The sequence below is a fragment of the Nymphalis io genome, chromosome 26 (genome assembly GCF_905147045.1).
Source record: "Nymphalis io chromosome 26, ilAglIoxx1.1, whole genome shotgun sequence".
Lineage (NCBI taxonomy): Eukaryota > Metazoa > Arthropoda > Insecta > Lepidoptera > Nymphalidae > Nymphalis > Nymphalis io.
Genome location: NC_065913.1, coordinates 7,999,081 through 8,504,568, shown reverse-complemented (window position 1 = coordinate 8,504,568; position 505,488 = coordinate 7,999,081). Strand labels below are relative to the sequence as shown.

The following is a 505,488-nucleotide window of genomic DNA, read 5'->3' as shown; positions in this document are numbered from 1 at the left end:
CCATAAATACACAACACATACATCCACTTTGTTAATATTAAGAACAAAAGAATTAAAAAAATTCAATTAAAAAATTAAAAATATAACACAATACCTATATTTTTTTTTATTAACACACAATGCTTATAATACAATATACAATTTTATAATATAATTTTTAAGAACAAGATTTATCTAGTTTTCTATTTCTTTTTAATGAGTTTTAGTACTTTCTTCATTCATACTAGAAACCGAATAGAAACGTTCCTATTGGTTAGAAGCGCGACTACAGCGCCACATGCGGTGAACTATTCTCTTGTCATCGATATCCGTACTGACCGGTCGATATATTACGCGCTGTCATAAAAAACTCTAATCTGTGTTCTCTGTGAGTTCTACCATCATATATATAAATGTAGACGACACTCCCTGGTTCCTTCAGCAATGGAAGATGTATAAATAGGAGGACCGAAGACACGTACTGGGCCCAGTATACGTAAGCTAGTAGCTACTGTTGAAGATAGGTGCCTAAGCTCAATTCTCTATTTTACGTTACAGGTGTGTACATAATATTGTTATAAAATTGAATATAGGATGTTTTACAACATATTGTGCTAATTTAGATTTAAATATTTTCATTGAGTTCCAATTATCAATTATTGGGGGTAGTTTGCAATAAAGTTCGTTCACGTCTCCGGGAGTGTCAACCAACTAACTCGGAGACAACTTCGCTTTAGCGTTATATATAATATATTTTCTTAAATGATGAATTTATTTTTAACCGCATATGTCAAATAAAGTTGCGGTCTTTGTATTTACAAATAAAATTATTCACACAAACCCAACCCACAGGAGTTGAACGCGCTAAACAAATGGTCGATCAAGCGTGAAATAGGCAAATTAGCATCTATGACCTTTATTACAAGGGACTATCTTCTACAATCGCATTTCAAGTTCGACCCCCGTGGCTTTAGCAAGGGGAATGTGTAATTTCAATCCCATGAGTTAAATCGAATTACTGCACTTGGAAATGGGAAATGTCACAAATAGTTTTCACAAATTCTAGCTGATTACATATACATATAATAATAATAGACCAGACCGATTTCGGCCACGGTGGCCAATCTCAAGAGTGATTAACCAACTGCGCAGGACATATTATATTGCACATGTGTGGGCGCAACCACAACCACAGGTGCACTTTCTATTCGCTAACTCTCATAACCCGATGGAACCCGAAAAATTGGATTGGAAATTGGATTTGAACCCAGGACCACTGGGTCTGTGGCTTAACATGTAGCCACTAGACCAACGAGGCAGTCTCATATACATCTATGCAATATAAAACAACATCTTGCTACACTTGTAACAACCTGTGAAATGGTAAAAATGCCTTTAAGAATTTACTTGAAAAAAGTAAGTATATTTAGATTTTCAAATATTTCATCAATCTCTTGGCTAGCTTGCGATTTGCTGATGAAAATGTATTGGTTTTCTGTCCAGGTATCAATAGTAGCAGTTTGTAAGTAACTATTGTTTATATTCCCGTACATCGGTAAGCACATAAAGCCTGAACTCTCATCGTGTCAGATTTCTCATCCGTAATCCGGTTGGGTGAGAAATTTACTAATTAAGAGATATCACCTTTGCTTACGCACACACTTTTGTATCATAAGACCTCTTGCACGGTTAGCTAATCTTTTTTGAGAATAATTGCCGTGGCTGACGGTCAAGCGAACATCAACATTTAATTGTGAATTATAAATTTAAGATTTTAAGGCCTTTTTCTTTGACTTCATTTTTCCAAAAATTAAATTCATTTTACATGCTAAGTTAATTAAAAATATTAATTTCACCAGTCTACAGTTGCTTTTCCTACGAATCAGTATAGACGCTCGAATAAAAATAACAAAATGGACTTCTTCTATATTTACTATTTATATTTCTATTTCATTAAATAATGGTCCAATCTCAGGTATATGTAGAACGAATCCAAGTAGTTCTTTGAATCGATTCCCAAGAGCAAATGACTATTAACATTTGCTTTAAAGATACATTACTAATTTTAAATGATGAAGAATAATACATTTTGTTGCCAGAATTTAGCGTTGTATTGTTAAGTTGGTTTTCACCCGCAGCGTCCCTTGTGTTAGAGAGCGTGAAAGTGTTAGGTATAAAAAGCTTGCTTCAGACAAACTCATCATTTGCATTTATAATATTAGTATAGATGTCTTATAGTTATTTAACTTACATGTGTGTGTTATCTCTCGTTTTAGAGGTGAATACATTCACATTAACTACAACTGGCATTTCCTCTTCTTGAAACAATATATATATATATATATATATATATATATATTTAGCTATATATATGTATATATATAAAACTAGCATGCACACATAAAACTTGAACATTTACCGCTATACAACAACACCTACGCGGTTTTACGATTTTCACTAAAACTACTTTTAAGAGTTTCTTTCAAGACACGTTTCCTTATGATTTCCTTTTCACATTAAACTAACTTCTGCTTTTTATAAACGTTGAAAAAAAACGAGCTCCTATACTATATTAAAGATATCTTGTTTTTAAAAATATATGTAATAAAGTTACTCTATCTCTTTCTTTCAAATGTCAAATCAACGATGATAGAAAAAGATAAATCAGTTTTGAGCTTGTTTTATTCCGCTAAGCAACGTTTATAAGTAAGCCGATGGTGGCCGAGATAACAGCTTATAAAAATCCTGCCCTTTTTAAACTCATCTTGGGTCCTTTTCGATTACTAAATTCATAAAAAAAATATTCAACTATATGGTACCAGCTAATCAGGTCGCTTGGCTAGAAATATAACTCAATGTATCGTACATTAGCTTGGAACAGATGAAACGTCCAATAATAGTTTAGTTGCCCGTGAACAAAATTGAATTCATATAAACAAAAACAGAAAAGAATGTCATTTGTCAATAAACAATAGGGGAATAGGAAATATTTTACGTGCATACCGTTATGTCATAGATATCTGATACCATATTTTATTGGGCAACCAAATCAAAAAATTGAATAACTACGTACGAAGTGCTTTGAGTCTACATTCATCATTCGCACTGCGAAACTATGGAATGCTTTACCTGAGTCCGTATTTCCTGATAGGTACAATGTTGGTGTCTTCAAATCCAGAGTAAACAGGTTTCTTATAGGCAAGCGTGCTACATCTTAGATCGTGTCGATGCTTAACATCAGGCAAGTCAACGGTCAAACGCTTCATGATCAAATAACTATGTCCCTTGCTCATATACGAAAGCGTAAGTACATATGTATGTATACAGTCCACTGCTTTTTACGTGTGATTAAATATGAATAGAATTTTAACCCATAAGTCTGTACGTGAAAGATGTAAAGTAAACTCACTTGCAGGTTAATTAAGAACTCTTTTAACCCTTATTTACCCGAGGCAGAGGGAAAACTGTAGCGAGAACTATTATTTTAAAAACATCTCATAAAGTAAGGTTTTATCAAGTAAACTTAGAAGTATAATTTTAATCTAATTAATTTGATCTTAGGACAAACTAGATGTAGAGGGCGAATTTTCAAATGGATATAAAAGGCCAAATTTGAATTTTATCCAACTTTTATATTTTTATGATTACATTTATGCATACATGTACCATACTTATGTTTAAAGAAATAAAAAAAAAATAACGATAATTTTACTTTTATATGAATCATTAAAAAATAAACTTTCAATGATCTTCTGCTTTTTTCGAGTTGAATAAAATGGGAAATTGGATTGAGGCGGGTTGTTAGGTATATAAGCACTTGACAATGTTGGCTTTCATATGGTTTGACTTGACGCCGATTATATTATAAAATGTGTTTTATCTCTTCACTTATTGAAACATCTTGGACGTATATTGTATAAGTCCACCCTTGCGAAACGAAGTAAACTTAATGTCAAATGTTTTCTCTAGTGGCTTCACCCGGGTGTTCAGTGCTCTATATCCTTCTGTAACTGTTATGAAGTTTTTCAGTAGCCAAGACGTAAATGCATAACAAACAAAAGAATAAACAAACTCACTTTCGCATTTATAATATTAGTAAAGATTATAGTCCAACATATATTACTGGTGGTAGAGCTTTATGCAAGCTCGTCTGGGTAGGTATCACCCACTCATCAGATATTCTACCGCGAAACAGCAGTACTTGGTATTGTTGTGTTCCGGTTAAAAGGGTGAGTGAGCCAGTGTAATTACAGGCACAAGGGACATAACATCTTTGTTCCCAAGGTTGGTGGCGCATTGGTGATGTAAGCGATGGTTAACATTTCTTACAATGCCAATATATATGGGCGTTGGTGACCATTTACCATCAGGTGGCCCATATGCTCGTCCGCCATTCTATTCTATAAAAAAAAGTATCTGTCTTAAGGAGGAGGTTGGCGTGATCGGCGGTGATGAAAAATATTGTAAGGAAACTTGTGTCAAATAAACGTTTTCATTTAAAAAAAAGGAGCTTCATCCTTCCACCAAGCTGTTCCAATGCGGATTAGTGGATGCACATGTGGCATAATTTCATCCGACACACATGCAACTTGCATGATGTTTTCCATCACCGCTGACCACGAGATAAATTATAACCACAAACAAAGAACATAATAACTCAATTGTGCTTAACGGTTTTGATCCACCGACCTCGTAAGAATTGTGAAACCAGATAAAAATGAAGTTTCACGAAAACCAGAACAAGTCCATTCCTGGACTAAAATCAAGCGATAAATTTTAATTGACACAAAGAATTTTAAAATAAACCCACTCCGACCTTTTATAAAAAAGAGCGCTTTAAACCAACTCCAATTTGAAGTTCACTAAAGCAATTACAGGATACCTTTGATCGTTCAAATCATAATAAAAACAAGCTCCCGGTAATTCGAGGGGAGAGTAGACTTTTAAACTCGTGCACTTGACTTTGATGGCGTTTCAGGTTGGAGCACCATTTATACCAAAGAATAGTCCTACATTTATAAAAAGCATCAAACATTTATTTTAAAAATTGGTTTCAATAAATATTTCATTTGTGATGTTTTACAAGTTTTGTTTTAAGGTTTCATTTTACTTTTTTTAACACTTATCTGCCCATGTGGTTTTTACCTCTACTGAAAAAAAACTTGCGTAACTGAAAAATAATAATGACTGTAACATACTCAAATATATATTTATAAACAACGTATTATGTTTAGATTTTTAACATCGTACCAGCCAGCATCACAGAACAGATTTCAGGTGCTTACCGGACACGGCTGCTTCGGTAAGTACCTGCACGGAATAGCGAGGCGGGAGATATCACCCTCCTGCCATGAGTGTGGTGCGCCACTGGACACGGCACATCACACTTTGACGGAGTGTGCTGCGTGGGGCCCCAGAGGCATACCCTAGCGGCGATAGTTGGCGGAGACATCTCGCTGCCGAGCGTGATTAATGCTATGCTTGGCAGCGAGAGGTGTTGGATGGAGACGGTCTCTTTTTGCGAGAGTGTTATGTTGCAGAAGGAGGTCGCGGAGCGAGAGCGAGAGGCGAGGTCAGCCGCCGCTGATTCGCTCCGCCGAAGAAGACCCGGGAGGAGGCGCCGACGCTATGCTCACCTTCTTCCCCCACCGTAAGCGCTGCTGGGTTAAGGGGGTACTCCGTACCCCGAGAACCCCCTAAGAATGGAGGCCCGCTTAAGCGGGCCAACCGCCGGTGCGTCACGATAGGATGCGCAAGCGATCCCGTGACGCCCTTTCGACAAGACGGAGTGGGTACCGCTAGTTTTAGTGGGTATTCCGGCGCCTTCAGTGCCGACGAGCCCCACATACCCCCCCACCTCATGTGAGGGAAACGCGTAAATGCGTCTTTCCAGCGAAAAAAAAAATCACAGAACAGATTTACTCAAAGAGTTAGGCTTGATTGCAAATACACGCAGAGAAAAAAAGGAAAAAAAGTTGGGTCCTTTATTAGGTTCAATTCAAAATAGGAATGTAGGCTGGCAAAGCAAGTATGACGTTCTTATGATTACACTGGCAATGATAAGTCTTGCTGTTTAGTTGTAGAGTAAATGATGGATGAGTGGTATAAACAGGCTGAGTTACACAAACTAATGAAAGTGTATTAATAAAAATAAACATCAACATAATAAAAATAATATTTTTTTAATTATAATCGAAGAGCATTCTTCATCATATAAATACAATAAAATAATGAATAGGCGATTATATATATTCCGAAACGGACTAACGCGCCCTACATGGCCCTACAACCAATAAATAATAACACATACTTAATCAAAAGGCAGATAATATTTTATTACGGTTATAACAAAATCGAAATTAACCTTGTAATAAAGCGTCCCAGTACGTTTCACTAGAAATAACATTAAATTAACGCCTGCCATTTTACGTTGAGCAATAATTTGAAACCGCAAATTGAGCTTAAATTAAAGGCTAGGCGCTTCACTGATTACACAATGGTTTTTAGGATCAAGCAAAATTAATAGGCCTACTGTGACTCATTTATCGATTGTTACTTTTTAAATTATCGATATAGAAGAAAATTACACGTTTTTTTCCTTTTATAGAAATGTTGAATTACTACTGCCCTGTCATTAAAAAAGAAGAATGTTTTTTATTTTATTTTAAGTTTAAATAAAATACCACGAGAATGAATTTATTATTGACATAAAAAAAACAGATATTCATTTAGAAAATTGCTGTTGGGCTATGGTCTCTTCTCTTAAGGAAAAGGCTTAACCAGACCAGATATGGAAGGGTTTCATTCGACTCGTGTCGGCTCTCTTCACAATAGGACATGAACTCAGTGGCAACTCGGATTTAATTTTACAACCTTCAATTAAAATTCGAGATTACGGTTGGTACTCTTAGCCCATCAATAAATTCATGAAATGAATGGTTTAAATAAGTTTTATATATATAGAACTATACCTGAATTTTTATTACATTATTATTATATATATTATAAATACATTATTATTCAAGCAATTATTACATACCTTTAGAAGATACACAAGAATGTAAAATGTGTATATTTAAATAAAGTTTTTAAATATTATATTTACTTTTTACAAAACTATAAGTTGTCGAGCAACTGAAAATACTGCCAAGTCGCTGCCAGTTTGGAACTCTGCTAACTGTCAAACGTACTGTACGATTGCCAAACATCATTGTACTAGACAAACTTTCGAATAGTTTCTGTTAAAATTCTGTCAGCCGTAACAATGGGTGCACGTATCCGGATTTATTTTTGAACCTCCGTTTCGGATGCTGCGAATGAAAGGTCATTTTCCGTCAAAGTGCATGTCGAATAACAGTATTATAGTATTTTCCGAATTTTATTTGAACTCTGTATAGTGCAGTCAAATATTGACAATTGCTTTTTCATTTAGATTTGTCCTATAATCAAAATAAATTTACTTTACTCATAAAACCTTTTAAAAGCCTCAATATATACCTGTGTAATCCTTGACTATACACTGGCTCACTTACCGTGATACGAGTTGCACTCTCTTCCTTTCATAAGGAAGTATTAGTATAAGTGCAAAACATTTTATATGCAATAACGAAGCACAACATCGTAAATAATTTATTTATATACTTTACTAGACAGCAAAGGAAAATTTCACAAAGGGTGAGTTTAACGTTACTGCTTTCTCTCCCATGCTAAACTCTAAACGTATACGAAATATACATACATACATATATTTACAAGACAAACAGAATGATGTATCATTAGAAATTATAAAAAATGGCGATAGAATTATTTACTTGATCCATCAATGAAATATTACTGGCTATTTGAGTTGAATATGTTAACGGTAATGGTAGGGCTTTGTGCAAGCCGATCTGGGTGTACCAACACATATTCATATCACATATTCCACCGCCAAGCAGCAAATCACGGGCCGGTTGGCGTGGTTGGTAGATACTTGCCTTTCACGACGAATGTTGTGGGTTCGATTCCCACACAGGACAGACATTTGTGTGCATGAACATGTTTATTTGTCCTGGGTGTAATTATCTATATAAGTATGTATTTACGAAATAAAAGTAGTATATGTAGTATATCAGTTGTCTGGTGTCCACAGTACAAGCTTAATTTGGGATCAGATGGCCGTGTGTGAATAATGTCCCAGGATATTATTATTATTATTATAATTGCATTGTTTTGTTGCTGTTTGAAGGGTGAGTAAGCCACTGTAACTACAGACATAACATCTTAGTTTCCAAGGTTGGTGCCGCATTGATGATGTAATGGATGGTTAATATTTGTAACTGTGAGTATGTCAACATGCAATGATTTTTAAAATTGTAAACGTAATATATATTTCAAGTTATAAAAGTAATTTTGTGCTACAAATACAGCCGCATCGATATTCAGAGTTAATAGGGGAAGTACATTTGTATGTTAATCTGTGAATGTGTTTGTGAATTACATATGTTACAGTATAATGATATATAAACATTCACGAAATATCGTTGAATATTTGATACTTTATTATATATAAATATTTATATATAATATTTTTATTTTGTAAATTCGATTTAAGTAAAACATAATGTTGTATTAGGTCCTTACATATGAAATTTATCTCCTCTTTGGTTAAGAATTCCAAATTCAAATTTATAAATTCATTTAGCTGGTACATTTGAGTTTTGAAAACAGTCATTCATTTGTTTTTTTCTCATTATTTTTTTCTTTGGCGTCCCTTATTACCGCACAATGGAATGAATGAAATATTGGTATATTTACGAGTAGGAGTTCTACCGCGGCACCAGTGCTGCAGAAACAGCTCGAAGGATTAATGATGTGAGCGCTGGTGTCGCAAAAGAAAGCACGGTACGTTTTTGGTTTTAACGTTTTCGTTCTGGAAATTCGACCTTCAGAACCAACCCCGTGGACGGCCGGAGAGCAAAGTGGAAAATGAAGAATTAAAGGCTATTGTGGGAGCGGATCCAACACAAAGCACTTCAGAGATAGCTGCAGGCTTCGGGGTAAGTGATAAAACTGTATTAATCCAATTGAAGCAAACCGGAAAAGTAAAAAACTTAAAAGATGGATACCTCATGAATTGAGTAAATCGAACTTGCAAACACGCGTCGACTGCTTTGTTACTTTGGTCAACCGACACAATAATGAAGGGATTTTAAATCGCAATGGCTGAACCCTGGAGACCCAGCCAAATCCTGCTCTAAACGAAAATTGACTCAGAAAAAGTTGCTTGTGAGTGTTTGGTGGACTAGCGCCGGTGTCGTTCACTACAGCTTTCTAAAATCTGGCCAAACGATTACGGCAGATATCTATTGTCAGTAACTGCAAACCATGAAGGAAGAACTGGCTGCTAAACATCCGAGATTGGTTAATCGCGTGGCCTTGTTTCACGACACTGTCAGACCACACACTGCACAACAAACAACCACTAAGTTAGATGAGCTACAATTGGCATGTCTGCGACATCCACCGTACTCCCCAGACCTTGCTCCAACAGATTACCATTTTTTCCGGAATTTGGACAATTTCTTACAAGGAAAAAAATTCAACTCCGATGCGGCAGTCCAAACCGCCATCAAAGAGTTTATTGATTCTCGCCCCCATGGTTTTTTTAGTAATGGGATCAATGAACTACCTATGGGATGGCAAAAGTGCATAGATAACAACGATGCATACTTTGATTAATTAAATATGTTTTACAAAAAAAAATTTACGTTATATTCCTCCCGTATAAATAATTATTTTGTATTGTTAATGTATTATTTCGAAATACTGATTCTGTTCAAATACTTTACATTAACTTACATTTTACTTATCATTTATTTAGTGTTCTTTCATTATACATAATTATCAATACATATAATAGAGCAGTAGAAACAAATTATTATGTACAAAATTTATTATGTACAGTGAATAAATTCATCAAAATTCAAGCGTGGGCAATAAAAAATGAACTTTTTTTTTTTTTTTTTATATCGCCGGGAGGGCAAATGACTCTACTCCACCTGATGGTAAGTGGTAGTAGAGTCCAAACGCGACGACGGCCAGTACAGACGGGAAAAACGTTCTGCACTAGCCGCCTTCGCCTTGCCGGCCCGCAAGATGCCTCTTCACGCCTCGTTTGAAGGAACCCAGGTTGTAAGAGGAGGGGAATACGTGAGCTGGTAAGGAATTCCATTTTTTGGAAGTGCGACAAAGAAAGGAGTTGCCAAATTTCTTTGTTCGCGATGGAATTGATGTCACAGTTAGGCGGTGACATCGAGAACCAGCCCGCGTGGACTTAAGAAGGAAGGGGGAAGCAGGAATTAGAGAGAATAATTCCTCAGAGCACTCGCCGTGATACAGTCGATAGAAAGCGCTCAGTGCTGCTATCTCACGACGCAATTGTAAAGGTTCAAGGGTGTTTGTGACCTTTACGTCGCCAATAATGCGTACGGCACGTCGCTGCAACCGGTCCAAGGCCTCAAGTAGGTACTTAGCGGAGCCATCCCAAAGGTGCGAGCAATATTCCACGCAAGACCGTACCTGTGTTTTGTACAGCAGGCACAGTTGTTGTGGCGTGAAGAAGCGCCGCACCTTGTTCAGAACTCCGAGTTTCCGTGAAGCTGTTTTTATAACAGCCTCGATGTAATCCCTTGGACTAAGGTCGCAGTGAACGTCAATCCCCAGCATGGCGATTTTGCTTTGCATCACCAGCGGAGTACCACAGAGGGAGGGAAGAGGGGAAAATGTTGACTTTTTCGCCGTGAGAGCGCATACCTGTGTTTTCTTGGCATTAAACTCAACAAGATTATCAGAGCCCCATTTGGCGATGAGATCTAACGTCCTATCGAGTTCAATGACAAGATTCTCCCGCCTCTCCTCAGTTTCCGCCCGCCCAGCCACTGCGCGTCCGTGGTATCCACCATGCACTGTACTATCATCTGCATAGCAATGTATGTTCCCAAGGGAGAGCATATCATTGATATGCAAAAGAAAGAGTGTGGGAGATAGCACAGATCCCTGGGGGACCCCAGCATTCACTACATAGAATTGTGAAGCGCAACCATCTACTAAAACACGAAGGCTACGCTTGTGTAGGAAGCTGGCAATCCAGGTGCATAGCTGAGCAGGCAGACCATATGCCGGTAGCTTGGAGAGAAGACTTCTGTGCCAGACCCTGTCGAAAGCCTTGGACATATCGAGGCTGACAGCCAACGATTCTCCATGCTTGTCGATAGCTTCACCCCAGAGGTGTGTTACGTACGCTAGAAGATCGCCTGTGGACCGTTTTGGTCGAAAACCGTACTGACGATCATTAATTAGACAGTGATCTTCTAGGTAATGGATCAGTTGGTTGTTTAAAATCCGTTCCATCACCTTACAAAGTACTGAGGTGATAGCTATTGGCCGATAATTTGCCGGGTCAGACCGATCCCCTTTTTTGGGAACCGCTTGCACATTAGCTCTTCTCCAAGCCTCCGGCACACTTCCCGAAGAGAGAGAAAGTTGGAACAGGCGCGTTAACACAGGAGACAGCTCCGCTGCGCACTTCTTCAGCACTATGGCTGGTATTCCATCGGGACCGAACTGAACAAGAAAATGCATTTTTTTGCTTGTCTGTCTGTGTCATGCAGATGCATGTATACGCTGATCTCCAAAACCACGAAACCGATTTTCTTGCAGTTTTCAAAAGTAGATTCATCTCAGCCTGGTACAGTATCTAGACTTTGTTTAATTGAAATCGAATGACAGTGAAAAAAGACCATTTAAAATTAGTCTTCTAACCATATAATAAAGAAGGAAAAACCGTGGGTCGATTAAATAAATTTTACAACAAACAAGTATGGGTGATATATAGTTAACAGATATAGAATAAACCTAACATACTCTTATCTTGTATTAATAATATATTAACGAGCTACCTGTCCCGGCTTCGCACGAGTGGAATAAGAGACCTCATTACACTGGCTCACTCACCCTTTAAACCGGAACACAACAATACCAAGTACTGCTGTTTTGCGGTAAAATATCTGATGAGTGGGTGGTACCCAGACGAGCTTGCACAAAGCCCTACCACCAGTAGACATAAGTTTACATATTAAGAAGTTGACATAATTTTTTTCGACATCTTCAACAATCATCTTCATATTCACCCAAGTTTCATAAAACCATAATTAATTTTACACGTCCCTAATTAATCACTCCGTTCATTAGTGGAAACCGTATGAAAATTTAGGCATTTGAGTGTATCATGATCTGACAAACAAACTCGGCGGGGGATTTAGTATTATAATGTATAGTACCGTAACCGTAACAGCCTGTGAATGTCCCACTGCTGGGCTAAAGGCCTGCTGTCCTCTTTTAGAGGAGAATGTTTGGAGCTTATTCCACCACGCTGCTCCAATGCGGTTTGGTGGAATAGACATGTGGCAGAATTTCAGTGAAATTAGACACATGCGGGTTTCCTCACGATGTTTTCCTTCACCGCAAAGCACGAGAGAATTATAATCACAAATTAAGCACATGAAAATTCAATGGTGCTTACCCGGGCTTGAACCCACGATCATCGGTTAAGATTCACGCGTTTTTACCACTGGGTCATCTCGGCTCACTTTTAATGTATAGTAATAGTGCCAAAATTATGCAAGCTAAACAGTTGTAACAGGAAAACTGACAAACGAACAGAATGAAAATACAAGGGTTCCGTTTTTATTATTTGGCTTCCATAACTAATATACACATTAATAGATACCAAAAATCGAATACACCTTAAAGTTTTCACCATAACACTATTACAACGCCATGACCTCAAGGTATTTGCGTTGACGTAATCATGTTCAAATCAAGACATTACATAATACACGAACGATGATTTAACGATACGAGAATGTTATTTAATATTTACAAAAAAAAATCAGTTTACATTAAAACGAGTTTTCTTCATTGTTTATTTAAGCCAATATGGCTAATTTGATATTCTACAAGGATACTTACTGATTGTAGCGAGATCAAATAAAAGCCAGTAAGAATGAAAATATTTAAGCATTCTGAAGTAGTTTTGGATTGTCGTTTAACAAGATTAAATGCAAAGGTAGCGCCTTCACTAAAACGCGATGATTCTATGAATGTTTTATAGAATTATAATTAGTACAAATATCAGAAATTATTTCTTTGTGTAATTGTGTAATATGTACATTGTCAGTGTGCTTATTAAATAAATAAATAAAACCGACAACAACCTCCGTAGAAATATTATTGTCCTTCTGACAAATTTCAGTCAAGGCAGTCAGTCTCAAGAACAAGTGTATGCGCCGACACGGGCGCTTTGTTATTTCCCTCGTTCTCATGATCCGATGGAACGGCAAATCCGATACGGCCGGTGAAAACTCAGGCGCAGGATCACCGGCTTTAAATGCCTTCCTAGGCTCCGGGATATAAATACTACCAATTTTCACACTTCAGGCTGGCGATGCCGTGGCGATGGCGAATGGCGAGCCAATAGACCAATGAAGCAATCGATATATTATTACGTTACGGATAACATAAATGATAGAAGAAATTGCTAGTATTCTATGATTTTCACGTTGCAACATATGATTTTATATGATTACTATATGTATATGATTAATAAAAAAGAGTATAACTAATGAGTTTCTTGCCGGTTCTTCTCGGCAGAATCTACGTTCCGCAGTGCTTCACATCGTAACTAAAACCATAAATGCGAAAGTCAGATTTTTGATACGCTTGCGCGTCTTAATTATTCGATCCATAGAGGATTGATGGATGAAACTTTATTAATATATCACGTAAAAAATAGTGAACGGTTTTGTATGAAATTTTAAATAGAGATAGCTTTTACCCTGTCTTACCAGGTTTTCAAGTAATAAATTAATAAATACTTCAATAACAATAATGATGAATGAATATGCGAATCAAATCAAGTAATTTAGCTTGAAAGTTAATCTTTTATAGTAGTTTATATAAAATAAATCTTTAGTCTTGTAATTATGGTAAGCATTCTTTCAAATTCACGAATCTTTTAAATTTCCTTTAGCAATTACATTTCCAGAAATCGCCTAACAGGCTCTGTCCTATAAAAGGGAGAGGGGGGACGGGTGGGACACGGAATGCAATTAAGCAGCCGGCATGTCCGCGATTTCTGAAATGGTTCAGTTTCAAACTATTTTATAATTGACTTAAATTCGTTGATTTTTTCAATATAGGACATCCCTTATTTTGACTTTTAAACTAAATTATATTTCAAAATAAATTACATTTTAATATTTATGATTCGATTTTTTTTTTGTGTTTATTTCTAGTAAACTTCTGCTCGGATTACGCTCTTAGAGATTATAACTTGAAAATGTCTGTAAAGACAGACACCGCGGCGTTTGACGAGCTGACCTAATCTAGAGATTGCGACTTTATTCCATCTTCTTAGCGAAAGCATCGTTGGCGGTTTTCAAGATTGCATTACAAAGAGGCAAACGTGTAATGATGATTAAATAATAGATATTGCAGTAATGCAATTATATTACATGTTATGTCCTTTGTGTCTGTAGTTACACTGACTCACTTCCTTTAAGCCGGAACACAACAATATTAAGCTTTTCTATTTCGTGGTTGAATATGTGACGGACTTGCACAAAGCCCTACAACCAAGTAAACCAAGTTTGATAAGCCACTGCGACCACTTAGTAGTTACTCTTTTACTCAAATAAAATATAGAATCCTGTTCTATATGGAAATTATTACATTAATGGAATATGAAACGCACGTTTCTTTATCATTATATTGCACTATATAATAAAATAGTTTAAAATTGATTACTTGTTTATGAGCAAAATTAAACTATCTAAAGTAAATAATACACTTGCACACATAATATAATGTACGAATTAAGCGACGCATTGTCACCGAGTCCGTGCCAATTATAAGATAATGATACAAATACAGTTACACCACAAGACAGCACTGAGTGTTGCCAAATGTATAAAACCTCTTTCGTGACAAGTTAAAACAGAATTAAAACTCCAAACAAATCCGATCCAAAACACAATACAAACGAAAAAACCAAACAAACCTTTCGTTTTGACAAAACTAACCCGAAAATGTAATCCGGTATGGAGTTGAAATTTTCAACCCCTTTCACAACACAATTTTGATATTTATTTCATAGCCTTTAAGCTTCTAATTCAAATAACTCAAACGTAAAAGATCCATTTCTATTAATTTCGCACAATAGTCGTCTTTAAAATCTAAGGGATACGTAGTAAAATTCTATACTCGCAAAAGAAAATTGCATAAAAAGATTAACCGTTAAAGAAAATCCGTCTTTAATGTAAAGATATATGGATTAAGATTCTATGTTCAAATTATTTAGTCAAAAGTGTTTAAATAGAAATAAATCTTATTTGGTGTATAATAAGATTCAATTTGTATAAATGTAAGAGTGGATACTGCATGTGACAAACGTGTCCGAGTGAAGCAACTCCATGTAGGTAAAAGTTTGTAGCGCATTTGTCGACTTAAAACATTTCTTTTAACTTAATTGTATTATCATAACTCATGCACATGATAATAATTGCTGCAAGGACAAAATTTCTCGGGAAACAAAGTTAAGTTTAAGAATAAATTGTTTGTGTATATATTGTATGTGTATATGTACTTGTATATTTATTTAATTTATTATCTTTGTTTTCATTAATTGTTAGTTCTTTTTTACTTTTTGAATATTGTTTCTCTGAAAACTTAGCATACTTTTTTTTTTTTTTTTTTTTTTTTTTTTTTTTTTTTTTTTTTTTTTTTTTTTTTTTTTTTTTTTTTTTTTTTTTTTTTTTATAGAATAGGAAGGCGGACGAGCATATGGGCCACCTGATGGTAAGTGGTCACCAACGCTCTTAGACATTGGCATTGTAAGAAATGTCAACCATCGCTTACATATCCAATGCGCCACCAACCTTGGGAACTAAGATTTTATGTCCCTTGTGCCTGTAATTACACTGGCTCACTCACCCTTCAAACCGGAACACAACAATATCAAGTATTGCTGTTTTGCGGTAGAATATCTAATACTAAAACTTTATTAATGCAAGTTAGTTATTTTCTTTATTATAATGGATTTATATACGTATTTGTTTAAGTTTAACCGAAGATTGCGGGTTCAAAATCGGGTAAGTTTTACAGAGTCTTAAATTTACCTGATTAATAATCGATACAAAACAGCTTTAGACAACTTTAAACTAAAAAAAAGAAAACCCAGCTAATATTCAAATACAAGTATGTATGTTTAAAAACTCGGCTAATTATAAAAAATACATACATTCTTTAGGGAGTAATTGACAGTAATTTCACACGGTTAAATAATCATTATATATATAATGAAGTTCATTAATATTTGAGGAGGAAAACGTGTTAAATATTATGGTGATAATGATGGTCCTCCTCACTGATTTAGGACACGGTGTAAATTGTACCAGGAGAACAAATATCTGCACAGACCATATGATAATGCTCGAGTGTGTGACCAAGCAAATTTACATCCTCTATACCCTCGATTTTATAGATAGATGACAATCTCACACGTTTCAAAATTTCATTCCTTAAAGACCGGCAACGCACCTGCAAGCTCCGTTGTTGCAGGTGTCATGGGCGGTGGTAGTCACTTTCCATCAGGCTAGCTTCCTGCCCGTTTGCGGGGGGCAAGATACATCATCTTACATCAAAAAAATCCGAAAAGAAATCAGACAGAAAGTATATTTCAAGGCACGAGACTGTAACCCCAAGTTGTTACTGAGAATTCTTTGACATTTAAATCTAATAAATAGCCGAATCCCAAAGCTAATAATTTTTTTTTTAAATTATAATCGGTGAACTGACTGATGGGCCAATTTTGAATCAAACATTGGGCAAATGGGCCACATGATGGTATATGGTCAAAGACATTGGCGCTATAAGAAATATAAACTGATACCACCAAACTCGGGAACTAAGAATTTATATCACTTATGAATTACACTGAATCATTTACCCTTCAAGTCAAAAAACAACAATACTAAGTAATGATGTATTGGTGGTACTTACCCAGATGAGCTTGCACGAGACCCTACTAACAATTAGCTGATCATGCTCAGACCAGCCACTATAAAATAGTGTCACAATAAGGCAGTAGTGCTATAACAACGTAGATTTGCCTATTTGCCTGCCTTGGTATTTGGTCTAATAGGAACATTGTCTGACTTAATAATACACAAACCTTGCACTATCATAAGCTGTAAAGTAATTATGATTTGTTCGTCCGACACGGGTTTGCGGTTCTACTTGCGTACGATGCGGTTACCTTATTCTGAGAAGCGATATTTCTTTGGTTGAAACAATTTGCCTCATATTTTTGATTGTTAAGTCTATAGTTATTTTAAGTGAAATTCATTGAAATTTATTTTTAATAGCGCCACGAATTAGTCAATTGTTGTTGATGCAATTAGCATAATTTACGTAATTTCGTATTTTAATACCTACTTTAACGTCTTCAGAGCTCTCCTAAAAGAGGAGGTTTTTCCCAATTACAGCCTATTAATGTAGAGCCAATAAGGGACATGAGAAAATGTGATTGAAATTTTCTTACCTTATATAGGTCAGCTTGCTATCTAAGTCTAAATTTACTGTATAAAAAAATGTGTAAAAGAAATGATATGTATGCAAAGGTATGGATGGCTATGTATGCAAATTTTCATGGTGATTCGGTTTTTTTTTTGGACTGTGCAAAACAGACAATCAGTCGGTTAATATTTTATATATACATATACGTATATGTGTGCTATATAATGATACATATATCATCTTTTTACGATCTGGAGCACACGTCCAGTTTTTGGCCATCTTTGTCAAAAAAATGTGTAAGTAATCTGTTCGTAATTATTCACTGTATAAAATGACTCTTCTGGTATATATTTCATAAAAAATTTATGTATTAAGTTTCATTTATAATCTTAATGATACTTTTAAAATATATAACATAATTATTAAAATGACCCAGGAAACTCTGTTTATATGCTTTACACATACGACATATTATGTACAAATTCTCAGAAAATTAATCTGTTATTATTTTTCTAACTCAAGAGAACATTTGTCGAATCCTTGCAATGACTCACGTGATAAAAATGGCCGTCATTAAAACATAATCAACTTAAAGTGATTCAACATTATACAGAGCACTTGTCACCTATGTACGTCATATATGTATAAACTTTATTTGTTTTTTTTATATCTTTATATTACGTCACTTCCGTTTATAAAATAAATGTAATTAATATTAATCACGTTCACCGCAAAAATCTTTATCTGACAAAAATTGTAATTTATATTAACCACTTTTAAAGAAAACTAAGTCATTGTTAAATGTAAAAGGCTATTGTTTGGTGTGATTTATAGAGCAAATACTTTGTAAATACGTTTTTTTATTGTTTCACTGGAGTAAATTTTACTTATAAAGACTTTTAACATGTTAAAATAAGGTAGTAATCTTATTTATATGTTTCTTTCTCCGTAGAGTTCAATTTAAGTCTGTGGTTTTTGAGTTTAATTTTAGTATTATATATTATTAATATTGTATATTATTATATTAACCATAAGTATATATATTAATATAATTTTTTATATTTTTTTACAGCCTTTTGCCGTCCACTGCTGGACGAAAGCCTCCTCCATAGAACGCCAACCATCCCGATCTTGGGCAGTCCGCATCCATCCCAAACCTGCCACCTTTTTTAAATCGTCGGTCCATCTTGTCACAGGGCGTCCTACACTACATTTGCCTAAGCGTGGTCTCCACTCTAACACGTGTCGGCTCCATCGGCCATTAATATAAATGCTATTTAATATTTATCTGTCTTTGTAATAGAGGTTTACTCTTATCGCTATTATAATATATATATAATGTTTGTATCTAGTAGGACCAAAACTTTATCAAATAAACACTAATTAATTTCAAAATGGTTAATTAACTTATTAAAAAAGAGAAAGCGAGACAGTTTTATGTATAGACATCAAAATGATAACACGTTTCACTTTTGTATCGACGTTAATATCTAAAGATATGTTTTAGACACGGTCCCGTGATAATTTTATTTTATGAAAAGATAATATCCGAAATGACAGCCATTTGACGTTCACGATCCATTTAAGGCATACTAGTACCATTAGGGAAGGCCATAAGTAGAGTACTCGTTGAGAGATCCTCGATGAGACTATTATTGAATAAAGAAATGTATAATGTAAAAATATAGATCATAATTTAAAATATATTTTACAAGAACGTTTTAAGATTAATTCGCTATTATATTCAATTCACGGACTGGTACGAGACATTATACATACACGCAAACACAGTGTATTCTCTATTTTCTAACTCTCATAATCATATGGAATATTATTCCAACACGAGAATGACTGAACACTGCAGAGAGATGCAGCACCAAATCCCTGCCTACACCTGCTAATCTGGGTTTCTGCTGAGAATTTCTCCAGACCTTAGCACTTTACCGTCAGGAATCGAGATTGAAACCATACAACCTTATTAGTAAACACTACTTGGAACAAGACAGTTATATTTACTAATAAACTCATGATCTTTTAGCCTAACTGACTGACGAGTATAGAAGGCTGAAATTTAGCACATAGGTTTTATTTTATAATGTTAAGCATCGCTATGAAAGGCCATTTAGAAAATTCCAATTTAAAAGGAAATGGGGTTGGCAATTTTGTATGAATACTACTCGTACAAAAGCGGGAAGGCTAGTATGACAACATAATAAGTTAGCTAATTAATTACTTAATAAATATATTCGATGATTAATTCATGCCCCTAAGTACTAATTAATGAAATGGTAACTAGGTCCAATTACATCATAACGATATAATTAATTAATAACGAAAAACATGAGTACAATGTATTTATTATAAAAAATTTGTATTGTAATTGTTAATTTAAGTAATTTTAGAAATTAATTAGTAATATCAGATGCCCTTTATACAACTCGATAATATATTATTATAAGTATATTGTACAAGTATAAGCTATAAGCGATGGTTGACATTTCTTACAATGCCAATCTCTAAGGGCGTTTGGTGACCACTTACTATCAGGTGGCCCATATGCTCGTCTACCTTCCTATTCTATAAAAAAAAAGTGGCTTGTATTGTATTTTATACTAGAAATGCTTTACGATTTTACGCGAGTGACTTTTTTTTAATATCTACATCTGATAGCTCGAAAACTGGTATGATATGAATATATATATATATATATATATCAGCTTTAAGTTCTTATAAGCTTAAGAATCTATCGCTTCTGATGCTATGAAAGACTAAGCCTTTAAAATCTCCTTAATAAATCAAAATTTTTACATTTATAGTATAGGAAGGCGGACGAGCGTATGGGCCACCTGATGGTAAGTGATCACCAATGCCCATAGACATTGGCATTGAAAGAAATGTTAACCCTCGCCCACATCACCAAAGCGCCATCAACCTTGGGAACTAAGATGTTATGTCCTGTGCCTGTAATTACACTAGCTCACTCATCCTTCAAACCGGATCACAACAATACCAAGTACTGCGGTTTCGCGGTAGAATGTCTGATGAGTGGGTGTTACCTACCCAGACGAGCTTGCACAAAGCCGTACCACCAGTAAAACGTATTGTATGTAAACAGAAAGCCACTCTCTTCTACCGACCTACCGCTGTCTACTCCTTTGTATATTTTTATTCTACTAACGAGACTCGGTTTTATTTATTTTATTCCATATTTATTGATTGATTTCCTTTTATTACAAATTATATACATTTTGATGTTTCGTATCTGGCGGGCGTCCTGTGACATGCATGTTTTATTTTTATATTAATGGGAATATTAACTGATTAAAAATAATATTAACATTGCAATAGAATTTGAAGAACATGTTGCAATAGAATTTGGCGACACGGATGCGACGGCGTGTGAACCGACCGAGGGAAACTAAAACGTATCTCTTGTTACATTTTCGTAAAAAATAATAAAAAGTATTCAAAATAAAACAATATTATATTAATTCATATAACATACATACATGAAAATTCTAGTAATTTTATAAAACGTGAATTATTTTTTTTAGAATTAAAAGCACTAACATCCGACAACAACAAACAAGTAATGGAAAGAAATGTTTTTAATTTAACATTAATTATATTTTTAAATATAATATTTAAAAATGTTTAGACAATCTAATTGTATTATGAAATAATCAGATATTAATATTTCTTTAATTCTCTAAACTCTTATATATATTTTCTATCATCAAGTTTATATTAATATATTTTACAATAAAAGCTACGTCTTAGCGTTCTCTACATACGAGTGTTCGAAAAATCGGAAAAATTCGCTTGAATTTATGTTTTTAATACTCTTTTGCGCAATTCGGAATGAACTAGTTGCCAATTAAGATTTCATGCATATGCATGGGAAGATGGTAAAGCCGTTGTTTATGTAACTGTTAACCGCATATATGGTCATGCCTTTAATAAAATACGAATGCATATGATATTCGTTTTACTGAATGGTAACTACTTGGCTTCTCGCTGATACTTCTCGGCACTAGCTTTTATTTATTAGGTACCACCCACTCATCAGATATCACTAACCAGCAATACTAAATAATGTTGTATTCCGCTTTGAATTGAATGATTGAAAGCTGAGATGGCCTAGTGGTTAGAACGCGTGAATCTTAACCGGTGATCGTGGGTTCAAACCCGGGCAAGCACCACTGAATTTTCATGTGCTTAATTTGTGTTTATAATTCGTCTCGTGCTTGACGGTGAAGGAAAACATCGTGAGGAAACCTGCATGTGTCTAATTTCATTGAAATTCTGCCACATGTTTATTCTACCAACCCGCATTGGAGCAGCGTGGTGGAATAAGCTCCAAACCTTCTCCTCAAAAGGGAGAGGAGGCCTTAGCCCAGCAATGGGACATTAACAGGCTGTTACTGTACCGCTTTGAATTGTGAGTGAGCCAGTGTAACTAAAGGCACAAAGGACATAAAATCTTAGATCTAAATTCTTATGGCTACGGGCTGTGGTGGCCAACTACCATCAGCTGGCTAATTTGCCAGTATTTCATAAAAAGCTTTAAATTAGATTCAATCTTGTAAAATTTAAAATGCAAAAGTGATTGTAAAAGCATAGAAAACACATTTTTTATTAAAAATATATAACTAACAAACGTAACTAATGTAACTTACATTAATTTGTACATTTCATAGCTTGACTTTTACTAACTTCATTATTATACATAATGTTATGTACTAATTCTTATCTATACAAATATTATAAATGCGAAATTAACTCTGTCTGTATGTAAGGCTACCACGGATAAGCCACTGAATTGAATTTGATGAAATTTGGTATGAAGCATGCATGAACCATCAAGATGAACATAGGCTACTTTAATAAACCTTACATGAACCCTTCCCCAAAAGCGAGCGAAGCCGTTGCTGAAAACTAGTATTAAAGTAAGTAACACATTAATTTTAAACATTTCATCTAGATTAATATTACATTTTGCAATATGAAACGGTAGTAATATAAATATTACGCGATATTAAAAAGAATTGTTAAAGAATACGCGGTTTGCGGGGAATGTTTATAAATATAGATAAAATGCTTACTATACCCGTGGGAATGCCGGAACGTGTAGTTAGGGGTAGTTATATATATTTATATCTAACTGTTAAATGAGGCGAGATGACTCAGTGGTTAGAACTCGTGAATCTTAATCGTGGGTTTAAGCCCGGCAAGCACCATTAAATTTTTATGTGCCTCATCTGTACTTGTAATTAATCCCGTGCTCGGTGATGGAAAATATAAGGAAACCTGCATATGTCCACTTCCAATGAAATTCTACCTCATGTGTATCCACCAACCGTATTGGAGCAACGTGGTGGATGAGGAGGCTTTAGCCCAGCAGTGGGACATTAACAGGCTGTTACATTACAACTGTTTCATAATAAGATCATGGTGCGTTCATTTTACCAACATGATGTTGAGATGGGTAGTTAGTCTTACATACAAACTGGCACTTGTTTTTATTGTACTCCAATATCCAGTTACTATATTCAAGAAAACGTTTTGCTTACGGATAACAGAACAGTTAACGAGGCGTCCCTGCAGTAATCTCAAAAGCCTCTTAAAGCTATTTTTAATTACAAATCCGATATATAGATAGATATAGGAGATTGCCATTAAGAGATTTTCTCCATAATATCCATGGGTACATCCACCACGCCCTAATGACCGGGGCGATGAGTCGTGATTTATTTTATTAGTCTGTCTTTTACGGAGAATGAGCTGAAATAGTCATTCGTAGCTTAGGTAGAGTGTATTACTTCTTATTTATTGGTAGGGTTCATACCCAATACCACCTACTAGATAAAATACCCACCTTTGGTTTTATTTGTGTACTAAGTACAAAAATTTAATTATAATGTTCGCTTAACATACGCTTTGCTCACTACTCGCATACGCTCGAGCGAACGCGCAAACGCTCGAAAAAGCACACATTTGTATGCTCGCGTATACTCCCCCAGACACGTTCCGTGGCACTATCATTTGTGCCTCTTTGAAGCAGTTAATTGATATATAATGAAATAACCGCTGCATTCCATATCCAGGCCAGGCTTAGAAAAGGAAGTCACCTCAGATCCGCTCAAAATGTGTCAATAATTGACTCATGGTGTTATTTGACATAATTTTTTAAGCAACGATTATATACATTACAATAAATAAATATTCATAAACAATACAATCAAATTTCCAACACACTTAAAAAGATCCAATCCAATCGTATGACGACGTTATATTTTATAGCAATCTTATAAGTTATGGCTTTAAATCACGTACATCTAATAAAATATTCAGTTTTCAATAAAGCAGAATTATTGTCGTAAAGAAAGCGAGTGTCGTTTCGCGCCAAAATTCGCACGTCATGCAATGGCCGACCGTAAAAGCAAATGGAAGAATGACAAAGGATGGACGATACTTTATTTAACAAGGTAATCTAATACGCCCCGTCAGCGGGTAAGTTATTTGTTTTCGTATCAAGATACCGATTTATTTTGAAAACTCAAGTTTTGCAAGTTTAAATTATATTAAAACAATGAATTTTACTTAGAAAGATTTTCGGTCAGTATCAATATCAGCTTTTTGTTATGTTAAAATTATATAATAAGAAACAATATTATTTTACATAACAATGAAGGCCGAAAAAAAATTAAGTTCTTATAAGTTGTTGCGCTTTCGACTTTACGTGCGTAGATAATAAAGTATATGATATTTTTACTGTCCTCTGTAAATATCTCACTTCTGTGCTAAGATAAAAGGGATTTTTGATGTTAAAATTTATTTGGACAGGCTACCCAAAAGTTCGACTCAATTGCTCAATTGCTCGACTCATTGCAGAGATGTCATATCGATTGGAGATATATCGAGGTACTAAGATGTCTGTACAACGCCGCTACAATGACTGTCCACATCCAGGACTGTAAGACGAAGGCGGTCCAACTGCGCAGAGGGGTGAGACAGGGGGATGTAATATCCCCGAAACTGTTCACCAACGCGTTGGAAGACGTTTTCAAAACGCTGGATTGGACTAGGTATGGAGTCAATGTAAACGGCGAGTACATCTCACACCTTCGATTTGCCGACGATATCGTCATCATAGCAGAGTCGCTGGAACAACTCACCGAAATGCTGCGTAGCCTAGGCGAGTCTTCCCGGCGTGTCGGTCTCGGTATGAACTTGGACAAGACCAAGGTCATGTTCAATAGGCACGTCGTGCCGGGACCGATATACGTCGAGGGGAAACCTCTCGAAGTTGTTAGTGAATATACCTACCTAGGACAGATAATACAAGTCGGTAGGAACAACTTCGAGAAGGAAGCCGATCGAAGAATTCGCTTGGGATGGGCAGCATTTGGCAACCTTCGTCAAGTCCTCAAGTCGTCTATACCGCAATGTTTGAAGACGAAAGTCTTCAACCAATGCGTCTTACCTGCCATGACATACGGTGCCGAAACGTGGACACTAACTGCGGGACTAGTCCACAAATTCAAAGTCGCTCAGCGTGCTATGGAGCGAGCTATGCTCGAAGTATCTTTGAAGGATAAGATCAGAAATGAGATTATCCGGAAAAGAACCGGAGTCACCGACATAGCTTGCAAAATTAGCAGGCTGAAGTGGCAGTGGGCTGGTCACGTATGTCGTAGGACCGATGGCCGTTGGAGCAGACGAGTCCTAGAGTGGAGACCGCGAATCGGCAAGCGCAGCGTAGGGCGCCCTCCAGCCAGGTGGACCGACGACCTTAAGAAGGTGGCGGGCACCAACTGGATGCGGAAGGCGGAGGACAGGGAGCTTTGGCGCACCTTGGGAGAGGCCTATGTTCAGCAGTGGACAACGATTGGCTGTTGATTGATTGATTGATTGACCCAAAAGTTAATTCCGTAAGATGGGTTGATAACATTGCCGAAGCACTACCTGGAAGTAAAAGGCACAACGCTGTAAATAATGGGAGGAACGAAGTTTACTTACTGACATACTTTAGCTTGTTGATGATAATTATGAGAGTGATAAGAAAATATTTGGTGCAGAAAATTTGACGGGTACAAAAACCCTTTTTTCTCGCTGGAAAAACACATTTACGTATTTCATGAGGTGTACGTACCCCATGAGGTGGGGGGTGGTTAATATGGGACCCGCTGGTGCTGAAGACGCCGAAATACCCACTAATAAACCAGCGGTACACACTCCGTCTTGTCGGGGGACGTCATGGGATTGCTGGCGCATACTACCGTTGGCCCACCTCTGCGCTGCAGGGTTCTCGGGGTACAGGGACGCCTAGCCCCGGCGACACTCACGGCGGGAGGAGAAAATACGCATAGCGCCGACGTCTTCTCTCCGGTCTTCTTCGGCGAAACGGATCAGCGGAGGCGCTCTCCTCACGCTCCCGCTCCGCGGCCTCCTTCTGCGACATAACATTTTCACATATGGAGATCATCTTCATCCAGCACCTCTCGTTACCAAGCATGGCATTTATCACGCTCGGCAGCGAAAGGTCTCTACCGGTTAAAGTCGCCAGGGAAAGGCACTGAGGCCTCCAAGCGGCACACTCCATCAGAGTGTGGCATGCCGTGCCCGTAGGCACGTCTGTACCACACTCGTGGCAGGAGGGCGTTACCTCCCGCCTGACTATTACGTGCAGGTACTTGCCGAAGCACCCATGTCCGGTAAGCACCTGAATCAGTCTGAAGGTCAGTGCGTCACCTTATCTCGATACCCAGCGACTCAAGTGGTGGCGGATAGCCTCCACTGTCACCAGGCCTGCTGATAGGGACCTCAGATCCTCCTCCCACCTGCGAATCAGGGCTTGCTGGGTGAGAGTCCTGATTCGCAGCACCTCCTCCAACCCTGGACGGTCGCCACGCGACCTCACTTCCGCCCGAAACCAATACACTTCCGTGAGCACCTCCGCCTGGAGTTCCCAAGGCGAATCGCCTGCGAAAAGTGTCGCCGCCGTACGATATCCAATATCTCTGCGACCTTAGCAAGAGAGGGTACAAAAAAAATCCCTGACAAGAAAAGTTTAATACAATTTTATCAAATACAAAGTATGTTACGAAATTAATATAACCAATCACAGACGTAACCAACTGTATATTATTATGTAAGTTCAAATCTAATTTGTTCGTGTAGCAAGCCAATCAAAAGTCTTGGCAAGGTCTGATAAAAGTTTTTTGGGTTCCGTTAAATTAGGTTTCGGTCCCGCGGGCTTCAGATATGAAGATAAAGATATCCTTTCTAACGTTACGTTATTTATATTAAATTCGATATTACATGCGCAGACAATGTTGTCAAAAATAAAGATCAAATAAGGTCAACCTGCAATTATTGAGGTGGCTTGTGAATCTTTTTATAGATGTCTGTGTGAAGGTTGGATCAACTAGTGCTGCCGTACGCAATTATGAAGGATGCAAGGGAGATAGCTATTCCCCCTAAGGCAAATTTACCCGCACCACAAGTGAGGTATAGCACAGGACCGGCGAATGCGCATGAGAAAAAACGATCCCACTATCTCTTCGGTATAGCTTCCCACAGCCCAGCTTTCCCAGCGTCCGATACAATCGTAGTTGTATCTTATGCCTTACATTCTATATCTTGCTTATATAGAACCTCAGAAATACATCATAAACTTATATCGAAAATACTACATTAATGTAGTTATGTATTAAACTAAAGTTAAATTTGTACATATTTAAATACAAGTAAGTGAATTACCGTATGTTTGAGTCTGTGTGCTTGAGTGTGTGTGTTTTTGTGATAAATCAAAGATTTAACATTATACAATGGATTTATTCTTTGTAAATTATATAATATATAATCTATGTTAATAATTTTGGTTCAAAATTAAATATAACAAAATATGTTAGCAGAAAATTGTAAATGTAAGCAAACAGTTAAATACAGCCTTTTCAATTCAACACGATGCTCAACAAAATGGCGGACCGTTTCATGCGCTTTTCCATTTGCACGCGACGTCACTCTGACATTGACAGCCAGTCCGGAAACACGATATTACGAAGCTTTTAAGGCAACAAATTTACAAAACTACTTAAGTAGTTTTATTCAAATTTATCTATATACTTAATGTAGTAGGTATTTTCATATTACATCACGCATTTATTTATTAATTTTCATAAGAATTGCCAACCAAAGTAACAATAAACCATGAACAAATACAATTCATTGCACTTATATACTAATTACACTTTTAATTATAAGCAATTACGGCTTGCTCTGAAATCAGATTGGTATATAATTTGATAGTACTTATTTACAACGTTATATTTTTAAATATTTATTGCAATCAACAGAGTATATGAAGAAAAATGTAAGTTGTGATAACAAATCATTTATTTTCATAACAGTAACAGTAATAGCCTGTTTATGTCCCACTGCTGGGCTAAAGCCTCCTTTCCTTTTTTTAAAGAGAAAATTTGGAGTTTTATACCACGTGCACCAATGCAGATAAGCAATGGGGATACACATGTGGCAGAATTTCAGTGAAATTGGACACATGCAGATTTCCTCACTACGTATTCCTTCACCGTCAGCACGAGATAATTTATAAACGCAAATTAAGCACAAACGATCATCGATTAAGATTCACGCGTTCTAACCACTAGGACATCTAGGCTTATTATTACTTACATGTTATGTATGTTTGTATGAGTAAACAACAGTCTAGTCTCTTGAAGTCATTTGTTTTTATTTAACTTATCTTTCTATTTTCTTGCATTTGATAAGTCGGCTGGTTAAAAATGCTTCTTTCATTAAGCCGTTGTTTTGTTCATATATATAGAGATATACAATAAAAAAGGATATTATATACATATAGAGCGCGCGTTAACACAATACTATATAACGTGCCGTATGTTCCACTGCTGAGATAAGTCTACTGCCTCGAGGGCCAAGTTTTAAACGTTATTTCACACGTGGAGCAGAATTTGACATACACTTCTTCAACGTTTTTGATAATCACCAAGCACGAAGCTACAAACATAAATAAAACTGAACTTATTATGCTAACCGACTAAAATTATAATAGAATGAACTAATGTCACATCTATACTACTACCCGCAAACAAAGACAAAAAACACACACACAAATGAAATCAAATCAAAATATATTTTATTCAAATAGACTTTTACAAGGACTTATGAATCGCCAAGTTCTACTATTTGTTCGGATTGTGGATTCTACCGAAAAGAACCGGCGAAAAACACTAGAATTATTTACCCATCAACTATTGTCAAAGTATATCTAAATATATGTATTGCAACAGGTAAAAAAATACAATTCACACAAATTATTCTCACTGACTCATGTATGTGACTAAATCGTACATATATTATATCTTTGTCATTGCATTGAAACCACAATGAATCATGGGAAACTATTTTAGCACATAAACGGTAGCACGCATACCTTGAGAGTACTTCGCTGATATCAAAACAATTAAATCAAGACCTGGTCTTCCGGTCTCGTTATTTAAAACAATGTCATTTTTTGTCTTTGTCAATTAATTTATGACATTTAAATTTTAAATCAAAAGAAAAAAACAAAAGGAACTTTACGGGTACTTTTATATAGCACTTGGCCCTTATCGAGACACCTAGAGTAATAGTGCCAAAATAAATCTAATACTTGTAACATCCCGTCCTATTGTCTTACTTATGATGTTTTTTGTAACTAAATTGGAATGGTCATACTTGTTTTTTTCAGTTCAAGATTCTTAGTGGCAGCCCGGAGTCTGGAACTTGGAAGTGCATTCACTCTCGTGCGTCGGAAAGCAAATAAATCCGTCGATCCTGATATCTCCCTCTCTCTCTCTGATCGTATCATCTTAATATCGAAGCCTCAGGGAATACAAAATGCACTTCAGTTTGGGCACTCCCTTGTGCACTATATTGTATCCTGCATCCTTGGTGATGAACCACCGTGGATTTCTATTAGGAAGACATCGTGTCGAGGCTTAGTAACTGTTATCCTCGTCAAAGGTTTATGGACAAATTAACAGACAGCGTTCATTACTTAATAACCTGTTAATCTTAGAAATTCTCTCTTCAATTTAATTCACTCGTAACAAAGACAATTATATCACATGCGTGGATGTCACAATTACCTTACATTAGCTACTTCACGCTGATAATTGAATCTTCTCACTAACAGATGGAATAAGGTCATGATACCTAGCGGAGCGTATTGTGTATTTTATCATCGCATCCTAACCAATGTCCTTTTTTTACCTGATGGTAAGTGGTCACCATCCTTAGAAATTTTAACCATTTCGTATATCACTAATGATGTTATGGTCCATGTATGTTGTGTAGTTACATTGTGTTTCATATAAAACAATTGTAGATTAAAATAATCTTGCACCATAATAAAACGACTTTGCGTCATAAACGTTTTACTCGAGCGGTTAATTTTGTCTAAATAGTTATTTCGATTATAACAATATTGTATTTACAAATATGATATCTAAATTCATTTATTATTTATTTATTTATTTATATGAACTTTACTCGACTGGGGACAGGATACCTGGTTTTTTTTTTCTTTCAAAGAATGAGATTTGCGATGACAAACGAGGATACCGCGTGTTAAGTGTTAAGTCCTTCCTTATTTCCATGTAATAAATACGTGAAATTATATTTACCTTATATGCTTTTAATTATCCTGACTTGCTACACGTATACATAATATATGATGACAACACTTGGGTTGTTTCTGCCCAGGCCGATTTCCGAATAATTTCATTATTTTTATTGTTATTCGCTTTCTGTTGTCTTTTTTTTTCTATTATTTGGACCATATATGCTCTTATGAACGAAACTTTAATTTATAAGAGAAAGCATTTTGGCGTTACGTCTCTTTTTATGAATAATTTTTGAGCAAATAAAAAAAAATTATTTATAGTATTAAAATCGCGAATGCCTATTATGAAACCTTACCCCAAAAACTCGATGATGACCTAAAATGCGCCTTATTTTAAAAAGGGTAAGGACCAAGAAATATCTGCACCTGCCAGGCCAAGGTTCAATACCCGGGTTACGAAATAGATGAGGCTTGATTAGGCATTTACAAAAGGTCACACATGTTCATAGCATTATACCCCTTCTCAGTATTGTTTGAAGAGCTATAATACTGTAAAGTGTTTTTTTGGGTCTTCGAAAGGGTTTCGGCAAATAGAATTATTTGATTAAAGTTTTTTTCGTATGTAGTTCACTTGGCTCGACTTTTCTGTTGTAAAAATAATTTTCCCGTACATCAGTACGTTAATACTGCAGACTAATGCGAGTAGGAAAGTTTTGTTTGTTTGATTAAACCAGACTAACTCCAAAATTACAAATCATCCGTATCGGATACTTTCTTATTTATTACGTTAATGTCACACTGTTCCTGTATTAAGTTTAAAGATACGTATCGATGTTTCTTTTCTCTAAATTATATAAAACAAAGTCGTTGTTTGCATCTGCTGCAATAATAAAAAGAGCAATTTCAATAATAAAAAACGAGGAAGTTTTTTATATTATTTTTAAAAATTTTATGCAAAATGGCTGAACTATTTTTATATATTATAGATTAGTAAAAAACTAAAGTTTATTTGCGAAACTCATTTTTTCAATTGAAGGGTGAGTGAGCCAGTGTAATTACAGGCACAAGGGACATAACATCTTAGTTCCCAAGGTTGGTGGCGCATTGGTGATGTAAGCAATGGTTAACATTTCTTACAATGCCAATGTCTATGGGCGTTGGTGACCACTTACCATCAGGTGGCCCATATGCTCGCCCGCCTTCCTATTCTATATAAAAAAAAAGTTTCCGTGGTGGGTGACGCATTGGCGCTATGAAGGATGGTCAATATAACTAACACTGTCTAAGGTGAGTGGTGATCATCTAAACCACCATACTGATGGTGGTATTTAAAAAAATATTTAAATTGCCGAGTCGGAAACCCTGTTTAATTATTTATTACTGTTTATATCGAAATATATTAATACGCAGATACGCTGTTTCGTTGAGTTTATACTTCAAATATTATAAATATTATAGTTAATGTCACATATCATTTTTTTATTTTTATCATGATCTAAATCTACGACAAGTCTAGAGTAGAGTACAAATGCAATTGAGAACGTTCTCGTTTAACAGGGGATTAACTGGTGAGTGAGCAGTAGGTAACCCATAGAGGCCTGGAGTGCTGCCTATCACAATTACTTGCGTCATGGATGTAGATAATAATGAAATGACAAACCCGTAACACAACAAAACCGCATGTTGTGGGTGTGACCATGTCGCCTTTGTATATTGAAATTAAAAATGTATGTCAAATCGTTATTGTTAGTAAAAAGTCGTATGTGAAAAACACTCCTAATATCAAACTACGAAAACCCACATATTACTGTAATTCCGGAACGAAGTTCCTTACCGTACGTTACACTCGACTAGACTGGACTCTTGGCGATAGAGCCGAAAGTGTAAGACTTCAGATGTCAAGACACTTTTGATGTAGTATGTGTTTGTAGATTAACTGGCGTAAGTCTTTATTTATGGATATAACTGCAGTACAGACGTGCAGCGTGCGAGACACCTGTATTCGTACTTTATAATAATGATAATATAATCGGCCTTATTAATAAACGTTGTTTAGAGGATTTTTAGTAAACTCTGCTTTATCTCTCTCTTTCATCACTGATTTGTCATTCGAAAGAAGAAGACATAACATTCTTTGCAGGAAATGTTTATTTTTATAGCTTTTAGAAATATATAATTAATCCATTACAATTTTATTTCATTCAAACATCATCGCTTCATTTCACCGTGACTTGTTTTTAATCTTTAATACTGATATTATAACGTAATTCTGTATATCTTTTACGCTTTCACGGCTGAACTACTGAACCTATTTTGATGAAATTTGGTATGAACCAAGCTTAAGCCTCATAGGTTACTTTTTTATACTTATTCCTGCCCCTTGCACATGGGTGAAGCCACGGTCGCAAGCTAGTACATAATATCTAGCAAAAGAAACTTATTTCCAAATAGTTGTCGCATAATACTTCTCGTTAATTAATAAATAAATTAAAATCTATAGTAATTATTTTATACATTGGTTAATATAAAAAATAAAGGAGAGAAAGAAAGAAGAATATAATATGTTGAATAATCGTAAGGAAATAAATATATTTTGTGCTCTAAAGTACACGAGACTGTACATACGACCTTATTCATTTACAATACTAATAAGGTAAAAGATATGAGTAATAGTTGTTACGTATTTGCTCTATTTTAATTACATTAAGGAAAGTATAAAGTAGCCTATTCTTATTACTTACATTTTTCTTGTATTATAAATGTGTTAGTTTGTTTTTATGATTATAGTTATTATATCGTCCTGATCGATTTCGGTCCGGCGCCCATTCTCGAAGGAGACTGTCTGAGACGAAAACTGATACGACTAGAAAGAGTTCATGCGCTAGGCCAACGGTTTTGCTTAACTTACAAACTTCTACAAAGAATTTCTTAATAGAAAACTTAAAATATATTTTATCGGCTCGATCGTGGTTTGAACCCAGGATATCGGAATGAGCAGGCAGCTACTATACCAAAAAGGCAGTTTTTGTTTTAAAGTATAAATCATGATGATTCATAGGAAATCTAGAAATGAAAGTAGAGTTTTATCGTTATTGGAACACGTTTTTCTATCGGGAAAGTTGAAGTCTTTATAAGGTATCTTGTTGTTGTGAAAACTTATGAGTAACTTGTGGCGTATATTATTGCTTTATTTCTTTAAGTAATTATAATAGTTAGAAATCCTCTGGTTTAATTATGTTAGGAATTAAGTTAGTATGGTAGGGTTTTGAAGGTTTTTTTTATTACTTTAAATTGGTAAACTGACAGACTAGCAAATAGGTCACCGGTTATAGACATTGGCACCTTAAGGAATATTAATCTTTGTTTATTGTTAATCTTTACTGGTGGTATGGCTTTCTGAAAGCTCGCTTGGATAGGTACCACCCACTCATCACATATTCTACCGCAAAACAGCTGTACTTGGTATTATTGTTTTCCGATTTGAAGGGTGAGTGAGCCAGTGTAATTATAAGCACAACACATGGGGCATGGCCTCTTGGTTCCCAGAGTTGGTGGCGCATTGGCAATGTAAGCGATGCTTAACATTTCTTGCAATGCCAATGTTGAGGGCGTTGATCACCACTTACCATCGGGTGGCCCATATGCTCGTCCGACTACCTATATTATAAAATAAAATAAAACAGTCTATAATAAATTGAAAGGCATGTAATTAATAAGCCAGAGTCCAGATGCATGACCAACGGCTTTACGTACTATCCGAAATACGTGTGTATACAATGGTAACTAAACTCTAGACTGACTGAATGACTAAGATTTGTTCCGAAATTCCCTTTTCCTAAAAATTTCAGATAGCTTTTTAATAACATAATGGAATTCTTTTTGTTCAAAAAAAAGACAGCAGGTCTTATTTGAATTTCTGAGACCAAAAATGCTTACGCTTTAACTGAAGTAAAATTTTTAAATATAAAGCATCCAAATCGAACCTGAAGCTTAATTCACCAATCGATAGAATCATAAGAAGCTATAACTGCGTTCACTCAAGAAAGGACCGGACTTACCAACAGTATATACTTTAGTAGGACCATATTTCCATTAACAAGCGACACTTATTACCTTTATTATATACATTATTTTTTTTGTAATTTGGAAATTCGATTTTACTTATATTTTGATATTTGTTTTATGCTCCACTATTCCCGTTCCCATATTGTTTATGCAGTTCTCATCTGTAATTGAGGTACCACTTTTTGTCTTAATTTTACAACTTCGTATTTTCATATATTTCTTCTTTGTTATCGATCTAATAAATAATTTGAAAAAACCAATAACGCTTATGACCAGGGACTTGCTTGCCAATACAAGGTATTATTATTAGACAGACATATATTGATCTGAAACTAGGTAGAAACTGTACCAGACAAACTACATACTTACTAGTTTTATTTACCATAAGAAATAAACATGTATTTATAAACATCTAAGAGCAGATTCTAGTAAACACTTTTACGACACGAGGAAATGTAACTTACATTCTAAATTCCTTCCACGTTTGGCTCTGAACCACATAGTGTGGTGTGACGCAACCTTCACCGCCCAACATTTGTATTTGTCGGTCAAGGAGGACCACCGATCGCACAGATAAGGCATTCGCTAGATGAAAAGCGATTTCACGAGCGGAAACGACAGCGGAATGATTGATTGTAAAGGCATCACGCATCACTCGCCAAATAATAATATCAAGCTAATGTCACTGTGTTATTCTGTCTTTAATAAAGATCATATAATTTATAAAATAATTCAAATCATTAGTGAATCATACAGTAACAGCCTGTTAATCTCTCACTGCTGGGCTAAGGCCTGCTCTCCCTTTTGAGGAGAAGGTTTGGAACTTATTCCACCACGCTGCTCTAGTGCGGATTGGTAGAATACACATGTGGCATAATTTAAATGAAATTAGACACATGCAGGTTTCCTTACGATGTTTTCCTTCACCGTCAAGCACGAGATGAATTATAAACACAAATTAAGCACATGAAAATTCAGTGGTGCTTGCCCGGGTTTGAACCCGGTTAAGATTCACGCGTTCTCACCACTATTCCTAGTAGGTACTCGGTCATGACTCATAATGACATTTTATTATGGAGGTTTATGTTATATACTTTCTGTTTTGTCAAATATTATTTGAAACTTCCTACACGTTTGGCAGGTATTTGATACTACTTTTTTTTAACAATGATAGGTAATTGTGGTTTTACTACTGAGTAAGTAGTTGAAATGAATTATATACAAAGACGTTGTCTATCCTCTTGTTATAAAAATAATATTAAATTACCAGAAACTTTTGATTAAAACGCCTTATATTTGACGTATGTTTTATCTAATTTCAATTACGGTCTATAGATGTTTATTTAAAAATAATTAAGATTAATTTCTATCGAATTGAAAATAACTTTTTTTACTAATTAAAGTTTTAGATAAGCAATTAATATTTAGATATCTTTATTAACTTCTGTTTCTTTTTTTATATAATTGCTGGATAAAATCAAGTAGATTTTTGTTTATATTTTAAATGAAAATTACAAAACGATATATTGAAATGGACTCTATGTCATTGCTTCGTGTGGTTAGTGATTTACTTAAATGCTGCAAATCCCGAGGACCCGGGTTCAAAGCCCAGGTTAGACCATTATTAATTTATTTGGTTGCCCGTTTCTTAACTCTTTCCAGTCGTGTCGGATTTGCCCACCCCATCGGATAATGAACTTGTTCATTATATTACCGAAGACGGAAAACGGTCAGGATATCAGAATCACTAATAAAAACTAAAAGTAAGTTTACGTTCTTTATATATTTATCAGTAATATATATCATATGTTAAGCACATCAGGAAGATTTCCACCAAGTACCTTATAAAATCATCACCATGAATAACTCTTATTTCGAAATTTGAAGTCATTGGTACAAAGTTTTTAAGATTTTCCTATCAGATATTTACATTAGCTTTCCTTTTTTTCTTGAATAAGATTTTTATACGATCCACTTTCCTGTAACTGACCGCTAGATGGCGTTGCATCACATCAACTTTTATAACGTTCAACTGATCGCTGTGACAATTGGTATATACATATATAATACGCAGGACATATTTCGGGTTTCCCTAGTACAATATAAGCTAAGGGTGACACACTTAATACATATACGATATGTATGTTGTGTAGTTTTTAAGTAACGTTCACTTCTGAGTTTTAAAGTTTGAGATTCTTTTGAGAATTTATTTACTGTAAAACCCACAATCAAAATCTTAAGTCTTAATCTGGTAAGCTGATTTGATTTGTATATTTAAACATTTGTTTAAACAATTCTATTTGTACGGAGAGACCGTCGGATTATCGATGCAATGTTTATAATACCTTATGAAACTTATAAATTGTTACAATTTTAACAAACACAAGCTGTTCTGCAACTTAGTTAATGTGAGAATTTGCTGCGCTCTATTTTAAATAGTACTACAATAACGAATAACAATAGAAACGCATTACTCCATTTGATCAAAATATAATAAAAAAATTATCAAAATCGATCCCCTCTTTTAAACTATTTATATATAATTAACTCGATATTTTATGTACAATTTTAAGAAACCCCAGCTAAATATAATGATATCAGACCAAATAAATTAAATATTTAATACCAATTATAAAAATATTTTTGTCCAAGCCTGTCGGTGTAATAAAATGAAAACCATATTCCGAGGCCTTAGCCCAGCAGTGGGACAGTTACAAGCTCTCAATTACTAGCTCTGTGTTTTCGGTTAACAGAGGTAACAAGCTTATCAAAAAACTAAAATATTATTTATTCAGGTAGACTCTAACAAGCACATTTGTACTTCAATCGTCGATTTAATGTTTAGGAATTAATTGAATTTAAGCTTTTATTGTTTCTGAATCTGGATAGTACCGAAAAGAGCTTGCAAGAAAATGTATAGTAACACTCCTTCAGAAATGAGACATCCATAACTTTAACCACGAACTCACATGTTTGTAAGTTGGTCAAGTTGTATGTTAATGACGAAATATAATTGTCATGTAATCGCCGGGTATGATTTGGTACCTTGAGTTAGTACAGTTAGCGACATGTAATGTATTTTATAAACATTTAATATGGTGACATTACCTTGCCCTTGAAAAGCTCTAAAAGCATTTCAGATATCACCATTAAAAAAAATTGTTCCAATCTTAAATGTTCCATTGCATTTTATGGGACTTGTTTCACCACGTGCCCGTTATTTGGGTGTGGTTTTTTTTATTTCAGTCCGGTTAAGGGAAACAACGCGAGGAAACCTAAAAATCTCTGTGTATTCACCAACTCTCGCTGGATCATCGCAGTAGTATCTCCAAACCAAATCAAATCGAATTAAAAAGAAGAAGAGGCCTTCGCCTAACAGTCGGCCATTTACATTTTACCGTTTATAGAAGAATGATGATATACAAATATTATATATATGTATATATGATTTACAATAAGTGTCGCAATTCTAGATATAAACAAATGTCTGCGCAAATACAGGTGCGCTCTCAATTCAAAAAATCCGAGATGGCCCAGTGGTAAGAACGCGTGAATCTTAACCGATGATCGTGGGTTCAAGCCGGGCAAGCACCACTGAATTTTCATGTGCTTAATTTGTGATTATAATTCATCTCGTGCTTTACGGTGAAGGAAAACATCGTGAAGAAACCTGCATGTGTCTAATTTCACTGAAATTCTGCCACATGTGTATTCCACCAACTCGCATTGGAGCAGCGTTGTGGAAAAAGCTCCAAACCTTCTCCTCAAAACGAGGAGAGGAGGCCTTTAGCCCAGCAGTGGGACATTCACAGGCTGTTACGGTCTCAATTCAACCTCATGGTTCAGTGGGACGGTAACCCAAGAGAGTTCAGATGCAAATCCAATAAATATTATGATCTAAGCAGCATCTCCAATACAGCACATCTAGATTCGAGCTACATATCTCATCGTCAGCAAACCGCTCAAATTTTTTAGTCGTGTAATATATCTCAACTGCTCCACGTTGCAAAACGTAAAAGGCATTTTTTAATAACAGAAAACGCTAAAAATATATATATTATTATTTTGAGATTTAATACTGTGTGATAAATAAATTAAACATTTTTTTACTAACTATATATCTAATCTATCCTAATAATCCTTTATAGTTTTTAAGCAATGTTAGCACAAGTTAAAGTACCTTTTTAAGACTCGATTACACATCGAATTAAATATAATTATATGTTTTATATTCTAAAAGTTTAAACTATATAATATTGAAAACTGTATTAAAATCCATTGTCTAATTGAGGAGAAGGTAGCGATGAAGTGGATAGACGCGAAAAGTGAGTTTATTTTACACTAATAAATATAATTATTCCATTCTTGTGTACGTACTATTAACTATAATATATTAAAATGATATCCAACAATGATATTCCAGACTCTTTCACATGTATCGTACGGTTAAAAAATCGATCTAAAGTTACGTATTGGCTGAATTCGAGAGATAACCAACAAAAAAAACGCTTTACACCAATTTGTTTCGTACCGTGCGATATTTCGTTCAAAGTTTGCGGAAAAAAACAAAAAAAAAGTGAGAACAAATTGTCTATTGTGTATTTTTAGCTTTAAACTTCAAAGAGTTCAGGTTTTACAATTGGTGTGAATTATTGATGTTTTAATAAGATACATTTTCGATTCGTGAATGCTAATAATTATGTACCTTTTTTATAGTGTCAAGTAGGCACCTAGGTATCAAGTAGGCCACCTGATGTTAAGTGGTCACCAACGCCCAAAGACATTGGCTTTGTAAGAAATGTACCTGACGATGCATCTTCGTCAGTCATAAGCACTGGCGCTATAAGAAGTATAATTTATTTAAAACAGGTAGGCAGACTATCAAATGAGCCACCTGATAAGTCACCACAGCCAATTAACATTGGCATTGGCTTTTAGAAATAGTAACCATTCTCTACGTCACCAATGCACCATCAACCTTGGGAACTAAAATATTACCTCTTGTGCCTGTAATTACACTGGCTCACTCACCCTTCAATTCGGAGTCAAATCAAATAAAAATCTTTATTCAAGTAAGAATTTCCAGGGCACTTTTGAATCGTCATGTTACATATTGAATTAAATGTAAAGCTACCGCCGGTACAATTGTAGATTCTACCGCGAAAAACCGGCAATAAATTCAGTAGTGACTCTTTTTCATTATTTTAATTACGAGCAATCAAATACTATTACATTTATGCACATCTTGCTTGGAACACAACAATAATAAGTAATTCAGTTTATCAGATGAATTATAATAGAACAGTGAATGAAGTTGATTTATATGTTAAGTTAATGTTTCCAAGAATTCAATTGTTTTTATAAAAATATATAAAAGGTTTTATTCATTTAATTCTTTATAACAATAAATAAAAATAACAAGTGAAGTTTCCGACAAAGCCGAGTGTACAACAAATGAATAACCTATAATAATTGTCTAAAATCATACGCGAAACAACCGTGGGAATTTTTATTAAACAATCACTTACAAAGCTAATGATTGTCTGGAAAATCGAAAAAAACATATTTTAACATCATTTACGTACATTTAAGTATATAATGTGTAGATTAATCTTCCATTATTAATGTGTTAAAATATGCCAAGTAATTAAGAAGTTTTCGCTCTGTCTGCGGTATGACTTTTAATATTACCTAATTATATAATTAAGAGAAGTTTTTTTTCGGATTCATTTAAAAACTACTAATACGATTTATATATGGAATTTTTAGAATATCGATCAGGACGAACAAAGCGAAAGTCAACCTGTAAATATTTACTACTGGGCAATGACTTGAAATCTCTATAATGAGCCGGCTTTTCATCCAACACAGGTGCAGGTTTCGTCGCGATATTTTCCATGACAGCGGAGCACGGGATGAATATAAAAACGAATTAAACACATGAAAATTCAATGGTGCGTGTCCGAGATTGAACTTGCAATCATCGTTTTAGTTTCACGCGTTCCACTTGGCTCAACTCGGCTCACAGGCTCAGAACCGACTCTATCCACCAATCAGCATTGTAGGTTCTGCATTTATGTGGGCGTGTGTTTCTATTTATTTTGTTTCAGAGTATTACTAATATATCCATTTTACAATCCAGCTTAGCATAAAGTTTGAAGAGGTACCATATTAGCCTATGGGATCAGGATTGACCTGCGACATCACATCACTAGGCGGTGTATATACTATTGAGGCATTGGAACTTCATGAATTAACAGTAAAAGAAAAAAGCCGATCGGAAATAGAAAGAGCACTCATGTACCGTATTCGCTAATCACAAATCTCCTATTCCGTTGATCTATATATAAACGAACATAACAGACCTTGCTATTATTTACAAAAGCGATTTACTCGATGACACCAGATGTGCGGCCCTCGCACACGATTAACGCTCTTAATTAAATGCTGTTAGACCTATAATGGTGTGTAATTAATCCACGTTTAGATACATCTAAATGTTGTTTGGATATTATAATAGTATTATATCATTATTATTATATCATTTATATACCGCTTTATAAGGATATTTATAATTATTAAACAATTAATATTACTTGGCAGGTACCATCACCTGGGAAGGTACCGACCGATCGAAACAGCTTGTGAATGTCCCACTGCTGGGCTAAAGGCCTCCTCTCCTAATTTGGAGGAGAAGGTTTGGAGCTTATTCCACCACGCTGCTCCAATGCGGGTTGGTGGAATACACACGTGGCAGAATTTCAGTGAAATTAGACACATGCAGGTTTCCTCACGATGTTTTCCTTCACCGTAAAGCACGAGATGAACTATAATCACAAATTAAGCACATGAAAATTCAGTGGTGCTTGCCCGGGTTTGAACCTACGATCATCGGTTAAGATTCACGCGTTCTTACCACTGGGCCATCTCGACTTTTTTTTTGGGGGGGGGGGAAGGTACCACCTACCGTCAAACAGCAATTGTTATATTCCAGTTTGAAGTGTGTGTGAGCCAGTAAAAGACACAATGGACATAACATACCATTTCTAAAGTTTGTAGTGCATTGGTGATGTAATGGATGGTTAATGTATCTTACAGCGCCAATGACTATGGGCGGTGGTGATCACTTACAGTTCGGTGGCCTACTTGATTTAGTGAATTATTAATTTGAATAATTATTTGATGAACAGCTGTGATGACAAAACTAGTATGAAGTGAAGTCTGTACTAGCTCATTCAATTTGGTACCATTCAACCAAAGCAACAACTATATAAGCGCAAAATATATCAGACGAACTTAGATTCCATGATTACGTAATAACGGTTCAAGTAATGGTTTTATTTTAGTATTGTTATATATATGAATAAATAAAATGTAAATAAAAATCCCTTTAATAAAACCATTCGCCATGCCTTAATTAAACCTGTAAGAAAACTTACCTTTGTACCTTTTTTACTTCAAATGAAAAAAAAAATGGAAACCATATCAGACCTCTTTGTTGTCCGTCTATCAAGGCCTTTTTTCTCATATTTATATTTTTTTCTCATACGACCTTAGCTATAAATCTAAAATTAATATTGCATAAAAAGACTCATAAATTCAATAACTCGTGATCTTAAATCAACGCAAAAAATCCGTACTTTTCATTTTTATTACAATATATACAGATGTTATATATACAATGTTTATGTTATATACTATACAATACTTATTCGTAGATAATAAAACCCATTACCGTACCAGTAATTGACTTATAATCATACAGGCGTATTGATAATACTCTGAGGCAATTACTGCACCAACTAAGAATATTAATATTATAACTCAGTATATTGTTATAAAATAGCATTTTTATTTTTATTTTAAGATCGTAGAGGTAAGGCGTGACACAGTGGTTAGAACATCTGCATCTTAATCGAATATTGCGGTTTCAAGCCCGGTCAAGCACTAGTTAATTTTCTTGTGATTTTTTGTGTTTATTAGCGTGCTTAGAGTTGAAAGGAAAGCGTCGGAAAGGGTCCAAGTGTTGCATGAAAATCTATCATGTGTATCCACCAATACGCAGCAGCAGTTGTGGAATAACCTCATACCTTCTTCTCAAAAAGAAAATCCTTAGCCCAGCTGTGGTATATTTACAGGCAGGCTACTTTACTTTTACTTTAATGATACCCATTACGGTAGGACGGTATTGACACACAAACATTAGCCCCCAAGGTTTCATAGCACAAGTAATTAAAACGTTTTTAATACTTTAAGACAAATTTATGCACAAATATTAAAAAAATTAACATTTGAACGAAGTCTTATTATTAGAATAGCACTCGAGCCTAATTATTTTCTTATTATTTTAAATTAAATGTAAATAAAAAATACTTGGCCGTCACGGAACGGCAGCTAAAAATTCAATTTAAAAAAAATATAATGAAATATGGAATACAATAAATAAAAATAAAGATCTTTTTTAAGAAAATAAACATATTTTTCTCATTTTTGTTATAATATTTAGCATCGAAGTATACAGTATACGCGCCACGCACACACAAGGGTGTAAAGAGTAACGGCAAAGAGGGGTAAGAAAGAGCGTGACGCCGTTTGCCGTCACGGCATACGAGTCGGTTTTACACCGATACATGTTTCAAGTCAAAAATATATATTTTTATTATTATTATTTTATTTAGATTAATCGATAGGAAACTAATATCATTATTGAGACCACGATTACTTTTACTTTAAGGTCGAAGCTTGAACGCTGACATCAGCGTTTTAAAGAGACCACGACTTTATACTTCTATAGTATACCGCGACGCGGCGTACGGTGTGACGTAAGCGGCCGATGGCGTTAGAAGATCTCCTGAATGCTTACTAAAAAAATGTGAAACAAAAATTTAATGCCTATTAAATCAAAATGTGGTGATATTTTTTTCCGACATGTTTAACAATTATCGTCACATTACAGACAATATACTCAAAAAATATTGAAATATACTCCTAAACCTTCTTCATGATTCTCTCCGTTCGTTGGTGAGAACCGTATGAAAATCCATTTGGCAGTTCTTTAAATTATCGCATTCAGACGACGGCTCCTTATAAAATGACGATTCAAAAATATTTCTTGTATGACAGGTCATAAAAGAATCAAGTAAATAACAGCCTTTGAATGTCCCACTGCTGGGTAAAAACCTCTTCTCCTTTTTTGAGAAGGTTTGGAGCTTAGCTACGCTGCTCCGATGTGAATTGGTGGAATATACATGTCGCAGAATTTCAGTGTAATTAGACACATGCAGGTTTCTTCACCGTCAAGCACGAGGTGAATTATAAACTCAAATTAAGCACATTCAAATTCAGTGGTGCTTGCGCGGGTTTGATCCCACGATCATCGGTTAAAAACTAGGCCATCTCGGGTTATTAATAAAATCGGCTTATTATTAAACAAAATAATTGTTTTATTATATAAGGCAAGTAATTTAAAAACAAATCTAATCATAATTTAAATAATACTATCCCTAGTAAATCATATTGTCTGTAGTCTAATTTTGATTTGTTTTTTACAAATTGTTTTAGACATATATATTAATGATAATATACTTTTTAAATAATATTATAAGTTTGGTTCCTATCTTTTTATAAAAAAGACTAAAAATATATTACGTCAATTATCGATATTCGCGTAATACATTATGCGTAAATTTTTACTTCAAGTGCATATTGGGTTCAATATATTTCATACGTGTCCAGCAAAAACTGCTTTAATCATCACATAAAAATATTTTCATGGAACTTTTAATTAAAAATAAATCAAACGAAGCGCTGAATTACATCACGCAAGTACCAAGTCAAAATTCGTTCGTTAGCAAGGACCAGTAACTGAGAGCCCCTTTGAAATTATTAACAATTCACAAGACCTTAATAAATATAATTAGCAACATAATTGAGTTCTTCCTTTACACCTAAATTAGCACTCGGCGCTACATCTGTATAACGATACCTACTGTAATTGAACCGATTCTTTGTTTATTGAATAACTTATAAGGCTACAGATTATAATATGATTCTAGGTTAACGCCTCTTTTTTTAACTCTGGAAAAACGCATTGCGCGTTTCCCCCATGGGAACAGTGGGGGGTATGCGGGGCTCGCTGGTGTCCAAGGCGCCGAATGCGCCCCGAATACCCACAAAAATACCCGCGGTACCCTTTCCGTCTTAACGAGGAGCGCCACGAGATCGCTTGCGCATGCTACCGTGGCGTTGGGTTAACGCTCCTGAGCCAATAAGAAGTTTTAGAGTGTTTCTTTCAAGAAGATTGAAAATTCCGTACCTCGGAAAGCATGTCAAGTTGATCCTGCGCCTGAACTCTACCCGCTCGTGACGGATTGTCGTCCCATCGTCATTCTATATATACAATAAGATACATTGATTTCTAAGCCGCCATGAAAACAGCAACGGAAAAAAATATGATTATTATTATGATAATAATAAATATGATTACGTATTATAAAATAAACTCCCCCGCCGCGTCTGTCTGTCCGTACGCGATAAACTCGAAAGCTACAAAATGGAATTTCATACGGTTTACAACGGTTTACGGTTGAAAGAAGTGATTCATGAGGAAGGCGCAGATGTACTTGTATAATTCATTAAAAGTTTTGTATAATTTTTTTTTTATAGAATAGGAAGGCGGACGAGCATATGGGCCACCTGATGGTAAGTGGTCACCAACGCCCTTAGACATTGGCATTGTAAGAAATATCAACCATCGCTTACATATCCAATGCGGCACCAACCTTGGGAACTAAGATTTTATGTCCCTTGTGCCTGTAATTACACTGGCTCACTCACCCTTCAAACCGGAACTCAACAATATCAAGTACTGCTATTTTGCGGTAGAATATCTGATAAGTGGGTGGTACCTACCCAGACGAGCTTGCACAAAGCCCTACCACCAGTTAATGCTAAATATGGTGATGATTGTTGAAAATGTCTGACAAAGTCAAGCTGACTAGGGGTTTTACTGGCGTACACAGCGTAAATCAAAAGGTTTTAAATTATATAATATATTAAGACATAAACGTGTTATGTAGACACTTAGTCTACCGTGCGAAGCCGGGACGGGTAGCTAGTTATACTAATATAATATCAATAAATAATTTAGATTACGTACGTATGTATATTCATCTGAATTTTTAATATTCTCTACTAAAACAACCTTTCACGACATTCTTTATAATTATTATTATCAAATTAAAGAAGAAATTAATTTCCAAGCATCTGCAGTACTATTTTATAAGAACTCACTTCATTACTCAACCGTGAAATGTTGACAACCGAATTTTATTGATACACTGTTCTGATGTATGTATTCTTGAAATGTTATAATTATTATGGCCAATGTTGCATATCACCTTCTGACATTTCACGTCCTTTTTCTGCGGTTAGTTTGGAGTTTGTTCTTACACAATAACCCTACCAGACTACGATGTGTACGTCGGTGTGCTCATATTTTTCCCAAATTACTATAACTTTGGGTTATTAAAAATCGATTAAATATTAAGCAATCTCTGCAACTGAATTTGTTTTATCACAGTAAAACTTGTATTGTAGAATTATTTATTTTCTATAACATTAATTTAGAAATTTACTCGATTAGCTTGTGCAAGCGTGTCTGGGTAGGTACATCGCACTCATCACAAATCTACCGCCAAACTGCAATGCTTACTATTATTGTATTCCGGTTGGAGGGGCGAATGAGCCAGTGAAAATTCAAGCACATATAGGGACATAATATCTAAGTTCCTAAGGTTGGTGGCACATTGGCACAAGGAATGGTAAATATTTCCTACGGCACTAATGTATTTGAGCAGTGATAGCCACTTACTAGCAGGCTGACTGTCAAATGAACCACAATTATTTTTAAAATAGTACCTACGGTTTGTTTGTAAAAAGTAAATATAACTAGTTAATTTCTAAGCGTGATCAATGATAAATCCATGCATTTTGTTAACTTGAAATATATATTGATGACATGTCTCTCTCAACAGAGAATATCAATTAATAATCTAATGCAGCAATAAGACGGCAATCCGATACGACCGGAGAGGGTTCAGACGCAAGACCACCAGTGACGTGATGTAAGGAATGGTTATTATTTCTTACATCGCCAATGTCTATGGGCGGTGGTGACCACTTAAAATCAGGTGTCCCATTTGCTCATCCGCCTACCTTTAAAATAATAAATCTGTAAGTTATTTCCGAGGCCTGAGAGTATTATCACTGCCAACGTCCAAACTTCGAACTGATCAGGGCCAATGGGATTATTTGAGAAATGTGTTCGTGCAGTAAGTTGCCATCTATAAACGTTATTCCATAACGCAGATGACCGAATACTATCCAGACGAGATATACAGAATCCCAAGACAACTAATACCCCTTCAAGGAAATCAACTGGCACACATTCCGAGGCAACGAAGTCTACTACTCGACATCAAATGTAAACCTTACTAATAAAACACTGCAATATTTTTTTTTGTTTTCGAAATCAAAATGACATTCTATATTGAAGCATTACAATTGCTTATTGATAGTCAAATCAGAAAGTACCCCCGGTTCGGAAAAGAAACACCCAGCTCTGAGAAGAACCGGCGAAAGAAACTCAGCGGATTATTTTTACATGTGTCATGTTTCCTTTACAAAAAAAAGAGAAATAAACAACCATGCGGCAATTATTCCTAACGTGTGTTATCATCCATAAATTCAATTAATACCTCTATCAATTTTTCAATCCAAAAACGTAGATTGTGATGCTGGCTGGTAATAAAAGACCAGATACGTCAAATCTAAAAAATTAGTATTGGTATTTAAAATTAGACGTAACTTACAAGTGTGTCGCAACAAAGGTTCGCCTGTCGTAACCGAGACGTGCTAAACACAATACGTAATATTTTGTTTATTTATCTGCGTTTACAAGCGACATGAGTCAAGAATGTAGGTCACGACGAGGAATTACAATCAATGGATAGAGCATTGTATTGCTCGAGCGTACTCATCATATTAACCTTCTTTTGCTAAGTGACTTTTGCACAGATTTTTTTAAAATTATTACTTATTATTTTAAAGGAACGTTTTTCTTTGATATGTAAATAGATTTCCTGCTCTATTCCTATTTCATAATTTAAACTGTAGATGACAAATTTAAGAAATTGTTAACTAGCGAATTTTGTTGTTAAGTGAAAGTTCGATGCACTCTGCAGGATATTCAAATAATATGAATATGAAACATACTTGCTTGTACTGGTAATAAGACCGACCCGTATGCCGTGACGGCAAACGGGATGACGTTCGCTTATGACGCCTCTCTCCACTCTCCGCTTGTATACTATACACTTCGTTGCTATTAAGAAACACATATATATATAGTTTTAATTTATTCATGATTTTATTTAATCATAAATTAATTTAATAACAATCATAACTATTTCACATCTGCTATCACATTAGCCTACAACTTATTTATAAATATTTAATTTCATAATATACTTCCACTTACGTATGTAATGTCATATTGTGTTATTTTATTATGCACTTATAAAGTATATAAATTAAATAGTTCAGGCAACTAATTATTTAATATACATATTATCGCATTAATTAACTGAAATCTAAGAATATTATATCAATACTTAATCATTAATTGCAGTCCACAGTGTGTACTTGTGGTAGGCTTGTAATAATGAGATCATTACGGACCCTTGCAATCACATACTAGACAGTTGTAACAACTTAGTAGGAGAAAGGACACCAACAAAGGAATATAATTACGTTATTTTATAGTATTGCTCGGTACCACTCAACATTTATTCAAACGCCAAACAGCAGTACTTACAATTGTGTTCCGGTATAAAGGGTGGGTGAGCCAGTAGATGAACTTTTTAGTTCTTAACGTTGGTGGTCGATTATTTATTTAAGGGATAGTAAATATTTCCTAAGGCACGAACATATATTGCCAACGGTGACCACTTACCAACATGGCTCATTTTCCAGTCCGCCTACCTATTATAAAAAAAAAAAACTAAATTAGAATTGTTTTAATGAAATGCCTTTATTATAATTAATTATTTATTTAGTAACTCACTCTTCTATTGTAACTAAAATTCAAAATTCCAATTCCAAATTCAAGAATGGATGGATTGCCGTTATTAGAAGCAATTTATATATATTAAATAAGTACCTATATACCACGTTAGGTATTACGAGCAGTAATGCATCGGTTAGATATGACTAACACTTCTTAATATGCTAATATAACCAACCACAGACATTTTAAAACTTACATACATTTTGTATATACGTCTGATATGCTTTATATAATACATAATATAGAGTAAATACTAAATTTCTTACCGATTCTTCTAATTACAATCAATACAGTTTTGTAAAATGTTAGTTGAAAATGATTATACTACAGTAACAGCCTGTTAATGTCCCACTAAAGCTAAGGCTTGCCTTTTGAGGAGAAGGTTTGGAGCTTATTCCACCACGTTGCTCCAATGCGGGTTGGTGGAATACACATGTGGCAGAATTTCAGTGAAATTAGACACATGCAGGTTTCCTCACGATGTTTTCCTTCACCGTCAAGCACGAGATGAATTATAAGCACAACACATTATACAAATTATTAATAGAAATCTATTTTGTGTATCTCGAATAATAAAGATTTGGCTCGAATTGTTCACATACATAATAAATCCATGTGTTTATATATAACAGAATCAAAAAATATATAAATATTATATATTTAAAATAATAGAGAATAGTGCACCTGTGTTTGCGCACACACTTGTGCACTATAATATATCCTGCGTATTTGGCTAATCTCTCTTGTGATTGGCCGCCGTGGCCGAAATCAATTTGGAGGACATTATATATTTAAAAAAAAACTTAATTATATTATAAAAATGATCATATAACTATCCAGTGTAAATATATCTGTGTAACCATTTAAGATTCCGTAGTGACCTCCTATGTAAACCGTTTCTCCTGGTTTTTTTTACTATTTCACTACTTTTTATATGTTTATTTAGTCCCGTTTGTGTAGTAAAGTAGCTCTGGTTCTCTTTTTATGCGCCATTTTGTGGAAAAATAAGGATTTTTCGGTGGCCTTTTCTAGTTAAAGTTTTCAGTTCTGTGATATATTTATCTTATCCGAGCGTTTAGTTGCAGTTTTCTTTATCGACTTAGGTGTAATGACCTTTGTTTATGTATTACTTATATGGAATTTTCTTGTAAAATGCTAAATCGATTTTAATAAGTACAGTATGGTATCAGCCTGTTAATGTCCCACTGCTGGGCTAAGACCTCCTCTCCCTTTTGAGAAGAAGGTTTGAAGCTTATCATCACGCTGCTCCAATACTAATACTACTAATTGGTGGAATACACATGTGGCAGAATTTTAATGAAACACATGCAGGTTTCTTCACGATGTTTTCCTTCACCGTCAAGCACGAGATGAATTATAAACACAAATTAACCACATCAAAATTCAGTGGTGCTTGCCCGGGTTTGAACCCACGATCATCGGTTAAGATTCACGCGTTCTAACCACTCCATCTTGACTTTATCTTTTATTACATTACATTAAATTTTTATTATGTAAAGTAAATAATGCGTATAATTGTTTGATATAGTACGATAACGGTCGCCCGGAACTTATTTTCATACTTAAAGGGTAATCATAAATATGTTCATAATATAGTTTTAGTAAATAAATCTAACTTTATTAAAATACATTAATTAACTCAAACATAAGGGAAATAAAAAAAATACCATTGAGATTCAATCATTTATTTAAATTATAATATTTATATGAACGCCTTAAGACTAGTTCCGACTTAATTTAAATATATTTTTAATGTATAAAAATATCTTATAAATTAATATAATTCAGTGGTTCGATATCTTAACTGTTATAACATTTATTTATTGCATGCAATATTATATTTATTTATTACCATTTCATATATTCTGATTTCATTTAAAATGAATGCGAACATTTGTACACATTTCTTTGGCATGTGAATAAACAGTTACATATAAAAAAATATTGTATTTATTTTAAAAAAAATGTGACGTATAAAAGGACGGAAACACATTGATATATATATATATAATATAAATATAGACAGATTGATTGGGAATATAATTAATTTTATATGTATATTTTAATAGCAACGGCCTAAGTTGTAAAAAATATGTCGCAATACAAGTTTTCTTTATGATGGCACCATTAACATTAGATCAAAACGATTTCGCAAATATTATATGTATAATAAGCACACATGTGTGTTGGTCACGGCCTACTTTTTTTCCATAGTTACGAAACTCGTGTCGTAAGACATCTATACCATCGATGGACCTTAAAAAAGACCTTACACAATCCTATGACGAAACGTAAACAAACACGCCCGTACATACAAAGTATGTGTACTTACGTCCATACTAATTTTATTAAAAATATTCAAAATGCATGTAACGGTTTCGAAAATAAATGTACATGTTCATGCATAGATATATTATAAATGTTTCGTAAATTTGAATAAAAAATACAAAAAGTAATTGTAGGATATTGATGTATATATAAAATAAAAAAGATTGGAATTTTAATAATTAAATTAAAAAAGCAATGCTATGTATAGTACCGACACTTAAGTTGCATCCAAATTAAACAAAGTCAAATCATAAGCTTAGCTAACATCACAAGTAAGTACCAAATTATAGGCAAGTAGCTAAGCGAGCCGAGGTCAAATTTTTCTCATACCCCACTACAAGACGACAATCCAAGCACAGCTTACGACGCTGTTTGCACCTAATCGCTCTTGCAACATGAAATTAATATATTCAACCATTATAAAGACTCCCAAAAGAATATTTAATAATATCCAACATCACCTAAGTCTACTGTAATTAAAAAGTTTTAAAAGTACATAGATACATACATGTTTATATATATAGTATGCAATTTATATTTCCTTGAATATAATATATCAATATATTTTATATTATATGTATATTGTATTGTTCAAATTATATATTCAATATATATGACCACCTTTGCACACCATTTCTTTCTGCTATTCATATGTCAATTCATATAAATAGTCTATCAAAGTAGCGATAAGGCTTAACACTAAAACCATAGATTGGAAGGTCAGTTATGTACTCTGCTAACTTGCATAACCAAGCATTTGTTACGAGCTACTGTCGTGGGGCATCGAGGTCATATACCGAGTTATGAGTCAAGGCAGGTGATTCATAACTTAAGGAGGATATTAATGATTAAATAAGGCGTCGAATGAACTTTGAACTAGGTGTGGCCCTTATCGAGATTATAAATATAATTTCGATTTAAACGATTCGAGAATAAAAAATATTACACCGGTCTTAACCAACGGAAACAGCATCAGGCGTTTGTGTCGAGAATAACAGATTCGATTCTTGTTCGTGAGATTGGAATGTTATTTATAAGTATATTTATAGTTTGTCTTACTAAGCTGCGATCAATATTACAATATACATGTAAAACTTACTAAAATACTGAAGTTTCGTATTCAAATCTAAATATATTAAGATTAAAATATAAAATTTCTTATAATATCAAAATTTTTATCGAAAGTTTATAAACTATAAATAAAATTACAATAAGATATTACGATATAATGATTTAAATGACACAAATGGTAACATAAGAGCAAAAGTCAGTTCGGTATATACGAAACAAACTATGAATAAAATTTCATATATTTCCTTACCAAGGAAACGAATTTTATTCTAAAAAAAATAAAATTACCTAGAAGAATAACTTTCAAAAAAAAGAAAATCGCTTAGGATTCGACTCGATTCGTCGAATTCGATTCGGAATGCAGATCATTATCGACCTTATAATAAAGGTATTAAAGAACAGACTTGCGTTAACGGTAGGCCATATACAATCGGTGGTAAAATTTAGCTAAGGTTATCATTCATATCAGTTATTGTGACCGTGGCCTCTAACTACACAAACATTTATGCTAGAAACTTGTTATATAAGGAATTCACACAATTAACATAACTTATATTTTCCTTAACATATACTTTTATAAGCGGCGCTTATAGCCTCCATCTTGATTGAAATGACGTCATTTATAATTATGGAAATTAAAAAAATATCTGTTTAATAACACGCTTCTTTGCTTTGCAAAGACCTATGAATGGTATTTAGCGCATATATATATATATATAGTGTTTACATTGTAAAATATTTAGAATCATAATAGATTCGCACCTGAACTATTCAAGCGTTAAATTGCTCCGGTCACAATACCCAATACGGCTTTGTACAAAGATTCATTACAATTATAATATTACCTCGAATGTTAACATTCCGTCTCACCCTCTTTTCGCTCCGTGATATAATGTTCAACTTCTCTCAAAGTGTTAAACAGCTTCCAGGCGAGGATAACTCCCGTGATCTCAACTAGAGATATAAGTAGAGACGCGCCGGCGACGGACGAACTGATAATCTTTGTATACACGGATGCAACCTTAGCACAACCTAATCTCTCATTAGCTTCCTTATCAGTGAAGTCACATGTTGCCCTGTAGTAGCTGTCTTGACAGCAGGTCAAAGGCAGGTCGTTCCTCCAGCTCCTGTAATCTCTGGCGTCGTTCGCACCGCAGCACCTCAGCTTCCTTTCGATCCTTCCAAACGCTTTGAAGACATCAGGGTTGGACTGGGAGTTGTAATATCCATCGTAAACCGTATCCTTTATGAATCTGTCTGTGTCTTCGCCGTTAACGTATACGAAGATCAACGTCGCAGCGATCACTTGTCCAAGGATAATAAGTATGAAGAAAAATCCATAAATACCGAGTAATCCTCTGCTCTCTTTGTTAGCACCAAACCATCCACAGAAGGCCACAATCATGACGAAAAGTCCCAAAAATATGAAGAACCATGGTGCTACCTGTGGCCAGTACACTCTATAGTCCAACAGGTAATGGTTACTATTTCTCAAGGCCACGAATTCTGATAGTTGCACAAAGAACCAGACACCCGTCGCGGCCGTCACGAGCCCAAACACGGCGTATATCACATTCAACACATACAGAACACCCTTAATCGTATCTTCTTTCGCCATCTTTAAATACGTCCGAACCGAATGATAGCTGGCAGTGGTATGAGAAATGTTGCAACATAGCGACTGGTTTTATAAACTCATGCGCAGCGTAGTCAATAGTTAAGATACGTTGATTTACACTCGACGATGCGACAACGCCCTGGTGGAATAGGGAGAGATGTGACTAAGATTGTAATTAAACCACTTCCCGTCGGCTTACTAATTTTAATTATTATAATTTATTTTGCCAAGTCAGTACAGAAATAAATTTATTAATAACAAACTATTACTGTCACAAATGTCTCACAGTCAAGAAATCTTATATACATGTTATAGTTCATTCGAAATCTGTCAATCGTGTCGTATCAAACGTGTCGTATCCGTCCCGTGTAATAAAATCAATTATCTACGTGATTCAACTAACATCTAAGCCGGTTCTCGATGACATAGTTTGTTTTCAATACTTTAGCTGATGCGATCGCTACGTCTATTACGCAAAACAACACGTAGTGTGCATGCTTCCCGTGGCCTTCGAGACAAACGCTTTCCTTTTATTAAATAAAAAATAAATATTGCCAATTTATTCAATCTATACATGTATTAAATGATTGATTTCTTTTTTTTTTTCAAGATATTATAATTATTAAAAAATATTTTAATATAATTTAGAAAAGCTCTTGAGGATTTGATACTTCACCAATGCGATAGAAGTGTGACGAATTTATTGAGATTAATTATAAATTATACTCATTGGTGCGTCTGGGGTTGAAGTTACTTCGATTAAAATTCACGTGATCTAGCAATTACAAAATGTCTTAAAAACAAAACGTAACTTTCAAAAACGTCTACAAGCCACGGGAATTGCATTCAACAAATTTGCTCTTAGTTGAATTCTACTAAAGGCGTACCATCCAATTTTGTTGTATTTTAATCTATTCTATTATACACAATCAAAAAATCATTTTCATTCATAATAAAGCGTTTAAAACGGTCATATTAATTTTTTATCAAACGTTTTTCCCCTTAAATACGAGAACACAGCACTAAAATATTTCTCAAAATTCGTATGAAGATATTTAGTTAAATTAAGTTAGTACAATATTAGTAGTGTGATGTTAAAATGAGAGATTTATATCCTTTGGTATGTACATATATTAGATATTATAAATTCTTCTAAAATGATAATCATTACTAATCACCTTATATATTAAAATAACCGCAAATAGTTTTAAAAACAGTTATCGACAAAAATAATTAAAAATCAATTAAACTTTGCTACAGTTGATAAATGACTTTATATTATACATTAAATTACAAATCGTTACTCGAAACTTAAATTTACTTAACAAGAAATAACAATAAAAATAGCGCCATTTTATCTAAAGAAAAATATATAGAGTTCCTAAAATATATCACCTTTGCAAAATGCAATGTTGAACTTTAAACTGAGCTTTTATAATAAACTTCAACTGAAAGTGTTTTTACAATACATGATAATTATTCCCAATCAACCACAAGTCAATACACATACGTTATATACATTAAAACGTATCATTACATAATATTATACTAATACATACAATTAATATATAAAAATAGATAAATACAATAATATGACAAACAAATCTGTTTCTATACTATACTAGGCTTGTAGATATTCATTATATTTCCAGTCTTACTAGAGTCATATCCACACGTTTTATTAACAAAATTACTAATACTACTATTGTTACAAAATGCAGTATACATCTGTCTCCGTCGCACTTAAATGCGTTGAAAAGAGAAAACAAAACCCATAACATACTACGCCCTACTTTCTAACAAATCGATTATGTTAAAAGCTATTTCATTATTAAGATTACTTATACATTAGACTAATGCTATTAAATAAATAATTAAAAAACTAAAGAACTTAATTAAACATGCATGTTTATGATTATTTACATGTGTTATAATTAAAAAAAATATTGTTTTAAGCAAACTAAACTAACAGTCTTAAAAGTAAAATATGTAATACTATTATTAAAAACCCTATAAAGGGAGTTTGCTCATGTTTAAAGATTGCCAGATACAAACTATAAAAACGACACGTCACTAAATGAGTCATATATGACTATGTTATCGAATTAATTAAACATAAAACGCTCACTGTTGAATAAAAATGAAATTAGACCTTGTTTAATTAATAAAGGCATTTGTGTGTTTTAAGTATACGCTTATAAATATATATTTACATACTTAACGTTAAAACTGAACTCCACAAATTGTAAAGTAAAAAACATCTAGTTAAGACACTATATCGCGTTGACAATGTAAAGAAGCTATTGAATATTTCAAAACTAACAATCAAAGGTAATCACCTATCGTTAGATGGTCTATTAAAATAACTTTAACGTCCACATTTCATATAGAACGTCATTTATTTAATTAAAAATTAATTAATAAATACCTATCATTAAATTGAACTTACATTGAAAACTTTTAGCTATTTCTCAAGTCAAATTAAATCTCAAAATGACATTAAAAGTTAACATTAAATAGGTTATTGCGTTTGTTATGTTCAAAAACGTATCTTGATCGTAACATGTAACATCAAACAAAAATCAACATTGTTCGCTAGCTTTACGTGCGTCGTTTTAACAGTATGCATCTGTCTTTAAGGTGTTTTTTTTTTCACGTGAGTACGTGATATTATCTCCGTCATGTTGTAAGCTGAATGTTTGTTCGCCGAATTAGCGCCTTCATATATTGAAGTTACTTGTTTTCTCAAACGAGAAAAGAAAAACTTCTATACAGAAAAATCAACCGTGTTTAAATAATAATAATAATCATTTATACATTAGAACAAGTTTTTTAAATATTGTAAGAGCTGTCTAAAGCATTTATAGTTATGTATGTCATGGGAAAAACATGATTTTGTTACGAAACAAGTCATTCTACATGCTTCTTTAGATCATTAGATATTTAAAGTAAACCATTACTTTTCACACTTTTTAAATCATGGAATATTTAAAAAAAAATACAATGTTTGACAGTTTAACGTAATCGAATTACATAAACCACTTACGTCTACAGTAAAACCTTTTTGCTCTCTGACTCGTGCTGGACTGGTGGCCGATTCCTCTTCTCCAGCGCCCTTGATAACATAACAGCAGCCGCAACACTCATTATGCTAATAAACGCCGTAAATAAAGACGCAGCAGACAAAACCTTGATGGCAATTCTTGCGTACTGAGCAGCGACCGTCGAACACCCGTGCCTCTCATTGGCCAATTTATTCGTAAATTCACAATCAATCGTATAAGGTTCCAACCATCCGTGGTAATACACGTCGCAGCATGACATCGGGAACTCGGATTTCCAGTTCTTGTAATCCCGCGGGCTATCAGCGCCGCAACAGTGTAGCTTTCTCTCGATAACGCCAAACGACTCGGCTACTTCCGTGTCAATTTTCGCTTGGAAATACACATCCCATACCGTGTCCTTGACGAAGTCATCCGTTGATTTGTTGTCAGCAAAAACCAAGGAGAGAACAGAGGCGGCAACCAAACACAGAATCACAATCGATGACATCGTAATATACACAGTTAAGAGGCCCCGACTTTTCTTCTTGGCGCTGGCGAAACCGCACGCCGAAACTCCCACAACAAACAGCGCGACGAAGAAGAACAACCATGGTATGGCCTGGGGCCAGTACACGGTGTAATCGAGCAAGTAATGATTACTGTTCCTTAATCTTGTAAATTCATTAACTTGACAGAAGAACCATATAGAAGCTGATGCGATCGCGAGTCCGATTATTAAACTAATTGCATTTAGAATGTGAAGGGCAACTTTAGAACCGGTGCTAGCCATGATAGCGGCGCGTGCGTCTCGTTCGAGGTTTCACAATTGAATGGCGTGTGGGGACGATAGATCTTGTTTATAAAACTTCGTAAACGCTTCCTAGTGATTCATAAGGATCAATGGAATTATTTAATATGTTCTGTTTGTTCTATTTGTATTGACGCACTATTCTGTTGATTATACATCGCATATAAGGTCGACTTTCGTGTACACAGTTTTTAGAGTTTATGACATTATGGATGTAATAAAAAGGATGAGAGTCATCTCAATACTACGATGATGATGTCAATTATAATTTGTCAATTGAATGAGACAAGCGTAGTAGTAGCCGACGACGCAACAATTATCCAATATAATGTTCCGTCTGTGGTTTAGCTCGCGTGGGTTTCGATATTAACAGGAATATTAACGAGTTTATGTAATATATAAATGGAACAATAATTATGAATTTTACCCCTTTGTTATATACTTATATTTACTAAACTTTTTTATATAATGTTTCAGTGACAGAGATTATTGGTAAAACAAATAAATAAATATCCATTTATTAATTTTGATTTATTCTATTTCATCGTATAAAGATGATATATTTATTAACTGTTAAACAAAATATTGAATTATTTTACTTTGTATGTTGAATCACGTGGAAAAATAAATGAGAAATTATTAAAAGTAATAATTTATCGAATTAAATGAATAAGTTATAATATACAGTTGTTCTTTTATACAATTTAATTTACCTTACAAAAAGTAACTTATAAAATGGTTTGTTAAGCATTTTAATATTAAATAATCATTTATATATTAAAGAAAAAAAATATTTCAATTATTTAATATACTATGTTCAAAGAAATAAAATTTAATTTAATGTGATTTTATTTAGACTTTGGCTGCCTCGTTGGTCTAGTGGCTAGATATAAGGCCGCTGATCCGGAGATCTTAGGTTCAAATCCCAGGTTGGACCAATAAAAAATTATTGGGTTTTTCTGTCAGAAAAGTCTCAGTCCGGGGTCTGGGAGTTGGAAATGTGTACACTCCCATGTCTCGGAAAATACGTAAAGTCGTTGGTCCTGCGCCTGAACTCTTTCCGGTCGTATCGGATTGCCGTCCCATCGGATTATGAGAATTAGGGAATAGAGAGTGCACCTGTGTTTGCGCACACACTTGTGCACTATAATATCTCCTGCGTAGTTGGCTAATCTCTCTTGAGATTGGCCGCCGAGGTCGAAATCGGTCTCGGGGACCTTATTATTTAGACTTTTCTGATATTTAATTTAAAATATAGTTTTAATCAATGATTCGGTTATTTTCAATATGTAGTCTGCAATATTATTGTAAAAACATATTTGTTTGTCTATAATGAACCAAATTAATTAGATACACCATCTACATACATTTGAAGAAATATATAATCAAAGTGATGGAAGGTACGAAATCAGAAATCAGACTGCTGAATGAAAATGAAAGAAAAAAACTGACTGTTCATACTTCCTATCCAATTAAGGACGGGTAACGTCTCGGGTCAAGAAACATAAAGTACAGTAACAGTAACAGCCTGTAAATGTCCCACTGCTGGGCTAAGGCCTCCTCTCCCTTTTTTTGAGGAGAAGGTTTGGAGCTTATTCCACCACGCTGCTCCAGTGCGGGTTGGTGGAATACACATGTGGCAGAATTTCAGTGAAATTAGACACATGCAGGTTTCCTCACGATGTTTTCCTTCACCGTAAAGCACGAGATGAATTATAATTACAAATTAAGCACATGAAAAGTCAGTGGTGCTTGCCCGGGCTTGAACCCACGATCATCGGTTAAGATTCAGTGTATTAGGATTACTTTTTGTTTATACAAAATCTATTATATGATTGATATATAAATTGCAGTTAATAAATAACGACAAGCTTATCACGACTTCGTTGATACCAAAGTACATTTTTATCCTGCCAAGCATCAATACTCTGTATTACTGTACTTTAGCCAAAGCCACTGGTACTACCAGAAATTTTAGTCACGTACAACGTACAATACACAACCAACTCCGAGATCTATGTTATATCCATTTACCCGTAATTACACTGGCTTACTTACCCTTACAAACCGGAACACAACAATACTACATTGCTGTGTAGCGGAGAAGTGAGTGAGTGGTACCTACCCAGACGGACTTGCAAAGCTCTATACCTAGCACGCATCACGTCAATTACTGCTTAAATTATTCTATCCTGAAAAATAGGTCAATATGTCGTTGCGCACGTGACCTTGCTGTTTTCATACTATAGACTAATGCAAATATGGAAACATTTAGGTGTCATTCAAAATAATTCCCACCCAGTTTCAGGAATATCCGAATACATTCAGGAAAAACCGAATGATGAAATTATTGATTTCATAAATAAATATTATTAATTCACGTAGTCAAATATTCACTTGAACTAAGTATTAATACAGAAAAGAGTGTTAATATGATTAATATTAAGTAACAGCCTGTAAATGTCCCACTGCTGGGCTAAAGCCTCCTCTCCATTTTGAGGAGAAGGTTTGGAGCTCATTCATATGATATGTTCTTAAAATTATTGTTCATTGTTCAACAGTAATCATAATCGAAAATTATTGAAAGGAAATTATATATGAATTTAACGGTTAAGAAAAAATTTTGTTTACATTTTTTTTTTCATTTTTTTAATTGCTTGTCGCTAACCAAAGGTCGTAAATACATACCAAATAAGTAAAAAAAAATCGATTGATAAACAAGGGAGAAAAGGATTTTAAGCTATATTGTCTTTGCCTATTATTAAATAAATATAGACGTTAATTTTCATCATATAATAATTTAATTGTATTTAATCTAAATAAACGAAACTATATCATTTAATTGGAGGAGAGTAACTACTGTATTTCCAGCTGGTTCTTTGTAGAATCTACATTCTGAACTGGTTAACATAACCAATGATATAACCACTATTTATACCTGTATATATATTATATGTGCGAAAGACATTCTGTCTGTCTGTCTTTCACGGTAAAACCATTGAACCGATTATGATATAATTATATTAAGTATAAAGCATGCATGAACTCCATGGAAGGACATATGCTACTTTTTATAAAAAACAAGCGAAGCCGCGTGCGCATACTAGTTAGGATAAGTAGCTAAATAAAAAAAAACCCCAGCGATTATACCTAACAAAGATCGTATGACTCAAAAAGTGTTGTAAAAAAATTGTAACCGGAAGATTTCCTTAAAATATTTCTTACGCAGGTTCATACCCTTTATCTCCTCAAGGTTAGAGAATTTTAAATCAACCATACTATCGTGTTTACTACAAAACATACTACAACCGATGTTTCATTCATAAACCTACCAAAAGTAACACAATCGATAATGAATCGTATCATCATGTAATAGAGTATAAACTTATATATACAATCAAATGAAAATATTAAATAATATTACATGTGAAATTAAGCCTTAAAACAAGGGGGTACAGTTTAAATTTATTTTAATTGTTCTTAATTCACCGGTTGGCCTTTGACGTGGGTATTTATTTTATATATGAGTCACGGATATTCGCGGTACGGTACAAGTTTTACTGAGAACAGATAGAATCAAGAAAATTATACTCGTTGTCATTTCGTGACGTCATCGATGTCACAAATCAAGAGCCTGTAAATTTATTGCTTGGCTAAGGCCTCCTCTCGTGTGTCAATTTTCCTTCCTTATAGAGCACGTGACGAATTATAAACACAAATTAAGCACATGAAAATTCATTGGTGCTTGGACTTGAACCCATTGTAGCTTGGTGTAAGATGCTTCTAACCACTGAGCCAAGATGGCTCAGTTAACCTTTATTTTTTTAGTGAATGTTAGTTATTGCGTCGTTGGTAAAGTTTATTACCCCCTTTTTCTATATAGAGCAACAAGGCAAGAGTTAATTAGGGTAGTGTTTTCGTAGGGGCGAATATAGGGGTGAATAAACCACCGTGTCATGCAATTTACATATCAACAAAAACTTATTTTGTTCTCAGCTTAGTAAAACTATTATTTTAAAATAGATATAGTTTTATAATATTTTGTATAATTTATTTTATATATGTACATTGCCATAACCGAGATGGCCCAGTGGTAAGAAAGTGAATCTTAACCGATAATCATGGGTTCAAACCCGGGCAAGCATCGCTGAATTTTCATGTGCTGAATTTGCGATTATAATTCATCTCGTGCTATACGATGAAGGAAAACATCGTGAGGAAACCTGCATGTGTCTAATTTCACTGAAATTCTGCCACATGTGTATTCCACCAACCGGCATTAGAGCAGCGTGGTGGAATAAGCTCCATACCTTCTCCTCAAAAAGGGAGAGGAGGCCTTAGCCCAGCAGTGGGACATTTACAGGCTGTTACTTACATAGCAGTAAATTCAGTTAGTTAGCCATTATCGCTATTAATTTTAACTCTAGCAAAGAAAACTTTACCCGAGTCACAGCTTTAACTTCCTACGGATGTTTTTCAACGTATACGTGAATAAAATATTTTTTATTGTACTCACAAACGCTTTTCGTTGGATGATCGCTCGATCGTCGATGCGTCCAAGGCTATCTTCATTGTACTCATTGTTGCGGGCGTCGATTTTCATTTAACGTTAATTTTCCTTGCGTTTTATACTTGTTTATATAAACAGCAAATCGGCTGACGTTGTCTTATCTGTGTATATTTAGGTCTTTATATAAAATTGATGATAAGTATTTGGTGACAGATGATATCTAATCATAATATATAAACAAAAGAAGAATATAAAATATGATCTGTGCTCAAACACTTACCTATGTATAGAAGTTGTGGGAGAGAGTTTCGGGATTATAATTTATAACAAATCACAAAAAGGTATAAAAATCTTCATGAATAAATACATATTTGTTCGAACTTTCATGGTAAACGGTCAAATGCTGTTGAACTATGTTAATCTCAAATAAAAATATATATCAATGTACAATGTATTAATCAATGTACGAAAACGAAAACTTCTAAGTGGGTATGTGAATAATTCCAGCATAATTAAATGGGTATAACTTGTATAAAATGCAGTTTTTAGATTAGAAATCTGCTAAAATATACGACATAAAGGGTCTGATGGCTTAATAAATATTCTGTTCCTAAGAAATTTGATGATGACTAGGGAGTCATCGTCACGCCGTGACCGAAATTAGGGAATTTCGGTCACGGCGTCCTTTCTCATGGGATACTAGCCAACTACGCAAGACAAATAGTGCATTCTTTATTCCCTCACTCCTCCTATCTGACAGTACTGCAAACATACAACCGCTACGAAACACGTAAGAGCTCTAAATATCTATCAAAATAAAAACCATAACAAATCAACATAAGCCTTTGTTTACATAAGAATAATTAACATTGAAGCCCTAAAACTAAATAATAAAGCCACTATATAAATAATGACCGTGTGGAATGGCAACAAGCATTTCCACTATTCCTAACTTTGAAACGCAATTTCGATCCTCTGAGCGAAAAATAAACTCCTATCACCAGTAGAGGCAATCGAATAATCATTTATAAATTTGTTCATTCAACGCTAAACATACACACACATAAACATGTATATAATATTGAATTCAATAGCATTGTTTATTTACGGAACCTGCCTTAATGGGAACAATAATTGTGTCACGTGATATGAATGCAAGTCGTTCGATCGTTACAGAATAACTAGAAAACCTTGGGAGTGTGTGTGAAGAGACAGCATACCTTTTCCCTTGTGATTTATGAACACTTTGTTTATATGCGATATATCTGGGAATATATAGGAATAAATATTTTATATATTAATGAAAAGGCTTTTTTTTTTCATTATTATTTATTTTTTGTTCTTTTTGTTGTTACTTTCGAGAATCTTAATTTCTTTTCCTCGTCATTGATTTGTACTGTATTTTATCATAACATTACATTTGTCAATAAGATTAATACGATACGATTAGATTGTCTACCCTTCATACTGTGTGAAATTTCTTAAATTGCTCTTTAAGTGAACTGTGTGTTCTTTGAGTAAAATAAAGATCTTTAAACTGAAGGTAGACGTATATAGTGCCAAACATTGAATAAAACTTTTAGGGACATTAATTAATTGAAAAGCCATTACATTAACAAAATACGCAAACGAATTTTTGGATCAAATGTACAATAGCTTACTACTTAATGAAATAATAGACTAATTCGATACAAATAATGTTATTTAAGCGAGTACTGGCCCTGCCACACAAAGACAAAACCAGGTCATTAATACTAATATAATGTTGCTCGGTAAATAATATATTATTGACTAAAACATTTACAAGAAACTATTATAAAAATCTATTAACCGATAGTAGCACTTAATTTTATATTATTCGCGTTCTAATATGTTGTCTATTTTATTTATCCATTTTTAATTACGATAATAATAATATTCTATCAGATGGTCCGGTTATAGTTTAAATTTAAATTATAATGATTTGTGTTTATAACTTATATTGTGCTGGGTGACAAAGAAAACTATAATAAAGTCAAAAGTCGAATAATTTATCCAAGTTAACTCCCACAAGCACATTTAAATCATCATCTTAAAATTGTAATTATAATATAAAGCTAAAACCGGTTTCAATTCTACCGTAAAGACGCAGCAACAAACTCAGTACTTACACTTTTTAACAATGAAATAATTATATACAATTATATTTATACTTTGAATGAACACCAACGACACAAATTCCAAGCTATTCTATCATTTATATAATCATATACAGTATAAAGAGCCTTTTAAAAAAAATAAAATGAGTTTTAAATTTAGTTTTGGTAAATATAAAATAATCTGGGGAATTTTATTATAGAATCGAATTGCTTGGCGTAGTGAGCTTGGTGGTGAAAGCATCGTGAGGAAGCCCGCATGGGCATCCGATTACCCTTATTTGACCTACGGGAGCATAAGCCCCAAGCGTTCTTCTCAAAAGAAGAGAATGACAATAGAAATATGAGATACCATACATATGTATATAATTATATCGAATGTACATGAATTAATTATTATTATATAGTAATATTTTGTTATCTATAGAAATTTATTTATTTTATAATTGTTAATATTTATTACATAAAGACAACCTAACAAAACTGTGTACAGTCATTTTCATAATATATAAAATTAAAATAAAAAAAAAACAAAATACATATTACAAATTTATAGCAAAAACACGCCGTCTAAAAGATTGTCCTGTGGCATTGCATCTAAGATGCTGGCACTATTGCCTCTCTGCGCCGCTGGACTCAGCCTTTGGGCTAAATAAGCGCCAGCTCTTGGGTCGTCAGAAGTGTGGACCAGTTTCTTATTATTTATAATATTTTTAGTACCAGACGACCATGGACCTAATATTTCAAAACCCTGCCTCGCAAATTCATATTCGTATTGTTATTATTAAATTTATTATACTCAGTTCACTGTGCCTTGGCATGACAGCCGTGAACTCCTCTCCGCCGAGTTTAACGCGAAATATAATTAAATAAAGCAACGCAACACGAATTCAGTCAGATCCTGATATTATGTAAAACGTAAATGTAAATATAAAGATACTTTTCCCTATGCAGCAATATTGCATTACTTAGATATTTATTAATTCAATTATAACTAAACCAAGTTATATAGTCTAGTTGTACTACAGTATTATATATATGTTTGTATAAAAATTCGATTAGTTAAAAGACAATGCTTGCGTGTTCCGCATCGAGGCAACCCTTCACCGCCACCCCTTTTAATATATTTAATCATTACATCACTGCAATGAAACACGCAATGGAAAAACCTATGTACGAGGCATTTTTAATCAATATCTAATATATATAAGGTAGCTTAAAAGGGGTTGTGGTTCCATTATTTTGTCTGTCACTCAGTACAAACTAAGGTTTGTCAGTGTTTGATAGCTTATTCATTTCTAACATGATGATAAGAAACATTCACTGTTATTTAATCATAGCACATCTTGGAATGCTATAAAATGTATGAAGCTATTATTCCTATTTTCTCTTTTATAAAAGGATCGAACTTGCGACTTATTTACCACAAGACGGCATATACCGTTGAGCTATTGGGACTTGTTTAATTTGATTTCAATTTGAGTCCAATGATTTTTCCATATCCCATATTTCCAGAAAACTAATTCTCTTAAACCTAATGATGCACGGCTTGTAATTTTTTTTTAATATATTTTCACACTTAAAAATTAAACTATATGTACTCCTCAACATTTATCCTCATTTTAAGTTCAAGCTAAAAAAAATTGTTTCTTGTTTGGATTTGAACTCGCAATGCTAGCAAACGAAATGATCACTGTGCTGTCTCGGCTTCTTGAATATCAAAAATATTTCTAATTAATTTAACTGCACCAGTCATCGTTTCCCCTTAAAGGGTTCCACTTAACTCAATTAAATCGGGCTTACTGTAATCTACTGAGCGGGGGTGGGATGGTAGCAAGGGTGGAAGGGGAAGGGATGCGTCCTAATCTGGCGGATTTATGATGATTTATACGGAACACTGTCCTCGGGTGCGCGAGTTTGTTGTTTATGGTGATATGATAATGTCAACGGATTTGAATTAAATATGCTGCGAACGACGCGTCTTTATCTCGTTACAACAAAGAGCCGTTGCATTATTTTATTTTTAAATAGCTGACCGTACAGGCTTCGAAAATGATTATATCGTAATACTATAACGCTATATGTCTACGAGGCGCAGTCCGCATGATTCTTTCTGATATCTTCAACAGTCATCGTCAAATTTCAGTCAATTTAAACAAACCCCTTAATTAATTATACACTTAACTTCCTCCTGAATTACTCAATCCATTGGTGAAAATCGTAGGAAAATCTGTTCGGAAGCTTTTGAGTTAAGGCAGACAGACGCAAAACATGTAGTGAAATTATGTCACCGTGCCGAACACTGATAATAAACAAATAATGTTTGTGCTCCAAACTTTCTCCTCAAAAGGGAGAGGAGGCCTTAGCCCAGCCATGGGACATTAACAGGCTGTTACTGTGCGTGTTATAACACAAATCCACGATCCTCCGTTAAGTATAAGTCCGATTTTTTATCCACTAAGCCATCGAATACCATAATTCTTTCTTGAAATATAAGAAAGACGATTATACGATTATATATTTCGCCTTTCGTTAACTAAAGTTAAAACTATCCCACTGTTGGGCAAAAGCCTCCTCTCCTCTCGATTTGAAGGTTTGGAACTTATACCACCAAATCACATCCGGAAGATGCAAGTTTCTTCACGATGTTTTTTAACCGTCAAACCCGAAATGAATCACAAACTAATATTTAGTACATTGAACCCAGAATCTTCGGTAAAACTTCACATTATTATCACTATACCATCGCGACTCGTCGTCGCTTCTAAAGATATTCAAACACAAAGTACATTTGAAATGTCAACCTGTTGTTTAGATACTATCGAGCAGAACCGACAAGAAATAATACGACAAAGATAGATTAATAATAAATTCTATGTAACATTCTCTCACATATGACAATTCCTATTAATTAATATTATTATATACAGTCATATGATTCAAACTGTGAGAATATCAAAACCAAATGACATAACACTATTATATTCATTAATGCGCGCTGCTTCGTCTATTAAACCACAAAGAACACAACAGTATAGAAATTAACATATTATTTAAAATCATACCGGTACAAATAAGAAGTTTTATCAAAATATTGACAGGTCCTTAACATATTTTATCTTTATCATATCTTACTGTCTCTTTCTACAAACTATAAGTTGGATTAAATGTTGGAACATATTTTGGAAAATTAACAAATAAATATTAATTTTATTTCAATTTATAAAACTTTTATTTAATTTATTCATTGTATTAATATTAAAAAAAATGATTATTTACTCTATTTAGAACGCGTGAATCTTAACCGATGATCGTGGGTTCAAACCCGGGCAAGCAACACTGAATTTTCATGTGCTTAATTTGTGTCGTGCTTGACGGTGAAGGAAAACATTGTGAGGAAACCTTTTTTTTCATTTCATTGAATTCTGCCACATGTGTATTTTACCAACCCGCATTGGAGCAGCGTGGTGAAATAAGCTCCAAGCCTTCTCCTGAAAAGGGAGAGGAGGCCTTAGCACAGCAGTAGGACATTAACAGGTTGTTACTGTACTGTATTGAAGTAAGAAAGTCCTTTCCGATTTTCATATATAGAATACATATATACCCAATATCGAATATATAGACAGCGCGTTTCAGAAATGTGACATATTCAACTAGCGCCATCTATCACTATCGAGTTGCAACATATGCCGTTATACAATATTTCATAATTTAAACGTACAAACAGAAGGTATATTGGCGTATTGTTTTATAACATTGTTACGATAACATCCGCATAGCAGCAAAAATATATACAAGATTACGAGTTACAAGTAAACACACGTTTTCATAATATAAAAGCGATGCTATGCTGTATTTAATTAAGATACAGGTTTGAATGTGTACATGACAATTGACCTATATACCTTTGGTCCTGTATCTAAACTCAATCCGGTCTTGTCTGATTTGTCATCCCATCCCATCGAATTACAGTTGTGTGGGCAAATACATGTGCACCCTCTATTCTATAACATGTATAGTCTAGTCGGCTAGTCTCTCTTGAGAATGGCTGTCGTGGAAGAAATCAGTCAAGAAGCCGTCAATAAAAGCCTGTGAATGTCCCACTGCTGGGCTATGGCCTCCTTGCCCTTTTTGAGGAGAAGAAGCCGTCATCATCATTATAACTTTTTTTTTTAACCAGCCCGTTTCAACTCAAAACCTCGGAAGAGCCCTATCAGCTTGTCACTACGATCTGATTATAAAATGATAACTCTATATAAACATAAAATTTAAACTATCGAAATCAGCAGTCACTTTATTGAGAAATAAAGCAAAGTTTATATAAAGCACACGTTGATGAACGTTTGAAAAAACGTTTGTCTCAGAAAAAAATAGGACAGATTATATTATGTATAAACTAGCTTCCGTCCGCGGCTTCGTCCGTGTGCGATAAAATGGGGCAGTTGTAAGCTGCCCTATGTCCTTTTCTGTATCTCTGATAACATGTAGACAAAATTTCAAGAGGATGGGTGGAGTAGTTAAGATTTGAAAGCCAAACAAACAAACGCACTTTCACATTTATAATATTCGATTCGTTCGATTTGTCATTTTTTTTATATTTATCAGGCGAAATCCTCTATATCGGATTAAATATAATTTGATTTACATATATAATGTGATTAGTTTATATATATTTTTCTTAATTATGTATTACTATTAGCCCCACTCGCCTCGAGTGTAGCCCACTGACTGTAGCCGATTGGAGTCCACTATTAATACAGCCGAAATAAGAGAAGCCCACTTGAGCGCTCAATGAGACAAAGTCTTAAGGGTGTCTCCTGCAATAGCGCACATGGAAGCTTACAACATTGTCACAATAGAGGCGCTAAACGGAGCATGTGTGTTCGTCACATCCGTCAACGAAACGTCACAAGCCAGTGACCTGGTTTCCGCCGACGAAGACTAAATGTATACCTATATATCGATCTCGCACCTGCTTAGGGAGCGATGGCTATTGTGATGCTATCGCTGTTGTCATTCAGGACATGCTTAGGTCGCTTAACACTGTCTGGTATGTTTCCTCTGCCTGTATATGAACTGGCCTTAACAATTCTCTCGGTGAATTTTAGTTTAGCAAAAGGACAACAAAGAAAAAACTTACATGACTGTATAATAGCAATTTGTATGAATGTTATCAGGAAGTCTTAAATTGGTTAGTAATCTCGTACTACCGACTACAAGGTAGTACCTTCATGATGCGTCACCATTCATCCTTGCATTTATATTTGTATCACGATGTAGTTTTCGCTCAACTTGAACGTACTCAGTCTAGATGTGTCATGTTTTTAAATATATAAAAAGATCGTCAATCATGATAGAACCAAATATTCTATTTATTAAATAAATAATCATTATAAATTAAAATATAATAATAAGTATAATTAAAATATGTGGGAATAAGAACTTTTGAATTGTTAACTGGAAAATGATTAAATTGTAAGTTAACCTATTAACAGTTCGTAAGTTAGATTCTACCAGCAATAAATTCAGAAATACACAATATATTATATATATATATATATATTATAATATATATATATAATATATATATATATATATATAATATATATAATATATATATATATATATATTCAGAAACCTTCTCCTCAATAAAGGAGAGGAGGCCCAGCAGTGGGACATTCACAGGCTGTTACTGTTACTGTTACAATATATTTGTATAAACGACCTTGTATGTTTTTGAGAACTCACTTCGTGTGTCACGCGTAAATTGTTGTAAGTAAGTTGTATTATTTAATTAATTACAATAGCATTGAGTCTAATTACAATTTTTAATAATGTTGTATGATTCCATTTATAATGAAAGAATGCAATGAGACGTTGTTGTTTAGCGGTAAAGTAACAGATTTCGTAGATACTATTCTAAGTAATGAAAAGAAGGTGATAAAAAAACAATAATAAATAATTCTTAATAATATAATCAACAAAACAAATAAGTTGAGGGAGTGACTCCCACTCATATTTACAACGCTTTGCAATGTCCTGTGTATTCGTGGGTTCTTAAGTAGGCAAGATTTACTGCGAGTTTTCGGTCTCTTGATTTATGTTTTTTATTGATCTCGCGTGAATATTGGCATCGCTACTAAATCGATACATTCACTGTTACGGTTGTGTTTTACTAGGAATTTCATATTAATTAGGAGATTGCGTATGTTGACATTTCGATAAACCTTCTAAAGAAAAAAAGATGTCATTCTGAACCTAAATAAGATGTATATCCACAGCAGAATATAAAACGATTTCCACAGAATTCTTCCTTATATTTCATAAATAAATTAAACATACAAGTAATACTATACTGCAAGTCAAGATCCATCTCGTAAAAAAATATTTCCATTTGTAAAAAAAACATTATCTTAGTTCAATAGATAAAAATATTAAAACACGTAACATAGCGCCTTGTAAGAGTCAACAGGAAAATTAATGTCATTAAAACACGCGTCACTTCCATCCAAGTTACATCAATACAACACGTGCGCCGAGTTGACTCACGGCGCACCTCGTGCATAAAAACTATATGAAAACAATAACATTATGCACTTTTGATATAATTAAATTTCGTCGTCAGGTGTTAGGTTAAAACTTTTGTTATATAATATTCGATTTCGCTAATCAAAATCGTTTTCCGATGACGCATTTCAAACGCAATATGATTATGAGAAAAATGAGTCATTGTTCTATGATTCTGTGAATATATTTGATTTTGTAATTTACGACACATATTTTGCTAATCAATACGATGACGTCACTTAGCTATGGTACTTTTTTTTAATTGACTAGCCATAAGTAAGCGTTTGTGCACATAAATATCATAATTTGTCAGCAGATAAATAAATAAACAAAACTTTTATATTGTTTTATATTTATGAGTACTTCTTCAACTCCATATATTTCGTAGCCATCTTTATTTTCGCCTTAATTTTAAATCACGTATCTTAATGATAATTCTGATATTGTATCTAAGGCCTCGTCTCAAGCTTTCAGCCCCCACTTTTACCTTACGGGGCAAATTTTACTTCCTTAGTGCCGACCCTGTTAAAGTATGGAACTTGTACACGAGATCCAGTCAATCTAATTATTCGAGCTGTGGATTTTTGTCATGGATGTATTTTATGCACATTTTGATAGTATATACATATATAGTTAGGAGATTCCTTTATTGATACAAATGCGTTGTAAACAAAAATAAAAACACGCGCGCCAATCTTAAACCGCTATTTTGTTTTTGTTCTCTCGGTCAGTAAGGCGAGGTCGTTATTGGCGCGAAATGATTATGATTTGGGAAAATACTTGTATTATTTGGATTTTTAAGAGTAATTGAGTGAGTAAATTACTTCAATATGTATGGTTTGGTGATTTGTTTTTATTAAAATCAATCCGATCTTAATAAAAATAATATAAGTTCTGGATGCTGAATATATTTCACATGCTTATGCTTAAGTGTTGACTACTCTAAATTAATTTCACAAAAGTAAGCATAGTAGATGCTTACTTTTACCTAAGAACCTCGAGGTCATTGACCTCAAAAGTTTGTGCGAAAATTTGAATAACAGTTTCTGTACAAAATAACTATGTTGTGCAATTCTAGCGAAACGATTTACCTGTAATAATGTTTAATTGCGTGTGTTAGAAACACACGACTTGAATTACCGTATAATCTCGAAACCGTAAACCGTTTACTGCATGTTTGTGTTATCTGTAAGCCGTTTACTTGGTGGGCTCCGGTTTGGACGGTGGGTGAAACAGAGTAATTATATACATGAGGAACAGCGTTGGTAGCTCATTGACAATGTAAAAAGTTATCTATGTAAGAATTTACACTCCCGTGTACACATTTCCGACAGAACTTCTTGCTTCTTGCTGCGGATAGCACGTAAAACCGATGGTCCTACACCTGAACTCTATCCGGTCGTGTTGCATGCCTTCCCATTGGATTATGAGTGCGAGTGAAAATAGAGTGTATGTGTGTTTACGCACACACTTGCGCACTATAATATGTCCTACGCAGTTGGCTAATTTCCCTTGAGATTGTCCGCCGTAGCCGAAATCAGTGAGGAGGCCATCATCATCGTCATGTATATCTTGAACAAACCGGTACCGTGTATTGAAACATAATTAATAATTCCAACTATTTTTTTATATATCTGAAAATCGCTTTGTAAAGTGAATGAGTAGGTATTTTAATCTGACGTAACCCTTGTATAAGATGGATAGATCGTGAAATAGCCACGCCAGACACTTAGGGACATCACTATTGACAGGTCTCCTTGACACAGATACCAATGAGGTTCAAGCGCACGATATATTTAATGAAATAAGCTTAATCCTTTTATACAAGCTTTAATTCAACTTGACCAGTCTGTTTGAGTAGGATGATAATTATTAGATTTTTTAGACTTAAATTAAGGCGTACAAAGGGTTATTTATAGATGATAAAAAATGTGGAGTTAGTGACCAAATTCAAAATATTCTTTAATGCTCAGCATAGACATAAATTGTATATTAGATACATGTACAAGAGGCGACCTTATAGCTAAAACATCGATCTCTTTCAAGCAATATTACGGTAGAAGAAAAAAACAGAAGAAAGAATGGTACCTAGGAAGAACATAGCATAAACAAACATGTATAAATAAATTATATATATATATATATAACAATTATTTAAAGTTACAATTATTTAAAGTTAACTGAAAGTTACGGACGCATGTATCTAATAAGCTTAAATTTATTTATCAATTTAATTAATAAATCGTTTATTCTTTACTGTAGTACTACAATGAGAAGGAAGATTAATGGGAGGTAGCAATCGAATTTCCCCTCTTTTTAAAATTCAGAATATTTTTAACACGTTTTAAGAACCAAAAAAGAAGGTAGTAACGACATTATTTTATTATTCAAATTAATTTAACTATATCCTTACTAATATTATATATGCGAAACTAATTTTGTTTGTTTGTAATGCTTTCACATCTTAACTACGCAACCAATCATCATGAAATTTTGCATACCTAACACCGTCTCCCTTTCCCTGACACGCAGATAGTATATACAAAGATTTCTTTTTCATAATTTGTTTTTTAAACTTGTTGAGTTTTTGTATGTATGTTTTAAAGATGAAATTCATCTTACAATATTTTCCTCTCCAAGAACTGACGTGAGGTACATTACATTACTCAGGTACTTCACACCAAAACTCATGAGTAGGTAACGGTCATTGTGGTCTTGCGGTCAAATCGTTTACCTAAGTACTTGAAGGTATTAAGCACAGTCATATCTGGCACCCTGATGCTTAAGTAACTAGAGTTACAGTAAGGGGTTCATAGTATTATTTTTCTTTATACGCTCATAGACATTGGCGCCATAAAAAACCTTAACTATGTTTGGCTAGCCTATCTGGGTACTTACCACACATTTATAATATATTTTACCGCTTTGTAGCATAGTACATAAGATTGTTAAGTTCCGATTTAAAGTGTGCGTGAGCCAATGTAACTACAGGAACAAATCATATTCGTTCTGAACAGTTGGCGACGGCGGTCCCAGTAGGTACATCATCATGTAAAGTTAACATTTGTTAAAGTGCCAGTGCCAGTCGGTGGTGACCAATTACCATCAGGGGGGCCAGTCTGATTATTTTACTATTTTAAATTTAAAAAAAATCTTAATTGAAGTATGCAGGTTCAAATCCAGCAATATTTAATTTTCATGTGCTTGTTTTGTTTTTATATTTCATTTCGTACGTGACTGTGAGGAAAAACATCGTGATTTGACATCAATACATTTGCCAGATTTTGACCCAGGCATACTTAATAAAGGTGAAGTTTAAAAACTCGACTCTAATCCCAAATTATTCATCGAATCGGTTTTGATTTAAGAAAACGTAAACCTTATTGATAACGTGAATTTTATTGATAACAAGTGACAGGAGTTTTTATATTATACATAGTTTGTCCAAGAAATTTGAACGACCTAAATTTTGGTTCTGATTTATTTGAGAAATGAGTACAATGTATGCTATTCTTGCCACCGTTCCACGCAATTATGAATTCTAATGTTTTTGGACCAAGATTTATTTTATTGGTAATTTTCGACAATCTTGTGAAAAAGATAATGATGAGGTCTAGATTGGAGTGCGCTCGCCAAAAATATGTCTCTTTATTCTTGTTTTGAATGTCATATGTGACAAAACACTGAATGAACTTGAGTCTGAAACAACGTGAGGCGCTGCTCCAGCGTGAAGCACCGCTCAACCTTGTCTGGAATACCAAGCGTTTTGGCAGCTGTGATGCATTTCCTGAAATTGAGGTTAGATGAGATTTCGATATCTAAGAGCTTAATGCAAGAGCTCAGTGCTCTTATCGGTACGAATATATTTACGAAAGACAGAACCAAAGTGAAGGGCCCTTTTTTGCGGTAAAAAGTCACGGTTACGTCTTAATCTCAAGCTCACATAGTCGTACTGATACCACCTTCTTACAAAATTCTAGACTTACGTCATAATTAAGCCCCCACACAGTTGTATAGTAACCACTTTTTCACGAAAATCTAGACTTACTTTTATAAATTCCTTATAAGGAATCATTTCGTAATTCATTAAGACCTTTATATGTACTCAAACAATATACAACATCCAGAGACAAAATAAGCAAACTCATTTAATTTGTGGCTTCTTTGTTGAAGGAAAACTTCTTAATAAATTAATGATTAATACATCATTAGAAGAAATACTTGGAAAAATGTATTCAAGGCTCTCAAGGCCAGACCAGAATAATGAATTCGATAAAAGTTAGCGTTGAATTCATTTTACTAATGAATAAAATAAAAAATAAATATTGATATATATATATATATATATATAATATTGATATATATATATATATATATATATATATATATATATATATATATATATATATATATATATATATATATCAATATATATATATATATAACGGAAATGTACAAATATAATACGTGGTGTTGCAACCAGTTGATGTTGTTCTATATAAAATTACTGTCCACAAATTGTCATACAAACCAATATGATGCAACAATACCAGTCCGATTTGGAAAAAAAATTTTCGTATTAGGTAGTTCATTTACTGCGGTTATATAATATATTATGTAACATCACGCTACGACCGACGGAGATCAGTAACATTTGACACATGTAAAACCACGTGCAACAATTTTTTTTTATAGAATAGTAAGAATACGGCCACCTAATGGTAAATGGTCACCAACGCCCATAGACATTGGCATTGTAAGAAATGATAACCATCGCTTACATCACCAATGCGCCACCTAAATAAAAATATAGAATACATAATGTCGAAATTATCAACTATAAATTGTTAGACGAGATAAATAATATAACTGATGTGTAGTTGAACCAGTTTGTGATGTTCTCCTGGCTGATTTCGACCACGGCAGGATTTATTACCGTGCACAAGTGTATGCTCAAACTCAAATGCTATTTATGCAGTTTTTTTTGTATAGAATAGGAAGGCGGACGAGCATATGGGCAACCTGATGGTAAGTGGTCAACAACACCCATAGACATTGGCATTGTAAGAAATGTTAACCATCGCTTAAATCACAAATGCGCCACCAACCTTGGGAACTAAAATGTTATGTCCCTTGTGCCTGTAATTACACTGGCTCACTCATACTTCAAACCGGAACACAACAATACCAAGTACTGCTGTTTCGCGGTAGAGCCTGAGCGAAAGCCAATTATGAATTGCAAATTAGAATGTAAAATATTTGACAATCATGAAATCTAAATTACGAGATGAATAAAAATCTCTGAATCACTTCAATACTTAGTAAACAATGACTCACTATAATCGACAACCTAATTACGACGTCATAACAAAATTAAATTATCGTAGGCAAGACGACGACGTGTGATGTTAACGGCCGGCCCTTAAACGTTGTACTATAATAAAAATTTAAAACAAATTATATTGCTTTTCGCTATTTGATTGCTTAGCCCTTATACTGTCATATATCCTACTTAATATAAAAAATGCGAAGTTTGTGTTTGTTGTTCGTTACTCAATCACGCAAAAACGGCTAGACGGATTTTGATGAAATTTGGAATTGAGATAGCTTATACTTTCACTTAAAACATAGACAACATTACTACACCACATTACCTAACACCTTTTTTTCACGTAGTGGAAACCTTCACAAGTTACACGGCTTCCTTTAGTGGGGGAACCGGGTACTGTGGGATTCTTACCCACTATAACCACTGCGAACGCTGTCCTCGGCGTGGATCGAAGAGGCTGCGGTTGATATGATGTGGATATAAATCATCCACGGGCTCCCAAGACTTCCTAACACCTGTCCCAAGGTCACACACGGAAGGACTATATGTGCCCATCGCATTAATACCAAAAAAATAATAATAATTGACATCAACTAAGCGCAGGCCTATCCACGTATTCGCGGCGTCAAATTTTTACGATGTTTTCCATCACCGAAGAACACAAAATGAATTATAAACATAATTAAGGTACATGAAAACTCATTGGTGCTTGACCAGGTTTGAACTCGCAATCGTCGCTTAAAGTTCACTTTTTTTAACCAATGAGCTACCTGTGTGTATTTCACTTACTCAGTTGTATATAAATATTTTTATTCAATTAACATAATTGTTTACGTATTCGAATCATCGGCAAACTACCGAATTAACTATCTTGTCGGTTCTTTTCGGTAGAATCTACATCAAAACCGCTGGTAGCTTTGCATTAAATATAACCTTATAAAATGATGACTATAAGTGCTTACAAAACCCTATTAAATAAATTATTTTTTTATTTCGATTTTTATATAAAGCGTAAAACGTAAAAACCAAATGTAGTAGGTTCACGTCTGAACATGCATTGCAACACTGACATCTCATTCAGATGCTTTAATTGTGTTTAAAATTCAAGAAAAACCGCATATAGCGTTTGTCGTTCCGCGTATCCACAAACCCGCATTCCACCAGAGCGAAAGAATAAGCCCTTACCTTTCTTTGAGAGAACGTTCCCCAACAGCGACTCGATTACCTCTGCTTGATGATTTATTTTAAATAAGGATAGCACTAATTTAAAATAAACTTCACCTTAAAACTTGTTCTCATTAAGAATAACATAATAACAATAAAGAATGTACAGACACGATCCCGTTAAACTATATATATAGATGTTATAAAGATAAAAAACCTCTTTGTTTAGTGTTAATGACATTCGTTTGACCGAAGCAACAAAAAGCAAGTTCCGTCGTTTGTTATTTTTTATAATTTCAAAGTTAATTCCCATTGTCAAGGCGTGCGTTGAGAAAAACTAGCTTCGTTACAAAGTATATTATTAGTAAGGAAAATCACAAGAAAAATCCAAGCAATGTATAATATGAGTCAAATGTTAAGTTCCTATAATATACTTAAATTTTTGTTTAAAGCGCGTGAACCACATAAATAAATAGTCTTTTTGGCAATTGGCATAAATCAAATCAAATCAAAATATTTTTATTCGAATAGACTTTTAAAGTACTTAATAATCTTTAAGCGCTGTCACCGAGCAGAAAAAAATAATAAGCAATTGGTTTTTCCAAATAGCCTCTGTGCCATCCTGCGTATATACGGTTTAAAATCACTTTATTTCTCAAGATTACAATCACTTCGAGGAGAAATAAATAAACTTAACAAATTAGTTACAATTAATATACAGAGTGCGCAAATAAATAGACGGTATTACAAAAAACTTGATTAACAAAAACATTTGTGAATATGTAGGTACATTTCAATAATTGTCTTGTTATTGAGAATAGCATAAAGGCCGGTTGACATGTTGTTAGAAATTTTTTAAAAATGTTATTTTTGAAATATGATTATTTAATAGCATTACCTTTGAAAATGTGATCTTTAAGTAATTTTTTATAAATATATATTGTTTTTGCGTTTTTTATATAATTTGGCAATGAATTATAAATTCGTGCTCCTTGGTACAAAATACATTTTTCTCCGTAATTAGTTTTAGGTTTATATACTTGAATGTTATGTGCCCGTCGTGAGCTTCGTGTTTGTATCTGAATGTTTTTTGTTAATTTAATTTGTGTGTGAATGTTATTGTTTAAAATTTTTCTTATCAACATTGCTGTATTGTATTTGTAAATTTGTGTAATATTAAATAATTTAGTGTCATCGTAAATTTTATGGGTTGGTGTTGGATATTTGTATCTAAAAAGAGCTTTAATTAATTTATTTTGTGTTCTTTGTAAACTATCGAGGTGGGTTTTTGCAGCTGATCCCCATATCTCAATAAAATAGTCAATATGAGGTTTTACCAGAGAGTTGTATATGGTATAGCGTACTTTTAAAGGAAGGCAATTCGATATATTTCCTAAAGCACCAGTGAGACTGTTTATTTTGGATCGTAAGCTTTCTATGTGCGGCTTCCACTGAAGTATATCCCATTCAATTGAATTATATCAAACAGCAATACCTGGTATCATTGATACTTTTTAAAAAGTGAGTGGAGCCAGAGTAACTGGCACACAGTATGTGACATTTTTAATTAGTTACTTAACAGCGCCCAGATGATCTGCTTATACTTCTAATAGTGGCAACGTATATACACATACACACTATAACTTACAATCATGTGATCTATTTGCTTCTCTGCTTTCCAAAAAATAAAGATAACCGAGCATCTCGATTCGAGCTTCGCATGACATCTTTTATTGATTATTCGACGAATTTTCTAAGTAGTAATAATCCCAAAATATTAGTTCACTATATTGATAAAAGACAAACTTTTGCTTCACAAATCTAAATTTAAAGCGAGTGAAACTGCGAAGTGCGGCTACTTATATTATACTTTGCTTTTTGACTTTATCCGAAAAGTGCTGCGTTTTGTACAAGCTTTATAAATATTCGCTTACTGGTGTTTTCAGTTATGCATTACAAAACAAACATCAAACGTGGGTAGGCGACCTGACAAATGGGACACCTGATGGTAATTAGTGGTCACCACCGCCCATAAACATTAGCGCTCTAAGAAATATTAACTATTCCATATATTGCCAATGCGGTACTAACCTCGGGAACTAAGATGTTACGTCTCTTGTGCCTGTAGTTACAGTTGAGTTAGCACACACCCTTCAAACCTAAACACAACAATACTAACAATATGTATATATGTGTGTGTGACTAAAGCGTCTCATAGCATCGTACGATCAACAAGAGAAGGCGAACACAGCTATACCCTTATGAATGGTAATTACTTAAAATCTTATAAAATAATATGATAATTCAAAAGAGAATTTAAATAACTTTTAAATTTTTTATAAGAGTCTGACTTTGTTCAATTATGTTAATACTTTCAAAGTTGAGATTAAGTTTTATAACGGACTTACAACTTCGTCTCGATTTTATATCAACCATAAATAGAAGAGAGAGATCGAAAGATATCTCTAAGAATACGATTATTATAATTTATTTTACACACACATCACATATACCAATAAACTGCACTGTGCTGGTTAATGCTAATATAATTATAGACACAAGAGACCTAGAACATATTAGTTCCAAACCTAAGTGATAGACTTTTGTTATAGAATAGGAAGGCGGACGAGCATCTGGGCCACCTGATGGTAAGTGGTCACCAACGCCCATAGACATTGGCGTTGTAAGAAATGTTAACCATTGCTTACATCACCAATGCGCCACTTACCTTGGGAACTAAGATGTTATGTCCCTTGTGACTGTAATTACACTGACTCACTCACCTTTCAAAGCGGAACACAACAATACCGAGTACTGCTGTTTTGCGGTAGATTATCTGATGAGTAAGTAGTACCTACCCAGACGAGGTTGCACAAAGCTCTATCACCAGTAAAGACTACAGGGCACAGCTGATAAATAATTTGAAAAATTATTCACATAAAAATTTACATTGAGGACTTAAATGTGCATATACAAATTACAATCTAACAAAGCTACAATATAAATGACGCTTGGAATGATGGCGAGAACGCTAGCAGCATCCTGAATGACAATTCAGATCCTCTGGGCGAACGTACCAGCCGGTCACCAGTGGAGGCAATGGGACGGGATGTTATATGTTTTAATAGCCTTCCAACTTCGTACGAATAAAACTTGTTAGAGTCACACCCGTTTCTTCCCCTTAAAATTGGAATTTCTTAATATGTACCTAGAGCACCAGTATTTTTGGTTCGGATCAAAGATATAATACGGAATAAAAAACGGATATTTGCGTCGTTTGTTCGCTTCAGAATTTTATAATATTAAGTACTCACTAATGATATGACTTTATCTCCATAAATATTATCCAAATTCTATCGTCACGATAAATCTATCTAAAGAGATAATAATTATTATCAAACTAATCTGATATCGGTTTCTTATTTAAAGCTTAACCTAATTGTGATTAATATAATTATAATAACATAAGTAATATAACTATGTTTTAAGAATCAAAATGCTAATGAAAACCTTATATTTAGGACTTATCTTTTCGCGTTAATATAAGGCAGTTCCTCATATCCTATGTTCAAGTACTATTCAAATTTTTAAAGAAAATTATTGGCATTTTTTGTCAAGAAATTACGTAGTAGCCTGAGTTACACTCTGGTCTCTCGGGCAGCATGGACAGCCGTCAGTCCTGCGCCGTGTGAGATTCTTGTCGTGAGGGAATAGACTGTGCAAATGTATTTGCGCATGCGCAATTACACTATAATATGTCCCGCGTATTTGGCTAGCTACCGAGTCCTATAGCAGGAGAACATCGTCATTAGTAATAGTAGCTTAGCAAGCGCAACCCTTCTACTATAATACATTTAACAATCAATCTTAATAAAAAAAAATCTAATATTTTCAATATTATCTATATAAGTATGTAATTACAAAAGAAAAGTAGTACATGTAGTATATCAGTTGTCTGTTTTTCATAGTACAAGCTCTGCTTAGTTTCCGATCAGATGGCCATGTGTGAATCATTATGTCCCAAGATATTATTTATTTATATTTATACTAGTACAATATATATATTTGAGAAACATAATTTTGTTATTATTTTTTACACAGTTATAAATCATCTTAAAGAAATTACATATTAAGACATTTAATGTAATTAAAAATAACAGTTTCTACTTTCAATTTGGACCATTGGTTACGAAAATGTTATACGTGAGTTATTTGTTCAGGCGCGGATTCGGCACCACTGTCGCTGTTATAGAAGCATTGTATTATTTATTTATTAATGTTGTAAATTTTATATAGTTATATTCAATACAATAAACTATATATATATATAGAATAGGAAGGCGGACGAGCATATGGGCCACCTGATGGTAAGTGGTCACCAAAGCCCATAGACATTGGCATTGTAAGAAATGTTAACCATTGCTTACATAGCCAATGTGCCACCAACCTTGAGACCTAAGATTTTATGACCCTCGTGCCTGTAATTACACTGGCTCATTCACCCTTCAAACCGGAACACAACAACACCGAGTACTGTACCAAATTGTAAACTGTATCCATAATCATCTTGAACGCTGAATTATACACCTATTTGGGGCACAGCACGTTTACAAACATTGCTGTATATTCAATAAATCTATATGTATACAGACATAAAGATAGATTTTATAATAGTTATTATAATTAGTGTTTTATACATTTCTTTCGAGAGTGTGTTAACAGCTATGCAGATATGAAAGATAATGTGCGCATTGGTATTATCGCTAGTATATTTCATTCATTGTGTAGTTATCGATCGGTCGAATATCAGAAATTATGCGTAAGTATTATTTAGTTGAATTTATATAAGTTGAATTTATATAAGTAATTTAAATAAGTTGCATTGTTCAATATTTTTTGTCCTATTTTTGTATATATACTGAACATAAAAAAATGACATAAGAATCTTAATCATCAGATATCATGAGCCAAAATAAAAATATTCATTATTGATTTCAAGCGAGATTCAAGTAATACTAATTCCATGACGCCAAGATTCAACGCGCTTCAAACAAGTCATTTTCAAGTAACCTGAAAAGAAACTGTTCAAAAAGATACTTGAAAAAAACTTTATTTAAGCGACGATATGACGAAATATAAAAAGTCATTCGACATTTGATACTTCACTTAGCATTAAGCTGTTAATTTATATACTGTTAATATTATAACTGTGACAGTTACTAGATTGGCTTAAAATAATAATAACTCCAATTTAATTACAGTTTTAATACTTCTTATATTGACGCCAATATTGGCTCTAAGAACGTTTGAGCCACCACCACCTGAACTTATGAGCCGAAATACTCCCATAGAGGGCTGGGTCAATGTGAGATTAAACCACTTCGATGCTTCCAATACTGAGACATTTCCTATGGTAAAGTATTTATTATTTAGTAGTAACTATATAACCGCTTCTATTTATCAAATAATACATGTTTATAGTACTCATCAATATCCACAAAAAAATCCGCGAGGCTATATTATGTCTAACTATTATAGTTAAGTCACAATAACTGCTTTATGTTCAAATGAGTTAATCAAAACACGGGCAGAACTGAAAGATGATGACATTCGTACCTTAAACAACTAAAAGTGTCATAATAAAGGTTCATTATGTACACGTAAATTCTTCTTTTAAATAGTTAAATCGGATCTTTCGTTTAGAAGGTCTTAAGGATATAAAATTCTAAAAGTAAGACAAATGCCGCGATGTAAGCGTACCACGGATATCGGGAGCGAACAATACGCAAGTAAGCTCAATATATTGTTAACATACACCTTTTATTATTTGTAAACTAGAAACAGTTGAATAGTTTGTAAATTTAATATTTTTTTATTATTTAAAACTTAAAACACTATATAAAAATTAAGCGGTCGCACGCGATGACCTTTGAACTTTAAGCATATTTTTCCTTTAAACTATATACTTAATTTCTACTTAATTTAATTTTGACTGTCTCGTTGGTCTATTGGCTATATGTAAGGCCGCAGACTCGGAAGCGCCTCGGAAATCACGTAAAGCCGTTGGTCCTGAGCCTGGACTCTTTCCGATAGTCGAATTGCCGTCCCATCGGATTACGAGAGTTAGGGAATAGAGAGTGCACATGTATTTGCGCAATCACTTGTGCACTATAATATCTCCTGCGCAGTTGGCTCTTGAGATTGGCCGCCGTGGCCGAAATCGATCTGGAGGACATTTTAATTAATTACAATGAATATGTTAGGAGATATGGCATAATTAAAATTCTTGCGCAAGAAAAAAATGTATGGTGGTGGCAAACAGTGCCAGCGCAGTAGCCTGCGCACAGATTACGTATGTTCCATTCATATGTACCATCTTTACTTGGTGGTAAGGCTTTATGCAAGTCGGTCTGGTAAGACCACCACCCACTGATCACATATTCTATCGTAAGACAACAATATTTAGTATTGTTGTGTTCCAATTTGAAGGGTGGAAGAGTGGAGGAATGGAGAAGCCAGTGTAACTACAGGAACAAGGGGCATAACATTATACTCTCCAAGGTTGGTGTCACATTGACGCTGTAAGGGATAGTTAATATATCTTATAGTGCCAATGTCTATGGGTGTCGTTGACCACTAATCTATTACAATAAAAAAAACATTAACGGACCAACTCTTTCAAAAGGTCTGTCATAGTATGGGACGATAGTACGATGAGCCACGACTCATACAAAAAAAACCATAGACAGAACCTTAGTATATAATAAGTAAATAAACTAATGAAAAAATAAAAATACGCAAGGCGTGTTGTACATGTGGAGAACACACAATAAATAAAAATAATAAAAAAGAAACTGCCATCACAACCAAATACATATAGCTTATTATGCTCATAGCACTGTACTGTATGTGCAAATAGATCGATTGGCGAATGACTCTATACTGTATTTACAAGTATTATATTTCTTTCTAAATATATATATATGTATATATATATATATATATATATATATATATATATATATATATATATATATATATATATATATATATTTTATAGAATAGGAAGGCGGACGAGCATATGGGCCACCTGATGGTAAGTGGTCACCAACGCTCTTAGACATTGGCATTGTAAGAAATGTCAACCATCGCTTACATATCCAATGCGCCACCAACCTTGGGAACTAAGATTTTATGTCCCTTGTGCCTGTAATTACACTGGCTCACTCACCCTTCAAACCGGAACACAACAATATCAAGTATTGCTGTTTTGCGGTAGAATATCTGATGAGTGGGTGGTACCTACCCAGACGAGCTTGCACAAAGCCCTACCACCAGTAAAATATATGTTTAAAAGTAACTTAATGAATGAGTAAGCAAACGTAGTATTTAAATAAGATTGCGTGTATATAATTACATACTCAATTGGTCTATTTATGGACGCAAACATTTATCTAAGTTATTTTTTTTACGTAAATGGAAGACGCCACACTTCCTGATTATACTTTTATTGTATACGATTGTGAATCATTGCTATAGCTATATACAGATATAATAATAGTACTACTAAATAATAATTGTTAGGTGGTGTGGAGGGATGTCAACCACATGCCTAAACAACGAAATATTTAAGTTAGCCATTGATTAGCATATTGCTAATTTATCTGAAGTTATCGGTAAGATGCAACATAGCGTAGTTACAACCAAATATATTTATATATTTTTCCGAATCCCATGAATCCATAAAATGTAATTGCTATTCTGACTTCAGACAAGATGAACGTAACAACTCACATCCCAAAACTGCTAACATATACAATATACATGGAATAATGAATATCTTTCACGTATTCAATGCCAATGTCTAGGCACAGTTGACACATACCTTTTGTTCGTTAAACTTTCTCAAATTAATAAATAAAAAAAATTACTCATTTAAAAGAGCTTGAATTAATTAAAACTTTAATGATTAATATTAAAGATAATAATTTAATAATTCCGTTAAAAGTTAGGATATAATGCTTGTATATGATTTTGTATTGATTTATAATTCCAGCGATACTACTACAACAACCAGTTCGCGAAAAACGGACATATCGTGATCTTCGTCGGCGGTGAGTGGTCGATCTCCCCGGGCTGGGTGACCGGGGGCTTGGCGTTCGAGCTGGCTGAAAGAATAGGCGCGGGGCTGTTCTACACAGAGCACAGATACTATGGACAAACAAGGCCTAGCAAGTAAGCATTAAAAAAATCACTATTATTATTTTAAAACTTTATATGTCATATGTATAATGTATATATGTAATTCTTCTATGCGTGTGTACGTCACTGAACTCCTAAGTGGTAGTTTTTTTGCGTATGTTTACGTGGGTTCCTTGATGGTCTAAATTGGACGCAGATGGCGCTCTGATCGGGATCCAATAATTTTTTTAATAATTAATAAAAATAATAAACATTTTTTTAATTTCATTCGAATGAAATCGGAACGGCGAGTCAAGTATAGGTACACATTTTTAGTTTCTGATGCAGTGGCATGTCACTTCGGAATGACAGACGACTAAGGATAGAATATTGCTTTGAGACCGGAATTTGCCTAGGAACCGAATCTTTATCGAACATCGTGCTTAATTCTTGTTTATAATTCTTCTCGTCCTCTGCGATGAGGAACATCGTAAGGATGTATTTTCACACATGTATCCACCAATCCACATTATAACAGCCTGGTGAAGTAACTCCCAAACCCTCTTATCAATAAGTCCTTACATGCTATATATATGCTCAATATGAACAATATTGATATTCAGTATATGGAAACAAAATCTTTGTGCTCAAAATTATAATATATCGTCTTAGAATACTCATAACTATTCAACTAAATAAGGTAATTTAACTAACACCTATTAAATCAACTATCATGCGATAACACGCATGATAGTTGATTATAAATATTTGACCTTTGTATCGTATAAATTCCAGGAGTTTTAACCACTGACCATCATTTTTTAAATTTGCTCGTTCACCTTTCAATAATTGTTGAATAATAAACTATATAAATATAACTATATTTATAAAAGTTCGAATGCATTAAGAAGCAAATTGAATTACTTTGCTAAAATAATAAATAGAGACCTAAGAAATAAACCAATAAGACCCAACATCTTTCTTGTATTTGAACGGTCGAAAATGATGTGTCCAATCACGTTCATTGGAATTATTCCGTCTTAAGCAATTAAAATATGTATATTAAGTTCAGAATGCATTTTCTAAATGTTTTCTAAGTATCATTGCAAGAATGAAATCGGTCCCAAAGTTAACATTACGGCCATAATCACTAGAATAACCATTGCACAGATATCAGTGCATGCAGGAAGCGAGTCGTAACGCGATCACATACCGATTCTACAACTGTGGCCGCTAGTTACACAGAAGCTAAAAATTATTCATCTTATTTAAAAGTATATACCATGAATAGACTCTATAGTTACCTTCACTAAAGCGTACAAACGTGGTGTCCTCCTGGATGGTTCCAGCCATTCCAGCTAGAGACTAGCCAACTGACACATATTATCGTGCATAAGTGTGTGCCCAAACACAGATGCACTCTCACAATCCGATGGAACGGCAGATCTGAAAGGTGGTATCTGCAGCTATATTGCAGCCACTAGACCAACAAGGTAGTCAAATAAAACATAGTGAGGTATTAGTTGTTCGATACCAATATAATGTATTCTGGCTCACTCAACCTATCCATGGGAACAAAGCCATTGCTGCGAGTGAATGCGCGCTTACACCTGGACCATAATAGTTTATATATAGTTGACGACTCCATTGATATTAGCCAATATGATGGAAAATTCAGTCAGGGAGACAACGGTCTATAATAATTTAAAGCGATAGATTGTCCAACCAATTAATTTATGACAAAGCGCTTATATTGAATACATTGGACAAGGTCAATGAAAATGTATAAATCTCTGATTATTTTCAATTCGTTTCTTTCGGCGTTTACAATGTACAGAGTCTCCGCTATTATAGTAATCGGATGCCTCCCACGTATATAGACTGATCTACAATAAGACACTGCAATGATGGTACAAGGTTAAAACATTTATGGAGTTTACGGTATCTAAGTGCTTAAAGAATAAAGAGTGTAAAGAATATTAGCTGTTATTTTCCATTAGTAAAAAATCTTTGGTTCATTGTGAATAACGTTTTAAAACTATTTTTAATAATTATATATAGCAGTAAGTGGTTTATTTGCAATTGTAATAAAAATAAAAAATCAGATATCGTGTAGTATTAAAACAGCTTGTCTTTGTTGTGGAGAAGGTTTTAAAATAATATAAGGTTGACATATGTGTTTATATATCTTACAATATTTGCAGTTTTTTTACAACATTTTCTTTCACCTTTTAGATAAATAATTAACGCACACTTAGTACATACAACTTAATGATACTTTCTCAGATAAGAGAACCCGCAATCTTTGATCCACGCATTTTATCCACTCAACCATGTCGGCTGAAAACCTTGTCGGCAAAATAACCTACTTTTTTTTTCTTGCATGAAAACCTTCAGGAAGGTATCCGTGTCCCATGGGGGTGGAACCGGGTTATGTGAGATTCTTACCAAACCACTGCTATGGCCGTCCTCAGCACGGATCGAAGAGGCAAAAAAAATAACTACTTCAACTTACAATTTATTTACGTAACAATGCTTCCTTATTGTTTCGTATGATAAGTTCATTTACCATTATTCAAAGTCCGATACAACGTCAGCGTCTTCTTGAGCACATGGACTGAAAGGCTCCTGTCATCAATACAATATTTACGTAAGAAATATCGGATCATTTAAAAAAATATATACAGAGATATTTCAGGGTATGGTCAATATCTTTTTACTTTTCTGTCGAAAAAATCTCAGTAGTTTAAGATGACAGAGCTGATACTCCCGTACATTGGACACGTGAACCTGAACTACCTCCGGTCTTATCAGATTTGCCTTATAAGATTATAAGAGTGAGGGTACAGAGTCTGGTGCCGACTAACTAGCGTCCAAGCATAGCTGTGCACTGTAATATTACCTGGATAGTTATTTGAGAGACCATGGTTGAAAAACCATGACAATGGTCGATATCATCAGTTTCAAAAATACAATATGAAAATATACACAAATAACTTGCACTAATTAAAATATAATTTAACAATCGTTGTAACTTCCTAGAGAATTGTAAGCGTTAACTCCCACAAGAGGAAGATTAAACAAAGGATATATATCAACGTCCCGTGAGAAATCTGAAACGCAAAATACTTTGAGTTCTCCCAAAGGAAAAAACCCGGGGAACGATTAAAGGTTGCTATATTTTAAACAAAATATAAAAAACTGTGGGCGCCACGGGACGCTCGCCCGCTGTGAAACGTTGAAACTGATAGTTATTGAAAGAAAACCGATATAAAAATAAATTGAGAATTAATAGATTAAATTTATTATTATTATTTTATTAATAATATATCAGTTTTTACTCAACGCCAATAGATTAATACGTTTCACATAAAAAATATAAAACTAGTACTTATAAAAATATTGAACGTATGGTTCCTATGTAAAATAATTTATAATTAAAAAATAATGACACATAAATTGAATACACATGTAAATAAAATGGTAGGAAAATGTTTAAAAATAAATAAAAATTATGACGTAAATCAAATGGAGAATTTTACGACGTTCACAGCCGCTCTTCAAAAGCTGTAAACTTATTAAATTCAAAATATATTTTTTTATTATATATATGTGATAATAATTTTTCACAGAGGACCGATGAGGTCACAGGTGCTCCAGCCCCTAAAGCGACTACGTCGTGTAACGAAATTTTACCTAAATGATCACAACCGACATTCATTAGTAAAATTTGTAAGTGTGACTATAAAAATACAGATGAGATGCTTCTTCTTTCTTTCCTTTTAACCTAATTTATCATAGATTCTTTATCTTGACAAACTGTTCGTCAGTTCAACCAAGATGACTGCCTCCCCTTATAGATCATCTACTCATTGAATTCAGATATAAGTATATTAATTAATGGAAACGTATTTTAAGACGTTAAATCGTAATTATTGTAACCTATTTTTTTATTTCTAAGCCGACACTGAGATAGTTTGAGCCAAATTACTATAATTCATGTATTCTGACTCAATCACTATTTATGAAAATATAACAATTGTATATTTGCGGCTCAATAAAAAAATTGTGTGCAGAAATGTTCTAGTCTACAAAATGATATGTAAAGTACAGCACAGTAACAGCCCGTGAATGTCCCACTGCTGGGCTAAGGCCGCCTCTACCTTTTTAAGGAAAATGATATGCATACGGTGTAATAATACAAGCTGCACGGTGTGACAGAAGCCTGCAAGCCCCAGAGTATTTGGGCATTAATTAGTCGCCTCTGATTCCGCGTCTAACATCCACAATTCCATTTTAAGCTCCAAAGCAAATGTTCGTTACCGTTTATTGTCCTTTGAGATAAAATTATCATATTAAATTTAAATACCTCATTTTAAATCATCTCGGTGAAATTTGACCAGCTTTTGATTATAATTATATTAACCATGCAATTAAACTGGTATTCCATTCGTCGAATACATAAAAGGCGGTACATTAGTAAAGTTTAGTATTTTGATTAATATTACGAGTCTGTGAATGGTAACTTAGTACAGTTTTTCGAACATTACTCTCCAGCGCCATCAACGATAAAAATAGCTATAATGAATGTTATAAAACAAGAAATTCTTCAGCTCAGTGTTAGTAGATAGAACCACCAAATTACTGGCCTATAGTTAAAAGCCAGTGTACAAGGCATCTAGCATCCTACTGCAAAGCATCGAAGTAAAAACAAGTAAAGGAACAACCCATACCTCTTTTTCTTGTCTCTCTCCTCTCAAGGAGATGGCTTGAAGATTCAACCACGTTCCTCCAATACGAATTGTCTAAGACACATGTAGCAAAATGGCATCCGAGACATGCATTTCATCAAGACGCCAATCAGGGCGTGAAATATAATGAGAAATTAATCATTTAAAAAATGAATGGAGCAGATTTGAAACCATGATTTTCGATCAACATCCACTGTGCTGTCACGGCTCAGATGGGTTTTAACCCATATATATCATCTTTTAAGAAGATATACAATGAGGTGGCTTATTTGATCTTCTTTTATCTTACTATATGCAAAAAACCAGCATCTCTCTTTCTGTTCTTCTATTTACTGTTTTCTTTATCACAATGCGCTGTGGGTGCATCAGCTGTGGTATTTTTATGAGCTGTTATATTATACGTAAAATAATCCAACGATTTTATTTTGAGTGAGAGAGTGGGAGTATATTTTATCATTCCCAGCCATAGCTTTTTTGAATGTTTATCTTCTTCTACAAAGCGCGATTACACATCAAATGATACAAACTAAAATTTACGGTAAAACAGTAAATACAAATCTAGAAATTTCATCTAACCAGACTCATAAACAAAAGCTCAAAGGTGCCAATAACTTGCCATTAGTCTATGTCTCATCATTAACCGTAATGGCCGCTTTAATGGCAGCGAGCTGGACCGACGCCAGCGTGACGTCATAAAGCCATACTCGGTGAGGTATGGAAAATCGCTTGCCAACTTCGTATCGGTTTAGTTTATGTTTATGAAGTGAAAATAATATTTTAAGCATTTTTATATTAGAGGGTAATTTAAATTGAAAATAAAAACATTATCCAAAATGAAAAATACTATATTCAACTACTCTTTGTTACAAGTACTTTTGTATTATTTTACAAGATTATATTAAATGCAAAGCTACCGCTTCGGAAGATATCAGTGTAAATTCTACTGAAATAGTTATTGACTTTCTTGCAGGTTCTTCTTGTTGCTCTTTTTCAATAAACAAATATAAAATATGATTAAATTTGTACATCCTGTCTGAAAATCAACTCATAATCTTCATTATATAAAATATATATAAATTATATTATTTCTTGAGTGGTATTCATCAATTACCAATGTTTTTTTTTTTTAAACCAAAGACAATTACGTTACGACTATTTCTTATATTTGTCTTAAATTATTATTAATATATCTTAAATTAATTAAATATAAAGTATACATAGGACCTGTAATTCGTTCTTGTTATGAAAACTTTCTGCACTGCGGCATAGTACTTAGGAACATATTTCTTTACGATGTTTTTATTGACTACCGAGGGCGATATTAATTATTATATAGCCCATGAAAATTCAGTGGTGCCCATATGGTATTCTACCACGAGGCCATTTTGGCTCTTAACTTGCTTTTATGAAATCCATGAAGTTTATTATGAACACAAACTAAGCACATGGAAAATTGAGTAATGCTCTCTTGGATTTCAATCTAACACTATTGATTAGTAACCACTGAGCTATGACAGTAAAACTAAGATATGTATCTTATAAATTTGCTCGTAACTCAATTTAAATGTATTTTTTTCACGTAATGTAATTTATGTAATGCAGCTTACAAACAATATTTTATTTTTAACTTTGTTACCCTTACACACAAAAAAAAGATTAGCAACTTTCTTTATACCTTCTTTTAATATTCCATTTATATTTTCTTTTGGTAGTTCACAGTCACAGATATATTTACTTAACAATAAAACATTAAACACATTTCTAAATTTTAAGTTAATAAATGATTCACTGAATACTTTGCAAACTATATTAATACTAGTATCCAGTCGGGGCTTTGTCCCCGTGTTAGGGAGGGGAGGTAGGTAAGCTGTATTTTTCTTTACAACGTGTACACAACGTGACAACGTGTATGCAAAATTTCATAATTATCCGTTGGGTAGTTAAGACGTGAAAACGTAACAAACCAAGAAATTCATTTTCGCATTTATAATATAAGTGAGGATTAAAAAAGCCGAGATGGCCCAGCGGTAAGAACGCGTCTTAACCGATGATCGTGGGATCAAATCCGGGAAACACCACTGAATTTTCATGTGCTTAATTTGTGACTATAATTTATCTCGTGCTTTATGGTGAAGAAAACATCGTAAGGAAACCTGTATGTGTCTAATTTTACTGAAATTCTGCCACATGTCTATTCCACCAACGCAACGCATTGGAGCAGCGTGGTGGAATAAGCTCCAAACCTTCTCCTCAAAAAGGGAGAGGAGGCCTTTAGCCCAGCAGTGGGACATTCACAGGCTGTTACGGTTACGGAAAAAGCTGAAGAGTATCTTTGTCTTACGGCGCTAATCTCATCATCTACCGGTACGATTGAAAGAAAAATGTTTGCGCTATATTAATGACCGTTTATGAGAAAAGGTTGAAAATTAGTTAATGTAAACCGAAAATATACAGATTATAAAGAAAATGTTTCTTTTACTATTTGATCTCCTAAATGGAGCCAAATGGGTTTGCATAAAGCGTTACCCTGAAATATAAAACTATAGAATACAGTGGTAATCAAAGTTTTGAAGAAAAGATACAATATTACTAAGGACCTCCTGCGGACCGCGCGTCCAGAGCATTCACGTGCATCGGATTTCCTAATCTGGAGCAAGTTTAGTCATTTCATTCCATAATCTCAATGACTCTTTAAGTATTCGTGTCTCAGTGAGTCTGGGCGTGAACAATTGTTCGTAGGGTTGGTTGTCATTTAAATATAAAAAAACTATTAAGAAGGTTGAATAAAACAATGTAAATAGTCCAAAAATGTGTGCCATAATAGACAAGATTGAAATTTAAAAAAAATAACTTTCAACGCAATACATGCAAAGAAGTGAAACACCTTTTTACGTTCGAAAAAGGAGTCTTCTTTTAAAATATTAGGTTTAATACTTATCATTTTTTTTATATGTCCGGGATGGCAAATGACTCTACTCCACCTGATGGTAAGTGGTAGTAGAGTCCAAACGCGACGACGGCCAGTACAGTCGGGAAGAATGTTCTGTACTAGCCGTCACCGCCTTGCCGGCCCGCAAGATGCCTCTTCACGCCTCGTTTGAAGGAACCCGGGTTGTAAGAGGAGGGGAACACGTGAGCTGGTAAGGAATTCCATTTTTTGGTAGTGCGACAAAGAAAGGAGTTGCCAAATTTCTTTGTGCGCGATGGAATTGATGTCACAGTTAGGCGGTGACATCGAGAACCAGCTCGCGTGGACTTAAGAAGGAAGGGGGAAGTAGGAATTAGAGAGAATAATTCCTCAGAGCACTCGCCGTGATACAATCGATAGAAAGCGCTCAGTGCTGCTATCTCACGACGCAATTGTAAAGGTTCAAGGGTGTTTGTGACCTTTACGTCGCCAATAATGCGTATTGCACGTCGCTGCAACCGGTCCAAGGCCTCCAGTAGGTACTTAGCGGAGCCATCCCAAAGGTGCGAGCAATATTCCACGCAAGACCGTACCTGTGTTTTGTACAGCAGGCACAGTTGTTGTGGCGTGAAAAAACGCCGCACCTTGTTCAGAACTCCGGGTTTCCGTGAAGCTGTTTTTATAACAGCCTCGATGTAATCCGTTGGACTAAGGTCGCAGCGAACGTCGATCCCCAGCATGGCGATTTTGCTTTGTATCACCAGCGGAGTACCACAGAGGGAGGGAAGAGGGGAAAATGCTGACTTTTTCGCTGTGAGAGCGCATACTCGTCATTCAGATTTCGAGATTCGGAGTCATTTGCCCTCCCGGCAAATATTAAAAAAAAAAAAGCCAGGAGGTCGGCTTTCTCCTGCGGACTGTGAGCTAGCGATCCGTCCGGATTTCTGAGCGGTGGCAGCGAAGGTTGGCAGAAATTGTTTTGCACAGACTTGGTCAGACGCCAGAAGCTACGGGAGCCCCTAGGATGCGAAATAAGGTCATGACCAATCTGTACAATGCGCTGTGCATCCGATCTCGTGTATGCCTTCCTACAGGACTTGGAATTTTTATTGTAGTTTGCTTTCAGTGAGTCAATGTTAGATGCCCCGCTAATGCAGCCGTTGATCCACGTGCGATATGCCGCCTGCTTAGATGATACAGCGTCGGCACATTCACGAGTGCCGACGCAATCTACCTTCATACCTACCGCCAAACTATAATTATTGGTTCCCGTTTGTATGTTGAGCCAGTGTAATTACAGGCATAAGGAACATAAATATTAATTCAAGGTTATAGATGATAGGTGATGCATAGGCGTTGTAGGTAATCATTAATATTGTATACAGCTATTATGTAATATTTCGAGTGGAGAATGGTGACCGCTTAACATCAAAAGGTATTCCCCAGTCCACCTACAAATTTTATATAAAATACATAAAAACTAAACCGATTTCATCTCATCTGACTCTTTCATGTCGCTCTCAAAAAAGATTCGCTTTAACGATTATGTTGACTCAAAAAATGATATTTGGTTTACGTCAAGTGTCAGCCCTGGCGCGTTACAGGTTAATTGCCGATTATCCAAATGACCCGCGGTCAAGAGATTACGCGATGGTACCGAGAGTGTAATTTTATACTTAACTATGTGTCATTCATATCTTCGGAGCAAATAACAAAAGAATCATCTATTTCACACAATCCGTTCACAAATTTTAAAACTACAAATAAAAAATTACTTCGAAAAATTTACTTCAATTTATGGTTCAATTAAAAACTTAACCAGGCATTGTCGTATAATATCAATAAAATTGAGATTATGCCGTCTTAGTCCTATGCTGGACCAGATGCAAAAAGATTTTCAAATATATTGTAATAACAATATTTTTACTATTTATGGCAGTATAAGCGTCTACAATCACATGGATTTTGAGCGTGAAGTTACATAATGTATTATTATATACTTAACATATCAAACTAAACAATATCCATACAACTTTACAAATGAAAGTTAAGCCAAAAAGTTAAGTTAAAAAAACCATCTTCTGCTCAACCAAATGTTAAGAATTCAAGACCAGCTTGAATCACAATTCCTATTCTTAAAGTAATTTATTATTACAGTGCAACTACCGTGCCAGAGCTCCGTTACCTGAACGTAGACCAAGCGCTGGGCGACTTGGCACAGTTCATCCAATACGTCAAGAGTGACAGCTTTCAAGGTGGAAAATTCAAGTGAGTATTTGCTTTAATTTGACAACTGATTGACATTGGTTTGTGCACCTGTTTACTAACTTTGAGTTGCAGTTTCCGTCACCGCTTATAAAAACATTTGCTTTGGTTATTTTCGATTAATTTTAATTTTAAGCAGGAATAACAAACAAACAAAACTCACCTCCTTATAATGAAAGTATAATATAAATGAATAATAAAAATCTACACGTGTGAAAATGCAAGTAAAACAGAAACATATATAAGATACAATGTTAAATTGTTAAGCGTTTATTGAAAATAATGGATATCTAAAAGTGAAATTTGTTATGTTGAAGTTCTCAGAACAACCTAAATAAAATATATCCACATAATATAACTAAAGACAAAAACTAAACAAGAAACAAAATAAAATTTTTGCAGAAATTACAAAATATCGTATGAAAACGCAATGTTAAAATGTTTTCGTCCGATGCACTTCTTAAAACGGTTATTTATATCTTGCCAGGTTTTAATAACGAATACATTCTTTAATATTTCACGTGCGAACTCGAGAACGGTAACTAGTGAACTTGAAAAGACGAGCAAGTTATCTTAAATATGCTTTTCGAAGACAGAAATAGAGGAGTATACATTCGAAAAGTTGATTCTTTCTTGGAACCTGTCCAGGGTAAATGTCCACGTTCTACCTCTGAAACATATTTGTTACTTACTTCAATTTACATAAAACGTTACTTAAATAAAAAAAAATATCCCTTACTTTATTAAAGCGATATATTTTTTTAATAGCCTTTAGGCTGATTGGTTGGCTTTCGTGCAAGCCCGTCTGTGTCGTCGTAATCTACCGTTAAATTCTATAATCCACTGTGTATTTTTTTTTTTTGTATCCTATACTCATCAGACATTCTACCGCAATACAGTAGTACTTGGTGTTGTTGTGTTCCGGTTTGAAGGGTGAATGAGCCAGTGTAATTACAGGGACATAACATCTTAGTTCCCAAGGTTAGTGGCGCATTGGTGATGTAAGCGATGGTTAACATTTCTTACAATGCCCATGTCTATGGGCGTTGATGACAACTTACCATCAGGAGGCCAATATGCTCGTCCGCCTTCCTATTCTATAAAAAAATATCCTTAATTATAAATATTGCTAATATTCTCTTTAAAAATAAATACTTACATTAATTTAATTAACATTCTAGCCACCAATTCACGCGGTCATAATTTGACAGTAGCCATTTATAATTTTTATTTGTATATATTTAAGGCTTTAATGTTAATTGTTATGTAAATAAATCATATATAATATATAAGCAACTTACAAATAAAAATATTAGTTGATTCAGTCTTTCTGAATGCAAAAACCGTTGAAAGTGACTGGAAATTAGAAACGGACTTGTATACTAACGTCTTCCAAATGCCCTTGCAGCTTGTTTGCACACTTTTCATTAGAAATGCTGTCCACTACATTTCGATAGTAAGAAAGGCGTCAATATGTAATATTAAGACGAGCCGGTTGGCGTGGTTGGTGGATGCTGGCCTTTCACGCCGAAGGTTGTGGGTTTGATTCCCATCCAGGACAGATATTTGTGTGCGTAAACATGTCTGTTTGTCCTGAGTCTGGGTCTAACTATCTATATAAGTATGTATTTACAAAAGAAAAAAATAATATATGTAGCATATCAGTTGTCTGGTTTCCATAGTACAGGCTCTGCACACGCTTAATTTGGGATCAGATGGCCGTGTGTGAATGTCCCAGGATATGTTATATATATATATTATTATTATAAATGAAAACATGAATTTGTTATTTTAGAACAGGTAACGTGGCTCTCGTCGGCTGTTCCTACGCAGGTAGCATGGCGACCTGGATGCGACTCGCGTACCCTCACATAATAACAGTTGCATTCTCCGACAGTGGACCGCTGCACGCCCAGGAGGACTTTCCGGGTATACAATTTAAATACTAGACACTTTAAATTAATGTACTTTTTAATATAACCAGTGGCACATGATTCTCGTCTGTCTGTTTTGCACCTAAAAGTTGAAACAATAAGAATAATATTACATGTCTATATTCATAAATGTAAATATTCATATATATAATGCATTAGACTTCGATTCGCAATAGCCAGAGCGAAACAAAGAAGAAAGCTTTACAGCCGACTAGAGAGTGTACTTTGTATGTGTCGGCGCGTGACATTATTAAATCATGAAAATCAGTTAATTTTGAGAGTTAAAATTTATTTTGTTATTTTTTATCGTTGGTAAATTATTCTGTTTAGTTTATTAGAACGGATAGCACCGACTCGAGTTGCGTTTGTCACAACGGGTGAACGTCATGTCAATCATGGACTGGTTGACAGGGATGGTACGCGGTGATCATTCGCAAACCATTAGCTCTAAAGCACTTATTATTAGTGTAATCTCTCATTGTATAAGAAATTGAAGTGTTTGTTATTAAAATAGTAACAGAAGTCAACGTTGCAGTCTACTTATGTTAACGTTTCCTGAGCATAACACCCAACAAGGATTCCCGTGTTAACGAGTTCACGAATCAACAATTAGATGCGATAACCCGGCTTTCCGACGTCCTTATATATATAAATATTAATAAGAAATATTAAAACATTATACGTTAAAACATTATGTGTAGATAAACACACAAGACTTTTTTCTGAGGCTGACATGAGATAAATTATTGTGCTTATGTTTATAAACATGATTAATGTCTGAAACTAAACACGAATTTTTTCCACCTCCAACTGAAGCAAGAACGTACAGATTATGGTAAAATAGTCGGAACATTTATTAATTATATAACAATGGAGACTGTTTATATTTTTTCAATTGTGAAATATTTTTATTATTTCACTAAAATAACATTCATGAAACGAACAAAAAATCACCCTTCCGAAATAGTTGGCGAGATGAAATTCGGTTTAATAATTTGACTCACAAACTGCGTGCAAAAACTTTTTTTAAATACTGTATAATATCGCTTCCAAACGTACAACAGCTTTTCACTGGACTGTTATGAACACGTTCAAACGTTAGGTTTTTTTTTTTTTAAATAGAAAAGAAAACTGACGAATGAGGACCTGATGCTTAGTGGTCACGACTACCAATAGACAACAGATCAATAAATATAACCCATTGTCAATGGGCCACCGACCCTGGGAACCAAGATGCTATGTCCCATGTTCTTCTACTTAAACTTCACCTCACCTCAAGTTTAAAAATCTTTATTTTATTTTTATAGAATAGGAAGGCGGACGAGCATATGGGCCACCTGATGGTAAGTGGTCACCAACGCTCTTAGACATTAGCATTGTAAGAAATGTCAACCATCGCTTACATATCCAATGCGCCACCAACCTTGGGAACTAAGATTTTATGTCCCTTGTGCCTGTAATTACACTGGCTCGCTCACCCTTCAAACCGGAACACAACAATATCAAGTATTGCTGTTTCGCGGTAGAATATCTGATGAGTGGGTGGTACCTACCCAGACGAGCTTGCACAAAGCCCTACCACCAGTAAAAAAATTTCAACTGATAGAACAAGAAACTAATATTTTGGTTACATTTTGGTTCTCAAAATTATAACGAGCGTTTACATATTTCAGAATACCTCGAGGTGATAACCGAGGCCCTCCGAGTACAAGGCAGTGAGGCGTGCGTGTCTTCTATTGAGGAGGCGATGAGGCACGTGATGCAACTTCTTGAAACACCAGCTGGAGTTGAGCGGGTGTCCCAATTATTTAAGTGAGTGTACTGTGAGTGGATCAATTTAAGAGAAAATTTCCATTTACCATCAGGTGCTCTCTCCACGCGTCTGCCATTAATTATCATTTTTGTTTTGATAAACAATTTTTATTATTTGTATAAAATTATAATCCAATGCAATGCAGTGCTTCTCAAATATTAGATCGCCCCTAGCATCGCGGTGTGAAAATAAAAAACCGAGTCGTTGCGCTTATTGTTTAATCGTTGTCGTAAGTGTTTAATTTGCGAAGCACGTCGCCGTGAAGGCGAGAGAGACGCAATGTTTTATTATTACATTACTGTAAAAAATTAACACTTCAATTATATTATCTACATACGCTTTTAAGTGTTTTTTTTATGAAAAAATTAGTTGAAACATCTTGTACTGGAGCCTAATATAACTGTGGCATAAAAAAATGTTTGGGGAATCTAGCTATAGCGCTAATCCATCTAGCAACTAAAAACCAAAATCAAAATCATCAAATATCAAGATGCCTTGATCACCTACAATAAACTAACCTTGATACATCTACCACAGGCAATAATATAACCACAGAGTATATCTTGGAGGTCTTGTCGAAAACAAATTAATAATGTAATGATGGTTACCTGGAAGAGATCGCTATGTAGCGATAAAGTCGCCAAAGTCATATGCTACTCATAATTCGGTTATATCCATGTTTTGTAATTTTTTTAATCTTTCTGCTCTACAATAAAGTATAAAAGTATGTAAGTAATGTGCCCTGCCACGTAGCACCTGCTCGCCTCTGCGGACGACACCTCTGGACCTTGCAACTTTCTTCTGGTTCGGCATCACGGAAACTTTCGCGTACCTGGTGCAGTACGCGACGCCGGGACATATACCAGCCGCGTGCGAACGACTCACGAACAACACACTTGGTAATATTTCATCGTTTAATTGCTATAAGCTTAATTCGCCGTGTGCCTGTAAATAATTAAGATGATCCACAAAGGATCAGATAAAGATATCCGTGCCGTGATGGCGGGCGCCCATAGCCAGCGACCGCAGCAAGTTATCGGTGGTGGTACTATTGGTACTAGTGGTGCTATTTTAACATGGCGTGCGTATTTATATTTTTGATGACCCTCTAAAAATAATTGCCGAAATTAAAAAGACCATCAAAGGGGTAATCGCGTCACGAGTTCTATCGTTACAAAAATGTTAAAAAGAATGATTAAAACGAAATATATGTAGAGACGTTTCCTGAATAGTTTGAAATGTTTTTTTTTTAAGTTTTTGCTTAACTTTACTTGTTTTATTAAAAAATAATAATAACCTAATTTAGTTCTATTATCATATTGTAACAACGGTTCCGCTTTCTACATCCCGTCCTCGGGTGTATGATACACATTTTAAACCAAGAAAAATTACATGACGTTCGGTTAAACGCTACTAAAGTTGATGTACAGCGCCATCTAGCGGTGAGTTATTATAATGTGGATACTAAAACCCAAGTTCCAAGTTTAATGATCGGTCAAACGGTATAGAATCCTATTAATCACAAACAGATAAACCAACATTTCTATTAATGAAAATTATTTTCAAATCGTTTGAGAACAGATGTATTTTAATATTTATATAAAACAAAAACAGCAAAATAACCAACTTTGAAGCAGCGCCACTCAGCTCGTAACTCAGCCAAGGTCAGTTAGCTGTGTGTCGGCGTGTGATGACGAGTGACGACACCTTTGATATAAATTTTATAAATAGCACGGACAAATGCAGATTAAGAGACCGTGGCACATCTTCACAATATCACACTTAAACAAAGTCTAGAAAAAAATATTTAAATCAATTTTCCTTCTTTTGATTGTGTATAATTTGTCACACCCATAAATCACTTTAAATTTGAATATACATAAGTATATAAAAATGTTTTAGGTGACACTAATATTAATTGTGATTTAATTGAATTAGTTTCCTCAGGAATACAAGATATTACTTTGATTACAAAATGTACATTTATTAAGAAAAATAATGTACTCTGTTACTCTGCCGATGTGGTTTGTCGACGTGGTCATCGTCGATTCCTTGATGATGGAACCCCTAGTTGTCTATGTGAACATGTCGATAATTTCTCGACAATCGTTAGTGAATTTGGTTTTTTTTTTAATAACTATAATAAAAAACAAATTTTATTGTTAAATTTCTCAGCTCAATCGTTTCACTGGTACTGGTTTCATATTTAATTAATAGATTTAACGGACGTTAATTAACTTGTGACGTTAAATAAAAGAAAAAAAAATGAATTATGAAGGTTTTTTGTAAATGAAAAAAAATATTAACTCCACGGCGGGGAATCGAACCCCGGTCTCCCGCGTGACAGGCGGGGATACTTACCACTATACTACCGAGGATGTAACTGATGTGTTGAATTTTGTCTACATTTCCTATCAAGAGAAAATTTTTTATAAAAATTTAGATATTTGATAAGAATTGAAATGTTTTAAAATTACACTTATCAAATGTTATTATATGTTATATTACAAAAATATAAACACAGAACACTTTAAGAGCAAATAATATCCTATAATATTATCTTCTTTAAAAGATATTTGACAAGCCGTAACACACGCAAATTGTTAACCCAAACAATTAAATCTTACTAATATTATAATAAATGCGAAAGTTTGTATGTGTGTTACGTAATAACACTTCAACGACGAATTTACATAGGTAAAAATAATCATCGCTTATTAATTATTATTATTTAGATACAACTCTCATTTGTCAAAAGCGTAAATAGAATTACTGATCAGTTTCATTAGAAAACTGGGGCAATGAGGTAAATATATTATTACTGAGGTAATATATTTTTACAGGTGACCCAGTAGAACGTTTAGCCGCTTGGATAACCTCTCAGTCTTGGACGCAGCCGTGTATCGAATCCCGGTACTCTGAGCAGATCGCTGAACACACGAACACCAGCTACGATGCACCGCAGAGCACAAGTAAGCTTAAAGATGAAAGAATATGTTTATTTATTTGCATAGATTATTCAAATACAGATAATATATCGTACAATTAATATATATATATATATATACTAAGTTGATTTTAAAAATTACATTACCTATCTATTATTAGTCAATAATAGGTACGTGTTTTGATTTTTTTAATTTTCTTTGTTGTTCTTTGTAAATTTTTACAAAATCTGACAAGAAAAACTTGATGAGTTTAGTTCGCCGTTTCTTCTATCGAATTTGCTTTCCTTACCGGACGTATATACATACATTACATTATATACTATACATTATATTAAGACTTATGTTATGTTATGTTAAGTCCAAATAAAAAAAAACATTTAAGAAATTGCCGATTATTTGACCGAATATTCGTATTCGGTAAAATAAACAGCTCCTCTAGACCAACGACTCTATCAACAAAGTATAAAAAAAATAAACGAATAAACTCGATATGCAAATCGTTCGACAAAATAATAAATAATGCTAAATCCATATTCCGTAGAATTCAGAAAGCTTCTTTAAGTCCTGGTAACTCGAAACTCGAAATACATTTGCATTTGAATAGCGGGCTTGTTGTTAAAGGCTTTTATGTTAATAATAATAAATTTAAAATAATACGATTCGGACATTCGTAGACTAAAGTTACATTAGTAGCGTGTGATAAATTGGTTATGTTTCAAAATGAATTAACACAATGGGTAATGTTACCCGTAAAGGTAATTAAACAAATAATATCATTAATAAATAATTAAACAAAGTAATTTCTTATATAGAAATCACAGTCGAAATAAACTCAATTTTAAGAGGAACATAGTCGGACGTTATTTCAATATATTTTACTTTGTGGTAGGGCCTTGCTAGGTTCTAATCACTCATACATATATCGTTGTATTCCGGTTTGATGGTGAGTGAGCCGGTGTAACTACAGGCACAAGGGTAATAACATCTTAGTTCCCAGAGTTTGTGGCGCATTGGCAATCATAGGGTTAACATAAGAAATATTATACAATTCTTCTATTCTTAAGTTCTTAAACATCACATCAGATAACCTATTTGACAATTCGCCAACTTATTCGAAAATAAATAATTAATTGCTTTCGTTATATACAATTCAGCATTTTTACAACCAATTATCAGATACGACTCGCAATATATAATCAGTGTTTTTAGATAAAAAAATATATTTCGTAATCTGTAATTACTGATAATCTTTGGCGGTTCTTTTCAATAGGATCCACTTTTTGATCCGGTAATGTTTCACGCTTAATTAATTCTTGTTAATTAATTCAAAAGTGCTTGTAAAAGTATCCTTGAATTAAGTTTATTTTGATCTTAACAGACACGATGTACTTGTAAAATTATTATACAAAAAATACATAATGATATATATAGTGATATATTATTTGCTGAAACAAAATACATAATATTTTAACTTTGGTTTTGGTATCTAGCCAGTACGCATAAATGTTTGCAGGTTCAAACCCGGGCAAGCACCGGTTAGTTTGTTGTTGCTTAAATTGTGGTAATAATTCATCTCGACGGAAGGAAACCAGCGTGAAGAAACGTACAAGTGTGAATAAGCTACTAAAGCTTTTCCTTATTAGAAGAGTAGGCCTTTGCTTGTGGGACGTTGAGGGGCTGTGAAACTCTCTTCTGAATTGTTCAGAAACTTTTGTCGAGCCGGTTGGCGTGGTTGGTAGAACACTTGCCTTTCACGCCGAAGGTTGTGGGTTCGATTCCCACCCAGGACAGACATTTGTGTGCATGAACATGTCTGTTTGTCCTGAGTCTGGGTATAATTATCTATATAAGTATGTATTTACAAAAAGAAAAGTAGTATATGTAGTATATCAGTTGTCTGGTTTCCATAGCACAAGCTTTGTACAAGCTTAATTTGGGATCAGATGGCCGTGTGTGAAAAATGTCCCCGGATATTATTATTATTATTACTTTCATTAAGTATGTAAAGAAATTAGTTTTAAATTATCATAAATAATAAGCTCATAATTTATTTAACATATATTTATAAATAGTTATAAAAAATGAAATATATTATAGAAAAAATATCCTTTGTAAAAACACACCTTACTCATAATAGATATACTGTACATAGAACAAGTGACATGACAAAATACACACGAGGAAGGTAAGAAATTAATTAACAACGAATACCCATGGCCTTAACCGTCACACGTATTACGCGTCTATACGTCTGCCAAACCCGCTGTACACGTGTAAACATGTTAGCGATTGATCTATATCTAACAAACAATATCTTCGATCCATTCTTCAAAAAAATAATACAGAAGACAAAAGAATATAGAAGTATCAATCGCTTATTGATTATGAAAACTATTTAGGTGTGTGAAATGTACTATGTATACATACATACATATATAAATATATGTAAAATTTAATTGTTTTGTAAATTTCGTTTAAAACACTCGTAAGATTGATGTTACCTTGAAAGAAGAGGATAAAAGTCCGATTGTGAAAAAGCTTTAACGTTGTAGTAGAAGTCCTTAGAGTGAAGGGAGGTAATGTGAGAGTTTTCAAATTACTACTCAAATACATTAGGAATTTCCCATAAAAAATACTACTTTTTGCTAATTGACACTAATTATTTATAAGCAGTATCCAGAAATGAATCAAAAATAGTATTGTTATCATCAATTGTGATGCTGTTTGGAAATAAAAGCATGCAGGCACATCGAATATAAGCTCAATCATAATAACAAAAACATACACCAAAGGCAAGGACATTCCTGTGAATATTTTTATATTTCAAGAAAAAACTATTTTACTCCTTTATAATGATTACGCAATTTTAATAAAAATAATTGTAAATAATCACACGATAGCTTTTTGAAACAATTTTTATTAAAATATCAATTTTTATAACATGTTTCCAGTGCGTCTCTGGACGTACCAAACATGCGTGGAGTACGGCTGGTATCAAACCACGACCAGCAGAAAGCAGCCGTTCCTCTCTGCGGTTCCTCTGGGCTACTTTCATCAGATGTGCAAGGATTTCTTATCTACAGCGTACGTACATTTCATTGAACATCTTCAGTTTTACGGATAGCGCAGTGGATATTACTTTAATAGATATTATTTTTCTAACGTGAATGAAGTTATAACAAATTTCGATTCCAACATATTTTACTGGAGACAGCTGTGTGTAAGAACTCCAAAACATCGATACTTTGTATTGCTGTATTTGTGAGTGAGCGAACTAGCCAATATAACAGTTAACCAGTGATAAACGAGCTAGTGTTACTAAAATCACGAAACATTTGACATCTCAGATATTCACGAAACAACGACGAAGCAAAGAATGTTTTAAACTCCGTAAAATACTACAGACGGAGTGAGCGAGGGTTCTAGCTGGCAAAAAGCCAGTCCGCATCGAGAGTCTCCTTACCCAGGCTTATCTTCACTGGCAAACTAGATTGCCGCGTCGTTTATTCTAACCTTAAAGGCCAGGGTCAAACTTGACCCAATGGCTGCATAGACAAAGGTGACAACTTACCAATAAATATCCATCTGCCTAGCCATTGTATACATATTCAAGACGAAACAACTTCGCAGTAGGAAAGAAAACACCAATGACCTAATGTTTTGTCAACAGCTTCGACGAATCGTTATTGCGTTCGGGTATAGAACGAACGAACAACTTATTCGCCGGCTTAACGCACATGCCTGACAACGTGGTGTCGGCGGTCGGTGGTCACGACCCGTGGTCGCCGATGGGGCCGAACGCGACGCACGCGACGAAAGCGTCGCCTGTTTACGTCGTGCCTACCGTCTCGCATTGTAGAGCTATTAGGTATGTGAAATAAAACTTAAAAGAGAATTTTTGCGACCATCTGACGTATCATCATCAATTGATGCAAATAACTCGCTCAATTATTATTCTTAAAAATCCAAATAACACAAGTGAACACATTCAACAAATCATAAGTCGCGCCAATTATTTTCTTGTCTACCAAAAAATGGCGGTTTTAAATGAGCGCGCGTTTTTTTTTTTAACAACGCCGTTGTATGGACCAAGGAATCTCGTAACTATATTTACTCTGTTTCCAGATCTACCGATGACAGCGAGACGACAGATTTACAAAATACAAAAGTTGACATATTGCTGTACATGGAACATCTGATGACCGGTGTGAGAGCCAGCGCTAGCGCCGCGGCGCTGTCTCCTGTACTGGTGGCGGCAATCGCCAGCCTATACACGGCATTGTAATATCACTTTATGGTTTCATTTAACAGAGGAAAATAAAAATATTTAACAAATATAACAGTAAATAAATGTCCCACTGCTGGGCTAATGCTTCCTCTTCCTTTTTTAAAGAAGGTTTCAATAATAAATATATATAAGTTAATAGTGTTTTATTTTTTCTGATCGTACCTTATGAAAAAAAACATTTTATCTCCATCACCGGAGTGTCTGATGTTCTTCAAACTGTCATTATTCTGGAAGTTTTTTTGTCTTAATATAACGTACATATATATTTTTTTCAGCAATCATAATTATTCTGTTACTGAATAATTTATGTGTAGTCTGTATAGGGTTAGCAGAGGTTATATATATATGTGTGTGTGTGTGTTTGTGTGTGTGTGTCTGTGTTATATGTGTATGCAATTTTTGTTTCTTATATTAATAGCTTAACTCCCAAAGGTCCTATAATCACCATTTTAAATAAAATAATTCCTCAATACATAAGCTAGTCCTGTAGTGTCACATATGTTAGGAGTTTTCGTTAAAAAGAAACACATCTACAATGGCAATGTTTATTCTATGTTACATACTTAGGTACAGTGATATCTAATGTGTATAGTTTTTGTTTATATACAGCTTGTTAATTATATAATTATACATTTAATATAAATTAACGTATTTTCAATACGATATACGGAAACATCAATTCCTATCATAGAAAGCTTATTCGAAAATCACTACGCTGTTTACACAAGTTGTCGAAAATCGGTCACCCATCCAACTGTCGGCCGAAGTGAACGTCGCTTTACCGGTTGTTGTTGTTTTTCTTTACTTTTTTGGTTTTTTTCTCTATATAAATTAAACAGCTATGTATCAACTAGTTACATACGTCAGTTAATATGGCATTAGCAAGGTACTAGGAATATTTAGGGCACTGTGGTACAAATCTACACTTACTATCTATATAAAATATCGTGTCTGTTTGTACAATACGTGGAATAACAGGACGGCCCCGTGGATATACTTATATTCAAACAATAACATAAAAAATATATATATTGATGTTTTTATTTAAATAAAAAGAAATCAAAAAATTATAATTTCGTAGAAAAAACATTGTCAAAACTTTAAATATTACTTTTATATAAAATTGATTTAAAAAATTAAAGTTAAAATTTACTAACAACAATCAAAATAAATAACTTATAAAAACTCGATAAACCGTCCAACGGGCCGCCATTTTACATTACATACGTATAATATTATTAACAATGAAAAATACAGAATTTTATGTATATTGTCAAATAATACTTTTTTTTTATTTCAAAGTAGCGCAACATACCGACATACAGCGAGACATTATTTACATTATTTATACACGTATAGTATAGAAACGCAAAATAATATATTTATACAAGCGATCACAACAAATTACTTATGGAATACGAAAAAAGAAACAAAATAATTGATTTAATACTAAAAATATTACAAAACGGTAACGTTGCGATTACTGTTACATTACAAAATATACAATATTAGTACGAGTTTAATATTCGACGGGACATCGAAACCGTTGGGTGGTCAAGAAGCTGGGTCGAATTTGATGAAACTTTCAACAAAAATATATATCGATTTTTTGGAGAAAAATCTCGTTTTTTCGTCAAGTTTCGTTAAGCGTCACAGTGGGGTCACGGGCGGACGGCGAAGTCTTCAGCTGGGAGATCAACCCCCATTACTCGGTTGGTCCTGTTGGCAAAAAATCCACTGTTAAAATATTTACAGATTCACAATTTATCACAAGCGGAATGAGGCAATGTTTGAAACCTTTATTGGAAAACTATTTCATAGTTTATTAATTAGTTTAATAATAACTTCTATACTGAACGATTCATTCTATACTGCAATATAGAATGAATTGTTCCTGAGACTTAATTTCTGGCAAAATTCTCACCTGGAGTCAGAAATGAGTGGGAAAAAAACTAAATTAAATAGCGAGTAATGTAAAATCAAAATCTACGTAGTGTTATTGAGGAATCGAGTGATGTTGCCAGTTTGATAAATAATACAAAATAACATAAAAAATAATTTTTATAAGAAATTACATTACAGTTAAAAATATAACATTTATAGCGAAAAAAAAATTGTTTAATTTACAATAATAACCAATTAGCATTCAATAATTTATGTTTAAACTTTTTTTAAGTTACTTAAGTATTAAAATATAAATTACACTCTATCGTCAAACATTTTTGAATTTGTATTGCTTTTTTTATATAGAACAGGAAGGAGGACGAGCATATGGGTCAGCTGATGGTAAGTGGTCACCAACGCCCATAGATATTGGCATTGTAAGAAATGATAACCATCGCTTACATCACAAATGCGCCACCAACCTTGGGAACTAAGATGTTACGTCCCTTGTGCCTGAAGTCACATCGGCTCACTTTTTATTTAAACCGAAACATAACAATACTAAGTTAATCTGTTTTGCGGTGGAATATCTGATGAGTGGGTGGTACAGATAAGTGGGTCACTGTAATTACAGGGGACTTAACATCCCGCGGCGTGGCTAGTGCATTAATGTGTTGGCCATTTACTCCCCCGAAGTCCATACACTGTATAAAAATGTAAAATTTATCCACTACAATGTAAATGAAATGCCTGGCCCACAACTTTCAGACTACAATTATACGATAGCGCATTTATTAATGAACGTCAATATACCAACGGACCTGTATCGACTGGTCAACTCCTTTAGGGAAGATCTCCTCCGTCACTTGAAATTCTGGAATGATACGAAGCAAGCGTTAAGGTAGCGTCCGAAGCGTTTTTATATTCGATGTACAACTACGGCGGGGATTGAACATTATGTTTGCAACGAGCCAGTCGCCAGGCCGGTCGCCAGGCCGGTCGCCAGGCCGGTCGCGCCGGTACCTCTCCGGTGGCGCGCGCAGTCGGCGCGGTCGCGCGCGGCGGCCAGCTCGGCGCGCAGCGCGCGGCGCTCGCGCTCCAGCGCCGGCAGCGCCGCCAGCAGCGCCGCCAGCGCCGCCTGCAGCCCGCACGCGTGCGCGCTCAGCCGCGCCGCCAGCGCCGCCGCCGCCGGGGAGCCCGCCGGCTCTGCGAATATTTAACAAATATTTATAAATGGACAAAGAACAATCAGATCGAAACGTGCAAATTTATATAGATTACTTTTCAAATTGAGTTTGAGAAATCGTTACGGGTGAAAACTATATTATAATTTATAAAAACCGACATACCGTAGGCGGCCTCGAGACTGGACTCGGAGGCCGACAGGTCGGTCAGCATGTCGAACGACGCGTCGGCCTCCAGGCTGTGGTCGAATCTGTCCTTTGCGCGCGAGCTCTCCGCCTCGTCCGATTTTTCCGTCTGGTGGTCATTTGTATCTAAAATAAAAAATATATAATAATTACTGTAATCGAAGTCGATATACAAAATAATCGGGCAAAATACGTATACGTGCAAAGCGGATAACTATCAAAAATACTACTGCGATTCGTCTCAAGACCGCTCAAAACATGATTTGACGAGCTCTTTTTCAGCTTAAAAAAGACTTGTAATAATAGCGGCGCACCTCCTGCGGCGGCGGCCGGCCCCCGCGCGCGGCACGTGGCGCAGCGGCCGGCGCGCGCGGCCACGGCGCCCGCGTCGCTCACGGCGAGCGCGCCGCTGAGCGCCTCCGTCAACTGGTTCGCTGCGGGGGCGCACGGTTCGTTGTAGATAGAGATCGAACGGTCCATCGAGAAGGAAAATATTCACTGTGTTTTCGTTAAAACGAGTCAGTGTGCATCGGTAGTATTCACCTTGCGCCTGCGCCGCCAGCAGCAGCTGGTGCAGATCCGGAGTCGTCTCCGTCTCGCGAGCCGTCTGCAGCTCGCCGCACACGTCTGCGGGAGAGGGGAGGTATATTAGTACGCCAGATCCGAGTTGAAATACGTGGCGCTGAGAGGTGTCGGCGCGGCGGGACCCACCGACGTGGCCCAGCGTGTCGGCGACTGCCAGCTCCGCCAGGTGCGCGAAGCTGTCGGGCGGCACTCCCAGCAGCTCGGCCACCACCAGGCTCTTGGCCCGCAGCGCGCGCCGGATGGCCTCGTCGAGCCGCCGCAGGCGCTCTGTGTACAGCGGCGCGGTCAGTACGGGCTCGGCCGGGAAGGGCGAGGGAGGGGAATGGGGGGTGCGCCGACCGTGGTGCGAGAAGGCGCGCGTGGCGGTGTGCACGGCGGGCGGCGCGGCGCGCACGCCCACGGCGCACGCGTCCGGCGCGGCGGGCGACGCTCCGTGCGTGCTGATGCGGCCCACCGCGCGCCGGTGGCTGCGGAACGTGCTGCTATATTAGTACGGGTGTCGGTGCGTCTAGCACGCTCAGGTTTAAAATCGAAATTAAAAGTTTTATTCGCAAAATTTCGACTTTTTTAAAATATATTCTATAATAAAAGTATATATTATAAATGAGTTAGCAGTCTCCCTCGGTCGGTACTCACTCGTGCCTCTCGTCCTCCTCCTCCTTGTCGACGGACACGGAGCGCGTGTCCCGCTCCCTCTCCTCCTCCCGCTCCAGCGACTGTTTGTCTCGTTCGCTCGTGTCGTCTCGCTCTACGGACGTTCGGTCTCGCTCGCTCTCGCAGGCTTCCTCGGGGGGAGCGCTGGACGTCGATTTCTCGGACGCATCGGAGGGATTCCTTGACACGTTGATGCCTGGTGACCAAGAAATAATGTCATAATTCTGTTTTCATTTCGTCAGAAAATTACCCAAAACTAAAAAGAAATAGTCTTACACAAATAACTAACACAAATCAAGGTTTATCTCAACAGTCACTCACCGGAGTCGTCGGTGGAGCGCGTGTGCTGGTGGGCGGCGCTCAGCGCGGGCTTGGTCTCCGCCAGGCGCGCCAGCGGGGACTCCCGGATGTGCTTCTCCCACCTATTGCGAACCGAAGAACTTATCAGTAACAGGACGAACTTACAACTATATACATAGGAAAGGATATATGGAAATGGGCCACCCGACGGTCACCACTTCCCACTCTCACACACAGACACACCATCGGTGATTAGTTACACATTAACTGTTCCGAATACAACCAATGTACTTGTAATTACCATCATCCTAATTATTCCAAAAATAAGCTCGAAATAAGAGTTCCAGTAAAAAATCCAAAACAAACGCGACCTATTTAACGACCTAAAGCGATACAACCATAAAGTTCAAACTCACGTGACATATTCGGTCGCGGTGTGGGTCGACAGCTCGTGCATCTGTATCGCGTTAATATTCATCAGGAAGAAGGTGTTCCGGACGGCCGCGTTCGGCCTGAAGAGGACCTTATCCCTGCGAAGGCAAAGTGCGAATTGAGTCGAGGGTTACGCGAGGGCTAGGGTCTACGCGTCGTGGCGAGACGCAGCCGGCGCGCACGCACCACTTGATGATGGGCGACAGCAGCGCCGCGTGCGAGGGCTGCGCGAGCGGGCGCAGCACGAACTTGTCGCCCTCGCGCTGCAGCAGCACGAGGCAGTCGTCCAGCATGAGCGCCAGCACGGCGATGCGCTTGGTGTCGGTGCGCAGCAGCAGCTCGCCCTCGTGGCGCAGCGCGTGCGCCGTGAGGTCGAGGCGCCGCAGCTCGTCGCACTCCGCGCCGCCCGCGCCGCCCGGCAGCCGCACCTCCAGCTTGCTCTGGATCGAGCGCAGCCTGCGGGGGGGACTCGGTTAGTCGAGCTGACTTGTATCGATGGTAGGTGAGGGTTTTTTTATTGTGAGATTACCTTCGGCGATTACCGAGTCTCTCTTAGGTGTAACGAGTCCCTTGTGTCAGAAACTACCCACTTCATCGCTCAGCCCTCAAAATCGTAAAGAGCAACTCAAAGTATTTGTACTTGTTGATAGAATAAAGAAGTTTAGGTCCCCGACACTTACCGGTGCTCGTTCTCCGCCGTACGTATGGCGGTGTCCACGCTGTGCAGCACGTCCTTGGCCACGTTGAGCGCCTTCCTCAGCTGGTTGATGTCCTCCGGACTCTCGCCGTCCGCGCTCTCGTCCTCGCTCGCCGTCTTCAGTATACTCTCCAGGAGAAGCTGGTATTTCGTGAGCCTACACCACAGATATTCCATACGTTGGATCATTTAGAAAACAACTCATCAGACTACAATCATTTTAATAGTTCGTTATACCGCTACAGTCAAATTAGTTTTGAGAAAAGCAATGTCTTTTAATGTTATGTTCTGCCAACCGAATGTTAGTTAATGAGTGACCACGATAGATCTTCCTAAATTATGAAATGTTTTTGTAAAGAAAAAATAACGTCAGCACTCTGAATACATATTTTATTTTAAGCTGATTTGATGTTCCGTTAGCTAATCGTGATAATTTTCCATGTTTTTTTGCAAATTCTCTCTCTATCTCACCTCTGCCACACGCAAGCCAGCAGGTCCTTCAGCTGCAGCCGTCCACAGCGCGGCAGCTGCTCCCGTCCCGTCAGGAACTGATGCAGCTCCTTGTTCTTGCGCCTCCTTTCACGCAGCGCATCCAAAGCCATGCGCTGGCCGCGGCAGAACTTGGAGAGACATGAGGCGTAGCCCGAGTCGCCGAGCTACAAATAGAGAACAGCGTTGAAATCAAGTGGATTCCTTATATTCCCCGCCATAGCGTTGCGGCGCGCGGCCTCACCGTGCTGAGCATGGCGTCGGCCACGGGGCGGATCTGCACGACGTGGTTGGGCGCGTCGGCGCGCACGGCGCGCAGCTCGGCGTACAGCCGCGAGTGGCGCTCGCGCACGCCCGGCAGGTTGGGGAACAGCGCGCGCAGCTCCTCCGCCGGCAGCAGCGCCGGCTGCCGCTCCAGCGGCTTGAGGAAGTCCACGCCCAGCACCTTGAGCCAGCGCACGTGCGAGCCCTCGGACACTATTAGCTCTGTGCGGAGACGTTCGTGGTCAGTCCCGTGACATCTTCTCTTGCACGTTTAAAACAATTATTATGTACACTTATGTATATAATGATTGTTTTAAACTTGCGTCATAACGAAAATATATGATTTTATTGAACTAAATCGTTATTATATAATAAGGGTTCTGGTTCGCGTATCGAAACTTATACTAACACTTATAATCACTAGTAACTAAAATGTTTTTTCAAATGCAAAATATTGTGGTGTTTGTGAACAATACAAGATTGTTGAGTGCGCTGTGAGTAAATCTGAATATTCCTCATACCGTGTATAACCTCCTGTCGTTTCCTGATGGGAGCCGAGAGTATGATCGTATCTCGGACGTGCGGCGGCAAGCTGTCCGACCACTGAGCGGCGAGGGGTTCCTCTTCCTCGGACCAGTCGGATTGGGATGCTGCAATGAAATAAAGATAGGAAACGATGTGTACAAACAAAATACACTAATTTAATTGAATGTAAATTATATTACAAGTTCTCTGCATTAAATCTACTCTCTCAATTTCGAGTTCTATATAGAAAAAAAAGTATTGAGTAGTAGTTTGTGCAACATACTTTACAAGTTTGCAATAAAAGATGAGAATCACATTTCTAAATTTTTAGTTGCTTTTTGTTTAAAAGTTTAATTTTACGTTTACGTTCCTTGAAATTCAATTCAAATAATTATTAAACAATAATGTATAACATTTATGAGTGACATACCTTGGTGTTCAGTAGCGACGGTGTTGCTCTCATTGCTTCTAGAAGAGAGACTGGAACTACTTGAGCTGCCCGAGGGAGCGGTGGGCGCGCCTGGCTCGAGATCACTGCAAAAAATAATTAACAAATTCATTAAATACAATTAAATATATTTATATGACTTATAAAAATAATTATTTTATACTGAAATATATTTTTCACATCACATTAACATACAATATTATAATTAAAGTCCGTTTAATTAACGTTTTAAAGCATAATATGTGTTCTTTATTTAAATATATTCAATTACACGGAGCTTCTCAAGGCGAATCATTTGAATAGGTCATAAACATAATAATATGGTCCTTCGAGCCGGACTTTAACCGACTTAATGAAAATAAGGAGGACAAATTGAAATACAATAAGATATTAACATTTTAAGAAGGAAGAAAGGAATATTATTCATGTTAATATGTTATAAGTTCACTATGTTGTAACATTCTGATATGCGTGCCCACTTGATATCCCGCTCATAACTCTTTGAAACGATAACTTCTCAGTTCGCAGGCAAAGTACATAAAATGCATTACGGAATTATTAATAAACAAGGCGTATATAAACGTCTAATCCGACTTTAATTCGCATAAACGAACAGATGCTGGACGGCACGTTTCAAAGGTCGAAGGAAATGCAGTTCATAACACGCGAAGGAAGTTATAAAACGCTCTAAAACTAGCGTCGCTATGAAAATGTGCTCTCGCTTCAAACGATTGTTTGGCTTCTATTGGCACAGAGCATCGTAGTCCTCGTGTAAGTGATCTATTAAATTGGAAAGAAATATGTTTTATTGAAATATATTTATATAGGGACGAGATGACCCATAACATATTTTGTTATTGAACACATCGAGCGAGCGCTTTCCTATGTTTGACACAAGTCTCCAATGAACATTTTAACAAGGCTGGATCGGTATATAAAATAATATTTTTGATCTCTTTTAATGACACCGGCAGTTATCGTTCTAAAACTGGAAGAACCTACACGAAGTAAAGATTTCGAAAACTAATGATGTAGTCAAAGAAACAAAACAAACTTTTTTTAGTGTATTTCATAAATAATAATAATAAAGAAGTTTATTCACTTAAAAGAAACAAAGACAAAATTAAGGTACAAAGCCATAAAAAAAGAGTTAACAGTGTGATTTTTGGTACTTCGGTGAAAAGGTCGGAGCCTCGGCTAGGCTGTTTTTCAGTCTACGCCTTGTACATATGCTGGCAGCAAACGTTACATTCAGTAGGTATTTCAAGAAATCTAATTAATATGTAAATAAATATAAAACGTAACAGTCAGACGTGTTTTCCTATCGATATGTGTTAGGAACGACCATCGATTGCAACCCCCAGATTTCCAATCCCTACGAACAAAACGCTGGAACTTATAAAAGGTGTATTACAAAATGAGACAAATTCCATCTTTTAATAATTAGCATTTCATCCTTCAACCCAATTAGTCGTCACTCGCCTTTCAGGTAATTAGACGTTCGCTGTGAGAAATGTATGTATGTCAGATGTAAGATGTGTTATGCATTTGTTTATGATTTAAAAACGTAACAAGATGTACATATATTTTTATAGCACGTATGCGTAAGGAAATAATTAAAAATTAAAAATAAATTCAAAAATACAAATTATTAATCTTGTACTTTAACAACAAGATTGCTTAAAAAAAATTAAACAACAATTACTCTGTTTCTAGGACCTGCATCTACCCTTGAACTCGTACCCGCTACAACTATATAATCTATAGTCTAGGTGGAAAATAACTCGTCACCGTTTTAATTGCACGTACTCACTCAAAATTAATGGATTCCAAGCAAATTACATAGCTTTTAAATTCTGTGGAATAATAAAATTCCATAATTCCAAAACTTGAAATTTTGAAATTCAATATGAAAGTAATTTAATAAAAGCGAACTTATGTTCATCACAAATACCTAATAAAACCGGTTTTAATACGAAACGATTCGTATGAAAAAGGGAACATTTACAATTTTAGTGCAACAAAAAAATATATACAAACAAGTCCAAACACAAAAATGCTGCAGTCAGTTACAGAGATAAAAATAATTTATCATAATTGTCAGTCGACTTATGTCCGCGATAACAGACAAACATCCGACAACTGCCGTTCACGAAAAATTAAATCTCTTTAAATAAAAATATAGAATGCATAATGTCGAAATTATCAACTATAAATTGTTAGACGAGATAAATAATATAACTGATGTGTAGTTGAACCAGTTTGTGATGTTCTCCTGGCTGATTTCGACCACGGCAGGATTTATTACCGTGCACAAGTGTATGCTCAAACTCAAATGCTATTTATGCAGTTTTTTTTTGTATAGAATAGGAAGGCGGACGAGCATATGGGCCACCTGATGGTAAGTGGTCAACAACACCCATAGACATTGGCATTGTAAGAAATGTTAACCATCGCTTAAATCACAAATGCGCCACCAACCTTGGGAACTAAGATGTTATGTCCCTTGTGCCTGTTTTTTTAATTACACTGGCTCACTCACTCTTCAAACCGGAACACAACAATACCAAGTACTGCTGTTTTGCGGTAGAATATCTGATGAGTGGGTGGTACCTACCCAGACGAGCTTGCACAAAGCTCTACCACCAGTAATTTTTTTTTATCAGTTTCAAATTAAAAATAAAACAACAAAATTCATTTTAATGATTATTTCACTGGACTAATATGACAAGTTACTCATATGTAACACATTTAATTATGATTCTTACGCACCGACTGACACACAGATTCAACAGTTGTGGAAAAAAATATAGAATATTTCTTCAGTTTGAAGGTTAATTAAAAAAAAACAATTAGATATATAAATAAATAAGAAAAGTTTGAAGTTACGTCACAAGGTGATACAGTAAGTAACCAAATTAGATGCTGCATTTCACGAATAAACCGTTAATTAAGTTAACGCTGTCAAAAGTTACCAAAACAGACATCAATTTAGAAATATATCGTTAACTAAAATTTGACCTAGTTTCCTCAATAAATAAATATGTTCAAAAACTCCGAAGTACCTCTCCGACATCGTCCGCCGCGCCAGCACGCCGACAGCCGGCGGCTGTCTCCCGGCCGGGAGCGACACATTCCGCGAGACGCGAGGGGGCGCTTGAGTCGCCATGACTTACACTTGATTACACTTTTTAACACTCTTACATATCACTACCACTTCAACTTTATTGATTTGTCACTGTTTATTGTTCACCCTTGTATATGTCTCGTTATAAATAGTTAACAAGTTGCTATATTTGTAAAATTAAGTTATTTATATACATATAATTAAGACCGCCTATGTTTGCGTCCGTATAAATTTACTATCGTGCTCAATATTAACGTACTTTTTTCTATTTATAATAATATTATAAATACGAAAGTAGCTCTGCCCGTCTATCTGTTAAGCTTTCACGACTAAACCACTGAACCGATTTTGATGAAATTTGACATGAAGCAAGCTAGAACCCCAAGGGAGGATGTATACCCCTAAAACGCATGCGAAGCCGCGGACCAAAACTAGTATTATATATAAAAAATGTTCAGACGAATAATATCGGTGATCATTATTATCTCTTGACTAACCTGACCCGTTCGGACGCGGAACCCCGGGATCGGCATTCTTACGATCCAGACACGAGACCAAAGAGCACATCAATGTAATGAATTATTACGTAATGTTCAGGAAACAACATTCGCCTGTCAGTTGGTTTGTTTCATGTGTTTTTTTCTTACTATTATATATTCTTTATATATTCTTGATAATTTATGTAATGCGCATTTGCGTTGCGTCTCGAAGATTTATTACCGATGCGTAAAAATATTCTAATATATGTATCATACTTGACGTAATATTGCAGTCTAGTTTACACTCTTGAGTCAGTTTTTCTTTTCGTTTTAAATTTAGAACCGTCCGAGCTAAAATATTATTTAATCTGTTGCTTTACATTTCGAAGATTTTAATCATTAAGTATATCTATACTAACTGCTCTGCGCGGTTTCACTCGCGTTGAACTTTACCGCTCCACCTCTATAGATCATAGATTATATATATACAGAAAGATTTTATGCAGTCGCATAACCTTTCTTAATAAATGATAGATTCTAATATTAGCACGTTTAAGCAAACCACACGATGTTAAGTCATCTTCACCGTCAGAAATCTTTACTGTCATACAGACGCCGCCAACCTATCACCAACGGTGGGAACTAAAATGTTAAGACCATTGCGCTTTTAATCACCAAACTGTTTAAAGTCATTTTTACACACCCCTCAAACCAAAACATAGTATCAAAAGTTACTATTTAAAGTTATAATGACTGGTGATATGAAGTTATGATGAGTTGGTAGAAAATCTTTGGTGCAGATGTATATTTTAATGCTCCGTAAAGCCTTTATAACGTTCTCGTACGTGGTACACATACCACGTACCGAATCTCTACAAAACAAAAATATAATAAAATACGAAAACAACGTGTTTTTATAATGTAATTAAATTACGAAGCAACTAACGATGTTATTATGAGATATAATTAGCGGATATTTCATGAAACTCATATTCTATTATATATTTTCTTTATATACCTCTACCAACATGTTTATATATGTATTTTAAACCAAAATATTCTATCGTTAAGCCAGACAATCAAAACCCAAATTAAAACAACGAATTATATATACATAAATAAAAAAATGCTTGAAAAATATGAATTTAATATTTCACTTTGGCTCCCGCTTACCAACTTGTCTACGTCAAGTATATACCTATAGTTGACCTGAGCCTGAGCTCACGGGCTTTTAAATACGTCCAACCATCGATCTCATCACATACTGTCATCGCAAGTACCTATATAAAAAAACCAGTACTCATATAACTTCGGTAAAATATCTAATTCATTTATGTAACTACAGCTGTGTCTACAAAAACCGCTAAAAGAAAAAAGAAAAACTTTCGTACTGTCGACTAAATGTTCTTTCATTTCAGAAAGTTTGCAAAGTTCGTAAAAACAAAAAATGCCAACAATATATGTAGAATACTAAACTAACTATCATAAATCACCCATTCCTTGTTATCAATTAAACCAGTACCCTACATAATTAATCCGTATATAGCGGTACATAACAATATCAGTATATAATTGTAGGCATTGCCTTAATCACATGCTAATAGACCTATGTAGATTGTAGGTTCCGGCTATACAACTTAGGGTATTCCTAAGGTATTCTAGAATTATACCGTATTACCTTATTTGTACTTTATGACAGTCGAATTATAAATTTAATTATAAATACAAAATAATCAAAACATCTTGTATATAATCATTTTTATAACACTGTTTTAATTTTGTCTATTTCTGAAATTCTATATCGATTTAAATATACTATACATTACAAACGACGCCTATATATGAAACAGAACAATTGTATCATCTATTTATTTAGTTTAATACATAATCCAAGCCAAATAATATCTACAATACTATCGTTACACTGTATATATATATATATATATATATATATATATATATATATATATATATATATAATTTCATTATATATTGTATTTAGTACATATGCGTTCAATTAATGCGACTGGAGCGAGCGATAGCAATGTGTTCGTTATTGCTCATTCAATTTAACATCATTACTGTATATTAAAAATAAACTCACGAGACAAACTCGCGTACAGGTAATAATTATCAGTAGTCATTATATATTGTATTTATTTACAAGTTGTTTTATTTAACTAATACTGTCTCTGAATGTATGTTTGGTTCAATAAATTTTGCAACTGTATTAAGTCAGTTCCACACAACCGATTGTGCTGAACTATTGCTCTCTTTTTTTCTGATGACAATATCTAGTGTAAAAATCGAAATTTGTCCAATTTTCTTTTTAGTTTATTTATTTAAACAATAGCAAAAACAAAAATAACGAAAATAATATTCACTTGCATACAATTCAATCGATATAAATATACGAATTATTCAGTTATAATTTTGTGACTTAAACCGCATTTAAATTAGGTATTCGCTACTACCAAAAGTATTGAAAACTATAAAGTTTTTAGCTGCTATAAAATATTAACATCACTGAAAATCAATTAATCATAGCTAAAAGTACACTTAAAATACCATCACAAGAAAACGAAACTGAAATTCAAGATATACTCGTTCATCAAATATAATTTACGATTTTAAGTAATCACGGAGACACTCGGAATCCAATTTTTGAAAAAAACTTTATAAAAAACCGGATTCACAGAGAGCTGGACGATCTCTGTGCACGTCTGACCCGACCCGCGTCTGTATCAGACTACTGACGTCGGACGTCGCGCTGCATAGACACTTTTACTCGAAGCGAAATGAAAAATATTCAACTGTTTTGATAAGACGATCACTTAGCAATCACTTGGATTAGCTTACCGTTGTCAATTATTTAGTACAGTTAACAGTGACAGGGGGGCTATGTTTATCTTTATATACAATACTCTACAAATATCTACAATAGCACAAGAGTATACCTCATCAAATATTACCTGGCTATGTACAAGTCACAGGTTTGATTCTGAACCCTTGGGCTATTATTGTCCCCCACTGATGATATGGGTATATACCATGAAAACTTAAAGGTTCTTTAAAGAAAGAATAAGATTCGTATGTAATATGCACATATGAATCTGCTGAATATGAAATTTGCATGTACCTCAACATTATGATAGCAAAAGTTGATATTTGCTTAGGACTCTTTTTATTCTGAGAATTTAAAGAAAATATAGAAATTTGTATTTACAAGTAGGTAAAAGCACAAAAAATTAGTAAAATTACAAAACAACCCCCTTACTAACTCTACCTTATTTCGTGAGAATTTCACAAATTAAATTTAAATATTTCCCATTTATTATCAAGATTGCGTACAAATTATTTCAACCTGAACCTGACAGATGACAAAATTCTAATTAACTTCATAATATTCGCTAAAGATAGGATACTCCCAAATTTCAATATTAAATTATTTTTAAAAGTACGAAATCAAAACGACTTGTTAGAACTGTAGAATAGAATTTACATCGCAAATAACAGCACACATCTATATGGCATACAATAAATTATATTGCCAACGCATTGCCAAGTGTGAGAAGAACTTCCTACATGGAATACTAAAACTCATTGTATTTATAATATCTTCAACTCTATATTTTTGTATCGTCAGTATTGTGCTTAAACTCTCATCAAACTCAATCAAAAAACCCTAAAACATCAAGTTTCCAACTTCAAACAGTTGAATCATTGAGTTTCAAAATTGGACCACATTCGATCGAAAACTCTCCAAAACTTCATTATTCTGTTGACCGTATTCGTATATGTACTAACTACTTACAAACTCGAAATTTTCAATATCAAACTTAGCAAATATTATTTCCCTAGACGAATAATTGAAAAGTGATTCATTGTGCCCGTTACTCTGTCAGTTGCAAAAATAAACTCGGATATCATGCGTAGTGGTGATGGCCTAGTGTTATAGTGCCCAGACTAGCACTATTGAATTATTGTGTTTAATTTGTGCTTCTATCATCTCATGATCGGCAGTGAAAGAAAACATCGCAAACAACCGGCATCATATTTATCCACCACCCCGCATTGGAGCAGCTTGGTGGAACAAGGAGGCTTTTACAGATTATTACTAAACATCTGTCGATCTTTGTAGCTAAATATATAATTTGCCAATAGCAGTTAAGGCATCAAGAAAACTCCGGTAGTAAAATATATTTTCGACGTATTGGCGTTTGAAGATTAATTTCATTTGGACCAATCAGATATATTTTTGGCAGCTAAACGCTTATCTGACTACGTAATCATTTTAACTCCAATGACAAGGTTATATTAATATGCAAAATAGTTTTCGACAAAATGGCATCGAGAGCTGCGAATATATTCTTAGAACGCGAAAGGAATTTCGAATTTGCTGAAATAGTTGATCGGATCTCAAGACTCTTTTCGGGGTGTTTAGCACGGAGATGGAATAATAACGGTAACATTAAAGCTAATCTAATATATAAATTTCAAGCCGCGACTTCGCCCGCTTGTGAGAGAGGAGGCAAGTGTTAAGTAGGCCTGACAACGTATGCAAAATTTCACCATGAACGGTTTAATAGTTAAGGGGTAACAAACAAACAAATAATCAAAGTCACTTTCGCATTACTTCACATTTTAAATATTAGTTAGAATATTCACAACAACGTTGATTATTTTGGTAGGAACAATATCAAACAATATATATATATATATATATATATAAACACGAGAGGCAAGGAGTTCGCTTCTATATTAAGAACCCGCAAATACGATAAGCTTTGCCAATTAGCAAATTTAAAAATCACATTAAACGAACGATATTGACAACTGCGTTGTTTAATTCAATAAAAGATAATATAAGCTAGGAAAGCGTGGAGTTAATTTTAGTTTTCGTTGATCGTTATCGTGTAGATGTACGAGTTACTTGTATATAATTAACGTATTCTTTAATTGGAGGATAGAGAGACTATTTAGACTCTACATTAATAATCTGCTGTAACATTAAATTTGATTCAAAACTGCTTGTATGAGCGTACTTGCATAATGTATATTTTGTTTTAATTATTCAATCGACCTCGAATGACTTGACGGATTCTAAGAAAATTTGACATTTAAGTCTTTTATATCTTGCAATGGCATAATATATTTATATATATTGCAATATTTTGTTTTACATAATATATTAATTCTGTATTTTCCTTGACGATTCCGTTGCACTAACAACATAGATCAATTATATATAAATTCATTTCATTAATCAAAGGTAAAACTCAAATCGGAATCCATAGACTAGAAGAACCGTCAAAGAATCTATGTACCTAGTCATTTTTTATGTGGTCGTCAGTTAACTTTTATTTTTATTATTATTATTTTTCTTTATCATTGTTTAATATTTATATAATTTTACTTATAAATTCTTTCTTTGCATCTGATACTGTTAGTTGATTTTGCGTAAACCAGCTGAAAACCGATGCCGTGTTTCGACTCATCGTCAGTTATACTGAGCTGGCTCCTTGGCCACACAACTTATTACATAAAATTTAAATTGTTATAATTAATTTAGTTCGGCAGTGTTTGGCAATAGAAAGCTAGCTATATCTAATTAAAATATAAAGTTTTTTTTTTTTTATTTCACAAATACAAAATGATCCTTCAAGTGTATCATAAGCATCCGATCGTATATCTTGCTTACAGTACATTGTTTGTATCAAACCGGCCGCACCTACTAACATGGCCGTAACTATGACGTAGGCAGGTCACCTCACCGAGCATTAAGACATAAAGAACAGAATGGCCACCAGGCCTGTGTTCGATTGGAAGCGATACACGAGCATTTCATCGCCAAGGCTTAGACCTACCGTGACTTGAATATTAATAGTGACCTCGTTAATATATTCTTCAATACGAACATTTAATGTGTTTTTAATTTCACGTTATTAAATTATCTATCTAATAAAAAGAAGGCCGAATGTAAAAATATAAAAGTTAAGAGCTAGTACTCTAATTATTCTATAATTTATCGAGGTCTATGAAATATAAACTTGAAGTTGATAAATAAAAAGCTGATACATAAAACGTTGATAAATAAAAAGCTATTTATTAAAATACCTCTTAATGTACATATAAAATGTACAAATATAAATAGTTCTCAAGTAAGCTAAATAATAAAATGGAAATAATACTCAAAAAGCATAATAAGACTAAAATATGTTAAAAAAATCAAAACCAAGAATCGAAAAAAAGCTGAATAACAATAACCAATAGGCTGAAAGATCATCAATAAATATACTCATTATTATGAATGCACACAATATAGTCTTGCACACATATTAGAAAACCCTCATATACTGCACGTATGTACCGAGTACACAGTAGCCACACAAATAAGCCACTCCTAACATACATAACTGTTCTAATGGTCTCGGTTAGGTTACATTTGTCATCTTCAGAATCGAACTTGGAAAGACGTTAATACTTGGACAAACATATATTTTTTTTATATCGATAACACAAAGTACCATGTTTACATCAAGTTAAATAATTAATTTATTTAATCTTATTAGATGTGATTTTTCTTACTACTTTTAAACGATGATTTTTTTGTGTTTGGGTGTCTCTGGATGGTTTAGATTGAATCCAGTAGGTGAAACAACAAAAAGTCTTATTTCAAATATTAATTTCGTACAAATAACGCCGCGCAGTTAATAACTATCTATTTCGTTGTTTATATGAAAAATATATTTTAATTGGTGTGCAAGTCTCGGTAGAAAAGAGTCATAGATTTTTATAAGTTATACTAGCGACAAACAGCTTTACTATACTGTATGATTGTGTTAACAGGTTTAAAGAATAAATGAATAAGAGTACTTACAACAAAAGAGTTGAATATAATGTCATTGAATAATATTTAAAGAACGACGAACTTGTCTTGATTAATTAAATAAAACACCAAAAACTTATCATCCGCATACAAATCAAAATAGTTTTAAGCAGATATCTCTTCTCTGCTGCTGTCTGCTTTAAAATATTACTTATATAATTTGATCGTATAAATAAGTAATATACATAAAAGCTGTGGAATATCTAACATTAGGTGGCTTGAAAGCTCGTCTGATTTTCAACCATAGAAAAAATATATTAGCATTATCTATCACTCGCTCATCCTTTCCGATAAAACCACGGCCCGTTTGTAATAACCCTATCACGGAACACCAACAGTGTTGCCATTTGCTGCGCCCTTTTCACTACTCGAATAGGTCGAAGCGAGTTTATTTATTTTATCGTCAAACATTGAAAATTTTTTATGAATTTAAAAATATTCTTATATCAATTCGATTAATATTTGTTCCGCTGAATACTGATACGATATAAATAATTATGTTTAATGTGTTTGTTAGAGACACTTATCCTGATCCTAAAGTGTAAAATTATATTACAAACATTTTTTTTTCAATTAGATCTATTACTATTTTCCTACCCAGCTGTGTTAAGAGTGGTTACGACAACGACCCAAATGGCTGAAACATACAGCTGAACCATTGAATTTCCTAAATTGATATTGGCTGACTGTTAGGCACTGGCATATAGGAATAGCTGTATTACTGTTATTCCTTCCGAGATATGCATTTAGACAGTAATTATAAAACTGTTTTATAATGATGGACTTGCTAATTGCAAGACTAAGGCAATATGCAATAAGATACGTTAGACTTTACGTGGCTTCGCTTGAAACTGAACCAAGACACTTGTAGGCTTCCTTGTACTTATTATGTCATTAATTTTTTAACCTACATAACATTAAATTATTAATTAATAAGACATATTATCCCGTATAAGAACAAGATATATAACAAACGATTTAATAGCTGCATTTAAAAACAAAATACCTCATTCAAGTAGACTGATAATAAAATAAGCGCTTTTGAATCATCTTTTTATAAAGTTTCATGTAATGCAACCACGGTAAGCCGAGATGGCCCAGTGGTAAGGAGTACTGAAAGTGGTAAGAGTAATGGTACACTACTGAATTTTCATGTGCTTAATTAGTGCTTATAATACATCTCGTTCTTGACGGTAAAGGAAAACATCGTGAGAAAACCTGCATGTGTCTAATTTCACTAAAATTCTGCAACATTTGTATTCCACCAATCCGCATTGGTGCAGCGTGGTGGAATAAGCTCCAAAACCTTCTCCTCGAAAAGGGAAAGGAGACCTTAGCCCAGCAGTGGGACATTCATTGGCTGTTACTGTTAACCACGGTGGTTAGAGAATGAAGATTGGCCCCAAAAAGTCATAACACTTGTTCTGACTGATATCTTATACATGTAATAATAATAAATTACATTTATTTATATGAAAATCAACGAATACAAACTTCACGTTTTTTTTAATCACCTACATACCTATCAATCATACATAGTTATATTACGTCGGTGAATTTCAAGATTGTACTTTAAACAAATTAAAAAAAAAACTCGAAACAGGAAAAACAAAAATGCATTAGTCTTAATTATTCGAGTTATAAACGTAAACAAAAATAATGAAAAATTAAAACGTCAAAACATTTGGCACGAGCCATCGGCGCGGGTGAGCGGTGACAGCGGCTGTCATCGACTAGGAATTTCCCGCTGGAAGTTTCGAAATGAAGGAAATATATATTTATGAGCATCACTGAGGAGCATCAATTATCTTCACATCATTTACAAACGGTATCGACGCCTCGGCACGTGATCTTACTTTGTTTGGAAGTCCAGTAAAAATGTATGTGGTATGTGATGGCAGACTGTAAAATGTCACATTGCTGTGCTAAAGTATCATCTCCTTTTGAGGGAAAAGTTTGGTGCTTCAAATTTGCCCAATACAGCTCGGCTAAACATGCGAGAGAAATTCACTCGATACCTCACTATTTTTCCTACCGCCAAACACGAGATGAATTATAAACAGGTTTCTTATAGGCAAGCGTGCTACATCTTAGACCGTGTCGATGCTTAACATCAGGCAAGTCAAAGGTCAAACGCTGGCGTATTAATAGTAAAAAAAAGTATAAGCACATATAAAGCTCATGAATACTAGTAGGTAGTCCTTTCCCGCAAACTTCAGTTAAGAAACCCGTATTCTAGCCACTGGGCCATCTCGGCTTTTGCATTGTTGCTTCATTAAAATAAAAAATGTACGCACTATATAAATATTCTGTTTCGTTTTTATATATTGCGAAATTATTATCAACGCAAAGTTTGTAACATTCAAAAATCAATTAAAACATTCCCTACACAAAACTTATTTTGCTGACCATATCTGTCAGATTTTATATTAAACACCCATATGTACACATACATACATTGTAAAGGATTTTATCACTCAAACATAAACAAATACATATATCGAAACGGACTGTATCAATCGTCGGAAGAACAAACCAAATATGCATAATTTTTTTACACATATGAAATCATATTCGCCATCTGCCTTAAAAAATGTCGGTAATGAAACGTATCAGACGAGAGACGAAGGATTTCGACATTTGGCCCACAGTACAGAAATAGGCCGGTATTGGGTCACGGACAGCGTGAAATATATATCTATGAATCATAATATTTGCTCCGGAAAACTGAGAGATGCCATCCGTTGCTTCATTATTATTATTTTAAGGTAAATAGGCATAAAATATGAACGGGTAAAGTATTCGTTGAGCAAGCAACGAATAGGGTTTCGATTGACCATTTAATGAATTTTTGATCTAACTTCGGTAGCCAATCGTAAGGATAAGCCCACTGCACTTGAGATACATTATAGTAAAGGTAATAATAATAATAATGTTCTCCAGACCGATTTCGGCACGGCGGCCAATCTTGACCCGGCCTAGGAATTGAACCAAGAACCTCCGGGTCTGCGGCCTTACATCAAGCCACTAGACCAAAGACGCAGTCATAGTAATGGTACATATATGTGCACATGTACATCCACAGTGCATGCTGTATCTATAAAAAAATATTTTCATAATCCGATAGAACTACATTCCGACACGATCAGAAATGGCTGTAAGTCGAAGAGGCAGTAGTGCTTTACGTTTCCAAGGCTTTTTTTGAGTTTAACTGACTCTAAACTGCTGCTGATATACATAATAAAGAAAAAAATCCTGATAACTTGTATTGACCCCAAACAGAGATTTGCTCTTAACTATCGAAGGAATTACAGCCTCACAAGGAAGTTAGACAATTTACATAGACAGAAAAATTCATGTAAAGTAATATTCTGACAAAGTATTATTTAGATGTGTATTCATTTATATTTTTATGGATTTAGACTGACTGAAAGCTCTTTGATAACTGACATTTACGTAAAGTGCTTGATGATACCGATAACAGTCAGGGATTGCGATGTATATAATGGAGTTATTTCCTTATACGTGCAGACATATCATAAACATTATTGAAAATACTTATGTTACACGTAGCCTCGAATTTAATAGGCAAACCTGGATACGAGGTTTGATCGAGATATTAATTAGACGACAATTTCAATTGGTCTGTTTGTCCTGAGTCTGGATGTAATTATCTATATAATTATGTATTAACAAAATAAAAGTAGTATATCAGTTGTCTGGTTTCCATAGCACAAGCTTTGTACAAGCTTAATTTGGGATCAGATGGCCGTGTGTGAAAAATGTCCAAGGATATTATTATTATTTCATTACAATAATTCAGAAATGTTTCACTGAATGATCTAACAACTAAGAGAGATAATGAAAAAGTAATTGATGTAAAAGATAAAAATACAGACTTGATTTTGGTTTATATCGTTGGACCAGGAGCTCGGTATCAAATATCCTTAAAGTAGCTATATTTCCTGGGCACATCCTTAGGTTAGTCTTATAAAAGATATTGTTTTTTCAGTCAAATAATTATCAGTAGTTAGTATCTCGGAGTTTGAAAGCTGCCCAGCCCTTTTCGCGAAAAGCCGATTTTTTCTTGCCTGCGCTGTGTTGGGACGGATAATTGATATTGTTGCTGAGCTTCTACGTATTTGAATTATATTGTTTTACGTGTTATTTCAAGTGTTAAGGAGAGAACACACCTGCGCTACTAGGCGAAGCGGAAACAAATCATACGCAAAACTTTTTGTTACAGCTACAGATTTCACTCTTTTTTTCTAATTTCATAAATATTTAACTTATTTTTTTAATAAATATAAATAAAAACGGGCTAACAAAAAACTGGGGAAATAGAAAAACTGACTCATTCTCAACTGTTGTTTTTACTAAGAGCAATAACAATACCTTACGTCGTCAATACACCTTCAACAATTAAAGACTAAATTTTGGTGTTTGCTTGGAATACACTGGCTCACTCACCCTTCAAATCGAAATACAAAAATTGTGATTATTGCTATTTGTCTGTTCTGGGGGAAAAAATTCACTGACGTATTTTCACATATCTTAAAATACCGAAAATCGTACTCTTATTTAAATAAGAAAAACATTCCATAGTTTATATATTCATGATAAAAAACCACCTGAGCGTGATGCAACGATAAACTATCGGACAACCGAAACAATATCACTATTATAAAACTGTGGTAAGTTTCCACGATTCAGCGATAAAATTCGCGTTTTTAATCGCACGTGTTTGTTTATCCTGGGCCGTATTGAAGTCGTGTTTGTTTGAACCAAGTTTTATGTGCGCTGTTATATTTATATTAGGTGATTTGAGGTTGCGAATCGGGTGGTCACCGGGGTTTTATAATTCGTATATATATATATATATATATATATATATATATATATATATATATATATATATATATACGAATTATATATATATATATATATATATATATGAATTATATATATATATATATATATATATATATATATATATATATATATATATATATTTATTAGATATATTTTTATTGCTTCTCGTTTAACTACGACGTTGAGAAAGTTCATTAGTATTGTGCTTACAATTCATACTTACTGCTTGTATCGGATGAAAATTTTATGTGTATCCACTATTGGAGCAGCAAAGTGGAATAAGCTCCAAACCTTCTCAAAAGGTGGGGAGGCCTTATCCCAGCAGTGAGATATTTAGGGGCTATACGATTAACTTTTTTTACAGTCCGACATTCCCGTGCTGGCTCGGTGCCAGTATTACCGTCACCGACGGGAGTGCATGAATTTTAATGAACGCAATCTCACTCTTGTGACATTTATCTTACTTTATTATTTAAAAAGTGTATCCACTAATTCGTTCAACCGTTTATATGACTGATATCCTAAAAACGAAATAGCATCAGCCAGTAAATGTCTCACGACTGGGCAAGGGGCACTCTTGTTTTCACAAGCATTCATCGCAAGCGATCCCATGGCGCTCCTCGTTAAGACGGAAAGGGTACCGCTGGTTTTTTAGTGGGTATTCCGATGTTCGGGGCGTACTTGGCGCCTTGGACACCGACCCCAAATACCCCACTGTTCCCGTGGGGGAAACGCATAATGCGTTTTTCCAGCGTTAATAAAAAAGGGGCACTCTTGTTAAGAGGGTGTTAACTTCGGAGCTTCATCCATCATGCACTATAGCGGGTTGGTGTAATACTAATGATAAAGTTAAAATTTCTGTATTATCTAAACACTACAATTTCGTCTATTTATTTGTCAATATAATCACTTTTTTATTTTGACTAAAATAATATAAATCGCTAATGAACAAACAATAACGACACTGGCAAGATAATAAATAAAAAAAATATTGTTCAAAATCCAAATCGACACACTTGCAAGCGCTTTAAATTTAATCCCATCAAGACTTAACTACCGAACGAATAATAAAAATATTATGCGACGACGCAACGTAGAACAGCAACATATTAAATTACAAATATCATTGTTTCAATTTCGAATATTTTCACAGAAGAATTCACAGTCACCGCTCCCACGCCATCACGATGCAGAAATGCATGACGTACGCTCAATATTTTCAGACTCTAAATCAGTTCCTAGATATTCCAATCGATAAACGATTACACTTCCCAACAATCGGTTTCGTATAGTATCCATAAAATTTACGATGCGTCTTTAGTGCCCACAGTTGTATCAAACACATTACGCCCGCGATATCCATTATTACATATTTTAAATACATTCATTTCAAATTATACGTGATTTCTAATATTAGATTATGATCAAATGAAATATTCCCGCGTCCGAAATTTTTATCTTATACAGGAGAATACCATATTCTAATATTGCGGTATGTATGAGTTTTAAAACATAGATGTTGTGTCTTCTTCTTTCGAATGTCAAATCAATGATGACAGAAAGAGATAAATCCTTGAAATGTCACCCAATACACGCATCAAAATAGCGTGAGTCGTTTTTCAACATTTCAAGATTTAGATACGAAGTGTGTTCTTACAGAATATACCCGCAATGGCGCATTTTGAAGAACATTATATTTAAGAAACGGATCCTTTAATTGTCATTCGCTTATAATTATATTATCTACTCAGGCATACAAACTGAAACAACAGTACCGCAATCGAATATATTTATACGTAAAATACAATTTTCCCGCATAACAATTTACACTGTAAACTCCGCAGAGCTCTACCTCGCAACACGACGCCATCCCCCCCCCCTACCACGACACCTCCCTACCCTCCACAGACGGGTACGGAAATCGACTGTCTGGGTGTCTGTATAGCGAACATTTTGTTCGTTGAACGCGAGCAACGATAACATTGTTTCATTAAACTTCGTAGACACGTAACAGCATTGAACGTTTCATTTTACAATAAACTGTATTTACAGTGCGATGGTAGGTATTGGTTTTTTGAACAACGACATCTCTGTACTCGTTGTTTCTTGTAACATTACTTTTTAATAATTAAATATTATAAGTAATTAATTACGTAAAATATTGGTACTTTTTAAACCCGTCATAATTATTTTATATTTCATTTATGATGTGATATCACTTCTCGAGCTCCAGTATTCAAACTCGTTAAGAAACTTTCAGAGAAACGGCTTGAAATTTGAAAGTTAGCAGTGTGAGTCCCTCACGTCGGAGAGCAGGTAAAGCCCTACCCTGTTGGTCTACACTTGAACTCTCTCTGGGCATATCTGAATTCCGCCCCATCGGATTATGAGTTTCAAGTAATGGAAAGTGCACCTTTCCACCCACACTTGGGCCGCCATGTGGGAAAACGGTGAGGAGGACATCATAAATATCGACTTAGAAAATAATAATTACTATCATATTTAAAATATTCCTACCGACAATCATAATGAGAATTTAAAAATACATAAATAAATAAACGATGATTAATCATATTTTATTTTGTATATACCTACCACTTATTCATACTTAGTTTAAAATTGTTAAATGATTAAAAAGTTACAACGTACTTATATTACGCATATGAATATTTATGTTTTCGCTACACAATCGATTAAGCGTAATCAACGAGACGAAATTTAGATGGAAATTCAATACAGAAGTTGATTATGTCACGGAATAGGAGTTTGACAAGCGGGAAACGGCTACAACGCAAATACAACGTGTAAGGGATGACAACGGTGACAAAAATTGATATTTAATGAAGCACAATTGTAACATTAACTCGGATTCGCAAAAATTCTAAATCAATATCACTGGTGGTAGGGCTTTGTGCAAGCTCGTCTGGTATGGTAACACCCACTCATCAGATATTCTACCGCAAAACAGCAGTACTTTATATTGTTGTGTTCCGGTTTGAAGGTGAGTGAGCCAGTGTAATTACAGGCACAAGGGACATAAAATCTTAGTTCCCAAGGTTGGTGGATCATTGGCTATGTAAGCGATGGTTAATATTTCTTAGAATGCCAATGTCTGTTGGCGTTGGTGACCACTTACCATCAGGTGGCCCATATGCTCGTCCGCCTTCCTATTCTCTAAAAAAAAAATATCGTAATCAAATTTCGTGTTCCAAGCACAAAATGCATATTTCACATTACATTTTAAATATTTTTTTTAAGAACTTTAATTAAACTATTTCACTAAATTAGTGAGAATGAGATTCATTATCTATTCTTGTCTGATTTTTTTGTTTAACAACGAACACTATTAGGACTACTTGATATACAGTATATTTTCTATACAAGACATACATTATAACTACATACGTCTGTCCGTCTTGTGTGCGTGTGGATAGAGAATGTTTGTTGTTTGAAAAAGTCGCCACGATCGACCATTGTCAGTGCATCTTACTTACATACGGTAAGAAATACGAACGATATTCAGTGTATTATGTATTATATATATAGTAACAGCCTGTAAGTGTCCCACTGCTGGGCTAAGGCCTCCTCTCCCTTTTTAAGGAGAAGGTTTGGAGATTATTCGCTGCTCCGATGCGATTTGGTGGAATACACATGTGGCAGAATTTCAGTCAAATTAGACACATGCAGGTTTCCTCACGATGTTTTCCTTCACCGTCAAACACGAGATAAATTATAATCACAAATTAAGCACATGAAAAATCAGTGGTGCTAGCCCGGTTTGAACCCACGATCATCGGTTAAGATTCACGCGTTCTTACCACTATGCCATCTCGCTTTCTCTATACATAGTTTACAGAAATTGAAATTGAATATGTACCATATTAAGAAGCAGTAGAATTTCCACGATGAATACGATGTAATATACCTCGTTTTATATATACATATATAATAATAATGTCCTCCAGACCGATTTCGGCCACGGCGGCCAATCTCAAGAGAGATTACCCAACTACGCAGGAGATATTATAGTGCACAAGCATGTGCGCAAACACAGGTGCACTCTCTATTCCCTAACTCTCATAATCCGATGGGATGGCAATCCGACACGACCGGAAAGAGTTCAGGCGCAGGACCAACGGCTTTACGTGATTTCCGAGGCACGGGAGTGTACACACTTTCAACTTCCACACTCCAGGCAGAATTTTTCTGACAGAAAAACCCAATAACTTTTTATTGGCCCGACCTGGGAATTGAACCCAGGACCTCCGGGTCTGCGGCCTTATATCAAGCCACTAGACCAACGAGGCAGTCTATTTATATACATATATATAAGAAGTATAAAATACGTATGTAATTTAATAAGTTAAAAAGAATATTATTTGAGTAATTTTCCGGATCAATATACCGAATCAGTAGCATTACATTTAAAATAAAGATTCAAAAATACCTTATTTACTTATTTAGTAATCCAACAGCTAACATACATACCTTATTATATTATGTATGACATGTGACTAAAACCAAAATAGGATTACACGATTTTAAGAGCCTACGCGAGTAAAGCATAATCGAATCTCTTTCATTGCGCTAGCTAACACTCATATGGGTTATTTAATTTCAACCGAGCCTAACGAACGGTTACAATAAATATCATATTCTTGTGGAGACCAGTACCAGTAACCAGTAACAGCCTGTAAATGTCCCACTGCTGGGCTAAGGCCTCGTCTCCCTTTTTAAGGAGAAGGTTTGGAGATTATTCGCTGCTCCGATGCGATTTGGTGGAATACACATGTGGCAGAATTTCAGTGAAATTAGACACATGCAGGTTTCCTCACGATGTTTTCCTTCACCGTCAAGCACGAGATGAATTATAAACACAAATTAAGCATAAGCATAGCTTGTGGAGACAAATACTAGAAAATAAAACATGCTTGATTTCGTCGGTTCTTCTAATACCATTTGAAGTATTTTTTTCCGAACCTAAACTATAACATTATTAATAATCAAAAATCAAGTATAAAGATTCGACGTTGATTTCGTGAATTAAACCGATATATAGATCATAAGAAACTAAAGCGAATGATAACCGCTAGCAATTAACAAATGTATATGTAAATGTATATATGTATATATATATATATATATATATATATGTACAATGAACGGTTCGCGACATATGTATATAATACTCTCGCGGATATATATGTAAACTAACATAAAACATATACTCTATTCGAATTGCGAAGGCTTATACAAATGCGAATGGAACACATATTTAACCTATTATTTGGATACTATACATTTTCAGAATCATAACGCTACAATATAGTATCTACATATATCGCCGTGCCACGTACTATTTCCATCAAACCGGATGAAATAATTCAAAATGAATTATGTCATAAATTACTGAAGAGAAAACTCATTTCAACTAGATAAAAACATTTATGACCTGAAATCTACTTGAAGTAAAACCATTCATGTGATACATCTTACCGAAACCAAAGCGAAAAATTAATAATAAAAAGAAAACAAATAATATTGCTGAATGTAAACACTTTGTATAATAAGAAAAACTAAAGTTAAAAATCACTGTAACACTAAAATCTTGTCCAACACAAAGGGAAACGTTTTCATAAAACGAATTTCCACACAAATGTCCACTTCGTGCTGTATCGCGTCTGAAACTGAAAATCAAACCTTTCAGGACCACGCTACGACTACTTACCCTGAACCCTCAATTACGTGTAAAGTGAAAAATATGAGAGATCTTACTAGGCCGGTTGCAGCAAGACCTCTCAACGACTGTATTAATGATGATACTAAGGCTCAAATTATAATGGCTGGAAAAACGATGATGGGGTAAGACAAAGTGAATCTTAAATTCTATAGAACAAGGTCGTATTTGGTTTAAACAATCTAAATTTACGCCTCACTCTCCATATATTTATGTTAAAACGAAGGGTCTTCGTAAATTGGTCATTAAATAAGTCAATATAACACTCGGGAATGCAATTAGTTCTATACTTAAATTTAATTGAAATTAGGCTTTAAAGCGAAAGATTTAAAGTTCAAATTCAAATGGATTTATCTTAAAACTAGTGTTTTGATTTAATATATAAAGATAAACTGTATTTTAACAAAAATACAAAATAAATTAAATTGTTTTAAAATAGTTAAACTATTCTAGTCTTCAGATATGCTATTATGTAACGTATTTTGTATAAAATAAAGCTTAAAATTCCTGTTTTAAATTTTACTTACGTCGTTCTTATGTCTAGGCAGTACTGAATTAGTTTTGGTCATAGTAAAAATAAGAGAAAATATCTTCAATCCGAACATATAATGCATGTATTTCTAGCTAAAGACTTTAAAGAATGTCTGATAAATGTAATTCTTATATACAAATTAATACGATAATTTGTATTTTTATTCAAAAAATAGATTTTTATTAATACAATAAGACGAGTACTATCGTTAAGTATTCTACAGTTAATAAGCTTTCTTATTCAAGAGGACTCGAATATATAATATTATAGTAAAATGTCTAAAGAATACTCAAGAGGTTTTACAAAAATAACAACATAAAATTTGAACCTGCTATATTCCATTAAAATTGATTGGTTTACTTTCATCAGGAGGCATTATAATTCAAATTATAATTAATTCAAACGAACGAATTTATGAAAATTTACAGAATATTTACAAAACTTCATAAAAATTTCATTACAAATCTAAATAATAATAAGTTGACAGTTAGATATGTACTTATTTTGATAACAGGAAATAATAATGTGTACAATCAAATTGATTTATTTTTATAAAGTAACAGAGAGAACGTTTTAAATTATGAGCGTGGAAGTCGAAACTAAATCGCATTATTTTAATAAGAAAATTATCTACGATTTCAATTTTTTATATTTCCGACGACACATGGCGTTATTATAATATTCGAAAAAGTTCTTTGAAGTATTTCGTATTATTTCTTATTTCAAAAAAAAAACGAATTATTGTAAAGTTGTCGATAAGAATATTTTCATGGTGATAAATCATCGCAATGTTACAGTTTTAAAATTATTATCCCATCTTAAGCTTTATAGTCATTATATTATCTGCAGTTTAAAAAAATATTGTCATCTTATTTAAAAAGTTAATATACCTATTTTATATACCTATATATGCACACACAAAAAGTTTTTTAAGAGATTATATTATTATTTTTTTTGATATAGTTATGAAGTTAAGACATTGCTAAAAAGAAATTATGTAGTAAATTTCGAAAATACAAATGTACTTACTGGTTAGGATGAGCAGTGAGCCGGTTCGGATCGGACGCGTTGCGATGCTTGCCCCGTCTTGGTGCGTCGCGCTCGCGACAGCTCTCCGCGCGGTTTACGCCGCGAGATGCATTCGCGCCTTTCCAACTGGTGTAGAAGTGGTTTTATGTTAATTTATATCCGAATAATTATGGCCAAGATTATCAATTTGTGCATTCATTATTACATACAACTTAATGCAACTAAATAAATGTATGATTATATATAAAATAAAATAATATTTTTTAGGTATATATTTTTTTTTATATCGTTGTAATGGAATAGGCGTTTGTCTTCCATCTCACCTGATGGAAAGTGTAGATGAAGACGAAGGTGGTACACGCCCATCCAAAAGAAACCTGTTCACTCTACTCTTAAAGGCTCCAGAGTTCAACTTATCAGAAAAAATAGACCCAGGCAGGTCGTTCCAAATCTTGGCGACTCTCACCAAAAACGAGCTATCAAACCGTTTAGTTCGACTTTTGGGTATGTCAACAACGTATGGATGAAACTTTTGCCTGCGCCTAGTAGTCCGATAAAGGAATGGAGATGGCTCAATCAGTTTGAAAAGAGCCATCGAGCACTCTCCAATATCATCTAATCCACGGACCCACGTAAATCCACGGATTGAGGTATCCACGCCATCCAGTGGCAAGTAGCCACACTTTTTCAATGAAACAAAAACAAACCGAATCCAATGGAACTACGACACTGTGTTAAAAATAAAAGCCATCTATGCGTACAGTTTTTAAGCTGGTTAACGCCACCTGCCACCTAGCGGCAATGAGAGAAACTGCATCAGTTTTTACACTTTACAGAGGTGGCGCTAGTGTAGTACATATACCAAATCACAATAACATTGATGAAATATATGTTTTTTTTTTATATTTATATACAAGGCAAAGCAGCTAGAATAATATGTAGTGCTTATAGTAATAATAATAATATCCTGGGACATTATTCACACACGGCCATCTGATCCCAAATTTAGCAGAGCTTGTACTATGGAAACCAGACAACTGATATACTACATATATTACTTTTCTTTTGTAAATTCATACTTATATAGATAATTATACTCAGACTCAGGACAAACAGACATGTACATGCACACTAATTATAATTACTCTCTTGCTCGGAAGATAAGATCGTAAACAAACCGGGTTGCGTCGACGACTAAATTTGCTCATTAACTTGTCGTGGTAGATCAAGCTCCAAATCCTCTCCCCAACCCAAGGGATCGCATTCACCCAGAAGTGGAACACTTACTGGCTGTTTCTTTACTTTAACTATATAAGTTTAGTAGTCTATGTCGTGACCATTTCTTATAATTACAGTTACAAAGACTCTACTACAGAACAAGACCTTAGGTCAGTTTCATAATCTATCCCAATTGACATCTTTTATATGTTTGTTTATGACATACGCACTAACTACTGACCTGTGTTCTTTCGTTTCGTTCTCCTTGGTGTTGGTGTCGTTGGTGTCGACGTCTAGTTCTGGCGCTGTCGGCTCCTCGGTCGATCCCTCTCGTCTCGATTCTCCTGAAAACAAAAATACAAAGGAAACTTAGAATTGCTTTGTATCTGTTAATACATTTCGATGTTGTCTCATTTAATTTAATGTGTATACGACTTATAATTACTAAAGTATATTTAGCCGATATGGCCTAGTAAACAGAATATGCTGTTTAACTAAAGATTGCAGGTTCAAATCCGATAAACGACACTTAGTTTTGGTGTGTCATATTCAGTATTAAATATAACACGTCCCTGCGTCGGGGATGTAGAAAATATAGTGAGGAATACTGCATGTGTCGGATGAAATTATATCACATATGTATCCACCAACTCGCAGAGGAATAGCGAGGCGGGTAGGCTCCAATAACATTCTTAAAATTATATAACGCTTTTGCGCAGTGAGACTTTTACGGACTTACAATATTGTGTTCAAAGTTTACGAACAAGGAGTCCAATCATTAGTTCACAAACACAAATTGTTTCCTATTAAACCGACAATATCTTACATTTCAAACGCTGCAATTTTAATGAAACTTAATTGCAATGAAACATATAATAGCGACGACGAGTAATTAAAAACAATCGAATGTTACAAAAACGTCGGAAACTCGGCGCAACCACGGCGGGAGATGAATCATCGCGACCGCTCTATCCTGTTACGGGATGAGCCACAATCGACGCGTCATAATCCTGTGCGAGGATACGAGAATAGTATGTACGTATAATTCAATTGTAACGTATCGGTGTCTGTACATATTAATTTAATTTTATTTAAATGATGATGTTCTCATGATCGATTTCAGATATATTATAGTGCACAGGTGTGTGCGCAAACACAGACACCTATTACCTCGCACTCATAATCCGGCATAGATGGATGGATAGCAATTGCAACACGAACCAAAAGTGTGCAGGCACAGGAGCAACGATTTAAGCTGTGCCCGAGGCACAGGAGTGTGAGCACTGATGAGCTCGACGTCTTCGTTCAGAACGACAACGAAAAAACAACACATAGCCGTAATCGTTACCAACCTATACGCGTTAGCATTTGATAACAAAAATCACATACGTATATGTATTTACAACGTACAGTGTTATATAATTGGACAACATTTTACATATTTGATCCCGAGTAATGTAACAGTTTCCTGTTGACAAACGCTTAACCATACATTTCGATATCGTGATATATAAAATGTATAATAAATTGAAATTTTAACCTACCAGTGATTTAAAGATCATCTTTTTTATATAGTACAGGTAGGTGGATGGGCAAATGGGTCATCTGATGGTAAGTGTTCACCACTGTCCATAGATATTGACGATGTAAGAAGTATTAAGCATTCATTACATCGCCAATGCGCCACCAACAATGGGACCTAAGATATTATGTCGCTTGTGCCTGTAGATATACTGGCTCACCTATCATTCAAACCGGAACGCAACAGTACTAAGTATTGCTGTTAGACGGCAAAATATCTGATGATAGGTACCACCCAACCTTCCCGACGGCCTTGCACCAAGCCCTACCACCAAGCCAAATAAATAAACGACAATCTACACATTATTTACAGAAACGATTAAAAAATATTAACAATTATTGATATTAGTACTGAACAAACGCAAGAGGACAATACAGTATCGTAGTTAGCATTATAAAGAACGTGTTTAGCGATGATCTCACTCCTGCGCAGCGTTTTAATCATTCTTAGCACAAACGCTTTAATATTAACAAGCTATACAATACATTGACTATAAAGATGAAATTATTTGGATAACATTTTAGAAATACATAATTAAATACTTTACAAATACATTTAATTGTATATACTATGGATACATTATAGATATATATGCAAAGGATAATGAACAGGTGTCATCGACAGATTTAGGTAGCGCTTGATAGAAACATCATTAAATACTAATTACATTGCCTCTTATTAATGCGCGATTTACTATAACCAAGAGATAATAGATAGATATAAGATGATATAACACTTATTTAGTTCATTAATATAATGACTATTTAAAAAAAAAAATTGTTAAAATAAAAAAATTATTACGTACTACGTTTGTATGAAATACAAAACAAAAGATCGGATGCGATGTCAAATATTAAACATTTAAAAATTAATTATATTTAAAGAAAAATACTCGCAGTGTTACTCTCTAATATTTATTGAAAGCTTTATTTCTGACATTACAATAAGAAGAAAAACATCGGAAGTCGACCGTCATCGACTTCGCGCAGCACAAATAGATTAAACAGAAAAGAATGTTGACCCTTTTTTTAACGCTGGAAAAACGCCTTACGCGTTTCCCCCACGGGAACAGGGGGGTACGTGGGGCTCGCCGAGTGCGCCCCGAATATCGGAATACCCACTAAAAACCAGCGGTACACTTTCCGTCATAACGAGGAGCGCCACGGAATCGCTTTCGCATGCTACCGTAGCGCTCTGAGAAGAAGGCTGAGCCGTTCAACGGGTAACAGGGCAAGAACATTATCGAATTGACGTTTGTTTCAAAAATTAGTTGACCCTTGTACTATTATTCTTTGACCGCTTTCCAATGCGAAGTTAGCAACCTATTTCCCAATCAAGACTTGCCATTGTCACATTAATAAATATGAATCCTACTCATAGCTCAAACGACGTTTGAGCTACGAATTTATTATGAGTTCTTGGTAACGGACGTGATCGCATTGTGTTAGTGGATTCGAATGTTATACCATCTAGGTTAAACATTATGTAACTTATAATAACATTTACAATTGATAACGGACAATTCTCAATGCGAAGTAAAAATCAACTTAATATTATATAAAAAAATACTAACAACATACATTTTGGAGGTATTTAGGGTCGAACCTGCGACACCTTACGCTTCTCTTTCAGCTATTGAAACTTTAAAATAATTAATCTTGAAATAAATTTTAATTGTAAATGTATAGTACATTAGTAATTATAATCTAGACGTAGATACATTTACATATATTGTCATACGACATATAATACTGTTTTTTTTCACACAATCTTTTAAAAACAACCCTGTTCCGTTCGTTCTGCCCAAAAAAGATTACAATGTTTTCAGCTTTTATGTATGTATGTGAGTTTCTTTATTCCACCATAACTTTTAAATATATAAACATATTTGGATCCACGGAGTATCGCTAGAAACATCAATCCGTGTGACACGGTCTATATAAATTCATTGATTTAAAGCAGTCGGTGTTTTTTTGTTTATTTTTAATATGCTTGAGTATAATTTTTCATTAGCCCGTTACAACAAATCCTACACATAATAGAAAAAAAAAAACAAAATTAAGTGCAGCTTTCATATGATACTCATTACTTATGTTAATTAAACAACAACTATCATTATTGTTATTTTGTATTTGTAAAAAAGTTTTAAAAAAAAAGCCGAGATGGCCCTGTGGTAAGAACGCGTGAATCTTAACCGATGATCGTGGGTTCAAACCCGGGCAAGCACCACTGAATTTTCATGTGCTTAATTTGCGATTGTAATTCATCTCGTGCTTTACGGTGAAGGAAAACATCGTGAGGAAACCTGCATGTGTCTAATTTCACTGAAACTCTGCCACATGTGAATTCTACCAACCCGCATTGGAGCAGCGTGGTGGAATAAGGTCCAAACCTTCTCCTCAAAAAGAGGAGAGGAGGCCTTTAGCCCAGCAGTGGGACATTCACAGGCTGTTACGAAAAAAGTTCAACTTAGGATTGACTGGAAAATAATTTCCTGTGGCATTACGTTTGTCTACCTTTGCAAAACTGGTGCGAATAAATAAAACATTATAAATACTATGTGGTTAGGAACTAGTACATGAACGACCTGAATACTCGAACAGTTAACGCGTGGTGTGTTTACGATACACAACAGTTAGCGTCAATAAGCATACAGTAGTCCAAATTCGATAACAGTTACAACTTCGAGTAATTGCCGGTCTGTTTCCACTTGCATCTCGCTATGTTATATCGTTCTACATATAGCAAGATACAACAAAATTTACATTAGTAATATTGTTGGTTCCTAAAGGTTCGTAATGTTCAGTCTTTCGCGTGTAAGTGCAGTAGGAATCTGCACAGCATCTGATCTTTATCTTTAGCACAAAAGTTCCGAAAGGCTTGACTTTTTCAATTAGGATTTTATGGTAGGTGAGTTATGTATGCCAGTCATATTGTTCGCTCGACTGAAACAACATTGGTAGGCATTTTTAAATTAAATTAAGTTTATTTATAATAAATACACGGGGCGCCAAACTGGATTCTCTGAATATAATAGGGATCAAGATCAGATCTAACAACTTATACATATATTATTTTTAAAGTATCTTAAATGTTTAAAAGTCGATTCTATGTAATAGGCAAAATGAAAAAAATAACAATATAGACTAAAACTAAAGTTAAAAACCCACATATTTTAAAAACATAATATGAAAGACATGACCTACAGATGTACTAATGAAAATATGTGATCCGTGTGTTTGAAACCAGTTCAGAATTGTCGACAGATGCGTCTTTAAACTTCTCTGAAATATACAACCCCACTAAAAATATTTATAAAAATAGGCTTCTAGTATTGGCTGTTCAAGGACTAACATACACATTTCTCCCTTCCACTTAAACGTGCCTTAAACTTGAATTTAACGTGGGAACGACATCTGTTATCGATAGCGCATAACGCGATCAGTTAAGATCGAACCTGCGACTTTTACATCGCCAGAAGGCTTCAACTTGATTGTAGAAATGAAGTGAGAAAACCTGCCACACGATGATTTCTCTCGACACATCCAAGAAAACGAAACATGTCCATCGTTACCTGCCTTACGAATAAGCTGACAAAGAAAGTATATAACAAGCATGTCCCTCGCTCCTTATATATCTCATAAACATGTAAAAATGCGTTTCTTTCTTAAACGTCCATCGAGCAGGGAAAACCGAAATTTCGATCCGTTCGCGGTTCAGTGACCGGTGATGACGTCACACGACTCTGAATCACAGCCTGGACCTCGGCTTCGAAATAAAAAAACTCGATACGAATCTGCAACTTCAATAGCGTCTAAATAATAAGACAGAAATTATAAATATTAAGTTTTTAAAACAGACCAATATAAATAAGTTATAATATCGAAAAATAGGTCGAAGTCGTTGCGTCCCTGATGTATTACAGCACTCGCCGCACTCACCGTTTAAGAAATAATAAAACGATACAAAGCAGTATAGGAAGGACTATATTATAAGTCCTTACTATCCTGCTGTTCCTTGCCTATTCAGTGGTACGAACTTATACCGACGAGCGAAACGCTACGAAAATATCCCTTCAAGGATATACTTCAGGTTACGATACAATGCAATGAACTTATCTCAATATCTTAGTTAAGGGCATAACGAAAACTACAATAAAATGTAAATAAACTTTATTGTACTTCAATAAAACATCCATAGCTAGAATAAAGACGAGGAAAAAGACATAAGGCGACCTTATTGCTATAACAACGATCGCAAACAATAAACAAAAACAACCTTACACACACATCAAAATTTCAAATAAAAACCAATACTGTTCTATTTTTTCAATATAATATATATACCTATCAAACAGTAGACATTGTCAAAGATAATCCGACACAATTCGAAAGTCACTTTGAATCATATGTCGTTTAATAAATTCAGATGTCGTTACAAAAAACGGGACAATGTTTTGGTTTAAATCGTCGATTTATTGCTAACATACATACATAACATTTATGATACGGGGTCAAAGAACTTGCATTACCGAGATAACCTCGAAAGAGCATTCTTAATGTAATCGGTGATCTGGGTTTGTGAGGAATGATTTCAGGGATCTGTAGCTAAGAAACCCACGTAAAAATATAAATAACATGATAGTGAAGTAGTGAGAATTGCTACGGAACCAACCTCTATGCACCCTTTTTTTTCGTTAGTTTAATTATTTTTAAAATATTTATTAATATATACATATAAAAGAAACATGTAAATTTAATTATAAGCACAAACTGTAGTAAATAACACTCATACACTATAATGGGTGGGCAAACGAGCAATCAATCCTCCGGTTTGTGATTGCAGTCGTTCAGACCGCTGGAAACGTAAACGGCGTTGCGGATGTGTCACGGGTGTCGCGGGAAACCGAACTCTTGATGTTTATAAGCTCCCATATTATAGCACTCAGAAAAAACCCCAGGGGGCAAAAGTTATCTTGGGGAGTTACGTTCTCTCATTGGAAACGATAAAGATATCCAAAACACATATTTTCCACGTCTATAGCACTGTCTATGTGTTACGCTTTCACAGCTAAATCACTGAACCGATGTTGACAAATTCTTATGTACATAGCTTGAAATCCAAGGCTACTTTATTACAACTAACACTTGACACGCTACGCCCCCCTCCCCTTAATTATGCGAGCGAAGCTGCGGGCAAAAGATACAGTAAAAACCGTAGCTCTCATCTCAACAAACCAAAAATACTTAATAATAACAGAGTCTAACAAAATCCATTCGAAAAAACTTAGTCACAATCCCAAATTAGCGCAACGGGAATCGAACTGGGAACAATGTCTCCGCTGAGTCAACCCACACAAGGATACGCTATTAATACGCGCTTCCCGTCGAGGTGCGCACGCGCATATCAATGTACTGGTGAAATCAACACTTCCGGTATTTTTTTGTTATTTAACGCACACCTTTAAGGTTAGCTTAAGCTTATGATTGACGTATTCATGTAAGTGAAATATAATTGAACGTCTGCGAATGATAAAATTGTGTCTAATTAGTATGATTTCTTTTCTATATCTAAATATAGAAACCTTTAGTTGATGAAAACATATACGCAATTAGCCAATTTACATGAATAATTATAATATATAAAATAGAAACTGCAATAGTGATCGCATTGGAATTAGATCGGCACAGAATCAATTAAATTTTGAGACAGTTTTTATAGCAAATATTTATATAACACGTTTGTTTTCGAAACACTTAAGACTCAAGTCAACAGCCGAAATGTCCTAAAACACAAACTTAAGCACATAAATACCGGCGCAATAATCAGATTCGATCTTATAAACGCCTGCACTACATATAAGTATTTTTATAATTATTTTATTATCAAGTTATAGTTAATCTAAGCTGACTGTAATGTGTTTCAGTTATCTCAATGTACATTCCTGTGCGCTGCGTTTACTCCAATAATCATACCGAGTCTGATGGGTTACCTGCGCTGAAGTAATTTTAACATTCAATATCTAATCTAGGAACACAAACATGTTTATCTCAACAATAAATCTTTGGGTATAGGTAACCGGTCATATCGCAATGGGTTACACGTTCGATATTGCTCATGACAATTTGTTTAAACCTCATATTTATACCGTTTATATTATACTGTTTATTAGGTTGCTTTAAAGGATAATGGAATGCAGTTTAGATTAGTCTTACATTAAGAACAACAATGTGGCGCTGCAGGTACCTCGGTACGGACCGGAGGAGGAGGAGGAGAGAGAGTTTTCTTTAAGCATTACATTGCAAGCGTGTTATGAGAATGTTAACTATTCCAACACTCGTATGTCTTTGTTTTTATTTATTTAATTTAGAAACACAGACGAGCACACGGGTTCGTTGATGGTGTGTTCTTCTCTTCGCCCGTTGACAAAGGAACCATAGAAATTATAAGCTAATTCTTAAAATACTTTACTAGAAACTTTTACATACCACGATATTACTAGAGCACAAACGTGAATAATTATTTACAAATTCACTCAAACGCAACGTATAAGAAGAGGAAGAAAACCATGGAAGACTGACCTATAACGCTACAGCTTTTCTATTATAACATACATTTAATGGGCTTCCAGACCGATTTCGGCCACGGCGGCAACCGAGAACAGCCTGGGACATATTATAGTGCAATAGTGTTTGCACCACAGACGCATTGTCTATTCTTTTACGGCAAATCCGACGGCGACGAACGAACGACGATGTCATGACGAATTTTATATATACGCTTAAGTAAGTACCGAGTATTGACTTGCCTCCATTCTTTATACTTGCTTGCTGCGGTAGCTTCTGAATTACGTTTCGTAGGCATTTCACGTTAAATTATAAGTATAACAGCAACAAAAAAAAAATGGCAAGGATATGCTTATGTAAAATATGTACACACATAACACATAGATGATTAATAAACGATATGATCGCGTCACAAGGCCGGGAGTGTCGTCCTGATAATGGATCGGCGACTGACCCGTTATCACTGACATGAATGCAGCTATGATAACTGTATACTAAATAATGCAACTCATATCTACATAACAAAAGCCTATTATGTACATGAAATGAGTAATTTATTTATTAGGAACATCAGTTGTTAGACACATATGCTTCAATAATAAAAAAAACTTAATTTAACACGATTAAGTGCTCAACGCTTAAACGAAGCTACAACGTGTACGATTTAAAAAATATAATCATATAACAAAAGAAAAATATGACAATAACAAGAGATAAACACACAATTGCCAAAAAGCTAACAAACATCTTCATCATTTATTTTCATATGATTATTATATCAGGCTTGGAATGTATGGCACGGAATTACTAATTAAAAATTATAAAATCATTTTGGAATAATATTAAGTCTATATACCTCAGTACATAATAATAAAGATATTTTTATTTATTCGCTCCACTTTTATTATATTGTCTGGAATAAATGGCTAAATAGCCAAAACACCACTCCCTGAACGCCATAATAATTTGTTCTACGTACGGTGGCGTAGAATAAAGTATAAATAAATTACTACATTTAAATATTAAATCAATACCACGATTAAATTCATATGACTTGAATGTCTAAATAATTCCTTTAATAAACTAAATCTTCACTTCTCAATATTCCATTTAACCGGAAACACAATTGTTGTTTCGTGCTCAAGCTACCCTCTTCCTTTTATACCCATTGACTTAACCACTTAAAGAGTCCTCCTAAAACAACCGTAAACTCGCACACTATACACATACAGTTGAGACCCACCGGCCCATTGACCGCTTGCGGAATGCACAGACGACTTGTTTCAATATCACACAATTTTATATATAAATAAACGATCACACTAAACACATGGAAAAAAAACATTTAAAAACAACTCTTATTTTTAAAGAAATAAAGTTCAATATCAGAAGAAATGCCGCTTATATAGAAAACTCGTACAGCAATCCTTATTGTGCAAGAATTAAGGTTGACAATAGAATTTATAACATCAATTGTTATTGGCAGTTAGTAGTAATCCTTATATAGATTCTATTTTCAAAGACATAAGGATCAGAACAGCCTGTCTAGGATTAAGTATGTTTTGGTATGCGCTGGCACGGGTCATGGGCAGAATAGCTTTGAATGGAGAAACTGTTGCATCAATGAATACTTAATTAATTATGGGAGTAGTTGAAATAATTTGCGATTCAGACCTCTCCTATAGCGTCATCTGCTTGTCATTTAAAATTGTAAAAAGATTTCAAAATCTTATTATATTATTAAAAAAGGTACCTGATTCATACAAAGTATTTATAATGAATTTGGAAACGACAAAACAAATACAGCTACTAACAAAGTAACCGCAATGCAGTAAAAAACAATACCAGTAGTGGTTAATACAAATAATAACATTAATTGATTAGTGGAATTTAGTTAGTGAAAAAGAGTAACTCGTACTTGTTCGGTTTTAAGAAGAACATTGACAACCTGTAGCGACTTTAGGTTTAATTAAATCTTGTAAAATGTTCAAAAGAACTTCAGAAGTCAACTTGAATATACCATACTTATATACTTTATATTCAACACAAAAATATAAAAAGGTAACATTTACTACATGACTTGTAAATCCAACAATATTCAGATTAAATTGGAACGATCATTCGCAATATCGTTACATGCGATAAATAATTTTCTCACGACGAGCGTAAAGGTTTATAGCTCGTACGTCGATTTTATAGATTGTAACCAGACGGATTTATTTATTTTCCATTGCCCATATGTACGATTTCACGGTCAAAGAATTCAAATGTTTAATTGTTGAAACCGTTTTAATATCGCTTCGACATGTTACGGTCGTATTACGAATTCGCGTTACCGTTTTGCATACTAGGGTTGCCATTGATGATTGCTTTATAGATTTCAACTAAGATGATCGATGAGCTTCAACACTAAAACACAAATGCTAAATTCTTAAATGCATCAGTCTCAAGATCACATCATGTCCTGATTCTTTCATAAGCTTAATGAAATGTGAAATCGATTAGCATATATCCAAATAATTAAAAGATAAAATCTTTGGAACGACTCAATATATAACACAAATAAAGCGACAAAGATTGATAAAGGCCGTTGTGTAAATAACGCAGACTGACAGATCAGTGAAACATTGGACGGAGCATTATCAAGTCAAGTAGAACGTTCAGCAAAAACACTGAACACCGTTACATGTCAAATCCGAAGTAGTAGTTGAATCAATTTAAATATTTCGCTAAGCAATCTATCACGATCACCATCGACTATTGAAATGTTTAGCGATTTAGATCACATGTACGGACTGTGAGGCAATTGGACCGTCGTGTGTTAATCATGCCGGAGATATTGTGTCAAATATAATTAGGAATTTAGGTGAAGTTTTTTGTTTGAAGTAAGACGATACTTCACTTTCTCAATGTGTATCTAATTTGGTTCTTGCAAGCAGTTCTGCTTTATATGTATTGTATGTTGCAAAATAATTTAACTCGATCAACTATCTGTTGATTGGATAAAAAAATATTTGCTATAATTAGCTAATTCTTAGATCTTCGTCTTTTTGAGTAATAAAGCATGTGAGAATTCTATTGGCGACAGATTTCTGTGCATAAATATAATATTGGAATAGGGTTGCTAATCTGAAAGAAATAAGGATTATCTTTGTTAGCTTTGTTAACTTAGCTGTACAATTCTGCAACAGTCCGAGAGAAAATTACTTCAAGGTATATTTTTTGCATGACATGAATGATGCAAACTGACGCTTGTTATTGTGGATTAAAGGAATAATTCGTTTTTCGATTTCGATTTACTTGTACATTTTTCATTTATTCTTGATTTAAGATTTATTTAGTAAACAAAATTGAATAGAAAAAATAGAAATTTTAGTAAACAAAATTCGTAACTGACAAACACTTTAAAAAGTAATTCATAATTATCGTTAAAGTTTCACTTATAAGGAAAACTTGATAATAAAAGCAACTTCCGATCATACAATATCCAAATAATAGCCTAAGTCCGGCTTTGACCCGGCAACCCTGAGAAGCAAGGCGAGCGGGCCCGACTGATCTGAGGTCGGCGTTTGATAAATACGACGCCGTGACGGTTTGACGCGGAATCGAGATCTCGTAAGCGGAACAACGATTAATTCGTTTGAAGTTACTTTTGTGCTACATATAAGTGTAATTATTGAATTGAAATAAGTCAGGTTTATTATTTAAAGACCGAATCACGAAAATTATCGCGATAAAAGTTATTGGTCTATTAAAGTTATGATAAAAAACGATTTATCGTTTGAAGCTATAAAAAATATGGATGAAAAAGTAATAATGTTATGAATATGAGAACTCACCTCTGGAGCCGCTGAACAGCCATGAGTTCTGTTTAAAAGCGTCAGAATTCTTCTTTTTTGTAATCGGGCTAGGTTCCACAATACTAGCTTGACGACTTCTACCAGCTAACGGTGTCTTGATACTCTTCTTTTTGCCCTTCTTAAGTGTTCCGCTGTGGGATTTTCTTAGAGTATTCACTTTGACAGTCTGACTTTTTCCTCTTACTTTACTCTTACTTCTAGAAGTCTGTCTACTCAATCTTCTTCTATGCTCTCCAATAACCTTCGGAGCTGGCATATCTTCATCCGAGTCAGTGTCTGCGGGAGGTATACTCTGGCAGATTGATGCATGCCTTTTTTCCTCTTCCAAGAAAAACTTTGTATGGTTTAAAATTTCTTTGGTATTGACAATACCGTCGACAACTTCAACTACTGCTTCGACCGTTTTCATAGATGTTGGAGTTTTCTTCCTCCTGAGGAAGTTTAACGCGCTGACTGACGAGCCTTTACTACTTTTACGTTTTGGGGCTTCTGTCGTACTGGTTTTACGACTTTCACTCCCTTTCTCATCTTTCTTACTATTTTTCCTTAACTGATCTAATTTCATAGTGGAACCATGAATTGAATCCCTGTCCTCTTCACTCCATAGACTCTCTCTTGACTTCTTCTTATCCGAATTTTTCTCCGTCTCCTTTTTTGTGTGGTCGAACCACTCATCGCCGAGACTTTTGACGATTTCAATCGGATTGGATAGGGACATTGTTTTTCTGTGTCCTTTTTTAGTTCTTGCTTGTTCGCCTTCTTCGTCTGTCACCGCAAGTTTTAGAGACTCTTTGCTCATGGTGGGTGTTTTACTGAGCCTGGGTAGTGCGTCATCGCTAGCAGAAATAGCATCACTGTGACAGTCAGCCGACTCGTAGAGAGATTCGTCACTTTCATCACGCCGCTCTACGGATTAATTTACATTATGTAACAACGTATCGAATACACTGTTAAGATTTCCTTGCCATGTAATATTTTTCTTACAATATATAATATTAATTAAATTCATTCACGTATCATCGTCGTGTAAATAAAGTTATAATCAGAGAATAATATCATGTAATAAGTTTAAGAATTGCAATAATTATCTATAATAACGCTGGGAACTTAATTATAAGAATATCGCTATGTAGACATTTGCGAACAATGTCAATAATAAATAAAACAATATGGAAAAAATACAGCAATGATGTGTCCGCAATGAAAGATGAATAATAGGATATAATCATAGAGGTGACGTCGTTAGTAATAATAATAATTATGAAGTAACAATTAACTGCGAATGTCTTGTAAAAAGTATAGTCAATTAAAGAATTAAGATTCAAAACTTATTTAAAAAAAAAACTAAGGACAGCTGATTATATATCCACGCTCTTTGAATTGAATGCGATTCTACCAAAAAAATTAATGCATTTACCGTTTGCATGTATACAATATAAACGTAAAAGGTAAAGCCCTAAATGTTATGGGTAGTAACGTCATCATACCATAAAACCTGTTGCTATTATTTGTAATGAATCGTTCGTTTCATGTTTAATTTTAATAAATACAGATTCTCTTATTCTGTTAAAATCATCTTATCTACAGCGTGCGTAAAGTTTTCATTCTCATTTCCATACAATAACATTTAAGGTGTCGCTCCGAAAGACGCTTTCTATACAAACAAAAGAACTGATTACAAGCGGTAAAGTAAAAATTATGTGAATACTGATCGTTCTAACGATGGCGGAGGTGCAACGGTCAGCCCAACCTGTTCATGTATATAGACAAAGATTCAAATTAATTCCAATCAGTTTAAATGAATAGACGATTATACAAAAAAATACATCGAATTACAACCTATTTTATGAGTAATGAATTACACAATACTCGTTACCGTTATTAAATTGAAATGAATTAATTCATCAAACACTTCCTATACGGTAGTAACTCTTAAATAAATCGGAGTAAGGCATAAATCAATTTGTCCATATGATATTCATCGAGTTAGTAAAATTAACAATTGTAATTACTTCATGTTATCAAACATTGTCACGCCTAATTAATTAATTAATTAATGAACTAAATAAAATTAAATAATATGTACTTATATTTACGGTAGGATTATGCGATTATTATATATTATGGTATAACTTTTTAACACATATCTATATTATTTGTTATTCAATTGCGAAACATAAAAGAAAATCAAAGCGAAACAGCTAAGTACTAAGAACCTAAACGGTTCTTTTCGGCATAAATCCACGTTCCGAACCGTTAGAAACTATTTTATTTATTACATTGAATATAATCTTTTAAATTTTAAAGTGTTTGTAAGAGGCTACTTAAATGAGATATATTTTAATTTTGATTATTTATTTCCTCTAAAATACGTAAAACAAATTCGGTTGGTTTTCTATATTTTAAATCTTTTAAGAAAATAAATTTACTAATTTCACGTTAATTATTAGAAATAACGTGACTTACAATTTAATAAATTTAGAAAAAAGTTAAATAAATATTATAAAATTATTTTTTATATATTTTTTACAAATAATTAAAACATGAAATATTCTACTGCTATTCAAATAAAAACGAATCATATTTTAAGCAATTTAAAATTAAACGGGAATATCTATCAGACCCTCCAGAAGCAGGAGGGCTAAAGGGCATTAACCGTAGGGCTCAAGCCCTGAGGGATCGTCGGCGAATCAGGTTAATGCCTCTGATATACATCGCAATATCACGCAATATAATACAGTTTAAGGTAACGGGCGATTCATAACGAATTCGAGCACTCCAATAAAAAGCATTTATAAAAATCAATCTATGGAAATAAACATGAAACTTTGTTTTTAATAATAATAATAATATCCTGGGACATTATTCACACACGGCCATCTGATCCCAAACTAAGCAGAGCTTGTACTATGGAAACCAGATAACTGATATACAACATATACTACTTTCCTTTTGTAAATACATTACACTTATGTAGATAATTACACCGAGACTCAGGACAAACAGACATGTTCATGCACACAAATGTCTGTCCTTGGTGGGAATCGAACCCACAACCTTCGGCGTGAAAGGCAAGTATCTACCAACCACGCCAACCGGCCCGTTTTAAATACGTAGAATAACTAAACAGGAATATAAAATAAATTGTTAAATGTTTTATCATAATAAATGTGTAAAAAGAGAGTAAATTCAATTGTTAATTATTCAAAAGAAAACCTAAGTAAATTCTAATGCTCTTATTGTATCAAATAAAATACCCGCAAAGACAAAAAAAACTTTTACTAACTTTGATTAAACCTATCATAAGCTGTACTTAAGTTTATATAAACTTTAACAACGAGTTAAGTTATCGCATTAATAAAATCCATATAACGTTAATATAAACTAAATAAAGATAAGGCCCCGGCTACACCGTCGTACATGCTGGTTAAGGATTATCTCCGTTATCGCCTAAGCTCGGGTTACACTGTTGTAAACAGTGGATAGCCTAACTATTACAGCACATATTACGAAATATATTCACTATGAAAAGATTTTGGCTATTTTGTGCCTGGTACGCTTACGGATAGTAGAATTGTCTACAGGGCGTCATTCAGAAGCTACACATTGGCTTGATACCCACAGCTCGGAATTAATGATAAATACTAGGTTAAATGTATGATGATAACAGATTACTAGTGCTTCTATAAATAATAAAATTAGACAATATTACCATTCGAAAGCAAAACGAATTAATATAGTGACCGGAACAATACAGCCGCGATGGCTCTGTGTGTACAACGAAGATTTTGTACTACAAATCGTTGTATGTGCAATTCTTATCATCTGTTTGTTCAGCTTTTGTCCGCAACATTTGTGATCTGTACTTCAAGAGAAGCTATAATTCTTATACATATGAAGCCGGATTTGACACACAATTTGTGCTAGTGGAGAAGACAAACAAACGGTCAAATAATCATTATTATAATTCTTTTTTTTTTTTATAGAATACGACAAGCAAATGGAGACAAGAGGAGACATGATGGTAAGTGGTCATCACCGCACAAAGACATTGGCATTGAAAGAAATTGTTAATCATCGTTTATATCGCCAATGCGCAACCAACCTTGGAAAATAAGACGTTATGTCCCTTGTGCCTGTAATTTTATTGGATCACTCACCCTTCAAACCGGAACACAACAATACTAAGTATTTGGGTTTCGGTAGAATATCCGACGAGTGGGTGGTACCTATCCAGATGAGCTTGCACATGGCCCTACCACGAGTAACCCGTAACACCGTAACAGCCTGTGAATGTCCCACTGCTGAGCTAAAGGCCTCCTCTCCTCTTTTTGAGGAGAAGGTTTGGAGCTTATTCCACCACGCTGCTCCAGTGCGGGTTGGTGGAATACACATGTGGCAGAATTTCAGTGAAATTAGACACATGCAGGTTTCCTCACGATGTTTTCCTTCACCGTCAAGCACGAGATGAATTATAATCACAAATTAAGCACATGAAAATTCAGTGGTGCTTGCCCGGGTTTGAACCCACGATCATCGGTTAAGATTCACGCGTAACCCATTTTATTCCAAATAAAACTCAGCAATAATTTAATTAAAGGGGACCCGAATAAGTATTCCAGGCAATCATGATATATTTTTAAAATGTGGGTAACGACTGATCGTTTCGAAATGAATAACGCGACCAAATTGCGAAAAAGTTATTAAAAAAATATTAATTATGATGATATTATTAACAATGAATTATAACAGCCTTACTTCTTAATTTTACACATTTACTCGATTTTATTTTAATGAAAAATAATAACGATCATAAATATATTAAAAACAAACAAAATATAAATAACATTGCCAAATACAGGAAAAATAAAATAATTGTAAAAAAGGAAAACTATATCACAAATTTGAGGCCGCATTCCTAAATATAGAATTTATCACATCAGATGGGCTGACCTCGACCGTACTGACCTTATGACATTCGCAGTTATTTGTTACAGACCATTCTTGCACGTACGAACTTATTTAAATGAGAATTAAATAAAGTAATACACTCATCTTTATGAAATAACATTTGATTAAAACGTAACAGAAATAACGATTTAACATATTTCGTAGACGGTTTCACAATAAAGCGGCTAGCGGCCATATCGCAAACAGGTTGCTCTCTAGTCGTATATTGACAGTTTAAAACAAGACATGAAATTGATGGTGCTGCTTACACACACACGTTCTATTCGTCTAATACTTTTAACACATAATATTTTTTACTTGAAATTGAATGATACTAATAAGGTCATTGACACGTCGATCAACAGTTAGTATTTCTTGGTATTTGTAAGTTTGTATTACTTATATCTACTTAAAGAGAAGCGAATCGATTATTAAAAAATATTACCATGGCTTGGAAATCCTTAACACTAATAAAATCAATAATTTTATATCATTTTTATCCTGTACATAACTGACAGGCTCGTTAAACTCATACATACCGAGCGATACTTTCATATCGAGTATATCGGAGTATCGTCGTCTTTCTTTATCCCTGTCTGCCGATGTTTCCCTCTCGCTCGACTCACGAGTCGGTTTCAGAAGCACCGGTTTCTTTCTTCTCAATTTATTGACAACTCCATTGTCAACCTTATCAACTTTCTCTGGGACCTTTGGGTCCCGCTTGAACCACATCATACCGACCATAAGTACAATTGTTCTTTGGATATTAACGCCAACGGTAAAAACCGTCGCCTTTGCTAATGTTTAATGAGCATATCCTTCGAAACTGCTTGAATAACACTGATCACTTAAAATTGATGATCTGTACCATTATTATCACACTTAAGCACTATATTGTTATATACTTTAATTCAATTGTTTTGTCACTAGTCATTTCTTTTAAAGCACCGACAACTTCACTTGTAAAAATTTTGGCAGTCACACGACTTGTTTTTTTAGCTGAAAAATTGAATTTTCAATGTGATACTCTTGGCAGTTTAGTTTAATGTTTCGTATTAATAAATTGAGCAAAAAAAAAGATATAAATTAAAATGAATACGAGTCATAATTGCTTGTGTAGGTTTATTATTTAGATAGATATACTGTATGTTGTACGTCCGAGACGCACAAGTGCATGAAGATAATGAGATTATTTTTAAACTCAGATTGTCGCCTTGCGAGTACTCGATCTAAATATAATTTATTTGATTATATATTTATGTTTGGAAATTAAACTACCTAGCAAAAGATGTGTTTTAAATTACGCGTACAATTCTAAATACTATATTATTTGTACACAAAGAAATTACTATTTCAAATACAAGCGCGAATGAATCGGGCATTTAATAAACAAGCACCAAAGTAATTGCTATTAACATAAATCAAAATGAATGAAGATCGCTTGAAACGAGATATGACGATCAAACGAGAGGACAATTGGTACAATCTCATCAAGATCGGGACGTGCGCGGGCACGGAAGCTATGCGAGGATGCGGCCTCCGCGCTTCCGTCAGTAATACAGGCACAGGACAAGTGTCGCAAGACTGGGTGACTTGAATATTTCGCAAAGACATCTGACGACATTTTATAAATACTTGACTTACGTGTAAAACCGTAATTAAAAATCATTTAAACAGATAGACCATTTTTCTCTTTTTATAAAAATTAAAAAGTTAATTGTTATGTATTATATACATGTTACGTTGATGAAAAAAGATTTAAGTAAAGAACATTTTAAAATAATAATAGAAAATCGCTTTAAAAATACCAACCTTATCTCACATGAGCATAATTATTTATTTATTTTTTATATTTGCCGGGAGGGCAAATGACTACTACACCTGATGCTAAGTGGTAGTAGAGTCCAAACGCGACGACTGTTCTGCACTAGCCGCCATCGCATTGCCGGTCCGCAATGTTATACAGATAATATAAATATGACTTGGATAGATTTATAAAGAATTAAACGAGACGAGAACAAAACGTAAACGCCAGATATAAAAACTGATTATTATAAGGAAAACATTTTGCAGCCGTAAATGCAAGAGGAAAGTCGAATTAACGAAACTCAACCTCGTCAGAGAGCCACTCGACCGGGCAGACTTTATTAAAACGTTGGAAAAAACACAAACTGCATTTATGAGGGCGGAGGGTGAATCGTGGAGGGTTGGTAAGCGAACAAAAATTTGCTATCAAAGCAAATTGTATGATTTATAGCAATGATAACGCAACTTCGTACTTTTTAACAGAATTTGTCATTTGGGCTGACAACGGGACCTTTTCAGTCAATTACTAGCTTCCTACTGTATTAATTTCTTCATAAAAAAACAACAACAATTAATCCTAAAAATTTAATCATTCCAAATTCAATTTAAGGATATTTCGACATACACACACAGCAGAGACAAAGATAAAAAAATGTATGAAACATATTATAAAACAGATAAAACTATTGCAATATCGACCACACGTTTCCTGATGTCGGTCGCGCGGATGCGCTTCCGTCGTACATGGAATAGGGCAGGGCTTAAATAACTTATGTAACATGAAACCTTACTGGCTTTTATCGATTCCGTTCGAGTGAATTTACAAATGATAGCTTGATTATTCCTCTCACTTTTTTCATCCTTTAAAACTTATTCAAAATATATTTACCAGGATAATAATAAGGTGGCACGGATAGAAGCGCATACATACAATTGGTTGTCATAATCATTGTTACCCCAATTTTAATACAGTTTACTGTATCACTTTGAATAAAATAATATCCTGGGACATTATTCCCACACGGCCATCTGATTCCAAATTAAGCAGAGCTTGTACATGGAAACCAGACAACTGATATACTACATATACTAGTTTTCTTTTTGTTAATACATACTTATATAGATAATTACACCCAGACTCAGGACAAACAGACATGTTCATGCACACAAATGTCTGTCCTTGATGGGAATCGATGCCACAACCTTCGGCGTGAAAGGCGGCGGCTCGTCTATCAATCTTCAAATATTTTTATTAACTTACACTACTATGATAATATAAACAAAATTAAGCGAAAATATATATAATAGTCATTTTATTCTTTAATTATTGTTATCGCAGAATAGTTTTGTTAAGCTGAATTATAAATAAAAACAGGGAATTTAGAAAAAAAATCGCTGTTTTTAAATCCAGTCAGTAAAAACAAATATCTTCGAAACAGCGTAATGTTCTAAAATTGTTTTAAAACTGATGAATTATTTTCATTACCGTTAAGTGGATTTATAAATCAAAATCCATTGATTCGTTTGAATTTTGTTCATATTTATTGTAATTTCTAAGTATCGCTGTCACACACACACACATACCCAGGGATTGTCGTATTTTTGTAAACATGGTACAAGAACAGAATGATGTCATGGCATGACTTTGAAGCAATGATTTCATTGCTCATAAGCAGGTAACGTTTGTTTATTCATTTATGTGCCTTTTGGACACATTTGTACATAATTTATATCTGATCATGAATTAAATCGCTATTTCCTGATTATATCTGAAATTAGCATTTTCGTAAATAAAACGAAGGTAGAAGAACTTGCAGAGGACGAAGTAAAGAAGAGATGTGCTGTAAAAGACGACACGTTACTTGTTATGGCTGGATTTTATATAACAAAACTAAAAAAAATATATATATATAAAAATATTGCTAGACGCTAAAATATCTAGTTTGTACCGTTAGTAGCTAAACATTTTTGAAACAAGTAAAATCGTAATAAGCGTCAATAAAAATATATATATAGGGTCTAATAGATGTATATGTATATATACATATTGAGATCCTTAAATAATAAACAAAAATTCCTTAGTCATTCCTTATATATAATTAAATCAAGAGGCAGGAATTCGAATAACATTTATAAAACGTTCTTTGTCGTCGTGAGTTGGTATTTTTGTTTAATTTCGTCATCATTTTACTAATTAGCGCGTCTTAAAAAGTGTTAAGAGTTGTGACACCATGCAAAACATGGTTACGAGCCCCAAATATAAATTTAAATTATAATTATTTATAATTTACTAGAGTTTAACAGCCAGAAAGGCCTTGTCGAGATTTTAACATGTTTACATAATGTACCAATCATACATTATATTTTAACGTGTGCTTACTGATAACCTTCCTCTAAAATGTCATCGTTACTAAAGCAAGATTAATATTTAATAGCAGCTGTTTCATCGCCTTCAACATTTTAAATAAATGTTTTATACAAATATATAAATTAACAATGTTTATAAATATCATAATAAATTATTATTAACATGAAAATTATTTGCTTGATTCTAAAGCAATAGAAGGATCAAATAGGATCGATTTATTGTATGACGTAAGCAACAAAATATAATATATAAAATATACCACAAGGTTCAGTAAGATAAACCTCAGACCTGTGAGGAACCGGCGAAAGAAATATTATATGTCACCTATTTTTAATAATTATTTGAAACGACCGATTAATTCCTGAGGCGGTATCATTAATAAATTTAACACTCAAATATAATCTATGAGTTACAATTCATAAGTATCAAACGTACTAATCGTTAACAATAATAGGCAATCCTAAAATACCGCGTAACACCCGATCCATGTTCGATACAAATTAAGCTACGGAAACACATCCTGTCCCTGAAACACCCCATACGGGAAACCGGGATGATGACGTTTTAATTGAACCGAAACGTACGGAAATAGTTGGGCATATCCCGAAGCTGAGATTCTAAACGATATTATTATAGGCGTTGATGTTTCAGTTGCTTTGAACAGCTCGAGGAAACAATTTCGGAAGTTATATTTTTTTAATTAAGAGTAATGGAATGTTATAAGATTATCGAAAACTACATTTTAATGATAATATTTTGATTAAACTATAAAATCTTCCGTTGTTTCTTAGAAATCAGAATTGATATTAGACACTTTAGCTTAAATATTAGCTTTAATTTAAATAAAATAATTACTATGCAAACATTTCGATCTTCTTCTAGATCTTTAGATTATTTTAAAAAAACTTTTGCTTAGCTGACCAATATTAACGAGCCTTCACTTTAGCAGAAGCTAATAATTGAACAGTTTATCTTATTAATCGACATCTAGCAATTCCACACGAAAATAACAGACCGAATTGTAAATCGATTTACCTAGCGAGTTATGTCTCAACACACCAAGTACTTCCATTCGCAGGTGAGCCTGGCTTCACTCCAGATCTAATGAAACCATCCTAAATATATTTACCTACACTTGTAGTCTCGAGAGTAGATATGCTAATTTGTATGTATGTTTATTTATTACCTAGTTGCTATTACGGCGTGTTCATATGATACAGAAATCTATAAACAATTTCCTTTATTAATATAACTGTTACGTTCGATAAATAGTAAATAAAAGTATATGTTCGTGTTTTTATAAAATACTATATCCACAAGGGGAGAGGATTCAATGTAAATCAGACCAGAAAAATAAGTGATATATTTGTCACAGTGTAATAACTCTCCGATCGCTTCACGGCCGTTGATCACCAACATCGATATCCCCAGACGGTACGTGACAATATGCAGATTCGGAGGCTATTTCTGTGAATTCACTGGAGGGTACGGATCCATACCCCTACTTGGAACTACGTACCTATTTAATCTTAAAAACATTCTACAAGAACGTTAGTGCGAGATTTGATATATTGTGATGTATTAGTGATGTAATATATTAGTGATTTTTGTTATAATATAACTCAATAGAGACTGCACTGATCATTGATAGACCTATATAAATAAAAGTAAAAGCGGCCATCTGATCCCAAATTATGCTTGTACAAAGCTTGTGCTATGGAAACCAGACAACTGATATACTACATATACTACTTTTCTTTTTGTAAATACATACTTATATAGATAATTACACCCAGACTCAGGACAAACAGACATGTTCATGCACACAAATGTCTGTCCTGGGTGGGAATCGAACCCACAACCTTCGGCGTGAAAGGCAAGTGTTCTACCAACCACGCCAACCGGCTCGTCAAAAAAAGTAAAAGCTCGCAATGTTCCACATTTGGCCAAAGCTAATCTCCGCTTAAGAGTTAGTTTTAGGGAAGACGCTTCATTATCTATTCTTTATGCCATCTCGGACAAATTAATGGCTATAATTAATCCTTCATATATAAAAATAATGAATCAAATGTGATAATCTTCTTATTATTCAATTGTAACCGACATTTGAAATTACGTCACATTTTTAATTTGATTTGATAATCATATTATTAGTTGTGACATAGGAGGATATGAAACAAAATACGCTGTATTGGTTATTTAAATTATTACATGATCTAAAATTTGCTCACATCAGGTATTTGGGCATATATAATTAGTTGCGCCCCTCAGATCAATTCGAAGGTACATCATACCTCATTTAATGACTATTTATAATGTGATGCTTTTTATGAATTAGGTGATAACCCATAATTATTAGAACATACAACAAATTCGATAACTTTTCCACCGCTGTTTAATTGTCTATCTAATGTATCCACAGTTAGTTGTCTTAATAAATAAATCATGCAATACCGATACATATGTTCAATAAAGGAAATTAAATAAAACGCTCGATAAAACTAAGAGTACCAATAGTTGTAGTTATTTATTATTAATTCGTGTACGTAATTTTAATACTTACTAGTTACATTAGTTAGAGTTCAAATATACTAGAAATTAATTAAATTTTATATAAGGACGTGATCGCTCGAGTGCTTGATCTTGTATTGAAAATTTTATCCCCTGAAATTAATAAATATTTATTTGTCGTTATTTAGTTAACGTTAAAATATATACACTGTATAATCGAAATATATACACTGTATAACTGTATATTCGAGCCGGTTGGCGTGGTTGGTAGAACACTTGCCTTTCACGCCGAAGGTTGTGGGTTCGATTCCCACCCAGGACAGACATGAACATGCCTGTTTGTCCTGAGTCTGGGTGTAATTATCTATATAAGTATGTATTTACAAAAAGAAAAGTAGTATATGTAGTATATCAGTTGTCTGGTTTCCATAGCACAAGCTTTGTACAAGTTTAATTTGGGATCAGGTGGCCGTGTGTGAAAAATGTCCCAGGATATTATTATTATTATTATAAAATCAAGATTTTATACAGTACTAGTTTCCGTCCTCGGCTTCGGTATATTATTTTAGTACCCTGACAAACATGTATGCAAAATTTCATCAAGATCCATTGATTAGTTAAGACGTTTAAACGTACCAAACAGGCTTCTTTTGGCATTTACAATATTATATAGTTAGTTATATTTCCAAATAATTTTGGTATAGAATCGAGTCATAATATTCTAACACTTAGCGGAACTTCTAGTGCAATTTAATTATTTATAACGTTACTCGACGGATGGGTTAACACTTACAATTGTGTCATGTTTGTTTTGTTGACGATGACGTCACAATGATTCCATATTTCCATAAGTAATGAGTAACATAGAAAATAGAAAATCCCCTTTACCATATGAAGTCATTCATTCACACAACACGATACTACAATCAATAAGCAATCAGGGAGGGATTATATTATTTTTATTAGTAAAATAGAATTTAGAGATATATAATTCCATTGATTTATAAGTGAATTTCATAGTACATAGTTGATATTATATAATTTAAGGTAAAAGAAAAACTACTAAATTTCTTGTCGTTTCTTCTCGGTATAATATACATTTCAATCCGATGGTAAATTAAAATTCAAAGAAATCTTGCCAATGTTCAATTCAAAAGAGCTTTAAAATCGTTAAAATACATTCTAATCTTATTTTGATTACGAATTATAATTCTATTACAACGCACTTCGCATTGTAATAGAATTATAATCTTACATAGCAAATTGTTTTTGTAACAAAATAGTTATTACATTTACTTTTTACATTAAAATTAAAAAAAAAAACGTAAAGTAACTATTAATGTTCCATCACACGTCTAAAAATAAAATTTAAAAACGGTAATTAATCCATAAACGATAATTATCCCAGGGATACGTACATCTGCATTACCGAAATATTTGCGTTCGTCTGTCTGTATTGTACAGCACTATCAGAATTAATAGCGAACACAGAACACATGGCTCGTAGAGATACGACCTTGCAGGCACTCGAAATAATTGTAACTGCTCCTGTTTTGCTTGAAGACATTATATTGTTGTGATATAACCCTTATTCCAAAGGAACTAGGAACTAAAATGATATCTCTATTCGTTTATGTTTAAACGGAATAAGCGAAATTGATTTTTAAATAAATGCAGATAAAAACTAAATTGATTTGTGTAACTATTGTTACGAAATAGATACATTATAAAGCAATGCGTTTTGAAATTATATTTATGATCCTTAGAGCCGGATACAATGTAGAATTTAACAAACAAAATTCAAATACTACTACAAACTATTCCTGAACTTTATGTATAAAATCTTATTCGAATTAAAGGCATTACTAACATATAAGAAAGAAGTCATGATAATTTATGATTTAAGGACCAAATATTACAACTAGGAAACTCAAAAGTTTATTTGTGAATATTCAAAGATAAAAATAAAAACTAAAAAACCGTTGCATTCATATTGGATACAGGAAGTCCATGGGTGCTCCTCGTTGGAGACAGGTGGCGGCAAGTGTACGAGACAGGTGGCTTAATGTAGGCATAGTCCATATCGTGTACAGTTAACAAGAGTATTATTATAATTCGAGATACGTTTTATTTAATGAATATTCATACACCTGGTTAAGAGTTCTACTGAACGAGTGATCTATTGAAGAAGAACGAGTTTAAAAAGTAAAGTTGACGTGCAAAAATTAATGACATTTAATTGCCCGTTATAAGAACTATTTCTATAATATATATAGACATAGTTCTATATATAATTATATAGAGAGAGTATTCAAATATTTTAAAAACCAAAACGATAAATACATTATACAATTTTTGTTGGGTCTGTACTGAACTGGGGTATTTCTTAAACCCTTCTTAAATATTCAATATATTTGACAGTGAATAATATGCAAAAATATCTTCTTAATTTAAAACATCTAAACTTTGCGATAAGTTTCATAATTGGTTGCAAACGAAAATCAACATAAAGCAGCTATTAGGAAAACCATGTTTTATGAGCGCAAAGTTAGTAAAATTATATAGCATAGGAAGGGAGGCGTCGACAGAATAATTATGGGGGAACATAACGAAATAATAAGGTCAATTGTTACACCACAAATGCGTACCATGTGCAGAGAACAAGGCGTAAGACTTAAAAATTGTACTAAAGCTAAACATGACGCAAATTTTAATGATAAGCTTTTTTTAAATTGAAATTGATCCAATTTATACTAAACCAAATTCAGCTTGAATTTTTTTAGGTCCAACAGTTTTTATCGACATAAACACGTGATTTTTTGTATTTGGGGAACAAGCAACCATCAAATTTATCAATAACTAAATTAAAGATATTACAAAAATTATAGTAGTACGAAGCTCAAAATAAACTTTATTCAAAGTCTAGTAGTCGTACAAGTACTTTTATATTGTCATTTTACTATACGGAATGAGCATTCTATGAGAAGAATCTATAAGAAACTCAGTTGTCACTCTCAATGAAAAAATATATATGTGATCATAATATTTATGTATGAGCATCAACTTATACTAACTCCAACGTTCTTTCTTCATTTATTTATAACATAATACAGTACAGTATAAATAATAAAAGGTTTATTATTAAAAAAAAACTTGCGTTTTTTAAATAGTTAAAAATAAATGTAAAATAAAAGTTTGTCATCAAATTAGACGATCAAATTTTAAAACTTAGCGATAAACAATAACAAACATTCCACTTTAATAAATGTCCTCCAGACCGATTTTGGCCACGGCGGACAATCTCAAGCGAGATTAGCCAACTACGCAGGAGATATTATAGTGCATAAGTGTGAGCGCAAACACAGGTGCACTCTCTATTTCCTAACTCACATAATCCGATAGGACGACAATCCGACACGACCGGAAAGAGTTCAGGCGCAGGACCAACGGCTTTACGTGCTTTCCGAGGTACGGGAGTGTACACACTTCCAGACTCCAGGCTGCCTCTGAGAATTTTCTGACAGAAAAACCCAATAACTTTATATTGGCCCGACCTGGGAATTAAACCCAGGACCTCCGGGTCTGCGGCCTTACATCAAGCTTATTTAATAATAATAATCAATCAATCAATATTGTCTAGACTGAATAGTTTTTGACACATTGCGTAATGAAATAAATAAAATGATAAGCGTAATTGTCAATGTTATCTCGAGTGGTTATTGAATCATATCCGATATCAAATAATATCAATGGTATATAACCAAATACTAACTAATATCATAAATGCGAAAGTGAATTTGTTTATTCGTTTGTTTGTTACGCATTTACGACTTAACTAATCAACCGATCATCATGAAATGTTGCATACACGCTGTCAGGGGTCAGAAATACCCAAAAACGAAATCTAAATGAATATTTGGCATAATAATCAGACGGATTTTGTAAATAAACAGACAAACAAGAACATGGTGTTTAGATATATGTACTTTATATGTGTACTACACTCACTAAAGCTCTTTCTTAGACGCAATTTTGAATAATTTTACAAGACTAATTCATTAAACGTAAAGCCTATAGAATTGGACGGATTATTTATTTACAATTATATTAATAACACACGAAAACTATTTTAATGTCGAACGTCATTGTAGACGAACAATAAAGGCAAGTCTATACAAATAGTAAAAACCTAATGGCATGAACACACCCGACACAAAAGATGAAAATATATATTCAAATATTGTTCGAGTTTTAAACGATCAATATCCATTGATATCGTCTTACCGGAGAGAATAAACGGTGAGCAGCGGAATATGACTGAAAGTTACATAAGTTTCTGGTAGACAAATGCAGTGAATATTCAATTTTATTTTGATTTCGACCTCATTGACATCAATCTATATTCATTGCTTGACATTAAGCTGCAGCTTACGCGGAATTATATTATTTAATTTGGGTCCGACTTAATAATTACCAATCAACTATTATTATCTGTAGAATTATTTCGACAGTTTTTGTGTTGAATATTAAAAATAAAATGTCGTATACGTTTCAAGTTATATCATAGCCGTACGATATAAACCGAGATGAGCATACGTCTGTTTTATTGCTGTTATCACATTTATTTAGGAACAAGAAGAATAATTTGATAGATTTTTAACTAATTAAAGGTTACTCCGGGAATGTTCAAAAAAGTCTAATTTTAAATTTTTTTAAGAGATCATTTAAAAAAAAAACAGGGTGATAAGATCGATAGGTATACAGTTTCTCTCACAGTGGACAAGGCGAAATGCAACGGAGAAATTGCGTTTACAATATGACATATGTTTCTTTGTAATGTACCATCTGTGACCTTAAGATCACTTTATATATCATACTTATATATACAATACTTATATACACTGTTATTATTATTTAAATTGCTGTCCTCATGAATTTCTGTGTGGCCTTCAGGAAATGTCGAAGGTTTTTCAGAAGGCATCAAGTTCGACTTCAAGGCGACTCCAAATTATTAATTCAGCTATATTATTCTTTGTGCGTATGTCACGCGATATCTACGCTGACTGTGCACCAAGTTGAGTGATTCTTTATACATATATATTTACATTCTAGACCTATATTGGTCTTAATATGTTTTATATAATTATTTAATTACTGGTGGTAGAGCTTTGTGCAAGCTCGTCTGGGTAGGTACCACCCACTCATCAGATATTCTACCGCAAAACAGCAGTACTTATTATTGTTGTGTTCCGGTTTGAAGGGTGAGTGAGCCAGTGTAATTACAGGCACAGGGGACATAAAATCTTAGTTCCCAAGGTTGGTGGCGCATTGGCTATGTAAGCGATGGTTGACATTTCTTACAATGCCCATGTCTAAGGGCGTTTGGTGACCACTTACCATCAGGTGGCCCATATGCTCGTCCGTCTTCCTATTTTATAAAAAAAAAAAAATTATTTATGTAATTTCAGTGCTGCTCATCTCAGTACCTTATGATGAGACTCCACTGATTGACTGAGTCACTATTATATAATAAAGAGTAACTCTATTGACGAGAAAAGAAATTAAAGGAAAACACATTACTAATATACAACTGAAAATGTATTGATTATTTGTTTTGTTCTATTGAACAAAGACTTCTGTCTCTCACATTGTGTATATTAAATATATATACATATATACACACAGACGTCGCAGACAACTCACCTCCTACGATAATATCACATGACAATGAATCGATAAATATTTCCAAATGCTATTAACATTTAAGCTAACGGGTCTTAGTATTTTAAATAACATTTAAAAAATGTAATTGCTACAATAAAATATTCATTTTAATTAAAAAACTAACTCATACATATGCATCGTAAATACATGATTTAATATTAGTCATAATTAGAAGTATTTTTCTATAGTCGTTATCAGCACTTAAAACATTTTTCTATTGGAATTTGCGATACATATCATGTGATTGTATTTATTATTATAAAACGGCCTTGATTCATTCAAATTTGTCAAAAGATCTAATAGAAACAAGAAAACACAGATTTATCATAATTTAAAATCACCGAGGAAGCAACGCTTAAAATACCATCCACAAACATATATAACGAACTGTCTAGACGTTAAAATAATTTACCTCCGTAGACCTAGACTCACTTGGGCTTACACCGTACCGGGATATTGTCTACATTTTTAATTAAGAAAGCACCGTTCTCCTTTTTTGTACGTACTTGAGTAATATGTATGCATGTATATAAAACTGCGTTGCCATTAATAACATTTTACTGCTGTCAACACGCGTTAGTAAAAAAACGAATTGCCATAAGTTTTGAAGTTCTTTGTTCTAACGTTCGCTCTAGGAGTCCTACTTAAAAATCTTTTTTACGTTATATGCCCCATTTATTGAGAACGTTTATATACTATGTTATATATCGAGTCGGAGCAGTAACGTTTAACGTGGATAGTATAACCGCACTACATGGTTTTATGCATATGTATTTAAAAACAAACTATATATTACACTCAAAACCAGGAAACAATCTGTTTTTTTATGATTTCCTGTAAAATATATATATTTTTAGGTTGTCAAATCACACTTAACTAAAATAGAATGTCTTTCCTCAATAAACCTTGTACGGCAATCTGTTAAAATAATTATACGGTACTTCCCTTGGTGCCTTACAAATGAAATCCGTCAACGAAAATTTACCTAATTAATGAATTTTGCAAGTCATTACATATTGCGTATCATACCGTTGGTACATTTCGCTACTGCAAAAAAACCTAAGTAACGACATACTGCATTACATGTGACAAAAACGCGAAGATAGCTTATTTTGATATGAAAAATAAACTATCGATTTTCTTTCGCCGGTTTTTCTCAGGCCTGTGGTTATTCAGAATCGATGTTAAGTACATTTTTGACCATCAATTCGCTTGTATATTGAATTGAAAAGTGGATTTACATGACCGCTATGCAGGGAAAATATGAACATGACATGACAAGACTGACGTGAGCGTATTTATCTTTAATTTTATGATATATTGTTATTTTCATCTATGAAAAACCCACACAATAGCACAACAAGTATATTTGATAAAATCTATTACCGCGCGTTTTAATTTTATTTTTATAAATAAAAATAAACAAAAAACCCCTTTTCGTTCCAGTACTTAACTCTACCTTCCAAAATGTAATTATCAAACATTAGTGTTCTTTTTAATATTAAGATCGCAAGCTACTTTTGCTACCGGATACGAAATGATCACCTTGCGAGAAATATAAATCACTGCATACACCATCAATGCGCCAGCAACCACGGGATCTATCATGTTATATCATATGTGTATTTGTATCCCGTACTGCGTCACAACCCACGGAACACACGCAAACGTATAAGATTTAATCAATTAGTTATTAATATCGACCTACATACAATCTACATTCTCATGTTCACAAACGATTCTATTTACGTCGCTCCTACACTTGGCTTTGATGTTTCCAACTCGCTAATATCTGCCATAGCGGGTGTACGAAATTAGCGCGGTTCTAACGCATGTGTCGCGACCGGCGCAGGCGCACTGTGGGGTGACCTCATCTCGAAGGAGCCCGTGACACATCGGGCCGAATTAGATGCTTAGCGTTTACAGTTCAGACTAGTTTAGGTATTAGTGTTTAAATTTATCTATATATATATAAAACCAACGCGTTTGTGTCTGTTGTTGTTTCGTTTTAATATAGACGATTATTTAATAACCGATAAAAAAACCCGTATATTACTGTGCTTTTTTTTAGTAAGTGTAATTTGAATGTAGCAATCTATATAGAATCTTGTATATAAATTATTAGTGTACCATCCTCAGGCACAAAATATATATTAAAAAACAAAAAAATCCGTTTAGTGCACGTGAAAAATCAATAATATATTTATAATGCTGGACATTCTACTTAAGGGAATATTTAAATTTCTATCACAAAGTAGGTTGCACAAACTAAAGGGGTCGAGTTCATACACATGTAAAAATTTATATTTTCATCTGACACGTGCAGGTTTCCTTACGACGCTTTCCTTCATTGTCGAACTCAAATGGAATTATACGCACATTAAAACTCAGCGTTCTAGCCATCGAGCCATCTCCATTTTCATTATATGTAGTAAGAAAATAAAAATAAAATAATTGAAAAAAATAAAAATTAATATACATAATACAATACAAATAAATTAATGGACTGGCATTGTCGTATTTGTTACCAGTTCCAACTCTGAGTCACGCGTTAACAAAAATACATTTGAATAAGGATAATTATAAGAAATACGGAAATATTTAAAATGTTAATTCATTCCAACGTTATTAAGTCAAATAACTCGTTTTGAGATTTGTTATCAAAGCAATTAATCATGTAACTTTGCAGTTTCGCATAAAATTAAAGCGAATGTTTTGATTACATCAAAATACAATAAAGCGCTTTGTCTAGTCGTTACAGGACCAGAATACGACAACGTTTATGAAAGTCGATACACGTTTAAAAATAACAAAATTGAAACAGTATGCTTAAAATTATATTTGTGCGAAGATAGAAAAAAAAATTAAGTCAATGAGCATAACTTGGTATTATTTTAATATGCACTATATAAATATATTGATGATTTAGTTCTCATGAAAAATGTTTCACATTGGTTTTACCAACGATTGCGGTTTTGCAGTCTTATATTTGGTCAAATTTTCCTTTTTCTCAAAGGTGTAATGACTTAAAAGCAATTTAGACCTTCAACATTATTAAAATCTTAAAACAATACTATAAAATTAAAATTAAAAACGTCAGGATAAAAACGAAAACCCGTGGGTGTTGCCGATAACCTCGATTCTCTGAAACAATTACTATTCCATAGTTTAGAGTGGGTGGTTCGTACGGAGCATCTAACGCGGAGAACGATATATGTACATATACCCACGAGGGAATATAGGCTCATATGAAACATATTAAGGACTATATCGCTATGACGATAATTTAACAAGTAATCCAAAATACGAGCAGCAAGTGACGGATTAGTCACTTAAGTTGTCAGGATAGAGTGTTCCATCAAGCGATAAAGTACCGTTATTATATCATCCCTGTTATGAGGAATTTCTGAGACAATACCGAAGTTTCGTTCGTGTTTAATGGCTTTTTTTTTTGTTTACGTCGTAGGATTTGATTTATTCGGACGTCTCTTTAATCTCAGATACATTGTTCTATTTCAAATTAATAAACATTGGTCGCGTACCTTCATTCTTAAGCTTCAAATGCAAGAAAATACATTGGGAAATGAATTAAAATAATATTTTGCTTACGAACCCGTCGGTAATTACACATGTTCCTGGAGATATTTGAACGCTCTAACAATCGAGAAAACCTTGTATAAGTCTCGCATTATAACGCGGATGATCAACTATATACATATTAATAGAATATATATAAATATAAAAGAATTTAGACAAACAAAAATATACACCGAATAGAAGATTAACATCGAAAGTTTTGACACGTAAATAAAGCGTGATCATGCCGACGTCACGCCACATTGTCTAATGAACCGACATATTTTCAGCCATTGTTATTCTAAATACAAAACAATACATGAACCATCGGAAATTATGTCACACGAATCGTGTTTCACGGGGAAATTGAACATTAATTTGTGGTAGGACTTTTCTTAAGCCCTTTAAGGCTAGGTGCCATCCACTCATCACTAATTCTACCGCCAAACAGCTGCACTTATTATTGTTGTGTACACAAGGGACATGACATCTTAGTTGCTAAGGTTGGTGGCTCATTGGCGATGCAAGAGATGGTTACCATTTTCAAGTACCAGTGGAAGGTGGTGACTACGTCTACATATTAAAAAAAATAATATTAACAATAATTAAGCACAAATTAAAATCCAAAATCTACAAGTGTCTTTTGAAAATATCATCCTCCGTTGATCTAAGAGTAATTCGCGGAAATCTCTAAATGAAATATGTTAGTTATTCAACGTGATAAACACTGCGTCAAGATACTTTTAACTCCCGGGAATGTTAAAGTATTAATATATTATTAGTATAAGACAAACTGAAAAGTCTGAGGAGAAAGAAATTAAATTAAAAATACATATACCGAATGCATTTGAATAAGTCAAACTATCTGCGAACTATAAGGAGACTTACTACCTTCTTAAATTGTAACAAAACCGATTTTAATGCGTAATCAAACTTTTTAGTATGCATTTAAATTAAAAGCACATCATACAATATTTTTTCCACTATGACATACAAATAATATTGTCGCCTGCGTCTCCATACCGATAACCCAAGTCTTGACTCAGAGCTATTCCGAGAGCAACCAAGGGCGATGGAATACTGAGAAGCAATTATAACTGTACGTTAATTGGTCTATTGAAATGGTCACGAAAGACCGACGACATGTTCGCCTTTTGTTTCGTCGATGGCCAATACCTGACAGCTGTTTAGTAGTGGGCAATTGTTTAAAATAGTAAAATCTTTATTACGAAATACTAAAATCGTTATCTTTGTAAATCTTTAAACTCGTACATAATTATTAGTTTATATTAAATAAATTATAGTAGATAATGTCGAATATATACAATTTAAATATTGTCTCTTTACAATTGAATATAAATCAACTATTACAATGAAACAAGATAAGTTGTATTGCAAACAATCGCTCATAAAATGTGATACCAGCTGAGAGCCCAAATGGCTTGATGGTTAGAATACGTGGATCGCAGACGAAGATCGCAGGTTCGAATCCTAACAATTTCTTACGAGCTCAAGTTTGTATTTAGAATTCATTTATTATATATATTTATATATATTTTACATGTATCGGATGAAATTGAAACTATTGGAGTAGCGTGGCAGGTTAAGATATATGCCTGAGCCTCTTAGACAGTCCTGGATTTTGCTTAGGCCTCCAAAGTATAATTTTACCTAACCTCTTTGGAATTGGAGGGCTTAAATGTCAAAGTGCCTAGTTGCCTTAAATCTCTAGGTCTAGGCCTGCTCTTAGTGGTGATAAGGTCTTTGCTGAGCAGTGAGAAATATACGGTTTGTTTACTCTTTACTCTTCAAATACGTAATAATAATAAAGCTTAAATTAAATCTTCATGTTACATACGAAAACAAACCCTATCAATATATAATATCAATATTAAAAAGAAAATAATAGCTATAATTTCAATTAAAATCGGTTCATTAGTTTATAAGGTTGACGTTACTTATGTGTAGAGAATTACCGTTTTATATAATAGATTTTATTTACATAATTAATATTTCTTGTTCAACAGGAGGGTATTTTTTATTTAAATTAGCATGTAAATAAGGTTAATATAATATGCCTTATGTGTATCAGGTAGACAGTGAGCCGTTTGACGAGATATCGTCGTTTTTTGCTGAGCTACAAGTTGGAGCGGCGTTAGGTAATTTAAAACAACCTTGATGATTGTGCTTTTATCATATTACACTGTTTCGTTCCAGCTTTGTTATTCGAATTACTAATCGTGATAAGGAAAAATATTTTAAGCGTTTTTACTTTACACTATTCTTTGATTTATGTTATTTATTCGTAATTTCATTTATAAGCTTTTATATATTTCAATTAAAAAAAATATGATCGAGCAAACCAGGGCGACATGACGAGTGGCAGCACACTTATGGCGAGCCTTAAATGTAAGAGAACTGAATTCCGTGAACGAACGGTTTCCGGAACAAAAGGACATCCGAAAACAATAACCGCCAAGAGCAACACTGACCACCATCACAGACACAACACTAGCACACTCACTTACGTTGATAACAACGAGTCACAGAACAAAGCATAAGATTTTTTTAAAAACATTGAAAACACGTGTATTATCAGAATACACGTCCGTCACACGCCAATCGCTCCGGGAGACTGACCTGACGGTCGGCGTGATATAAACATGTGCGAGCGAGACCGCTTTACAGTGCACCTGTGCACTTAAATTGAATGGTCCGACCGGAGCGAGATGGCAATAAAACATAACAAACAATAGAGCAAGAGATGAATATTGAGAATACTTGTGGCAGGATAATGAGCGTAAAGCTATATATTAACGAAACGCACAAACGAATTTCGACAAAATATAAATGACATTAGAGTTTGAAATCGATTGATTTGACTAATGTTTATGAGCTTTTGCGATGTAAATAGGAAAGTTTATTGTCAGGGTCAACATATGGCGAAAAGTACGTCTGTAGCCAAATTCCATGTCGGTTGAACAATATGTCGGTTAATTTTATTACAATACAGTACAATGTAGCTGGTGATTAAGCATTTGGAACTTATTGTTTTAGTGATCGTAACTAAAAGTCTGGGCTGGGCTAAGGCTTTATTTCCTCGTAAGATGAAGGTTTGGAACTCATTCCGTCACGCTTCTCTACAGGTCAACTCATTTATTTACTGAAATTAAATATTTGTAGAAATCAGAATGAATTTATAAAATCAATTTAACGACTGTGATTTTGTAATGTATGAAACAGAATGATTGGAAAATAGAGAACTCCGTCGCAAACGAAAATTTTGGCTCGATAGTTATATCGATTAAATAATAAAATGTCAAAATCGAAATGCAACGTTTTCAAATGTAATATTTGTGCGAAACGTTTCATTCCATCGTGCATTAAGTTAGACCAGTTATTTTATAAATAACGTATGCGTACGTATTTATATCATGAAATATTTAACACTGAGCATATTTCGTTGGTCACGACATTTGTAAACTATTAGGATTACTAAGTTTGGTTTTCAGTGATCCCTCTTATGGGCTTAGAGCTTCATCCGCCGCTCGACTGTGGGTGTGAAGATACACATGTTTCAAAAACGAATAAACATATCGTTTCGAAAATACTTTAGCTTTTTAAGATTAAACAAACTAAAGAATTAAAAAAATTACAGGTGCATGATCTGATCGGAACGTAAGTCCATTCGTAACAAAAAAAAACGTTTGGTGAGTAAATATTAACCGCGCCATCTGCACTTCAATAAAGTCCAAAAACCGTCTTTTTTTAAAGATTAATTATTGTAATCTGTATCGGTACAGAAACAAAATTACAAATATTTTTGTTTGTTGAAGTCGACGCTCCGTGCAAATTCTGGATGAAAAATTATTTTGTTGGATATGTTAAGTATATATGCATATTCTTATGATAATGTATATAATATATTTTATATAATAGAATGTATTCCTAACTTAGATATTTCTGTCAGTACGAGCCGCGGGGGCTCTTTAATCAATCATAAACGTAAGGCTACCACTCGAAATCTAGAAATAGATTCGCTTGAACTTGTAAACTGTTTACAGCGCCGCCTCTCATCGCGAAGACGGCTCTTTCCTGCGAACTTCGACAGCGATTTAGCAGAACTAATGTACAAATAAACAAACATTTCTTGAATGAACGTATCTTGATCGTTTCGGGTTGAAACTGTACATCTATATATCCACCCTGGATTGTTTGATGTTTAGCGATACGTTATATTTATATAATTATATAAACTTAGTATTGTTGTTGTTTTTTTATAGAATAGGAAGGCGGACGGGCATATGGTTCACCGGTAATGGTGAGTGGTCAGAAACGCCCTTAGCCATTGGCATTGTAAGAAATCTCAACCATCGCTTACATAGCCAATACGCCACCAACCTTGGGACCTAAGATTTTATGACCCTTGTGTCTGTAATTACACTGGCTCTCTCACCCTTCAAAACGGAACACAACAATACTAAGTACTGCTGTTAAGTCTGATGAGTGAGTGGTACCTACCCAGACGAGCTTGCACAAAGCCCTATCACCTGTGTTCTGGTTTTAAGGTTAATTTTTGACTTTGAGGTTTAACGAGCCAGGGTAATAACAGACACTAAAGCCATAACATCTTAGTACCCATAGCAAATATTTCTTAGTGCCAATATCTATTATGGTTATGTAGGTGACTACTTCCCATTACGTTGCCCATTTGTCAATCTGTCAATGTTCAAAAGATAAAACTATATTCAGCCAATCAACTCAAGCCGCCACGTAACACGAGTCACCGGTCCACCCGGCTGAAAAAGCACACTACGTTTGCCAATCCGCAGTCTTATCTCAGCGACTTGTTTGTTACAATGCATTCGACACACGTAACAAGATCATTGCCACCACGATGTGCTACTGCTACTACTACTACTGCTACTACTATTAATACTACTATAGGTATTAAAAATTGTATGTTTTACTGAAGCACGAGGAAGAATTTAAAACAAAAGGCGCGCCGCTCGACACACATAAGGTTAATTAATTAATTTAAAAAATGTTATTTGTTGGAATTTGTATAATTTCTACTTTATCTTAAAACCGCACGCTATTAAAACTACTTTAAGTTTTACTATTAAGATTAAATTAATTTAATTTAAGCCTCAGTAACTCAGCGGTATGTAAGCTGTATAATTATGTGAAAGTCGCAAGTTCGATCTAGATCAAACTTTACATGTTAGACTGTTGGCCAAAATCATAAACGTATTCCGTACCTTGACGTAATTCCGTCAACTTTCCAACCAAAGCAAAGCAAGGGATCTTTTAAAGTTATAGTTAAAATAATTACTAAAACCTTATATAGTACATAACCGTACATTTGTTTAAACCTAGACATTATCCGTAGTTTTACTCGTTGTAACTTTTTACTATTCGTTCGATTTGTTTAACAGCAGTGGTGTAGTAAGCACTAAGCTAGAGACCGCGTCTCAGGTGATTGACTGAGACCTCGAAGTATAAAAGCAGGACAAACTAACACAGCCACTTTCACTATTTATATTAGTAAGGATTATAGATTTCATAGAAGCACATAAGCAGTATATATTTAATTGTTATTATGTATACACTTATAACGGGAATGTGAAAGTTTGTATAATATATATATGCGTGTGTAAACATATATATAAACATATATTTAGGATACTGTTTAACGTCAATATGTTAGACATAAACAGCTGTAATTTCATTTAAAAACATGGACGATTAGATATATAACTGTATTGTAATAATAACTGCCCCAAACCTGGGCGAAAGCCTCTTTTCATCTTGACGAAAAGATTTGGAGCTTATCCACCACGCCACCACAATGCTGATGTTTTCCTTCGCAGTCAAGAATGTTATAAATTATTAACAAATAAAGCAAAAAAAAACCTAACTATAAAATATTTTCTTAACTTTATATAGTTATAAACATTTTTTTTAAATACCTCGTGTTACTAATTGTGATGAAAGTAATCTATATATAACCTTACACCCTTAACAGCATCGTATAAATTTGAAATCAAATATTATTATATAATATGAGTTCCGTAAAATACCGATCTCAGTATTGTAAAACGTTTGTTTAGAAAACAAAATGAAACGAAGATGTGACGAACGAGCGCCGTTGAATATCTTCCCAGCACTTTCCATGAAGTCGTGACGAAATCAACCTTTATTGTTCATCACATCACATCACTTATATTAAAGTAGTTGCCGCTCGGCTTCGCCTGCGTTCTCAGGTGGTAAGCTTGGGAAAATCGGTTGAAAACGGTATATATACACATATATAAGATAATAGTGTTCTGTTCCATTTCCTATGTATAAAGTCAACTAAAATGATGAATCCGATTCGATAAGTAAACGTAACTAGCGATCGTATCGTGAGGGACATTATCAGGTAGGTTTGCAACGGATTAACTCTTGATCCTGGAGTTTAACCTAAGATCGCCTGTTGAAAATTCGTTCCAGAATAAAGTGATTTCCTGACTAAAAGAAGTATTTTATTTTATTACAATCTGCTCTGTTACAGTGGGATACTCGAAAATAGCCTCCAAGTTCAGTCTAAGTTTTTCTAGGTGGTAGGGCTCCGGTTTGTGGGGTAAGTGAAACAGACTGAGTAAATACAATTACAGGCACAATTGACATAACATCTTCGTTCCCAAATTGGTGGATTGTCTATGGGCGGTGGAGACCAATTATCATCAGGCGCGGCCACCTACCTACCTACCTTTACCACTAAACAAAATACTTTGTTATTGAAAACAAATAATAACGTGATTATAAAATTTAATTACATTACATAAAATTGTAAATTTCAATTAAATTAAGCAAATTGCCTCCTAAAACTAATTGTCACGTAGCACATATTTGAAACAAGGCAACTTGTGTTATGTCTTGTGCTGAGTTACATTATATACTTATTGTTAAATTAATTGTAATCAAATTTTATACACGTTTCAAGTAGATGTAATTCATATATTAGATATATGTTATGTACAACTATTACATATAAAAACAAGCGATGTCCAATAATTTCAACCACAGCTAACCTCAGAAGAGACTGCTCGGGAGATATTATTATCTGCGCTATCTTTTTTCTCTCTTACAATTTATTTTTATTATTTTTTTTTTATTTAATACTTATTGCACAACATATAAAGAACATAAGAGAAATAGGAAATAATCAAAGAAAAAATGGTACGCAAAGGCGGTCCTATCGCTTATAGCGATCTCTCACAAACAACCTTTGGTGAAAGATTTTTTTGTAAGAGAACATGTAAGTGTATTTACATATAAAAAGGAGATACTAAATATTTTATGAGAACAATAAACTACATTTAGGTAACTGCCAAGCTAAAGACTTTTACTGGTATATTTTACTGGTGGTAGAGCTTTGTGGAAGCTCGTCTCGGTAGGTAACACCCACTCATCAGATATTCTACCGCAAAACAGCAGTACTTGTTATTGTTGTGTTCCGGTTTGAATGGTGAGTGAGCCCGTGTAATTACAGGCACAAGGGACATAACATCTTAGTTCCCAAGGTTGGTGGCGCATTGGTGATGTAAGTGATGGTAAACATTTCTTACAATGTCAATGTCTATGGGGGTTGGTGACCACTTACCATCAGGTGGCCCATATGCTCGTCCGCCTTCCTATTCTATATAAAAAAAGACTGCTACTGAAAAATTTTTAAAATTATTTTAATTTAGTTTATTTATTGGTTTAGCTTATATTGGAATCTATTTTAGATTGCCCATACTAATAAAAAACTTGATCACAGAATAAACTTAATCCTTTGTAACGCTTCTAATTAAAAATACAAAACGAATTGTTATAAATGACGGCAACGCACATTTTTTCTTACGTTTGAGTTTTTCAATTACTTCACAAATCAACTTATATATATAAATATATAAATATATATAAGTAAGTATAAGTAAATATAAGTGTTTATGTATACATATCCGTTGAAGGTCGGACGGTGATCTGACGCTGCATAAAAACTTGTAAATTATTCTTAACTCAGGAAATTTGGGAGAACAATAAATTGTATTTTTTTATTTATTTTTCTTCGATGCGGGCGTACAAGTCAACAATGTCTGTATGTGTGTGTAGGTATTTATAAATAAATTGGATATGATGAAGTTATTAATAGCAAATACTAAACTAAAACCAAGTAACTGTCTGTAAATTGTCCAAGGCTGGGAAAAGCGCTATTCCTTTCTTCAAATCGAGCTTATACCACCATGCTCCAGCAGACCGGGATGATAGATACACATGTGTCAGAAATTCAATCCAACACAAGCGTGCTTACTCACAACGTTTCCCTTTACGTAATAAATATGACAATAATGTCATGAAAATTCAGTGTTGCTGAATTGAACACGTAATCCTCGACTAATGTCATCGTGTTGTAATCACTAAGCCACCCCGGGTCTTAAAACAAACCTTTTTTTTTAACGCTGTAAAAACACATTACGCGTTTCCCCCCGAGGAACTGTGGGGGGGGGGATGTGGGGCTCGCCGGCGCCGAGTACGCCCCGAATATCGAAATACTCACTAAAAAACCAGCGGTAACCCCCTTCCGTCTTAACGAGGAGCACCACGGGATCGCTTGCACATGCTACCGTGAGTCTTAGTACAACCCTTGAGCAAGTAAAAAACAAACCTTTATTTATAGATCTTGTATCACGCCCGTAAACTGTCATGCAATTACAAATTGTTCGGCATCAAAGTAGAATCTATGTAGCTGACGTCACTAACTTCTCCGTGCCTCGCAACAAACCGTTTAACATTACGTTTTCCTCATAACATTATTTACTTTTTATTTCTTTGAAAAACTTCTATATAATTCTAAATTAAACATTCAACTAATTTAACGAAAAACCGGATTAAAAATTATCGGAACACTATTTCTTTATGAGGAAACTAGCCAGAGTGAAGGTTATTATTAATTTCGAAGAAACCGCGAGATATCCTGGGAATATTTAAAGCGAATATAATGCAGATGCTGTACATCTCGGTTAATATCAGAGTTGGTGGAATATGGCGCCATTAATCTTGGGTGAAAATAATCTAATATATTAAAACGGTAAACTTTTGATTTATGCCTAGGCCTACGAGGAACCGGCCTAGGAGCCCCACGCAACTAAATGAAACATAATTTTACTGTAACCGCTTCGGAATGGAGGAGGCCTCAAATGTAAAAGGGCCTTGGATCTATAAGTCCTTTCGAGACGAATCGTCTCAATCGCCAGTTATGACCAATACTTATTTATTTATTTAAGGAAAACAACAGCACGATACGAAATGTGTTGACATTAAAAATACAATATACAGACAATAGGGCCAATTACTGTTTGACATCGAATTATGCAAACCCAATAACAGTTAACTGAAGTAGCAACACACGGTTTTGACAAATAAAATGTCATCATAATGAGTTTAAAAAAAACAGTACAATTCGATTAGGCGACACAGACTATGTTGTGGGCGAGTGTGGCTATGCAGTTACACTGTTATTTGTGTGCGTGTAAGTATTTGAGTGTACGTGTGTTTGTGTGAGTGTGATTGGTTAAATTGAATTTTGAGCCCTAAGAATATATTTTTTAAATAATTTAATTGACCGATTAAATATATCAATATTTAACACATATATCAGTGTAGAGCTTGCAGCGTCAGCAGCATTATAAACGTCAATGTTTATAATCAATGTAACTCACTTAGTAATACATGTATATAAAATGTAAAGCAGCAACTCGCATAAAGAGGCATTGGTTTAATAGCAACAACTACAAACGAGGACCTATTAAATTAAATTAAATTAAAGGACCCATTTCAATTAAATTTTTCTATTGAAAATTGTTTAACGTTCTTTGAGATCCTATTTAAAAGACGTATTTATTATATACAATAAAATATATGAATAACTTATGACTTAAAATTTAGCAGGAAGTTTAATATTTATTGGTACCAACATATTTTGTAATCACTCTTCTGCCTAAAGGTTGCCTGGACGAGATCTCTTCGTTGGATACAAAAACCGTCTGATGACTTTTGTCAATCGCTGTGTTTATTTCAGTATTCGTTTTTGTCGTTCAATGATAAATAAATAAATATAAGAAAGAATTATTGACGGATAAAATGCAAAAAGTTGCGTATTGATCTTCGAAAAGTATCAAAAGTTTCATTACGCGCTGAAAGTTTGTCGAGTGTTCGTCATGACATAAGCGATTGCGATAACGATTAGACATTTCTAAAATAATTCACTCAATACCGTCGTAGGATTAATTCGTGTCAAGGTTCCAACCAATCTGTCTCAGGCTAACGAACCATTGAGAGCATTCCAGATCAATTGATAGACTAATAAATGCATATATATTATACATATACTCTAGCACATCGAGGTTATTTATTTGATTGTATATAAAAGTAAGTTAACAAAAACAAAACTAATTTGAAGCGTACAAGTTTTACAGGAGTCGATTTTTGTCTATCAATTATTAAATTAAAAGGCACTTAAATCGTCCGAACAGTATTTTTATTAAAACTGAAGCAAGAAAAATCTATTCAATAAATTAGTTTAAAAACACTTTCCGATTTCATTTTCATTTATTACTTAAATCAGAATCATGTGAACACACTATTGTTACTTACTTGTCGAAACAAAACCTGCCACCGTGCTGGAGAAAGGCAATTATAATTATAATAATATCCTGGGACATTTTTCACACACGGCCATCTGATTAAGCTTGTACAAAGCTTGTGCTATGGAAACCAGACAACTGCACATATACTACTTTTCTTTTGTAAATTCATACTTATATAGATAATTACCCCCCGACTCAGGACAAACAGACATGCACACAAATGTCTGTCCTGGGTGGGAATCGAACCCACAACCTTCGGCGTGAAAGGCAAGTATCTACCAACCACGCCAACCGGCTCGTCAAAATTAAACTTGATAAGAACCGGAGAAAGAAAATCGGTGGGTTCTTGTATCAAAATTAATGAACGTTGATGATATTTAACAAACTATATACTAATAGGAAACTATCTCGGCTGCCATACATAAAATAATAATAATAAAAACGTTTAATGTTTGTATGACGTGATAAATACCAGAAGCGAGCACGGCGAGGTTACGTGCGCGACCTAGGAACAGTAAGCAGCAGACAACATCCATTTATGTAAACCTAATCGCATTTACGTATGAACGTACGCAATAACAGCAAGAAAACGTATGAGAACTGCCGCGTGCCGTCACACGTCTAATACTTTTGTTCTTATGCGATGGAGCTCATAAAGTTATTTTCCTCTTTCATCATTTAGTATGCTCTGTAAATTATTATGAATATGACACAGATAATTATATTTCTGAGCAAGCACTACTGAGTTTTTAAGTGCTTGATTTGTTATTATATCTCTTGCTTCACGACGAAGGAAATCATCTCATCATCAAGAAAATCTAGCATGTGTCGAGAGAAAGGGTGGGTGGAACCCACTATTGTACCGCCTAGCAGAAATATTTAGTATTGTTGTGTTCTGGTTTGAAGGGTGAGTAAGACAGTGTAACTGCAAAGGACATAACATCTTAGTACCCAAGGTTGGTTGTGCATTGGCGATGTAAGGAACAGTTATTATTTCTTACAGCGTCAGTTATTATGTCTATAGGCGACTGTGACCACTCACCATGCCACTTGCCTCCCTACTTTATACCCTAAATTCCCTCGGCTAGTTAGAGCAATAATTTATGATATTAATACATATTAAATACAGTAATCGTTTATTACAAAATCTATAGATAGGCCGAGCGTTTAGTTAGTCATATAAACAATTGAGCGCATTGAAAACAAACAGAACATCCAACGCAGGACAATGGTAATCAGTCATACGGCGGTCAGCCGGTCGTCGAGTATAACGTATACGAGAAGTGGCATACGTGTAATATGATATGTTCATTTATCTTTTTTACATTTTACGAGTAAAATATTACCTGAGTTATTTTTTTATAGACTTTCTAATCAATTTATAGTTATATTAGGAATTATAAGCAATTCCTTGTTTCTTGATGATCACAGTATAAACCAATTTCTGCATTTCATTTTCATAAACTATCAAGGCCAGCATAATAGTATTTGAATTATTTATTGTATCGCCAATAGCATTGAGAGTGTGCAAAATTAAATAGATCGCGAGAAACTCTTTTAAAATACAAATTTAAGATATGACCCAAAAATACCGTGTACAATATCAAGTACAAATGAATGAACAAAACGTTATCTATGGAATATTGGAGCATACCAATCGACTTAGAACGAAAAACTTTACTCTCGTCGCGTTTAAAGATATGTTCCTTCAACAATTAACTTTTCGTAATACAAATAAAAACTCGCAGTGTTTCGAATTAAATTCACAATCACATGTATGTGCTTCTTGCCATACCATTTCTATATGTATATATAATACAACGCCGCTGGTGTTTATTCGGCGCTACCTTAAACGCTAAGACTGTATCAATTGCAATTATTCGTCAATAAATCAATCAATATTAACAATAATAATTTTGTCAAATATACGATCGGCGTGAAACGACTCGAGGTGTTATTTATAAACAGACAGATTTTATATGAAACTAAAGACTTAATTAATATGACTTGTACATAACAGTACAGTAACAGCCTGTAAATGTCCCACTGCTGGGCTAAGGCCTCCTCTCCCTTTTTTGAGGAGAAGGTATGGAGCTTATTCCACCACGCTGCTCCAGTGCGGGTTGGTAGAATACACATGTGGCAGAATTTCGATGAAATTAGACACATGCAGGTTTCCTCACGATGTTTTCCTTTACCGAAAAGCACGAGATGAATTATAAACAGAAATTAAGCACATGTAAATTCAGAGGTGCTCGCCCGGGTTTGAACCCACGTTCATCGGTTAAGATTCACGCGTTCTTACCACTGGGCCATCTCGACTTTTCTTGGACATAATATAACTTTCGAATCGTTATTTTACACATCAATTAAATGATATATGATGATGATATATATTTAGTAATATGGCTCGTACGTAAAAAATACACATTAAAGGTAGACTTCGTTTCGAACGATTGCAGTTACATTTATCGCTAGTTATTTGAGGAATATGAATATAAAAAATGTACAAATGTAAAAGTAAGTAGCAACCTCTAAATTTCCCAGTGCTGGGCAAAGACATTGAGGAAAGAAAATTGTAGCTAATTCCACCACGATGCTACAATGCGGGTTTGTCGCTACATTCGTGGCAGAATTTAACCCGACACATGCAGGTAACCCTTACGATGTTTCCCTATACTCCCGATTACGAGATGAAGTATCACAAATAAGAAAATACACAGAAGTGCTTGCCTAGGTTTTGAGCTCTTGTTTAAATGATCCAGCCATTTCGACTTTTATAAATCTTTAATGTTCATGTTCAACGAAATAACAAGTATTTCTAGTTAACAAATAACTTAAGAAGGTAACATATCTAATATTTCCAGTAAAAAAAAACATATATATTATTGTTCCCATGTTCCACATTCCATAAATAATTCAAAGCACGTTAAATAAATCATGATCTAACCGGGATTCGAATCCAGGAACGGACAGACGGCCGCCGACAACCGGGTCAACTATTTACAGCTGATTTATATGTTATTTGTTGACGATGTTTTACTTCCAAGCAGGACTTCTTAACCGGTCGGACGCGTTCATATGTTAAGGGGTCGGATAATATTCGAGCCTTTTTAAAGAAAATGTGTCAATTATAAGTACAGTTATTAATTTATTCGGAAAGAAAGAAAGAAAAACATCTTTATATATTGCACAGAAAATAAAAACAAAAAATACTTATGTTAACATAAGAAGGTAAGTAAGGAAGAAAACGGGATGGTGCAAAAGTTAAAACTAAATATTTACTCGAAATAATCATAGCATATACATCCTTTATACACCATTATATGATGAATAATATAATTATTATCAGAATGGTGACGTGAATTACTAAATGCGACTTATTTATAATTATCGAAGGCTTGTCGTAGAAAATTTTTCGAGGGATTCGCAAACTTTTCGCTTAAAAGGATATCGTATGTTAGATGTAAACGATTACTTGGAGAACACGTTATTTTTACATGCGATCGCTCCCAAATGCGAATCGTAAAAATTAAAACGAGTTAAACATCGCGTTGAGCTAAATACGACGCGTAAATATTTTGTTTTAATGTCCTACCGATATGTAATTTGATAGTATTTATTACAAGTTAGTAATTTATAATAATTGGCGCCAAATATTAATAATAAAAAACATCATAATTGAAATGAATGGAGCCGATAAAATCCGATATGGCCCAGTTGATAGAACATGCACTACCAGACTTTTATGTTTAGTATAATTCATCTCGTGCACGACGTGGTAACGAAACCAATATATGTTGAATACAATTCCGCCTCATGAGTTTGTAACGCAGTGGAATAAGATCTCAATCACAAGTGCATAAGTTGAATGTTCAGGGTTCTAATAGACCAATGGTTTAGTCCTAAGTATGTTTTATCATATCATATCGTATGACCTACTACTAGCTTTATACTTATTTAGAAGGGAAATAGGAACAAAGTAACACTTAAAACTTGTATTGGTTAATATTTTACGTTGATTTGGTAAGTACAATATATCAATTTCACAAAGTTACATATATTAAAAGGACTATACGTTATTTAATTCAAGCGCCACCTTTTTAATCTAAGCTTAATAAAATATATCAAAGAAAAACTTACAAGAGTTAATATTAATTCACCAATAAAACTTGACTTAGTAAAGAAAATATATAAAGTAATAAAAATATTTTTATGAAGCATCTATCAAATCAGTTTTGAAGCAATTAATTGAATGATAAAATGTTTTAAAGAGTTTCATAATTACCTACGGAACCCAAAACAATTCAATAGAAGGTAAAAAAGCCTCACTCACTGTCGCGATCTATAATATTAAGTTATCAACTTAAGTCGAGGACAATATTAACCCACTTTTTTATTTTATACAATCCATAAAACAAGATCATTATCACGTCTTGGCCATTTCATTAATATAAGTTGTTAATTGTTTATTTTAGGTATATTATAAATATTTTACACATAAAACGTTACGAGGTTATATGCTATATTATGATATTTGGAAATTTATAATTTTATTTATCGATCAAAATACATCAGGGCCTTTTGTCTAAACCCAAGAACCGAAAAGCCTTTGCTAAAAAGGATGACATTTAGAATATGTCTATGAACATGTCCCCTAATGATTATTTGAAAATGTATTCAAGCATCCCGAGCACCACATACTCGATAGGTATATGGGTCGTCTGGGGATCGATTACGCGTAATACTATAACCCGCCAAACACTCAGGGTACTGAGAAACACTTTCATACCGTAATAGCCTGTGTATGTCCCACTGTTGGGCTAAAGGCCTCTTCTTTTCTTTTTTGAGGAGAAGGTTTGCAGCTTACTCCACCACGCTGCTCCAATGCGGATTGGTGGAATACACATGTGGCAGAATTTCAGTGAAATTAGACACATGCAGGTTTCCTCACGATGTTTTCCTTCACCGTAAAGCACGAGAATTAAAATCACAAATTAAGCACATGAAAATTCAGTGGTGCTTGCCTGGGTTTGAACCCACGATCATCGGTTAAGATTCACGCGTTTTTACCACTGGGCCATCTCGGCTCCTTCATAGCCTTTCATACACTTTCATAGCCTTGAATGAAATAAATTTCAAAATCGTTTCCTACTTCGAAATGTGCTCCATGCCTCCAAACATTTTCCTTAAGAGATGTGTCCTTCGTCCTGCAGTCGGATACTCTTGTCGTTAGAGTACTTTTACTTTTATTACGATCAGAAACAAAAAAAAAACTAAAAAAATCTTTAAAATCACGATTTGTAATATACATTAATTATCCTCTTAATCTCGAACAAAACAAACCATATCAATCAAACTATAATAAATATTTATAACTCATAAATTCGTATAAAAACCTGCAACGGGATCGTGTCTGTACACGATGTTTTTCTAATAGAATAAACAATTCAGCCAATAAACTGTAAGTCTGTCTTTTAACTGTAACAAATTTAATATCTTAAATGGTCGTAAAAAAGAAGCGCATGAAAATCAAAAAGCGTCAGAAACGTTTTATTTTGAAACGTTAAATATAAAAATTGACCTTGAAATTTGCCCAAAGAATTTGACTTGAAACACATCAGAGTCGAAGCGAACAAAATCGTCGACACGTCTCGTTATAAATACAAGACGTACATACAATGGTTCAGGAACTGCGTATAAATCATAGTTGAACAATTCAGAGCAAGTTGGCGCTGCGCCAGCGCACTGAGATCGGGTAACTGATTTCGTAATAACAAACAAATTACATTGATATTTCCATGAATGAGATTCGGTTGAAAAAATATTATATATGTCTGATTTATAGGAGAGCGAGCCGTTTCCTGCCGACGAAAATAATGAACGAAACGAACAAAGATCTAAACGATGCAGACAATGAAACTGAAACGAATACGAAACAGTTTAAATATTTCAAGAATCTCATCGCAGAAATAGATATAACTGAGGAATGCTTTACCGGATTCCATTTTCATGGTTTGTCTAGTGGTATGTTTCAACGGCCCTGAGCAGGACCTCGCGCCGCCGTGCAATTTAGCGAGGACTGCGTACGGACGAAATGTCCTTAAGTCACCTGAGTTGAGCTCCGCCGAGCCACGAGCACGGGACCGGCCCGTGTAATCCAGAAACGATTGTGACGCGAGCATATCGAAACTCGTAAACTCAATAAAAACATCGGTCATTTCAACAAAGTTAGAAAAAATATATCATGCGAGATGACATTTTTTTTGTTCTGAAACAGTAAATCATACATTAAAATATATATGGTAAATCGTTTTGACTCATACTGCTTTCCCTTATATTTTTTTAATTGGTAATTTGCTGATTTTTACTTCCGAAGCACTAACTGTATCCGAGCGAATCGTCACAAATTTCTAAAGGGCCAATTTAACGAGCATATTACATGGGATCCCCGTCCAACCAGACCCTTTCAGCTGTTGAGTTATCTCTAAATCTCAAGGCGCGTGATCGCAGCAGGTGCGCGCTGCAACGAATACACAAAAAATAAACTCACTTTATAACCATATTATGAAAAAACGTAATATGCAAAGTATAAGTTTGTTTATGACGTACTTTAAAGTCGATTAACGAATTACCGAGAATGTCATTACGAGATAAGTTTACTTGGAAGATTTTGAATGATAATAAAAAAATATATTTAAGGATTTATGAAGTAGGTACATTTGTTAGCAATTACTTATATTATATACTGATGTGCCTGTGTTTATATCTGGGGCATAACGTTAGGACACGTGCAAATACGTGACAAATTGTAAACACAAATTAAGCACACGAAAAGTAAGCGGTACTTGTCCGAATGGTAATCCTCGATATTGCTAAGATCCACGTATTTCGTCCAGTGAACCGACTCGACTCGACTCGGCGAATTATATTCTAAAACGTGCATTTTATTTTAACATTTGTAAAGGCTACTGAAATCATTAAATCGAAGGCGATAATTTAAAAATCTCCGCGTATTATTTGTCCGCATGTTAATTCCACCGGGCGACGGAAACAGGTGCATCGCTGTAAATTTAACCAAACCACGGCAGATGGCCCGAAAGATCGGCAGCTGCATATCATGCACCACTGCTGTTCGCCCAATAAGACATCGTCGATATCGTCTCATTGATAGCTCGTTAAACGCGCTCGTGACTTGATATTTTGTTTATTTATCAAAATTATAATTTTATACATATACATATCTTATACATAGTTATGGATATTGGTATATCTGTTTAGGATTGATACATTTTGAGACAGATTACCATGAATATTGGCACATACATATATATTTATGTTTTTAAATTGAGATGGTTTTTACACCATCCGCGTTGTTGCAACACGCCGCTGGTTAGTATTGCAACGTATCAACTTCTATATCGTTCAACAGATACAGATCTCATTAAATCTGGAAACCCTCCTTGAATAAGAAAGTTTATTTTTATTTTTTGGTAGATTTTCATCATGTTTAATTACATACTTATTAGCATTTGTTACATTTTACTTTAATCAAGAACTGAACATTTGTTTTATGGATACCATGGGGAGAGTAATGGGAGATTGGATAATCAGTTTATTTATATAAATGGAACTCCGAACAGAAAGAAGTACATATAAAAATACAAATATACAAGTTTTAGGAGAATTATTAAATATACCCCCAATTATAAGAAAACACGGTATAGATAATATTATGCATGTTGTGTTATGCCACATACGTATATCCAGATACGCTGTTCAGCGCAGTTTCAACCGCGTCAACGGTTTCCGCTCAGTATCCGTGGGTCGATGTCATATAACCTTTCTCAATAAAATATTTTATTAATCAAACTTGTAGATCCTGAGATAAGTGCGTTCAAATTAGCACACCATATTTAATCTTGTACGTAAGTTTCAATAGGTAATTAAGGGCTAACTGAGGTCGTTGAACTCGCATTGCGCAGAAACTAATTGTCCTGACAAAGGTCAACACATTCCCTCGGTACTGTGATCACTTCAGGTGGTCAGGAGCAATAATAACATAATGACGTCATCAAGGATCTAAATCGACCGTGACGATATCATTGAAAAAGTTTTTATTTAAATTCTTAACTTACTCATCATGGCATGTTTTCATTAGATCAATGGGTAACTAGTATTGATATGTCAAGCATTCTAAAAACAAATATCGAAGGATTTACCGGTTTTAAGCGAGAGTATCATCAAATTAGTTTGCGAAATACTTGTATAAAATACATAAATTCGAATTACTCCAACTGTCAAAAAATATTTACAGATGGTTCGAAAGACAAATATGGAATAGGAGCTGCATTTTTGGATTTCAATTTGAACATTTATTCTAAATTCCAAATTAAAATAGAGGTATCTATAATGGAAGCTGAGCTTGTGGCTATTTTAGAGGCTTTAGGCTATATTGAGTGTACAAGCTACAGTAAAGTAGTTATCTTGTCAGACTCCAAAAGCGCGCTTCAACACCTAGCTCGGTGTACCTCGATCTGTCGAGGGTTACATGTAGCTTACGCGATTCTAAAGCTTCTATCTAAGTTACAATCAGATGACAAAGTAATTTTCTTTCAATGGATACCATCTCACGTAGGCATAGAAGGGAATGAACAAGTAGATGTACTAGCCAAAGAAGCTATATCTGACGGTGTTGAAGTCCTCTTTACACCTTCATTTGAAAGTTACTTGCCAAATCTAAAAGTGCATTGCTATGATTTATGGAAATTATGGAGTACTTTGACGAAAGAGCTAAGGAGAAAGGTATATGGTACCGTACGATCCAGCCTCATCCATGCAGATATCCTTGGATTGAGAATAGTAACATGAATTTTAATGAAACGAAATTAATTCTGCGGCTTCGGTCTGGGCACATCCCATGCAATAAGTTTGCATTTCTGATGCGGAAATCAACTTCTCCAAACTGCTCAACTTGTAATGTACCTGATGATCTTTTGCACGTATTGATGGAATGTGCTCAGAACGAATCTCTTAGAACTAGACTTAATTTGGATATAAAGTCTGTTGGACAATGCAATGTCATTCTGTCAGATCCGACGTCAAATCTCGCAAAAATGTTGTCCAAATTAAGTCTTAGATCTGTGATTAATTAAGGTATTTTTAAGTTTAATATATTATATTTTGTACCCTCCTAAGAATTCTCAACCAGGGCGGCATGTTCGCTTATGCGAAAAAGCCCTTTTTTTTTAGAATAAAAAAAAAAAAAAACTTACTCAATTCAAGTCTGCCTATAAGAGTACTTTTAAATTAAGTAATTTCATAAGATTGAATGAAATGTAAAGCTTATAAGAAATGTAGATTCTACTGATAGAAACGGACGAAACTAATCCTCTTAATGGAAAGGTTTTGGGGATTATCCTTAAGGTAAGGTATTATTATTAAGATTTTCGATATTATTATTAATTAATTAAAAAAAAGGAGTACAGGAAAATCAATGGTGCTTTTGAATCTGGCACAAGTGTATTTAAAAAAATATTTTAAATGCACGTGTGCCACTGGGCAATCTCATCATCTCAAATAATAATTATATGCACTATATCTTAGAATATCTTTCTTCTTATCCAAAAACTTTGAAAGAAGATACATAATAGCTTCAGTAGATTAGACTTTGTTTTGAACCAGAAACCGTTCTAGCAATATTTATTGGCGATTCGACTGAACTTGTTCTAATATAATAAAACGCCAACTAGCGTCAAGGAAACGAAAGGCTCGAATGACAGCCTACACCTTATTTAACAGAATATTAAGAAATATACAAAATCAAGACCAACAATTTTCTTATAAAGTTTAAAAACTCTTTTCAAACATGTAGACGACGCATAATCTAATATTAAAACTTAAATTACATATTTCAAAGTTCCTAGAAAAACATTGAAATAGCACTCTCTAGCGGCAGAATACAAATAACGATCTAACGCCATCTCGCAAACAGTAGCGGTACTACACTTGCAATGCTCACATTTGCAGTTTATCCAAACCGTACGTAGATGTCGCTCTTTCTAGTTTACACGAAATTGTTTCAAAGTGAAAACATTTTAGTATATTTTAGATATCGTCAATTATCACACCTACCTGGCTTCTGTTGAACAAATGAAAGTGACCAATGATCTTACCTGTAACAACAATAAAACACATAATTAATATAAATAAAACATAAATGATCCTTAGATGTATGTTTCCGAATCTTAACCGATGATCGTGTGTTCAAACCCGGGCAAGCACCACTGAATTTTTATGTGCTTAATTTGTGATTATAATTCATCTCGTGCTTTACGGAGAAGGAAAACATCGTGAGTAAATCTGCATGTGTCTAATTTCACTGTAATTCTGCCACATATGTATTCCACCAACACGCATTGGTGCAGCGTGGTGGAATAAGCTCCGAACCTTCTCCTCAAAAAGGTAGAAGAGGTCTTTGGCCCAGCAGTGGGACATGCACAGGCTGTTACGATTACGGTAGATGTATGTTTACTTAAATATAACTTTTATTCTATATATCTATGTTAAAATATAAAATTGACTTCATTTTGTTAAGGCATACGTTACACTTTTTAATCAATTGACAAAACGTCATAAATTCAAAAGAATGATAAAATAGTATAAATATTTTTTTAATGAAAAACACTTTAAAAAAGCGAGATCAACCGCGTCAAAATGAAATGCTATCGATATATTTACGACATTGTTATTGAGTTAAATCTCGCAAGAGCATAATGTTTATAAAATTATTAAAAAAATGCAAGTCAAATAAAACTGATTTCCAAAGTTTAATAAATAATTTAGTTATTATTTCGATATTATCTTTCCAACAAATGTCCGTGTACCGAGTACGCAGTTAATTCGAGTATACCCATACAATATTTATGTATCTGTTTAATAAATATAACATTCTTTCTTTGTAGTTTTGACGTGAATTAAATATTAGACATGTTGTTATTACCTTACTTTAAAAGAGTCATTATATTTATTTACCAGTAATGGATATATTTTTGAATAAATAATATCTACATTGAATAATAATATTAATATTTATCAATCGCTATGTATTAAATACTTTTATTGATAGTTCTATAATAAATAATAATATGTTCATCTACATGAACATCCGAAAGGTCAAACTGAAATGCCTTAAATTCTATGGTTCTTTGAGAAGACAATATGACATCGTTTAGAAATACAAACACTACGAAGGTTATGTATATTTGTAAAAATAAATGTCAATATCGCCACAGACCCACAATGTCGTTAGGATATTAATTATGACTGACATATCACTCAAATTGTCATTATTTTGTTCACTATAAAACTTGTTATTTACATCCAACGTCCTGTGAATATGAAATTACTTTTGGCATTAGTTTACTCACCATTTATCAAATATCTAATTAAATTTATTGTAAGAAATAAATTATAATTATTATTATATTTTTATTTTGTTTATATGTTGTGTTTAAATATTTTTTTTATTTAATTATAATATTTTTCTAAATATCTACTGCAGATTAACAAAGTTTTCACTCATCATTATTAAACGAATTAAAAATTTGAAACCGAATAATCTCATATCATATGTTTCATCTATTTTATACGTGACATTAGCAGAATATTTTGCGCTCTATTTGAGCGCAAAATACATGCCAGAAAAGTGGAAAAAAATTGTTACAATTAAACATGGAACACCAGGCCAATGAATATACAGATTAACTTGTATTTATATAAATAAATATAATCACAAATATAACAAATCTAAAACCCACCTAGAAAAACTGTACATCGAAAACGGTAACGAGCATTCATACTGATGGTTTTCACTAAGAATAAAACCATTCAATGTTATAATTAATAACCATAAACAACGACTTATATTTCAAATCTCATAACGCGTTCGAAATTCAAACCAAACACAACAATTACATCAACAGTCACATTTCACCAATCATGAACGAACTCGAACATAACTCGAAACAAAAAATCGGCTTTATTTAAAAGCCCGTATTGTAATCTAACTCACGATCAGAAGTTAACATCGGATACGTCCCTAACGATCCAAAATACGTCAACCGAGTGACGTCTAATTTTCAAAGTCACTCAAGTTACACTAAGTAAACGATGAAAACGAGTCGAGTTCTTCAGATGAATATTGAAATGCTACTGAAGCGACATCGCAGGACTTGACAATAGATTTCTAGAACAAAAGCTTACAATTATAGATCTAAGTAACTATTGAGAGTCGAGACTTATGTGTATTTTATATCATGAATACTATCTTATACCATTCTAACCTTGTTATATCTTTGTATAGTATGTCGCAGTACCAGTGTCTGGACGATGTTGACAACTTACCATCAAGTGACATACATATTTGCTCGTCTGCCTGTAATATATATATATGCGATTATAAGCATATAAACCTATAAGAACATTCAAATTCGAATTTGAAATTTTGCTTACATCAAAAAACGATTAAACTGTTTACATAGTGAAATAACTATCTGATTTGTGATTAATAATTATTTTGTTCCTCCTAAAACTGACGTATTAATTTATTGTTACCTAATATTCTCATAGAATGACGTCAGATAGTGTGAGAAGAAAAATCAATAAAGTCCAGAGATTAACTCTAAAATTCTTATATATTATATATATCTAACTAACCACTATCGCACTAACCATTCCAGTTTCAAAAAATATTTTCCTATTGAAAACGTAAATACGTATTATGTAGACTATATAACGTAAAGTATCGTTTAACGCGAATAAAACCTCGCGAAGCAGCTACTTACAAAATATATGTATATAGAATGTTAGAAAATAACGTATTCTATTTCCCGTCCCCTCTTCATACCAGAAATGAAACTATATGTGTTGAGGCTGCGTGTATTCTCACAATAGTTCTCAACGAGATCTAGTCACAACAAAAGATTTAATTAAGGCCCCAAGCGGCAGCGTTCCAGCTGGAAGCGTCGACCACATATATCGAGAATCTATTAAATAACAATAGACGAGTGCTAGCGATTGCTTATTTATTTCCTATTTTAACCCTATTTAATGAGATTTGATTACGATCATTTCAGTAATCCACTAGTCAAAGCTACGCAAAACCTTATCTTTAGTCAAACAGATACTTACAAGGACTTTTAAAAGGACAAGGACTTTTAAATATAAATATATATATATATATATATATATATATTTCAAATCTATTACTTTTTCTACAAACGAAATCGACAATCGCTATGTGACTTTAACTAGATCCGCTGTTTGGCTGTAGAATGGTAATTAAGCGGGCGATTATCGTCTAAAGCAGGTGTTACCCCTCCATAGCGCCGAACTATAGTCTACGATTACCCAACATTTCAACGGCAAAATTAATGGAATCACACGCCTCGCACGAAACATTTAACATGAGCCCATATAGTATTACATTAAATAAAAACAAACATTCACGATAGAACGCATAACTACACTTCAGGAGCGAATTCTTCCGTGTAATCCGAGCCAGACCTGCCTCACGTCACTAACACCCAATACATACAACTTTTCCATAAATACTGCACTTCGAGTTACGTATATTTGTTCACACTTAGACGATTTCATTTAGAAACGTTATTACTTAGCAGAATGAATGATAACGATCAATCAATCAATCAATCAACAGCCAATCGTTGTCCACTGCTGAACATAGGCCTCTCCCAAGGTGCGCCAAAGCTCCCTGTCCTCCGCCTTCCGCATCCAGTTGGTGCCCGCCACCTTCTTAAGGTCGTCGGTCCACCTGGCTGGAGGGCGCCCTACGCTGCGCTTGCCGATTCGCGGTCTCCACTCTAGGACTCGTCTGCTCCAACGGCCATCGGTCCTACGACATACGTGACCAGCCCACTGCCACTTCAGCCTGCTAATTTTGCAAGCTATGTCGGTGACTCCGGTTCTTTTCCGGATAATCTCATTTCTGATCTTATCCTTCAAAGATACTCCGAGCATAGCTCGCTCCATAGCACGCTGAGCTACTTTGAATTTGTGGACTAGTCCCGCAGTTAGTGTCCACGTTTCGGCACCGTATGTCATGGCAGGTAAGACGCATTGGTTGAAGACTTTCGTCTTCAAACATTGCGGTATAGACGACTTGAGGACTTGACGAATGAAAAATGATAACGATGCTTTTACCTAGTTACTAGTCAAAAGTAACTAACAGCGGACAAAGGGATAAAAGATTATAACTTCAAATGGCTGTAAAAAACAGAGACGCCGCGGTGTTCAAGAAGTTGACTGATAACGAGGGTTGAAAACTTTAATCCTTCCTAGCGTAAACATAGTTGCAAACATGTCAAATAATACTGCAATCATGTAATGTAATAAATATAAAAAGTTTTGATATATAAGAACATTTTTCTTTGGCAATACTACGTAACGTAAGTCGATGAGTAAATAGGGCATCAGATGGCAAGTATCAACTATCGAATCGGCCATTCTATATAGGGACACTCTATTCATTGACTCGTAGAACTATGGAATGGTAATTAAATTACCCGATGGGACGTAAATCTAACACGACCAGAGATCAGAGATAAGACGCAAACCAACGGCTTTTGGAAAACGGAAAAGTAACACTTGCACAAACCTTACCATTACCACCCACTCATCAGATATTCTACCGCACAACAGCAATACTTGATATTGTTGTGTTCCGGTTTGAAGGGTGAGTGAGCCAGTGTAATTACAGGCACAAGGGACATAAAATCTTAGTTCCCAAGGTTGGTGGCGCATTGGCTATAAGCGATGGTTGACATTTCTTAGAATGCCAATGTCTATGGGCGTTTGGTGACCACTTACCATCAGGTTGCCCATATGCTCGTCCACCTTCCTATTCTATAAAAAAAATAATTCCTATTCTATAAAAAACTTCGGGCTCCAATTCCTTACTTACCTGAACCCAGGACCTCTAGATCTGCCTATAAATACCCACTAAAACAGCGAGGCAGTCAAATACATTAATCTTAAACGTGAATAGAATAGACATAAATCTAGAAATTACTACAAAGCCCCGATGGAATGGCAATTTCCAGCCAAATTCCTGTCAATTGCCCAAAATAATTCTGACACGGAAGCAACGTAGGAGTTCCATTAACACCTGACAGATGCATTGATAAATCCTACATTTCATTAGGTTTATGTGCGCACGAGGTGCAAGGTGAGCGCCCACGCATGGGGCTAAGATCATCGCGTCGGATATACAGGGCGGGAAATTGCACATGGCGTCTCCACGTTTATGATTACAAAATAATTCATGTATTAATAACAATACAAAATTTATTGCATTTTATTGTTATAAGATATACTAAGTAATGAAAACGTTACAGATTATTCTATTGGGAACTTTTGTATTGTCAAGAATCAACACATTATTATGAACTTCTAAATTGTTTCATTGCATTTCTATAATATTATGTTATATTTTTTACATAACATTTATGTTGCTATGTACAGTTATTTTTAAAATATATTTATATTGATATATTATTTACTCAATTGAAATTTAATTTTTATATATTTTTTTTGCAAAATATATTTTGATCTGTCTCAATAGTTACTGCATCGTGTCCTACATTACCATACAATTAGAACTATTCTCACAAAGAGATAAATACTATAAATCAAATAAAACGAATTAGCCACTCGGTTTCAAGTTTTGCAATCTTAAAAATGTATCTATTAACATATTAATACGTTTATAATGTTTGTTGAAAGGTCGTATTACGTCAATTTCGGATACAGACTCGTTCGCACTTCAAGTGCAGTCGTAATTTTCAATATAATTTACAAGTGCCTTTTCATGGGTGCTGACCTTACTGGAGATGATTGTGCTATCTCAGATCGGAGGCTGTGACGCAAACGTTTCAACAGCGATTCGAGTTTTATTGCAGTCTTATTAGAGAATTATTTATGTTAATACGAAAATGACAACTATTTCCATAATTTAATATGTACATAACATTACTTTTATATAAATGGAGGATGTTAATTACTGTTCAGATTAATATATTTCGACACCCTTTAATCACGATAAACGTTAAGATTTATCGTGATTAAAGGCACAGCGGCAATCAATGGACAATGGTAGCTATTTACCATTAGGTGGCACAGTGGCGATCGCCTACCTACTTAATAAAAAAAAACGAATTACTCAAATTGGTCACACTTTTAAAATACGTTTAAGAAAATATATCCGCCCGAGATAAGAGTATATAACATGAGACAGTGTTCGCAACTCAATCTTCGCTTGTCAAAACGTAAACCTTATAATCTCACCGTTAAACACGGAACAAGTGGAAATTTCAGCCGTGCGTTTGGATTCCACTTACGTTCATGTTACGTGAGCTATTCACGTTTATAATGTATATTATGTACCGTCTGTGTTTATATATATATTAGTTACTTTCATTATTTTTATAATTTACAATCTTAATTTACTTGTGCGTTTATGTTTTAAATAAAATAATTAATCCATATTTCACGCACAGTTTTACTTATACATTACATTTAAAGGCAATTCGACGAGGAAATGGGCCAATGTATGTTTTTTTTTCTGGTTTAGGTAGGCGGACGATCATATTGGGCCACCTGATAGTAAGGGGTCACCAACGCCCATAGACATTGGCATTTTAAGAAATGTTAACCATCGCTTACAACGCCAATAACCTTGGGAACTAAGATGTTATTTATGTCCCTTGTGCCTGTAATTACATTGGCTTACTTTCCCCTTCAAACCGGAACACAACAATACCAAGCACTGCCGTTTTGCGGTAGAATATCTGATGAGTGGGTAGTACCTACCCAGAAAAGCATGCACAAAGCCCTATCACCAGTAAGTACCTTAAAAACTACCAATTTTACGGCACTGCAGTACTTATTTCCAGTATTATGTGATAACATAACACCCTTAGTAATTTCACTCATTTATATATTTTAACATTAAACGTTGATAAATAACAGATTGTTCCACAAAACTGTAATAGAACATTATTACCAATAAAGCTATAATTTCTATATATAGAAATACTATATCTTATACTGTTATTTAAACAGAATACGATCGTTGGCGATTCAGAAACTGGGGAATGGGAAGGGGATAACATCATGAATGAAGCGCCTCTTCAATAATAAATAAAATTAATCCATATTCAATGTGTAAGGGAAAATACATTTTCCATTGAATAAACCTTTATTAGAGTAAAATATGAAAGCTAATAATGTTAAGGCTTGAATGAAATGAAAATCATATAAATAAATACATTGAAATAGAATAGAAGGCAAGAACGAAACATCAATGATAATGAATCTCTGAATGAACAGACAAAAATACAATATATTTAAACATCGAAGATTAAGACACGAAACGATTAAAACCCCTACTGATTATAAATTAAGAACGACATTAGCGTGGCAACTTTTAAAACGCGTCATAAAAACGTAAAACGCTAGAGAGAAGCAAAATACACTCAATTCACATAAACAAGCACTATGAATCAAGAACATCTATTTAGTTAACGCGTCAACAAACAAGAGCAAAGTTATTGTTGCCAAATTCACTAAAAGCTGTGATATATTCGATGGAGTATTTACGGAATGCGAAGTAACTCTTTCCGCTTCGTTTATACATTCGCTTTATTATATGCGTAGAGCTGATGTTGAGGCTATATTGATATTTGAGAATATGAAAAACTATATTCAGGACAAAACAGTTATTGCACACACGTAATTAATAATCAATCTTATGTAGAATAAAAAAAAACATTAAAAATATAACAAAGAACGAACATCAAAATGTACGTATCAACATCTAGAACCGAACGCAGTTAACGTAAACGCCATCGAACAAGTAAAGAAACTGACACAAGACACATGTCAACGTCTTCTTCTTGAAGAAAGAATATATATATATATAATTACGAAGTAATCAAGAAGAAGACGTTGACATGTGTCTTGTGTCAGTTTCTTTACTTGTTCGATGGCGTTTACGTTAACTGCGATATGTTTGGAACGAAAACAACGTCGTCTACTGACAATAATCAAAATTCCTGTTCGGTTGATTCTAATGGGTCGTATGATAGTTTTCCAATTCATGTAAGAAATTGTAAACAAATATCAACTTAAAGCGTCAAAACAATGTTTTAACGACTGTCGATTGTAAATTCTATAATTTAGATTTTAGTCGAATTTTAACTTATAGAATAATTGTCAAATACATTTTTTCCAAGTCAATCGAAATTCGATATAGTGTATATAGAGTATTTATATTTGTAAGCACAACAACAAAAAAATTGCAACAGAAATTATGACATCAATATATATTATAAACATCATCCCCGACCTGTTTGCAGCTTGTCAGCGGTGAGGCTGCGCAAGAGTCGCTTGATACTCCTGCGCCGGCGCACGCCGCAGCCTTCCTCCGAACTCATACCGCACCCATCTTACACTTCACTTTTACACTTTTAGATATATATTTATCACTTGCTTTAGATACAATATCTTATATATAACTTGTATTATCTTACGTGTGATTTAGCTATTTAGATTTTCACACGGTATACGTTCTTAGGCAGTTGTATGATATAATTTGAATTTACAATTCAATCTGACGATTAATATATATATATATATACTCCTAAGAATGAAAAGACAATGGTGTGGGAATGTCCAAAGTTTAATTAAAAAATGTTCTTGTAACAAATTACAATTATACTTGTCTCTTCGTCGAAGACAAATTAAATTCGTACGAAAATTCATTAGTACTAGAAAATATATTGTAATAACGGTGCGACTTAAGATTCAGACAGATTGTACGTATTTATACAAAATGCATTTTGATGACATTTTGAAACAATGAATCACCTTATCTATGTATATAATATTTCTCCAATTATAAATATTTTGTTGTATTGTGTAAGCGTCGTTTGCAATCCACAAATTATTTTCAAATACACAAACGTGTATTAAGATAAGTAGCTTCTCCGTGCGGATTCGGTCAAATGCAAACAGATTTTTTTCAAACCCGACTGGTACTTCCAGAGATTAGCGCGTTCAAACAAAACAACAAACAAACTCTTCAACTTTAGTTTATTATATATTTTGAATCATCTTTTTATAAAGTTTGATGTAATGCAACCACGGTAAGCCGAGATGGTCCAGTGGTAAATCTTAACCAGTGCGCATGAATCTTAACCGATGATCGTGGGTTCAAACACGGGCAAGCACTACTGAATTTTCATGTGCTTAATTAGTGATTATAATTCATCTCGTTCTTGACGATGAAGGAGAACATCGTGAGAAAACCTGCATGTGTCTAATTTCACTAAAATTCTGCCACATGTGTATTCCACCAACCCGCATTGGAGCAGCGTGGTGGAATAAAGCTCCAAACCTTCTCCTTAAAAAGGAAAAGGAAGCATTAGCCCAGCAGTGGGACATTTACAGGCTGTTACTTAACTACTTATAATTCATATGTAATTATACAGATGTAATAATACGAATAAATCACAGTATATTACAAACTAAAGGAGCGACAGAGACAAAAATCTATGAAAATAGAAATAAATATTTAGTAATTAAAAGCGAAACCTAAAGTAACCTTTAATTACGTTCTATTTTCCAAAAATATATCCTCAAATTAATGATGGCAGGCTTAGCTGCCACAGCAGACAGCGTTTCGGCTTTAAGGAATTATCTATCAAATGTCGGCGATTACATGTCATGGGTGTGCTTTGCAAATATCAATCACAGGGGATCCCGTAGATTTACCCCAATCACATTTGAATTTATAACCTAACACCCATACATTTAAGGTTGAAATTCTCATGAAAAATTCAAAATTTTTGAATGTTAATAGAATTTCAACCTTAAACTGTTTGTGTTAAGGTCTAAGAAACGATATAAAGGTTCGTTCATTTCCTTAAATCATTATGATAACTGAATAGCATTTATTTCATAATACATAAGGTTTATATTTGACTGGAGGTTTGCGTTTAATACTGTAATTGCTGAACTGATTGGATGGAGCAAAGATTAGGATATATGATTAAAGTGACATGCCCTTACAGCTTTACAAAATACCGTACTTATGTTAAAGGTAAAAAGCGTACTTATGGTACAAATTACTAGAAACGATTATTCAAATACAAATGTTGAAAGAAAATTAAGCTCAAGTATTAAACAAATCAATTCAATCACTGTATTTCTTAATTAATTTAATATTTAATTTCATTTGTATTTATTGTTTCTTTTCAACATATTAAGAGATTATGAAAATTAAATACTGTTTATGAATATTAAGCCTCACAGACAGAAATAAGAATACACGATGGTGTCCGCCTGAACAATTATCGCCAAAATAGTTCTCAATGGAGATTAACCACCTGCACAATAGATATGACAGTGCACAAGTGTGTGCCGCTAACACAGGTTCAACTGATATTTCGTTACGCTCATAATCGAAAGTCGCTGAACCGATGGTACTAAACATTTCAAGGCAATTGTAAATCTTGACAGAAAACAGAATAATGTATATTGGCTCGACCCAGGATTTGAACCCAAAGTCATCAGTGCCAGCCACCAGACCGGCTAGACAGTAAATATACATATTCCCTTATTCTATCATAAAAGTTGCAAAACGAAATTTAATTACTCTTCCTGTGATTCCTTTCGCTTGATTTATAGTTATGTAAACACGCGTGAAATTATTTACGCCATTCTAATCTTTATTGCTTTTAATTTAAGAGTCATAGTTAAATCTATCTGCGTGTTTATCGACTAGGGCCACCTGTGCTGATTGTAAATAGAAGTTCCATACGACTATAGACTTTAATGTTAAAGCAGTATATTTTCATTTTGTGTGATTGGAATAACCCTTTGATGTCAGGTATATACAAGGCACGTCTGATGTTCATTGTTATTTAGTAAATATTGATAGAACAACAAGAACATATTCGTTTATATTCCTCTTGTTTTTTAACTTTTCAATCAATCAATCAACAGCCAATCGTTGTCCACTGCTGAACATAGGCCTCTCCCAAGGTGCGCCAAAGCTCCCTGTCCTCCGCCTTCCGCATCCAGTTGGTGCCCGCCACCTTCTTAAGGTCGTCGGTCCACCTGGCTGGAGGGCGCCCTACGCTGCGCTTGCCGATTCGCGGTCTCCACTCTAGGACTCGTCTGCTCCAACGGCCATCGGTCCTACGACATACGTGACCAGCCCACTGCCACTTCAGCCTGCTAATTTTGCAAGCTATGTCGGTGACTCCGGTTCTTTTCCGGATAATCTCATTTCTGATCTTATCCTTCAAAGATACTCCGAGCATAGCTCGCTCCATAGCACGCTGAGCGACTTTGAATTTGTGGACTAGTCCCGCAGTTAGTGTCCACGTTTCGGCACCGTATGTCATGGCAGGTAAGACGCATTGGTTGAAGACTTTCGTCTTCAAACATTGCGGTATAGACGACTTGAGGACTTGACGAAGGTTGCCAAATGCTGCCCATCCCAAGCGAATTCTTCGATCGGCTTCCTTCTCGAAGTTGTTCCTACCGACTTGTATTACCTGTCCTAGGTAGGTATATTCACTAACAACTTCGAGAGGTTTCCCCTCGACATATATCGGTCCCGGCACGACATGCCTATTGAACATGACCTTGGTCTTGTCCAAGTTCATACCGAGACCGACACGCCGGGAAGACTCGCCTAGGCTACGCAGCATTTCGGTGAGTTGTTCCAGCGACTCTGCTATGACGACGATATCGTCGGCAAATCGAAGGTGTGAGATGTACTCGCCGTTTACATTGACTCCATACCTAGTCCAATCCAGCGTTTTGAAAACGTCTTCCAACGCGTTGGTGAACAGTTTCGGGGATATTACATCCCCCTGTCTCACCCCTCTGCGCAGTTGGATCGCCTTCGTCTTACAGTCCTGGATGTGGACAGTCATTGTAGCGGCGTTGTACAGACATCTCAGTACCTCGATATATCTCCAATCGATATGACATCTCTGCAATGAGTCGAGCACTGCCCAGGTTTCGATGGAGTCGAAGGCTTTCTCGTAGTCCACAAATGCCATACACAGCGGCTGATTGTACTCTTCGGTCTTCTGCACAATCTGCCGAACAGTATGGATGTGGTCCACGGTGCTGTAGCCTGATCGAAAGCCGGCTTGCTCTGGGGGCTGGAACTCGTCAAGTCGTCTGGCGAGACGGTTCGTGACGACTCTTGAGAACAGCTTATACACGTGACTCAGGAGGGAGATTGGTCTGTAGTTTTTCAAGAGGGTTTTATCACCTTTCTTGAAAAACAGTACCACCTCACTCCCGCTCCACGTTTCCGGGGTCTTGCCATGTTGGATGACGGAATTAAAGAGGCTTGCTAGCTCTTTCAGGACCGGAGTCCCGCCTGCCTTAAGCAACTCTGTTGTGATTCCGTCATCTCCCGGAGCTTTGTTGTTTTTAAGCTGTTCTAGAGCCGCCCTAATCTCTCCTTGGTCAACGACCGGGAGCTCCTCGGAGTAATGGCGCATAAGAGGGGCGCGCTGGTCATCAATACTGATTCCCACGGGTTTATCCGATCTTGAAGAGAACAACTGCCCATAAAACCTCTCTACTTCTCCGATAATCTCAGGCCTAGAGGTAACGACCCCACCATTTTCAGTTTTAAGTTTTGTCAGACGCGGCCTCCCAAACTTGCGAGCGAACACTTTCGATCCCCGATTTTGCTCAATCGCAGCCTTGATGGCACGGGTATTGGAGCGTCGGAGATCGCGTCGCGTCAGCGTTTTTATTGTTCGGTTTAAGGCCTTATCTGACAAAAACGATGGTAGTTCTCGTCGTTTTCTCATGAGCTCGAGTGTCTCAGCAGAGAGTTTTGGTGCGTTGTCTCTTCTCTGTGGCGGAAAACACTTGCGGGATGTGTTTTGCAGTATTTTGACCAGCGTGTCGGTTCTCTCATCAATGCTGCTTATGGTTTCCAACGCGGTGAATTGATTTTGAAGTTCCATTTGGAACTTTTCGGAGCCTTGAGCAGCTTGGAGCATGGTAGGTCGGAGAGTAGACCTCATCATTCTCGATCTTTCGGCTTTTAAGTTGATATTTAGAGTGCCTCGAACCAAGCGGTGATCACTTCCGGTATTAAACCTGTTGATCACTGAAACATCTCTAAATATGTGCCTTTTATTCGAAATGATAAAGTCTATCTCGTTCCTTGTCACGTTATCGGGGCTTCGCCAGGTCCACCTCCTCTGAGGCTTCTTTTGAAAGAAAGAATTCATCAAAAAAAGCCCCTGAGCTTCGAGAAAGTTTACCAGCATTTGCCCCCTGTGATTTCTGCAGCCCAAGCCGTAAGGTCCGACTTTCGATTCACCGCTATCTTGTACTCCCACTTTAGCATTAAAGTCTCCCATAACAACATTGTAGTGGGCCTTCGAGGTGTCGTTGAGGGCCTTTGCGATGTCCTCGTACATCGCTTCGACCACATCATCAGAGTATGTCGAAGTTGGCGCATATACCTGTACGACCTTCAGGGAGTACCTGTCGGAAAGTTTTAGGACAAGGTACGCTACCCGGTTCGACACACTACTGATTTCCACAATGCTGCTAATGAGATCCTTTTTGACTAGAAAACCGACACCACCCTGGGAGAGGTTATCACCTCCGCGGAAGTAGAGTAAGTTACCGGACTCTAGAGTTATCGTGTCCTCCCCCTGTCTTCGGACTTCAGATAACCCCAGTATATGCCAGTTTATATGACTTAACTCTACTTCTAATTCGGCGAGGTGATGGTCCAGCCTCATCGAGCGTCCATTATACGTTGCCATTTTCAGTCGTTTTATACGGTAGCCTGCCGTGAACCGGTGATTCTTAGCACCCCCTGCCCTGCCGATACCGCGACCGCTACCTTGGTCGGGCCTAGCGGGCTTGCCGGTAACTGGGGGCCTTTTTTTTTGGGCGCATCTGCCATTAATGGAGGGGTTTGCCCATACTCGCCGCGCTGGGCAGGCGTGTTGGCGAGCGCAGTAGGGGGGGTAAGATGTTTATGGGAGGGACGCTGCTGCCCATCCCCCCTTTTCCCCGTCCCTCAGTCGCCTCTTACGACACCCACGGGATGAGATTGGGGGAGTACTATTCTAAGCCGGTACTCCACGGCTGTTTTAACTTTTAGTCAACATTAAAACAAAAAGTATATTAATTTAAATAATTAAAATTATTTGTAGAATATCCTATTAGTATATAATTATTTAAAAACGAAGAACAAATAAAATTATGAATCGTTTATTTGCCGTAAAAAATTAAAAACCATAACAAGAGACGTCTCTCGAAATGCGATGACATTTAGTTAGGTAGGCTATCGGCAAGAACGTCGTTAATTGTGTGAAATAAACCGTGAATTTGGTACCGCAAAAGCGTTAAAGCCTCATCGATGTAGAATCTAGGTCAGACCCGATGAGAAATTTTCAGCAAACCTGTCACGTTATATTCAACCAAATAAAGCGATGCTAAAATTGATAAAAGTATAAATAAATTATTGTTAATATACATTAAGTATAAGCACGATTTGTCGCAACTTCACTCGCGGAAGGTATGTATGTAATATACGTGTATATATGTATATATATATATACACTGGCCTCCAAAAAAATCGACCCACCTACATTTTTTGTAAAAAAGCTATCGTATGGTTTTAAACTACCACATATTTATATTTTTAAGATTGATTATGAAAAAATGCAATTGTAGGATTGTACAAAAACAGAAATAGTGCGCAAAAAATAGGTTTTTAGGTAAATATGTGACAAAACACGAAAACACAAAATTTTACGCAATTTTATTTTTTTGTGTACAAAACGATTATGCCGTTTGTTTTTAAATTTGGGTGCCTAAATCTTACTTTAATAGGGAGTGTTTCCTCCTCTTGACCTAATCACTGCCTGCATACGCCTATTAAGTGACCTGATTAGCTTTTTAATGTCTTCCTGTGGGGTCCGTTGCCATTCTTCAGTTAGGGCAGCTTCCAGTTGATTCAGGGTTTCTGGAATTGGATTTCGTGCTCGAACCGTACGTTTTAGCTGGTCCCAGAGGTGCTCTATCGGGTTTAAGTCCGGACTATTGGCTGGCCACTGCATAACTGGAATTTCGACTTCCCTGAGATAGTCTTTAACAATTCTAGCGACGTGAGGTCGTGCGTTGTCGTGCATAAGTTGGAAATTATCCCCAATATATCCAGCGTAAGGCATCACATGAGGCTCCAGAATGTCCGTTATGTAAGTTCAGCATTAACAGCATGATTACGGAAAAAAACCAGCTCTGTGCGTCCCGTCAAAGAAATACCTCCCCAAAACATTGTAGAGCCTCCACCAAATCGGACTGTTTCTCGAATGCAACACTGAGAGTAGCGTTCTCCTGGCCTTCGCATGACGTTACGTCGTCCATCAGAGCCTACTAGAGACATTCGGCTTTCATCACTGAACAATACTGTCTCCCATTGGTCCAGTGTCCAATCGACGTGCTGCCTAGCAAATTGTAGTCTTGCTTGTCGATGGGATGCTGTGAGTTTTGGTCCTGTTGCTGGCTTGTGAGGGGTTAAGTTTTGCTCTCGAAGTCTTCTTCTTACAGTATTTTCACTCACAGACACTCCACGACTTTCTCGGAGTCTACCTTGAACGTCAACAGCCGAAAGATGTCGGTTTCTTAAAGACATCAAACTAATAAAACGGTCATCGGTCGGGTTCGTGACACGCCCCCTGCCAGATCCTGGTCTCCGGCGATACTCCCCAGTCTCCAAGTAGCGTTTGTACACTCTTCGCACCGCTGAACGACTTAATTTTAGTGTTCTAGCCACATTTCGCTGACTTAACCCCTCATGAATAAGAGCTACGACTTGAGCAGCTTCTGCTTCAGTAGTATCCATTTTTTATGTTTAAACTTATTAAAATTATTGTTTCAACAGAGTTTCATACACTTAATCAATAATAAACATGGAACCGAGACGACTCCGCGTTAAGAACTGGAAATAAACTAACCATGCACTTTGTGCACAAAGTAACGTTTTCTTATCAATACTTTAAAAATATTCCAAATATCCTCAATAACACTTACAACTCCTCCAAATCAATATCAAGTGGGTAATAAAATGTTAAATGTATGTCCCATAAGTAAAACAATCCACCTAGGTCGTCGCATAGTTAAGATAACAATTTTGTAAGTAAAAAAATACGGGTGGGTCGACTTTTTTGGCGGCCAGTGTATATATATATATATTAATAAATATTGTTTATTTAATATATTAAATGTAATATATTAAATAAACAATATTTATGCAGCTCGAAGTACCTAGACCATATTCAGGACTTATAAAAACAACCGTTTTTGACAAAAAATCTATGAGATTCTTACGTAAGCTTTTGAATTACAAAATAAAGTTTTATAAGAGCTTTAAATTCCCAGTTTTAATGTTTTATAGTTCAGTCCGAGCGTTGAAAGTCAGTCAGGACACGGCGCCATAAATAATAATCTTTAGTTGACTACAAAACTTTTATACTATTTTCACTCTTGTAATAAACTCATAGTGACCGTTAGTCTTAAATCGCAAGAGAATAATAAGTGACGGTATCAAGTATTGTATTTATTGATATAGTAAATTTCAATAACTCATTCATTTGAACCTAAAATATACCTACTATGAATAAGCATATCACAAGAAGGTAAGCAGTCAAACGGACCACCATACGAACGTAAGTGTTCACGATCGAAATTAACAATGGCACTAATGTGAACTATTCCACACACTACCCGCGCACCGCCAGCCATGACAACTATGTCATAACCCTTATGTCTTGTACTGTACACTGTACCGCTTATATATTATTTCACCGGTTCTTCTCAGGTAATGAGGTGTTTATTTCCGAACCGGTGGTAGATTTATGACAATCAATAAGTAACGCTTCTATAATGAATAAAGATTTTTGACTTTAACTTTAATATACAAAGTATCGCTATATATATACCAGATTGACTCCAAGATTACACAAGAAAAAAAAAATTGATTATAGTATCAAATGAACGGGTCAAATTCATTAAGCATTTTATCACCTCCTTAGAAAACCCGATAGATCATTATCCCGAAATAACACCCGGGCGAATTCAGCAGGCCGTGATTACTCCGAACCTTTTACGTCACCTTGACATTTTGAGATTGAACTTTATAAAAGGACATCATTATTTCATATACTTATATGATTGCTATTACATTTTTTTATAGACTAGGAAAGCGGACGAGCATTTGGGCCACCTGATCGTAAGTGGTCACCAACGCCCTTAGACATTGGCATTGAAAGAAATGTCAATAATCGCTTACATAGCCAATGCGTCACCAACCTTGAGAACTAAAATTTTATGTCTCTTGTGCCTGTAATTACACTGGCTCACTCACCCTTCAAACCGGAACACAACAATACCAAGTACTGCTGTTTTGCGGTAGAATATATGATGAGTGGGTGGTACCTGTCCAGACTAGCTTGCACAAGACCCTACCACCAGTGACAAATATACATTTCATAATAATGCATAAAATATAAATTTCATGTCAGTTAATTGATGAAATGAAACATCGACAAACAGCTGGCAATCGAATTTTTTTAATTCAAATGTTCCAAAAGACCTTTCAAATAAAAATTATGCTTAAAAAATACTTCATGCATAAGTTAACAAAAGGGTTGTATTTTTAATAGTATTATATTAAAAACATTCCACGCGCCGCTTTTGAAAATCGCGTGGGCGGGTCGACGGCAGAACCGTGAAATGTCATACAACAAAATTAATCTCTGAAACAACCTACGTTTCAAACTAATAGATAAGTCTTCATATTTTACAATATGTATTCTATTTTCATTTTATGGCTTGGAGTTAAGGTAGCCCAGTGGTTAGAGCAGATAAATCCTAATCTTCAGATCGTCAATGAAACGGTACCGCTGGTTTTTTAGTGGGTATTCCGATGTTCGGGGCGCACTCGGCGAATCCTAACCGAAAACGGCGCGTTAAAGTTGCAAGAACTAATTAGTTTTCATATTTTGAGTTTATAATTCCTCTCATAATCAGCGATAAGGAAACTGCAGGTGTCTGTTCGCAACTCGTGATTCGGTAATGGGTTACACTGTCACAAATATACTGTGTCGCTGTGAGGTTTTACTGTATAGAAAAATTAGGCAAAATAATAATAAAAAAATATTAGGCATTGTATTATAGCCTTTCATACTAAGTTTTTATCTGTAAGATAAATATTAAATAAATAAATGATATGATAATGATGAAAACTAATTTAGGCATACCCTTGGTCGCGTTATATATTTGTTATTTAGGTAAATACGCTACTATCAAAAGATAATACAAATTCAGATTTTCGCGTTTAAATAATTACATAAACGAATCGTTAAAATGTAAACAACTAAATAGGATAACACTCGCGGTGATACCGACGTAATCGCTTCAACTAAAGCTTGGTAGCAGTCCAAATACCGGTAAATGTAAGATTCCCATAAATTCGATAAATGTCTAAACTACTAAATCGCAAGGCAGTTCAATTGATATACCATAAGATTCAGGTTGTTATTAATATAAAAAGCTTTAATTCGATAAACCTTATCTTATAATTTTTACATAAATAAATCAGATAGAAAATATGGATAGAATTCGAAGGCCATAGGTAAGCACCTCAGAGCTTTCATGGGCTTGATTTATGTTTATATTATTCTCGTTTAGAAGGAAAACATGGTGAGGATACCTACACGTCATGCCATATGCGTAACCATTAACTCACGATCGAGCAGCGTGCTGTAATAAGCTCCAAACCTTCTCAATAATATTTCAACTTCGAAAATAATATGGCAAAACAAAATTAACAGTCTATTGATTCGATTGATGTTAAAGTTTAGATTCTTCTAGGAAACGACATCAAATAATGTCAATAATTTATTTAGTACAGTTCTTTGGTACTGCTTCCGATTACTCTTTACATTAAGTGTTCAATCGATCTAGACAAATGTGTCAACTTTTGCTTCCCCGAATCCGTCACGAGTCGAATTTAGTACATCTGTCTGCCCCGGATGAATCGCAGTCAGCTACAACCTAGCATTAATAATGAATGAATTCATCGATATATCGCATCAAACATAACGCGAGCGGAACTTTGTGTTATTCGAGACAGTTCTGATGAAATACATCGTTCGATAATAATGCACCGTTCGGTTGACATTTGAATATAAATTTAAATTACTCAAATATTTACAATTATGAATGTTATCTTGTTTGGGTATATGTACTATCCGTGATATATTATATAAAAAAAATAACTTAGTAACTAAGACAAATAATGTTCTATACACTGCATTAATTTATTCGTGGACAATATTATACAATCCAGTACAAATATTTAATACGTGTTTGCATGAAAAGTTAAATTGTTTTATTGTTTCTCAATAAAATAAATAAATCTTAACGCCCTTTTTAATCTCATATAAATATCGGATGAAAAACATGAAAACTTAATAAAATATAAAATATACAACAGACTCCGAGCGAATACAAACTTAGTTAAATATTAATACACAAATGTGGGCGTAGCAAAAGGGAATTACGAGTATTCTCAGAAGCCTCGGTATCCTAAAAATGATCATAAAATCTAAGCTGACGACAGACAATGTCAAAGTCAAAGCATTATGGAAGGTCGAAATATGTTTAAGAAAGTAAAATATCAATATAACGTAACAGCGGAGACGCATTAACATGAAAAGATGAAATTATTTTGTCGCTCTTATATCGAATCAAACGTCCTTAGGGAGGCAGATTATTATTATAAAATGTAATAAAACACAACATCGTAACTTGATGTTTACTACATAAATAAAAAATGTACTTAACCGACAAGTACGTAAATTTAAGCATGCCTTCGTGTTAAATAAAAGTATTTATTTAAAAGTAAATTCTTATCGGACGGTTGTGATGTAACAAACATTATTTCCAACGATCTGCTAAAATTCTGCAAACTCCAGCTTTTAAAGCGCTGATCAAAGTCAGATTAAATAATTCGATGCCGAATGCACATTGGTCAGCGGCCCATGACGCAATAGCCGACCAATGAGCGTTTAGTATTTAGTCAGATCAGTTAATCTGCCTTTGCTTATCATTTGAGTAGACCGTCGGTAAGTCGAAAACGTTCTACGCCCGCGGTGTGCATAACGCCAGATGTCTGGCGTGATGCCAAGCAATCGGATTGTTTTCTTGACGATATTTTATTGTTGCTTTACTATCAACATCGGGCAGTTCGCAAAAGGTACGCTAATCGTAAAACAAGTCATCATTTTCTATTAAAAATATAAAACGAGCGCTTCGAATGTACCGGTTACCTAACATATTTTCTTTTATCCACTTGTAACAGTATTATTTACATTTGTATATTTTGTGAGAATATCATTTATACCGTTGGTAGTGTTTTGTGTCGGGTATTGTCTAAATCAGCCAAGGAAATCTCTATTACCAATCATTCTATCGCAAAACATCAATAATATGCATTTTTGTATTTAGGTTTGAAGGGATATAACATCTTAGATCGTTAATTTAGCAGCGCATTGACAGTGACACGACTGTGATGACTGTAGGTACCTCGTCTGCATTTCTTACATAAATAAATGAATATAGTAAGCCCAATGTTCCTAATATAAATATTATATGTATGTTTGCTTACATCACCACGCTCAAATAACTTAACAATACCAAATAACTTGACGTTAAAAATCATCATTTGGTTGGATGGAATAAGATAATTTTGAACTACCTCGTTAATCAGCTAGCTTATTAGACTGTAGGCGCCGAAGTCCTGAGTCCAAAACTGGGATCCAAAAAAAGTTATTGAAATTTTGTGTGGAGATATTCTCAACGAAATTCCCGAAGTTTGCAAGTTGCGACTCGGAGAGCACGTGAACCGTTACAAATCACAAAATTAATTCAAACATTACTAAACAGTAAATAATAACCCTTACTTTAAATATCTTTAGTTACAGATATATTTATGTATTTCTTCAAGACCAAATCGAGGTCACAATACGAAACAATCTGAAAACAACCACGCTATCCGAAGTTGCTCACGAATACACAAATGCACTTCAACAAATAATATTGAAATAAACGTCTTCAGCTTTTTTTTGGTATGTAGCTTACAAGGAAACTAATCGTTACAATTCAGCAGCAGCTGGCTGGCTTCCAAGCGGTCAAGGTCGCATTATTCACTTCTATGAAGTCGGTTAGGTACAGAAGAAGCCCAACGGTGCTATCCTGTAAGATGTCACTTCGTATCTCACTCGTGTAATGTTGGAGACCAACATACGGTGATACGGTACTCCGATACGTGTATCATTCAAATGTCATAATGATTATAAGCAACGTTGCTAGCTTGGTTTTCCAATTTCTAATATTTCATGATCGTGCTCTGCAGCATGTGTTTCGAGTTTGTTCATAAAGGACAGATTAAATTATTTGTTATCTAGTACAGTAAACAGTGATTCGCTAATTGGTTTTGTATATCACCTCGGTTTAAGGTGCAATGTAAGCGATATGGCATTTGGATTTCTGCAAACTTTCAAAGTATCGTTATGTTATAATGTTCTCTGCATTTGTAAAATTCACGATAACACCTAAAGTGTTTTAGAAGTAAATTCAATCACCTACAAGACAGACCAGGATAATAAGAGTCTCCGGAAAAATAACAATAAGATTCCGGAAAAACCATTGCGAATTTTACCGAAACATATCTATCTGAAGTGGATTTTGTCATGATATTCCATACGACAAATCGAACAAATCTAATAAATGCATTTAATTATTTGGATCTCCAACAGTTGTATATAACATACATCTAAATCATGCTTTACATTCACTTAAAAGTACTGATGTACAACCAATTACAGGAGAACTCACCCTTCAACAACAATTAAAGAAAAGACAAATGATATACAAATAACATATAAATATTCGAATATAATAATATTTCAGAAATTTCATCAACGTTATCTATTATATAATATGAAACTTATCTTACAAATTACTTGAAAGTTTTCCAAGACGAAAGTTTTCACAATCCTACAGAAGCTATAGAGACTTCTCTAATTTATGTGAAGCGAAGATTTAGGATCCGTTCTGTGTAATACTCCGACTCATGTTAACTGAGTATTGTACTTGTTATCTCCTCAGTCAGTTTAGACAGTGAATCCTTTTGATAATGTCCCATATTGGCGCTCCGAGATTCTCTTTGTCTGCGCCGCTAGAAATCATAGCATTGTCAAATACATCTCCTCATTAATTAATTTTGCCGTTGCCAGAACATGTCGTATTTTTGTCGTTCTTTCATATTTATAGCGAAGATTACAGATTTATTTTGTATTATCATTAGATAGCAACTTTTGAATTATTGCCATTCTTAACCATTCATAATCAAAATATAGTTAATTCAAGTAAATTTTAAAGCACTTTTAGATCAACATGATTATAACTTATAAATCTAACATCAATTAAAAACGTAAATTCTACCGAGGAGAACATGCAAGAGAGCCAGTATTCTTTTCCGCCAGTTAAAAAACATAGTATTATTAATAAAATATAAATCCTAGCTGAAAACAAACACTAACTCCACGCTTTTTTATCACCTATATAAATTTATATTACCTACATTATGGGTAACCCATTTTGTGAAGCAAGTTGGTTCTGCATTTAGAATGAGGGGTATACCACGCATCTCATAACACAAAACACATCAGTCGCATAACGATCCAATCGTTTTTCAATGAAACATGCTAAATATTAGTTAGTATATATACTAATATTGCAGTATAGAAAGTAACTTTGTGTGTTTGTTACACTTTCACGGCTAAGCCATTACACCGATTTTGATGAAATTCGATATGCAGCAAGCTTGAACTCCGAGAAAGGACACAGGCTACTTATGATACCAAATAGGGGAGGAGCTGATGTTGATGATGAGAAGGAGGGGATGAGCATCTATATATATAAATATATATATAAATGTCACTATAATTATTTTAAAAACCGCTCCAGCGTACATAACAATCTCTGTATAAACAATTTCCTCCTTAATTTAGTTTCGTCTTTGAATAGAGAGCATTTGACTAGTTTCTTCTCTTATTTTACCAAATATTTGTGCTAACATATGTGCCAATCAGTCTTAACTTTTTTTTTTAATTATTTAAATTATTAAAAATCTCCACAGACGTATTGACCGTACCTTTGGTGTATCTTTTTCTATTATTTTGTTTTCATTTGTAATGACGTGATTGCATGTGTTTTTATTTTTTATTTTAGGATTACTTTTATAAGCTAGTGTATTGTCAATGCACATATGGCTCTTTTTTATCGTTTTGTTTTGTTCGATATATTAGCTGTTCAGGCTAAATGGAATGCAATCGCAACTAGCATTACCCCCTTTCATGAATAAACCTTATCAGCGAATGAAAACTTCATGGATTACGGTACAGCTCAAAAATAATGTTTTCAACACCATAAAAAAGGACACAAATAACGTGCATACATGTATCCCACGAGGGTTATCGTACGCCATGTATAATTATTATTGTATGCTTGTCTAGACTTCACCTGACCCCATACACACTGCCTACAGTTACGTATTTGTATATAAATCATTTTATTTGTACATATCGTAAATCATATACAGACAATTTGAACAGAATTTGTTGGTATTATGAAATTAGCAATAAAGTAACATTAACACCGTATCATCAACGATAAATGCAAACTAACAGCCTATAAATGTGCTGGACTAAGGAGACTCCTTTTGACGTTGAGGAGCTGATTCCACCACTCTCCTATGCGGGTGGGTGTGGGTGGATACAAATGTGTTATATTTTCATTCAACATATAATCACGAGATTAATTATGAACACTAATCAAATAAATTGTCCTAAGTGCTTAAATAAATATCGTCAAAATATATTAATTTTATCAGTCCATTCGTATTCCATAAAGATGCAGTTATTGTTTAATATTTTTGATCATTGCGCGGTTTCACCCCCGTTAAACTTTAGTGCTCCGCTGCGTGGGTCGTAGCGAGAATTATAGCTTATAGTCTATACCAATCACAGGAGTAAAGACAAATAAACAATTTGGACATTAAATTGGCGTAACATAATGGGTTGGGATCATGCATAATAATCTATGGTTTTCATAAAGAATTCGTAAAAATGTTGGCGAAATGGTTATTAGGATTTTGGAATTAAAATTTAAGTGGATATAAGTATTTATCTATTCCGCATAATTTTATATTACAAATAAATATTTATTAATCAAGAACTGCTTATAGTACGTAATATGGCAAAGCAGCAGCAGAGCTTTTAGCAAATCTATAGTTTTATTACTGGAAAAGGTTAAATTTAGTCTGCAATCTTTCACGGTGAACCTATCCAACGTAATAACGTAAATATTGTTTTCAAATCGAAAAGGTGGGTCTTATGTTATTATATTAGCACGTTCAATCAAATCTTCAGCTTTATAAGATTAGCATAAATTATCTTTGATAATTTATCATATTATTCTCTGCGGCAGCTGCGCATACATTTCACGTACATTATATACTATCACGTATACTTCGATGACGTGTCCACATCTACTATACATAATCCGTACATTTCCTATGCCCTCGCGACAATCTCGTCGACAAGAAAGCTTCCGACTCAATGATTCGAAATAATTAGTGAAGCAAACTATGTTGCGAGATTAATTATTTTTAATGAAAACTCAGACTAAGAGGAAAATTTTAAATTAACTTTCTGTGATTTCAAACACCTCCTCTCTGATTATATATAGATATTTTATATCGTACAAAATGTATGTCAGAATCTGCGAAAAACTTTAACGACGAACAGCCCATTTATTGAGAAATATAAGTATATGTATATAACTTCACGATACTGCCTGGTAATGTATTGTTTAATTTTCAATTCTACCCAAACCTGACAGAGAACGAAAATAAATCAATGTTCCTAAGACTGAATTTAATTTTGTAACATATACATATATAATAAAATCAGCTTGACAGAAGTGATTTACACATCTCTAATATTTTCTTTTTGATGACATTGACGATAATGTTTTCACATAGTAAAATAACCCTTAATAGTAATATATAAAGGCGTTAATTGTCTCTAACGGTCATTAATGAGTCAGAAGGGAATCCTGACTGACTCACTTGGCATAAGTCCATCGTCGGTTAGAGATTCAGCTTGAGTTTGATGCCCTTTGGCAGTGTCCTATCTAATTAATTAATATATTGCTTTTCAGCGAGCTACGGTTGGCGTTACGCTCAATATAAAATTAATATCGCTTGTAAATATATAAATTATATTTCGAACGACAACAGAAACAAATCACATAAAAAAATAATAATGAAGATTCGCATCTGCCCGCGAAGGGGACATGTGCATAGACAACGGGCCGTATAAGATAACTTGATGTCTTTACACGGGCTAACTTTTATACGTCATACCAGAATACTATACTATGCTAGCAATGTCGCTTCAAAATATACATGCTAAGTGCATATTATGTACCCTATCATTTCATAGCACATCACATTATTCCAGTACTAAAATTACATTATATATATTTTTTATCATTTGAATCCATACGTCCTAAAAAAAAGATTTAACTGAAGCAAAACAAGTTGCATCATTTGAATTCCACATAACATTTCTCATAAACAATTGGACACGAGGGCCGCTGTACCCGAAATAGTACTGTTTGTGGATCGATGTCCGACCGGAACCGCCTTCTATTACCGGCACGGCCCGACGTGCGCCGATTATCCGCTGAACGTAGTGTCAACAAAAAAAAATATCTTATTAGAATTTGTTTGTTTGTTGTTATGATATGACAAAACGGTTAGATTTGATTTAAAAGAGCTTAAATTTTATTTATGATTTCATCTCTTAAAAGGTAAAAGGTATAAAACCTTTTTAAACATGCACGTAATTAGTCACAATCTGTACCAAGTTAACAATTAGCTAGCGAAAGCGAGAAAATAAAGATTTTTACTTCGTACTCAATCTCATCTGAATCCATTCGATTTTTATATGACATGTGTAACGTAATTCAAAAGAAGCGTTTCTATGAAATACAATGTATATGCCAATTATTGATCTAATGTTTGGGAGTTTGGTAATTTCGAAACATGAAAAGAATAATAATGTAAAAGATATTTTGCTGACGCTACGTCACATCTGTAACGACACGTGGCCATATTTATTTCCATTGAAATGGTTTAAGCGAACTATACCGACCATCGAGCAGCCTCATCGATGTTCTTAATATATGTTATTCAACAACAGCAAATCCAAAGTTAAAGTTCTGTATATCAAAACACAAATAAAAACTGGCAGCATCACCTAGTCCTTACTCTCTGAAACGGCCTTACGTATCAGTCGAATTTCATGTAATTAATAATGTTTATAATACATTTCGTGCTTATTTGCCATATTGAAGCACTATAACGAAATAAGGTCCTAACCTGCTCAAACAGGAGATAGGACTTTAGTTCATCAGTGGAAGTGGAGTCGATTCAAATCTACCCACATAAAAAGTATAATGCAAACCAACCAAAATATTGTAAGGAGAAACAAGAAAATTAAATAAAATTTCCTCAGGTTTTCTGCTTTCGGTGTTGGTCAGAATAAACCATGGCTAAACCAATGTATCTAGTTAGCTATGAAACATTACCATACCAAAGAAGTTCCACCGGCGACCACGGAAGTTCGCAAATAGAAATATGTGCGCACGCGCGAGACGCGACAACGGTCGAGAATGCGCGCGTCAGTTATTTTAGAAATTATAATGACGTTGTCAAGTTCCATACAAGTGTTCTTCGCTAATGCAACGAACTCCCGAACGAAAATATTGGCAAGACTCGCAATGGCGTTTGTTAGTTTCTGTTAGCCGTTTATTGTTTAGTCATAACTACGATACAGCTATAATTTTATGGTTTGTATTTTACCTAACAGTTCGTTTCACGAATTCATTTCATTTGTGAAGATTGAGGGGCTTATTTCAAACACCGTTTTAATACGGGTTGGTGGATATCTGCATGTTTCCTCAAGACGTTTGCCATCATCGGAGAATACAAGATTAGTTATATACACAAATTATGCACGTGGAAAGTCAGCGTAGCTTATCGGGGTTTGGCCCCCAAACTAGCAGACATATACATTAAAACTGGGCTGCCGTACGACATACACACTTTCAGATATACCTCAGAAGAATTGTTCAGCCGTATCAGCGAAAATAATTTCTCATTTTCAAAACATGTAAATACTCAATACTGTATAATGTAAGGGGTACTTTCCAGATTAGTCGAATGTGGAAGAAGAAAAAAGAATTTTTTAATGAAAAATGGCATTCATTCTAACATTCTTATATAATATATTGTTAGAATAATAAATATACAAATAGCCTTCATAACAATGCACACGAGGTAAGAATTTGGGAGCGTTGTCATTTTTAGTGGGACATAAGGAGTAATTTGTGGAATGTCGGGATCGCTTTACAGTCTCAGAGGCATCTTGTCCCCTTGGCAGTAAATATTAATGGCCCTTTGGTGGGGTGAATCTTGGAGGTAAGCTTGAAACACCATATAGGGAACAATTTGATTGATAGTAGATATTTTTTACAACAAAAATTTATTTATAGCATTAAAAAACATTTTTTATCAGAAAATTATACTTTGAATATTTTGATCCTACTAATCTAGAACAGCTATTCTGTAAGACACTTTGTACCTCACTCGTGAAACGTTGTAAACCAAAATATGTGTTACGCTATTTTGATACGTATATCCTTTAAATGTTATAATTATAAAAGTCATTATCGCTTATCCATGACAATTCACAATCATATTCTGCTATGGTTTTCATTTATGTTCTAACCGTACAGCTCTACATTACACATTCAATCAACATCTATACGTATAATAAACAAATATTTTCCATTACAACCGTTTTCCACTAATTGTGCACTTCTATGCATTATTTATACTGAAACCAACTCGTAAAATGGAGCAATCTAATAGAGAAGCTATATAATGATTACCGCGGAAGAATCGGTAATTAAAACACGTCCTTGACCCGACGGGCGCTAATCAAACCGTATTGGACAGTTAATTTCCATTACGACCCCGTGATCTTATTTCCTATACTTTCACTAATGGTAAAATTTTTGCTTGAGAAAATAAGATTATTAATTAATTCAGGAACTATCTATATATAGAATATATACAAATAATAGAAGAACATAAAATGCACGTTTTTCACGTCAATAGTCTAAATTTAAAGCGGTTGCAATTGCAAAGCGCAGATACTTTTATTACAATATTATTTACTAAAAACCTTCGAAATGCAATGAATCTTCTGATATAAGTATTATTAATATTGCTTTTGTTGTTATATTAAGAATACGAATGGGTACGAATAAAAGTTATTCAGTTATTCTGACATAAAAATCTCAGTAACACCTATGAAAATATTTAAAACCGTTGGTCCTACGCTTGAAGTTTTTCTGGTCCGATCACGTTTGCCGCCCTATCGCATTATAAGAGCAAGGGAATAGAGAGTACACATGTGTTTTCGCACTCGATGCAATATGTCCTGCGTAGTTAACTAGGATCCCATAAGAACCGCAATTAATGAAATTGGTCTGGACAGTTCAGACTGCAGTAAATATGTATCAATATAAAATATGTTTATAGACGCATTGAAATGATTACCAGTTACAATTACATATATACGTAACTTATTCTCCAAACAAGATATGAGATGCTTTTCATTTCGGAAAATGGAAAGGTCAAAAAAGTCAAAAAAATACCCTTTACCCATTCTATTACCTAACGCTTTAGATGAAAAATGAAAACAAATTAAGCTCGTGTATAAAGGCACCGCGCTCAGCCACCAACGGGTGTCCGTTTACAACACAAAGTTGTTAACAACAGTCTCGCACTTACGCCGACCGGCACCGACAGGGCACTCGAGCACGGATAATTGACTGTTGACCTTGAACTACGACACCACAATACTAACACCAGCTCATCTATCGGGTCCTGTCATTTCATAAAAAAATTTGACAAATTTTCATTACACAACATCGGACAAACAATTTATTTAATAGTTATATTGACACAAAAATATAAATTAAACTTTAATACTCAGAGCATTTGCAAAGTGAAATATATGCGAATGGATTGTTTGTTAAATGATCTTTCATAAAACCATGTTTTCAAAATAAAATGTTTGAGGCCCGCATTGTTTCTAAAAAGTATTTTATTTAATTGGTCATTTGCCATACACTTTTCGTCAAACGTTAGAAAACCCATTAATCATGATAACGCTCGCTATTAATAATATCTTCGACAGTCGGGGGCGACTTTAAATAACTGTCATATTATCATTTTTTCTGCATTCGAAATTCGCTTCGATTAAAATGTGATTATAAGTAATGATAATAAGGCACAACCTCTAAATGACACAACAACTGTCCTGTCGGTTTGAAGACAAGCTTAGGAGGTTATTATACCACTTTGCATCAATGAGCCTTAGTGGATACACGCAGTTTCCTCACCATATTACAGCTACATCTAGTCAGATACATTTGAAGCCAGACCGATAATGTATTTAAAGTTCAGTTCGAATGAACGGCACTATTATCACTGGGATGTCACTATCGCATCCTGCCGCCGCCGATATTGTTGTTCGCTGGCATTTCTCCTAAATGCTAAGCAATTGTGTCAGTGGGAACGACGGGACAAGGTTATACGCTACATTTGTTCATTTTGTATTATGTACGTAAAGTCCATATACTAAAAATCATTCTAAGATTTTTTTTCGGTTAAGTTTTGAAAGCTTATTCTCTAAAGAAATTCATAAGATAAGTGTATGTTTGTGATTTAAAAATAAATACTTCTTTTTAAGTAAATATGGCGCTTTGACAGTTGTCAAAACGGGTATACAAAAATCTTCAAAACTGGTAAAAATACTAATGTAAATCATGTTATTATTATATGGAATATTCCTAATCATTAACTATTTATTTCATCAAAATCGGTTGAATTTATTAAAAAAGTTTATATACATATTTGTTTACTGCTATTTTAAGATATATAATTAGATAACTGTTGCAAAAAAAAATATTAGGCTAATTCTTACTTCCTCTGGAGAGATTAAAGAGCTATGCTTTTCTTTATATAATTTTATTAATTATTTGTACAATATCAAATTAAAAGCTAGTCAAACCCGTGCTCAAAATAAAAAGTTTTTATATATACGTAGTCAAAAGCAAACAATATCTGCATAACGATGGTTTTTAAAGTTTGAAATAAGAAAGAACTTGATTTAAAACTATTATTCTGTTATAACGTGAGCTCACGAAATCGAATCGACCAAACATTTCTACTACATAATGGCATGTTCGCAAACATCGCGGAAGGAGCCATGCGGAAATAACTAAGTTTCAAGATCACTGTGTGGGCAGAAAGAACGCTCCAAGTTAAAATATATATTATTAGAAACAGAACGAATTTATTAACATTTCTATTCGCTTGAGGCTGTTTTCCGAAACGTAAAGTACGATATATAAATACATTACATACATTTGAAAAAAAAGGACAGTTAAGAAAAAAGAACATCGATATATAAAATTTACTTTGCAATAACAATGTATTGTTGTTTATTGATATAATAATTTAGTTTTCTGACAACTTGCACTTGAACCAAACGAACTCGCATAAAATAGATTCCGAGGCTAAAATTAGTTAAGCTTTGAGTAATACCAAGTATGCATACATGGCATAAGTAAGAAACGTCTTTGCGTTGATAAAAATTTACGATTGTATTTAAAAAATATTCTGACTTACGTCACAAAAGCTGTTTGAAGAACTTCTTCTTCATCTCTACTTTTTCGAGCACAATGCTGAATATATATGTGCAATGTACATTTATATATGTAATGTTTCTGACGAAAATTAGTTCTACTTCTGTCACGTGTACTGAATTGAAAGCGTTTTAATAATTATCCGAGTTAGTTTATAAATGCGACCACTAACAGAATAACCGAAATAAATAACTAATTACACGTTTATTAAAACCCGATGAAAGAAAAATTAATCGTATAGGAAAGTCGCTTTTCTTGTGGCCACGACTCCCCAAGGAGGGTGCGCCCTTGGCCGCGCCCGAAATCTCCGAACCTCACGTCACTCCTACACTATCAATGTAATAAATTGCTCTTCTGTTGGGGGTTTGTTTTTAAAAATAAAGAACGTTTTCCGTTACATAACCGCAAAAGCAAAGTTTTTGGTTAAAGTCAGTCAGTTCAGTCTTCCCTTAAAATATATTTAAATGGTTTCTTTTATACTTTCTCTACATTTTTATTTTATTAAATAGGAAGCCAATGCTGTATACAATTTTGTGTCTTATTCTAGACTACAATCGTTAATAACTTAAATATAAAAATTGCATGTCTCACTTATAGGCTAACTTGACATGCGTAGAAATAAAAAAAAGTACATTCTTTGTTATAAAATTTAAAAAATATCGTATATATTACGTATACTATTAAAAAACACGATATTACTGTTACCAATTTCTGTCTTTGTAGACGAATAATCAGCAAGTTTCGAGAAGACTACAGATTATTAACAACGCAATGAACACTGTTTTTTACAGTTAAAAACATTGCAATACGTGGTCACCGAGTTAAGTGGTCACCGCCGCTAAAAGACATTGAAAGTAAATATTTTTATATCCTATTGACAAATGGGTTATTTCTTGTAACATCCGCGACCAAAGCAGTATATAACATAGATATCGCTCCTTATATATTAATCACGATATATTAATAACAAAAAATGTCTTCATTTCATATACAAGTTGTACAATTAATTATGAATTCCATCAAAAAGAATATAATTCCACTTTGAAAAGTTTACGCGTCGGCTTAGCAATTTTGCTTAAGAAAGTTTGGAAGCTGTGGTTTCTATCTCATATTTAATATCTTAACTTGAAAGTATTTCAGCTTCAAAATTCGAGGCGTGTTTTAATATCAAGTTTATAATTACATAGCTTATAACGCGGTGATACTACGCGCTGGGACTACACCTTTAAGCGTAGGTCTTGTACGTGACTATCTTTTATATTTCGTTGGGTTATAATCTAAATACATTGTGTATTCACTTCATTTCACATCACGTTAAAATATATATTCAAAAGTAATTTCATGTACATATTAAATAAGTTAAAGCAAGGATATAGTATTTGTTTATTTCCAAGGCGAATATGCGTAAATTTAATTGTATTTGATTGGCTCTGTAATTAAAAGTATGAAAAAGAGAAACTACTGAGTTTCTTGTACAATCTACATTCCGAACCTGTAGTAGCTTTACGTTTAATTCAATATATAACAGGGCGATTCAAAAGTGCCCTTATAAGTCTACTTGAATAAAGAATTACTTCATTTGTCTTAATTTGAATGTTAATTAAATTATATTCATCAATATAACATCAATATGTTGTAGCCAAAATCGATTTTTTTTTCACGCTGGAAAAACGCATTACGCGTTTCCCCCACGGGATTCTTTTTGTAGCCAGTACGTACTCTCATTTGTGGATTATTTGTCATAATTGAAATTAGAAGCGGACCAATCAATGACCGCATCACAATCAAAGGGTAATTTTCATTACGTGCAATTGGTATAATATATGAACATCATACAAACCAATCTATTTTTCTAAGTGAAACTGTAAACGCGATAAATGTAAGGAATATGTAACAACGTCTGACGTAATAAGGTTTCACTGCAAAGACTTGTACTGATTTGCGCGCGTTTTTATATTTATCAACTATGTTATTTGCAAAAAATGAACAACTCACGTCGCGGCGCTACCATCGAACATCGTTTGCGTCTCAATTGCGTCCAACAGCCCAATTGCCTTTATAAGAGTCCTATCGCCTTTGACACGCGGACACTCATTCTTAATATTAGCTGACGTTACGAAAATTATATGTTAAGACGTCATCTTGATATTGTAACATTTCATAATTGCAATAAAAACGAAAAGGTCAATGAACTTAATATAATTTTAGAAATTTAAAATTAAAATACAAAGAATATACCACCGGGTGCTATTTTCAATGTCACCAGACCCTCTCTTGTGATAAAGATACCCTAATGACTTTATTTGAGTATTTCAAACTAATAATTTTTCGCTTTACAACGCAAATAATATAATTATTTAGCTATTTAAGTTACAGTCAATGCGACAAGCTTCGTGTATCTCCATGTTATATATTTATGTGAACATGGGTGGCAAATATTTTTTTCAAAGTCTATATACTAATTTGAAGCGACTACAATCTTTGCTATTCTGCTCAACCCTACACGGGAAAAAGAGATAGCAATAATCCGTGATACGGTCACCATTCGTCAGCTTATCATCTGATGGGACGGCAGTCCGACAAGGACGAAATGCAGGAGTTATAGTCTCGCGTTTTACGTGCTTTTTGATTCGGGGGCACGAGGCAGTAAGCACTGCCAACTTTCAATCTGTTACTGAGTGGAAAACACAATAACGTTTTTTATTGAAATCAATCCAGATCCTGGGATTTGAACCCAAAACCTCGACATTTTCCTCTAACTAATCTAGAGACCGGACCAAATTAAATAACGTGGACGAAAAATTAATACCATTCCCATTGTTTGAGAGTTCATATTATATATTACATCAAAGTTACGTACAATTGAAACTAATAACGTAGCTTTAAATATAAAAAAATCAACTTTTTCCCACACAAATATATGTACAATTATTTACTTATTATTATTATAACTACAACATATAACAAATCCACTATACGATTCGAACTCAACAAACATCCAAAATACACGTCACGTCAAAAATTCCAAAACACAATACAAATTGTAAAACACGTAAAATTATACTCAACGTACGTACACGTACATACGATATGTCGTACATTCGTATCGACACGTCCAACCCGCGCGGACGGTCCCGACTCACTCCCGAGCTTACAGCTAAAGCTCTGAAACTAACTGAAAGTGAACTTCACGCTTCGCGATACGTACTTACGACTTATTTGTTATTTGTAATGTATTATTGTTCGCGTATGTACATAAGCAATGCTACACGCCTACTCCGTTCTTTGGAAGATAGATTTTAAACTAGCCTGGAATTAAATTTGTTGATTTTCATGCAGATTAAATAATAATTCAATTGTATTGAAGTGGACACTTAACACGATAAACACGGTCGGCTCTAGCGAGAAGAATCTGCAAGGAACTATGTAGAAGTTATCACTTTATCGCGGATACATTGACATGTAATTGAAATTGTTCAATTATTGTTAGCTACCACCCATTCATCAGATATACTACCGCCAAAAAGCAATACTTAGGTAGGTATTCTTATTATTTCTGTTTTGTTCCGGTTGGAAGGGTAAGTGAGCCAGTAAAACTACGGACATATAGACATAAGCAGGTATAACATCATAGATCCCAAGTTTGATAGCGCATTTGCGATGTAGGTAAGGGAGAGTTAATATTTCTTACAGTGTCAATGTCTATGAGTATTGTTGACCACTTACCATCAGGTGGCCCATTTGCTCGTCCGCCTACATATAACATAACATATATATCCTGAACTTAACGCATATATATAATTTATCGCACATACAATAATATTTCTTATTTATATTTATATATGTTAAAGAATTATGTACATTGAGGACGAGCATACAAATAGCTGCTGTACAAGACCGCGCGGAATGGCTAGATGGCAAGCAGAATTTCCCCGTTGAATATCAATTACGATTCTCTGAACGAAAAAAAAAACAAGCCGAGTCATCAGTTGAGGCAATAAGCCCGAGTATTATTTGTTATAGAAATGTTTTTGGATTATAACTGAAATCCAGCGATCTAACTTATAAACGTTGCTTAGTCAAATACTGATTTCTCTTTCTATCATTATTCCAAAGAAAAAGACACGGCATTGTTTTACTAATCAACATTAAACGTTTTTAAGTAAAGCCGGAAGTGTTTCAACTGCAAACGACATTAAAATGTAAATAAAAATTTTATTATATTCCTTCATACAATGACTATATTATGAATTATATTTCACGGCTAAGCCACTGAACAGATTTGATGTAATTTGCTATGCAGCAACCCCACGAACGGACATAGACATTTTACCTAATAACCTCCCATTATCGCGCGAGGCAATCCGCGGGGGAAAATAGTCTATACATATGTATATAAATGTTTTAATTACCACTGGGCCATCTCGACTTCAAAAGTGGCCCAGTGGTAAGAACGCGTGAATCTTAACCGATGAACGTGGGTTCAAGCCCGGGAAGGCACTTCTGAATTTTCATGTGCTTAATTTTTGTTTATAATTCATCTCGTGTTTTTCGGTGAAGAAAAACATCGTGAGGAAACCTGCATGTGTTTAATTTCATCGAAATTCTGCCACATGTATATTCCACCAACCCGCATTGGAGCAGCGTGGTGGAATAAGCTCCAAACCTTCTCCTCAAAAAGGGAGAGGAGGCCTTAGCCCACCAGTGAGATATTTACAGGCTGTTACTTACTTACTTACTTTAATTAAGTCTTATGTTAAAAGTTATACAATATTAAGTCAAATGCAGTCGTGTAAATGTTAATAAAACATTTAAATGTTTCGACAGAGTTAACAACTACACTGATCCACTGTACGTGGTGGAACACAAAGCCTTCTTTAACTTGAGATGATGTTCTCCACAAATTAATTACACGGAAACTCTTATTACTTGCTAGGATTTGAATTCGCGACCTTCGGTTGCGATTCTAGCCAAAGAGCCATCTCGGACCATAAACATTAATTACTACTAATTCTACGTATATAATATTATATAGTATATAATACAATAAAACGTCTTTGTTCTTGCCACCGCGTAGACCGGCATTCCTATTCGTAACTATAAACGATCCAACATATGAAAACGCGTCACGGCCACTTCGAGGGAACAATTAAAAATCTATTTATACACCAAACGTATATATTTTACACCCCGTCGTTGGTTCCGTGGACTGCTATGCGAGATTTTCCTTTACATATCTTAAGAACATCATCTTTCAAAAATTCGAAAGCAGTAAACGCTCTGTGAAAACAAAAGTTATTATTTTCTTTTAAAAATCTATGAGAGTTTACCTTTATATGTTTCAATACAACTTAGTATGATATATTTCTAAACGATTTCGGCCACGGAGACTTAAGAGATCAGCCCTCTGGACAGAATGTTATATAATATACGTACAGTATTATAGTTCACAAGTGGGTGCGCAGACGCAGTCTCATAATTCGACGTGATGAATCCGAAACGACAGGAGACTGTTCAGCCCACTATCGCTTTACGTGCTTTCAGATGCAATACTAGCTTTTACTGGTGGTAGAGCTTTGTGCAAGCTCGTCTAGGTAGGTATCACCCACTCATCAGATATTCTACCGCAAAACAGCAGTACTTGATATTGTTGTGTTCCGGTTTGAAGGGTGAGTGAGCCAGTGTAATTACAGACACAAGGGACATACATTTTATAGTTCCCAAGGTTGGTGGCGCATTGGCTATATAAGCTATGGTTAACATTTCTTACAATGCCAATGTCTAAGGGCGTTGGTGACCACTTACCATCAGGCGGCCCATATGCTCGTCCGCCTTCCTACTCTATATATATAAAAAAGTACTGAGAGTTACTTGACAAAATCAAAACTCACCCAGTTCTGGGATTTGAAATTTAGAACTCGCGATATTAAAGCCTTATAAACTAACCACTATACTAATGAGTGCCTCATATGTATTAGTATTAAAATCTATGTACATGAAAAAGTGCCGTATTCAAAATGTTTAAACAATAATACTCATAGTATTGTCGGTCTGTATAAATCGAGCCGAGGCGACTACGTGGTAAGAACGAGTGGATCTTGGTAATCGTGAAATGAACAATGAAAAATGACTTCATACTCCTAGCATTATGGTTTTAGAAAAAAAATATTTACTAATCTAATATATAATGTTAATATATAAAGATCATTTTGTTCGTCAATTGTATAAACCATATACTTCCTAGGTTTATCACTGATCGACAAAGTTCATAATTATCGGATCAACGGGTAACAGAAGGTCAAGGGTAGACGATCCAAGGAAGCGCAGATATAGAGCACTGGATGTTGCCCAAGTTAACGTCACTCATATTATAAAGCGAGACATCCATTGGATACATAGTGCCACGCATCTTTATATAGCTTCTATACTTCGTTACATATACTGTTGTAAAGCATGTCTGGTGTAGTTTAGAAATGAATACTAACAATCGACATTTATAAAATTAATTACTATTTTATTTGTTGAAGCTTGCTTTTGTATTTAATTTGAAATTATAGACACTAAACTTTATTGGTTGTCTCTTCTCGACCTAATTAATATCAAAATATACTTTATTCGAGTCTCTTCTTACAGGCACTTTTGGATCGCCATTTTACAAGATTAAATTAAAATAAAATATAAAGCAATCACCGGTTCGTAATGTATTTTCTATCGAGAAGAAACGCCAAGAAACAATAGTTACAATTTTTGGGGCAATTAAATTACATATTTACATTAATTTATTACAATACAAAATTAAAATAAAAAGAACAAAATACACATTAAAAATATAAAGCAAAACCACGCCGTCTACAAGATTGTCCTGTGGCATTGTACCCAAGACGCTGGCACTGTTGCCTCTCTGCACCGCTAGACTCAGCCTTTGGGCTAAATAAGCGCCAGCTCTTGGGTCACCAGAAGTGTAGACCACTTTGTGTATGAATTAATTACAATTGAATTATTATTGCATTACGAAAAACATCGAATACTACTCAAATGATATGCTTGTAAGGTATATAGTTATTCAGTAATTATATTATATAATTATAGAGTTAAGAAATGGTACGGACGTGTCTTAGATAGAAATATAACTTCAAAGTAGATTTATTTTAATAAAATTTCAGCCGCATTATTAACATTATCGTTGTGTTATCGCAGTGGACGATACACCGAACCGTCACTCATATCACAATGTATGTCATTAGTCCGCGGGACAAATGAAAAGTCGTTTGCCAACAAAAATAACTTTGTTATGTAAACATTTCAATACTGGAGTTTTCGCGCGTAGATATTTCTCGAATGAGTCACGGTCGAAGCGCGGCGCGACGGTTGATCTTTATAAATGATACAAAACTGCTAAATAATTGCATACGAAAACATAGAGAATATTACGAGAGCGTATTTTTTCCTTCGCATGAATATTTATATTACATTTCTTGTAAGAAACCTTGTTATAAGTCTTACGATTAACTCGACGTGCTTTATGTAACTGGTTTAATCCGGATTTACATAAAGTTAGGTCTCCTACCCGTCTCCGGCTATCGTTATAATGGTTGCCACAAAAGAGAATCAAAGCGATGAGAAAAATAATATAATATATTAGTATTTTGTTATATAAACAAGAATTTCTTCACAGTTTCGGCTGTACATAAGATGATATGTGAATGTCTGTTTCAAAACGTTTCGAGTCCGTTTGATTTTTCAATCAGAGAACTAAGTTTAAACATTTATACTAACATTACAAATACGACAGTAACTTTGTCTGTTAAAATATTACTACTAAATCGATTTTGATGAAATAAAACCTTACCCCATTAAACGTGACGATCGCTAGTATAAATATATAATAATGTCCTCAAGATCGATTTCGGCCACGGCGGACAATCTCAAGAGAGATTAATAAATTACGCCGGAGATATTATAGTGCACAAGTGTGGCCGCAAACACAGGTGCACTCTATTCCCTAACTCTCATAATCCGATGGGACGGAAAGAGTTCAGGCGCAGGACCAAAGGCTTTACGTGCTTTCCGAGGCACGGAAGTGTACACACTTCCAACTTCCAGACCCCGGGCTGCTACTTTGAATTTTCTGACAGAAATTTATAATAACTTTTTATTGGACCGACCTGGGTATTGAACCTAAGACCTTCGAGTCAGCTACCAACCAACTACTAGCCACTGAACAACGAGGCAGTCAAGTCAATATACAATATAATATAATTTGTCTGTGTATCTTATGTCTAGAATATAACACACGATACATCTATCTTGTATTTTAGCAATAAAATGCAAATACGTATCTTATAATAATATTTATTTATTCAAGTATGCGATCAATCCGTTACTTAATATCATTCGGTATTATTTTAACCCCTCGTGTAGTCGAAAAGAGTAAAATATCGAAAATGGCGTCGTCTACGTAAAGAATATTTTTACACACAATATTTATACGTACTTGATTGTTTTTGAAAAACTCTACAGTTATTAACATATTGAGTATTAACTTTTTAAATAAATGATCTAAAATAAAAAAATAATTATCAACAAGTAAAAATATAATAAACGACAAAATACATTTAATATTGCATCGTTTGCAAAAACCCCAAAACCATAATAATAATTATCAAAACATATCAATTTGATTTATTTATATAATTTGCACTACGCAGTACAAAATCATAAATTACAATTTTACGAAATATTTAGCAACTATACGATAATTAAATAAGATGTAAAAACGATACCTTTTCCACACTTCAATTTCTTCGTTAAATTAATGTATTTCGTTTTAGAAAACAACATGAACCGAATTGAACGAAACTTTAAAAAAAAAACACCGACAACGTCACGTTAACGATTCGTTAAAGTTACGCACATCATTCATTCGTACAAGCCGCTCACTCACTGAGCAAAGTCTAGATAGAAGTAATCCCTTTGAAACAAACAACAAAAGCCTTACACATGCGAGTGCAAGGTTTTCCTTCCAAATCACTGCACATCTACGATTCTTATTGCTTTACAAAATTAATCTATGTATAGGGTTTTATTATTATTTTTTAATATATTCTACAATAAAAAGTGCAACTACAGGCATAAGGGATATTACATCTTAGTTCCCTAGGCCGGTTGCGTATTGACTTCCCGACTGTACTGGCCGTCGTCGCGTTTGGACTCCACTACCACTTACCATCAGATGGAGTGGATTCATTTGCTTTCCCAGTACATAAAAAAATAAAATAAATTGTCAATGTAAGCAATGATTAATATTTCTTACAGCGCCAATATCTATGTACGATGGACTGTTTACAACCAAGTGGCCATTTATCCGTCCACCTGCCTACTTACTAAATAAGTACGTTTGTTTAGTGATTTTGGATGTGCTTGTGAAAACAATGACTTTTGTGTAAAAACAATGACTTTGTACAAAAATCGACCGTAATTCATTGCTAATAGAAAAGAGATTTAAGATTAAATATTTGAATAATGGCAATAAAAACGTTCACCCAACGAATTGTCAAAAAAAACGTTCGACGAACGATAGACTCCGAGTTTGACATTTGCAGTGAACGTGAACAATTAATGTTTTATTTTATTTAATAAAAAAATATTTATACCACAAATATACATCAATTTTAGCTTCCTGCACTTATATTTAAAACTTAACCATGCTGAATCTCACAACCCTCCGTGCGCGTAATGTTCTTACAAAGGGGTACAAAGTATTTTCAAAGATATATTTATATATACGAATTAATCACGAATAAAAATCAATTTTAACTAAAGCCTATACATTGTTCATACCCTACGCCCACGCAAGGGTTGACCTATGCAATTAACGGGAGCAGGGTGACTTCATCGAGCGACTGCGCTTACTCCATGCTGTTGTTTGTACAGATTGGATCATTCCATTATACTACAACGATAAACGATCAGCAGAAGTGTACGTTTTACTCAATCACGACGTTGAACGAAGTAATGCATTTACACGGTTCAGATAAATTGTTAATTTCGTTACAAATTGTGACGTGAACGGCTAATTAACTTTTTTTATGGAATAGGAAGGCGAACGAGTATATGGGCCACCTGATGATGGTAAGTGGTCACCAATGTCCATAGACATTGACATTGTAAGAAATGTTAACCATCGCTTACATCACCAATACGCCACCAACCTTGGGAACTAAGATTTTATGTGCCTTGTGCCTGTAATTACACTGGCTCACTCACCCTTCAAACCGGAACACAACAATAGCAAGTACTGCTGTTTCGCGGTAGAATATCTGATGAGTGAGTGGTACCTACCCAGACGAGCTTGCACAAAGCTCTACCACCAGTAAATTATTTTAAAAGTACTATTTATTTTAAAGAAAATTATGATTGGATTTTAGATGTCAACTAGCGCTTGGCCCGCGGCTTCACCCGCGTCATAGTCGACAAAGACCAAAATATGTTATTTCATATATTTTAGCTGTGATAAAGCGTGAAGAAATAATTAATATTCACAAAACACACAACCGTTCGTATTTATGATATAATAGTGCGATTATGATTACTCTAGGAATTAAAGACTTTTTATTTATTTTAAAGAAAATTATGATCGATGTTAAATGTCAATTACTATATTTATGTGAACATACGTATTGTATGTTTTTGATGTGTAAATATCTTAGCGCTCGATATACGGTAGCGGCCAACTGAGACGTCGAGCACCAGACGAGTAAGCGCAAGATTTCGAGCGTCAGACGACGTCAGCGTAAGATTTGTTACTTATACATTAATTTTCGTGAGTACCTTGGCACTACCATTTTTTGATGGAGATATGTAGATCTTAGCACTGGGTACACGGTAGGGACCAACTGAGACTTCGAGCGTCAGACGAGTAACCGCAAGATTTCGACCGTCAGATGACGTTAGCGTAAGATTTCAAGCGATTGAATGTGTGCGTGAGATCGGTACATGAGCTTACGCGTATACACAGCAATTCTCGTGAGTACCTTGTCACTCACGCCATTTTTTTTATTTAGGTAGGTTTACCTACTTTATATTATTAAAAAAATCGTATTTTTATGTAAGTAGACACGTGTCTACTCAGTACTACTCAGTACACAAGACACTGATTGATTATCACACTATGCGGCAAAACACGTTGGAAAGTGATCCTTTTTATAACTAATATATTATTATAGTTCTACAAGAAGCGTTTAAGAGGACTCACCTTGAACTGCGGCAGGTGTCAGCGTTTGGTCCCACGTTTCGTCTTCCGCTTTTCGAAAACTCCTTTCCACTGAAATTGAATATCAAATATAGGAACAATTATATGAAAAATTAACTAAGTTATAATGGTACCTGAAGTACTAATTATATAATAATGAATGCATATACATTTATTATTATATAAACCAAATTCAGTCCGCATAACTTATTGTCTATTTTACAACACAATATTGTACTCCAGGCTCAGTTGTAGCTTTAACTCCACGATATAAGACTTTGCAAAGTTACGAGTGAAAGGGGCGCTCCGCCCACTTTAACTTAAATTTCATTCAATGGGAACTCTCAGGCGTCATCAGTCGGCAAATAGTAAGGCAGATAATTAGGTCACGCCAAATAAAAAACATTTTTAAAAAAGTTAAAAAGTTTAACCCTGGGCGGATTAAAGGGATCCAAGGAGTTAAATAAATAAGTTGAAAATGTAATACTTACTGTTGAGGAAGTTCGCGGTCCCCGACGACTTCCTCGACTTCTTATCGCTCGTGTCGAGACCTGCACAAGGACACAAGGAGCGAGTGTAAGTGAGGGCGGGTGCGCGCGTGTGCGTGGGGCGGGGGCGGGGGGGGGCACTGACCGGGCGGCGGCGCGTGCATGCGCTCCATGAAGCGCGAGAGGCGCTTGGGCCCGTTGGGGCCGCTCTCGCCGTCCAGGCAGCAGCCCTCGTCCACGGCGCGCGCGCACGCGCGGTGCACGCGCAGCTTGCAGTCGGCGCACACGTAGGCCTGCGGGGCCAGCCCCCAGATCACCAGGTCGCAGTGGTGGCAGTGCGCCACCGACGTCAGCGCCTGCAGCTGCAGGTGGTGCCCGCGCACCACGAACTGCGCCGGGAACACATCGAGGTGATAACGTTACGAGTGCAAAGCTGGCTCGGTCCGTCTGTCTGACGGCTCGTTACATATAAACAACCAAACCTTTAATTATAAAATTTAACGTAAGAGGGCCCTTGATGAGTAAATCCTACAATAGCATACACGTGAATGTCTATGTGTTTGAATGTTTGTTACTCGATCACGCACTAAAGCTAGAAGGAATTGGATGAAAGTTTGAAAGAAATAGCTTATAAATTGACTTAAGACATAGTCTACCTAACACCATCTCCCACACGCAGATGGGGATGCTGTGCGCTTAAGCTAGCCGGCATATAATTAAATATAATACGCGAGTAAAGAATGGAAGGGACATATTAGCGGACAACATGTTTCATATATAAAACATAGCTTGAAACGAAACCTTATCAAAACGAATACACAGTAATAATTTTTCTTTTCGAATTGAGTAAATTATTTATTTCCGAACCAAGGATATATATTTGACATTCAACAACATATTTACATTATATAAAATATTTGCCCTGAACTATGTAACATGAAAAATAAATCATTTAACTCACGGGCTGTGGATGTTGCTTCGTGAGCTGTTTGAGTCTCTGCTTGTAGAGCTTATCTCGTTGCAGGAACGACGCGCGGGAACCCCCCACCGCCGCCGCCACGGACGCCGGCCTGGATATTATTGGTGACGGTTAGTTTGTTCAATAACTTTACATTTATTTGCGATCGGCATATCCCGAGTTCAATTTTCATACACATTTGTTAATATCTCATAGAATTCAACATGACAGCGTATGTGTTTACGTGTGTGTTCGCGCTAATCTCAGAGACAACTGCGTCGTTTTTCGTTCCGTATTCACTAAAATACGATTCATGAGGAAGTTTTACGTATATAATTTTTGGTTATGTATATTTTGTGCATATTAACAGACGACATCATTTTATTTCAACGGATAATATTTACTTCTCAAATTTAGCTTATTTTTATTATGTAAGAGGGGACAAACGAGCAGGAGGCTCACCAGATGGAAAATGACTACCACCGCACACGGACACCTGCAACACCCGAAGGCTTGCAGGTCGTTGCCGGCCTTTGAATGTTAACAATGGGGACAACATCCCTAGGTATCAGATATGGATCTGGGATTTTTACATCGCTACGCGGCCCGTAAAACGTTACGCTATTGACACTTTCAATATATATTTCTCGATTAACTCGAAAACAATCGCGCCGCCTGAACGGTTCAACGGCGTCCGCTGTGTTAATCGATAAAGTTATTTGAAAATAATGCGTTTTCGATTGTCTATATGTCTGCTTGGTTCTATCTGTTCGAAGCCGGGTACGGTCGCTAATATATTAAAACGTAAAAGATTCTACTAGTTATTGTGACGTACATATTGTTGACACAAGGAAGAAACATAAACCAATATTTATAGGAAATAATAATTAATGTGAATATATAACTTATTTTTTTATTTATATAGAATAGGAAGGCGGACGAGCATATGGGCCACCTGATGGTAAGTGGTCACCAACGCCCATAGACATTGGCATTGTAAGAAATGTTAACCATCGCTTACATAGCCAATGCGCCACCAACCTTGGGAACTAAGATGTTATGTCCCTTATGCCTGTAACTACACTGGCTCACTCACCCTTCAAACCGGAACACAACAATACCAAGTACTGCTGTTTTGCGGTAGAATATCTGATAAGTGGGTGGTACCTACCCAGACGAGCTTGCACAAAGCTCTACCACCAGTAAAAACTTATATTTTTTTAAACGTGTTTTATTATTAAGTTAAAAACTAATAAAAAACAATTTTCATTATTTAATTTGATAAATTAATAACGAAAACTATATACACTAGCGATTTAGCCATGGCTTCGCTCGCGTCATAATTCATGGTTAATACAAAAATACCAATACCCATAGCTCTTTCTTCAAACACTTCATCTCTCTATCTTTAAGATTCAATTTTCAAACCTTCCTTTTTTTTTTGACTTACCGTGCAAAACCAATAGTTTGGTCTGAGTAAGTTATATAACATTGGCTTTTTTGTGTCAAAAACGAAGTCCTTAACATTTTAATGTTTATAACCTATGTATATTAAAAGATCTAAAATTTTTGTCTCACTTTGTTTTCTTCTTTTTAGTTTTCGGCGACTGCCACCATCTCTTTCTGATCTCCTTCGCGTCTTCCTCACCGATATCCAATAAGTTAACCATTTCGAACACACGAATCAAACAATCGCACTAACTTCAATATTGCACTTAAAATATATGAAAATAACAAAATGGTATTTCGTTTGACTAAAAGGAAAATTTTGATCAATTTCCGTTACGTTGTATTATCCTTATTTAAAATGTAATACCAGACTGTAATTAATTATTAAATAATTAACTATTTAAGTCACTAAACACAAATAAATATAATTTATTTAATCATTTTAAAAATCTTAAACGCATTTTTAATATCACTAACTATAAAACACTAATAAAATTCGAATCGTTTAAAACTTGTATATATAGATATAACAAAAAAAAAACTATACATCAAACATATACGACATATTACTCAATACACAACGGAATAAATGAAGTGTGCGGACGTAAATTATTTCATATTTACCCGCAATACAATAAATATTTATATTGACATAATGAGTCATACGACGATCGGATACAATAGTATGAAATAACGCCTATTTATAAAACATATAAATTAATTTTAAGCAAACTTTTCGTACCTATTCGAACATAATACGTATTGTGAAATATGTTAGCCGTTATAGAACTCAAAATGCACTGAACGCTGAAATTAAGAATTAGTTAACAATCGTGAAATTACATTTGGATGTCGAAATATGCAAATAAATATTGACTCTATGCGTTTAATTTTAAGGCACCATATCGCGTGTTCGACTCGCTTAATTCGCGTTATCAGCACTTCAGACGAACGATAACGCGCCCATTGATAAATATTTCATGTAAATTTGATGTCATCGGTGTTCCGATTGATACTAGTTACGTGCGTCGAGTGCGTGTACTATATAAAAACGTGTAATTGATTTTTAATATTTTCGAACGAGGCATTTTTATTTTTATTTAATGAAATATTAAGAAAAGGGAGATTGACGTCCATCGCTAATTTGCACAAAACAATACAATAAAACAAACTGTGTGCGTGTATATGTGCGTGAACGCGGAGGTGTGCGTGCGCGCGTGTGCGTGTGCGTGCGCGTACCTGCAGTGCAGACAGAGCGCGGCGGCGACGAGCGCGGCGAGCAGCGCGGCGGGCGCGTCGGGGGCGGAGGCGCCGCCGCAAGCGGCCGCGCCGCCCGCCGCCACGGCCGCGAGGCGCTGGCACAGCAGGCGCTCCACCACCACCTGCTCCTGCGCCTTGTCCAGCGAGCAGCGCTGCAGCACGCTGTCCTCGGGGCCGTACAGCGTGCCCAGCCCCACCTGCCGCTTCACCTGGAACTCGCTCAGCTGCCGCCCGAGCTCCTCCTTCGCCTGCCGCCGCGCCTTCAGGAACACGTTCCGCAGCAGCTCCTCCTTGTCGTACTCTGGGAACGCGGCCGGACCGGGGACCGGTGTTAACGACTCACGCTGCGAGACCGACTCCCGCTAACTTTTTATATATATATTTTTACTATTCATTTTAAAAGCCATGTTAAAATACCGCCATTCGAACAATTTATGGAATCCTTATTTCATACATTTCTGTACCGATTTTCGGGTACCGACGCGTACCATGTACCACAAGAAACTTTTTTATTAAAAAAATAATAATTTCTATTTAGACTATTAATAAATATAACACTTCTATATAGAAACTGATTTAGATTTGATAGTATTGACATATATTTTTTATTTATTATAGGAAGGCAGACTTTGCGGTAGAAGATCTAATGAAACACACGGTACCGACACGCAAAAGAAAAAAAATCGAAATATTTTTTTGTAATCGGTGATCGATTTTTGGCAACTGATTACTTATTAGCAAGCATCTTTAATAAATTCAAGTATGACTTTGAACGACAAGCTCAACTAGCTTCTCCGGAGTACAAGCGCACACTACAACCCCACAAGTTTCCACGTGCACTTATTATACATAGAACACTAACGAAACAATTATAAAACGAAACCTGTATATTCGTGTTAAGGCTGTATAATGAATAACTCACCATTAACTAGAACGTGTTCGATTTCGTTCGCCATGTTCTCATCGACGCCGTTCAATTGTAACACCTGTGCGTAATACGTTGCATTTTTTTTAATTACTCCACTTTCCTCGATAATAACGTAACTTTTGTATATAAACTGTATTCGATATCGTAGTGTTTAAAGATGAAAAAAAAAAGTAATTACATTGTCAAAAACAGACATTTTTTGTATTGCTTTTCCGCATGCAGTAAGATAGTTTCACGAATCAAACAATGAGTGTAAATGTGTACAGACCGCGTTCGGCATGAGGAAGGTGGAGTGTATCTCGTAGGCCCAGCGCCGCAGCGTGGCGGGCGACACGCCGGCCGCGCCGCGGTACGCGTCCGTCAGCACCAGCACCAGGCTCGCGCACGCGCACCTGCGCCGCGGACTCGTTACTACTACACTACACCTGCGGCTGGCAGAGCTGCCACCTCCTCCAGAATATTCACCCTTTTTTTAACGTTGGAAAAACGCATTACGCGTTTCCCCCACGGGAACAGTAAAAAACTAGCGGTACCCTTTCCGTCTTAACGAGGAGCGCCACGGGATCGCTTTCGCATGCTACCGTGGCGCAACAGAATATTCACCCTAAGACCAACTTCAAATTCCCCTAAATATCGATTAAAAACCCATAATTTTTTGTTTTACACTCGTTTTGAGAGGTAATTTCAAATAAAAATTAAAAATACATTCAAGTAGTATAAAAATGCTGTTCTATTCATACGGGTGCATTTTACATATTTACATACATATACATATTATAGTTTTTTGATGTTTCAGTTATAGCCACGCTTGGAGTTTATATTTGGATTAGATCGTTGGTCGGGTTCGAGGCTTAATATAAATTGTATACAGTTGTGCGCTTTTTTTTTAACGGACAAACAAAAAAACTTGAATAATAGATCCCCTAAAAAACCCTCCAAATAAATGTACCCCCTAAAAAACCCCCTAGACGTCTTGAATCCCCCTAAATTTGGGGTGAAAACCCCCAAGTTGGCATCGATGATGTTCGGCAAGCACGTCGACAGAGCGACACCACTCACCTTCTCTCGCCCAGCAGCCAGTTTATGAGGACCGCCGTTCTCGCTTTTGACTCTCGCACGGATCGAAGATTCGAGAACAGCCCGGAATACGAGGAGTTGTCCTACGTAAAATAACATTTATTACAACTCGTGCACTACAGGCCGTACGATAATCTTCCTACGTCCCGCCAGCAAGTACTCACGGAGGCCGGCGAGTCGTCCTCCTCCATAGATATTATCGCTCGTTGGGGATCCGCACACGGCTAGAATGATACACACATATATGTTAAAGGTGTTCAACACGAGTCCAGTACCACTGGGCAGCGCGTACGTACGTTCGCCGGGTGCGGGGAGGGGCGCGGGGAGGGCGGCGGGTAGGGCGGCGGCGGCGTGCCGGGCGGCGCCGGCCCGCGCGCCCAGCGCTCCGCGTCCGCTGCGCGCGACCGGCGGACACATTTCGTTTTAGACATTTTTGTAATTTATTTGTACTAGACATAGTTTAAGGTTTAGTACATCTTACTAGCGACGAATCTGAGATCCGACTCGAGGTATACGCAAATATTATTAACTAATTATATTACCGTTAGCTATTTATACTACTAGAAAATTCTAGACGCAAATATTTATTATATTATATAACATTTATGTTGGACAAAATATTTATTTTTTTATAAAAGTTATAACGTAGGAGCAATTTCAAAATTACGTTTCAAACTTTAATGTTTAATTTTTTTTCATTCTGTGGATAAAAAAAAAATCATCAACCATTAAAATTATGTCATAACAAATATGAGTCACGTGATTAAATTTCAATGCAGTTTTAAAAAAAAGGGATTTAGTATTTGTAATTTAAATAGCTAATAATATAAGACACTCACTTCGAGGCAGCTCGTGGTCCAGATGCTCCGGAGACGACTGACTCCTCACGTGCAGAACCGGAACGCCGCCTCGAATATCCGTCTGTACATAGGAATATATTTAATACATACTTATTATACATTTAAAATAAAAATATTGTTATAACTACTTTAGGCATTTTCTATGTCAAATACGTATAATATGGAACATTTAAACACTTCAACGTTACATTTCAAATACACAAAATTAACACGCAATACAATTACACACAAAATTAAGTATTAATTTGGACAGTGAAAGACAAACACACAGATCACACAACAGGAACTTATTATTAGAAATATATCATATAATAAATATAACAATAAAAAAAACATCCGAATTCCGTCCAAACATTAATAATATAACTTATCTACGAATAAAATTTAATTTGTGATTTATTAAAAATTGCAAAATTTCAGCAAAAATTAAAATAAAAAGAAGCGACAGCGATGTGTGAATAATGAAGGGCGGTGGGTGATAAGAAAATTAAAACTACTAAGTAAACACTAGAACGATTGCACAATAATCTTGAAATATAATTTTGTATTTCAAAGTCATATACAATTCGTTTTCATAAAAATCGTTTACTGATCGAGTTTATAACAAACTAAAGATTATTCATACTAAATAAATAAAATGATCAATTCGTGTAACGTTAGTATTAAAGGTCTCCATTAGTACTTATTTAGTCTAAAAATTCGACCCGACGTCGCCTGACAGTTAATCGAATGTTATGTACCGAAGCTGTGTCGACTCGATCGGCAAACGAGGAGTTACCTGCAGAGGAGGCGGCGGCGCGTTAACCAGCGGATAGTTCATCTGCAACGCGATCGAATTCGGCTGAGGTCCCTCGAGCTCCCCGTCCAAGGAATGAGAGGATCTCCGCATCTTCTCCTCCCTATACGGAGGCATCGACTGATGCATCGGATAGGGCTTCTTGTAGTAGTGCTTGTGCGGCACGGCCAGCGGGTTGGCGGGGCTGGCGGGCGGGCTGGCGGGCGCGCGGCGCGGCGGCAGCGGCGGCGGCGCGGCGTCGAGGCACGTGGTCGGCACGGGCGGCGCGCTGGGCGAGTGCGTGGGCGTGTGCGTGTGCGCGCGCCGCCGGCCCTCGTCCGAGTTCTGGCGCACGAGCGGCGCCTCCGCCTTCTGGCGGCTCTGGCGCAGGTTGCGCAGGCTCTGCCCCGTCAGGTTGCTGAGCGAGCGCGGGATGCCGCTCAGGAAGCCCGAGTTGCCGCGCTCGGCCTCCTTGGCGCGCCCGGCCTTCGGCGTGCCGGGGGACTGCGGGACCAGAGCCGGTCGGGCGAGAGTTTCGATTTTTCGCGCTCTCGTGCTCGACTTTTATAGTTTAATAGCTTTTCTCCTCGTTTTAGTGAACCGTGGGACCCTCACCCGTCAGTCGTGAGTAGCGGAAAAACTATCGCGATATATAAGTTCCAGCTAGCAACGAGTTGCAGCGAGGCGAAAATTAATTTTGTATTACGGTGCTATTTCATCTGTTCTTATGCGTTGCTTGTGTTTTGTGTCAAATGCATCTCTTTAATTACGGCTAACTATTATAAAACTGACTCGAAATTCTAACATTAAAAAAATACATAAAATATTTAAAAAGTAAATTTTCTAAACTTCAAAATATCGACACTAATATCACGTATTGAAATTATAAAAAATAATTTAATGATAAATTCGAAACGAATCACACTTCAGAAGAAGTGATTTCGCTTCATCTAATATATTCATATAATATATTATTTAAATTTAAAATGTAAATAAAACCACAAAACCGTTAGAAACGACGCCACATAAACAGAATACACAAAACATGCATAAAAGCAGACAAGATAACGGAAACGCATAGTTTATTCACCACCTGCCGGCCATTAATGCGTTAGTAACAATTAATTTAATTAACATTCATTATTATCAATTGACGTAATTATTACATAATTTATTTTCGCCTTTACATATATACAGTGATTTAGAAAAATACAATATTACGTCCGATGTTAAGTATACTACTATAATTCTTATAAATTATTTTGTTATCCGTACATTGTAACAGGATTTAAAACTGTACCGTCAGTAAAATATTTTTCTCAACCACTGACAAAACAAATAAAATGATGATGACGATAAAATAATCAAAACGGCTGCAAAATAGTAACAAATGTGAACGCTATGTGAATATTTAAAGCTATTTAAGTAGCTAAAGGAAAAGTAAATGAAAAAAATGCATATTTCTACATTTAACTGTGCTGATTAATGTTCAGTTTTATGGTAACGTTACAATGTTTAACTTCAACGATATAATTGTTATATATACCCTTATGTACTTCTATTATTGCTGGAATTAAAAAATATGGAATTTATTGTATAGGATTGTAATTTTGAAACTTGAAAACTGCAATGCTAATAAAAAAAGGAAAAAACTTTTAAGATCATTTCATATTATATTTTTAATTATATATCGAATCAAAAGTCAACTATTAAAATAATCACGGTCGCCTATGCACGGATAACTTAATATATTTGATATAAAGAATAATTGTAAAAGCTTTCTTTTGTAATTCTATAATACAGTAACAGCCTGTTAATGTCCCACTGCTGGGCTAAGGCCTCCTCTCCCTTTTTGAGGAGAAGGTTTAGAGCTTATTCCACCACGCCGCTCCAATGCGGGTTGGTAGAATACACGTGACATAATTTCAATTAAGTTAGACACATGCAGGTTTCCTCACGATGTTTTCCTTCACCGTCAAGCACGAGATGAATTATAGTCACAAATTAAACACATGAAAATTCAGTGGTGCTTGAACGGGTTTGAACGTTCATTGGTTAAGATTCACGCGTTCTAACCACTAGACCATTCTATACTAAGTTGAAGGGAAATTAGCACTTGAAATAAAAAATAGTTACAAATATCTATTGTTCACCCAAATTCATCTAGATCGATGAACATTTAAAGTAAAACTCCTTATATATGGTGAACAGCATGGACCTTGATTTGAAATGACATCATTGGCCGAGATCTAAATAATCTATGGCACTCATAATGGATTCGTGAAAAAATAATAATAATAATAATATCCTGGGACATTTTCACACACGGCCATCTGATCCCAAATAAAGCTTGTACAGAGCTTGTACTATGGAAACCAGACAACTGATATACTACATATACTACTTTTCTTTTGTAAATACATACTTATATAGATAATTACACCCAGACTCAGGACGAACAGACATGTTCATGCACACAAATGTCTGAAATGCGTGAAAGGCAAGTATTTACCAATCACGCCAACCGGCTTATCAAATCAAAATCCATTTTAAATACAGTATATAGCAGAGAATCAGCAGCAATCGCATGGCATATGTAAATTTAAGGTTTGTTTGTATTTGTCTGGTGTCGTATATAACAATATATCTATCTGAAGCGCTAATCGATTCCTCAATCTGAACGATTTTAAAATACACTCGTAACATTACCAAGCAACTAATGAACTCTACACTTTCTCATACGGGTACGTAGAATGTATGTCTCACCTGAGCGGCCATGATGGAGTCTATCTCATGCTGGAGCGTGAAGCACCGCTGTTCCGCGGACTCGAGCTGCGCCTGCTTCCTTACATCTGGAACTTTGAGCAGCTCATCTGAAAGATAATTCAATTCTTGTATAATGCTAAGAGAGATGTGATCTTACTACCACCACTTAAAAAATTCAATAAAAATGATTGTTGCCGGGACCCTGACATTCCATAGAGCCAACAGAAATATAAAATATTGTACAAAAAAAAATTAATAATTTATGATTTCTATACATTTTTTTTTAATTTAATATTAAAATCGTTATATCCTTTATATAATATGTGATCATAAAAATCTCACTTCTAAGATCCCTCATGTACTTTTGTTCCTTTTCGAGCATCAACCGCACCGTCTGCGCTTTGGATACTTCTAGCTGTCGTTGCTTCTCTTGCTGAAATCGCGAATACAACGTTAGTTTTAAATAAAACTCTTTAAACTGTACAGGATAGAGGAGCTTGGAGTTTGTGTTCATTGATGTTCATACAGAATAAAAACATAATAAATATATAACATGCATTTTATTTGATTGTTAAAAATATTCACTGCCGAGTTTCTTGACGGTCATTCTCAGTAGAGATCTACATTCCGAACCGATGGTAGCTTTGTATTAAAATTGCAATGACGATTCAAATGTGTGTTTATATATTTTTTTAAAAGTAACTTCATTGTTTTTTAAAGAAGTTACTAAATAGTCATTTCTTTTTAAATAAATACAGGATCTAAATGAAATAGAAAGTATAGTTTTAAATGATACAAATATTACATTAACAAAATTCGTAGCATTAAACCCACATTTGTGCTATTTCATTTTGCTGTGCATACGAAATATATAACAATAATAAAATGGTCTATAAAAATATATTCATTATATTTCTATTAATCTTGATAAATTTTTAATAATACAAAAGAATAGAAAAGCAATTCAACACGAATCAGTTACTTTTTACACTTGGTTGCCTGGAAGAGATCGGTAGGTAGCGATAAGGTCGCCATAATTGTACATTTATTTAGGCAATATACATGTTTTGTATTATTCTCTTTGTGGTGTGATGTACAATAAAGTATTAAAGTAAAGTAATCAGTTCTCCTGCCGAATCGTGTTTGGTTGCTCGATAAAAAAACGTAATCAAACAAAATATTAATATAAAAATATAATTATCGTGAGATATCGTTTAAAGTTTGCGTCTCGTACCGTCTGTGGAGTCACTTGTTGACACAGTTGTCACCGCGCTGGTCAATCCCAAGGTTATCAGTATGGAAGGCGAATAACTCGCGAATATGACTGCAGTTTTGTTTTATTTACATAAAAATCTATATTACTATCGTAAAGCTAATGAGGTTGTTTGTTTGCAACGCGTTTATCTCAACCAGTAGACATATTATATAATAGCCTATTTACTCAGGCAAGTTATGAACTATATCACGCTACGAGGGGGGGAGGAGCAGTAACGTAAAACGCGGGTGCAACCGCACGGAGCTTGTACTTCTTCAAACTATAAGTTAAAATGATTTAAATAATAATGCTATTAGTATAAATGTTTTATTATAAAAATTAAATTCAAAACTGCAAAAAAGTATACTGTTATTTATGAATTTAACGCACGCATGATTTACATACCGGCTGAGGGAAGTTATAACGATGAATATTACAATCTATAGACATAATAGATCAGTAGTCGCGCTCTATTTTATATTTACATAATATTTGTAAGTAACCGGGTTTGAACCCACGTTCATCGGTTAAGATTCACGCGTTCTTACCGCTGGGCCATCTCGGCTTAATAATACATAATATTTAAAATGTATATATTACATATGCATATAATATATATAACATTTATACATACATTTGAAATTACAGTAGCTAAATACTCTATATTTCAATGACAGGAAAGAAGATAAACGAAATGTATTTACAATACAACAATTTTTGCAAATTCACTTAAATTTACTTCCCAAGCAAATCGCCGACATTCAAACATCATTTTTCCACAAACCCATAACGAATAACATTGATTATTTTAGATCTCGATCAATGTTTACGCAAAACAGCAGTACTTGGCATTGTTGTGTTCCGGTTTGAAGGGTGAGTGAGCCAGTGTAATTACAGGCACAAGGGACATAGAATCTTAGTCCCGAAGATTGGTGGCGCATTGGCTATGTAAGCGATGGTTGACATTTCTTACACTGTATGTCAAAGAAATGATCTAATAAAACAATCCTTTAGGCCTTTAAATTATTAATTTATTAACATTATCGAGTTAACTATTCCTTTTATAGAAAAAAAAAAAACGAAACCAAACATATAATTGTATTTAAATGAACCAACGAGGATAACGTGCGCACGAAAGTTGCACCTAAATACGAAGATAATTTTTCGATTCTTGTTAATTGGCAAATCGTACGCGGCGGTGCGAATAATACGATCTCTAACGCGAACGCGTTGCAGATATTAATACCAATTATTACGAGCATCCCGTCTCGAATGACCCCGACTCAATTAATGTTCAACCCGGAGATATTCTCTTAATCACTTCAAAATATACTTTATTCGAGTGAACTCTTACATGCAGATTTTAAACGTCATTTTACAATATTGAATTGATTTTAAAGCCACCACCGATTGAGAGCGTATAATTATAATAACCTGTATGAAAATCAACATTTACTAATAATAAGTAATAATTTGTCTTATTTATTCGTATTTTAATAGAAGCTTTAAATTTATAAATTGTCAAATGTTAAATAATCCGCGGGATTTTAATACTTACACGTTACTCCCCCACGCGAAGTGGGGGGATATGTAGGATAAAACGAACACTAAGAAGGATATGTTGATTTGTTAAGTGGGAAACTTCTATAATCTCAATAAAAGGACTACCGAATGCAGTGATTGTTTTCAAATCGCGCAAGTAGATCTTGAGATTATCGCGTTTAAACAAACAAACAAATCATTTAGCTTTATAATTATAATGTATATACGATACTAAACATATTAATTGCTATATTAATAAGACATCGGTCTTGGTTGTTACTAGAAATATCGGATAATAACCATTAATTTAATATATAAATTATAAATATAAATTTAATAGTATAAACTTGTAAATTTGTTTAAAATTTTAATTAGTTACTACCTTTTGTGTCTGTTTTTGTTTTTTGTTCTTTATTTAAATATTTTTGTTTTCTGTTTTTATTGTACTTTTGATTTGTTTATTTCGTAATTGTGTTTGTGAATTGTGTGTTCTCCTGTAATTGGTTGTGCATAGTTAGTTTTAAGTTAATGTAAAAAGTGATTTGAATGTGTGTGAGTGTGTTAGAGATCCAAATAAATAAATAAATAAATTAACTGTACATAGGAATATTAATTCAAACCTTCGTTCGGGGTTACCGACGTGCAGTTTATAAACGTAAACCAACGATAAATTAATAAATTGTAATCTTGTAATAAATACATGATATAATGAGTGATATAATATTATTTATTTAAGATTAGATTAAAGATGAGGTTTTAGATAATAATATTCCTGGCTTTACTTAGATTTAAAAATATATAAAATGAATATATAACAGCCCGTTGAAATTAAATAATTATTTATTCATGTTATGTATAAGGCTTATAAGGGCACTTTTGAATCGTTATGTTATAAGATAATGTCCCACAGCTGGGCCGAAGCCTCCTTGCCTGTTGAGAAAATCTTGAGGTTTGCGATATTATCTTTAATTATTTTTTTTGTTATTAGAAGCCGAGATGGCCCAGTGGTAAGAACGCGTGAATCTTAACCGATGATCGTGGGTCCAAATCCGGGCAAGCACCACTGAATTTACATGTGCTTAATTTGTGATTATAATTCATCTTTTGCTTGACGGTGAAGGGAAACATCGTGAGGAAACCTGCATGTGTCTAATTTCACTGAAATTCTGCCATATATGTATTCGACCAACCCGCATTGGAGCAGCATGGAATAAGCTCCGAACCTTCTCAAAAAAAGGGAGAGGAAGCCTTAGCCCAGCAGTGGTACATTCACAGGCTGTTACAGTTTGCTATTATTCTTTATATTTCATTCTTCTTTCACACCGTACTGGCTTATAATTGACTCAATTGTTTTGTGTTTGTTGTTTATATCAATTAATAGTTTAATAATAATAAAGTACAAAAAATCAAAGATTAACGTTGAATGATGTCACTTACGTTTACTGGGAACGGCGCCGTTATCGGCGTCTTGTTATGCCGTGAACTGTTCTGTTGCACTGTCAGTACTGTGGTGGGATTGGCTGCAAAATAAATGGATAATATAATATTAATAATGATTCTGATTATGATATTAAATAAAAAACAAAAATAATCCGAGTTTGGAAAGATCTCTGAAAAGTCAAGAAAATATTCGTGCCTGAAATTCTTACCAACCAAGGATTAATTAAAAAAAAAATTGATATTTAGAGGATAGCCGGGGTCGCAAGCCATCTCACCCTAAGGGCTACTTAGTCAATTTTATTTAAGGGTATTAAGGCATGCAACTTATTCAGCTGTATTGTAACACGCGTACGCTAACTCTCGCGAGGTCCAGTCCTTCGGGTTATTTATTTCAATATTAGCAATTATAATATAATCGCACTTCGTAACGCTTGACTAGATGTGCGCCGACTCTAATGAGTCTCGTTTTAATTTTCATGTACAGATTGAAAAGTGACATCAACAATCACATTAGCAAATATTCTTTAAAATCTCAGTTCGTATCTCACTCGTGAAATGTTGAAAACCGATTTACGGAAATACTTTTTTTTTTGTTTTTTTTTTTGTCAGACGGGTATAGACATTGGCCCTGTAAAAAATATAAACCTAACATTGTCAATGCTATGCAAGGTTGGTAGCACCGTGGGAACTAAGATGTTATGATCCTTTTGCTTTTAGTTACACTGGCAGCAATACACTAAGTTGTTTGGCGATAGCAGTGTACCGGGTTGAAGGGTGAGTGAGTATGTGATGAGTGAGCAGTATATACCCAGACGTGCTTGCACAAAGGTCTACCAGTCCTATCTCCAAGAAAACGCGATACTTGTATATCTTAAAAATTCAACCAATATAGGACACGATTGTGTTCTGCGGTGAGCGTCGGATTTATTCGAGCTAAATAGTCTTAGGATTCGTTTGAAACATTAATAATAATAATAATAATTTATTTCCATATCAATGTTACACTGGTGGTCCTCTACTCGTCTTAAGTATATAAAAATCGATATACAAAATTCATTGTACATATAAATCATAAATTTCAAGTTCTTCAAATGAATCAAAGTACAAAATTATTTAAGCATACTGTAGATCGTTTAATATTTTTTACATATCATATAAGCACGATCATACCGCATTAAATATATAAACAAAGGTACTCAACCAAAGATGAAAGCTTTCAATGAGCAATTTGGCAAACAAAACGTAATATCTGAATTCAAATTCGTATGATGTCAATTGCAGATATCTTCTTATCTTATAAAGCTGATTAAATAGTTGAATTACATTCAAACGTGTACGTAAGTATTCATACTAAATCATTTACCAATTTACCGATGCCTTATATAAAATGCAAGTGCATTGAAACTTGGTATCATTCCAATAAGAGTATCAAATTAATGATAAATTTGAATGGTAATTTAAGCAATCAAGTTACTGTATTAGTGAAATACATTCGAATTTGTTACAAAAGTTTTACTAGGCGGTAGGGCTTTCTGCAAGCTCATTTGGGTAGGTAGCACCCACTGATCATTTATACCACCGCCAAACAGCAATATTTAGTATTCTTGTGTTCCGGTGTGAACGCATTGGCGAATGTAAGATGAAAGTAACAATAATTCAAAGTGTAACGATTCTATATGTAATATTTTAGCCACTTGACGGTTAGTGGTCACTCGAGCCTGTAATTACATTGGTTCGTCCATTCTTCAACCGAGAACATAATAATAAATAGTATTGAGTTCCACTCGCTTGAATTTCACTTTAATTTTATACTCTAGTCAGACAATCTGCCTTTGAATTGGTATTTCCTACCTCGTATCATATGCACGACTTGCTGATGAGTGTGATGGTGTACCGGTACGGTGTCAACTCTCAGGATACGGTCTCCAGCGCGCAGACCAGCGCGCCAAGCGGCACCGTGCTCCTTAACTGATTGCACGTATACGGGATTGTCACCTGGAAAATACAATTAAATCTACTTAAAATATATTTTAATATGTTAAATATACATAGTTTAGTATAATACATAGAATACACCCCCATTTTCTCAGTCACCTCACACACGAAATGGACACACATTATCGGTAACAATTTTGCGCGCGGTACATTAAAAAAAATCTTCTAGAGAAGGACTCGGACTTGAACAAATCTTAGGTAATATCCTCCTTTCGGTATGATCTATAATACATATATTAACAAGGAATGTTCATAACTAGATAAACACCATTTGTAATGATATGATGATGACAATGCAACTCTTTATAAAAAATAACTTTAAAAAATCAGTAGTAACAGTAGTAACAGTAACAGCCTGTTAATGTCCCACTGCTGGGCTAAGGCCTCCTCTCCCTTTTGAGGAGAAGGTTTGGAGCTTATTCCACCACGCTGCTCCAATGCGGGTTGGTAGAATACACATGTGGCAGAATTTCAATGAAATTAGACACATGCAGGTTTCCTCACGATGTTTTCCTTCACCGTTAAGCACGAGATGAATTATAAACACAAATTAAGCACATGAAAATTCAGTGGTGCTTGCCCGGGTTTGAACCCACGATCATCGGTTAAGATTCACGCGTTCTTACCACTAGGCCGTCTCGGCTTCAAAATCAGTAGAGTTAAAAAAACTTAATATATGAGCAATTCTTGTATATTATATAAATTTATTTGTGTATCTCGGGAAGTGCTTAACGATTTGTCTCAATAACTTTATATAGGTAAAGTTTTACATTTTAAGTTGGTCTCTTTATGTCTTGTGTAAAGTAAAAATTTTTCCACAAAAAAAAAAAAAAAAATTTTAATCAAATTATTATTAATGGAATCGAGCGAATATTATTTTTTTCACACTGAAAAGTTTTCCTGTACAAATATTAGAAAAAAATTAAAAAGCGCGTGAAAAAAGTAATCAGGTAGGTGCTGTGAAAAGATCTAGTATATGTTAAATAATTCTGCTCATTATATATGTAGACGATTCGTAGATCTAGCCGCTAGCATATAATGTCATGCACCTGAACACTCCAATCGTGTCTTGTTCGCACCCCATCAGATTACGAGCCCGCTTGCGTTTGTTTACTTAATTAGGCACTATAAAATCAGCTCAGTTGACTATACCCCCATTAAAAATGGCCGCCGTGACCGAAACCGTTCATTTCATTATCATCACACGTTAAATTAATATATCGATACCATCAATATAATCTTTATGATACGATAAAATTGATCAATAGTTTACAAAACTGAGCATTCGGTTTCGTTTGAAGTTTCAAATTTGCATCGACGAAATTGGGTCACCGTCATTACTTATAACCCAATAGGAAACTAGTTTTCAAGGAGGCGGCTAATTTGATTGGTCACAAATTACCTCCGCAATATATTCTTTCGTAAATATGCAAATATTCGTAACAGGTATTAGGTACTCGGGGTAATTGAAGTTCATATAAGGCTGTATTGCATTTAATAAAATGCAAATGAGTCGTGAAATAACTTGATCATATTATATTATGGGTATCTATATACGATACATGTGGCCCGTCTCGAAATCGGATTAAAAATTAATGTTATATCACGAGGTATTGCTTAAAAAAATTACATAATTATAGAACGATAAATAAATAAATACATATCATGATTCAATCAAACGGCTAAAATTACCGTTATTATTTTTATAGTAAGACTTTTTTATGTACTTACCTCAATAAAAAAGTAACACAAACAACAGCCTATATATATATATATATATATATATATATATATATATATATATGTTTTAGTACGTACATGGGACATCACACGGCTGAGCTATGCATCCTCTTGGAAGGAAGATTTAGAGGTAATTTCACCAAGCTATGCTACTCACTCCCAGTTAAGTGTAGTTTAATAAAATACTTGTCGCGGACTCACCTGACACCTTCATTCCATAGCCGTGCTCGTCACTCACGACGGTGACGGTGAGCAGGTCCTCGCCGCCCGGCGACCCCGCACCTACCGTCCCGCCTAGCATCACCTGTGACAAATTTACCATACATTAATTAACATTGCCTTGCCGGTTGTACATAAATATTTGGAATAATTCTAAAGACAAATGCAATGACAGAAATAAAGTAAAAAAAAAAAAAACAAAATTGACCTTAAATCGTCAATACTTCATTTTTCGAGATCTATATAATCTGTGGTATTCATTAAATTCGTGAAAAATTTTGTTTCAACGAGGAAGTTGTTATCGGAACTTTGGAAGTAGTTAAGCGAAATAAATTGATAATTTATAAACCGAGAATTGTTTGTAGTGCATAGTACACTCAGAGCTTACATGGAATATGTCAACATAAGGTTTCTTTACCTCTACTCCACCTGCCATTGGTATATAGTATAATGCAGATTACACACAACGCTATCATTGACAGACGCAATAGTGACAAAAACAAAAGTCCACAATCGACATGCTTCACTTACATGTATGACTCAAGTCGGAATCAACTGAACACTGTATGACGGTTATTGTATTATTTATTTATATTTTATTATATTTATCTTTTTGGGTTATTATTGAAAATTTTAACTAGCTTGTTGTTCTAGCTTGTAAGGCTTGAGATCCAGAGATATATGATCGAGATGAATACAAATCTCGAGTTGAGATAATTGAAATTTGGCAATGTTTACGTCCCGTGGTGCAAGGAACCATTTATGGTTATATATTTACTGTTATTTAATTTAAAAAAAACTACTAGTTCTATAAATTAATCCTTTCACAAATAATTACCAGCCCATATATTTTTTGCATTAAATATTATTTGGCAAACAATTATTATTTAATAATATAATCAATAACATTTTATAAGTGTGAATAGTAAATTGCTTACGAATTGAGTGTTTATCAAATGATCTCTATATATAAAACGCATGCAGAACAATATGTTTGTCATCTGCATATTTACTAAAACTTTTTTTTTTGTAAAATGCTAATTTCTCAAACATTACGGATGTACTTTTTACAATACCAATGTCTTCGGACAGAGTTGACTTAATAACAAGAAACCAGTGGTCCACTTGCGTGCCTAAAATTCATAATAATAAAAGAATATTAATTTAATGACGAAAATATATTTTCTATACCCAACACACCACACATCCGCAAATAATTGACTTAGCTCGAACAATACATCGGTATAAAGGCAATTTGCATTCAAAATTCACTTTCACGTCTGAACTGCTGGCAGACAATGACATGCGAAAAATTATGCGACTTTTTCTCCCTACGGCAATGTTCGCATAAAAAATTAAATAACACCAAGAATAAAGATAAATAAAACACAGATTAACATAAAGTGAAGCAATAAAAGATTATTTGAAATTATTGCATCAGTCATATCCTTAAAGATATAGTAATAGTCTAGAAATATCCCATTGTTAGAAAGACACCTCTTCGTTTAAAGCTGACGCTACTTCAATGCAAATTGGTGGATAATCAAAGGGTGACATGGGTGGATATCGATATCCTCACGATTTTCCTTCACCGCCCCTCAAGAGGTGAATAATTTTCAATACAATTTAACTTGTGGTTAATTCAGTGAAAATTCAGTGTTGCTTTGATGATATTTTGATAATGAGCATTAAAAATTCAGATCCATTGATGTCGATTATTTCTAATTACGCATAACCAGAAAAATATACAATGTCGTAAAATAAAATATCAACTCCTAAATTCCGCGCGACGCCATCGTCTGGACTCATATAGAAGAGTCCTGGATGTATTAGCATGAAAATTACTTCGGAAACATGCAAGCTTCCAAAATGGTTTTCTTAATAACAAAGCATGACGTGAATTATAAATGGCATCGCTTTGAATACCGATGGTGTCTTTAATTTAGAATCTGGGAACGATTGTGAATATTAATGTTTTCTATTCACTGAGAAATTTCGATGCATTTTGAGGTAAAAAGTTCGAAATCTAAACTTAAAAATATAATGTAATCCTATAGCCGTCTAGCTGCTTCGCCTTCGTGGATTGAAGCGTTATGTATGTTTAGATAGAACCTTTCTATGTGCTATGAAATGCGATTTTTATTAAATCATAACGACGCGTAAATCCTTTAATTAGTATGTTCTAAAAAACTCTTGACGTTTATAATGTAACCAAGTACACATATATAGACATAACTATCTATCTTATTTTATTTTATTCTTCAACATTATAATGATGAATCTTCAAGCCACCTTGTGGTGAGGTGTTCTTAGATAAATCCTGTAATTTCATTCTAATTCATATTCAGTTAATTGATTTCGAAACGTACCAACTTAATGATATTAAAGTATTTCTGAATATTATAATGAAAAATATTCATACTTTATAAAAAATATTAAAAATGAATTAAAATTCCAAAAGTAATAAAATAAATAAAAACATGTATTTACGTATGCTTGTACCATAAATGCTATACCTATACACGAAACATGCAATGAAAATAGCTTTCTTTCTTCTTTCACAAGCCATTCTTCCAAAACCCTGGTGGTAGGGCTTTGTGCAAGCTCGTCTGGGTAGGTACCACTCACTCATCAGATATTCTACCGCAAAACAGCAATACTTGATATTGTTGTGTTCCGGTTTGAAGGGTGAGTGAGCCAGTGTAATTACAGGCACAAGGGACATAAAATCTTAGTTCCCAAGGTTGGTGGCGCATTGGCTATAAGCGATGGTTGACATTTCTTACAATGCCATTGTCTAAGGGCGTTTGGTGACCAATTACCATCAGGTGGCCCATATGCTCGTCCACCTTCCTATTCTATAAAAAAAAAAAAAAAACCCATAAAAAGATTATTTACAAAATATGTTTTAAATTATTTTTATCACGGAATAAGCAAAGGTAAGATTTATACAGTCTAATATAAATGTAAGCTCCGAAGGATAACCGACTCAATTCGGTTCTCCTGTTACTGAGATGCACGTATCTGGTTGAAACAGTTATGTATAAACAGGAAATAACCTAAAATACACATACACTGCACACTTCGAAAAGGACGTAAGAGAAATAACACTATACCGTATTTATTTGACGTAACATCCTCCTTTTTAACTTATAAAAAGAAAACAACGTTTGTATGTATTTTTAAAATTTTTAAAAAAATAATACCTTATCTTTCTAAAACTAGTGAAAGGTATCATTATATATGCTAGTAAATACAATATTACGATAACATTGTTATTTACATATTTTTGTATATCTTCCGTGAAGGCAAATGACTCTACTCCACGTGATGGAAAGTGGTAGTAGAGTCCAAAGGCAACGACGGCCAGTACAGTCGGGAAGAATGTTCTGCACCAGCCGCCTCGCTGGGCCGGCAAGATGCCTCTTCACGCCTCGTTTGAAGGAAAAAATATATATACTTAAAATTATAATAATTGTGTTTGATTGAAGTTATTTACACAAAAACTTGATGAATTATTAACAATGCAACTTGAAGTAAATCATTGTAAGCTTTGAAATTTCAATGTTGGAACTTAGTTGATTAAGTATCGGAAAACGCAATGTCGTGACTTAAAACTCGAGCCAAGTTTTCATATTAATACTTTAACTTGGATCGTTTGATTTACGATGTCTTTTATTAAAGTTTCATTTGTGTTCATTTGAGAGTCGAGACTTAACATCATAAATAATTATACAACAAGAAACACTTAATTATACAACAAGATAGTAATTGAATTTTATTTTAATCTAAATACTACCGAGTCGAACCGGCAAAAAACTCATTAATTACTTTTTTTTATAACGTAATTTTATATATATATATATATATATATATATATATATATATATATATATATATATATATAAATATAATTTTAACTGATTGATTGACTGACATATCAAGGCGATAACAAAGGCAAATTAACGGGTTTCTTATACACAGTAGGTTAGTACGAAGGATTTTTGAAAATTTAGGTAATGATAAAGGGAAAGATCTATTTAAGACTTACCAATACCGAATTATGACGCGACCAAATCCGCGGTCAAAGCGCTAGTCATATTCAAATAAATTTATTTATCCTGTATGAAAATGAACGAATAGTAGCTCGAAGCTCTATTATCTACGTAATCGTGTACGCAACAATATGCCTCATTTTATTTATACGTTTTTATTAATATATTTTTAACATGAGACATGCGAGTGACATTACAACTCAAATACCGTAAGGCATCGATCACGCGCTCAGTATATAGTTGTCCTATATTAAACTAAATACATAACATTAAACGGTGCATTATATGAGTCGCGATGGCCCAGTGGTTAGAACACGTGAACCTTAACCGTGAATCGGGTTTAAGCCCGGACTATGTTTTAATTGGAAATAAGCTACAAAACTTCACCTCAAAAGTAGAGGAGGCCTAAGCCTAGTAGACATTTGTAAGCAATTATTAATTTAATTTTCCTTATTATAAGAAAGGCTTGGTGGGTTCGAGAGACATATAAAAATAATAATCAATTTATTTATTCTTCCCCACATACAATAATGTTATATTTTTTTATGTAAAAAATATATATGAAATATATAAATGTTCCTTACTGATTTTATGTTATGCCTTAAAATTATATTAATAAATATATATAATTCAGTCCAGAAACCTTGGACAAAACGACTTGTTAACGCTTCCGCAATTCTTTTAATAAGCATGTGGGATGTTTAGTTCATGTCATATGTAAACAATTAATTATTAAGACCAGAAACTTTAACATTTCAAATTTAAATTAGATTTTGTTACAATACAAAATCAATTATTCAATATAGAAAGCATTAGTTTTACTAACTGTCTTTTTCAGTAAATACTAACACAGGTTCGCAAATTAATTATACATGCATTTGTAATTGTTGTCACATTACAATTTTATAAACAAATAGCTAGTTAGCGATATTTTTATTCGCAAAGTATCATCAGCTAATACTCATTGTATATATTCTTTAGCGCACAAACGTTCCTTTGCAATTTAACAACAGAGGGAGATTAAGACTTGCTGGGGATAAACATAAAAGGGCAAATCAATATTACAGATGAACTAATATAGGAAAGTCGAGATGGTCCAGTGGTAAGAACGCGTGAATCTTAATCGATAAACGTGGGTTCAAGCCCGGGAAAGCACCTCTGAATTTTCATGTGCTTAATTTCTGTTTATAATTCATCTCGTGCTTTTCGGTGAAGGAAAACATCGTGAGGAAACCTGCATGTGTCTAATTTAATCGAAATTCTGCCACATGTGTATTCCACCAACCCGCATTGGAGCAGCGTGGTGGAATAAGCTCTAAACCTTCTCCTCAAAAAGGGAGAGGAGGCCTTAGCCCAGCAGTGGGACATTTACAGGCTGTTACTGTACTGTAATATAGGCTATTGGTAATATAAGTTACAAAGTGGCATCGATTCACACAGCCTCTTTATCTGCGATACAATCCAAATAAAGATATTACATCTTCTTTACAAAATTTATCTAATTTATTGACTCCGTAATGGCAAAATAATAATTTGCAGTGAAAGGTATATTGGAGCCTGGTTTTACCGTGTTATGTGGTATCAGAGAGGCTATGGAACATTACAGTATAACGCATCAGCTGCCCTTACATTTTAAATTATCAAAAAAAAAACCTATCTTCTCATTTGATGAATTTCAACGGAATTAGCTTTTATTTTACGAAATTAGTTCAATCAATGTATCTCCAAACGTCTAAACGTCAGAACATATCATCATCATTCTATTAACGGCACGTCATAGAGTTAATCGAGAAATATATATATACATATATAAAAGCAAATCAATACTGTGATGCTGGCCAAGCTAAACTTTTCATAGTCTACGAGCTGTCATCGAGCCCTGTCCACCTCCAGCCGGTGAAATATTACTGATCTATTTCGGAGTGAGAGCGCGCGTGATTTTGAGATAAAAAGTTATATTTGGCATTTTCATGAATTCGACTTTATGGATGTGATTAAAATAAATAGAGTGGACGTAAAATATGAACGAAATAAATAAAAATGACTGGTGTAATTGTTTAAAAATACACTAATATTATATAAGTTAAAAAGTCTATATCATGTATGTATAGCAGAGATCGCGGGTTCAATCCCAAGTTTTATAGCCACACAATAAATATACCGAGAATTTTTCTTTTAAATTTAATTAAATCCTGTAGGCAAAAAATGTTTCTGCATATAGAAAACAAATGTGCTAAAATCAACACTAATGTTAAATAAAATAATACTTTCGAGTGTCCAAAACTTTTAAATTATGCAACATCAATATAATACAACATAATTTAAAACCTGTTCTTCGTAATTATAATCGTCTGTTTAAATGATTATAATATTATTCGCAAGTTTATACCATTACAAAATTATACTTTCTATATTCTCATTCAGCTCAAACCGCTGTCATCAAAATGATTAGATCTGGTTTAATTTAATTCAAATCGTTTACAGTACAGTAACAAGCAATTATCGTCCCACTGGTGGGCTACACCCACCCATCCCAGTGGTGGGCCCTCCTTTAGCCTGTACGAACCCGCAATCTTTGATTACACGTGCTCTAACCACCGGACCATCAAAACATGACTTAATTTACTCGATGAAGACGTAATAGTAACACAACAACGTGATACAATATTATACAACACGAGTAGTGAAGCGTGACAAACGGGCCGCGCTAGTTTGCTAGAAATGAATATATGTAACTTGAAGAATATGCCTTGTGACACGGATATCTCAACAGTCACCGCGGAGAATGTTGCGTGCATGACATGAAATCATATTTATTGATGGAGATAAATTAGACGTCCGAGGGCTGCGAGCTTGTGTCTCTGTATGACGCTAATTATATATCAAGACTCATATAGAGATAATACGGTAAAGATTTGTAATATCTGATAAAATCGTTTATCAAAAGCAAACATTTGTTATAAGAGTCATAATGTTACAATTCATTAACAAACAATCTTCATACCAAAATTACTTTTAACTAAAAAAGATTAGTCGATTTTGTCTATGTAAATATTAGAAACAAACATCTCATACGTCTTATTAGCTCTGCAATAATAATATCATAGTATATTAGCGAAGGATAGGGAGATTTGGAGCAAATTGAGAAATACTTATTTCCAGCGGACTGCGATTGGCTAAATGATTCGACATTATTTTTATTTTTTTTTGAAAAATTCCTAAAATTTCTACATATATTCGCATTATTCGTATAACATAAAAGTTTATTAAATGTTCTCCAATATTTTTAGATTTTTATGGGACATTATGGAGGCGTTGAGAGAAGTAAAATAAATCAAGAATAGCCCAAAAGCAGCCAGACAGCAACAATGTTGGTGCAGATAAAAGCCAGACAGACAAAAACTATAACAATATATATATATTCAGCTCGTTATATAACAATGAATCTCGCTGGAACTGTCGCATTTGGCAGCGGTCCGCGCGTGCGCGTTCCGCTCGCTGACTATGATGCTATGTCCAGATCTAGACAAATGGCGAACATTTTCAGTGTCATGTGTTTATTTATGATGCTAAGTTTAATTTAAGCAATGCTCTAAGAACAAAAGATAATCATGGCACCTGAAAAGTTCCAGCAATTGTATCAATAAGATTTACTTTAAAGAATAAATGTTAAATCTGCTAAAAATACGAAATGGTTGAAGATTTTAAACATATCATATTCCACCAAAATCTCATAGGCATTATTTACAACAGGAAACGTCCCCACAGATTATAATACTTTATTTAAATAATATGAAGGAACGTCTGTGTACAAAAGGTTGGTTTACAAATAATGAGTTCCTAATTATTTGTCTAATATTGAAAATTGTAAGAAATTTTTAAATTTTCCCAAAAAACTGTTTCTTATGTTGTTCTCAGATCTGGGTAATTCCTTTACCGAATTCGTACTATTGTTTTGCATTGTAAATAAAAATGTATAGCGCTTTTTTATTGAATATGCTTATATATTATATTTGAAATACATTATCTGAATGTTTTTGACGCGTTGAAAACAATTACGACATTTAAATCGTAGAAACAAGAGAAAGTAAGTTAATATTAAAATACTTTCAACGACCAATCAGGTCATCGGTTATCTGATATCAATGCGATGCATACGAAGAAGCATCGACGTATCCTGATGACGACAAACTATCATCACTGAATCCAAATAAGATGTGAGGCTTTTAAATTATAACATTATCACGTACCTGTTGTATTAGACAGAGATAATAGATAGTTTCTATCTCTACTGAATAACAAATTTCGCTCATTGTAATAAGTTGGAACATTGCATAGAAATGAGCAATTCTAGTTTGAAATCATAAAAAAAATGTATTTAAAAGTAATTACGTACGCGAATTTAACTTTCTTGATCGTCCCATGTTATAAGAAAGTATGACCAACATTTTTTTGTTTAAAAAAAAACAATAGAATTATATTTTCATAACGCCTTCTCCAAATCCACATTCTCACATTAAAAAGAACAAAGGAATCGTTGAAATAACTTTTTTATCTACGATATATTTTTTAAATTACATTAATAATAATTGCTTAAGATTTTATATGTAAAGAGAGAAAATAACTTCGTAATGACAACCATAAACACCAAATGTTTAATAACGATCTTCCTCTTTAAAGATATTTGGTCTCGCAGCTGTCCAAATATAGGTTATGACCTTTCCACTGTTGTGTCGTTCAGAAACAAGATGGTAAATGACTTTTAATGGCGGTGATTATAAGCGACGGTTCCTCCCAGACTGCCCGACGCCGACTCGAGTTAAATATAAAGATAGTATCCATTACGCCTCATTGTAGATATAATCAATAACACTATTTTACTTGAATTCATTTATTTGTTACAATATCATGAAAACACTTGGAAATTGAAATACCATTTGTTTTTTGTTTTTTTTTATTTAGAAGTATAAATGATCCAACTTATGGTAAATTGGCATCATCGCCCATAGACATTGGCACCGTCAGAAATATTAACCATCACATACTTCGTCAATGCGGCTTACGGAACTAAGATATGTGCCTTACGCCTGTAATTAAACTGAACCACTAATCCTTAAAACCGGAACACAATAATACTAAGTGGTTCTGTCTACCAATAGAATTGGTAATAAGTGGGTGGCGATACCCAGACAGGGTAGCACAAAGCCTTGCCACCACTTGCTCATACACATATATAGTCAATTTCTAGAATTTCATGTAATAAAACTAATATGACACTAATGTTCCGTCAAACGCTTATCACAAATCGTTTTATCTGAGTTCCTGTAACCAGCGGAGTACAATTGATAGTCTACAGCTATGTAAAGTAAAATAAACAACACACTTTCAGTCATTCGATTTGGAATGTAAATTCTACCAAAAAGAACCGGCAAGATTCTCAGTATTTCATCTTTTGTACTAATCAATCAATCTTTCTCTTTTGCCTCCAATATAATCTTGTACAGTTTAATATGCCTTATTTTTAAATACTTTTTAACGTTCGCTTTAAATTTATTTATTAGGTAAAACGAAAACGGTCTGCGGAATTTTATTATAGAATCGATTATCGCCTCTGGAAAGACGTATTGACTTTCCGAAGTCGAAAACTAGATGTTACAAAGTTTGTAACAGTAAATTGTTGTAAATACATTCCTATTATTCTGTATTCCTATTACGTAAATTAAAACATCCCGTACGGAGTCTCTAACTTCAAGATAACAAATAGCCAGCTTTTATTTACATCTAAACCATACATTAGACGGCTCACAGAATTAATCACGATTCTTATTCTCATATCGTAAAATAGTAATCGAGGGGGAGGATACAACAACAGCAATGCAGTCATCACTCGATCTAGAATCATGTCCACTCCATTCCTCGTGTGACTCACGCGAAAGCATAAACTAACATATAACAACAATTTATATCACGATCCCACGGTACGGGCAGGGCTACCAATTGAATATAAATATTCTCTAAACGTGTTGAATGCTCGGCGTCTGTTGATTGTTTTTTACAAAAACTTTCATAAAAAAATATATTATCAATACTTTATTCAATTCGATATCATCGTTACTGTGTAATATCTATATTTATCTATCCTGGGGCATTTTTCACACACGGCCATCTGGTCCCAAATTAAGCTTGTACAGAGCTTGTACTATGGAAACCAGACAACTGATATACTACATATACTATTTTTCTTTTGTAAATACATACTTATATAGATAATTACACCCAGACTCAGGACAAACAGACATGTTCATGCACACAAATATCTGTCCTGGGTGTGAATCGAACCCACAATTTCAGCGTGAAAGTCAAGCATCCACCAACCACGCCATAATAGTTTGAAAAGATCATTATATTCCGAATGGTAATGAATTTGTCAGATGAGCAAACTGCGTAAGCAATCCTGTAGCACTCCACTATGACGGAGAGAACCCGTTGGTTTTTATTTATTATTATTTATTTATTATTTAAAACTTTTTTGACCACCACAATATATAGTTGGAACAAAAGGCGGACTTGATGCCTGAAGGCATTCTCTGCCAGTCAACCTTTAGGCTAAGCAGAAATCCATGAAGGCGGTAATTAGTAATCAAAAATATACATACACACACATATAATATCAACAAAATAAATACAGACCTATATAATGTATAATGTATAAACACATGAATAATAGTGTAATGACAAGAACTAGAAAGTTTCTGACAAAATTAGCTCACGGAGACGAGTCTTGGGAGTAAATTTAGAGGTAGCTTTTCTAATATGTACAGGTACTTTGTTCCATAATGAGACAGCTTGAACGGAGTTTTTACTGGTGGTAGAGCTTTGTGCAAGCTCGTCTGGGTAGGTATCACTCACTCATCAGATATTCTACCGCAAAACAGCAGTACTTGGTATTGTTGTGTTCCGGTTTGAAGGGTGAGTGAGCCAGTGTAATTACAGGCACAAGGGACATAACACCTTAGTTCCCAAGGTTGGTGGCGCATTAGCGATGTAAGCGATGGGTAACATTTCTTACAATGCCAATGTCTAAGGGCGTTGGTGACCATTTAGCATCAGGTGGCCCATATGCTCGTCCGCCTTCCTATTCTATAAAAAAAAAAGAAGTAAGAATTAGTGAGTAGTGTAGGTTTAAACAATTGACCGTGATGAATTGGGTGATAGATTGGATTATGAATGGCAAGTGATTGGTAATTTGTTTAATGTTAGACATGCCTTTTGCTAATGAGCTATCAAACATTATAACATTCATGTTTTTTTTTAATTAGCCATAATTTAAGCTTTTTTAGCCATCATTTAAGAAATTTTATAAGCATTTTTCTTCATGTTAATTTATTCATTTCATTTAATTTTATTAAAATTATAATACGATAAGTAATTTTCATGCTATATTATAAATAATTATAACCACACAATACGAAGACCGCATAATAAGTTTATGAGAAAGTGTGCGAAAGGGATCGATAAATCAATGACCTACAAATCCAAGTTATTGCTGTTAAAAGTATATAAAGTTTGCATAAATTCCGATTATCGGTCGGTTGCAGTAACTGATTATTTTAACTTAATGCAATAAAGATCAATAACCCTCTCAATGGTTTAATCACACACGAAGAGTATTTGCAGAATTCCGAAGTTGAAACGCAATTATTTATCGACATTCCTCTGATGGTTTAAATTTCTCTACTCGTCTTTTATAATTACTTTACTAAGAATTTTCTCTAAAAGATCTTTGCTATTTTTTTTTTTATAGAATAGGAAGGCGGACGAGCATATGGGCCACCTGATGGTAAGTGGTCACCAACGCTCTTAGACATTGGCATTGTAAGAAATGTCAACCATCGCTTACATATCCAATGCGCCACCAACCTTGGGAACTAAGATTTTATGTCCCTTGTGCCTGTAATTACACTGGCTCACTCACCCTTCAAACCGGAACACAACAATATCAAGTATTGATGTTTTGCGGTAGAATATCTGATGAGTGGGTGGTACCTACCCAGACGAGCTTGCACAAAGCCCTACCACCAGTAAACTATATATAAAATATATATATATATATAAAAATATTATTCTAGTATATATTGTGGTGGTCAAAAAATTTGTCAATAGTTTGATAGTTGAAATTCATTCAACATATTTATTATGTAATTTAATTGGTGGAATAGAGTAACTACTGAGTTTCTTATCGGTCTCAGTAGAATCTACATTCTGAACCGGTGGTAGTATACATTTTGTATAATACTGTATATAAAAGTGCTTAAGTATTATAAAACTCTACTAGAATAATATTTTTCATTAGTCTTTTAAGTGGCCTTTTTTTAATTCAACGTCTCAACCCTAAAAGAATTCTAAATTAAGCTAGGATACAATTATGAACATATGACGTGAATCATGTATCTTTATGTTAATTAATATCCCGCGGAACGCTTAAAATGAACTGAAATTCTTTGAAGGTTTATCATTACGCTGGAATGTAAGGCTGTGGTTTATTTTGTGGTACAAAAAACTGGTGAAGCAACATCGACACATGTAGGATATATGCAATACATAATATTAAAAAGAGAAGTTAACTAACCAACTTTTATGTTTATCGATTTCGGAAATTCTACTTGGAAAGTAATTTACAAAACACGGGAAAATGTACATATATCCACTGGCTATGTAGCACGAAATGTAACCTCGTTATAATGAAAAAAATGTAATGTGTAAATTTTTCTTACTACTTATGTGCAAATAAATCTATGTCTGTCCGATGTCCCCGAAAACGAAATTTTACAAGAACATCGAGAAGATGACATTCGTACGAAAATGGAAACGTCACTAATACGCTTGCGGTACCTTTAACGTCTTCTGCGTGCATTCTGTATATTACACAAGAGTTACTAAGGCTGTAATAACTGACGATTGTAAATAATCTTTGAATTCGTGACAGAATACTTTGTCCTCGATCAACCCGCGATAACGATCACAGAGAATTGGTTAAAATGACAGGACGCAAAAAATTATACAAAATATATACTATTTAAAATTGTTTATATATTTTTATTCAATGTCATAGAGGAAATTGAAAATTAAACACAAAGGTAATTTATAAATCATGACTAACATTCGTTCGTAAACAATATAAAAAATTATATGCGTATAATAGAGGCTTAGAAAGCCATAATCTGTTAAAAACCTCAAGTGAATAAATCCTTAAATAATTGAAATACCTACTTGGTTTAATATTGCATTCCAATCTTAAGTGTACAAGTGAAAGTTTTTATGATGCACTTCTTAAACTTGTTATATTGTTATATATTAACTGCAAAAAAATCTGAGCATTCTTATCTATAGAATTGAAAAACGTCTCTTTTTATTTTGTTTTAACAATAGCAACATCTTGGCACATAAACATTCATAGATTATGGTATTTCTCTTTTCTATGCCATATTTATGACCTTGAATCCAAGGTTTCGTTTTTGCATTTATGTGCCTAAGCTTTTATATTTTTTTATACATATTAATAATAAATTTCGTAATATGAGGGTATATATTGCCGTGTTATTCTTTATATATATATATAAGATTCTAGTGGTTAGAACGCGTGCATCTTTACCGATGATCGTGGGTTCAAACTCGGGCAAGCACAACTCAATTTCCATGTTAAGCACATGGAAATTGAGATTTGTGTTTAAAATACAAAATTTTGTATTTAAAATGTGTGCTTGACGGTGAAGGAAAACATCGTGAGGAAACCTGCATGTGTCCAATTTCATTGAAATTCTGCCACATGTGTATTCCACCAACCCGCATTGGAGCAGCGTTGTGGAATAAGCTCCAAACCTTCTCCTCAAAAGGAAGAGGAGGACTTAACCTAGCAATGGGACATTAACATTACTGTACTGTATTCTTTATTTTAATATGTTTAAACCGTTATTTTTTTACAATTGATGAACTCAATTTTCTGAGTCACAATCGCCAATGTCAAAAGAACGTTGACGATTTCGACTTTTAGTTAATACCAACACACTGTTGAATTTTAACACATTTATTTAGACATAAATAAATTAACTGCTTGGTTATAGTTAACTTTATTACATAATACAATTGTTCTACTAGTTATTATCTCCACAACAGTACATACTAAGTTAACACATTCTTAAAATAAATAGACACTACAAATTAAAAAATACTTTAAACTGTTGCTGCAATAATTTTGTCCAATTTATAATTATAATAAATACTTTATCATATACAATTTTTACATATCATAAAAGAGCAACAGTGACTTCTATACTAGTGTCAGATGATGTATGTTAGATGTTTGTGTGTACGTGTGTCTTGAAACTAATTTCGTGAAACTCAAAGAAGATATATTTGATGTTTCGCTTTGTGGACTATAATTACTCTTAGGTAAATAGGTCCAACATTTGCAGCAATATCAATTTGATTTAACCGAACGTTTAAAGGCTAACGTTGAAATATTACTATGGGCGACCATTATAGTGATTTATCTGGTGAAGCGACGTTCGAAACGAGCTGGATTTTCTTCTTTATATCAATAGCCAGAAGGCAAAGCAGTAAAACATGACATATTAATGTTAACGCGGCTTTATCGCTCAATTCAATGACATCATCAGTGTTAGATCAATGACGCGACACCGGTTCCCAGATAATATAATATTACAGCTACAATATTGTTAAAACAATATTTAGCATCATAATTTCAGAAATATGTCTATTACTAGAAAATGAATTATGTTGTAGTAATTTTAAAAAAGGATGATCGTTATCGAGTTATGTATTGAATTTGGTACACTCCGAAGTGTGTGCCATCACACGGAAGGAACTAGTAATAATCAAACAATAGAAGTCCAATGGGATCCAACTCATGGGAAGTCTACCATCATTTAACTTTTCTTGCAAAACTTAGATCTGTGGACATGGTACCCGGCTTATAAAAAATAATGTTTTTCAATTTTTAACTACTTCGGCTGGTTGACGGAACAAATATGTAACAGAACTACTTTCCTTTGAAAAGTATTATATTATATACATATATATATTATTGAACTAGAATAACAGCATGGCCTTACAGACGTTTGTTATCTTATTTGTTAATATTAATATTGACGATAACGCCAGACGCTACAAAGTCGAAAGAAATTTAAAATGTCACATGAATTTAATTTCATTTAATACACAGTTTAAAATGTATTATAATGTAACTTTTCTTTACTATTCTGAGCGCGAACATTACTTTTTCCATAAATCAATATAATACGTAATTGACATGCCTATACAGATCCCAGGCTACATATATATATAGTGCTTCAGTCGTGATGAAACACGAACAGACGGTCAGAGTTACTTTCGCATTTATAAAATATAAAACATGAAATCCAACGGTAACAATTATAAGATAAATTCTGAGAACATAGACATTCTTTATGTATATTTATTATATATATTTCATAATGAAGGGCAGTGCTAATTGGTTACAAAGTTTATTTTTTCGAAATGTGTAATACTGTTGGCCTTATTGGCCTCTACAGCGTCACCGGGAATGTTAAAAATAAAGAAAAATATAATAAACAAAGTTTAAAATAAAGAACGTAAATTTATTATCGCCGAGGGAAACGAAAACAACTTAGAAAATGTATTGTTTATCATTATTGTTAACTATAATTTTCCAATACTATTAATTAACATCAATCGGCACTACAAAGCATTGGGTATAAAAACAAACAATTATCACGATAACCCGATAAACCCGAAACAACAGAGACGTCCGCCCGATATGACTCATAGCATGGGAATGACACCGACGCGCGAAATGCGAAGAGCATTTTTTTTTTATTTCCTCTTTTTTGACGTAATATGTAAACGGGGCATCTTGTAACCTCACAGGTTATGAAAACAACTTTTGTTTACTGTTGCCAATGTTACTGCGTTTCTAGTTCGGTATAATTGATTTAATAATCGTTCGCAGGGTCGTGGAGGCATTACGTAGTTCTCAGCTGCAGCGGATGCCTATACTTGATCTCTGGCACGTCGTAGAATGTCGTAATGGAACCTGTCGTAATCAAAGCGTATTTTTATATTGCCTATATAAAAGTTTATTACTCTATAATCTATGCTTACAAAAGTGAAACAAATGATGCATCAAATCGATTAAATATCTGCACATGAAATACATCTATCTACTTTTTCTTTTACTATATGGCTCGTTAAAAATTTTAATGTCTATTTTATCAAAGTCCGCTTATGCGTGTTTTATGTTAGGACAATTATAATTAACGCTCGCCTAATGATTCAAACAGAAATGGACCACGATAAATAAGGCAAGGGTGAGAAGTTAAGAATAGAACGTGCTCCCATTTCTATTAAACATTTTATATACAACCTATTTTATCTATATAATCAGATAACTAGGATGGTCTATATATTGAGTCACAGCATTATTTTAATCGACCCAGAAAACATTTTTCATTTCGATAATATCACCAAAGTAGACTTTAAGTGGGCAGATCGCCACAGATACTAATATTAAATCAAAACCTACATGGAACCTACAAAGCAAAAAACCTGAAATATACAAATTTCTTACTTTCGATCTTATTTCTAAGAGCGAAGATCATATTTTTGTTCGACATATCGCCGGCACAATTTACTTAGACCGAATATTTTTCGCGGCGACGCGTGTAAATACTGACGTATGAGCTAGCTATCGTCTTCAATTAACAGGCGTCGACCTACTGGTTATTTATATTTCAACGAATACTATCACAGAGTAAAAACACGTGTATATAAATATTCTCTTTGGTACATATTGACGCAACATCCGTTACTCCGTAGTCGGTACATGTCTTAAGTCACGGTACCGTTGAAACGTCGCTACTTTTTAATTATTTCGATCAAATGTTTGTTTAAGCTAATAAGCAATTAAGAATGATTAACTAATTTGTGAGTCGCAAGCACGAATCACACTGGCTGTATGACATTATCGTTTTATTTAAGTGAAAATATCAAGTATATATATATATATATTACATTTTTAATTCAGTGTAAATTGGCCGTTTCATAATAAGTGGTCTACTGTCTATAGGTATGGGTACTGTAAGACATGCATAAATCCATATGGGAACTAAGTTTTTATGTGCTCATTCGCCCTTCAAACCGGAACTCAGCATTGTAAACCTTTGATGTAGGCGGTAAAATATTTGATGAGTTTGTAATAACAATCCAGACGGGCCCATAACCATGGACGACTTTTTTGTTTGACGTGTCAAAAGAAGGATGAAATCTATCAACCAAGATTACTTTATCATCCTCATAAACATTTAATATAACAGAATTATAGCCAACGTGTTTCCATTGCAGGTTCTCTGGAACCCGAATGTGCTATTATCTATACAGAAGACTACAACGTCAAATAATGGGATTTCTAATAACTTTTCAAGCGTTCTGAATCGTTTCATTTTTAAAAAGTCGCTTTCTGTTGCATATTTAACGAAGTCATAAAAGTTGTCGGATGCACGGTTTTTGGCAAAATTTAAAAGGTTTCCGAGAGGAATGTTAATTTTCGGTGGTCAAACGCAAATTGAGTATTAATATGCCTTGCTAAATATTTTATTTGACATTGACTTTAGAATGGTTTTTATTATAGATTCCTCCTATTCGAATACTTCGAAAATCAAATCAATGACGAGGGATAGAGAGAAATCAGTGTTTAACTAAACACCAACTAAAGAACGTTTGTAAGGCCATTTAATTGTACATTTTCAAATAAAATAATTAATTAATTAGTTCGATATTTTACAATAATATGTATCGCGACTCTGTCTCGTGTCAATTAGACTATTTAAATTTATGTTAATATAAAAATCTGTTCATTAAAATGATATTTATAATAATCACTGCCAAAAAACAGATATCAAAAACAAGTCTAGTTGTTCGCGATGCGCTTCGTATATATTTCTTAGATATATAACCGCGGCCTTGTTTCCTTGTATCTTTCCAAATCTTGCAACCGCATTGATATGCGACACGAAATCGCTCGTTGTTTTTTTTTTTCCCAACTTCATAATGTTGTAACCTTATAAGCTACACCACTAAAGCAAAACGTAAAAGTCTTGTGTACGCTGCAACATTGTACATCTGCTTATAATTCAAGTAGCACCTACGACCAACCGGATCTTTAAGTGGTAAACGTATGAACATTGTCAGAGAATTATTTATTTAGACGACGCTAAAACGAAGTCAGTGTGGATAAGGAGAGCACAGGATCGTAAAAGATGGCGCGACAGATGGTCTACATATACCGGGCAGTGGGTGGATACAGACTAAAAATTGGCTAAAATTAATTAATGGAAACGGGGTAATGACAGCAGTATTTTATCGTCAAATTGTATTTCTACAAAATGTTGTAGGTATTAATATATTTATATCGGACAGATGGGAGAAATCTGATGTCGTTAATTTGTTTTCGAAAGATACTTCGTGGGGTTCTCAGGTTGCTAGGGTACTGCTGGCGTCACGGTAGGAACCCGTGGCTACTTTTAAAAATGCTAAGCCGCTGGCTTTTAGTGAGTATTCTAGCACTGAACAACGGAGGAATGCACAAAAAAATCAAGTGTAATTACAGGCACAAGGGACATAAAATCTTAGTTCCCAAGGTTGGTGGCGCATTGGCTATAAGCGATGGTTGATATTTCTTACAATGCCAATTTCTAAGGGCGTTTGGTGACCACTTACCATCAGGTGGCCCATATACTCGTCCACCTTCCTATTCTATAAAAAAAAAAACAAACACTTTTACTAGCGAAACAAAAAGGGCTGTTAAATATTGCTGCGTGATCATGTATATTATATTCATATATCTCCAAAAATAATAATAAAAAGTGTGATAAAATAATTTAATTGATATTTCTAATCTAGGGAATCATATTATTATTTTCATACCTCTATATTGTATTTAAGATACTATAGAGGTCTACTAGACGACAAAGTTACAAAAATCCTGAATGTTTTTACAATAATTTTTTTCTGTAGTTCACCAAAATAATATTAGGAACACTTAAGAACTTCTCCGTCAGTCAGTTCCTCAATCTGATATTTTGTATTCTTATCTAAAACTAAGTACATCTTGCATATTTTCTTGAACGTCGAGACGGCTGTGGCTTCCCACTAATTCGATTAGCATATTCTTAGAAATATAGGTTACTTAACGTTGCTTTCTAGGAATCCTGCTGTGTAAGAGACGTACCTAATACGGGTTATAACTTCGTTTCTTCATCTAATAGGATTAAAACTTGCAATTTAAGAGCACAATATTCCAACTCTCTCGTATAAATCATATTCGTAACAAGAGCTGGACACTACATAACCGCTTTAAATAGAGCATAAGCTGCAAAACGGATATACAGTAACATCAATATGATTATTGAGATGAAATCCTGCATGAGGATAAATTAGAAAATGTAAATCTTAACCGATAGATTGCGGGTTCACGGGGTCGTGATGAAACCTGCATGTGTCTGATGAAATTCTGCCATGTGTGTATAAAGATAGGTTTGAAAGAAAAATGGCGATACTAATATATTATAAATGATAGTATCGTGAACTTTTATGCAAAGATTTTTTTTTCCGCCTTTTGCCGTCCACTGCTGGACGAAAGCCTTCCCCATAGAACGCCAACCATCCCGATCTTGGGCAGTCCGCATCCATCCCTAACCTGCCACCTTTTTTAAGATTATATGAATGTAATAAGACATTTATTTTTCAGAGATCAAAACATTGAACAAACAAATAAAATACAATGTTTATCACGTGATGAACGGAAAGGAATTATGGGAAAAATCTGGTAAAAGCCATAAGGATTTTTCTGTTTTAGCTGAAAACCTATTCTAAAATAAATAACGTATAAGAAACAGAATATCTTAAACGCGTATCAACACAGTGAATATATAACATATGTAACTCCACTGGAGTTGTCAATTATTCTGACCTTACCACTAAGTGCGTTAAATAGATGCAAAGGTATGTATGTATTGCAAAATTTTAACTATGGTAATAAGGAAGCTGTAATGAAAATTCAAGGGAATTTTTAATGGCCAATTCGAAAGCGCTCGTTAATTAATAGACTAGGCTAAGCCATAGGGCTACGCTAGCTAATAATATTCTTTGGCAACCACTTTACGAGGAAGGATTTTTATCTCTGTCTACATATTTTTTATCATGCAATTATCATGCATTTTTTATCATGAAAGAAATTTATGCAGCTTTGTATAACTTGCGTTTATAAAAGGAATGTGACATATACAAATATACCGTCACGTCCTGGTTTTATTATATTATGCATATATTTTTTATTCGAGTCGCCACATATTTAAATCTCTTCTTGGCTAAACAAAAATAAATTTCTCTGACAATTACTTTTCACTGCAATAAACTATACAGTAAAATCAACGAATAATTTAATATTTACATATATTAGTAAAACCACTTTCAGTAGAACTTTAAATAATATTTTTTTAATTAGTTTACTTTGTTTTGAAATTTAATAAATAAACGAAGTATTGAAAGCTAATAAGTTACGTGACAGTTTCGATAACAATGACCTCATTCTTGAGACCGAAAGATCTAGTTCTGAAATATCAGATATTGTGGTCAAAGCACTAGGTAGACCAAACAAATACTATACTGACCTTCATTAGAAACGAACACAAACACACAACACAACAGTCATACAAATTTAATTAAATTTTACAGCAGCCAGGCACCCATTGAGTATATGAGTGTTTATATAAATATTAATGATTGTTTTGGTCGTATTATATACTTTCAAATATCGTATAAACGATTGAGTTGAAACTTTGAACAGTTTTGCAAAGGTTCTGACATAGCACAATTGGTGGCGTATGACTCGTATTGTATATTAAAAAAATAACTAAGACAATTGAAGGCGACATTACGTAAAGACGTTTCGAAAAGTATTCCTTAATAGGAAATATAATTTGATAATACAAGGACTTATATCAACAAGGTAAAACTTTTAAGGATATAACCATGTCTTCAATCAACAGCCAATCGTTGTCCACTGCTGAACATAGGCCTCTCCCAAGGTGCGCCAAAGCTCCCTGTCCTCCGCCTTCCGCATCCAGTTGGTGCCCGCCACCTTCTTAAGGTCGTCGGTCCACCTGGCTGGAGGGCGCCCTACGCTGCGCTTGCCGATTCGCGGTCTCCACTCTAGGACTCGTCTGCTCCAACGGCCATGTCTTAGTTCAAAGTAATTACGTATAGGAAAACAATGTTTATGCGAATAAAGACTACTGTATAATACCAAGCGTCAGGTTTACAAAGATAAAGATATCGACCATAATAAATCCGTCGAATGATAGATGTCGCTTGCGCAAGATTTCGAGACCGGTTTTGCCCAGTGGCCAGAACATAATTGATTCTCTCACGGAACAGAGAATACGCTCGAAATACTATCGCTATCAGCCGCGAAGACTCCAAAGGATTGGTCTGATGTGAAACTAATGCAGACACTACCAAAACCGTTTTTTACACGTTTATTATGTAAATAACATTCGCGCACACGTCGTATAAAGATGTTTTAACAGCAGAATCTTATTTATCTACTTATAAATATATATATATATATATATATATATATATATATATATATATTCTTTGTTAACCACCAACGTACACACGGCAAGGCTCAGTTAGCGCATACTAGTCATTTTCTGCCCGTCCACCTTCAAAGGTTAAGCAAATATTTAAGATATGTTTGCTTTCAACATGATAGTGAGTCTTTCTCCAGCAGTTGGACATTTTTAAAGTTACATTTACTTTTTTTCTTCTATCGATTCTCATAATATAAAAAAAACAATCTAAATACTTAAAACTAAACTAAACAATTCGGCTGATATCACCAATCAGTAAAGTTTTCACAAAAAACATATCATGAATTGTATTTAAATTTAAATTTGAACATTTAACTGCATTGATATATATTTATTAAATTTACTTAACAATTTAAAATTTGACATATCATATTCAAATTGAAGATTATACGTAATTGGGTCTGCAAATATTAATCCTTAATTATCTTCCAGTAAAAAAAAAAATATAAAACACAATCAACAAACAGTAAGTAAGTATCGAACTGTTGAGGAAGTTACCGAGAAACACACAAGCGTTACATTTAACAACTAAACATAACAGATTATCTAGAATCATATTTATACGTGTGCCACTTCAAACGCATTATCTCTTCTGAGTTTTTTCCTTTGCTTATAACCTCTTTAGTTGAATCAAACAAGCATTTATACTGTATTAAGTACAAGCTATATTTATAACAATATAAAGTAACTCATATCACAAACCGTTTTGTCCAAAATTGTACTCTCAAACGTTTCGTTTTTAACCTCAAATCTGACAATAGCGATCCGAAATGTGAACGTGAACAAGCAGATCATTAAATGTTTGCGAAAAAATGTACGCTTGACATTTCAAGAATAAAACCGGACACCGGACCAGCTTTGGGCTCCAAACCTTCTCAAGGGGACCTCATCCCGGCCTTAGCCCCGCGGGAAATTTTCATGCTCTTACTTTTTTAGTAATATACCTCTATATTTTAATAATCTAAGTAAACATGAATTCATACTAATAACCTTAGTGATCGATCACTTTCAATCGGCTACAATTAGATCATTCTGGAACCAATATTATTGAATATATAATCTGAACGGACAGTTTTGCAAAGACATTTATTATATATTATCTTTAGACAGAAAGTCGATTACGACAAGTCGGTACAAACATAAGTCGATACCTTAATTAAGAGGTTAGCATAAAAAGAAAATATATATATAGTATACATAATAGCACTGGTGGTAGGTACTGGTGGGAGGGCTTTGTGCAAGCTCGTCTGGGTAGGTACCACCCACTCATCAGATATTCTACCGCAAAACAGCAATACTTGATATTGTTGTGTTCCGGTTTGAAGGTTGAGTGAGCCAGTGTAATTACAGGCACAAGGGACATAAAATCTTAGTTCCCAAGGTTGGTGGCGCATTGGCTATAAGCGATGGTTGACATTTCTTACAATGCCAATGTCTAAGGGCGTTTGGTGACCACTTACCATCAGGTGGCCCATATGCTCGTCCACCTTCCTATTCTATAAAAAAAAAAAAAAGCAATATTCAATCGCCAATGGGACAACTTTGTAATGTCCTATTTTCCAGTAAATCCATATACAAACTGAGTCACACAGCACTTTTCCAAACAGTGAAACAGTACACAAGTCATTTCTATTTTAAGGACGAATAAAGTTAAGTGATAGGTACTGTAGTGTATGAGGTGGATTTATCCTCGACCTCCTCAAAATTTTAATTGTATTTATTTATTAAATAAAGTAGATACCTCGATTTATTGAGATTATATATTATTGGCGATTAAATGAAGAATATTGTATGAACGAGTCATTTTAGAAATTCCGGAACCGAAGGTTCACCTATCCAGGTGAATCTGAACTAGGTCATATCACCAATTAAACGTCGTCGTATAAATGCAAATGTGTGTGATAATGTCAGTACTGATGTAATCTACTAAAATTAAAACGGAATCAAATAAAACATATGCCTATTTAAAATCTACAACTTGTACTCTATTTCGAATATATTTAAAATTTGTTTTCTTTATCCGTGCATGCTTCTCGACGGGACCACCTTTCATAAACATCACAACTAAAGTAGTTTTTTTTATAGTTAAGTAAAAAGTAACCAGCCAGCCAGTTACTGTCCCATTGTTGGTCAATGGCCACCTATCTTCTCGAGGAGAAGGTATAGTGCTTATTTCAGCATACTGCTTCAATGCGAGTTAGTGAATACATGTGGCAGAAATTAATCCGACACGAGCAGGATACCTTAAGACGTCTTCGCCGTCGAGCAAGAAATTAATTATAAGCACAAAGAAAATTCAGTGCACTTAGGCTGAGTTTCATCGTATTTTTTATGTTAAAGGGGGGCAAACGGGCAGGAGGCTCACTTTATGGAAAGTGACTACCACCACACTTGGACACCTGCATCAAATGTGGGCTTACATGTGCGTTGCCGGCCTATACTAGACACTAGTCTTATATTTTTTCATAGAATTGCGATATCAATGTTCATGGACCAAGCTTGACTTTAGCATCGGATAATCAATCTCTTCATCTATTTCCTTGCTCAACGTAAGTGTCTATTTAACTTGTGACCACGTTGTTATGTCATCGTTTTACAATATAAAACAAACATAGCGTCACAGCATTAATTTTATATGCATGAGTAATTGTAAACGAAATTGTAATATTGCTAAAGTTACGGCTGAAGTAAATATCAGGAGTCGGTACTACTGTTACATTCTCGGCTTCTATCACACCGACGTACGTTTACCACAGGTTTTATCGCAATACCTTTAATTGCCATATTTTCATTACGGTTGTATTTATGACATTAGGAATGGCATTAGTCGTAATTGAAGTGACAATGTAAATACATAATTAAACTTGATATATATATAAATGTTTAGTTAACATTAAAAAAAATATATCAAAGTTATGAGTTACTGGTAATACAAATATTTTATTTAACTTAATCGCGTTATAAGATTTGAATGTATAACATTTTGATTAGATAATCTTCGAGTTTAGTTATCATTCGTTTCATCATAATATGAAAATTGTCAACTTTAAAATATAACAAAACAAGTAACCGAATTATTAATGTATTCCAAATATCATCATTAGAATCGGTATCATCAAGACGTTGTATTCGTCTCCTGCTGGAGTTAGACCTGTTCTAGGACACGCCACTCCTTTCGATCTTCGTTTGTTTTACCAACCACCACAAATAATAAGTTATAAAAAATGTCGAGCAATACTCGTAATAAGCGCATCCGGGCTTAGATAATGTTAACAAATTGGTATAATTAAAAAAAAACATTTAAAGTAACCTTAGCTTACAAGATCCTGTGGTCAAAGAGCAACGAAGTACTCTTATTACTTGGACTACAGTACAGTAAACATATCAGCATAGTCCACACTCCACTTAATTACAAACTAGATATAATATTATTGGAACCACAAGAATTTAGCTATTTGCACATAGTCAGGTCCGTTATGAATCTCGCGATAACAGTTTATATTTAATGGGTTTTACTATAAGGAATCTTCAATTAACCAAACATTCCTCGGTGCGAAAAGATTGAAATAAACATATTGAAGTCGTAAAGACCGACCCTGGAGTAATACGGAATTTTAAACGAGACATCGAGACAGATGATAAATAATTTTAAAAATTGGATTCTAGCCAAACACGATATTCCGATATAACTGTCACCACTATTATATGATAATGAACAATTCGTCGCATACCAGCGTGAAAAGTTAAAACTTTGTCCGTTTACGGTTCGGTGTGAGAGCCACCCGTAAGTAATAACCAAAGCATAAAGGGAATTGGTCTTAGCCGTAAATTGACGCGTTTCTAAACGTTTATGGCGCCAACTACAAAGGGAGAACATAACATTTAACTGCGGGATCATGAATCGATTGCTTTGCATTGCATTTGCGTTGTACGTTACCGTTTAGAGAAACAATCGCTACTGTTTACTAAATTCGAAAATTTATACCATGATTAAAGGTAATTAAAAATAAAACGTGATTAAATAAGGCATGTTACTGCAGCGTCGAATTAGTTTCCGTTACATTTTATTGCTAGATTATGTATTTTTATTAGAAAAAAAAAAACTAAATGAATTACTTGCCGGATCTTTTCAGTAAAACAATTTACAAAACAGTGATAGCTTCACACTCAATTTTACTTAATACTATGAAATTATAAAGTATTTTTTTATATTGGAGTACATTAATTAAACACATCACTCGTTAGAATAATAATATAAGATTATTAAAAAGATTAAATACGTAAAGATTGTTAAAAAGAGTAGAGTAGTTTCTTGCCGGTTCAGATATAGCCGTATTGATTATTACTTCAATGATCACTGATTTTTTTTCTTTAGAAGTTGTTCGTACTTTCGGTATTGACAAAAATCGAAATCTTTTATGTCTTGTGTGCGTGTGCGCTTGCCACCTGTTTCCGCGTAGATTGTTTAAGTTAGGCCTTACTCAGAGCATAAAGGGTATTTAAGCTACTACATTTTTTCCACAGCCACATAATTCATCACTCACACGCAGGCATCAAACCTCACGATGTTTTCCTTCACCGACAAACACGCCATTTTTAAAAACATTAACTAAATACATTAAAAATCATAATGCCTGGATTTCAAATCACACGAACCTCATATAAGATCTACTATCCTATCCAAGGAGTTATTTCGGCTCGGCGAAAATTACTTATACCACAACAAAATCACGAAGATGCAATGATTAGCTCTTTTGAAGGGGCTGGTTCTATTACAGCAACTTATAAAGCTATGCATACACGTTCTGAGCACAAAGGGCCAATGGCCATTAGCGCTTATTAAGCACCAACACACAATGTTAGAGGTGTCATATTACATTCGTCTCGACGCACACTGCCGCGGCCTCAGCTCTTGTGTATTGCCTTCTTACTGTATCCTTTCACTAGTGTATAATATCGCTGCTTTACTTGTCCATAATATACTAACTAATGGTACTGATCGTCGTCTTGTTTATATTTTATTTTGTTCGCAAAACTCGATACAATGACTTAGGTGGTTCAAACATACATGAACACAATAAAATAATTAATTCTATCCTAGTGTATACAAAAATATAAAAGTTACTTTTAACTTACCAGCGTATTCATACCAGCGTATTTAATATAAAACATAATATATTAGTAATATTATCCATTTTACATTTCAATATAGAAAATAAAAATAATACAATTTAATATGTAAAGTCAAAATAAGGTAAGGCAATTCATTTAGTAGATAAAGGTTATTAAAAAAAAAAAAAAACATCTCATGATAAATTAGCAGAATGTGATTTGAGTTTTTTTTTTATTTGTCTTGCACAAAAAAATCTAAATAATACACGTGATATAAGTTGACCGGACGGAAGTTAGGCTCTTCTAGACGTTAGCGCAATTAAAATAAAAAGTTTTAACGATAAAAATCGACGTCTACAGTATTTTGACACGTTTTGAAGAATTCGAGGATAATAAACGCCTGTTTTTAAAGTGATGAGCAAAGTCAGATTGACTAATCTAAATACTGAACGCTCATTGGTCCCCATGACGTCATCAGCTGTGTTAGACCAATGAGCTTTCAGATTAAACTTAAATTAGTTAATTTGACCGGTGTTTCAGGAACTGAATATAAGGATCCTTATTGGTCCTGTCTAATTAATTTAATACAGAGACTGTGAACAACAAATATAGTATCATTGTTAATATAAACACGTAATATTTATTTTGAAATTATAATTCATATAGCTTAGCTTTATATAAAAAACTAACGATAAACGTAGAACAATGGCGAATGAATTATTTTCGTGTTATCGTGATAGTTGTGTTATTGATTTACAAACGGAATCTTATTTTGTCATCGTTCTTTTTCTGGGCAAAATGGGTCATTTTAATAATCAGGATCCAGTAATCAAATCATTCAACTCAAGTATTGAATATTACGCGAATAGCGCCCTAAGGCAGTCGTTCTAAATCCATGGTCTACGTAACATTATTACTGTGATATCCGTGAAGTCAATTATTCCACATGAAAATTGAAAACAAATATACATTTACAAAAATATTATACATTAGGTCGCAAAAAAAGATTTATTCCAATTTTCAAAAATAAAAGTAACTGTTAAAATAGTACTACAACTTCCTCAATAAAAGTAATGCTTTAAAGAGCAGGCTCTTGGTTATTATTTTCTAAAGGATTTTTGCTAACAATAAAAAAAAACTCATTGTTTTCTAGTCCTAGAAGTTAAAACGAGTACACTGCCTTTAAAAAGATTGCAAACCACTGACGTAACTTACTAAGCATACACGTGTCCGATTTCACTCGTCGCGACGTAACACACACATGCGCAAATAAACCGGGAACCTTAACCTAAAGGGATAAAGTTTCAAGTGTACGAGAATATGGATATTTATTACAATAAGCCACGATTATAAAAGCCATTTACGTATGGATAAACAACTGTGTTAGATTGATAGCCGTGTGGTTCCGACTGAGTAGATTAAAGTCTCCACATCCCAAACCGTAGTTGTCGTATGAGCTGACTACGAGATTTTTCGTTAACTGAGATGTCATCGAGGATCAAACTAGGATGCGTTAACATGTAACGTATATGCAATGTACTAGTTTGGTGGAGCGAAACCAACCCCTTATTCAATATATACCAATGTATATGTTGGCGTCTGGCTGGCGTCCTGCCGGCGTCTGACAGGCGACCGTTCGTAAATGTGTACCACATTTTTATTTAAGCAGTGTTAACACACAGTTCACCTACTCCAAATAAATGGGATAAGCAAAATTAATGTTCATAACTTTTTGATCATGATCTAATTTGGCTATTCCCCTAGGAAGTCATTTATTTTCCCCATTTTAAGTTACGGATTTTTATGATATTTAATTGTTTCCATGTGGTGCATTCAAGAAGCAGTAGTAGAAGAAGTATTACACAGATACAAGCATAGATGTGTATGAGGCATGAAGTGCACTATGGAAGTGGTGGTCTCACTTAAAACAGCTAAAGGTATACTGTTTTATAGATTAAAAAATAATAAGAATAAATCAAATAAAAATAAAACTGAGATCGGTATAATATATACCAGGTACCAATTGGTTAAATAATACTACGTATGTGTATAATTTACCGATATACACAGAATAGGATATAATTTCTAATATATAATAGAAGGACAAATAAATTGTTATTTTAATAGCATGAAAGACCATTTTATACAAGGTCACAGTGGTAAGACTGTTTCACTGCACATTTAACTAACTTAAAAACTTGCATAACACACATGAAAACAAGATAGATGCCAAACAATTATAACTTATAATACAAATTGTATAAGATACATATTAGTATGAACATGGAATACAAGAATCGTTTAAAGTTATACTAATTTGTATAACAGTTTGGCATACATAGATTTAGTAGATAAAGTTGTGTAGAAATACAATGTTATGATTGAGAATTTTTACCGTTGTGCAATTTTATTGTGTAAGGAATAATTGGCTTTATCGCACCAGACTTACATGTTGTTATTTGCCATACTTTGTGTAGTCCTGGATTATCCCCATTAGAATTTTTTCAAAGGTCTAGGGCTCGCTCTCGGCGCCCATGCAAAATAACTCTAATCCGTTTTAATTAGATGCTTTACATGTTTACCTTTACAAAACATCACTTACAAGTGTTCAAGAATCACTTGTTTAGGCAAAAATTATATGTTAATTACTTCTTTACTGCAAAGATAATATGATTTATTTTTGCATACCATATATACAATTTATATTATTGTATGCAGCACATTACCTATTATATTCATGTCAGTTTTTAAACTAGCCATTAGACTTATGTATTAGACTAATAACATGTAAACAGTTATTCAAACATAAATACTAATAAAAATCAATGAATATCAATCCTCAATGGCAGACTACATCTTTCCATTTCCTACCCTCTATCTACTAACTTGTATATCTGCTGCATAAATATAATAGCTATTTATCCAAGTAAGGCGTATAGTACATATATCATATGTCTTATGTAATACTTCTATTTGAATTTGTAAATAGAGGTGATGATGAATTGTGAGTTAATAGTTGTTTATTAGATTTTATTTAGTGTAATATGACAATTACTATTGTGGAAACAAATTAAATCTTTATTAAAAAAAGTTTCTAATAGAGGCTGGTTATTCTTAAGAAAGTTTAAGCCAAAACATACAAGTACATCATTACCATGTAGTTTCTGATATAGGAAGTTAATTTGATTAATATCTGATATAAGTTACAAAATCTATTGAAACATAATTATAAATCTATTATATATCTTATTAATGAAAAATAGTTTTTATTTTAATGACAATTAGATTTACAATAATTTTTTTAAGGCTATTGTAATACTTTCAGTGCTTAAATAATATTTTTCACTATTGTTTATGTTTTATTGAAATGAAATAAAACTCACAATGATAATTAATATTGTAAATATGTTCTGTTGATATTTCTAACTAAATGATTAGTGTGTAGCCATTAAATACAATCTGTTTGCACTCATTATATTACTTGAAGTTAATTTATTACAATATTTATTTATTAACTGATAATGAGTTTATTTAGATTAGAAGTCCATCTCTGACTCCCAACGAATAATGTATGCAATTGAAACTTATTGGTCTACTAGTTAGCTCTTTGTCAAACAAGTCATACATTGACCTAATCTACTTACATCCTTTGATAACAATAAATTATATTATTTGGGCGTCAATGTCTCCGTGAACGTGGACGAGACGCCGGCGGTCTCAGGCAGCCACTGTCACAATGTCTTTGTGTGTAAACAATGTTAAAAACGTCTAATATTTTGTAAAATATGCTAAAATGATGTCACTGCTGAGCACTATACAGACAGCCTACGCGCCTTATGTCACACTTAATCTTAAAGGACCGGCCTCTAATTGCCTCTGAATGACCTCCGACCTGACAACCGCTCTATGAATCTACTATTTCGTAATAGGTCACCACCAAAACAATAATACGCGACACACTTTCCATTAACGTAGGGAGTGACACAACTCCACATACTCTACTGTTACTTTCTCGCTTGCGCTCACTATAAAAACATAAAAAGTACGAGACAAAAAAATCTGTCAAAACTTTTAAAACTATTTACACGCATCACAGAAACTATACCAACGGAAAGTTAATTTTAAGAATGAAAATATGCAATATTATTATATAGTACTAACCGTAACCAAGTAAACATAAATCCAAATCAGACAGCAAGTTGATGATCTCCGTAAAAACAAGACACAAAAACACTTAAAAACTTTACTTTATATTTGTATTACCACAATGTTAACACACAGATGAACACAGCATGCACTATCACGGAACACGACAAGAAATACGCCACTTGCACTTTAATGTTTATTTACAATAATGACCCTTCAATATTACACATATTTCACGGGACGTCTGTCGCAGTCCAACGAGTTTCAGCCATTTTACTTATTGTTAATTGTCGACTGAATGTCATAGACAAGCTTCTGCTCTTAGGCAGTTACTAAAAATAATGCCACCGACACACAGCCACTTTTGTCTATACTTTGACAAACGTTTGTTAATTCTTTTATGTAATTGTTTCTATTATAATTATTTTTAAGCCCAGCCCAAGAGATGGCCCAGTGGTAAGAACGCGTGAATCTTAACCGATGATCGTGGGTTCAAACCCGGGCAAGCACCACTGAATTTTCATGTGCTTAATTTGTGATTATAATTCATCTCGTGCTTTACGGTGAAGGAAAACATCGTGAGGAAACCTGCATGTGTTTAATTTCACTGAAATTCTGCCACATGTGTATTCCACAACCAACCCGCGCTGGAGCAGCGTGGTGGAATAAGCTCTAACCCTTCTCCTCAAAAAGGGAGAGGAAGCCTTAGCCCAGCAGTGGGACATTCACAGGCTGTAACTTTACTAATTATTTCTTGTAAGCCTTGTATGACAAAGTTATTTATTTTTATTATGTGCACCTTTTAACCACCCGTCCCAATTTATGACTAGATTTAGACAAATAATGATTACCCCGTGACCCCCTGATAAACTCTTTTTTTTTAAGAATGTATTGGCGGACGACCATATGTGCCACCTAATGGTAAGTGGTCACCACCGCCAATGCGCCACCAACCTTAGAAACAAAGATGCTATGTACCTTGTGCCTGTAATTACACTGGCTCATTCACCTTTCAAACCGGAAAACAACAATACCAAGTACTACTGTTTTGCGGTAGAATATCCAATGACCAGATGGTACCTACCCACACGAGCCAGTTGGCGTGGTTGGTAGATACTTGCCTTTCACGCTGAAGGTTGTGGGTGCGACACACATGGGTTTTGGGTGGTTCCCACCCAGGACAAACTTTTGTGTACATGAACATGTCTGTTTGACCTGAGTCTGAGTGTTATTATCTATATAAGTATGTATTTATAAAAGAAAAGTAGTATATGTAGTATATCAGTTGTCTGGTTTCCACGATCTTCGCACACAATAAATTGTAGACAGAGAAACCAATAGACCAAGTTAACGTTGCCATAGTAACTGCATTCCCTGTTTTGGGAAATAAATAATTTTCAGGATTAATTTAAAACAAAATGAGGTTATTAAATTTTCCTTTTTAATATTAATATTAAAAAAAATGTATTTTTTAATTAAAATATTTTTTTGTTTTCATACTACACCCAAAAACCGTTGCATTATTGGTTTTGTTTCCTTTATCAATAGTAGTACTTCAGCATCTTTATATGGTACTGGATTAGCATTCTCCTCAGACGTTGAAATCTCAACACATTAAATTATATATAAATGGTTGCTACATATATTTCTATGTTAGTTTGACGTAGAATGTAAAAATATTATAAATTCAAAAAGAATGTTAAATAATGTTGTTATTAGCAAATTATATATAGGAGAACGAATAAATTAAAATAAAATATTTAGCACGACGAAGCACTTTAGGCTATTATTGGACTCCGTATTTATTTGTTTACATTGCCGACAAGTCGATATTTTTTATCGAAAATCGGGAAAATTTTTTAACTGACGCTGGCAGCACATACATGATACATAATTATAGGTTATGAATAATAAAAAACTGAAAAATCCTATTATCTTCAGGATTTTATTGCAATATAAGGTTCCGTCATGCTATCGCATAAATAAACATAACTGAGAAACTATATTTAGGGACAAAACAGTCGTATTTACGCGTGAAAACACGCGCCGGCAATTTTCTTCTTGCAATCGCTTAAACATGAAATATTACGACAATACACTATTGTATAACATTCGATATGATATAAGGATTATTTCTCGGTCTTTTCACTGGATTAGATTCGTTTTCTAACATAAAAATAAACAAAAATTGGACAATAAGCACAATGAACGCACCAACTGTCAAAGTTTCAAGTTTGTTTCGCTGCTTGAGTAGTGAAGCAAACACTAAAACTGGTTACGTGATAAGGGACAAAAGATGTGATAATTCTACTTCTGTCTAAACCATTTGTAACGCAATTTTCGTTCTCTTTCTTGTGTAAGTGTGAAGGAAATCGTCATTGCGTCTATTAGGTTCTTTGTCTACGGGTTCAATATGTTTTCTCTTTGGTTGGGCGTAAAAAAGTCAACGCAGTTGTTTTAAATTGTTTTGAGTGTGGTTTGGAGTTAAGCAGTATATCGAAATGGAATATAAATATAGCAATATTGCTTTATTTTTTATAATTGTAAGAAAAGTAAACATAGAAACGTAGTTTATTATTTTTGCAGTTTAATATTAATTTATTTTATTGCACAGATGAGTGTTCACGTTATTTACTCCGATGAAACAGATGAAGAAAATAAAGCTACTTCAACTTCATGTTTGTTACTATTTTGTTTTTATAGTATATTTTATGTCAAAATACAGAAGCATTTAATAAATGAATAATTTTTAGATATGCCTCCAGAATTTCCACTTGACTTCAATCAAGTTTTTGATGATGCCAGTAACGTATTGCGGAAAGTTGTCGGAAAAATGATAGCTAACAAACGTTTACTTGGATTGGATTGGTAAATTTATTAAATAGAGAAATGTTAATTAATTAACATGTGTTTACATAATAAATTAGTTTATTGTATTCAATATTATATATTGATTTTTATAACTTTTGTTTTATTTAGAGGAAAACTATTTGTATATATTTTTTAACATAATCCTTGTCTAATAAAATAGTCATTCTTATTCATAACATCATATTAAGTTCAAAAATGTTTTAAACACGAAATATTTATTGTTGACCTGTTGCTTAGATCACGTTGTGTCCTATATCTGAGAATTTAAAAGTTTTATTTAACAAAAAAAGAGATTATACTGACAACTGAGATTTCATTCGCATAATAGGTAATTATGGGAAAATCTGTTTTTAGAAATATTTGAATCAACATAAACGTCAAAACGACAACGTTAAATTTGACAAGTCATTTGTGTATGGCTACCAAAAAAAATATAACGTTGAAGAATTATTGAAATTAATAACATAATCATTAATATGAATAAATAAATAAGTATAATCCATTAATTTTTAAACTATTTTATAAGTTAAATTTATTTATACAAAAATCTGTACTTTGAATGTTAGTGGTATATGATTACAGACATCCAAGTGTTCATTTTGTTTGACATAAAATGGCGCTCAATTAATTTGTACGTTGTATCGAATTCTTGAACGAAAAGTTTTGAAAGCCCGCGTATTTTTTGATTAAATCTATTTTGAAATTTTATTTTCAACTTTACTTATTGTATATACCATCACAATATAATTTTTATAATATGCTGGAAGATATTAATTTAAATATAATTGTATCAAACATTTTGAGTGAGAAACGCTACAGTCATTGCAGGTTATGTTTAAAGACTATTAAAAACCAATATGTTCGTTTTGATGATGCGGTCTCTTTATATCCATCTAGTGGTATTTTTCAGCCGCTTTCCGAAATTCTGACAAAACTTTTTAATGAAAATGTAAGTACAATTTACCACATATTGTAAATGTAAGCTGAAAAAGTACATTTTAAAGTAAGGTAATATTTTACAGATTTGTGATGAAATAACCGGTGTTGAAGCAGTTTGTACGGATTGTGTTAATATTGCGCTCTCATCAGCTCGTTTTCTAGAAAAATGTCAGAATTCGTCGCATATTCTGAATCGAGTATTTGAAAAGCTCTCGGATAACTTCAACACTGATATTAGTACAAGCGATACCAATAAAACCTTATATATTGTGATAGACGACTTAGAATCAAAAATTCTGCTTGTGGATAAACCTCAAAAGAAGCAAAAACCAATAGTAACCAAGCTACCTTTTGAATGTCATATCTGTGATGAATATTTTTATACATTTGCAGATATAAAGGCTCACAACTTAGCAATACATGGAACTTTGACATGTGATAAGTGTAATGAAACATTTGAGAGTGACATTGATTTGGTCTCTCATGAGAGTCTTAGCCATAAGTATAAATGTCCTGAGTGTCCACAATATAGAAGTACCGAGGAAGGCTTACAAGACCATCAAAATATGCTTCATAATATATATGTTTGTAAAGAATGCGGAAAACCTTGTCGTGGCCTGGATAAATTACATATACATGAAGATAAGCATAAAACAAAAAGTTCCTGTCCAAAGTGTGGAAAAACTTATACAACTAAAGAATTTTATGAAAAGCATGTTAAGTTATGCCTTAACAATTTAATTGATCCTCATCCAATAAGAAGTAATATGGAGAAAACCTATAGTTGTGAGAAATGTGAAAAAGCCTATAGTACCCCAGGGGGACTAAGAGTGCACAATCGGTTTGCACACGGAAATGCTAAGCCTCATGTATGTAAAGAATGTGGAAAGAAGTTCACTGCACCCAGTTACTTGAAGGTCCACATGATAAAACATACGGGTGAAAAGAATTATAAATGTGATATTTGTAACAGTAGATTTGTTTCAAAAGAAGCACTTCTATATCATACTCGAAGACATACCGGTGAAAAGCCATATACTTGTAAATTTTGTAGTGAAAGATTTGTTAATGCTTCTGCTAGAGCTGAACATATTAAGTTTAAACATGTGGGACCAACTTTAATGTGCGAGATTTGTTCACGAAAATTTGTCACGACACATTTCTTGAAGCAACACATAAGTAGACATCACGACCCAACTAGCAAATTGTATTATGGTAGAAACATGATACCTCCAAATCTACCAGTTGAACAGAACATGCGAAGGTTTATTATTAAAACTGAAAATTAACTGTGATATATTACATGACCACACAAACCAAGCCGCAATTTAGTTATAAAGATATAAAATTGTTTACTAATATTGTGTCTGTTAATTGTATCACTTAAAAACTTAGTTATTGTAAAAATTATGACTTCTACTTGGTTAATTTTAGGTTATTAAAGTATTTAAATAAAATTCAATATAATTTTCATTCAGTAAGTTAAAATAATACATTAATTATTGATTTATTATAATTTAACAAAAACCTTATTTAATTGAATAAGAAGTATATTTCATGTTATAAAAAATCATTCAACTTTAAACAGTCTGCTTCTAAGATAACTTAATTCTGATAAGCTGTGATAGACATCACAGCTTATCAGAATGAGGCAACCTACCTATGTTCTCTGCCTATCCACCAATTTCCAGTAAAACAATAGAGCAGAATATGCTAAAACCATAAAAAGCAAGATGCGTTTTTTTTTGCCCCGCAATGAGCATGTATGTTTATATTCAATTTGTAGATAAAAATAAACAACTCCAATTTCATGTCTTTATATTTATTCATTTATTTACAAAAACACTGATGATAAAGACAAAAAGTCATGTTTTAACAATGCAAAGTTGAATGATAACTATATTTACAATAGTTTTCCAGATTTTTGTAATTCTAATAGATCAGCTTTTGTAATAAAAAGTTTACTGTTTGGATTAAAATGCCTCTGGAAATGTTTACGTAGCTGATGACTAGTAATGAATTTCATATGACACAGAGTACACGCTTTAGTGGGGCCAATGTGTTTTCGTTTTTTATGTTCCATTCTTCTAGATGCTGAAAGAAAACTTTCATCACATAAATCACAGGGAAATGGCCTTTCACCTGTGTGTAGCCTTACATGGTATACTAAAGCTGGGTAAGTAACAAACTGCCCGCCACATAGATTACAATGAAAATTTCTCTCTTTCGTATGTTTGACAATATGGTCCTTCAATCTACTAATAGCATCAAATTTCTTATTGCACCAGTTACAAGATAATACCTTCCCAAATCCATGGTCAGTCTTTAAATGTGACCTCAGTCCATTTTTGCTACTGTAACATTTGTTACAAATATCACAAATGTATCTCTCTGGCTTATATCCTGTTATTCCACATCTATTAACATGTATTTTAAAATTATGTATATTAAGAAATTTTTTGTCACACAGTGAACACATTTTGGCATTGTGATTGTCCAGATGACCTCGAAGTGCCTTTCTTGATACAAATTCAATGTTACACAATTTACACTTAGCTGGAATGTGGTAATGATTTTCATGTAATTTTAATATCTTCAGTGTGCTAGACATGTATGAGCATTTGTCACATTGCAAAGTCTTTGGATAATGCACTCTTTCCATATGCTCTTGTAACTGTATTGGTGTAGAAAAAGACTTAGGACATTCCTTGCATGGGTTATGTGTTTTATTGTGACCCTTTATATGTTTTACTAAAAGAAACTGATTAGGAAATTTTTCGCCACATTCATTACAAAAGCATTCTTTCAATTTTTGTTGGGCCTGAACATATTTCCGGCAACTTTTCATTATTTCTTTTAAAATGGCTACCTTCTTTGGTTTAACTTCATAGCTTTTATGATTCGTGAAAACGAGATTATCAGTCTTATTTAAAATTAAAAACACAGTTTGAGTATTTGTCTTGAGTGTATCCAATTGAGAAAGTGAATTTTTCAGAAGCTGTAATACTTTTACCCATTTATCCATAGAGAACTGACGGAGTTGTTGGAATAAGTAACAATTAACAGTTATTTTCGCACAACTCTTGCAGAGAATTTGAGGTAATAGAGGTTCCTCTGGTACCTATTAAAATTTTTAAATACTTTAACTTATGAATGATCTACATAATGTATTTTAATCGATGATCACGAAAATGACGGATAACAACCTAAGGAAATCTGTCGAATGAAATATATCGATAAATATAATTTAAAAAATTCCGTTTGAAGAGAAGGTGTTTGCTTAGTGCAGCAATAGATATGGGATATTATTGTTTTACTCATAATAATAAGCTAGCACATCACTTTTGTATTGTGATTACTTACACTTAATATTCCAAGCATACTTTGATACGAAATTGAATTTTCGTAATAACGTGTCTGTAATTTAACGGTGTCTTCTATATTTATATATTTGTTATTGGTAGGTGATAAACATAACCTACAGACGTGTTCATTTTCGCCACATACGAATTTTAGTGCTGATAAAGTTATTTGGTCTTCCACCTTTGTGTATTCCATTTTTTATTAAAGTACAACGGCACAAATACAATAGACTTTTAGTTTTAATACATCTTACAATAAATACTAGTATTAAGTTTAAAAAATGACGTTTCTTATAGGTATCTTTAATTTCAAATAAAACATCAAATTACCAGTGACAAAATTGTTAATTATTTGTGTTATGTATGTATTAACACTACTGTAATTATTGTGAAAAAGAATAAATTATTAAAAAATACTTTAGTTATAATTAATTTTATTATAATTGTATATAGTTAATAAATAAATTTTAATAATTCTATTTACCATATTTTTATAGTTTTATACTTTAGCTTTTTGCATTACAACTTGTGAGTTCCTTGCTTTAGTGTTCATCAAGTAGCCGGTGCAACACTATTAGCATCAAGTAGCCGGTGCAACACTATTAGTATCAAATTAGTCAATACCAAGGTAAGTTTTGTCTCGTGTTTGTTTTAATAATTCTTTTTTTGTTGATGCGTACTAACTGAATGTAGATTTATAATCTAGGGTTATCTCACGTCATTGTTTTTTATATTGATGACACATCTTAGTGATAATTATTTCTAATACCAGTGTTGTCGTTAAGTCGATTATGTATCGATATTTTTGCGATAAGGAAGATTTATTGAACCTGTTTATTGGGTACACTAATTCTTTAAAATCGTAATACAAAAATATATTGTGATAGCTTTAAATTGTTAATGAATAAAATAATTACTTTTTAATTATAAAAGTAATTTCAAACAAGTACATCTTTAACTTCCAAAATTATAACACTTACTTTATAAATCTATAGTACTTTGTCTATTTCTTAGTGTTAAAAATAACTCGATGCGTATAATAATAATACAAGTATTATATATATATATATATTCTTAAAATATTTTCAGATGTCCGCATATTTACCAGTAACCTTAAATGGTTCAAACTTACGAGAACGGCACCGGTATCTGAACTCCTTAGTTTCTAAAGCATATGAGGAGAATGTTTCTATTCACGAGATCATTACTCTCCCAGAAAAATCATCAATCGACCGAATATTTAAAATCGACCTTGCTTCTAAGTATAAATATGTTGAATACATTTTACAAAACCTCAAAGATAACGAAATGCTATATGTGAGCAGATCACTCAAATGCCATTGGCTCCTCGAACCGAAATACCGCGATATAATAAGTCCCTTATATCTAGAAGACGTTCTATATCCGGAAATGATCCAACCAGCTGTAAATAAAATGAAGCACTGGTTGCAATTGAACTTAAAAAACTCGGAAATATGTCAGGAGTTCTACAATTTTTATAAGTCTAATATGAGTGAAGCTATAAAGTTTTTTTGGCATTGTTCCAATGAATTTATTTTAAGCGAATTCCCGAATATCATAGATAAATTGACGCCGGTGCAAGTGAAATTGCTCTTTGAAATATGCCCTTCTGCTTGTGCACTATATTTTAAGATTTTACCGACCAATCGCACAGCGTTATCGCGTTATGTAAATGATGAATGCAATTACTTCAAATGTGTTAAATACTTACTGAAACATGACGGAAGTTCATTTTTAGATATTGTTGAAAAATATTTTAATATGTCTAAGTTTGATTCTTTCGGCCCATCATCGACTGAGTTCATAATGAAACATTATAAAAGTAGAGTTTTAGCCAAAATCGAGTTGTATGCGTCATCAGTCCTTAATATAAAAACTTTAGCTACTAGCTTATCCAGCAAAGAAGCTAATGACATTATTTTAAAACTGGCACGGGCCGATTTCCTCGCGTACTGGTTTTCATACCAGAAAGTAGAACCATTGTTTAAGCGCTTGAATATAAAAGAACGAACACTTCTAAAAAAACAAATTTTTGTGGATAAAATTGTAGGCGACAAAGTTGCTGAATGGCCTTATTCATTGCCGACGCCTTTAATTTTTGAAGAAGACTTTTATCTACTGGATTCTATTAAACCAGACGTTTTAATCGGTTGCGGTCTTAAGAAACGTATAACAAAAAGAAAATGTAAAGGATATTCTTGTCAAATAGTCAGCATGGAAAAGTCCCAATTACAAATATTGTTTAATCGCTACCGCTTCACAGGTTTCGAAAGAGCATTTCGCGAGTTAAGCAAGAAATTATTAGCCGAGGGCACAATTGAAGGGAGGCTAAATATGATGTTGGTCCTTGTCAGTAAAAGTGGAGGTGTTTCAGAACAAGTTGAAAAGTTACTTAAGTTTTTAGTAGAAAAACATAAAAACGAACCAAATACACTCCGAGCAGCGGTAATAAGGTCTCTTGTGAAACGAGAACGTGTATGGTGTGTACAAGACCAGGCCTGGGACTATTTGGTAGAGTTTGGACGAGATATAGGACTTGATGGTTCAACCACTGAACTTACTTGTCGAGAAGGTCTTCATGCTGTCATCATAAGGCACTTGTTAAATGATATTTCTATTTCAAAATATTTGCTGTCGGGTTTTATCCGTGAATTCTCAACTCTGTCCGAATACAAACTGAATGTACATGAAAAAGCACTAATTGCAAAACGCTTACCACTTCAAATTTTGACTTTAAGCCCTGTTGCCTTTTTGGATGTTCTTGGTGAATATAAGATATCCATTAAAGAATTTCCTGATGCTATACCCATACTTGCAAAAGCAGCAAGAGACGACCCTGATTTGGTATCTAGATTATACGAAGGAAAAATGTTACGACGTGAACTCTTCCATGAAAACTTTAGACTTAAACCAACTGATGCTATGTATTTAAACGCATTGCGATATGATATAAAACCTCTCGGAAGTGGTAAGAGCTTAGCGTTATTAGTCTCTAAACAGCGCACAAATCATGATAGGTTCCTGAAATCTTTAAGTGTGTATTTTAGCGAATCAGGTGGCTTAGCAGAACAGCACAAATTACTTTTAGAAGAAGCTTTAGAACAAGATCTTAAACCGTGGCTTGTTCGTCCAATATGCACATTAATGACGAATCAGTCATTATTCAGACGTATTACTGAATTATCAACTGAAGTTAAAACTAAAAATAAAATAAAATCAAAAATATTGTCTGAATTTAAATCTAATGCACATAAAACTAAACCAACTTTGGATATAGATGTTATTGATTGGCGAATGGTAGGGGCTAAAGCAATTGCAAATAAAGTGTTTATTTGTAGAAAGAAAGATCAGGAACGATACCTAACGAAACTTGTGGAGTGGAGACGAACAGCAAAAGTTTTATTACAATTATCATCGAATACCCCATTCGCTGTTGATTACTTCGCTCGCGTATGTACATTAAGAAGTTCAGCTGCTCTTAATTTTGGTTTATCATCATATCTAACAAAGATTACGATTGATGAATCCATTTGGACTGCTTTGAAGTCCCTGATTCAAAATACAAAGAATATATCTGATAACCGTGCTTTGTTAAAGAAATTAGAGTATCCAAATTCCATACCAAAAAATATAGAGGGCGATTACTGGGTATTCGTGTATAATATTTTTCTTAAGATTGATAAGAGTAAGACTACGTCAATTATTTATCGTTTGGAAAATATTCTACCGGAAGTAGACCGAAACGTAACTACTAATATTTTAAAAGAATTTATTGATGTCGACTTAAGTGTTGGTAAATTAGTGGATAATTATGATAACAATGCAAGAAGATCTCTGTACTTCCGAGTTATAGCCAAACATTTGTTGCTTTGTAAATCTGAAGACGAACAGATATATGTAAATGAAAATGTATGCGATAGATTTTTCGATGCTCTAGAAGTTTTGTTTAAAACAGAAGATAATAAAGTCATCCTTTCAGAAAGTCTGGACGAATTCATACTTTCTTTGAAATATACTAAAGCATTTATTGATGAACATGTCTCGTGTATGACGGTATTTGAAAGAGTACTCAGTAGATTACATAAGATTATACCCATCGAAGAAAACTTTAGAAGATACGCGGAGATTCATTTAACTATGCTCTTTTATAAAAGCATTAAACAGACGAATAAATTGGAATTAATTATGACAGATTCAAAGAAACGCTATGAAGTTATTGAAACTTTGGGTAAAGTGTTTGGTAAATACATTGGTTACGAGATAAAGGAATTAGTTTCGAGATACTTCAGATCTGTACTAGACATGTACAAAAGTATATTAGAAAATTATTTGGACAATTACTTTGTGTATAACTACGCTAGGAAATTGTTTGTTACATTTGTAATAAAAGGTATTTTAGAAGCTGGTACAAATGAGGCGTTACTTTTAGCTGAACATATATTCCAGAGGAATCAAAATTACTATATTTCTGAACCACATCACAGTGAAATATTGAATGTTCTGAAACAATCGAATAGTGAAGTGAAATTTTTCCTATATAGCAATGTTTTCAATGCATGAAATAATTTTTTTTTTAAAATATTAATATATAATTAATTATCTATTAATATAGAGGATTCAAAAGTGTTTACATACCTTATATAAAGTATGTATTAATTTTTATTTTCTCTAATATTACATTTTTTAATACTTGTATGTAGGATAGGGCGAATACAATTAGTTGTTGTTTACGTGTTCCATTATTTATTTTAAGCAGATTCATAAAAATGTTTTACATAAGTCATATATTTAATATTAATATTGTATTTGAGATTACTCTACATTAAAACATTATTAGTTGTTATATTCATTCATTTATCAATAAAAAGGGATGCGTAATAGTATTATAGATCATTCGATTGTGAACTATAGCAGTGTAAGGATCAACTTTTGACTAAAACCTTTTAATATTAATCGTGGAATGTATATTTTAGTTTCAATTGTTATGAAACCAAGTTTTTCTATTGTTTCGTTAATAAAAACTTGAAAAAATACAAATTTACTTTTATTTTCTAGTTTTGTATTTAAATTTCATATCTTTTGGCAAAATTTACTTACTATTGTTTACTTTGCGAATTGTATTTAAGTTATGTTTAACACTTATGTATAGACTTAATTATTATACAGAAGTGAGCAACAGTAAAACAAAGTATATTTTGTGCAGGTTTTATTATAAATATAACTTAGTTAGACATAATATCAACAATAATACAGCGGAACGAGCAACAATCACCTATAATATACATTTACACTATTTCTCCTTGTTCAGAGCTTCTATGAACTCCTCTAGTTTCTCTTGGACTTGTCTCACGCGTTCTGAAATTAAAATACAATCAATATTACGCAAAACTCAAATTTAACCTCAATCAAAATTTATTCAGTACTTGGTGCTTAGTTTTGGAGCTTGTTTTTACTTTTATTATCAAGAAGTGAAATGCTTCTAAAATAACTAATTCCAATAGCAGAAATACGTATATAAATAACTTTGATCTTGAATTAACATGACGTCATTGGTCGAGATCTAAATAATCTGTGGTATTTAATATGTATGTATGTTGTAGTATAACAAATAAAGATATATTTATCAAGAACTGTTTGTAGTTTATAGTATCGCAGAGCTATTAGTAAATGAACTGGAATGAATGTAAAGAAATTTTTAGTTTATTTATATTTCCTGCCTTGGAATATAATATATACTATATAAGGAAATTTAATTTGTTATGATAATAATAACTTATAATGATGAATTAGAATAATTTTATTCTAAAAATACTATTGTCTAAAATAATGTTATAATTAGATTTTATTATATTTTAATGATCTAAATAATAAAACATAGGAAACACTAAATACAAATATTTCAAAACAATAAAAATATACCCACATATTATAAAACAGTTATCGTTTAAAGTAAAATAGTATATTAAATTTGTTACTTACTTAATTCCTCCGCAAGTTCTACTCTTCTACCGGATATAAGTTTTTTCTTTAGATCTGGATCCGCCGCCATCTTTAATAACAGAAACACATTCATGTTTTAATATATAAAGTAAAATTAACGAATTTTGCATTAACCCGAACGATAATTGTTTAGTGGCTGCAAATGACGTTTTTTATAATACGTTGTTGTTTACAAACTGAATTTGGTTCAGTTGCGAAATATTTGCTGGGCAGTAGATAAAATAGTGTGCAAATACAATTACACTCCATCTCCTCACTCTTCCAATCAAGGCAGGCTCCATGTGCTCTCCGAGGAATAAATTCTATTGGCACGACTCCGATTTCGAATTCATGATGTAATAATTCACAACACGGCCAGCCAAACGATAACGACGAGGGAGTCTCGTATAAATATAGAGAATACGTTGTAATGATAAGGCGAGTGGGGAGGTACCTCGTCGAGCACCTCCCGCAGCTCCCTGTCGAGGCGCGCGGCCTCCCGGTTGCTGATCTGCTGCCGCAGCGCGTTGGCGGACGCCCGCAGCGCGCCGCACACGCGCCAGAACATCACCACCTCGCTGCACTCCTTCTGCGGGGGGGGGGGGGGCTTTACTGTCTTCGCTACTCGAGCGATAACTGTCTTAAGTGACGTCATCGTATATTAACACCGGGGGCGAACCATACTTTGGAATCCTTCTATTTAATATTCTAATTATTAAAAATTAATTATAAAAAAGGGGTCATCTTGTAATACTTGTAATAAAAATTATAAATGCCTGTCCTTTTATATAAACATTATAGCAGGTGAAACTACAGGTGTAAAGCATGCAGTATTAGTCTAGTGTAAAATTGTAACTTCTTTAAACTTAAATAACAGCAAGATTAAAATGCAGTACCGTTCCCTCTGATCCATTCTGCTGACTGTACAAGTAGAAGCTTTTCTTACAATCTCTAGCTCGAGCCTGTGCGCGCGTTAAGAAATTCCTGCAACGAAATAGAATTATTTTTTATTATGTAATGAGTACTTTGTTCAGTGGCTTAGTTTAGAACTTCTGAGATAGGGTTAACAAAACAGATAATTTTTTACCGATATTTAATATGTGACTGTGAAGCCGAGATGGCCTAGTGGTAAGAACGCGTGAATCTTAACCGATGATCGTGGGTTCAAACCCGGGCAAGCACCACTGAATTTTCATGTGCTTAATTTGTGTTTATAATTCATCTCGTGCTTAACGGTGAAGGAAAACATCGTGAGGAAACCTGCATGTGTCTAATTTCATTGAAATTCTGCCACATGTGTATTCTACCAACCCGCATTGGAGCAGCGTGGTGGAATAAGCTCCAAACCTTCTCCTCAAAAGGGAGAGGAGGCCTTAGCCCAGCAGTGGGACATTAACAGGCTGTTACTGTAATATGTGACTATTGAGAGCCGATTTATGGACCTGAAAAGATTTGCCTTGCCATGCTTCGATTAAAAGTAACAGCGACTTCAAACGTAGCTCAGCGATTACATATTATTTTTCAAGTGTGCATGTAATATTTGACGTTGATTTTTAATTTCTTAATTGAAGAAAAGATTTTAAGGTGGTATACATAAGAGCCGAGATGGCCCAGTGGTAAGAACGCGTGAATCTTAACCGATGATCGTGGGTTCAAACCCGGGCAAGCACCACTGAATTTTCATGTGCTTAATTTGTGATTATAATTCATCTCGTGCTTTACGGTGAAGGAAAACATCGTGAGGAAACCTGCATGTGTCTAATTTCACTGAAATTCTGCCACATGTGTATTCCACCAACCCGCATTGGAGCAGCGTGGTGGAATAAGCTCCAAACCTTCTCCTCAAAAAGAGGAGAGGAGGCCTTTAGCCCAGCAGTGGGACATTCACAGGCTGTTACGGTACGGTATACATACTTGAGGTAGACTGGTTTCCACGTCTCCCGAATATAATCGTTGTCAACTTCGATACCGCGTCGCCTCAAATTGTCTCTGACTGCAACCACCTGTCAATATTTTAAACGTTTTATAGGGACTATATTTTCTGTTTTGGTTAGTGGAACATGTTTTTTCATACATTTCGATGAGTTTACATTAAATGTATTTGTGTCAAAATAAAAGAAAATAAAACAACAGTTTTTTATATAATATAGGTAGGTAGACGGGCTGATGGGGTACCTGATGGTAAATGGTCACCGGACGAGGGTGGCGATATAGGACACCGTCAGAAATATTAAACATTCCTTATATCACCAACACGCCATACATTGCGGACTGAGATGTTATTTCATCCATTATTGTGTTCCATTACATATTTTTTGTTTCGCCGTAGAATATGTATGTTACAATCAGGTAATTGTTAAATTAATATATATTACTTGTGGAATGGTTTCGTGTAAGTTTTAATTATTCTTTGGTCCGACATACATGATTTACGTCGCTGTGTTGCACTTTAAAATGTGTTAGTCAGTAATTACAGACACAAGGGACATACTATCTTAGTTGTATATAGGCAGGGATTATTGTTCGACTATTTTTTGTTTGGTAGTTTCTGCTACCAATAAATAGTCTCACCTCATCGTATGTGAGCGAAGGTCTCGCTGCTCCGAGCTGCTCCAGCTCTTGTCGCACATGTGCGCGACGCTGCTGCTCCTCCGTGCTGCTGGTCCAGCGCAGCCAACGCTCGCGGAAACCAGGACCTGTGGTGGATACAGCGAGTAAATTAGTAATGACTTTTAAAAATGATAATGAAATCCTTAACAAAAGTTTTTATAAAAAATATTTTAGAAAGGAAAGCCAGTAATTGGGCTACCTGATTCTAAGTAATGAGTACATTGACACTGGCACTGTGATAAATAAGAAGTACTAGTACTCGTTACATCGTCAATAACGAGCACTGCTATGTATAATGGTTGTATAATATGTATAATATGTTACAATTCGGTAGCGATAGATGGCGTTGATTGAATATGTCACATACCTGAATCGCTCTGTCAATATATTCGCTACTGGGTATACACAGTTCGGAAGAAATATCACAAGGTCATCAAATGGGTTCTGAACAGTGTGCGCACAGTGGAAAGCACTTCCTTAGTTTCATTAACCATTTGATCCCCGATATTACTTCGGCGTGCTCCATCCACGAGCGCCACGGTGGCGTCCCAGTGCACTGACCGACTGATCGCGCGACGCACACGTACCGGCGCGTCGTCCATGAGCGCCACGGCGGCGTCCCAGTGGACCGTCCGTGGTGTACTGACCGGTGAGCGCGCGCAGCTCGGCGTCGACGGCGCGCAGGCGGTCGCGCAGCGCGTCGTCCATGAGCGCCACGGCGGCGTCCCAGTGGACCGTCCGTGGTGTACTGACCGGTGAGCGCGCGCAGCTCGGCGTCGACGGCGCGCAGGCGGTCGCGCAGCGCGTCGTCCATGAGCGCCACGGCGGCGTCCCAGTCGGCCCGCGAGCGCACGCAGCCGTCCTGCAGCGCCGACAGCTGCAGCACGCGCAGCACGTCCAGCGCGCGCTCCTCCCACTGGTGCCGCGCCAGCGCCTCGTCCACGGCGGCGCGCTTGACGGCCTCGTAGGCGGGGTCGGCGTCCCCCCCGCGCGCCAGCAGCGCCTCGAACTCCTCCCGCAGCGCCTCCCGCCCCGCGCGCACCGCCTGCGCCGACAGCGAGCCCTCCGCCCACTCGCGCAGCTTTATGTCCACCGTCGTGTTGAACTTGTCTGCGCGTTTGTTACAAAACGTTTATACAATATTTATGAACTAAACGGATGAGATGAGAACAATAATGTACATATGATGTTAAATAATCGTTAAAGATTATTTTACTACTCTTGATTTTTTATTTCAATTAAACTTTATCCAATTTGATCAATTCCTACGCTGTCCACTGGGTTTGGTGTCATGTTGTCAACTGTATATAATTATGTTGTCAAAAAGAAAGAATAACTTGGTGCTCAATGTATATCGTAACGTATTCGAATGTACGCTAACCCAAAGTACACTTTACTACAATAGTGGCACTATATAATGGTTTTATAGTACGGAATATTACAAATTACTACGAGACGGTGATTCCAACGCTACTATTATTACAATATCGTTTCAAAATTCTTACTAAAATCGAAATCGTAAGGATCGAGCCATATCGTGGTGGACCCGCCGGCCTCGTGTCTGTACTTCACTTGTCGGGGGACCGACATCGCTAAGGGGGGGGGGAGTATTATTAGAAGAAATACTTATCTCTTGAAGCGCGATTTTATAAAGCATTGAGAATATTACCGAGAAGCCTATTACTAATTGCTATCCATCCGTCAGACCCATCGTAAAAACAAAAGTAATGTACTGCTAGACGAGTTCCCGGCCTCACCCATGTCGGCGTGCGCGTGCGCGGCGGCGGGCAGGTAGATGTCGGCGAACACGTGGTCGGCGGCGGAGGCCCACAGCGCGGCCTGCAGGCGCAGCTCCCAGGCGGGCGCGGCCACGGCCGACAGCTCGGCCGACTGGTCCAGCAGCTCGGCGCGCGCGCGCTCGAACAGCTCGTCGCGGTCCAGCTCGCGCGTGCGCGGGAACGTGTTCTTCCACTCCGTCTCCAGGTTGAAGCGCATGGCCTTGAAGGCGTCCGCCTGCTGCTCCACGGAGTCGCGCACCATGCGCCAGAAGCAGTCGGCCACGCCCAGCGCCAGGTTGCGCGTCGTCACCTGCGCCGCCGCCACCATGCCGGTCCTGCCAGGGGAGGGGGCATTAGACCAGTGCGGAGCGACGCGAGCGCAGAGCTCCGACGAGTGGTACTAACTTGAAGAGTTTGGACGAGCTGAAGAACCGCTCCTCGTACTCTCGGATGCTCTGTATGGAGTCGTCCTTCCGGCTGCGGCCGGTGACCACGGCGTAGTAGCCCAGCGCCTTCATCGGGAATAGCTTCCCCTCCAAGATACGACGAATCTGTTTAACAAAGTATAATTATTTTATTTCGAACAGATGTATCGCTTAGTAACAACATGAGCCCGCGCAATTCACCCGGTTGGGGTTGGCGAGGTTTTCCTCGGCGAGATCCACTTTAGTGAGAACAAAGATCGTTCGCTTGCCCTGGGGGTCGCAGGACGCCACTAAGTCCGTCACGTTGCTTCGTTCCGCATCCACAGAGCCGTCCTGAAAATTATATAGTAATAATATACAGCATGCTGCAATAAAGTAAAATTAATTAATTATGTAACATGTTACTAATTGAAATTTTAGTAAAACATTACATTGAGAGATCACTTTAGAGGTAGCGTATGAGCCACTAAGACGTCGACGAGCCGGTTGGCTTGCCTTTCACGCCGAAGGTTGTGGGTTCGATTCACACCCAGGACAGACATTTGTGTGCATGAACATGTCTGTTTGTCCTGAGTCTGAGTGTAATTATTTATATAAGTATGTATTTACAAAAAAAAGTAGTATACGTAGTTTATCAGTTGTCTGGTTTCCATAGCACAAGCTCTGTATAAGCTTAATTTGGGATCACATGGCCGTGTGCGAAAAATGTCCCAGGATATTATTATTATTAAGTTATTTGATCAACTTTGCCATTCAACTGGCAAGGCTACCTGATAGTAAGTGGTCACCGCAATGGCACTGCGAGAAATGGCCAACCAGCCTTGGAAAATAAGATGTTATGTATACCCAGACGGTCATGCCCTACCGTTTTAGTTCCAAGTGAACCGTAAAGTCGTCAAAATGTGTAATATACAGACCTGTATACACAGAATGATGGCATTGGGATTGTCCATGTACTGCTTGGTCATCTGCTTGATGGCGTCGCGCGTGTCGGCCGCCATGTCCACCGTCTGCGTCTGCAAGCGGAGCCGCGGGTGAGTGGGGGCGGGCCGGGGGGGGGGTCGGTCGCGGTCGCTACTCACGGAGATGACGCCGGGCAGGTCCACGAGCACCATGCGCGGCAGGCCGGGCCCGCGCACCGACATGGCGATGACGTCACTGGACACGGTGCGACCGCCGCGCACGCTGTTGCGCATGCGCAGCTCCACGTCCCTGCGGGCGCGGGCGGTTACGTCACGGGCGTCGCGCGCGTCATACGCGAGCGCGATACTCACTTGCGAAGATCTGCGAGATCCGCCTCCTTGTTGAGGTCGAATTCCCGGGAGGAGTCTCTGAACTGCGCCACGTGGTATGGACCCTCCGACAGTGTCACCTTCACGGGTGCCCTGAAAGAATAAAACTACTAATTGAATTATCGGAATTATATACATGACCGTAATCATAGAAGCGGACACGGGCACAGAGCACAGGCATACTTGCACAGACCTAAGATGATACATCTTCCGAAGTTTTCACACACAATTTCTTCTTTTTTAATTTTAGTAATTCAACCGTCTTTTATTCATGCGTAACAACAGACAAATTGAATTACTGCAAAACAACTCTTAAAATATACCTAATATTTTATTGAATTTTACATTAATATATATATAACACAAATTATATAAACACATTATTCTAACACAGTCTGTTCACAGTTGGCGCTGCTAGCAGAATTCAAATAGAATTAAGTTTTACTTATTGCATAACATGATTAAATTTGATTCAGAATAACGATATTAAATATTGTCACAGTAAATTAAATACTTTAAAAATATATCAAACATTAAGTGTCTTTAATAAAAGATTAAAACAATCAAAACAATTTCTACTAAAAATCAAATATTGATAGCCTGATAAATAATGGCCTTTTATTTACCACTAGCTATAAAAAATATACATAAATTTCGTATGTTTTAGACATTTATAAAATAAATACATAAATTTTACCATGGCATGACCACCTTCAAAGATGCTTCAAAGCAACTATTAACACAAGAAAGAGCTGTAGTCGATTATTTTTATTAATACCGTCATCTTCCACTACCCTCACGGTACTCACCTGGTGCACATCTCTCCAGCGCCCCGGGGGAATATCCTGGCCTGCGCGATCATCTCTAGCACGGAGGTTTTTCCTGCGGACTGGTCGCCCACCACCACCACTCGCGGCAGTCTGCCTGCCTCGCCCGCCTCCCAGCCCGCCAGCTCGTCCAACACGGCGGAGTACATGTCGATAAGCGAGCGCTGTAACATACAGCTTGACATAATAATGTGTTTTATACGAACATATCATACTCCTTAAAGGATGTAAATTTGAGATCAATAAAATTATTGAAGATGAGGAAATGAGTGGATAGCTTACCTTCATCTTCTTGGCTGGTGGTTGCCTACCCTGCCTAAGCAGCATGTTCTGCTGCCTCAACTCCCTATTCTCTTGTTCAAGTCTTTGCAGCTCCCGCTGGTAGCGAGCTTGCAGCGTAAGTACTTCCTGTTGTAAGGCGTGCACTCTTTTTTCTGTTTTGGATGATATCGGAAATTATTGATTACTAATTAAAATATATCATGTCAGTTTTGTTAATTAAATTATTCTATAGATTTGATACTTATTAGTAACTACAATATTATTATACTGTGTTGTAGCGTTTACTGGTGGTAGGGCTTTGTGCAAGCTCTTCTGGGTAGGTACCACCCACTCATCAGATATTCTACCGCAAAACAGCAATACTCGGTATTGTTGTGATCCGGTTTGAAGGGTGAGTGAGCCAGTGTAATTACAGACACCAGGGACATAACATCTTAGTTCCCAAGGTTGGTGGCGCATTGGCGAAGTAAGCGATGGTTAACATTTCTTACAATGCCAATGTCTATGGGCGTTGGTGATCACTTACCATAAGGTGGTCCATATGCTCGTCGATAAATGTCGTAGCTACTAATAATAATAGTAAAATTCAATAATAATAATAATATCCTGGGACATTTTTCACACACGGCCATCTGATCCCAAATTAAGCTTGTACAAAGCTTGTACTATGGAAACCAGACAACTGATATACTACATATACTACTTTTCTTTTGTAAATACATACTTATATAGATAATTACACCCAGACTCAGGACAAACAGACATGTTCATGCACACAAATGTCTGTCCTGGGTGGGAATCGAACCCACAACCTTCGGCGTGAAAGGCAAGTGTTCTACCAACCACGCCAACCGGCTCATAATGCCAGCAAGTGTATAGATGATGTGTACAGATAAGCACACCTTAGATTTACACATTCCATGTATTTTCTAGATATAGATATATGATATTAATATTTGCTGTATAAATATTTCTTGATAAATATTCATAATAGAACCCTATTCGACTTGAACATCTTATATAAAACGAATTAAAAACTACACTATAATTAAGCTTTCAAACTTTATATAACTTTCTTTGCTTAACATAACTAAATATGGTAAAAAAAAAACATAATTACCATATGCAGCGGCTTCCTCAGAGGAAGAATGACTGGATTGAGGTGGTGCAGGTTTACTCTGTAAGTTGTTCACAATCTTTGGGGCTGGTTCTGTGAATAGAGAAATGTCACCTAATTAACGTTTAAAAATGTTTTCAAAACTCAGTCATTTAACCACCCTGAGTTATGTGTCATATAATGTGAGATATATTTTTTAAATTTATTATTTGTTAACAAAATGCAATAATTAAGGCGTGGTTTAATTTGGGGGATATTTAATTAAATATTTTTTTATTATAAATAACACTGAGCTACAGTGTGTATATACATAAGAAGAAAAAAAATATATGTATGAATAAATATATATATTTTTTATGGAAGTGCAGCAGCATTATTTCTTTAGAATGGTAATTTTACAAGATATATTAAAAATAATTGATGATAATGATAGCGTGTGTATACTACATTCATTTATGATTGCACGTTAGGATTTTTTATTAGTTTGTATAATGTTCCCTGCATGCTAACGCGCTCAAGAGTCACTATCCGAATTTCGCCTCTAACGCACGTGTATTCTTAAATTTAAATCGTTATTAAATATAGTTCATATATATCGGAGTACTTATTTTTTATTTCACACTTACAACAAGGAACATTAGGCAAACATGTATAGACTACAAACAAAACCCATATAATAATGTATTTTATATACTTACACTTATTTACAAATGTTACATAATTAGATAATTAGAGCCGAGATGGCCCAGTGGTAAGAACGCGTGAATCTTAACCGATGATCGTGGGTTCAAGCCCGGGCAAGCACCACTGACTTTTCATGTGCTTAATTTGTAATTATAATTCATCTCGTGCTTTACGGTGAAGGAAAACATCGTGAGGAAACCTGCATGTGCCTAATTTCACTGAAATTCTGCCACATGTGTATTCCACCAACCCGCACTGGAGCAGCGTGGTGGAATAAGCTCCAAACCTTCTCCTCAAAAAAAAAGGGAGAGGAGGCCTTAGCCCAGCAGTGGGACATTTACAGGCTGTTACTGTTACTGTACATAATTAAGAATAAGAATATAAACACATAAATTCGATTTAAACCTACCTGGATAAAATGATTGTGATTTTAGAAATCAGCTTTCCCATGAATAAGATATACTTACCTTTGTGATGTATTAGATGTGTATGCTTGGGTGCGTGCTTACAATAATGTGTAATGGACTAAATATACTCAGTATTCGATCATCATTACAGATGTTTTATTGTATCTAAGTCCCATCCTTATACCTTTTTTTTTTTTTTTTTTTTTTTATTTTATTTTTTTTTTTTTTATAGAAAAGGAAGGCGGACGAGCATATGGGCCACCTGATGGTAAGTGGTCACCAACGCTCTTAGACATTGGCATTGTAAGAAATGTCAACCATCGCTTACATATCCAATGCGCCACCAACCTTGGGAACTAAGATTTTATGTCCCTTGTGCCTGTAATTACACTGGCTCACTCACCCTTCAAACCGGAACACAACAATATCAAGTATTGCTGTTTTGCGGTAGAATATCTGATGAGTGGGTGGTACCTACCCAGACGAGCTTGCACAAAGCCCTACCACCAGTAAACCACCTTGATGCATTATGTAGGTATATACCTGTGTACTCAATATGTATAACTGGCAGACTCACCAATGTGACTGGCATTGTTAGTAGCAGCAGCCGCAACCGCATCTTCGTACCGCTGCGCGAGCCAGCCGCGCAGTTCAGCCGCGCGCGCCAACCCCGCCTCGCGCAGACGAGGATCTGAGGTCAGCGACAGCGTCAGTGGACCTAGTGGTACACACTCGGTCATGCTAGCAACCAGTTTACTTAAACACTGCCTTTAAGCTCTGCTCACTTGTTATCTGAACCGGTGGACATCACTGACTGCATTGTGTAATCATAAAAGTATTCGAAATTATACCCTATCCCAATCGGAGGAGTAAAGGTAAACAAACCATAGATTTACAAATTACATGCGAATTGATAATTGTTCTGCTGTATTATGGACAAAACAAACAACTAGATTCTAGATTAATATACCTTCATTTATAATACAACACTGTTACATTTAACTCACATTAATTTAACTTTCGAAGTTCCGATTACAACTTCACGGACATTGAAAACTCCAATTTATCTCGAAGCTATAGTGAATATTTTAGATTATTCAAGGTCTACGCCTAATACCAATAATGGCACGTCACTTCGGTGTCAAAGTTGTTTTTTTTGGTTTACTCCTCTTTTGGTTGGAACAGGCTATACTAAATATCCTATTCTGGTTTACTAATGAACATGAAAGATCTATTTCTAGTGACCAATACACACCAGTACTAGACATAAAAAAAGACTATCACATTTAAGATCAAACTGTGTTATTTAACTACTATTTTCAATTAGAAAGAATAAACACAACTTTAAAACAAAAAAAAAATATTCAATCAATTTTATTCTAAAACTAAAACACTGAAATTTAGTGAATTATTGAAATGTACTATAAATACCGATACTAGGCCATGTTGTGCATGATTACTTGAATATGATCACAATGTTCTCACATTTTCAGAGTACATACCTATCTGTAACTGGTCACCAATCTTTTCTTTCGCATTAATCAGGGTTGTTGTGAACTTGTCCCATTGATCATTGTCGGGGAGTATCTCATTTAGCCACCCCATATCTGGCAGACCATCTTTCCATTCAACATATTTCTGAGAATATAAATATAAGAATTTAAACTATCTACTGTTGATATTAAAATTAATAAAAATATTGGTATCAAATTAAAGGAATGTCGACTGCGCTGGTACAGCCATATCCTGAGACGATGATCATCCTATCAAGAAAGCCTTAAATATCCCGGACCGACCGCGGGGAAGAGGGCGACTGCCCGCAACCTGGTGGTCAAACATACAAAAAGAGGCCCAGAAAGAGAATCTGAGTACACAGACAACCCAGAACAGAGCTCTCTGGCGCAGATGTACAAGGAGACCCGACCCCAGCTGTACTGGGAAGAGGGTTTGAACAAAGAAGAAAGAAGAAGAGAATTGGTATCAAAAATGGAACATAGCTTTTAAGAGTATGATATAATTTTTCTATAAATGACATAATATTACATTAGAATCATTTTCCAAATACTTTATGCTTTTACGTATAATATTCAATAATAAATTAATGATACCTTATTTAATGTCATGCCTCCTCCTACAGCACCACCAAGTATTAAATACCTAATTTTAAGTATACCCCTTACAGCCCTTGCTACCAACATTCCATATTTTCTTCTAGGAATGTGACTGGGGTCTATCGGTTTGTGGAGAAGTAGACTACGTCCAGTATATATAGAGAAGGCGACAGCTCTTTTATCTACACATGTGAATGACGGCTTTTTGAGAGATGACCTGAAATCAAACAAACAGATTATTAGGATTAAAATCAAAAATTTAATGATTATTACAATGTACACTACAGTAACAGCCTGTTAATGTCCCACTGCTGGGCTAAGACCTCCTTTCCCTTTTGAGGAGAAGGTTTGGAGCTTATTCTACCACACTGCTCCAATGCAGGTTGGTAGAATACACATGTGACAGAATTTCAATGAAATTAGACACATGCAGGTTTCCTCACGATGTTTTCCTTCACCGTCAAGCACGAGATGAATTATAAACACAAATTAAGCACATGAAAATTCAGTAGTGCTTGCCTGGGTTTGTACCCACGATCATCGGTTAAGATTCACGCGTTCTAACAACTAGGCCATCTCGACTATTGTTTATAATTATTACAATGATGTACAAGGTATTTATTTATTACTAGGATTATATAAGTAAAAATTCAGCTTATGGGCCAACTCCTCTGATTTGATTAAGCCATAGTTTTTATTGTTTTCTTAACAGTTAACATAAATATTGCAGAAAATCAGTTGCAATTAGGCAGATTTTATCGTTTCATAGGATGTCAGTGTGAAAGTATCTGTCTTTTCTTCTAAAGAGAAGCGTTCGCTGAATAGTAGGACATTTATGGGCTAAATGTGACTTAATATTATAAGATCGAAAACTTTTATTATAATATATATGTAAATATATTTAATTATTTTTTACTTTAAACTTTAATATAGTTATTGAAAATATTGAGAAACGTTATTGAAATTTGAGCTTATACATCGACTATACACTTAAGTTTCATATAATTTTTTTTTTATTTTAACATGTAAATAAGTTATTGTTACCTCATACGATGATTCAATATTCTCGACATGGTGTTGATCACTTTTATAATAATATTAAGGGTTACAGAATATCGGTATGTTTTAAAACATAATAACGAAGGTTAATCTGTTAACCCTAACAAGTTCATAACCTATGCCGGTTTATTTATGAATATTCAAAATAATCAAGCAATCACTTTTTACAAAAGAATAAACAATTAGAATTAATATATTACACAATCAACATCTAAATCATTACAGATCACTTCATATTTTGAAAATTTGACAAATTACTGACTGATAGCAAGGGCAATTTTCATTTTCTTTGACGTTTCATTTTACTCTTTAGGTAGGTACCTAGTTATTATTCATAGCTTGATGAGCACCATATTATACTTGTTTTTATAAAAAATGTCATAAATATCAATAGCTTAGTAATTAAATCTTATTTAATTCTAAATTGAGCAGTTTATATTTATAAAATAAATTAATTATTATTTTGTGTAGCAATAAATCCACTTAACAGTTAACATTAAAAAGTGGCAACTCCGTATATGGAAAAACGTCAAAAATGGTCTGAGATTGTCTTTTCGCTGTAGTGTTTGATAAATTTACGTAAAAATAAATCTTAATAATTTTTTTCTTCTAACGTGACATCAGCCACAGTGACGTTGAAATATCTTGGTGATCAGTGATTTTACGATTTAGTCTTGAGTGTTAAAATGACCTCTGTAGTTTGATGTCATCTCATCGAAGTTTTGCTTTGTGAGTATACCAAGGCACCGTGGTGGCCCATATCAAGGTTGGGCGGTGTTTATTCATCATTAATTAATGGAGCGGTGGGGTTTTCGACCAGGAAACGATGATATCACGGTCGGTGCTTTGAACTTTTATCTGCAACGAAGTAAAATCGTCTGCATTCTTCTGTGTAGGGCTTCTATCGTGTTATTTTTAGCTCGTGCACTACGTAAATGTAAGAGCGTCTTATGTTTGCGTTATAAAGATCCTTTTATTGTTAATGTTGTTTTCAGTTTGTTAGGAAGTTAAGTCAAAGTGTGAAACACTGTCTGAATGTGTATATTGATTGCAACTGACCTTCTGAAATTCATTTATACATTCGACTATTTACCCTGGATCATATAATTATTAAAAATGAGTTTTATTCATTAATATATTTTAATCAAAATTACATATTATTAATAAAATAAATAAATCAATATACATAGAATAAAATATATTAATTAAAAACAAATATTAGGTTCTATTCAACACATATGGCTCCAAGGACTATAAATCGTATTGAAATTAGTATTTTTTTAACACATTTAGGGACAGGAAATAGTGATTAAAAGGCAGTTTATTTATACCCAGAGGTCAAAACACTTTAATATTAATAAAAAGTTACAGTAAAATGACCTTAGACATACAAATACTACAAATCTTGCTATAGAAATGTTTAAATGCTAATACAGATGTAATATTACAATTTTCATTGGACATCATGGATTTTTTTTCCATTACTCTCAAACTTTGATCAATCAGACACAATATATAATTTAAAATATTAAAAGTAATTGTTCAAATTGTGAAAAAGCTTGTGTTTACTTGAGTAGAAATATTATAAAATATATTATGTAAGAAAAAAATTATTCACCTATTACTAAATGGATAAGAATTAGTGATTATTTAACATATTTATTTGTTTTCTCTGTAGAAACTATTTTAAATACTATGACCTAATCTTGCAAACATTTCACAAAACTAATATGGTTTCTTTCTAATTTACTAAACTATTATTATTTGAATTAGCTTTCTACTGAATCATTATTGATTATAAGTACCCCATAGTTTCACTTGCATTAAGTTTGTAATATACCTGGAATCAAAATTAAACTTTAATAAAGCATTACACTTGCTTATTGATAGTCAAACCAGATACTATCACTGGTTCGGAAAAGAAATACCCAGCTCTGAGAAGAACCGGCGAACAAAACTCAGCGGGTTAATAGTAAATAAACTTTATTTTTTTAACAGAGGTAAAACTATTTTGTAAATTAGTTTCTTAAACTATTTAGTTTCAGCATGATTTTAGCTTGAACTATATATATATATATGAACTATATATATATATATGAACTATATATATATATTATAATAACAATGTTCTGTATGTTGACTGAGACAAATTTCATCAAAATCCATCAAGTGTTTTGTCATAGTATGGTAACAGACAGACAAGGACTTTTATATTTTTCTATTAGAAAAAACATTCTATAAAATTTTCAATGTAAAGACAGGATTCAGATACATTTTTATTATATGTATAAATGATAATTAACAGCATTCAAATAAGTATTTAACAAAATAACATAAATATTCATACTTGATATGAACTTAAGATCAATATTTGTAATGTAAAAAATCTGAAAAGTAAATTGCTAAAATATAACTTGTTTAGTTTAAAATAGAGTTGAAATTGAAATAACTTAATATTAAAGATGATGTCATCAGGATAAAGATATGAAATTATTAGATATTTTGAGTGGGAGTAGGAATGCAGCAGATTATATTGTGTGTTAAATTTATGTATAAGTTGGAAAGGGAAGTTGTAGTTTGTATGAACACCTGCTGGATGAACTGCTTGTCTAATTTTTTTACAGACGAGCTTAAAGTTTTTTTTATAATGCTGTTTCAGCTGTTACGCTGATGTACAGAATTTTCCGAATTGCTTGATAGATTTGAAAGAGTGGTTCATTGTAGCTTCAAAACTTGCATTTTCATGTGCTTAATTTGTGTTTATATTAATTGACAGAAGTTGTTTTGACACATGCAACCTGCATTTCTTCAGTGATGAATTATATATACATAAAATACAGTAGTTTGTTCTTATGTGATATATAATATATATACCCATTGCTCCTTACTCTCGTGGCTAGAATGTACGTCTATAGATCTATTAGTACTTTAATAAAAAGTAAATAGGTGTTTCGGTTCAAAGAATTGTGGAAGTTAACTCTGGTGCCTCGAAAAGTATGTAAACCTTTGAACCTGCAACTTAACTCTCTATGGACATATCGGATCATGAGAGGGATTAGAGAGTCCATCTGTGTTTGCGTACACACTCATGCACTGTGTAGTATTTACTAGTGTAGTGTGTACTATTTTCCGTTGAGAATGCGTAATCGGAATATCATATGTTGTAATTTATATAAAAGAAAATTATTAATAATATGTGTTTTTTAATGTGTTAATTATTAATTATGTATTATCTTTCTATGTCGTTGAGGTTATCGCAGTACATTCTTAACTCTACATAATATTGTTGTTTATATACCATACACATACCATTAAATTGACTAAATGTTCTTGGTATTGTAAAGTTTTGAAGCAAACCACGTAAAGTACTTAACTAAAATGTTATATACATACAATCTAAGTTATACATAAGTTTGGCCAGTGAATGCATATGAAACAGCATATTTAACATATTTACGTAATTTTAAATGCTTAATTTGTTAGCCTTATTTTTATACTTGGTTGAGCTTTGTGCCAGCTCCTCTGGACTGAATATTGTTGTGTTCCAGTTTGAAGGTTGAGTGAGCCAGTGTTATTAAAGGCACACGGGACATTGATGGCGTATAGGCAATATAATTGTTAATATTTTTAGTGTCAATGTTTATGGGCGGTGGTGATTACTTCCCATCAGGTAAAAAGCCTAAGTTACCGCGGGTACTTTTCACTTTTGCATCTAAAAGTATCTGTATCTGCGTAGTCCATCGTGATTAATTTGTAACCGGCCAACTTAGATCACGCAGTATTGCATGATATAAGTAAAAGTTCTCGACTATAAGATAATACATACCAAGGAACTCATTCATAGAAAATATTTTATTACCTAGATCATTGTGTTTTAGAATATATTATAATGCTATCCCGTACCCGCGTTTCGACTGCTTGGTATAGTAGACTAAAACGTAGTAAAAATTTTTTTTAAATCGGCCTGTTATATCTTCAGTAGCGTTCAAACAAACAAACAAATCTGTTCAGCTATATATGTTGAGTTATGTAGATATTACACAATAGTGTAAGTGTGCCAAAAATTTAACGAAATCCAAACGAGATGTATATAATTCATTCGTAGTTATTCGTACAGAGCTAACCATTATTGGTATTTAAAATAATAAATGTAAAAATAATATTAATCGTGTAAACAGGAAAAAAAAATCTAATCGGTAAATAGTAATTAATATCATAAACAATTAAATAAGGGTCACTATCTAAACTATACTTCCGTTACAGAAGCGAGAAAATAATGCGCGCGCGCAGATAATCGCAAGTGCACAATAATATCAAATGTGACTTGTTCTATGATATTATTAAATATTCTAAGTATATAATGTAGTCACGGTCGTTTTGGGTCTGATGATATGGTTCGTATTCATGCAAAATTGCACGAAAATAAGGATGGTGAAATCTAATTAGTTGGTATTAAATTTTGTTTAGCTTTATTACTTACAATAATATGTCCTAAAATTTAAATCGTATAAATATATATTTTTCTATGTACATATATACCATTACATGTAACTGTTTACTCTGGCATTTTTTTAGGTGAACTATTTTTATTTTTAATATTATAATATGTCACAGTACAGTAACAGCCTGTTAATGTTCCACTGCTGGGCTAAGGCCTCTTCTCCCTTTTGAGGAGAAGGTTTGGAGCTTATTCCACCACGCTGCTCCAATGCGGGTTGGGAGGAATACACATGTGGCAGAATTTCAATGAAATTAGACACATGCAGGTTTCCTCACGATGTTTTCCTTCACCGTCAAGCACGAGATAAACACAAATTAAGATACAATATGTATTATGTCAATAATAATGTGAAAGTTATAATCGATACAAGTATTTAAATTAGCGGAATATAACCTTATGTTTTGTTTTGAATAGTTTCATTAAAAGCCATTATAATAACACCGACTAGTAATTGCAATTTAAAATGTGTTTTTCCTTATTTCATACCAATATAAACAATTTATTTGAATTAACAGAGTATAAAATAATAATCATAATTTCAAATTACTTTAATATTATAACGAATTTCAATCAAAATGTACGTGCATATAGGTATTTAAAAGCACATTAGTTGCGTCATTTTATATGTATTAATTTATATCGAGCTGAACCAGCCAAAGCATTTTACACTGTAGTATTTATTAAATACTTTTTTATGGTAATGTATTATCAAAGTAATTTTCCTCTTCATGTCATTTTAATAATTACTTTCGACTGGCAAGGCTAAATAGAAACATATATATAGAAACTACTATTAGGTATGAATGTAAAGTCGTCTGTCCTGAGCTTGAACTCATACGTGTCGGATTTGGAGTCCCATCGAATTATGAGAGTGAAAGAATAGAGATTGGACCACGTGTCTACATTTCGCGGCAGATACAATACAGTACAGTTGGCTAGTCACCGTTAAGAATAAATGCCGTGACAAAAATCAGTAATAATGACGTCATCATCATCTTGACTTGTGATCTCACAGATGTTTTTGTAAAGATTTAACTATACTATAGATAATCGCTACACCAACAAAATTACTTAAACAAACAATTACCCACTGCTACATATTACCCACATACCCACACATACCCACGGATACACATTAGAAAGAATTTCATTCACATTTCCAGATTTCCTGACGATGTTGTCCTTCAGCGCCGAGCATGAGTGGAATAATAGACACAAAACAAGCACATGAAAATTCAGTGGATTATGAACCCGCAATCTCTGCTTAAGATTCACGTGTTCTAACTCATCATCTCGACTCTAGATTGTCAGATTTCTATGTTTAAATTACGAAACCAATTCGCCGAAGAAACTATATAATGACTTAAGCGTGTCATTAGGCTTCATATATAAAACGCAACGATTTGGACATACAGTTACCGATTAGTCACAAAATAACCGTTAAATTTTAACGTTATGCTAAACCGCAATCAACACACTGCTCTAACATTATCAACTGTTTTGTAAGATTTTATATTTTTCGTATGAAAATGTACTTGTCTGAAAAATTAAATCGTATTTTATGAATACTAAGTAAATGGTCCCTTAAACTTTTTTAAATTAATAGTTGGTTGGTAGATTGACGGATTGACTGATTGTGTGATCACGACCGCCTATAGACAGGCGCTGTACGAAATATTCGCCATTCCAAATATCGCTAATGCACCAGCAACTTATGTTCATTGTGCCTGTAATGATACTGACTCACCTTTCAAACCGGAACACAACAATACTAACTAATACTGTTTCGCAGTAGAATAAGCTTTGAGGGGGTGATACACAGACGGGCTTGCACAAAGGCCTACCACCAATAAACTTGAGAAATATTTAACGTTTAAAAACCTGAAATGCCTTTTTTATCTCAGCAGTATGCAAGTGACGCGTGATAAATCGATTAGATTCTTGGCTAATATCCCATTCTGTAAAATGTGTTGAACTCATTACGTAGAGTAGCGACGGATGAAATTGAGCCATATGTGTATCTAACAACACGGAACGTGGTGCTCCAAACCTTCACAAGCAGCGGAGGCCTTAAAAAATATTTATTAAATTAAAATTAAACTTATTTATTATTATTAACCTAATGAGAGAGCCATTTCCATTTTAAAATCAATGATCAATCAATGAAAATTATGGCTGATAAAGAATTTGAAAAATATATTAATGGACTGTGAATGTGGGGTATCTGAAAATACATCCTCCTTATGTTATACCTAACCGGCCGGCCACAAATCAATGGGCCAAGCGTATGATGTTGAGTGTATGTATTTTACTTTCAAAGTCAAGTTGAGAATTAAAAAGACCTTTTCATAAAAAATACATAAGGTTTTGACTGCGGTAGTGTGAATATTTAACTTTGACCTTGTGGACTTGTTCAAGTGAAATGTTTCAACAATGTTTACCGCGTTTTATCTTGAGGGTCATTGACCTAAATACCGTATACAAGATGCATCTCTTAAATAGAATTTTTATTGAATCGGATCAACCTATCATTTAGTTATCTATGCTAATTTATAAGGAGACGTTTGTTTGTAACACCTAACTGACTGTCATAAAACTTTTAGCAGAAGAACGGTGCGTTTCGGAGGATTTATTATATAATATTAGTATGTATGTAGCTGTTCTTCGCAATTTCATCCGCCTTAAATTTAGACTATTGACGGGATAAGCGGGATTTTTTTTTATTTATTTAATTCTTGTTCCACAACATAAGATAAGATAAATAGGAAACAATCAAAGAAAAGGAAAAATGTTAATGTTCTTTTTTAATCTAAAATAGTTAAAAATATTTAAGAATATATATTGTTTTAGTAACAACTTCTGAATGTCTAGCTAGACATTGGCTGACTCACATTTTAAGGAGAACGTTAGGAACGTATTCTATCACGTTAAAGGTCGACAACACACCTGCAAGCCCTCGGGTGTACAGGTGTTCATGGGCGGTTGTAGTTATTCCCATCAGGTGAACCTCCTGCTCGTTTGCCCCTCACATAAAAAAACCCTGCTACGCTGTGGGCTTGGTATATAATCTTGGCCGTATTTTATCTGATACAAGCTGGCTAAGGAGCACGAGATGAATTACATAACAAGTAGTTATATCGTACATAATAATAATATTATACATAACCGAAAACCAGTTAAACATCCAGTTGGCCCCGCCAACAATTATCATAATATTTCAGCCAATTCACACAGAACCTTAATGAATTATTCACCTAAGCCTTCCACATGAATCACCCAGTTCATTGGTGAAACCGTATGAGAATCCGTGTCGGTAGTTTTTGAGTTTATCGCGTGATATGCGTCAATCGTCATTTTACGTCATATTACAATTTGGCTGGATTTTTTATAAAGTAACGGTCCTTACAATTATCCGGTAACATACATTATTATATACACAGAGTGAACTAATCTTGTTTATGTTAAATATTTTTCTTATCATAAACATTGGTACGAACATCGTACCAAGGTTAATTTCATATTTATCTCAGTGCTATATATTACCCATATAAAACACAATGGTTATTATATACTATGATTATTAATATTTAAAAAGCTATATACTGTCAGCTAGGTACATATGTATATTACAAATCATATCTACATTACGGGATATATATATTTTTTCGTATTATCGTTGTGTGACATATTATACTGTGTAATTTTTCAGATTGAATAAAAATGGCTTCAGTGTGGAAGCGGCTGCAGCGCGTCAACAAACGCGCCGCTAAGTTTCAGTACACAGCCTCCTACCACCGCATTGACGTCGAACTTACGCCGAAATGGTAACTAAACATATCATATCGATATATTAATTAATACAACTATTGTGACAAGTACAATTCACATCAAGCGTGCCGCAACGCGTTTTACACGTGATATGCGCGCGCTATGAGAATGGGATAGAATTCGTCGCGTTTGGACTCTACTACCACTTACCATCAGGTGGAGTAGAGTCATTTGCCCTCCCGGCGAATATAAAAAAAAAAAAAAATTGTCAAAGTAAATCAAAAATGACTTCTCTCGAGCGAAGGACCGTTAGCAGAGAAATGTGTTAAGAGTTGTGCGGAGAAATGTGTGAGTTGTGTTAGAGTTTGTATGTATGTATGAACTGCGAAATTATTTTACGTAATTCACTTTACAAAATTTTGCCTTTCTACTAAAGTAATTGTCCTTATAATAAATGTATAAAATAATTGAGTAACAAATCAAGAACAAAAATCCACACTAACAAATAATTAACTAAGTCCCGCGAGCATCGAGCAGCGAGTAGCTGGCGGATCGCGAGAGTCTCAGTTCCAAAAGGTCGCATCATACTCTGATCGCGCGCGGAGGAAATTTGTAATATCTACAAAATATTTAAAGTCCATATTTACATGGAACGCTCGCAAGCAGCGGCATACGATTTCAGCTGACTATGTACCTTGGTATGCTAATAAAGACTTTAAGTATTATGTATATAAGTTAAATTTCCTTTACCACGTATTAAAATCCGATGCGGCGCGATAGACGTTAATCGTGTGATAGTAGAATTACATACAAAGCGCAACCCATCCCTACAATACATGTCGTAAGTTTGGAAGTCGTATAAATGTGACGTAAAGGAACTACTTTAACGGGTTGTTACTCGTAGCCTAAAAAACGATCGGTTACTGATGTACAATAACGATTTGTTACATATAGGAACAAGTCAAAGTGTTCATTAAATATAGAAACGTTACTCTTTATTTTTGATTGTTATATTCATAACACGACAAGAAGCGGCGAAGGAAACTCAGTTTACAGGGAGCTTCAGGAGTTTTGTCAACAACCATCGTTTTATTTGAACCGTTCTGGATGCGATCGTTTTATTCCCGAGTGTTATTCTTATTACTAATCGTATAAATAAATAATTGGTTTTATAATATAATACATAAATCAAACATTATATAACAACATTTCCGAAACAAATTTCACACATGACCTTTAGTAATTTGAGTACGATACAGACAATTAAAATAATATTACATAAAATATTGTTATATGAAATGAGATTGCATTGTAAATTGTTATCCAAAACAGGCTTCGTAATCTGATATTTACAGGAAGCCGAATAAATTAAGTATAGTATGGACTCGTCGGTCGAGGCGCGTGATCACCGAGCCGCTAGAATGGGAACCGTCTCTTAAGGATCCTTTGAAGTAAGTCCAACAGTTATTAACTCGTTAATAATATGTACATAATTTAAAATACATTAGATGCTGACTAGAATGCGTCAACAGCGCCATGGTTTACGAGCCATCTAACGATGTTAAAGTCGCAGGATCTATCCTGACTCTGAGCTATTGTCATCCCCACTCCTAAAACCAAGCTTTGGAATATTAGCTATTTCATTAAAAATGTGTTATTAACATATGAAAAGTCGGTCAAATGGGCCATCTAGTATTGATATATTAAGAAATGTTAACCATCTCTTATATCCCCAATACGCGACCAACCTTGGGAACTAAGACGTTACGTCCCTTGTAACTTAATTTATTTTTCATTAACAATTTTATAAAAATCTTAATTCTTAGTAAACGATTACTGTTTATATATTTTTTGTCCCTTCGGTTTCAGTGATTTCATTCAGATATATTTGCTTTATTATAATTTGGTCTGCTCGAAGGACGTCGACTGTTCTTCGATAAACGTCTCACATTACTAGTTTAAGTGGCCTATTATAATTATTGACGTTAATTGTTCGCAGAGGTTCAGTAATATTCACAGTTCCAGAGAATCAAACGGTGGCCGTGACGTTGTTCCGGGACTCGCGCACCAACGAGCTGGAGGACAAGGACTGGACCTTCGTTCTCGAGGATGTAAGCTGACACTTTAGAAGTGTTACATAAATTACGAATATATTCGGTTTCGGTTTGGTTAGTTTAATTCCAAAAGTGGTACAAATCTTTAGTAGATATTTCGATGTATAAAAATAAGATTCGAGAAAAGATCTAAAACGTACTCCCGGGGGACACCTCTCGCATACCCGAGGCGCATATGCGACCGACATGATTTAAATAACTCACGGCAAACGGATCGGATCGATCGGAAGAAAAAAACTATTAAAATTTCACCGCGTCATCGAAGTATTCACAAGAACTCGCATCGTAGTCGTTTTCGAGCGTCCATGAGCGAATACCTCGATAGCTCATAGTACCTCGAAAGACGAGGGAGCGTCGTGCCGGGTCCGCTAACGCGAGAGGGCGCGCAGGTGTCGGCGACGGGCAAGCGGCGGCGGCTGGCGGCGAGCGCGCTCAACCTGCGGCGCCACGCGTCGCTGGAGCCGGCGCAGCGCGCGCTGCGGGTCGCGCTGGAGCCCGCGTCCCGCAAGCTGCGCGCCGCGCGCCTGCACCTCACGCTGCACTGCGTGCTGCTGCGCGAGGGGCAGGCCACGTGAGTGTCCCGCGCCGTGCGAGCGACCCCCCGCCCCCCCGCGCCCGCCCCGCTGACGCCCGTGCTCTTGCAGGGACGAGGACATGCAGTCGCTCGCCTCCCTGCTGTCGGTGAACAACAATTCCGACATCGCCGTGCTGGAGGATTTGGACGAGGACGATTACACCCTCTCGGACAACTCGACGCGACAGGTGAGTTTCGATAGACCTCGAGGTAGTAGAGTGCAGTCTCGAATTTAGGATTTTAACTATATAACTTATTAAATTACAAATTTGTAATTTTCAGATGTTAGATCTCCGTCAGCAGATGGAGGAAATGACGCAGAGTCTCACTAATAGTGATATAGCGGCCACTCCCAACAGCGTTCAGAGTCTCAACTTCGATAACTCTCGTACTCCGACGGCTCCGATCACCCCCGAGTCGACCACCCCCCCGACTCCGGTGCCACCGAGGGAGGTTGAATTAGATTTAAAAATAAATGAAGTATCGAATGTACCGAAATCGAGACCGGAGTATCTCAGCAACCTAACTAAATTAGCTATGAAAAGTGACCCGCCGAAACATACTTCGACACCGAAAATAATTCAAGAAAAAAACACTGAGGATATCAAAGTAGATAATTTGAAGGGTGTCGTGTTCAAACCCAAGACGGTCGCGAAAAGGAACCTTAAGCCGTTGGAGTTAAAGACGAATTTGAACAACATAAATTTGGACACGAATTACAATGAGAAAGAGGAAGATAGTGACAAGACTCCGGTAGCGGAAGTCGATAAGCTGTTCCCTTTGAAGGTTCTGGAAAAAGATAAAACTCCAGTAAGTTGGAAATGTTTTTATTTCATTATTGAGGGTGTGAATTTGGAAATCATTTTGACTATCTCTTGATGATCATTATTACGACAGCTACACCAAAAATTATAAGTATTTATTATAATATATTAAGCCGAGATGGCCCAGTAAGCCGAGATGGCCCAGTGGTATGAACATGTGAATCTTAACCGATGATCGTGGGTTCAAACCCGGGCAAGCACCACTGAATTTTCATGTGCTTAATTTGTGATTATAATTCATCTCGTGCTTTACGGTGAAGGAAAACATCGTGAGGAAACCTGCATGTGTCTAATTTCACTGAAATTCTGCCACATGTGTATTCCACCAACCCGCATTGGAGCAGCGTGGTGGAATAAGCTCCAAACCTTCTCCTCAAAAAGAGGAGAGGAGGCCTTTAGCCCAGCAGTGGGACATTCACAGGCTGTTACGGATAATATATTAGTATTTAAAATCTTGGTCATGACATTAAAAAAATTCCTATTTCATTTTTGTAATAAGCAATAAAAAAGTAAGTAAAATAATGATTATCTGATGGCAATGTTTTTATTATGTATCTAAAATCATCTAAATGCAGCTGCTAAATTTTCTTATGGTTTCTGGGCCAATAGAGACAAAAGCCAATATAGAAGCCAGATATTATTCATATAGTTATATCGGTCATTTTATAACGATTTACTAGTCCTTTCCAATTAATATTGTGGAAAAAGAATTAGTTTTTTACAATTCATCATCAGCCGAAAGACGTCCACTGCTGGACAAAGGCCTCCCCCAAGGATTTCCACGTTGCCCGATCTTGCGCTGCCCGCATCCAACGGCTTCCCGCGACTCGTTCTAAGTCGTCGGTCCACCTTGTAGGGGGCCTGCCCACGCTACGTCTTCCGGTTCGTGGTCGCCACTCGAGAACCTTTCTGCCCCAGCGGCCGTCGGTTCTGCGAGCAATGTGCCCCGCCCTCTGCCACTTCAATTTAGCAATTCTTCGGGCTATGTCGGTTACTTTGGTTCGCCTGCGGATTTCATCATTTCTGATTCGATCTCGCAGAGAAACTCCGAGCATAGCCCTCTCCATTGCCCTTTGAGTGACCTTGAGCCTTCTTATGAGGCCCATTGTGAAGGACCACGTCTCTGATCCATAAGTCATCACTGGCAACACACACTGGTCGAAGACTTTCGACTTGAGACACTGCGGTATTTGGGATGAGAAGATATCGTGTAGCTTCCCGAACGCTGCCCAGCCGAGTTGAATTCGACTTGAAGTTGAATTGAATTAATTTTTACAATTATTGTTTTGGAATTCCCTCGTGTCTTCAAACAGTAACTCGTACTCTTATCGACTTCCAGAAGTTAAACGGCAAATCTGTCCAGGTCCAAGATCTCCTAGAGTGGTGCAGCGGCGTGACGCGCGAGTACCGGTCGTGTCGCGTCACCAACCTCACCACCAGCTTCCGCTCCGGACTGGCCTTCTGCGCCATCATCCACCACTTCCGGCCCGACCTCATGTGAGTGTGCCCCCCGCGCCCCCCGCGCCCCCCGCGCCCCCCGCGCCCCCCGCGCGGCCCGTAACGCTCGTGTCGGTCCGCAGAGACTTCTCGGGGCTGCAGGCGGAGCAGGCGGAGAGCAACGTGCGCACGGCGCTGGACGCCAGCGCGCGCCTCGGCATCGCGCAGGTGCTGACGGCGCCCGACGTGTGCCGGCCCCCCGCGCCCGACCGGCTGGCGGTGAGGCCCGCGCAGGCGCGCTGGACGATTCTCGGAGTATATAAACGAACTAAATTGTGGAACGTTCTCTTTCAGATAATGACGTATCTGTTCCAACTACGAGCGTACTTCACGGGGAACGAGCTGCAGGTGGAGCAACTCGGTGAGTCGAAATTGATCCATTATAAAAATATATAGAAAACGTACGCCGATAAACCAAAAAGCCTCCTACTTAATTTTATAGTAGCTTTATCATAAATCCGTTAAGAATACATACATAAGTGTACCCGGTATGGATACACAAATAAACGACCACTATTGACTAGTAAATGGGGATCTATTTAATCAACAAAGGTTGGTCCAGAAGGCCTTACTTGTATATACTATCCCATCAAAAATATAAATGTAAAATGAGAGCCAAGTTCAATATTATGATAATATGCCTTGGTCGTTGTCTTCTTTCTTTATGTTGGCTCTAATAACCGTTTGAGATGTGTTTATGAAAGTTGTAAAACGTATGTATATCGCACGTCTCAACATATGAATCAAATTTAACATGTTTATGCGAAATAGTTTTTGAGTTATGAGGGGGTTAAAAGTGGCTCCAAATGGTTCGTGTAATATTACACGCGGTGCTTCTCGCCAATTCTGTTTGCTTGAACTTGGCTTGACACGCGACAGAAATAAAAGTAAATAAACAACTTTGACCTTGAAAATTGCGTTAAATGTCGACGAAGATGTTTTCAGAACTTTGGATGTAAAATCTAAGTGAATATATGAGGTAGTCATGTAAATAGACTTGTGTTGTTAATATTTATAAAGATATATTAAAAAAAATGTTTGTAGTGTATAATATATCAGATATGTTAGAAAATCGTATGGAATATGCAAATCTATAGTTTGTTTATCTTTACTCTGGCTGCCATTGAAATATACGTTACACTCAACCGATTTCCTCCGCTTTAAATGTCCACTAACTTCGCCGTAGGTAACGACGAGACGGAGTCGTCGTACCTGGTGGGGCGGCACGACACGGACGCGTCGCTCCCCCCGGAGCTGTTCAGCCGCGAGGTCAGCACCCGGCGCTCCCGGAACCTGACGGACCGGCCCCGGCCCGTGTGAGTGTCGCGCGCACTTCCTGATATTTTAAAGCTCCTATAGTACTAATTAATATATAATTTTAATGACATAAAGGCTTCTCGTGCCATTACGTACTATGCAAGGTTTCCTCATAATTACTTTTTTTATCTGTTTAATTTTAGATAATATTTTAAAGCTGTTATTTAGCTCCGCCTGTTGGCGTGTGTACCTTTAAATTTAAACTAGTTTCAATGAAACGATTGGCCAGAAATTTTATATTCACTTAACGCAAAGTACTGTCGACAATAAAATCGAGCATACTAAGTTACTTTTGTTTTACAAGATAAAATAAATAACTTTGACTTTGATTTGTGTTTAGTCGCCTCTAGGGCCTTTTTTATGATATCCGTTTGAATTTATTGACTGGTTGTCAGGTCCCAAGGGTCGCAGGAGTCGCCTGACAAGTCTCCTGCCATCAAGGAGGTGCGCGACATGCTGCTGCAGTCCAAGAACCTGCTGGGAAAGATGCTGTCGCCGGCCAGGCCCACGGCCAGGTGGTTCACAGAGGTGAGGACTTTACCACCGGTACTCACGGGGATTTATTTTAACAAAAATATTTTACAATCTCGTTTTGTATTGTTAACAGCCGATCCCGGCCCGACCTGAAAAGTTGATGACACGCAAGGAGCTGACGGATCCGTTCGGCTCCGATGACGAAGAGGAGTCGCCTCCGGCCAACATGAATGGCGCTACTGATATTGGCAACGGTGGCCTCGGTGAGAGCTTGCCGAGTAACTAAAATATCGGTCACGTGATCGCCAGTTTGCGCATAAAGGCAAAACTAAAATCAACATTTACTCAGTGGTTACATGCTAGCTTGTGAGTAATAAAATGTCGTCGTTGAATATAATAAGAGATAAATTACCGCTGTATTTAAAATACAGAATAGCTTACTGGTTCACAGAGGTCTTAAGTCTCTGCTATAGGGTATCGCGCTTGTACTTTGTTTCCCAGGGTACGCATTCAGTGTCGCTTCCGGAAAGTAAATTTAATATTGCGTCGCGCGGCTCGCTATGTTGATGATATTTTTTAATATTTTTAAAATATGTAGCAAGATAAAGTACACAACTATGATAATTATATTCCGCGAGTACGAAATAAACTTTAAGCTTCTAAGAAATAAGGTCTATTTTGGTTGAACTCAGCAGATACATCTAACGCTCACTTACATATGTGATATGCGTGATTGAGATTGGATATATAGATATATGGGACAAATAAATCATTACATAAATTATTTTTATTGATAAACACTTGTTATTTTGTGAATAAGGCTACCTTAATTCACTTAAATAATAAAGATAATATAAACAGAAATAGTAAATTGTATATCCAACAGTCAATCAAGAACAGAAACCGCAAATCGAACCCGTCACAACTGACCCGCTGACCACCCCACCATCGGAGACGACCGTTGTCAACGGTGGTACCACCGACGCGCAGAAGGCCGTGGAGCTTCCCAAACCGACTCCGGTGAGTCAAACGTGAAGGCGTGCGTGTGGCTTTGTGTTCCGTTTTAGTGATGTCTCTGAGTTAGTGTGAATGGGAGTAATGGGGGGAGATTTGAGTTTTGAGTTTCTAATTATCATATTTAAGAAAAACAAACATATTTCATGCTGATGTCTCATTAAAAAAATATTTTTAAGTATTTGTAAGTTCGAGTTGTAAGTTTCAATAATTTAGTCCATCGGCTTAGCCAGATATTCATTCCAGGGGGGCTCATAAGTTAAAAAGATATATTGTAATACAGTATTCATTTATTTCGGTCCGCGTGGTACCTCTTAATGTACTATCACCTAAGCAATATGAGATATTTTCTTAAACAATTAGGCGCTACAATCGCTTTGCTTACTTGGGCGACCGAGCCCCCCTGCCCCTAGCGCTAAGACTGGCCCGCCAGTGCGTGTAGTGACTAACGGCGAGTGCTTGTGTGTGCGTGTGCTTGTGCGCGAGCAGCAGCTGCTGTCGCGGCACGACGAGCTGAAGGAGCGAGCGAGACAGCTGCTGGAGGCCACGCGGCGCGAGGCGTGCGAGCGGGACGCACCGCTCAGCCCCAGCAAGGTAGCGCGCAACGGTGTTGTGTAACGTTTTATCATTTATATTTTGTAACGCTATTTTTTGTCTTATGTTCCGAGTTGTTTGCGCTTTCGTTTTCGTTTTCATTCTTTGAGTCGACGAGAAATTATTTGGATATAAATTTTTAATGTCGTTTTCTGTATCATATTGTACCGTAAATAATGCTCTGTCTGATCCGAAAAGTTGCGACGACGAAGGAAGTGTTGAATTGCTGTGATGAAACATATTTAAAGAACTTATTATCGATTGACTTCGTATAGTATAGCGGCACTACATCAGAAACCTTTACGCGAGTGGGTGAACGATATAGAAACGCATGCGGGAGTCGGGACTACCTTCGATAGATCGGACAGGGGTTTTGTTAAATGTTGCATATTTTAATATTAATAGATTTTGAAACTATTCTGTCGGCTTCGCGTTGAATAAACGTTAATTGAGTAGAATGTATACACGAACTAATTTTATATCACTAGTTTGTTTGAAAAAAAGTATTTACGATTTAGATTACATTTAAAAAGTTTTAACACATCGACCTTCGGGGAACGTTACATAGTACGACATAAATATAGTGTGTGTGTGTGCAGTCGGAGGAGGAGCGGCAGGCCACGCTGCGCGAGCGCGCTCGGAGACTCATCGCTGACGCGCGCGCCGGACTCGTCAGGTACCCCCCCCCCCCGCACGGCTCGGCCTCGGAGACGCCGCAGTCTTCTCATTTCATTAGTGAAAGTGGCGTCGCAATTTCATAAAATATTGCGAATAAATTTCTTTTCTATTACAATGTGCACACTCGATATTATAATTTTTTCTACTCGACAATACAATAAAAAAATTGCAAGCTTCCCTGTAATAGAATGATCTAATAGTAATTTGTGATACGTGAGTACGTGACACCCGCTCCCCCGCAGCCCGTCGTCCCCGCTGTCGCCGTCGCGCGCGCGCGGCACGCTGGAGATCATCAGCAAGCAGTCCGTGCTGGACGAGCTGGCCGCCGGTACGTACCGCCGCCGAGCCCGACACTGGTAACATTCGCCGTTATAATACGTAACACGCATCAAGGGTTGACAGCTCAACTGATAGCGTAGAAAGAAAAGAATGGTGTTATTTCGTAGAAAGCGAAGCATTCTATATCTTTTTATAATTAATATTCATCATTATCTAATATTAATTATGTATCTATACCTGGAGTATATTGTTTATAAAACAAATTCCAACTGTATTGTTAATTATCACGTTTTCAGCCGGTGTGGAACAATTGGAGGGTTTGGCTTCGAGACCGGAGTCGCTGCATTCGAGTCCCGGCTCCAGGAAGAGCGCACCCAGTCCCGATAGATCGGGTAACTATCGCTTTGACACATTTTATTTGATAATTAAATATAACGTCACGTAGCTAAGTCGGTACAAAGAACATATTAAGACTAATGTTTTATTTTTTATTTAAATTTAAAAGTTATTTCATATAGTCATTTTAAGGATGGTAAAAGCTGTAACCTTATTGATTACAGACGTATCTGATTAGTTGTAAGGAAGAGAGTGTCTCTTTAAAGATAATGCATAAAGCTAGTCCATTGCGTGTTAGTGCATATATATGTGATTTTCATTCTACTCATGCAAGTTCACGATATTATATAATGTTATAAAAAATTTAGCTCGTGTTTAAATTGAGCTATAAACTTGTATGTATATATTAAGAGTGTCCCCCCCCCCCGCAGAGCGCGCGAGCTGCGAGAGTCGCTCGCCGTGCGCGTCGCCGCTGGCCGAGCGGTTGTCGCCCGACGTCGACGCCGACGCCGAACACGTATGTGCAGCTCTACTTACCAACTGTACTGTTAATAAAATCATCATCAGTCGGCTGCATAATAAAATTGGTACCCGTCTTATATTTTCACAACTTGACGTCTGACAACCGACCTACCTATATGACATACATCAATCACGTGTGGTGTTGCTATTCTAAAAATATAAGTTACGTCGTATACCCGCTTAAATTTATTATTTCTGAATTCAAAATCCGATTTCAAACACAAATCGATTCGTATCGATTTCACAAACTAAGAAACCTATTTCAAAAATCGACCTAACCGAACTAAGCGCTAACGATCTATAGATCGATATCACTAAAAGATTTCGAACCGACAAATAAAGTCACTGGATATCACCAAACAAATTGTGTATGGTATCCAAACGCAAACTGATAAGTGTGAAATTTGCTTTCTCTCTTTCTAACCAATTGGAATAAAGCGGAATAAAACGGATAGCGCGAATTTTGCGATTCCGATTTCGATTTGTTGGTTCTGCTACGGATATCTATTATACAATAATCGACCGTACTAATAAGTACTTAAAGACTTTATTTGTCTGAGCGCAAGCGATTCGGTGAAGCTAGGCGTTACCGAAATCGGATATCTAAAAGCGGTCTGAAATCGATTTGTAAATCTGAAATCGGATAAATATCAGTTTGCGTTAAAAACCAAAAACGTCCATGACTAAAAAGTAATGATCTATAAAATTCAAAATAAAAATATTTCTTGAGAATTTAGATAATACAAAATTACAATCGAATTAATAATTGCAACATAAAGACACAAAGTATTAAATATTATTAATGTTAATTTTAATAATGAGATTAAAGAAAAAACTCAAAACAATCAGAGGGAACGACAACAGAACGACGTCAACGCAAATTTCAACGTAACGCGAATGTTATTATGTGTTCCGGTTGAAGTCCGAAGTCCATTATGAGAGTACTTCGTCTGATTTACGCTACAGGTCGCTAAATTTTACTACTTCAGTTTCCTAACTCGCGCCTACAGCGCCCCCTATACTCCTTTCTGGAACTAAGCTGACAAGCAAATATAAGCCGCCAAATTTGTCATTATTGCGTCGTCTTTCCACAAGAGCAGTCGTTAAAAGCTTAAAATAAAAATAGTTTTAATTATTATAATCAACTTTCGAGATTTAAAGTAGAAAGTTAACTTTAAAAAAGTGTTGTTTGTCTTCCGTTTCTTGAAACTTCAAACGCTCAACAATAAAGAGGTTTAATGATTTAAGTGATAGTTCGAGTTCTTCGGATATTTCATCGGATTCGTCGGAAAATAAATACGAGGGACCTCCAAGGAAACGCCAAAGGCGTGACTGGTCGCGGGATCTGGATAAAAGGTTTCACTTATTGTCACAATAATTGGTAAGTCATGTTAATAATGATGTTCCCCAGACCGATTTCGGCCACTGCGGCAAATCTCAAGAGTGATTAGCCAACTATGCAGGAGATATTATAGTGCACAAGTGTGTGCGCAAACACAGGTGCACTCTCTATTCCCTAACTCCATAATCCGATGGAACGGCAATCCGACGCGACCGGAAAGAGTTCAGGCGCAGGACCAACAGCTTTACGTGCTTTCCGAGGTATGGGAGTGAAGACACTGCCAACTTCCAGACTCCGTGCTGCTATTGAGAATTTTCTGACCGACAAGCCCAATAACTTTTTATTGGCCTGGCCTGGAAATTGAACTGGGGACCTCCGGGTTTGCGGCCAAGCTAGTGGCTTGACCAACGAGGCAGTCAAGAGTTATTATTATTACATCATAATAGGCCTGGCTAAATCCAGTTTGACCATACAATCTCCATGTTGTAAGAACTTGGGAACTTGTTGATGGTGGAAAAGATGAAAATGTCTCGGTTTCGTGTACTGATTCAATGCCTTGAGGTTGAAAATTGTTCGTTTTTTTTTTTGATTTCCTGACTTTCTTCCCGTTTTGTACTTGCGTCCCCCTCCTCCTATTTTCTTTGCTGAGAAGTTATTCGAAGAGAATCGCTCAGAATCTCTGTTTTCAGCCTGTTAAGTTTTATTGAAATTTGCCTAGCTCGAAATGGCTTTGCATTAGCAGTAGAAGTTGATGGTTCAGGCGATTAGGGCCGAGTGCGAGTAGCAGATAGCAGTAGGCGCAACGCGTCTTGGGACACCTCGAATTTGCGATCTTCATCGCCCACCGGGGAAGGTTGCATTGCCTACAGAAAATTCATCAGAATTTGCTTTTGCGATTTACTACCGACAGTTGAGACCTAAAGCAGGCGCAACGCCTCTTAAGACACCTCATCTTTGCGACTTTCATCACCCATCGGGGAAAGTTGCATTGCCTAGTCCTGCAGTACCACAGCAACAAGCTCAGAAGTTATCCTCACTTACCAAAGCCGTATCCGGACAAGGTACGTACAGAACTGGAGTGGTGGTTAGAGAACATCAGTCAGAGGAAATTTATCCTCAGAGAATGACCACGAACCACGTCATCACCGACGCGTCGGACATTCAATGGGGAGCCCTAGTAAACAACGAAATGGTGAAAGGGCATGGGAACATCACGAGAGCAAATGGCTCTGCAATTTGAAGAAAATGTATGCAGTGATAGCCGCCATATCCTCCAGAGCAACGTTGCTTCAAGACTCGACTCGATTCTTCAGAGCGACAACATAACAGTTGTTTCCTATATAAAGAACGAGGGAGGAACCCGGTCAAGACAATTGCTAGATTTGATTCAAAAACTGCTGGTTCTAGTAGACCACCTCAATGTTGTACTTCTCCCTCACCACCTACCGGGACTGTACAACACTGAAGCCGACCACCTCTCGCGCAATCGCGCCGGCTCCGAGTGGCATCTCACAGAAGAAGCAACCACGAGGCTGTTCAACCGGTGGGGAACGCCAGACATAGACTTGCTCGCGTCTCGGACAGCTCAAGTGGTAACAAACTATGTTACTCTAGACTTGCTAGACTCGAACGCTTTTCACGACGCGGTTATCAGATCTTGGCACTACTGGCTGGCATGGTTGTTTCCGCAGCCCAGTCTGATACCCAAGGTAGGCCACCTCAACTCAGCCTCACGTCGGTACATATTAGTGGCATATATGAATAGGCTCTTTTGGAGGCCAGACCTGAAAGCACGTGCCCTCAAACAACCCGTGAAACTTGGAGATCTGAGCACCAGTCTGGTGGACGCAATGACAATGATACCGCCAGTTCAAGTCAGCAATCTACACCTGAAAGCTTGGCTTATTTTGAGTGGGACATTCTGACGGGGACATGGACATCGCAGGAGAAAAACTTATTATTATCGTGCTGGAGAGAGTACGATAAGTACATACATTATCTGAACTTCGGACGTCTTAGGAAACATAATACAAATTTTATTGTAAGGTACAATTTTTATAATATGTATGGCAGAAGGTCACTCTACTCCGGAAAATCTAAACACCGTGATTCAGAAGTTGACGTATGTAGGACACCGCCATCTATGGGCTTATGTTCACAACATATATTATAATGACAAAAACATATATTATATCGTACGTTTTTATAACTTTAGATAAATTCAAACGATTTTGATGAAATAGAAACTAAACGGAACCTTGAAAGACATCTTATAATAATTCAGGTATTTCAATTTGTAATATTTAGCCGTTTCAAAGATTTGCCCGGACAAACACAGCCAGTGACAAAAATAAAAAAAAATGTTTTTTTTTTGTTTTGGTATCTCGCAATTAGTCATATTTACTTTAAAAGAACGGTTATTTTCAAATCACAGACGCTTCAATTATATTTATTTGTATAGATTGTCGGCTTATGGAATAAATGTATTTTTTCGTCGGGTATAAAAAAAATGTGTCATATATAATAGATCACTTTCAAAGACGGCGTGAATGGGTTTGTGATACAAAAATTACCCTTAAACAGAGAATTAAAGTTTACTTATTTAATTTTCGAAGTGTACTATGTAACTCGTGTCGTGTGTGTGCTCAGACGCAGTCGGAGTCGGGCTCGTACCTGTGCGGCGAGCTGGCGGCGCTGGAGCGCGAGCAGTGCGCGGTGGACGAGCGCGCCGCGGCGCTCGAGAAGCAGCTGCGCCGCGTCATGGACGCCGCCGACGACACCGAGGTACGTGCGCGCGCGCGTGTGTGTGTGTGTGTGTGTGTGCGCGCATGTGTGTGTGTGTGTGTGCGCATGCGTGTGTGTATGTGTGTGCGTGTGTATATGTGCGCACGCATATTTGCGAGTGTATGCGTGTGTTTGTGTGTCTGCGTGTGCGAGCGTGTGGATGAATGGGCGTGCATGCGCGCGTATTTGTGTGCGTTTGTATACAAATGTTTTTTGTACTTGTCATTAAAATTATTTGACAAATACATCATTAAAAATATGTTTTTGTATAAGAATATATATGGTCATATTTTATATACAAAAATTTAGATTATTCCGGTGTAAGTATCATTGACGTATCCCGTACATATATCCCAAATCCCATTGTCTATCCGTAATCGAATTAAAATGCGTATAATTATAATGATATTTTCAGATGAAATGGTCCCATGTGTTCCTCGCATGTTTTCGAGTACCTCGTAACCCGGTACCTTTGCACTATTCCTAGTAGAAATTACCTCCTACATAGTCAATTTCAATGTTAGCAGCGGTAGTGATAAATAAATAACTTTGACATTGAATTAATATGACATTGAGATCTGAATTATCTGTGGTATTGTGAAGATTATATATATATATGTTATTAAAAAACTCTTTGTAGTGCTTATTATATGAGCTATTAGGAAATGGCATGGAAGACGTAAATCTAAACTATGTCTTTACTGTTTCTACCACTGGACTTTAGTATAGTTATGTCTCACTCTAATTATAATGATATTGATTACATTTATAATTAAGTCTATTATTTTAGATATTTATATATTCTATTATTTGTACGAGTACAAGTAGCATTAGGTTTTAATACTGCCCATGTTAGTTAATCGAATTAGTTTTAATAATTAATTATATTTTGTAAATAAAAAATATCCATTCCATATCATATATATATTTTTAAACTTCCGCTTAACAAAGTTTATAAATGCAGTTAGTGTTTACAATATTTTAATTAAATTTTGAAGTAAGACAATTGTCTGATATCTAATTGATTCATTCACATATATAATTACATTGAATATTGTCGTCGCTATTGTCAGGAGGAGGATCGGTTGATGTCTCAGTGGTTCAACCTCGTCAACAAGAAGAATGCGCTGCTGAGGCGGCAGATGCAGCTTAACATACTGTAAGTGTGACCTCAACTCATAAGTAGTGAGTAAGTAACAGCCCGTGAATGTCCCACTGCTGGGCTAAGGCCTACTCTCCTTTTTTGAGAAGAAGGGCTGGAGCTTATTCCACCACGCTGCTCCAATAACTCATAAACATTATTTATATAAATTGAGGATCAAAAACATTCTTTAATCATTATATAAATAAAATTTTCTATTGATAATAGAACACATGAATATTATTATGAGTACACAATTAGAACAAAAATAATTTTAATGTTCCCAGCGAGCAAGAAGAAGACCTGAGCCGTCGATGCGAGCTGCTGGCGAGGGAGCTGCGACTGTCGCTGGGGGTGGAGGAGTGGAGGAAGACGCCCGGCCAGAAGAGGCGGGAGCGACTACTGCTGCAGGTAGGGGGGGGGGACACATAGCGCCTGTGGGCCGCACACACGTTGAGCTACATCGGACTGTATATAAGTGTCATATGTCACACGATCAAATATATAAGAAAGAAATCGCTTCAATTCAAATCTTTTACAACTACTTGTTACAAAAACATTTATTTCACATAAAAATAGACGTCAAACGTACGCTTAAAATAAAAATGTGACTACGTTTAATGCAAAGTAAATTGATATGGTATCACCTTACAGCTACTGAACCGATAGGGATAACCTCGCAGCGACCGCCGCAGCCACGTGTGCTGCCACGTGTGCTGCCACGTGTGCTGCCACGTGTGCTGCCACGGTCACAATTTGATGTTTTTCTTTCGGTCACTGGGTTGTCGGCGTGCATACATTAAACATTTTCATAGTGTTTCCTTTCAAAGTCGGTTAAAAACTAAAACATTTCGATTTTTATCAGGAACTGCTGTCAGCGGTCAACGAAAGAGATAGACTCGTTCAAGAAATGGACGAACAGGAGAAAGCGTAAGTAATGATTGCGTTATCACTACCATAAACTTACTGGTGGTAGAGCTTTGTGCAAGCTCGTCTGGGTAGGTTGGGACGCATTGGTGACGTAAGCGATGGTTAACATTTCCTACAATGCAAATGTCTATAGGCGTTGGCGACCATTTACCATCAGGTAGCCCATATGCTCGTATAAAAACGTAGTAACTCGCCGCGTCTGTCTGTCAGCTTGAACGCGGTATACTCATCGTTTGCATCGGAGTGATTCGTGTGGAAGGTTTTGTTGTATAAATCGTAAAACGTGAACCGTTTCGTGTGAATAAGCTGAAATACGACGATGATTGCTGAAGATGTCGGGAAAAATAATGTCGACTGGCAGCTTGACTGCTGTGCGACGTGTAAACCAATAGAGTTATGTGTGTTACGATATAAACGTTTTATGAAGACCATAATTCTACGCGTGAGAAGCCGGGGCGGGTGGTTAGTAAGTTACAACCTCAGTAGCAGCCCAGAGTCTGAGTTGGAAGTGTGTATTCACACGGCAGTATTGCCGTGCCTCGGAAAGCACGTAAAGCCGTTGGTCCTGCGTCTGAACTCTTTCAGGTCGTTTCGGGTTGCCGTCCCATCGCATTATGAGTTTGACGGAATGTAGAGTGAAACTTACTTTACGCACACATTCATGGACTATAATATAATCTGCGTTAGTAGTTAATATATCTTCAGATTGGCCGCCGTGGCCGAAATCGGTCAGGACGACCGTCATCAATAACGAATCAGTTTTAATAGAAATATCTGTAATGGCGCCTCCGGTTTGATTAAATATATAAAGCTTCAAGCATATTGTTCGCAATTTTTGTTACTAACCGCATAATGAGTGAAACAGAGATGCAATTAGTTTTTAAGTGGGATAAGATTGGCAGCCATTATATTTCTTTTCTTACTTGCCACGGGCTATGTAATGTGATGTCTCTCTGACTTCGGTCAATTGAGACTGGGCAATATATATGTTCCAAAAATGAAACGATTTAACTACAGAATATTTTTATATATTTTACAGGATAGCGGAAGATGACGAAATCCAGCGTAACTTATCAAACGTCGAGATACAAAGAAAAAACAACTGTATGCTGCAGTGAATAAGGACTGATATACTTCACAACGCTTACTTAACACAGCTTGGACATTACAGAAACTCTAAAAAACTAAAACGTCATGAAACATCGGCTGATGGTCCATTAGGTCTTAAAACTATATTTTCATATCATTCTATATGTTCCGTCTCCCTCGCACACCTAGTAAAGAGCGAGACGGCATGTGTTTTTTTTAATAATTGCGACTTTTAATATAACATAACGGCCTTACTGTTGTAAGACAGAAAATACTCATAATATTGTTTCCTATAATAATATTTAAATATTTAAGAGTTAGAAATACGGAATAACTTCGTTCTAACATGGTCCTTATCCTATACGACATATAGTTGAAATTTGAATACGGTGTAACGTTGGCCTCTAGTACAAGTAATGTTGGGTCTACACGGTGGAGATAAATTAAAAAATAAGAATCGAATAAAATGTTTTTATTTTAATTTAAATTAATTTATTGTCCGGTTTGAAGTTATGAGGCTAGAAACGAAAATGTTTTAAGGAAATGTGATATTAACATTTTTTTTAATAAAAAAAAAATGTTTGAAAGTATTACTACTAATGTCACGTAGATCCAACTGACGCGAGCTTTTTTAGTATTTTTTTGTTATTCACCAAAGATTCCCCATAAATTGACCCTTCATGTCAATTTCTATTATTTAACATTTTATTACATTATAGTTATATATTAAAAATTAATTATTAAATACAATAGTAGATTTATCAAAATCTTTTTAATTTGCTTGACCAATCTTGATTGAACTTTTTTTCATATGAGAGAAACAACAAATTGAATTTTCAATTCGTTATTGAATGCAAATTTTGATTTTGATTAAATTAAAACAATTAAATTGAATTAATTAAACAAAACATACATAACTTTGGATAGCGATTATGTTTATAATGGTCATCGGTGGATTAATATTTTTTTTTACACATAATAGGCAAGCTCTTGACCGTTGACTTGCCTGATTTTAAGCATAGTCACGGTCTAGGATGTAGCGCGCCTGCCCAGTAAACCGAATCGCTTCCTCCCCTAAGGCTAAGTACACAGTTCCGACAGTGTCGCGGCAGATTCGTGCAGCCGTTGTCTTGTTTTCGCCATTTTGTCTTGTTTTCGCCATTTTGTCTTGTTTTCGCCATTTTGTCTTTATGAGTCGAAGTTAACACGAGAAGAATATATTTTACAGTTGTTTTTAAAAATCAAATTTATTTTAATTTATTCGATAATAATCAATATACTTATTGTAATTCAGTCGTAGGCCGAAGATTATACAAAGTGTGCAATTGGCTGCTCAAAAATATTATTGGATTAACATGATTTTTTTTGTTTCTGTTTTTCTTCCTCGCATATTTTACATTTAGTAAAACAATACAAGCGAGCTATGAAATGCATATTGGAATTGAAAATATGGCCGACAGTATCGTGTCGCGAACAGTCGATTTCTACCGCGACTCTGTCAGTACTGTGCACTTAGTGTGTACTTAGCCTAAATGTAAAACCGGTCTTTGCTATGAGATATCTTAAATAATAGAATTTGAATCTTACAATCGACTCCATAAAGGTGATAATCGAGTACAATGCCATAGATTAATTTTTTTTTATGTACAAAAAAATATTTTTTTACTTAGATTATAAATGGAGCGAAATTTCCTTTTAATGAAATGTAAATAAATAGTCATGTTTTAGGTTTTAATTTTAATTATTTATGTCTTTTAGGTTAAACTCTTGCCGGCAAACGTGACGTATTGTATCTTCATTTTACACACATTTATTTGTTTAGTAAAAATTTTTAAATTATTAACGTGTTACATACAAAATTAAATTACAATTTTCTTACTGATTTAATTAGAGCGTTCTTGAAAATTACTTAAGTGAAATAAATAATGGAATCTACAATTCGACTTAATGTTTTAATAACTTGACTCCTAAAGCTTAAGTTGCATTAAATTTAAGTAAGTAAAATTTACAAGCCATAAACACCCCCCAGAGAGCAAAACTCGTCTATGGTAATTTTAGATTTTTTTTTAATTCATATGATTAGCTCGCGTGCTGAGTGGTCGGTACGTAAATGATGTGCAATTTGTTTTTTTTTTTTTGTGTGTAATTATTAAGTACAAGATTTGACTGTCGCGGCGTTTGAAAAAATAATAATGAAATTGCCAATGACATAGTATACTATATTTTGTAATTCTGTTTTTTTTTCAGAAATTATCAGCGACGGAATATTTTTTAATCTATGGTTTAAAAAATATATAATGGATTGGATACTTACTGTATATACATACTTAGAATTAGTTTTAGCGTGTTCTTACTATTGTGTACGTCGGACTAGATATATATTTTATTTGTTTTTAATTAGTACCCATTATATTTAATTTTTTTTAATGTGTTAGAAGACGACAAACAAATCAACAACAAATATTGTTGTGATAGCACACATGACATTGTTGATGTTACGTAGATATACGTAACATTATATAATTTTTTTTTTTAATATATTAATATGTAAGAACCCTTCGATATACAATATACAAATGTTATGTCATAAGTTTGGCTTAAACATATCTTTACTAGTATTTAATAGCTCGCTTAAAATAATTCATGATTTTTTAAATATTTTTTACATAAAAAAATTGTATAATTATATAAATACCTATGCGAGGTATATAGGATCTCATTTCAAAATTTCCATAAATAATGAAACTAAAAAAATACTAACTTCGAACGATAAAAGTAATGTAAAATTTATTTGTAAACTTATAAATTGTGTAAAATTAATAAGTAACGTAATATTCTGAATTTTTTAATGTTTAGACTTCACGCAATGATTTATTTGTAAATCGAACTAGTATAAGCGATGTCCGTTTGAATATATTGTTTTGTAGTTTGTAATTCCGATAATACTTATAAATGGTGCAGAGGTTTCAATACTCGAAATTGAAAGGAATATGTGATAAATTGTTTTTTTTTTTAAATGATGATAGATTTGTTAAAAAAATGTATTGTTGACTCATACATTGTATATGTTCCGAAACGCTGGTCAAAGTCCCATTCTCTAATGTGAATTAAATCTGAATACTCATTGGTCGGTAGCAACCGATGACGCGATACGCGACCAATGACCGTTCAGTATTTAGTTAATCTGACGTTGATTATTTAAAAAATGGCGGTAATGCTTTGAATTGGAGTATTGGAGTTTCGACCTGCTTGTAGACTCACGGTAGAACTCAATAATCAACGGTTTGTATTCACTCTGTATCCTATCGCTATTTATTGTAACTATAACATCTATAATAAAATAAAGTGACATTGTAAAATATATCTCCTTTTTATTAGTTATCATTTTAGTCAATACAGATAATAAAATCCGAACAAGGCCATAGCGGCCGCTCAAGGGAGGGCAGCACTCGTGATGTTGTTGTCGTCTCTCTCTTACATTCCGATGGCACGTCCACCGCGACATTAAATGTAAAACTGACAACTTTTGTAACTTTACGAGTAGTGATTGGTCGATAAAAACTTAATCACATGATGAAAGCTGGTTTCACCTTCTACTACCACCAAATGCTTTCCCCGTGATATATGCGATTGAAGATGCAGTGTGATCTAACATCTCTACCCAGATCCAAAGAATCAAGCCGGCTGGAAACAACTTGATCGTAGACGATTGATGACGTTCAGCGCTTAACACGCAAACTTGAGTTACTCGGCTTGAATTGGACCAAGTTAAGCCGGCTCCAGACTGATTAATAAAGACTAGATTTCAGACAAACATAAAGGTGCAGTTCTTGTGAGGTCTTAAATTTAAATGAAAACAAGACATGTGTAAAATGTTTATTGATTATTCGTTGTTACAAGCAACTTTAGGTATACAACTTAAATATACAATTAAATAAATTTGTAATATTATTTATAAATTGTACTGGAAGAACCCGGTTTGATTTTAAATAATATTGCTTCACGTTTATTACACAATAATTTCATCAATATAATTTTTTAGATCATGACATGACAAGTCTAAACTTATTTAAAATAAATGTACCTAATTAATAAAAATAATGAGTTTTATCACAATTTTGATGAATCTTTATCGTTATTAAATTATAATATTAAATATTTGAGAACCTTATTTATTTTCTTTTTTTATTATTTAAAAAAAAAAACATAATTACAAGCGTATGTGAGTTTAGTGGTTATACAAAATGGTTCAGTTTGGTAGTTTTTATTATATAAGTCTTAATCTTACAATATTAGGTAATACTAATTTATTTTTATAATTAACTTGTGGTCTAGGTCAATTGTGACCACTAAAAACTTAAGACAACCATCTTTTATACGTCACAGATAATTTATTGTTTTAAATCAATATATTTTAATAACAAAGAAATAAACACAATAGTAATAATAATAAACATTTTATAAACAATCAATTCCTCAAATATTTTATTATAATACCTTACACGCTATAGAAGCACTTGGGGCTTAATTTGATCGTGGCAACACCGCAAAATACAGGATATAAACTAATTGAATATTTAAATTCATAGTTCACTTAGTGTTGCCACTTCTATTCTAGTTCGCCTACTTATATAAAAAAGACCTTGGAACGGTCGGAAAACTTTATATGGAAGTAAAAAACCATGAATTCTCGTGGTTACAAAACTTTCTGACCAGCAGAATTATATTACAGCTAACTAAATTTGAATTTTCCATAAACGTCACCTACGTCATGACTTCTACTAATACTTGGAAATACTGTACAATAACAAGAATAGATCGCTGATTTTATATAAAAAAGTTTTATTATTTAATTATTTATTATAAAGTAATAATTTAATTTATATAATTTTTACAGTTCAATCCTAACGATTTACGCACTTAGCCAATATTACTTAAAATGTAATTATATTGTAAAAATTGACTTTTGATATTTCATTGCAATATTTTGAAATTGGAGTTAATACAGACTTTCACTTAACATATTTCTATTGCATACTTGATAAAAAAAGCCATAAATGTGGATTTTTTAAGTGTTTCGGAGACATACATCAATATGATACATATCATTATTTTTTTCTTTTCAAAATCGGTATTCAGATATATATATCTGAATACTATATATAATATATTCATTCAATTATTATTTTACATATTTAAAAGCAAAATAAAGCGTTACAATATAATAATGACGCGAGTGTCACTTCTACAGCCATTTTTAATAATTATTCATTTAATCTTAATTGTCAAATTTTTTATTGTATATCAAATACCGTCAAAACATCAACAGTTGCTTAGCGATTGTGTAGTTGAAAACTGATTTATCTCTTTCTGACATTTTTATTTTGACATTCGAAAGAAGAAGACAGCATTGGTTAACTAATCACCCGGTTTATGAGTACTTGTTGTTGTTTTTATATTTTAAACAGACAATTTATAACTTGTAACCCGTTATCAGTATAGTATAAGTATTTTATTTAATATTATTTAATGGATTTGTTCATTTTTTAAACGTTAAAGATGGTCGTCGTCCGTTACCTGTCCGCCCTGGGTGTCGCCGGTGGCGCGTTGTCTATGCGCGATGGTTGTTGTCGCTGACGGGCGGCGCCTCTGTCTCTTGTTCCGCTTCCGCCTTTAGCTTGCGATATTTACCTACACGTAGGGAAATAAAGATATTATAGTCTATTATTATGTTTTATTCATATGTTTTATACACGCAGGCGTTAAATTGACAATATTCGATTATGTTTTGCTTTCGTTTACTTTTTTATATATAACTACCCCCAGTTTCTGGAATGTGACACATACGTCGTGTATATATTTTTAATTGCATACTATTTTTCGTTGTGAGCAATAATTTATAAAATATACATAATACGTGGTACTCACGCGAGGTCTTGACCATGATGACGCCCCACCATATAGACCAGCCCCACCCCACCAGACAGAACAGAACCGTGAATAGCTGGCCGCACCCCACCAGCAGGTTGATGACGAAAGACCCTGCAAGTGTAAAAATGTTGTAGGTTAGACGTGAAATCTAACTCGAAAATAACAAAAAGAGACTTCTAGATCGTCTTAAAATCGATGGATCAATGACTTAAAACGACCTACAGGCGGCAGTCATGTTCCTGATGACCTTCGGATATTGTCGTTTATTCCTTTAAGAAAGCTTAAGCTTTATCGGACGCGACAGTTCACGACGAGAGTTCACAGAGAAAGAGTGAGAGAGACAGGAGATAGATAAAAAGAAAGAAAGGTGATAATAGATTTATATAGTAATTAGTAAGGCAATTGTAAATATATTATAAATAGCATATACAAAAATAACACGTATCAAATCTGCATTGGAGTTACAGATACGAAAGTATCGAAAAGTAATCTACGAAAGTAATCTAGCGAAATAATAATAAGATGAGCTTTCTGGTTTTTGCAAATTTATATTATACACATGATATGTCAAGCGAAGTATATATATATATATATATATAATAATTAGTTTATATAAATTATTAATTGGAAAGACCTATGTCCAGCAGTGGACGCGAAAAGGGTGATGGTTATGATGAATTATTAATAAATATAATTAAATTATTAACTCACCTATCCTGTGTTTGGCGCCGTCGTGGACGCCGAATCGGGGAATCCCAAAGCATAAACAAAACAAGCCACTGAAGATTGTGCCTGAAATACATACGACATTTACAAAATAAATACGAATATTGTTTATAGTTCGTTAATCGTTTAGTTATAAGAGGAAAAAAAATGAGACAAATTTACAAAATATTTTTAAATCGATTTACTTAAATGACTAGGTATATAAACCGCTTCTCTAATAGTCAAGACTACGTATTATTCTATAATAATATTTAAGAAACGATGAGTGAAATGGAATTCAGACATTAGGCACACACAAAGAGCAATATGTAATTGGTATTGGTGCAGTGGTAAGATAAAAACAAATGATGAGCTTACCAAGTCCAGGCACACATATGTTGCACAAGAGACAAAAGTAGGCGAGCACGGCCGGCAGCACAGGTATCGCACCACGCATCACACTCGTGTGTTCTATCAGCGATGGATCTAACTTCTTCCGAGTATCCTGGCAGACGTACGTATTTGTTTATTATATTAACTGGTATTTATTACATTCACTGGCCTCTATGTAAGTTATTTTGGGTATATCCAAAAAAGAACGTCAGTAATTAAAGATAAACAAACAAAAATAATTTGTGTTCTTGTATTAAGATATAGCGGAAGTCGCCATGAACCATGAAAAATTGAACATTTTTCCAAATTTTCTGATGATAATTACCTCGTCATATATATCGACATAAATATCTCGTTCCCGATCATTTGTGACGACAATTTTTGGCGTTGTTCTGACGGTAGATCGCGAACTGCGCCCCGATGGTATGTCGAGAGACATTATTTATAAGAAATTCTTATAAAAATGTAAGGCTCTCGCGTGGCAAACCGTGACATGTTAATGTTATAAAAGCTAGAAATATACTAATGAGAAATTGTAATGTTTCTTAAAAGTGTTACGTGTATTGTGTATTGTTGGTTTATATTGATTTTATTTTCTTTGTCATTCTACCTTTTTTCAATGACCTATTTATTTTTACACGCGCATAATCTTTAGATAAAGGATAAAGGCGTCCGATGAAGTAGATGACCTCGAAGATTCTAATTGTCAATATGATTGAACTTGGCGTTAACGATGTTTTAAAATAAGTTTTTTTTAATGACGATATCATTAATTTATTCTTTTGATAAAAATACTTCAAATTTTAATTTAAAGTATTCTAGTTAAGTTTTTCATGAGTGTCAATTTTATTTTTATTTAATAAAATTTAATTAATCCCTTTTCGCGTCTGTCCGTTCGTTCACTTACGTCCTCTAAGCTATACGATGGAGCTTAATGCGGTTTTCAAAATAATTCGGGTGATTTTTCCACAAGTTTTAAATTTTTATAACATTTATATAAAAGTTTATAAGGAGCAAAATATTGATATTTTCTATTAAGTCGTCAAAGGCGCATTGCTCACTCTTATTGAATCATAAGTAAGGAAATTGCTGAAAGGTTTTAAGTGAATCTTTGATTTTAAATTATGTCGCATGATGATTTGAAGATTATGTCGCAGCGTGGTGGAATAAGCTCCACACACCTCAAAAAAGGAAGAGGAGGCCTTAGCCCAGTAGTGGGACATTCACAGGCTGTTACTATATTTATTATAAAAAAATCAGTTTTAAATAAATGAATTATTGTTATGTAAGTCCGAATATAATTATAACTTTTAACGGTAAATATATTCAGATTCTAATTTAAATGGTTACATTCCTAGGTACAAACCTTTAGTGTTATATATGTTTCAAAAGTTCTATTCTATAGGGTGTATCAAAAAAAATGTCGTTTTTTAACCAAATATTTGTATTATTATTTCTTTTATATAAAATAAAATTAATACTTGAAGTATATATAGTCCATTGTTATCAACCGTCATTAGCCATCTGCTAGCCAATTGCTCGATCCCACGCTGATACCATTCCTTGAGATGGCTGTCAAAAACTCTTGGACCGCAATTTCAACTTATGTAAAATTATCAAATATTTCCCTTGAATAAAATGGTCTATGGATCGAAATAAGTAGTAAGCTGATGGTGCGAGGTCTGGACTATATGGTAGATGAGGCAGGAATTCGAACCCATGAAGTTCTTCAAACTTTTCTTTGGTTCGACGGCAAGTGTGAGTACGAGCATTATCTTGTTGGAATAAAACTCCTTTTCGATTGGTCAAAGCAGGATAACGCTCTGATAATTTGGCGTACAATTTATCCAGTTGTTCGCAGTAGAGTTCAGAGTTCATAGAGCATCCATCAAGAACAAATTCGTGATGGATAACACCTTAAAAATTCCAAAAAACGCAAAACATGGGCTTTTATCAAATTGCCCCCTTGCAGCAACCGGAAAAGCAGTTTGACCGCGACCTAGCCATTGCTCACGAGTATTCGGATTTCGCCAGTAAGCCCACTTTTCATCACAGGTGATAATCTTCCGGTAAAATCTCATACCAGCAAGGTTTTTCAATAAATTTTCAGAAATTGCTAACCTCTTAACTGATTGCTGAGGAATAAGTTAGTGAGGGACCAGTCTACTGCTCTTTTTCACCTTCCTTATGGAGCTTAGATGGCGACTTACAGTATTTTTCGACACACCACGCTCCCTGGCAAGTTCGCGAGTACTTGTAGACGGATCTGATTTAATAGGCTTTCTGCAGACCCTCATCAATATCCATTAATGGTCGCCTGGAGTCCTTCTTCCTTTCCAACGTCGTATCTCCACTGCTAAATTTTTCAAATCAACGCCGTGCAGTGCATTGATTAAGGACACCTTTCCCTTCATATTTAATAATTTCACGAGTTGCTTGAGCGGCTGTAATTTTTTTTCCAATAATGCCTTAAAATTACGAGAGTTACGTAGAAAACTGTCATGTTTCTTCTCTAAAACAAATAACTAAACCAGGCTTTTTTTTAAAAGTCCGATAGGAATAAACAAGTTTAGAGAATGCTCTAAAGAGATTATTAAGTATTGGTAAGTATAAAATAGGATTAAAACATTTACAGACTTTTAAATCTTAAATATGATAAAACGGTCATTTTTTTTATACACCCCCATATTTTGTTGAAGAATTTCTAATGTCGTTGAATGTCTTGATATAATTACATAAACAAAAAGTTAACTAAACACGCAAGTAAATATATACTTGTCTGGTCCCACTTTGGGCGCCGAAAATACTGAGATGAATAATTACCGTATCGAATAAAATTCCAAACAACTAGCATTAAAATACAATGATAAACTTTTTCTTTAAGATAAAAAGAGGCCTTTGTCCAATCTATCCTATGGGGCAATTACGATCAGTTTTTTTTAACTTCAGTTAAGTAAATATATCTTATGATAATATATTTTCCAGAGGTACGAATAAAAAGAAATTACCTTGGTATTGTTAGTTATTTAATTGTAAATATTACTTGAAAAAAAAAAATCCGCATTTCATTATTCATAAGAAAGTAACACATATACTTTCTTAACGATTAAGTAAATTATATGTTGAATCACATTCTTCGTCATTGAGTCAACCTGCTTCGCGTGTCGAATGACCACAGTGAGCTGAGGAAATGTCGCGGGTCACTTGTAAAGAACTAAAGCAATTGCTTGTAGGGATAACAACTAAATAAACTGCAGAGTGTACTGTTTATTTAAACTCAATAAGTCCTTATGTCTCATACATAAGGACTTATTGAGTGGTTTTAAATATATATATATATATATAAAAGCCGAGATGGCCTAGTGGTTAGAACTCGCGTTTGGACTCTACTACCACTTACCATCAGGTGGAGTAGAGTCATTTGCCCTCCCGGCGAATATAAAAAAAAAACCGCGTGAATCTTAACCGATAATCGTGGGTTCAAACCCTGGCAAGCACCACTGACTTTTCATGTGCTTAATTTTTAATTTGTTTTTATGATTCATCTCATGCTTGACGGTGAAGGAAAACATCGTGAGGAAACCTGCATGTGTCAAATTTCATTGAAATTATGCCACATGTGTATTCCACCAACCCGCATTGGAGCAGCATGGTGGAATAAGCTCCAAACTTTCTACTCAAAAGGGAGAGGAGGCCTTAGCTCAGCAGTGGGACATTAACAGGCTTGTACTGTATATATATAATTTAGAAAATTGTATTCGATTTTGAAATCTTTGTAGTTGAAGTTAAGACATTATTTTTTTAATGGTTTCGTTATAGTGCGTGTCGTTATATGGTTGTGTGTTTAATTACAATTTAGCTTATATCACTAGAGAAACGAGATTGTCCCAGTGGTTACATAGTGTGTACATACATATATTAATCGATGATGATTAAAGAACAGGCGAGCACCACTAATTTTCATATGCTTAATTTGTGTTTATAATTCATCTCGTACTCATTAGAACGAACGCATCGTTAGTAAACTGTATGTGTATAATTTCACTGAAATTCTGCCACATGTCCACTGAACCGCATTGGAGCAGCGCGGTGGAATAAACTCCAGCATTGTGGAACATTCACATGCTTTTTACTTTACTTTTTTGTATTACTGTATACAATAGACAAATTGGCAATGTAGAGCATTTTATTTATTATTATTTGAATAGATTTATTTTGGTTTCGTGTTCTCTTTGAACACACCCAAAAACGTGCACGCTACTTATATTTATACAAAATAAAACTAACATGAATATTTATTTTTAGTGTTTTTTTTTTGTAAACGGTACACTTTCGACACGCTATATAAAGTTTTGTTCATTTCAAGGTAACATTCTTGATTTCTAACTTCTGTTTTTAGTAAAATAGAATAGTTTTGCGATACTAAAATTATCATAATATAATTGTATTGTTAAATAATTTTAGTGACAAATCAGTCTCGGGTAATTTGTCGCTTTTTGTACAATTAAAATTTCGTAGGTGATCGCAGTTAATAGATTTTTTTCAGGTATAAAATGCCTCATCTACTAAATTTTGTTTGATACATTTTATTAGAAGTCTTATTGTATGCCTTATAAAAATAAAGTTTTTTTTTTATCACCAAACACCTGTGCTTCGTGTCGAAGTGTTTACCTATTATATGGAGATTTAATTGAATAATTCTACTTGATTATTTAATCTTGTTAAATTCACTTACCTCAGGCGGCAGTGTTGGCGAAAGACTCTTATTTTTAGAAAATAGACTCGTTCTTCTACTGGAGGATTGTTCAGATTGCTTTCGACACGCGCCGCGGATCCATTGACCGAGGCGGTTATTACAGCAACTGTGATGGTAGCAGTAATTCACATATACATATAATTCTTGCAACATGACTGTATTAAAATTAGATAATGACATTTTAAGTGATCAGAAAAATAATAGCTTACATGGACGGTGCTTGATCACTCAATATGCTATCCCTCCTCTCTATTTCCCTCTTCTTGCCGCAGCATCCTGTTTCCTGGACCACGTCAGAGCTCATGGCGGGCGGCGAGGGCTCCGCGTGCTGCGGGGGCTCGATGTCGCCGACTCTCCGCCGGCGGCAGCACGCGCAGAGGATGTCGCGCAATTTGCGCTTGCGTTTCGTTTCGTGTTCAAATTCGATTGTTGTACCCTGATTGAGTTATATAAACATTTGACTTGCGATAGAAATATAATATATTTCTCTTCTTTACTTATAAAATATACCTTTTAAAACTTGTTTTTACTATGTCTGATGTAAATACATATTTATACATATTCGTTATAGTAGATACTAGGTTATGATGTGACGGATAATTTTGTCGCAGCAATCACTAAAGCTGTTCATGTGTTGTACATGAATAGCTAGAGGGACGAAAACATGAATCAAACACAAGAGATAATGCTTTTGTTTATAGAATAGGAAGGCGGACGAGCATATGGGCCACCTGATAGTAAGTGGTCACTAACGCTCTTAGACATTGTAAGAAATGTCAACCATTGCTTACATAGCCAATGCGCCACCAACCTTGGTAACTATCTGTATCACGGCGAGTGCTCGGAGGAATTATTCTCTCTAATTCCTGCTTCCCCCTTCCTTCTTAAGTCCACGCGAGCTGGTTCTCGATGTCACCGCCTAACTGTGACATCAATTCCATCGCGAACAAAGAAATTTGGCAACTCCTTTCTTTGTCGCACTTCCGAAAAATGGAATTCCTTACCAGCTCACGTATTCCCCTCCTCTTACAACCCGGGTTCCTTCAAACGAGGCGTGAAGAGGCATCTTGCGGGCCGGCAAGGCGAAGGCGGCTAGTGCAGAACGTTTTTCCCGTCTGTACTGGCCGTCGTCGCGTTTGGACTCTACTACCACTTACCATCAGGTGGAGTAGAGTCATTTGCCCTCCCGGCGATATAAAAAAAAAAAAAAACTAAGATTTTATGTCTCATGTGCCTGTAATTACACTAGCTCACTCACCCTTCAACCGGAACACAACAATATCAAGTACTGCTGTTTTGCGGTAGAATATCTGATGAGTGGGTGGTACCTACCCAGACGAGCTTGCACAAAGCCTTAAAGGTTTACATATGTTTACCAGAAATGTCTTGAAATATGAACCATAACATCGGAAAAGTTTAATAGCAGCCACTTTAACTTGACAGAGGCGCAATATCTCACGCGAACATATTAATACCATATTCATTATTTCTAATTGTTATTTTCTGTATCTTAAAAACCGGAATGGCGTTAGTATATATTTTCACTAATTGCTATCTGCGTAACGAGTTGCTACTATAATATTGAGGATATACTCACTTTCCCGGCAGCAATTTCAACATCCTCATCTGTAACTTTCTTTTTACAACAGTTCATGTCTTTCCAAAACTTTTTCTTTTCTACCAGTTCGGATTGGCCTTCCATCTCTGTTTCTTCATCGTCTTGTACCTTGGTGCAACAAGGACAGCACTTTGCCTTGCATTTGCCCATTAATCGAGAGCATATATTTGGTTTTGGCGGTTGCACCTGTTCGTTGACTTCGTCAGATGCTTGGGGACTTTTGTCCTTTTGTTCTCGATGGGCTCTTGGTGGCGGTTTTGGAGTAGTGCTTGTGCTCTGTGGGAACCTGGTGAGGTTGGGAAATAATTTTGTTAATAAAAAAAATAACGGAACAATTTTTTTTTATTTCTGGTTCGTGTTTGGTTTTTCGTGCCCTGATTCCGCAATCATTGTTTTTTACTCATTTAAATAACGCTTGTATATAAGGGAAAATGACAGTAGTTTTCATTTCAATTTGAATAGTGTTTTAAATAATTAATAACTGTAATTATAGTGACATAAGCCATTGTCCAACATCAGCTGTTTAATAATTTTGACACGTACTAAATCTAAGCTTAGAAATATAAAAGAAAGTCTAAGCGTTACATCATTAGTTATATAGTAAATACATTATTTTTATGATTCAATATACGTATAATATATAAGGTTATATGTATTAAAATTAAATATTTTATGTGTGTGATTTGTGATGGATGTGAAAAGTGAAAAGTGTTGTACAAGTGTAGGGCGCACTTAAAATGAAAGTTTTTTTTAATACTTATATAGAGAACGTTTTTATTTATTTATTTTTATTCATCTTTGTTTATTTAATAAATAGAACATTTAAATAGTATTATTTAGGATGGTTTTATTTGAATATTTGACATGCATAATTTGCTCTCAAATTTTAATTACCTCAAGAGTTCAGCTCTTCCACCATATCTAGAAGTAAAAACACATTGAAACATCATCATCATATAAGTTCTAATAAGTTTATTTGATTTTTCACCCTATTCAAGTGGAGGTTTTTATTATTACATATTGTTAGGCGGAGTGGCAAATTTGTGTAACTTGTTTTTTTTTTACAACGAAAAATTTACACTGCTCTACGTTAGTTGGTAGAGCAAACTTCTTGTAGAATTTTAATAGTGTTAGTATGACTTTAATATGAATTAATGGCAAACCCGAGAGAAATATCAGCGTGGAGTCTGAAAACATATCATCATTATAATTTAACGCTGTTTGCGTTTATGTCACTGCCTGTGTACCTCAATAAATTTGTACGTGGGGTTAGGAACTGTAAAAATATCTCAAGTCTTAATAAAAATCTGCTTATAAATTTTAATAATGTTACGTGTCTGTTTTTATTTATTTGTCAATGTAATAGGAAAAAAAATGAATATTTTAGTTCAAAAAATAATGAAAATGTTACCCATCGTTGTCGTACCGCTTTGGCAACAATTCATTTGGCAATATGTAGACTGTTCTATTATGTATCATGTCTTAACACACGCTAATACACCACAGTTATCTAATTAATTTAAAACACTTAAAAACAATTTAAAAAATCATATTTTTTAGTCGAAATTAACGTTGAACTACGTCAAACATTCCACAGATAACATATTTTCAAATGTCATTGTCAAAATTTCGCGCCATTTTCTGTAGCAAGAACGACGCTTGGCGAAGGCGGCCGAGGTCAGACTAGCGTGAACTAATTCTTAAAGGGTCGTGTTAAGGGTCGTATCGAGTGCTATGCGATCTATTAAGGTAAAGAAATAGCTAAATAGCTTACGTGAAACGAAACTAAAATTAGGGTAATGTGGGTTAACATTAAATAAACGTAATACTCTGTTAAAACTTTGTAATATATTTTATGTTTTTTAGTTGAGATATTATTAAAAATGTTATTTTTTATTTGTTTGTTTTTTTAATATAAATAAGAAATATTAAAATATTTATAAATACAAAAAAAGAAATATTTTTGTATATTAACAAAACATATATGACCTCTCAAATATAAGCACAATTTAGATTAGGTGAACTGTCCAGAAAATTTTAGTGTTCTTTAATTAAATAAAAAACTTTTTACCCTTTTCTAATGTCCATGTGTAGAGTTTGTATAGTTTCTACAATTTTCGACCGGAATGGTATGCATTATATTTATATATTTATTGCAAGTAAATGCTTCAAAAGCATTACTTTTACATACTTTTACTAAAAAGCTTAAAACATTCGAAAAAAAAAGATACTTGCCAGTATCTAGTTTCTTCTAATTCTAAAAGAATATTCTATTATTATCATTATTCTTATTTCTTAGAACGATTTAAATTAATAGTCCCAAAATTCAATAATGAAAGTTACTAACGAGGTTAACGAATTGTTATTTAATTAACTCAAGTTATTTTTCAGACGCCATAACTGTAGCATAATGTAATAGGGTTGGCGAAAATTAAACGTCGATAAAATACGCAACGGAAATTGGTATATTGGTAAGTAATTCATCGTAAATTACGTTAAATCGCTTATCTACGTATACAATGGTGGTTAAATCTGTCGATACGTGTCGTAACTTCTACGAAAATTGTTATTGAATACATTAATACTAAGCAAGTTACGAAGCCTTTGCCGATAATTGGACTGATGTATATAATTGACATGATTTACATGACGGCATGTGTAAGTAAATGACCTCAAAACCTGAGGTTTGTCTGGTATAAGAGTTATTGTTAATATTTTTACCTTACATATTCATATATGTGAATTTATTTTATTTGATTAAATTGAGTTTATCATTTCATTTTATTGTTTTCTGATTTTTATATTGTAAAACATAAATAAATTATAATTTTTTGACTTAGTATTATAATTACACTTCTCGTTTTATGTGCTCGCGTTGTAATTTCTTACTTGTAGAAACTATTCAACGACGTTATATCTTTATGTTTCTTTTTGTATTGTCTTGTACTATTTGTTACTTAAATTAAAAAAAATAGCTTAAAGTCATTTACACTAATTGTTCTCTATAGTGCAGTGTTTTGTTCGTTGGCGTATCTTTAATTACTTGCCTGCATGTCTTTATATCCGTGCAGCATCATAATAGATAATTTTAGGATTTCTGACAACTGTGTACAACATTAATGAAATGCAATTTTTACTGGTCTTACCAGTTCATATCTTTCTTTCACCTCTTGATTGATTTCAGCCACGGCGGCCAATCTCAAGAGAGGTTAGTCAACTGCGCAGGACATATTATAGTGCACAAATGCTAGATAAACACGGTGCACAAATGCTAGCACAAACACGGTGCACAAATGCTAGCACAAACACGGTGCATAAATGCTAGCACAAACACGGTGCACAAATGCTAGCACAAACACGGTGCACTCTCTATTCCCTCGCTCTCTTATCAAATGCATGTTTGTGTGTGAACCTTTTCACAGCATATTGAATTATTAATGACAAAAGTATTTTCGTTACAAAAATAACAGCCTTTAAACGTCCCACAGCTGGGCTAAGGCTTTTCCTTCGTTTGAGGCGAGGCTTGGAACAACTTGTAAAAATTATTTGTAAAATCTTAAATCATACAACCCTAGAAATAGTATGTTAATAGGAAAGGTGGTCACGCCACCACCCGCTCGATATTGACCGTTGTCCGAATTCTTCTTCTTATATCTATAGAAATAAAGCACATAATTGTATATTTTGATTTTCGTAGATTGAGTTTTGACGATAACAATGCATACATAATGTAAGACAAAACGACGAATATTCCTAACAGACGGCATTCGTATATCAGCACATCTGCATTTGATAATTAGTTTTTGAAGATAAACAAAATCAAATATGGCATTTTATTTTAGCTTATCGCCTTCCACTGCTAAACGAAAGCCTGCCCATACCGGAACGGCCACCATCCCGATCGTAGGCAGCCCGCATCCATCCCGTACCTGCCACCTTTTTTTAATCGTCGGTCCACCTTGCCAATGACATTATCATTATAACTCTTTTTTTTTAATTTCCAGTTATGACTAATGCTAATGACTACTCCACCTGATGGTAAGTGATAGTAGATAATTGCCTTTCACACCGAAGGTTGTGGGTTCGACTTCCACCCAGGACAGACATTTGTGTGCATGAACATGTCTGTTTGTCCTGAGTCTGGGCGTAAGTATCTATATAAGAATGTATTTTCAAAAGTAAAGTAGTATATGTAGTATATTAGTTGTATGGTTTCCATAGTACAAGCTATGCTTAGTTTAGGATCAGATGGCCGTGTGTGCATAATGTCCCAGGATATTATTATTATTATTATTAAAATTTTCTTCGGATGTCATTCAAATATATCATTTGAGGAAATTTTAAAAAAAAGCGAACACTGCTTAAAGAATCGTTTGTATTAATTGAATTCACGGAGACGGAAACCTAATGTTACAAGTTGTTCCTTACTTCTTCTGTTTATATAATGATAATCAGTGTTTCTATCGAAATAAATGATAATATTATACCACCGCAAGGATATACCAACGATATTATATATACATTAAAAACATCCCGAAGAGTCTCTAGCTCTGTGATGGTACATAGCATAACGAAGTCTAATGAGACTTAAAGGTATGTATGATCCAAATGCAAATCGCAATCATTCATTTTAGAAAGGTGCTCGGCCGTAGCAGTGTCAGTGCCGAGTATTTATTTTGTTTACCTCGTATTAAAAACTCTCTGTCAGACTTGGATACACTGCCGTGCCCTCAGACACAGTCAATTGCACATCAAAAGTAAACAAAATTTACTTTCATATTGTGGCTTCGAACAATACACACTTTTCCTTAAACAATATAATGTAAAGAAAGTATTCCCTGAGCGATTTTGATCAGTTTTCACCGTTTACTGCTGATAGTGTCGGGTTGCGGTTTGAATAAATATTACAATTATTGTGTGAAAGTAACGTTTTACTATCGTTGCTTGAAAATGTTCTAGATATAACTAGTGTTAACCAGTTCTAGGGAATAATAAGTTTCGATTTTTAATTGATAGTCATTGAATGCCTGACTGATAGTAAATACAACGCTGGCTGAGAATAACATTATTGTTAAAAATAAAGATTTGAAACTTAATAAGTGATTTCTTCCTTGAAAACAAAAACAACTTTAAAGTCATACTAATAGTCCCAAGTTGTGAAAATGTTTAAAATGTATTTCAAACTACTGACACCGATATATCGAAATCATACATATATAGCTAACTTGTGCTATAACACAAATGCCCTGAAGATTTAGTGACTACTTACAAAGTAGCCACTTGGCTAGTCTCAACCGTGCCACAATCGTGTGGTATTGCCGCCCCCATAGAACTATAACAGCTAGATTATAAGTGTACCTATGTTTGTGCATACACTTCTGCACTATAATGTTTTAATCCTGTGTCCTTTTAATCCTTGCTCAGGGGTGCAAGTGCTATAGTTTGAGATTAATTGCCGTGTTCGAATTATTATTTTAACTGATTAAACAATTTAGTTAGATGATAAAACTCACCCTCCATTACTATGGGACTTGTCAGACGCACTTCCTTTGGCTGCTTTGCTGTGTAAAGTCATATTATCTGCACCAGGTGTTGAAAGATTCGAACTAAGTACTTCTAATTCAGGTCCACCTTGTACTAAAGTTTCATTTATTTTCTCAACTATTTCGGTTTTCACTTCATTTTTCTTCTCATTAACCACTGTCACAATTGGTTCTATATTCTTCTTTATATCTTTAGATTTATCTATTAAATCTTTTGGTTCTTCGACAGGAGTCATAATACTGTCAACTATTTTAGCCGCTTCTGTTCGAATTTCCGAACTCATTTCTTCAGATTTCTTAATGCTGTCTTGTGTTTCGGATAATTTTTCAGAAGCTTTGTTTTTTACTTCTCTTGTATCGGTTCTTGCTTTTTCTGCAAGCTCTTTTGCTTCTTTCGCCTTAGCAGCAGCAAGGATATTTTCTGTAGATATTTCAGGCTCTTTCAATATGCTGTCAATTTTTTGTTTTACTCTCTCCACTTGCGGGTTGTTGTAGGGTGGTTGCAATAGCCTAAGTCTCACATGATCTTCAGTAAAAATGGTTCGTTCGTGATTTGTTTTCGTTTTAACTGGCTTTTTTTCTTCCTTGTCTGTCTTTTCTTCCGTTTCTTTGTCTTCATCTTTTTCTACTAAAGAGTCTTTTGAATTCAGACTATCAAATATACCTTTTTCTCTAGCCTTTTCAAAAGCAGCCGGTAATTGATTCGTAACTGTTGTGACAACTTCTAAAGGTTGTGATGTGATTGCCGCTGTGGTCATAGAAACAATATTTTTCTTAGTCAGAATTACAATTTCACCTTTTTCGTTTGTTATTTTGTCGTATTGAGTACCGTTATCATGTCTTATAATCTCGTCACCAACATTCGCATCTGCTGTACTTTCTTCAGCTTTTTTCTGTTTTTTTAAAACTTCGACATTTTTAGTTTCTTCAGTCTTTTTTGATACGGTTTTTTCAACATTACTTTTCTTAGTACCTGCCTCATTTATTTTACTCGTTGATTTAGATTTTTCAGAAAGATCTTTTTTGCTAGCTTGCCTACTTAAAGGAGGTTTATCATTAAGCGTCTTTGAACTTGGTGCTCTACTTAAATTTTTTACACTGTTTGTTCGACTTACTGGTTTTTTAGGTTCTACTTTATTTGACACTGGAGGTTTTTGGGTAGTCCGAGTACTTGTTGTCTTTGATATTGGCTTTGCGGCGCTATTACTAGGTTTTGTTACACTTTTAACGGGCCCTTTTCTTTTATCCGGACTGGGTTCCCGACTTGTAGTTCTGCTAGGTTGTCTAGAATTCAATCTAGAGGTAGCAGGTGTAGTACCGGCCGTCTTCGTAGTCTTTCGAGCTGCAGGAGAAGGTTTAGTTGGCGTTTTGGCAGGTCCAGACTTGGTGTCTTCTATTGGACTTTTGCTTGGCGTACCGACTATAGGAGATAACCTTTTAGGATTAATTGATTTATTCGAAGGCGGCGGTCCACTCTTTCCAGGTGAAATCGGTGGCTTACCTTTTATATGCGATGGAGAAATACTCAGATGTTGAGTGCTTTGACTTGTTCTTTTATCATGAACTTGGCTTCCTATCCTTATTGTTTCATGTATGCTGCTTGTGCTGTTAGACATGTATCTTTGATTTCGATTTAAATTCCTATCTAGGGATTGTTTTGTATTGCTTCTGGATGGGGAAACGGAGTTTTGTCGCTTTGGTATTTTAGAATTTTTAGGAGATCCATTATTTGATTGTGGCTGTGACTTTGATATTGACCGTAAACGAGACCGATGTGTTACAGGTTTTGGGGCTCCATCATCTTTGTTCAGACTCTCAGAACTACCTCGTGGTATATTTTCGTAGTGTAAAATCGCTGACGGCGAGTTTGATCTGGATCTAATATTTATTTTAGGTGGCGAATTACTTCGAGAATTGGATTTCGAATTGACTCCACTCTTGACTTCTCCTTTTTTATCTAATATCCCCATTTCTTTCAGTAGTGCAATTTCTTCATCTCTTTTCTTTTTTTCTGCTTCAGCTTCATTCTTTTCTCTGTTTAATTCACTAAGTTCCCTAATTTCCTCCATATTTTCTTTCAAAAAGTCTCTTGGTGGTCTGTGAGCAGGTGGCGGCGGTAGCAGGGTGGCCGTCGTTGCCATGTTATCGATTCGTGATAATGAATTCGTTCGTCTTCTTGGAGGAGAATTCGATCGGGAATTGGCAGCTGAGGTTTTTGGTGTATTGTGTCTTGAAGTCTCTTCTCTAAAGCCTCGACCTGAAAATATAGAATGAATTAAAAAAAGCTTGCATCATAAATAAAGGAAATATTGTTGTTTCGATAATAACAGATCTGTTAAGAGATCAATTACTCAATTACTCCAGAAATTTTATTAGATAGGTTGCTGTCAATTGTTATTAAGCAATTATATTTTTAAGCATAAAATACATATAATACTATGTATGTCTAATACATAATAATTTATGTACTGGTTAAAGCGAAAGTAATTGTAATTATATGGTACCGATTGGGCTTAATAAATTATAATAAAATAATATGAGTTGTTTATAAGTATTTTTTGCAGTATAGGAAACCTCGAAGTCGACGTTTAACTTTATAATACGAACCCTTAAATGGTGAGACTCTCCCAGGGCGAATTTCGATTGGAAGCGACCTGGGGCTGGTGGGGCGAGAAGACGGTTCAGCGATGATCGCAAATGATGTTTCCCCTTTTCGCTTCGACGTGGACACCACGCTGGAAGATAAGAAGAAATACATTGAATACATATAGATCGCATTTGTTTTATTTACATTGACAATTTTAAAAAGAACTTGTATGTAGTTTATTCATTGGCTGTATGTATTTAAGTCACAGCCTAAACATGCAATTGATTTAGATGAATGTCGGTATATTATAGAATTTTAAAGTTGTATAGTTACTTGTAAATGTTGTTTAGTTTTTTTTAGTTAAACACTGATTTCGCTCTTTCTGTTATTGTTTATTGAAATCAAATCAAGATATTTTTTCGTCGTAATCGTCGTTACAGCCTGTGAATGTCCCACTGCTGAGCCAAGGCCTCCTCTCCCTTTTTGAGGAGAAGGTTTGGAGCTTATTCCACCACGCTGCTCCAGTGCGGGTTGGTGGAATACACATGTGGCAGAATTTCAGTGAAATTAGAAACATGCAGGTTTCCTCACGATGTTTTCCTTCACCGTAAAGCACGAGATGAATTATAATTACAAATTAAGCACATGAAAATTCAGTGGTGCTTGCCCGGGTTTGAACCCACGATCATCGGTTAAGATTCACGATATTTTTATTCAAATAATCTTTTCAAAGTAATTATGAATCGTCAAGCACTATCATCAGTTCGGAATGTGGATTCTACCGAGATGAAACAGTAAGAAACATTATTGATTTGACATTCGAAAAAAGAAGACAGCATTGTTTAATAAACGTTTACAAGTAAGGCAAGGGTAAGTTTTTAAACATATGTACTATTTAAAAATTCGGATTGTTTGTAAAATATTTTTTTTTTTTATTTACAATTTGTATAAAAATTTGACATTTACCTTAACTTTAAATACAGTTTGAATCATAGCTTATTGTATAACGTTTTAAATAAAAAAAGACACGCGCGCTTTTCCGATTATCATATCGCAATACATCATTCTAAATTTTCTAAATAAAATTCATCTTTACTCCTTCATCAATTGGGATAGGCAATAAGCATAAAAAGGATAGGTTGCCTGCCTAAAAGATGGGTCACATGTGGTAGTATAAATTAGGCAAGCGACGATTTCACAAACACATTTTGATATATATTTATTATTTTTATTATATAAAGCGCTTCATGTAAAGTTGCGCGGATAACTAGTAATTAATAATTTCATTATAATCGTACAACATTATTAGCCGCCGTCGCATTTCACCTTCATGTAACCTAATTCAAAAAATGCGTAACTCGATACTGACCTTCGTGTGAAGTGGGGTTAGCGGGCGTAATTTCGAACATTGCTAAGGTGTTTTATTTATTTATTTACAATAGATAGGAGGACTGGACATCCTTCAAACCGTAACATGACAATGCTGTTTAGCGGTAGAATATATGGGTATGGGTACCCAGACGTGCTACCCCTACTTTGGGCTTTGTGGATACGTAAACTAACCGTTACAGTGAATCATACATTACAGTATCGCACATACATTACAGTGAATCTGTTGCCCTATTGGTAAGAAAATCATATGAAATAAAGGAAGTATTTACTTTAAATACATTCTTTTATAATTTTTATTTAAAAGTGTGCTTACGGTTTCATTAGGACACCTTGGGAGTGAGTTTTTATACTTATAAGAATCAGATAAATTGACTAAGATGTAACAAATATTAAAATATGATACAATATGGTTCTTCTCGATTATTACCATAATAGTATGATATCGTAAGTATTAACTCTTCGTTATTTAATTAGAACTAGCTTTCGTACTAGGCCAGCTGAAGGCGACAACTAAATATTGTGTTTCTGTGTATTGTTGTAACAAAGTTTTGAAGTGAGTTATATCCCATAGACAACGACGGATTAAAGACAGGAATGGGTATCACTTTTAACAGTGTCGATATCTATGGGCAAAGATAATTTTGTCGTTCAAATACATATACACAAAGTATATATGTATTATAAAGTATATCCAATAATAATTTTGTTAAAAATTTATATAAAAATTAATGTATTTTAATCTGACAATGATCAAATGATTTATTCGCTATCGAATAACTGAATTAAAGCAAATTTGTTAGCGAATTTCGTTAAAGTATAAACCCGGTTAAGTCCATTTTTTATGAAGTGCTTCAGAAATTGGAACAGGCAGTTAAATTTGACCAAATGTAGCCTTGAATATTTAACTAGTGTTACCTACTGAAACAGGTTAATTCTATGAGGAACACCTACGTATGAATTTGTCCTCTTGAGAAAATATAACAAATAGTATATTTTACATAAAACTGTCAATGATATCCAAGTTTAAGTCTAAATAAGCCACTGGTATTATAAGATACATTAACGATAATGGAATTGTCATTATCAATGCGCCACCGACTATGAAAATGAAAAAAAATATGTCCGTTAAATGAAAAACTACTTCAATATATTTTTTAATTCACCCGTTGTTGCAGTCTAGGCAACCTTACCATTTAATAATTCATTTTTTGAGTTGTCGCTCGGATTTTATATTCTATAACAAATAATACCTAACAATGGTAGCATTACATCCTTTCTAATATTATAAATACGAAAGCGAGTTTGTTTGTTACGTTTTTATGTCTTAACTACTCAACAGATCATAAAGGTTTTGCATACGCGAAAAGGACATCGCTTCTCCCCCTCCCTCTCACTTTAATAATTACAATCCCGCCAATTGACGAATTTTAAAAACTATTATTTAAACAATACATTATTTAGAATATATTATATTCAGTTAAAATATATGATATAAATAAAATTTTGTTTTTTTTTTTTTACAATAAGAGTAAAATTCATATGCAAAGGTCACTCGTCTTACAGTCTACCTATGGAAAGGAGTTGTAAAATAAATTGTTAATCAAATAAATACTGACAATAATGCTTTATACGAACGAATATACGTTTTCAATGTATATAAATTACGTTGGCTCTTGACTATTATTTCGTGGCCTTAATTAAAGTCAAGAAAAAACCTTGACGTGATGCCGTAACAATTTATTTGTCGAAACGATTCAATTTCAGATATATTATTCATAGATACGCTTAGATTTATTCTTGTATATTTTTTAGGATATTTTATGCTTATACCTTTTCAATATAATATTATAAAAATGAAAAGTTAATCTGTTAAGTTTATAATTTATTAAAGTATTCTATAGATATGAGTAGTAAGTAAGTAAAAGCATTTGAATGTTCCACAGCTAAGGCCTCCTCTCCTCTGTTGTGGAGAAGCTTTGGAGCTTATTCCACCACGCTGCTCCAATGCGGGTTGGTAGAATACACATGTGACAGAATTTGAGTGAAATATGTGCCTACATGCAGGTTTCCTCACGATGTTTTCCTTCACATTCAAGCACGAAGTGAATTATGAACACAAATAAAAACACAAACAAGCACATGAAAAGTCAATGGTGCTTGCCCGGGTTTGAACCCACGATCATCGGTTAATATACACGCGTTCTAGCCACTGGGCCATCTCGGCTTTTTATATATTAAGTATTGTAATGCCTAAATGAAAAAAAAATAAAAAAGTATATCAATAAAAGTAACACATACCAGAAAATGCAGCGCATTTTGGAGAAGGTTTTATAGTATATAATATTATTATGTAAATAGGGGCAAATTAAAATGTCACACTTTCAGTAATCCGAATTTAAACAATTCGGATTCTTGACTTTACAAGCGTAAATTTTATCTTGTATATTAATTTCAATCATTCTCAATGATTAATTCTGTTTTTAAAAATTATTTTGTCCGTGATATATCATATTTATGAATGTGAATAATTAATATACGATTCGAAAAACTTGAATGTATTTTTTTTATGTATTAATTGTCATTTTTATATTTGTCGGATCTTTTATTAGTAAATACATATTAAATGTTGAATTATTATTTAATTAATCTTCTATTTGAATCCGATGTTAAAATGCAAACTATTGTTTTTTCGATTAATTCTTTCTCTGCTCGAGAATTTCTCATTAGATGACCCAAGTTTGAGAGTTCGTGGTATTTATAATAATATCGAAGGACATTTTTCACACACGGCCATCTGATCCCAAATTAAGCTTGTACAAGGCTTGTACTATGGAAACCAGGCAACTGATATATTACATATACTACTTTTCTTTTGAAAATACATACTTATATAGATAATTACACCCAGACTCAAGACAACAGACATGTTCATGCACACAAATGTCTGTCTTGGGTGGGAATCGAACCCACAACCTTCGGCGCGAAAAGCATCTACCAACCACGCCAACCGGCTCGTCAAATTTATATCTCGAAAACAGGTGAAGCAGTTGTCACTATGCCTGAACTACCTCCAGATAGTAAGGAAATAGTGTGCACATGTATACACACACTATAAAATGTACTGTACATAATAAAATTTCTATACGTTTAGATTTTCTGTCGTAACTGATCGATCGATTTTACTGGTGGTAGGGCTTTGTGCAAGCTCGTCTGGGTAGGTACCACCCACTCATCAGATATTTTACCGTAAAATAGCAGTACTTGGTATTGTTGTGTTCCGGTTTGAAGGGTGAGTGAGCCAGTGTAATTACAGGCACAAAGGGCATAAAATCTTAGGTCTCAAGGTTGGTGGCCCATTGGCGATGTAAGTGATGGTTAACATTTCTTACAGTGCCAATGTCTAAGGGCGTTGGTGACCACTTATCATCAGGTCGCCCGTATGTTCGTCCGCTTTCCTATTCTATAAAAAAAAATAGAGGACATTGATTCGAGTTTTTTTTTATTGAAATTATTATTCTTTTAAAAAAAATGTATGTTTTTGTTTTTCTGTTTTGTGTTTTTTCATGTTAGTTTTGTAGTAATTTATTAGTTGGTTTTTATATATTTCAAACATCTAGACAATGATAATGTTGAGTACGTTTGTTATTGTCACTCGTATCAGTTCCCTAAAATATTTATTAATATTTTTTTATTTATAAGTGTTTTATGTGTGCTGTCGATGAAAGTTTTAAATAAATAAAAATATTAAGTAAAGACCTTAACACAGGATATCTGAATAGCCCATGAAGGATAGTGAGTTCCACAGAGTTTGCAATGTTAATATACGCGTGATCTATCATAAAATTTTTAAATCATATTAATTTTGAATTTAAAATTTGTTAATTGGTTTTTGGTAAAAATAAAGTAAAGAAAAATTAGGAGCAAGCATTACATATTTACTCTTTCGTATGTTCTTTTGAGTTTGCTTTAAGAATCAAAATTTACCCGAAGAAGCGAACAAGCCTACTCAGTAGTCACAATGAACTCGTAGGTACGGGTGTCGAGTACGTCCAATTTTTAAAAGCCTTATGTAACGATACAGTTTAAAGAAACCATAGTATTATGGGCAATCACTGTGGAGACTCTCGCTGTTTATGCGTCGCTGGTTATATGACTTATGTGTATGTTATCAGAAGTAGCGGATTGTGGGGATATATATCATCATGACTGCGTGGAATACATGTATGAAAAAAAATTAATGATAGTGGTTTTTTTGGTAATGGCCATTATATATATGAATTATAACTGAACATTGCTTTTGGTTTAATTTTTACTTCATAGTTTTTTAATAATTTATCACCGCTAGGAACAGGATAGGTAATTTAGATAACCCATCAGAGATAAGAATTAATAAATGGCGAGACGTTTTGTTTTACCTGATTGAAAAATCTACTTAACCAATATACGTAATACTATCACAAGAAGATACAGCGCGATAGTACATTTTAGTATATGACACATGGCAGACAACGCCTGCCGACGGTTTTGCTTGTAATGAAATCAGTAAATACGATGTTTCGCAAAACATACGAATATAAAATTTGTCTTTAATAAATCCTTGAAAAGTAACATTATCAAATGTACACTAGCAGTATACGCCCCGTTTTAAGTAAATATATAATATTTTAAATTTAAATATTGTAATTGTTAGCACGATTATTAGTATGCACTTTTATTTCAATCGCTCATGCCCTTAATGTCCATGATCATAAATTCCTATTACTTCAGAAGTATTGAAAATTACTAAATATGAAAGTTATATTAGAAATCCACCAACTCGCATTGGCGTGGTGTAATAAGTTCCAAAATTTAAGAGAATGCCTTAGCCTAGCAGTTGGATTTATACTTTAATACATAAATATATTTTATTCACCTAAATCGCTACTCCTCATGCTTTAGGCCACGCAGTATTTAATAGGAAACGTTACAATTAGCCATGGCCGTAATTCCTCTAAGTGTAATGAGATGCCTTCACCATAAAACGCATTTAACACGAATATGGGATATTGATGAAATTTAGACAGCATTTTTGTTAATATATAAATTTAAACTTTGCAGTAAATCCTTATTTATCAGTAATACGCAGAAAAATGTATACATTTCTGTTCAAATGAATATAATTTGGCATCTGCGCCAAATCAATATAAAGTGTTGATTAAAAAGTATATTTTGCGATGCTTAGCAGAGGTGACTCAGAGGATAGACCATGTCAATGGTGACCAAACATCCGGTTACAATTCCGGACTAGCACTTGTTTGTTTTTTAATAACATTGTAGGATTGTATCTATTAAATTGTTCATATCGCATTTAGATTTATAGAAATAATACGCCTTCCAATTTTCCTTATGCCTCTTGCTACACTGACTCACTTATCTTATTGTATACTTTAATAATAAGTGATGGGTTCCCTGTTCCTGGAGGGTCAGGTCAGGATATAACGTTGCCTTCCATTTTTTTTATATGTAGCTCAATAGGCTTGCTTATTAAAACTCCTCTTAGTCAGTTCAGATAAAGTCATAAAGAATAAAAAATAAAGGTACACCCTTAAATGTCCCATTGCTGAATGCTGTCCCAGAATATCATCCAATACGTGAGTGAAATGAATCAAAAACAGCAATTGAGCACATGAAAATTCAGGGGTATGTGCTTGGGTTTGAACCAGCGTTCATCGGTTAAGATTCACGCGTTCTAACCACCAGGCCATCTTTGTTTTTATTACAATTTTTTACAGTTAAATTTTGAGCTATTGACATAATAATGAAAAGTTTATAATACCTTACTGGTGGTAGAGCTTTGTGCAAGCTCGTCTGGGTAGGCACCACCCACTTATCAGATATTCTACCGCAAAACAGCAGTACTTGGTATTGTTGTGTTCCGGCTTGAAGGTGTAAGCCAGTGTAATTACAGGCACAAGGGACATAACATCTTAGTTCCAAAGGTTGGAAGCGCATTGGTGATCTAAGCGATGGTTAACATTTCTTACAATGCCAATTCCTATGGGCATTGGTGACCACTTATCATCACGTGGCCCATATGCTCGTCCGCCTTTCTATTCTATAAAAAAAATCTATACTTACGTTAATGAGTGATCAATGTTGATAACTTATAATATTGTAATTCAACATGTATTTCAATATCAATAAACATTATCGCCTGCATTACAAAGTTACATAAATTATAATTTGACGTGTAATCGAACAATAGTAACGAGATGTAGGCGTCGTCTAGTGATAGTAATGGGAATGAATCATCCATGCGCGGGATGAGTATGATTGCTGTCACCTTGGGCTTGTTTTCTCTAATTGAAAGCCTACGTTAAATATATTTAATACTTATTTATATGTACACAGTTGAATAAAAATAGGTGCACAGCTTTGCCCTATTATAGCTACACTACTGGAAAAAGTCCTCTATCATATATTTTTATATATCTAAGTTTTTGCATTGTTTACATAGTAATAACTTATGTAACAGCCTCAAGAGAGACAGCCTGTAAATGTCCCACTGCTGGGCTAAGGCCTCCTCTCCGTTTTGAGGGGAAGTAAGTAGGTTTCATCACGATGTTTTCCTTCACCGTAAAGCACGAGATGAATTATAATCACAAACTAATCACATGAAAATTCAGTGGTGCTTGCCCGGGTTTTAATCCACGACCATTCATCTCGGCTCACTTGTTTGATAATAAATATATCTTAACCACATCATATACAAATGATTGACGCCTACTCGCTAATTCAATGCAGTATAATTATAGTACTTGCTCGAAGTTCTTGTACAATTATACTAATCTTATGTTCAGTAAAGAGAAATTGAATATATTAAGGTCAGAACTCCAAGGTCTATTGTGTTATTCATTAATATACACTCGAACTAGCTGCCAATCCCGACCTCCTGCGGGTAAATTAAGAATATAATTTATTTTATATTTTCACAAAAAAAAAAATTAAAACCGTTCGCAGCCAATATAAACCATCTGTCATCATGTTTGACTGGGTCACTCAAACATACAAAACATTGTATCAAAATCAGTCTAATCGCTTAGAAGTAGTTCAGTGACATACAACACGTAAGAAGATTTATATATTTAATAAATAATAAAACAAAAACTCTATCAATTGTTAAAACTGCCAATCGATAAATCAATTGTTGATTTTGACAGAAAAATTATCTCTACTAACATATAAAGGTGAAGTTCCGTTAATACGCGCTAATCAATGGAACTCTCAGTCAGATTTGTAAAATAAAAAATGCGTTTGATAGCTCAATTCTTGAGGAAGATTAAAGACTATTTAACATGACGCTACGACAACTGCCCTCCTCACACGCAATCGAAGCCGCGTACGGAAACTAGTTTAATATAATAGGTACAAGATGCAGCTGATGCCACTGTTAACAGCTAGCGCTGAACAGCCACTGAACACAACTGGCATGCTACGCTTTCTAGCTACGAAATAACAGAACAAAACGGAATACCGCTTAATTATTTTCTTTACAAAATACCACATACTTTATTACGCAATGTATAATTTGTAACATTTGTCGTTAGTTGTAATATTAATTAATACTAGTGTCCGCGATGTAGTCGAAATTCGACTACAATGCTTATATATTTCCATTTATTTATTTTTAATTTTCATTTTTGCATTTTCTATTTTTTTTTATTGATTACACTAAAACACCATTACAACAAACAATATAAAAAGAAAATAATTTGTTGACAAACATAGAAATATATATATCTGTTTGTCTATATACATATATATCTTTTTGGATTCTGGGATTGGAATTAATTACTTATTAAATCTGACCATGTTTGTTTTTTATATCATATAAATATTTGAGTCAAACATATGGTTTTATAGTGTTTATGTATATTGTTTTTTTATAAACCATGAGTTTGTCGCGACACTGATACTTCATGATTTTAACAACAAATTATCAGCTCTGTAGTTGTGAAAATCGCTTTAATCTTAGAAGAAATAAGATTTCATTTAAACCAGCTGTATATCAAAGTAATTGACGTCAAACATATGATTTATATCCGTTTTGATATGTTGAACCGCATTGTAAATCTGATTTATTTTAGAGCAACTATCCGAGTTTTCTTACCGTTTCTTCTCGTAAGAAACGTTGTTTTAACCACTGAGCCACCTCGATGCTTTCCGAAACGGTGAATCAAAAACGCTTAATTGTAAATCTTGAAAGCACCGAGGTGGCTCAGTGGTTAAAACAAGTGAATCTTAATTGAAGATTACGGGTTCGAATCGGAAAAAGCAACAGTAAATTATTAATTTTAAAAGTGTTTATTGTTAATTATTCGTGGATTAGATTCTGAGTAAGTAAAAAAAACCTATATTCAGAGGTTTTAGTAGTTAGAAGAATTTACATAATACGTTGAAAGGAAAATTGTTTGTCGAGTTTTAAAATAACTATAAAAGTCTTTATTGGTATCGATATATGGTTAAGAACCATATGTTTTGATTAATTGATATTTCATATAAGAGAGTAGCACTATATCACATGAAAAAATAATATTACATTTTAAAATAATCAAGGTAAATGTTCTACTCATTACAGATAAATTGTTGTTTATCTGAATTACATCTAACCAATGATTGCGTTTAAAGATCTGCAAGATACTATATAGTATTAAGACTGTTTTTATGTATTATAATAAAAATAACTACTAATATGCACGAAAAGTAAACGAACAATTCGTGCACGTTTATATATTTTTTACAATTTTAATTATTATTGGTAGTTTCTAGTTTGACTATCAATAAGTAAGTGTCATGCTTCTATGTTGAATAAAGTATTTTGATTAGATTTGATTGACTTTATGTTTCGTGTGCATATTTTTATTTCCAGGCATCACAGTCGAAATTTTAGGATTAGTGATAGTTATGTACAATTTTAAGAAAATATTTTAAGTAGTCTGAATGTCAATGACCTTTATAAATGAGTTTAATTCTAAAAGAATCACATATTAAAATGTTCTCATTATTATATGTAAATAAGATAATACCTTTAATGTATTAACTTAATAAAAAACAAAATATAAGATCATTTAAATGTCAATAAACGGTTCATTCATATTATTTACGTCAATGACTTGAATAAGTACATATACAAAACAAGGCAAGAATGTTAGCAATATGGGATATAGTTGATTCGCACTTTCGATCCTCTGGGCAAAAAACCGTCCGGTTGAGGGGATGAGGCCTCACAAGCGGGCGGACGCGGCGTCGTTTCGCTCGATTAAATTCGTTATATATATTAATAAGTACATACAATAATAAGACAAAAACTCTCAGAAGACTTACGGCCTCACTTATAAACGTTGCTTACAGAAGACACAGGCCGTAGAAGGCCAAACTTTGACAATATTCTACGCTTTAACGTTGTACAAACGTTGTTTAGCAGGTGGTAAGTTAAACAATATTGTCTTCTTCTTTCGAATGTCAAATCAATAATGACAGAAAGAGAGAAATCGGTGTTTGACTAAACAGCCGCTAAAGATTTGGACTATAACAATAAATTTGAAATAGAAAGTTGACACAAGTAATTATTTATACCATTACGTGTAAATGATAACAATCATTTATTAGTACAAGAAGACATTTCAAAGTGATTACAATTGTAATTATTCGCACGGTTGATTTGCGTGGACGGACGACATCTTGATTGGCAATTTTGAACTAGACAACACTGCATTAATCGTTTTGCTGCATGCAAAACCTTAGAACGAGAGACACTTAGAAATTGTATCTAAGTTATTCTATTCAACGTTTATTATACTGATAACATAGGTCTGTGTGACACTATTAGCAAGTAATAAGTTCATCATCATCATATTCAGCCCACATTAATTCACTGCTGGACATAGGCCTCCTCAAAGGCGCGCCAGTTCTCCCGGTCCTGTGCTAGTCGCATCCATTGAGCACCCGCCATCTTCCTAAAATCGTCTGACCATCGGGCGGGTGGTCTGCCCACTGGCCTTTTTGCTTCTCTAGTCTTTAGTCCACCTTCCGTCTTCTCGTCTGGCCAAGTGTCCAGCCCATCTCCACTTTAACCTCGTGATACGCTTCCCAATATCTTCGACTTTCGTCTTTCGTCGGATTTCTGCGTTTGGTACACGATGAACGAGGGAGATGCCTAGAATAGCACGCTCCATCGCCCTTTGTGCCACCACCAGTAATAAGTTACCACCTGTAAAATTACTATCGCTAGTCAAAGGCATCTTCACCTTTAAAGGATCTAGAGTTTATTAAGAAGCTCTTAAAAAGGTCCCTATTGTTTTTAAATGTGGCAGATTTTTCTCAGGTGCTCATGCATCATGTTTCTTCGCGATATTCTCCTTCACCGCCGCTTAATCAAATTAAACACATTAAAATTGATTGGTGCTTGCCAGGTTTAGAACACGCTATTTTCGGTTAACACGTGTTCTAACAACTCGACCTTCTGCGACAGTATAAGTAAAAATAAAGTTGAAATTCATTAACGTTATAAATTTCCTCAAAAATATCACGGAGGAAATAAATAGGGAAGATCGAAATGAAGCCTTCGTAATCATCGTTTGCCAACCTGCTCGTCGATTGATATTCTGTACATTTATATGTACCGTTGTCGTATTATGATTAAAGGCTCGAGTCGTACAAACCACCTTTATTGTACTCTTCGTTCAGCGTGCGAATTACACAAGTGTTGCTTTTTGATTCGTGTAGGTATTTTGAATACTCAGGTGGGTTATGAGTGTGGGTATTGATTAATAATAATTAATTATATGCAATTGTTTGTACATATATTCGATAACATTGAAGATTACAAGAAAATAAAGCTTAATACATAACACATGACGTTATTAATATATTCTGTACAAAACGTCTTATCAAAAGCTGAGATGGCTCAGCTCGATTCCGAGAAACATTGACATTACAACAACATTCTCCTGCTTGGCTTTATATTTATATCAAAATACACTATAGTTTAATAATTGCCACAACGTTTGACTCCAATCTAAATAAAGCATGTAAATTAAAACTGATCGTTTGTTTAACAGCCCAGTGCAGTTAAAAACGCAAGAGTGTAGCCCGCTTTTAACTTTAAAAAAATGTCAATTTTTGAGAGCTAATTACAAAATTAATAGGTACAGTCATTTGTATACATAACTCTGTTGTGTGACTTTAAATCCTTATATAAGTCGCTATTTAATAATATAATTAAATTTTTAACCATATTTTGTGAATTATGATTTATAAACATTAAAAACAATATCTTATAACAATTCAGAATCAGTAATTAATAGTAATTTAATTATTTAATGATTTGTGCATTATTTCAAACTTTAATTTTTCCCTTATAAAAATAAAACAATAATATTACATAGTGTGATAAGACGGACGACTTATAGCCCACAGACCAAAAATCCAGGTTTAGGCAGGTTACAGATTATCATTGCCTTTTTTGAATTAAAAAAAAAACAAATTATTTTATCTGTATTCTATATTTTTATATGCATTAAGTTAATATGATTCATCCATGTTGTCAATTCGTTTTCACCATATACGTTCCGTTGGCTACGTGTAGGTAGCACAAGGTTGACGACCCGCTTTTCAAAGCCTTAGAAGATATAGCTTAATACTTTCATGACATAATAATGTTAAATGAACTGATGACTTATGTATAATGTGTAATAATTTCACTAATTCCGTAGTTTATTTTTGCTTAACAAAGATTTTTGCGTTGTTATTCTGTGAAGTTCGATTGTCACTCGAGAATATTAAAAACTATAGGGATATATTTGAAGAAAAAACTCGAATCTCACTGTGAAAGTGATATGCGACATTGGCCGTAGTAATCATGCCATTTCAAGATTACACGCATCAAAATATAGTATATACCATAAGTCGGTTGTTAACAATTCACTGGTGAGTTATGAACTGGTTCTTATTGTAATAGTGGTGCTATTTTGATGCGTGCAGTAAATTGGGAATTGTAAATATTCTTATTGAGATGAGAGGATGAAAGCCGGGACGGCTCAAATGTTAGCCTATACAAACCGTAACCGAAGATTCATTTGCTTAATTTGTGTTTATGAATCATCTCGTGTTGGATGAAATTCTACTCACCTGCATATCCACCAATCCGCTTTTGAGTAGCAGATGCTGTGCGATGCAAATGATGATTTATGATCTTTATCTAAGAGACCAAATCGCTTTGGAGTAGCCTGGTGGTATAGTCTTTTCCTCGAAAGGATGCTAATTTAAAAAATATATGTCAAAACAAATTTAGTACCAAGGTATTAAAAGAGTGAACCACCAAATATATATTTTTAATAATAATCATTTATTTGCATTAATCTTATTACATTATATAATGTGCGAATGTTGTGCACATTCGTTATATATAGATATACAAACATGCGTGCGTGTTACGAACTCTGTTAATTTTATTATTGTAGAATATGAACGATCGCCGCTTGGTTATTTCTCTTTTTTTTTTGTAAATGAAACAAGATAAGTATAAAAAAACCGCTGAGTTTCTTTCGCCGGTTCTTCTCAGGGCTGGGTGCTTCTTTTCCGAACCGGTGGTAGTTTCTGGTTTGACTATCAATAAGCAAATGTAATGCTTCAATATTGAATAAATCATTTTGATTTTGTTATTGTACCTTTATAAATAAATAAATAATTTAAAATATTTTTTAAAAGTTTATAGTTATGTTATCTTTTGTATATCAATAAATATAAGAGTGCAAATACCGACGCACCGGGTACAAATACCAGTTCGGGCCAATAAAATCAAGTTATTGGTTTCGTCTTTCAAATTCTTAGTAACCCAGAAACACATACATCCGTGGCGCGAAAAGCACGTCGAGTCATTGGTTTCGATCTATTTGCGGTTGCCTTCCCATTGTACTACGAGAACGAGAGTGAAGGAATACTGGTGCCCCTGTATTTCACACCCATGTACTATATAAGCTAGTCTTGAGATTTGCAACCGCGGCCTAAGAGTTACCTACTTCCGTCGCTGAATATTAATTACCAGCTGATTCTCGCAGTTTCACCCAAATTCAACTTTACTACTCCGCCCTTGATGGTCGTATATCCTTCCTCAATAAATGGCATATAGTGCATTTATATTTAGAGTGAAAATATTTTTTTCTAATAATACTGTTAGATCCAAATTCGGGGTTCAAAATCAAGCTTCAATTTTATTGTATTGTATAGTTTATTTATTATATTTATATGTTTTATATAAATAATTAAAAAACTTTATTCCACGTCAACTACTATTAAACACTGTAGCCTTTCACTTGTTGAAGAGTCACGTTCCATGAAAAAATTGACTTTTATGATTTAGAATCCGTCTTCAGCGTTTGCGCGATTGTGAGTTAACATTCAAACACTCACATTAATAGCTTAAGAAAAACAAAAAACACATAGAAAGTGGACACTGTACAATTATTTAGTTTTAATATTTAGTGAGTCTGTAAAAATATTTTGTCCGGAGTTCAGTGTAATGGCCTAACGTTAAATATGTGGGTATTATATACTTGGGCTTTGTGCCTTGGTGGTAGGGTTCTGTGCAAGCTCGTAAGTGAGTGGATACCACCCTCTCATCAGATATTCTACTGCAAAACAGCATTATTTAGTATTGTTGTGTTTTGATTTGAAGGATGTAAGATCGGTTAATATTCCTTACATTGCCAATGTCTATGGGCGGTAATGACCGCTTCCCATCAGGTGGTCCATATGCCCGTTCGCCTATTCTATATTTTCTTTAATTTCTATTCTATTTTAAGGTATACAAAGTCCTATTATTTAGTCATATAATTTTATTACACACAAGATCCTGGGTGTTAAGTTTATTTATTTATTTATTTGTAATAGCATACTTGCAAATTACATATAAGGCATTGAAAATTTTAATTTATAAAACAATAATAGTATATACATATTAATTACAAGTGTACATAGCGTTGTTTCAATGATAAAATTGTTTGCTTTATAAGTACTTACTGTTAAAAACGGTTACTAAGCGATTTTGTTTTGGACAATACAAGCGATTACTCTTAAATTGTCATAACATTGATTCAACTTTTTCGGGCCTAGTGATGTAAGAGTCAACGGTTTGATTCAGACCCAGTGGCTATTTTAGTAACTACACAAGAAAAATTGTATAAAATATTTTTATTTTTAATAATGCTTTTAGCATTGGAATTAAAAGATTTAATAATAAACTTCAGTGTCTCTCGCTGTTACTCTTTAGCTCTGAGACGTTTCCCGAAACAGCTTTACTTGTATTTTAGTTTTATTATATTATCTGTATTTAATTATTTTTTTTAAATTAAATCTCAAATGTCCAGAAACTTGTCAAGGTTTACGTCTTCGTAAGGAATCAAAGAAAATCCCTGAGTGTAATTATTATCATTTATTTATACAATGAATTTTGTTATTTACAGATTTTTCACGCTCAAAGTCCGACATAGATTTCAATCTTAAATTGTAACATTTATTGCGATGAATATTCAGATATCAATCATAATAATATCTATTGTTTCATAAAACTATAACAATCTCATTTGTTTTTCGAAACTCGACGTTTTGTGCGCGTGCGCATGTCAACCGTCACTGTGACAGATGGTTGCCCGCGAAAATGGACGGTTTCGCGCCTATCATAGCTCAACACAAATCACATGATCTATTTTGTAAATAGCTTTATTATACGCTGCTGATTTCTATTCTTATTTAAAATATAACATTACCTTAATAAATTAAGTATTATTTCGAACAAACTACAAGCTTTGTACTAACCGCAGAACAATATCAATAAGAATAAACAATTAAACGCCATTGAGACGTAACCGCAGGCCTTGGTAAGGTCAGCTAAAAACAATGTCATTACGTTTTTTTTAATGGAAAAAAAATTGAGCATAATTACGTCAGCTTAAACTATAGTTAGTCTATTGTCTGTATTTTCCGGTGTTTTCGTGAAAAAAATAATTAACAAATGTTTTGGATACACGATATTTTTTTGTGTATTAAAAATAATATTAAGTAAAGTAACGGCCTTTAGATGTAAAGGCCTCAAATAGAGGGTTTGAAAACACAAGACAGAATATCCACAAATATACATAATTCGGGCGTGGTTTTTATTTCCACCCAGGACAGACATTTGAGTGCATGAACATGTCTGTTTGTCTGTATGAGCCTGGGTGTAATTATCTACATAAGTATGTATTTACAAAAAAAGAAAAATTGTATATGTACTGTATCAGTTGACTGGTTTCCATAGTACTAGCTCTGCTTAGTTAGGGATCAGATGGCCGTGTGTGAATAATGTCCCAGGATATATATATTTATATATTTGTTCATATATAAATTTATTCATAATACATTTTCTCGTTTATTTTATCCCTTAATAACCGCGCTACGTCTTGAGGTATCGGAATTAATATAACCGCAACCTTTATGACATTGTTATTGAATGCTTGTTATAAAAATATATTGCAGTCAGGGTACAGACGATCTAATGAAAAGAAAACGTGGATTATAAATGAAGATAGCGGCTAAATATTAGGCTTGAGTGGATAAATCTTTGTAAGGAAAATTTAATGTAACTTATTGTATTTGTCGTTAATGCCAGATAGTTGAATTAGCTTTTTTTTATTGAATAGGTAGGCGGACGAGTATATCTAGCTAATGATGAGTGAAGTGGTCACCAACGACCATAGACTCTAGCATTGTAAGAAATATTAACCATCGCTTGCATCGCCAATGCGCCACCAATCATGAAAACTAAGATGTTATGTCCCTTGTGCCTGTTATTACACTGGCTCATTCACCCTTCAAACCAACCTTCCCCTGGCTAATTAAAAATTGCTCTCATAGGTAATTACAGGGAGAGGGACTTGGAGTAAATACCATTGTTTAAAATAATTACTTTTGTTTATGGAATACTCCCTACCCGTTCTGACAGCATCCAAATATGGGTTGAACCCAGTAACATTAACAAATATATATTAAAGCAAACATTACAATTAAGAAGGATTTGAGAAGGATTTTTTTAAGATCTATGTTTCAATTGTATTCAAAAGATTTAAAAAATATACCAAATTCTAGTGAAATAAACGATCAGACGGTGAAAAAAGCAAAAGAATGATTAAAGATAAAAAATTCGAATATATTTAATGAGAAATTGCTAAACATATTTCGATTGTAAAAATTAATTTAATTTTACGAAAATAATCGCGCTTTCGCATACCGTCTTATATGATTGCGAAATGTTTTATACAGAGCGTGAAAAAATTTGACCAACGAATCAAATACACAAAATGCTATTACAAAACGATTGTCTATGTTTTGAACTTAAACGTTACTTAAGATTACAAATAAGTATTCAAATTTTTAGTTATTTTGTAATCATTGCGTGATATGAGCATTTAATTGTTCGCTAATAAGTCGGAACTATTTATATAATATAATATAGTAATAAAATAGTGTTACATCTGTTAATAAAAAAAAAAAAAAAAATTTTTATCGATATATATAAAAAAAACAGCCTGGAGAAGTTTCACCGCTGAGCAAAGGCTTCTAAAGAGGTTTGGGCATATTCCACAACGCTGCTTCAATTTTTTTTTTTTTTTTAATAATTTAGCTAGGCTAAGGAGCATATGGGTCACTGATGATAAGTGGTCATCAATATAGATATTGGCATTGTAAGAAATGTTAACCCCCAATGAGCCCCCAACCTTGGTAACTTAGATGTTATGTCCCTTGTGCCTGTAATTACACTGGCTCACTCACCTTTCAAATCGGAACACAAAAATACCAAGTACTGCTTGTTTTCGGGAGAGATGAGTCTGATGAGTGGGTGGTACCTACCCAGACGAGCTTGTACAAAGCCGTACCACCAGACAATGCGGCTTAGTGGACACAGATGTGAAAATTTCATCTGACATATGCAGGCTTTAAGACTTAGTAACGCTTGCGCGGGTTTAGAGATTGATTACGTAGCTTTTTTGGCTGAATTTCAAATCTGACTAATATTATATTATCAATGTGAATGTAACTCTATCTGTTGTTTGCTTAATCACATAAATATGTTGGTTACTCAAGCGATCGTAATGAAATTTAACGTACAAATAACGGGATTTATAAAAGTAAAAAAATAACACCGATCGAATCGCAAAAAACCTTATTAATAATAATTCCAGGCGAATATACAGGCAACATTACATTTGAACATTAAACTATATAAATAGCTTTTTTATCTTGCACTATATCCTCTTTTGTTTATTTCGTTATTTTTTAGGCTTATAATATAATTTCAACGGCTAGTGCAACCGCATAAAGTATACCGTGAGACGCCAGGATGCTTAACTAAGTGTAATCGATAGTGACTTAACCTACATATTAGGCTTACTAGGAATTAGGTGATTAATTAACAGTACTAAGTAATGCTTACTGGATACATAAACAAGCGTGGCGCCACCGAGAATGTATAAGTTAGATCTTGAATGAGACGAGAGTGTGACACCTTTAGTGGCCGATTCAACCAAAATCGTTATAGAACATTTGAGGAATGTAATATGAATTTGTATAATGGCGTATTACTACTTGGTAGCGATAGATGGTGTTGATTGAATCTGTCGTATTTCTAAATCACGCTGTCTAGATTCGCTACTAATATATATAGTGTGGAAGTGATTTTCCTAAGGTTATTAAAAAATTATAAGTTAGGGAACAGCGGAAAGCAATTCCTTTGTTTCATTTACCGTTTGATCCTCAATATTGGATCGGCCGTCGGCGTAAACAGATATTGTTTGTTTCTTGCTTTTTTTATCGTTAACACTCAATGTGTATTTGCCTATTTATGTATACGTACATATATAGTATATAGTATTAGAACCACAGGTGGTCAAAATTGTTTAAGGAGAAGATTACATAGTTTTTTTTATTATACACGTGTCGGATTTTAGCCTACGTTCATTCGCAATCACAAAGCTTTTTTCAGACAGACCAGCAAATAGACCGTAAGTTAAAAACACTTCATTAAGATTTTGAAAGTGCATTTGTGATGCAAAAGACTAAATGTTAATATATACATTCATAAAACAGTATTTTAAACTAAAAAGATACGTACAGAAATAATGAATATGTATTTGAATGTTCATAATACAAGATTATACATAAAGTTGATAAGAGATCGCGGAGTTAGTATTTGTTAATTATTGGACAGGATATATTAATCTAATTGTATTTTATTAACATACATATTTTATTTAATGGCGGAAAATAATTATAAGTTCTTACTGAGTTGCCTTGTAACGATACGATTCTAGATTCAATTCTAATCCAACTTTGACTATTCTATATTTTTTCGGATCGGAACCCAACCCATATAATGTTAACATATACCGATATGTCAAAACCAACTTAATTGATAACATTTATAAAAATAGGCGATAATTAAATTAAAGAATAGATAAACGGCAACGATTACGCTTCGATTCAGTTGCGATAAAATGGCCATTTTCAGTCCCCTGCTAATAAAGTATTTTTTGATTTTGAATTTTTACTCGAGCTTGATTGTTCTTCTCGTACGCTGAAAAATGAGCTACGTGTAACTACGAGACAAATATATACTAATATAAAGAGCTGTAATTTATCTATTAATGATCAATTTATTTATGATTTTGATCGATTTCGGCCACGGCGGCCATTTTTAAAGGAGACTAGCCTACTATAACATATTGTGCATAATTGTTTGCACAAACACAGGTGCGCATTCCATTCCTTCACTGACCGGATAGGTGACTCGCTCTTCGAGGTGTACTTTCAACATTCAAACTCCGGGCTACTACTGGTAATGATTCAAAGTAAACCCAATAACTTTTTATCGGCCCTAGATTTTGAACCCAGGATCTGCTTATATACTAGACCAAGAAGGCAGTCTAGGTATATAGTAATGAGAAACGCTATACAATATTGCTAGGAACGTTAAACGAGGGTGAAACCGCGCGAAGCAGTTATTATTATATTATATTCATTAACAAAAGAATATGAATCGTATTTACGAACGATAGATTTTTATCTTAAAAAGTATAAAACACCTTCAGGGCTATTTTTTTGTAACGGACATAATAAATATTGTTGTGTAAAGCTTTGTATTTACAATCTGAGGCATAACGTAGCAAGAAACGTCCTCTAGCGATAAAACATTTTTATGTATTACCTAGTCCTTGGTCTATACTATATCTTGGTATTTTCTTTGCGTTGTTTAGACCAAATTAATTATTTGCCTCGTTGGTCTAGTGGCTAGATGTAAGGTCGCGGACACGGAGATCCTTGGTTAAATTCCCAGGTCGGGCCAATAAAATTTATTGGGATTTGCTGTGAGAAAATATTCAGTAGGTTCAAACTCGGGCAACCATCACTGAGTTTTTATGTGCTTAATTTGTGTTTATAATTCATTTCGCGCTTGACGGTGAAGGAAAACATCGTGAGGAAACCTTCATGTGTCTAATTTCACTGAAATTCTACCACATTTTTTTTTTTTTTTATAGAATAGGAAGGTGGACGAGCATATGGACCACCTGATGGTAAGTGGTCACCAAACGCTCTTAGACATTGGCATTGTAAGAAATGTCAACCATCGCTTATAGCCAATGCGCCACCAACCTTGGGAACTAAGATTTTATGTCCCTTGTGCCTGTAATTACACTGGCTCACTCAACCTTCAAACCGGAACACAACAATATCAAGTATTGCTGTTTTGCGGTAGAATATCTGATGAGTGGGTGGTACCTACCCAGACGAGCTTGCACAAAGCCCTACCACCAGTAAAAACATGTATGTTTCACCAACCCACATTGAAGCAGCGTGGTGGAATAAACTCTAAACCTTCTCCTTAAAAAAGAAGATGAGGCCTTAGACCAGTAGGATATTCACAGGCTGTTACTTACTTACTTTGTTACCCTTCAAATATAAGTAGAGGTCGAGTCGAGAGGAAGATATATTGATATAGCGTACATGTGTATACCCAAGCATAAGGGCACTGTTTATTCCCGGCACGACAAGAAATATTTAAACGCAGGATGAATGGGTTTCTGTGCTTCCCAACTTCCAGAATCCAAGCTGCTTTTAAGAATAATATTATGATAGATAAAGACTTTTTGCTGCAACTTGAAATTTAAATCCAAACAAACAAACAAAGATAGATGATCTTGATTACGTGTTTTCCGTAATAATTCGTCTTTTCTTGTGTATGCATTAAATTAATATTAATAAATAAAATTTCATATTTATCACTAATTATATGAGCATAATTAACAACAAATATACAAATTAAAAGATCGGAATTAATCCTGGTGTTTGTCTGACCACACGTCGACATAAAAAGGTTAAAGGCGGAATATATTTGAATACTGTTAAAAAAAACAATCATTTTCTTAATTTAAACTTAACCGTTGTATTTTTATGCCAATGTCATATACTTTTATTTTAGTTTGAATAAAAATGAGTGTTACCGGTCTCTGTGGGTGGCACTCCTTATTGAGATGTTCTGTGCAACCATTAAAAATATATTACTTTATATTGATGGAACCTTCGAACGTTCATTTAAGTATTGTTATTTTAAGCATTGACGAGCCGGTTGGCGTGGTTGGTAGATACTTGCCTTTCACGTGGGTTCGATTCCCACCCAGGACAGACATTTGTGTGCATGAACATGTCTGTTTGTCCTGAGTCTGGGTGTAATTATCTATATAAGTATGTATTTACGAAAGAAAAGTAGTATATGTAGTACATCAGTTGTCTGGTTTCCACAGCACAAGCTCTATATGAACTTAATTTGGGATCAGATGGCCGCGTGTGAAAAATGACCAAGAATATTATTATTATTATTTTGTGTTATATATTTAAGCATAGATAATAGCTACGAACAGTATTTAAAACAAAAGTATAGTGTTGTCGTTTTAAGATAACAAATAACAAGATGAACAATGTCCGGAACATGTGATTCTTAACCGAAGACTGCGAGTTCAAACCCGGGCGAGCCACTGATTTTTCTTGTTTAATTTCTATATATAATTTGATGATGAATTCTGCCACATATCTCGCAAGATAAAAAACCTGCTCCAGAGGAGAATACCCCTTTGCTCAATATTAGGACATAATTAAAATATGTTAAAAAATCGGCCTTACTATATGAAGTCGGGATAAAACGCTGCTGGGTGAAGTTAGGATAGGATGCGAATGTTGATGATAAATTACATAATTAAATGACAATTTTTTTAATCATTACATTACGAAAACATTCAACAATATTATGAAACAAGAACCGCGTTTTGTGATTGTGGTTATCGATGACGAAAACGTAACGTTAATATAAAAACTTACTTTGTCACGTTTGATCGATTTGAAATTTTAACTTTTGTTATATTATCTGTGTGCTTAAAATCATTGTTTGAGATTTAACTACAGAATTTATATCTGTTGTATTACTATTTATTTATATAATATTTTTATTCAATACATAAAAAACAATCACTTAGATTAGATTACGTCGAGATGACCCTGTGGTTTTAATCCCGTCACGGCGGGACCATTGAATATTTTCTTTGGAACATAACATTTGGAATATTCAGTTATAAGGGAAGAATCCCGTTAAAATGTTTTAGTATTAATTGAAATGTTTTTTTTTTTTTAATTTGAGTTGTTTCCCAAGAAAAGTAACTGATAGATTTATTTATTTTATTATTTTATTTTTGGAAAACACACAATTTTGGTTCTAATTATAGAACGTCATTATTGAATTGCATATACCCATTAATTTTCCACTAAAATACATAACCATTTTGTTTATTTATAAACTTATTCGTACTGTTATATTGTATTGTAATTATTTCTTAATTTCAATTTGCAAACCTATTAGTAGCCTTTCACAAGTAAGGTATGTCATAGAATACGGGGGCGTTATACCAATTTTTTGCAATTTAATTTAATTGTGCAATTACATTATCATTAAAAAAACATAGTGTTTGTTATTTTGAAATATCTATAATCATAACATAACATAAACTGCCTCGTTGGTCTAAGGCCGCAGACCCGTATGTCCTGGGTTCAATTCCCAGGTCGGGCCAATAAAAGTTATTGGGTTTTTCTGTCAGAAAATTCTCAGTTGCAGCCCGGAGTCTGGAAGTTGGAAGTGCGTTCACTCCCGTGCCTCGGAAAGCACCCAAAGCCGTTGGTCCTGAGCCTGCACTCTTTCCGGTCGTGTCGGATTGCCGTCCCATCGGATTATGAGAGTTAGTGAATAGAGAATGCACTTGTGTTTGCGCACACACTTGTGCACTATAATATCTCCTGCATAGTTGGCTAGTCTCTCTTGATTGGCCGCCGTGGCCGAAATCGGTCTGGACGACATTATTATTATTATTAATTATAATATATTGATAATAATTGATAACATATTAATTTGCTTCGTAATTAAAAATTAATATTAAGACGACGGTTTCAGTTTTCGCTAAGAGAATCGAAATTGCTATTCAAAGGGGAAATGCTGCTAATATTCTTGCCACCATACCACGCGGTCATGATTTGTTCAGCACTAATTTGGAATTTAGACTTGTATATACTTATTTAAGTTCTCAATATTAATTATTCTTATATACACATAAAAAATAGATAGAAAATGAAAGGGAAGTGGAATAAAAACTTCATTTTAAAATATTACTATGTATTTTGTAAACGTGTGCTCGTGTTTGTATGTTTGTGTTTGTTACTCAATTACGAACGGTACGAGTACGTATTATAATAAAATTCGATATAGAAGTTCATCATATTACAATGCGAAATTTACGCCGAGTGAAGCCGCTGGTTAAGATCTAGTTTAAAATATCAACTTCAAGTCTAGCTGGTTTTTAATCTTGCGAAAAAACACAATGGTACGTGTATAAATATGCACATAATAAATTAACTAGCTTGAACGCCCTTGATCCGTACGAAAAATGTATACAATAATTTTTATTTACTTTAAATTACTCCTTCGTTGCAATTACCGTTATAACAAAAAACTTAAATTGTTATTACAAATATGCGCAAGAGTGCTTAAGAAATCTTTAATTATCATTTTAAGAAACTAAATTAAACTAACTGTCTCATATATTATTAATTACGTTTATACTGAAACTTTCGTTTTAGAACAGACCTGAGTATTATTAAATAAATTTTCGACCGACTCTCATGATTCAAACACGGGAATTAATCATTGATATTAATACGTAAAATATTATTATTAAAATGATATATACAGAGTTTTTTGCCGGTTCTACTCGGTATGTACATACGAAACCTGTGTTTCAATTTGTCTTTTAAAATGACCATTTAAAGGTACTTAGAGTGTAATTAAATAAAGTATATTTTGAGTATACTTATCATTTAAAATCAATATGATATGAGTTCTGGCTAATAATACTGAATATATGTTTTTCAAAGATGAAATGTTACTTTTATCTCTTTAAATAGAACATTAATATAAATTGAATATTTTATTATATATATCAGAAATAAATATACCTTGAACATAAAGCAGTACAAGAAGATATCAGTTTTCTATTGAAAATTTAAAATCTATGTTAAAGTTTACTTACGGCGATTTAGAGGCTGCTCTTCCCTTCTCACCGCCAGCCGACAACACTTTAAAGGCTTCACCACTGTTTGTCTTAACACGGATCGTCCTTTTCGCGGAACTCGGGGCACTTTTCACTTCGAAACTATCCGCTATACTCCGCACTGTCCCTTTGCTTATCCCAGACTCATATTTAGTCCTCGATGATAGATCGAAGTATCTATCCTGCGCGTGGATCAGCTGCGTCACCGTGAACGCTGTGTCCTGTTTCTTTAGATCGATTTTCGGTCCGAATAGATCGTCTCGTTCGAAAAATCGATCATCTTCTATGTCTTTTGATGGCGATATGTCGTATCGAGAGTCGATGGTGATATCCAGCACTGGGTCGTCCAGACGGAGAGGTCGTTCCGTAGCGAACGCGTACGGCGTGTTCGCGAGCTCCTCTTCAAAGCTGTTGTATCTGCTTCGGAACAGTGACTGGCTCTCCCCTCCATCTTCGTACTTCCCCCCGAATATGTCGTACTGTCCGAAGCGTTTGTTGATCGTATCGAACTTCGGATCGGATATTTGTTTGTCGACGGGACTTGCGGACGGGCTCATGTCGATGTGGAGTATACCGTTCTCGTCGGTGTATTTTAATTTTAGCGCCATTTTTACATTTTCTTAATTCTTACCTGAAAAAAGAAAGTATTTTATAAAATTTGGAATACTTTGTGTTTTTTTAAATATATTTCATTAATATAAATCATTCAATTTTCATTTTGCATTTGAATATTGAAATAAAGTTTATACTTTGATATTATTAATGAAATTCATGATATCTTAAAATAATAAAAAAATATATAAATTTTAGATATTAATGGTAACATACGTAATTCGTAAAGTATGTTTTTTATAAATAAATTCAAGGATTCGAACCCACGCTATCATAGATAATATCGTACATATTAATGTGCAGTTTTATGTATTTTACCTTTAGGATCAACATACAATCTGTGTAATTTTTTGAGAGTTAATACTGACTGCTTCGTTTGTCGTTAAACGTATATTCGTAATTATTTCCTATGAATAATTAAAAAATTAGCTGTTAACAATAAAATATATTACACTGTAGATAATTCTTTCTCAAATACGATGTTAAATAGAATATTTTTGCAATTATTTCTAATCAAAGCAGCAATTGAAATTTTCTTTCCTTGACACATATTGAATACTAAGCAAACCCGCGGATTCGCCAGCGTTAATATAAATTTGTCACCAAAATACTTTAGAATTAATTTTAAAAGCCATCTCATCAACGTACATTATGCCTATTTGGATTATTGTACATAAACAACATATAAATTATTAGGTAATTGGATCAATCTGGACTAAAAAAGATATTGATTTTGTTTTGATAACTCGTAAATATCCATTTTAACTTAGAAAGTTATTTTGAAACTGCAGATATATATTTCAATTTATTTATTTGTACAGATAAATATTCGTTTTGAAGATTTAATTAAACACAGCATCAAATACAAAGCCATGGTGCAGTGGCTTCAGTTTAGAACACGCGATCTTCACTTTAGAACCCAGCAGGCAACAGTGAGTTTCATCGGTTTAATTTGTGTTTATAATTCATCTCGTGTTCGACGATAAAGGAATATTGAAACAAACTTGCATGTGCTGGAGAGAATTCTGCCACATGTGTATTGGAATAAGTTCCAAGCCATCTTGTCAAGAGGATATGAGTTTAGACCAGTAGTGCGACGTTTACGGGATATTTATTTATTTTGTAAGCAAACAGACAGTATTATTACATGAATGAAAATATTAAACCCAACTATTTAAAAAAAGAAATACACAATACACCAGTGAAATTATAAAAAATAAATAGCAAATTAAATAAGAAAAAAAAGAGAGAGAAGGAGACAATAAGATAATAATAAATATTTAAAACACAATTACTACTATATATAAAATTAAATATATAATAAAATTAATAACGGCTCCCATTCATTAAAATATTCACAACATTAAATTTAATATTATTAAGAGAAGATAAAATATATAATTATTTACATTAATAATGGAATTTTTGGTTTCGTTGCGGAAACATAAAAAGTTTTATAATTGTTAAAGTATTAAATATATTCAATATATATACTGTTCAGTATATACTTCCCTCCAATCCGATTCAATGCTAGCAATTATGAACTGTCATTCAGTATTATTGAAATTGCTTGTTAGATATTTGAATAAAGCGCGTTTTTATCGCGTTAAACGTCAGACACTACTCCGTTGGCCAAAGTGTGATGTTAAACAACCTATGACCTTCGTCAAGTATTGGGCTATCAAATGCAAATATTTTTCCCAATTAGACTAGCAGTTGCAGGGATTAGCGTGCTCAAACAGAACAACAAACAAACCTATAAACTTGATTATGTTAGTCTAGGTTTTGATGTCAAACCTATTTCGTTTCAAATGAATTCTATGTAGTACAAATGATGAAATTGTAATTTAAAGAATAACAACATGTCAATTTCAATGTAAAAAAAAAAATACATTGAGTACTATTATTGCAGACCATGGTATCGAGTTCCATCGCACCAGTGGTAGCCTTGGTCGTCACGCGTTTGAAAACTTAACACTTCATTGCTTTTGAGAAAAAAAATATCAAGTACATTCAAACGGTCTCGATTTAGATTGTTATTAATAATACATTTTTTAATTTGTCACTGAGCTGTTGTAAAATCTATATAACGATGTCCCACGGCTGAGCATTGGCCTCGTTCTCGCGATTGAAGATGATGATGGAGTTAATTCCACCACGCTGCTCTGATGCAGACTATCATCCATCAGCTACAGGTTTTCCACGATGTTTTCCTTCATTACTAAGGTCTAGATCCCGCGACCTTCGGTTAAAATTCACGTCTCCTTTCCAGTCCTCCTCTTGAGCCATCTCGCAATTGGTGCAAAATTTAATAATCAATTACTCTGTATAAAATTATATAGAATCATATATAATGATAAAAAACGTGTGTTTTCGTTGATTTTCATGAGAGTTATATAAATTTAATTATATTTAATTATATAGTTATAGAAATAAGCTCCATACCGTCTCCTCAAATAAGGAGAGGACGCATTAGCCCAGCAGTGGGACATTCACAGGGTGTTACTGTATATATAGTTAAAAGGTGCTGAAATAATAATGAAAACTAACGGAGTTTCTTGTCGGTTCTGTTTTATATAAATTACATTTTAAGCAACCGCTTAATTAACACGACAATAGTACAAAGCTATTTAAAATACTGTTTAAAGCCTATTTGAATTATACATTACATTGATTTTTGTTGTCGAAACTGTTTTAGTTTAATCACTTCTACAATAACGCTTATATTTAGGGTGTAATTATCTATATAAGTATGTATTTACAATAGAAAAGTAGTATATGTTGTATATCAGTTGTCTGGTTTCCATAGCACAAGCTTTGTACAAGCTTAATTTGGGAAGATGGCCGTGTGTGAAAAATGTCCCAGGATATTATTATTATTTATATAAGCATTAGAACCTGAATTTTATTTAATGTTTTTTGTACGTCATGTACGTCAGTAATTTTAATGTTTTTACGAACATACATCACATTATCAAATATGTATTGAGAAGCGATTGTGAAAATTTTAATTTATTTATATTTATTTGTTCAAGAAACGTAAGGGCCCAGATTATAAGTCCAGATTATCCCGCATACCTCTTCAACACCCCTTCAGGTATGCATTATAATTATAAACATCGACTTAACTTAAATCATACAACTATATTATTATATTACAATAAGTTATTATTAATGACAAGTCACGGATATGAAATTGTTTCTTTTTATGGGATAATTTTAACACAAATACCATGGTTTTGTTAGTACAAGCCCGCAGGGATAGGGCGTGGCGTGTTTGTTAGCGATGATTATATTTAATAGAATCAGTAACCGCCTGTTAATGTCCCACTTCTGGGCTAAAGCCTCCTCTCCCTTTTGAGGAGAAGGATTGGAGCTTATTCCACCACGCTGCTCCAATGCGGGTTGGTAGAATAGACATGTGGCATAATTTCAACGAAATTAGACACATGCAGGTTTCCTCACGATGTTTTCCTTCACCGTCAAGCACGAGATGAATTATATACACAAATTAAACACATGAAAATTCAATGGTGCTAGCCCGAGTTTGAACCCACGATCGTCGGTTAAAATTCACGCGTTCTAACCACTAGGCCATCTCGGCTTTTTAGTAGAAACAAGTATGTAGAAAGGTATATAATTATAAATAATAATATTTTTATTAATTATATTTTGCAAATACTACGTGTATTTATTATACACATGCAGTAGTATGCAATCGACGACGACGTCGTGCAATTAAGCACGTTCTCTTCGGATCCTACGCGCCAATTGAATAACCTTAAGCATGATTAGACGTTACACGCTTGGCGTGGATAGCGCGCAGGTTCGTGTCTTCGAATAGACCGACGAGGTAAGCTTCGCTAGCTTCTTGCAGAACCATAATATAGTATGTATTTTAATAATAATAATAAAATTATATAGATAAAATCTGTTATAGATTAATAAAAAAAACTAATTGGTCAGGTATTCCTACATCCGCATGGAATCCTGTTGGATTCCTCGGAGCCCACTTCATGAACCACTGCATTTATTTATGTTTATTCTACTTGATGGTGAGTAATACTGTTACTGTATTTAAAGCATTAAAATTTATATATATAATATGCCTTATAAATAATAATAGCAATATATTGTTTTTGTGATCATATTATGGAGACTTGTGGTGGAGACCCTCTATTGGAATAACAACTCCGAAGTCCGCGTAGTACGGCTTATTATAAGAACGTAATTAAGGTTACAAATTCAAGTATGCGAGTACATCTCTAAATACGACGCCAGCAAACTATCCCCAACCAGGTGAAAGTAGCAGATAGCAATCGTAGTTAGAAGCTGAGCGACCATCTGCTCATCTGGTGGTAGGATGCTAACATCCGCCTGGCTTGTTACCACCGTACGCATGGTGAAAAACTCGTGAAGTGGCTTGCAGCCGCGTTTAGAGGTCAGCCAGCGTACAGCCAGAGCCCGAGCGAGTATTGCCGCGATGGGTGTTGGTCCAATTGGAGACGGCTGTTGAACCAATGCCGGGGGAAACTGTATTGACCTGCCGGTCAGGGAGACCCGAAGAAACGGCTGTTCCGCTGGCCGCCCGTAGCATAGTACAGGGGCCCGAGCGTGCCTAACCAGCCCGTGAGGCTGCCCCACCAGGCCACGCATAATCTCGGGGTGGACCGTCGTGCCGGTTGGTGACCGGCAGGTGGGGTCCCGGCGGCCACTTCCGGGGGGGTTCGGGGGCCCTTCCGTCCGGCGGGTCAGTGTATTTTTCCTTTTGGCAACCACTTGGGGAAACACGCCTCCACACTTTGCCCATCCCTATCGTGGCAATACATCGCTCGCTTCACGTCTCTTTTCCATTTCATTTTTCCCAAATGGCGCAACAAAAAAGAAATAACGGTCGTACAGCGGTGCACACCCCCACCATACCCTCGCTGTTTTAGGTCGAGTTCTCTAACATCCGAGGACTCCACACTAACCTCAACGCTGTCCACCACCATCTCGAGACAGCACGGCCAGCAATGTTGTTTCTCACGGAGACACAAATACTCCGTCCTGCCGATACCAGCTACCTTAATTATCCCGGCTACACGCTTGAAGAATCCTTCAAAGCGAAAGCCGGAGTATGCTTGTTCGTCAGGACGGATGTTTGCTGTCACCGACTGCGCTGCTTGGAGGACCCCTCCTTCTCCATGTTGGTGGTACGTGTGGACCTGGTTCGTCAGAGCCGAGTCTACGCGTGCCTCTACAGATCCCACAATGGTGACTTGGAGACAAGCCGATTATTTGACCATCTTAGTCGGGTGGCAGATGCTGCGCAAGAGCAATTTCCTAACGCGGAATTGGTGTTTTTGGGGGATTTTAATGCTCACCACGAATCCTGGTTGAAATCCCTCAAAACTGACCATGCTGGAAGGACTGCTCATGCTTTTGCTCTCACACATGACTTGACCCAACTGGTTGATCAGCCCACCAGGATCCCAGACATTGATGGGCAAGCACCTTCTCTACTGGACCTTCTGCTGACTTCTCACCCGGTGGAATATCAGGTTGTGGTTCAGGCTCCTCTTGGCTCTTCGGATCACAGCCTTATTTCTACCAGAGTACCACAGGCCAAGCTGCCGCCACTAGCGGTATGCAAACGTCGCGTTTGGCACTATAAGTCGGCGGATTGGGACGGTATGCGCGATTACTATGCGTCGGTCCCTTGGAAGGAACGTTGCTTCAGTGGGAATGACCCGACAGCTAGTGCCGCTGCTGTTGCTGGCGAGATCATGCTGGGAATGGAATACTACATTCCTAGCTCAGTTCTCGTCAGTAGAAGTACGCGTAACCGTTGGTTCACTCGTGAATGTGCCGATGCTGTATCATCTAAGCAGGCGGCATATCGCAAGTGGATCAACGGCTGTATTAGCGGGGCATCTAACATTGACTCACTGAAAGCAAACTATAATAAAAATTCCAAGTCCTGTAGAAAGGCATACACGAGAGCGGATGCACAGCGCATTGTACAGATTGGTCATGACCTTGTTTCGCATCCTAGGGGCTCCCGTAGCTTCTGGCGTCTGACCAAGTCTGTGCAAAACAATTTCTGCCAACCTTCGTTGCCACCGCTCAGAAATCCGGACGCATCGCTAGCTCACAGTCCGCAAGAGCAAGCTGATCTCCTGGCTAAACTCTTTGCCGACAATTCCGTCATCGATGATTGTAGTGCACTGCCACCTACAATACCTGCATGTGGCCATACGATGCCTGACATTAAAATTAGGCAACGTGATGTGCGTGCGGAGCTGCAATCACTTGATGTACGGAAAGCTAGCGGTCCCGATGGAATACCAGCCATAGTGCTGAAGAAGTGCGCAGCGGAGTTTTCTCCTGTGTTAACGCGCCTGTTCCAACTTTCTCTCTCTTCGGGAAATGTGCCGGAGGCTTGGAGAAGAGCTAATGTGCAAGCGGTTCCCAAAAAAGGGGATCGGTCTGACCCGGCAAATTATCGGCCAATAGCTATCACCTCAGTACTTTGTAAGGTGATGGAACGGATTCTAAACAACCAACTGATCCATTACCTAGAAGATCACTGTCTGATTAATGATCGTCAGTACGGGTTTCGACCAAAACGGTCCACAGGTGATCTTCTAGCGTACGTAACACACCTCTGGGGTGAAGCTATCGACAAGCATGGAGAATCGTTGGCTGTCAGCCTCGATATCTCCAAGGCTTTCGACAGGGTCTGGCACAGAAGTCTTCTCTCCAAGCTACCGGCATATGGTCTGCCTGCTCAGCTATGCACCTGGATTGCCAGCTTCCTACACAAGCGTAGCCTTCGTGTTTTAGTAGATGGTTGCGCTTCACAATTCTATGTAGTGAATGCTGGGGTCCCCTAGGGATCTGTGCTATCTCCCACACTCTTTCTTTTGCATATCAATGATATGCTCTCCCTTGGGAACATACATTGCTATGCAGATGATAGTACAGTGCATGGTGGATACCACGGACGCGCAGTGGCTGGGCGGGCGGAAACTGAGGAGAGGCGGGAGAATCTTGTCATTGAACTCGATAGGACGTTAGAGCTCATCGCCAAATGGGGCTCTGATAATCTTGTTGAGTTTAATGCCAAGAAAACACAGGTATGCGCTCTCACGGCGAAAAAGTCAACATTTTCCCCTCTTCCCTCCCTCTGTGGTACTCCGCTGGTGATGCAAAGCAAAATCGCCATGCTGGGGATTGACGTTCGCTGCGACCTTAGTCCAAGGGATTACATCGAGGCTGTTATAAAAACAGCTTCAAAGAAACTCGGAGTTCTGAACAAGGTGCGGCGCTTTTTCACGCCACAACAACTGTGCCTGCTGTACAAAACACAGGTACGGTCTTGCGTGGAATATTGCTCGCACCTTTGGAATGGCTCCGCTAAGTACCTACTTGAGGCCTTGGACCGGTTGCAGCGACGTGCCGTACGCCTTATTGGCGACGTAAAGGTCACAAACACCCTTGAACCTTTACAATTGCGTCGTGAGATAGCAGCACTGAGCACTTTCTATCGACTGTATCACGGCGAGTGCTCTGAGGAATTATTCTCTCTAATTCCTGCTTCCCCCTTCCTTCTTAAGTCCACGCGAGCTGGTTCTCGATGTCACCGCCTAACTGTGACATCAATTCCATCGCGAACAAAGAAATTTGGCAACTCCTTTCATTGTCGCACTTCCAAAAAATGGAATTCCTTACCAGCTCACGTGTTCCCCTCCTCTTACAACCCGGGTTCCTTCAAACGAGGCGTGAAGAGGCATCTTGCGGGCCGGCAAGGCGAAGGCGGCTAGTGCAGAATGATTTTCCCGTCTGTACTGGCCGTCGTCGCGTTTGGACTCTACTACCACTTACCATCAGGTGGAGTAGAGTCATTTGCCCTCCCGGCGAATATAAAAAAAAAGAAGAGATTATTTCTTTAGTAGCTTTTAAATAATGCCCCATCAGGTTTTGAAGCAATATTATGCAACTACCAAGGACCCTAAGAATTGATACTATATCATTTGTTTCAATTATATCTAAATAATTTATATTGGTTAGCGCGATTCAAAATACAGCTAGCGCCATCTAGCGACAAAAGGATTAACTAATCTACTAAGAACTATTAATGATTTTGAAGTGACGCTAAATTCTAGCTCTATTCTTTTTTACAATATTTCTCTATTAATATAATTAAACAAACCAACATGGGAAACATTATGAAACAGGCACATATTCTTTAAAAATTAAAGGACATTAATCGCTATCAATGTGGCTCCAATAGTCCACACAACGTTGGCATTCAAACATTAATTATAACAATACTTGCGTTACCACATAATATGAAAAATGCTAAGATTTTTTTTTTCATTAAATGAATAAATTATTTTCTCGTCACGGCATATTTGCATGCATTTGGGACTTTTGTATATTATTTTAGTGAAAAATTATTATTTTTCCATCAAAGGAAAAATATAAAAATGAACGTTTATTTTTACATATCGGCCGTCTAGTGCAAATTTTTTACTTATTCGATAGCGTTGACGTTAAGTGCTATGTATGGAAGGAAAACAGCGCCATCTGTTACAATAATCGGAATTGGATCTTGACGCACGCTTCTGATACAACCGCCAACAAATGGATGATTCAGATAAATCTTTTTGTTTATTAAATGAGAAACATGTTTGTAATCTGTGACACTAATTAAGTGAATCCTTTTGAAGGTTGCGCACCTAGCAGCCGCCAGCCTTTTTTTTAACGCTGGAAAAACGCGTTCCGCGTTTCCCCCACGGGAACAGTCCCTAAAATAAAGCCCTTGAATATTACACTTATAGCAAGGCCTATACCCTCAAGGAGGAAGAGCTTCTCGAGGAGGCTTGGAGCTACTCGCTACTCCAGTGCTCCAGGGTTGGTGGATTAGCATGTGATAAAATATAATCCGACATTTACAGGTGTCCTCACAATGTTTTTCACAGTACGAGATTGTTTTTAAAACTCTGATCAGCAAGATTTAAATCCGTGGTCTTCGGCTATTATTGACATGTTATGGAACAATAACGTGTATATCTGTCATAGGGTTTGTTTTGTATTGTTTTATTGTTACTATTCGTCTTTTCTCTTGGTTTATTTAACTATACACTGTTTACGTATTATGATTATTTTTTATACGGGATAAGAGGTATTCCAAACTTGAGCTTGTATTATGGAAACCAGACAACTGATATACTACTTTTCTTTTGTAAATACATACTTATATAGATAATTACACGCAGACTTACAAATAGATATGTTCACTCACACAAATGTCTGTTCTGGGTGGAAATCGAGCCCACAACCTTCGGCGTGAAAGGTATGTATCTACCAACCACACCAACAGCCCCGACAATTAGCTTTTACTGAGTTATATGACGTAGACCGTAGACACACGTAGCCTTGTCGCGGACTGCCAATACCATAAATCTCATCCCAATACCTTATGAAAGATATTGGGATATAAGATCATAGACAATTTGTTAGTTTTTAAAGATTTGTCACATTCCTAAGTATGTCACATTATAAGTTATGTAATGAAGTATCACAATTATACTTTCTTTACGTTTGTTAAAATCCAAACCAACTTTGTATACGTGTGTACGCTGAAGCTATAATGTAATTGAACGTGAAAAGTTGTAAATAATAAAATCTAACCTTGCGGCTAACGTTTGAAAAAGCGAGGACGTCCGTGGTAAATAACTAGTTTCTTATATTAATATGTATTTGAATAATGACCGAGTGTGGTTATATACACGTGTTAACGTTTAACGATAAGTTATTTTGCGAAGTATAGTCGGCAACACAGCCATTTTGTAGAAAACTGTAAGAAAAGCAAAGCAATTTTGTAGAACTGTAAAGAAATTTGACGTTAAATGCTTGATCCAATACTAAAATGTTAAAACCCGACTTACGATTAGTAATAGGTACGTTATTTTATGTGTCGTTTGAATATTATAATTATTGCGATTGATGTAATATGAAATTACAAGATCGAGTTATTTTTAACTTTTAATTTTGTGTAAACATCTTAGCACTCGTTACGGTAACTGAGAATTCGAGCATCTGACGAGTAACCGTAAGATTTCGAGCGTCAGATGACGTCAGCGTAAGATCAATTATTGTAAGTGCGTTAATGTGTGCGTGAGATCAGTACATGAGCTCAAATGTTTCCACATCAATTCTCGTGAGTATTTTGCATTACTTTTTTTTATGTTAGGAAGGTACACGAGCAAATACGAGTAAATTACTAAATTGAGGCACAAAAGACAACATCTCAGTTTCCCAAGGTTGGTGGAGCATCGATGATGTACGGTTAATATTTCTTACAGTGCCAATGTATGTAAGCGGTGGTGACATCTCACCATCAGGTTTTTCAGTCTGCCTGTCTATTTTTAATGAAAAATATATAAATATCACTTATATTCCAGTCACAGGAGAAGTAAACACCAATAAATAACTCTGACATCGAATTGACATATCATTGCAATTGACAATCTATGGTATTAATTATGGATTCGTGAAAAAATGGCGTTGTTATCGGAACTTTTGAAGTAGAATTAAAGTGGATATAAGATGTTAAAAGTAGTGTTGTATTATAAATATAGAGATATTCGTTTTGAACTGTTTGTATACTACAAACAGTATAATACATATGAGATATTATATGTATATAAGGTATATAAGATAGTATGTCCTTGTTTAGTTCAAGTAGTCAGTTTAAGTGATACAATAATCAGTTGAATATAAAGTCACCACAGAATGGAATATAAATTCTAACGAGAAAAACCGGCAAAAAACTCAGTAGTTACTCTTTATCTCAAATGAAGTACATAGTCAACTATATGTAATTATATTGTAAATGTAATTATAAAGAAGTAATTATATGTAATTATATTTCCAAAAGTGGTTATGCCTTTGGGTAGTGATAACCACTTGCGATTAATATATAGAGAAGTATATTTGACGTTGCTGCAATCCATAAAAATACACGCGTGGACATTTGATATATGTATGTAAAACAAACCTTTAACTCGTGCAATTAACACATTAAGCAACTTACGGCCTTACTAATTAACGTCGTTTATTGGGTGTGTGGTTAAACACCGTTAAACACCGTCTCTTTCTGTCATTATTGATATGCCATTCGAAAGAAGAAGACAACATTACGCTATAAACAAAATTAATAGGTGTTCTTATTTTTTGTGTTATGTTCCTCAGAGTTTTACAAACATCTAGAGATTTCATTTCATTTCTCAGGATGATACTTTCCTGCAGAACAGGAAATTTTGCATTCAATATTATCACCATGCTAAATGTAATTAAATTATAATATCATATATATAAATTCCGTACTGGTGATATCTTCGCATTTAATTTAATCCTGTATTATGACGATTCAAAAGTGCATAAGGGTCTGCTTCAATAAGATACAAATAAAAAAATAAAAAAGGCACTTATATATTTTTTTTAATTAAATTTACGTTACGTAATGTTTAATTTCAAATTAATTATGCATATACAATTTTATTTGAGACCTAATTTTATTCGTAAAATGACATATGTAAATGCGGCCTACTGTACGAAAGCAAATGTTCTACTCAAGGACCGCGGGTGTCCTTGTTCGAACGACTTTATCGCCGGTTCTATCCCTGATCTAAGCCAAGGTCGCCATTACCAATTCGTAATGGCGGACATTTGGGCTGGACATTATTTATAAAAAGGATATTTTTAGCTATATATTTCTACTGGGCATAAATATAAAACTTGAGCCAGTCTAGCCACATGCACAAGGGACGTAACATCCTAATTAGCAAGTAAGGTGTCACGCTGATGGGGGTGGTGATGACAATACCAAGTCACATACCAAGTCCACCGGCGAGTCTGCCAATATATTTTAATTCATTTTTTATGCCATAGGTAGGTGGATTAGCAAATAGACCACGTCATGTTAAGTGGTAACCACCGCCCATAGACATTGGCATGTGCATCGTCAATGCGCCATCAAGCTTGGGACCTAAGATATCATGTTCCTTGTGCCTGTAGTTACACTCACTCACCCTTCAAACCGGAACGCAAAAATACCAAGTATTGATGTTAGCGGTACAATACCTGATGAGTGTAGTAACCTACACCGACGAGCTTGCACGAAGCCCTACCACCAAGTAAAAAAAAAAAAGTATATAATTATAACAATGCCTTCTAAACCGATTTCGGCCACGGCGGCCAATCTCAAGAGAGATTAGCCAACTACGCAGGAGATATTATAGTGCACAAGTGTGTGCGCAAACACAGGTACACTCTCTATTCCCTTACTCTCATAATCCGATGGGACGGCAATCCGACATGACCGGAAAGAGTTCAGGCGCAGGACCAACGGCTTTACGTGCTTTCCGAGGCACGGGAGTGCACACACTTCCAACTTCCAGATTCCGGGATGCTACTGAGAATTTTCTGACAGAATAACCCAATATTTTTTTACTGGCCTGACCTGAGAATTGAACCCAGGACCTCCGGGTTTGCGGTCTTAGATCAAGCTACTAGACCAAAATATATGGAATCGATGGAACGAAAAGAATCTGATAGTTTTAGTTTTCCAACGTTACGTTGGGACTTGAAGTTTTTTTTATAGTTTTGCATGTGTTGTTCAAAATACAATGAAAAAGAATAAATACTATTTTTTCTTGCTTTCAAGATTAAATTTATATATTTTACATCAATTCGCATTTACTATAAGAAACACTAATCAAAATTATGGGTACAGTAGACTGAATGTATTATTGAATATAATTTATTTATTCTTACGTAAATAACTTCACATTATATAATGACAAAATACAGCTTGTATACAAAAGCCATAACCGAGAATGTTTAACGAAACACTGACAAGCGATACATTGACCACTTTATCACTTTACTAATTTTGTTTGTTCTACAATTAACTACAATAGAATAATTCGTGTTGACTATTATTCAATTCAACGACATTTTTACTATTTTCTAAAGGAATTGACAACAAGTACATCTCTACATTTTGCAGTTTTGTCAGTTCGTCGATTGGCGTGAAGAGGCACCTTGCGGGCCGGTAAGGGGGGCTAGTGCAGAACATTCTTCCCGACTGTACTGGCCGTCGTCGCATTTGGACTCTACCACCACTTACCATCAGGTGAAGTAGGGTCATTTGCTTTCCCGGCAAATATAAAAGAAAAGATTTATAGCACAGCTTCCCCTTAGTTAATAGAATGGGAGGATTATTAAGAAGAGACCCTCTCACAGTCTGGATTCAGACGACTCAATAGGATTGATAGGGGTCGAACCCTCTTAGCTGAAACGTTTCATCTCAGCCCTCCTAACAATGCCATGCATTCGCATTCTTTTAGTCATTAGATTAGATTATCTATTTATCATCGAGATTACCTTCGCCCACTGAATAGATGAGAGTATTTATCCGTGCAGTGACGGAGAAAGAATACATTTCACTGCCCCCCTCTTTCCCATGAGTATCGTAAGAGGCGACTAAGGGATATATGAGCGACCATCGGCTCATTCGGTGGTAGGATGCTAAACATCCGCCTGGTTTGTTACCACGGTACGCATGGTGAAAAACTCGTGAAGTAGCAGCTTGCAGCTGCGTTTCTATAGATAGAAATGGTCCATGATAGATGTTGGTCCAGTGGAGATGTCTGTTAAACCAATGCCGGGAGAAAATGGATTAACCTGCTGGACAGGGAGACCCGAAGAAACGGCTGTTCCGCTGGCCGCCCGTGGTAGAGTACAGGGGCCCGAGCGTGCCTAACCAGCTCGCGAGACTGCCCCATCATGCCACGCATAATCTCGGTGTGGACCGTCGCGTCATTAGGTGACCGGAAAGTCACCGGAGGGGTTCTTCCGGTGGGGTTCGGGGGCCCTCCCGTCCGGTGGGTCAGTGTACTTTCCCTTTTGCAACCACTTGGGGAAACACACCTCCACACTTTGCCCATCCCTATCGTGGCAATACGTCGCTCGCTTCACGTCTCTTTTCCATTGTTTTTACCAGCTAACGTGTTCCCCTTCTCTTATCCTCCTTTGATGGGAGTCGGGTGCTTTTCTGAAGGTTTACACTAATATATCTATTGCATAGATATCACGAGATTTTTTTTCTCTGAGGTGAGCAACAGAACATGCTGAGCAAAGAAGAGCAAAAGCAAAAATATATATATATATATATAATAATTTTCCTCCACATTTCTTACAATATTACTAAAATATTAGTGTCATTGGACAAATGTTAACATTTAACATCTGGAGCCTTTAACATCTGAAGATAAATTTAAACAAAAAAACATTTTAATACCACTTAAGATATCATAGAAATTGGACACTTATCATCTAGTAAATTAAGCAATCATCAAAAACATGATCACATCCAGAGTGACCCGAATGCACCTATAAAAGTAGGGTTTACAGGAGCCCTGACGTTTTCCAATTTCGTGTTCTTGCGCCATTACCGTCTGTGTTCATTAAAACTAAAACATAACTGTGTATAATATATTAATACATTTAGTTTATACATAAACTATAATTGGCTAAGTTCGAACTTAATGGATTTAGTTTAATAAACTAGTTTCCAAGTATAAGTTGACGACATCTAATTATAATTAGATTACTTCGGTATAAATTTACGTTTCATAATATGTTAATATAGTATATGTTAAATTGTATACTTGAATGAGCATTTAATGTGGTAGCTTCAATTTATATAATTCCAATATATAAAAAAGTAAATATTTTGAATATCACTAAGTATTGAATTATTCGATAGCCATTTTTTCTTTATAGAACTAATCGTATCAGGTTGATCAAAGTTCAAATGGCGTGCAGGTCAGTTAACTCGTACTACACTCTAGGCATGGTCGGTCGGTACTCTTTAGATTGGTTGCCAGCTAGGCGAAAGGCTGATTTATTCTTTACTGATTAGTGAAGCGGACCGCGTGTACAGTCATTGCAGGGGTTTTATGGGATAAAAATCTCAACACACAAGAGTTTCCTCCGGGTACCTTTGGAAAAAATGACCAAGAATGCAACAACTCCATATTATATAGCTTACCTAGCGATTTGATAGTAGAAAATACGATCCTATTGTCGTCCTCACTCCTAGCATAAAGATCATGCGTATGATATGATTACGTAACTTTGCCAGTAATTTGCTGTTGCACCGAATTGCATTTTTATAATATACAAAATTAAAATTAAAAAAAATACACATTACAAATTTAGAGCAAAAACACGCTGTCTAAAAGATTGTCCTGTGGCATTGTACCCAAGACGCTGGCACTATTGTCTCTCTGCACCGCTAGACCTCAGCCTTCGGGCTAAATAAGCGCCAGCTCATGGATCACCATAAGTGTGGACCAGTTTCTTAGAAAGATCTTTTATGTTTTTTTTTGTATCAGACGACCATGGACCTAATGTTTCAAAACCAAGCCCCGCAAATTCATATCCGTTGGATAAAAGTGAATATTTGCGGCGCTTGAGTATTTGAGCGGCTTCAGCGCCTGCATTGGCTTTACGAGACGTATTCTTGATATGAGATACTGCCAGCGTATCTACGCAAGTTGCATCCCACACAATCACATCCCATCGGATCTTTTGCCATCATCTCTGCATAAACCATTCGGTTCCAAAGTAGCAGGGATCGATTCTGTGGCAAAAACCCGACGAAGTATGTCATTAAGAGATCCATGGCGATATGCACGGCCAGCGCTTTGGCGGCAGCTAAGTCCATGGCGTCCGAAATGATCCACTCGGGTACCACAGGGACATGTGTGAGGCTCGCACACCTTTAAACCTAAGCGAAGGCATACGGCGATGGGTATCGTTGCCCGATCAAGTACTGTCTCTAGATTTTTAAAAGGGAGAGCCTGAAGCCAGTGGCCTGACTCTCTTTCAGATACAACTTGCAGTCTTGCACGGTCTGTATCTGAAGTACACTGGGACGGAAGCAAATTGTGTGTAAGCTTAATACGGGGTGAATCCCAGTGCTTCTGACAAGCTATATCTGAGGGAAATACTTCATCAGGGCAAGAAACACTCCAAGCTGTCTTAGCCTCCGCAAGATCCTTCACTACAACATCAGTCAAACTTGGAAAGCTTAATATCCGACTGACGAGAGTGATAGAACCATTAGCAGAAGCCAAGAAAACTGGGAGCGCCAAAGATGACGTAGACCGTATACCTATAGACCGTATACGTCTATAGCCATCATATTTGACTTGTGTCCAAGAACGTGTTTCGAATTGTAATTTTAGAGTTTTTGCCACGGTGTTTTTAAGTAAGGCATCAATAGCGGCTGTAATAGAAGGAAATTTCCAAAAGAGGCTGCTGCGTAATAAATATAATACATAAACTTTGGAGCAAATAAACATGTCCGAAGAATGAAAATGGCTATGTGTGGCTTAATGTCTAATAAACGCTTCGAAATGAGGTTAAGCTTTTCTAATTTTTGATTTATTAAGGGAAGAAATGCATCATTAAATATTGGAGCGCCTAGTAAAGTTAAAGAATGCTTAGACACCGTAATAATATTTGGGATTAAATTACTTAAAATTTTGATTTTCTTTTCTTGTGAAAAGGAAATAGGTTCTGAAAAATATACTTCACATTTACTGCAATTTAAATTAAGCCCTATGCTTTCAATTTTTTTTTTTAATGATTTTTAAGTCACTAATGACTGATGTTACATCCCAAAGAGCCATCATCGAGGTATCATAAATTAAATTTTGAATTTTTTATTTAATAAAAATAATAATAATATTTTTTTTAATTAAATAGCTATTCGTTGAATATATGTTATACTTATTATATTTTAATAGTATTTTCATTGTTTTAGAGTTATATTATGTGTGTATGTTTCATTTTAATAAATAGCTTTATATACTATGCAGTATTAAATATACACATGTATTAATAATGCAGACGAAACCACTTATAAAGTCTTGTATAACGAGTAATGTTCACAGCTGTGAAATTAAATGCACTCAACTGTATTAGACGCTCTGACGTATCATTAATCATGACATAATACTGTTGCCACTTTTGTACGATAAATTGATTGTGTACAGCGAAATTATTGTCAGGAAAATAACATGTTTTAAATTATATATAGGTTACTGTGCTTTTGGTGAAATATTTTCTTCTTCCCAAAATAATTGAATATATAAATAGAATAAAACTGTCCCATAAGAACTATTTATGTTAAGGATTTGATTAAAAAATTAAAATTTCGATTTTCCAGCCGAACATTAAACAGTCAAGTCATTTTTGCCATATTTCAAACCTGTGGTATATATTTATGTGGTATATAGAAAGATGGTGGTTTATCTTGTAAAATTGTTATTTGAATTTATGTATTCATATTTAATAATTGTTATTGACTGCCTCGATGGTCTAGTGTCTAGCTTCACTTTTTCACACTTTAAGGAGAGCAAAAAAAAAACAAAACAAAACACACTAAGTGCTTGCACTTTTGAATCATCTTTTTACAAGATTAAATTAAATCTAAAGCTATCATCACATCGGAATGTAGATTCTATTGTTTCTTATACTTACACTTTTCTAACAATTAAGGTAAATATAATTTAATTGTTATTTATCTCCATGAAAATCGAACACAACGTAACTCATCACTTTTTTATTATTTATATAATCTTTTATCGAGTAATACGCATTTTTAAAATAATGTTAGGAAATAAGCTCCATCGGACCAAAAAAGCACAGTACGGAAGGGTGTGTTTTATTGAAGCGATCCCTCGTAGCCTTTCCGATCCATGCCGAATACGACCATCGCATGGGCTTTAGTGGATCAGAATTCAATAGGGTTTCCCAGAAAGGATTTGGGTAAAAAGGCGAAACAAAATGGAGCATATATGCCAGCAAATTTAGTAGTAAATATACCATTATGCTACCGTATTTACTACTTTAAATTACAAGGTATTCTAATTTGCCAATTTTATTAGCCCATTTAGAACATCAGCCGTACTTGATTACATAAACAAATTGTCATGACATTACTCCACGTATGTCATATAATAAAGCTTCGGAACGGAAGCTCTTTAGCAGAACTAACGTCCAACAAGTCATTTCGTTTAACGGTACCACTTATTCACAATAAATCGAAAAATCATGAGTCATATGTTATGAATCAAGTTACGTTATTAAGTTCGTGTAATATAATACGAGTGGACTTCATTATTGAAGTTTTTTTTTTTTTAAGCCTTTTGCCGTCCACTGCTGGACGAAAGCCTCCCCCATAGAACGCCAACCATCCCGATCTTGGGCAGTCCGCATCCATCCCGAACCTGCCACCTTTTTTAAATCGTCGGCCCATCTTGTCACAGGGCGTCCTACACTACGTTTGCCTAAGCGTGGTCTCCACTCCAACACGTGTCGGCTCCATCGGCCATCAATGCGCCTGGAGACATGACCAGCCCACTTCCACTTCAGCGAGCTAATTCTAAGCGCTATGTCGGTGACTTTAGTTCTCTGGCGAATGTCCTCATTTCGGATTCTATCTGCCAGAGAAACCCCAAGCATCGCGCGTTCCATTGCTCGCTGAGCGACCCTAAATTGGTGGACCAGTCCTACGGTAAGTGTCCACGTTTCGGCACCGTAAGTCATTACAGGTAGGACGCACTGATTGAAGACCCTGGTCTTAAGCGACTGTGGGATCGACGATTCAAAAATATGACGTAACCTCCCGAATGCCGCCCAGCCCAAACGTATTCTTCTTTTAGCCTCCTTCTCAAAGTTGTGCCGGCCAAGTTGTATAGTTTGGCCCAGGTAGATATATTCCTGCACAACTTCAAGTGGAGAGCCATTTACGACCACTGGTCTCGGGGATACATGACGGTTTGCCATAATTTTTGTCTTTTCAATGTTCATCCCGAGACCTACTTGTCTTGAAGAATCGCTCAGGCTGTTTAGCATCTCTTCCAAATCCCGCAGAGTCTCCGCCATGATGACAATGTCGTCGGCAAATCGCAGATGTGTAATGTGTTGGCCATTTATATTAATGCCGCGTCCGTTCCAATCGAGCGTCTTGAAGACGTCCTCCAAGGCATTGGTAAAGAGTTTCGGTGATATTACATCTCCCTGTCTTACCCCGCGATGCAATTGGATTGGTCTTGTGCTCTGATCTTGTACTTGGACGGTCATGGTTGCGGCTTCGTACAAACACTTCACCACCTGGACATACCGACAGTCAATTAGGCATCTCTGCATGGATTCCAGAACAGCCCAGGTCTCGATGGTATCGAAGGCTTTTTCGTAGTCCACAAACGCTAGGCATAGAGGCTGATTTTATTCCTCGGTCTTCTGTATTATTTGCCTTAGTGTGTGTATGTGGTCTACGGTACTGAAGCCTTTTCGAAACCCAGCCTGTTCCACGGGTTGGAAGTCATCGAATTTTCGGGCAAGACGATTCGTGATTACCCTCGAAAACAATTTGTAAACATGGCTTAAAAGTGAAATGGGGCGGTAGTTTTACAGAAGAGCTTTATTGCCCTTCTTGAAAAACAGCACCACCACACTTCTGCTCCATGTCTTCGGTGTTATACCATTGTGGAGGACGGAATTAAAGATGTTAGCCAGCTCTCTCAGAACTGGTGTGCCTCCGGCTTTTAGAAGCTCTGAGTTAATTCCGTTATCTCCTGGAGCCTTGTTGTTTCCAAGTTGCTCGAGAGGAATCCTAATCTCGCCCAAATCGATGTCGGGAAGATCGTCTGATAGATGGCGTGTTAGTCTGGCTCGTGGGTCATCCGCACTGTGGGACTCAGGTGGAGGTACTCGTGATGAGTATAAATCGCCATAGTACTTTTCGACTTCAGCTAGAATCTCTGGTTTTGAGGTGACGGTTGTGCCTTGTATGGTTCTGAGTTTTGTCAGGTGACAACAGGAGGTATGTGACTTTGCAAGAACCTTTGAGCCCCTATTGAGTGCTATAGCATCTTCAATATTCCGGGTATTTGCTCGTCTTGTGTCACGCCTTATTAGTTTTTTAACCTTCCTGTTAAGTGCCTGACACTCAGATGGCGTCATGTTCTGCTGTTCTCGTCTCCTCGTCATCTCGTTCAAAGTTTCGCCTGAGAGCTTCGACTTACGTCCATTGCTCTTTTGTCGAAAGTAATTTTGGCCTACCTCGCGGATGACACGCACCAGACCTTTGGTGGCGTCGTCAATGCCCTGCCTGGTTTCCAACATGGCAAATCGGTTCTGTAGTTCCAGCTGGAAGCTTTCGCAACCAGCTTCGACCTGAGGCAGAGTTGGTCTAAGAGTCGACTTCATTAACCGCGATCGTTCTATTTTAGTGTTAATATTCAGGGTGCCTCTTACCAGGCGGTGATCACTTCCAGTGTTTACCCTGTTGATCACGGAGACATCCCTAAATATTTGGCGCTTATTGGATAAAATGAAGTCGATCTCATTCATCGCTATGTTATCGGGGCTTCGCCAGGTCCACTTCCTTTGGGGCTTTTTCTGGAAAAATGAATTCATCAGAAATAATCGCTGAGCCTCGAGGAAGTTTACCAGCATTTGTCCCCGATGATTTCTGCACCCATAGCCGAATTTTCCTACCCTCGATTCGCCATCTTCTTGTACTCCCACTTTGGCATTGAAGTCACCCATAACAATTGTGTAGAAGGTATTGGTACGAGACATAGCTTTCACTATGTCTTCGTACATGGCTTCGACCTCTTCGTCAGTGTATGTAGACGTTGGGGCATACACTTGTATAACCTTCAAGGCATACCTCTCGGTTATCTTTAAGACAAGGTATGCCACCCTCGCCGACACACTGCCAACCTCCACGACATTGCATCTGAGTGACTCAAAAAGTGGATCAAAAAGCCGACGCCACCTTGGGATGGTTGGTGTCCTTCTCGGAAGTAGAGTAAGTGACCGGCATCTAGTGTCATCGTGTCCTCGCCCTGTCTTCGGACTTCTGATAGACCTACTATATCCCAGTTAATACGACTTAACTCTACTTCCAATTCTGTCAGATGTTCGTCCAGCCGCAGAGAGCGTCCATTATACGTGGCCAGAAACAGTTGTGGCCGTTTGTGGTACCCTGCCGTAGCCCGGGGATTCTTAGCACCCCCCATCGCACCGTTACCATGGCCGGTACCGTGGCCAGGAATAGTGTGATTACCGGGAATTGGGGGCCGTGAATTTTTGTCGTAGCTCATAGGGGGGTTTTTGCCTTAGTCACCACGCTTGGCAAGCGGGTTGGTGACCGCAGTGGCTGGAAATCTTTCACTAATAGCGCTGCTGCCCGCTATCAGGATTTGTATTTTCGGATTCCAGCATTTGTGTGGTTATACCGCCACGATTTCGGTCGCCAGAGCCTCGTTCGTTGATTAGCAGGATGTACCACGAGCAGGTGAGGTTGACGGTAGAGAGCCTAGGTTGTTATCGGCTCCCCTTTAATCCCTTCCATCTTTATTGAAGTTAAAGTATATAGACTGTTGAAATTGATTTTTTGAATGAGTAATGACTATGGTGTTACCCCCGTGTTACAATTTTGTTCTCGGGAACCACTGCCATGTAAGTCAATTGCGCAGGATATATTATAGTGCACAAGTGTGGGCGTAAATAAAAGTGTACTCTTATATCGTACGGCAAAGCCACGACTGGAAAGAATTCGGGCGCGAGACCAGCGGATTTATAGGCTTTCCGAAGCCAGGTATTAAAACACCGCCAACTTTCAGATATTAAGAAATTCTCGACAAAAAACTCTTCAGAGTTAACGACCTTATAGAGTAGCTACTACTGGATACGTTAGTCGAAGTCACTGATAATAAGCAAACTGGTAGTGCAAAGTGGTAGGTAACTAAGGGTATAACTGGAAGAACCAGTCAAAAATCAATGCATCATACCCAATTTATGTATCTAAACAGATATAACGAGAAAAAAGTTGTAGACAAAATTATTTATTTTAGAATAGGAAGGCTTGCAAGCAAATGGTTTATCTAAATAAAACCTGTGTAGTTGTTCGACTTAAATGCATAATATTTCAATTATAAAATAATCTTTAAAAATATCCAATGAGTTTAGGTTTGATCTCATGAGTTTTATATATATTTTTATCTATTACATATCTTATAAGCTTTTAATTGCTAGCTATTTATAATTAATTCATTCGCCTAACTATTACTCACTCGTGAAACGTTGAAAATTGTGTTTACGGTGATACGCTATTTTGATGCGTGTCCGTAAAATATTAAATTGTTATAGTTAATGTTGCTTTTTGACATTACACGATCGAGTTTGCGATGAACTTCGTTTGTTTCTACTAAATAATTCTACTGATTTATCCTAATTAATACGAACACCATAACCTTTTTAAATAATATAATAATAATAATATCTTTATTTTTCAGGCATCAAGGCCCATACTTTTGGTACTTGATTATAACATTACATACATAAATAATTAGGATTAGAATCACAATCACACTCACAAAAATAATAATTAAAATATGTAATGAACAAATTAATGACATAAAAAAAGCAAATAAAACACATATATGATGAGATGAAATGAAATAAAATAAAATTGATCATGCATGAGGTACATAAACCAGAGTATTACACAGACTTCTGGTTCATCCGCCTTTTGAAGACCAGAGAAAAATATTTGTGAAAATGTTATTTAATTAAAGCCGTCACGATTTACAGACGTTCTCTGATTCATTATAATAGATAAATATGTAAATTAACTTCGTGCGAAATGTGAATATATTTTGTGTTTGTATTACGAAAATGTTATAAAAACTCGATGCACGTTCAAAATAGTTTTACGATTAGTTGAAGGCGAAAAATATTATAATTTATATTTCGCGTTCAAAATCTACCTTAACGAAGCTGATAAGTTAAGTTAGCTTTTATAATTAAATGCTTATATTTTTAACCAATTCAAATGTAATATAACTTTTACATAGGTATTAGTTAGGTTATTTTTATAGTTTTTAACAATGTGTTGCATATATATTGCTTTAAAGTTCTTTTTTAACGCAGGTATAGTTTACGCATTTTAGGTTATTTTAAGAATAAGGTATACTTACAGGATACAACTAAGCTCCCAGGACAAAATCACTGGCACAACGTAAAAATACACAACCACACAGTTTTCGTTCACAGTACATTAAAAAAGTTCACATTTTTGCTATATATCATATAAAACCTCTTTACCGTGTCGTCATTTCAATTTGATTTTGAAGACGTAAAAGCCAATGGGTATAAATGCCATTATTGTTTTTTTGGCGCGAAAATACGTTACGGAAGTCATCTTTAAATACATTTAACACATATTACGTCAATTTTATTACTTATTATTATAATAATTAAATTTAATGGAACACGTATTGGATTCACCCATTACAGATAATAATTGACAAAATTATAATTTAAATTTCACTTCTATTTTAAATAGTCGCCATATTAAAAAAAATCGATTTTAAATATGAAATTTGTTTATTTTTGTTTTGCACTTAGTTTCTAAGGCGACATGGTGTGTAAGAAGGCTGTTCTACTACTGACCATTGTACCAAGAAAGTGGGTGGCGGGGTGGCAACGTTAATCACGAGGGGTGGAATATTTCGCTTTTTTAATTATGGCGAAGTGCGTTCAATTTTCGATGTAAATTGGCGATGAAAGGATTATTATCTATCGAATGTTTTAAGTAATTCGGAAATTGGACTATTAGTTTTGTCTTAAATCAAATTGTGAAAATTTAGGTCACATTACAAGTGATTTATAGGTGTGAAATTTCGACATGCTTAATATAAAATATATTCACTTAGATTATACAATAATTAAAGTGATTTCTATGAACATAATGTTTTTTTTTAAATATACGGTAAATCGTAAGCCAAGCCCGAATTGCTATCAACATAAATTTAGCTTTAGTGCTTCCCGTGTCCGTGATTATACATAAGCACATAAATGTTTTTACATAAATCATAGCTCTAGACATTATATATACATAAACAATAGTAAACATATATATTATGAGTCAATTACAATATTGTTGATTTTTTTATAATGAATATGCCCTTTGTTCGGACCTCTCATGTAGTACATAAAGGCATGAGAGATGGACCAATTTCAGAAGAGCCTTCATGGTAGTTTAATGCGTATATATTTTTTATAGATTAGCAAGGCGGGCGAGCATATGGGCCACCTGATGGTAAGTGGTCACCAACGCCCATAGACATTGGCATGTAAGAAATGTTAACCATCGCTTACATCAACAATGCGCCACCAACCTTGGGAACTAAGATGTTATGTCCCTTGTGCCTGTAATTACACTGGCTTACTCACCCTTCAAACCGGAACACAACAATATCAAGTACTGCTGTTTGCAGTAGAATATCTGATGAGTGGGTGGTACCTACCCAGACGAGCTTGCACAAAGTATATTCATTACATATATCGCCCTCTGACCACACACTTTTATCTTTTTGAATTAAAAATTAGCAACAGATGTGCAATAATTCATTATTACATAAATTTAAAATATCGATTTTTTTATTATTTCGTGTTTAATTTAATCGGCGAAGATTAACTTCTAAGTGTCTAGCCGATATTCTCTGTAGAATCAAAATTTCGAAATTGTGACAATAGTAATTTTATTTAATCTATAAAATGACCATTTAACAGTACTTTTAAGAGCATATTCGAATAAAGTATATTTTGCTTTGATTTATTGTTCAAAGTATATGCAAATATGCACTTACCATACATAATCATTGGGCGATGATTTGCAGTAAACAGAAAATGCAATTCTAATTTACCTAGCCTACCAACACTGCAAATATCTTTACGTCATCAGGTAACGGTATTCTGGTTCTATTTTTAATAGTAAATATAATTATAAACCAGCATATGTCTGATGAAGAACTGCCACCCGTGTCTCAGATTTCAGAATATTAAGGAGTAGAAGAGTGTAATATTCTTCCAGACCGACCTTTCGAGGCGGCGATGACAAACCAATTCGAACAAGTTTGAGCACGAACACAAGTGCATTCTTTAGTTTTTCACATTATGTGAAAAACTAAAGTAAGATGTGACGAAAATCTGACACGACAGGAGTAAGATTAGGTGCAGGATCAAACGTTTTAAGGTATTCCGAGGCGTGGGTGTAGATAGTGGAATACTACCAACTATCTAACTTTGGGTTGCGTCTGAAAATTGCTTAAAAACCCATAACTTTCAATATTACTAAGATGGCCCATTGGTAAGGACGCGTGAATCTTAACCGATGATCGTGGGTTCAAACCCGGGCAAGCGCCACTGAATTTTCATGTGCTTAATTTGTGATTATAATTCATCTCGTGCTTTACGGTGAAGGAAAACATCGTGAGGAAACCAGCATGTGTCTAATTTCACTGAAATTCTGCCACACGGATATTCCACTAACCCGCATTGGATCAGCGTGGTGGGATAAGCCCCAAACCTTCTCCTCAAAAAGAGGAGAGGAGGCCTTTACCCCAGCAGTGGGACATTCACACTTTATTTAATATCTAAAAATTAAGGTAATCACCTGAAATAGTTTCACTTCTGGGCACAAGCCTTTTTTCCTTATAAGCTTGAAGATTATTTCACCGCGCTGATCCAATTCTGGTTTTTAGATATTTTTGTAAAATTATTCTGATGCGCGGACGTTGCCTTAAGTTTTCCTTAACTACGAGAACCTTATCTTTACTGATAAATGCAACAGTGAGTTTTTTTGTTTGTTACGCTTTCACATCTTAACTACTCAACCGATCATCATGAAATTTTGCATAAACGTTGGGGTACAAGAAAAGGACAAGGGATATTAAACACTCTTTCCCTCATGCGGACGAAGCTGCGGTAACTGGTATATATATCACTACCATTATTCTTATAATAGAAATGTACTTATTATTACTTTCAGTTTTTCATACATGTAATTACAGGCACAAGGGACATAACATCTTAGTTCGCAAGGTTGGTGGCGCATTGGCGATGTAAGCGATGGTTAACGTTCCTTACAATGCCAATGTCTCACACGTTGGTGACCACTTACTATCAGGTGGCCTTTATGCTCGTCCGCCTATTCTAAAAAAAATACAATTTACATTTTAATTCACTCGTTATTACTGAATGCGTTTTTTTACTTAAAGTATTCTCAGCACCATCTATGATGGTCATCTGAACTAATAATAATTAATTTGTCTCTTTTTCCTTTCACAATTATTGTCGCTAGATTTTCATAGGTGGCATTATTTTTTGCTAAGGTTATTGATGTTATAGTTAACTTACTTATTGTGCTGAACAGGCTTTGTTCTATGATATAGTGTCGTCTATACGCCGCTAGATAGCGCTATTTTATCTATTTTAAGAAAATTGGTGTTATTTGATTAGGCGTATGGATCAGGTGTACATTTCTGCATGTCAAATAGTACTTACTCGTATGCTATGAGACCTAAATCTTACTAAAGTGAAATATTTTATTGTACTAAGTGAACCTTCATCATCAATTATTTTGTTTTAGACTACTTCGTATTCTTCGATTTATTTATATTATAATAATTGTTTATACATTTTGAACATTTATTAATATGATTGTGAAGTTCAAATATATACTTTTTTTTTATTATACCTTATTTGATGTCGAGATGGCCCAGTGGTAAGAACGCGTGAATCTTAACCGATGAACGTGGGTTCAAACCCGGGCAAGCACCTCTGAATTTTCATGTGCTTAATTTCTGTTTATAATTCATCTCGTGCTTTTCGGTGAAGGAAAACATCGTGAGGAAACCTGCATGTGTCTAATTTCATCGAAATTCTGCCACATGTGTATTCCACCAACCCGCATTGGAGCAGCGTGGTGGAATAAGCTCCAAACCTTCTCCTCAAAAAGGGAGAGGAGGCCTTAGCTCAGCAGTGGGACATTTACAGGCTGTTACTTACTTACTATACCTTATTTTAAAATTTATTCGAATGATAAGGTTTTTGTATTTGCATATTTAATAAACCTTGTTATATTTGTAAAATACATCAAAATGTTTTTATTTTAAATTTCATAATTGTTGTATATTTTGTTTAAAGAAAGAAAAGTTTAAAAGAAGTTCCGGCTATTGCAAGCATCATAACTGTAGCGCAATATTTACGAAAAACACGTTTAAAATTACTGCTTCGTGTTAAGAATATGTCAATCTTTAAAAAGTAATAAATTGTCTATGGTCTCATCCCAACATACTTGATAAGTGCTTCGTGTTAGTAATTTCTATGTCAAGTAACTAGTGACATTTTTTTTAAAAATCATTTAATTAAAATACAAATTTTATAAACTAATTTATTATAGGTACATTAAAAAAACCCAAAGATTGGACCTCAGACATTAATAAATTAAACGTACATATTATAATAATTAACAAATCAACAATTACAATACAGCAAATATGGAAATTAAAAAAATAATGTTTTTACCGATAGCTTGACCAGGAAACATTTTTTCAGCTTTTTTCATACTTTTACGCGTTGCCGTACCCGACATATCGTGGGGTACATTAATACGTAAATAATGTATAGTTGATAGACGAATCAGTAATAGTAACAATTATACACTTAACTTTACATAACGCATTTCACTGGCAACATTTAAATCAAAAAATTTTAAAGCTTGTATTACTTTATTTTCATATAAATTATAAATCACAATATTTTGAACATTATATTATAATACAAGCGCCTAAACGAAACTATAGAATTTACAAATATACATGCTATTCTAATGATAGGAATGAAGTGTGATAGAGACAATGCGAGAGAAAGATAAGTATCTACTAATATACATAAGTGTGATAGAGACAGAACTATATGAAAGGGGATTCTGCATTATTTAGAAAACAATTAACTTTGTTAACCAATCAATGTTGTTTGCCAAATATTTACAATACAAACACAACTACAACTGTTATTTAATATACACATATATATATTCATGTCCAATTTGAATATTTAATACACTTATGAAGTTCTATCTCGTTCTCAGGTAGAATCTCTATCAATTTGGTTCATTTAAAATAAAAAGAAATGAAAAGGTAGACAGAAATGTTAAAATAAATTTTTAGAAAAAACATATGTTTTAAATTTTATAATTACAAAATAAATATTTTCCTGTAACATTATTATTACATAAAAACGAATAATTAAAATTCATATTAATTATGGAAATAGAAATTCTTAATTATATAACTTAAAATTTAAATTAATATTTATATAAAGTTATCAATAAAATGTTATATTTTTATAAAAAAAGTGTTTAATGCGAAACGAAATTATGACTATAATATAAAAATCTTAAAGCAAGTAGAGATTAAACAAGACAAAAAATGAAGAAACAAAAGAAACATTAGAAATAATCCAATATTTTATTTAATAATAAAATAAAAATACCATTATTGCATTTTTCACCCATGTTGTCAGAAATGTCACATTTGACAGCCCGCCAATAATGCGTGGAAAGTGAACGCAGTGCTACCAACCGTACGAATATAACTATAATAATAGCAATAATTTCACATCATACGATGTATGAGTACTTGAAGTATATATGATATTGTTATTTGCAATTAAATGACAAGAAAGCACCAACTTTTAGTTTTGTAACATTTTTTCGTATGAATGATGCGACACAGGGAGGTGGTGTCTTGCAAAAAATAAAAAATACCAACATACAAATTAACGTATAGTAAGATGGGAGCTGTAATTGCGTATAGATAGTTGAATACATTATAATATTATTAACTGATATACATTATTATGTGTATAGTCATAGATTCGTTTCTAATAAAGCAATAATTAATTTAAATGCTAAATCAAACTGCTTATTACACTCTTATTGTTTATATTAAATAATATTTTCATATAATTAATGATACAAAGAATGAATGAATGATAATTTTATAGCAATTTAATGGGAATCAGTGATTGAAAAAATAAACTTCAAGTTAGACGATTAAATACATTTTTTTTAAATATTTATTTATAATTATTGCTACAAGTGTTGGATTACCATGGGGTTTATTTTGAACAATTTCATTTTTGATTAGTTACATTATATTATTAGAATGGTTTATTTCATTTATATTAATACAGATTATATATTGATTTAAAAAAAATGACACATTGGGATTGTATTAATAACAAGCATAACTTTTTTTTTAATTTCAAATATAATAACTAATGCAAACGCAAAAAGTCAAACAATTCCATATAGTTTGAAATGATCAAAGCCTATACATTAATATTATTATATTTGAAATATCACATATCTTTCAAAACATGCTTCAATATCGTTCCCTCGTTATTTCTAGTCTGATTGATTCCTGTGTCCAATGTATTTACTGGTATAGTCCTGGCTTCAGAGTCCACGGATGGCTGCGAAACTGTGTCCATTGAATCCAAGTTTTGGAATAGCAAATTATTAGAACCGGTCGATGGATTCCGTCTATGACCGAGTTCAAAAACTGGATTGGGGCCTGGAATAAAAATTGAGGGTTCCATTTGACTACAAGTATTTTTCCATTATATAAGTATTGTATATGTAAAATATGTTCTTTATTTGCTACACGATGAGGAAACTTTAGGCCATTTTCTTTTTATGAAATAGTTAAGCAGACCGGACTAGGCCAACTAATGGTAAGTGGTCAACGTCCGGAGATAGCATGTGCCTTGTGCCTGTAGTTACACTGGCTCACTCACACTTCAAATCGGAAAATAGCAATGTTGAATATAGCTTTTTGGCGAGTTAATTCTACTATCAAGTTACACAACTACAGTGCACTACCGCAGCTAATTATTTTTAATTTATTTTAGGCGCGTTAGTTTGTTGAGTATTCTCTTAAACGAGTTCATACTGGTTAAATGATATGTATATAATCTTGAGGGCACGCTTAAAAGGTGTTCATTCAATAGACCACCAGTCTAGACCTTTTTTTCACTGTCGTCGTCATGATCAAATGGTACTTATGTGAGGGCCCTGCTATTTATTAGAACTTTTTTTTTTTTTTTATAGAATAGGAAGGCGGACGAGCATATGGGCCACCTGATGGTAAGTGGTCACCAACGCTCTTAGACATTGGCATTGTAAGAAATGTCAACCATCGCTTACATATCCAATGCGCCACCAACCTTGGGAACTAAGATTTTATGTCCCTTGTGCCTGTAATTACACTGGCTCACTCACCCTTCAAACCGGAACACAACAATATCAAGTATTGCTGTTTTGCGGTAGAATATCTGATGAGTGGGTGGTACCTACCCAGACGAGCTTGCACAAAGCCCTACCACCAGTATACCACTTCTGCTGACTTTGTGTTTATTGGTGCCGCCCAACCTACTTGGTTGATTAGACTTTGATGATCATTGGGGAAGTTCTTTTAGAAGACATTTATATTAAGAAAATAATGACGAGGCTAACGACGTAGATATCATTTACAATAATAATGTACATATGAAGTAAAGTAACAGCCACACAAGTGTGCGAAAGTCATCTCCCGTTTTAAGGGGATTTGGAATTTATGTTAGCTCAGCTCCATTGCTGATTGCTGGATGGTCAAAGTATATCGAACAAGATGCCTCACATTGCTTTTCTTCACGAAGCAGAATATGTATTTTAAACCCATTTTAACAAATGAAATACACGGCGTTTGCCTGAAATTGTAAAACATAAATGGAGTTGAATTGTAATGGTACTTACCAATGGTTGAACTTTTTCTAGAACTAGAAACAGACGCTCTCCCACCTTGCAGACCCATCATGTCGGGCAGCTGCGCCCTTGGTCTTGACTCGTTTTGGAGGAACTTAACAAACTCTGCAGCCAAACTGTCCCCTTGATTAGCTGATCGGACGAGTCCCAACTTTTCGCATTCCGTCTGATTAAAATCTAAGACCGTTGATAAGATTCGGAGGATTTGTGTTCTGAAAATAAAACGATGTTTTGGAACTGTGATTAAAAACTGATAGACATTAATCATCAATTCATCATCATCACCGTTTTGCCATTGATTTGACATCGGCACTATAAATTTCTAACAACTAATCGCGTTTACTCTTTTTTCCGTTTTGATCTAACAGTCCAGAATGATTACAATAAATAAAATCAATTATTATATATATAAATACATAACTATATATTACAATAAGGAAAATTTAAGTATTCTATTCAAGACATTATATATGTACTTGTTATATTATATAAACGGTTATAGCACCAACGTCCGAGTAAAAATTTGTTAACAGGACAATCTTTTGGACAGCTAGTATTGTTTGTACGTATATATCTGTTTAGTTTAATTTTATTATATTTCGTTATATAATTACGATTATTTATAATCGTCAATATATAATAAAATTTGAAACAACACATAGTAAGAATAAAATAAGATACCCCGGAGAAGGTAAAAGTAAGGAAGACCGCAAAAAAGATAAGATGAGGACATTAGACAGGTAGCAGGTGTGATATGGGACAGTGTGGCCCAAAAAAGGTCAGAATGGAAAAAGCCTTTGCAAATTGGCAAACAGATCTGAAGAAAATAAGCAAGTTTCAAATACTAGAATAAGTCTAAATTTAAGTCTAAGATTTGTTTTTTTTTATAGAATAGGAAGGCGGACGAGCAATTGGGCCACCTGATGGTAAGTGGTCACCAACGCCCATAGATATTGGCATTGTAAGAAATGTAACCATCGCTTACATCACCAATGCGCCACCAACCTTGGGAACAAAGATGTTATGTCCCTGTAATTACACTGGCTCGCTCACCCTTCAAACCGGAACACAACAATACCAAGTACTGCTGTTTTGCGGTAGAATATCTGATGAGTGGGTGGTATCTACCCAGACGAGCTTTCACAAAGCTCTACCACCAGTAGAGTCTTTTTAGGTTCAAGATCTGAATAAATGGCTATATTATTTTTATTAACAATAGAAAACTGAGAGCAACATACCTGTTGAGAGTGTTCTGTCCCGCTGTTAGAACGTAATTAATGACGAGGTTCTTAACCAAGTTCTTATCAACTTTATCCTGCTGGTTCGATATCGCGTTGTAATAACGTTCCTCAGCCGTCCTCACCGATGCTTGAAGGACGCGTACTGAATGATAAATACATTTAATTTAAACAAATAAAAAATATATCTGCAGTGCTATTCTGTAAGAACTCACTCCGTATATCATTCGTGAAATGTTAAGCACCGACTTAAGCCGCGTTCGAAAATTTTGTCGTGTCACAATTTCTGACATTGCATGATCGTGTTCTTTGGTTAGTTTCGAGAATGTTCTTACAGAATAATTCTACAGCATACGTAAAATTGTATATACTGAGTGATTGTGAATGTGAGTTTTTTAGTGGATGTAAGCCAAATTGTCTGGTTGCCATCTTTTCATCAGTTATTCGACCAGAAATGTGTTTCTGAAACGGTGAATGAGCCAGTGTAATTAATTATAAGCGTAATGAGCATTATATCATAGAATGGTGCGATGACAGAGTAGGGAATGATTTATATTTCTGACGGACTAAAATCTATGGGTGATGGTGACCACTTGCCATTAGCTACGCCATTTGTTTGAACGCTGACAAAATACTTTAAAATACATTTATTATGTCACACAAATCAAATATTATTAGCCAGTGGTAGCACAATTTGGATGCTGGTACCTACTCCATATAACACTAAAAATTGAACATAATATTCTTGTATAAAATAAAAAAGTAATCTAAATTTAGTTAATTTAGATATATAAGAAAAATTTCACAACAATAAAAATCTTTAAAAAAATATAGGCAATGACACAATGTAAATATTATATACATATATAAAGTCATAAAAAAGGCTTTACATAGCTACATAATATATTTGTAAATTGATTTATCAGTGGCGTGGATCGTTTAGATTAAAAGGAGATTTTGCCTTACAAATTACATTAAATTTAGTTTCAAAAGACAAAAAAAAGAGATATATCAAAACAGAAATTATGTACATAGGAATTATTATTGCTTTATAAAATATAACCTTCTCATAAGTATATAGATGACTGATGAAAAAATCACAAACACCGGTACTGTAGTTTTTAATAAAGAATATTTTTAGATTTCATTTTATTAAATTGATTGTTTCTTTGTTTGTTCCGTATGCATAATAATACTATTCATACGATTTAGTTAAAACTTTGTACAGCTGTTATCGATACTTGCGTGAAGGTTACTAGCTTTGTACAATAGATGGCGCGCATGTCATATTCGATAATTGATTACAATAAAAAAAGAAATAGACATTACAACGCATACCAGGCATTAGTACGTACTAGCGTATTGACATTTAATGTTGAATATATAAAATGAAAAATTTTTAGGTGCTATGAAACTGCAAAGTTTTTATATGTAACGTTTCTGATGCAAAAATGTTTCACTTATATCACGTATATTGAATAAAAAAAAGAAATGTAAATTCAAAAAAGTACCATAACATTAACAACTACAAAATACTTATCTTTAGCTTTAAATCATTCAATTATTTATTTACAAAAAAAAACTGCATAAAAAATTGTATATACACAATGCTAGGCAAAAACTTTCTATATCAACATTAAACTATACAAATGTTTTCTAATCTACGTTTTCACGATGCAGGTCGGAGTCACGATGCAAGCGCCAACACGACCTCAAAGTATTATTCAGCCACTGGGTTGAGAACTAAAGGCACTGACCCAATATGAATAATGCCAAAATTATATCGAAATCAGCTTCGGTCCAAACTATTTTTATCGTATAGATTTAAAAAAAAAGAAATACCATATTTAAGGAATTATATTACTTCCAATTTTCACAGGCAATAGCTCTAAGGGGTCTCTAACCAACCTTCCACAGCGATAGCTTTAATTGAGTTGTTTAAAAATATTTTTGGTGTTTAAATCCAAGATTTTCTGCAAGGATCTCTGTCATTTTGGGTATATTGCGCAAAATTTTCATTTGGATTGAGAACATTGAAGTACTTTAACTTATCTAGAGGAAATATCGATGAAATTGGACATTACAATCATACGTGATAGTATCCTTTGTTCTCTATTTTCCATCCACCAGTACCTGAAGTAATACTCAGAGACAATGTGGCCGTTTTCTTCAGTCTTCTACGGGATTTGAGGTAAATTATAAAGGGTATGTTGCGAAAATATAAATATTTTTTTTATTTCACCGTTATAAAAGTAATTTTCAAGGTAAAACCCGTAGAGGTTTCAGTTATTTTGGCAAATGTAATGATTTATATTTTCGAAACGCAAAACATAATACAACATTTAAGTGCTACAAAAATAGCAAGTGCAGGTAAACAATCAATGCGTATCATGTCGAAACCTTCTTAAACACAAAATCAATTTACATTATGAATTTAATTATTATACATTGTTTGAAAAAGTTTCGACATTAAAACGGCACAACATAATCGAAAGCAAAAACAAAATGGTGATATAAAAACAGACGCCACGACGTGATACCAAAATCGATCAAACCCCATATGGTAATCTGAGTTGGACGCAACACGATCTGCCAGTGACATGTGACATATGTCAACGTCAATTTGACAGGAGCCCGAGTCAAGTTGACAGACCGATCGCGCACTCATAAAGTCTCACAGTTACCAAATGAGATTAGATCGCAGTTGGCGCAAGCTTGATTCTTGATCTGCTGAGAAGCTTATAAAAATAATCTCCCATTTTTTATTACGTATCCACCATCGCCGGTTGGAACCGCGTGGTGTAACAACCTCCAAGATTTTTCCTCAAAAGGAGATAAGGTCTCAATCGCGCAGGGGGACATCTACAGGCAGTTATTTTAGCTTTATTTTATTAAATTCAAAATATTGAGCATTTATGATTAGATATATTAATATTATTTATTTTATTTTAAACTAAGAAATTTAAATTATTTAAATATTTTTTTATAAGAGATCATTATTTTTTATAAAAGAACATAAAAAAAAACAAATTCAAGACACACGTTCAAAGCAACTACACAATGAAACACTACACACGAATCTATACATTTACATAAAACTTACGTGTGTGTCTCGCATACTCTAACGAAGCGGTACAGCATTTGACTGTATACCAGCTGATAGTCTGGGTTAATTGAACCCAGAATTACCAGCTGATATTTAGCCATCCGCCGGATATACTTCGTAACACTTTCTCGGAACATTTGACAATTATGATTACTTTTTTTGATAAAAATTAATCTTGTAAACTTTGCGAAAATCATCATAACGAATATTATCAAATTAGCGAAGTTTCTTTTGAATCGATAGCATTTTAAAGTAACGTATTGAATACGCTTTTGCTCTCAAGCAATGCGGAGAACAGTGTCGCAATGACACTTTTCGCTTTCGCTTTGCTTGATCGCGTAGATGAGTAAAACTTTTAATACAACTACACCAAGTGCAATTAATTAATTACTATTTACAAAATTACTAATCTAATTAAAATATACAAAATGAGCAATAAATACTAGTTAATAATAAGCTGTCTTCACTAACCTTGATCCTTCAAATCGTTTATCTGTGCTGACTTAGTTTCGACTTGATCACCAAGTCTAGTCGCAGCTTGGAGGCCAGCTATCGATTCTTCCAGCTTGCCATTTAGCCTTGCTATTTCCTGCTGTAGCTTTTCATTGTGACGTTTGATGTCCTCCATCTTGTTTCTTACTTTTTCTGTTGCGGAATGGATGTCTCTTTCTTTGTCTGTAATTTTAAAGTTATATTTTATTGGTTTTCTCGTCGACGTCCGATTCAGTATTGCCATTTTAAAATCAACCTACATTTTTATGGATTTATTTAATAAAAACTCTATCGTGTGTTCATATTGCAAATACGCTTCGTTAAGAATGTAGTTTAAGTGTCAGTATCGGAATTTGTAACCAAGATATGCCTGGTAGGTTTTTCACCAATTATTTTAGCGCCAATTAGACAAGACCCAATGTATCTATGCCAAATAAACACTTACCATCAATAAGGCGTTTTGATCGACATTATCAATAAGAAGCAAAAAAATGTCTGTTACCTAATTGGAACTGTTCCAAAACTACTTGCAAGTTGGTAAGGGCGGCTTCACTTCTACTTTTGGCATCCTCTGCTTCGCTCAGCCTCGCTTGGACTTCCTCGCGTTGTTTCTCCAATAGCTTGATTTGATTTCTTAAAGTTTCTACTTCTTGGTTCGCTCGAATACTGTTTGAAACAATATTATTAATTACTATGCTAATTAATGGAACTATTGTTTCAAATATATATACATATATATATAAAAATATAGTATAGGAAGGCGGACGAGCGTATGGGCCACCTGATAGTAAGTGGTCATCAACGCCCATAGACATTGGGATTGTAAGAAATGTTAACCATCGCTTACATCACCAATGCGCCACCAACCTTGGGAACTAAGATGTTATGTCCCTTGTGCCTGTAATTACACTGGCTCGAGTGAGCCAGTGAGCTGAGTCACCCTTGAAACCGGAGTGCAGCAAAACCAAGTACTGCTGTTTCGCGGTAGAATATCTGATGAGTGGGTGGTACCTACCCAGACAAGCTTGCACAAAGCCCTACCACCAGTACATATGTATTACATTTATCTTTTTGTTACTTATAAAAATATCTTAATATTAGCATGCGTTCTTATACGATATAAACTATTATTCTCTTTTAAAATAATCATATAAAGTCGACAATATTATACGTTTTTATAATATTTACCTATTGCTAGTGTACACGGTGCTCGTCTGCTTAGCTCTTTCTTCGACTTGGTGTAATCTCGTCTGACATTCGGTGAGCTTGTGCTCTGACGTCATTAGCTCCTGTGTATAATTCTCTTCCATTTCAACTAGATGATGACGTAACCTTTCCAGCTCTCGCGACGAGCTCTGCTCTTGATCTGACAACTGAAACCACAAATAATATACGTTAATATTGCCATTTTTAATTGAATTGTTATTTATAATGTTATCAAGATACACACCTGCATATTTTCTGCCGTCAATTTCTTTACAATGTCCAGCTGTATCGTTAAACTTTTATCCAAGTCTTCGCATCTTTTCGTTAAATTTTTAACAGTTTCACTTGCGTTAGATAACTCTGCTTTGAGCCGTTCGTGTTCATTCGTACTTTGATTCAAAGCTAATATTATTTCGTCCTTCTCTTTGAGAGTTTGGCGTATAGTTTCACAAGTCGCACAACTATTTGAACCCTTATCCCTTAATAAAGTGTCCTTTTCATCGATAATTCTCTTGAACTCGTTATTTTGTTCAAGTAAAACGTGATTTAACCTTTGAATTTCATTATGATACTGTATGCTTTCGTTATGTTTCATATTAACTAATTTAATTAATTCGTTTTTTTCAACTGTTGTGTTATCTATAATTGCTTTGAATTCCACACAAGTATTTTCTAATTCAGTTGCCTTATTTGTGGTTTCCAATAACTCTTTTTCTTTCATATCTAAAGTGTTTCTTAATTCTTTGACTAATCTCTCTACTTCTTGTTTTTCTTCCAGTAATTTTGCATATTCGTCGTTTGGCAGTGTTGTATTTTCAGATGCTTTTATTTTGTCTGTTATTTCTAGTATCGATTGATTTAGCTCCTTTATTTGTTTATCTCTATTAGATACGGTAGCTTTACTTTCCAAATAAGATTTTTCGAAATCCTGAAGGCGATTTGATAATTTTGATATTTCTATATTTTTATCGTTAATTTCATCATTCAGCCCATACAACTGTTTAATTATCTCTTCTTTTTCTGTATGTAATTTTTGAAGTTCCTCATGACTTTGGTTAGAGGCAAGACCAGTGCTATTTAATTTCTGTGTAACCTCGTCTAGAGAGTTCCGAAGATGCTCGATTTCTTGATTTTTAATTTGAATACTTTTCTCAAGGTCTGTAACATTCTGACTTAAGTTTGAAATATCGTTGTTATTTTTATTTACTGTCGAGTTAAGGTTATCTATAATAGAATCTTTTTCATTGAGGACTGTTATAAGTTTTTCAAATTCTTCTTCTAATTGTGCGATTTTGCTATCCGTACTTGATAATTCAACTTCAAGCTGCAGTTTTTTGTCCCGCAAAACTTTATTCTCTTCTTCAGCTGCAAGCAATTCTTTATTGATACTATCGGATTGATTCATTTTTGTTTTTAAGTCATTAACAGTATCTTCAAGTTTGATTATAATTTGAGTGTCATCCGTAGTTTTCTGTTTTAAATAATTATTTTCCTTCATTAATTCTTCTTGTTGTTTTTTAGAGTCTGATATTTCATTGAACAGCTGTTTTATTTTTTCTTCCAATGTGTTATTGTGTGTGGCCATTTCTTTTAACTGATTTGCTATTTCGTTCTTTTCAGTTAATATCTTTTCAACGTCTGTAGAAGACGAAACTAAGGTTTTATTCTCTGCATTTTTTTGTTTTACAGTATTGTTCTCTTTTTCAAGTTCATGTTTTTCCTTGATAATTTCGTCCAATTTATTTTGAAGTTGATTTAATTTATGCTCTAGATTTATTTTACTCGATTCCATTTCCTTATGAGAAATTGATTTAGATTGTAGTTCTTTTTGTAGGTCTTCCACTTGTCTAGTAAGTAATACTTTGTCGTTTTCAATGATATGTATATCTATAGAAAGTTGTTCATTCTTTGAGTTAGCAGTGTTCAAATGTTTTTTCAAATCATCTAATTCATCGATCGTTTTCTGAAGTATTACGTCCTGATTAACGTTTGTATTATTTTCGAGCTCCGTAACGGCGTCTGTCTGAGTTTTACAAATTTTCAATTCGTTAAGCATTGACACGTATTTATTTTTCATATCATTAAGGCTTTCTTGCAATATTTTCTTTTGGCTCTGTACTTCTTTAAGTTCACTTTCTATTCTCTTAATTTCAGATTCAAATGTTTTATTAATCCTGTTACAATCAGCTAATTCTGTTTCTAATTTAACGAGGTTATCTTCATGGGTTTCTATAATGGGCTCCAATTTCGACGTGTTTTTCAAAGCGGCAATCTCTGATATAAGGAAATCGTTATTTTTCTTCATTTCTTCCAATTCGCCTTCGAGATGTTGTATGTCAGATGTTAGGTATTCATTTTCGGTAGTTAAGTCATCTATTTGTGTCTGTAAACTGTTGACATTTAATTTTTTCTCCGAAAGCTTCTGTTGCAAATGGTCAATATCTTTCTTATATGTATTCAAAGTTTTGAACACGTTTTCTAATTTTAGCATAACAATATTTTCATTACCAGAAGGCATTTCACCAACGTAATCTACTGGTAAGTCAAAAGTAACATAACGATTATAAAGTTGCGTTATCTTATCGGGTTTTAGAACTTTAATTTCTGTATTATTTTGATTATCCGACTCCTTTTGAGCTAATTTACGTTTCAGTTCACTGATATCCCTTTTCAAAGTTTCAATAACACTTTTAGCATTATCATCTATATTTATTTCATCTAGATGCATTTGATTTGAATCACGTCTATGTTTGAGTTCATTAATTTCTTTTAAAAGTTCTTCATATTTTTCTTTAGGGACCATGTTGAGTGCTTCATTGTGTTTATTTGAGATTTCTAAGTCATGTTCCAGCTTCGTAACTTGCTCTTGTAATTTAAAAACTTCCTCGTGTAACTCCTGATTTTCTTCTTGAAACTTTTCTGCGTTTTCTCTTAATAAACTGTGTATTCTTTCTAAATTCTGATACTTGTGATGCAAAGTATCATAATCTGGCTGAACAGACTTTAAAATTTCTATTTGTTGATCTCTTTCACCAATTTTATAGAGAAGTAATTTAATTTCTGCGGTGTATTCATCATTAGAATTCTGAAGCTCTTCGTATTCTCTTTTGAGGACTTCAAAATTCTTTTGCAGCTCCTTCTTAAGAGATAGCAATTTTTCCATTGCTATCTGATGTTGACTGTCTAAGTCTTCGAGATTACATGTTAAATTTTTATTTTCTTCACGAAGACGATTGATTTCTTCATCGTTATCAACCTTCTGATCTGTAATATCTCGTTCCCTCAAGTTGAACAGTTCATTCTGTAACGCCTGTATTTGTAATTTGTATTGCTTTTCAGTATCATGATCGAGTGTTTCTGAAGGTTGAGTCCAATGCCAGCTCGAGTCATCCTCCTTGACGCCATTTTTTCGGAAGAGTTTCTGCAAATAAAAATAAAATAAATAAACACGATTCTCTAGGCAAACTAGATAATTAAGTTATTAAAGAATATTGGAAAAATATTTCATTTGAAAACCTTCTTTTACAAAACAATTAAACAGAGTTCTAATATGCAAAATAATCTATCAAAGTAGGTATATTTAAAAAAAATATTTACATTTTAAATGATACTTTTTAATTTATTTTAATTGTATTCCTGTGATAAAATACGTAAAAAGAGTTACTTTATAGTAATTGTTCATGTCGCTTGATAATATTTAATTGAGCGATATGTAACCAACTAAGGTATATAATGTTTTAACGTTGTATACAATTTCAATATATAATAATATAATAATAATATCCTGGGATACTTTTCACACACGGCCATCTGATCCCATATTAAGCGTGTACAGAGCTTGTACTATGGAAACCAGATAACTGATATACTACATATACAATTTTCTTTTTGTAAATACATACTTATATAGATAATTACACCCAGACTCATAACAAACAGACATGTTCATGCACACAAATATCTATGCTGGGTGGGAATCGAACCCACAACCTTCGGCGTGAAAAGCAAGCATCCACCGACCACGCCAGCCGGCTCGTCAAAAAATTTCAATGTATATTGTATACAATTTTAGGAAAATGTTTTTTTGTCGTATATTTTGCGCCTAGCTCTTACATATTGACATGACAGGTCGATATTAATTGACACTTATGCCTTGAAGAATATCGAAAAGAAACAGTAAAAACAATATTCTCAATCATAAATAACATTAACTCTAAATGTCCCTCAAAATGAACTGAGAACATCCTGTATTATAAAGTTTTAGTAGTGTCTATATATTAATGAACGATTACAAAGTACATCGGGGAGTTTAGAAAAAAACCTAACACCACTTAAGACTTGAAAATTCCGTTGTATTGTTGTCCTTATTACTATTGGGATAGAGGTGTAAATTATGTGACAAGGTATACATTAGACTTAAACGCCTGTTCAAACACGATAAGTTATCTCCGCTTTATGGCTTATTGAGTCACGTTGTAACGTTAATGTACAGACATACACGCAGGTTTTTCCCTTGTTTTATTCATCGATCGATAAACGTTCGTGTTTTACGATATATTTTTAAACTGTTGAAGCTATTTATTTGTTAGGTAACTACTGGCCCTTAATCGTACCGACATTAGCTGAGCGTCGTAACTTCGAACGGGTGAAATCTTTTTTTTTTTTTTAATACTCGGAACCCGATTACGTTACTGTTTCCAACATTAACCATACGGGGACCCATTCAAACACAAACAAATAACATCATCACAATCGATTTAGTAATTCAGGAGGAGTTAACCGGTAACGACCGATTTAAAAAAAACGCGTTAGATATCCCATTTATTGAAAAAGGTTATACACGACATAACATCACGCTTCGACCCACGGGGGTGGAACAGTGACGTTAAGCGTGGGTGAACCGCTGCAAAGAGATCTTTTTCATACAAAGTGCAACGCTCCTTGCATTACAAGTTATTTATAAGTGGTGGTATTCCAAATGTATTTTGGGTTATATATCGCGTATAGCTTTATCGAGAGGATGTTTTGGAAGAAAAACAAATATTACTAAAAGTCTTCCAAGCGTTGTGTACAGCACAGTACAGTAACAGCCTGTTAATGCCCCACTGCTGGGCTAAGGCCTCCTCACCCTTTCGAGGAGAAGGGCTTGAGCTTATTCCTCCACGCTGCTCCGATGCGGGTAGAATACACATGTGGCGGAATTTCAGTGAAATCAGACACATGCAGGTTTCCTCACGATGTTTTCCTTCATCGTCAAGCACGAGATGAATTATAAACACAAATTAAGCACATGAAAGTTCAATGGTACTTGCCCGGGTCGTGTACTTAAAATTAATTAAATATATATATATATATATATATATATATATATATATATATATATATATATATATATATATATATATAATCATTATAATCACATACAATAATCGCGATAACATAAGTTTTCTTAAGAAAACGCTATACGCAAACAATCAATTGTGAGAATATACAATTCAAATGATAAGATTCTCCAAAATCAACGAGTCCGCATTTCATTTTTTTGCCAACGATTGTTGTCCGGGAGGCGGCGTTGAAAATTGCAAAATCATTTAATAAACATCATTAATGTGGTTTTATTGTCATCAAACTAAAAATATGAAAAAGTAATTAATATTGAAACTATCAGTTACTACAGTCATGAAAATGAGAGCTTTAAGCTCAGCCGTTTAGATACTACCATACCACCTACTATAAAACAGAGTATACCATACATGTATACTCTGTATTGCAGTAATTGGCAGCACATTGGTTATTAATTCATAATCCTACTCCTTTTCAATGAGTGCAGCTGATCAATTATCATAGAATAGCACATTTGCTCGTCTGCTTTACAGATTAAAGTTTAAATTACATTAAAAATGAACCGGCAATTGATAGTAGTACGAGCGAAAATTCAACGTCGCCTCCCTGAGTATCACAATCACATGAGTGGCGTAAATTATCTCATGTCCTTGCGGTTCGTTCACTGTTGTGGAACAAATGTTTTATTTGACGTTACTTAACCAACTTACATGATCATTAAGAAGACGGTTCGCTGGTGGGTTTTTTTTAAATAAACAGATGGTCAGATGGTTTTAAATTGTCTAATTTTCTTAGTATAAAAAATCTATCGGCGCGCATTGGTAGTAAGACTGGACTTGTAAGCAATGATGGCATTTCTTTAAATGTGTGTTCTTTTTGTCTCGACAGCATAACCTGGTGACGCGTAATGAGACTCAAGCCAGATGTTAGGAATCCATTTAAGAGCTCAGAGTACGAACGTCTTAAGGATGATTTATGTGAGGCAATCGGTTAGGATAGCGTCGACGTCGGGATCTGACGTCACTGCCATCGGCATGACGTTCTCTTATACCGTGGCGATGGTACATACCATCCCTCCTACCGCTCTCCTCTATTGTGTGTACTAGGCGTGTATATATACTTCGTTGCTATATATTGATAATAAAAAAAATATATTTCATTATATATAACCGTACCGTAACAGCCTGTGAATGTCTCACTGCTGGGCTATAAGGCATGTAAGGCCTCCTCTCCTCTTTTTGAGGAGAAGGTTTGGAGCTTATTCTACCACGCTGCTCCAATGCGGGTTGGTGGAATACACATGTGGCAGAATTTCAGAGAAATTAGACACCTGCAGGTTTCCTTACGATGTTTTCCTTCACCGTAAAGCACGAGATGAATTATAATCACAAATTAAGCACATGAAAATTCAGTGGTGGTGGTGGAACCCACGATCATCAGTTAAGATTCACGCGTTCTTACAATATTATATAAATTCAATGACAATGTATGCGTTTAATATCTACTGAGCGTCCTATGTATCCACTTTAATATAGTATTATTTATTTCAACAAGTTGTATACATAATATGTACATTTAACGAGAAAAATGTAAAAATAGATAAACTCGTTTGTAACGAGCTTGCGTTAACGTTCTCGCGTGGTGGGAAAAAAATATTAACCCCGTCAACTCGTAGTTGTGTCAACACACATATTGTGTTTTTTTTTTGTATATAGAATAGGAAGGCGGATGAGCATATAAGCCCCCTGGTGGTAAGTGGTCACCAACGCCCATAGACTATAGTAATGAGGTTAAATACATAGTTAAAAATTAAAACATAAAACCTATGGATTACATATACCGGTGGTACCATTCAGTAATTTTATTTTACCATCAAATAAGAATACTTAGTGTCACTAATCCGGTTACACGGGTGAGTAACCCAGTATTATTACAAGCGCACAGGACGTAACATCTTATAACTTGTGGATGATATAGGATTGGCTTTTGGTGTCATTTTGGTGAACATCAGTTGGCAATGGCCGATTTGGCGTCTGACGAAATTACACTAAAAAATTTAGCTTTAAAGCTTTTGACATCTGGATTAGACCTTGTTACGATATATATAACGTGGGTACAGTATTTGTGTATATGTTTGTTATATATAATAAAACGATATATTTCGTAAGATTGTTTATTTATCTATGTAATTATTTTTTTTTCTTTGTGCGTGCGCTTGAAGAAAGTTCTTTAAGTTAAAATCTTTTTACTACAACAGCCTTACTTATAAAGGTTGCTCAGCGACTGTTTAGTTAATCACTAACTGTATCTATTATTATTAGTTTGACATCGAAAGAAAAAGACAAAAAATCGTTTAACAAATCACTCGCTATTCAACGTTTATAAATAAGACCGCTAGATTTTATGTTTTTTCCTAAGAATATTAATCACAGTAACTTATCTCAATTCTCATGCACCTGTCCATCCAATCCAACCATCGAATCGCCGCCTAAGAAGGTTTCACTTGAATAAGTTTCGAATAGTAGATTTAAGTTAGTTGGTTAACACGGAATAACGGTCACCACACTATTTGAACAACACGGGCATTAAGATTACGTTATCTGATACCAGCCGTTATCAGTATGACCGCTGGGTAAACTCAACTTAGGTGTTAGGTGTAGTAATATTGTAGAGCTGAAAGCCTTATTTGCACTAGATGGATATAGATAAGTCATATATATGCATTTACGACGTAAAAAAACTTAGCTACAATAAACTTTTGATACTGTAAGTGGTATATGTAATAAGTATTCCTTTGCACAAATTTTTCATATATAATGCTTCTTTACGTGTATATGTCACTGAACTCCGCCTAATAGGCTTGAAAATTTTTTTTAGTGAGTGTTTGAGGGATTCCCTGGAAGGTTCAAATCGGATCCGGTAGTTGGCGTACGATCGGGTTCCAGGTTGTGTAAAGTACCGGTGTAAATATAGGATCTCGTGGAAGGCGGCGTATTAACGTTATAAGAAATGGTTTCTATTTCTTATTTTGCGAGTGTCTAAGGACGACGGTCACAGTGACCACTATCTATCACTTCCTAAAATATATTAAATAAATCTGTATTCGTCAAAAATATATACAGTAACAGCCTGTAAATGTCCCACTGCTGGGCTAAGGCCTCCTCTCCCTTTTTTGAGGAGAAGGTTTGGAGCTTATTCCACCACGCTGCTCCAGTGCGGGTTGGTAGAGTACACATGTGGCAGAATTTCGATGAAATTAGACACATGCAGGTTTTCTCACGATGTTTTCCTTCACCGAAAAGCACGAGATGAATTATAAACAGAAATTAAGCACATGTAAATTCAGAGGTGCTTGCCCGGGTTTGAACCCACGTTCATCGGTTAAGATTCACGCGTTCTTACCACTGGGCCATCTCGACTTATAATAAAAATATATATAAATAATTAATAACAATGAATAGCGAGATCGCCCAGTGGTTAGAACAAAGTGAATTTTCTAATTTATGTAATGCGCCGTGGTCAAGGCATCATGAGGAAATCTGCATGGAACGCGAAAAAAATAGCAAAATATGTTAATTCACCAGATATCATTGAAGTAACGAGGTTGATTAAGCCCTCAACCTCCTCAGAGGAAGCCTTAATCATCAACTAAATAACAGTGGGACATTCTAAGACTAATTTTACCAATCATGACTTAACATGGTATGAATTTGTAACAAAACCTAGAGTGTTTGTTGTTCGCTTTGCATAATGGCTCATATTATTTAAGCAATATTATTAAGTGTTCATAAACGTTACCGAGACCTGGGCGTTCAGGTCATTTGCCTCGTAAATCAGGAACCAGGCTTGATCTAGGCACAGTTATACCATTCTACGGGCATTTTATAGGCCATTGTTGACGCACGGATTTCTTATTGTACTTGAGCGCCTAGGTTGAAATAATAATAGCAGAGTAATACGAAAAGAAATCATTTAACGTAAGATTTTAGTTACGTAATCTTTGTTAATTTCTTAAATGGCAACCAATAAATACAAACGGATAGGTCAATTGTTTTCATGACTCAATGACTCCTGAACGATTTCGGCCACGGCGGTCAATCTCAAGAGAGATTAGTCAACTGCACAGGACATATAATAATAATAATAATAATAATATCCTGGGACATTTTTTCACACACGACCATCTGATCCCAAATTAAGCTTGTACAGAGCTTGTACTATGGAAACCAGACAACTGATATATTACATATACTATGTTTCTTCTGTAAATACATACTTATATAGATAATTACACCTCGACTCAGGACAAACAGACATCTGTCCTGGGTGGGAATCGAACCCACAACCTTCGGCGTGAAAGGCAAGATTCCACCAACCACGCCAACCGGCTCGTCAAATTTATTATAGTGCACAAACACAGATGATCTCCCGATTCCCTTACTCATAATCCGATGGGACGGCAATCGTGTCACATTGCATTTACTTACACTAGAAAATAATACTTTTCACCGTCGATGATGACCAGCGTGACATATTTATGTAAACAATATATTTATTAATCGTATTCAAATGTATATTTAACATAGGAAATTAATTTGATATACAGAAGTTAAGCTGAAAATATCACCCAAGGGATTAAAAAATCGCGTAAGAATTTAGATAAGACGTTACATAGTGGGATATGACAGTATCTCGATTTTTATATATATATATTAATTTGTACATAAAACATTTAGGTTGTGACGAATCGTACTGTACATACGAAGGTATGATTGCAATAATCGTAAGATTTTGATTCATATTAAGAATTAGCTGATTCCTGCGACTCGTCCTGCCATTTTTCTTTTTTTTATACCCCATAAAGTATATGCCCATGTCCTTATCCAACCTCTATGCCGAAATTCAACACGAAAAACAGACAGACAGACAGACAAGTTACTTTCGCATTAATATTAATAACATAGTCTGATTCAGAAAACACTCATTTCTCGTTTTCAGATAGATTTATGTTTTAATAGTAACAGCTCTCATATTTCCCACAAGTGGGCAAAGGAATGCTCTGTTTTAATATTTGTCATCAGTCGGTAGAGATATATATGTGTCAGAATTATACAGGTGCAGGTTTTCTCACGATGTTTTCCTTTATCAATCAGCAATTATTTACACGATAACTTTGGGATAAAAGCCTAGATTTGAACCCGCGATTTTCGATTAAGAACCACGTGTTCTAATCACTAACCATCTTGGGTTAAAACATATAAGTCAACACCTTGAACCCCTCGACCGGTTTCAGCGTAGTGTCGTCGTTAGAAGCTATAAAATTATCTATATTCATAAACAGCAAGCGTTTAAACAGTAACGATTTGACACAGGTTGCATGCCGCCGTACTGGACAATGAGTTTTGCGCAACCACAAACGGTTGCTCGTCGATTATGGAGATTTTAAGAATCGCCGGGAACCCGGTCAAGGCGGAGGTTGGTTTAGTTAATTTGTCGCTTGGCGTTTATATATTATTATATATTATCTTGCTTGCTAAGTACTCGTTCTACTTATTTTGTTATTCTATTATTGAGATAATATCTTAGACCTTTTAAGGTATTTACTTTAGCAATTTTCTGCTTGAAATTATCCATATTTGTATATCAAATATTTTAAAACCGATTGCTGGGAATATTGCTAATACAGAGAGACAATACGTCATTTATGGAAGAGTTTAGAGTCACAATGCTGGTTGATGGACATATGTCCAGGATGAAATTCAGCCGCTTTTATAGGCGCCTATATAATCCAATCTTTATAGTCCAACTCATGGGTTACGACGATTTTCTATGTGATTTTCGAATACAAGATGAAGTGTAATCAAACTTTTTATCCACTGAACTACAACAGCTGTAGAAAATCTTTTACTCCTAACTAGTCCAGACTAGATTATTTTTATTTATATTAAGTTAAATATCCGACATATTTGTTATTTTGATATTTCAAACTTAACATTTATAAAACACCGATAGTATAAGTTATAATTTCAAAATGTTTAACAAATATTTAATGAAAATAATAGCATATAATCAAAGTATTTTGTTGTATTAATATAAAATATCGCTTCGAGTCCTGACTAGTGGATTCAGTAAAATTTTACGACAGTAGATAACTTGACCCTAATTATGAAAATACATAATATAATATATTAATGTTGCAGATTTATAGCTCCATAAAAATATTCTCACATATTTATTTATATATATAATATTTACCTGATCGGATTCCATGAATTGCCACGTTGACACATAGATCTGTAGGATTTGAGAAAATCCGAAGACCAACTTTGGAGATCTCATTATTGGTACGTTTATCGGCGTCGTGACATAAAAAATCATTTAAATTAATCGTTTAATACAAATGTCCAATCCAGAACACACCAGATACTAAATATTATTTAATATCACTCACACATTTAAACTTCGCTATTATTACGGTCCGTAAATTATATTACATATATGTCAATGTTCTTTGTATTCAATTTTGGTTCATATGACATTTCATTTTTATGTATTCGAACGTAAACAACAAACACATCATCTGTTTCTTTTCATTATCATTAAAAATATTTAGATCTTATTAAAATTAAAAAAATCTATCACTTATTCTTTTTAATGTTTCTATAACATATTAGATTTAAATTATAGTATGTAAGATTAATGGTATGTAAGTATTTTTTTCAATATCAGCTTTAACAATAGTCAAACGTTCACTGGCAGCTGCGTACTGGCCATGGTAAGTTTTCAAAACATGAACTATTGTGTTAGTAGTTCTGTGTTTTGACTAGTTCTGAGATGAAGCCTGAATTGAATAAAAGTATTGTCTCATTATGTTGTAATAAATATTATTAAAATGCCATACGAATGAGGCATAGCATTTGAATACATATTATTTGAAATAAATTTTATAATTTATATGTTAACAAAATGGGCTAAGAAGACGTCATTCGTTCATACGGTTTATAGACGTTGGATCCAAATATTCATAATTTAATATCTTTTAATATCATCCTTGAATAATTTTCTACTTACCAAGATGAAAAGTATACTAATCATGTGGCCAAGTATAATCTGTAATTATTACTTAATGTTCCTCCAGACCGATCTCGGCCACGTCGACCAATCTCAAAAGAGATTAGCCAACTACGCAGGAGATATAATAGTGCACAAGTATGTGCGCAAAACCCAGGTGCACTCTCTATTCCCTAACTCTTAAAATCCGATGGGACGGCAATCCGACACGACCGGAAAGAGTTCAGGCGCACGACTAACGGCTTTACGTGCTTTCCGAGGCACGGGAGTGTACACACTTCTAACTTCCAGACTCCGGGCTGCTACTGAGAATTATCTGACAGAAAAGCCCAATAACTTTTTATTGGCCCGACTTGGGAATTGAAGTCAGGACCCCCGGGTTTGCAGCCTTACATCAAACCATTAGACCAACGAGGCAGGCAATTATTATTTATATAGTTACTACGTAATAAAAATACAGACAAAATGACCGCAAGATGACATTTGAAAATTATTCACGAATCGATAGTTATAATATTCATAACTACACTGTATACCTAACAATGATTTTAACATTTTCATATTAATTAAATCATTTTTCTTTGAAGTTTGAGTTTGTTAAATATTGATAAGAATTCCGTAGAAACATTGAAACAATTTTACATTCTTCAACATCAATTAACCTTCTAATTATGAACCTTCATCTGATATCGAATGACCGGCTAAAGTTTCATTTAAAACGGTTCAACGATTTTTAATAACAATGTTTTATATAAATACAATAACATATTATGTTAGGAAATATTTTTAATCAAAACCAAAGTATGATTTACTTAAGTAGGTCTCCACAGGCACCTTTAAATCAATTTATAGGATTACATAAAACAAAAACATGAAATTCACGCTTGTCACGTTGTGAAACTGCGAAGTGTAGCTAACATATATAATAATATTATATACTAAAAACTTTTTCAAAACACACCGCAGCTTCTGGTATAAACTTTTTGTACGTTGGTAGTGTATTCAATTAGACATTGCAAAAAATTATCCTTATTTATTATTATAGAATGTAAGTTGTAGTTGTAAGTAATGTTTCTTGATTTGAATGAAACAAAAACAATTGCGACTAGTTATACCTCTTTCGACGACACGAGATGGTCTAGTGGTTAGAAACCGTAGATCGTGGGTTCAAACCCGGACAAGCACCACAGAATATTCATGTGCTTAATTTCTGTTTATAATTCATCTCGTGCTTGACGGTGAAGGAAAACATCGTGAGGAAACCTGCATGTGTCTAATTTCATTGAAATTCTGCCACATATGTATTCTACCAACCCGCATTGGAGCAGCGTGGTGTAATAAGCTTCAAACTTTCTCAAAAATGGAGAGGAGGCCTTAGCCTAGCAGTGGGACATTAAAAGGCTGTTACTGTATACCTCTTTCTGTCATCAGTAATATGACACTTGAAAGAAGGAGACAAAGCAGTGTTAATATTCATAATTCTAGATCGTAAGGTATCGACAATTTATTATGTAACTATACTATAAAGCAAGTAAAATAACAATAACAGCCCGTCTCATTCGCAAATGTCTCCATTTTTGTAAAGAGAAAAATTAGGCGTTCATCCCACCACACAGCTCCAGTGCCGATTTTTTATAAAACACATACTACTTATAAATTTGTTTAAATTAAATCTCTCTCAATTTCGATTGATTTATTTTTTATAAATTATTATTGTTTAAATATTAGTTGACGTTGTCATTATAAATTATATTATATTATATATATCATAACACAACGGATATATTTTTCTATATAATAAAGTATCACAAGTCAGCTTGCTGCACGCCTCCCAAACAAACTTACATTTCTTGAATTTTTAATTATTGGAAGTCCCTCAGGGTCTCACATTTGAACCCGGAATACATTTACACATAACATGATTTGAACGATTTATATGTACAGATAGTCATTATAGATAATCAAATAGAATCAATTTCACGTGACTTAGCGTCCTTCACAATTGCAATAGCGTAACGAGTCGCGTGCGAATTTAATGACATAGAAATATCAACTATAACACCATACGAAACGATTCAAACTTGCATGAAAGCTTTGATCGTGTCGACAATTTGAAAAATAAGACAACATTTATCTTCAATAGTTTATACATAGAGTGCATTTCTGATTACAAAATCTGTTATCCAGTTACCCGTGAATATGACTTATTGTACTTCAAATGCAGTTGTAATAAAGGTCATTCTCATACGACGTGTTTTCCTATTGTAAGAAGAAACACTAAAAATCTCTAATGACACGTTTGAAGGACTTCTCAAAACCAAACGTATTAACTCTTTATTGTTGCTATGCCATTTTAAATCTAATATCAGCGGTACTAAGGCAGATATTACAATGTTTGATTCAGAGTTATGATGTATTCAGATGATGCTACGCTTGGTCCATTCAGAATGCACGGGCCAATGTCACTTTGACGGTATATGATTGACGGTTATTTGTTAGACAACGTATGCGTATGTAAAATTGTAAGAATAATTTTATTTTATGACAAAACCTTACGTATCGAATTATAGGATTATTTTAGATATGGCTTCATTAAAATACAAAATTAAAGTTGTTAAGGATAGCCTAATACATGATCCTTTTGGTATGGTAAAGACAGCTAAAAATCGCATAATATTTTTAAAAAGAGGCATGGGATAGTTTAAATTAAATCGAGATTCATTTAATAGTTACATTACAAATTTTGACGAGCGGAGTGAGTTGGCGTGGTAGTTAGATACTTGCCTTTTCCGAAGGTTGTGGGTTCGTTTCCCACCCAGGACAGACATTTGTGTGCATGAACATGTCTGATTGTCCTGAGTCTGGGTGTAATTATCTATATAAGTATGTATTTACAAAAGAAAAGTAGTATATATAGTATATCAGTTGTCTGGTTTCCATAGCACAAGATCTGCTTAATTTGGGATCAGGTGGCCGTGTTAATAATGACCCAGGATATATTATTATTATTATATTAACTGAAATGAATTTTGTTACTACATATTTTGTATCGTATCTTTGAAGCACAGTAAGAAGTTATAAAACATTGCATCGACAATTGGTAATGGAATCACATCAAATTACGTTTTGTTTTCCTAAAGTTGACAGACCCATTAATTTAAAAAAAACTGTTCTTCATAATATCCTATAAAATTTGTAAACGTCTTTTTTATTTTCTTGCCTTTCAAATTTCGAATGCAACATAAAAAACACCGTGAGAACATAAGGGAATTTAAGTTATTCTAATGCAGTTATGGTGTCCATCACGTAAAACATAAAAGAGTGGCGTGCGTGGCGGAAAACTGGCAAGTCGGTCATGGCGAAACGTACATATTTTATCGCTTCGAATTATGATCAGTGGCCTTGGCGGCGTCATAAAATACCATGGATGCACAATTCATGTCCGTAATTTTGAACACGAGAATGTCCTATATTTGTTTTAATATTGCTGCGTATTTGCTATTTCGAAAAAGCCATCATAATGTGTCGATTTTAAATTATTATCTTCGAATATTACTTAAACTTAAGCTGAGTGGTATAATAGGGATGTTTAAATCCTTTTAAGAAAATTCAACCAATATCACAGTTTAAAACATTCGTTATTCAATCACTTTTGAATTCTGAAACCGAATGGAGGGGGTTCGACATATAATTTTTTTTTTAATATTAATTACTTCAATACTTCGTCATTTATTAACCGATTTGGGAAATATCATCCTTAAGGATGAAAAAATAGAGGTGAAATTTTTTATGGATACGGATTTTATTTTGAAATCGTTTTTGTTTTTGAACAGATTTTTTATTGTAAAAGTTATTACTGGTTCAGAATGTTGATATTATCTTGACGAACCGCGGCAAACTTCAGTTGTTAAACATTTTCATCAATCATATCTATGTAATAAATACAAGAAATGCGATAAACGTTAATATCGACGAGTTTCTATATATATATATATATTTATATATAAATCATTTATTGTAGAGACCTTTACATGATATAGTTTTATTACATATTAATGACATTCCATATGATCAAATCTTGAGCTATGTGATAAAATACAATATACAACTTGTATGAAGCGTCGTTATATACACAGTAAGCAAATAAACTACACAAGGTTATGATGATATTGTCAAAGATGTCATGTGTATGCAAACATCAACTCTATAAATTGTATTCGTATGTGACAATTACCAATCACTTGGTTGGTGGTTGTTGGACCGAAGCAGTATGTGTTAATATGACAAGAAAATGAAACTGTTAAAGGAATTTCAGGGATTACATTGTTTTTTTAAAGCTTATTAAGAGGTTAAGTTAGATAAACCCACTCATTCAAACTTCACTCAAGGTTGGTGGCACATTGGCGATGTAGGAAAGGGTTAATATTTCTTATCGTACCCTGGATAGGTACCCGATACTCATAAGTCATCACATATTAACCGCTAAAGAGCAAGGCTTAGTATTGTAATGTTCTGGTTTAAAGGGTGAGTTGAGCATTGACGACATAAGAGATTATTTCTATTCCTTAAATTCCAATGCCTAAGGGCAGTGCCTAAGAGGAGGCACTATCAGGTCAACCTTTACCTATGTATTTTATAAAAAAAAGTCACAGTTGCAAAACCCTTAACGGGCTGTTTACTCAAATGATATTTCATAGACTTAAGTTCTATTAGAGATCTAATATGAACCAAGGGGACAATAGTTAACCGCAATGTTGCATTGTTCGTACCGCAAATTCCTTTGCCATATATTTAGTTCACACTTTGTTTAAATTTCAAGGCAATCGTAGTCAAAGTTTTTTGACGAAATGCCTAATCCAAAATATGCTAGAACAAACAGTCTTGGAGTTGTAAAAGAGTTCGTGGAAAGTCAATTTATGAATGAGATACTATTTTACGATAATATCCATCTTTAACGATAATATCAGGGCCATTAAAAAGAAAATGTCTACACAAATGGGTTATTTTTTAGTTCTATTTTTATATTATTTAGTTACTTTTTAGTTTAGTTTAATTCTGTTTTGCTTTTTATTTATTTATTTTTATTTTATAGGTGATAGTTTTATAAGTTTTCTTATGTTTGTTCTAATGTTACGCTGTAGTTACTAACTAATGTACATTTTTTTTGCTTTTGCTTTTTTTTCCTAGCCCTCATATAAGCATGTAATGTCCACATCGAGAAGACTCAATGTCAAAGTATGTCATTGTTGATTGTATAATTGTATTCAGTTTTGTGGAATAAATAAAAAAAATTAAAAAACAAACTGTCTAGTTTTACTTTGCAAGAGAAAGGTTTAATTAGGGTTAATATGATCTGCTGCTTAAAATACTTTAACAGTATTCCTAAATGATTATGGTTATGGCTTTTGACTTTAAGCACATGATATTCGACTTAAGTTATTTTACTAAAACATAACGGATGAAGTCAGAGTCCATATAAACCAATAAAAACAAGGATTAGACAGATCCCCATCAGCCACAATTTGCAATATTGGCAATTCTTTGATATCGCCTACAAAACTAGATAAATCTGGGGACTCTAATTTCCCTCAATGAAATATCTCGAGATAACAATATCGTTACGTCATTAATGTCAAGCTAAGAACGTCTGCCATGTTAAGCTAACGTCACTTCCATCGTTTGCCATATACGAAGGGACAGGGCACACCTCAGCTTCTTATGTTACAACTGACCTGATCGGCATCATGACCGCAGCTAAAGTACCAACTACTGGTATGAATACAGTGAAAGTAGAAAAGACTAACAATGAAGCGTATCATATAACCATGCTGTTTGTTTTTTTTTAAACTTTACAGCGAATTAGGACTAAGGTTTGATTTATATGTATAAATAACTATAATATATATATTTTTAATTTATTTTAGCTCCCTAAAAGGAGCAAATTTACCTTATGTATATCATATGTTTAAGCTTAAACTTTTTATTCCGTCACTGCGACGCCAACAGGGGAACTAAGATTACGTGCTTTGTGCCTGTTATTACGTTGGCTCACTCACCATACAAAACAAAATACAGCCAGGCAATTGTGATACCAATCCAGTCGGGCCTTTAATAGCCTACCGGATAAAATAAAAATATTTAAAAAAAGAAGCTATATATACTACATTAAAATATTATTTTAAATTATAAACGTTTCAACCATTAGGGTTCATTAATACTGCAAAGCTCTAACACCGATAAATTAATAAAAAAAGATAAATTAAAAGACATATATATAACGATATTGTTTCCCGCGGGTCACAAAATTCAATTTTTATCAAGATAAACTCATACTAACTTTTTCAAATTTAATTTTACCTTATACACTATTATTTATATGAATGTATTATATATTGGATAAATATAATTTATCCAATTCTCTTTCCGATAAACCTATATACCACGCACCGGTGCTTCAATCTAAATGGGATTGAGATGGTGAAATGGTAGCTAGTTTATAATTAATACAAACACACCATCAACTTTTCTAACGAGTAGATATATGACTTTTGCATACAATATCGATCGTTCAACTTCGTCACCGTGTACTGTGTAAACAAACGCGTTGCCTAGCAACGCAGCCATGATGGCCGACACGTGAGAGCGGGACTGGTATTATAACTCTACCAGGAGTAAGCGAGAGCAGAGGTTTGTTGAACGATAAAGCCTGCGCGGGCGCATAGTTCATGGTTTATTTGGTGTTAAGTTTTTATTGAGGAAATTATTACTTCCTACACGCACTATTATGACTAGTATTGGAATTAAAATTTGCATTTCCCTTGGGTCGTAAAACATGTTACAGTAATGAGAAAATTTTATTCTCTGAGTCAAGGTTTAGTTGCAAGTTCTAACCAATATGTCAGCTTGTGCCTGTCATAATACACAATACAATCTATATGATAGACGAGTATAATGTCTATCATTATTGGACACAAAATTTATACTTATATCACAGTTAAAAATATATGAAATCCGTCTTTAACAAAATTCAAATTATTCAAATCGTAATACAAAAATAATAATCAAATCTTCACCAAAAAAACAAAGAGGTAATTCAAAGTTCGCCATCAGCCCGTCAAAGGCCGAAAGTAAACAAACTTAAAAAAACGGCGAAGGCAAAGGCCCACACGCAATACATTCTCACTTCCGAACGCACGAGTTATTCCAAAAACAAATAACGCTTTGCGAAATGACTGTACCGCTATAAAAAATATTAAGGTCGAATAAATATTTTTTATCTGTAGCCATTCATATGTTATGACATCTAAAACAGATTAAAAAATATACAGGGATTTGTTTTTAATTTTAATGAATATATTAACATTAAAGTAAAAATGACTGCCTCTTTGGTCTAGTGGCTAGACCCGGAGGCCCTCGCAACCCAGGACTGCGGCCTTACATCTAGCCACTAGACCAAAGAGACAGACCCGGAGGTCTTGGGTTCAAATCCCAGGTCGGGCCAATAAAAAGTTATTGGGTTTTTGTCGAAAATTCTTAGTAGCAACTCGGAGTCTGGAAGTTGGAAATGTGTAGACTCCCGTGCCTCGGAAAGCACATAAAGCTACTGGTCTTGCTCCTGAACTCTTTCCGGCCGTGTCGGATTGTCATCCCATCGGATTATGAGAGTTAGGGAATAGAGAGTGCACCTGTGTTTGCGCACACACTTGTGCACTACAATATTTCCTGCGCAGTTGGCTAATCTATCTTGAGTTTGGCCGCCGATGCTGAAATCTTTTCGGAGGAATAAAAATATAAAAAATTAACTAAGCGCTTTTTGTAAAATGGACATAGATTATATTAAATTATCAATACCAGGATTTAAAATCATGAACATGTCAAAGTGACACTGACATTTTGTATAGCAAATATAAATGGTTAATTTTTAATCTGGTTTTAACAGAAATAATACGAAGTATACCGAAATACCGAAGTAAGTAGTAGGAAGTAAAAAGTAATATTTAAAAAAATCTCTACTGTAGTTACGAGACAGGCGGTTTACAGAAGGAAGATTTAAGATAAAACGGCAACCGAGATTTCATCACGCACAATATATTCAGAACGAACTTGCGACACTAAGGCGAACTATTTAAATTTATTTAAATCACAATAACAGCGTATTTACTTGGTAATCATGTAGATTCTGAGGGGTTAGGTTGCGAAACCTTACACGTAACAGACGTTGTATGGATAAGTGATTTGTGCACTGCTTCTAAATTCATACAAGTATTTTCTATTAGCCGAAGATCGTACACCCAAAGCTCAAGCAAGGACAACTGAATTATCATGTGCTTAATTCGTGTTTATAATTTATCTCGTGCTCAGTAATGATCTCGCTGTTAGTTTAGTCCAATATAATAGTCACTCGGACCCAATAAAGTAAGTAAGTTTTTCTGTCAGAGAATTCTCACTAGCCAGGGAACAGAGAGTGTAACTGTGTTTGTGCACACATTTGCACTGAATAAATCCTGTGCAGTCTATTCAACTTTGTATTCATATGATTCTAAACAAACATATATTGTTTGCAAATAACCCCGACACACAGGCGAAAATTAGTAGTCTATATAACTGGGTTAGGTTTCAGAATTATGTCACCTATTTAAATTCAAAACGCAAAATATTTTACCTGTCATTCGAACAATTGTCCCAGATAAAATATACAAAACCCAAAGACATTGGAATGTCATGAAAATTAAATGACAAAAATCTTTGGAACGTGATTAAATGCTATAATATGTCAGATAGTAATTACAACAAAGGTTATTTAAATCGCTGAATTAAACGACGATTAATTAAGTCACGCACTATTTATTAGCTAAATATATACAACCTGTCATTTCGTATAAACCATTTACCTGCTATTAGAACATGTTTAACATTTAATGTGACAACAAAATGGCGTCCTGACTGATTACGGCCACGATGACAGACATATTCACAGAAAAGTCCAATAACTTTTTTTCCAACTTGGTGATTAATCAAAGGAGTTACATTCTACAGCCTATAAGTTTAACAATATATTAATAACATTAATGTGATTGTTTCTGTCAAAATCAAAATATTCTGTATTCAAGTGGCTCAAATGAATTGTCATGTTTTAAGTGGTTTGTTACTCTGTTACGTCAAATCTGCTGAAAAGATTGGTGGTCATTTTATAATAAGATATGGGTATTTTTTTATTTATTATAATCAAAAATATATACATATTATGTAACGCTTGGTGAAATGGACAGTTCACGGCAAGTCATATACTCATTAAAATTAAAAAATAGAAGTATAAAGAAAAGTACAATTTAAAATGTAATTATTGCCCTTTACTACTAGTAAAATTTTCAAATATTAAAATTTATAAATAAACAAGAAGAAGGTCGTAATGGCAACTAAAAAATAAAAAAAATAGTAAAACTCCCGCCACCAGTTGACACTTGACAGGTGTTTAGACCCGCATACTTTTTTTTTTTTAAATTATCATCAATGGCGTCGTATGCTAGTCACGTTCTGACTGTAACACCCATTAAAACGAGACCCGTAAATACACGCGTACGTTTAAAACAAACCACAAAACACCGGTTCATTATACATTGGTAGTTGAAGAGAAACCCTGTGCTTTATTTCGCTTAGGACAAATTAACTGGCCGACAATGCGGGTAAGACGTAACAAGATGGCTTCTAGTATTATTTAGATGTTAGATTGTTAATCTTTACTTACTGTTTGAATTTTAACGACATGTTTAAATATATTTTATAAAAGCATAGAAACTACACATGAAATTGTATCAAGTTAAACAAAAAGATGGCAGTACAACTCTTGCTCGTATCAAGCTTATAAACCGAAGTGGTTACATACTCTTTGATATCGCGAATGACGATTGATAGTCATATTCAAGAGCTCCAATCTTTACTCGAAAACAATGCAACAAAGACGAATCTATTTACCAAACGAATTTGGATTTCATTGATACTATATACGTCCGATACGTTATATAGACGTTTCGTTTTTGTATCTATAAACTAATTTCTCTGTTGTTGAACATTAAAGCAAAATTAATAATAACGATTAATTAATTTTATAATTGAAATATGCAAATTAAAAATTACCATTATGCAAGCTTTCTCTAATAATTCTGCGCATAAATGAGACAAAATAAAATTGTCTGTTCTCATCATAAACAGAAGACGACAATTCATCATCCGCAAAATCGCGTTAAGCTATTAATGACATTAGTATTCATTGATAATCAAATTATATTTAATATCAAACTGCTTTAACTAAATATACATGTAAGATAATTATCTGGTAAAGGAATTCCAATGCCCTCCTTAGCCCAAGACATCCTGCGTTGACACAACTGAGTCAACAATGATGTGTGCCTACAATGCAGAATGCTTTGTTGGACAATTCTCCACTCACTATATCTGAATAACTTGATTTTTTAAAACAAGTTGATAGTTACACTGTTACAGAACAACTGCGGAAGGCTTTCTAAACAGATATAAATATGAATCAAACTTGTTTGATGGACATAGGATAATTTTTATCACGATAAATCAAGTACGCTAGAATGTCTCCGAGCGTAATCCAGAAGTTTCTAGAAAAAAAACATCGTGTATATCGATGTTGCATTTATTAAATTATTATTATTTATATGATATATAGGAAACACTTTAACGGCTCGTTTCTCAATAGCTATCGATTGCTGATGTAAAATAACAATTCTAGTTGGCAACAAAGTTGACTAGTAATGATAATTTCCATTGGTTTTCATCATTTTCCAATAGATTTATAATAATTAAGGAATCGTTATGATTGATACATGGCTATCGTGATGCCTATGACCTATGGTACTTGAGATAACTTAACATCTTATATATTTATTAACAATCATTTGTTGTTAAAATATTAAGGAAAAATGGGGATATTGCATTTGATGTTTCTTAAGTTGATTAAATTGAAATTTGATCGATTATAAAAGCTCAGTAATTTTTTTTCACTTAAGGAAACGTGAGGAGTGACTTATTGTATGGAAAAAATAGCCGTTTTTATAAAAACACATATATAAAGTTTTTACATTTATTTAGCTTTTATCGCTAACGAAGTTATGCCGAAGTTAGATAATGACATAATTATAATTTCAAATCACCGAAAATACCTGACGAAAAACATGTATTTCGGAAAAATATTCATAACATCTCATCACATTCATTTATGAAAAAATATGTCCAGAAAAGCAACGATAAATGATTCAGGCAACATTGGTAAGCGATGAATATTTTTTTAGGTCACGAGATTTCGCAAAACGATTTCGAAATGGCAATAATAAAACGATTTTCAAACGAGTGAAAATATTGAAAAATCGATAAAAATTTTAAATCATTTTGGTCAACGTATCGACAAACGGTTTTAAATTTGTAATCGACACATTTATATTGTAATGATATTATAACTAGACGGTATATTTACATATAATACGGGTCAGGACGGTGTTTTTTGATCCCCGAACCGAACTATTGCGTATGCTGTTTTTCTTTTAAATGTTTAAATTACACTTTATTTTGTGTAACCATTTGAGGACATACAGGAGAACCGGGTGCTTTGGCGCAACTTTGGAAAGTCTGTACTGGTTGTGGACTGTAATGCGTTTTTTTTTTGGTTGTATAGATATACGAATGCCAGCCTGTGGCACGGTTTGTCCAAGCGATCTCATGAAGCCCTAGAATAAAAGAGATGGTGTCGGGTGAGGGTAAAGGGAGGCGTGAGATTTTTAGTGGATAGTTTGGCTCTTTTTTTTTTTTTTTATAGAATAGGAAGGCGGACGAGCATATGGGCCACCTGATGGTAAGTGGTCACCAACGCTCTTAGACATTAGCATTGTAAGAAATGTCAACCATCGCTTACATATCCAATGCGCCACCAACCTTGGGAACTAAGATTTTATGTCCCTTGTGCCTGTAATTACACTGGCTCACTCACCCTTCAAACCGGAACACAACAATATCAAGTATTGCTGTTTTGCGGTAGAATATCTGATGAGTGGGTGGTACCTACCCAGACGAGCTTGCACAAAGCCCTACCAAAGGGCTCTTGTCTAAGCCCGTCTAGTTAGGCACCACCCACACGTCACATATAACATCTTTGTTCCCAAAGTTAGTGGCGCAAATTTTTGCTTTCATAGGATTACAAGACTTATGATCAAAGTTTGATTTATGTGAAAGTCCAACAAAGATTCAGTTTTATAAGGACTTTTGCATTATACCACATCGGGCATATACCATATAGGACTGAAGTAATTAAAAAAAAGTTCAAGTATCGTAATAAAGTAAAGATTTGAAAATTAAAACGATATATATTTTTTTCCAATTGTAGGCAAAGCTGATGGAATTTACTAAATTCCCTCAAACAGCAAAAAATGTGTGAGAAATAGACAGACACACAACACCGTAATGTTAGCTGTACGATTCACGTAGCCTTTACAGTGGTACAAGAATATCGGCTGTATTATCGAATGCATAGGGGCTAAGTATTAATAAACGCTGATATTTGTACGATATAAAGATGCCGCTTTCCTAGAATTTGTTTGTCGATCCCTTCTTTCCTTTCGACAACTTTGTGATTTAAAATGGTTCGCTATTTATAGCTGTTTACAATAATTTTTATATTTACATTATATACTTAAATAAGGTTACTGTGCGAGTTTTATTGTACGTATTTTTGCCGTATTATGTACACAGTTATTAAAGTGTTTTACTTGGTTATAGGACTCTGTAATCGTTTGAATACGTACCACCCTCTCGTCAAATATTCTACCGCCAAACAGCAATACTTCTGTGTGAGCCAGTGTAACTGCAGGCACGAGGAACATAACATCTTAGTTCCCAAGGTGCATTAGTGATATAAGGATTGGTTTACTAGCAAATGGATCAACTTATGTGCTAACGGTACTGCACCGTAGCATATATTAATATGTGCAATATATAATCATGAGATCTAATATTTAATGACACTTGTTCTAATAGAATTACACAAAAGATCATTTACTCACTCGACCTCTAAATCGGAACACAACAGTTGATATTCGGATTGAATGTAACACATTTGTTACATACTAGAACTTCTCATATGTATATAAATACACAATCATAAAAAACAGATTATATTCTCCGATTTTTTTTTTACTTAATGTTCCATAAATGCCAATTCAATTTTTATAATTTCAACACCTTATATACATTGCGACAAACCAAACGATAGCGTGATTTAGACGATGTTTTTCCATACATATAATTACAAAGCAGCATGTAAAAGGATTCGATTCCTTCATCCTAACGCAGTTTGGTGGAAACATAAAGTTTTTCACCCGACACATACAGGTTTAATCCGGTTAAATCCGGGTTTGAGCCCGCAATCATCGATTAACGTCTTCCAATCACTGGGCTACATCGGCTTAATTATAAAACTAAATAAGTTTACTTGGAATTAAAAAGGTTCTTTTTGTACCAGTTATCATTTTATATGAATTCTATTTAAGGTTACTATGTTAGTATAAGCAAGGAACATACGCGCATTGGCTTGTGTCTATCGATGACTATCGATTAAGGGAGTTGACTGATAACAAACCAGTGGATTTTATTGGACATTTGTTTGTCTGCTATGAATTAAAAAAAATAGGGCACCTTTTTATTATGAAGGAAAAAAATTATAGTAAAAATATTTTTTATTGCTATCATTATTTAAAATATCGTGGAAACACTTCAATAGTCGTCATAATATTTTAATATGTCCACAGTTTTTATACCTATGGCACTTAAAAGTTATCTACCCCTCAAGTGAAACGTGACGGCGATAATGTATCGAATGACTAAAACAATATGGTTTATGCAAATGGCGGACGTATTGGCGGGAAATTACATTGATAGTAACGGACTTTTGAGTTACATTATTAAATAAAATTAATGGAAACTGACAATGGCATATCGTATTTCGATATAACATATAAATTTGAAATGTATTGAGATAACCTAACAAAAAATGTAGCATAACATTTTATATTGAATAAAACTATTAAGAAATCGTGATTTTATAGTCTCGGGCGCCATTTTGACGCCAACTTTAATATATTATCTGTAGTAAATTTATCCTGACGTACGATGCAATACCTATCGAAATAAAATATATATATTATACATACAAACGCCATCTATTTACATACGTTAATTCTACTAAAAATAATCTTTACACAACTGTACGAAGTTTTAACTATACGAACGCATACAATACGAACAAAACCAAGCTTTTTCTTATGTACAAGATATATATATAGCAGATATGTCTACAAGTTGTAGATATAGCAAGTTGTAGATTCGTTGAAGAGGGTGTGTTCATAATCCTAAGATTACTTAAAACTATAACGAAATACATACTTAATTTATTATATTAAATATAGATTTCAAAACAATTCTTCAATCCTTCTTGTTATAAGATATTTACAGACAGATTTTGTCTTATTGTTATACTCAAACATATTATTTTTTATATTTATTTAAACCGGACGGATTATTTGGCATTTTTATAAGATAGGCCTACGGCAAGTGGTCCACCCGATGGTAGTGATCACGACCGCCCATAAACTTAACTTTTCCTTACATCACATATGCGCCATTTTCACTAGCCTGTGTTTATACAGATAATATTACAATAACAAAATGCCGAATTTTTCATTTTAATATAAATTTATTATACTAATTTAGGTATAATGCATTATTAATGATATAAATCGGGAATAAAAAAAGTTTTGTCTATAAAATATTTTAAAACATATATTAATAACGTATATTTATAACAACAGCGTATTTCGATTGGGAAGTCAACAAATTATTATTATTTAATTGAATAAACTAAGCGTACATTATTTCAGATATTAAGGTTGAACATTTAATAATGTAATACAATAGATACGGTACACAAATCCTTTGAAAATCATACAATTATAATTAAAAATAAAATTATTTAACTTCACATTTGTACCGACGAAATTATCAGAAATTATAGTGTATACGCCCTGACAGATAAGGCACAGATAAGAAAATAACGGTCATAGTTTCCCGCCTTTTATAATGTCACCTTATCTATGGTAAGGTGTAAACGCTCTATGCTCTATTTGCTTTTTTCTAATTACACTCGGAATTCGTGAAGCGTGAGCTCCAAGTGATAATGAGTCGAAATACATTTTAAAGACGAGGTCGCGTCAGTCTTGCGATAAATAGTTTTTGAATCGTTAATTACTTACACTGAATATGCATGAAGGTTTCACTTGAATTATTGTTAAAGTATTGTCGAAGTCACTTTAAAATATTACAAGCACACGAACCGAATAATAAGCGATATCGCTTTAAATACCGGTTCTTCAAAAAATGGTTACAAACGATTAGGTTGAAACTGAAGCGCCTAGTTTTTGATACCATGAGGTAATAAAAAAAAAACTATGTTTCCATAAAAATTATCTTCGGGCATAGCAACAGCGTTTCAATCGTGACCGATGCTATTATAAACCTTAGCACAGTCATAATAAAGAATACATCTCCATGCTAGCATTAGTTTGATCAGCTTTATAGACTGGTATAATAATACACCTGTTAAAACACGAACGTGTAAATCGTATGATATTCATTTTCTACAAGAAAAATTATATGTATTATTGACACTGTACATTTCTGTACTCTTACGTGCAACCGCTTCTCTCCGCATACCTTATGCGACCTATTTTGTAGGCGGTACTTTCAAAACTTCAAACTATAACCAATTGGGGCTATCATTCCAACTCAAATAGTTCAGTCATTTTTTAATGTACCTTGATAATTTAGTAAAATACAATTCTATACACATATTATTTTTGTATTAATTTATGACTCATAAAAATACTTTTTATATTATTCATAGTAAATATAATTATAATCATACGATATTGTTAATAATATTCATTTATTTCTATTACCGTAAGCTCTCTTTATTTTTATACAGACAATAAAATAATGTCTAAAAATATTTATCATAATACAATAACGATTGACCTCAAAAGAAGTCTAAATTGGCGCGAAAAGATCCGCCATCTTTCCGTGCATAGATAATTAAAACATGTCCTCTTTTTTTCAATCGTATCTAGACAATGGACTTGCGTGCTGTGAGGTTGTTTAGGAGTATAATTTTATAAGTACCTGCCGATCGCGATTGTAATTGAAATTACGAGTTTTACCTCATTCAATGCCAAGTATGATTTGCTGTCCATTTGATTATAATATATTATGATTCCAGTTTCATTGTTTACACTGTACGGGATTAAAAATATTACTATCTGTTTGTTACGTGTTGGATTAAAAAGAATAGCATTTTAGTCCTGTCAAATTGTGAAATAAATTTATTTCTAATTCACGAATTGATGAACATGGAACGTAAACAAAATCCTTAAGCTTTAAATGCACATCACAGATAACTATACTATTAAACAAATTTGCCTAATATCATTTTGTTTACTGTTTAAAGGACATAATGCAATTTTTTTTATGAACCCTAATGATACGAGGTTATGTATATCATACAGTCATTCTAATTAAAATATATATATATATATATTCAATATATGTATAAAAGTAAATAAAATTAAAAAGCCGAGATGGCCCTGTGGTAAGAACGCGTGAATCTTAACCGCTGATCGTGGGTTCAAACCCGGGCAAGCACCACTGAATTTTCATGTGCTTAATTTGTGATTATAATTCATCTCGTGCTTTACGGTGAAGGAAAACATCGTGAGGAAACCTGCATGTGTCTAATTTCACTGAAGTTCTGCCACATGTGAATTCTACCAACCCGCATTGGAGCAGCGTGGTGGAATAAGCTCCAAACCTTCTCCTCAAAAAGAGGAGAGGAGGCCTTTAGCCCAGCAGTGGGACATTCACAGGCTGTTACGGTAAATAAAATTATCTCATTTCCTCTCACAAATAACATATAAATATGAAAACACTTGTATTTAAAGATTTCCCTCCACTGTGACTCGAAATGACATTAACAGAGTTTATTTATAAATAGAACTATATTTTATTCTTATTATAGTTTATTTCATGGTATGGCCTGTGACCTGGTATAGATTTTTTTTTTAATTTTGAATTTGGAGCAAAATTAGACATTACTTGTAATTGTCGAATGAAATCAAAATCTTTTTTATTCAAGCTCTTACAAGCACTTGAAAATCGTCATTATCAGATTAAATTAAATACACAGATATCACCAGTTCGGGATGTAGATTCTCTACTGATAAGAACCGACAAGAAATTCGGTGGTTGCTCTTTCTCAGTATATATACCTAATAAAAACACTAAATACTTTATTATATAGAGGAGCCGTATGGTCCAATGGTTTGAACGATTGAAGATTGCGGATTTAATCCCGAGAAACTGAATTTTCTTGTTTAATTTGTCTTTGCCATTTATCTCGTACCCGGCAGTGAAGAAATAGGTGTTGAGGAAGCCTGCGTGTATTTCAAAATTTATTTTATTTATTTATTTATTATTTATTCAGGATTTTAATTTAAACAGCTTATTTTAACGCGCTTATCTCAGGATCTATCAGATCGATCAGAAAAATCATTTTGCGTCACATATGACACTAATTGGCAAAAGTTATAAAGAGTACAATTAAATGAAATTTACGCTTGACACGTCAATTGTCTAAATATAAAGGGGTGTTATGTTGCGTTTCGCATAAGTAATGTAATAATATTATATACAAAGACCTTCTCCGAAACGCGCTGCATCTTCTGGCATAAGTTTATGTGTATTAGTTCCGTAGTTATTTTTGATACCACGCAGATCAACGTGATATTATATGCCCTCACTGTATATAAAAATATATATAGGATAAATGGATCATCTTTCAAGTGTCATTCTTTACATATTTCTAACTATAGCTTGAAAAACCATAAAAACTACTTCGTGCGGACCTCGAAATCACCATTATTTTTATTGGATATTTTAATAGTTTTAGCGTGATTTGCGTAGTAAGTAGGAATTGTAATTGAGGCCTGTGCATCATGTATGACCAATCTTTACCATCGGGTAACGCGTTCTCAAGAATCAGTCTTAGATCCATATGACAGTAAAAATGACATCCTTTCACTAAGTACCCTACACATCTCCTAAGATTATTAATTTGCAAAGTCGGCAACATATATGGGTTTATATTTCGAAGAATACAATTCTAATTCTTAAAAGTATTTTGAACACTCAAAACATCAAACTTGTTACATTAAGCATTACTGACATCACGGTGAGGACTCGTCCATTTTACCTGGAACAATCTACACTTGAATATGTGTTACATTTTGTTTTTTTTTTTTTGTTGCATTTAATTTATAGACTTGTTATAACAAACGCCAAACCTACCCTTATGTTGTAATTTATTATTACTGAGTTTATATTTTATAAAATGTATTCAATCGTCGTGGAATGTATGGAGATGGCTCAGTGGTTAGAGACAAGAGAGTCTTATCCAAAGATTGCGGGTTCAAAGCTCATTTCATAGAAAATATCGTGAGGAAACCTGCATTTGTCGAATGTAATACACCAAGACACATTGAAAAAATGTGGTGGAAAAAGTCCTATTCTCGAAAGGCTTTAGCAAGCAATATGGCATTCACAGTTCGATATTTTATAATATTTGAATACATTTACCGATTAAATTATTCAACCTAATTTCAAGGATACAATTTTTTCAGTATTTTTTAAAAATCCTATTTATGATTTTATATTACTTTGTCCTGAATGAAGATTTTATACTTATTTTTTTATATTATACGTATAAATTCACACCCAAAAGGAGACCCTGTAGAACTTCTCGAAGAAAATAAAGGGTACACGATATGCATTGTAAATAAACGGGTAAGTTAATACAACAATGCAATATTTACTTATACCTATCGCTCCTTGACCCGTTGTACAGTCTACCTCACAAGACTCAAAGTTATAACTAATTACACGACTTTAAAAACGCCATTGAAAACTCTACTCTCTTTATAATATTCTTTACTTTTATTGTATTAAACAATTAAACTTTATAAATATTTCATTTAAATTAAGTCTCAATGCAGATGTATATAAGACTTATTTTACTGAATCTAAATATTTCATAACGATGTCTTTTTATTTTATTTTTTTTTCTTGATGATATTAATATTGTTTTTGTCTTTTAAAAAATGTTTCCTGATTCCATCGCGGTAATGATTTACGACCCTGAGATCCGTAAGTTAATATTACTTCGCATAAAATTAACTTAAGGAAGGAATTATTTAGCAGCACTAAGGTATAACCTTGCTATCACAAAAAAACTTTTTCTAATATTTTTTTATGTAATATATAATATAAAGCTACGTGTTTTATGATTTCAAATGATTCATTATTGTGTTATCGCAGTAGAAACGCCTATTTATAACGAACTGTATAACAATTATCGGGGAATGTCTCATTTTTACAATATATACCTGATGTATCTCATACATGGCAACTCGTTGCAGAGGAAGTGCCAAAAGTGATGTCATGTCCAACGTGACTCAAGTTAAGAAAATAAGTGAAAAATAAATAACTCGAAACAGTCATAACCTGTGCAACCGCGCACCATCGCTAATCAAAGACAAACACGCGCTAAAAAAAAAAGAACATTAAAGGCAAACAAATAACATAACTCACCAAAGTTTGAGCGCGGATATCCTACCCGCAAACAGAAACCGATAACCTTATTTGAACTAGCCGACACGGTTACTGAAACTGGAAAGAATACGAAGACTCTACGACGGCCGTTATTGTAGACGTCCGTGCGCGATGACGTCTACAACGTAACTGAGTGTTGAGGCGGCGCCTGCGCACAGCGAGCTACACGCCTCCACCCACACAACGGCTAATATACGTGTGCGCGTGTGACAAAACCTTCATGAAAATGCAATATATACGACTAACAAAGCTGCGATATTATCACCTGTCAAAGTTCAAAATCGCATCCTGGATTCCTGACTAATCAATAAACGCATTTAAATCAATAGGGTCTTTGGTATTAAAAATTCAATTCAAATTCAAAAATATACAAATTATACATGTAAATTTAACTTTGGAAGTCAATTTTTTGTTTGTGTTTTGTTTGCATTTGAATTTAAAAAAATGTATTTAGAAAAAATCCGATTTCGTCGCATGAAAAATGGGTATTGCTCTTCATGAGTATTTAGGATTCTTCTAGGAGTTAGGTAAACGCGTACGTTAATTTAAATTATGATAATCCAGGTGTAGATGGAGGGTTCAGAACGTCTTTTCCTATATGACATCAAAAATCTAATATGGTCCGCCATATTGCACTATGTAATGGAATTTTATTACTGTTTTTTCCCTTCGAAATAGAAAAGTACTGGGGTTTGGATGGAGAATAAAAATTACTTAGTTTTCGATATACCTACCACTACCAGTGAAAACATATCACAAGCCCGCCTTACAGTCTTAAATTAATAGAGAGTAGTTTTTAGTGAACGGATTTTACACATATAAAACAGAATGCAACGAATCAAATGCGTATATTACAGTACAGTACAGTAACAGCCTGTTAATGTCCCACTGCAGGGCTAAGGCCTCCTCTCCCTTTTGAGGAGAAGGTTATATGCGTATATTACAATATAATATACATTTTTTCTCTGCCGTTTTGTGAGAGAAATGATATATTTTGAAATTTGATTAAATCGACACATTACTTTTCGTTGCAATGTCATTTTTAGTATATAGTATAATATTATTAGCATATTCGTCTAATTAACCGAAAAATAAAAAGAACACAGTTAGTATTATGACGTAGAATGGGACGTAGGGTACATTTTTAATTTGACATCGAATATATTACTCCAATTTAAATTATATTACATGATATTATTAGAAGTTAAATACGAAAACACGCGTAACAATACTCGAATAAAAACAATACTTTAAAATGATCTTCAGCAACATTTATTGTTATTTTAAATGCGTACAGTCAGCACCAAGAAATATCTACGTTGTCATTTGTAACAGAATAAAAAACAGTTACTTTGTCTGATGTTTTTGTACGTACTGAGTATATTGATGACAAAGATATGAAATAGAAAAAAGAACCCTCGTTTGTGCGTAATGATTCTATTATTTTTTGGATCAATGAAAACGTTTGATTGATTTAAAAATAAGGAAACACCTGCAATGTACAGCTCACGCTTTAAAATCAATATCATCGGAGATACACACATAGCAATACATTACATTACATTCAACCAACATGTGCAGGTTTCCTCACGACGTTTGCCTTCGCAACTCAGAAGTGTTCGCCTGAATTTACACACGCAATTATTGTTTATGATTGGACCCCTAGCTCCGTACAGGTAAGATGAATATGAAATGTAAGTACTATATTATATGTTTCTATTCTTAAGTAATTATCTTTTTTAAATATAAAACATTTATACAATATAATAATACGTAAACTCAAATAAACCTTACTAGTTCATTCAAATAAAGTCGGCTTGCACACAATGCAACCGATTTCCATACAAAAAATATTCAACCCTTCACTTAACCTTTGCACTACCTGAATTTATATAATTGTGATTATAGAAACGTTATAATGTATACATGAATGTTTCAACTAAGGCACATGACTAAGGTCAAGTATATAAGCCCCGATACAAATACGTGTATCTAGCATACTATATTTTCTATATAGCATACATATGTTCTCTAACATATATATATATATATATATATATATATATATATATATATATATATTTATATATATATTGATGACGTATGAGGTACTGTTAATACACCAACCATTGCATCTAAGATGTTATGTGCATTGTGTCTTTTTTTTATAGAATAGGAAGGCGAACGAGCATATGGGCCACCTGATGGTAAGTGGTCACCAACGTCCATAGACATTGGCATTGTAAGAAATGTTAACCATCGCTTACATCACCAATGCGCAACCAAGCTTGGGAACTAAGATGTTATATCCCTTGTGTCTGTAATACACTGGCTCACTATTTAATGCACATAACATAAAGTAGAATGAATGATGAGTGGGATGAACCTAACCTAACTTACACGATCCCTAACACGAAGTAAATAAACTTTAATTAGTAAGTCGGTACAGTAACAGACTATTAATGTCCCACTGCTGGGCTCAGGCCTGCTCTCCCTTTTGAGAAGGTTTGAAGGTTATTTAATTAATAAGTATACGACTCATTGACTTCCTCAACTGCCTCGTTGGTCTAGTGGATTGATGTAAGGCCTCTGCGGCCCGGAGGTCCTGGGTTCAATTCCCAGGTCTGATTTTGATCATTAAAATTTATCTTAATAGTAGAAGTCTATTACGACAATGCTTGCTCCATTATTATTATATATATGACAACTTTATTGTAACTCAAATCCTACCCAAAAGTCGCCTGGAAGGGATCTATAAGCGATGACTCCGCATTTTATATATACTTCTCTAACATATGTCTATATATATTATATTTATATTATAACTAACCTAATTGGGTAACTCCAGCGCTACAACTTTTAAACCATTCAACAGATCGCCATGACAATATGACACAGGCCAGCGTCGGATCTGGCCCTTGACCAGGGTAGAGCGAGATTGTCTTCCAACGCTATTTGTTCGACGCTTTCACTTTACATAAATTGCAATTAAGTTAATATTATATAAAAATTTATTACCATATATATAAATCAAACAACGCTTATGTATCCTTGGAAATAGTTTTTGACATCGACCGTTCTTCTGGTCTACTCCAGGGCCGGCGCAGACACAGGCGAGATGCTAATATAATATTGCCTTCATTTAAACTCCGAGTAATTTCTAGTATGTAAGAAATAATAGCTAGCGATCTGGTTTTAGGAACGTTTACGGAACGAGTTACATATAAACAATACATTTAACTAACACCAAGGAAATTAAACACATATTTATGTAAAAAGATTTCGTTCAGAATGAATTATAGGTAAATTAACTTTAAGTTAAATGAGCAATACAAATTTATTTCTTCAATAAAATTAAATCATACCCAAATAATATATAGATTTACATTAAGCGTTTCATAGATTCTTAGGCTATATATACTATTTTAAATACAATACATTTAGAAAATAAAATTTTATTAACATTTATGTATTAAAAAAAACAAAATGACATACCTTCGCCGCTAGCTGGGATCACCAAACAAAGCCCTAGCGGCGTTATCAATCGCATTTATACCCTGTTATCGGGCACCCTGGTGGAGATCGATCAATAATTTTATCTCCTTTTGTTCAACCGACCGAAAGTGCAATATATTTATCGCTCTATATACATTATAACATAATACAAATATAAAGCGTTTCTGAAAATTTTAACAACGATATATAAACATTTACATAACGGTACGTACATGTAGTATATATCAGTGTTATTTCACAATCTAATGAACATTATATAACAGGTATAATTATAAATACACAATTTTTTGTCTTCGTCTCTTGAATGTAAGACTACTGATAGAAAGAGAGAAATCGGTGTGTGAAATTCATTCGCTATCAAACAAACTGGATGAAACTGCGAAGGCAGCTTATATAATAAAATTATAAACTTTTTTCGAAAAATCTTTATCGAAACGAGCTTCACATTCTGATATAAGTTTATCAAATTAGTTAGACCTTTTACATAGACTATATTAATATAATGTAAATATCCCACAGCTGGGCAAATGCCTACTCCAGTTTAAGAGAAGGTTGGGCTTATCCGACGAATGCGGATTCTGTCGACGTTTTCTTTCACAAATAAACTAATTTTCTGGTGGTAGGGCTTTGTGCAAGCTCGTCTGGGTAGGTACCACTCACTCATCAGATATTCTACCGCAGAACAGCAGTACTTGGTATTGTTGTGTTCCGGTTTGAAGGGTGAGTGAGCCAGTGTAATTACAGGCACAAGGGACATAACACCTTAGTTCCCAAGGTTGGTGGCGCATTGGCTATAAGCGATGGTTGACATTTCTTACAATGGCAATGTCTAAGGGCGTTTGATGACCACTTGCCATCAGGTGGCCCATATGCTCGTCCACCGTCCTATTCTATAAAAAAAAAAAAAAAAAACGAATAATATACACAAGATGATGATACACGAACAACAAAATTCAATGGTGATTGCTCGGATTGAAATGCAATTCAGCTAACGAGTCAATTATTAATCGATTGACAATATCAGCTCTAAAACATAAAATAATAAAAGTTTTCGAGTCGCTCAATAACTCAATACGTAACAAAATATACAAACGCAATAGACCACATACTTATCACGTCCAGTGATAAAACATTTCGATTCTAACGAAAGTTCCACATGTCATTTGACATAACCCTAGATAATCTAAAATCTCGTCCGGAATTTAGAAATTATGCTAAACCTTCTTGGGTCCCTTTTGTCCATTTCCTGAGTGTTATGGAAATGTTATTATAGATATTTTTCGAACCGTTTAACTAACAAGCTATTTTTTGGTGTTTAAGACAATTAATATTTATCGTTTCCTCTTCATCAGGCTATTTAATTATAGGGACCACCCGAGACTTTTGTTTACTTGTAATAACTGCTATTTTGTAAGTTGTAGTCTTTTACTGAACCTTCTGTAATTATACAACATATACAAGTATACTTATACAAGTAACACAACTTGGTGGTACATTTGAGCCATGATATATTCTAATTTTTACTGTAGCTGTAATAGGCACAAGGGACATAGCATCTTTGTACCCAAAGTTGGTAGCGCATTGACGATGTAAGATGTGGTTCTAATTCTAACAGTGCTAATGACTATGGGCCGTGGTGATCATTTAGCATCAGTTGCCGACTTAAATAACCATATAAATCCCGAAGTTCAAATCCAGGGCGGGGCTAAGTCAATTGGGTATTTTCGTCAAGAAATTCTTAGTAGCAGGCCGAAGATTAGGAGTTGGGATTGCTTACACTCCCGTGCCAAAAAATAGTCCTCGATCCTGGCGAGGATGGAGTATACGTCTAATCTAAAAAGAGACGGAATAGACATTGCACCTGTATTTGTGTTGTTGCGCATGGACTAAAACAATACCGCCAGCGCAAATGTCTATTCTCTAATGGCCGCAGTTACCAAAATCGGTAAGGACATCATCTTATATATATGAAAATATAAATAACATCTACACTAAAATCATAAATGCAAAAGTAACTTTGTCTGTCTGTCTATCTGCTACGCTTTTCAGTCATGAACGCAAGTGCCTTCGCGATGCCGCTTAAATCATCTGTCAAAGATGCAGAGGCCTATATATATATATATATACCTTCACCTCGTGAATAATATAATAATAAGCTCCAAGCGATCATATATTTTCATTATGTTATATACAGGACATGAAATTGATGGCAATAGTTTTTATTAAAACTGGATGAAACTGCGAAGGCAGCTTATACAATAACGTTATAAACTTTTTTCTAAAAACCTTTTTCGAAACGTGCTTCATATTCTGGTATAAGTGAATATTGGTTTAATATATTTCTCAGTTAGGCATTACAAAGAAAACGTCTGCTCATTTATTAGTTCAGAATATATATATATTCCATCTTAGACTTTAATATGGATGAGTTGAGACGAACTATTGATCTTTCGTAACACGTCAACCTATTATTTCTATTTATACACCTACTGTTCACATTGTTAATACCCGGAGTATTGCATAGACCATCCCATAGACCATACTTTAGTTCTATCGTTGTATCTTTGTTGTCTGGTTTCCATAGCACAAGCTCTGTACAAGCTTAATTCGGGATCAGATGGCCGTGTGTGAAAAATGTCCTAGGATATTATTATTATTATCTTTTTAGCAAACTTCAAAATGTAGGTGATTTTACTTCGGTCCTGTTTTGTGGATACTCCTCGATAACTCTATTTTGAACAGGTTTTGTTGATACTTTTTTAAATAATAGGTTATACATAGAATTATAAAGTCGACCCCTAAGAGTGGAGTGGAGGATACAGATAGAAACCTCATGGATTTGTTACTTCTACCGCTGCTATTTTATATAGTATGTGTGTATACTGATATTTTTGTTTTTTTATTTATCAACCAAATCCAAAAAAAGCTTTCTTACCTCATGTTGCAGTGATGCTTGTAGCTCCTCTGTTAATTTTTTCAGTGTTGCATTCTGAAAAAATAAATATTTATTAATTAGATTAATACAATTACGAATTTTAATAACTAAACCTTTTACATATATATATACATAAATGAAAATAATCAACATCAATAATTGTGAATACTATAAATCTGATTTATTTTAAAAAAGCAGCTACGCGAGTTTCTTCTTTCTTCAATGACGGCTCTTCGAAACGATGGTAGACTTCAAATAGTTTTAATTAAATACATTTGATTTTATTTTTGTAGTTAAACTCTGCCTCTATTTCTACTCTATACTTAGTTTGCCTAAACGAAATTCCTTTTTTGGAAAAAATCGCGAATCCGTATTTCTTCTTAAAGGTTGCATACTTAATCAATGTCAAAATATACTTTAACAAAGGAGGCTCACACAAGCACCTTTCATTCGTCATTTTACATTTTTAATATAAAGCTACACCGGTTTGGATTGTAGATTCTAACGAGAAGTATTTTAGTATTATATCCATCCGTACCGTACCGTACCGTAACAGCCTGTGAATGTCCCACTGCTGGGCTAAAGGCCTCCTCTCCTCTTTTTGAGGAGAAGGTTTGGAGCTTATTCCACCACGCTGCTCCAATGCGGGTTGGTGGAATACACATGTGGCAGAATTTCAGTGAAATTAGACACATGCAGGTTTCCTCACGATGTTTTCCTTCACCGTAAAGCACGAGATGAATTATAATCACAAATTAAGCACATAAAAATTCAGTGGTGCTTGCCCGGGTTTGAACCCACGATCATCGGTTAAGATTCACGCGTTCTTACCACTGGGCCATCTCGGCTCATATATCATATCATATATTCATATTGTACATATTTTTCGAATAATAAAGTGTTTCAAATTCTATATTTTTAGTCATATTTTATACCACTAACTCATCAGATACTGTACCGCTAAACAGCAATATTCGCTTTTGTTGTGTTCCGGTTCGAAGGGTGAAACTACAGGCACAAGGAGAAGAAGATAGAACTAGAAAAAATCGCTGTTAAGCGATAAGGCCGCTTTATTGTAAAAACGTATGTATTTTGATAAGTGCTTCTGTATTTATTTTATATATCTAGTGTAATATAATAAAAGATTATCTTTTTAAATTATTTAATTATTAGAAAAAAACGAAACTAATATCTCATAATAATGCGTTGTAAATTACACAGATAAAACAATAGCTAGTATAATTTAAAAAATGTATATTTAATCTATGGTTACAAATCCCTTTCACGTTGAGGAAATCGATATAGTGTCGATTGATAATAATAGGTATTGAGAGCACAGGAAAAGCGTCATCGAACATTTATGTACATATAATTAGGGCTGTCATGACGTTTATTTTTAATTATAAAATATATTGACAAACAAATAATGTAATCACGGCCTTAATAATAAAACATATTTTAGGTTTTCCGGAATATTTCTCGGACGGTGATGACATCACGTTTAACATTTCTAATTGTACGTTAACATTATAACTGTAACACATTAAGATAAACCAAATAAAACGTATATGGATACTTGAAATTTCGAAATCATAATCATATTTTTATACATAATATATTTGAGTAAAACTATAAATATTTTACTAAATCAACAAGACAGAAACAAATAAACATATATTTGATATATATTTAATAATCATGCGTAATGTTTAAAAATATTACTTATTTAACATATACATTCGAGACAACCCTATCACATAAACTAGCGAACAAAAAAACAAACGCACAACCACTTACCATGCGAATAAATTCCGCTCTGACCTATTGGCAGTTCGCATTTAAATCGTTTCCAAATTTAAAATTTAAAACGGCCCTCGCGTCTGTTTTTTTTTTTTCAATATATATTAATGACATCGTATTTTTCAATACGTTCATTTAAAACTATTCTCTACAATTAACAGGCGTTACATTATATAAAGTAATTATCATAAAATATTATTATACTTATTATTAAATAACTGTAATTTCCTATAAAAATCAAGAACATTTAAGAAGTATAGATAATAAACTTTTATTATTCATCAACCATTTTTGTAAATATCTTATGCAACATATTTGTTAGAAAAAAAGAATTACCTACGTTGACTAATTGCAATCATTATCAGCATTTGTCAAAGTGACGTTAGCGACGTCAGGTAGCTAGAAAATGGCGCCAAAATTATTTAGCATAAACATTCGATTTACATTGAATGTGGGCCGTGGGATTAGAATCACAGATTTTTATCTATTTTGATTGACAAATTGTATTTTCTAAAGATGAGGGCATTGTCCTATATTGAAAACAATGACTCTATGTCATATACTAATAACAGGAACGAAAAAAATGGCATAATCGTCGCCATATTTGATTTGAGATATTAGTTTATTTTTAAATAAATTTGCAAAAAATGGATCGAGGGCACATTTTTAAGAGAAATGTGTTAGGTTTGTAAATTTGTTATATTTTGACTGACATCTAATAAATGTGTAAAGTGTAAATAAAAAAAGAAGGATTATCAGATTTTTTTAGAATATTTATTTTATATTATTATCTATATATTATATTGGTATTATAAAACAATCGCCCCGCTTTGTGTCAGTCAATTACCGAACGGATTTTCATACGGGTTTCACCAATGGACGTAATAATCTATGACGAATATTGGCATATAATAATAATAATAATAATCATTTATTCTCAGACAACAAAAGTCCATACAATTGAGATACAAAAAAAAATACAAACATCTTACTTTATTATTGTTAGTAACAAGAACTAAGAACTAAGTTAGATAGTGAGTTTCATAGCGAAAAATGTTAAATATAATGAAATGTCGCTAACACGCTGTCGGGGATACAAAAAAATCATACCTACCCATTTGTGGCCTATGAAAAGGCTTTTGACTCTATTGAGACCTGGTGTGTTCTGGTCTTCGTCTGCATGACGCTGCTGTTATGATCGTCAATGTACAAAATAAGCATCTAACCCTATCCTCATGCATCGAGGAGTGAGACAAAGGGATGTCATTTCCCCGTAATTGTTTACTAAGGCCTTAGAGGATATGTTCAAGACGCTGGGCATAAACAAGGCGAGTACCTTTCACACTTGAGATTTGAAGACGATATCGTCATCGTAGCAGAAACCGTGCAGGACATGCAGTATATGCTGAGCAGCCTGGCTGATTCTTCTGCTCGAATTGGTCTCCGGATGAACTTGGACAAAAGCACGTTATCGATGAATACGTCAACCCGGAACCGATAACACTTAACGGAGTTCCTCTCGACGTTGTTCAGGAGTATGTATATCTTGGGCAAACTTTGCAGTTGGGTCGAAACAACTTTGAGAAGGAAGCACGTGGAAGAAGCTGGGCTGGGCTGCGTATAGGAAACTTGGTTGAGTCTTTTCTTCACGAATACCGCAATGCTTGAAGATTAAAGTCTTCAACTAGTGCGTCTTAACGATTATGACTTACGGAGCCGAGACGTAAACACTGACAGTGCGTTTAGTCCATCATTTTAAAGTCACTCAGCGAGCGAGAGGGTTATGCTCGCAATTTCTCTGAGGATCGAATTCCAAATGTGGTAATCCGACAGAGAACCAAAGTTATCGACATAGCCCAAAGGATTAGTAAGCTGAAGTGGCAGTGGGCTGGACACATATGTCGCAGAACCGACAACCGTTGGAGTAGACGTGTTCTGGAGTAGAGACCACGCGTTGGCAAACGTAGCGTAGGACGCCCTCCGGCTAGGTGGAGTGACGATATTCGCAAAGTGGCTGGCCGCGGATGGAGATTGAGAGCTGAGGATCGAGATCAGTGGCATGCCATTGGAGACGCCTATGTCCAGCTATGGACGACGAAGGGTTGATGATGATGATGATGAATTATTGAAAATTTAGCGATACTTTAAAGGATTTGATTGAACCTGCAATCTTCCGTTAAGATTCACGTGTGCCATCACTGGGCCATCTCGGCTCTTACGTAAAGTGACTTTAGTAGTAAAACCAAGAAACATTCTTTATACATTTTTAAGTTAGTTACCACGTTTATACAAAATGTATTTTTCTGACGTATTGTTAAAACAGTCGATATTAAAGCTTTACAATACAGCGCACGTTTAGTGTCAAAGCTTATTCCCTTATCATTTATCAGTATACAAACATGATACCCTATCTACCCTACCAACGACCATTTGGATACCATGGATGGAGTTAATATTATTTGCTAATGCTTTACATCGGGCTTCGTCCGAATACAAAATTATGAAATAATAAAAATCATATGCTTTCTTCAAATAGGCTCTAAGAATAACTTTGAAATTATTATTTTCCAATAATTAATTACAGTAAAAAAAAAACAAAAACAGGACGCTTATTTATCATCTATGTAATTATATTGGTATATGTAATTATTCATATACTTAATTTTTCAAGTGGATGGTTAAATAAAAAAATGATAATTTCATGACTTACTAGTTAAAGCCTGATATTAAGCCTATGCTAATACGTTGCAATGCCGCATTAGTATTTTTATTATGCGATATATTTCGCACTCAACCGTCTAGTTGATGGTATTGTCAGAAACATTCATACACGTGCCAACAACGAGGTTTTGTTTAAACTCAATCTCAAAATCGGATGAATAGTTTAAAACCGTAAACGAAACAATTAAAAAAAAACATTAAAATATAAATATAAGGACTAAAATTAAAAGGAACCAAGTAAGTGCGACAGCTAGTGGATACTTACTTGATACCATCGTTATTGGAATGCCATTAGAAGATATGTAGGTACTACGCATTAATCCTAACACGCCTTTGCATTTGCTTATGAGTAATTTCTACAAACAAGCTGCAATAATGGAGAAAATAAAATAGATTGATTGCAATAATGGAAAAAACTGTAACTGAGAAATCAAGGCGATCTAATAAATATCATACAAACAGGGAAAATTCGCTCAAACCATAATGAGTGAGATAGAAGACGTTCGACCCACGCCCTCGTATGTCGATGGAGGCTTCCATGACAGACTTCGCGGAAAAATGTAATCCCAAAACATACAAAAATTACACATTTATTTGTCCTGGTGTATTTATAATGAGTCGATTGTATGAAATTGAAGGGTGAGGGGATTCCCTCCCTTAAATCAAAATTTCGGAAAATACTTTCATAGTATCACCTAATAAGCTAGCTACTAGACAACGAGGCAGTTAAACATCCATAATCCAAAAAAAACAACAATGTATAACTTCCTAAAGGTATGATGCTATACTATATGAGCACTAAGCACTATCATACATACATCAATATTACTTTGATAATCAAACAGAGATTATATAACAGAAATAATCGATCAATCAAAATGAATTGCGCATTTATATAATGCAAAAGGCTGAATAATCCAGAACACCCTATCCTTCCCCCAAAATACAATTTGTACACATATTTAGTTTGTATTTATTATCTATCCCTTTTTTAATCTGTGAACCCTCCCTAGTAGATTATTATTACAAAGTAATATATTTAAATTCACTATTTGTGTTATTTTTTTATGATAAGCTGCATATTCATATCTATATATTTACTACTTAACAATTTGAAGCTCATGCTAAAAAACATTAATAAATAAGGTATACATATAATTCTGCACATGGTTATCAGGATTACTTTTAAAAATTTGGTTAGCGGCTGTATAGTTTAACATTTATTCACTCTTTTTCTCAATATTGAATTAACATTCGAAAGAAAAAGACACAACATTGTTTGATATTTATAAGTGTTTGTTCATTCCCTAAACAATATTTATAAGTAAGGTCGTGATTTTTTATTAACCAATTTACTCACTCTAGGGTGACTGGAAGTAATCTCTTATAGGGAGATAAGCTTGCCTTTGTAAAACATTTCTTTTAATTTGCTAATTAATTATTGAACATTTAGGTACCAACCATTCATCAATATTCTACCGCTAAACAGCAAGTATAACAGGAACAAGGGACATAACATTTCATATCATCTCATGTTCGGCTGTGAAGGAAAACATTTTGAGGAAACCTGCCATGGATGAAAACCTGCCATGTATGTCCACCAATCCACATTGGAGCAGCTTGGTGGAATAAGTTTCAAATCTTGACTTTAAAATGGCCGTAACTCAGCAGTAGGATATATTCAGGCTATTTTCACTACTTTTCTAATTAACCTAAGATATCAAAGACTAGAACCCAGTTTTCAAAATTTTAAAGCAAAAGATGCTAGTTATCGTTTTATAGTAGTCTCTCATTATTTTTGATATTGGCATAAAAAAAGTTCTAATATCTCATGATTTTATTAAACCTAAATCTACTCCTTGCTTGGAATGTAGATGACACATTATGGTAACAAAACATAGAATTCAATGGATTACAACCTTTGCTAAATTTTTTTTTTTTTTTTTAAGTATATAAGCTAGCGCTTGACTGTTATCACACCTGATGGAAAGTGATGATACAGTCTAAGATGGAGCACGCTTGCCTAGAAGATGCCTATTCACTCTAGACTTGAAGGTACCCATATTGTAGGTGGTGGGAAAAACGGAGGTCGGGAGGGTATACCAGATCTTAGCGGTGCGTATCAGAAACGATGAAGCAAATCGTTTCATACTTGTCTTAGATACATCAACAACATACGGGTGCAGATCTTTACGATGCCTCGCAGTTCTATGGTAAAAAGGTGACGGAGGAACCAAATTAAATAGTTCCTGGGCACACTCTCTGTAATATATTCTGTAGAAAACCGACAGACAGGCAACCTTACGACGGTGTTCCAAGGTCTGGAGTTTTGCGACCAGTGTCTGGTCGCCAATGAGCCTTCTAGCACGACAATCCACTGAATCCAAAGCCTTAAGCTGGTACTTAGCAGAGCCGTCCCATAAATAACTGCAGTACTCCATGCACGATCTGACTTGAGCTTGATATATGAAAATGTTAAATATTTTGACATATTGCAGATGTTAGCATCTCTTTATTCAAAACACAATTTTTATTGTTTTATCAACTGAAAACTGTAGAATAGTGGTTGATACCACTTTATCTGAAATGAGGATGCACATATACACAATGCTATAATAAACAGGTACTTTAATGAGTACTCATATGCTACGCTAAATCATTCTTAGGAATTACGGCAAGAACTTAATCATTTACAGTTTTTTATGGTAAATACGCTTATATTATTTTCCAAGATACATTTTTATGTGCATTGTACCATTACTAGTACATGCAGATATTCACACTTGTATAATCATAGACATTTTTAAACTGCAAATTTTGGTTATAATTCATTTAAAAAACTATCTCGTTTCTTATTCTCATATTATATAATAGTGTAATAGATTATTTTTATATAATTATATCATTTTTATATTTACCAAATCGATTTTTTAATAATTTATGAACAACAAAATAATAGATCTTCATAATGAATATTACTGTTTATTTTACCACTTGAGTGACTATTAAAAAAAAAATAAAAAAATCATGTAGTCATTAATGCTATGGAATCGACAATACCATTTAGAAGACCAAACCAGAAAAATATTTTATCTTAATAAAATTGACATAATTCTAATGTAATAGTTTAAAACAAATTAGACACTTCAAATAAAATAATTAAACAGTATATAACAAGATCGTAACATATTGCGAATTTTTAATTTGTTTTTATCTTAAATGATCAAAGGAAATACGCGATTGACATCATACACCAGTGTTAAAAAACTTATTATGAATTACGACAACATAACCTTAACGACATCTGTCAATGTTTTTAAATTGATATTAATAAAAGTACTTAACTAACCTCGACTTCTAGATAGTGGCATTTATCTTCGAGATCCTTCACTGAAGTTTCTGTTCCAGCTGGTTCTTCGTTATTTGACTGAACAACATTTTCAGATAATACCTCTGAAGCGAAGTTTGTAATCTGCCCTTTTAAGCTGTTTAAACTTTGGTTCAAATTAAGCCACGACATTTTTAATATTTAGAATCAGGGTCACATATCACAGACGAATGTTTGGCATCTAAATATTATGGAAATACCGATGTAAACAATAAATAAATTGCATTATTTTGCCATTGACAGGACTTTGTCTAGTTGGCAAAACAAGTCTTAGTTTGACGTTTTACTATGTTTTATTTATCTTCAAATTTGTGATATAAGTTAATAAAGACGTTTTAAACCAATATATATGTATTATTTTAAGTTTTATTTCATAACCGCACACATTCTTAAAATAATAAGAACTATTCAATTAATTTTACTTAAATATTTTTTATTTCGCATGTATGCAAAAACCAAACACAAAAAATAATTAATTCTCTTGTCTGAGTTACAAGTATAGAAGGCCTCTACCTTCTATACTTAAGGAGGACTATCTCTTTGTTTTTTATCCACCGATTGTCAGCCGACATGCGATAAATTAGGATGGTACTACAATAGCATCAGAGTAAATTTTAAAACCAGTGCCAAAAGTTATTAGATTAAGATAGATAAGTAAGCAAGGAAAACATGTTACAAAAATATTTTGGGCTACATACGTAATTATTTAAACTTTTGTACAAATTGCAGTCACTAACAACTCTCGTCACCTAAAATATTATTTTTTTAACTAGACACTCAGTCATTTCGTTTACATTTATACTAATATACATACCCTGTATCTACGCTAGCGCCATTCTGGAAAGTTTCTGAACTGTTACTTCCAGCTTACAACTATACACTTTTTCAGCTTGTCCTTATACAAGATAGTAATCCTTACCTCTATCCTCCATATTATTTAAAGATCAAAACCATAGTGTACAGCAGGGTTCAAAACCTAAAGCCGGCCAGTTATCGTACCAGGGCCCTTAAAATTATCGTTCATTATCGTACAACAGGATTATAACATACAATAATATTATACAAAATCACAACAATGTATTTGAAATAACTTGTAATTACAGTTGAAATTATCAAATTTTACATCATAATGGAAATTATTGTACAATCCACGTACAATAGTAATGTACTATCATACATCGTACGTAGTGATGTGCAGGTAAACAGAAGTATTTATGTAACTAAAATAATTGTCCCTCAAAATCTTTCTAATTTAGCTAGCGCTGCTAGCTATGGTGCTGCCAGAATAAAATTTGAAGTAACACGCTAATACTTAGTAAAGTAAGACGGAATTAGATAGTGAAAAATTATTAATGTTCATTTTAGTAATGCCATATAACTACAACACAATATTCTGGCAAGTTTTGTAACCATTATTATTTTCAAGCAATTTGGTGGACACTTTTTTGGGTGAAAAAGTGAACTGGTGGTAGGGCTTTGTGCAAGCTCGTTTGGGTAGGTTTTTTTTTTTTATATTCGCCGGGAGGGCAAATGACTCTACTCCACCTGATGGTAAGTGGTAGTAGAGTCCAAACGCGACGACGGCCAGTACAGACGGGAAAAACGTTCTGCACTAGCCGCCATCGCCCTGCCGGCCCGGAAGATGCCTCTTCACGCCTCGTTTGAAGGAACCCTGGTTGTAAGAGGAGGGGAACACGTGAGCTGGTAAGGAATTCCATTTTTTGGAAGTGCGACAAAGAAAGGAGTTGCCAAATTTCTTTGTTCGCGATGGAATTGATGTCACAGTAAGGCGGTGACATCGAGAACCAGCTCGCGTGGACTTAAGAAGGAAGGGGGAAGCAGGAATTAGAGAGAATAATTCCTCAGAGCACTCGCCGTGATACAGTCGATAGAAAGCGCTCAGTGCTGCTATCTCACGACGCAATTGTAAAGGCTCAAGGGTGTTTGTGACCTTTACGTCACCAATAATGCGTACGGCACGTCGCTGCAACCGGTCCAAGGCCTCAAGTAGGTACTTAGCGGAGCCATCCCAAAGGTGCGAGCAATATTCCACGCAAGACCGTACCTGTGTTTTGTACAGCAGGCACAGTTGTTGTGGCGTGAAAAAGCGCCGCACCTTGTTCAGAACTCCGAGTTTCCGTGAAGCTGTTTTTATAACAGCCTCGATGTAATCCCTTGGACTAAGGTCGCAGCGAACGTCAATCCCCAGCATGGCGATTTTGCTTTGCATCACCAGCGGAGTACCACAAAGGGAGGGAAGAGGGGAAAATGTTGACTTTTTCGCCGTGAGAGCGCATACTTGTGTTTTCTTGGCATTAAACTCAACAAGATTATCAGAGCCCCATTTGGCGATGAGCTCTAACGTCCTATCGAGTTCAATGACAAGATTCTCCCGCCTCTCCTCAGTTTCCGCCCGCCCAGCCACTGCGCGTCCGTGGTATCCACCATGCACTGTACTATCATCTGCATAGCAATGTATGTTCCCAAGGGAGAGCATATCATTGATATGCAAAAGAAAGAGTGTGGGAGATAGCACAGATCCCTGGGAGACCCCAGCATTCACTACATAGAATTGTGAAGCGCAACCATCTACTAAAACACGAAGGCTACGCTTGTGTAGGAAGCTGGCAATCCAGGTGCATAGCTGAGCAGGCAGACCATATGCCGGTAGCTTGGAGAGAAGACTTCTGTGCCAGACCCTGTCGAAAGCCTTGGAGATATCGAGGCTGACAGCCAACGATTCTCCATGCTTGTCGATAGCTTCACCCCAGAGGTGCGTTACGTACGCTAGAAGATCACCTGTGGACGGTTTTGGTCGAAACCCGTACTGACGATCATTAATTAGACAGTGATCTTCTAGGTAATGGATCAGTTGGTTGTTTAAAATCCGTTCCATCACCTTACAAAGTACTGAGGTGATAGCTATTGGCCGATAATTTGCCGGGTCAGACCGATCCCCTTTTTTGGGAACCGCTTGCACATTAGCTCTTCTCCAAGCCTCCGGCACACATCCCGAAGAGAGAGAAAGTTGGAACAGGCGCGTTAACACAGGAGACAGCTCCGCTGCGCACTTCTTCAGCACTATGGCTGGTATTCCATCGGGACCGCTAGCTTTCCGTACATCAAGTGATTGCAGCTCCACACGCACATCACGTTGCCTGATTTTAATGTCAGGCATCGTATGGCCACATGAAGATATTGTAGGTGGCAGTGCACAACAATCATCGATGACGGAATTGTCGGCAAAGAGTTTAGCCAGGAGATCAGCTTGCTCTTGCGGACTGTGAGCTAGCGATCCGTCCGGATTTCTGAGCGGTGGCAGCGAAGGTTGGCAGAAATTGTTTTGCACAGACTTGGTCAGACGCCAGAAGCTACGGGAGCCCCTAGGATGCGAAACAAGGTCATGACCAATCTGTACAATGCGCTGTGCATCCGCTCTCGTGTATGCCTTTCTACAGGACTTGGAATTTTTATTATAGTTTGCTTTCAGTGAGTCAATGTTAGATGCCCCGTTAATACAGCCGTTGATCCACTTGCGATATGCCGCCTGCTTAGATGATACAGCATCGGCACATTCACGAGTGAACCTACGGTTACGCGTACTCCTACTGACGAGATCTGAGCTAGGAAGTAGTATTCCATTCCCAGCATGATCTCGCCAGCAACAGCAGCGGCACTAGCTGTCGGGTCATTCCCACTGAAGCAACGTTCCTTCCAAGGGACCGACGCATAGTAATCGCGCATACCGTCCCAATCCGCCGACTTATAGTGCCAAACGCGACGTTTGCATACCGCTAGTGGCGGCAGCTTGGCCTGTGGCACTCTGGTAGAAATAAGGCTGTGATCCGAAGAGCCAAGAGGAGCCTGAACCACAACCTGATATTCCACCGGGTGAGAAGTCAGCAGAAGGTCCAGTAGAGAAGGTGCTTGCCCATCAATGTCTGGGATCCTGGTGGGCTGATCAACCAGTTGGGTCAAGTCATGTGTGAGAGCAAAAGCATGAGCAGTCCTTCCAGCATGGTCAGTTTTGAGGGATTTCAACCAGGATTCGTGGTGAGCATTAAAATCCCCCAAAAACACCAATTCCGCGTTAGGAAATTGCTCTTGCGCAGCATCTGCCACCCGACTAAGATGGTCAAATAATCGGCTTGTCTCCAAGTCACCAGTGTGGGATCTGTAGAGGCACACGTAGACTCGGCTCTGACGAACCAGGTCCACACGTACCACCAACATGGAGAAGGAGGAGTCCTCCAAGCAGCGCAGTCGGTGACAGCAAACATCCGTCCTGACGAACAAGCATACTCCGGCTTTCGCTTTGAAGGATTCTTCAAGCGTGTAGCCGGGATAATTAAGGTAGCTGGTATCGGCAGGACGGAGTATTTGTGTCTCCGTGAGAAACAACATTACCACCAGGTACCACCCACTCATCATATATTCTACCGCAAAACAGCAGTACTTGTTATTATTGTGTTCCGGTTTGAAGGGTTGAGTGAGCCAGTGTATTTACAGGCACAAGGGACATAAAATCTTAGTTCCCAAGGTTGTTGGCGTATTGGCTATGTATGCGATGGTTGACATTTCTAACAATGCCAATGTCTAAGGACGTTGGTGACCACTTACCATCAGGTGGTCCAAATGCTCGTCCGCCTTCCTATTCTATAAAAAAAATATTGAAATGAATGGAAATCTCATAAGAATTTCGTACGTACATAAAAACAAAGTTGTATTTTTAACAAAATTAAATCGTTTCGACTCGATTTGAATGCATTTATATAATCCCATTTATAACAGTTACACATTGTGTTTGCTATCTTTTTATATATTGTGTTATTTTATATATTTTTTGTTTTCGCTTCGGTGGCCCATATGCTCGTCCGCCTATTCTATAAAAAAAGAACCAAATTTGATATACTTCTTTATTTTACACTCCATATATAAAACGGACGTAAACTTATTGAATTTTTTTTTTGAAAAACAAAAATCTGTTTCACTTATTGCTTCGATTATTACGTAACAATTATGTTTTTATGATTTTCAATATTCATAGTAACATTTATTCTGTATTACTTAATAATTAATTACTTTAACTCATGTCATGGCAGTAGGTATATGCTATTTATATTATTTACATTAAGGCTATAACGTAAATGGTTTTTATGTAAGGAATGTAAAATAAAAAGCATATGATATTTGTTTATTTATTGATATAAGAAACGTCATCTAATATTCACAAAAATTACAACAAAGGCAGAGTAATTCAGGATAAAATAAATCAAGAACACTTTCACTGCGGTCTGCCAACAACCCGAATCCGTACATATTTTGTCCGCATACTTCACAATTCGGTTCCGAATCTTATTCTACAAAATATCGATGCAGCCTCTTAAGTATTTCAGCCTAAAGCCACCGATCTTTCATGCTTCAAAACGTTCGAATTTATCTGAAAGAATTGGAAAGGTATCGACATGAATAGTTGGTTGAAGCAAATCCTGTGTCTACTAGTGCTAAAAGGTTATTTTCGAAACTAAAATTAATAAAAACCTATTTTAGAAACTATGTGACATGACAAGCTACATAACATGGCTATTCTGTGTATAAAATTATCTACGGCTCGATTTTTCTATCTATTGTATATTTCTTTTGACTTTAATCTTATTGATATTTTTCATTAAGAGAAAAACTTTATTAATAAATATTTTGTTAATATAAAGTTGTTTTTTTATTTTAAAAAATGTATAAATATGCTTTTAAAAAGAAAATTTATTAAATATTTAACTAAAATGCACACAATGTTAGTAATTCTGTTAGGTGACTACTATGTACTAAAGTGATTTATTAAAATCAAATTACAACATGACGATTTTTACATGGGGCCTCCATCCAATGAATTTGTCACGGGCCCTTAGATGGTATAATTATGCCACTGAGCAAAACTAAAATAAAGCTTGGCAGTTTCTTTTTTTATAGAATAGGTATTATCGGACGAGCATTTGCACAAACCCCAGTATAAAGGTGGTGGCAGTTACAGGCTTAGTTCAGAAATGGTATTTTTTTAAATAATTTTAAGATAATGGTATAACTTTATGAGGTGCAAGTATAAAATTTATCATTTGCAAACTAATAGATAATAATTGTTTTAGGTCTGTGACCAAAAAAGAATAAAGATTTTTTATTTTTCATTTTTCTTTTGAGTTATTAATTTTATTAACTATTTTATATGATAAGTAAACCTTATTTGTAAATGTAATATTATTTTGAATAAATAATATACTTATTGGGCTTTTAATCATACATTATATCCAACATCCAAGGCATTCATAAAGCCATCATGGCGGAATTGACATGACATTTGTGTTTGTGGTTTGACGTTGTGATTTGTGTCATTTGGGTATCAATTTCTAGCGCTATTTTCTGTTATTTTGTAATTAATTTTAATAAGAGCTGTAGTTTATATTATTACCAAACGAAACATCCACATCAATCACATATTGATGTGATTTATAAAGAAAATGGATCAGAAATACGTTAATATTAAAGAGTTAAAAACTTATAGAAAAACCGATAAAAAGGAAAAAGCAGCAATAAATAATAATGAAATTAAAATAAATCATCATACCAGAGTTCCTTTAAGTACCCAAAATGCGGTCAAGTATCTTCTAGAAGGTACATTAAGGTTGCGAGTTTGTAGGTACTGTTTGAGCGTAACTAGCAAGCTATCAGAGCTAGATGAAATGCTTGTCATAGCGGTAAACGGTTCACTCCATGAGGTCACTGTGAGGGACATGGTCGCTAGTATTCATCCTTTTAAGGTAAATTTACCACTTTCACACATTTTAAACTGTTTCCATTCACATATTCCTATTCCTAGATCTAATTAGAATTACTAATTTAATGTGACTATAAAATTAGTTTCATATGGTATAATGCAGCATTAAATATTTAAAGATAATTGAATCAAAACTTACATGAATTAGGTATGATGCATATTGATTAAGCAATATATTGCTAATCAGTTTTTAACGATAATATTTTAGTATTTACTTTCAGAAGGAAAAATAGTATATATTGCTGGTATACCAATATTAATATAATATTTTATTAATTACAGGTGACTGAAGATCGTAATTTTCCAAACAAAATTTGTAGTGAGTGTCTTACACATGCCATTGGTAGTTATTTATTCTCGCAGCAGTGTGAAAGAGCGGAAAGAGCTTTACGTAACTGTCTTGATGACATGTATGAAAAATTTGAAAAGCTGGATCCACTTGAACCAGTGAAAAGAAGAGGCAAAAGAAAAATGAATCTCAACCATAACATACTTTATACAGAACATGAAGACGTTATTAATTACGCAGAACCGATTATAAATTTAATCAATGTTGATATAATATCTCAGAACAACAAAACAATTAGTGAATTGGAATGTCAAAAGTGTTCTCAAGTCTTACCTAATACAGAATCATTGTTAAACCATGAGAAGTCGCACCCTAAATCAATGTGGTATAATTGTCGGTTATGCGGTAAATCATTTGTCAAACAATACCATTTGAGGAGACATTTAAAGGAAAATCACATTTTGGGCGAGGAAATTGAAAAAGAATTTAATACAGAGCATTACAAATGTAGAGAATGCGGTGCTTCAAACAAAACATTTGTAGAACATTTGCAACATATAGAGAAACATAAGTTTAAAGAAACATTTCAGAATTTGATTGAACGTAAAGTTGATAATTTGTGTTCTGTTTGCTTGGATAAGGGTACACGGATGGTCGACTTGGGTGATGTCATTCATCTGCATGGAGGATACCCTGAAATAACAGGGGATAGAACGATCAGAAGTATTTTACGAACATCTATACCAGAAGTAAGTATTTTATTTATTTATTAAATTAATGAAATTATTTATTTCAGTGAAGGTAAACTTTGTTAGGACGAAAATCTAACATTTATTATAATAATAAATGTTAGATTTTCGTTTGCTGAAAGTTGCTTCGGTTTTGTTGTCATTTTTTTGACACAGGTTTATAAAGAAGGTAAATATTTTACAAAAATTTCAGTAATTAGTATTATTCAACAAATATTTCCCCTGCTATTACAATTAATTCTACTATAAATTTTTATGTGAACATTAATCTGGGTCTATCAAGCAAAGTTATAGCTGAAGATCAATTTAATAATGACATTTATAGGTTGGTATATTGTAGTATCATTTTTGGTTGAATGAGTTCATGTTTTCTAGAACACATCATATAAATACAAGGAATTGATCGTCCCACAAAAGGCAAACATTTTAAGATTAATCAAAAGAAATATTGAACAAAAATCTCTTGTAACTAAAGAAGTCCAAGACCAATTGACTTTCAAGTTTAGTTATCCCGAGTTAATAAATAAAGATATTATTGAAATTAATTCTATTATATTTTTATTTACAAAACCAAATGCAATTGATCCAGTAACTGGTAATACTATTCATGATAGAATAATACAGCCTTTAATCAAAGAAGTTTCTGAAATGAATCAAATAAGTTATGTTGATTATAAAGAGGAAAAAATAAATAAAAATGAAGGAAAAATGATGAATTGTAAAATATGTTGGATATTCAAAAAATCTACATGCAATACTTGCTTAGCTTCTGAAACAAGAGATAAAAATAATACTAATTTGACGATTAAAACTAAAGAAAATAATGAATGCAATCTATGCTGGCTGTTTTGTAAAACAGGCAAATGTTACATTTGCAAAAAATGTATACAGATAACAAAAAAGTTAAGTAATGATATTGTCGTAAGCAAATTACCTGACCCAGAGATAAAAAGAAGGAAAAATATACGTACAGAAGATATAGATAAACAAGCAAGTTCCTGGCAATGTGATATTTGTTTAACTAACAACAAAAATAGACATACATGCATGTGCTGTGATGCTAAATTTGCTGATAATGGAAATAAATTCTTGCATAAAAAAAACTTATTAAATACAAACAATTTGACTTATGTAGACAATAAATACATTGAAGCAAATAATATCATTGGTTTTCATGATGAAGATATGAAGATAACTCAGAAACTTGATATTCTTTGTACAGAGAATGAAATTGATCCAAACGATAATGCAATGGATATAGAAATAACAATAACTGATATTAATAAAGAAAATAATAACACAAATGCTGCTATAGAAGCCATGGATGTCGCATTCGAAGATGAGACTAGAGTTGAAGTAATTAATCCATCAAGTCAAGAAAGAAATGATTTCGTGAATTCGAATATAAGTCAGATTGAATGTGCAGGAGTTACATTTAATATAGGAAGGGGATTTAAAAATAAAAGAGCAGTTACAAAAATGTCAGAGAAGAAAAGAAGAACATCAATTGCATATCGAAGATAAAGATGTTTCTACGTAATTTAAAATTGATTTTTCCAAACTTTTAACACCAATAATGAAATCAAATTAATCAAATTTATTCAAGTAGACCGTTACAAGCACTTATAAATAGTCATTTTATATAATAATATTGAATGTAAAGTTACCACCCAGTACCAGCAAGAACCCCTAGTTCTACTCTTTTCCAACATTTCAAATACAAAGTTATGTCAATCAAATATAATGAAATTGATTAATGTCCTGCCTGAAGTCCATCAAGTACTAACTCCATGCTTTATAATGTTTATATTATTGTGTTTTTTTAATTATTTGTTAATTGGTAAGACTTAAAATATCTGTGGAATTTAATAATAGGTAATTTGTCCCGGGCTTAATTTTTGATCGAGTTGAAAGAACATCACTCACAATAATTAATAGATATTCACTACTATTATTACTTTCTTAATTTTCTTTTTATATGGATATTATTTTTAGAGAGTTTAAGAAGTAGAAAGTTAAGTATTTCTCCTTCCGCTTTTTTCTCCTTTATTTTTAACCTTTTAAATTTTTTGTTGCAGATTACCTTTGATATCTACACTGGAACAAAAATTTGCGATATTTGTCTTAATAACGCGATATCGTCGCACGTATTTATAGCTAAAATACAATACATTAGAAATAGATTAAATACATGTGTTAGTCTGATGCTAGAAAGTTTAAATGACATGAATCACCCAAATAATAATATTATGGTAGAAATTTCACAGCACACAATACTTCCTAGTTTTAAACTCGATGAGTTCTCAGAAGTTGATGATACTAGATTTAACGTAGAAGTTCTTGAAGATGAATTTAGAATAGCTTCAGAATCGGACAGCGATGTAGATGACCTTAGTAAAGAAGAAAACAGTGAAATATTATATAATCCAGCTAAAAATGTCACTAAAACATATGTTAATAAAAAGTTAGTCAACGGGTACCAAACCAAATTCGATAATAATAATATGTATGACGACATATGCAGTGAATTCCTTACATTTAAAAAGAAAATAAAGCCACCAAAACATGCTGTGAAATGTAGGTACACTTGCCCATTGTGCAATAAATATTTCATTTCCGATTATTTCCTTAAAAAACATATATTGAAACACGTGTATAGGAAAGTACAGTGTAATTTGTGTTTTAAGCAATTCAAATCGAAGTTCTATCTCTTCGAGCATAAAAAAATGGTTCACGTTTCGAAACAGGAGAATTTTATAAGCTGCAAAACCTGTGGCAGGTCATTCCTTAACATAAATAAAATAAAATTGCACCAAAAATGTCATAAAATCAAAGAATGCCAACTGTGCGATAAAAGTTTTAAGTCTCAAAAGCATTATGACGTTCATATGCAAAGGCATGCAGTTAAATTCAGCATGTGCAAAAACAGAGACGTGCAAACATGCAGCTTCTGCGAAAAACCGTGTTCTAACGAAAATGAACTCTCGCTCCATGTTAATAAGATACACCTTCAAATAAAACCGTACTGCTGTGACATGTGCGACAAGCAATTTTATACTGAATACAATTTGAGTAGTCATAAAAAATTGCATAGTATATCTTCCGAAGAGTTGTGCGTTTTTTGTAACAAAACGTTAAAATGTAGGAAGGAATTGGTCGTGCATGTTAGGAAGCATATCGGGTCCAAACCACACCAGTGCCCCGTATGTAGGATTTCATTTTACTCGGACTGTAAAATGAAGAGACACATGAAGGTATTACACGGTGGAAAATATTGTTGTCGTCTTTGTAGAACTGTTCTGCCTAGTCAAAGTGATCTTAAAAACCATATAAACGTTGTACACAGCTCAATGTAGCGCTGTAAGCGCTCGGATTCTTACGTTAGAGCGTTTACATGAGAAACATGTATACGTAATAAAATAGTGCCTATTAGCAGTCCCGGATTATCCATGTAGCCTGTCTCCAATAGTAGGCCTGAGGCAGCCAAAAAACTTATGTTAATAAAAAAATAGTTTTAATTTAAATTTTAGTTTTTAGTGACATTATTTGCGAGATATCTAAATTACCTACCTACAAGAGGGACCAGAGGCTTGCATTACCTAGCGGCCTCTACATGGTAATAATCCGGCCCTGCCTATATGAAATGAGGGTTCTTATGAAATTAAGGCTAGCCGTACAGTGCTTTGAACAAGTTGGTTTTCTAAACGGTTCGTGAATATTTTTTATGAGTTTATTTTGGTTATATTTTGACTAGTTTTATTTTTATTTTACTTTAGTAGTGTACAACGAATTGACGTTTGTTTTTATTTTTAATTTGATGTAATTTTTAAATTTACGCTATTATCTCCATGGTTATGGGTTAGTTTGTAATATATTTATAGAGTTAAGAAAATATTTTCTTCAAGTAAACAATGCAAATTAAATAATTCTATTAAATTTTTAAACTAACATAAGTGTGCAAAAATTAAGTATATTCTTTTTTATTGTAGAAAACAAAAGGTGAAAATTGTGGCTGCAGTAATAGTTTTTACAATTTATGCACACTTTTGATTACAAAATGTTATGTAATAATGTATTATGACTAAGATATAAATATATTGTATAATGAAATTGTTTTATTTAATCCATATTGTGATTCCTACATCTAAGTGAAATTAGTCTAAATTAGATTTGGTGATGTTAATTTTAAATATATTAGGAATTTAGAATAATAATAATATCCTGGGATATTTTTCTCTTCTTAATCTGATGCCAAATTAAGCTTGTACAGAGCTTGTGCTATGGAAACCAGACAACTGATATACTACTTTTATTTTGTAAATACATACTTATATAGATAATTACACTCAGACTCAGGACAAACAAACATGTTCATGCACACAAATGTCTGTTCTGGGTGGGAATTGAACCCTCGAAAATCGAATCTTCGAAAATCGGAAAAAAAGGCAAGTATCTACCAACCACGCCAACTGACTCATCAGACTAGAATAGTTGTTGAATGTGATGATGTTTAATATACCCTTGTCGCTAGCGTGCACCCGACAGATTTCAACAAGTGACCATTTGTGCATAAGTTTTTTTTATATTTGCCGGGAGGGCGGCAAATGACTACTTTACCTGATGGTAAGTGGAAGTACAGTTAAAACAATTATCAAACGCGACGACGGCAAGTACAGTCGGGAAGAATGTTTTGCACTAGCCGCCTTCGCCTTGCCGGCCCGCAAGATGCCTCTTCATGCCTCATTTGAAGGCACCCGGGTTTTAAGAGGAGGGTAACGTGAGCTCGTAAGGAATGCCATTTTTTGGAAGTGCGACAAAGAAAGGAGTTGCCAAATTTCTTTGTGCGCGATAGAATTGTGTGTGTTTAACCACATTGTTATCCGACACGATGTCTATGATACTGATACTAGGGGAGTAAAAATTTGAACTTGGCAGTGAAAGTGTCAACTAAAAACAAATATATATTTTCATGATTACTTTACTTCAATAATTTTAGGAAAATATCAGGTTCTTCTACTCTACTACTAATTCCGTGTCTGTTCCTAACATATAAGCGTTACCTATCACCTGATTGAAAATTGAACTTTGAAGACAGATTGTAAATTGAAAAAACAATTATTATTGTTGTTTATGGGGATGTTGGCGGTGAGTTTTACAAAAACGTCATTGAATAATACGAACCGAGCGATCTTCCAATCAACTAATCAAAAACGAAATATTTAAAAAATAATAAAATTATGTAAGTATTTCGGACAAAAATAACTTAAATGCAGTCTTAGTTTTTCTTAATTTACGTATTTTAAGTTATGGTGTATATTTTATCTATTCTACGGCGTGAATGGGAACGAATTTAACTTCAACCGTTGCACAAAACTGTCATTTTAATTTTCTAATATTATTTAAATAAAACAAAATTACGTAGGTAATTCAAAAAACGTAAGAAAATGGAATTATTAAGTCTCTTAATTAATCCTGGAAAATGTAAAATTTGCATGTTATGCTACAAGGAATGTAACAATACGCTGAATATTTATAATAATGTGGAAATCGAAGGAAACATATCCAAAGATTTAAACATTGCGGCAATTGTAAAACATTTATTTCCTGCATTTGTAAGTTTAATCTTAAAAAATATAACCTACATAATTATACTTGAATATTTTCTTATTATATCTTATTACTATATGATTTTCTATTAAGATTAACATTCTTCAATCCTTTAAAAATACTAATACAGTAAAAGTAAGTTATACTTTGTCTTTTTTTTAAATAATTTAATTATATATTTTTTTTTGTTTTAGGATATTACTTTATCATATGTATGTCAAGTCTGTTCTGAATTGTTATATAAAATGTATCTAAAAATGGAAGAAAATAAATATAGAAAAAAAATACTACGAATTATAATCAACACATTATATAATGAATTAAATGAATATGAAAATTTGAATATAGAAGCCTTGAAGAAAGTATATTTAAATGTAAATTTATCTACAATTTTAAATTCAAATCAAGATGCTCCAACCAAATGTTCAAATAATATAAATTTCGATAGAAATATTGAAAGTAATGTTTTTGAAAATGAAATTGAAACTGAGACTGAAAATACTGATTTTTCTTTACAGAGGCAATGTCCACATTGTTCTAAATTATTTGATAACATTAAGCGTTATAAAGCACATGTAAAGAGTCATGGAAGTAAACAGAAACAAAAATATTATTATTGTAATCACTGTAATTACAAAAGTCACTGTAAATTGTCTGTACAGGGTCATATAAATAAAAATCATTTAAAAACTCGGCCACATATTTGCCAGATGTGTTTTAAAAGTTTTTTTCATAAGAAAAATTTAAAGGAACACATAGAAAATCATGAACAAGTTCATAATGAAATGTGTGAAGTATGTGGTAAAAGATTTTTGCATAAAAGGAATTTAGTTGAACATCTTAAGCTTCATTCGGGTGATAGACCATATGAATGTGAAATTTGTTCAAAGAAGTTTGTTACATCTGGGCGTAGGTTGGAGCATATAAAAAGGATTCATATGGAGAAAACTGAGAACTGCTTATTTTGTGATAAAAAGTTTAGCTTGAATAAAGAATTGACAAGACATATGAAGAGTGTACATTCAACATTTTAAACTTTTTTTTTTATGAGATGGACTTGCGTTTTATCACAATCATCCTGATTTTAAGTGTCAATATCTAGAATAAATTCATACATGAATACATTGCTTATCACTACATGTATATCACTATATAGATATATCAATCATTTATTGAAAGCTTATTAATAAAATAAAATATATCTCACATATTTATCTCAAAACTATTTTTATATAATTAAAAATGAATTCTTGTGTTAGCCCTAAGTTTATTTTTTTTAAAAGAAAACTGACCAATGGTGAATCTACAAAAACTACTTATACTATACTATTTTTTGTTAAACTGGTGTTTTGTAAAATCTAAAATAAATTTGTTACAATTAGTATTTAACAAATAGTATATAAGGATATTTTCAGGGATAAAGAAAATTATAAGCAATTTTATAAAAAAAATATTTATTAAAATGTAAGTTACAAAAGAAATTTCCATCTTATTGTTTAATGTTCAAATCTTTTATTCAAATATTTATTACTATACAATAAATATACTTAAGGGCAGTGATTACGAGTATTTTACAATTGCTTAAAAGTAAACTAACAATTAAGTATTATTGAATATTTATGAATGAATTTGTTTTTTTGAATGAAATGGCTTATTTAAAAGAAACAGATTATATCTTCATTGTTCAATTATGAACTATTTTTTAATTTAAAAACTTAACATTAAAAAATAAAGAAAATAACAGCATCCTCTAACCTCTAAAGGATCTATGAGTAAGGCAGTGTATTTTAAACAAAAAATGTAATTGTGATGTGGTAACTTTGTTTGGTAACTAATATATTTTATAATACTTATGGTTTATTTAACCAATAATTTAGCTCTTATGTTTGATGAGAAATTAAAGAGGTGAAACGAAATATTAAATTATTAGGTTCTTACTAGATGGCCTTACAGATAAAGAATAGTATTTTTAATCTGTTGATATACTTTTCAATATTTTTGACGGATAACGATTATTTAAACTTAAAATTAAATCTTCATGGCGTCGTAACAATGCCATCTAGCGGTGAAAAATGAAAATGTTTGCGATAAATTTCTCTAAGCATTGTCCTCGTTCAGTTTTGGGTAAACTAATAGTGGTAGCCTTGGCTCGGTGGTACGTAGGGTTGTCCGGGTCCTGACGATGGGTATCCTCTGGTAGGCTGGTCTGGGTACCGGGCTTCACCTTCATAGGTTACCTAGAACACAGATATTGCAATAATTAACCAAGTTCATATTGTAGTGCCTAATAGAAGATGATAGTACTCGACCTAAAATAATATTCGTAGAGCAGTAAAGCCGACATTTCCTAAAACAACTATACCTATGATTGTTCTCTCGATTCATACGTAACAAAGCCGGTAATTGATTGTACCTTGGCGTATAAATTCAAAATAGCGTCACAGTTGTATTGTGTAAGTAACAACAGAGTTTATTCCACCACGCTGCTCCAATGCGGGTTGATGGAAAACACGTGGCAGAATTTTAGTGAAATTAGACATGCACGTTCCCTCACGATGTTTTTCTTTAACGTCAAGCACAAGATGAATTTATAATTCATACAAATTAAGCACAAGAAAATTCAGTGGTGGTTGCCTGGGTTTGAACCCAAGATCGTTCTAACCACAGCGTTCTAGGCACTAAAAGGCAACATTACTTTTTTATTAATTTTTTTATTGACTATTTAAAGTGTAGGGGCCATCTATCTAAGATGGCCCCTATTTTAATTTAAGAAATATAATTATAATAAGAACTTTAAATTAGTTGTCGTTTTCGTTATAAATATAACTTAATAATTTAATTTCAATTTGAAATCAAAAGTAAGTTCTACTTACTGAAGATCGGATGATAATAATTATACGGTATCTAAACAGTACATATCTATCAAAATTAACAAAACGTCCAGTTATTTGGCGCCTATAATATTCTAGAATGATACACAAAAAGACATACAAAGACAAGCTTTATAAAATATAAAATAATATGAAATAACACAAATGATACTGACCTCGGCATTGAAACCATTCTTCCAATCAGCCGTATATTTAACGATTTGCGTCCTGCCATCAGGCAAAGCGATTCTATACTCCCCACGTGTAACGTCACCGTCGGACTTCGCATTGTGACTGTAGTCGTTACCATCTTCGTTCACAGCGTATGCGAAGTCGAAGGGCATGCCAGGCTCGTGGTGGTGGTGGTCGTGGTGGTGGTCGTGTTCGTGGTCATGTTCGTGGTGCTGGAACGAAAAATTATATTAGAAGTATTTACTTTGTGGTACGGCTTTGTGCAAGCCCGTCTGGGTACGACCCACTCACCAGATATTCTACTGCCATACACCAATACTTTGTTTCGGTTTGAAGGGTGAGTGTGTGAGCCATATTGTCGATGTAAATGATGGTTAATATTTCTTACAGTGCCGATGTCTATTGCCAGCGGTGACCATTTACCATCAGGTGGCCCATTTATGTATAATATAGCCGAGATGTATCAGAGCTTTCATACGCCTAATTTGTCTTCAAAAGCAACAAACGAAATCAACAAAATCGAGACAGATTACAGCGCACCTAACAGTTTTTCATTAATACCACTGTACACTTTTTGTTTTTCAATAAAAAATCATTCATTTCAGTTATAATATTATAAAATTTTATTTCGATTCGAAAATATTGTTATTGCGCTAACGCAATTTATAGTTTGTTTTATATTCGTTTTACGTTACATAAGTGGGATGTAGTTTTAAAAAGTAATTGTATCGTGACGCTAAAATGATTTTTATTCTACGATGCACTAAGACGATTGTTTATTTTCTGGTATTTTTTTAAACAATTACATCACAATGCATTATTTATTACAAATTAACAACAGTTAAACTTTATGAGAAAAATAACATTTAATTGGCTGTATGAGTTAGGATACTGTTTTTTTTCAGATTTTTACCTTACCTGCTACATATTGTATAAATTATCAAGACGGTTCGTTGATTTTCATTCAATTAAAATATTTTATTGATAATAACTAATATTAATTCCATTGGAAGAATGAATTATTTAGATTATTATAAGTGTGTCGTAATTAATATTTAGTTTTTTTACAGGATATAAAATGAGAGCGGATAATTTGAAAGGTTGAGAAAAAAACATTTTTATTTTTGTTTTTGAAGCTACCGACTTTTTACACATTATATTAAATTATATTTCTTGCAACCCATTTAGTAACCTTTTATGTAAGCTTATCTTTTGATAGTAAAATCATATATTTTTACAGAGTATGGAGAAAGATTATCAAGTAAGCTCTCATTGAACTTAAATCATTTAAAAATATAATTATATTGTATTCAGTAAGATGGCACTTTATTTAATAACCTATAACTTTAATATTTCAAAATATTCTCTCCTAAAAATGCGCATTTTAAATGAAAACAATAAGCATAATCAATATAATAAGCAAAAATAATATAAATATTGCACATATATTTATATAATATGTTTTTATTATAATGTATTTTTTATTGATTTCCAGGTCTTGAAGACGGTAAGTAAAACGCACGCAAAGTTATAAGACGCAACATATAAAAGATGATTGATCGTTTATTTTTTATTTTGTTGTATGTATGTATGTATTATTATGTACAATAATAATATAATATATTACATTATATTTGGAATATTACAATTGTTTGTTTTTTAATACCTATCTATATTTTTATATTTAGAAGGAGTTTTAAAATTAGGTAAGTTTTATTATAATAGACTCAAAAATTATTTTTTTTACTGTCATTTGTAATAGTCGTAATTATCATAATTTATAATAATCATATCACATCGTCATATTAATTATAAAAAAGAGAGAGAAAGAAGGATGCATTGCATTTGATGCATGTGATCACCATGCATTTGATCACTTATTTATATAATTATTAAACTTAAAGTAATTTTACTAGGCCGTGCAGAAACGATTTCAACGACAGCTGTGTATGATGAGAAAGTAAATGAAAAAAGCGAAGAATTAAATACGTTAATATCAACTAGATGTACAACAGACAAGGCAATTGAGAGTAAGTTCAACTTAAATTAGTATAATGTCTTATAACTTCTTGGATGAATGATATATTGAGCTTACTAAGCTCATTTGTAAGATAATATAATAAGCAGACCTTATGACATAGTATTATATGGTACTGTATAACTATGGTTATAAAAGTTAGCTCAAATTATGAGCCTAGGGGTTCAGAGAGCGAATAGCGCTGGCACGTCCTAGATTTAATGCCACCGACAACAATTTTGGACGGCGTGTTTTTTTTATAATTTGTATGTTTTGTTTTTTTTTGATTATATTCATTGATAAATTAGAATATCCATATTATACATTTATGTTTAATAAATCCCTAAAATGATTTAAATTTAAAAAAAGTATTTTTCTACCAATACCAATGAAATGAACTGTTTGATGTTTCGGCAAACAATAATTAGCAGAGCTACAATGTTGGTTAGCCAATCATAAACAATACATTTTTTACTGCATAAGGAAGCTCTCAATTATGGCTTGTAATAAATAGTTTATTCAAAATGTATTTTTTTTTCTGGCTTTTGGTAATGCGACTTTAACTGCTATTTATTAATAAAAAAGCTAAATGTCAGATTCTACTTTGACATTTCATCATAGATCATCGAGTTGATGGGGCGAATGGACAATGTTAGCGAGGCATATCAAAGCGTAGATTGATCTTCTATTACCGGTAATGGTTGAAACTCAATGATATTATAATGCATTTTAAGAGAGGAAAATAAGGTAAGGTACGTCTTTGTAAAACCGGCATTTGCCGATGAAAGAATTTTAAGCGATTTTTGTTATTGATAAGACCAAAAATATTACACTTTTTTTGGGATATATCCAAGAAATGCTATTATTTTGTTTGCAGTTGGTGCTCATAAAGATGGTATGTAAAGCATAAAAAATGTAGATAAAAAAAGATAAACCATTCTAAAGAAAAAGTGATATTTGAGGATATCAATGCATGAGACATTGATTTTGGGCAGATTAACCAAGGTGCAATTGTTTTCTTTTCAGACAATTGTATATTAGCCTCAGCAGTATATACTGATTAATGAATTTTTTTTTCTCCAAGATATAATGCCTTTATAAGGCTATATATTATATATACAAGTTATTAGGCCAAAGTTTGGCAGTTAAGTTTGATCTGTAAAATATAATAATTGCAGCATTCGTTGCAGATTTTTATTGATAATAGGGATTGTAATAATCGATCGGTAATTTACTTGGTGGTAGGGTTTTGTGAAAATCTGGTAGGTACCATCCACTTATTCTACCGCCAAACATTATAGTATTCCAAATTGTGTTTCGGGTAGAAGTGTGATCGAGCCAGAAACTACATGCAAAATGGACAACATCTTATATCGCCAATGTGCCGCCAACATTGGCGAAGTAAGGAATGGCTAATATTTTTACACAATGTCTATGGGCGGCGATGATCATTTAGTATCTAGCTCATTTGTCTGTGATGTGAAAGATATAAAATACATAAATGATATTATTATGTGTTTAACAAAAGTAGATGTGACACGTGTGTAGTATATCTAGGGTCATCTTTTTATATCAGTCGGCGTCAGACATTTGCCGATCAAACATTTATAGCTATTGTTTATGGCCATGTCTAAAAAAAATACACTTGTTTGTGGACACTTAGAAGAAATTATATTATTGTGTTTACAGCTTCAGCAGCTTCTAATGTAGATGGTATGTATATAAATCATATAAAGCAGCTAAAACATATAGACCATTTTATGTTAAGATTAGAAATTTGAAAATGATCTTTATTAATAGAATTGAATATATAAGTAAACCAAATTGCATATAGGTACGAATATAACGACAACTAGCTGGTGCTCGCGACTTCGTCCGCGTAAACGTCGATATTAAGATACATAAAAATGCATATTTGTGTTCAGTTACACTTTTTTACGCGTGCAGACACACGGTTCTTGCTGTTTTTTTAAATGTATGATTGCAGTCAAACGATTCGAATAAAAATAGTATCAATTATAGCAAGTTTTTTTTTTATTAACAAAGTTATTATTTGTTTTTTTTTCATGTTTTATTCTTAGAGACCAATGAGAACACTATAATATTTATTTAATAATAAAAAATTAAGCTTACATTAAAATATTTTATACAGAATATTTTTATTATTTTATTTCATGTTTAACTTCATAGACTCAAATGAAAACGGTATGTCTGAATATAATTTTATTTATTTATAAAAAAGAAAAATTGCAATTACTATGATTTTAATAAATAAAAATTACATTAAATTTTCTTAGATGAAGACCAAACTGTAACGCCTTTGAATCAGAAAATTGATGAAGGTAATGCTAGTTTAAAAGCTATTTTAAGCACGATTACTTTTTATTTTATATGCGATTGTGTAACGGACATCCCAAGACAGGATTGAACTTATAGTAATTGGGTTTAAGCACCGGGTCGGGCATTTAATTACTGGGGGTTTTTTGAGTCGAGAAATTCTGAGTAGCAGCAAGAAGTCTAGTAGGACAATATCTACAATCCTCAGAAAGTAAGTAAAGCTGCTGGTCTTGCGATTTACACTCTTTCCGATGGATTTTCCATACCATCGCATTATGTAAACAGAGTTGTGTTTGTACACACACTTATGCATTATAATATCTCCTCTCCTCCAGGTGTCTAGTATCAGCAAGATATTGAAGTATCAGCTTTATATATTACATAAAAATATGGCTCATAATTATCTCCAAGCATGGTTGACACCCATTAGACTAAGTTTTTATATTTATTTATTTTTATCCTTAATTTGACCAGCGTTTGACCGTTGACTTGCCTGATGTCGACACGGTCTAGGATGTAGCACGCTTGCCTAGAAGAAACCTGTTTACTCTGGATTTGAAGACATCAAAAAATATAATATTGTTGTACATGACCATCATCGCTCGCGTGTGAGGAGTCAGGTGTCAGTTACGTTCTTTTCTGTACACCTGACAACGTGTTTGCATATTTTCATGACATTCGGTTAAGTAGTTAAGACTTAGAAGCGTTACAAACAAACCAAAGTAAAAAAATGAGTAACTGCTTGTAAATACCATTACCTCCACTAAAGCCTCCTTTCCCATTGAGGAGGAGGTTTTGGAGCTTATTCCACCACACTACTTCAATGTAGGTTGATTCAAGCAAGTAAATAAACAAACTGAGATTCGCATTTATAGTATTGGTAAGGAGTTCTTGATTAGTTCAAGTTGTATCTTTGTGGAGTCTATGTGTTTCCGTATGAATATCATAAATACATATACTCGTATAATTTATAAATAATATCATTAATTTTACAGAATTTGTCACCAAGGTATACATACCACCGAAGCCAGCGAAGCAACCCAATCACTTCGTTGATGACATTTAATAATATAAAATATACAAGATTAAGTGTTTCTCAATTTTAACGATTTTTTTTTTCTATTTAAATACTTAATTGGAAACAAACCCGTTTATCATTTTATTGTTCTACATACTAAGATGTTACTTTATAAACTGTTATTAGAATTTGTGATAATTTTTCATGACAATTATTTGTTTATTAATTATTATAACGAAAGCCAATATATTCTAATATTAGGATATATTTTGATTGTTTAATTATACGCATTGTTTTAAGCAAGGATATTAAAATGAATGTGCAAATAAAATTTAACTATTTAATGCTGTTTAGGGTAAATAGGTTCACGTATATGATCAGATTAAGTTTTAAAAATCGTGAGAAAGTAATATGCGATATTCACCAAAATAATTATAACATTTCAAGAATACACGCATCAATTGTATATAAGTCGGTTGTTAACATTTCACGGGTGAGTAATAAAGTGACTTCTTACAGAATAGCACTGCAATACCCTTATTTATTTACAAACTAATATTTTTTAATCATGATGAGATGACGTCCATTATGACCGAATTCGGTTGCGCCGTCCAATCTCAAGAGAAATTAGCAAGACATGTTTTAATGCACAAGAAATGTGCGAGCAAACACAGATGCAGTTTATATTCTTTCAATCTCATATTCCGATGAATCGACAGGACCGAAAAGAGTTCAGGCACAACATCAACGTAGGCTAAAACTTACTTACACGTACTTTCCGAGGCACGGGTACAAAGAAATTTTAATACTCACATCATGAGGTCCCGGACCAGGGGATGTAGGAGGTGGCACGTAGGTCGGATGTGGCGTGGTCGGTCTATAAGTGGGTGGGTTGGGCTGAAACCAAGAACATGATTACATGCAACAATCGTTCGTCAATCTTCATTTGTAATCTTCATGAGCTTTGTGCTGAATATAGTATAAATATAATTGTAGAGCTTTTTAATGTGAGTTTTAATAAAATCATTTAAAATACTGTTAAATAAAATATAATATACGTGCCAGGCTGTTAACCTTCCCTAGGTATACCTAATCATCACTTATTTGGGCGAATGCTCCAATGCACTAACATTAAATAATACCAAGAACCATAAGTAATTGATAGTTAATATTTCTAGGAGTACCAATCTATGGGCGGTAGAGATTACTTACCAAAGGCCGTCTATTTTATTATTTTACATTAAAAACAAATAAACAACTAAATAAACAAACCATTTATTGTATAAAATGTACCACTATGTAACATTTATTTTTATAGTTTTTTTAATTTCTGTTTAGTCATTATTTATGTGCTTGCTGTGGTTTCCTTTAATTGAAGGAGCACACACATTTTGAAACATTATTTCACGATGTAATGTACTCCTTTGTTGGAGATCCTTAATAATTAAATAAATAAAATAACCGGGCTTTATGTAATACTAGTTTCGCCCGCGTGGTGGGGTGGGCAAATGTTCCCTATATCTTTTTTTGTACCACTGCCAACGTGTACGCAACATTTTATATCCGTTGAGTAGTTAAGACTTGATAGCCTAACAAACTAACTCAATTTTATGGGTTCAAGTCAAGAGTGAATAGGCATCTTCTAGGCAAGCGTGCTCCACCTTAGACTGTATCATCACTTTCCATCAGGTGTGATAACAGTCAAGCGCTAGTCTATATATATAAAAAACAAATAACGATCATTTTTTTAACTCATAAGGGCCAGCGATTGAGTGATTTAAGGCATCGACACGGTCCGGTATGTAGCACGCTTGCCTAAAAGAAAGCTGTTTACGTTGGATTTGAAGATACCAACGTTGTACCTATCCTACCTACCTACCTATATATAAAATCAAAAGTGTTATTAACTTTTAACAGACAATATGAAAGGAAATTAAAATCTTATTGAAATTGATAAATTTATCTCACAATTTTCAAACACTAATTACCAAACATCAATACATCGATTGTTGTTTGTTTAAAACGAATAAAAACTGAACAATTGTTTTACCCTCATTGTGATACAAACAATGAGTTACCTTGGTCCATTAAGACCTATTCATATGTCAAAATTGTTTCACTATAGACATTACTGCCCTTGAAAATATTCAAATATTGTATGAGAACGGACTGTTATCATTTATTTAATTAATATTCATAATTAGGTTTTTAATACAAAAGCTGAGATAAGGCGAGCGGAGCATGCATTATATCGACACGATTCCGCAGCCTCACCGATCCGTGCCGAATACGGCTATTACAGTGATTTAAGGCTGTGAGAATTTAACATAGCCTGCTCCCTCTCCAAGAAGCCAAGCCTTCTGAAGGTATCAACTGGGTGAAAAAAGTGGCTTATAAGACCTCAAATTCCTAATTTCTAATCAAAAGACAGAACAATCTAGAAATTATTAGTTTCCTGTATTCGCTGTGTTTATATTTCAAAACGAGCGCGTAGCGTTTTTTGGTTCTGCAGAACTCTCGTGTCGAACTCCCCTCGGGCTATGCACTTTAATACATTCCGCGCAGTTGGCAAATCTAATCTCTTTTAAAAGTGGCCGTCGGGGCCGAAATCGTTCAGAAGGACATCTTCATCATCATCAATTCATGGCTGTTTTAATTTATTATAATTTGGGAAACAACGGTATAATAGAACGTACTTATAACTGGTATTTCACACACACATTAAGTTGCCAGTTACCAATGCGAAAATTAAAAATAATGAATTATGTGTAAATTATTTTTTATTAGTCAAGTTTGTTTTGTAATATATTTTATATTATCAAAATGTTGTGAACATTTAAGATAAGAATAATTTTATCGTAACACTCAAATTTCTATATCCTTGGAAATGCAAAGATTGTTTGTTTCTTGAGTCGTAATTAATCAACCGATTATTATGAAACTTTGAATACACGTTAGGCATAGAAAGGTATATATGGTAACAAACAACTCCCCCTCATTCCCAAGCCGAGGACAGAACCTAGTAATCTTATATTTTAGAGCCTGGTCACCATTTGTGACTATGACGCTCTATTAGTTATACAATATACTTTTATTTTCTTAAACGTAGACATTCGTTGGTTAGTTTGTATAATATTTTCGTATCATTGCTGTTAGGAAATGCCATTAAACTTATACATTGAGCAATAGTTAATGTAGTCTTAAAATTCTGATTAACATCCTGTCTAAATGACTCGCTCCAAACATTCCAGTAACATATGATATATGTCTTCAGTTACACCACATTTGGTAAAATTGGCAGTTGTTACTTTATAGTCAATAGATATAATTGATGCTTGGCGATAGAATAATTATTTATGAGCTAGAGGTTTAAAATACCGAATTAACAAATCGAATTTGGAAATACATGAATTAAGCTTTAATGCTTAAGAATAAGTGATGTCTATTAAACTTGCGAATAGAATATAAATCATGAGTATTTTTTAAAAACTTACATCTTTCAAACTAGATGGCGCTAGCTTTACTTAACTAATATAGTCTGTGCTATGATATTATTTTTGTATTAACTACCAATATGTATAAGTAACTACCCAGTTTATTTTAGCAATATGTTGCTTTTAATACAAGATTATGAAACTTACCACTCTGCCATTTCCATTTGTAGGCGGGAAGGGAATTTTTGGCGGTTCGTATGTATAGCCCTTGCTCGGTGGAAGGTATTCGTTAGCTGCCAGAGTTGCACTGATGTACAAGCAGGCGACAAGGCAGCTGAACCACATCTGAAATTATGAATGAAAAGATTAATCATAATGGTATTAGAGTATCTCTCGTCGATCAAAATCAAAATATACTTTATTCAAGTAGGCTCTTATGAGCACTTTTGAATTGTCATTTTAAAGTATAACATAACATATAAAGCTACCAACAATTAGGATTGTTGATTCCATTAAGAATAACCTCAGTGTTCTTTTCCACAATTATCGATTGAATTACGAAGCGATCTTGACTGAAATCATAAATTCAATAATATATGAGAGTCCATAACGTAGTGAAGCGTTTTGGTAAATTAAAGTGGAGATGTAGGTCTTAGAGTAGAAAGGTTCAACTGATACAATCAGTATACCGTAACAGTAACAGACTGTGAATATCCCAATGCTGGGATAAAGGCCTCCAATCCTCTTTTTTGAGAAGATTTGGAGCTTATTCTAACACGCTGCTCCAATGCGTGTTGGTAGAATACACATGTGGCAGAATTTCAGTGAAATTAGACATGCGTCTAATTTCACGCAGGTTTCCTCACGATGTTTTCCTTCACCGTGAAGTACGAGATGAATTATAATCACAAGATAAGCTCATGAAAATTCAGTGGCGCTTTCCCGTGTTCGAACCCACGATCATCGGTTAAAATTCACGTGTTCTTACCACTAGGCCATCTCGGCTCTTTATATCGGCTCGATCAGTATAGGATTGTAAGAATTGGTGCATCAGAGGAAAGGCCTTAGTCCAAGAATGGGATTTTAACAGTCTGTTTTTATAATTGACCAATAGTAATAAAGATAGTTTAAATGAAATTACAGTTTATATTTAATACATATAAGATAATTTATTTTGTGTCAGGCAATACTATTTATAATGACAATTAGTGACGTAATAATATAAGTATACTTAAATCCCCTTAATAAACGCACAATTTTGCCCATCACTCGAGTATTATGTGTGACTTCAGACTTAAGGAAAACTAGGGAATTTCGCAGGACACATACAAAATGGATTTCGGTGTCACCTTGTCGATGGGACGACAAGGTGACACCGAAAAAGTTCAGCGACCAACGGCTTTACGTGCTATAACAGGCCCGGAAGTAAACACGCTGCCATTTAGCTGACTCCGGGTTGTTACTGAGAAATTTTCGACAACAAAACCCAATAACATTTTAATGATCCTACCCGGAATTTGAAGTCAGGACATCGGGATCTGCGGCTGTATACCTAGCCACTAGATCAACGGGCCTCGCACTCACACGCTACATGAACCAGTGGTAAAGGTAATAATGATTATTTATTGAGACATGTCATTGCGTCTTATGAAAGGTTGAAAGATTCCGAGAAAATTACGAAGATTAAATATGTGATGGGAAGACTTTTTCTAATAATCGCATACACATTACGTCTATGTGTCATGATTGGTTTATGTTGAAATTTAAACAGTACATATTAAGACATGTTGAATATAAAATGTACTCTTTATATACATTATATAAGAAAACTAATTTTCTCCCGCGTAATAATAGTGATAGGTGTAAAAAAAATCGATGTCTTTCCTTGGGGTTCAAGCTTGCGTTATACAAAATTTCAACAAATTCCTTTTTTTATTTACATTTAATTTTCACATTATGTATTTTATAATTTGTAGCAACCCAAAATATTTCACAATTAAAAAAAAACCCTGTTAAGCTATATAATCTAGGATTGAAGCCTATTCTAATAATCTGTTTCACTGTGATTTGGAGGAGGAGACTCATATGGCAGCTTTTCATGCGACCATGTATTTGCAAAGTTTTTTTTTGCAAAGTATTTGCTTCATTTCTGAACATGAAGTAAATAAATACAAACTTAGCATGTAAAATGTCAGGATAAGAGTCTGTGATAAACTAAGATACTATCGATACTAAGATACATATTGGTCCATCTTCCGTAACCGTAACCGAAACAGCCTGTGAATGTCCCACTGCTGGGCTAAAGGCCTCCTCTCCTCTTTTTGAGGAGAAGGTTTGGAGCTTATTCCACCACGCTGCTCCAATGCGGGTTGGTAGAATTCACATGTGGCAGAACTTCAGTGAAATTAGACACATGCAGGTTTCCTCACGATGTTTTCCTTCACCGTAAAGCACGAGATGAATTATAATCACAAATTAAGCACATAAAAATTCAGTGGTGCTTGCCCGGGTTTGAACCCACGATCATCGGTTAAGATTCACGCGTTCTTACCACAGGGCCATCTTGGCTTTTTGGTCCATCTTGTCTGTCATCAATACTTAGTTTTATTTAAATTGATACCTATGATACGGAGCACAGTACCATGTGGTTCTGGCAGGGAAGAATATAGTCATCCCACTTCAACTTGTCTTAAGATCCTATTGAGGGTTGCTTTTTATGTTAACATGTTCAGCAATAACATCAGGACCTCGCATCAGGACGCGCTTCAATAACTTTTATGATGTTGGGTAACCAATCTACTGGACAAATTATGCCAAAGTAGGGTTGGTATTAGGCCGTAAAAGTATGTCAATTTCAATGTTCAAACCGGATACAGAAATATTACGGTATAAGTTACGGTATCTATGGATAAATTGGATGAAGATGAAATTGCGAAGAACAGCTAACATACCTTACAAGCAGCTTTGATCCCATTATTTATTTACGGCATAAAAACTAACCATTTTCATTGGCAAGCCGGTTGGCGTGGTTGGTAAATACTTGCCTTTCACCCGAAGGTTGTGGGTTCGATTCCCACCCAAGACAGACATTTGTGTGCATGAACATGTCTGTTTGTTCTGTGTCTGGGTGTAATTATCTATATAAGTATGTATTTACAAAAGAAAAGTAGTATATGTTGTATATCAGTAGTCTGGTTTCCACAGCACAAGCTTTGTAGAAGCTTAATTTGGGATCAGATGACCGTGTGTGAAAATGTCCCTGGATATTTTTTTTTTACAATTAATAGGCCAGCGTTTGACCGTTGATTTGCTGATGTTAATCATCGACACGGTCTAAGATGTAGCACGCTTGCCTATAAGAAACCTGTTTACTCTGGATTTAAAGACACCAACATTGTACCTATCAGGAAATACGGACTCAGGCAAAGCATTCCATAGTTTCGCAGTGCGAATGATGAATGTAGATTCAAAGCGCTTCGTACGTAGGCGGGGAATTTCCACTGTGTACCTATGGCGCTTTGGTTGCGTTTGCCTGGCCGTTCGATAGTAAAAGGGGGCGGGAGGATTATAGGATTTTATTATTATTATTATTTTCATTCTCAACCCAAAAACACTTTTAAAAAAATCATGGAAGGTCAAACCATCAGACATTCGTATTTACAATATCAGTTTATATGTATATATAAGCACAATATATTTTTAACGAATGATAGAGTGCATCTTGGTCACGAGCGGGCGGCCTTGCACTATTGAATCATTGTACATTACTCGTATCGACAGCAAATACATGGGGAATAGTATATAATTATTATATTATATAAAGAAATAGTTAAACAGTAAAAGGGCTGATATTAATATTTATAGTTTTATTCATAAAACAATTTACTTAACAAACGAAATCTATCCTAATTACCTAAATCTTGAAAGTACGCTTTTTAAAAACGGGTCGTTCAATTTAAATTATTTATTTTAATTACTATTATTTCTTATTACTAAAAGTCGAGATGGCCTCGTGGTTAGAACGCGTGAATCTTATCCGATGATCGTGGGTTCATGCCCGGGCAAGCAACATTTTCATGTGCTTAATTTGTGTTTATAATTTATCTCGTGTTTGGCGGTGAAGGAAAACATCGTAAGGAAACCTGCATGTGTCTAACTTCATTGAAATTCTGCCACATATATATTCTACCAACCCGCATTGGAGCAGCGTGGTGGAATGAGCTCCAAACCTTCTCCTCAAAAAGAGGAGAGGAGGCCTTTAGCCCAGCAGTGGGACATTCACAGGCTGTTACGGTTACGGTATGCCCGTTTTGAACCTGCGATAATAAATTAAGATCCATGTACTGCAGCCACTGGGCCGTCTCAGTTCTAAGAGTCATTATACATTATCAATACCTCCTCTATTGGATATAATTACTTTTTTGTGGGTGTAATTACATTTGTCAATCATGAGAATAATTAAAGTTTATAATTACAAGAAGTGTCAAAATGAGTCAGCTTTGAAATCGTATTTTCTAATTCAATCAATGTTTTGAGTTTATTAGCAAGGCTAATTTCAAGGGAGATTAGCCAACTGCACAGGACATATAGTGTGCAAGCGTGTCCGCAAACACAGACGAACTCTCTATTCCCTCACTTTCATAATCCGATGAGACGGCACGACACGACCAGAAAAAATCGAACACGGGCCCAAGGGCAAGTGCATTTCAAGGCACGAGAGTGTACACTTTCAACATCTAGACTCCGGGCTCCGGGACATAAATTTTTAGTTCCTAATAAGGAATGGTGAATATTTTTTACAATGTAAATGTCTATGGATGCCAGTCAACTTGTTCGCCTTCCTATTTTAAATTTTAAAAAAATATTTTTTTTTTATTCATTGGAATTCATTAGAATTATGGGAAATAATATCTTGGGACATTATTTATACACGGCCATCTGATCCTGAACTAAGCAGAGCGTGTACTATGGAAACCAGACAACTGATATACTACATACACTATTTTTCTTTTGTAAATACATACTTATATAGATAATTACACCCAGACTCATGTTCATGCACACAAATTCGGCTTGAAAGGCAAGTACCAAGCATGCCAACCGAGCCGTCTATTATATATTAAGCATATAATCGTTCGTTGACAAATCCATGCATACATAGAAAGCAAACGTTTGAAAATACAACAAGCTTAATAAACAATGCGTTAAGAAATATCAGTCATGACTTAAAATATATTTATTTAAGACGATCTTTTATAATTTTAGAAATTCACGATCCACATATATTAAATCCACGGGCACCTACGTCCTGACAGCGTACGGGTAAAAGTCATACAATGCCCTTTCATATGTTCCAGCCACTGGGCGTCTCGGCTACAAATTAAGTAATTAGATATAACACATATATTTATACGAATAAAGTGTATTCATATATGTTATCTGTAATCTTTCTGCTGTCGTTACGTATTCCCATAAAATGTATTGTATTCAACGCCTGTCCGACGCTTGCACATGACTTCACTTATAAGTGAGAAAAATACAAACAAAAGAATTGTTCGCGTATTGAACTGAGTATTTAGCGTTTTGACACGGTAATATAATTTAAAATGCTACACGCTATTTATATTGGTATGCAATATTTGCATAATATACTAAATAAAATAAATTATTGTGTATCCTTTGCAAATTTAATTAGATATATGTGTATATAAATGAATACAGTTTAGAAGCGGCTCTCGTTGTTTGCGTTTAGGCAATGGTAATATGGCTAATGACCTTTACAATTGCTGATATATATCTATATATTGGTTGCCTGGAAGAGATCGCTATGTAGCGATAAGGTTGCCATAATTGTACCTTTCTTTTCTCTTTGTGGTGTACAATAAAGCATAATAATAATAATAATTTCCTCCAGAACGACTTCGGGCACAATTTTAAAGATTAAGCGTAGCTTTAAAAAGGGCTAATACTATTTTAGTATATTCGGTTGTCTCAATAATCAGGACCTCTACTAGTGGCGTCGTCAGGGTCAGTAGGCTATACACATTAAAATCGATATATAGGTGGATATATAATATATTTAGATAGATAGATAGATAGATAGATAAAGTCTTTATTTGGATCACACCACATGAGTAAAAATAAGAAGATAAAAAAGAAATGACAAAAGTAACACAGAGTTTAAGTTAATTTATGTCGTAGAAAAAAATAAATAAAAAATTAACTAACTTACGAAAATATTTACAAAAATATTTTGCATCTAATTTTATTTAATCTATATCTATTAAATATAATTGGATGCAAAATGGGAATTGCATTATTATGGACACACAAGGAAAAGAGAAAAAAAAATAAATAAAAATTAACAAAAATTAACTGTAAAGTGGTGTGGCATCCAAAATGGACAACCTCTCAGTTGAAGCTGGCATAATATTAACCCAGCATTGATTTTCAGAGGCCTCCATGTGACAGTGACGGACGGCCATGTAAACGTGACAAAGAGTAATATCAAATATTAAAGTGATGCTTAAATATTTGATGCTTATAGACTTAAATATTTGATGCTTATAGACTTTGATATCGCTAAACTGATGTACACGAAACTTGGCATATACTTATGTATTTTATAATTTTTAATACTTGTCGGTAGCTGACGATGGGACCTGGAATAATTCAACTTTTTTTTTTTTTTATAGAATAGGAAGGCGGACGAGCATATGGGCCACCTGACGGTAAGTGGTCACCAAACGCTCTTAGACATTGGCATTGTAAGAAATGTCAACCATCGCTTATATAGCCAATGCGCCACCAACCTTGGGAACTAAGATTTTATGTCCCTTGTGCCTGTAATTACACTGGCTCACTCACCCTTCAAACCGGAACACAACAATAACAAGTACTGCTGTTTTGCGGTAGAATATCTGATGAGTGGGTGGTACCTACCCAGACGAGCTTGCACAAAGCTCTACCACCAGTAAGCTTCTATACCATTCAACCGATCGCCATGACATATGTAGACCAAGGGGCAACGTCTGGGGTTTTTTTAGTTTATTATAAAATCGTTTTTCACATAACGATCCATTAAAAAATCATCTTTCATAACAAATGAACGATAATTGAAGACTTGGGAATATTTCATTCCACATAAACAGATCCGTGTTGTAATGAATATAAGAAAACACGTCCATATATCTTAACAATATCATCAACTTGAAGAGGATCTGAATCGTTGCAACCATTCCCATAGGTGAACAATGAATTGGTCAATTTGGTTGAAAGCGTTCAGTTTAGTTTCATTGTTTGTTTAAAATATTATATCTGCATAATAGCATTTATATCTTTTTATAATGAAATATCTTTATAGAAAAAGACTGCACAGTATCTATACTTTATGCATTTATGGCCACTACTTTTCTATTGTGTTATAAAAAAATACCAACTTTCAGTTTTAAAAATACATCATTATTACATAAATCTCTTTTACATTTCATTTAATAGACCTACGTAATACGGTGGAATAATTTGTAATAGTAAAAGTTAGTTCGTGACCCGCCACGCCCGAGATGAATGTTTCATCAATCGTGATTCCATTCCGCGGTTTAATGTCAAAATGTCCCTAAACTTTAAAAGATTGACATTAAATTAGATTTAGCGATTGTAAAATGTAAAGTGACATTTATGATCACGTTTTAAATTGACTCATTCATTTGAATGGAAATTATGTTAAAATGAATTAAACCATGTACTTATTGTATGTATATAAATTCAGCATTGTTATAATTACTACTTAATAAAAGGGCCTGTTATATTTGGTGTTTATTTGGTGTGAAGTAAACTTAAACCTCCCCGCAACACCGCGATATGTAGTAAAATGACAACTGTGTATATTAAATGCACAAATTTGTATTACAATGCACAAGTGTGTGCGAAAACACAGCACATATATACCTACTCTCTAATCTTTATTCTCTCACCCGGATCAATTTTTGTAGTATACATAAAAATATATGTTAATTTTTTTTTAAATAAAATATCCATATATTTACATTAATATTCAACGAGTAAAATTAAACGATATTATAATTGGATAAGAAAGTATGTAACCTGACTTTTTTATGCTTAAATATTATGTTCGATTTTTATGCTAGAATATTTGGTATATATATATATTTTGTTACTATAGGATAATTATGTTTTTTATTTGTTATTTCATATTTTTATATTCACTAGACGGCTTATTCAATTTAATATGATCTGTAATGGACATTGCTTGCAACGATCATTTGTTAGCTTATTGTAAGCAGCTTAGAAGTTATGGAAAACAGATAAACTACATACATAAAGGACAAATTCCTTTTTGCTTCACCATAGTCGGATAGGCAATAAAAATAGTTGTTTTTTTATATACTAATTAAAATACTATACTGTAAGTTTTTTTAAAAAATAAGACTAAGGACAGTGCGGCTACATCTTAAGCTATGGCATAAGTACACAGGATGAATTATTTCATATGTTTAAGAATCCTTATGTATAAGCTAGTTTGTAATAATATTTTGACCACTTTCAGAACATGTACTTGACCTGTATTACATAAGCTACATATGCGGTTAATCTCTATTAAGATTAATCTTTGTCCGTTTGTGTTGCGTAATGGCCAATTTGTAAGTCAACGTTTCACATAATTTTTTTTAAACAACAGATATTATAAATGTAATTGTGTGACGCATATTTTTGTCATAGACAACAATCCGCATACATTTAATTGAAAACTTTTTTTAAAAATTTATTTTAAGGCAATGAACAAGTCGCTTTCGGTATTTATTTTTGAATCTGAGGAATCTGTTTAGAATAAAAAATTTGATTTAATGGTAGATGCCTAACTCTGTAGCTGTTAATGCAATAAGTATAAACCACTCCTTAAATCTCGATACACAGCCCAACATGAGATCAGAACATAAAATCTTAATGTTTCGTCAAAACTTCAGTTTAACCATAAAACCGTAACAGACACACAGAAATTCGCATTAAAATATTAGTATATAGGCTGGATTAGTCCATAGACAGTGCAGTATTTTTTTCGTAATTTCAAACTTCGTTTTTAATAACAAGGTACGATACGACATGAGTCAGTCTAAGCGATGATGCGAGCTTTTGTTTTGACAACTTAATTATATTGACTTAAGCTTAAGGTGAATACACATTGAGCATGCATACTTTCAAAATTATATTATCTGGAGTTGGATTTCAGTTCAGACAAACAATTTATAATAGTTGTCATTAGGTGGTACCACTCTTGAGCGAGCACGTTCGGGTAGGTATCACCAACTCATAAGTTATTCTACCGCCAAACAGCAATACATATTATTGTTGTGTCCCGTTTTGAATTGTAATTGAGCCAGTGTAACTACAGGCAGAGACAGGCTTGCACAGAGACGGTGTATTATATATACTTATATAAACAAAGAAAAAGATAAATGGATTGGATAAGTGATATATACATATGATATAAGTAAGAGAGGGGGAATGAGAGTAGATATAGAGTGAATGGAAAAGATGTGTCATTATATCTTTTGTTGAATTTCTAAAATAATATTTAAATGAAATGAAAAAAAAAAACATTAAAATGAAAGTAGTATAGACCGTAGACTACTTTTGTTTTATAATATGTAAATTAATTTATATAAGCGGATTAACTGAGTCGTTTTACCTAAAATAAGTTGTAAAAGTGAATTATACAATATTTTACTAAAAATGGTTTGAAGTTATTTGCTGGTAGCTTATCTCTAAATATATATATTTTTTAATTTATTTTTATTTAATCTGTATGCAATTGACCGCGTTTTTTCCCTTTATTTGGCTTTTATTACAATGTTACTTGTCAACTCTCACTTTATAAAAAAATATAACACCTTTCTTTTTATTTATTTTTATTTATTTTGCTTAGTGTCATATGAAAAAAAAAATGCAAAACAAATTCATGTTGGCATTCTATTTAAATTAATCATAAACTTAATTTAAGAAATTCTAAATAAAATTAATCTGCTCTATTAATTAAAATTTAATTAAGGCATCTAATATACTAAAAAAAGATGTTGGGCATAATTACAATCTTGGGTATTCCACTTATTATGTGTGCGAATATTTTCTTTAAATAGCGTAGCGTTGCAAGCGATAAACAAGATATCTAAAAAGGTTTATTCTCTTTTTTCTGTGTTGCAATCTTTGTAAAAATGTTTCGCGCTATAACCATTTTGACACATCATTCAAAATGGCCGTCATAAAGCAACACAGATCTTACAGCTTGTAATTAAATAATCATTATTATTTAAGACCAACGCAACAAAACTCTCACGATGAATTATTAAATATGAAGGAAAAATATCGTGACCTTTATGTTATTTTTTTATCTATAATTTGAATTAGAGATCGCATTTTGTATGACATAATAATACAATTTTAATTAAGCTGTTGCTGATTAAAATTAAACAAGAATGAAATTAATGGTGTGTTTTTTTAAATACAAGAATACGAAGCCACACAAGATACTGATAGATGTGCTTGTTATTATTACATTTTGTGAATAATTTATTGTATTTTTGTATTCTATAATTAAATATCTGTGTTTCAATACTTATTTTAATACGTTTTTACATTACATTATACGTCAAATAGGCGATACCATAATAATGTGAATTTAATGATATTTTTTTATTAGAGGTACAGATTGACTTTTCATCTATATTTCTAATAAAAAAAATCGGATTGGAATGTTTGTTGAATTGTTTAAAACAACGTACTCAATCTGATAATGGTAACTATTAAACGAAAAACCACATAATAATATAATAGGTTAGGTTATAGTATTATAATAGGTTAAAGCGACAAGGTGTTGTGTATTTGAATACAAGTCGAAATTGATTATATAATATTGTAACCTGAATAGCGATATAATGGCAACAAAACCTAACGCATTTAAGGGTCAAGGGGTAACCTTGGACGCTCATCAATGTAATGTGAATTATATATAAATTTTGTATTAGTAATGAAATGGATTTGAGAATCTGTCTGTATGTTAAATTAAATTTGTTTTTTTTTTTCGGTTGGTACTCATTGCCATATTAAAAATCTAAGTATGTTTTATTCAAGAAGATTATTACAATGATTTTTTAATTTCCATTTTACAGAAAAAATAAAACATAGATAAACTCTACTGCAATAAACTTAGCTCTATGGTTTTTGTATTATCTACATAATATTATGTTTGACTTATATAAATTAGTAAGGTAAAAATATTTGCTGGGAACGAAAACCTCGCCCCAGAAAGGATGTATTGACTTTGCGGATTCAGAAACTTGGGAACTTGTAAATAATTTGACGTAATTGTAAGTACGTTGTTGGAACATTCGAAAGACAATAGATGTCTAATATTAAGAGGTTTAACTATAGATAAGCATTCACATGACATTTTTGTTCATTGAGCACGAGATTAATGTACAAATAACAAAAAAAAATAGTATCTGTCTGTGATTTATTTTTTTATTATATGGCTATTTGATTATATGGCTATTTGCGAGTTACCTAAACTAAAACAACGATCTTTGTATTTTAAGTTACCGCTGCTGCTTCATAATTTAAATATTATATGTCCATAATTCGAATAGACTTTATGTATAATGCCAATGTCGCGGGTTTTGTTACTTTTAAATACAATTGGTGCTTAATTTAAATCTGCGACCTTTAATTAAAGCACCAGTCCGTTCTACTGGGTCATCTAGGATCCATATACGTATATATTGATACCAACTAGCTCCCTCTAAGGTTAGGGAACTTCACAGATAATGAATAATGAAACCTCAGACTTACCCATTACGGTGTAGAGGTTATATAGTAAAAAAAATGTTTCAAGGCAGCTAAATGCTAATAATAGTAAATAAGTGTCGGTAATTTTTTATGTATAGTTGACAGCATTTTTTTATAGAATATGGAAGCGGCCATCAGGTGACCTAGAGTCACCTGATGATGAGTGGTCACCACCCCCACAATCCAACAATTTAGAGTAAAAGTGCTCTAAAAAGTAATGTTATGTGATCGTTTATTTCTTTATAAACTTTGACATCCTTTGCTGACCGTACGGAACAAAGTAATTTGTCTATCAAGTTGATTCCGTAACAATGACCGCTCATTGCAGTAATTATGCGTTTCAGCTGACATCAGAGCCTTTGCGCTTTTATGTAACATTGTTCTAAACGGACAAAACATGATGTAACAATTACATTCTAATTTTCGTGAAACGCAGAAATTATAATTCATCTCTTGCTCCTTTGGTGAAGAAAGATAATTGTGAGGAAACCTGCCCGTGTTGGGTGAATATCTGCTACATTTGTATCCAGCACGCATTGGGGCAGCGTGGAAGGAGCTCCAAACCTTCTTTTCAAAAGGAGAGGAGGCCCAAGCACAACAGTGGACCATTACCACTTTTACTTTAAATATAAAAAATATCATTGTACAAAATTGGCATCATAAAAAGCATCGTGAACCAATTTCTTGTTGATAAAAAAATATAAATTAAAAAAATAACTACAGCACTAAAAACATAATCAAAAGTGATAAAATGTGAATTTCAGATGACGAAAATCAATGAAATTGATAAAAAATGGTTTCAAAGCGACGTTAAAATAATAACAAACATACCTTTCATTGTATCATTTTACCTTTTATCGATAAATAACGAGTTTGAGATAAATAAAATCTTATTGAATGGTTTTAATTAACGAAATTACGAGCATTTTGTTTTTATTGAGGTTTATCCGACAACGGCAAAAGAGAAATTCGCTTGGAATTTGCAATCGAGTTTCTCTGTATTGTATTCATATCGCTTTTAGAATGAACGAGTCATTTCAAGTTCTCTTTCATAGGATAGCGACGTTTATGGCTATTCATTTGGTTAGTATTGATTTCTTGCTGGTTCTTCTCGTTAGAATTTACACTCAGAATCAATCGGAATTTCACATCTATATATAATTAGGCAAAGACCGTTCCTTTTTCATCTTTATTTGTTAGACGATATTTTTTATTTTTGTTTGATCGTTATAAAATTTTCCCAATATGCAAATTTATATATGTTTTCATCAAAATATCACTTCGAAATTTCTGCAGCTGAATAGTTCCAAGAAAATAACAATTTCGACTCACATCATTTATATTTGGAAATAACAAATATTTAAGAATGTCAGGCGTAATACCTTCGTATTTTCTAATAGAAAAAAAAATACTGAACAGATACTGCATCGTTAGATTTTTATGACCATATTTGACATAATGGAAATCTTATATGACATCAGATATTACATAGACATTATTATTATTATGTTCATAAAAAATATGATTCTGGCAGAATAGAAAACGCATCTTTAAAAAATTATTTGAAATTGCGGTGTTTTAACATCAACGTGTATCATCCATGGCGTATCCATGGCGATTTCTCTTGTGATTACTTAGTTTTATTGTGATAGCATCATAAACTAGTACATTGATGTATGTTTTCGATTTAGTAAAATAGATTCCAACCATTGCAGTAAGAGACGATTGAGGATTCTTTAAGTATATCAATTGAGCACGTACCTCAACGTCAAGTGAATCAACTACCCAGAAAGATATTTCAAATAAGGCTTACTGTAAAAAACTGCCATATTGTTTTTCTTATGCGGTTTAACTATGTTCCGACAAATAAATGGGTTAAACAACTCATGATTACAGTTACTTTTTTCAAACAAAACATTATAATTTTATACTTCGACTAATTCAAACTTCGAATATGAACAAATATTTTTTTAATTGCAGTAATGTCTGCAGAACAATATTATAAAACATAATATACACAATTATATCTGACCTAGAATCCTTAAAAATACCATAAATATTACAAAGAGTAATTCACCATACCATTAAGATAACCATCAAAACCTCAGAATCTAAATATGGCGTTAAAGTTAATCTACCTTTTACAAAGCCTTGCAGATTAGACCTTTGGGGGTTTATACTTATTAAAAAAATTACGTAACACTGCGTGATGTATTGAATCAGATCCTCTTGGAATTGCCTTATGGTTAGAAAAATCTGTAATATGTCTATTTACAAATCCTAGATACAGTTGACTCCAATGGCAGAGATAATATAAACAACTTTGACCTTGAATCAACATGACATTTGTCGACATTTTGAATTGTCTATGGTATTCAGTATGGATTCGTGAACTTTTTTAATGTAAATAATTCTGTTACTAAAAAAACAGGATGGAAAAACACTTTCAATTCACTTGTACTTCTATAATTGATTGACTGGCTCGTTGGTCTAGTGACTTGATATAAGGCCGCAGATCCGGAGGTCCTGGGTTCAATTCCCAGGTCGAGCCAATAAAAATTTATTGGGTTTTTCTGTCAGAAAATTCTCAGTAACAGCCCAGGGTCTGGAAGTTTCCGTGCCTCGGAAAGCACGTAAAGCTGGTGGTTGCGCCTGAATCCTTTCCGGCAGTGTCGGATTGCCGTCCCATCGGATTATGAGAGTTAGGGAATAGAG

General features: G+C 34.4%; 15 protein-coding genes, 3 long non-coding RNA genes and 1 other non-coding gene across 28 annotated transcripts; 9 read left to right on the top strand and 10 right to left on the bottom strand.

Moving 5' to 3' along the window:
- Positions 1 to 50,127: 50,127 nt before the first annotated feature.
- LOC126778562 (leukocyte surface antigen CD53-like) lies at positions 50,128 to 54,063 on the bottom strand. The gene has a single exon (XM_050502231.1). It carries the CDS (start codon positions 53,473 to 53,475, stop codon positions 52,711 to 52,713), a length of 765 nt encoding a protein of 254 aa, XP_050358188.1. The 5' UTR covers positions 53,476 to 54,063; the 3' UTR covers positions 50,128 to 52,710.
- Positions 54,064 to 54,623: 560 nt separating this feature from the next.
- Positions 54,624 to 57,360, bottom strand: LOC126778558 (23 kDa integral membrane protein-like). Its single transcript, XM_050502225.1, has one exon. The coding sequence runs from the start codon at positions 57,307 to 57,309 to the stop codon at positions 56,524 to 56,526; it is 786 nt and encodes a 261-aa protein (XP_050358182.1). The 5' UTR covers positions 57,310 to 57,360; the 3' UTR covers positions 54,624 to 56,523.
- Positions 57,361 to 81,847: 24,487 nt separating this feature from the next.
- Positions 81,848 to 106,199, top strand: LOC126778404 (putative serine protease K12H4.7). The gene is made up of 11 exons (XM_050501892.1): positions 81,848 to 81,851; positions 82,294 to 82,445; positions 85,089 to 85,267; positions 95,030 to 95,140; positions 96,933 to 97,066; positions 98,745 to 98,883; positions 99,638 to 99,783; positions 101,728 to 101,856; positions 104,784 to 104,916; positions 105,503 to 105,700; positions 105,958 to 106,199. The coding sequence occupies exons 1-11, from the start codon at positions 81,848 to 81,850 to the stop codon at positions 106,115 to 106,117; spliced, it is 1,485 nt and encodes a 494-aa protein (XP_050357849.1). The 3' UTR covers positions 106,118 to 106,199.
- On the bottom strand, positions 101,191 to 101,262 carry Trnad-guc (transfer RNA aspartic acid (anticodon GUC)). Its single transcript has one exon. It is a non-coding gene; the product is annotated as a tRNA-Asp (tRNA).
- Positions 106,200 to 106,651: 452 nt separating the features above from the next.
- LOC126778417 (rho guanine nucleotide exchange factor 11) lies at positions 106,652 to 283,664 on the bottom strand. Its single transcript, XM_050501919.1, has 37 exons — positions 283,398 to 283,664; positions 252,323 to 252,425; positions 250,238 to 250,381; positions 248,384 to 248,466; positions 244,492 to 244,582; positions 244,150 to 244,256; positions 241,387 to 241,887; positions 240,588 to 240,669; positions 240,045 to 240,142; positions 239,913 to 239,972; positions 239,731 to 239,831; positions 238,940 to 239,063; positions 238,666 to 238,729; positions 237,723 to 238,044; positions 235,038 to 235,146; positions 234,222 to 234,465; positions 234,080 to 234,139; positions 233,592 to 233,660; positions 137,893 to 137,995; positions 136,434 to 136,559; positions 113,751 to 113,854; positions 113,317 to 113,445; positions 112,776 to 113,017; positions 112,514 to 112,698; positions 112,026 to 112,199; positions 111,532 to 111,801; positions 111,330 to 111,443; positions 110,935 to 111,035; positions 110,596 to 110,809; positions 110,299 to 110,426; positions 110,086 to 110,226; positions 109,918 to 110,001; positions 109,689 to 109,808; positions 109,354 to 109,500; positions 109,028 to 109,210; positions 108,826 to 108,878; positions 106,652 to 107,839 (listed from the first exon to the last, which is right to left on the bottom strand). The coding sequence occupies exons 2-37, from the start codon at positions 252,420 to 252,422 to the stop codon at positions 107,816 to 107,818; spliced, it is 5,001 nt and encodes a 1,666-aa protein (XP_050357876.1). The 5' UTR covers positions 252,423 to 252,425; positions 283,398 to 283,664; the 3' UTR covers positions 106,652 to 107,815.
- LOC126778636 (uncharacterized) lies at positions 160,536 to 181,580 on the bottom strand. The gene is made up of 2 exons (XR_007670185.1): positions 181,524 to 181,580; positions 160,536 to 160,645 (listed from the first exon to the last, which is right to left on the bottom strand). It is a non-coding gene; the product is annotated as an uncharacterized LOC126778636 (long non-coding RNA).
- Positions 283,665 to 285,825: 2,161 nt separating the features above from the next.
- LOC126778635 (uncharacterized) lies at positions 285,826 to 286,253 on the top strand. The gene is made up of 3 exons (XR_007670184.1): positions 285,826 to 285,925; positions 285,997 to 286,060; positions 286,136 to 286,253. It is a non-coding gene; the product is annotated as an uncharacterized LOC126778635 (long non-coding RNA).
- Positions 286,254 to 286,869: 616 nt separating this feature from the next.
- On the top strand, positions 286,870 to 288,631 carry LOC126778501 (zinc finger protein 595-like). Its single transcript, XM_050502118.1, has 2 exons — positions 286,870 to 287,202; positions 287,276 to 288,631. The coding sequence occupies exons 1-2, from the start codon at positions 287,011 to 287,013 to the stop codon at positions 288,479 to 288,481; spliced, it is 1,398 nt and encodes a 465-aa protein (XP_050358075.1). The 5' UTR covers positions 286,870 to 287,010; the 3' UTR covers positions 288,482 to 288,631.
- A 431-nt stretch (positions 288,632 to 289,062) lies between these two features.
- LOC126778499 (zinc finger protein 26-like) lies at positions 289,063 to 291,075 on the bottom strand. Of its 2 annotated transcripts, none has more exons than XM_050502115.1 (2): positions 291,039 to 291,075; positions 289,063 to 290,313 (listed from the first exon to the last, which is right to left on the bottom strand). In XM_050502115.1, exons 1-2 carry the CDS (start codon positions 291,039 to 291,041, stop codon positions 289,096 to 289,098), a joined length of 1,221 nt encoding a protein of 406 aa, XP_050358072.1. In that variant the 5' UTR covers positions 291,042 to 291,075; the 3' UTR covers positions 289,063 to 289,095. The 2 variants fall into 2 exon arrangements, with proteins under 2 accessions (XP_050358072.1, XP_050358071.1); XM_050502114.1 differs by lacking the exon at positions 291,039 to 291,075 and adding an exon at positions 290,556 to 290,844.
- A 26-nt stretch (positions 291,076 to 291,101) lies between these two features.
- LOC126778430 (uncharacterized) lies at positions 291,102 to 295,528 on the top strand. 2 transcript variants are annotated; one of them, XM_050501949.1, is made up of 2 exons: positions 291,102 to 291,182; positions 291,644 to 295,528. In XM_050501949.1, the coding sequence occupies exon 2, from the start codon at positions 291,644 to 291,646 to the stop codon at positions 295,133 to 295,135; it is 3,492 nt and encodes a 1,163-aa protein (XP_050357906.1). In that variant the 5' UTR covers positions 291,102 to 291,182; the 3' UTR covers positions 295,136 to 295,528. The 2 variants fall into 2 exon arrangements, with proteins under 2 accessions (XP_050357906.1, XP_050357907.1); XM_050501950.1 differs by lacking the exon at positions 291,102 to 291,182 and adding an exon at positions 291,321 to 291,395.
- Positions 295,529 to 295,766: 238 nt separating this feature from the next.
- Positions 295,767 to 309,422, bottom strand: LOC126778441 (dynamin-like 120 kDa protein, mitochondrial). 3 transcript variants are annotated; one of them, XM_050501979.1, is made up of 20 exons: positions 309,132 to 309,422; positions 308,085 to 308,304; positions 307,479 to 307,614; positions 306,554 to 306,694; positions 304,889 to 304,978; positions 303,769 to 303,920; positions 303,469 to 303,650; positions 302,642 to 302,752; positions 302,450 to 302,579; positions 302,285 to 302,383; positions 301,569 to 301,700; positions 301,348 to 301,493; positions 300,922 to 301,277; positions 299,918 to 300,274; positions 299,126 to 299,250; positions 298,469 to 298,557; positions 297,451 to 297,538; positions 297,009 to 297,143; positions 296,555 to 296,624; positions 295,767 to 295,930 (listed from the first exon to the last, which is right to left on the bottom strand). In XM_050501979.1, exons 1-20 carry the CDS (start codon positions 309,158 to 309,160, stop codon positions 295,866 to 295,868), a joined length of 2,853 nt encoding a protein of 950 aa, XP_050357936.1. In that variant the 5' UTR covers positions 309,161 to 309,422; the 3' UTR covers positions 295,767 to 295,865. The 3 variants fall into 3 exon arrangements, with proteins under 3 accessions (XP_050357936.1, XP_050357938.1, XP_050357939.1); XM_050501981.1 differs by having other exon boundaries at positions 297,009 to 297,137; XM_050501982.1 differs by having other exon boundaries at positions 306,554 to 306,667.
- A 253-nt stretch (positions 309,423 to 309,675) lies between these two features.
- LOC126778437 (EH domain-binding protein 1) lies at positions 309,676 to 338,285 on the top strand. 5 transcript variants are annotated; one of them, XM_050501970.1, is made up of 25 exons: positions 309,676 to 309,875; positions 313,410 to 313,465; positions 317,357 to 317,471; positions 318,771 to 318,866; positions 319,415 to 319,526; positions 319,919 to 320,100; positions 320,174 to 320,291; positions 320,386 to 320,913; positions 322,267 to 322,424; positions 322,508 to 322,643; positions 322,719 to 322,785; positions 323,611 to 323,740; positions 324,137 to 324,269; positions 324,349 to 324,478; positions 325,102 to 325,235; positions 325,719 to 325,823; positions 326,423 to 326,499; positions 326,744 to 326,829; positions 327,077 to 327,172; positions 327,548 to 327,633; positions 331,630 to 331,764; positions 332,838 to 332,923; positions 333,193 to 333,316; positions 333,771 to 333,835; positions 334,875 to 338,285. In XM_050501970.1, exons 3-25 carry the CDS (start codon positions 317,368 to 317,370, stop codon positions 334,951 to 334,953), a joined length of 2,967 nt encoding a protein of 988 aa, XP_050357927.1. In that variant the 5' UTR covers positions 309,676 to 309,875; positions 313,410 to 313,465; positions 317,357 to 317,367; the 3' UTR covers positions 334,954 to 338,285. The 5 variants fall into 5 exon arrangements, with proteins under 5 accessions (XP_050357927.1, XP_050357929.1, XP_050357926.1 ...); XM_050501972.1 differs by lacking the exon at positions 313,410 to 313,465 and having other exon boundaries at positions 322,291 to 322,424; XM_050501969.1 differs by lacking the exon at positions 313,410 to 313,465.
- A 1,877-nt stretch (positions 338,286 to 340,162) lies between these two features.
- LOC126778425 (protein stum) lies at positions 340,163 to 382,171 on the bottom strand. Its single transcript, XM_050501935.1, has 11 exons — positions 381,543 to 382,171; positions 356,478 to 356,605; positions 353,841 to 356,127; positions 349,222 to 349,248; positions 348,307 to 348,613; positions 346,919 to 347,145; positions 346,689 to 346,815; positions 341,939 to 342,065; positions 341,567 to 341,647; positions 340,853 to 340,966; positions 340,163 to 340,615 (listed from the first exon to the last, which is right to left on the bottom strand). Exons 1-11 carry the CDS (start codon positions 382,169 to 382,171, stop codon positions 340,536 to 340,538), a joined length of 4,134 nt encoding a protein of 1,377 aa, XP_050357892.1. The 3' UTR covers positions 340,163 to 340,535.
- A 29,221-nt stretch (positions 382,172 to 411,392) lies between these two features.
- On the bottom strand, positions 411,393 to 465,825 carry LOC126778421 (putative leucine-rich repeat-containing protein DDB_G0290503). Of its 2 annotated transcripts, XM_050501925.1 has the most exons (9): positions 465,537 to 465,825; positions 457,667 to 457,720; positions 419,261 to 422,437; positions 418,999 to 419,183; positions 418,313 to 418,476; positions 417,790 to 417,993; positions 414,213 to 414,357; positions 412,966 to 413,186; positions 411,393 to 411,745 (listed from the first exon to the last, which is right to left on the bottom strand). In XM_050501925.1, the coding sequence occupies exons 1-9, from the start codon at positions 465,705 to 465,707 to the stop codon at positions 411,531 to 411,533; spliced, it is 4,536 nt and encodes a 1,511-aa protein (XP_050357882.1). In that variant the 5' UTR covers positions 465,708 to 465,825; the 3' UTR covers positions 411,393 to 411,530. The 2 variants fall into 2 exon arrangements, with proteins under 2 accessions (XP_050357882.1, XP_050357884.1); XM_050501927.1 differs by lacking the exons at positions 457,667 to 457,720; positions 465,537 to 465,825 and adding an exon at positions 451,195 to 451,401.
- A 6,124-nt stretch (positions 465,826 to 471,949) lies between these two features.
- On the top strand, positions 471,950 to 474,963 carry LOC126778403 (uncharacterized). The gene is made up of 4 exons (XM_050501890.1): positions 471,950 to 472,384; positions 472,684 to 473,439; positions 473,815 to 474,493; positions 474,575 to 474,963. Exons 1-4 carry the CDS (start codon positions 472,085 to 472,087, stop codon positions 474,961 to 474,963), a joined length of 2,124 nt encoding a protein of 707 aa, XP_050357847.1. The 5' UTR covers positions 471,950 to 472,084.
- A 3,814-nt stretch (positions 474,964 to 478,777) lies between these two features.
- On the top strand, positions 478,778 to 480,153 carry LOC126778533 (zinc finger protein 107-like). The gene is made up of 2 exons (XM_050502173.1): positions 478,778 to 479,051; positions 479,241 to 480,153. The coding sequence occupies exons 1-2, from the start codon at positions 478,884 to 478,886 to the stop codon at positions 480,078 to 480,080; spliced, it is 1,008 nt and encodes a 335-aa protein (XP_050358130.1). The 5' UTR covers positions 478,778 to 478,883; the 3' UTR covers positions 480,081 to 480,153.
- Positions 480,154 to 480,591: 438 nt separating this feature from the next.
- Positions 480,592 to 482,572, bottom strand: LOC126778605 (pro-resilin-like). Its single transcript, XM_050502295.1, has 3 exons — positions 482,400 to 482,572; positions 482,093 to 482,320; positions 480,592 to 481,283 (listed from the first exon to the last, which is right to left on the bottom strand). The coding sequence occupies exons 1-3, from the start codon at positions 482,460 to 482,462 to the stop codon at positions 481,176 to 481,178; spliced, it is 399 nt and encodes a 132-aa protein (XP_050358252.1). The 5' UTR covers positions 482,463 to 482,572; the 3' UTR covers positions 480,592 to 481,175.
- A 181-nt stretch (positions 482,573 to 482,753) lies between these two features.
- Positions 482,754 to 483,615, top strand: LOC126778619 (uncharacterized). The gene is made up of 5 exons (XR_007670165.1): positions 482,754 to 482,894; positions 483,014 to 483,056; positions 483,179 to 483,208; positions 483,349 to 483,369; positions 483,604 to 483,615. It is a non-coding gene; the product is annotated as an uncharacterized LOC126778619 (long non-coding RNA).
- On the top strand, positions 483,187 to 487,568 carry LOC126778402 (uncharacterized). The gene is made up of 9 exons (XM_050501889.1): positions 483,187 to 483,208; positions 483,604 to 483,615; positions 483,797 to 483,814; positions 484,025 to 484,138; positions 485,003 to 485,020; positions 485,815 to 485,838; positions 486,316 to 486,330; positions 486,423 to 486,467; positions 487,458 to 487,568. Exons 1-9 carry the CDS (start codon positions 483,187 to 483,189, stop codon positions 487,526 to 487,528), a joined length of 339 nt encoding a protein of 112 aa, XP_050357846.1. The 3' UTR covers positions 487,529 to 487,568.
- The last annotated feature ends 17,920 nt before the right edge of the window (positions 487,569 to 505,488 follow it).

Bases quoted from the DNA above. Each gene is read 5' to 3' on its own strand.
- LOC126778417 (XM_050501919.1), bottom strand. From the start codon at position 252,422: ATGCTAGGCGGGACGGTAGGTGCGGGGTCGCCGGGCGGCGAGGACCTG. The intron at 244,583-248,383 runs GTAAGTGACATC...TCGCGATTTCAG, and splicing joins CGGCGCCGTTCCCAGTAAAC to CAAGAGAAGCAACGACAGCT. The intron at 110,810-110,934 runs GTGAGTGACTGT...CTTGGTCACCAG, and splicing joins GCGCTCCACCGACGACTCCG to GCATCAACGTGTCAAGGAAT.
- LOC126778501 (XM_050502118.1), top strand. From the start codon at position 287,011: ATGCTGGAAGATATTAATTTAAATATAATTGTATCAAACATTTTGAGT. The intron at 287,203-287,275 runs GTAAGTACAATT...AATATTTTACAG, and splicing joins CAAAACTTTTTAATGAAAAT to ATTTGTGATGAAATAACCGG.
- LOC126778533 (XM_050502173.1), top strand. From the start codon at position 478,884: ATGGAATTATTAAGTCTCTTAATTAATCCTGGAAAATGTAAAATTTGC. The intron at 479,052-479,240 runs GTAAGTTTAATC...TTTTTGTTTTAG, and splicing joins AACATTTATTTCCTGCATTT to GATATTACTTTATCATATGT.
- LOC126778441 (XM_050501979.1), bottom strand. From the start codon at position 309,160: ATGTCGAGAATATTGAATCATCGTATGAG. The intron at 301,701-302,284 runs GTCTGTATATTA...TATAATTTTCAG, and splicing joins CCATCATTCTGTGTATACAG to GACGGCTCTGTGGATGCGGA. The intron at 300,275-300,921 runs GTGAGGCCGGGA...ACAAACGCGCAG, and splicing joins GCACGCGCACGCCGACATGG to ACAAGTTCAACACGACGGTG.
- LOC126778421 (XM_050501925.1), bottom strand. From the start codon at position 465,707: ATGTCGTGGCTTAATTTGAACCAAAGTTTAAACAGCTTAAAAGGGCAG. The intron at 457,721-465,536 runs GTTAGTTAAGTA...TTATTTTTTCAG, and splicing joins GCCACTATCTAGAAGTCGAG to AATGCAACACTGAAAAAATT. The intron at 419,184-419,260 runs GTGTGTATCTTG...TTGTGGTTTCAG, and splicing joins TGACGGCAGAAAATATGCAG to TTGTCAGATCAAGAGCAGAG.
- LOC126778605 (XM_050502295.1), bottom strand. From the start codon at position 482,462: ATGGCTCACACACTCACCCTTCAAACCGAAACAAAGTATTGGTGTATG. The intron at 482,321-482,399 runs GTGAGTGGGTCG...TTTTCGTTCCAG, and splicing joins GTATGGCAGTAGAATATCTG to CACCACGAACATGACCACGA. The intron at 481,284-482,092 runs GTCAGTATCATT...TCTGTGTTCTAG, and splicing joins AGAATGGTTTCAATGCCGAG to GTAACCTATGAAGGTGAAGC.
- LOC126778402 (XM_050501889.1), top strand. From the start codon at position 483,187: ATGAGAGCGGATAATTTGAAAG. The intron at 486,468-487,457 runs GTAATGCTAGTT...TTAATTTTACAG, and splicing joins GAATCAGAAAATTGATGAAG to AATTTGTCACCAAGGTATAC.
- LOC126778403 (XM_050501890.1), top strand. From the start codon at position 472,085: ATGGATCAGAAATACGTTAATATTAAAGAGTTAAAAACTTATAGAAAA. The intron at 472,385-472,683 runs GTAAATTTACCA...TATTAATTACAG, and splicing joins CTAGTATTCATCCTTTTAAG to GTGACTGAAGATCGTAATTT. The intron at 474,494-474,574 runs GTGATGCTAAAT...TGACTTATGTAG, and splicing joins TAGACATACATGCATGTGCT to ACAATAAATACATTGAAGCA.
- LOC126778437 (XM_050501969.1), top strand. From the start codon at position 317,368: ATGGCTTCAGTGTGGAAGCGGCTGCAGCGCGTCAACAAACGCGCCGCT. The intron at 322,786-323,610 runs GTGAGTCGAAAT...ACTTCGCCGTAG, and splicing joins GCTGCAGGTGGAGCAACTCG to GTAACGACGAGACGGAGTCG. The intron at 326,830-327,076 runs GTACGTACCGCC...TCACGTTTTCAG, and splicing joins GCTGGACGAGCTGGCCGCCG to CCGGTGTGGAACAATTGGAG.
- LOC126778430 (XM_050501949.1), top strand. From the start codon at position 291,644: ATGTCCGCATATTTACCAGTAACCTTAAATGGTTCAAACTTACGAGAA.
- LOC126778558 (XM_050502225.1), bottom strand. From the start codon at position 57,309: ATGGCTAGCACCGGTTCTAAAGTTGCCCTTCACATTCTAAATGCAATT.
- LOC126778404 (XM_050501892.1), top strand. The intron at 97,067-98,744 runs GTATACAATTTA...TACATATTTCAG, and splicing joins CGCCCAGGAGGACTTTCCGG to AATACCTCGAGGTGATAACC. The intron at 105,701-105,957 runs GTATGTGAAATA...CTCTGTTTCCAG, and splicing joins TCGCATTGTAGAGCTATTAG to ATCTACCGATGACAGCGAGA.
- LOC126778562 (XM_050502231.1), bottom strand. From the start codon at position 53,475: ATGGCGAAAGAAGATACGATTAAGGGTGTTCTGTATGTGTTGAATGTG.
- LOC126778499 (XM_050502114.1), bottom strand. From the start codon at position 290,750: ATGGAATACACAAAGGTGGAAGACCAAATAACTTTATCAGCACTAAAA. The intron at 290,314-290,555 runs GTAAGTAATCAC...AAATTTTAATAG, and splicing joins GTATGCTTGGAATATTAAGT to GTACCAGAGGAACCTCTATT.
- LOC126778425 (XM_050501935.1), bottom strand. From the start codon at position 382,171: ATGGCGCTAAAATTAAAATACACCGACGAGAACGGTATACTCCACATC. The intron at 356,606-381,542 runs GTAAGTAAACTT...CTTATCTTCCAG, and splicing joins AGAGCAGCCTCTAAATCGCC to CGTGGTGTCCACGTCGAAGC. The intron at 356,128-356,477 runs GTTCGTATTATA...CTATATTTTCAG, and splicing joins GAGAGTCTCACCATTTAAGG to GTCGAGGCTTTAGAGAAGAG.